The following is a 541,799-nucleotide window of genomic DNA, read 5'->3' as shown; positions in this document are numbered from 1 at the left end:
TTTGGTTCCAACCACCGTGTCTTTGTGCGACGCAGAAAAGGTGAACGGATGGACTCTACATGCCTGGTTCCCACCGTGAAGCATGGAGGAGGAGGTGTGATGGTGTGAGGGTGCTTTGCTGGTGACACTGTTGGGGATTTATTCAAAATTGAAGGCATACTGAACCAGCATGGCTACCACAGCATCTTGCAGCGGCATGCTATTCCATCCGGTTTGCGTTTAGTTGGACCATCATTTATTTTTCAACAGGACAATGACCCCAAACACACCTCCAGGCTGTGTAAGGGCTATTTGACCAAGAAGGAGAGTGATGGGGTGCTACGCCAGATGACCTGGCCTCCACAGTCACGAGACCTGAACCCAATCGAGATGGTTTGGGGTGAGCTGGACCGCAGTGTGAAGGCAAAAGGGCCAACAAGTGCTAAGCATCTCTGGGAACTCCTTCAAGATTGTTGGAAGACCATTTCCGGTGACTACCTCTTGAAGCTCATCAAGAGAATGCCAAGAGTGTGCAAAGCAGTCATCAAAGCAAAAGGTGGCTACTTTGAAGAACCTAGAATATAAGACATATTTTCAGTTGTTTCACACTTTTTTGTTAAGTATATAATTCCACATGTGTTAATTCATAGTTTTGATGCCTTCAGTGGGAATGTACAATTTTCATAGTCATGAAAATACAGTATATATATAACAAGAAAGTGAACTATATACTAAGGGACTGCACTATATATTAGAAGAGAGTACACTATATACTATGGGACTGTGCTATGTGTTGGTGTGCTGCCTGATTTTATTCTCAGACAGCTGTCACACTGTCTCTGTATACTGGAGGTAGGGGCCTAAGCTGACCCTAAGCTGGGGCCCTGACTAATCCCTCAACCTGGAGGTACTGTTAAAGGTACAGAGGTCCAGGCCGCCAGCGTAACCCCTACCTCCTGAGGATCCCTGCACCTAAGTAATCTAGTCCTGAGAAGGACCCCGATCACAACAAAAGAGGACAAGTAATAATATGCCCACACACAGTACTTAGACGAACGAGACAGTACAAGGGAAAAACCAAAACCACCTTGCATACAAAGACTACACTACTACAACAGAGGGAACACGAACGGGAAAGGAGATAAATGATAAAGCGAGGAAGGGAAAATACACTCCAAATACACTTATCTCAGAAACTCCAAATACCACGATCCGCTCTGTAAGTCTGTATGAAAAGCTTTCACCGACACTTCCCAAACAGACCAGCAGGCATTTGAAGGAGACTCACTACAGCAGCATTGATTGCAGCTGGGCGAGGCTGGACCTCGTCTAGCACAGAGAGAAAGAGAATTAACTCCCTCACTGCCGAAAACACAAAGCACCAAAAAGTCAGCTGCGAGAAGTCAGGCTGTGTAATCGTGACGATCTTCGTGGCGACACACCCGTGACAGTACCCCCCCTTCTACGAGGGGCCTCCGGACCCTCAGGGCCAGGTTTATCCGGGTGAGTCGTGTGGAAGGCCCGAACTAATCGGTCTGCGTTAATATCCGACGCAGGAACCCACATCCTCTCCTCAGGACCATACCCTTTCCAATGAACCAGGTACTGAAGGGACCGGCGATTAAAACGTGAATCGATGACCCTTGATACCTGGAACTCCAAGTTACCATTGACCACCACTGGAGGGGGAGGTAAAGGTGACGGTACCACCGGCGCCACATACCTCTTAAGCAACGATCTGTGGAACACGTTGTGAATTTTAAACGTAGGGGGGAGGTCAAGACGGAATGCCACCGGATTAATAATAGAACTGATTCTGTACGGCCCGATGAACCTGGGACCCAGTTTCCAGGAGGGAACCTTAAGTTTAATATTCCTGGTAGACAACCATACCCGATCGTTCACACTTAGGTCCGGACCAGACACTCTCCTCCTATCAGCCATACGTTTGTATCGGTTCCCCATAGTATTCAGATTCTTCAGCACCCCTCTCCATACTGAAGCGAGTGATGAGGAAAATCGTTCCTCCTCAGGAACCCCCGAAGAGCCCCCCCTACTGAAAGTACAAAACTGGGGGTGAAAACCATATGCCCCAAAAAACGGGGACTTACCAGTGGACTCGCTCCGCCTATTATTGAGAGCAAACTCTGCCAGAGGTAAGAAAGAAGCACAGTCCTCCTGGTTCTCTGACACAAAACACCGGAGATATGTCTCCAAGCTCTGGTTCATACGTTCCGTCTGACCGTTGGTCTGAGGGTGAAAAGCCGATGAGAATGACAAATGCATCCCCCGCCGTGCACAAAACGCCTTCCAGAACTTGGACACAAACTGAGACCCCCGATCAGACACCACATCGGAGGGTACCCCGTGAAGCCTCACAATCTCCCCAATGAACACCTGCGCAAGAGTTTTAGCATTAGGGAGAGCCGGAAGAGCGATAAAATGTGCCATCTTGCTGAACCTGTCCACTACAACGAGTATGACCGTTTTACCCGAAGACGGAGGGAGGTCCGTAATAAAGTCCATAGACAGATGAGTCCAAGGACGCTCCGGGATCTTCAAAGGTAAGAGGGCCCCAGACGGACGGGTATGTGAGGTCTTAGAGCGCGCACAAACCCCACAGGACGCGACAAAAGTTACCACCTCCTTATGTAAGTTAGGCCACCAAAACCGACGCGAGAGAAGATCCACAGTTGCTTTACTCCCCGGGTGTCCTGCCAAAACTGAGTTATGGTGTGCCTCGATCACCTTTTGTCGCAACTGATCTGGAACAAACAGTCTCCCCGGAGGTCCAACAGGGGCGTCCCCCTGAGCCTCCAATACCTCCTCCTCCAGCTCAGAGCATACTGCCGAAACCACCACCCCCTCCTGAAGGATAGGAATCGGGTCGTCCGTATTCCCGGCCCCAGGGAAACTACGAGATAAGGCATCCGCCTTTACATTTTTTGACCCAGGACGATATGTAACGACAAAATTAAACCTGGTAAAAAACAATGACCACCTAGCTTGTCTGGGATTCAGACGTTTCGCGGACTCCAGATATAGCAGGTTCTTGTGATCGGTGATGACGGTGACCGGATGGACTGCCCCCTCCAAAAAATGGCGCCACTCCTCAAAAGCTAACTTAATGGCTAAGAGTTCCCTATTGCCGACATCGTAATTCCTCTCAGCGGACGACAATTTTTTAGAGAAAAAGGCGCACGGATGCCACTTACCAGGGGACGAACCTTGTGACAATACTGCTCCCACCCCTACCTCGGAAGCGTCTACCTCTACAATGAATGGCTGTGACGCATCAGGTTGAATGAGTATGGGTGCCGAGGCAAAACATTTTTTCAAGCAGGAGAATGCTTGACAAGCCTTGTCAGACCACCTAGAAAAATCCGTCCCCTTTTTAGTCATGTCTGTGAGAGGCTTAACCATGGACGAGAAATTACGAATGAACTTCCGGTAATAATTAGCAAACCCCAGGAAACGTTGTAGTGCCTTAAGATTCTCTGGCCGATCCCACTCAAGAACTGCCCGCACTTTCCCAGGGTCCATACGAAAACCGGACGCTGAAACCAGGAAGCCTAAAAACTGGAGTTCCTGTACGGCGAACACACACTTTTCCCATTTGGCATACAGTTTATTACCCCGCAAGATCTGTAACACCTGCCTAACGTGCTCCTGATGAGACACCAGATCCGGCGAGTAAATTAAGATATCATCCAGATATATGACAACAAACTGTCCCACCAGGCGGCGAAAAATGTCATTAACAAAGTGTTGGAACACCGCCGGGGCATTAGTCAGACCGAATGGCATGACAAGGTTCTCATAATGCCCCTCCGGAGTGTTAAACGCCGTCTTCCACTCATCCCCCTCCTTCATCCTAATCAGATTGTACGCCCCCCTGAGATCCAACTTAGAGAACCATTTGGCGCCCACGATCTGATTAAAGAGATCGGGAATAAGTGGGAGTGGATACGGATCTCGGACCGTAATCCGATTAAGTTCACGGAAATCCAGGCAAGGGCGTAGGCCTCCATCTTTCTTCTTAACAAAGAAGAACCCCGCAGCCACCGGTGAAGATGAAGGTCTAATATGCCCCTTAGCCAGACTTTCTGAAATATAATCCTTCATGGCCTGCCTCTCAGGACCAGAAAGGTTATACAACCTAGCTTTAGGTAACTTGGCCTCAGGGAGCAGTTTTACAGAACAGTCATACTCGCGATGAGGAGGTAGTTCCTGACACCCTTTCTCCGAGAATACATCCTCAAAGTCCGCCAGAAATGGAGGTAAGACCCAAGGAGTAACCGCACCGATGACCGTGTTCATGCAGTTTTTATTACAGAATTTACTCCATTGGCTTATCTCTCTGGTTTGCCAATTAATAACCGGGTTATGCTTAGTTAACCAAGGAAGGCCCAACACTATAGGAGTGGGAAGACCCTCCAACACGTAGCAAGACAACAGTTCTTTATGTATCGCCCCCACTTGAAGTTTTACGTCATGTACAGCTTGCAAAAAACTTCCCTGACCGAGAGGCCTGGCATCGATCGAGAATATGGGGATGGGTTTAGCCAACTCACTCAATCGCATACCTTGAACCCGGGCAAACCGAGCATCAACCAGATTAGCCCCGGCCCCACTATCCAGAAGAACAGATATCCTCTCAGTTCTCGTACCCACCACCACCTCCGCCGGTACGAGAAACTGAGACGAACCTAGGGACGAAATACCTACTCCCAGATTGCCGTCCACCACACAACCTGGGATCAACAGTTTTCCGACGACTCTTCACTCTGCAAGGGACGGGATGGACACCCCCCAATAAAATGTCCCTTTCTCCCGCAGAAGAAACACCTTCCTGTCTTATGGCGCACCACTGGTCCCCTCCCCCGAAATGATGTCCCTCCTAATTGCATAGGCTCCTCTGGACTGACCAGGGGAACCACCATATGAGGGGACCTTGTAGGAGGTGGAGTCATCACAGGGGGTCGAGTTATCCCGCACCTCTCCCGAAGCCATCTGTCAACGCGAATAGCCAGGGCCATAGCGGCTTCCAGTGACGCGGGAGAGTCATACTGTGCCAACACATCCTGTAATTTGTCGGATAAACCTTGACAAAACTGGCTCCTAAGAGCCGGGTCATTCCACTGGGTGTCCGTGGCCCACCTACGGAACTCCGAACAGAATTCCTCCGCCGGACGATCTCCCTGCTGGATCCTACGTAACTTAGACTCAGCAAGGGAGATCCGATCTGGGTCATCATATACGAGTCCCAGAGCAGCGAAAAACCTATCCACTGACTGGAGAGCCGGGGAGCCCGGGGGAAGAGAGAACGCCCAAGATTGTGGGTCCCCTTGTAGGAGCGAGATGACAATTCCCACCCTTTGTTCTTCACTCCCCGATGACCGAGGCCGCAGCCGAAAGTACAATTTGCATGCCTCCCGGAAAACAAAAAACTTGTCCCGCCCCCCAGTGAACCTGTCAGGGAGAGCTACTTTAGGTTCTGGTCCGGCTTGCTCCAGAGGATGCAAAACCTTGGACCTAACGTCCGCCAGCTCCATGGACAAACTCTGCAACTGCCGAGCTAGACCGGCTACTGGATCCATGGTAGCTGGAGAAAAACTAAGTGGGTCGGTGAAAATGTCACACTGTCTCTGTATATTGGAGGTAGGGGCCTAAGCTGACCCTAAGCTGGGGCCCTGACTAATCCCTCAACCTGGAGGTACTGTTAAAGGTACAGAGGTCCAGGCCGCCAGCGTAACCCCTACCTCCTGAGGATCCCTGCACCTAAGTAATCTAGTCCTGAGAAGGACCCCGATCACAACAAAAGAGGACAAGTAATAATATGCCCACACACAGTACTTAGACGAACGAGACAGTACAAGGGAAAAACCAAAACCACCTTGCATACAAAGACTACACTACTACAACAGAGGGAACACGAACGGGAAAGGAGATAAATGATAAAGCGAGGAAGGGAAAATACACTCCAAATACACTTATCTCAGAAACTCCAAATACCACGATCCGCTCTGTAAGTCTGTATGAAAAGCTTTCACCGACACTTCCCAAACAGACCAGCAGGCATTTGAAGGAGACTCACTACAGCAGCATTGATTGCAGCTGGGCGAGGCTGGACCTCGTCTAGCACAGAGAGAAAGAGAATTAACTCCCTCACTGCCGAAAACACAAAGCACCAAAAAGTCAGCTGCGAGAAGTCAGGCTGTGTAATCGTGACGATCTTCGTGGCGACACACCCGTGACAACAGCACACAGACCCACTGAGTGAGTCCTATTCTGATCCTCAAAATCGGATCAGAAATTGACATGCTCTGAGTTTCAATCCTATATAAGGCTAACACTACCTAGTACCGATTGTATTGGGGATACAAATGGATGTACAGGTGCATCTCGCTAAATTAGGATATCATCAAAAAGTTAATTTATTTCTGTTCTTCAATGCAAAAAGTGAAACTGATATATTATATAGAGTCATTACAAACAGAGTGATCTATTTAAAGTGTTTATTTCTGTTAATGTTGATGATTATGGCTTACAGCCAATGAAAACACAAAAGTCGTTATCTCAGTAAATTAAAATAATTAACAAAAAACACCCGCAAAGGCTTCCTAAGTGTTTAAAAAGGTCCCCTAATCTGTTTCAGTAGGCTCCACAATCATGGGGAAGACTGCTGACTTGACAGATGTCCAGAAGGCAGTCATTGACACACTCCACTAGGTCCCAGAGTTCCAATTTTCATTTGGAAATCAAGGTCCCAGAGTCTGGAGGAAGAGTGGAGAGGCCACAATCCAAGCTGCTTGAGGTCTAGTGTGAAATTTCCACAATCAGTGATGGTGTGGGGAGCCACGTCATCTGCTGGTGTAGGTCCACTGTGTTTTATCAAGACCAAAGTCAGCGCAGCTGTCTACCAGGACATTTTAGAGCACTTCATGCTTCCCTCTGCCGACAAGCTTTTTGGAGATGGAAATGTCATTCTCCAGCAGGACTTGGCACCTGTCCACACTGCCAAAAGTACCAATACCTGGTTTAAAAACAACAGTATCACTGTGCTTGATTGGCAGCAAACTCGCCTGACCTTAACCCCATAGAGAATCTATGGGGTACTGTCAAGAGGAAGATGAGAGACACCAGACCCAACAATGCAGACGAGCTGAAGGCTGCTATCAAAGCAACCTGGGCTTCCATAACACCTCAGCAGTGCCACAGGCTGATCGCCGCCATGCCACAGCAAATTGATGCAAAAGGAGCCCGACCAAGTATTGAGGGCATTTACTGAACATACATTTCAGTAGGCCAACATTTCAGATTTTAAAAACATTTTTCAAGCTGTTGTTATGAAGTATTCTAATTTACTGAGATAATGACTTTTGTGTTTTCATTGGTGGTAAGCCATAATCATCAACATTAACAGAAATAAACACTTAAAATTGATCACTCTGTTTGTAATGACTCCATATAATAGATCACTCTGTGTGTAATGATTCTATATAATATACGAGTTTCACTTTTTGTATTGAAGAACTGAAATAAATTAACTTTTTGATGATATTCTAATTTAGTGAGATGCACCTGTATGTAAAGTTTACATTGATAGTAAGCATGAAAATACCTCATATATGTTATAGATGTATTATCAGGTAATGAAAATAAAGGAGTTCAGCACAGACATTACAAAGAGCATATAAATGAATTGCACCAAAGACCATGGAATAAAACGACAAGTTTATTGAGTTATTTAAGAAAACAAAGAAGTTGAGTGATGAAAAGTAAATGGCCAATAGGTGGCACCACAGACAGGCAAGGCACTGATGTTAACATATAGTAAGAGTTAGCAGATGTAGTCAAATACAAATATCAAAAGGAGGACAGGTATGTGGCTATATGGGCAAAGTAAAATACTATGGATGAAATATCCAAGAGGAATGTATATCCTAATAGTAGCCCCTAGCTGATGATATAGTGACTAGTATACACAGAAACATTGTGATGAATAACACTAATCCTGCAGAGCGCATAAATAAAAATCAATCAGAAATACCTTAGTCTAATGCTGCAGTGGCACTACCCCAACGCGCGTTTCAGCCGGCATGCCTTCTCCCTCTGGTCCCCTTCCTGGGGTGCATGTGCCACATCCTGGTCCCCTTCCTGGGGTTAATATGCCCTGTTCTTTTACACATAAAAGAAAAAAACGATACTAGTCTAGTGTTGAGCGAACATGCTCGACACTGCTCGGTACTTGCCCGAGCATCACACTACTCGGGATGTTCGGCGAGCACCGAGCTTTTCCGGGTTACTCGGGCGGGAGCTCGGGTCTCCGCCCTGCATGTTTGGCGCTCTTTACAGAGCCGATGAACATGTAGGGATTGCCAGCCAGTCACTGTAATGCCGCAGCCATGTTGGTTGTGGGCATTACATTGATTGGCTGGCCGCACAGCGTCACCTCGAGTATTTAAAACCGGGCGCCACCATCTTGGACACAGACGGCTGGGATCAGACAGTGTAGGGACAGCGCTGCTGATTTAGGAAGAGATATATACTGCGAAATAGTTAGTGTAGGGTCTGTGAAGGCTGCCAGATCAAACAAATAGTCCTTCTCAGGACTAATATCCATCCCAGATATCAGGCAGGCAGGCAGGCTGAATAGGAGATGCAGTGGTTATACCCACAAACGCTGCATTACAGTCCTGTATGCTCCTGTTGCTGAAATTGCTGGACTTAGCGCCAGGTCTCGGGGGGCCAGGAAAAATCCTTTTTTTTTCATCTAAATCCTCTTTTTTTTTTTATTCCTCCTTCACACTGTACAAATACCCATCTTATTAACCTTTTGGTGTCACCTCCCCCCCTCCAAAAAAAAAAAAAGTGTGTCTGTGACCGTTCAGACACAAATATATTTTTTAAAAGAGTCTGGTGTAGGCCAGAGAAATAGAACTGTGGTTTTGCAGTTCCACGGGTCAAATCTCTGTATTATCCTGCTTTTGGCATTTTTTGCCGTAAAGAAATACAGTAATAGTGTCTCCTGATTGTTCAGACACAAATATATCTCTTTAAAAGAGTCTGGTATACACCAGTAAATTATAACTGTGGTTTTACCGTTCCACAGTAAAAAATCTCTATTATCCTGCTTTTGCCATTTTTTGCCGTAAAAAAAAAATTAATAGTGTCTCCCTGATTGTTCAGACACAAATATATTTGTTGAAAATAGTCTGGTGTAGGCCAGAGAAATAGAAGTGTGGTTTTGCAGTTTCACGGTTCAAACCTCTGTATTATCCACTTTTGGGCCATTTTTACCTAAAAAAAAAAACAGTTTGAGTGTGTCGCTCACTGTTCAGCCGCAAATATATATATTTAAAATTGTCTGGTATACCCCAGTAAACAATAACTGTGGTTTTGCCATTCCACGGTAAAAAGTCTCTATTATTCAGCTTTTGGTATTTTTTCCGCAAAGAAAAACGGTAATAGTTTCTCCCTGATTGTTCAGATTGTTTAAAAGAGTCGGGTGTAGGCCAGAGAAATAGAACTGTGGTTTTCCTCTTCCACGGTTCTAATCTACTTTTTATTACCCTTTTTCCATTGATAGTGCGAGTGTAAGCTATTTTACTTCCTTTACAATGGGCAAGGTGCGTGGCAAGGGACGTGGAACTGGACGTTCTGGTGATGGTGCGTGCAGAGGACGGGGCCGTGGTCAAGGTGAAAATGTGCCATAACCAACAGCCACATCTTCTCGCTCCCACTTCTTGACCGAATTACTAGGGAAGCACAGCACAACACCAGTATTGCAAACTGATCAGTGTGAACAGGTTATTAATTGGATAGCAGATAATACTTCCAGTTACCTGGGCACCACCACCTCCGGTCTGTCTTCCACACAGTCAAATCTTAGTAGCCGTGAGTCTCGACCGCATACTCCTCCTCACCCTGATGCTCCTTCCTCCCACCATGCAGAGTGTCGTCAGACAGCAACTGATCCCACACTTGGACACTCTGAAGAGCTGTTCACTGGTCCATTTCCAGATTTGTGCCCCTCGCCTGCTCCGCTTGAAGTGGTGGAAAAGGAGATCCCATGTAGCGATGCCCAAATATTTGAACAGCCACGGCCACAGGAAGTCTACGCTGGCAATTTGTCACAAGAGGTGGACGATGACGAGACACAATTGCCAGGAAGTGAGGAGGAGGATCGTGGTGCGCAAGTGGAAGAGGAGGAGGTGGTGGATGATCTAGTAACTGACCCAACGTGGCAGGAGGACATGCAGAGCGAGGCCAGCAGCACACAGGGTGAGGGAGGCAGAGTACCCCAACAGGCAGGAAGAAGCAGTGTGGTGGCCGCACACAGAAGGCAGGCAACAGTTCCCCATAACACCAACACGAGGAACGTTGCCAGTACATCCTGTAGGTCTTCCAGAGTCTGGAATTTTTTTAAAGACTCTGCTGATAACCCCAAAAAGGCCATTTGTACCACCTGCCATGCCAGCATCAGCAGGGGTGACAAAACTACCAGCCTGACCACCACCAGCATGATCAGGCACATGGCAGCAAAGCACCCGACTTTGTGGGGTGAACCACAGGGTCCACGACCAGTGTCAGCGGGTGTCACCACTGCTTCTTCCACTGTTGTGCGTGCAATAGAACCCCCTGTTGTGTGTGCAAGGCAATCCCCTGTCCATACTGCATGCAAAGATGCCCCCTCCTCTCAGTCTTCACTTGTTATGGCAGTTTCTCAAGAAACAGCATTCACGTCCCACCACAGCGTTCAATTGTCCATATCCCAGACCTTTGAACGAAAGCGGAAATTCGCAGCCAACACCCCACAGGCTACAGTCCTAAATTCGCACATTTCACGACTGCTTGCGTTGGAAATACTGCCTTTTAGGCTGGTGGAGACGGAATCCTTCTGCAACCTTATGGCGGTGGCCGTCCCTCGGTACTCTGTCCCCAGCCGACACTATTTTGCCCGGTGTGCCATCCCCGCACTACACAAGCACGTGTCCCAAAACATCTGCCGTGCCATCAGCAACACAGTTACTGGGAGAGTCCACCTGACAACGGACACGTGGACAAGTGCTTGTGGCCAGGAATGGTACATCTCCCTGACGGTACACTGGGTAAAATAGTGGAAGCTGGGACCCGGTCGGACCTTGGGACGGAACACATCCTCCCGACACTGAGGATTGCGGGCCCTATGTCAGTTAGAGTTCCCCCACAGTGTACAGCTCCTGCGCATCATCCTCCTCCTCCTCCTCCTCATGTTCAGCCTCCATCTCAGATATCACCACATCAGTTACAAGCTGGAAGCACTGCAGTACTGCCTCCGCCAAGCCGCAACAGGCTGTGCTGAAACTCATAAGCTTAGGTGAGAAACCTCACACTGCTTGGGAGTTGTTGACAGCTGTGAAAGAGCAGGCAGATCTGTGGCTGAGACTGCTGAACCTACATCCAGGCATGGTCGTGTGTGACAATGGCCGTAACCTGGTGGCGGCTCTGAGGCGAGGCGAGATCACACACGTACCATGCCTGGCTCATGTGCTTAACCTCGTGGTTCAGCGGTTTCTTAAATCGTACCCCGAGTTGCCAGATCTGCTCGTCAAAGTACGCCGCCTGTCAGCTCATTTTCGCAAGTCGGCTACAGCTTCTGCCGCCCTTGCTGCGTTGCAGCAGCGTTTGCAGCTTCCGTCACACCGACTGGTGTGTGATGTCCCCACACGTTGGAACTCTACCCTCCACATGTTGCAAAGGATTTGTGAGCAGAAGAGAGCAGTTGTGGAGTACCAGCTGCAACAAGGCCGTCGATATTCAGGTCAGACTCCACACATAAGTCCTCAGGAGTGGACCTGGATGTCTGACCTATGTACCATCTTGACAAACTTTGAGGAGTCCACCAAGATGGTGAGTGGCGATGACGCCATCATTAGCGTCAGCATTCCACTTGTCTGTCTTTTGCAACGCTCTCTGCAGAGAATTAAGAGGAGGCATTGCAGCCAGAGTATGATGAGATGTATCAAGAAGCCATAGCAGTCGATTACACACAGCCCAGCCTCATCTCATCCCAACGTGCATTGGGGGACAATGAGGGAGAGGAGGAGGAGGAAGAACAGGAGCTTGTATCATGCGCTGTAGACGGTATTACCTGTACAACTGTCATACCGTCGGTTCAGTGTGGGTGGCCTGAGGACAGGGGGGGGGAGGAGGAGGAGGAGAGCATGGTCAGTCGTCATCTTGGTGAGGACACGGAAGTCTTGCCCGTTACCAGTCTGGCACGCATGGCTGACTTTGTTACGCTGCCTTAACCGTGACCCTCGTGTTGTCAAAATGTTGGGTGACAGTCATTACTGGTTGGTGACACTTTTAGACCCCTGCTACAAGGAGAACTTTCACTCTCTTATTCCTGAGGTGGAGAGGTCTACAAAAATGGGGCAGTACCAGAAGGCCCTTGCTGCAGAACTGTTAAAAAAAATTCCCATCTGAACACGCTAGCGGCAGAGGTCAGAGTTCGTTGCCCAACCAAGGCGTACATGCGAGAGAGACGCAACTCCAATCCAGCAGAGGCAGGGGAACACTGTCAACGTTCTGGGACAGTTTTCTCAGACCCTCCCTTCAGACAGACCCTGAGGTGCGGGGTACTCTCACAAGGAGTGGAAAGTTTCAAAAGATGGTGGGGGAGTACCTTGCCGACCGTACCAGCGTCCTCCATGATTTCTCTGTGCCTTTTAATTATTGGGTATCCAAGCTGGACACTTGGAATGAACTTGCTCTCTACGCCTTGGAGGTCCAGGCCTGCCCTGCCGCTAGCGTGTTATCGGAGCGTGTTTTTAGTGCCGCTGGGGGAATTATAACTGATAAGCGCACTTGCCTGTCAACTGACAATGCTGACAAGCTGACCCTTATCAAAATGAACAAGGTCTGGATTGGGCCAGACTTCTCATCACCACCAAATGACAGCAGAGTAACATAAAGTCAAATGCACTGTGTTATTTCGGGAGGTGTATTCACATGCACTGCTTCACACCCACACATGGGTATACGCTTCATCATTTCGGCTGTTTTATGTTCTTCTCCTTATCCTCAGCCTCCACCACCACCACTATACCACCAGGGTGACCGTGGTCCATGTTGCCATTATTGAAAGTTCCTCTGTCATTATTTTTGGCAGCTTTTGCTTAGAAGGCATAAGCAAAGACTGTGGGAGACCCACTCCCCAATAATGGGAATAATATTTTTAAGATGCTGTAGTGTATGGCTCTTGTAAGGGGCATTAAAGCCATCTTGTTAAGCTACTGAGACCTCCACCACTTTTCCAAGGGGCATTAAAAGCGTCTTGTTAAGCTACTGCGACCTCCACATCTCTTCCGAGGGGCATTAAAAGCGTCTTGTTAAGCTACTGGGACCTCCACGTCTCTTCCAAGGGGCATTAAAACCATCTTGTTAAGCTACTGCGACCTCCACGTCTCTTCCGAGGGGCATGAAAACCGTCTTTTTAAGCCACTGTGACCTCCATCACTTTTCCAAGGGGCATTAAAACCGTCTTGTTAAGCTACTGGGACCTCCACGTCTCTTCCGAGGGGCATTAAAAGCGTCTTGTTAAACCACTCTGAACTCCACAGCTCTTCCAAGGGGCATTGAAATGTTGTTTTTAATTAATTCTAACCTCCACGACTCTTCGAACGGGCATTGCATTTCCTCCTAATTTTTGGCTGCTTTTGCTTGGAAGGCATAAGCAAAGACTATGGGAGACCCACTCCCCAATAATGGGAATAATGTTTGTAATATGCTGTACGTACTGCATGGCTCTTGTAAGGGGCATTGCAATTTCCTCCGTCCTAATTTTTGGCAGCTTTTGCTTGGAAGGCATAAGCAAAGACTATGGGAGACCCACTCCCCAATAATGGGAATAATGTTTTTAAGATGCTGTATTGTATGGCTCTTGTAAGAGGCATTAAAACCGTCTTGCTAAGCTACTGCGACCTCCACCACTTTTCCAAGCGGCATTCAAACCATCTTGTTAAGCTACTGTAACGTCCACCACTTTTCCAAGGGGCATTAAAACCGTCTTGTTAAGCTACTGCGACCTCCACGTCTCTTCCGAGGGGCATTAAAATCGTCTTGTTAAGCTACTGTGACCTCCACCACTTTTCCAAAGGGCATTCAAACCGTCTTGTTAAGCTACTGTGACCTCCACCACTTTTCCAAGGGGCATTAAAACCGTCTTGCTAAGCTACTGCGACCTCCACGACTCTTCCAACAGGCATTGCATTTCCTCCTAATTTTAGTCAGCTTTTGCTTTTCAATGCATAGGCGAACACTAAGGGAGACCCACTCCCCAATAATGGGTAGAAGGTTTTTAGTACGCTGTAATCCACGTCTGTTTCAAGGGGCATTGCAGTTCCTCATAATTTTTGGAAAGCCTTCCATTCACTGCTTAGGCCAACAGTGCACAGGAGACCCAGTTGCTATAAATGGAAAAAAATGGTTTAGTTAAGGCCCTCTGACCTCCATGTCACTTCCAAGGGGCATTGGAGTGCCTCTAAATTTTTGGTAGGCATTGCACTCACTGTATGCCCTATAACTGTGTAGCCGAACCGCTCCTTTTGGTACAGAAACATATCCTACAAGACATGTGTGGTTGACTGGCCTGATATTGATGTGAATGGTCCCTGTTCCTCCTGCTCTTTCTCCTTTGCAACCACCTCTTCCATCATTTATCACCTGAAGTTTTGTTTTAACGGGAGTCATAGAACTGGGATAGTAGCAGGAAAACATCCAGCAATCCTTGGTAGGATATGCGCCAAAACGCTGACCACCTCAGGCCTAGCCGCTACTACATACATGCGTTTGCATTCCAAGAAAACAAAGCAGATGCTAACTTCTATCATCATCATCATGCTCCTCACCTTGGCACTCTCAACTCCCCTGATGGAGAAGCCAGGGCCCACCGGAGGAGTCTGGTTCACTGGTGGGCTCGTCCAATGCTGCCCTAAAGCAGGCCAGGCTAAGAAAAGTGTGTGGGAAGGTGACAGGAGAAATAGGGGCGGCTGGGGACCGTTTATGGACACCAGGCCGCCGGGCGGCTGGGGACTGAGTATGGCTACCAGGCCGCCAAAGCAGCCATGAGGTAGTGGCAAGTTTCGGCCTCCTCCAAACTAAAAGGCCCCATTTCAAGTGCAAGCTAGCAGTATGGCATTGCAGCCTGGGGGTGGGTGGGTGGCAGGCTGCACACTTACGCTTGCTCCTCACCTTGGCACTCTCAACTCCCCTGATGGAGAAGCCAGGGCCCACCGGAGGAGTCTGGTTCACTGGTGGGCTCGTCCAATGCTGCCCTAAAGCAGGCCAGGCTAAGAAAAGTGTGGGGGAAGGTGACAGGAGAAATTGGGGCGTTTATGGACACCCGGCCGCCCCTAGGCGGCTGGGGACCGTGTGTGGACACCCGGCCGCGGGGCGGCTGGGGACCGAGTATGGACACCCGGCCGCCGGGCGGCTGGGGACTGAGTATGGATACCTCGCTGCCGAAGCAGCCATGAGGTAGTGACCAGCATCGGCCTCCTCCAAACTAAAAGGCCCCATTTCAAGTTAAAGCTAGCAGTATGGTATTGCAGCCTGCGGGTGGGTGGGTGGTTGGCTGCATATTTGCGCTTGCATTGCAAGGAATGGGGGAGGTACAATTGAACACTGCCCTGGGACAAGGACTTGCACGGGGATAGTTGCAAGTCTGCATCTTCTGATGCGGCAAGGATCACTTCTGATGGGCACACTTTTAGGCAGTGACCTGGGAGTCAGAGATGCTTCCAGGGGTCTTCCCCATGCTGTTCCCATGTCTTTTCAGCACTGTATGCATGTGTCACACAGCACATGGCCAGATAAGGTTGTAAAATGTTAAAATGACATTTCCCGGTGAATGCATTTGTCACGGTTGAAAGCAATACAAAAGTGCAAAAACGCATGAAAAATGCTACTTGTGAACATAGCCCAAGGTGTGGAGGAGTATTTTTGTTTTTGGTTATTTATTTTACCTTATACACAAGTCTTTAACCTGGAAAGGATGTTCCTTAACATATTTCACAGGAAAGCACTTTCAGTTTCGTTTTTGAACGTTTTATTGTGAGCTTATTAAAGTGGCTTAATACCTCTGACCACGTTGTTGACAGCAGTGACCTGGGGGTCAGAAATGCTTCCTGGGGCGATCCCCATGCTGCCCCCATGTCTTTTGAGCACTGTCACTATTGTTTTGGGCACTTTTTAGGCTTTGCACAGACTGCCGGGGGTGTCGCCGCAAAAATGCTCGGGTCTCCTATAGACTAACATTGGGCTCTTTGCTTGGGTCAAGCACCCGAGTATCACGGTGAACTCGGCCCGAGCATCGAGCACCCGAGCATTTTAGTGCTCGCTCAACACTAGATACTACTCAACTTCCCCCACTCTCCCACGCCACGCAGTCCTCTTCTATAGCCGGCACAGTAGCCGGTAGCTGACTTTGGCGTCTCCGACATGACGCATGAGGTCATTGCATTGTACTGCAATGCAGGGATCCAGCAGGTCCCCTGTGCCACAGTAAATTCCAGCTGAATGTGCGTCCTCAGAAGTACATGCAGCTGAAACAGCACTGGCGTTGGCAGGCCCTCCTACACCGCCGATGCAGCTGCACCAATGAAATGTCCGCCCCGGCGATCCGTCCACCTTTGCATTAGAGGACATTTGGAAAAAGTATATATTTTTGTACTTTATGTAGTTATAAGAAAAACATATTGGCATATTTTTTTTTTCTAATTAACCCATTTAAGTTTTCCTTTTTTTTTTTTTTTACAATGTGCAGAATCAATAATATTAGTACGAAGGCGCTTTTTAGTTAGTTTCCTTTCCATTAGGTTTTGGTTGCCATGAATATATTTAAAGGAAATGTGTCATTAAAAAAACATTTTTTAACAAATTGAAAAAATGTAAAGCATTAATATTTCAATCTTTAAAAAAATATTAACCTTTTTTTACTGGTATAAAATGTGAAAAAGAATTGTGAAACTTTTGATATTTTCCCATTTTAAACACTAGGGGGAACACCTGCTATAATTTGCCAGGGAAACCTAATGCACAGCTAGCTCAAATTACAACTGCAGTAAATGTGGGTGGGATCTGCTCACATGTCTGATGTCACTCCTCCCTTTTGGGCGCTTGCAAAAGGATAAAGGAGGATGAAGTTTAGGATTACAGTGCAGAGCCATTTTGTTACTGACTGCAAAATAATACTGACATGTAAGTAGTGTCACGAAGGACTGCCAGCAGCGCCGATTCTGTTAGCTGGTGATGCGCTGCTCTCTGTATCACGCACTGGGAGTGTATCATGGGCTGGGATTAGATACACAGACTATACGCACAGGGATTAGAAATATGTCACGAAAGTACATGTATGGGTATTAGTAACATAGTAACATAGGCTATGGGTTGAACTAGATGGACTTAGTCTTCCTTCAACCTTAAAAACTAACATGTTGATCCAGAAGGCAAAAAAAAAAACATGTGGCAAACACCAAGCTCCACATTGGGGAAAAAAATTCCTTCCCGACTCCATACGACAATCAGACTAGTTCCCTGGATCAACGCCCTATCAAGGAATCTAGTATATATAACCTGTAATATTATACCTTTCAAGAAAGGCATCCATGCCCTTCTTAAATTTTAATAGTGAATCACTCATTACAACATCATGCGGCAGAGAGTTCCATAGTCTCACTGCTCTTACAGTAAAGAATCCGCGTCTGTGATTATGATTAAACCTTCTTTCCTCCAGATGTAGAAGATGCCCCCTTGTCCCCGTCTCTGGCCTCAGAGTAAAAAGATCAGTAGAAAGGTCTTTGTACTGTCCCCTCATATACTTGTACATAGTAATAAGATCACCCCTAAGCCTGTAAATAACCCCAAGTGTAATAACCTGTCTTGGTATTGCAGACCCCCCAGTCCTCTAATAACCTTGGTCGCTCTTCACTGCACCCGCTCTAGTTCAGCTATGTCTTTCTTATACACCGGAGACCAGAACTGTACACAGTATTCTAAGTGTGGTTGCACTAATGACTTGTATAGAGGTAAAATTATGTTCTCCTCATGAGCATCTAAGCCTCTTTTAATGCATACCATTATTTTATTTGCCTTTGCAGCAGCTGCCTGACACTGGCCACTAAAAGTGAGCTTGTCGTCCAGCAATACACCCAGGTCTTTTTCAGTTACAGTTTTGCCCAGTGTTTTACAATTAAGCATATAATTATACATTTTATTTCCTCTGCCCAAGTGCATTACCTTACATTACCTTACATTTATCCCCATTAAAGCTCATTTGCCATTTATCAGCCCAAGCTTCTAGTTTACATAGATCCTCCTGTAATATAAAATTGTCCTCCTCTGTATTGATTACCCTGCAGAGTTTAGTGTCATCTGCAAATATTGAAATATTACTCTGTATGCCCCCTACAAGGTCATTAATAAATATGTTAAAAAGAAGGGGGCCCAATACTGACCCCTGTGGTACCCCACTGTTAACTGAGACCCAGTCTGAGTGTTTTCCATTAATAACCACCCTTTGTTTCCTATCACTGAGCCAATTCTTAACCCACATACATATATTTTCCCCTATCCCCATTGTTCTCATTTTATGTATCAACCTTTTGTGTGGAACCGTATCAAAAGCTTTTGAAAAGTCCATATACACAACATCCACTGCATTTCCTTGGTCCAGTCCAGAACTTGCCTCCTCATAAAAACTGATCAGATTAGTTTGACAGGAACGGTCCCTCGTAAACCCATGTTGATATTGGGTCATGAGGTTATTCTTCTTCAGATACTCTATTATTGCATCTCTTAGGAAACCCTCCAGGATTTTACCCACAGTAGAGGTTAAGCTTACCGGCCTATAATTTCCAAGTTCAGTTTTTGTCCCCTTTTTGAATATTGACACCACATTTGCTATACACCAGTCCTGTGGTACAGACCCTGTTATTATGGAATCTTTAAAGATTAAAAATAATGGTCTATCTATGACATTACTTAATTCCTGCAGTACTCGCGGGTGTATCCCATCCGGGCCCGGGGATTTGTCAACTTTAGTGATTTTTAGACGCCGCCGTACTTCCTGCTGGGTTAAGCAAGTGACATTTAATGGAGAATTTTTGTTATCACTAATCATGTTTTCTGTCATGTGATTTTCTTGTGTAAATACGGTTGAAAAAAAATCATTTAGCATATTGGCTTTTTCCTCATCCTCATCCACCATTTCACCCAGACTATTTTTAAGGGGGCCAACACTATCATTTTTTAGTTTTTTACGATTTATGTAGTTAAAGAATATTTTGGGGTTATTTTTACTTTCTCTGGCAATGATTCTCTCTGCCTCAATCTTTACTGCCTTGACTTGTTTTTTACATAATTTATTTAATTTTCTATATTTATTTAATGCCTCATCACTACCTACTTGCTTTAGTTCTCTAAATGCTTTCTTTTTGTCACTTATTGCGCCCCTTACAGCTCTATTTAGCCATAGTGGTTTCCTCCTATTTCTAGCATGTTTATTCCCAAAGGGTATATATTGTGCACAGGTCCTATTCAGGATGTTAATAAATGTCTCCCATTTGCTTTGTGTAGCTTTATGTCTCAGTATATCGTCCCAGTTTATTGCACTAAGATCATCTCTCAACCGTTGGAAATTAGCCTTCCTGAAGTTTAGTGTCCTTGTAACCCCTCTACTACACATCTTATTAAAGGTTACATGAAAATGTATTATTTTGTGATCACTATTACCCAAGTGACCCCCAACTCCTATATTTGATATGCGGTCTGGCCTATTGGTTAATATTAGGTCTAGCAGTGCCCCCCTTCTTGTTGGGTCCTGAACCAGTTGTGAAAGGTAATTGTCTCTCATAGTTGTCAAAAACCTATTACCTTTGCTTGAACTACATGTTTCTGTCCCCCAATGTATTTCAGGGTAGTTGAAGTCTCCCATAATAATGACTTCTCCTTGAGTCGCTGCTTCATCTATTTGCTTTACGAGGATATTCTCCGCTACTTCCATTATTTTTGGAGACTTATAACAAACCCCTATCAGTAATTTATTATTTTTTCCCCCTCCCCTTATCTCCACCCACAGGGACTCTACATTTTCATTAGATTCACATATATCCTCCCGCAAGACAGGTTTTAAGGATGATTTTACGTATAAACACACACCCCCCCCCCTCACTTGTTTGTACGGTCATTTCTGAACAGACTATAGCCCTGTAAATTAACTGCCCAGTCATGGCTCTCGTCCAGCCACGTCTCAGATATCCCTACCATGTCATAATTATTTTCCAACAAAATTAATTCTAATTCCTCCATTTTGTTGGTGAGGCTTCTGGCATTAGTATACATGCATTTTATGTATCTCTCTGTACCTCTATTCCTTCTTACTTTATTGACTGTTCTAACCCCACCCCCAAATTCTTTATTTGTGCCCAGGTCACTATCTGCACTATCTTCCCCACCTATAAAATGAATACCCTCCCACCCAATCCCTAGTTTAAACACTCCTCCAACCTTATAGCCATTTTCTCCCCCAGCACAGCTGCACCCTCCCCATTAAGGTGCAGCCGGTCCCTAGCGTAGAGTCTGTAGCCAACTGAGAAGTCTGCCCAGTTCTCCAGGAACCCAAATCCCTCCTTCTTACACCAGTTCTTGAGCCACTTATTTATCTCCCTAATCTCCCGTTGCCTCTCTGGCGTGGCACCGGTAGTATTTCAGGGAATACCACCTTGGAGGTCCTTGCTTTCAGCTTGCAGCCTAATTCCCTGAAATCATCTTTAAGGACCTTCCACCTACCTTTAACTTTGTCATTTGTGCCAATGTGCACCATGACCGCTGGGTCCTCACCAGCCCCTCCCAGTAATCTGTCAACCCGATCAGCGATGTGCCGGACTCGAGCGCCAGGTAGGCAGCACACTGTTCGGCATATACAGGTGCATCTCACTAAATTAGAATATCATCAAAAAGTTAATTTATTTCTGTTCTTCAATACAAAAAGTGAAAGTCATATATTATATAGAGTCATTACAAACAGAGTGATCTATTTCAAGTGTTTATTTGTCTAAGTGCCCACGATGCAGAAATGCTGCATATTTTTTACGATTCTCCCTGGCAGGAAAAACGCATGCGGATTTTTCATGCGTTTTTCCTGCCAGGTAGAAGCGTTTGTCAAGCGTTTTTGCATGCATTTCTGCATGCGGGTTATCAAGCACTTTTCCAAGCGATTTTAGCATCACTTGGAAAAGTGCTTGACAACTTGGTCACACTATATAAATCCATGCAACCGGCATGGATTTATATAGTGTGACCAAGTAATAGTTAAAAAAAAAAAAAAAAAAAAGGTAAAAAATAAAGATTATACTCCCCTTCCAATGGCCCCCGGTGTTTTCTCCGCTTCGTCCGGTCTGTTGTACGGCTCGCGGTGGTGTGAAAGGACCTTTCATGACGTCATTTAGTCATGTGACAGGTCATGCGACCGCTGACGTCAGTGGTCGCGTGAACTGTCACATGACTAAATGACGTCACCGCAGGGCCGTACAAGAGACCGGACGTAGAGTCTGGAGGAAGAGTGGAGAGGCCACAATCCAAGCTGCTTGAGGTCTAATATGAAGTTTCCACAATCAGTGATGGTTTGGGGGCCATGTCATCTGCTGGTATAGGTCCATTGTGTTTTATCAAGACCAAAGTCAGCGCAGCCGTCTAACCAGGAATTTTTAGAGCACTTCATGCTTCCCTCTGCCGACAAGCTTTTTGGAGATGGAAATTTCATTCTCCAGCAGGACTTGGCACCTGTCCACACTGCCAAAAGTACCAATACCTGGTTTAAAAACAACAGTATCACTGTGCTTGATTGGCAGCAAACTCGCCTGACCTTAACCCCACAGAGAATCTATGGGGTATTGTCAAGAGGAAGATGAGAGACACCAGACCCAACAATGCAGATGAGCTGAAGGCTTCTATCAAAGCAACCTGGGCTTCCATAACACCTCAGCAGTGCCACAGGCTGATCGCCTCCATGCCACGCCGCATTGATGCAGTAATTGATGCAAAAGGAGCCCCCACCAAGTATTGAGTGCATTTACTGAACATACATTTCAGTAGGCCAACATTTCAGATTTTAAAAACATTTTTCAAGCTATTGTTATAAAGTATTCTAATTTACTGAGATAATGACTTTTGTGTTTTCATTAGCTGTAAGCCATAATCATCAACATTAAGAGAAATAAATGTGTGTGTGTGAGTATTGTAGAAGTAGGCCTCATGCACATCCTTTATAAATTATGAAGGAGGGCATCATACACACCCTGGAAAAATTAAGAGCGAGGGCCGCCTGGTGACCCTCTATTAATTATGAGCGAGGGCCGCATGATGACCTTGTTGCTATGGCGGAGGAGGAGGACAAGAAAAAGAAGAAACCATGAACCGTATACCCTTTTTTGGGTGGGAAGGGGTGCATGGGAAAACAGAAAAAAAGGAACATTTGAAATGGCTTTATGTTCTGCTGTTGGCATCTGGTGGGTTTGAGAAGTCTGGGCCAATACAGGCCTTTTTTTTATAGCGTTCCCTTGTATCTCCTCCCTGGTTGACCATGACCTCTGCCGCCAGCATTGTCGAATGGAAATTTTTGTACTAATTATTCAACTAGGGCCTTCTGGTATTGCACCATTTTACTAGCCACCAGTCAGTAAGTTGGCACTTGCAAGTGCTGGTGCAGCACTGCTAGACCGGCAAAAGCTGTAGCTGATTAGCAGTAGGTGGGGGTTGTAGGAACTGGTGTAGGAGGTGAAGGAAACCCTGATGGAGCTAGGGCCTGCAATCCTCTGTTAGTAGCACATGTGCCGTACCATGGTCCGACTTGGTCCCGACCTCCACAAGGTTCACCCAGTGTGCCATCATGGAAATGTAGCATCCCTGGCCACAAGCACTTGTCCACAAGTTGGTCGTTAAGTGGACCTTCCCAGTAACTGCGTTGGTTAGGGCATCGGGGATGTTATGGGACACGTGTTGGTGTAAGGCAGGGACAGCACACCGTGAAAAATAGTGGTGGCTGGGGGGGACCGAGTACCAAGGGACGGCCGCTGCCATGAAGTTGCAGAAAGCTTCAGTGTCCAAAAGCCTACACATCAACATTTCCAGGGCAAGCAGTCTGGAAATGTGCCCGTTTAGTGTTTGGACCTGTGCGTGGGTGGCTGGGTATTTGCATTTGCATTCCAAGGCATGGAGTAGGGACATCTGAACGCTGTGGTAGGACAAAGAATTGGACGTGGTTGGTGATCATGCTTGCAAATGTGCAACGACAGGTGCAGGGCAGGAGGCATCTGCACCTGCATCCAGGGTAGGGAATTGGCAAGCACGTAACACATGGGAAGAGGCAATGGTGTTACCCAAAGACACTGATTGTGGACCCAGGCGTTTAGCCCACCTAGTCGGGTGCTTTGATGACATTTGCCTGAGCTTACTGGTGTTTGTCAGGATGGTAGTGGTAAGGCCCCTGCTGATCTTGGTATGGCACAGGTTGCAAATGACCGTTCTTTTATCGTCCACCCTTTCTTTAAAAAGGGGAGCACCTAACCCTTGTACTGGGAACTTGCCAAGTGTGGGAGCTCTGGGGAACAGTAGTCCGCCTTCTCTCTCTGGCCACCCCAATGCCTCCCCCTCAGCGCTGCTGTCCTCGCTCTTCATGGCACCTTCCTAGGTTGGGTCAGTGACTTTATCATCCACCACCTTGTCTTCCACTTCCGCACTCAGGTCCTCCTGACTTGTTGATTTAACATCACTTGTTGGCAACTGTGTCACATCATCATCTACCTCTTGAGACACTAATTGCCATTCCCCAATGTCATCTTCTTATGACTGTGGCTGCTCAAATATATGGGCATCACTACACACGATCTCCTCATGTCCCTTTTGAAACATGTAGGGCGAGAGGCTAGAATCAATAAATGGAAATGTAAAAAGCTCTGCGGAGTGTTTGAATGTGGGATCACTTGTCTCCTGTGGGACTCACCATGGTGGGTTGAAGGAGGATCAGGGTAAGGATTATGTGGTGCAGACTTTTGGCTAGTGAGACTGGACCATGTGGAAGACAGGGTGGTGCTGGGAAACTTACTGGAAGCATTATCTTCCATCCAACCTACCACCTGTTTGCACTGTTCTGGCTTCAAGAGTGCAAAGTGGGATAGGAAGCTAGGTCTCATGGATGAGCGTGTTTATTGTGCTCCCGCAGCTGACACAGTTTCACTTGGCCTACGGCCTCTGCGTGCACCGTCAGCAGCATGTCCCTTACCGCACACCTTGCGCATTTTAAATTATGTATATAATATATGCCTGCAAACTTTCCGGTAGTAATAGGGAAAAGAAAATATGTAGCCCTGAAAACTACTTTTGTTTTTAGGTTGCAGTATACCTGTAGAAGGACTGTAAGGCAATAACCCCTGCCTATAATCCAAAACTATCCCTCCTCAACCAGCTATCCCTACACTGAATGCAGGTAACAGCAGTTTTACTAGAGAAAGGACAGTATGTAGCCCTGAAAAGGACTTTTGTTTTAATGGTGCAGCAGCAGTATACAAGTACTGCAATAACAATTAAACACTGCCTATATGTCTGCTGTAATCTAAGCTCTCTCCCCTAAATCAACTCTCCCTGAACTGCTTCCAAAGGAGAGGGTGCCGAGCATCGAGTCACAGGGTCATATATGAGATGCGATGCGGCCAGCCAATCCCAGTAGCCAACATTGCTACGGCATTACCGATGGCAGGCCATCCCCACATGTTTATTGGCTGTCTGACAGTCATGAAACATGCGGGAATTCGAGCATGGCATGCAAGCACCCGCGATACTCGGTCGAGTAACGAGCGTACCCGAGCACCCCGATGCTCAATCGAGTATTGAGCAGTGGCGAGCATGCTCGCTCATCACTAATTATAATATGACCGCTATATTTACACGTGGTCAAAATTGTTGGTACCCCTCTTTTAATGAAAGGAAAACCCACAATGGTCACAGAAATAACTTGAATCTGACAAAAGTAATAATAAATTAAAAATCTATGAAAATGAACAAATGAAAGTCAGACATTGCTTTTCAACCCTACTTCCACAGAATTTAAAAAAAAAATTAAACTTGTGAAATAGGCCTGGACAGAAATGATGGTACCCCTGAAAATAAAAATGGACATGTTAAATCAAGTTGTGTCCACTAATTAGCATCACAGGTGTTTACAATCTTGTAATCAGTCAGTGGGCCTGTATATAGGGCTACAAATATTCACTGTGCTGTTTGGTGACATGGTGTGTGCCACACTCAACATGGACCAGTGGAAACAAAGGAAAAAGTTGTCTCAGGAGATTAGAAAGAAAATTATAGACAAGCATGTTAAAAGTAAAGGTTATAAGACCATCTCCAAGCAGCTTGATGTTCCTGTGACTACAGTTGCACATATTATTCAGAAATTTAAGATTCATGGAACTATAGCCAACCTCCCTGAACGTGGCAGCAGGAGGAAAATTGATGACAAATCAAGAGACGGATAATACGAATGGTAACAAAAGAGCCCAGGATAACTTCTAAAGAGATTAAAGGTGAACTTCAAGCTCAAGGAACATCAGTGTCAGATCGCACCATCCGTCGTTGTTTGATCTAAAGTGGACTTCATGGGAGACGGCCAAGGAGAACACCATTGTTGAAAAAAAAAATCATAAAAAAGCCAGACTGGAATTTGCCAAACTACATGTTGACAAGCCACAAAGCTTCTGGGAGAATGTCCTATGGACAGATGAGACAAAAATCGAAGTTTTTGGCAAGGCACATCAGTTCTATGTTCACAGATGGAAAAATGCATATTAAGAAAAGAACACTGTCCCTACTGTGAAACATGGAGGAGGCTCTGTTATGTTCTGGGGCTGCTTTGCTGCATCTGGCACAGGGTGTCTTGAATCTGAGCAGGGTACAATAAAATCTCAAGACTATCAAAGGATTCTAGAGAGAAATGTGCTGCCCAGTGTCAGAAAGCTTGGTCTCAGTCGCAGGTCTTGGGTCTTGCAACAGGATAATGACCCAAAACACACAGCTAAAACACCTAAGAATGGCTAAGAGGAAAACATTGGACTATTCTGAAGTGGCCTTCTATGAGCCCAGACCTAAATCCTATTGAGCATCTTTGGAAAGAGCTGAAACATGCCATCTGGAAAAGGCAACCTTCACACACGAGACAACTGGGGCAATTTGCTCATGAGGAGTGGGTCAAAATACCTGTGGAGAGGTGTAGAAGTCTCATTGAGTTACAGAAATCGTTTGATTGCAGTGATTGCCTCAAAGGTTGTTCAACAAAATATTAAGTTAAGAGTACCATCATTTCTGTCCAGGCCTATTTCGTGAGTTTAGTTTTTTTTTTTAAATTCTGTAGAAGCAGGGTTGAAAAGCAATGTCTGACTTTCATTTCTTCATTTTCAAAGATTTTTATTATCACTTTTGTCAGATTCAAGTTATTTCTGTGACCATTGTGGGTTTTTCTTTCATTAAACGAGGGGTAACAACAATTTTGACCACGTGTGTAATAGACACTGTACAAAAAAACAATAAGACCACTGCATAATGCCTAATACATTAATTTACTAAATATAAAACAAACAAAAAAAACACGTTTTCAAAAAGGACCGGTATTACCACCATACAGTGACCATATAGTGGTAGATATCAGTTCTGCAGAACATAACAGTAATTACAGTACAGATATATACAATATAGTGACTTACAGGTGATATTCTTTCTGATTGGTGTCGGTCACTTTTCTTGTCTTTTCCATCTGGTCCAGACCAACATGATGACAGCTTCCATCCAGGACTCGTCTGCAGTGTTAATAACAAAGAAACATTTAACTTCTCAGATTTCCAGCACCGTCACCAATCTCTACAAAGTCTTCATTTTACTGTAACCCCAATGCTGTGTCGCTGTTGTCGTAGGTGCCCCTAGTACTTCACTTGGTGTTTGGTATAAAAACAAGGCTCCTCTTATTGCCCCCCATGATAATATCCACCACTGTGCCCTTTACAAAGTAAAACGCCTTCTACAAAATACAAATATAAATTACAGTGAACAAACTAACAATGACAGACTGGTAAAGAGAGGAGAGGGCCCAGCCCTTGTGGGGTTCCAGTCTACAGTGTGATGGGGAAGGAGACAGTAGGTTGGGGGGTTGCGGAAGCACCGGTGGAGTTTAAGGTGGGTTATTGCAGGCTGTAAGTTTTCTTGGAGAGATACATTTCCATGTTCCATCTAAAAGTTCCGAATGTGGTGGATAATCAGACTTGTTGGGGCACAGAGTTCCAGAGGAATGGGGATACTGGGGAGAAGTTTTGGAGGTGATTGGGTGAGGAACGTATAAGTGTGGAGGAGAGAAGGAGGTCTTGGGAGAATACATGTTGGAAAATATCAGATTAGTTCGGAGATATAGGGAGGAGACAGAACATGAGTGGATTTGTAGGTCAATGTCAGTAGTTTGAACTAGATATGTTGGGGAATTGGGAGCCAATAAAGGGCTTTGCAGAGGATTAGCGAGGAGAGTTGTGGATTACTAGGGCAGCAGAGCTAAGGACAGACTGGAGAAGTGTGAGAGTATTAGGAGGGAGACCACAGAGGAGGATATTGCAGTAGTCGAGGTGGGAGATGATAAGGGCATGTGCTAACATTTTAGTAAATTCTGTGTTGAGGAAAAGACGGATTCTGGAAATATTTTTGAGTTTGAGACGGCAGGAGGTGGCAAGAGCTTGGATGTGCAGTTTGAAGGACACGGCAGAGTATATATATATATATATATATATATATATACTAGCTATTGAACCCGTTCTACGCCCAGGTGGCGAGCATTTTTATTGGTATATGGTCCCCCATCCTGTTATGTGCTGTCCCCATCCTGAGCCCCCATCCTGTTATGTGCTGTCCCCATCCTGGTATTTGTGATGTCCCCATCCTGGTATTTGTGCTACCCAATCCTGTTCCCCCATCCTGTTATGTGCTGCCCCCATCCTATCCTGGTATGCATGGCACCCGTCATCCCTATCCTGGTATGTATGGTACCCCTCATCCCCAATCCTGGCATGTATTGCACTCCTCATCCCCAATCCTGGTATGTATGGCACTCCTCATCCCCAATCCTGGTATGCATGGCACCCCTTATCCCAATCCTAGTATGCATGGCACCCCTTATCCCAATCCCTCATCCTGGTATGCATGGCCCCCTCATCTCCAATCCTGGTATGCATTGTACCCCCTCATCCCAATCCTGGTATGCATGGCACCCCATCCCTCATCCTGGTATGCATGGCTCCCTCATCCCCAGTCCTGGTATATATGGCCCCCTCAGCCTTATCCTGGTATGCATGGGCCCCTCACCCCCATCCTGGTATGGATGGCACTCCTCATCCCCAAATCCTGGTATGCATGGCACCCCATCCCTCATTCTCGTATGTATGGTACCCCTCATCCCTATCCTGGTATGCATGCTCCTCTTATTGCCCCCCATGATAATATCCACCACTGTGCCCTTTACAAAGTAAAACGCCTTCTACAAAATACAAATATAAATTACAGTGAACAAACTAACAATGACAGACTGGTAAAGAGAGGAGAGGGCCCAGCCCTTGTGGGGTTCCAGTCTACAGTGTGATGGGGAAGGAGACAGTAGGTTGGGGGGTTGCGGAAGCACCGGTGGAGTTTAAGGTGGGTTATTGCAGGCTGTAAGTTTTCTTGGAGAGATACATTTCCATGTTCCATCTAAAAGTTCCGAATGTGGTGGATAATCAGACTTGTTGGGGCACAGAGTTCCAGAGGAATGGGGATACTGGGGAGAAGTTTTGGAGGTGATTGGGTGAGGAACGTATAAGTGTGGAGGAGAGAAGGAGGTCTTGGGAGAATACATGTTGGAAAATATCAGATTAGTTCGGAGATATAGGGAGGAGACAGAACATGAGTGGATTTGTAGGTCAATGTCAGTAGTTTGAACTAGATATGTTGGGGAATTGGGAGCCAATAAAGGGCTTTGCAGAGGATTAGCGAGGAGAGTTGTGGATTACTAGGGCAGCAGAGCTAAGGACAGACTGGAGAAGTGTGAGAGTATTAGGAGGGAGACCACAGAGGAGGATATTGCAGTAGTCGAGGTGGGAGATGATAAGGGCATGTGCTAACATTTTAGTAAATTCTGTGTTGAGGAAAAGACGGATTCTGGAAATATTTTTGAGTTTGAGACGGCAGGAGGTGGCAAGAGCTTGGATGTGCAGTTTGAAGGACACGGCAGAGTATATATATATATATATATATATACTAGCTATTGAACCCGTTCTACGCCCAGGTGGCGAGCATTTTTATTGGTATATGGTCCCCCATCCTGTTATGTGCTGTCCCCATCCTGAGCCCCCATCCTGTTATGTGCTGTCCCCATCCTGGTATTTGTGATGTCCCCATCCTGGTATTTGTGCTACCCAATCCTGTTCCCCCATCCTGTTATGTGCTGCCCCCATCCTATCCTGGTATGCATGGCACCCGTCATCCCTATCCTGGTATGTATGGTACCCCTCATCCCCAATCCTGGCATGTATTGCACTCCTCATCCCCAATCCTGGTATGTATTGCACTCCTCATCCCCAATCCTGGTATGTATGGCACTCCTCATCCCCAATCCTGGTATGCATGGCACCCCTTATCCCAATCCTGGTATGCATGGCACCCCTTATCCCAATCCCTCATCCTGGTATGCATGGCCCCCTCATCTCCAATCCTGGTATGCATTGTACCCCCTCATCCCAATCCTGGTATGCATGGCACCCCATCCCTCATCCTGGTATGCATGGCTCCCTCATCCCCAGTCCTGGTATATATGGCCCCCTCAGCCTTATCCTGGTATGCATGGGCCCCTCACCCCCATCCTGGTATGGATGGCACTCCTCATCCCCAAATCCTGGTATGCATGGCACCCCATCCCTCATTCTCGTATGTATGGTACCCCTCATCCCTATCCTGGTATGCATGCTCCTCTTATTGCCCCCCATGATAATATCCACCACTGTGCCCTTTACAAAGTAAAACGCCTTCTACAAAATACAAATATAAATTACAGTGAACAAACTAACAATGACAGACTGGTAAAGAGAGGAGAGGGCCCAGCCCTTGTGGGGTTCCAGTCTACAGTGTGATGGGGAAGGAGACAGTAGGTTGGGGGGTTGCGGAAGCACCGGTGGAGTTTAAGGTGGGTTATTGCAGGCTGTAAGTTTTCTTGGAGAGATACATTTCCATGTTCCATCTAAAAGTTCCGAATGTGGTGGATAATCAGACTTGTTGGGGCACAGAGTTCCAGAGGAATGGGGATACTGGGGAGAAGTTTTGGAGGTGATTGGGTGAGGAACGTATAAGTGTGGAGGAGAGAAGGAGGTCTTGGGAGAATACATGTTGGAAAATATCAGATTAGTTCGGAGATATAGGGAGGAGACAGAACATGAGTGGATTTGTAGGTCAATGTCAGTAGTTTGAACTAGATATGTTGGGGAATTGGGAGCCAATAAAGGGCTTTGCAGAGGATTAGCGAGGAGAGTTGTGGATTACTAGGGCAGCAGAGCTAAGGACAGACTGGAGAAGTGTGAGAGTATTAGGAGGGAGACCACAGAGGAGGATATTGCAGTAGTCGAGGTGGGAGATGATAAGGGCATGTGCTAACATTTTAGTAAATTCTGTGTTGAGGAAAAGACGGATTCTGGAAATATTTTTGAGTTTGAGACGGCAGGAGGTGGCAAGAGCTTGGATGTGCAGTTTGAAGGACACGGCAGAGTATATATATATATATATATATATACTAGCTATTGAACCCGTTCTACGCCCAGGTGGCGAGCATTTTTATTGGTATATGGTCCCCCATCCTGTTATGTGCTGTCCCCATCCTGAGCCCCCATCCTGTTATGTGCTGTCCCCATCCTGGTATTTGTGATGTCCCCATCCTGGTATTTGTGCTACCCAATCCTGTTCCCCCATCCTGTTATGTGCTGCCCCCATCCTATCCTGGTATGCATGGCACCCGTCATCCCTATCCTGGTATGTATGGTACCCCTCATCCCCAATCCTGGCATGTATTGCACTCCTCATCCCCAATCCTGGTATGTATTGCACTCCTCATCCCCAATCCTGGTATGTATGGCACTCCTCATCCCCAATCCTGGTATGCATGGCACCCCTTATCCCAATCCTGGTATGCATGGCACCCCTTATCCCAATCCCTCATCCTGGTATGCATGGCCCCCTCATCTCCAATCCTGGTATGCATTGTACCCCCTCATCCCAATCCTGGTATGCATGGCACCCCATCCCTCATCCTGGTATGCATGGCTCCCTCATCCCCAGTCCTGGTATATATGGCCCCCTCAGCCTTATCCTGGTATGCATGGGCCCCTCACCCCCATCCTGGTATGGATGGCACTCCTCATCCCCAAATCCTGGTATGCATGGCACCCCATCCCTCATTCTCGTATGTATGGTACCCCTCATCCCTATCCTGGTATGCATGCTCCTCTTATTGCCCCCCATGATAATATCCACCACTGTGCCCTTTACAAAGTAAAACGCCTTCTACAAAATACAAATATAAATTACAGTGAACAAACTAACAATGACAGACTGGTAAAGAGAGGAGAGGGCCCAGCCCTTGTGGGGTTCCAGTCTACAGTGTGATGGGGAAGGAGACAGTAGGTTGGGGGGTTGCGGAAGCACCGGTGGAGTTTAAGGTGGGTTATTGCAGGCTGTAAGTTTTCTTGGAGAGATACATTTCCATGTTCCATCTAAAAGTTCCGAATGTGGTGGATAATCAGACTTGTTGGGGCACAGAGTTCCAGAGGAATGGGGATACTGGGGAGAAGTTTTGGAGGTGATTGGGTGAGGAACGTATAAGTGTGGAGGAGAGAAGGAGGTCTTGGGAGAATACATGTTGGAAAATATCAGATTAGTTCGGAGATATAGGGAGGAGACAGAACATGAGTGGATTTGTAGGTCAATGTCAGTAGTTTGAACTAGATATGTTGGGGAATTGGGAGCCAATAAAGGGCTTTGCAGAGGATTAGCGAGGAGAGTTGTGGATTACTAGGGCAGCAGAGCTAAGGACAGACTGGAGAAGTGTGAGAGTATTAGGAGGGAGACCACAGAGGAGGATATTGCAGTAGTCGAGGTGGGAGATGATAAGGGCATGTGCTAACATTTTAGTAAATTCTGTGTTGAGGAAAAGACGGATTCTGGAAATATTTTTGAGTTTGAGACGGCAGGAGGTGGCAAGAGCTTGGATGTGCAGTTTGAAGGACACGGCAGAGTATATATATATATATATATATATATACTAGCTATTGAACCCGTTCTACGCCCAGGTGGCGAGCATTTTTATTGGTATATGGTCCCCCATCCTGTTATGTGCTGTCCCCATCCTGAGCCCCCATCCTGTTATGTGCTGTCCCCATCCTGGTATTTGTGATGTCCCCATCCTGGTATTTGTGCTACCCAATCCTGTTCCCCCATCCTGTTATGTGCTGCCCCCATCCTATCCTGGTATGCATGGCACCCGTCATCCCTATCCTGGTATGTATGGTACCCCTCATCCCCAATCCTGGCATGTATTGCACTCCTCATCCCCAATCCTGGTATGTATGGCACTCCTCATCCCCAATCCTGGTATGCATGGCACCCCTTATCCCAATCCTGGTATGCATGGCACCCCTTATCCCAATCCCTCATCCTGGTATGCATGGCCCCCTCATCTCCAATCCTGGTATGCATTGTACCCCCTCATCCCAATCCTGGTATGCATGGCACCCCATCCCTCATCCTGGTATGCATGGCTCCCTCATCCCCAGTCCTGGTATATATGGCCCCCTCAGCCTTATCCTGGTATGCATGGGCCCCTCACCCCCATCCTGGTATGGATGGCACTCCTCATCCCCAAATCCTGGTATGCATGGCACCCCATCCCTCATTCTCGTATGTATGGTACCCCTCATCCCTATCCTGGTATGCATGCTCCTCTTATTGCCCCCCATGATAATATCCACCACTGTGCCCTTTACAAAGTAAAACGCCTTCTACAAAATACAAATATAAATTACAGTGAACAAACTAACAATGACAGACTGGTAAAGAGAGGAGAGGGCCCAGCCCTTGTGGGGTTCCAGTCTACAGTGTGATGGGGAAGGAGACAGTAGGTTGGGGGGTTGCGGAAGCACCGGTGGAGTTTAAGGTGGGTTATTGCAGGCTGTAAGTTTTCTTGGAGAGATACATTTCCATGTTCCATCTAAAAGTTCCGAATGTGGTGGATAATCAGACTTGTTGGGGCACAGAGTTCCAGAGGAATGGGGATACTGGGGAGAAGTTTTGGAGGTGATTGGGTGAGGAACGTATAAGTGTGGAGGAGAGAAGGAGGTCTTGGGAGAATACATGTTGGAAAATATCAGATTAGTTCGGAGATATAGGGAGGAGACAGAACATGAGTGGATTTGTAGGTCAATGTCAGTAGTTTGAACTAGATATGTTGGGGAATTGGGAGCCAATAAAGGGCTTTGCAGAGGATTAGCGAGGAGAGTTGTGGATTACTAGGGCAGCAGAGCTAAGGACAGACTGGAGAAGTGTGAGAGTATTAGGAGGGAGACCACAGAGGAGGATATTGCAGTAGTCGAGGTGGGAGATGATAAGGGCATGTGCTAACATTTTAGTAAATTCTGTGTTGAGGAAAAGACGGATTCTGGAAATATTTTTGAGTTTGAGACGGCAGGAGGTGGCAAGAGCTTGGATGTGCAGTTTGAAGGACACGGCAGAGTATATATATATATATATATATATATATATATATACTAGCTATTGAACCCGTTCTACGCCCAGGTGGCGAGCATTTTTATTGGTATATGGTCCCCCATCCTGTTATGTGCTGTCCCCATCCTGAGCCCCCATCCTGTTATGTGCTGTCCCCATCCTGGTATTTGTGATGTCCCCATCCTGGTATTTGTGCTACCCAATCCTGTTCCCCCATCCTGTTATGTGCTGCCCCCATCCTATCCTGGTATGCATGGCACCCGTCATCCCTATCCTGGTATGTATGGTACCCCTCATCCCCAATCCTGGCATGTATTGCACTCCTCATCCCCAATCCTGGTATGTATGGCACTCCTCATCCCCAATCCTGGTATGCATGGCACCCCTTATCCCAATCCTGGTATGCATGGCACCCCTTATCCCAATCCCTCATCCTGGTATGCATGGCCCCCTCATCTCCAATCCTGGTATGCATTGTACCCCCTCATCCCAATCCTGGTATGCATGGCACCCCATCCCTCATCCTGGTATGCATGGCTCCCTCATCCCCAGTCCTGGTATATATGGCCCCCTCAGCCTTATCCTGGTATGCATGGGCCCCTCACCCCCATCCTGGTATGGATGGCACTCCTCATCCCCAAATCCTGGTATGCATGGCACCCCATCCCTCATTCTCGTATGTATGGTACCCCTCATCCCTATCCTGGTATGCATGCTCCTCTTATTGCCCCCCATGATAATATCCACCACTGTGCCCTTTACAAAGTAAAACGCCTTCTACAAAATACAAATATAAATTACAGTGAACAAACTAACAATGACAGACTGGTAAAGAGAGGAGAGGGCCCAGCCCTTGTGGGGTTCCAGTCTACAGTGTGATGGGGAAGGAGACAGTAGGTTGGGGGGTTGCGGAAGCACCGGTGGAGTTTAAGGTGGGTTATTGCAGGCTGTAAGTTTTCTTGGAGAGATACATTTCCATGTTCCATCTAAAAGTTCCGAATGTGGTGGATAATCAGACTTGTTGGGGCACAGAGTTCCAGAGGAATGGGGATACTGGGGAGAAGTTTTGGAGGTGATTGGGTGAGGAACGTATAAGTGTGGAGGAGAGAAGGAGGTCTTGGGAGAATACATGTTGGAAAATATCAGATTAGTTCGGAGATATAGGGAGGAGACAGAACATGAGTGGATTTGTAGGTCAATGTCAGTAGTTTGAACTAGATATGTTGGGGAATTGGGAGCCAATAAAGGGCTTTGCAGAGGATTAGCGAGGAGAGTTGTGGATTACTAGGGCAGCAGAGCTAAGGACAGACTGGAGAAGTGTGAGAGTATTAGGAGGGAGACCACAGAGGAGGATATTGCAGTAGTCGAGGTGGGAGATGATAAGGGCATGTGCTAACATTTTAGTAAATTCTGTGTTGAGGAAAAGACGGATTCTGGAAATATTTTTGAGTTTGAGACGGCAGGAGGTGGCAAGAGCTTGGATGTGCAGTTTGAAGGACACGGCAGAGTATATATATATATATATATATACTAGCTATTGAACCCGTTCTACGCCCAGGTGGCGAGCATTTTTATTGGTATATGGTCCCCCATCCTGTTATGTGCTGTCCCCATCCTGAGCCCCCATCCTGTTATGTGCTGTCCCCATCCTGGTATTTGTGATGTCCCCATCCTGGTATTTGTGCTACCCAATCCTGTTCCCCCATCCTGTTATGTGCTGCCCCCATCCTATCCTGGTATGCATGGCACCCGTCATCCCTATCCTGGTATGTATGGTACCCCTCATCCCCAATCCTGGCATGTATTGCACTCCTCATCCCCAATCCTGGTATGTATGGCACTCCTCATCCCCAATCCTGGTATGCATGGCACCCCTTATCCCAATCCTGGTATGCATGGCACCCCTTATCCCAATCCCTCATCCTGGTATGCATGGCCCCCTCATCTCCAATCCTGGTATGCATTGTACCCCCTCATCCCAATCCTGGTATGCATGGCACCCCATCCCTCATCCTGGTATGCATGGCTCCCTCATCCCCAGTCCTGGTATATATGGCCCCCTCAGCCTTATCCTGGTATGCATGGGCCCCTCACCCCCATCCTGGTATGGATGGCACTCCTCATCCCCAAATCCTGGTATGCATGGCACCCCATCCCTCATTCTCGTATGTATGGTACCCCTCATCCCTATCCTGGTATGCATGCTCCTCTTATTGCCCCCCATGATAATATCCACCACTGTGCCCTTTACAAAGTAAAACGCCTTCTACAAAATACAAATATAAATTACAGTGAACAAACTAACAATGACAGACTGGTAAAGAGAGGAGAGGGCCCAGCCCTTGTGGGGTTCCAGTCTACAGTGTGATGGGGAAGGAGACAGTAGGTTGGGGGGTTGCGGAAGCACCGGTGGAGTTTAAGGTGGGTTATTGCAGGCTGTAAGTTTTCTTGGAGAGATACATTTCCATGTTCCATCTAAAAGTTCCGAATGTGGTGGATAATCAGACTTGTTGGGGCACAGAGTTCCAGAGGAATGGGGATACTGGGGAGAAGTTTTGGAGGTGATTGGGTGAGGAACGTATAAGTGTGGAGGAGAGAAGGAGGTCTTGGGAGAATACATGTTGGAAAATATCAGATTAGTTCGGAGATATAGGGAGGAGACAGAACATGAGTGGATTTGTAGGTCAATGTCAGTAGTTTGAACTAGATATGTTGGGGAATTGGGAGCCAATAAAGGGCTTTGCAGAGGATTAGCGAGGAGAGTTGTGGATTACTAGGGCAGCAGAGCTAAGGACAGACTGGAGAAGTGTGAGAGTATTAGGAGGGAGACCACAGAGGAGGATATTGCAGTAGTCGAGGTGGGAGATGATAAGGGCATGTGCTAACATTTTAGTAAATTCTGTGTTGAGGAAAAGACGGATTCTGGAAATATTTTTGAGTTTGAGACGGCAGGAGGTGGCAAGAGCTTGGATGTGCAGTTTGAAGGACACGGCAGAGTATATATATATATATATATACTAGCTATTGAACCCGTTCTACGCCCAGGTGGCGAGCATTTTTATTGGTATATGGTCCCCCATCCTGTTATGTGCTGTCCCCATCCTGAGCCCCCATCCTGTTATGTGCTGTCCCCATCCTGGTATTTGTGCTACCCAATCCTGTTCCCCCATCCTGTTATGTGCTGCCCCCATCCTATCCTGGTATGCATGGCACCCGTCATCCCTATCCTGGTATGTATGGTACCCCTCATCCCCAATCCTGGCATGTATTGCACTCCTCATCCCCAATCCTGGTATGTATGGCACTCCTCATCCCCAATCCTGGTATGCATGGCACCCCTTATCCCAATCCTGGTATGCATGGCACCCCTTATCCCAATCCCTCATCCTGGTATGCATGGCCCCCTCATCTCCAATCCTGGTATGCATTGTACCCCCTCATCCCAATCCTGGTATGCATGGCACCCCATCCCTCATCCTGGTATGCATGGCTCCCTCATCCCCAGTCCTGGTATATATGGCCCCCTCAGCCTTATCCTGGTATGCATGGGCCCCTCACCCCCATCCTGGTATGGATGGCACTCCTCATCCCCAAATCCTGGTATGCATGGCACCCCATCCCTCATTCTCGTATGTATGGTACCCCTCATCCCTATCCTGGTATGCATGGTACCCCATCCCTCATCCCTATCTTAGTATGTATGGTACCGTCATCCCTATCTTGGTATGCATGGTACCCCCTCATTCCCTATCTTGGTATGCATGGTACCCCCTCATTCCCTATTCTGGCATGCATGGTACCACTTCATCCCTATCCTGGTATGCATGGTACCCCCTTCATCCCTATCCTGGTATCATTGTACCCCCTTATCCCCAATCCTGATATGCTTGACACCCCTCTTCCCAAATCCTGGTATGCATGACCCCCCATCCCTCATCCTGGTATGTATGGTACCCCTCATCCATATCCTGGTATGCATGGTACCCCCTCATCCCCAATCCTGGTATGCATGGCTCCCTCATCCCCAATCCTGGCCCCCTCAGCCTTATCCTGGTATGCATGGGCCCCTCACCCCCATCCTGGTATGCATGGCACTCCTCATCCCCCAATCCTAGTATGCATGGCACCCCATCCCTCATTCTCGTATGTATGGTACCCCTCATCCCTATCCTGGTATGCATGGTACCCCATCCCTCATCCCTATCTTAGGGATGACGGTACCATACATACTAAGATAGGGATGAGGGATGGGGTACCATGCATACCAGGATAGGGATGAGGGGGTACCATACATACCAAGATAGGGATGACGGTACCATACATACTATCTTGGTATGTATGGTACCCCCTCATCCCTATCCTGGTATGCATGGTACACCCTCATTCCCTATCCTGGTATCATTGTACCCCCTCATCCCCAATCCTGATATGCTTGACACCCCTCTTCCCCAATCCTGGTATGCATGACCCCCTCATCCGTATCCTGGTATGCATGGCACCCGTCATCCCTATCCTGGTATGTATGGTACCCCTCATCCCCAATCCTGGCATGTATTGTACTCCTCATCCCCAATCCTGGTATGTATGGCACTCCTCATCCCCAATCCTGGTATGCATGGCACCCCTTATCCCAATCCTGGTATGCATGGCACCCCTTATCCCAATCCCTCATCCTGGTATGCATGGCCCCCTCATCTCCAATCCTGGTATGCATTGTACCCCCTCATCCCAATCCTGGTATGCATGGCACCCCATCCCTCATCCTGGTATGCATGGCTCCCTCATCCCCAGTCCTGGTATATATGGCCCCCTCAGCCTTATCCTGGTATGCATGGGCCCCTCACCCCCATCCTGGTATGGATGGCACTCCTCATCCCCAAATCCTGGTATGCATGGCACCCCTTATCCCAATCCTGGTATGCATGGCACCCCTTATCCCAATCCCTCATCCTGGTATGCATGGTACACCCTCATCCCCAATCCTGATATGCTTGACACCCCTCTTCCCCAATCCTGGTATGCATGACCCCCTCATCCGTATCCTGGTATGCATGGCACCCCATCCCTCATCCCGGTATGCATGCTACCCCTCATCTATATCCTGATATGCATGGTACTGCCTCATCCCTATCCTGGTATGCATGGCCCCCCCTCATCCCTATCCTGGAATGCATGGCTGGTCAGGAAGCACACTTTTGGCAAAACATTCTTACAGGTAACTGATCTGGAGTTGATCAGCTCGCAGTCAGGACACACAGACCCATAAAGACAAGAAAAATGTAATCAAAGCAGCACTCACCATTGGTATGGGAAAAAGCGGCACTTTATTACAATCATCACAAGAGGTGAGGAAACATGAGGGGGTAACCAAGCAACAGCAGTTTTGTGTAAACTATAGTGGAAAGAAGCGTAGTTTATGCGAAACAGCTGTCGCTTGGCTGTTATATGGTTTCTTTGTCATGAAGAAGTATGTTAACTTCGAAACGTGTTGACAATAAAAAACAGCATACCCTTTCCTGTGTATACCTGGAATTGATATTCCACCCACCAGAAGCGCGGAACATCCACAATTTCCCTTCTTCAGCGGACCCATGGATCTGCAGTAGTGGATCATATGCTCTTTAACTTTTATATCTTTTTAAAAAAATTTTTTTAAACAAGATAAGACCCTATTGCGCTTCTCACTTCCTAGTTTTTCAAACACCTGAATATTATTATTATTAATAATAATGTATATAGCGCCATTGATTCCATGGTGCTGTACATAAGGGGTTACATACCAAATACAGATATCACTTACAGTAAAGAACTAACAATGTCGAGTAAGGTCTCTTTCCGAGATGTTGGGAAGGGAGGTTATGGGGGCAGGGCAATGGTGTGGAAAACAAATGGGTTGTGGTGGTCAGACAGTAAAGACTTGCAGTGTTTGGTCAATCTTGTTTTTGATGTGTGTGTCAAACTCCTCAGCAGAGATGACAGAGGTCGGAGGGGGCAGTGGAGGCCGGAGGAGAGAGTTAAAAGTGTTGAATAGCTGTTTGGGGTTGTAGGATAGGGAAGATATGAAGGTTGTGAAGTAGGCCTGTTTAGTAGAGGTGAGTGCTGATTTGAATGCGAGTGTTGCTTGTTTGAATGCAGTGAAGTCATCTTGAGTATGCGTTTTCTTCCAACGCCGCTCCGCAACCCTGGACATTTTTCGTAGCTGTTTAGTGAGGTTGTTGTGCCAGGGTTGCCTGTTGGCTCGTGCTCTGCCATGCATAAGAGGGGCGACCGAGTCAATAGCTGATGCGAGAGTGGCATTGTAGAAAGCAGTGGCGCTGTGTGTGTCATGAAGTAAAGATATGGATGTCAGTGGTAGAACAGAATCAGAGTGTGTGGGTGTCTAGATGTGCAAGGTTTCTGCGGGAGTGTGCCAATTGCTGGACATGGGTGACAGGTGAGGTGGACAGGGATGAGAAAGTGAGTAGATGGTGGTCAGATAGGGGTAGTGGGGAGGTTGTGAGGTTAGATAGGGAGCAGAGTCAGGTAAAGATGAGGTCTAGTGTGTGTCAGTCTGTGTGGGTGGCAGAGGAGGACCGCTGAGTCCAAAGGATGAAGTAAGCGACAGGAGTTTGGATGCTGCTAACTGGCGAGTGTCAGTGGGGATGTTGAAATCGCCCATGATGAATATCTTACAGCAGAATTTGTGCTGAGCTTTATAGTTCGACTAAGGCTATGTGCCCACGATGCAGAAATGAAGCAGAAAATTTCTGCAGCATTTCTGCATCTCCCTGGCAGAAAAAACACATGCAGATTGTGCATGCGTTTTTCCTGCAGAATACATGCGGATTCACATGCGTTAACGCATGTGTTTCCGCATGCGGACTGACAAGCACTTTCCAAGCGATTTTAGCATCACTTGGAAAGTGCTTGTCAACTTGGTCACACTATATAAATCCATGCAAAAGGCATGGATTTATATAGTGTGACCGTAAAAATAAAAAAATAAAGCTATACTTACCTCCGATCCCCCGCCGCGTGTGCTGTCGCGCTCGTCCTGGCTTCTTCCGGGTTGCCGGCATCTCACGAGACAGCCTGCGGTCACATGACCGCGACGTCATCTCAGGTCCTGGAAGGAGAAGCGCTGCCGGCAAACAGAGAGAAGCCACCGGACAGGTGAATATAAACTTTATTATTTTATTCTTTTTTTTACAGGTACAATGGTACCCAGGTCTGGATGAGAGTCTCCTCTCCTCCAGAACTGGGTACCATCCGCACATAGAGACGCATAAAATCCGCGTGTACAAATGTACAGACACGGATTCTATGCGTCTCAATGCAAGTCAATGGCAGCGCTTCCGCAAAATTAATGAACATGCTGCGGATTTATTTGCGCTGCAGAAACGCTGCGGAAAAATCCGCATGTGCATTGACATTGCGGAATGCCATTGGGGACCATGGGTGCGGATTACCATGCGTTTTTGATGCGTTTCCGCTGCGGAAATTCCGCAGCATAAACACATGAAAAACGCATCATGTGCATGCAGCCAATTACTACAGTTCTATTAGTTACCAGACCTAGCCCTCAAGGAGGAGAGCCTGCCTTGCCAGAAACCAAGAAGTAAGGAGACTGCATAGCTCTGAGCAGCACAAGAGACAACTTGAGAATACCCATTTAATAGCCTAATGCACCATGCATTTTCAAGAGGAAAATAGTAGCTCCAATTATAAGTCAATAGGACCAGTTAAAAAATGTATGCATTATGGTAAAAATTTAACCCATGATACCAGAAAGTGCTGACATGTTTTTTTTACAAGGATTTTGGAGCACATTAAAGAAAAAACTGTTTATTCCAAGTGTAGTTGAAGTGTTTTTTTTTATGTGGATTTTGGAGCAGAATCCACTTGACCATCAGGAAGCAAAGGTCTCCTGAAGAAGAGTATATGAAGCATGAAATTGATGGCACCCAGTCCCAAGATCATGAAAGCCTGGTTAGAGCTTGATCTGACCTGTCCTCTCATTATATGGACATAAGCTCACGATGGTGTAGAAGACGACTAACCACAGCCACAAATCAGCTAACACTATTGCACTTTTCATGCATCTATTGCATTGAGCACATCCAAAGAAAACGTAGTATGGCTTCAGACAATTCCTGGAAAAAAGGGATAGCCTTTTAGATTTATTATTTCTGATCCACAATACCACCCTCAGCCCTGCACCATTATGTAATAGATTATATGACACACAAAATGTTTAGGCCAAAAGTAGAAAAAGAAAAATACATTTTATTCTGTGTTACAAAAGCATGTTCACCATAGATAATGATTTCATTAGGATTTCTACTAGAATTAAAAAGCAAAAATGCATTGATTAAATGTTGAAGCTCACCATTCAATATCCTAACAAGCAAATGACAAAACTAACGCAAGAACTTCTGTTGCTCGTCCATGAAAGAAGAGTACAAAGCCGGTATGGTGACAGAGGAGGGTTTGTAAGGATACATGTATTCACTAGTCCACACGCCAGCTGTCTACAAACTACAATTCACAACATTCCTTCAGCTGTCAGGACATGCTGGGAGTTGTAGTTTCACCACAGCTGGAGTGCCATAGGTTGCTTGGCAAAGCCGGGTGTAAGGAGCTCTATGGATACGTTCTGAACAGAATTAAAGGTTTCCCAGTAAACTTTAGAAGCTTTTTTGTACCACTTCCATGCAAATCTCTAATGTGAAGAAGTGTTGGTGAAAAAGCTTGAAGCTGAAGACATATGGCTCTTTTCTGGAAGAAAACCCTGTTTTCCTGATTTGCATATACAATCAAAAAGGCATCAAAGGACCCCAAATAAACTCAACTAATAGAAACTGGCTTAAGGGAGAAGAGAATCATTCAATCTGACCATCATAATACACTGGGGTCATCCAAGGGTTGTTCTCAAGTTCTTAAATAGATAAAATGGCAAAGTGCTTGTGAAAAACTAGCATCGCTGAAACTTATTTCTCATTAAGGAACTTTCTATTGCCTAAATCTGTCTAAATGTAAATACTGTCTTCCTTGGTTTCCAGCACCACTCCAGTCGTCTTCTCAGTCACGTGATAGAAATTCCAACTACCCGGATCACACTGGGGTGTATATGAGCCGGAAGTCTCTCTTACAATGTAATGTAATGATGTTATGATGCCCCATAGACTTACACTGTAGTCACGTAAGTGAGAAGAGGATTGGAGCGGAGCCTGAGACCTGGGAAGATGGTAACTATTTTATTGCACTTATATTACACATTTAGACAGGTTTAGGGACTAAAAAAAAAATTCTTAGGAGTGCTTCTTTAAAATCTCTCGCTGTTTTTGAATTTTAATTTGCCTTTTAATTTCATTTTATGAGTGTGGGCCGGTCTCCTAGGCAAGGATCACAGTGCTTACAAGTTCTTTACTATTGAGCTTGTAATCACTGCTTTGAAGCTGCCAAGATCACTGAATCTGGCCTACTTCAATAACCCTGCGCTCCACCAATGCTGCAGAGACAAAGTTGTCTCTGCTGGGAGCATCAGCGAGGAGCGATCCTTAACTTTAAAGTTCGGTGTTCAGTAGTGTTGAGCGAGTATGTTCTGTTAACCCTTTCGCCGAGTATGCTCGGGCCGAGCTCCGAGTATTTACAGCTGCTCGGTGATATGGTTGAATCGCTATTTCTTACACATTCCTCACATGTAATAAAGCTGTCAAACAGTCGCAAATCATGCAAACGGGAGCGATTCAACCAGATCACCGAGCAGCTGTAAATACTCAGAGCTCAGCCCGAGCATACTCGGAACAGAACATACTCGCTCAACCCTAGTGTTCATACCGGACAGTTGCTGTCCGATGCTGAACGCGGACTTCTCCCGGATGTGCGTTTTAATGTTCGGAGTTGCGGTGAAGTCCGGAAGGAGAGAGATAGAACCATTGTATTACATAAATACAATTATGTAACAGAAAACACATACTAAAAGGATTAGTTGGCAAATTCAATGCTACGGTTTTCTTTATTACTACCCATGCTGGAAGTAACCTCTACCTATTGTTTCCGTTTGACTCCACTTTAAGTTTTTTGGAGTTTATGGGTAACATATCCTACTTTATGCCAATACAGTGGGATAAGTCAGCCTTCCATTGGAGGCATACCTCTGCTGCAGGCTCAAAGGAAAATGTGAACAGAGCTGTAAAATGATAAAAATGCAGCTGGCTGTTACTACTGGAGGGCGCTTTCTAAAGTCTCATCCATAGCCATCCATAGGCAGTTTGTTTTGTTCCTCTACACATTTGTGAGTGGTCTGCTCCTGTATTCCTACACTTCTACCCTTTATATAAATTCTACTGTACTGGTATCTGTGGTCACAGAAGGATGCTATGTATACATATGGCTACATGGGGACGTGTCACACGACACTGACATTGCAACACTGGATGTGATGATTTTCTATGGTGCAGCGTTGTGATCCGAGACATGCTGTCACTACAACACAAAGTCACATAGGTCTCCAAATGTGGTGGATGTTTTGTGACTGCTTGCAAATAGCACACAAAACACTTGCCACAGACTTCAATGCAAGTCGCACACATCTTGGCTGTTTTATAGCCAAAAATTGGAGTGCTAAAGTAGTGGCACGACAGCAGGGTGCACAAATGTTTTTGGTAGCACAAATTGTTAGAGGACTTCGCTTGTGTGACACGTCACCATGTAATCCCAGTTTAAGGAGACTTCTGAGCTCACATAAATCCCAACCTTTCATCCTGAGAGTACATTGTTGTGTCCCTGACTTTGATGCGGGCTCACACGCTGAGCCCGCATCTTTCCCCGCCCATGATGACCAAACAAGTGCATGGAGCGAGGCAGCGCTGAATGGCCGGGGGTATGTATAACGTATACATAGCATCTGGTCCCGAGTCTCTTATCGCCGAATCTCCACAGCGCACAGCGCACGCACTGGGGGGGATTCATAAGTCTGCAGTCACACATAAGTGATGCAGACTTATCACTTTTGACCAGACAACCATTTTAAAGCAACCCTCCACCCTGGCACTGAATTGTGATTATATATTTGTCATTTATAGTCTTCTACTTGGTGCCCTCTTTCCCCCCATGGCCTCCTTGGCTGAATCTAGAAGTATTTTCCTTTTGTATCCAAGATTACTGCTGCAGTGGCACGGTGGTTAAACTGGGTGTCCGGGCTTATCACAAAAGTCTTCAGTCACCCTATGTGACTGCAAACCTGTGAATCCTCAATTAACGCACAGCGTGCACCATGAGGGTTCTCCAATGCTGCAAGACTGAGTGGTCATGTGACTAAGTATGAAATATGCATACTCCCGGACACATTATGACTAGACTTGTGTGGCCTTGCTCTTGAATTGAGAGAGAAAGTGTACGTCTAGTCGAAATGTGTCTGAAAATATGCATATTGCATGCTTGTAGTCACATGACCGGTCCGTCTCGCGGCCGGCAGTGTTGACTGTGCATGATGTGAGGATTCATAAGTTTGCAACCACAAATGCGCAGCTAGAACTACAGACTTGTGAAAAGCCTAGTCAGCTCCTTTAGGTCTGAATCATGCCTTCACAGCACATGAAAGGCAGGGAAATGCCGTGTGCTCCCCATGCCTCAGCAGTGACCATCTTGGATGCAGGATTGAAACACTGGTCTCAATGGAGAAGGCAGTGGGAGGCAGAGGGCATCAGGTAGGGAGACTGTACATGACACGTTTAGTCCCCTTCAGTGGCAGGGTGGACAGTCACTTTAAATGGGTCTCAAACGAAAAGTCTGCTGAATGGTTACAGCATGCAATGCACACAGTCACAATTTCCTGGTATTCTCCAAGTGTGTGGGCAATTAATATACTTGTCTCATTTGGCTTCTCCCAATTCTCATCTATTGAGAGAAGCCTGGAGAGACTGGTCAGCATGTGACCGCTCGCCCACCCACATGGCAATGAGGAAATCATGACAGTGTGCACAGTCACGATTCACCAGTCTGCAGTTACTGAGACAGGACAACCTAACATGCAATGTTTTCAGCTAATCCTTGTACCCAATCCTTTAAAATTGTTATTCTTTGAATATATGTCATGTTTTAGCTAACAAAAATGCTTCATGTGCTGCACCAATAACTGAACCCTTACAAAATCTTAAGAAATCTGATTAATAAAAAACCCTGCATCTGTGAATCCAGTCCTAAAGGTGTTTCAACACATCACAGTATTGATGATCTGCCTTGGTATAGAATCTGTGGCGGTCAGACTCTCTGCATCACTGCCAACCAGCTCTTTACCTACAGCCCCCTTTAAACAGCCGATTAGGATGGAGGAGAGAGTTAGACCCCCAAAGATGTGATATTGATGGCCTTTCCTAGAAAACCTCTGTCGCCCCCCCCCCCCATAATTCTCCAAGAATATACTGAACAAATGAAATGTGCCACATTATCTCTTAGAATTTCATGTGATGCCATAGAACAAATAGACAGCAAAGCCAATGAGAAGAACGGCTATGAAGAATGGGGGAGTCAGCCAGAGCTGGAACAGCAGGTAAGATAACAGTCCATTAACTAGCATGGAGAAGGAAATGATGAACAGTCTGGTGAGGTTACTGCTGTGCTTCATTACGGCCGACATAATCAAGCCATTGAGCGCCTGGCTTATGATGATAACCAAAACCCAAATGGAGAACCCATCTAGAAAACCACCGCTGTGACTTCCCGTAAAGTGAAGCAGAAAGTTGACAATTATACCAAACGAATATAAGAAAATGTTCTGTAGGTTTAATGGTATTTTCTGAGTCTTTAGCGTCACCTCGGTGTAAACTGCAGACAGTCCAGAAATCAGGCAGTAGACCACCATGAGGAGGAGACCTGGTAGACTGACATAGAGGTGAGGGTCGGTGGATTGTTCCTCTAGATCTTGAATGCCACCATAGCTGTAAACCACACCCGCTGCTGTCAGTAAGGACAGGGCCAGCCACTTTCTGATGGACAGATGCTGACGTAGGAAGATGCTGTACATTACAGCAGTACTGACAATCTTTAAGTTACTCAAGACTTGGAAACTGCTGGGGTCCATGAAGTGCTGCATGTGAACCACCAAATTATTATTAGTGCCGTACAGGACTGCAGGCAAAGCATAAGGAATGGCCAGTCGCCATGGGACTGGTAACTGCATGGACCTGCGATCCCAGACCAGAAGCATCACCCCAGATATCATCAGCTTGGATAATTCAATTAGAAGGACTACCGAAGATGAACTGAAGGGAATCTGTCCTCCAACTCGGCACAAGGATATCAGTGGAGCATGAGAGCCGTAAATGACCACAGAGACCACTAGCATTAGTCCCCAGAGCGCCCCCCTGAGCATCTCACCAACAGAGGAATGCAAAGACTCCTCCGGTCCCATATTATTAATAACAAACATCCCTGCTGTACTATGTAACAGGCTGGTATATACTATGCAAAGGCAGGTATACAGATGTTTCCAGAATTGGCATCACAACTCATTTATTTATGTACAAATTAAAATGTGTTTGTGCAATTTATGATACAGAAATAAATGCTTGGAGCAAACAAGACATGTAAGGTTATATCTGAGCTAAAAAAAAAAAAGCCATTTGTATGTTTTTTTATATGTGCAATCTGACCCCCAAAAATAAAAATGAGTATTATGGTAATAACCTATGCCAGGCAACCAGCTCAACTGTGCCAATACATGGTGAGATATTTTGGTACTAATATTTCATACAAAATACAATTTGCATTAAATATAGAGAAGGAAAATGAAAGCACCTAGAGCAGCATGGTAAATGTGCGGAGCGCACCCCTGCCACCTACTGCAGAGCCAGTGCAGACAGTTGCACACGTTGCGGCAGTATGCAATTACCAAGTAGCCAGTATTGTGAAGAGTTCCAGTAAAGCACTTAAAGCATTGAAGGAGAGGATATTGGAGTATCAGCACTTTCTTTCCAGTCTAATCCGGTCCTTTTCTTAATGAACTAAGGTAGTCCTTGATAGTCTTCTCCACGTTGGGTACTGCGTAGGCTTGGGCAGCATAGATTCCTGTGCAAGTTCCTACCACAAAACCGAGGAAAGCAGAAGCCCTGAGTTTGGAAACGATATACCCAGCGAGGAATCCCTTGAGAAATGGAGAGCTGAGAAGAGTGCCTTCCTATAAAAGACAAGGACAAGTGTAAATGAAACTATGGTAGACTGCTGAACCTATGCCGAGCCATTCTATAATAATCACAGGGACGGATCACTCCATTAGTGAGAAACATTAGCAATCAAATGTGGCAGAATAGATCCATGTAATCCACGTATAAGGGGTTTTCCCATCCTTTTAGACGATCGCATTTTGCTAGGATATGCCATACCAGTATGATCAGTGGGGTCAGGCCTGTGCATATTGTATCACTATAATAATAATTTTTATATAGCTTCATTGCAGATGTAACATTACCAAGCACAGAACAGTCCATATAATTCACAGATGAGGCAAAATAGGAAAATGCGAAAGTACCCAAAAGTGACCCCTTAGTATGCCTAATGGGCAGGTGGCATAAGAAAGTGCATGTTGACTGTTCTTAGTGGTCTCCCATAATAGCAACTGCGAGGTACTGCACAGGACATGTTCTACCCCTGGGCATGCACGCTCCAAATGGACTTTCGGGAAAGGGGCAGCCGTGCGGCAGAGGGAGCAAACTCTGGACCTCTAGTAGAGGACATGGAACCACGAGAGGGGTAAAGACAAAGAACAGCGGGACCTATTCATTTAACCCCTCCCTTCAAGAAAGCCACTCATGTAAAATGAGAGAACCCAAGCATCATATACAGGGGTTGACTGTGAAATATGGGCATAGTGTTAAAGCACTGACATCACACGGACAGCGTTACAGTAAGTCTCAAGCCACTGGTTAGCTGCACCAGGTGGGCAGGAGTTTATCGAAACTGGAAAACCCCTTTAATCTTGATTAATAAACTGTACAATGTTTTTGGTCATCTTTGATGGCATTACCGTCTGCTTAGCTTGTAGAATAGAGTTTGGGATCCCATGGACGATAAAGTGAAGACATAGCCTAGCAATGTGCTATCCCTTCATAAAATGGGATTATCCTTTAATGTGAAATGGACTGATGCAATCTCCCTGATTTAGCCTTCACTCTCTTATATGCCGGTAATACAGTCATGAATGGGTGCAAACCTTCTCATCTCTTGTCTGAAGAGAGATTGGCAGTAAGTCCCACATGAAAAACAAAATAAAATGGATGTGATGGAGTGGGCAGCAGTGAAAGTTTCGCTCCCAGGCAGAGATCAGATTTTACCACTTTCCGCCCAAACCAGGTATATAAACTAATAATGTAAACCACGTGCTGACATCTACATTTCCATAAGTCATTTATGGAGCTGATGGCAGCAAGAAGTGAGAATATCTAGGAGGTCCTGTCCTTTGTAGGACAGATCACGTGATCACATATTACCTGAGATACTCCAGCCTTTACTTCGTTCTCCAGTTTACGTTGCAGGCCTTCTAGCTGATCTTTGAGAAACACAAGGTCCTTTAGTTTTGGGGAACCCTAGAAACACAAGGGAATAGTTGAATGCAAGCACAAACTTTTATTACCAAGACCACTGTGAATTCCCACAACTACCCCAGGGGTTATAATTCCTTTAGGATTATCAGCGGTTTTGCAAAGCTGCCTACTACTTGATGCCACCTTTGGGTTGGCGTACTTACTCAGCTATTAGGTGAGTGTGCAACTTGAGCCAGGATCGAGGAGCATTTTGCTTGTTAAATCTACCCCATTGTTCTTTTTCATTCCTTGTAGGTTCCTATTGCTCACGCCTCAGAAATCCCCTTAGCGGAAAGTCTGCAGCACTGAATGTACATAAAGTAATAAGGACTAGTTTGCTTGGTGGTCGGGTGGCTGCCAGCCTGTTTACACTGCTCGAATATGCCAACTGTGGCTGTGTCATATGGCACGCGGCCAAAGTTCGATATACATCATTGGCACAACCTAGAGCAGTACAAGTGAATGGGTCGTATTGCAGTTCTCTTGGGCTGAAATGTGACCCCATTCATTTATATTGTGCTGCGATGTAGTAGCGGCACAGTGAACATTGGCGGCGTGACAGGTCGCTGCTAAAGTCACTGTGTAGCCCAAGCCTATTGGGAAAGGAACATTCCTAAATATGCTCGTTCACCATAATGGTGCAGTATCAATGCACCTATACCAATAATTACATCTGATACAATGTAATGAAAGGTAATTAAAGGGGTTGTTTTATTCATTCATACAGGGGGGGCTCCACACATTGACGAGCACACTTGTACATCATCTCTCCCTGCATGCAACAGGGCCATTTCCCGAGATAAACGGGGATCCATTTATGGCAGGATTTTGCCCAACCATTTCACAAGAGTATAAATGAAAGCACATATCCCAAGCGTGAAAATCTGAAGTTATTCCAGGGTGATACCAGCATGAACCAATCGATGTATATCTAACATGTACATCACTCTCCCATTATACTTATCCAGTAAGAATCACTTCTTTACGGCTACCAGTAATATCTAAAAAATAAAATCATTGTCCATCCTCTCATGACACATGGCCTGTTTTCTGGCAGCCTGCTCTGTAGGCAGAATACAGCATGCTGCACATGGTAGCCTGTACTCTGCTGATGGTACCGCAGGGCAATCAGCCCTACTTCTGTACAATGTGAGCAATTCTAATATACGTACCTGGGGTGATTGCGCTGTATGCACTCCTGTAATAAGTGTAGGCTTCAGTTTCCATCTATTATGGTGAGCCTACTAAACGCAGGCATCGGAAGAAATCTCCACTAAAACCTGCTCTGCTATAGAAACCGTGTTTGCCAAGTGACAGCTTCCACTCCATATGGGTTAGACGGTGGAGAACACGTCAAAGTTTTACATTTTCAGAGCCACAATATTATCTGAGATCATTTAAGCCTAGATTGGGGGGATGCAGTCAATAGCAAAGTGGATACATTTACGGCAGATTAGTAAATCCCCGTCAACCAGATTATCCCTGTGAAAATACAAAGAAGAGAAGCAGATGGGGAAATCAAATTGTGCTACATCACATCATTGGAGATTTAATTAAAAGTCCGGCTCCGTACTCACTGGCAGCCAGCAGTGCGCTGGTTACCAAGCAGCTGCTCCAATACAAGTCCATTTATCATATCTAACTAGAAATGGGAATAAATGTAGTACTTGTGCTTTTCTTTTAATATTATAACATGAACCTGTCACTACAAAAAAACGCTAGGGCAGCATGGTGGCTCAGTGGTTAGTATTCCAGCCTTGCGGCACTGGGGTCCCGGGTTCAAATCCCACCAAGGAAATATCTGCAAGGAGTCTATGTTCTCCACATGTTTGCGAGCGTTTCCTCCGGGTTCTCCTGTTACCTCCCACACTCCAAAGATATACTGATAGGGGATATAGATTGTGGACTAAAAAAAGATAATTAGCTCATATCACCTGATACTCACAAAATTAAAAATCACAACCTGTCCCTAGGAGGGGAACAACTGGACGCGTTTCGAGGACACAGCCCCTTATTCGTCAGTACTGCTAGGGACATGTTGTGATTTTTAATTTTGGAATAAAAGGATTTATGGCATACCTTCTTTATATAATATAGATTGTGAGCCCCAATGGGGACAGTGATAATGTCTGTAAAGCGCTGTGGAATTAATGGCGCTATAAAAGTGAGTAAAATAAATATTAGCAGTGTTCAGCTAAGTGCAAGCGCCGAATAACCTGCAGATTAACCCTATATCTGCAGGTTAATAGTGTTTTTTGGTGACAAATGCCCTTTAAAAAAAGTGTTACTGTGCTGAGCTAATCTTATAAGATTATCTCAGCAAAAGGAACATTTTTAAAAAAAAAAACAAAAAAAACATCCAATTGTGGAACTTATTAGGCTATGTTCACACTTTACATTTTTACTGAGTTTTTCTATGCAAATTAAAAGCAGCTTATTACAGTACCAGGGAGAAGCGATCGTTCATGGCAGCGGGAGGCCTTACTAGAATCCCTTGCAGGCATTCCAGCAACATCCGGATTTCAAAGCCCGATACCATGGTGCCTTATCCTCTGGCGTACAGGGGATGATGGCCGCGGAACTGCGAGAAGGGAAGGTAGCGGACCCCAGGTGCACCGCGGGACTGGATGGGAAATCCCTGGGGCTGACAGGAGTAGTCAACGTAGGGATAGTCCAAGAGGAACGGAGAGTAATGCTGAAAAAGTACTGTGCTAAGGAAACATACTGTGTTAAGGAAAGAAGGAATAAGGAGTGTTGTGCCCGATACTACATGTTACAATCTGATGAATTTGGACTGTCCAGTAAACTTCTGTTAGTTGAAACAAACTGTGTGTCCACCGAGTCATGTGCTGCGGCTCCAGAAGATGGAGGCTTGGGAGCAGCGGAGGTCTGCGGCCTACAAATGTATGTGATGCCCCCCACACCTGACAGCACACTGGGACGTGATTTTCCTGTAGAGTACAGGGGTGTGGTGGAGCAGCAGCTCGGTCATGGCTACCCCCCTTGGTCACTTTACACATCGCTGGTGCAGGCAATCCCTGAGCTCAGTGGCTCGTGCCATCTCCATCAGCAAAGCCACTGCGATGTGCAGCCAAATAACAGAAGCGGCGGGGAGCTAGCGCTGGGCTTGAGCAGTGTGACTACTGTCTGTGTTTTTTGGGTTTTTTCATATACAAGAATCCAATTGTTTGGCGACCACTTTCTTGAAAGCAGCAGATCTGATGCTCAAAAATTCTATGACTCCCTGCATCCATTGAAGGCATAGGGTTAAAGAGATCTGTGCACATATTGCAGAACTAACCTACTTATATATGTATGAGAAGAAGTTTTCAGTTTCAGAAATCACTGCAAAAGATCTGCCTTGTAGGAACATGGCCAAAACAATCTCTAGGAAACATTAGGCTGCATTCAAAAACAGTGGCTAATGAAACCGTCGCCACAGCAGCTGTGAAAGGATCTTTACGCAATCACTTCATTTTGCAGAAAAGAGTTTCTCGTGCTAACCTGCGTCTGTTATGGCTGCTACGTGTGAGAGCAGCTTTATCATCGCTCACTGCTTCTTATACCTGCAAACACAACAATCACAAAGTCTGTGTATTAAGTCAAAAAGTGGTTCAGACTGCGCTGATTGTATAACGTGTGGATTTATCAATGAAAGGCCACAAATAAGGAAATTAGAGCTAAAATCTAGAGCTTTACATAATAAATCTGCCCAATCGTAGCAGAATATGAGCTGCAGTTTACAGGCCCTTTAAAGGGAACCTGTCACTAGATTCATGCTGCCCCTGTATACACAGGGCGAGTCCTGTTAATAACCGGAGCAGAGCGGGGACAAGCCGGATCGGAATGCAATGGACTAGTCAGGTCTCTCAGCTTTTCACACTATGTTTTCTGTAAAACACCAGAACATTTCCAAGTAAAACATACCTGTCAAGCTAGGTGAGGGGAGGACCAAGTGTACAACGATGGGAAAGGGGGGGGGGGGGCAACAACTAGGGAAAGGGAGAGTGGAGACCCATAGGCAGATCTAAAAACACCCTGACTCCCCTACCGTCCCTAAATAGGTTCCGCACCTATCGCCGAGCAGGAAACCTAATCCCTGACTGACCCTAGAGCTAGGCCCTAGGTATGGAGGGGAAGGGGAGAGCACTAGTCAGCCCCCACTGCAACTAAAGACAAACAAGGAAAACAGACAAGGGGATACACTTAGCTTGGGAAGACACGAGAGAGAACACAACAATAATCCACCAAGAAACTCATCGACTGCTAATACTCCAGGCGTGAGCAGGGGAAAATAGTACTATCACCGGCGACTCTCTGGAGACACTGAGGGATTTTATATAACAAGCAAGGGTGTGTCAATTAATAGCAGAAGGTGGATATGACTGCTGGGTCCTAGCGAGAGAAGGATACCACTACACTACAGAGATGAAAGAATCAAGAAGGTATCTGCAAAGTCAAGCGCAGTGACTTTCTACAGCCGGATCCAGAAAGGCTGTCAAACCTGATGCACCCATGACAATACCTGGATTCAATTGCACAGGCCGCTCAGTTTCATGCTACACATGGTTTGGGCAACATGATACTGTAGTGATAGATTCGCTTTAACCTCAACGTGAAATCACATACATATGTCGAGGATGTGGTGCCTTACCGCATTCCGTCATACACGTATGTGATTGCGTTAAAGGGAACCTGTTACCAGTTTTTGTCTTATAACCCTGCCCACTGCTCATCACCTTTAAAACCATGTAAATTGGATTCCTACAACCCCTTTATACCCTCAAAGTTGCCGCTGCATACCTGTAAAAACGTGCATTATTTATGTCCCGCGCTGTATGCAAATTATGTGGTTTGGTCTGATGGGCGAAACCAGATCATGCTCCGCAGTTCCCCGGTTCCTACAAATCACTACCTCTTCTATCTGGACGTCTCCAACGTCACCCACATGGTTCTCAAAGTCTAAGGCCAGCAGCACAAAGTCATGTAATGAGCAGGCTTTACTTGTACATCACCGGCTCCCTGGCTGCCCCAATATGGCAGAATGAGCCGAATCTGCACAAGTCTCTGATTCCACTATGCAGGAACAAAGCTTCCAGCACTGTATGGATGACGTAGGACACTTCATCCACTTCCATGCAGATATTAGAGTGGCATTTAAAGGGACTGGAAAGAAAAAGTAGCTAAGGGCACCGCAAAATGCATATGGGAAGTAAATTCAGAAAAAACTAGAAAAGTACAGTAGTATGCATAGACAAGTTGGCATTACCTAATGAATTTTGTGTTTATTAACTACATAAAAACACTTACAAATAATTAAAAACATTTAAAACCAGAGGGTTACAATTCTAATAAAGGTATGCAAAATAGTAGCAATCACCTTTCCTCATCTGCTCCACAAAATATTCATAGGGACTGTACATGAACAGTGCTACAATGATGAACAGAAATATCTAGCAACTCATCTATGATTTTGCTGTGATCTAACAGTTATTGAATAAACCCAAGAAAAAAAAATAATGAATATGTTTTTGTATAACAGACCAAGGTGAAGGTGTGTTCATGTATCAGCTTTAGAGACAATAATAAATCAGAGCAAACAACTTGTGCTCAATGGATGACGATATCTCTAAAGAAATACTAATAGAAGACAGATCTGTTGCCTTGTACCAATATAAAAACCTTAATCAAGTGAACAAAGGTCGCAGTGCAGTCCTAATGGATGGAGGAAAAATAAAGATGAGGAAGAGCCCCACGCGTATCGCCACCTGCCTAGTGGCTTCCTCAGGGGTAGAGGGGCTCTGGTTGTCGCCAGCAGGTTGTGACCTGCCTGATTGTTCCAGTGTTTGCTGGGTGATCCAGAAGTCACATCTCCATGTAAGTCTATGAGAGGCAGAGCAAGAATCTCAGAGAGTTACACTGAGAGCTTGTGACTGTTACCTCTGACTTCCGGACAGTCAGAAGTAGCGGTCAAAAGATGGCGACGCGGGACTGGAGCGATACAGGGAAGAGCTGGTAAGTATAGTAATAGTAAGGAACTTAGATTAGTAGCACCACTCCAGCGCTGAAATAAAAAAAAAAAAAAATGCTGGAGTGGTGCTTTAAAAGTTGAATAGCACATGATTGATTTGCACACTGGTTTGCATGAGCCCTAAGGGTTAGTTCACATTTATCCAGTGCTCTCAGGAGAGCACTTAAATTGGGGTTTCTGTCAAAACCCCAAATAACATGATTCAGCAAGTCCCCGATGGAACCACTCACTATAATGAGGCAGATAGGAGTCACTTTGCACTCTCTTGCCTTTGTCGTATCACTTTCCTTTTTTGTGCTAAAAAGATGTGTAGTGATTGACAGCGTGTTCGTGCGCACCTAAAATGACACTACCTAAACAGAGGCCAGACAGAGTCCAAAGTGACTCCATTGGCCTTATTAGGCCACGTTCCCATGTTCAGTATTTTACATCAGTATTGTAAGCCAAAACCAGGAGTGGGTGATAAATTCAGAAGTGGTGACGTGTTTCTATTATACTTTTCTTCTGACTGTTCCACTCCTGATTCCTGATTTTGGCTTACAAATACTGATGTAAAATACTGACCAAATACTGAACTTGTGAACATGGCCTTATGACAGTGGTTCTGTCAGGCATTTAGTCTTAATTATGTTTTTCAGGGGATTTAGATAAACTCCAAGGTAAGTGCTCAGTATAGAGCACAGGATAAATGTGAAAAAAAATGTTATGTACCCAAAAATGCTACCAATAAAATCTTCAAATCAACTCCCATTCAGGTCCGTGGAAAAATAGGAGATACTGGTAAAACAAAGGCTATGGAATAGCGCGGTGGATCAGTGGTTAGCACTGTTGATTTGTAGCTCTGGGGTCCTGGGTTCAAATCCCATCAAGGACAAGATATGGAGGGAGTTTGTATGGGTTTCCTCCCATACTCCAAGGACATAATCATAGGGTATTTTAGACTGGGAGCCCCAATGAGGACAGTGATGACAATATCGGTAAACTGTGTAATATGATGGCACTATATAACTAAGCTTAAATAGCAACATGGCTATGAAATCTCATAGCTTTACCTGGTACTGTAAAATGCTGCTTTGTTTCCGTTTGCATGACAAAATGTAATTCACCCCAAACATGCATAGACCGATGTGCCATTGAATTTTCACTAAAAACCTCTGTAGTTGGATGAGCATCGTCCAAATGTAAAAGTGGTATCTGGAGATCAATGAAGAATTAAACCGTTCATTTTGTTGTCAGGTCTACACTGACACGTTACACATTTTTGCGGGGTTTTTTCCGTGCAGATTTGTCACAAAACCTGAAGGGATTTGTCAGTTCTTTCAGTGTGTTCTTCACCCACTGACTTCAATGAAGTCAGTCAAAAACGCTGGTCTAAAAAAGATTGCGGATTTGCTGCTTTGTAGCGTTTTTAGACAGCAGTGAATGCTATAGAGATAGATAATAACTAGGGATTAGTGCAAGTGCTCTTGTGACATGTAACCCATTTGGCCTCAGTGTCAATTGGGCGTTGAGCGCATTCATTCTCCTGCACTGTTTACAGGTGGATTAAACATATTATGGCTGTGTGGTTATTTGATTTTGCATCAGCTTATTTCTCCCTTTGTGACACTCCCATACAGTCACACCTTGGAGCATTATTTACACACAACCCATTTACTTTCTTTTCTTTTTATACATAGTATTTATTCTATGCATCACACAACCATCCATTACTTAAATGTTACTTATATTCTGTGTGTGTACCTTTCTATCTTCTATTTACAACCAATGTGGTGGTATGATTCAGAGGTCTTCAGGGATATATGGATGGTATTTTGTTGTAAATTTTAGTTACCATTGACAACAATGGTTTTATATTGTGCCCTGGGTCTCTTTCTTGCATCCTAAATGTTCCCCTATTTTCTCTTTTTCAATAGTTTTAATATGCATATCCCTTTGAATTGATGTACCAATAAAGGATTTTTACATTAATCATTGGAGAAGAGAGCGACACCTAGGCAGACATCTAATTGCACACCTCCCACATATTATAAAATTTCACCGTGGAGCATATTGGACAGCTTTTTAGGATTAAATTAATGAAAAAAAAAAATACAGCCAAGGTAAAGCAGAGAGCTGATATTATCAGACTGGGAAGTCCCATGGTTATTAGGCCCTTCCCCTAAAAATACCAGCCAGAGCCGGCCCATCACATTAGACGCACCAATTTTGACTCTCCTGAATTGCCCTGATGCGGTGGCAATCAGGGTAATGGTGATTGGGGTTGATGTCAGCTGTGTTTTTGGACAATTCACAGTTGACATCAAGCCCTGGTGTAAGTAATGGAGAAGTGTCTATCAGACACCCCCCCCATTACTAACCCAGCAAGTAAAAAGAAAACACACACAAAAAAATCTTTTAAATAAATACTACCCCACACTTTCTCTGGTTCAACATTTTATATATAAAAAAAAATTCCAACCCAAGTTAGACGTAGTCCACAAATGGAAACCTAAAAAACATACAGAAAAATAAACCAAGGCACTGTCCCTCGTCCGCTAATTTATTAGAAAAAAAATTTGCACGCAGGTCCGACGTCGTCCAGCAATTTCCACGTAGTTCCTCGAATCCATCGTCCAAAGTCCCGATTGCCACCGCACCCGGGTAATAGGGGAGAGCCAAGGCGAAGTGCCAGAATATCATGTGGTGCGCCACTTCAGGGGCAGCTGTGGGCTGGGAAGGTCCCAATAACTTTGGACCTTCCCAACCTGATAATATCAGCTCTCTGCTTTACCTCTGCTGGTTACAAAAAAGAGGGGAACCCCACGTCATTTTTTTCATTTATTTAATCATAAGAAGCTATAAAAAGCTTCACAGGGTGCAATTTTATTATATATTGGGGGTTGTGCAATTATATGTCCGATCTATAATCCAACTCTATAGCATTCATTGCTGTCCAAAACTCTATAAAAATGCAGTTAAAAATGTGCGTTGTTCCTGTCAAAAGATGCAGAAATGGCGCAGAAATTTCTGCATCAAAATACTCAACGTGTGCACATACCCATAAATTTGCTTTGCTGACTTTGATCAGACACCAAGATCAAAATCAGACAAGTCTCCGACCAATCGCAGACATGTGCATAGCCCCCACAACATATGTACCAGTGCTATCTATGTAACCACGGATAGCACTCCTTCGAAAAAAATCGGCAATGTGCATGAGCCCTAATTGTACTGATGGTGGCCCAGTGGTTATCACTGCAGCGCTGGAGTCTAGTTCCACCAATGACAACATCAGCAAGGAGTTTGTATGTTCTCCCTGTGTTTGCGTAGATTCCCTTCAGGTAATCCAGTTTTCTCCCAAAGACATCTTCATAGGGAGTTTAGATTGTGAGCCCCAATGAGGACAGTGATGACAATGTCTGTAAAGCGCTGTGGAATTAAAAAAGCTATAAGTGAGTAAAATAAATAACAAACCTGAAGAATCAAGTTGCCAGCTCATTTTTTACTGTACAATGAAAACCGTAAAACAAAAACCCCAAAAAATAAGGGCGGAGGTTTTATTTTCACCATTTCAACTCACTTGGATGTTCCATTCCCATTTTTCATGTGGGAAAGGGATTTTCCAATTTCAATACACCACCAGTGGCCCGACAGCAGTTTGTTTAAAAAAAAAAAAACAACAAAATTGTTCTTTACTCACCTTCCCTGGGTCCAGCACTGAATCTCTGCCACTGCTCCCAGCATATTAGCATCAACCGCTGTGAGCTCAGCGGTTCTGAGAGTCTCGGTTGTCAACTCAAGCAGAGCTGCTGAGCTCGCTGATTATAACGGGAACAATAAACCTACAGGGCAAGGAACAGCCAGGTAGCACATCTCAAGGCATAATTAACAGACAAAGAAGGAAAGATACCAGCCAGAAACAAAAGTGTGTGTATGTATGCAGACTTATGAAATAGGTAAAAAGGCAAATAATCAATAAAAATGAGAGGGGGGCACAAACATGACTGACATGGAATATTGTATATACAAGATGCAAACATAAGGAGAATGGCTGTGACACTATGAAAATACTATCCCGGAAGAAGCCTTAGCGAAACGCACGTCGGGTGTCGTTCCATACACATGGGTATAAGTATTTTTTTGGTGACTAGCTTAACTCAACATTTTTTTTTTTTTCTGGCCGAATATTGTTACCTGTGACTACTCAATTACTTATATCCTATTCTATGACCCATTCCGGACTGTCACAGCCCAGGTAGTATTTTTATTAGTTATTTCTTACCTATTCCATATATATATATATATATATATATATATATATATATATATATATATATATATATATATATATATTATACTTGTGTCTTCCCTTCTTTGTCTAGACACCAGGAGCAGTAAGGAAGACTTAACACTGGACCTGGGGAGGGCAAGTAAAGTTAGTAGTTTTTTTAAAACAAACTGCAGCGGGGGACAGAGGTATCCTGACACCCCCGAGATTCAGTCACCTTCCAACATAAACGACAGAGCCCGCCGGCACAGGGTGGCCGCCATGCTGCACCTCAGCTCCGAGTCCCCGGGGCCACACAGGGCTCTGCAGAGTATGGCAGCATCTGCACAGGAGTCTTCATGTACAGTGTCAGTCAGAGGTCCCTGAGGCTGCTCTGTCTGCAGTAATGGCGTCCTTGCAAAGACCAAACACCAGGACAATCCCCAGGTGCACACACTATCTGCGCACAAGCCGCTCTTCCCGCACTCACCTTGTCATCCGCCATCTTGTCCGGGCAGCGCAAGCGCACTGACGTCCACACTGCCCCCGAATCGATGTTCTCTGAGGTCTCTTGCGCGTGGTGCAATCTATTCCTCCACGATCGGTTGCTTTTACTGGGGATTGAATAAGCGCTGTGTTCTGTGTACTGTGAGGAAAGGAGACTGCCTGGACCCGGTGACCGCCTGTAGTAGGAACTGCCGGGACCCGGTGACCGCCTGTAGTAGGGGCTGCCTGGACCCGGTGACCGCCTGTAGTAGGGACTGGAGGGACCCGGTGACCCCCTGTAGTAGGAACTGCCGGGACCCGGTGACCGCCTGTAGTAGGGGCTGCCTGGACCCGGTGACCGCCTGTAGTAGGAACTGCCGGGAACCGGTGACCGCCTGTAGTAGGAACTGCCGGGAACCGGTGACCGCCTGTAGTAGGAACTGCCGGGAACCGGTAACCGCCTGTAGTAGGGACTGGAGGGACCCGGTGACCGCCTGTAGTAGGGACTGCTGGGAACCGGTGACCGCCTGTAGTAGGAACTGCCGGGACCCGGTGACCGCCTGTAGTAGGGACTGCCGGGACCCGGTGAACGCCTGTAGTAGGGGCTGCCTGGACCCGGTGACCGCCTGTAGTAGGGACTGCCGGGACCCGGTGACCGCCTGTAGTAGGGACTGCCGGGACCCGGTGACCGCCTGTAGTAGGGACTGCCGGGAACCGGTGACCGCCTGTAGTAGGAACTGCCGGGAACCGGTGACCGCCTGTAGTAGGGACTGGAGGGACCCGGTGACCGCCTGTAGTAGGAACTGCCGGGACCCGGTGACCGCCTGTAGTAGGGGCTGCCTGGACCCGGTGACCGCCTGTAGTAGGGACTGGAGGGACCCGGTGACCCCCTGTAGTAGGAACTGCCGGGACCCGGTGACCGCCTGTAGTAGGGACTGCTGGGAACCGGTGACCGCCTGTAGTAGGAACTGCCGGGACCCGGTGACCGCCTGTAGTAGGGACTGCCGGGACCCGGTGACCGCCTGTAGTAGGGGCTGCCTGGACCCGGTGACCCCCTGTAGTAGGGACTGCCGGGACCCGGTGACCGCCTGTAGTAGGGACTGCCGGGACCCGGTGACCGCCTGTAGTAGGGACTGCCGGGAACCGGTGACCGCCTGTAGTAGGGACTGCCGGGACCCGGTGACCGCCTGTAGTAGGAACTGCCGGGACCCGGTGACCGCCTGTAGTAGGGGCTGCCTGGACCCGGTGACCGCCTGTAGTAGGGACTGCCGGGACCCGGTGACCGCCTGTAGTAGGGACTGCCGGGACCCGGTGACCGCCTGTAGTAGGGACTGCCGGGACCCGGTGACCGCCTGTAGTAGGAACTGCCGGGAACCGGTGACCGCCTGTAGTAGGGACTGGAGGGACCCGGTGACCGCCTGTAGTAGGAACTGCCGGGACCCGGTGACCGCCTGTAGTAGGGGCTGCCTGGACCCGGTGACCGCCTGTAGTAGGGACTGGAGGGACCCGGTGACCCCCTGTAGTAGGAACTGCCGGGACCCGGTGACCGCCTGTAGTAGGGGCTGCCTGGACCCGGTGACCGCCTGTAGTAGGGACTGCTGGGACCCGGTGACCGCCTGTAGTAGGAACTGCCGGGACCCGGTAACCGCCTGTAGTAGGGACTGCCGGTGACCGCCTGTAGTAGGGGCTGCCTGGACCCGGTGACCCCCTGTAGTAGGGACTGCCGGGACCCGGTGATCGCCTGTAGTAGGGACTGCCGGGACCCGGTGACCGCCTGTAGTAGGGACTGCAGGGACCCGGTGACCGCCTGTAGTAGGAACTGCCGGGAACCGGTGACCGCCTGTAGTAGGGACTGGAGGGACCCGGTGACCGCCTGTAGTAGGAACTGCCGGGAACCGGTGACCGCCTGTAGTAGGGACTGCCGGGACCCGGTGACCGCCTGTAGTAGGGGTTGCCGAGATGCGGTGACCGCCTGTAGTAGGGACTGCCGGGACCCGGTGACCGCCTGTAGTAGGAACTGCCGGGACCCGGTGACCCCCTGTAGTAGGAACTGCCGGGACCCGGTGACCGCCTGTAGTAGGAACTGCCGGGACCCGGTGACCGCCTGTAGTAGGAACTGCCGGGACCCGGTGACCCCCTGTAGTAGGAACTGCCGGGACCCGGTGACCGCCTGTAGTAGGAACTGCCGGGACCCGGTGACCCCCTGTAGTAGGGGTTGCCGAGATGCGGTGACCGCCTGTAGTAGGGACTGCCGGGACCCGGTGACCGCCTGTAGTAGGAACTGCCGGGACCCGGTGACCGCCTGTAGTAGGAACTGCCGGGACCCGGTGACCCCCTGTAGTAGGAACTGCCGGGACCCGGTGACCGCCTGTAGTAGGAACTGCCGGGACCCGGTGACCGCCTGTAGTAGGGACTGGAGGGACCCGGTGACCGCCTGTAGTAGGGACTGCCGGGACCCGGTGACCGCCTGTAGTAGGGACTGCCGGGACACGGTGACCGCCTGTAGTAGGGACTGCCGGGACCCGGTGACCGCCTGTTGTAGGGACTGCCGGGACCCGGTGACCGCCTGTAGTAGGGACTGCCGGGACCCGGTGACCCCCTGTAGTAGGGGTTGCCGAGATGCGGTGACCGCCTGTAGTAGGGACTGCCGGGACCCGGTGACCGCCTGTAGTAGGAACTGCCGGGACCCGGTGACCGCCTGTAGTAGGGACTGGAGGGACCCTGTGACCGCCTGTAGTAGGGACTGGAGGGACCCGGTGACCGCCTGTAGTAGGGACTGGAGGGACCCGGTGACCCCCTGTAGTAGGAACTGCCGGGACCCGGTGACCGCCTGTAGTAGGGGCTGCCTGGACCCGGTGACCGCCTGTAGTAGGGACTGCTGGGACCCGGTGACCGCCTGTAGTAGGAACTGCCGGGACCCGGTAACCGCCTGTAGTAGGGACTGCCGGGACCCGGTGACCGCCTGTAGTAGGGGCTGCCTGGACCCGGTGACCCCCTGTAGTAGGGACTGCCGGGACCCGGTGATCGCCTGTAGTAGGGACTGCCGGGACCCGGTGACCGCCTGTAGTAGGGACTGCCGGGACCCGGTGACCGCCTGTAGTAGGAACTGCCGGGAACCGGTGACCGCCTGTAGTAGGGACTGGAGGGACCCGGTGACCGCCTGTAGTAGGAACTGCCGGGAACCGGTGACCGCCTGTAGTAGGGACTGCCGGGACCCGGTGACCGCCTGTAGTAGGGGTTGCCGAGATGCGGTGACCGCCTGTAGTAGGGACTGCCGGGACCCGGTGACCGCCTGTAGTAGGAACTGCCGGGACCCGGTGACCGCCTGTAGTAGGAACTGCCGGGACCCGGTGACCGCCTGTAGTAGGAACTGCCGGGACCCGGTGACCCCCTGTAGTAGGAACTGCCGGGACCCGGTGACCGCCTGTAGTAGGAACTGCCGGGACCCGGTGACCCCCTGTAGTAGGGGTTGCCGAGATGCGGTGACCGCCTGTAGTAGGGACTGCCGGGACCCGGTGACCGCCTGTAGTAGGAACTGCCGGGACCCGGTGACCGCCTGTAGTAGGAACTGCCGGGACCCGGTGACCCCCTGTAGTAGGAACTGCCGGGACCCGGTGACCGCCTGTAGTAGGGACTGCCGGGACCCGGTGACCGCCTGTAGTAGGAACTGCCGGGACCCGGTGACCGCCTGTAGTAGGGACTGCCGGGACCCGGTGACCACCTGTAGTAGGGACTGCCGGGACCCGGTGACCGCCTGTAGTAGGGACTGCCGGGACCCGGTGACCGCCTGTAGTAGGGACTGCCGGGACCCGGTGACCGCCTGTAGTAGGGACTGCCGGGACCCGGTGACCCCCTGTAGTAGGGGTTGCCGAGATGCGGTGACCGCCTGTAGTAGGGACTGCCGGGACCCGGTGACCCCCTGTAGTAGGGGTTGCCGAGATGCGGTGACCGCCTGTAGTAGGGACTGCCGGGACCCGGTGACCGCCTGTAGTAGGAACTGCCGGGACCCGGTGACCGCCTGTAGTAGGAACTGCCGGGACCCGGTGACCGCCTGTAGTAGGAACTGCCGGGACCCGGTGACCCCCTGTAGTAGGAACTGCCGGGACCCGGTGACCGCCTGTAGTAGGGACTGCCGGGACCCGGTGACCGCCTGTAGTAGGGACTGCCGGGACCCGGTGACCGCCTGTAGTAGGGACTGCCGGGACCCGGTGACCGCCTGTAGTAGGGACTGCCGGGACCCGGTGACCGCCTGTAGTAGGGACTGCCGGGACCCGGTGACCGCCTGTAGTAGGGACTGCCGGGACCCGGTGACCGCCTGTAGTAGGGACTGCCGGGACCCGGTGACCGCCTGTAGTAGGAACTGCCGGGACCCGGTGACCGCCTGTAGTAGGGACTGCCGGGACCCGGTGACCGCCTGTAGTAGGGACTGGAGGGACCCGGTGACCGCCTGTAGTAGGGACTGGAGGGACCCGGTGACCGCCTGTAGTAGGGACTGCCGGGACCCGGTGACCGCCTGTAGTAGGGACTGCCGGGACCCGGTGACCGCCTGTAGTAGGGACTGCCGGGACCCGGTGACCGCCTGTAGTAGGGACTGCCGGGACCGGGTGACCGCCTGTAGTAGGGACTGCCGGGACCCGGTGATCGCCTGTAGTAGGGACTGCCGGGACCCGGTGATCGCCTGTAGTAGGGACTGGAGGGACCCGGTGACCGCCTGTAGTAGGGACTGGAGGGACCCGGTGACCGCCTGTAGTAGGGACTGCCGGGACCCGGTGACCGCCTGTAGTAGGGACTGGAGGAACCCGGTGACCGCCTGTAGTAGGAACTTCCGGGACCCGGTGACCGCCTGTAGTAGGGACTGCCGGGACCCGGTGATCGCCTGTAGTAGGGACTGCCGGGACCCGGTGACCGCCTGTAGTAGGGACTGGAGGGACCGGTGACCGCCTGTAGTAGGGACTGCCGGGACCCGGTGACCGCCTGTAGTAGGGACTGGAGGGACCCGGTGACCGCCTGTAGTAGGGACTGCCGTTACCCGGTGACCGCCTGTAGTAGGGGCTGCCGGGACCCGGTGACCGCCTGTAGTAGGGGCTGCCGGGACCCGGTGACCGCCTGTAGTAGGGGCTGCCGGGACCCGGTGACCCCCTGTAGTAGGGGCTGCCGGGACCCGGTGATCGCCTGTAGTAGGGGCTGCCGGGACCCGGTGATCGCCTGTAGTAGGGACTGCCGTTACCCGGTGACCGCATGTAGTAGGGACTGCCGTTACCTGGTGACCGCCTGTAGTAGGGGCTGCCGGGACCCGGTGACCCCCTGTAGTAGGGGCTGCCGGGACCCGGTGACCCCCTGTAGTAGGGGCTGCCGGGACCCGGTGACCCCCTGTAGTAGGGGCTGCCGGGACCCGGTGACCCCCTGTAGTAGGGGCAGCCGGGACCCGGTGACCCCCTGTAGTAGGGGCAGCCGGGACCCGGTGACCCCCTGTAGTAGGGGCTGCCGGGACCCGGTGACCCCCTGTAGTAGGGGCTGCCGGGACCCGGTGACCCCCTGTAGTAGGGGCTGCCTGGACCCGGTGACCCCCTGTAGTAGGGGCAGCCGGGACCCGGTGACCCCTGTAATAGGGGCTGCCGGGACCCGGTGACCCCCTGTAGTAGGGGCTGCCGGGACCCGGTGACCCCCTGTAGTAGGGGCTGCCGGTGACCGCCTGTAGTAGGGACTGCCGGGACCCGGTGACCGCCTGTAGTAGGGGCTACCTGGACCCGGTGACCGCCTGTAGTAGGGGCTGCCTGGACCCGGTGACCGCCTGTAGGAGGGACTCGGTGACCGCCTGTAGTAGGGGCTGCCTGGACCCGTTGACCCCCTGTAGTAGGGACCCGGTGACCACCTGTAGTAGGGGCTGCCGGGACCCGGTGACCGCCTGTAGTAGGGGCTGCCTGGACCCGGTGACCGCCTGTAGTAGGAACTGCCGGGACCCGGTGACTCCCTGTAGTAGGGACCTGGTGACCACCTGTAGTAGGGGCTGCCGGAACCCGGTGACCCCCTGTAGTAGGGGCTGCCGGGACCCGGTGACCCCCTGTAGTAGGGGCTGCCTGGACCCGGTGACCCCCTGTAGTAGGGGCAGCCAGGACCCGGTGACCCCTGTAGTAGGGGCTGCCGGGACCCGGTGACCCCCTGTAGTAGGGGCTGCCGGGACCCGGTGACCCCCTGTAGTAGGGGCTGCCGGTGACCGCCTGTAGTAGGGACTGCCGGGACCCGGTGACCGCCTGTAGTAGGGGCTACCTGGACCCGGTGACCGCCTGTAGTAGGGGCTGCCTGGACCCGGTGACCGCCTGTAGTAAGGGCTGCCTGGACCCGGTGACCGCCTGTAGGAGGGACTCGGTGACCGCCTGTAGTAGGGGCTGCCTGGACCCGTTGACCCCCTGTAGTAGGGACCCGGTGACCACCTGTAGTAGGGGCTGCCGGGACCCGGTGACCGCCTGTAGTAGGGGCTGCCTGGACCCGGTGACCGCCTGTAGTAGGAACTGCCGGGACCCGGTGACTCCCTGTAGTAGGGACCTGGTGACCACCTGTAGTAGGGGCTGCCGGAACCCGGTGACCGCCTGTAGTAGGGGTTGCGGGGATCCGGTGACGCCCTGTAGTAGGGGCTGCCGGGACCCGGTGACCGCCTGTATGCGATTTTCATAGTTTATATTGAGAGAAACAGATGAAAATTTAGTCATAGTCGTCATGTGGCCACAAATATGCAAATGACATGCTTGCAGTCATATGACCGCCCATTTGCACTGGGAATACAGGGGACTCATATACACATTGCACACTGGGATGATTCGGTAATATGCAGCAGAAATTTGGGGAACTTTTTTTCTGCCAAGGGCCATTTGGGTACTTACACCATCCTTCGGGGGTTGTACAAGTCACGCGCGTCAGCAGTCAGAAGTGAACACTGTGTGCGGGTGCTCACAGAGCAAGAAGAAGTTGAAAGGCTGGCGGCCTCAAAATACAGCTGCCGGCTCAAGGGCTGCAGTTCCCCGGGGCCAGATAAAAGGTCGTCGAGGACAATAAGCGGTCTGAGGTACACCACCCCTGGTCTAGAGCCTGGAAAACCTCTTTAGTATAGGTTCCAATATACTTTCTAGCTGCTAGGATTTGCCATGACTTACTGACCATCGGGCGCTGATAGATGGGTTCCCACTATTACCAGGCACTTTTTATCTGTTATACAGAGAACTACTGGTAACACGGGACAGTGATACAGAGCTCCATACCAGGATGAAATGGCACTATGCCTGGTAACATTTTGAGCACTAGTATCATTAGATCCTATGGGGGTGAATGTCTTCATAAACAGTGCAAACTAATATTTAAAAACATAAAAATGAACCCCATTTACATCTTACTCTTCAATCTCTCCTCCATGTCGAGCGCAACCATTAAGCTGCAGAAGACCACTCTCCCCAGCACTGGTATTTATTAAAGAGAGAGAAATGATCAGTGATTGACGATTATTGCTGACTATCTTTGTTGGAATTTTTTTGCCTTTAGGGGTTCAAATTAGTTCGTTTATTGTGGATATTTAGACTTAAGTAATATCTTTGATTGACATGTGATGAATCTGGAAGCCATGACACCAGGAGCAGAGGGTGCAGTCGCCCTGGGCCTCACGCTCAGAGGGGCCCACCTGGAGCTATGCTACCCTTAACTGTATCTGTGTGCTTAGCATGCCGTTACAGTTAATCCCCACGATAGACCTGTACTACTGCTCTCTGTTATGCAGGTCGCTTTAAGCCTGCGATCTACAGAACGGCTGAGGACAAGCCATGAGTCGGGGTAGTCAAAGGTCCAGAGCTCATCATAAACAGAATGGTAAGACAAAGGTGTAGTCAGGTCCCCATCCGAAGGAAGAATTCAAGGAAGATAGCGGATTAAGACAAAGGGCTAGGTAAACGGAGGGTCAAAGGCAATGTGTAATGCACACGCCCGGGCTGAGCGGCGTGTGCGTGTGATTCCACTGGACCGTGCCGGAGAGTGAATGCCTGGAGGGGCGTAACTAGGTATTCACCCGATCCGACCAGGGTCGCACGACGGCATACGACGCCAGTGCACCAAGGAGGAACCGAGCAGAGGGACCAGGTGCTACTGCAGGACAGACCCCGGACACGGCTGTTGACCCACACAGGGGAATACAGGAACAGACAGGTTAGGCTGGCACACAGACTGGTGGTTATAGGCAGGCACGACTGGTATGCGGGCAGGCGGGTATGCAGGCAGGGGGGTACAGACAAGCACGGCTAGAGTGCAGACAGGGAGGCACTAGCAGGTAGGAACACAGGCGGGATAGGACCCAGTACACACTGGGACTCAGGAACAGAACCACAGATGTGGCGGACAAACACAGCAGAGTAAGGCCGCCCAGAGTGGTGAGCGAGAGCAGGGGAAGACGAGACCGCCTAGAGCGGTAAGCGAGAGTAGAGCAGTACGAGGCCGCCTGGAGCGGTGAGCGAGAGTAGAGCAGGACGAGGCCGCCTGGAGCGGTGAGCAAGAGTAGAGCAGGACGAGGCCGCCTGGAGCGGTGAGCAAAGGGTCAGAGCTGAGCGAGACTGCCGGAGCAGTGAGCAAAGGGTCAGAGCGGAGCGAGACTGCCGGAGCAGTGAGCAAAGGGTCAGAGCGGAGCGAGACTGCCGGAGCAGTGAGCAAAGGTTTAGAGCGGAGCGAGACTGCCGGAGCAGTGAGCAAAGGGTCAGAGCAGAGCAAGACTGCCGGAGCAGTGAGCAAAGGGTCATAGCGGAGCAAGACTGCCGGAGCGGTGAGCAAAGGCAGAGCAGGCTAGAACCGCCGGAGCGGTGAGCAAGGCAGAGCAGGGGGGACAGGGCTCTGTACACACGGAACAGGCAGGAAGGGAAAGGCAGAACCAGATACCCACAGGGTACTTGCAGTGAAGTAGCGAGTGGACCACTAACTCACAAACAGAAGTACAGTGACAACGAGCAGGAGTTAGGTACGAGTACAGACTCTGCAGAAAAAGGAAAGGTACGGACATAGAGAAACACAGGAAACAGGCTAGAAGAGTATACAGACAAGAACAGACACCGTAGCAAGATACAGGAGCGGGTCTAGGTATGCAGCCCCTAGAAGGCGGGAGGAACAGGCTAGGAGCGTGTTCAGACAGGACAGACAAGATACAGGAGCGGGTCTAGGTATGCGGCCCCTAGAAGGCGGAACGAACAGGCATGGAGCGTGTTCAGACAGGCCTGGAAATACAGCCTCCAGGAAGGGCAGGCAAGCAAACACAGAAGGGGACCTGGCACATTCAGAGTGAAAGAGCACACTGAATGAAACACAATGCTCAGGCAGGGTTTCTTGGGAGGAGCTGGGTTAAATACCAGGTGACAGACAGCAATAGGCTGAGGACGCATCAGGGGTGTGTCCGCAGCAGGTACAAGAAACAGGAAGTGATCAGGCGCCGCCCTTAAGCAGCAGAAACAGAGGCAAGCAGACAGCATGGAGGGAAGCCAGGCTAGCAGACTGGACTGAAGATCAAGTGCGCGCTCTTGCACAGTGGGAGATGGACCACTATGCAAGGACGCCGCCAGGTATGTTACACAATGTCCATGGTCAGGCAGAAAAAGATTAGAAACAGCACTGGTAAACAAGGCACACACCACTGAAGTAAGTCTTTGACTGGCAATAACCAGTTACTGACAGCCAGCTAAATAGCCAGGTAATCACCCAGAATGGAAGACACCTGCCTCAGATTGGACAGCTGAGCTGTCACTCACAATACTGACAGCTTAGCATGACTGTGATCCTATAGGGTTGCAGAGCTATCACTGCATTCAGCACACAGTGAGTAATGGAATTATGACACCTTTGAATAATTTCCCCTCACTGTGCTCACTGCACAAAAATATGCCCCCCACACTGTCCCTCCCATGGTATATTGCCTAAACACTGGTCTCTTCTTTACATACTGGGACCCCTCTTCACATTGTCCTCTCACTTTGTCCCCCTTATACTGCCCAGTCTCTATACTGTGCCCCTTCCTCGGCATACTGTCTCCTCCATACTGTGCCCTCACACTGCCCCCCCCCATGCTACCCCCTCTCTATGCTACCCAGTCCCTATACTGTGACCCCTCATACTTTTCTCCCCCCATTTTGTCTTCTCAAACTATTTCCTCAATACTGTCCCCTCATACTTTTCTCCCACCATACTATCCCTTCACACATTTCTTCCCTTACTGTCTTCTCACACATTTTCCCCCAACCCATACAGTCTCATCACGCATTTCCCCCTCCTTATACAATTCCTCTGCTGCCCATACTGTCTTCTCACCGATTCCCCACACTGTCTCCTCCTACTTTTCCCCTCCATGCTCTCCTTTCTGTCTCCTCCCAGTCCTCCCTCCCATACTGTCTTCTCACACACTTACCCTCCCTGTTCCCCATACTGTCTGCTCAAACATTCCCTATGCTGTCTCCTCAAACACTCTGCACTTTCCCCACCGCTCCACATATTATCTCCTCACACATTCCCCTCTTACTCCCCCACTCTCAATACTATTTCAGCACAGATCCTTCACCTGCTCTCCAATCTGCTTGTCTGCTCATACCTTCCACCTGCTCCCTATACTGTCTCCTTGCACATTCACCCCTCTCCATACTGTCTGACACATTCCCTCTTGCTCTCCATGCTATCTCCTCACACATTAACCACCACTCCCCATACTGTCTCTTCACACATTCCCCCCTTACCGCAGTGCTTCCTAAGCTGTCTTCTCACACATTCCCCTTTTACCACCCACTCCCCATACTGTTCCCCCCCACTCCCCTCTTACATTTCTCTCCTCACTCCCCTTACTGTTTCCTCACGCAGCGCCCCTCTCTCTACTCTTTCTCTTAACACATTTCTGCTAGTCTCCCCATACGGTCTCCTCATGCATTTTCCCTCTCTTCCCATACTGTCTCATCACACTTTCCCCCCCACTCCCTATACTGTCTCCTCACACATTCCTCCCACTCACCTATTCACCCCACTTCCCATAATATCTTCTCACATATTCTCCCTCGCTCCCAATCCTTTCTCCTCACACATTTCACTCCTTCCCCCCACTCCCTATACCATCTCATCACACATTCCCCCCTCTAAACACTGTCTCCCCACCCTCCTCATACTTCCCTTCACACATTACCAGCCCTCCCCATACTGTTTCCTCGCACATTTCCACCTTCCCCGCCATTCCCCATACTTTCTCCTCACATATTTTCCTCTTACCTGCTGCTCCCCATACTGTTTCCACACACATCCTCCACCCACTGTCCATTCTGTTTCCTTATGTATTCCATCCTTACCATGCTCTCCATACTGGCTCCTCACACATTACACCTGTCCCGATACTGTCTCCACACACATTCCTCCTGCTCCCCATACTGTCTCTTTACTCATTCCCCACCACTTCCCATTCAGTCTCTTCACACATTCACTCCTTTCCCCACTGCTCCTCAAACTGTCTCCTCACAAGTTCCCTTCTTTCCCCTCCACTCCCCAAACTGTTTCCACACACTTTCTCCCTGCTCACCATACTGTCTCCTCATACATTTTGTTCCTCACTCCCCATACTGTTTCCTCACACATTCCTCCTCCTCATACTCTCTCCTCAAACTTCTCCTCCCCCCACTCTATACTGTCCCCTCACAAGATTTCCCATTACTATAAATCTTCAGTATCTTAAGCTCCATTGTGGCACTTACCATACCGACGTTCACCGCCTATGTGGCGCAGGAGAGTCATGTCAGCAGCATGATCAGAATGGAGTCTCTATTACTAATCAAACAATGCCTGGAGGAAATCAAGATTTACAACTACCTAATTTTCCAATAATATAAGATTTGAGATTAATAATATTGCAAGATAAGATTTATAGCTGTGCAAAGAATTCAACATCTTACAGTTCCAGCAAAGTGGATTGGATTTATAGAAATGTCATGTCATATGTGTTTTTTTTAACGCTGTATAAATTAAAGTGCGAAGCAGGTTTAATCTGCATCAATCCAAAATCTACATTGATTTATTTTATGAGTACGCTGAGTTTAATGTGCAGATTTTCCCACAGAATTGCATTAGATGCAGAAAATAGGTAAAAGAACACATGAAATCCGCACATGATTATATTAATAAAGTTTTGTCAAAACCAAATAACAGGTAGTATAAAAAACACGATATACCTAAAAGAGACAAAAACCGCAGTCAAAATCGCAATAAAAACTTGATTATCCTAATTTACATAAAAGGTGCAGAAAATCTGGAACATAATAGACTCCCCAAATACTCATCATGGGAACTTAGCCTAACACAAATACCATCAGACCATAACCAAATATTAAAAGCATATACAGTGTTGATAATACCACCACACTGATCTTAATCAAAACCACTAGGACTGATACGATATTACCACCACACAGTGACCATAAAATGGTAATATAAGTGCTATACCAGTTCACTGCGGACAATATATGTGTATACTGTATAGATTCGTAAAGATTCTCACAAATAATGTTCTTGATTGTATTAATCTTCTCTTTTTCTTTTCCATTTGGCCCAGACCTCCTTGACCCACTTCTTCCATCTATAACACGTTTCTAAAAAATGTCATCTTTGACTTTCTGGTCTACCAGCACCATCCTCACATTCCTCCACCTCTACACAAACCATACCATGCTATAACCAGTGCCCTAGACAGTAATAATGCTTCCTCTGTGCCCTGCACAGTAATAGTACCCTGCTACTGTGCCCCACACAATAACAGTGCCCCCTCTGTGCACCTACACGCTAATAATGTTCCCTCTGTACTTCCTTGTAGTAGTAATGCTCCTCTGTGCCTCCTTACAGTTATAGTGCACCTTATAAAAAGTGTCCCTCTCTGCCTCCTTATAATAAAAATATTAATGTGCCTTCTTATAATAATAATTCCCCTTGACGTTATAGCAAAAAAAGTGGTAAGAGAGGTTAAAACATAACCTTTAATAAATATATGGGTAAAAAAGATATACAAAAAGTCACTAGGACCTAAAATCAAGTAAGTGCCTGCTTGTGGTAGTAAATTAAAACTACCAAAAATGAATATATACTTGTTGCAAACAGGAATTATATGGCATGTGGGCTATTACTTCCCACACGATAAAATGGGTGGGACCAAGCGGACATATCATATGGTACCCATCCTCACTCCAGCCAGGAGGAGTGTCCATACCAAAACAACACGGGACGTAGCTCCGGCTACATACCACATGCGGCGAAGTATATTTCAACGACGCTACATAGTCCCCAGGTGGTCAATGACTAAAAAATCGCCACAAGTTAAATAAAGTCAGCAGGCATGAAGCATTAGTATAATGAGCACACATCCTACCCAAAAAAAAGAAGTACCACCAATGGAGGGAATATAAGAGGCAAGAAAAGAGACAAAGGCAGGGACCACAACTGTAATAAAAAAGATATAGAGAGCAAGGTCTGTCCGTCCCTAGTAAGGTACTACCAAAAAGCAGTCCCTACCTACCAGTGGAGGTTGACACCCTAAAAACCTGAGCAGTTGGCGCCCCCCCCACACGTGGCCTTGTAAACTATCCCTTTGGACCTGCATTTTATCGTGTGGGAAGTAATAGCCCACATGATGTGATCACTCCCCTTAGTGCATCACCTGGTTTGTGCGCGTCTCATGACGCGTGCACTGGATGTGACGCTTGCGTGTCACGGCCGGCACCTGCGTTCCACATACCGGATGTGAGGTTGCCGGAACCGCAAGTGACGCGTCCGCGTGATTAGGGAACGCGGGCAGATACAAATAGGATGACGATTTCATCTGGAAGTTGCGCCGCCTCTGTGATAGGCTTCGCGACGGACACCGAGAATCACATTGAGTGAGATGACACCCCTTCTCTCCTGATGAGTTACTGAGGTGATGAAACGCGTTGGAGTGGTGTTCCATATGTGATTGGTGACTGAAGAGGTGTTGATGCCCCACCGCAGTGAGCTGTCTTAAGCAAGAGGCGTGAACTGACACTGTGTACGGTGAGGTTGTTCCAATATTATTCCTGTGTGAACTCTCACAACAAATCACTGATTGTCTGACATGGTTCATGTATGCTGAGGCTTTTTAGGGACAGGTCCGCTGTTATCTGCCGTTGTCTTGTTCAGGATACAGGTGGGCTATATCTAGGTATTATGCCATATAATTCCTGTTTGCAACAAGTATATATTCATTTTTGGTAGTTTTAATTTACTACCACAGGCAGGCACTTACTTGATTTTAGGTCATAGTGACTTTTTGTATATCTTTTTTACCCAAATATTTATTAAAGGTTATGTTTTAACCTCTCTTACCACTTTTTTTGCTATAACATACTTTGATCGAGTGGTTATCTATTACTATAAACCCCTCTGCTACTTTTGTTAATTCCCCTTGACCCTTTATAAGAATAATGACCCAGAACTCCTAATAATATAAACACAACCTATGATTTTTTTATAACTATAATGCTTCCTGTGCGTCCCATACAATGAATGTGATCCCAAAGTGTGCGTCCTTATAATAATTCCATACCCTCATCGAGCCTCATTATATCACGGCACATAGAGCGCAGTCACAGAAGGGCATACCTCTCAAATTTTTAAGACATGTCAAGGAATACGTTTTGTGGCGCCTACACATGTAACGGGTCTGGGAGGCGGAACCTCTGAGCAACTATACAAGGGGGCGGTCCTTGTAAGGAAGCGGGTGGCTCCCAGGGAAGACGGGCAGGTAATCACGGCAAGTGACAGGGACAGTCTCTGGGTAGAAGGGCAGGTAGTCACGGCAAGTGACAGGGACAGTCTCTGGGTAGAAGGGCAGGTAGTCACGGCAAGTGACAGGGACAGTCTCTGGGTAGAAGGACGGGTACTCAGGGCAAGTGACAGGGACAGTCTCTGGACAGGCAGGTGGTCACGGCTAGTGACGGCGGAGCCTCCAGGTAGGCTAGCAGGCAGGTAGCAGGTGAGCGCTCCTAGGTGAGCAGGTGAGAGCCTCTGGACAGGCAGGTGGTCACGGCAAGTGACGGCGGAGCCTCCAGGTAGGCTAGCAGGCAGGTAGCAGATGAGCACTCCCAGGTGAGCAGACAGGAGACTCTGGACAGGCAGGTGGTCACGGCAAGTGACGGCGGAGCCTCCAGGTAGGCTAGCAGGCAGGTAGCAGACGAGCGCTCCCAGGTGAGTGGGCAGGCTGGTCCATAGACAGACTGACAGGTGTCGGAAGGCAGACCGTCGGACCGCAGGCTTGCAAGCAGGTAAACGGATATCTGGCAGGTATCAAGCAGGAATCTGGCAGGTAACAGGCAGGAATCTGGCAGGTGACTGGCAGGTAACAGGCAGGAATCTGTCAGGTGACTGGCAGGTAACAGGCAGGAATCTGGCAGGTGACTGGCTGAAGCAGAGTGAAGGCTTTGCAACAACATTGCTCGGGCACCTCCATTTTGGAGGAGGTGCCTTATATATGGTGAAGTCCTCCGGCCATTGGCCGGGGACTCCTTAGGATGCCGCGCGCGGCCCCTTTAAGAGAGGGGGAGCGCGCGCGCCCTAAGCACCGTGGCCGGGAAGCAGCGCGCGCTGCCAGCAGAGCGGGAGGAAGACGCCGGGCACAGAGCGGAGAGGTGAGGGGAACAGCGTCCCTGCCTAGCAGGAGGCAGGGACGCCGACGCTACAGTACCCCCCCCTTTAGGCCCCCCCTTTTTTAGGCCAGAGACAAATTTATCAAGGATGAGAGGGGCATGGATGTTCTCCCGGGGCTCCCACGTTCTCTCCTCAGGACCAAACCCCTTCCAATCTACCAGAAAAAAGGTTTTTCCTCTTACCCTTTTGGTGGCCAGAATGTTCTCTACCTCAAACTCGTTCTCAGCGGAAACCGGAGCAGGAGGCGTACCTGTAGACTTGGAAAAAGAGTTAAGTACCACGGGTTTGAGGAGAGATACATGGAAGGAGTTAGGGATCCGTAAGTTGGCCGGGAGTTTTAATTTATAGGCCACTGGGTTGATCTGTTTGATAACTTCCAGTGGGCTGATGAACCGAGGCCCTAACTTGTAGGAGGGAATCTTGAGCCGGACATATTTGGACGAGAGCCAGACTTTATCTCCAGGACGGAATTGTGGAGGATCCAGGCGTTTCTTGTCAGCGTGTTTTTTCATCCGTTCGGACGACTGAAGGAGTGCGGATCGGGTACTCTCCCAAATGGAGGAGAATTCGCGAACGAGAGATTCCGCAGCCGGATTGTCCACCGAGGTGGAGACGGGAAATGGGATCCGAGGATGCTGACCGAAGACTACAAAAAACGGGGATTTGGAGGAATATTCGCTCTCGTGATTATTGTAAGAGAACTCGGCCCATGGTAGGAGATCCACCCAGTCCGAATGGTGGGCATTAACGAAGTGCCGGAGGTAACTGGTCAGGTTCTGATTGATCCGCTCCACTTGACCATTGGACTGTGGATGGTAAGCGGAGGAGAAGTCCAGAGTGACGTCAAGCAACTTACAAGTGGCTCTCCAGAAGCGTGAGGTGAACTGAACCCCACGATCTGACACGATGTGGAGGGGCAGGCCATGGAGACGGAAGATGTGGCGGATAAAGTCTTTAGCCAGTTCGGGTGCAGACGGGAGACCCGGCAGTGGAATGAAGTGCGCCATCTTGGAGAAGCGATCAGCGACCACCCAAATGACCGTACAACCGGCAGAGACAGGAAGATCCGTTATAAAGTCCATAGCAATATGCTGCCATGGGGCAGCAGGTACTGGAAGAGGAAGAAGGCGACCGGCAGGCAGGTGTCTCGGAACTTTGTTGCGGGCGCAGGACACACAGGCAGAAACAAAGTCTATTACATCCTTGTGCAGGGTAGGCCACCAGTAATGCCGGATAATGAGCTGGAGGGTCTTTTTCTGACCGGCGTGGCCAGCTAGCTTAGACGAATGACCCCAGTGTAGGACCTTCTTCCGATCAGGTACAGTTACAAACGTCTTACCGGGAGGGAGACGATTTAGATTCACGGGAGCCACTTGCATTACTCTGGCGGGATCAATGATGTGCTTAGGTTCCTCCTCTAGATCAGACACCAGGAAGGATCGGGACAAGGCGTCAGCTTTGATGTTTTTGTCTGCCGGGCGAAAATGAAGAACAAAATCAAAGCGGGCAAAAAACAAGGACCACCGGGCTTGGCGCGGGTTAAGTCTCTGGGCGCTCTGAAGGTAAGCCAAGTTCTTGTGGTCCGTGTAAATTATTACCGGGTGAAGAGCCCCCTCGAGCAGGTAACGCCACTCCTCCAGTGCCAGCTTAATGGCTAACAATTCACGGTCTCCAATAGAATAGTTGCGCTCAGAAGAGGAGAAGAGTTTGGAGAAAAAACCGCAGGTTACCATTCTCCCGGAAGATGACTTTTGGGTAAGTACCGCCCCGGCTCCGGAGGAGGAAGCGTCAACTTCTAGGAAGAATTGTTTGTTGCCGTCCGGACGATGCAACACCGGGGCGGAGGAGAAGGCCTGTTTTAAGGAAAGAAAGGCCTCCTCAGCTTCGGGCGGCCATCTTCTGGGATTAGTACCCTTACGGGTGAGCGCAGAGATAGGGGAAGTCCGGGAAGAGAAGTGCGGTATGAAGAGGCGGTAATAGTTGGCGAAGCCCAGGAACCGCTGAATAGCCTTCAACCCCTCTGGTCGGGGCCACTTCTGGATGGCAGACAGTTTCTCAGGATCCATTTGTAGGCCGGTCTGAGAGATTATGTAGCCCAGAAATGGAAGAGAGGTCTGCTCAAAGATGCACTTCTCATATTTAGCGTAGAGGTGGTTCTGCCTGAGCCTGAGCAGGACCTGACGAACATCCCTCCGGTGAGTAGGAAGGTCCGGAGAGAAGACCAAGATGTCGTCCAGGTACACCACCACGCAGGAGTAGAGAAGGTCACGGAAGATGTCAATGACCAACTCTTGAAAGACGGCAGGAGCGTTACAGAGACCGAAGGGCATTACAAGGTACTCATAGTGGCTGTCCCGGGTGTTGAATGCCGTCTTCCACTCATCCCCCTGACGGATACGGACCAGGTTATACGCCCCACGGAGATCCAGTTTGGTGAAGATTCTAGCCCCCCTCAGGCGGTCAAATAATTCAGGAATGAGCGGGAGGGGGTATTTATTCTTCACTGTAATCTGGTTAAGGCCTCTATAATCTATACATGGACGGAGTGAGCCGTCCTTCTTTTTGACGAAGAAGAAGCCTGCTCCCGCCGGGGAGGTAGATTTCCGGATAAATCCCCGGGCCAGATTCTCCTCAATATATTCAGACATGGACCCGGTCTCCACTGCGGACAAAGGGTAGATACGCCCACGGGGAGGAGTAGAGCCGGGAATCAGGTCGATTGGACAATCGTATGGTCTATGAGGGGGTAATGTCTCTGCTTCTTTTTTATTGAAGACATCCGCATAAGACCAATAGGGAACCGGTAGACCGGGTAGACTGACTGGGGTAGGAGAAGGACGAGCAGGATGAACGGGAACTAGACAAGTCCTATGGCAGTCCTGTCCCCAGTGAAGGACTTCTCCGGTCTGCCAGTCAAGCACGGGTGCATGTTTCTGGAGCCAAGGTAGGCCTAACAAGAGTGCGTGAGAGAGTCCAGGCAGAACATGAAAGGAGATGCTCTCAGAATGCAGCATTCCCACCTACAGAGTTATGGATTCGGTGATGAGTTGGATGGGATGTGGTAAGAGGCCCCCATCCACGGCGGCGACAGATAAAGGTACGGCCAGAGGTTTGGTGGGAATGCGGTATTTCTCTACCAGAGACTGAGAAATGAGATTTCCAGCAGCTCCTGAGTCAAGTTGAGCCAATTCGAAATAGCGGTTCTCTCCGCAGGTGATAGAGACTGACAGCATCAGAGATGGAGAGGGTTTACTTTTGTCTAGGGCGACCTCTCTGAGCGATCCTAGACACAGGCGTTTCCCGACCTCTCTGGGCAGGAATGGATCCGGTGCTCCTTACTGCCACAGTAGAAGCAGCTCCCCTCGGCACGGCGTAAGTCTTGACGGGTTTTGACCATCTTGATCTGGTCGACCTGCATAGGCTCAGGTGAGTGTGCCTGGGGAGTAACGGAGGGAGTGACGGGTTTCTGGAAGGTGGGGGCTAGACGTGGAAACCTCCTCTCATGGGTAACCTCTCTGGCGCGCTCCTGGAATCGGATGTCAATCCGGGTGGCAAGTGTTATTAAGTCGTCGAGAGTGGTAGGAATGTCCCGACCGGCGAGTTCATACGGCCGGACAGACCCTCCCAGAAGACAGACACCAGAGCGTCGTTATCCCAGGCCAGCTCCGAAGCAAGGGTACAGAACCGTATGGCATATTGGCCCACGGTGAGATCTCCTTGACAGAGGCGTAGCAGAGACGATGTGGATGAGGTCTTCCGTCCGGGTTCGTCGAAGACTTTCCGGAAAGCCGTGAGAAAGGCTGGCAGGTCAGACACCAGGGGATCTCCTCTCTCCCACAGAGGATTTAGCCAAGCCAGAGCCTCCCCCGTGAGGTGGGACATGATAAAGGCTACTTTGGACCGGTCGGAGATAAACTGGTGGGACAAGAGTTCAAAGTGCAGGGTGCACTGGTTTATGAAGCCCCGAGCTTGAGCGGAGTCACCTCCGAAACGAGGAGGTGCAGAAAACCGGGGTCCGGGACAGGATACCATGGTATTGGTGGGCAGCGGCGCTGCCGGGTTGCGAGTCATGACACTAGCGGTGGTTGCAGGTGGAGCAGACAGAGTGTCCAGGCGAGAGTTGACACTCCGCAGGTGACTCAGGATGGACTTCTGTTGGGACCTCTGACGGGACAGTTCATGACATAGGTCCGAGAGTGAGGGAGCTTGGGTGCCACCGGATTCCATGGCCTGAGCAAACTGTAACGGATCTGGGAGGCGGAACCTCTGAGCAACTATACAAGGGGGCGGTCCTTGTAAGGAAGCGGGTGGCTCCCAGGGAAGACGGGCAGGTAATCACGGCAAGTGACAGGGACAGTCTCTGGGTAGAAGGGCAGGTAGTCACGGCAAGTGACAGGGACAGTCTCTGGGTAGAAGGGCAGGTAGTCACGGCAAGTGACAGGGACAGTCTCTGGGTAGAAGGACGGGTACTCACGGCAAGTGACAGGGACAGTCTCTGGACAGGCAGGTGGTCACGGCTAGTGACGGCAGAGCCTCCAGGTAGGCTAGCAGGCAGGTAGCAGGTGAGCGCTCCTAGGTGAGCAGGCGAGAGTCTCTGGACAGGCAGGTGGTCATGGCAAGTGACGGCGGAGCCACCAGGTAGGCTAGCAGGCAGGTAGCAGATGAGCGCTCCCAGGTGAGCAGACAGGAGTCTCTGGACAGGCAGGTGGTCACGGCAAGTGACGGCGGAGCCTCCAGGTAGGCTAGCAGGCAGGTAGCAGATGAGCGCTCCCAGGTGAGCAGACAAGAGTCTCTGGACAGGCAGGTGGTCACGGCAAGTGACGGCGGAGCCTCCAGGTAGGCTAGCAGGCAGGTAGCAGACCAGCGCTCCCAGGTGAGCGGGCAGGCTGGTCCATAGACAGACTGACAGGTGTCGGAAGGCAGACCGTCGGACCGCAGGCTTGCAAGCAGGTAAACGGATATCTGGCAGGTATCAAGCGGGAATCTGGCAGGTGACTGGCAGGTAACAGGCAGGAATTTGGCAGGTGACTGGCAGGTAACAGGCAGGAATCTGTCAGGTGACTGGCAGGTAACAGGCAGGAATCTGGCAGGCGACTGGCAGGTAACTGGAAACAGGACCTGAGGGCTGAAGCAGAGTGAAGGCTTTGCAACAACATTGCTCGGGCACCTCCATTTTGGAGGAGGTGCCTTATATATGGTGAAGTCCTCCGGCCATTGGCCGGGGACTCCTTAGGACGGCGCGCGCGGCCCCTTTAAGAGAGGGGGAGCGCGCGCCCTAAGCACCGTGGCCGGGAAGCAGCGCGCGCTGCCAGCAGAGCGGGAGGAAGACGCCGGTCACAGAGCGGAGAGGTGAGGGGAACAGCGTCCCTGCCTAGCAGGAGGCAGGGACGCCGACGCTACACCACAGTTATTTTGCCACCACTGAAGCCCCTTAGTGTACTTGCCGATTATGATACATACCCCTTACATGGTCCCCTATAGATTATCATGCCCCACAAATTGGCCCCACACAGTGTGATGTTCCCACATTCTTCTACCTACATAGTGTAATGATTCCACAAACCGCACACAGCAAGATGGTCTCCACAGTTCCCCACACAGTAAGATGGTCTCCACAGTACCCCATATAGTATGATGGTCTCCACAGCCCCCACACAGTATGGTAGGCTCTCCACTGTATTATTGTGCCCCACAGACTACCTGCAGTATGATGGTCCTCCCACACAGTAAGATGGTCTACACCACCCATGTCAAACTCTGGTCCGTGGGCCCCCCTCCCCCCTTGACATTGCACCTTCAACTCTACCCGAGCAGTAGGGGACCGGGGTAGATGTATTCATTTTTTTTTATGTGGGGCCCATTATACTGTATGGAGGACTATGTGTGACCATTATTCTGTATGGAGGACTATGTGGTACCCATTATTCTGTATGGAGGACTATGTGGGGCCCATTATTCTGTATGGAGGACTATGTGGAGCCATTCTTCTGTAAGGAATGATAAGGAAAAACGTCATCATTTGTAGAAATGTTTTTAATAAATATCAAGGTTGGCCCACGACTTTATCCAAGCTTTTAATTTTGGCTCCCTGTGTATTTGATTTAGATATCCCTGTTCTACACAGTATGGTGATCTCCCCCTCCCCCCCGACACACAGTATAATTCTCCCCCACACAAATTATGATTCCCCCCACAGCCTCCCCCACACAGTACGATGATCCACCACTCAATACTGATAGTCCCCCCCACTGTTACCCACACCCAGTATAATGGGCCCACCACAGCATCCCCTCACACACTATGATGGTCCTCCCACAGCACCCCCTGCAGTCCCACACACAATATGATGGTCAACCTCATATACAGTATGATGGGCCCCCAAAACAGTATGATGGTATCCCCACAGCCCCCCTATACAGTATGATGGTCCCCCCACAGCCCACAAAAAAAATCTTATACTCATATTCAAGCTCCCATCCAATGCAGCCACCTTCCCCTCTTTGATAGTTACTTCCTTGCAGTGGACGTGACCAGCGCAATGCATTGATATCATCTCGCCGACCAACCTTCATTGCATGGCACCAGCCTCCAGCAGTCTGCAGGCCGGAAGTAGCTTGTGTCCAGCTGCAGTAAGTCACAGAGCTCCTTCACAGCTGTTAACAGTGCCAGTGTCCTGAGGACACCAATACTGTTAACCATGTGATCACTTCATTGTTTTTAATGTGGCATATAGTATCTATTAGGAACAGTAGAGGTCATTACATGGGAGGGTGATGGGCCATTTTGTAAGGCATATAACTCCTTCCTGTTTGACGAGACAAACTGTTATGAATATGATCCATTAAAACTGTCCAATTAACTAAAGCATGGAGGTCATTACTTCAGGTTGACAGCACACACACCTATAGTGCCAGACTGGACGGCACTTGAAGAGGAAGTCAGAGATCAGCTGCAGCCCGGACTTCCTCTTCATGTTCAATCCGTACCAACTACCAAGGCGGGGACAGTGACACCAGCTCTGATTGAGCGCCAGGATCACGTGTCATTCCACCACACCAGAGCTCTGTGGTGGAACAGCACCAGCATGGAAGGAGAGTATAGTTTTTCTTATTAGGACCAAAACATTTAATTCAAGAAGGGGTTGTCCTAGTAGTGGACAATCCCTTTAAGTATCTATATGCATAAATCAATTGAGTGCTTGCTGGGACTTGCTGTACTACACATTGCAATATATGTGTCACATACAGTGGGGAAAAAAGTATTTAGTCAGCCACCAATTGTGCAAGTTCTCCCACTTAAAAAGATGAGAGAGGCCTGTAATTGACATCATAGTTAGACCTCAACTATGAGAGACAAAATGAGGAAACAAATCCTGAAAGTCACATTGTCTGAATTTGAAAGAATTTTTTTTAAAATTTTGGTGGAAAATAAGTATTTGGTCAATTACAAACAAGTAAGATTTCTGGCTCTCACAGACCTGTAACATCTTCTTTAAGAGGCTCCTCTGTCCTCCACTCATTACCTGTAGCACTGACACCTGTTTGAACTTGTTATCAGTATAAAAGACACCTGTCCGCAACCTCAAACAGTCACACTCCAAACTCCACTATGGTGAAGACCAAAGAGGTGTGGAAGGACACCAGAAACAAAATTGTAGCCCTGCACCAGGCTGGGAAGAATGAATCTGCAATAGGCAAGCAGCTTGGTGTGAAGAAATCAACTGTGGGAGCAATAATTAGAAAATGGAAGATATACAAGTCCACTGATAATCTCCCTTGATCTGAGGCTCCACACAAGATCCCACCCCGTGGGGTCAAAATGATCTCAAGAACAGTGAGCAAAAATCCCAGAACCACACGGGGGGGTCTAGTGAATTACCTGCAGAGAGCTGGGACCAAAGTTACACAGGCTACCATCAGCAACACACTATGCCGCCAGGGACTCAAATCCTGCAGTGCAAGACATGTCCCCCTGCTTAAGCCATTACATGTCCGGGCCCGTCTAAAGTTTGCTAGAGAGCATTTGGATGATCCAGAAGAGTACTGGGAGAATGTCATATGGTCAGATGAAACCAAAGTAGAACTGTTTGGTAGAAACACAACTCCTCGTGTTTGGAGGAGAAAGAATGCTGAGTTGCATCCAAAGAACACCATACCTACTGTGAAGCATGGGGGTGGCAACATCATGCTTTGGGACTGTTTCTTTGCCAAGAGATCAGGACGACAGATCTGTGTACACGAAAGAATGAATGGGGCCATGTATCATGAGATTTTGAGTGCAAATCTCCTTCCATCAGCAAGGGCATTGAAGATGAAACGTGGCTGGGTCTTTCAGCATGACAATGATCCCAAGCACACTGCCAGGGCAATGAAGGAGTTACTTCATAAGAAGCATTTCAAGGTCCTGGAGTGGCCTAGCCAGTCTCCAGATCTAAACCCTATAGAAAACCTTTGGAGGGAGCTGAAAGTCTGTGTTGCCCAACGACAGCCCCAAAACATCACTGCTCTAGAGGAGATCTGCATGGAGGAATGGGCCAACATACCAGCAACAGTATGTGCCAACCTTGCGAAAACTTACAGAAAACGTTTGACCTCTGTCATTGCTAACAAAGAATATATAACAAAGTACTGAGATTAACTTTTGTAATTGACCAAATACTTATTTTCCACCAAAATATGAAAAAAATTTCTTTCCAAATCAGACAATATGATTTTCAGGATTTGTTTTCTCATTTTGTCTCTCATAGTTGAGGTCTACCTATGATGTCAATTACAGGCCTCTCTCATCTTTTTAAATGGGAGAACTTGCACGATTGGTGGCTGACTAAATACTTTTTTCCTCACTGTATACTCTGGGACCTGCTCTTCCTACATCTGCTTCTGTAGTATTCATTTTTTGGGTGGCTCTGGTGGTGAAGGAGACATTGGGACCAGAAGCTATAGGCAGCAGACTCTTTTCAACTACTGAGAATGCATTTGCTAAGACCTGAAGTGCCATCCAGTCTGGCACTAGGGGTGTGTGTTCTGTCCACCTGGAGTAATCACCTCTATGCTTTGGTTAATTGGACAGTACCATAGCCTACTAAAGTTCCCAGCTTACTGCTGGTAGCTGCAAGATATAGTTAATTTTTGTTCTGGTTTTATCTGCAGTATCTTTGCTCCTGTTTTTTCTATTGTGTTTCTGTTCTGACCATAGCCAGAAACCAGTCACGTCCCTGGAAGAAGCGAGACGAAACGCACGTCGGGGTGAGAGGACTCTGCGGTCATCAGTACATGCATAGTGTTCAGGTAAAAACCTTGTTAGATCTTTACTCTAGTATGCACACCCTTATGATTAGACATTAGTTTCCTTAGAATCCTGACAGCGTAAGGAACTGGTTTACAATGGGCTATGTGCAATACTATAGGTAGTATAAATATAAGGTCACTATGGATATGGTGCTATAATATTGGAATCTTGTCACCTCTGATACTGATAGGCTATATACACTGCTCAAAAAAATAAAGGGAACACTTAAACTCCAAGTAAATCAAACTTCTGTGAAATCAAACTGTCCACTTAGGAAGCAACACTGATTGACAATCAATTTCACATGCTGTTGTGCAAATGGAATAGACAATAGATGGAAATTATTGGCAATTATCAAGACACCCTCAATAAAGGAGTGGTTCTGCAGGTGGGGACCACAGACCACATCTCAGTACCAATGCTTTCTGGCTGCTGTTTTGGTCACTTTTGAATGTTGGCTGTGCTTTCACACTCGTGGTAGCATGAGACAAACTCTACAACCCACAGAAGTTGCTCAGGTAGTGCAGCTCATCCAGGATGGCACATCAATGCAAGCTGTGGCAAGAAGGTTTGCTGTATCTGTCAGTGTAGTGTCCAGAGGCTGGAGGCGCTACCAGGAGACAGACCAGTACACCAGGAGACGTGGAGGGGGCTGTAGGAGGGCAACAACCCAGCAGCGGGACTGCTACCTCCGCCTTTGTGCAAGGAGAAACAGGAGGAGCACTGCCAGAGCCCTGCAAAATGACCTCCAGCAGGCCACAAATGTGCATGTTTGTGCAGAAACGGTTAGAAACCGACTCCATGAGGGTGGTATGAGGGCCCGACGTCCACAGATGGGGGTTGTGCTCACAGCCCAACACCGTGCAGGATGCTTGGCATTTGCCACAGAACACCAGGATTGGCAAAGTCGCCACTGGCGCCCTGTGCTCTTCACAGATGAAAGCAGGTCCACACTGAGCACAAGTGACAGACGTGATAGTCTGGAGACGCCGTGGAGAGCGATCTGCTGCCTGCAACATTCTTCAGCATGACCGGTTTGGCAGTGGATCAGTAATGGTGTGGGGTGGCATTTCTTTGGAGGGCCGCACAGCCCTCCATGTGCTCGCCAGAGGTAGCCTGACTGCCATTAGGTACCGAGATGAGATCCTCAGACCCCTTGTGAGACCATATGCTGGTGCAGTTGGCCCTGGGTTCCTCCTAATGCAGGACAATGCCAGACCTCATGTGGCTGGAGTGTGTCAGCAGTTCCTGCAAGATGAAGGCATTGAAGCTATGGACTGGCCCGCCCCTTCCCCAGACCTGAATCCGATTGAGCACATCTGGGACATCATGTCTCGCTCCATCCACCAACGTCACGTTGCACCACAGACTGTCCAGGAGTTGGCGGATGCTTTAGTCCAGGTCTGGGAGGAGATCTCACAGGAGACCATTCGCAACCTCATCAGGAGCATGCCCAGGCATTGTAGGGAGGTCATACAGGCACGTGGAGGCCACACACAATACTGAGCCTCATTTTGACTTGTTTTAAGGACATTACATCAAAGTTGGATCAGCCTGTAGTGTGTTTTTCCACTTTAATTTTGGGGGTGACTTCAAATCCAGGCCTCCATTGGTTAATAAATTTGATTTCCATTGATGATTTTTGTGTGATTTTGTTGTCAGCACCTTCAATTGTGTACAGAACAAAGTATTCAATGAGAATATTTCATTCATTCAGATCTAGGATGTGTTATATGAGTGTTCCCTTTATTTTTTGAGCAGTGTACATTGTATGATATAACAGTAATACCTAACATTAGGTGGACAGTGTTCCCTAACTATCTGTATATCTTTAAAAATAACACTTTCTTGAATTCCCATTGATGCTATCATTTTTTGCTGTATCCATGATGACGCTTTATGTATGCCTTATGTAGTTTTTTTATAGAGACTAATATTATTATTCTAGATGTAATCACAGTGCCCTCTAGAGGCATTTTCTGTTTTCAGTATCTTTATCTAAATAATGGATTTGATTCTTATCTACTGTATATATGAGTAGAATTTTGAATAAAGGTTGTATTCTTTTACTTTATTGTATGGAACTCTTCTTTTTTCTGGGATTTCTATTCTACCCTGGGAAAGGTTAACTAGAATGTGTGACGTCTGAAATATACACTTTCACATAACCCGGGCCTTTTTATGCCCTTGTGCAAATCTTATGGAGGAACTCAAATAAATAACTTTAACAAGTTTATTTCAAAATTGCAAGGTAAGATATGAAAAATGCACATTATTGAAATTATAAAGTATATTTAAAAGTAAGGCCTGGGTTATGCATTCTAGGGTTAATCCAGACTTATAAGGCCCAAGCTACTGCAGCACTTCACTTGACCTATTCTGATACACAAGTTAACCTAGCTGACTGATTTTCAGGTGAACATAAAGTTTTCTTTTCATTTAAGGAAATCTTTCACTTCTATTTCAGGCTCCATCCACATTTGTCTGGTTTTGAGACCCAGCGTGTGGGTCTCATCATTTCCCTGTTGCAGACCCCCAGACTTGGGCTTTATCCTTGCCCCTGGATGATGCTAAACTGTTGATTTTTTGTTGAGGCTTTGGGGCCCCTATAAGATGACCCTGACTAAGTAGCTTTTGCAGAAAGTAAATTAACAGTCCTCTACCAGGGACAATGTACTACTAAGGATTATTGCACTGAGTTTTGACATTGGGCCACTGACTCACAGTGGCATGGCCAGGCCCTTCACCATCGGTTCTGACCAAATCAAGGACATATTGGTACAGTTCCATTCTTCTGACTCCCCTGATTCAGCCACATCCGTGGCAATCTGTCTGGATAAGAAGTTGGGCGAAGCCGACAGGAGCGCACTGCTGACTCTGCATCTGCATACAAGACTGTTATCCTTACTGAAGAACCAATGCAGATTGGGGTGACTCAATCCCATTAACAACAAGGGATCAAGCTACAAAGACAGGCTCTTGGCAAAAACTGTGGAGACAACTGTCTAGGTGCACAGGTATTTACCTATCTTTCTGCAAAATTTTTGCTCCATATTTGTTTATCTTATCTAGAAAAATCTGTGTGGGTTAAGACCTTTATTAATTGAAGTTCCACAGCAAATTTTTTGATGCTGAGGTGGTGAGGGATCTTGTTTTGCCACTGCTAAAATTATGTTTTCCTACGAATGTCACTGCTATTGATACCCTTCTCTCCCAGGGTATGGGGAAACATATCACATGGATGTGTCTCTGCTTTACTCTTTGAATCTATGTAGTTTTTTTTTGTTCTTGAAAACCTTCCCGCGAGTGTGGCCCTGGGCATGGCGTGGTTACATAAATATAATCCCGTTATTGACTGGCACCAGGGTGATATTGTACACTGGAGACCTGAATGCCAGGGCCGATGTATGTCTTCATGTGTGAATTTGTCTAAAGCCAAACCCAGATCTATTTTCTGTGTCTGAATCTGAAAAATGAACCCCACACAGAGATTATGATGGCCAATTGATCTGATACCAAACTTATGTCTCCCCAAGGGTAAAATATACACTACTCAAAAAAATAAAGGGAACACTCAAATAACACATCCTAGATCTGAATGAATGAAAGATTCTCATTGAATACTTTGTTCTGTACAAAGTTGAATGTGCTGACAACAAAATCACACAAAAATCATCAATGGAAATCAAATTTATTAACCAATGGAGGCCTGGAATTGGAGTCATCCCCAAAATTAAAATGGAAACACACACTACAGGCTGATCCAACTTTAATGTAATGTCCTTAAAACAAGTCAAAATGAGGCTCAGTATTGTGTGTGGCCTCCACGTGCCTGTATGACCTCCCTACAACGCCTGGGCATGCTCCTGATGAGGCTCAGTATTGTGTGTGGCCTCCACGTGCCTGTATGACCTCCCTACAATGCCTGGGCATGCTCCTGATGAGGTTGCGGATGGTCTCCTGTGGGATCTCCTCCCAGACCTGGACTAAAGCATCCACCAACTCCTGGACAGTCTGTGGTGCAACGTGACGTTGGTGGATGAAGCGAGACATGATGTCCCAGATGTGCTCAATCGGATTCAGGTCTGGGGAACGGGTGGGCCAGTCCATAGCTTCAATGCCTTCATCTTGCAGAAACTGCTGACACACTACAGCCACATGAGGTCTGGCATTGTCCTGCATTAGGAGGAACCCAGGGCCAACCGCACCAGCATATGGTCTCACAAGGGGTCTGAGGATCTTATCTCGGTACCTAATGGCAGTCAGGCTATCTCTGGCGAGCACATGCAGGGCTGTGCGGCCCTTTAAAGAAATGCCACCCCACACCATTACTGACCCACTGCCAAACAGGTCATGCTGAAGGATGTTGCAGGCAGCAGATCGCTCTCCACGGCGTCTCCAGACTCTGTCACGTCTGTCACATGTGCTCAGTGTGAACCTGCTTTCATCTGTAAAGAGCACAGGGCACCAGTGGCGACTTTGCCAATCCTGGTGTTCTGTGGCAAATGCCAAGCGTCCTGCACTGTGTTGGGCTGTGAGCACAACCCTCATCTGTGGACTTCGGGCCCTCATACCACTCTCATGGAGTCGGTTTCTAACCGTTTGTGCAGACACATGCACATTTGTGGCCTGCTGGAGGTCATTTTGCAGGGCTCTGGCAGGGCTCCTCCTGTTCCTCCTTTCACAAAGGCGGAGGTAGCGGTCCTGCTGCTGGGTTGTTGCCCTCCTACGGCCCCCTCCACATCTCCTGGTGTACTGACCTGTCTCCTGGTAGCGCCTCCAGCCTCTGGACACTACGCTGACAGACACAGGAAACCTTCTTGCCACAGCTCGCATTGATGTGCCATCCTGGATGAGCTGCACTACCTGAGCAACTTCTGTGGGTTGTACAGTCCGTCTCATGCTACCACGAGTGTGAAAGCACAACCAACATTCAAAAGTGACCAAAACATCAGCCAGAAAGCATTGGTACTGATATGTGGTCTGTGGTCCCCACCTGCAGAAACACTCCTTTATTGAGTGTGTCTTTATAGTTGCCAATAATTTCCATCTATTGTCTATTCCATTTGACCAACAGCATGTGAAATTGATTGTCAATCAGTGTTGCTTCCTAAGTGGACAGTTTGATTTCACAGAAGTTTGATTCACTTGGAGTTATATTCTGTTGTTTAAGTGTTCCCTTTATTTTTTTGAGCAATGTATAATCTTTCTGATCCAGGACGTCAAGCTATGAAAATTATATAGCAGACAGTTTGTGAAAAAGGGATCAGCAGATTGTCTATGTCACCAGTAGGCAGTAATTTCTTTTTTTGTTGGTAAAAAAGATGGTGGTCTCAAACCATGTATTAACTATCAAGAAAATAATAAGATCACTGTAAAGAATCAGTATCCCCTGCCTCTCCTCCATGGTCTCTATAACCAGTTCTTGGTTCACCAAGATTGATCTCAGGGGTGCGTATACACCCCGTGCAGAATTATTAGGCAAATGAGTATTTTGATCACATGATACTTTTTATACATGTTGTCCTACTCCAAGCTGCATAGGCTTGAGAGCCAACTACCAATTAAGTAAATCTGGTGATGTGCATCTCTGTAATGAGGAGGGGTGTTGACTAATGACATCAACACCCTATATAAGGTGTGCTTAATTATTAGGCAACTTCCTTTCCTTTGGCAAAATGGGTCAAAAGAGAGATTTGACGGGCTCTGAAAAGTCCAAAATTGTGAGATGTCTTGCAGAGGGATGCAGCAGTCTTGAAATTTCCAAACTTTTGAAGCGTGATCACCGAACAATCAAGCGGTTCATGGCAAATAGCCAACAGGGTTGCAAGAAGCGTGTTGGCCAAAAAAGGCGCAAAATAACTGCCCATGAATTGAGGAAAATCAAGCGTGAAGCTGCCAAGATGCCATTCGCCACCAGTTTTGCCATATTTCAGAGCTGCAACGTTACTGGAGTATCAAAAAGCACAAGGTGTGCGATACTCAGGGACATAACCAAGGTAAGGAAGGCTGAAAAACGACCACCTTTGAACAAGAAACATAAGATAAAACGTCAAGAATGGGTCAAGAAATATCTTAAGACTGATTTTTCAAAGGTTTTATGGACTGATGAAATGAGCGTGACTCTTGATGGGCCAGATGGATGGGCCAGAGGCTGGATCAGTAAAGGGCAGAGAGCTCCACTCCGACTCAGACGCCAGCAAGGTGGAGGTGGGGTACTGGTATGGGCTGGTATCATCAAAGATGAACTTGTGGGATCTTTTAGGGTTGAGGATGGAGTGAAGCTCAACTACCAGACCTACTGCCAGTTTCTGGAAGACAACTTCTTCAAGCAGTGGTAAGTAAGAAGTCTGTATCGTTCACAGCGTGGCTGGCCAGTAAAGGTCTAAAAGAAGAAAAAATAATGACATGGCTGCCTTGTTCACCTGATCTGAACCCCATAGAGAACCTGTGGTCCATCATAAAATGTGAGATCTACAGGGAGGGAAAACAGTACACCTCTCGGAACAGTATCTGGGAGGCTGTGGTGACTGCTGCACGCAATGTTGATCGAAAACAGATCAAGCAACTGACAGAATCTATGAATGGAAGGCTGTTGAGTGTCATCATAAAGAAAGGTGGCTATATTGATCACTAATTTTTTGGTTTTTGTTTTTGCGTGTCAGAAATGTTTATTTCTAAATTTTGTGCACTGATATTGGTTTACCTGGTGAAAATAAACAAATGAGATGGGAATATATTTGGTTTTTATTAAGTTGCCTAATAATTCTGCACAGTAATAGTTACCTGCATAAACAGATATCCTCCTAAGATAGCCAAATCTAAAAAAAAAAACACTCCAACTTCCAAAAATATTAAGCTTGGATATTTATGAGTCTTTTCGGTTGATTGAGAACATAGTTGTTGATCAATAATAAAAATAATCCTCTAAAATACAACTTGCCCAATAATTCTGCACACAGTGTAGATGAGTGGAAGATGGCATTTAACACACCTAATAGTCTCTATGAATGTCTTGTGATGCCTTTAGGTATAAGTAATGCGCCAGCTGTTTTTCAAAATTTTGTTAAAAAACATTTTCAGAGATATAAATGGTGTCTGGATGACATCTTGGTTTATTCACCTGATATTAAGCCACACATTCTACATGTACGTACTGTACTCCAAAGACTAAGAAACAATTCCTTATTTGCTAAACTTGAAAAATGTGTTTCTCTGATGTTTGAAGAAAACTTCCTGGGGCATATCTTGTCCGCTAAAGGTTTCCCCATGGACCCCTCTAAGGTCCAACCTATTAAGGAGTGGGTGTAAGCCAATTGTCTGAAGGCCTCAGCGTTTTCTTGGGTTTGCCAACTACTATAGCAAATTGATTAAAAATGTTTCCAAGATTACCAAACTACTGACTGACTTGACTAAGTAGGGGCAGAAGTGATTAATTGGGAGCCTGAGTCTATCTGACTTTACTGAGCTAAAAAGGTGCATACAAAAGGTCATTTATCAAAATGGTTGATGGTGGTTTCCTCTCCTCATGTCTGTTCATCTTTGGTCCAGGTTTTGTGCACATAACGCTCATCTTTTCCACTTCGCCAGTGTTTGATTCCCTCTTGCTTCATCTGCTTATTGTTTTCTTCATTGATTTATTATTTAGCCATGATCGTTTATGCTTTTGGGCAGTTGTGTTTAGGTATCGCACTTGCACTTTATTATATGACTTTTCATCATGACACACTTATGACTTACCGTAAATCGTGTATTTTGTTTTCTTTGTGGGTATTTGATCTGTGCATATTCCCTTGGCACAACTTATTTTGTCTGCTCTACTACATTCATTGGCAGTTAGAGGTTTTCGGATTTTAACCTTATTGTGATCCTTTTTGAATGCAATGGTTGCCTTTTTTTAAAGGGAGCCGGTCACGTCATTTCAAGCATCTAAACTGTTCCCAGTGCGTTGTTAGTGTTGCAATGTGCATCACTAACATGTTATTTTCATTAAAATCAGCAGTCTAATCATGTCCCAAAAGCACTTTATAGGGTAATAGGGTGTGCTGAAATTTCGTTCAGTCATGGACATCACTGCCCACTCAACTTGATTGATTGTCCTGGAAGCGCCGATGTCACTTGAAACTGTTGTAAAATCCCACGCTTGCACAGTGCGGAGCAGTGTTTCCCAAACTCCAGTCCTCACGGACACCACAGGTTATGTTTTCAGGATCTCCTTAGTATTACACAGGTGATGGAAGTATCATCAAGGCATCAGGAATTCTCTCACCTGTGCAATACTATGGAAATCCTGAAAACATGACCTGTGGGGTCCGTGAGGACTGGAGTTTGGGAAACACTGGTGTGGAGCATGAAGCCGCTCTTGCGCAGTGTTGAGATCGGGCAGCCGCACTTGCGCAGCTTCTGGCTTGGAGTCGCACTCGCGCCCGGTTTAGCATGGAGCCACGCTTGCGCAGTGTCGATAGGGGAGCCGCGCATGCGTTGTGACGAGCGGCTCTCCACTTGACACCACCGCTCCACTTTACACACTGCGCCAGTGCGACTCCGAGCCACACAGGGCGCAAGTGCAGCTCCAAGCCACACACTGTGCAAGTGCAGCTGCCCGATCTCAACACTGCGCAAGCACGGATTCACGCTCCACACTGCGCAAGCTCGGATTCATGCTCCACACTGTGCAAGCTCGGATTCACGTTCCACACTGCGCAGGCGCGTATTCACGTTCCACACTTTTCAGGCGCGGATTCACGTTCCACACTGTGCGAGCTCGGATTCACGTTCCACACTGTGCAAGCTCGGATTCACGTTCCACACTGCGCAGGCGCGTATTCACGTTCCACACTGCGCAGGCGCGGATTCACGCTCCACACTGCGCAAGCACAGCTTCACGCTCCACACTGCGCAAGTACAGCTTCACGCTCCACACTGCGCAAGCACAGCATCACCCTCCACACTGCGCAAGCACAGCATCACCCTCCACACTGCGCAAGCACAGCTTCATGCGCCACACTGCGCAAGCCCAGCTTCACGCGCCACACTGCGCAAGCCTAGCTTCACGCGCCACACTGCGCAAGCACAGCTTCACGCGCCACACTGCGCAAGCACAGCTTCACGCGCCACACTGCGCAAGCCCAGCTTCACACTCCACACTCTTCAAGCACAGCTTCACGCTCCACACTGCGCAAGTACAGCTTCACGCTCCACACTGCGCAAGCACAGCATCACCCTCCACACTGCGCAAGCACAGCATCACCCTCCACACTGCGCAAGCACAGCTTCATGCGCCACACTGCGCAAGCCCAGCTTCCCGCGCCACACTGCGCAAGCCCAGCTTCACGCGCCACACTGCGCAAGCACAGCTTCACGCGCCACACTGCGCAAGCACAGCTTCACGCGCCACACTGCGCAAGCCCAGCTTCACACTCCACACTCTTCAAGCACAGCTTCACGCTCCACACTGCACAAGCGCAGCTTCACGCTCCACACTGCGCAAGCGCAGCTTCATGCTCCACACTGCGCAACCGCTGATTCACGCTCTACACTGCGCAAGCGCTGATTCACGCTCTACACTGCGCAAGCACAGCGTCACGCTCCACACTGCGCAAGCACAGCGTCACGCTCCACACTGCGCAAGCCCAGCTTCACACTCCACACTGCGCAAGCACAGCTTCACGCTCCACACTCTTCAAACACAGCTTCACGCTCCACACTGCATAAGCGCAGCTTCACGCTCCACACTGCACAAGCGCAGCTTCACGCTCCACCCTGCGCAAGCTCAGCTTCACGCTCCACACTGCACAAGCACAGCTTCATGCTCCACACTGCGCAAGCGCGGATTCACGCTCTACACTGCGCAAGCACTGATTCACGCTCTACACTGCGCAAGCACAGCTTCACGTTCCACACTGCACAAGCACAGCTTCACGTTCCACGCTGCGCAAGCACAGCTTCACGTTCCACGCTGCACAAGCATAGCTTCACGCTCCACAGTGCGCAAGCACAGCTTCACGTTCCACACATCACAAGCACAGCTTCACGTTCCACACTGCACAAGCACAGCTTCACGCTCCACACTGCGCAAGCACAGGTTCACGCTCCACACTGCACAAGCACAGCGTCACGCGCCACACTGCGCAAGCACAGCTTCACGCGCCACACTGCGCAAGCCCAGCTTCACACTCCACACTCTTCAAGCACAGCTTCACGCTCCACACTGCGCAAGCGCAGCTTCACGCTCCACACTGCGCAACCGCTGATTCACGCTCTACACTGCGCAACCGCTGATTCACGCTCTACACTGCGCAAGCGCTGATTCACGCTCTACACTGCGCAAGCACAGCGTCACGCTCCACACTGCGCAAGCACAGCGTCACGCTCCACACCGCGCAAGCCCAGCTTCACACTCCACACTGCGCAAGCACAGCTTCACGCTCCACACTCTTCAAACACAGCTTCACGCTCCACACTGCATAAGCACAGCTTCACGCTCCACACTGCACAAGCGCAGCTTCACGCTCCACCCTGCGCAAGCACAGCTTCACGCTCCACACTGCACAAGCACAGCTTCATGCTCCACACTGCGCAAGCGCGGATTCACGCTCTACACTGCGCAAGCACTGATTCACGCTCTACACTGCGCAAGCACAGCTTCACGTTCCACACTGCACAAGCACAGCTTCACGTTCCACGCTGCGCAAGCACAGCTTCACGTTCCACGCTGCACAAGCATAGCTTCACGCTCCACAGTGCGCAAGCACAGCTTCACGTTCCACACATCACAAGCACAGCTTCACGTTCCACACTGCGCAAGCACAGCTTCACGCTCCACACTGCGCAAGCACAGGTTCACGCTCCACACTGCGCAAGCACAGGTTCACGCTCCACACTGCGCAAGCACAGCTTCACGCGCCACACTGCGCAAGCACAGCTTCACGCGCCGCACTGCGCAAGCCCAGCTTCACACTCCACACTCTTCAACCACAGCTTCACGCTCCACACTGCGCAAGCGCAGCTTCACGCTCCACACTGCGCAAGCGCAGCTTCATGCTCTACACTGCGCAACCGCTGATTCACGCTCTACACTGCGCAAGCGCTGATTCATGCTCTACACTGCTCAAGCACAGCGTCACGCTCCACACTGCGCAAGCACAGCGTCACGCTCCACACCGCGCAAGCCCAGCTTCACGCTCCACACTGCGCAAGCACAGCTTCACGCTCCACACTCTTCAAACACAGCTTCACGCTCCACACTGCATAAGCGCAGCTTCACGCTCCACACTGCACAAGCGCAGCTTCACGCTCCACACTGCGCAAGCGCAGCTTCACGCTCCACCCTGCGCAAGCACAGCTTCACGCTCCACACTGCACAAGCACAGCTTCATGCTCCACACTGCACAAGCGAGGATTCACGCTCTACACTGCGCAAGCACTGATTCACGCTCTACATTGCGCAAGCACAGCTTCACGTTCCACACTGCACAAGCACAGCTTCACGCTCCACACTGCGCAAGCACAGCTGCACGTTCCACGCTGCACAAGCATAGCTTCACGCTCCACAGTGCGCAAGCACAGCTTCACGCTCCACAGTGCGCAAGCACAGCTTCACGTTCCACACATCACAAGCACAGCTTCACGTTCCACACTGCACAAGCACAGCTTCACGCTCCACACTGCGCAAGCACAGGTTCACGCTCCACACTGCGCAAGCTCAGCTTCACGCTCCACACTGCACAAGCACAGCTTCACGCTCCACACTGCGCAAGCACAGCTTCACGCTCCACACTGCGCAAGCACAGCTTCACGCTCCACACTGCGCAAGCACAGCTTCACGCTCCACACTGCGCAATCACAGCTTCACGCTCCACACTGTGCAAGCACAGCTTCACGCTCCACACTGCGCAATCACAGCTTCACGCTCCACACTGTGCAAGCACAGCTTCACGCTCCACACTGTGCAAGCACAGCTTCACGCTCCACCCTGCGCAAGCGCGGATTCACGCTCTACACTGCGAAGCACAGCGTTACGCTCCACACTGTGCAAGCACAGCTTCACGCTCCACACTGCGCAAGCACAGCTTCACGCTCCACACTGCGCAAGCACAGCTTCACGCTCCACATTGCGCAATCACAGCTTCACGCTCCACATTGCGCAAGCACAGCTTCACGCTCCACACTGTGCAATCACAGCTTCACGCTCCACATTGCGCAATCACAGCTTCACGCTCCACACTGCGCAATCACAGCTTCACGCTCCACATTGCGCAATCACAGCTTCACGCTCCACATTGCGCAAGCACAGCTTCACGCTCCACACTGTGCAAGCACAGCTTCACGCTCCACACTGTGCAAGCACAGCTTCACGCTCCACCCTGCGCAAGCACGGATTCACGCTCTACACTGCGAAGCACAGCGTTACGCTCCACACTGCGCAAGCACAGCTTCACGCTCCACACTGCGCAAGCACAGCTTCACGCTCCACACTGCGCAAGCACAGCTTCACGCTCCACATTGCGCAATCACAGCTTCACGCTCCACATTGCGCAAGCACAGCTTCACGCTCCACACTGTGCAATCACAGCTTCACGCTCCACATTGCGCAATCACAGCTTCACGCTCCACACTGCGCAATCACAGCTTCACGCTCCACATTGCGCAATCACAGCTTCACGCTCCACATTGCGCAAGCACAGCTTCACGCTCCACACTGCGCAAGCACAGCTTCACGCTCCACACTGCGCAAGCACAGCTTCACGCTCCACACTGCGCAAGCACAGCTTCACGCTCCACATTGCGCAATCACAGCTTCACGCTCCACATTGCGCAAGCACAGCTTCACGCTCCACACTGTGCAATCACAGCTTCACGTTCCACATTGCGCAATCACAGCTTCACGCTCCACACTGCGCAAGCACAGCTTCACGCTCCACACTGTGCAATCACAGCTTCACGCTCCACATTGCGCAATCACATCTTCACGCTCCACACTGCGCAATCACAGCTTCACGCTCCACATTGCGCAAGCACAGCTTCACGCTCCACACTGCGCAAGCACAGCTTCACGCTCCACACTGCGCAAGCACAGCTTCACGCTCCACACTGCGCAAGCACAGCTTCACGCTCCACACTGCGCAAGCACAGCTTCACGCTCCACACTGCACAAGCACAGCTTCACGCTCCACACTGCACAAGCACAGCTTCACGCTCCACACTGCGCAAGCGTGGGATTTTACAACGGTTTCAAATGACGTTGGCGCTTCCAAGACAATCAATCAAATTGAGTGGGCAGTGATGTCCATGACTGAATGAAAATTAAGTACACCCCTATGACTAAATGAGCAGGTACAATATAAGCATATAAAGTGCTTTTTGGGACATGATTAGACTGCCGATTTTAATAAAAATAACATGTTAGTGATGCACATTGCAACACTAACAGCGCACTGGGAACAGTTTAGATGCTTGAAATTACGTGACCGGTTCCCTTAAATGTGTCTTTTTGTTCTGTGTCTGGTTGATAATAAACTTTACAAATATATATTTTTTGATAAATCACCTTATTCATGCACCTTTTTTGCTGCTATAGTATATTTAAAATTGCATATGGGTCGGACTTGACAATTAGCACAGTGCAGATCATTTTTTGCCTTTTACATTTACTGAGCTAAGGGAACTTTTTTTGTCTGACCCGATATTGGTTCAGCCCCGTCTAGAGCATCCTTATATTGTGGACACCTATGAGGTTGGGATTGCAGTGGTGCTATCAGGTTAAGTGGTTAATTTTTTACTGTGATCTATACATCATTTCCCTTATTTACATTATGTTTCTCTGGGAGTTGTGCTAACTTTAAATCGCACCTGTCAGAGGGATTGTGATCAGTAAACTTCATGCGCTGTCAGGTAGGCAACATTACACTGTTTAAAATTATACCTTGGTTGATGAAATCCATCCTGTGGTTCTTGTGTAATCTTTACTTTCAGTTTGGAGATAATCATATGCTCGTGCTCCATGGTAGCCTGTGGGTGGCCTGTGGGGGGTGCGCTATCTGGTGCTCTGCTTACATATTCATCTGTATGCTCTTATGACAGCTCACTGATCGTTCACTGACCTATTTTACATACTGAATCTAGTAGTGCAGGGCTAGGTAAAATAGGAAGCAGGTCAGTGAAGGCACAGTGAGCTGTCGTAAAAGCATACAGATGAATATGTAATCAGAGCACCAGATAGAGCGCCCCCCACAGGCTGCCCCGGAGCATAAGCATATCATTATCTCCAAACTGAAAGTAAAGATTACACAAGAACCACAGGACTGATTTCATCAACCAAGGTATCATTTTAATCAGTGTAATGTCGCCCACCTGACAGTTTATATAGTTTATTGAGCACAATCCTGCTGACAGGTGCGCTTTAAGAGCCACGAGCCACCTCTTGAGGACCACTTATGAGGATCTGGGTCCTGAGACTCACCCATCTACTGTGAGCTACAGAGTGGCTATTTGAGATATCAGTCAGACCCAACCCCCCCCCCCCCCCACTGATGTCTATCACATGTTAGGTAGTACTTATCAATGATTTATTTTTTTAAATGAGAGAAAAATATTTAGATTTGAGAGTCCTCAGTGGTTGATACCTTTTAATGGCTAACTGAAAAGATGGTAACAAATTGCAAGCTTTCAAGACTACTCAGGTCTCTTCATCAGGCTAGTATACCACAAAATCTGAAGAGTCACATATTTATACACAATAAGACACAAAAATAATGCAATAGATAAGACAGGTGATGAAAAGCAGAGTTATTATGGAAGAGATAAACAGTTCTGGCTATAAATATTTTAGCAGTTAATAGATAAGGAGTGTGAAGGTTTTATTGTCCTGTGACTAGGTCCAGTGTTATGATGGCCTCACAAGTCTGAGGGGCACATTCCTTAGTTGATGTAGAATGACACTGGTGAGGCCATCATAACACTGGACCTAGTCACAGGACAATAAAACCTACACACTCCTTATCTATTAGCTTCTAAAATATTTATAGCCAGAACTGTTTATCTCTTCCATAATAACTCTGCTTTTCATCACCTGTATTAACTATTGCATTATTTTTGTGTCTTATTTTGTATAAATATGTGACTCTTCAGATTTTGTGGTATACTATGCCTGATGAAGAGACCTGAGTAGGCTCGAAAGCTTGCAATTTGTTACCATCTTTTCAGTTAGCCATTAAAAGGTGTAACATACCTGGCGGCGTCCTTGCATAGTGGTCCATCTCTCACTGTCAGACTATCACTCTGGCATTCCTCCATGCTGTCTGCTTGCCTCTGTTTCTTCTGCTTAAGGGCGGCGCCCGATCACTTCCTGCTTCTTGTAGCTGCTGCGGGCACACCCCTTGTGCGTCCTCAGCCTATTGCTGTCACCTGGTATTTAACCCAGCTCTTTCCTGGAATCCTTGCCTGAGCATTGTGTACTGTCAGTTGGCTTCTGGTCGCTGACGTGCCAGGTCCTGTCCATGTTTCCTGCCTTGCGGTATCAGTTCCCGTGTCTGAACTGAGTCCTATCTGTGTTCTCTTGCCTGCTGCCTTTCCTGGAGGCTGTATTTCCAGGCCCGTGTGAACACGCTCTTTGCCTGTTCATCTTGCCCTCTGGGGGCCGCATACCCAGACTCGCTCCTGTATCTCGCTTCAGTAACAGTTCCTGTCTGAACTGTCTCCTAACCTGCTTCCTGTTTTTCTCTGTGTCCGTACCTTCCCTTTCTTCTGCTTTGTCTGAACAAGCACTTGGCTTTATCTTGGCTCGTTCCTGTATTTGTCGCAGTAACAGTTCCTGTCTGAACTGTCTCCTAACCTGTCTCCTGTTTTTCTCTATGTCCGTACCTTCCCTTTTTCTGCAGAGTCTGAACCTGCACCTAACTCCTTCTCGTTGTCGCTGTACTTCTGTTTGTGAGTTTAGAGTTCACTCGCTACTTCATTGCAAGTATCGATTGTGTATCTGGTTCTGCCTTTCCCTTCCTGTCTGTTCCGTGTGAACAGAGCCCTGTCCCTTGTGCTGCTTTACTCACCGCTCTTGCGGTTTCCGCTTTGCTCTGCCTTGCTCATCGCTCTTGCGGTTTCCGCTCTGCTCTGCCTTGCTCACCGCTCTTGCGGTTTCCGCTCTGCTCTGCCTTGCTCACCGCTCTTGCGGTTTCCGCTCTGCTCTGCCTTGCTCACCGCTCTTGCGATTTCCGCTCTGCTCTGCCTTGCTCACCGCTCTTGCGGTTTCCGCTCTGCTCTGCCTTGCTCACCGCTCTTGCAGTTTCCACTCTGCTCTGCCTTGCTCACCGCTCTTGCGGTTTCCGCTCTGCTCTGCCTTGCTCACCGCTCTTGCGGTTTCCGCTCTGCTCTGCCTTGCTCACCGCTCTTGCGGTTTCCGCTCTGCTCTGCCTTGCTCACCGCTCTTGCGGTTTCCACTCTGCTCTGCCTTGCTCACCGCTCTTGCGGTTTCCGCTCTGCTCTGCCTTGCTCACCGCTCCGGCAGTCTCGCTCTGCTCTGACCCTTTGCTCGCTGCTCCGGCAGTCTCGTCCTGCTCTGACCCTTTGCTCGCTGCTTCGGCAGTCTTGTTCTGCTCCTCTCTCGCTCACCGCTCCAGGCGACCTTGTCCTGCTCTTCTCTCGCTCACCGCTCCAGGTGGTCTCGTCTTGTTCTGCTCTTGCTCGCCGCTCTGGGCGGCCTCACTCTGCTGTGTTTGTCCACCGCATCTGCGGTTCTGTTCCTGAGTCCCAGTCTGTACTGGGTCCTATCCACTCGGTGCTCCAACCTGTCGTACCTGCCAGTACCTCCCTGCCTGCATACCAGTCGTGCTTACCAGCATCCGCCAGCCTGCATACCAGCCGTGTCTGCCTATACCCAGCAGTCTGTGTGCCAGCCTAACCTACCTGTTCCTGTATTCCCCTGTGTGGGTCATCAGCCGTGTCCGGGGTCTGTCCTGGAGTAGCACCTGGTCCCTCTGCTCGGTTCCTTCTTGGTGCACTGGCATCGTATGCCGTCGTGCGACACTGGTCGGATCGGGTGGATACTTAGTTACGCCCCTCCAGGCATTCACTCTCTGGCACAGTCCAGTGGAATCACTACATATACACGCAAACGCCACTCAGCCCGGGCGTGTGCATTACCGCATGCTCAGGCCATGGTTCCCGTTGAGCCCCACGGCCTTCGCTCTCTGACACGTTTTCCAGCGAATACGTGGTTTAGAAGAAATGTTTTTGTTTTTTTTTTGCTACCAGCTGAGTTTCAGGCGAATTACGCACCCGTCCAGATGGATCTATCAGCACTCGTTCCTGCCGATCCGCCACGGTATTATGGGGATCCAAGACAGAGTCGTGCATTTGTGAAGCAATGCATGCTACACTTCAAGTTCTACCCTCTTTGTTTTCCCACCGATCGGGCTAAGGTGGGATTCATGATGTCTTTCCTAGCGGGTGATGCCTTGATATGGATCACCCCCCTATGGGACGCACAGGATCCTATTGTCCTGGACATAATGGCCTTCCTGGTGGCCTTTCTAATGGTCTTTGATGACCCTAATCCAGAGGCTCCTGCTGAAGCTTCACTTCCCAATAACTCGGAGCAGCCCCGTTGGGTAATGTGTGTGGGTAGCGCACTAGTCCTCCTGCCCGAAGAGACTTCTGCCCACCTAGAATCCACACAGGATGACTACGCTCTCCGGAATACTTCTCCCAACCTCAAGAGGCAGTCCAGATGTGCTAGGCGTGGAGGCAAGCCGTCACGCCAGGGTCTGTCCTCCCAAAGACCTCCTGATCCCAACCTTGAAGTCCCTGCTGAAGCTTCACTTCCCAGTATCCCGGAGCAGCCACGACGGGTAATGTGCGTGGGTAGCGCACCAGTTCTCCTGCCCGAAGAGACTTCTGCCCACCTAGAATCCACACAGGAGGACTTCCTGCACCCGGTATCTGATGCGTCACCCACTTTAACCGGTGAGCCTGTCCAAGGGTACTCTGAAGCAGTGATTACCTCCGAGTCTGTGCATCTCTACTACCTGGCGGAGGACCCCCTGTTGCCTCCTGAATCCTCCGGGATACCACCTGATGACAAATGGAGAGAGACTTCCCTACACCTGGTACCCGATACTTCGTCCGCTCCGTCCTGTGAGCCTGACAATGGGTACCTCAAAGCGGTAGTTAACCCCGAGTCTCTAAACCCCTCCGACCAGACAGAGGACCTCCAGTTGTCTCCAGAACTTTTCGGGGTGCTACCTGGTAGCGAATGGACAGAGTCTTCCCTATACTCTGTACCTGATACCTCGCCCGCTTCTTCCAGTGAGTTCGACCTAGTGTACTCCGAAGCAGAGGTTATTCCTGAGTCTCTACACCCCTCCGACCAGGCGGAGGACCTCCAGTTGTCTCCTGAACCCTTCGGGGTGCTACCTGATAGCGAATGGACAGAGACTCTCCTATACTCGGTACCTGATACCTCGCCCGCTTCTTCCAGTGAGTCCGACCTAGTGTACTCCGAAGCAGAGGTTACCCCCGAGTCTCTGCACCCCTCCAACCCGGCGGAGGACTTCCAGTTGTCTCCTGAACCCTCTGGGATGCTACCTGATAAGTGGAGAGAGACTTCCTTGTGTGCTGTTCCTGGTACTCCACCCGTTTCGTCTGTTGCTGAGGATGGCTGGATAGGAGGTAGCATCCTAGCTACCCAGATGAGACCAGTTTTGTCTCTTCCTGTGGACAGTAGAAGTAATCTCCTTGAAGAGAAGGATTGGCCCTCAAATTCCCTGCGGAAGATTCTGGCAGGACTGAAGAAGAGGGGGCGTAAGGGGTGGGGGTACTGTAACATACCTGGTGGCATCCTTGCATAGTGGTCCATCTCCCACTGTGCAAGAGCGCGCACTTGATTTCCAGTCCAGACTATCACTCTGGCTTTCCTCCATGCTGTCTACTTGCCTCTGTTTCTTCTGCTTAAGGGCGGCGCCCGATCACTTCCTGCTTCTTGTAGCTGCTGCGGTCACACCCCTTGTGCGTCCTCAGCCTATTGCTGTCTGTCACCTGGTATTTAACCCAGCTCTTTCCTGGAACCCTTGCCTGAGCATTGTGTTCTGTCAGTTGGCTTCTGGTCGCTGACGTGCCATGTCCTGTCTGTTTCCTGCCTTGCGGTATCAGTTCCCGTGTCTGAACTGAGTCCTGTCTGTGTTCTCTTGCCTGCTGCCTTTCCTGGAGGCTGTATTTCCAGGCCCATGTGAACACGCTCTTTGCCTGTTCATCTTGCCCTCTGGGGGCCGCATACCCAGACTCGCTCCTGTATCTCGCTTCAGTAACAGTTCCTGTCTGAACTGTCTCCTAACCTGCTTCCTGTTTTTCTCTGTGTCCATACCTTCCCTTTCTTCTTCTTTGTCTGAACCAGCACTTGGCTTTACCTTGGCTCGTTCCTGTATTTGTCGCAGTAACAGTTCCTGTCTGAACTGTCTCCTAACCTGTCTCCTGTTTTTCTCTATGTCCGTACCTTCCCTTTTTCTGCAGAGTCTGAACCTGCACCTAACTCCTTCTCGTTGTCGCTGTACTTCTGTTTGTGAGTTTAGAGTTCACTCGCTACTTCATTGCAAGTATCGATTGTGTATCTGGTTCTGCCTTTCCCTTCCTGTCTGTTCCGTGTGAACAGAGCCCTGTCCCTTGTGCTGCTTTACTCACCGCTCTTTCGGTCTCTGCTCTGCCCTGCTCACCACTCTTGCGGTTTCCGCTCTGCTCTGCCTTGCTCACCGCTCTTGCGGTTTCCGCTCTGCTCTGCCTTGCTCACCGCTCTTGCGGTTTCTGCTCTGCTCTGCCTTGCTCACCGCTCTTGCGGTTTCCGCTCTGCTCTGCCTTGCTCACAGCTCTTGCGGTTTCCGCTCTGCTCTGCCTTGCTCACCGCTCTTGTGGTTTCCGCTCTGCTCTGCCTTGCTCACCGCTCTTGCGGTTTCCGCTCTGCTCTGCCTTGCTCACCGCTCCGGCAGTCTCGCTCTGCTCTGACCCTTTGCTCACTGCTCCGGCAGTCTCGCTCTGCTCTGACCCTTTGCTCGCTGCTCCGGCAGTCTCGCTCTGCTCTGACCCTTTGCTCGCTGCTCCGGCAGTCTCGCTCTGCTCTGACCCTTTGCTCGCTGCTCCGGCAGTCTCGTCCTGCTCTGACCCTTTGCTCGCTGCTTCGGCAGTCTCGTCCTGCTCCTCTCTCGCTCACCGCTCCAGGCGGCCTTGTCCTGCTCTTCTCTCGCTCACCGCTCCACGCGGTCTCGTCTTGTTCTGCTCTTGCTCGCCGATCTGGGCGGCCTCACTCTGCTGTGTTTGTCCACCGCATCTGCGGTTCTGTTCCTGAGTCCCAGTCTGTACTGGGTCCTATCCACTCGGTGCTCCAACCTGTCGTACCTGCCAGTACCTCCCTGCCTGCATACCAGTGGTGCTTACCAGCATCCGCCAGCCTGCATACCAGCCGTGTCTGCCTATACCCAGCAGTCTGTGTGCCAGCCTAACCTACCTGTTCCTGTATTCCCCTGTGTGGGTCAACAGCCGTGTCCGGGGTCTGTCCTGGAGTAGCACCTGGTCCCTCTGCTCGGTTCCTCCTTGGTGCACTGGCGTCGTATGCCGTCGTGCGACCCTGGTCGGATCGGGTGAATACCTAGTTACGCCCCTCCAGGCATTCACTCTCCGGCACGGTCCAGTGGAATCACACGCACACGCCGCTCAGCCCGGGCGTGTGCATTACAAAAGGTATCAACCACTGAGGACTCTCAAATCTAAATATTTTTCTATCTACACGGTACAAGAATATATATATTTTCCCTATTTTAAATGATAAGTACTCTTAAAAAACAATCCTTAAAAAGGGTATTAAAAACATTAATTAATTAATTTTTAAGTACAGTAATTATTTTGGTGACCCAACAACCAAAATGTTATGGCTGGTAAACAACCACTTGTACAGAATGATGAAGGCTTTCTGGTGATTGAGGGTTCCGATAGCCTATATTTCCAGCATACGCGGTGAGTTTACACTGGAGCAAGCAGCCTGGTGGAATATATTACCACAGTCATGGTTTTTCCTATCTCCTGCACGGCTGCACAGTCATTCCATCAGTCAGCTCCAGCTTTTAGTGCTAGCCGCCTTGGTCACCCTGGGGATCCTGCAGGTGAGACTTCAGGCTTCTAAATATAGAGCATTTCCCATGGAAGGACGTCCCTATTTCCGACATAGGGAAGGGGGTTGATTATTAGGATTTGTATGACTTACTCTATAAGATATAGCATGGACTGTAAATATTTGATGCTTTCCTCTCTACAGGAGAGACAGCGCAGCTGGAGTGTTGCAGGTTGAAGCATTGTGTCCTACAGCCCTGGAGCATCATTCATCAGCACTGGACAGCTCCACCTCCAATGCTACATCCACTAGGATCTGCCTCCTGCCTCTCCTCCCAGGCTTCCCATTGCATTCCTGCTTCCCTCTGCCAGCACACTGCCTGCTGTTCACACATCACACAAATGGGTGCTGACTTTTCGGCTCTCTTCGCTGGCTGATCTGGGAAGGAGCGCCCACATGACATCTCACTTTCAGGCTTGATCATCGACATCACATTCATTGGGTTATTGTGGAGGTCACACACCCTCAGCCCGTTGTGTCCGAATCCTTGGATCACAAAAGATGTTGGGGAAGGATTACATGCTCGCTATCATTATTGTAAATTATGATGGTAAGTCAATGACTGTTACGGGGCATAAGAGCTAAGTACAGAGGTGCCTGGCTGTATCTCTGCAGGCTTTCATGATGGCTTCCTGGACCATCATCAGGTAAGCTGTAAGTAACCGCCATACAACATGCATAGAACTTACTGTACCGCACACATTTATTGTTCTATACCGTTATTATACTTTCTCGGTTCCTATGTGACATACTTTTTCACTCTTTATGTAGCACAGGTTATATCAAATATGTATTGGTTGTCATCCATTTCATCCATTTCTCTATTCAGAGATTGTAACAGTGTTTTACCAAAGCTGTGATGAAGTTTACAATGTATGTGTACATCAAATATAGCAGCACATAAAAGGCCCATATCTCTAAAACCTAAAAACTTGGATACAGTAAGATTTTTGGTGACTGTCTTAATGTGGTTGCAGTACATTAGGGGTCTCAGTGGGACCCCATTCACCTGCAATGTAGCAGCAGCACATAGAGAGCTCTGCCTGCACAATCTGTGCTGCTGCCAAAGCCACCGTGTAGTCCTAGCCTTCCCCATAACTATTGGGTAGAACAGGGGCGTGATAACAGACACGTATGTGTAGATGTGATGTCACCACTGCTGCTTACCAACCGATACTAAAAGGTCTTTGTCACCAGAGAGCAGCAGAGACCCTGATTCCAGTGATGTGTCACTTACTGGGCTGCTTGCTGTAGTTTGATAAAATCACTGTTTTGTCAGCAGGAGATTATCACTAGGGCAGGGGTGGGCAAATAATTTTCCCAAGGGGCCACATGAGTTGCTGTGATTGTTGTGGAGGGCCAAACTAACTGGTTCTGCTTATTATTATTGTTCTATATTAATTTTCCTCATTGAATATTGAACAGAATTAAGTCTGCTGATTCGCTGCTACTGTTAATACATGTTAGGATAGGGCTTATTGTAACCTGTGTTCTTACCTGTACCAGGTAATCAAAACCATGTCATTTACTGCTTTTTATGAAGTTTATTTAAGCACCACTCCAGCGTTTGTTTGTATTTTTCAGCACCGGAGTGGCGTTTTAAATTTAAGCCCCCTGTCCCCCCGGTCATATACTCACCTTCCGGCAACTACACCGGACCTGCAGCGCCATCTTTTGACAGTAGCTTATGACTGGCCAGAAGTCAGAAGCTACGTCACAAGAGCTCAATAGAAGACTGACAGCCAGAACAAGGTTCTCATAGACTTGTATTGAAAAGTGAGTATCAGACAAGAGGCAAGGGACTTACTTTTAAAGCACCACTCCAGCGGTGCAGTAAAAAAAATGCTGGAGTAGTTCTTTTAAATCAGTAAATCACACTGCTCCATTCAGCCCTTGTATTTTGAGCAACAGCTGCCTATACAGTATGATGATCCACAGCCCTAAAGACAGTATGATGTCCCCACATAGTACGATGTTTCCACACAACACTTCAAACAGTATAATGTCCCCACAAAATACCCCTACACAGTATGATTTCCCCACACACCTTCACTAAACAGTATTATGTCCCCACAGCCCCCCATGCAGAATATTACTACACAGCTCCCTTACACAGTATTATGTCCCCACACAGCCACTTACACAGTATTATGTCCCGACACAGCCACTTACACAGTATTATGTCCTCACACTGCCCCTTTACACAGTATTATTCCCCTGCACAATTTTCTTGCACAATATTATGTCCCCACACAACCTTTTCATTCAGAATGATGTCCCCACACAGCCCCCTTACACTGTATTCTTTTACCACACAGCCCCTTCATTCAGAATGATGTCCCCTCACAGCCCCCTTACACTGTATTATTTCCCCACACAGCCTCTTCATTAAGGATGATATCCCCACACTGCCCCTTTACACAGTATTATGTCCTCACACTGCCCCTTTACACAGTATTATTCCCCTACACAGTTTTCTTGCACAATATTATGTCCCCACACAACCTTTTCATTCAGAATGATGTCCCCACACAGCCCCCTTACACTGTATTCTTTAAGCACACAGCCCCTTCATTCAGAATGATGTCCCGACACAGCCCCCTTACACTGTATTATTTCCCCACACAGCCTCTTCATTAAGGATGATGTCCCCACACAGCCCCCTTACACTGTATTATTTCCCCACACAGCCTCTTCATTCAGAATGATGTCCCCACACAGCCCCCTTACACTGTATTCTTTTACCACACAGCCCCTTCATTCAGAATGATGTCCCCTCACAGCCCCCTTACACTGTATTATTTCCCCACACAGCCGCTTCATTAAGGATGATGTCCCCACACAGCCCCCTTACACTGTATTCTTTTACCACACAGCCCCTTCATTCAGAATGATGTCCCCTCACAGCCCCCTTACACTGTATTATTTCCCCACACAGCCTCTTCATTAAGGATGATATCCCCACACTGCCCCTTTACACAGTATTATGTCCTCACACTGCCCCTTTACACAGTATTATTCCCCTACACAGTTTTCTTGCACAATATTATGTCCCCACACAACCTTTTCATTCAGAATGATGTCCCCACACAGCCCCCTTACACTGTATTCTTTAAGCACACAGCCCCTTCATTCAGAATGATGTCCCGACACAGCCCCCTTACACTGTATTATTTCCCCACACAGCCTCTTCATTAAGGATGATGTCCCCACACAGCCCCCTCACACAGTATTATGTCAACCCTCACCTCACCCCGCAGAGTGATGTACTTAACACAACTGCTCTTCTAACCTCATTGCCCCGCAGCTCTGATCTGCACTGTGTACTGAGGCACTGCTGGCATGGTGTAGTGACGTCATCTCTGCTGCTCTCTCAGACACACAGGCTCAATGATGAAACATGGAGCTGATGGCTTCTTGTTCCATCATTGTATTCACCAGTATCTACATCCTGAAGATGTAGACAACAGTGAAAGTGATATGCGGGTCGGAGGATGGCCTCGTAATGCGGTACACCACTGCATAAAGTCCTTTGGCTGTCCCGGTCCGCAGGCCCAACCAGAACAGTCAAAGGGCTGCATGTGCCCAGGTCTGCACTAGAGGATTAGTAAACCTGCTTCCATGTAGTCCTCCATATTAAACAGCTCTGTATAACCCAGCCCGACCACTGATTTATGCCTATGCACAGTGTACGCAGAGAGCTGCCAATCAGTGGTGTGGGCGGGATTATACAGAGCTTAGCTGTCAGAAAACTTGTATGTCTGCCGCAAATAAAACTGATTTTATCAAAACTGCACCAAGCAGCCCAGTACGTGACACAATGATGCAATCAGGGTCTCTTCCCCTACATCATGCTGCTCTCAGATGGAACTGCAAAAACCAGATTCCCTGGTGAGTGGCTGAAAACCCCTTTAAAGCTGTCCCGATTAAGATAATAGTAAAGTGAGATTAACATTCCTTTCTTTTATGGACTAACAGTGAAAAGACAAGTTAGGTAATTGCATTGTGATTTCAAAATAAAATTACATCTGGACGCTACTGATCAAAATTTTACAACTTTTCTCAGGGATGTCATAAAAATCATTCTTCGGATAATTAGATGAATGGAGATTGGGTAGAATTATTTGCATATCACTAATGTAATGTAATTACTGTATTTATTACTTTGGCTCACTATTCTAGCGCCTGCATGATCCACAGTGCTGAGCGGAGCGATGAATGCAGTGCTGAGCGGAGCGATGAATGCAGTGCTGAGCCGGCTGATGAATGCAGTGCTGAGCGGACTGATGAATGCAGTGCTGAGCGGAGCGATGAATGCAGTGCTGAACGGACTGATGAATGCAGTGCTGAACGGAGTGATGAATGCAGTGCTGAGCGGAGCGATGAATGCAGTGCTGAGCCGGCTGATGAATGCAGTGCTGAACGGAGTGATGAATGCAGTGCTGAGCGGAGCGATGAATGCAGTGCTGAGCCGGCTGATGAATGCAGTGCTGAGCGGACTGATGAATGCAGTGCTGAGCGGAGCGATGAATGCAGTGCTGAACGGAGTGATGAATGCAGTGCTGAGTGGACTGATGAATGCAGTGCTGAACGGACTGATGAATGCAGTGCTGAGCGGACTGATGAATGCAGTGCTGAGTGGACTGATGAATGCAGTGCTGAGTGGACTGATGAATGCAGTGCTGAGCGGAGCGATGAATGCAGTGCTGAGCGGAGCGATGAATGCAGTGCTGAGCGGAGCGATGAATGCAGTGCTGAGCGGAGTGATGAATGCAGTGCTGAATGGAGTGATGAATGCAGTGCTGAGCGGAGTGATGAATGCAGTGCTGAACGGAGCGATGAATGCAGTGCTGAGCCAGCTGATGAATGCAGTGCTGAACGGAGTGATGAATGCAGTGCTGAGCGGAGTGATGAATGCAGTGCTGAGCGGACTGATGAATGCAGTGCTGAACGGAGTGATGAATGCAGTGCTGAGCGGAGTGATGAATGCAGTGCTGAACGGACTGATGAATGCAGTGCTGAACGGAGTGATGAATGCAGTGCTGAGCGGAGTGATGAATGCAGTGCTGAATGGAGCGATGAATGCAGTGCTGAGCCAGCTGATGAATGCAGTGCTGAACGGAGTGATGAATGCAGTGCTGAGCGGAGCGATGAATGCAGTGCTGAGCCGGCTGATGAATGCAGTGCTGAGCGGACTGATGAATGCAGTGCTGAGCGGAGCGATGAATGCAGTGCTGAACGGAGTGATGAATGCAGTGCTGAGTGGACTGATGAATGCAGTGCTGAACGGACTGATGAATGCAGTGCTGAGCGGACTGATGAATGCAGTGCTGAGTGGACTGATGAATGCAGTGCTGAGTGGACTGATGAATGCAGTGCTGAGCGGAGCGATGAATGCAGTGCTGAGCGGAGCGATGAATGCAGTGCTGAGCGGAGTGATGCATGCAGTGCTGAACGGAGTGATGAATGCAGTGCTGAGCGGAGTGATGAATGCAGTGCTGAACGGACTGATGAATGCAGTGCTGAACGGAGTGATGAATGCAGTGCTGAGCGGAGCGATGAATGCAGTGCTGAGCCGGCTGATGAATGCAGTGCTGAACGGAGTGATGAATGCAGTGCTGAGCGGAGCGATGAATGCAGTGCTGAGCCGGCTGATGAATGCAGTGCTGAGCGGACTGATGAATGCAGTGCTGAGCGGAGCGATGAATGCAGTGCTGAACGGAGTGATGAATGCAGTGCTGAGTGGACTGATGAATGCAGTGCTGAACGGACTGATGAATGCAGTGCTGAGCGGACTGATGAATGCAGTGCTGAGTGGACTGATGAATGCAGTGCTGAGTGGACTGATGAATGCAGTGCTGAGCGGAGCGATGAATGCAGTGCTGAGCGGAGCGATGAATGCAGTGCTGAGCGGAGTGATGAATGCAGTGCTGAATGGAGTGATGAATGCAGTGCTGAGCGGAGTGATGAATGCAGTGCTGAACGGAGCGATGAATGCAGTGCTGAGCCAGCTGATGAATGCAGTGCTGAACGGAGTGATGAATGCAGTGCTGAGCGGAGTGATGAATGCAGTGCTGAGCAGACTGATGAATGCAGTGCTGAACGGAGTGATGAATGCAGTGCTGAGCGGAGTGATGAATGCAGTGCTGAACGGACTGATGAATGCAGTGCTGAGCCAGCTGATGAATGCAGTGCTGAACGGAGTGATGAATGCAGTGCTGAGCGGAGTGATGAATGCAGTGCTGAATGGAGCGATGAATGCAGTGCTGAGCCAGCTGATGAATGCAGTGCTGAACGGAGCGATGAATGCAGTGCTGAGCGGAGCGATGAATGCAGTGCTGAGCCGGCTGATGAATGCAGTGCTGAGCGGACTGATGAATGCAGTGCTGAGCGGAGCGATGAATGCAGTGCTGAGCGGAGCGATGAATGCAGTGCTGAACGGAGTGATGAATGCAGTGCTGAGTGGACTGATGAATGCAGTGCTGAACGGACTGATGAATGCAGTGCTGAGCGGACTGATGAATGCAGTGCTGAGTGGACTGATGAATGCAGTGCTGAGTGGACTGATGAATGCAGTGCTGAGCGGAGCGATGAATGCAGTGCTGAGCGGAGCGATGAATGCAGTGCTGAGCGGAGTGATGCATGCAGTGCTGAACGGAGTGATGAATGCAGTGCTGAGCGGAGTGATGAATGCAGTGCTGAGCCAGCTGATGAATGCAGTGTTGAACGGAGTGATGAATGCAGTGCTGAGCGGAGTGATGAATGCAGTGCTGAGCGGACTGATGAATGCAGTGCTGAGCGGAGTGATGAATGCAGTGCTGAGCGGAGTGATGAATGCAGTGCTGAACGGACTGATGAATGCAGTGCTGAGCCAGCTGATGAATGCAGTGCTGAATGGAGTGATGAATGCAGTGCTGAGCGGAGTGATGAATGCAGTGCTGAACGGAGCGATGAATGCAGTGCTGAGCCAGCTGATGAATGCAGTGCTGAGCGGACTGATGAATGCAGTGCTGAGTGAAGTGATGAATGCAGTGCTGAGCGGACTGATGAATGCAGTGCTGAACGGAGTGATGAATGCAGTGCTGAGCGGACTGATGAATGCAGTGCTGAACGGACTGATGAATGCAGTGCTGAACGGACTGATGAATGCAGTGCTGAACGGACTGATGAATGCAGTGCTGAACGGAGCGATGAATGCAGTGCTGAACGGACTGATGAATGCAGTGCTGAACGGAGCGATGAATGCAGTGCTGAATGGAGTGATGAATGCAGTGCTGAACGGACTGATGAATGCAGTGCTGAACGGACTGATGAATGCAGTGCTGAACGGAGCGATGAATGCAGTGCTGAGCGGAGCGATGAATGCAGTGCTGAACGGAGCGATGAATGCAGTGCTGAGCGGAGCGATGAATGCAGTGCTGAACGGACTGATGAATGCAGTGCTGAACGGACTGATGAATGCAGTGCTGAACGGAGCGATGAATGCAGTGCTGAGCGGAGCGATGAATGCAGTGCTGAACGGAGCGATGAATGCAGTGCTGAGCGGAGCGATGAATGCAGTGCTGAACGGAGCGATGAATGCAGTGCTGAGCGGAGCGATGAATGCAGTGCTGAACGGACTGATGAATGCAGTGCTGAACGGACTGATGAATGCAGTGCTGAACGGAGCGATGAATGCAGTGCTGAACGGAGCGATGAATGCAGTGCTGAGCGGAGCGATGAATGCAGTGCTGAGCGGACTGATGAATGCAGTGCTGAACGGAGCGATGAATGCAGTGCTGAACGGAGCGATGAATGCAGTGCTGAGCGGAACGATGAATGCAGTGCTGAGCGGACTGATGAATGCAGTGCTGAACGGACTGATGAATGCAGTGCTGAACGGAGCGATGAATGCAGTGCTGAGCGGAGCGATGAATGCAGTGCTGAACGGAGCGATGAATGCAGTGCTGAGCGGAGCGATGAATGCAGTGCTGAGCAGAGTGATGAATGCAGTGCTGAACGGAGCGATGAATGCAGTGCTGAACGGACTGATGAATGCAGTGCTGAACGGAGTGATGAATGCAGTGCTGAACGGAGTGATGAATGCAGTGCTGAACGGAGTGATGAATGCAGTGCTGAACGGACTGATGAATGCCGTGCTGAGCGGAGCGATGAATGCAGTGCTGAGCGGAGCGATGAATGCAGTGCTGAACGGAGCGATGAATGCAGTGCTGAGTGGAGTGATGAATGCAGTGCTGAACGGACTGATGAATGCAGTGCTGAACGGACTGATGAATGCAGTGCTGAACGGACTGATGAATGCAGTGCTGAACGGACTGATGAATGCAGTGCTGAATGTTAGCTTTGACGCCTGTCCACTAATGGGGATCACACCCTATTTTCTCTATAAAACACGGTCTCTCTCGGATCATTTTCGTAGGAAGCCATTTGTCCTATCAGTTTGAGTTGTGAGAGTAAATTGGATTACCTAAAGGAAAAAAAAAGAATATGGCACAGAAGTGTGCGGCAGACGTCATCCAGTGCTGTGTGCTCCTCTGCATGCTAATACATCTTCACAGACTCCTAGTGTTCAGGACAAATTAGTGTGGCTTTAACATCTGGACTATTGGATGGCAGATAAGAAGCTTAGCGCTTTGTATGTAATGCCATTTTGGCATGCACACTGGGCTCTTATCTTTCTGGAAAATCTCTATTCCCTTACAAAGATATATTCGATAATTTAGCTCAACTATCAGCCTTCATACGTGGCTATGAGAGGATGGAAAGTTTTTAATGGTGCAACTATATTCCCCAGAATAGTGATTTTCCCATCCATATCTGTTTCTTTACCATGTCATGAGAACAAGGTGGAATAGAGCTCTGTAAGAAAACGATATACTGTATATGTGTGTGCAAACCTCCTGACTCAGCCCTGACTCATTATGGAGTGTAGACATGTTTCATAAAGACCCACATGGCAGCATGTAAGGTCCAATATGGCATGTTGACCGTCATTAATCTACTATGTTACAGTTGTTCAGTACTCGGCAGCGACGGCTACTCATTAGATGTACGCTGATGTGCAGTACTCGGTGGTGGCCACTACACTGTGTATAGAAGCTGATGTGCCGTACTCGGTGGTGGTCACTACACTGTGTATAGAAGCTGATGTGCAGTACTCAGCAGAGGCCACTACATTGTGTATAGAAGCTGATGTGCAGTACTCAGTGGTGGCCACTACATTGTGTATAGAAGCTGATGTGCCGTACTCGGTGGTGGTCACCTCATTGTGTATAGAAGCTGATGTGCAGTACTCAGTGGTGGCCACTACACTGTGTATAGAAGCTGATGTGCCGTACTCGGTGGTGGTCACCTCATTGTGTATAGAAGCTGATGCGCAGTACTCAGCAGAGGCCACTTCACTGTGTGTAGAAGCTGATGTGCAGTACTCGGTGGTGGCCACTATACTGTGGATAGAAGCTGATGTGCAGTACTCGGTGGTGGCCACTATACTGTGGATAGAAGCTGATGTGCAGTACTCGGTGGTGGTCACTACACTGTGTATAGAAGCTGATGTGCAGTACTCAGCAAAGGCCACTACACTGTGTGTAGAACCTGATGTGCAGTACTCGGTGGTGGCCACTATACTGTGGATAGAAGCTGATGTGCAGTACTCGGTGGTGGCCACTATACTGTGGATACAAGCTGATGTGCAGTACTCGGTGGTGGTCACTACACTGTGTATAGAAGCTGATGTGCAGTACTCGGTGCTGGTCACTACATTGTTTATAGAAGCTGATGTGCAGTACTCGGTGGTGGTCACTACATTGTGTATAGAAGCTGATGTGCAGTACTCGGTGGTGGCCACTACACTGTGTGTAGAAGCTGATGTTGAGTACTCAGCAGTGGTCACTACACTGTGTATAGAAGCTGATGTGCAGTACATGGTGGTGGCCACTATACTGTGGATAGAAGCTGATGTGCAGGACTCGGTGGTGGTCACTACATTATGTATAGAAGCTGATGTGCAGTACTCAGTGGTGGCCACTACACTGTGTGTAGAAGCTGATGTGCAGTACTCGGTGGTGGTCACTACACTGTGTAAAGAAGCTGATGTGCAGTACTCAGCAGAGGCCACTACACTGTGTGTAGAAGCTGATGTGCAGTACTCGGTGGTGGCCACTATACTGTGCATAGAACCTGATGTGCAGTACTCTGTGGTGGTCACTACACTGTGTATAGAGGCTGATGTGCCGTACTCGGTGGTGGTCACCTCATTGTGTATAGAAGCTGATGCGCAGTACTCAGCAGAGGCCACTACACTGTGTGTAGAAGCTGATGTGCAGAACTCGGTGGTGGCCACTACACTGTGTATAGAAGCTGATTTGCAGTACTCAGCAGAGGTCACTACACAGTGGATAGAAGCTGAGATGCAGTACTCGATGGTGGCCACTATACTGTGGATAGAAGCTGATGGGCAGTACTCGGTGGTGGTCACTATATTGTGTATAGAAGCTGATGTGCAGTACTCGGTGGTGGCCACTACACTGTGTAAAGAAGCTGATGTGCAGTACTGAGCAGAGGCCACTACACTGTGTGTAGAAGCTGATGTGCAGTACTCGGTGGTGGCCACTATACTGTGCATAGAAGCTGATGTGCAGCACTCTGTGGTGGTCACTACACTGTGTATAGAAGCTGATGTGCAGTACTCAGCAGAGGCCACTACACTGTGTGTAGAAGCTGATGTGCAGTACTCGGTGGTGGTCACTACATTGTGTGTAGAAGCTGATGTGCAGTACTCGGTGGTGGCCAATACACTGTGAGTAGAAGCTGATGTGCAGTACTCGGTGGTGGTCACTACATTGTGGATAGAAGCTGATGTGCAGTACTCGGTGGTGGCCACTACATTGTGTATAGAAGCTGATGTGCAGTACTCGGTGGTGGCCACTATACTGTGGATAGAAGCTGATGTACAGTACTCGGTGGTGGCCACTACATTGTGGATAGAAGCTGATGTGCAGTACTCAGTGGTGGTCACTACATTGTGTATAGAAGCTGACGTGCAGTACTCGTTGGTGGCCACTACACTGTGTATAGAAGCTGATTTGCAGTACTCAGCAGAGGTCACTACACTGTGGATAGAAGCTGAGATGCAGTACTCGATGGTGGCCACTATACTGTGGATAGAAGCTAATGTGCAGTACTCGGTGGTGGTCACTACATTGTGTATAGAAGCTGATGTGCAGTACACGGTGGTGGTCACTACACTGTGGATAGAAGCTGAGATGCAGTACTCGATGGTGGCCACTATACTGTGGATAGAAGCTGATGTGCAGTACTCGGTGGTGGTCGCTACATTGTGTATAGAAGCTGATGTGCAGTACTCAGTGGTTGTCACTACATTGTGTATAGAAGCTGATGTGCAGTACTCGGTGGTGGCCACTACACTGTGTGTAGAAGCTGATGTGCAGTACTCGGTGGTGGCCACTACACTGTGTGTAGAAGCTGATGTGCAGTACTCAGCAGTGGTCACTACACTATGTATAGAAGCTGATGTGCAGTACACGGTGGTGGTCACTACACTGTGGATGGAAGCTGAGATGCAGTACTCGGTGGTGGCCACTATACTGTGTATAGAAGCTGATGTGCAGTACTCGGTGGTGGCCACTATACTGTGGATAGAAGCTGATGTCCAGTACTCCGTGGTGGTCACTACACTGTGTATAGAAGCTGATGAGCAGTACTCGGTGGCGGTCATTACATTGTGTATAGAAGCTGATGTGCAGTACTCGGTGGTGGCCACTGCACTGTGTATAGAAGCTGATGTGCAGTACTCAGCAGTGGCCACTACTCTGTGTATAGAAGCTGATGTGCAGTACACGGTGGTGGTCACTACACTGTATATAGAAACAGTTGTGCAAAACACGGTGGTGGTCACTACACTGTGGATAGAAGCTAAGATGCAGTACTCGATGGTGGCCACTACATTGTGTATAGAAGCTGATGTGCAGTACTCGGTGGTGGTCACTACATTGTGTATAGAAGCTGATGTGCAGTACTCGGTGGTGGTCACTACATTGTGCATAGAAGCTGATGTGCAGTACTCGGTGGTGGTCACTACATTGTGTATAGAAGCTGATGTGCAGTACTCGATGGTGGCCACTACACTGTGTATAGAAGCTGATGTGCAGTACTCGGTTGTGGCCACTATACTGTGGATAGAAGCTGAAGTGCAGTACTCGGTGGTGGTCACTACACTGTGTATAGAAGCTGATGAGCAGTACTCGATGGCGGTCATTACATTCTGTATAGAAGCTGATGTGCAGTACTCGGTGGTGGCCACTACACTATGTGCAGAAGCTGATGTGCAGAACACGGTGGTGGTCACTACACTGTGGATAGAAGCTAAGATGCAGTACTCGATGGTGGCCACTATACTGTGGATAGAAACTAATGTGCAGTACTCGGTGGTGGTCACTACATTGTGTATAGAAGCTGATGTGCAGTACTCGGTGGTGGTCACTACATTTTGTATAGAAGCTGATGTGCAGTACTCGGTGGTGGCCACTACAATGTGTGTAGTAGCTGATGTGCAGTACTCAGTGGTGGTCACTATACTGTGTATAGAAGCTGAAGTGCAGTACTCGGTGGTGGCCACTACATTGTGTGTAGAAGCTGATGTGCAGTACTCGGTGGTGGTCACTACATTGTGTATAGAAGCTGATGTGCAGTACTCGGTGGTGGTCACTACATTGTGCATAGAAGCTGATGGGCAGTACTCGGTGGGGGTCACTACATTGTGTATAGAAGCTGATGTGCAGTACTCGATGGTGGCCACTACACTGTGTATAGAAGCTGATGTGCAGTACTCGGTTGTGGCCACTATACTGTGGATAGAAGCTGAAGTGCAGTACTCGGTGGTGGTCACTACACTGTGTATAGAAGCTGATGAGCAGTACTCGATGGCGGTCATTACATTCTGTATAGAAGCTGATGTGCAGTACTCGGTGGTGGCCACTACACTATGTGCAGAAGCTGATGTGCAGTACTCGGTGGTGGTCACTACACTGTGTATAGAAGCTGATGTGCAGTACTCAGCAGAGGCCACTACACTGTGTGTAGAAGCTGATGTGCAGTACTCGGTGGTGGTCACTACATTGTGTAGAGAAGCTGATGTGCAGTACTCGGTGGTGGCCACTACACTGTGTATAGAGGCTGATGTGCCGTACTCTGTGGTGGTCACCTCATTGTGTATAGAAGCTGATGCGCAGTACTCAGCAGAGGCCACTACACTGTGTGTAGAAGCTGATGTGCAGTACTCGGTGGTGGCCACTACACTGTGTATAGAAGCTGATGTGCAGTACTCAGCAGAGGTCACTACACAGTGGATAGAAGCTGAGATGCAGTACTCGATGGTTGCCACTATACTGTGGATAGAAGCTGATGTGCAGTACTTCGTGGTGGTCACTACACTGTGTATAGAAGCTGATGAGCAGTACTCGGTGGTGGTCATTACATTGTGTATAGAAGCTGATGTGCAGTACTCGGTGGTGGTCACTACAGTGTATATAGAAACTGTTGTGCAGAACACGGTGGTGGTCACTACACTGTGGATAGAAGCTAAGATGCAGTACTCGATGGTGGCCACTATACTGTTGATAGAAACTAATGTGCAGTACTCGGTGGTGGTCACTACATTGTGTATAGAAGCTGATGTGCAGTTCTCGGTGGTGGTCACTACATTTTGTATAGAAGCTGATGTGCAGTACTCGGTGGTGGCCACTACAATGTGTGTAGTAGCTGATGTGCAGCACTCAGTGGTGGTCACTATACTGTGTATAGAAGCTGAAGTGCAGTACTCGGTGGTGGCCACTACATTGTGTATAGAAGCTGATGTGCAGTACTCGGTGGTGGTCACTACATTGTGTATAGAAGCTGATGTGCAGTACTCGGTGGTTGTCACTATATTGTGCATAGAAGCTGATGTGCAGTACTCGGTGGTGGTCACTACATTGTGTATAGAAGCTGATGTGCAGTACTCGATGGTGGCCACTACACTGTGTATAGAAGCTGATGTGCAGTACTCGGTTGTGGCCACTATACTGTGGATAGAAGCTGAAGTGCAGTACTCGGTGGTGGTCACTACACTGTGTATAGAAGCTGATGAGCAGTACTCGATGGCGGTCATTACATTCTGTATAGAAGCTGATGTGCAGTACTCGGTGGTGGCCACTACACTATGTGCAGAAGCTGATGTGCAGAACACGGTGGTGGTTACTACACTGTGGATAGAAGCTAAGATGCAGTACTCGATGGTGGCCACTATACTGTGGATAGAAACTAATGTGCAGTACTCGGTGGTGGTCACTACATTGTGTATAGAAGCTGATGTGCAGTACTCGGTGGTGGTCACTACATTTTTTATAGAAGCTGATGTGCAGTACTCGGTGGTGGCCACTACAATGTGTGTAGTAGCTGATGTGCAGTACTCAGTGGTGGTCACTATACTGTGTATAGAAGCTGAAGTGCAGTACTCGGTGGTGGCCACTACATTGTGTATAGAAGCTGATGTGCAGCACTCAGTGGTGGTCACTACACTGTGTAAAGAAGCTGATGTGCAGTACTCGGTTGTGGCCACTATACTGTGGATAGAAGCTGAAGTGCAGTACTCGGTGGTGGTCACTACACTGTGTATAGAAGCTGATGAGCAGTACTCGATGGCGGTCATTACATTCTGTATACAAGCTGATGTGCAGTACTCGGTGGTGGCCACTACACTATGTGCAGAAGCTAATGTGCAGAACACGGTGGTGGTCACTACACTGTGGATAGAAGCTAAGATGCAGTACTCGATGGTGGCCACTATACTGTGGATAGAAACTAATGTGCAGTACTCGGTGGTGGTCACTACATTGTGTATAGAAGCTGATGTGCAGTACTCGGTGGTGGTCACTACATTTTGTATAGAAGCTGATGTGCAGTACTCGGTGGTGGCCACTACAATGTGTGTAGTAGCTGATGTGCAGTACTCAGTGGTGGTCACTATACTGTGTATAGAAGCTGAAGTGCAGTACTCGGTGGTGGCCACTACATTGTGTGTAGAAGCTGATGTGCAGTACTCGGTGGTGGTCACTACATTGTGTATAGAAGCTGATGTGCAGTACTTGGTGGTGGTCACTACATTGTGCAGAGAAGCTGATGGGCAGTACTCGGTGGGGGTCACTACATTGTGTATAGAAGCTGATGTGCAGTACTCGATGGTGGCCACTACACTGTGTATAGAAGCTGATGTGCAGTACTCGGTTGTGGCCACTATACTGTGGATAGAAGCTGAAGTGCAGTACTCGGTGGTGGTCACTACACTGTGTATAGAAGCTGATGAGCAGTACTCGATGGCGGTCATTACATTCTGTATAGAAGCTGATGTGCAGTACTCGGTGGTGGCCACTACACTATGTGCAGAAGCTGATGTGCAGTACTCGGTGGTGGTCACTACACTGTGTAAAGAAGCTGATGTGCAGTACTCAGCAGAGGCCACTACACTGTGTGTAGAAGCTGATGTGCAGTACTCGGTGGTGGCCACTATACTGTGCATAGAAGCTGATGTGCAGTACTCTGTGGTGGTCACTACACTGTGTATAGAAGCTGATGTGCAGTACTCAGCAGAGGCCACTACACTGTGTGTAGAAGCTGATGTGCAGTACTCGGTGGTGGTCACTACATTGTGTAGAGAAGCTGATGTGCAGTACTCGGTGATGGCCACTACACTGTGTATAGAGGCTGATGTGCCGTACTCTGTGGTGGTCACCTCATTGTGTATAGAAGCTGATGCGCAGTACTCAGCAGAGGCCACTACACTGTGTGTAGAAGCTGATGTGCAGAACTCGGTGGTGGCCACTACACTGTGTATAGAAGCTGATGTGCAGTACTCAGCAGAGGTCACTACACAGTGGATAGAAGCTGAGATGCAGTACTCGATGGTGGCCACTATACTGTGGATAGAAGCTGATGTGCAGTACTTCGTGGTGGTCACTACACTGTGTATAGAAGCTGATGAGCAGTACTCGGTGGTGGTCATTACATTGTGTATAGAAGCTGATGTGCAGTACTCGGTGGTGGTCACTACAGTGTATATAGAAACTGTTGTGCAGAACACGGTGGTGGTCACTACACTGTGGATAGAAGCTAAGATGCAGTACTCGATGGTGGCCACTATACTGTTGATAGAAACTAATGTGCAGTACTCGGTGGTGGTCACTACATTGTGTATAGAAGCTGATGTGCAGTACTCGGTGGTGGTCACTACATTTTGTATAGAAGCTGATGTGCAGTACTCGGTGGTGGCCACTACAATGTGTGTAGTAGCTGATGTGCAGCACTCAGTGGTGGTCACTATACTGTGTATAGAAGCTGAAGTGCAGTACTCGGTGGTGGCCACTACATTGTGTATAGAAGCTGATGTGCAGTACTCGGTGGTGGTCACTACATTGTGTATAGAAGCTGATGTGCAGTACTCGGTGGTGGTCACTATATTGTGCATAGAAGCTGATGTGCAGTACTCGGTGGTGGTCACTACATTGTGTATAGAAGCTGATGTGCAGTTCTCGATGGTGGCCACTACACTGTGTATAGAAGCTGATGTGCAGTGCTCGGTTGTGGCCACTATACTGTGGATAGAAGCTGAAGTGCAGTACTCGGTGGTGGTCACTACACTGTGTATAGAAGCTGATGAGCAGTACTCGATGGCGGTCATTACATTCTGTATAGAAGCTGATGTGCAGTACTCGGTGGTGGCCACTACACTATGTGCAGAAGCTGATGTGCAGAACACGGTGGTGGTCACTACACTGTGGATAGAAGCTAAGATGCAGTACTCGATGGTGGCCACTATACTGTGGATAGAAGCTAATGTGCAGTACTCGGTGGTGGTCACTACATTGTGTATAGAAGCTGATGTGCAGTACTCGGTGGTGGTCACTACATTTTTTATAGAAGCTGATGTGCAGTACTCGGTGGTGGCCACTACAATGTGTGTAGTAGCTGATGTGCAATACTCAGTGGTGGTCACTATACTGTGTATAGAAGCTGATGTGCAGTACTCGGTAGTGGCCACTATACTGTGCATAGAAGCTGATGTGCAGTACTCTGTGGTGGTCACTACACTGTGTGTAGAAGCTGATGTGCAGTACTCGGTGGTGGTCACTACATTGTGTAGAGAAGCTGATGTGCAGTACTCGGTGGTGGCCACTACACTGTTTATAGAGGCTGATGTGCCGTACTCGGTGGTGGCCACCTCATTGTGTATAGAAGCTGATGCGCAGTACTCAGCAGAGGCCACTACACTGTGTGTAGAAGCTGATGTGCAGAACTCGGTGGTGGCCACTACTCTGTGTATAGAAGCTGATGTGCAGTACTCGGTGGCGGTCATTACATTGTGTATAAAAGCTGATGAGCAGTACTTGGTGGTGGCCACTACATTGTGTATAGAAGCTGATGTGCAGTACTCGGTGGTGGTCACTACATTGTGTATAGAAGCTGATGTGCAGTACTCGGTGGTGGTCACTACATTGTGCATAGAAGCTGATGTGCAGTACTCAGTCGTGGTCACTACATTGTGTATAGAAGCTGATGTGCAGTACTCGATGGTGGCTACTACACTGTGTATAGAAGCTGATGTGCAGTACTCGGTTGTGGCCACTGTACTGTGGATAGAAGCTGAAGTGCAGTACTCGGTGGTGGTCACTACACTGTGTATAGAAGCTGATGAGCAGTACTCGATGGTGGTCATTACATTCTGTATAGAAGCTGATGTGCAGTACTCGGTGGTGGTCACTACACTGCGTATAGAAGCTGATGTGCAGTACTCAGCAGAGGCCACTACACTGTGTGTAGAAGCTGATGTGCAGTACTCGGTGGTGGTCACTACATTGTGTATAGAAGCTGATGTGCAGTACTCGGTGGTGGTCACTACATTGTGTATAGAAGCTGATGTGCAGTACTCGGTGGTGGCCACTACACTGTGTGTAGAAGCTGATGTTCAGTACTCAGCAGTGGTCACTACACTGTGTATAGAAGCTGATGTGCAGTACATGGTGGTGGTCACTACAGTGGATAGAAGCTGAGATGCAGTACTCGATGGTGGCCACTATACTGTGGATAGAAGCTGATGTGCAGTACTCGGTGGTGGTCACTACATTGTGTATAGAAGCTGATGTGCAGTACTCAGTGGTGGCCACTACACTGTGTGTAGAAGCTGATGTGCAGTACTCGGTGGTGGTCACTACACTGTGTAAAGAAGCTGATGTGCAGTACTCAGCAGAGGCCACTACACTGTGTGTAGAAGCTGATGTGCAGTACTCGGTGGTGGCCACTAAACTGGGCATAGAAGCTGATGTGCAGTACTCTATGGTGGTCACTACACTGTGTATAGAAGCTGATGTGCAGTGCTCAGCAGAGGCCACTACACTGTGTGTAGAAGCTGATGTGCAGTACTCGGTAGTGGTCACTACATTGTGTAGAGAAGCTGATGTGCAGTACCCGGTGGTGGCCACTACACTGTGTATAGAGGCTGATGTGCCGTACTCGGTGGTGGTCACCTCATTGTGTATAGAAGCTGATGAGCAGTACTCAGCAGAGGCCACTACACTGTGTGTAGAAGCTGATGTGCAGAACTCGGTGGTGGCCACTACACTTTGTATAGAAGCTGATGTGCAGTACTCAGCAGAGGTCACTACACAGTGGATAGAAGCTGAGATGCAGTACTCGATGGTGGCCACTATACTGTGGATAGAAGCTGATGTGCAGTACTCGGTGGTGGTCAATACATTGTGTATAGAAGCTAATGTGCAGTACTCGGTGGTGGCCACTACACTGTGTAAAGAAGCTGATGTGCAGTACTGAGCAGAGGCCACTACACTGTGTGTAGAAGCTGATGTGCAGTACTCTGTGGTGGCCACTATACTGTGCATAGAAGCTGATGTGCAGCACTCTGTGGTGGTCATTACACTGTGTATAGAAGCTGATGTGCAGTACTCAGCAGAGGCCACAGCACTGTGTGTAGAAGCTGATGTGCAGTACTCGGTGGTGGCCACTACACTGTATGTAGAGGCTGATGTGCAGTACTCGGTGGTGGCCACTACATTGTGTGTAGAAGCTGATGTGCAGTACTCGGTGGTGGCCAATACACTGTGAGTAGAAGCTGATGTGCAGTACTCGGTGGTGGTCACTACATTGTGTATAGAAGCTGATGTGCAGTACTCGGTGGTGGCCACTACTTTGTGTATAGAAGCTGATGTGCAGTACTCGGTGGTGGCCACTATACTGTGGATAAAAGCTGATGTGCAGTACTCGGTGGTGGCCACTACATTGTGTATAGAAGCTGATGTGCAGTACTCGGTGGTGGTCACTACATTGTGTATAGAAGCTGACGTGCAGTACTCGGTGGTGGTCACTACATTGTGTATAGAAGCTGATGTGCAGTACACGGTGGTGGTCACTACACTGTGGATAGAAGCTGAGATGCAGTACTCGGTGGTGGCCACTATACTGTGGATATAAGCTGATGTGCAGTACTCGGTGGTGGTCGCTACATTGTGTATAGAAGCTGATGTGCAGTACTCAGTGGTTGTCACTACATTGTGTATAGAAGCTGATGTGCAGTACTCGGTGGTGGCCACTACACTGTGTGTAGAAGCTGATGTGCAGTACTCGGTGGTGGCCACTACACTGTGTGTAGAAGCTGATGTGCAGTACTCAGCAGTGGTCACTACACTATGTATAGAAGCTGATGTGCAGTACACGGTGGTGGTCACTACACTGTGGATGGAAGCTGAGATGCAGTACTCGGTGGTGGCCACTATACTGTGTATAGAAGCTGATGTGCAGTACTCGGTGGTGGTCACTACATTGTGTATAGAAGCTGATGTGCAGTACTCGGTGGTGGCCACTATACTGTGGATAGAAGCTGATGTCCAGTACTCGGTGGTGGTCACTACACTGTGTATAGAAGCTGATGAGCAGTACTCGGTGGCGGTCATTACATTGTGTATAGAAGCTGATGTGCAGTACTCGGTGGTGGCCACTGCACTGTGTGTAGAAGCTGATGTGCAGTACTCGGTGGTGGCCACTACACTGTGTGTAGAAGCTGATGTGCAGTACTCGGTGGTGGTCACTACACTGTGGATAGAAGCTAAGATGCAGTACTCGATGGTGGCCACTATATTGTGGATAGAAATTAATGTGCAGTACTCGGTGGTGGTCACTACGTTGTGTATAGAAGCTGATGTGCAGTACTCGGTGGTGGTCGCTCCATTTTGTATAGAAGCTGATGTGCAGTACTCGGTGGACGCCACTACAATGTGTGTAGTAGCTGATGTGCAGTACTCAGTGGTGGTCACTATACTGTGTATAGATGCTGATGTGCAGTATTCGGTGGTGGTCACTACATTGTGTATAGATGCTGATGTGCAGTACTCGGTGGTGGTCACTACATTGTGCATAGAAGCTGATGTGCAGTACTCGATGGTGGTCACTACATTGTGTATAGAAGCTGATGTGCAGTACTCGATGGGGGCCACTACACTGTGTATAGAAGCTGATGTGCAGTACTCGGTTGTGGCCACTATACTGTGGATAGAAGCTGAAGTGCAGTACTCGGTGGTGGTCACTACTCTGTGTATAGAAGCTGATGAGCAGTACTCGATGGCGGTCATTACATTCTGTATAGAAGCTGATGTGCAGTACTCGGTGGTGGCCACTACACTATGTGTAGAAGCTGATGTGCAGTACTCGGTGGTGGTCACTACACTGTGTATTGAAGCTGATGTGCAGTACTCAGCAGAGGCCACTACACTGTGTGTAGAAGCTGATGTGCAGTACTCGGTGGTGGTCACTACATTGTGTATAGAAGCTGATGTGCAGTACTCGGTGGTGGTCACTACATTGTGTATAGAAGCTGATGTGCAGTACTCGGTGGTGGCCACTACACTTTGTGTAGAAGCTGATGTTCAGTACTCAGCAGTGGTCACTACACTGTGTATAGAAGCTGATGTGCAGTACATGGTGGTGGTCACTACACTGTGGATAGAAGCTGAGATGCAGTACTCGATGGTGGCCACTATACTGTGGATAGAAGCTGATGTGCAGTACTCGGTGGTGGTCACTTCATTGTGTGTAGAAGCTGATGTGCAGTACTCAGTGGTGGCCACTACACTGTGTGTAAAAGCTGATGTGCAGTACTCGGTGGTGGTCACTACACTGTGTAAAGAAGCTGATGTGCAGTACTCAGCAGAGGCCACTACACTGTGTGTAGAAGCTGATGTGCAGTACTCGGTGGTGGGCACTATACTGTGCATAGAAGATGATGTGCTGTACTCTGTGGTGGTCACTACACTGTGTATGGAAGCTGATGTGCAGTACTCAGCAGAGGCCACTACACTGTGTGTAGAAGCTGATGTGCAGTACTCGGTGGTGGTCACTACATTGTGTAGAGAAGCTGATGTGCAGTACTCGGTGGTGGCCACTACACTGTGTATAGAGGCTGATGTGCCGTACTCGGTGGTGGTCACCTCATTGTGTATAGAAGCTGATGCGCAGTACTCAGCAGAGGCCACTACACTGTGTGTAGAAGCTGATGTGCAGAACTCGGTGGTGGCCACTACACTGTGTATAGAAGCTGATGTGCAGTACTCAGCAGAGGTCACTACATTGTGGATAGAAGCTGAGATGCAGTACTCGATGGTGGCCACTATACTGTGGATAGAAGCTGATGTGCAGTACTCGGTGGTGGTCACTACATTGTGTATAGAAGCTGATGTGCCGTAGTCGGTGGTGGCCACTACACTGTGTAAAGAAGCTGATGTGCAGTACTGAACAGAGGCCACTACACTGTGTGTAGAAGCTGATGTGCAGTACTCGGTGGTGGCCACTATACTGTGCATAGAAGCTGATGTGCAGCACTCTGTGGTGGTCACTACACTGTGTATAGAAGCTGATGTGCAGTACTCAGCAGAGGCCACTACACTGTGTGTAGAAGCTGATGTGCAGTACTCGGTGGTGGTCACTACATTGTGTAGAGAAGCTGATGTGCAGTACTCGGTGGTGGCCACTACACTGTGTGTAGAAGCTGATGTGCAGTACTCGGTGGTGGCCACTACATTGTGTGTAGAAGCTGATGTGCAGTACTCGGTGGTGGCCAATACACTGTGAGTAGAAGCTGATGTGCAGTACTCGGTGGTGGTCACTACATTGTGGATAGAAACTGATGTGCAGTACTCGGTGGTGGCCACTACATTGTGTATAGAAGCTGATGTGCAGTACTCGGTGGTGGCCACTATACTGTGGATAGAAGCTGATGTGCAGTACTCGGTGGAGGCCAGTACATTGTGTGTAGAAGCTGATGTGCAGTACTCGGTGGTGGTCACTACATTGTGTTTAGAAGCTGACGTGCAGTACTCGGTGGTGGTCACTACATTGTGTATAGAAGCTGATGTGCAGTACACGGTGGTGGTCACTACACTGTGGATAGAAGCTGAGATGCAGTACTCGGTGGTGGCCACTATACTGTGGATAGAAGCTGATGTGCAGTACTCGGTGGTGGTCACTACATTATGTATAGAAGCTGATGTGCAGTACTCAATGGTGGTCACTACATTGTGTATAGAAGTTGATGTGCAGTACTCGGTGGTGGCCACTATACTGTGGATAGAAGCTGATGTTCAGTACTCGGTGGTGGTCACTACATTGTGTATAGAAGCTGATGTGCAGTACTTAGTGGTGGCCACTACACTGTGTGTAGAAGCTGATGTGCAGTACTCGGTGGTGGTCACTACATTGTATATAGAAGCTGATGTGCAGTACTCGGTGGTGGCCACTACACTGTGTAAAGAAGCTGATGTGCAGTACTGAGCAGAGGCCACTACACTGTGTGTAGAAGCTGATGTGCAGTACTCGGTGGTGGCCACTATACTGTGCATAGAAGCTGATGTGCAGCACTCTGTGGTGGTCACTACACTGTGTTTAGAAGCTGATGTGCAGTACTCAGCAGAGGCCACTACACTGTGTGTAGAAGCTGATGTGCAGTACTCGGTGGTGGTCACTACATTGTGTAGAGAAGCTGATGTTCAGTACTCTGTGGTGGCCACTACACTGTGTGTAGAAGCTGATGTGCAGTACTCGGTGGTGGCCACTACATTGTGTGTAGAAGCTGATGTGCAGTACTCGGTGGTGGCCAATACACTCTGAGTAGAAGCTGATGTGCAGTACTCGGTGGTGGTCACTACATTGTGGATAGAAGCTGATGTGCAGTACTCGGTGGTGGCCACTACATTTTGTATAGAAGCTGATGTGCAATACTCGGTGGTGGCCACTATACTGTGGATAGAAGCTGATGTGCAGTACTCGGTGGAGGCCACTACATTGTGTATAGAAGCTGATGTGCAGTACTCGGTGGTGGTCACTACATTGTGTATAGAAGCTGACGTGCAGTACTCGGTGGTGATCACTACATTGTGTATAGAAGCTGATGTGCAGTACACGGTGGTGGTCACTACACTGTGGATAGAAGCTGAGATGCAGTACTCGGTGGTGGCCACTATACTGTGGATAGAAGCTGATGTGCAGTACTCGGTGGTGGTCACTACATTGTGTATAGAAGCTGATGTGCAGTACTCAATGGTGGTCACTACATTGTGGATAGAAGCTGAGATGCAGTACTCGGTGGTGGCCACTATACTGTGGATAGAAGCTGATGTGCAGTACTCGGTGGTGGTCACTACATTGTGTATAGAAGTTGATGTGCAGTACTCGGTGGTGGCCACTATACTGTGGATAGAAGCTGATGTGCAGTACTCGGTGGTGGTCACTACATTGTGTATAGAAGCTGATGTGCAGTACTCGGTGGTGGCCACTACACTGTGTGTAGAAGCTGATGTTCAGTTCTCAGCAGTGGTCACTACACTGTGTATAGAAGCTGATGTGCAGTACATGGTGGTGGTCACTACATTGTGTATAGAAGCTGATGTGCAGTACTCGGTGGTGGCCACTATACTGTGCATAGAAGCTGATGTGCAGTACTCTGTGGTGGTCACTGCACTGTGTGTAGAAGCTGATGTGCAGTACTCGGTGGTGGTCACTACATTGTGTAGAGAAGCTGATGTGCAGTACTCGGTGGTGGCCACTACACTGTGTGTAGAAGCTGATGTGCAGTACTCGGTGGTGGCCACTGCACTGTGTGTAGAAGCTGATGAGCAGTACTCAGCAGTGGTCACTACACTGTGTATAGAAACTGATGAGCAGTACTCGGTGGCGGTCATTACATTGTGTATAGAAGCTGATGTGCAGTACTCGGTGGTGGCTACTACACTGTGTGTAGAAGCTGATGTGCAGTACTCGGTGGTGGCCACTACACTGTGTATAGAAGCTGATGTGCAGTACTCAGCAAAGGCCACTGCACTGTGTGTAGAAGCTGATGTGCAGTACTCAGTGGTGGCCACTATACTGTGGATAGAAGCTGATGTGCAGTACTCGGTGGTGGTCACTACACTGTGTATAGAAGCTGATGTGCAGTACTCGGTGGTGTTCACTACATTGTGTATAGAAGCTGATGTGCAGTACTCAGCAGAGGCCACTACACTGTTTGTAGAAGCTGATGTGCAGTACTCGGTGGTGGTCACTACATTGTGTAGAGAAGCTGATGTGCTGTACTAGATGGTGGCCACTACACTGTGTGTAGAAGCTGATGTGCTGTACTAGATGGTGGCCACTACACTGTGTGTAGAAGCTGATGTGCAGTACTCAGCAGTGGTCACTACACTGTGTATAGAAGCTGATGTGCAGTTCTCGGTGGTGGTCACTACATTGTGTATAGAAGCTGATGAGCAGTACTCGGTGGCGGTCATTACATTGTGTATAGAAGCTGATGTGCAGTACTCAGCAGTGGCCACTATACTGTGGATAGAAGCTGATGTGCAGTACTCGGTGGTGGCCACTATACTGTGGATTGAGTCTGATGTGCTGTACTCGGTGGCGGTCATTACATTGTGTAAAGAAGCTGATGTGCAGTACTCGGTGGTGGACACTACACTGTGTGTAGAAGCTGATGTGCAGTACTCTGTGGTGGCCACTACACTGTGTATAGAAGCTGATGTGCAGTACTCAGCAGCGGCCACTACACTGTGTGTAGAAGCTGATGTGCAGTACTCGGTGGTGGCCACTATACTGTGGATAGAAGCTGATGTTCAGTACTCAGCAGAGGCCACTACACTGTGTGTAGAAGCTGATGTGCAGAACTCAATAGTGGCCAATACACTGTGTGTAGAAGCTGATGTGCAGTACTCAGTGGTGGCCTCTACACTGTGTGTAGAAGCTGATGTGCAATACTCAGTGGTGGCCACTACACTGTGTGTAGAAGCTGATGTGCAGTACTCGGTGGTGCTTACTACATTGTGGATAGAAGCTGATGTGCAGTAATCGGTGGTGGCCACTACATTATGTATAGAAACTGATGTGCAGTACTCGGTGGTGGTCACTACATTGTGTATAGAAGCTGATGTGCAGTTGTCGGTGGTAGTCACTACATTGTATATAGAAGCTGATGTGCAGTACTCAGTGGTGGCCACTACACTGTATGTAGAAGTTGATGTGCAGTACTCGGTTGTGGCCACTACACTATATGTAGAAGCTGATGTGCAGTACTCAGCGGTGGCCACTACACTGTATGTAGAAGCTGATGTGCAGTACTCAGCGGTGGCCACTACACTGTGTATAGAAGCTGATGTGCAGTACACGGTGGTGGTCACTACACTGTGGATAGAAGCTGAGATGCAGTACTCGGTGGTGGCCACTATACTGTGGATAGAAGCGGATGTGCAGTACTCGGTGGTGGTCACTACATTGTGTATATAAGCTTATGTGCAGTACTCAGCAGAGTCCACTACACTGTGTGTAGAAGCTGATATGCCGAACTCGGTGTTGACCACTACACTGTGTGTAGAAGCTGATGTGCAGTACTCGGTGGTGGTCACTACATTGTGTATAGAAGCTGATGTGCAGTACTCGGTGGTGGTCACTACACTGTGTGTAGAAGCTGATGTGCAGTACTCGGTGGTGGTCACTACATTGTGGATAGAAGCTGATGTGCAGTACTTAGTGGTAGCCACTACATTGTGTATAGAAGCTGATGTGCAGTACTCGGTGGTGGCCACTATACTGTGGATAGAAGCTGATGTGCAGTACTCGGTGGTGGTCACTACATTGTGTATAGATGCTGATGTGCAGTACTCGGTGGTGGTCACTACATTGTGTATAGAAGCTGATGTGCAGTACACGGTGGTGGTCACTACACTGTGGATAGAAGCTGAGATGCAGTACTCGGTGGTGGCCACTATACTGTGGATAGAAGCTGATGTGCAGTACTCGGTGGTGGTCACTACATTGTGTATAGAAGCTGATGTGCTGTAATCAGTGGTGGCCACTACACTGTGTGTAGAAGCTGATGTGCAGTACTCGGTGGTGGCCACTACACTGTGTGTAGAAGCTGATGTGCAGTACTCAGCAGTGGTCACTACACTATGTATAGAAGCTGATGTGCAGTACACGGTGGTGGTCACTACACTGTGGATAGAAGCTGAGATGCAGTACTCGGTGGTGGCCACTATACTGTGGATAGAAGCTGATGTGCAGTACTCGGTGGCGGTCATTACATTGTGTATAGAAGCTGATGTGCAGTACTCGGTGGTGGCCACTGCACTGTGTGTAGAAGCTGATGTGCAGTACTCGGTGGTGGCCACTACACTGTGTGTAGAAGCTGATGTGCAGTACTCAGCAGTGGCCACTACTCTGTGTATAGAAGCTGATGTGCAGGACACGGTGGTGGTCACTACACTGTATATAGAAGCTGTTGTGCAGTACACGGTGGTGGTCACTACACTGTGGATAGAAGCTAAGATGCAGTACTCGATGGTGGCCACTATACTGTGGATAGAAACTAATGTGCAGTACTCGGTGGTGGTCACTACGTTGTGTATAGAAGTTGACGTGCAGTACTCGGTGGTGGTCACTACGTTGTGTATAGAAGCTGATGTGCAGTACTCGGTGGTGGTCACAACATTGTGTATAGAAGCTGATGTGCAGTACTCGGTGGTGGCCACTACACTGTGTGTAGAAGCTGATGTGCAGTACTCGGTGGTGGCCACTACACTGTGTGTAGAAGCTGATGTGCAGTACTCAGCAGTGGTCACTACACTATGTATAGAAGCTGATGTGCAGTACACGGTGGTGGTCACTACACTGTGGATAGAAGCTGAGATGCAGTACTCGGTGGAGGCCACTATACTGTGGATAGAAGCTGATGTGCAGTACTCGGTGGTGGTCACTACATTGTGTATAGAAGCTGATGTGCAGTACTCGGTGGTGGTCACTACATTGTGTATAGAAGCTGATGTGCAGTACTCAGCAGAGGCCACTACACTGTTTGTAGAAGCTGATGTGCAGTACTCGGTGGTGGTCACTACATTGTGTAGAGAAGCTGATGTGCTGTACTAGATGGTGGCCACTACACTGTGTGTAGAAGCTGATGTGCTGTACTAGATGGTGGCCACTACACTGTGTGTAGAAGCTGATGTGCAGTACTCAGCAGTGGTCACTACACTGTGTATAGAAGCTGATGTGCAGTTCTCGGTGGTGGTCACTACATTGTGTATAGAAGCTGATGAGCAGTACTCGGTGGCGGTCATTACATTGTGTATAGAAGCTGATGTGCAGTATTCAGCAGTGGCCACTATACTGTGGATAGAAGCTGATGTGCAGTACTCGGTGGTGGCCACTATACTGTGGATTGAATCTGATGTGCTGTACTCGGTGGCGGTCATTACATTGTGTAAAGAAGCTGATGTGCAGTACTCGGTGGTGGACACTACACTGTGTGTAGAAGCTGATGTGCAGTACTCTGTGGTGGCCACTACACTGTGTATAGAAGCTGATGTGCAGTACTCAGCAGCGGCCACTACACTGTGTGTAGAAGCTGATGTGCAGTACTCGGTGGTGGCCACTATACTGTGGATAGAAGCTGATGTTCAGTACTCAGCAGAGGCCACTACACTGTGTGTAGAAGCTGATGTGCAGAACTCAATAGTGGCCAATACACTGTGTGTAGAAGCTGATGTGCAGTACTCAGTGGTGGCCTCTACACTGTGTGTAGAAGCTGATGTGCAGTACTCAGTGGTGGCCACTACACTGTGTGTAGAAGCTGATGTGCAGTACTCGGTGGTGCTTACTACATTGTGGATAGAAGCTGATGTGCAGTAATCGGTGGTGGCCACTACATTATGTATAGAAACTGATGTGCAGTACTCGGTGGTGGTCACTACATTGTGTATAGAAGCTGATGTGCAGTTGTCGGTGGTAGTCACTACATTGTATATAGAAGCTGATGTGCAGTACTCAGTGGTGGCCACTACACTGTATGTAGAAGTTGATGTGCAGTACTCGGTTGTGGCCACTACACTATATGTAGAAGCTGATGTGCAGTACTCAGCGGTGGCCACTACACTGTATGTAGAAGCTGATGTGCAGTACTCAGCGGTGGCCACTACACTGTGTATAGAAGCTGATGTGCAGTACACGGTGGTGGTCACTACACTGTGGATAGAAGCTGAGATGCAGTACTTGGTGGTGGCCACTATACTGTGGATAGAAGCGGATGTGCAGTACTCGGTGGTGGTCACTACATTGTTTATAGAAGCTTATGTGCAGTACTCAGCAGAGTCCACTACACTGTGTGTAGAAGCTGATATGCCGAACTCGGTGTTGACCACTACACTGTGTGTAGAAGCTGATGTGCAGTACTCGGTGGTGGTCACTACATTGTGTATAGAAGCTGATGTGCAGTACTCGGTGGTGGTCACTACATTGTGTATAGAAGCTTATGTGCAGTACTCAGCAGAGGCCACTACACTGTGTGTAGAAGCTGATGTGCAGAACTCTGTGTTGGCCATTACACTGTGTGTAGAAGCTGACTTTCAGAACTCGGTGGTGGCCACTACACTGTGTGTAGAAGCTGATGTGCAGTACTCGGTGGTGGCCACTACACTGTGAGTAGAAGCTGATGTGCAGTACTCGGTGGTGGTCACTACATTGTGGATAGAAGCTGATTTGCAGTACTTGGTGGTAGCCACTACATTGTGTATAGAAGCTGATGTGCAGTACTCGGTGGTGGCCACTATACTGTGGATAGAAGCTGATGTGCAGTACTCGGTGGTGGTCACTACATTGTGTATAGATGCTGATGTGCAGTACTCGGTGGTGGTCACTACATTGTGTATAGAAGCTGATGTGCAGTACACGGTGGTGGTCACTACACTGTGGATAGAAGCTGAGATGCAGTACTCGGTGGTGGCCACTATACTGTGGATAGAAGCTGATGTGCAGTACTCGGTGGTGGTCACTACATTGTGTATAGAAGCTGATGTGCTGTAATCAGTGGTGGCCACTACACTGTGTGTAGAAGCTGATGTGCAGTACTCGGTGGTGGCCACTACACTGTGTGTAGAAGCTGATGTGCAGTACTCAGCAGTGGTCACTACACTATGTATAGAAGCTGATGTGCAGTACACGGTGGTGGTCACTACACTGTGGATAGAAGCTGAGATGCAGTACTCGGTGGTGGCCACTATACTGTGGATAGAAGCTGATGTGCAGTACTCGGTGGTGGTCACTACATTGTGTATAGAAGCTGATGTGCAGTACTCGGTGGTGGCCACTATACTGTGGATAGAAGCTGATGTCAAGTACTCGGTGGTGGTCACTACACTGTGTATAGAAGCTGATGAACAGTACTCGGTGGCGGTCATTACATTGTGTATAGAAGCTGATGTGCAGTACTCGGTGGTGGCCACTGCACTGTGTGTAGAAGCTGATGTGCAGTACTCGGTGGTGGCCACTACACTGTGTGTAGAAGCTGATGTGCAGTACTCAGCAGTGGCCACTACTCTGTGTATAGAAGCTGATGTGCAGGACACGGTGGTGGTCACTACACTGTATATAGAAGCTGTTGTGCAGTACACGGTGGTGGTCACTACACTGTGGATAGAAGCTAAGATGCAGTACTCGATGGTGGCCACTATACTGTGGATAGAAACTAATGTGCAGTACTCGGTGGTGGTCACTACGTTGTGTATAGAAGTTGACGTGCAGTACTCGGTGGTGGTCACTACGTTGTGTATAGAAGCTGATGTGCAGTACTCGGTGGTGGTCACTACATTGTGTATAGAAGCTGATGTGCAGTACTCGGTGGTGGCCACTACACTGTGTGTAGAAGCTGATGTGCAGTACTCGGTGGTGGCCACTACACTGTGTGTAGAAGCTGATGTGCAGTACTCAGCAGTGGTCACTACACTATGTATAGAAGCTGATGTGCAGTACACGGTGGTGGTCACTACACTGTGGATAGAAGCTGAGATGCAGTACTCGGTGGTGGCCACTATACTGTGGATAGAAGCTGATGTGCAGTACTCGGTGGTGGTCACTACATTGTGTATAGAAGCTGATGTGCAGTACTCGGTGGTGGCCACTATATTGTGGATAGAAGCTGATGTCGAGTACTCGGTGGTGGTCACTACACTGTGTATAGAAGCTGATGAACAGTACTCGGTGGCGGTCATTACATTGTGTTTAGAAGCTGATGTGCAGTACTCGGTGGTGGCCACTGCACTGTGTGTAGAAGCTGATGTGCAGTACTCGGTGGTGGCCACTACACGGTGTGTAGAAGCTGATGTGCAGTACTCAGCAGTGGCCACTACTCTGTGTATAGAAGCTGATGTGCAGGACACGGTGGTGGTCACTACACTGTATATAGAAGCTGTTGTGCAGTACACGGTGGTGGTCACTACACTGTGGATAGAAGCTAAGATGCAGTACTCGATGGTGGCTACTATACTGTGGATAGAAACTAATGTGCAGTACTCGGTGGTGGTCACTACGTTGTGTATAGAAGCTGACGTGCAGTACCCGGTGGTGGTCACTACGTTGTGTATAGAAGCTGATGTGCAGTACTCGGTGGTGGTCACTACGTTGTGTATAGAAGCTGATGTGCAGTACTCGGTGGTGGCCACTACACTGTGTGTCGTAGCTGATGTGCAGTACTCAGTGGTGGTCACTATACTGTGTTTAGAAGCTGAAGTGCAGTACTCGGTGGGGGCCACTACATTGTGTATAGAAGCTGATGTGCAGTACTCGGTGGTGGTCACTACATTGTGTTTAGAAGCTGATGTGCAGTACTCGGTGGTGGTCACTACATTGTGTATAGAAGCTCATCTGCAGTACTCGATGGTGGCCAGTGCACTGCGTATAGAAGCTGATGTGCAGTACTCGGTGGTGGCCATTATACTGTGGATAGAAGCTGAAGTGCAGTACTCGGTGGTGGTCACTACACTGTGTACAGAAGCTGAAGAGCAGTACTCGATGGCGGTCATTACATTCTGTATAGAAGCTGATGTGCAGTACTCGGTGGTGGCCACTACACTATCTGTAGAAGCTGATGTGCAGTACTCAGCAGTGGCCACTACACTGTTTATAGAAGCTGATGTGCAGTACACGGTGGTGGTCACTACACTGTGTATAGAAGCTGATGTGCAGTACACAGTGGTGGTCACTACATTGTGTATAGAAGCTGATGTGCAGTACTCAATGGTGGTCACTACATTGTGTATAGAAGTTGATGTGCAGTACTCGGTGGTGGCCACTACACTGTGTGTAGAAGCTGATGTGCAGTACTCGGTGGTGGTCACTACACTGTGTATAGAAGCTGATGAGCAGTACTCGGTGGCGGTCATTACATTGTGTATAGAAGCTGATGTGCAGTACTCGGTGGTGGCCACTACACTGTGTGTAGAAGCTGATGTGCAGTTCTCGGTGGTGGCCACTACACTGTGTGTAGAAGCTGATGTGCAGTACTCAGCAGTGGTCACTACACTATGTATAGAAGCTGATGTGCAGTACACGGTGGTGGTCACTACACTGTGGATAGAAGCTGAGATACAGTACTCGGTGGTGGCCACTATACTGTGTATAGAAGCTGATGTGCAGTACTCGGTTGTGGTCACTACATTGTGTATAGAAGCTGATGTGCAGTACTCGGTGGTGGCCACTATACTGTGGATAAAAGCTGATGTCCAGTACTCGGTGGAGTCCACTACACTGTGTGTAGAAGCTGATGTGCAGTACTCAGCAGTGGCCACTACTCTGTGTATAGAAGCTGATGTGCAGTACACGGTGGTTGTCACTACACTGTATATAGAAGCTGATGTGCAGTACTCGGTGGTGTTCACTACACTGTGTATAGAAGCTGATGAGCAGTACTCGGTGGCGGTCATTACATTGTGTATAGAAGCTGATGTGCAGTACTCGGTGGAGGCCACTGCACTGTGTGTAGAAGCTGATGTGCAGTACTCGGTGGTAGCCACTACACTGTGTGTAGAAGCTGATGTGCAGTTCTCAGCAGTGGCCACTACTCTGTGTATAGAAGCTGATGTGCAGTACACGATGGTGGTCACTACACTGTGGATAGAAGCTAAGATGCAGTACTCAATGGTGGCCACTATACTGTGGATAGAAGCTAATGTGCAGTACTCGGTGGCGGTCATTACATTCTGTATAGAAGCTGATGTGCAGTGCTCGGTGGTGGCCACTACACTATGTGTAGAAGCTGATGTGCAGTACTCAGCTGTGGCCACTACACTGTTTATAGAAGCTGATGTGCAGTACACGGTGGTGGTCACTACACTGTGTATAGAAGCTGATGTGCAGTACACAGTGGTGGTCACTACACTGTGGATAGAAGCTGAGATGCAGTACTCAGTGGTGGCCATTATACTGTGGATAGAAGCTGATGTGCAGTACTCGGTGGTGGTCACTAAATTGTGTATAGAAGCTGATGTGCAGTACTCAATGGTGGTCACTACATTGTGTATAGAAGCTGATGTGCAGTACTCGGTGGTGGTCACTACACTGTGTATAGAAGCTGATGAGCAGTACTCGGTGGCGGTCATTACATTGTGTATAGAAGCTGATGTGCAGTACTCGGTGGTGGCCACTACACTGTGTGTAGAAGCTGATGTGCAGTACTCGGTGGTGGCCACTACACTGTGTGTAGAAGCTGATGTGCAGTACTCAGCAGTGGCCACTACTCTGTGTATAGAAGCTGATGTGCAGTACACGGTGGTGGTCACTACACTGTATATAGAAGCTGTTGTGCAGTACACGGTGGTGGTCACTACACTGTGGATAGAAGCTAAGATGCTGTACTCGATAATGGCCACTATACTGTGGATAGAAGCTGATGTGCAGTACTCGGTGGTGGTCAGTACGTCATGTATAGAAGCTGATGCAGTACTCGGTGGTGGTCACTACATTGTGTAGAAGCTGATGTGCGGTATTCAGTGGTGGTCACTATACTGTGAATAGAAGCTGATGTGCAGTACTTGGTGATGGTCACTACACTGTGTATAGAAGCTGATTTGCAGTACTCGGTGGCTGTCATTACACTGTGTGTAGAAGCTGATGTGCAGTACTCAGCAGTGGCCACTACACTGTGTATAGAAGCTGATGTGCAGTACACGGTGGTGGTCACTACACTGTGTATAGAAGCTGATGTGCAGTACGCGGTGGTGGTCACTACACTGTGGATAGAAGCTGAGATGCAGTACTCGGTGGTGGCCACTATACTGTGGATAGAAGCTGATGGGCAGTACTCGGTGGTGGTCACTACTAGTGTTGATCCACCCCCGTAGTGTTCGAGTTCGGTTCGTCGAACACCCGTATGTTCGCCGAACTGTTCGTCAAACACCTTCGAACACCGTTAAAACCAATGGCAGGCAAACTAAAACACATAGAAACACATAGAAAACACCTTCAAAGGTGTCCAAAAGCTGACAAACTGCTCAGAAGACACAACTAACACATGGAAAAGTGACAAGTACATATAGTCATGCGAAAAGAAAAGAGGTGGAGGAGTAAAAGGAGGGGGAGACATAGATATAGGCATGTCATGCCCTTCTAAAACCAAAAAAGTGCGAAGCCGATACGGCCAGTCTGTTCCTGCCTGTGCGACCTCCGTGTCGCCGGGTTTGTTCCAGAGCTGCGGTGGACCCTGACGGCCAGCCCCCCTCTCCCAATACTGGTGCCTGTCCTCTGGTGGGTCGAGTGAGCCCCCCTGTGGTGGAGGCAGGTCTAAGCTTTTTAATTTAAATTGTCTCTCTAATTTGAATGAATACACTTTAAATCCTTTTACAACGATCTATTAGAGGGCAAGTCTCATGCCAGCAGCCGCTTAATTCCAGCCCCAGTAGCGTCCACTAAAGCTGCTGCAGTTAAAAAGCTTTTATAAGGATCGAGCTCGGCGGTCCACCACAAGGCGTCCTACCGCCAGTCCCAGCCCCTATGCCTTGGGGTGCCTCCCGATGCTCTTCACTGAGTATCCCGGGGGCCCGAAGCATTTCCTTTGAAAAAATTAAGTGTCCGAACTACAGGTGGTGTAGCTTGCTTAACAGCTGGGATAATCCGCTGACTAGCAGACACTGCTACTAGGCACAAAGTATTTCCTGGGCTAGATGCAGTTAAAAATTTGTAATTAGATACTCTCGTTGGATGCTGAGAAAGCATTCCATAGAGTCTCCTGGCACGCCATATATTATTCTTTTAAAAAGCTTGGGGTAGGGGTCTAGGGGACCCTTTTATAGCCAAAATCACGGCCCTGTATCGCAATACATCACCTAGGCTGAAGATAAATGGAACTGTAGCACCCCGAGGGCTCGGTTGCTACACAGGTATTGCACCTCGCCCAGAGGTGTGATATCTCACTCTCAGGTAAGGATGGAGTGTGGATCAGGACCCCGACACCTGCATGCATTACACCACATTGCCGTGGGGCAGGGCGACCAATATGCCCCTGAGATGGGCACGACAGTCCCTGTCCCTGGCTGGAGTGGGGGGAGGGAACACTGAGGAAGGGGAACCCTGTAGTGCAGGAGCAGGGAGGAAGCAGTTCCTGGGTGCATTGAGAAGGGAGTATAAAAGGTGGGCACCATCTTAGTTCCGTGCAGAGAAGTCTGAGCAGAAGTGACAGGGAGCAGGGGCTCTGCATGAGCTCTGCTCCGGAGGCTGGCCTAGTAACAGAAGCCCAGGCCTGGAAGAGGGAGAAGGAAGGAAGAGGAGCGGAGAAGGCTCCAGGAACGAGGAACGAAGGGATCCCAGGGGTGCGGACGGGCGAGTCGCCACCGCACGCCCGAGTCCACCTGCGTGGAGGGGTCAGGCCAAAGGGGGAGACCGGTCCCCGAAACTAGTGGAGGCGGGAAACGACCCCCAGCTATAAACCGGAGGCTGTGACATTTTATGTGGCGCAGCCCCTCACTACACCCGCTAGGAAGGCACCACATAGGGTCAGGGAAACTGGCGCCAAGTTTACCAAGAGGAGGCCCGAGGCAGCCGGACAGAAGCGTTGGTAAGAAAGGCCAAACAAAGGACACACAAAGGGGGTCCTGTGAAGCGCTCCAAAGTTATCTGGGAGTTGTCTGAGCCCCTCACCTGGTGAGCACAGTACGACGTGGGCAGCTGTTACCTGCAGAAGTGGTCTGGATAATAAGAACTGTGAGTAAAGGCCCTGGACTGCATCACTGACTCCGTGTCGTTACTGCTGCTGCCCTGCACCATTACCCCCATACTCCGCATACACTGCCCTGAGGCTCCCGTGGGGAGTTATACTACGCTCTGCTGCACCAACAACACCAGCCTCAGCGGTCTGCCCTGCAGCGGCGGTTCACTCTGACCGGAATCCACGGGTGGCGTAGTCGGACATTTAAACATCAAAACCACATAAATAGTTCCGCCACTGGTTTGACCGCCCTGAGCCACGGAACCGGGTCGCTGCCACGGAGACTACAACCCCCAGCATCCACCAAAAAGGGTCCGGCTCCGGGTGTCCCAAGGCCCAGGGGGCGCGTCAGAACATTTTCATCACCTTTCATAATCACCAATGGGACAAGGCAGGGATGTCCTCTGTCCCCTCTCTTATACATCCTAGTGACGGAGCACCTGCTCTCATTAATTCGCCATAACCCTAATATTAGGTGGATTGAGGTGGGAGGCACCGAGTACAAGTGCTCTGCATTTGCTGATGATGTCCTAGTATATATCACTCAATCACATATATCCATCCCTGCTGTTATGGCTGAAATAGATCACTTTGTTACATGGTCAAATTTTAAAATCAATGCAGCGAAGTCTGAGGCCCTCGATGTCTCCCTCCCCAAATCCATACAGGATTCCATCCAGTCCAACTTACCCTTTGCCTGGCCCTCACAGGGTATCAAATACTTAGGAATTCCTATTCATAGAGACCTCTCCCGTCTATGTTATCTTAATTTTGGGCCCTTTATTGAACAACTCCATACAGACCAGGGTTGGCAAGTTAGAACAGTAAGATTCACTACGTGAACCACTGGTGTTTTGTGGAAAAGCACATGTACACTGTGTTCCAAATTATTATGCAAAAAGTGTTTAGGAGTGATAAGGGAAGAATTTGTTTGTTTGTCAGTTAAACTCATTGATGGTGATGTGTGTCAGGGCTCTTTATATCACTGTAAGCAATTGCAGACACCTGTGCTAATTAGTTTGGCAGGTGTGTCCAATGAAAGGCAAGACTACTTAAGAAGGCTCTCTCACATTATTAAGCAGCCTACATTTTCTGCCAAAATGGGAAAGAAAAAGGATGTTTCGGCTGCTGAGAAGCAACAAATTGTGGAGTGTTTAGGTCAAGGCATGACTACAATCAACATTGCCAAGACACTTCATCCTGATCATCGCACAATCAAGAAGTATGTAGCTGATTCACAGTACACACGTGTGCGTGCTGATAAGGGCAAATTGAGGACTCTTTCCTACAGGCAATTACGTCAGGTTAAAAGATCAGCGGCAAAAAAGCCTTGTCATAGCAGCAGACAAGTTTTTGAAGCTGCTGGTGCCTCCAACGTCCCCCGAACAACAAGATGCAGAGTCCTTCAGAGGTTTGCAGCTGTGCGTAAGCCGTCCTGTCGACCTCCTCTATCCACTGCACAAAAGCAGAAACGGCTCCAGTGGGCCAAACAATACATGAAGACTGACTTCAAAACTGTTTTGTTCGCCGATGAGTGCCGTGCAACGCTCGATGGTCCAGATGGATGGAGTGGAGGATGGCTGGTTGATGGACACCCCACGCAAACACGGCTACGGTGCCAACAAGGAGGAGGTGGAGTAATGTTTTGGGCTGAAATCATGGGGAGAGAGATTGTCGGCCCCTTTAGGATCCCTGAAGGGATAAAGATGAACTCCATAATGTATGTGGAGTTTCTCAAACAGCACTTCCTGCCATGGTTCAAGAAGAAGAACCGTGTATTCCACAGCAAGATCATTTTCATGCATGATAATGCACCGTCTCATGCTGCACATAACACATCTGCATCTCTGGCTGATATGGGCATAAAAGGGGACAAACTTATGGTGTGACCCCCATGCTCCCCTGACCTCAACCCCATTGAGAACCTCTGGAGCATCATCAAAAGGAGTGTCTATGATGGCGGGAGGCAGTTCACATCTAAGCAACAGCTCTGGGAGGGTATTCTGTTCTCATGCAAAACAATTGAAGCAGAAACCATCCAAAAACTGACAAATTCAATGGACGAGACAGTTCAGAAGCTCCTTTCGAACAAGGGGTCCTATGTGTTAATGTAACATCACCTAGAATAAAGTTTTGAGTTGAAAACTGTTTGATTTCAGTTTGTAATAACCTGCTAATGCTTATAATTTCAAAAATGACCATTTTTTGTTCTTTATTAAAATGAAAAGGTTGATCGAAGAGTGTGGGGGATCTAAGAGTGTGGCAACCCAGTAGTCAGGATTACTTCGAATTCTGACAATCTGAGGGTCATGTTGCAGGTAGTGCAGCAAGAAGGCACTCATGTGTCTTGCGCATCTAGGAGCCCCAAAATTATTTTACGGGCTAGATGCAGCTAAAAATTATTATTAATTTGAAATCTGGTGGAGCTTAGTATAGATGGCCTAATAGAATCAGTACTGCACACTGCTACAAAGCCCAAATTATTTTCCAGCCAAGATACAGATAAACATGATTAGTAATTTTAAAGCTTAAAACGGTTGGTGAGGTGATTTTAACCAATCATCAAGCTTTTACTCTCCCCAGGATCACACAGGGGTAGAAAAGTCGTTTCGGATCCATAATTTGTTCATCTTTATGAACGTGAGTCTGTCTACATTATCAGTGGAGAGCCGCGTGCGCTTATCTGTCAGCACACCACCAGCAGCGCTGAACACACGTTCAGACAGAACGCTGGCTGCGGGGCATGACAAGATCTCCAAGGCGTAAGTGGCGAGCTCCGACCATTTATCCAGATTGGAAGCCCAAAAAGAGCAAGGGTCCAGTGGCACAGTCATGGCTTCAATGTTTACTTGGAGATACTCCTGTACCATCCTCTCTAGGCGTTGACTATGTGTCAGACTTCTTGTCTCCTGTGGCCTTGCAAAGGATGGGCTAAAAAAGTGGTGAAATGATTCCGCAAAATTGATGTTACCAGCAGATATTGTGTTTCTGTTACGGTTTGGGTGCTGAACACTCGACGGTCCCACGGTTGGCAAGTTGGAACTGTGAGATTCACTACGTGCACCACTGGTGTTTTGTGGAAAAGCACATGTAAGATTCTGCAACTGTCTCTGCTGATACTTCTGCATGCGTGCATCCCTTTCTATGGCAGGAATAATGTCTGCAAATTTACTTTTGTACCGGGATCTAACAGTGTGGCAACCCAGTAGTCAGGATTATTTCTAATTCTCACAATTCGAGGGTCATGTTGCAGGTAGTGCAGCAAGAAGGCACTCATGTGTCTTGCGCATCCAGGAGCACCAAGTCCCTGTTGTGTTGGTGGCGAGGTAACAATCATGCTTCCTTCCTCTGTCCTCTCCCCCCAACCTCGCATGACAGAAATGTGATCAAGGTCTCCCTCATCTGATGAGTCTTCCATCAGTTCGTCCTCCACTTCTTCCTGGGCTCCTGCACCTTCCTCACTAGTTTGGCTGCTACCATGTGCCCTGGTAAAACCATCTCCCCCACCCTCACATGCCTGCCGCCTTGGTGCTGCCGACCGTCTGGATCTTGCAGATGTTAGCCCTTCCGCATACAACTCCTCCTCCTCTACTTCCTCCACCTCCTCTTGTGCCACCACCTGACTCCGAATTCTGTTTAACATGTGCTCCAGCATGTAAATCACCGGAATAGTCATGCTGATAATGGCATCGTCAGCACTAAACATCTTCGTCGCCATTTCAAAACTGTGCAGAAGGGTGCATAGGTCCCTGATCTGAGACCACTCCTCCAGCGTGATTTGCCCCACCTCTGGATCTCGTTGGCCCAGGCTATACGTCAGAACGTATTGCACCAGGGCTTGTCGGTGCTGCCACAGTCGCTGCAACATGTGCAGAGTTGAATTCCACCGGGTAGGCACATCGCATTTTAGCGGGTGAAGTGGCAGGCCCAACGACTTCTGTAGAGATGTAAGTCGCTGAGCTGCGGGATGCGAACGGCGGAAGTGGGCACACAGTGACCGTGCCCTCTGCAGAAGGCCATCTAGTCCGGGATAGTGGGCTAAAAATTGCTGGACAACCAGGTTCAACACGTGAGCCATACAAGGCACGTGTGTGACATTGCCCCGGCGAAGGGCCGCACCCAGGTTTGCAGCATTTTCGCACACTGCCTTCCCTGGTTTCAGGTCCAGTGGAGACAACCATTCATGAAACTGGTTCTCCAGAGCTGACCACAACTCCTCAGCTGTGTGACTCACATTTCCCAGACATTTCAAAGTAAAAACCGCCTGATGACATTGAGCCCTGCTGCCAGCATAGTAAGGAGGTGTGCAGGATCCCTTCTGCGCAGTTAGAAAGCTTGTGGCATGACCAGACAGGCTTTGGGTGCAGGTGGAGGACCGAGAGGAGGTTGAGGAGGCAGAAGCAGTGGAGGAACTTTGAGATAAGATAAAGAGGATTGACGCACAACTCGTGGGGACGGCAAGACTTGGACAGCAGCCCCTTGTCCTGCTATCACCATAGTTACCCAGTGCCCAGTCAGCGACATGTAACGCCCCTGTCCATGCCTACTCGTCCAAGTGTCTGTGGTGAAATGCACCCTGTCACACACAGAGTTTCTCAAAGAAGCGGTGATGTTGTGTGCGACATGCTGGTGGAGCGCAGGCACACCTTTCTTTGAGAAGTAGTGCCGACTGGGCATCTGGTACTGGGGCACTGCGACGGACATAAGGTCTCGAAAATCCTCTGTGTCCACCAGGCGGAAAGGCAGCATTTCTGTAGCCAAGAGCTTGCAGATGGTGAAATTCAACCTCTTAGCTTTCTCATGACTAGGAGGAAATGGTCTTTTACTTGTCCACATCTGAGGGACCGAGGGCTGGCTGTTGTGCTTAGACGGGGTTGAGAAGGGTGTCCCCGGCAAACTGCCGGTCTGTGAGGAAGATGCAGACGGACATGTTAGGTTGCCTTGATCCAAAGGTGGTGCTATCGATGTCGGACAGCGCTGAACACCAGCTGGTGTTACCACCTCCAAAGAAAATGATGACATGCCAATCACGCTGTCTGTTGCGGGTAAAGAGGTGGCAGGTCTGCATCCCAAAACAGGTGTGACTGCTGTCTCCCCAGTCACAGAGGATGAAGAGGCCGCGGATGCACAAGATGTGGCAGACGGTGGTTGGCCTGGCCGGCTAGGCCGCATTGTAGCACAGTGAGTTTCCCACTGCAACTTATGCTTCATGTCCATGTGCCGGTTCATGCATGAAGTACTTAAACTATGTATTTTTTGGCCTCTACTTAGCTTTTGCTGACAAATGTTATAGATAACACGAGTTGGGTCATCTTTATCGATCTGAAAAAATGCCCAGGCTATGCAAGGCTTAGCACCCATGCGACCTGAAGAGCCACCGCGACTTGTGGTCAGAGGCAGAGTTGAGTTTGAGGATGCAGTTGTTGACGTGCTTCCAGTACTACGTCTCTGTCCAGGAAGGCGCAACCTGACCTCGTCGTCACTAGCATCCTCCTCCACCTCCTCTGCTGACCTCATCTCTTGGCTGACTATGGGTTGACAGTAAGTGGGATCTCCAACCTCATCATCATCACCCTGTGTGTTATCACACCCGTCGTCCTCAGAGCCAACCTGTTCCTGCCCTGACAAAAAACTAAAGTTGTCGCTCCAATCAGGTATTTGAGTCTCATCATCGTCTTCCTCATTGTCTCCACCAACAGGAGTTACAGTTTGGGAACGAGGGTCTACATTATGGTCAGAACCTTCTGCGTCTGGTCCTGGATCCGACTCATAAAGATTCTGGGCATCAGTGCAGATCATTTCCTCGTCTGGATTCACAGAAGCTCTGGAGCCGACTTCTGATTCCCAGGTTATAGTATGAGTAAACAGCTCTGCAGACTCAACCATCTGTTCTACCCCATACTCAGACGGGCAGCTGGAGACTTGGGAGGTGTGAGGAAGCAAGTGCGATTGGGGTGACACCTCTGAGGACTGGAGTATTTGTGATGTTGAAGTTGAGGTGGAGGAGAGCCCATTTAAAGGAGCACTTGATATCCGTTGAAGCACCTGCTGTTTTTGTGCCTCATCTGGAATTTGTAGCGATTGGCGCGGCTGTAAGAAAGGGATCTTATCACATTGTCCGCTAAAAGAAGTAGACATTTTAGTTTGGCTGGAAGATGGTCTTTCTTCTGCAGATGTTACTGTTGCTTTAACACCTACTCCACGGACACAACCTTTTTTCCCCTTCCCAACACGCCTATTCCCCTTTCCACCAGCAGCAGGCCTTTTTCCACTCATTTTGGTGGTTAACTAATTCACAACTCTGGAGTTGTTTGCACAAAAAAACAATGGATGGGAACCGAGCAGAGCTGAGTGGCCAAACTGTGGTATTAGGCCAAAACTATTGTCTGGGTTAGATGCAGAAAAAAATTATGTTCAGTTTGCAACCTGATGGAGGTCAGTATAGATGGACTAATAGACCAAGTCCCACACACTGCTAGAAGCCCAAATATTTTTTCAGAGCTAGATGCAGAAAAAAATATTTTTAATTTGCACCCTGGTGGAGGTCAGTATAGATGGACTAATAGAATGATGCTATGCCCAAAAGCTTTTACTTCACTAGGTGCAGTAAAAAAAATTGTATTCTATACACAGGTGGTATATCTTGCAACACAGATAGGCTACTCCACTGACTAACACACTCTGCAATAGGCCAAAAAGGATTAGCTTTGCTAGATTTACCCAAATGCTGTGAAAAAAACTTGCACAGCACTGGCACAGACCTGCCTGGCAAAAAGTGATAGGAAATGATGTAACCTAGTCCTCAAAAGGGCTGCAATTACAATTAGTCTTTACTCCCACAATCTATCTATTTAAGAGCACAGACCTGCCTGATAAAAGTCATAGGAAATGCTGTAACCTAGTCCTTAAAAGGACTGCAATCACAACTATTCCCTACGCCCAAGCTATCTGTAGATTTGTGCGAAAATTGGCTTGAAATTAACAAAGTATAGCGCACACAGCAACAGCGGTGCCGTCTAACACGCAGCTGCAGCAGTGAGAAAATGGTGGCGACGGGGAAAATGGTTGGGTCTTATAGGGCAAGGACATGTGACATACACTGCCAATGACACATGCCCTTGCTTGTGTGAAAAAAAGCACTTCGCTGCGTGTGTGCGCTGCTGATAGGCTGACAGATTGCACCTCCCCACTGTAAATGCGGGAAAGAGAAAAAAAAATGGAGATCTTCATTATTCCTGCAGAGATCCATCCCCTGCCCCTCCCCCCGCCCCGCTGTACACTCAAACTGCGTATTAACATTAATTTTCAGCATTACTGAGAAAAAATCCAGTTATGATTTTGGTGCACGAACAGTTATCGAACATAACCTCGAACAGCCGAATTTTTTTCAAATCGTTCGTGTTCGCCGAACGGCTCGAACACCGCCCAAAACAGCTCGAATTTGAGATTGGCGAACAGTTCGAGTCGAAAACCGCTCATCTCTAGTCACTACATTGTGTATAGAAGCTGATGTGCAGTACTCGGTGGTGGCCACTACACTATGTGTAGAAGCTAATGTGCAGTACTCGGTGGTGGCCACTACACTGGGTGTAGAAGCTGATGTGCAGTACACTGTGGTGGTCACTACATTGTGGATAGAAGCTAATGTGCAGTACTCGGTGGTGGCCACTATACTGTGGATAGAAGCTAATGTGCAGTACACGGTGGTAGTCACTACATTGTGGATAGAAGCTGATGTGCAGTACTCGGTTGTGGCCACTATACTGTGGATAGAAGCTGATGTCAAGTACTCGGTGGTGGTCACTACACTGTGTATAGAAGCTGATGAACAGTACTCGGTGGCGGTCATTACATTGTGTATAGAAGCTGATGTGTGTAGAAGCTGATGTGCAGTACTCGGTTGTGGCCACTACAATGTGTGTAGAAGCTGATGTGCAGTACTCATTGATGGTCACTGCATTGTGGATAGAAGCTGATGTGCAGTACTCGGTGGTGGCCACTACATTGTGGATAGAAGCTGATGTGCAATACTCGGTGGTGGTCACTACACTGTGTATCAAAGCTGATGTGCAGTACTTTGTGGTTGCCACTACACTCTGTATAGAAGCTGATGTGCAGTACTCGGTGGTGGCCACTGCACTGTGGATAGAAGTTGATGTGCAGTTCTCGCCGGTGGTTACTACATTGTGTATAGAAGCTGATGTGCAGTACTTTGTGGTTGCCACTACACTCTGTATAGAAGCTGATGTGCAGTACTCGGTGGTGGCATCTTCACTGTGTATAGAAGCTGATGTGCAGTACTTGGTGGTGGTCACTACATTGTGTATAGAAGCTGATGTGCAGTACTTGGTGGTGGTCACTACACTGTGGATAGAAGCTGATGTGCAGTACTCGGTGGTGGTCACTACATTATGTATAGAAGCTGATGTGCAGTGCTCGGTGGTGGTCACTACATTTTGTATAGAAGTTGATGTGCAGTACTCGGTGGTGGCCACTACACTGTGGATAGACGCTGAGGTGCAGTACTCAGTGGTGGTCACTACATTGTGTATAGAAGCTGATGTGCAGTACTCGGTGGTGGTCACTACATTGTGTATAGAAGTTGATGTGCAGTACTCGGTGGTGGTTACTATATTTTGTATAGAAGCTGATGTGCAGTACTCGGTGGTGGTCACTACACTGTGGATAGACGCTGAGGTGCAGTACTCAGTGGTGGTCACTACATTGTGTATAGAAGCTGATGTGCAGTACTCGGTGGTGGTCACTACATTGTGTATAGAAGTTGATGGGCAGTACTCGGTGGTGGTTACTATATTTTGTATAGAAGTTGATGTGCAGTACTCGGTGGTGGTCACTACATTGTGTATAGAAGTTGATGTGCAGTACTCGGTGGTGGTTACTATATTTTGTATAGAAGCTGATGTGCAGTACTCGGTGGTGGTCACTACATTGTGTATAGAAGTTGATGTGCAGTACTCGGTGGTGGTCACTACATTGTGTATAGAAGTTGATGTGTACACATTTATCATTTGACATGACAACACTACGGAAAATCTTTTTGACTTTTTAAATAAGTCCATACACAATTTTTAGGGCTTCTTGAATTTAATAAAACAGCCAAAAACTATAAAATGAATTGCCAACTTCCTGTCCCTTTCTACGCTCAGATATGGCAGCATAAGGAATCTGTCTGGCCCTCATTAAAGCAATTTTGTTTTGAACTTACATAACCAGAATGGAGAATATTATGTCAGCTACCACTTTCCATTACGTGGTCTATACTTGAGGATCTCAGTGTTGCAGTTTATAGGCTTTAAATAAAAAAAAAGCAGCACTGGAGGGGATCAGTAAATCAGCAGAGTGGATAAAGGAGCATTAAATGTTCATCAAATCAACAGCCTCCGATGTCTGCCCAGCAGCAGAGATTAGCTTCAGCGACGTCTGCTAGGCAGAGAAGCCTGAGCTGTATGGTGGATTTGTCTGGGGATAGAGTATGTCTTGTCCTGACTATACCGCAGACAGGATGCCCACTTGGCCCTCATATAAGAGGCTGATCTGTATGTGTAGGTTACTTCTTTTTCACACAGCCGTGAGTTTTGATCTTCTGTCCAGTTGATACATCTCGCACTAATGATATGAATGGACGCTGCTCATGACGTAGTTGTCTCGCAGCTTTCTCCGACTCCTCCTGGTTAATCTGCTCAGTCATGCAGCATTATCGGTCCAGGGAAAGTATGGTGGCATAACTATCTACTGCAGGGTCTATGAAGTCTGTTTCTGTGCCAGCCTTATTGGCGTTGCTGAATTATTATTATTATTATGTGTTTATTAGCATGCGGTACTCTTAGTAAGATCACACTTGCATTAAAGGGAACCTGTCACCCTGAAAACACAAGGATTATATTTCCAATAGTGAGGAGTATGGCACTTCAGCATTAAATGCAAAACAAGCCTAGACTAAAATAGAGTCCAAAATACAAAGTGATCCATGATAAAAGATAGATTTTATTACAATTAAAATAAAATAAAGCAGAATGTCCACCAGGGGACGCAGTAGTGACCATAAATACACATTACAAGTACAAAAATGGTGGTTAATAGACCCCTAAAGGGTAGATAAGGTAAAGCTGAAAAATAGTGCATATGTCAAATACAAATAGACCTAATATAGATCATGCTGGGTAATTAGGATCAGTGTCCATGTGGAGAAAAAGTAAGGTGCATAGAGGCAAAAAGGTACGTAGGTGCCTGGGAATGGCAAATGCCTAGAGGTGTAATGAAAGAGTAATATAGCAGCAATACCTGTATATAAAATGGTAGTCCTGAGAGTGAAAGTGGTCATCACCCGCGTCCTCTAACCCCGACGCACGTTTCGCCGCCAGCTTCTTCCGGGTGCGTGTCAATAAACCATGTTATGGAGCAGGGGGAGTTGAGCAGATTGATATGTAGTTTTGTGAGAAAATATTTTTAATCCTTTAAACCTCTGCTCTTTCTGGGATTTTCAGTCCAGTGGGCGGTCCTATCAGTGACTGACAGCTGTCTTTGTATTAGTGTACATATGGAGTTAGCTGTCAGTCCCTGATAGGATGATTAAAACTCAGGTTATACTGAATCTTTACTCACAAAACTCCTGCTCTCTTACATGATGCCTGCAGATCGGACTGCATTTTCATTGTGAAAGATTCCCTTGACCAATTATCTATTTTTTATAGCAAAGATGCACAATCCATAGCACTATGCTTGCTGTCAAAAATACTGGAAACCTTACAGATCCAAATAAAGGGTTCATTAGTGTAGTGGAAAACAGATCCGTCATAGTGTATTGGGACAGGAGCCATGATGCTTGTATGATCGGAGCCTTTTTTTCTCATGGTGTATGTACAGTGGAGTATAATGACAGTAGTGTGCTACACTTTAAGTTATTCATGTACTTAGAGGGGCTGTCCAGGACTTTATATTGATGGCCTATCGTTCGTATAGGTCAACAATTTCAGATTGGTGGGGGTGCAACACCCGGCACCTCCAGCTATTAGATGTTCCAGCATCGCCCAGCAGTGATCAGTTGCAGAGCAGAACTACACAGCTCCTTTAATTGTATAGTAGGTGACACCGGTTACAGAACATCCCCCCTATTCGAGTGAATAGGAGTAGACCTGCAGTACTCTGTTGAGGCCACTATACCATTAACGGAGCAGTTACTAAATATGATACAAATACATCATTCTTCTTTCCATTTATCATCAATTATATAACATTTCTTTCTGCACTACAGCAAATTTCTGTTCTGTGTTTATTAGAAAAACATGAATTATTATTATTATTATTATTATTATTATTTATTTTTAGAATACCATTGATTCCATGGTGCTGTACATAAGGGGTTTCATACAAAATACAGATATCACTTACTGTAAATGAACTAACAATGACAGACTGGCACAGAGGGAAGAGGACCCTGCCCTTGCTGGCTTACAGTCTCCAGGATAATGGAGAAGGAGACAGTAGGTTAGGGGATGTACATTAATACATGATAATAGTGTTACTACATATTACATTGATGTGTCTAGGATTTAGTTATGTTAAAATCAACCTGTCATGTCCCAAAACACTATTAATCTGCAGATATGGGGTTAATCTGCTGTTAATAGTGTTCTAAAGCTGTGCTTCTGCCGTACTGAGAGTCGCCAGGAGGAAATTAACTTTATTCACGCATGCCGTTGCACTGACTGACAGCCTGCTCAGCGCTGATTCACTGAGGAGCTGGCTGTCAGTCAGTGTTGGCGTGTGATTACACTATGTACTGAGCGGCAACTGAAGCCGTGACGACCTCGCTTCTATGACTGAAAGCCGACAGCTCATTTCCTCCCGGCAGCCGGGCTTTCAGTGTTGTTGACGCGCCCCCTGGGACATATTCCTTTTTGAGGGGAATACCCGGCACCGGATCAGATGGGGGGGGTTGTAGTCTCCGAGCGGCTGTGACCCGGTCCCGTGCCCAGGGCGTCAAGCTCAGGGTTATGTGGCAGTCTTTACTGATGTTATTAAAGTTCGTTGTGTCGACTACGCCACCCGTTGTGATGCGGTCACTGTGGCCGCCGCTGCAGCAGGGTCCGCTGAGGCTGATGGTGGATGCGCAGCTTGGTGGGATAACCCCCAGCGGGAGGGGTATAGCCTCAGAGGGGACAGGCGCAGAGGATGGGGGTTGTGGTGGTGCGGTGCAGCCGGTAATGAAGACAGACTCGGGTAGTGCAGTTAAGGGTCTTTACTTACTGCAGATGTTCCTGGTCACTCTAGCTCCAAGTGACCTCCCGAGCCGTGCTGCGTCCACCAGGTCCTGGATCCGGCCAACCCCCAAACAAGTCCGGAGCGTGGCCCTGAGCTCTCCCTCTGTCCTTCCTTCAGCCGTCCCCACCAGTGATTCACCTAAATCCAGCTCCCTCGGGCCTTCTGTTGGGCAACCTTCGGCCTCAGGTTCCCTGACCCTCCATGTGGTGTGCCTTCAGGGTGAATGTAGTGGGTGACCGTGACAGACTCTGCCCACGGTCTCCGGTCTCTGGCTGGGGAATGTCTTTACCCCCACCAGCTTGGGTTCCGGTACCCTTCTGCTGACTCCTCACCCGGTGTTCTTATTTGGGTTCTTGGGTCCCTTCTTTGTCCCCCTCTGGGTCTCCTTCTTTACTCCACTCTCTCTCCAGGGCTGTTGTTTCTTTCTCTCTCTCTTTCTGCAGGCTTGTCCTCTGCATCTGACTTACTCTCTGCGTCTGACCCTGATCCTAGTTGGTGCCCACCTTATATACACCCTCTATGTGTGAGCTCAGGTGACCAGCACCCAATGAGCTCCTACCACTACCCAGACTGCTCCCCCTATCTGCCCCTACACTACATGGGATGTTCCTCCCCCCTCCCACTCCAGCCAGGAACAGGCTCGGTCGCACCTGCACATTTCTAAGTGGGAGTGCCGTCGGCCTGCTCCTCTGGAATGGGATGTATGTAGTGCATGCAGTCTATCTGAGCTCAGTTCCACACTCCTTCCTTACCCGGGAGTGGAATATCACACCTCTGGGTTGAGGTGCAATACCCCTGTAGCAGCCGAATCCTCAGGGTGCTACATTCCCCCCTGGTAAATCACAGCACGTCCTCGGGCTGCAAAGACAAAAACACCAAAACATACAAATTTTTATAAACATATAAAACATTATATAAAACAGTAGATATATTTATATAAATAACATTCTCGTCGTCTCTTTCTTTCTTCCTCCTCTGGTCACCGTGCAACTCGTGACCAGGTAAAGTGCGACAGTCTTTTGAAAAGCAGTTCCTTATAAAACCAGTAGGGGGCGCCTTAGGACGCGCAACTATTTACAGGAGAATTTGGCCGTTCTCAGTCCCCGGCCAGGTAAGGGAAAGGGATGGCTGCTCACAGTCCTCAGCCTGTAGGATAAAGGGGTTAACGGGTAAACAGTTCACTGGTCCCAACGGGGACTATTTTAGCTCTAACGGTTCACTGTGCCCCGACGGGCAACTATATACAGTCTCTACTCCCGTCCTCAACGACGGCTCCCTCCTGCTTTTTCTTGATATGGTGTTGCTTCAGACCCGTCCGGGTCCTCTGGCTCCTCCTCTCCGTACCGCAACTCCTCCTCCGTCAAGCGGTGTACGTGGAGGGCGTAAGGTCCTTTGGCACACTTGTGCCGGGTGAAAGTGACTTCGTCTCCGACGTAGAGGTCACGGCCTTTGTGACCTTCCGGCAGGTGGGACTCGACGTCTCTGCGAGTCACAAAAACGTCATCGCGGTTGTTACGGTCCCGAATAAAGCCCCACCCATGCTGCGGGTTGAACTTTATCACTGTCCCGATGGTGCGGGGACAATGCGCTGCACGGGGGTTCCTCCTAGTCCGGCTCTTCTGCTCCGCGCTCCGGATTTGGGCCTGTTGTTCTCTGACCCGCCTCTCCTCCCGTTCTCTCTTAAACTCTGCTAGCTGCTGACGACAACACTCAGTACGCTCAGCGGCGACTGCCCGAGTTTCTCCGGTGAACCCCATCAAATCTTCTCCCGTGGGGTCCCACACGAATTGGGCTTCTTCTAAAGGAGGCGAGACCCGAGTCACGGGCTTCGGAGCCGGGATCAGGGGCTCACACAAGGGCCCTAGTCTTTGTTGCCGCTCCAGCTCATGGTATCCTTCGGGCCAGATGAAGGGTCGCCCGTCCGGCCATGTGAGCTGGCTGAGGAGGTCCTCCCCCAGGTGTGGCACCCTTGGTATTGCGGGCGCGGGCGCGGTGGTGGTGGCGCCCGGGTTGCCCAGGCCTTGCGGCCAGGCCTGGGGCACCTGGAAGGTGAAGGGCACCGTAAGGACGGCGGCGCCCTGGGTTACCTGGCCTTGCGACCAGGCCGGAGGCTCCGCGGAGGTAGATGGCTCTGCTTTGGATGCGGCGCCCGGAAACGCTAGGCCCTGTGACCAGGCCGGAGGCTCTTCTTCCTGCGCCACGCTCCGGGTCACGACGCGTGACGTCACTGGGGTCGCGACGGCGGCTTCCGGTCGGGGCCTAGTCGGTGGCGATGTCATGGCGGTCTCGGGTACGGCAGGGGGACTTTCGGGCTCTGCGACGGGGAGCTGGGGCAGGTGGGTGGTCTTCTGGTATGGGGTATAGGCGTCCCCCTTACCTGCTGCCATACGTCTCGCTCCCTCTTCTGCGCCGTCTCCGGCCTTGGGTCCTCCCGCGTCATCCGCAGAGGTAGTCGGTGTCTTCTTCCAAGGGAGCGGGTTCCGTGAACGGATTCCAGCTTGCTGGGCCATCTCCCGGCCCCACTCCGCCAGGATCTCCCTCTGCACTCGGGCCATCCTTCCCGCGAGGCCCTCCAGGGCACTCCGCGCGCACTCCCGATCTCGGGGAAGCTGCGCCAGGATCTCCGCTAAGCCTAGCGGGGTTGTTGACTCCAGCAGGCTCCTGACCATCGGGTCGGTGCTGCTCTGCTCTGCTTCCGGCAGGCTCCTGGCCAGCGGGCCGGTGCTGCTCTGCTCTCCTCCTTCTTCCTTTTGCAGGCTCCTGGCCAGCGGGCCGGTGCTGCTCTGCTGCCGCTCCATTCCCGGGTCTACTCTTCCTCTTCTCGACTCCGGGTGCTCTCGCTCTGGACACCTTGCCTCCGGGTGCGCTCGTTCTAGACTGCTCCAAGCGACACCCATCTTTGCTCTTTTCTTTCGTCCCCTCCCACTTCGAGGGCGGTCCCGGGGCAACTCGGTGACTGTCAGCTCCAGGGGTAGTTCTTTCACGCTGACAGACACCTCCAGCATCACAGTCTCTGTTGGTGGGGGCGGTTTCCACTTTTGGCGCCATTTTCTGTCCCGGCCCACGATGGGAGGCGGCCTCCTGCCCTCCTTTGGCACGCCCATAATGGCGTCCGCTGCTCTTCCAAGGCGGGAAATCTGCGGTTTTGGCGGGAAGCGTCGCCCAGTGGCGGGAAACTCTGCAGATGGCGGGAACAAGCTGGAAATGGCGGACAATCGGCGGGAAACGACTGGTGATGGAGTCCGATGGCGTGGACCCTCCGGAACCGGCAGGAGTCTTCTTTCTGAGGTAAACTTGCACTTTTCTTCAGGCACGCAGTACCCGGGTGTTGCGGGCACGTAATCCTGCCGACTACGCCAAAGTTGACGCGCCCCCTGGGACATATTCCTTTTTGAGGGGAATACCCGGCACCGGATCAGATGGGGGGGGTTGTAGTCTCCGAGCGGCTGTGACCCGGTCCCGTGCCCAGGGCGTCAAGCTCAGGGTTATGTGGCAGTCTTTACTGATGTTATTAAAGTTCGTTGTGTCGACTACGCCACCCGTTGTGATGCGGTCACTGTGGCCGCCGCTGCAGCAGGGTCCGCTGAGGCTGATGGTGGATGCGCAGCTTGGTGGGATAACCCCCAGCGGGAGGGGTATAGCCTCAGAGGGGACAGGCGCAGAGGATGGGGGTTGTGGTGGTGCGGTGCAGCCGGTAATGAAGACAGACTCGGGTAGTGCAGTTAAGGGTCTTTACTTACTGCAGATGTTCCTGGTCACTCTAGCTCCAAGTGACCTCCCGAGCCGTGCTGCGTCCACCAGGTCCTGGATCCGGCCAACCCCCAAACAAGTCCGGAGCGTGGCCCTGAGCTCTCCCTCTGTCCTTCCTTCAGCCGTCCCCACCAGTGATTCACCTAAATCCAGCTCCCTCGGGCCTTCTGTTGGGCAACCTTCGGCCTCAGGTTCCCTGACCCTCCATGTGGTGTGCCTTCAGGGTGAATGTAGTGGGTGACCGTGACAGACTCTGCCCACGGTCTCCGGTCTCTGGCTGGGGAATGTCTTTACCCCCACCAGCTTGGGTTCCGGTACCCTTCTGCTGACTCCTCACCCGGTGTTCTTATTTGGGTTCTTGGGTCCCTTCTTTGTCCCCCTCTGGGTCTCCTTCTTTACTCCACTCTCTCTCCAGGGCTGTTGTTTCTTTCTCTCTCTCTTTCTGCAGGCTTGTCCTCTGCATCTGACTTACTCTCTGCGTCTGACCCTGATCCTAGTTGGTGCCCACCTTATATACACCCTCTATGTGTGAGCTCAGGTGACCAGCACCCAATGAGCTCCTACCACTACCCAGACTGCTCCCCCTATCTGCCCCTACACTACATGGGATGTTCCTCCCCCCTCCCACTCCAGCCAGGAACAGGCTCGGTCGCACCTGCACATTTCTAAGTGGGAGTGCCGTCGGCCTGCTCCTCTGGAATGGGATGTATGTAGTGCATGCAGTCTATCTGAGCTCAGTTCCACACTCCTTCCTTACCCGGGAGTGGAATATCACACCTCTGGGTTGAGGTGCAATACCCCTGTAGCAGCCGAATCCTCAGGGTGCTACATTGTGACCACACAGCGTTAGAACGTTATTAAGTCTATAGGCAGGTGGAGGGGCTGAGGAATCACAGACAGGGACGAGAAGACCCCATGTACAGTTCGGCCCCTGTGCACCAAAATCTAATTAGTAGAAAACTTCAAATGGTGATTAACGAAGAACAAAGCGGATTTCTTCATCAAAGGTATCAATTTAATCAGTATTACAGCGCCAACACAGCCATGTATTCACTTTACATTACAACATTGTGCTGATTGGTTCTTTTTCAGTTATGCCAATCCTTGGGATGGAGGATAATTTGCTGATTTCTGGGGGTCCAACTTCTGAGACTCCCAGAGATCCTAATATTGGGCCTCTGAAATCCCTAGATGGGGCAGCCCCATCTTGAGTGGAGCAGAAGTACACATGCTTGGCCCCTGCTCCCTTCATTGTCAATGACACGGCCCAGAAACAAGCCAAGTACAGTGCTCGGCTTTCTCCAGCAGTTTCATAGACAATGGATGGAGCAGAGGTCGAGCATGTGCGCGTCTGCTCCATTCAAGATGGGGATGCAAAGCTTGAGGGGGAGAGAGGAGCCCTAATCTCAAGATCGCGGGGGAGAGAGGAGCCCTAGCGGTTTAACATCAGTGATGAACAAGTTATCCCTAACCAGTAGATGCAGGATAACTTTTTTTTTTTTGAGGAATTAACCCTTTAAGGAGCTCACTGGTACTGTTGCAAGGCAATAATGAGATATTTTTGTATCTTCCAAGTAATTAAATGTGTCATTTCACGTGGGAGTGTTCTAGAAGAAATGTAATAATTTCATTACTAAAGGACATGGTTTACCTTTATTGAATCTCAGCATGCCATCATCTTTCAGTGTGTTTTCGCTGTAGTCACACTTTTAGAAATGTAACACTTCTTTTGACTATTCTAAATGAGTCATGTTAGAACTTAGAAGGCTGATGTTAATCCGTTCAGAATCAGTAAGGGGAAAACAAAAGTTTAATTATCATGAGTTGTTGATGCAGAGAAAGGCATAAAAATCCTCTGTGATACCATGAGAAACAGTCAGGAATAATCATCCATCTCAGATCATCTAATGTTGAAGTTAAAGTTTTGTTTTTTTCTTTAAGGCCTCGTGCACACATTGAGTATTTGGTCAGTTTTTTACATCAGTAATTGTCAGCCCAAACTAGGAGTGGGTGATAAATCCAGAAGTGGTGACGTGTTTCTATTATACTTTTCCTCTGATTGTTCCTCTTCTGGTTTTGGCTGACAAATACCGATGTAAAAAACTCACCAAATACTCAACGTGTGAACGTGACCTAATGGTCATAAAGCAGGGGTGGCAATAAAATAGCAAAATAAGTTATACGTACCTGGAAAATACTCTGCTGGTCTGGTTGCTGCTGTCAGTCTTTTTGTTCTTCAGTAATGACCTGCGATCATGCACACATGGGCGCTGCTGCCAGTCTTTGACCACAACCAGCACATGTCACTGGGGCTATTTTACACTTTAACGTCCTTTTGTTTTAGGACATTTACGTTTTATTTTCTTCTCAGCTTTATGGCCATTTTAAAAAAATATCTAAATTATATAGATATATGACTCCAATATTGTGACGTAGATAAACATAATTCAAACCATTGTAAACCATCATAACATTGTGTAGTTCCACAGATTTTGATGGTCAAATCTTGAAATCTTCATTTATTTCATCATAAAGATCCCACCCCTCCCTCTTTCCATTATCACAGGACAGGGTTAAAGTGATCAAACGGTAACTACGTTGTTTTCTTGTCTTGCCTCTACATATAAATTACACGTCAGTCCTACTAAGCCAGTAAGAACCTATCTTACACCCATGTTTCGCTGTACAGACTGATGCCCACAACTGGACACCATATTGCAGAGTATTTATTCCTGTTGGCAGCGGATTAATCTCTGTACAGTCCAGCTGTTCAACAGTGAACATATATTTATTCAGGAAAAAAGATAACACAGCTTACAACTGGTATTTCTTATAACTTAGGATCTTAGCATCTTGTCTGTCAGCTTGCAAAGTGAAAGTAAAGAATGTGCTCCAGCTACACACACAGTGAGCAGGAACTTCCTGGTTTTTGTTTTTTTTAGGCATTGTTACTCTTACTGTAGATACTGCTATCACTGACAACAGCACTTTAGGTATTGTTACTCTTACTGTAGGTACTGTTATCACTTACAACAGCACTTTAGGTATTGTTACTCTTACTGTAGGTACTGTTATCACTTACAACAGCACTCTTTAGGTATTGTTACTCTTACTGTAGGTACTGTTATCACTTACAACAGCACTTTAGGCATTGTTACTCTCACTGTAGATACTGCTATCACTGACAACAGCACTTTAGGTATTGTTACTCTTACTGTAGGTACTGTTATCACTTACAACAGCACTTTAGGTATTGTTACTCTTACTGTAGGTACTGTTATCACTTACAACAGCACTCTTTAGGTATTGTTACTCTTACTGTAGGTACTGTTATCACTTACAACAGCACTTTAGGTATTGTTAAGCCCCCGTCTCACATAGCGATATCGCTAGCGATATCGCTGCTGAGTCACGGTTTTGGTGACTCACCAGTGACCTCACCAGCGATGTCGCTGTGTGTGACACTTTGCAACGATCAGGCCCCTGCTGTGAGGTCGCTGATCGCTGCAAAGTGTCCTGGACCATTTTTTGGTCGTTGGCCTCCCGCTGGCCAGCACACATCGCTGTGTGTGACCAGCGGGACCAACGATCTGGCTGGTAACTGTGGTAAACAGCGGGTTACTAGGGGCACGCGCGCACTTAGTAACCCGCTGTTTACCATGGATACCACTCTGCTACGGTGCTCGGAGGCTCCCGCGCACCATAGCAGAGTGGTATCCATGGTAAACAGCGGGTTACTAGAGGCACACGCGCACTTAGTAACCCGATTTTTACCATAGTTACCAGCCTGCTCCTGCTTGCAGCAGGCTGGTAACGGGAGCAGGACATCGTGGAACGATTCTTTCCACGATATCGCTGCTCCCCTGATCGCTGGTGAGCCTGCCTGTTTGACAGCTCACCAGCGATGTATTAGCGATGCAGCAACGATCCCTGACAGGTCGTATCGTTGTCGGGATCGCTGCTGCATCGCTTAGTGTGACGGGGCCTTTACTCTTACTGTAGGTACTGTTATCACTTACAACAGCACTTTAGGTATTGTTACTCTTACTGTAGGTACTGCTATCACTGACAACAGCACTTTAGGTATTGTTACTCTTACTGTAGGTACTGCTATCACTGACAACAGCACTTTAGGTATTGTTACTCTTACTGTAGGTACTGTTATCACTTACAACAGCACTTTAGGTATTGTTACTCTTACTGTAGGTACTGTTATCACTGACAACAGCACTTTAGGTATTGTTACTCTTACTGTAGGTACTGTTATCACTTACAACAGCACTTTAGGTATTGTTACTCTTATTATAGGTACTGTTATCACTTACAACAGCACTTTAGGCATTGTTACTCTTACTGTAGATACTGCTATCACTGACAACAGCACTTTAGGTATTGTTACTCTTACTGTAGGTACTGCTATCACTGACAACAGCACTTTAGGTATTGTTACTCTTACTGTAGGTACTGCTATCACTGACAACAGCACTTTAGGTATTGTTACTCTTACTGTAGGTACTGTTATCACTTACAACAGCACTTTAGGTATTGTTACTCTTATTATAGGTACTGTTATCACTTACAACAGCACTTTAGGCATTGTTACTCTTACTGTAGATACTACTATCACTGACAACAGCACTTTAGGCATTGTTACTCTTACTGTAGGTACTTCTATCACTGACAACAGCACTTTAGGCATTGCTACTCTTACTGTAGGTACTGTTATCACTGACAACAGCACTTTAGGTATTGTTACTCTTACTGTAGGTACTGTTATCACTTACAACAGCACTTTAGGTATTGTTACTCTTATTATAGGTACTGTTATCACTTACAACAGCACTTTAGGCATTGTTACTCTTACTGTAGATACTGCTATCACTGACAACAGCACTTTAGGCATTGTTACTCTTACTGTAGATACTGCTATCACTGACAACAGCACTTTAGGTATTGTTACTCTTACTGTAGGTACTGTTATCACTTACAACAGCACTTTAGGTATTGTTACTCTTACTGTAGGTACTGTTATCACTTACAACAGCACTTTAGGTATTGTTAAGCCCCCGTCTCACATAGCGATATCGCTGCTGAGTCACGGTTTTGGTGACTCACCAGCGACCTCACCAGCGATGTCGCTGTGTGTGACACTTTGCAACGATCAGGCCCCTGCTGTGAGGTCGCTGATCGCTGCAAAGTGTCCTGGACCATTTTTTGGTCGTTGGCCTCCCGCTGGCCAGCACACATCGCTGTGTGTGACCAGCGGGACCAACGATCTGGCTGGTAACTGTGGTAAACAGCGGGTTACTAGGGGCACGCGTGCACTTAGTAACCCGCTGTTTACCATGGATACCACTCTGCTACGGTGCTCGGAGGCTCCCGCGCACTGTAGCAGAGTGGTATCCATGGTAAACAGCGGGTTACTAGGGGCACACGCGCACTTAGTAACCCGATGTTTACCATAGTTACCAGCCTGCTCCTGCTTGCAGCAGGCTGGTAACGGGAGCAGGACATCGTGGAACGATTCTTTCCACGATATCGCTGCTCCCCTGATCGCTGGTGAGCCTGCCTGTTTGACAGCTCACCAGCGCTGTATTAGCGATGCAGCAACGATCCCTGACAGGTCGTATCGTTGTCGGGATCGCTGCTGCATCGCTTAGTGTGACGGGGCCTTTACTCTTACTGTAGGTACTGTTATCACTTACAACAGCACTTTAGGTATTGTTACTCTTACTGTAGGTACTGCTATCACTGACAACAGCACTTTAGGTATTGTTACTCTTACTGTAGGTACTGCTATCACTGACAACAGCACTTTAGGTATTGTTACTCTTACTGTAGGTACTGTTATCACTTACAACAGCACTTTAGGTATTGTTACTCTTATTATAGGTACTGTTATCACTTACAACAGCACTTTAGGCATTGTTACTCTTACTGTAGATACTGCTATCACTGACAACAGCACTTTAGGTATTGTTACTCTTACTGTAGGTACTGTTATCACTGACAACAGCACTTTAGGTATTGTTACTCTTACTGTAGGTACTGCTATCACTGACAACAGCACTTTAGGTATTGTTACTCTTACTGTAGGTACTGTTATCACTGACAACAGCACTTTAGGTATTGTTACTCTTACTGTAGGTACTGTTATCACTTACAACAGCACTTTAGGTATTGTTACTCTTATTATAGGTACTGTTATCACTTACAACAGCACTTTAGGCATTGTTACTCTTACTGTAGATACTACTATCACTGACAACAGCACTTTAGGCATTGTTACTCTTACTGTAGGTACTTCTATCACTGACAACAGCACTTTAGGCATTGCTACTCTTACTGTAGGTACTGTTATCACTGACAACAGCACTTTAGGTATTGTTACTCTTACTGTAGGTACTGTTATCACTTACAACAGCACTTTAGGCATTGTTACTCTTACTGTAGATACTGCTATCACTGACAACAGCACTTTAGGCATTGTTACTCTTACTGTAGGTACTTCTATCACTGACAACAGCACTTTAGGCATTGCTACTCTTACTGTAGGTACTGTTATCACTGACAACAGCACTTTAGGTATTGTTACTCTTACTGTAGGTACTGTTATCACTTACAACAGCACTTTAGGTATTGTTACTCTTATTATAGGTACTGTTATCACTTACAACAGCACTTTAGGCATTGTTACTCTTACTGTAGATACTGCTATCACTGACAACAGCACTTTAGGCATTGTTACTCTTACTGTAGGTACTGATATCACTTATATCAGCACTTTAGGCATTGTTACTCTTACTGTAGGTACTAATATCACTGACAACAGCACTTTAGGTATTGTTACTCTTACTGTAGGTACTAATATCACTGACAACAGCACTTTAGGTATTGTTACTCTTACTGTAGGTACTGTTATAACTTACAACAGTACTTTAGGTATTGTTACTCTTATTATAGGTACTGTTATCACTTTACAACAGCACTTTAGGCATTGTTACTCTTACTGTAGATACTGCTATCACTGACAACAGCACTTTAGGTATTGTTACTCTTACTGTAGGTACTGTTATCACTTACAACAGCACTTTAGGTATTGTTACTCTTATTATAGGTACTGTTATCACTTACAACAGCACTTTAGGCATTGTTACTCTTACTGTAGATACTGCTATCACTGACAACAGCACTTTAGGCATTGTTACTCTTACTGTAGGTACTTCTATCACTGACAACAGCACTTTAGGTATTGTTACTCTTACTGTATGTACTGATATCACTTATATCAGCACTTTAGGCATTGTTACTCTTACTGTAGGTACTAATATCACTGACAACAGCACTTTAGGTATTGTTACTGTTACTGTAGGTACTTCTATCACTGACAACAGCACTTTAGGCATTGTTACTCTTACTGTAGGTACTAATATCACTGACAACAGCACTTTAGGTATTGTTACTCTTACTGTAGGTACTGTTATCACTTACAACAGCACTTTAGGTATTGTTACTCTTATTATAGGTACTGTTATCACTTTACAACAGCACTTTAGGCATTGTTACTCTTACTGTAGATACTGTTATCACTGACAACAGCACTTTAGGCATTGTTACTCTTACTGTAGGTACTGTTATCACTTACAACAGCACTTTAGGTATTGTTACTCTTACTGTAGGCACTGTTATCACTTACAACAGCACTTTAGGTATTGTTACTCTTACTGTAGATACTGCTATCACTGACAACAGCACTTTAAGCATTGTTACTCTTACTGTAGATACTGTTATCACTTACAACAGCACTTTAGGTATTGTTACTCTTACTGTAGGCACTGTTATCACTTACAACAGCACTTTAGGTATTGTTACTCTTACTGTAGATACTGCTATCACTGACAACAGCACTTTAAGCATTGTTACTCTTACTGTAGGTACTGTTATCACTTACAACAGCACTTTAGGCATTGTTACTCTTACTGTTGGTACTGCTATCACTGACAACAGCACTTTAGGCATTGCTACTCTTACTGTAGATACTGCTATCACTGACAACAGCACTTTAGGCATTGCTACTCTTACTGTAGGTACTGATATCACTTATATCAGCATTTTAGGCATTGTTACTCTTACTGTAGGTATCAATATCACTGACAACAGCACTTTAGGCATTGTTACTCTTACTGTAGGTACTAATATCACTGACAACAGCACTTTAGGCATTGTTGCTCTTACTGTAGATACTGCTATCACTGACAACAGCACTTTAGGTATTGTTAATCTTACTGTAGGTACTGTTATCACTTACAACAGCACTTTAGGTATTGTTACTCTTACTGTAGGTACTGCTATCACTGACAACAGCACTTTAGGCATTGCTACTCTTACTGTAGGAACTGATATCCGTTACAACAGCACTCTTTAGGTATTGTTAATCTTACTGTAGGTATTGTTATCACTTACAACAGCACTTTAGGTATTGTTACTCTTACTGTAAGTACTGCTATTACTGACCACAGCACTTTAGGCATTGCTACTCTTACTGTAGGAACTGATATCAGTTACAACAGCACTTTAGGCATTGTTACTCTTACTGTAGGTACTGCTATAACTGACAACAGCACTTTAGGCATTGCTACTCTTACTGTAGGAACTGATATCAGTTACAACAGCACTTTAGGCATTGTTACTCTTACTCTAGGTACTGCTATAACTGACAACAGCACTTTAGGCATTGTTACTCTTACTGTAGGTACTAATATCACTGACAACAGCACTTTAGGCAGTGTTACTCTTACTGTAGGTACTTCTATCACTGACAACAGCACTGTAGGTATTGTTGCTCTTACTGTAGATACAGCTATCACTGACAACAGCACTGTAGGTATTGTTGCTCTTACTGTAGATACTGCTATCACTGACAACAGCACTGTAGGTATTGTTGCTCTTACTGTAGATACTGCTATCACTGACAACAGCACTGTAGGTATTGTTGCTCTTACTGTAGGTACTGTTATCACTTACATCAGCACTTTAGGCATTGTTATTCTTACTGTAGGTACTGCTATAACTGACAACAGCACTTTAGGTATTGTTACTCTTACTGTAGGTACTAATATCACTGACAACAGCACTTTAGGCATTGCTACTCTAACTGTAGGTACTTCTATCACTGACAACAGCACTGTAGGTATTGTTGCTCTTACTGTAGGTACTGTTATCACTTACATCAGCACTTTAGGCATAGTTACTCTTACTGTAGGTACTAATATCACTGACAACAGCACTTTAGGTATTGTTACTCTTAAGCCCCCGTCTCACATAGCGAGATCGCTGCTGTGTCACGGTTTTGGTGACGCAACAGCGACCTCACCAGCGATGTTGCTATGTGTGACACTTTGCAGCGATCAGGCCCCTGCTGTGAGGTCGCTGATCGCTGCAAAGTGTCCTGGACCATTTTTTTGTCGTTGCTCTCCCGCTGGTCAGCACACATCGCTGTATGTGACCAGCGGGAGCAGCGATCAGGCTGGTAACTATGGTAAACATCGGGTTACTAGGGGCACACGCGCACCTAGTAACCCGTTGTTTATCATGGTTACGAGCCTGCTAAAGTGAGCGGTAACCTCCCGCTCACTGTAGCAGAGTGGTAACCATGATAAACAACGGGTTACTAGGAACGCGTGTGCCCCTAGTAACCCGATGTTTACCATAGTTACCAGCCTGCTCCTGCTTCAGCAGGCTGGTAACCGGAGCAGGACATCGTGGAAATATTCTTTCCACGATGTCGCTGCTCCCCTGATCGTTGGTGAGCCTGCCTGTTTGACAGCTCACCAGCGACCACATAGCGACGCAGCAACGATCCCTGACACGTCGTATCGTTGTCGGGAACGTTGCAGCGTCGCTAAGTGTGACGGGGCCTTTACTGTAGGTACTTCTATCACTGACAACAGCACTTTAGGTATTGTTACTCTTACTGTAGGTACTTCTATCACTGACAACAGCACTTTAGGTATTGTTACTCTTACTGTAGGTACTTCTATCACTGACAACAGCACTTTAGGTATTGTTACTCTTACTGTAGGTACTTCTATCACTGACAACAGCACTTTAGGCATTGTTACTCTCACTGTAGATACTGCTATCACTGACAACAGCACTTTAGGGATTGTTACTCTCATATGGGTAGTGTTATCATCGACAACAGAATCCATGCTATCTCTGAAGTATAAATTGCCTTACCCATAAGCTTTTGTATTGTCTCTTTACCCCCTATTTCTTTCTATTTTTGGCATTTATTATGCTTTTTCTATCAATGCTACATAAGCTATGTCTGATTTTCCGTTGCTGCTGCAGGGGAGATTTAGTTGTCCTTCTGTTCATGATATATTGAGAGTTCTTATATTTTGTATCTTTGCTATTTAATTATGGTTCAATGTTTCAGTTTGTTTTTCTATCCACAATTGAAACTTGCTTTATAGAAAACTACTCAAAATGATTTATTTTCCACCAGTGACAGCAACAAGAACGGTGGGACAACGTATCCAGCCAACATCATACTTGATATATATGAAGTCAATGGGCATTATGGTACAAATAGTGGGCGCTTTATGTAACCTTAGTGAGGTGATGACTACTTGCACCAAAAAGTATAATAAACTAGTATAATAAGGTCCTGTCCATAGTAAAAGATGCCTCATTTGGCAGATGACTAATGGGATATAGACAACATAAAGACGACATTTTGCAACAATGCCCCAATTTATGGTGGAGCTTCGATTTCTGTTTTTCCTTATACTATAACATCCAGGCAATCAGTGGTTAACCTGGTTTTGCAGGAAGATCTGGTTTTCCCGGCACAGCTGAAAAGCTCTTTGACTCGCCAATCAGCTTACCCCAGCGAATGTGTGGGCAAACAATCAAGTCCGCTGCCAATCTACCAAACAGGGCGTATTTTACACATAATCCTCCAGATAAGAACCTTTATTTTCTCGATTAAATCCTCCTTGCTGTCAGCAACACAGAACAGATTTCTACTTTAAAGCTAAAATATGTTTGTGTTTTGTTTTTTTTACTTTTTTGCCCACGAGCCAGCATCAAACTATCCTTACTAGAAGCAGAATAGAAAGGAAATATTAATTCATAGGAAAGAACTTTGAGACTTGACAAGTCAGGGATGCTTATTTTTTAAGCTGAACATATGGAAAAAGATCATTAAGTAATCAATATGTAATGATGGAAAGATGCTTTTGATGCCTACAAGCTTTGAGATACTGCTGATTCATCAGCCATCAGGGATCCGATCCCCTGACACAGAGCCACGTCTTGTGGAACATAGATATTCAGATGTAGCTGTTATATTCTAACCAGGGGTGTACATACCATTGGCGCAACCTGTGCAGCCGCCCAGGGGCCTAAGAGGTAAGGGGGCCGCTTCTACCTCCAGAGCAGGTGCAATCATGCATTATGATGAGCTATTGGACTGCAATGTACCCATACAGTGTTCTTGCACAGGGGCCTTTTCTGTCTGTGTCCGCCACTGGTTCTAGCTGTCAAACTCTGACAGCAGCATTTAAATAGCGCGATTGCTGTTGCGTGCGCTCACAGTTGCGCTCCCCCGTCACATGATTCTGTGGAATTGATGGATTACCATAAGAGATGGGGGCTAGTTGAAAGCCCACCTCACTGCCATCTTGGTACTCCTCTGGAGAGGAGCTTAAAAGGAGACTGCAAAATGAAAGGGGTTGTCCACTACTAGGACAACTCCTTCTTGAACTAAATGTTTGGCCCCAATAAAATAAAAAAAAACTATACTCCCCTCCGGTCCTGACACCATTCCAGCGGTGTCTGTAATCACGACCCCGAAACCGTGATGCAGTGGAATCACATGATGCCCGGCGCCAAATCAGTGCTGGCGTAACAGTCCGCACCTCCTGTTTAAATGAACATGAAGAGGAAGTCCGGGATCAGCTGCCGACCTGACTTCCTATTCATGTTTAGTTCTTATGAAGGAGGGGACAGTGACGCCAGCGCTGATTGTATGCCGGTGTCATGTGTCACAAAAACTGCACAGCAGCCCTGGGACCGCTAGTGCTGACACTGCTGCTGGAATGGCGCCAGCACAGGAGGAAAGTATAGGTTTTTTTATTTTATTGGGGCCAAACATTTAGTTCAAGAAGGGATTGTCCTAGTAGTGGACAACCCCTTTAAGCAATAAGGTAAAAAAATCAAGAAAAGTAAAAACTATTTTTTAAAAAAAATCAAAGTTTAAGTCACCCTTTTTTAATATAAATAAATATAATTAACATTTGGTATCACAGTGTCCCACAAAGACCGGTCTATGAAAGCAGAAAATTATTTAAACACTAATAACAAAAAAAACAAACAATACTCCAGATTTACAGTTTTTCAGTCACCACAGTTCACCCAAAAAATACAATAAGTCATCGATATGTCGTACAGTTCCTTCGATGCAAAAATACTCAAAGAAAATAGTGACACGAAAATAATTATTTTTTTTTTTTTTTTTTTTACAAATTTCTGAATTTTTTCTCACTACTGGAATCTAAAGAAATCCTAAAAAACATATCCCAAAAGACAATGTGTTGCATTGTACTTGCAATTTCACACCGCATCATTTTTCCTGCTTTTCAGTATGTGATGCGCTGTAAAATGAATAGTGTTTTTCAAAAGTATAGCTTGTCCTGCAATAAATAAGCCCTGATGTTCCTGAGCTGATGGAACAATTTAATATTGAGTACAATGTGAATGGAGACTCTTTATTGATTCATCCAAAAAAAAGTATGAAAGCTGTGCTACTGCACAATTGCAGCAAATATGCTTCAGTGCCTGTAGGGCATTCTGTGCTCTTGAAGGAAAGGAATTTAGACTTTATTCTCGAGAAACTTAACTACGAGGATCAAGGATGGTCAATATGTGGTGATCTGAAAATTCTCTCTTTGATCCTTGGCAAGTAAGGAGGATGCACGAAGTACCCATGCTTTTTATGTGAATAGGACTGTAATGCAGGTGCCGGAGTGCAACGCACAGAGACACAAGGCGAGAACAGTCAAAGATTAATATAAACAGTTTATATATATATATACAGTACAGACCAAAAGTTTGGACACACCTTCTCATTTAAAGATTTTTCTGTATTTTCATGACTTTGAAAATGGTACATTCACACTGAAGGCATCAAAACTATGAATTAACACATGTGGAATTATATACTTAACAAAAAAGTGTGAAACAACTGAAAATATGTCTTATATTCTAGGTTCTTCAAATTAGCCACCTTTTGCTTTGATGACTGCTTGGCACACTCTTGGCATTCTCTTGATGAGCTTCAAGAGGTAGTCACCGGAAATGGTCTTCCAACAATCTTGAAGGAGTTCCCAGAGATGCTTAGCACTTGTTGGCCCTTTTTCCTTCACTCTGCGGTCCAGCTCACCCCAAACCATCTTGATTGGGTTCAGGTCTGGTGACTGTGGAGGCCAGGTCATCTGGCGTAGCACCCCATCACTCTGTATCTTGGTCAAATAGCTCTTACACAGCCTGGAGGTGTGTTTGGGGTCATTGTCCTGTTGAAAAATAAATGACGGTCCAACTAAACGCAAACCGGATGGAACAGCATACCGCTGCAAGATGCTGTGGTAGCCATGCTGGTTCAGTATGCTTTCAATTTTGAATAAATCCCCAACAGTGTCACCAGCAAAGCACCCCCACACCATCACACCTCCTCCTCCATGCTTCACGGTGGGAACCAGGCATGTAGAGTCCATCCGTTCACCTTTTCTGCGTCGCACAAAGACACGGTGGTTGGAACCAAAGATCTGAAATTTGGACTCATCAGACCAAAGCACAGATTTCCACTGGTCTAATGTCCATTCCTTGTGTTCTTTAGCCCAAACAAGTCTCTTCTGCTTGTTGCCTGTCCTTAGCAGTGGTTTCCTAGCAGATATTTTACCATGAAGGCCTGCTGCACAAAGTCTCCTCTTAACAGTTGTTGAAGAGATGTGTCTGCTGCTAGAACTCTGTGTGGCATTGACCTGGTGTCTAATCTGAGCTGCTGTTAACCTGCGATTTCTGAGGCTGGTGACTCGGATAAACTTATGCTCAGAAGCAGAGGTGACTCTTGGTCTTCCTTTCCTGGGGCGGTCCTCATATGAGACAGTTTCTTTGTAGCGCTTGATGGTTTTTACAACTGCGCTTGGGGACACTTTCAAAGTTTTCCCAATTTTTCGCACTGACTGACCTTCATTTCTTAAAGTAATGATGGCCACTCGTTTTTCTTTACTTAGCTGCTTTTCTCTTGCCATAATACAAATTCTAACAGTCTATTCAGTAGGACTATCAGCTGTGTATCCACCAGACTTCTGCACAACACAACTGATGGTCCCAACCCCATTTATAAGGCAAGAAATCCCACTTATTAAACCTGACAGGGCACACCTGTGAAGTGAAAACCATTTCCGGTGACTACCTCTTGAAGCTCATCAAGAGAATGCCAAGAGTGTGCAAAGCAGTCATCAAAGCAAAAGGTGGCTACTTTGAAGAACCTAGAATATAAGACATATTTTCAGTTGTTTCACACTTTTTTGTTAAGTATATAATTCCACATGTGTTAATTCATAGTTTTGATGCCTTCAGTGTGAATGAACAATTTTCATAGTCATGAAAATACAGAAAAATCTTTAAATGAGAAGGTGTGTCCAAACTTTTGGTCTGTACTGTATATAACAGGCATTCTGAACAAGGGATTGGCAACAAGGGTAATGAACAGTAATTTGAAATATTAGCAAGATACGAAGTCTCTCAAAGTAATGAGGTGCCCTCAGTCATGGGAGACACCACGTGAGTTCTTTAACTCTGCATATGGCCCTAGCGGGGGTCACCGGTTATTCCCGCTAGGCCGAAAGTCTTTTCCGGACAAATTCAATTAGATCACGTTGAGCTCCTTTAACCCCAACAGTTCCCCTCCCTACCTGAGTACCTAAGCCCAATTGGCCCCGATACCGTGAGTGAACAGTAGAAGTGACGGCCCTGTTCACGTATGCAGCTCCTCTGCTTTCACTGGCGTGACTTTCCTGGCTCAGCAGTCTCTCAACTCCTCTCTTCTTTGCTGTTGGAGGCAATCTCTCAAGCCTTGGGTAGGGGGGTCCAGACCTCGTCTGTCGGCGGGCGATGTCGGGTTCCGCGAACTCACTCAGCACCGCAAGCAGGCTCCGAGTCTCCTCAGCAGGCACAGCACTCGGGTCACATCTGTGAGGGATCTGGAGCTCTTCCACCGGCGCCCGGCTCTGGCACATCAAAGGCCTCTGGCTTAGGTCTGCCACACGGGGCTTCTCAGCACGCAGAGAACGCGTCTCCTCCTCTCTGCTGCTTGGCGCCAAAAACTCCTCAGGCTTGGCACGCTGGCCTCTTATCTCCAGGAACTCCTTCCTGGAAGTCACCTGATCGGGTCCAGCATCTAAATCTGCTCTCTCTTCAACTTCTCTTGCATATCTTGGTTCCGCTTGACTGTGTCTGGCCAGCAGATGGCAGTCTCTCTCCATCTTTGAAGCACCATATAAGAGTTCTCTTAAAGGCTCTCTCGCCTCTGCTACATTCCTCCCTCCTTTTTGTCCGCCAGTCCTCGGGCGAGTGGATTTCTTGCAGAATTGATGTCTCTTTCCAGGCAGTGCAAGTTCAGACAGGAGTTGAGCACACTCCTGCATTTTCTATTGGATCTGAGACCAGATAAACTCTTCTTGAGTTTACCGGTTAGGAGGAATTCCGGCATTAGCCCGCTCAGTTTTGCGGGGCTCCTCCAGCGGAGGTGACTCCAGGATATCCGATGAATCAACCACTGAGGATTGCAAGTCACTTCTCGACTCATTCTGGGTTCCACTCGGGGTTGGCATCGACGGTTCTGACGGGCCCAACTGCATTGTGGCCCATCCTTCTTCATCCCCCAAGGTTCCTGTATGTGGCACTCCAGCCAATTCGTTTGAGGGCCCAACCTCGTTACAGTCTTCTGCTTCAGAGGAGCAAGGTCGCAGCATATTGCGGTGCAACACCCTGGGTGTCGCGGCTTCATGCCCTTCGGGCCTAACCTCGTAGACTGGGTTGTCTGGGTGAACCTTCTTCACCACCCGATATGGTATCGCCTCCCAACGATGGTCCAGTTTACTCCCAAATCGTTTGACCTTTACCAGTACACGGTCTCCTGGCTGGAGTGATCCACCTGAGGTCGGGGGCCGATCTGCATGCTCGACTTCCTGAAACTTCTGAGCAACCAATCTTCTCACTGTGTGGAGCCGGCGCTGGTGTTCTCGAATCCAGGTACTTGGGCTACTGCCCGGGCCGGAGTCTTCTGAGTCTAGCTCCAGTTCAGTAATTTCTCGCCCACTTCTTCCAAACAGCAACATGTAAGGGGTGTAGCCAGTAGTCGCATGAACTCGATTATTATACACCCACACCAGCTCGGACACAAATTCGGGCCACTTCATCTTTTTGTCCGCTTCCAGCTTTCGCAACATTTGCAACAGGGTTCGGTTGAAGCGCTCACATGCGCCATTCCCTTGAGGGTGATAGGGCGTTGTTCGTGATTGGTCGATCCCATAGATGCGGTATAGTTCATCCATCACTCGTCCTTGGAAGCAGGCCCCCTGGTCAGAATGTATCCCCTTCGGGCACCCATAAATCCGGATGAAATCCTGACAGATGGCCTTAGCTGTGGCTTCTGCTGTCTGGTCTTTGGTAGACGTCACTACTGCGAACTTGGTGAAGTGATCAGTCATGACTAAACAGTGTCCATAACCATTCTATGAAGTTCCTATCATCAGGTAGTCAATCATCAGGACTTCCAAGGGGGCAGAAGTTCGGATGGTCTGAATGGGAGCTCTTTGTTCCGGGGGCTTGTTCAACTCGCTCTGGCGACATGTTCGGCAGACCCCCTCGACTTCTTGCCGCAGTTGAGGCCAATACACCAGCCGTTGCAACCACCGAAAGGTCTTCTCTACGCCGAAGTGAGCACCTCTTCTATGAGCTTCCTGGGCTAGCTGCGTTACCAGCGCTCCTGGAACTACTACCTGCCAGGTAACATCAAACTCTCAAGGTAGCTGGATTCTTTGGCATAGCAAGCCATCCTTCAGGAAGAGCCTCTCCCACTGGCCTAGGATTTGTACGGTAGTTGGAAGTGAAGCGGCTCTGGCTTCCTGGTCGGGTCTTTGACCAAGGGCGACCCATTCTCTCAGCTTTGCCAGCTCTGGGTCGGATTGTTGCAGATATATCCACTCGTCTCTTGAGCGGCCCAGAATTTGAGTGGGCCTCGGCTCCTCTCTGGTCTCCTGGGCGTCAACCACGGCAGCGGCGAACTGGCTGAAATCCGGAATCTCGTCGCCTTCGTGCTCATCTCTGTCCCTCTTCGGCCCTGTCTGAGTGACCCGGGACAGGGCATCTGCATGAGTGTTCAGGGCCTTGGACCGATAGGCGATTTTATACAGGCATTTGGACATCCTTGCGACCCACCGCTGCTCTAACGCACCCAGTTTGGTGTTCTCCAAGTGGGCCAAAGGGTTGTTATCTGTCCGCACTTGCACTTCTGACCCTGACCAGTACTCAGCAAATTTCTCAGTCATGGCCCACACCAGTGCCAGTAGCTCCAGCTTAAACGAACTGTAGTTGTCCGGATTCTTCTCCGTATCTCGGAGCGACCTGCTGGCATACGAGATCACCCGCTCTTTTCCTCCTTGAACTTGAGCTAGCACTGCTCCTAGTCCATGCAAGCTTCCATCAGTGTACAACATAAAAGGCTGCGAAAAGTCAGCATAGGCCAGAATTGGGGCATCCGTTAGCGCCATTTTCAATGCTCGGAATGCCTCTTCTTGGCGTGGTCCCCACTGAATGGGCTACCGCTTGGCTCCCCCAGCTGTTCCTCTCAGCAATTCATTGAGCGGGATCGCAATCTTAGCGAAGTCTTTAATGAATCTGCGGTAGTATCCAGCGAGCCCCAGAAATGCCCTCAGTTCTTTTAGATTGGCGGGTGTTGGCCACTTCCGCACGGCAGCTACTTTCTCCGCAGTGGGGTGCACTGGACACAGTGTGCCCCAGATATTCAATTTGTCGCTTGAAGAGACGACACTTACGAGGCTTAATTTTCAGGCCGTGCCTTTGAAGCCGTTCTAACACTTGTTCCAGTTGGCGGAGATGATCTTCAAACATAGCAGAATAGATAATTATATCGTCCAGATATATTAAAGTGGCTTCAAAGTTGAGGTCCCCCAAGCATCTCTCCATCAGTCTTTGGAAGGTTCCCGGCGCATTTGTTAGCCCAAACGGCATCCGATTGAACTCAAACAGGCCCATAGGGAGAAAAAAAGCTGTCTTCGGACGATCCTTCTCAGCTACTGGGACCTGCCAATAGCCACTGGCCAGGTCGAGGGAAGAGAAGAACTTGGCACTTCCTAGCGCAGATAGAGACTCTTCAATTCGGGGGAGTGGATAGGAGTCCCGTACTGTACAGGCATTTAGCTTCCGATAGTCTACACAGAATCTCAGGGTACCATCCTTCTTCCGGACCAGCACGATAAGAGCCGCCCAAGGACTCTGACTTTCGCGGATCACGCCGTTCCGCAACATGTGGGCCAACAGCTCTTTCACCTCCTGGTACATTTGAGGCGGGATCTGCCGATATCTCTCTCGGATGGGAGCAATATTTCCGGTGGGTATTTCGTGCTGAATGTCCCGAGTGCACCCGAAATCGTCTTCATGTTGTGCAAACACTCCCTGATATCGCTGTAGAAGTTGTTCGATCTGCCTTACTTGTCCAGCAGAAAACTAAGTAAGATTAGCCTCCATTTTCTCCAAGAGGTGGCGCCCAGCCAAGGGTTCTCTTCCATTCTCCTGGCTGTTGAGGGACACCTCCAGGGTCCATGGCTCTCCTTCCACAGGTGCCAGCCCTATAGCGTCAGCTCTGGTAAGGGCCTCTGGCATTATACACACTCGCGCCACCTCTTGTCGGGGCAACAACTGTAAACTCGTGCCACTTAGATTGATGCAACGCACGGGCACTCGACCCTGCCGCACGGTGGCCAGGGTTCGAGCAACCAGGAGTCCAGAGGGCGCTTCCTCTCCCTCCATTGGTTCAATTTGAATGTCCACGCCTTCTAAGGACACATGTGCCGGCATCGGTAACGTGAGTACAGTCTGTCCCACTGGCAGTGTCATTGTGGCTTTGGGTGGTATCGATACCTTACCAAGGTACTGAGAGGTAGCGGGCAATTTTTGAATTTGACTGACCTGCACGAGATGCTGGAATACTCTCTTGTTAGCTGGGTCTCGAGTGGCGTGGATCCAGTTGTTTTTGTCACAGCCCTCAGCCAGGAACTGTCCGACCTCCTTCAGCACATTCATGCACAGGGTTACAATGGGCCCATCGCCTCCGGGCCCTGTGGTCAGTACGATCCCTTACCGACCGAGGTCCTTTCCACATGCCCAGACAGACATCCATACTACCCCCGCTACTGGGATAGGTAGTTGATTAGCCGCCACCAGTTTGACAGTGGGTTCCAGCCAGGAACGAGCAACTTCAGGAAAGTGACTTTGGAAATACGTCTCAGGCATAGTGGTCACTTGAGACCCGGTATCCATTAGACAGCGGATCCGCTGCCCATTAAATTCAGCCCAGATAATGGGCCTCTCGGAGACCATGTCTTCAGAGCTCCCTCTTCCACTCTCTGAAGCTCGAGACCCCACGGTATGCTCCACAACCGTGGGGCATTTTAGTTTAACGGCTGCCCCCTCCTCCTCCATTCTCGGTTTGGACAGTCTTTGGAGATATGCCCCCTACCTCCGCAGGTCCAACACTCTGGTCCTCGTTCTACCAATAGGTCAGGTACATGCCGTGCTGGGGCCTGGTAGGAACGTCTTTCTCGCTCTGGTCTCCGTCCGCGTTGGGCGGTACGGTCCATCGGCAAGGGGGCAGCAGGGGTCTTTCTGATAGCATTCAACTCACCCCGAATATCTCGAATTTCCTGGCGTATTTCCCGTACCCAATCAGGCTCTTTGTTGGTGAATCCAGGCACAATTGCCTCATGACTTGTAACTGTGGCTTTGAGAACAGGAACTTCTTTCTCCAGGACTCTAGCTTCAGCCCCTACCTCCAGGAAGCCCAGATCAGGGCTGAACCGCAGCCGCTCCTTCAAGATCTGCCTCAGGGAAGGGTCTTTCAAACCAGCAATCAGTTGGTCACGCAACACTTCATCTAATGGTCCCAGTCCTCGGTTCCCGTCTCTAGCCTTCTTAGTGATATGGGCTGTCACTTCCTGCAATGCATTAACATACTGATTTATGGTCTCATTTTCCCTTGGACCCGCTGAAACAACCGTAGGCGCAAGTGTCCCAGATCTGTGGTGTCACCGTGCAATCCTCTAGAATTTTTATCACTTTGTCCACGGTGTCACGGTCCCCAGGTGGGCGGTATATCACAGTCTGCCGGGCCTCTCCATCAAGGGTTAGGAGGGCCAGTTCCGCCTGGGCCATGGGATCGAGGGGATACATACGTAGCATACTTCTCAGTCTTTCTACCCAGTCCCACAGTGACATGCCATCCCCCGTGAACTTGGGAAGATGGCTGAGCATAGCCCCCAGGGGTATATGGCTCCGGCCGGACCCAGTCACAAGCTGCTCCGCCATCTCTGCGTCTGAATGTTGCTTCCTGCCGACTACGCCAAATGTAATGCAGGTGCCGGAATGCAACGCACAGAGACACAAGGCGAGAACAGTCAAAGATGAATATAAACAGTTTATATATATATATATATATACAGTACAGACCAAAAGTTTGGACACACCTTCTCATTTAAAGATTTTTCTGTATTTTCATGACTATGAAAATTGTACATTCACACTGAAGGCATCAAAACTATGAATTAACACATGTGGAATTATATACTTAACAAAAAAGTGTGAAACAACTGAAAATATGTCTTATATTCTGGTTCTTCAAATTAGCCACCTTTTGCTTTGATGACTGCTTTGCACACTCTTGGCATTCTCTTCATGAGCTTCAAGAGCTAGTCACCGGAAATGGTTTTCACTTCACAGGTGTACCCTGTCAGGTTTAATAAGTGGGATTTATTGCCTTATAAATGGGGTTGGGACCATCAGTTGTGTTGTCCAGAAGTCAGGTGGATACACAGCTGATAGTCCTACTGAATAGACTGTTAGAATTTGTATTATGGCAAGAAAAAAGCAGCTAAGTAAAGAAAAACGAGTGGCCATCATTACTTTAAGAAATGAAGGTCAGTCAGTCCGAAAAATTGGGCAAACTTTAAAAGTGTCCCGAAGCGCTGCGAAGAAACTGTCTCAAATGAGGACCGCCCCAGGAAAGGAAGACCAATAGTCACCTCTGCTTCTGAGGATAAGTTTATCCGAGTCACCAGCCTCAGAAATTGCAGGTTAACAGCAGCTCAGATTAGAGACCAGGTCAATGCCACACAGAGTTCTAGCAGCAGACAAATCTCTACAACAGCTGTTAAGAGGAGACTTTGTGCAGCAGGCCTTCATGGTAAAATATTAGCTAGGAAACCACTGCTAAGGACAGGCAACAAGCAGAAGAGACTTGTTTGGGCTAAAGAACACAAGGAATGGACATTAGACCAGTGGAAATCTGTGCTTTGGTCTGATGAGTCCAAATTTGAGATCTTTGGTTCCAACCACTGTGTCTTTGTGCGACGCAGAAAAGGTGAACGGATGGACTCTATATACCTGGTTCCCACTGTGAAGCATGGAGGAGGAGGTGTGATGTGTGGGGGTGCTTTGCTGGTGACACTGTTGGGGATTTATTCAAAATTGAAGGCATACTGAACCAGCATGTCTTCCACAGCATCTTGCAGCAGCATGCTATTCCATCCGGTTTGCGTTTAGTTGGACCATCATTTATTTTTCAACAGGACAATGACCCCAAACACACCTCCAGGCTGTGTAAGGGCTATTTGACCAAGAAGGAGAGTGATGGGGTGCTACGCCAGATGACCTGGCCTCCACAGTCACCAGACCTGAACCCAATCGAGATGGTTTGGGGTGAGCTGGACCGCAGAGTGAAGGCAAAAGGGCCAACAAGTGCTAAGCATCTCTGGGAACTCCTTCAAGATTGTTGGAAGACCATTTTCGGTTACTATCTCTTGAAGTTCATCAAGAGAATGCCAAGAGTGTGCCAAGCAGTCATCAAAGCAAAAGGTGGCTAATTTGAAGAACCTAGAATATAAGACATATTTTCAGTTGTTTCACACTTTTTTGTTGAGTATATAATTCCACATGTGTTAATTCATAGTTTTGATGCCTTCAGTGTGAATGGACAGTTTTAATAGTCATGAAAATACAGAAAAATCTTTAAATGACAAGGTGTGTCCAAACTTTTGGTCTGTACTGTATATATATATATATATATATATATATATATATATATATATATATATAATATATTTTACAGGTATTCTGAATAAGGGATTGGCAACAAGGGTAATGAACAGTAATTTGAAATATTAGCAAGATACGAAGTCTCTCAAAGTAATGTGGTGCCCTCAGTCATGGGAGACACCACGTGAGTTCTTTAACTCTGCATATGGCCCTAGCGGGGGTCACCGGTTATTCCCGCTAGGTCGAAAGTCTTTTCCGGACAAATTCAATTAGATCACGTTGAGCTCCTTTAACCCCAACAGTTCCCCTCCCAACCTGAGTACCTAAACCCAATTGGCCCCGGTACCGTGAGTGAACAGTAGAAGTGACGGCCCTGTTCACGTATGCAGCTCCTCTGCTTTCACTGGCGTGACTTTCCTGGTTCAGCAGTCTCAACTCCTCTCTTCTTTGCTGTTGGAGGCAATCTCTCAAGCCTTGGGTACTTTTAAGTACCTGCGCACCAAGTTTCAGGGACTGTCCTAAGCAAAACTGAAGGAAGTCATTTATGTGGGTTTGGATATTCGGAAACTCAGGAAAGATGATGGGTTCGAAACAAAAATGAAAGCTGCTGAGAAAAGGCTTCTGATTCTTTTAAAGAAGTCTTGAAGAAATTTCTGGGTAACAACAAAGATCCAAAATTTAAGTCCATAGTGGAGAACATTCTGAAACGTTTCAAAGCCTTGGGTTGTCTGCTGAATTTGAAGTTACATTTTTTACATTCCCATTTGGACTACTTTCTGAAAACCTTTGGTGGTGTTAGCAAAGAGCGAGGAGAAAGATTTCATCAGGATATCAAGGAGATGGAAAGATGATACCAAGGTAGATAGAACGTGAACATGATGGGGGACTACTGCTCGATGCTTCACAGAGAAGATCCGCAGGCCTTCTATAAGAGAAAAGGTATCGAGATGCTTTGAAGAGAAAAGGAAAAGGTACAATAATTAATTTCCAAAGTTGAAGAATGAATGTTCAATATATTTTTATATATAATAATGTGTACATTTTTGGCTACAATAAAAATAATTCTTGTTCATCTCGCTTGTACGCAATTTCATGCGCATTTTGTGCAAAATCCATATGTGATGGATAAAAAGAAGTGTTTTTTGAAATCAGGACATAAGAAAACATAAGAATCAGTCATTGTATTTGAAACAATTTTCATAAACCCAAATTTTGCATACCTGTGTTATTTTTACAGTTCACAGTGAATGCAGCTGATGTCTTCATATCAGAATTATGGGCTGCAGGCATATATCACTTATTATCATAATGATTTTTACAATGTGTCTGTAAAAAATATTTTCTGTCCGTGATTTTGATAAGCTGTCCAAAAAAACTGAAAAGTCACTTGGCAGCCCTGGTGAGCACCCTTTGCCCTCATTATTTCTTGGTACACTAGCACACAGTTTTTGAAGGAACTCAGCAGAGAAGGTGATCCAAACATCTTGGAGCACTAACCACAGATCTGAGGATATTTGCTTGTGCAAATCCTTCCGTTTCTTCATGTAATCCTAGACAGACTTGATGATGAGATCAGGGCTCTGTGGGGGCCAAACCATCACTTCCAAGACTCCTTGATCTTCTTTATGATGAAGATAATTATAATTCTTAATAACATATGCTGTATATTTGGAGTTGTTTTCTTCTTGCATAATAAATTTGGAGCCAATCAGACTGCATGATGGTATTACATGATGGGTAAATATCTGCCTATATTTGTCAGCATTGAGTATACTAGGAACTGGTCAATGTGGAAGACCATAGATGTCCAGCAGATGAGACACTTTTTGCTTACTTTCCTTCAAAATTGGAAGATGTGAAGCAGTGCCATCAGCTAAGAATTGGCAGTAACCAGTTGTACCCAACCACACCCATCCACTGTTTGGAGAAGTCTGGCCAGAAGTGGTCTTAATAGAAGAATTGCAGCAAAAAAACATACCTTCTGCATGGAGACTCCCCGGCGCCTGGGCAGTAGAGCACAACAGTACTCTGCTTAGCCGAACCGCACCTGGAGGAAACAAAGCAAGCTCCCTGTGAGCCGCACTTTGCGCATGCGCCAGAAGGTGGGGAGAAAAAGTGCACGTCACAGGGCCTTATGACGTGCTGTTAGGGTGTGAAATATGATAAACGTGGACATACGCGGGGATTTAGTGGAATATCAAACAGATGGGCGGAGAAAGCTTGGAGTCCAGGGGACGCCAAACCTGTGAAAAACCAAGAAGATAAAACTACATTTCTCTGCATTCAAAGCTCTACTATGGGCCATACAGGTATGTATAGATTTACTTTTCTATCACCTGTATGGCCATAGTAGAGGTCTGATAACTCCAAAGTGGTGACAGATTCCCTTTAACTATATTTTTGAAAGCATTTTTAGTTTGCAGCAGTTTTCTATACTTGCTTCATGTATCTCATATTTATCTATATTTCTCATGTACAGTATCTATCGATCATCAATCTGTCCGTCTCTGTCTATTTAACTCATATCTATAGAAACAAATATAGCAGCACACTGTAAGATCTAAGATGTATGTAAACATTTAAATTTATAACTTTAGAATGCATTATTGCTGTATAGAATATACTTATAAAATAAAGGTACTTAGCGCACAAATAGGCCAACTTATGTGAGCCCACCAACCACGGCAAGGTGACCTTTCTTTAATGGGACCCTAAAACTAATATTTATCAAACATGCCTCTCCTGGGCTAAACGCTTACAAATTTAAAGGGCAGGTAGGATCCAGCACTAATTAAAACCAGCCTTAGGCTGATGGGTGGAGTGCTCAGCCAAAATGGAGGCTGTCACCAACTCCAACAGTATACTACAAAAAACTGACCAGCATTTCTGGAATAAAGAAAGTGAGAACAGGTGCAATCTTTCTTTGTTTCTTTCTTTCTTTTTTCCTTTCTTTCTTTCTTTCCCCTTATAAGTTTAGCTCGGATATCTCGGATCTGACATACCACTGCTGCACTTGTTCAGTAATCACAGATCAGCCTCTGCTTTGCACGGCAGGCCTGTGCAGTGTGATCCTGACATGACGTGCCTTTGTAGCTAGGAGACGGTTTTCCAATTTTCTAATAGGGTTTAAGCTGCAGCGTGTCAACATGATTGAGTTTACAAGGGAAAGCAGGCTAACCTTTGTGTATTTTTAGCTTCCTTCTATAGATGAACAGATACAGTGACAATTCTCGGAGGAGCGTACTAGGTGGTGTACTTGACTTATCAATATCTTGGTGTGAGCCGTCCTTGTTTTCGTTTAGATCCTGAATCTTCTGTAAACCAGGCAGCACACTGTGACTGAGGAGAAATAATTTGAATTTGAGATCAGCCTTATGTAGCCAATTTGTTTTTCTACTATAGGGAATTTCCAAAAAATCTACTAAACTGCTGAAACATAGTTTGTGTTCTTCTATTCTGATTTTATGTTCATGTTCTATTGCCCTTCTGCCTGAGGATTTCTGTCTTCTGTCTCCCCTATCCTCTACTCTCTAGAGACCTTGTGGACATCATTCTCCATTATAGTACAGAATTGCATACTCTCCAACCAGGGCCGGCCTAAAAGAGGTTTTCCACCTATTCAAAGGATAGGTGCTAAGTGTCTGATCTCAGGGATCTCACTAACTGGCCACCTCCTCATCATGAGTGTCCCGTGTCCTTCATTTGAATAGACAAGCAGCCAGGTATCTTCACGACTACTATAAAAGGCTGCGGGGCTGTCAGAGGTTGTCAGGTATAGCGCTCGGCTATCTCCATCTGTCACAAATACATAGTGAACTGGCAGCGCACATGCTCGACTGCACATCAACCTGCAGCGAGAGACTGCTGTCTTTGTGACTGAACCCCCTGTCAGTCACAGACATGGGTCAATTCTGGGAAAAACCCCTTTAGGGTGTGCAATCCTCCGCATCACTTGCTTCTGATGAATAGGGCGATATAGATCTGACGCGCCCCCTGGGCCGAGGGGCACCCGGAACCGGGCTTCTGGGGGTTGTAGTATCCGTGGCGGTGACCCGGTCCCGTGGCTCAGGGTGGTCAGGCCAATGGCGGTAATTTTGTGGGGGTTCTAGGTTAATTGTCCGACTACGCCACCCGTAGATTGCGGTCAGCGCGGACCGCCGCTGCAAGGCAGACCGCTGGGGCTGATGGTGTATGCAGCTGAGGTAGTGTGACTCCCCACGGGAAGAGTGCAGCCCCAGGGCAGTAAGAGTGAATGATGAGAGTGATGGTGCGAGCGTCCCAACACTAGTAGTGCTGGCGCGGCGATGAAGCACAGAGACGTGGGGTTGCAGTTCAAATTCTTTAATCACAGTTCTTTATATCCTTAGTCATTCCGCCGGCAATGACTGCGCAAGCCGTGCTGCGTCCACCAGGCAGGGGGCTCGGTCAACCCCCAGGTAATTCCGGAGTGTGGCACAGGACTCCCTTCTATTCCTTTCTCTGGCCGTGTCCCACCAGTGACACTACTTTTGTCCAGCAGCCTCGGGCCTTTTCTTGGGAGGCTGGATGTCCACTTCCCTGACTCTATGTGGTGTGCCTTTCTAGTAGGTGTAGCGAGGGGTCACACCAAGATGTGATCACGACCGCCGGTCCTTGGCTGAGGATTAGTCACCTCCACCAACTTGGGATCCGGTACCCTGTTCTGCCAACCCATCACCCGCAATCTCCTGGGCCTTTGGGGTTCCTTCTGCCCTCGTGTCTCCGGGCCTCTCTGGGTGTTCTGTTCCTTTCTTCCTTTCCTTTCAGTTTCTGTCCTCTCTGCCGGCTCTGTCCTTCACTCCAGGCTTTCCTCGTGGAGCTGGGCCCAGACTGAGCCACAGCTCCCTGTCAGCCCTCTCTGGCTGAACTCCTCCTCTCACTCCTCTCCTCTGACTGTCTGACTGAACTTCTAAGATGGTGTCCACCTATATACCTCCCTCACTGTGTACGAGCCCAGGTGACTTGCAACCAATGGGCTCCTGCCTATGCCCAGAGACCGTCCCCTCCTGCTCCTACATCACTGGGTTTTCCTCCCCACTCCAGCCAGGGACATGGTCTGTCGTGCCTGCATTACTGTCTAGTGGGAGCACCGTTGAGCTGTCCCTTGGAAATGGGGTGTGTGTGATGCATGCAGCTAACTGAGTCCCGGTCCACACTCCATCCTTACCCGGGAGTGGAATATCACACCTCTGGCAGAGGTGCAATACCCCTGTAGCGGCCGAACCCTTGGGGCTCTACAGATCCCCTGGCACTGGAGGTTTATACTAAGAAATTGTATATCACTGTTATGATATTCCTTTACTGTTCTGTAGTCACTATATGTTGCTTTTATTGAAGCACTGTATGGTTGTCTTTACTTTGTTTAAAGGGAAACTGTCAGCAGATTTTTATACCCCAAACTAATATCATCTATGTTAGGTCGCTGCAATGCTGAATAAATCCATACCTTGGTTTTAGCAATCTGTTTCTGTTTCAAAGAAATCCTTTGTCTAATTTTTATGCTAAGGAGCCGCAAGTGCAAGGGGATTGGCCTTCACTTATAGCTCTTCCACCTCTCTTCATTTTCCCTGCCCTTCGCCGGCCCCCCTGTTAGTGACTGACAGGACACTCTTCTCTCAGTGACCTGTTCTACCACCTGAGATCTCACGCAAGCACCGTCAGACCTGGAGCAATGCATACGCAGTGAGGTCCGGGAAAAAAAATTGTTTTCATTATTTACCAAAGAGTTTACCTTCAATCCCAATAAAAACCCTTCTGTAATGTTGCTAAAAAATGAACTAGAGCTATCTGCAAAGTTATTACATTTATTAGTATTCATGTACAAGTCTCTTACTGCGTTTGTTAGTGTATAACACAAGGGGCTGGCATTAAAAGAGACAGTGCTGAAATATCCGAGGTAGTGATCATGATCGTAGCACTATTATCAACATGATAAATGGTTAAAATTGAAAAGTGTTAGTAAAAAAAAAACAACTTTGCAGTTTACTTCATATTAAAAACACATCCATTCTGCAGCTGTGAAGCCGGGCCGGATCACTGGATCCAGACATCTTCAGTGACACTGTGCAGTAAGCACAGTAAAGCTAGGTTCACACTAGGCATTTTTTCAGCGTTTTTTAATGCTTTTTTATGCAAATTTTCAGCTTCGTTTTACAGTACCAACAAAGTCTATTCGATTTTAGCAATCTCATGCAAAAAGCTTGTTTTTTTTTGTCCTCAGTATTTTGTGGTTTGCATGTTTTTTTGCACAATACAGTATGTCACTTCTTTCTGCGTTTTTTCAGTATTTTTCACAATGGGTAGAGCAAAAAAACGCTGAAAAAAACTCAGGTATCAGCATTTGTGGCTTTTTTTGTGAAAAAAAGCAAGTACAGCAGTATTTGAAACCCATTTATTTTTGTGATTTTTCCCAAGTTTACCGTTAGTAAACATTGGCCAACCAAGGTGTGAAATTGAACAATGCCTGAGCAACTGAAGGGCTGACCAAAGTGTGAAAGTAAACATTGTCCTATATAAACTCAATGCTCTGCCAATGTCTTAGGTAAACTATTCCTGGCCAATTCTTCTCCCCCTACTGCTACATTTGTAATGTGTAATTTTTCATGAACATATGTCTTGCATTGGTGACCTGTGTTCATGTTTCTGTGGTGAAAGCAAAGCTGAACTTTGAGATCCTGAAAAACGCACCAAAAACTGCCGCCAAAAAATGCACCAAAACCGCGCTTTTGACGCTGCTTCTTTCCTGCCAAGAGAGCAGGTTTTTTGCTGCAGGAAAAAAACTCACCAAAACGCCCTGTGTGAACATACCTTAAGAGCAAGTTTGACAATGCTGCTGGTCCGAACTGGTAGTCAGTCAGTGTGCTCTGCCCCTGGAAAGCAGGAAGGCAGTGGAGCAGTGCACTCTTGAAGACTGATGATGAGCACAACCCTTTATCATTACCATTGCATATAACTTTATCCCATGTTATGACAAATCCATCAGGGTACAGAATTGTAATGTTTCCTGATCAGGGTACGGTACAGTGGAGACAGGATAGGCAGGGAAGGCTACCAGTACTGGTGTGCATGAGCAGTGCTACTTACAGATAAGCATAGACTTCTGACGCGCTGGGCTGAACTTGTAATGCACTGAACTGCTGGGTCCTCATAGCTGTCGTGGCGTTGGGCATGGTTTATGGCCACTCTCTACTTTGGCTAATAGTTGATGAGTCCTGATGAGAGAAATCCCCATCGATTACTTGGAATTTTCTAGCACAATATTTGAAAACTAGCAGCCCGAGTTCCGAAACAAATCAGCTTCGGAAGCTAGAAAAGTGTGCTCTACATAATAAAAACTAACTCAAATTACCCATGTCTATTAACTTTCAGCCTTTTTACACGATAAATAACAAAGTTGTCATAATTAATAAATTAGTAAATGGCATTACGGAAAACAAAAATAAAATTTAGAAGGTTACAGAGACGTTCGCCAATACAAAAAGTGAATTGCCCAGGGCAGATTGAGTGGAAATCTCTCTGTATGCCATATCACCTTCAGCTGATCCTGTTAAAATCTCTGCCTCAAGAACATTTCTATTCAATGATGTTACAACTAATCGTGCACCATTGCAGAGTCCTCGTTTTATATTCAAATTTCTCAACAACATAATGATGCTGCCCACCTTAAGTCTAAGGCAATGACTTGGCATGCCTGATGGGGTTAAGCTATTTAAAAATTCAATAGGAAAATGTTCCCTTTCATCGTCGTCATCCACAACGTCAGCTGATGTTTTTGTCGGACTCACCTCAACATTAAGCTCTTTATGTAGCAAGATGGGATTCCCTAAAGCAGACAAGCCATTTATGTATCTCAGCCACAAGTTGAAGATTTAAGCTGCTGCTTTATGTCTGGTGCACTTTTGACTGCTCATTATAGGTGTTGTCCACCTTTGGCAACTCTCTTTTTTTTCAGAAGTGGTGACGTGTTTCTATTATACTTTTCCTCTGACTGTTCCACTCCTGGTTTTGGCTTACAAATACTGACCAAATACTGAACGTGTGAACATGGCCTTATACAGAGGCTATAGGAAGCAAGCAGTGCAAAATGTTTAATGAAACCCAATTCCATAAATGGTTTTTAGCCCCAGATACATGCAAGTAAGTAAAAAAAGATTGTTCCCAAAGGTAGACAACCCCTTTATGTAGATTTTCTAGTAGATAACTATTTTGTGCCATTACCATACTCGTATGACATTATCAATTGAAGTTCTCTTGTATGTGCTTTTTAAGATAATCTCTGGAGTGATCAAACCCTTGAAGCTGATTCTGACCTTCCTCCGGGATGGAGGACAATCCGGGACTCTTCTGGCACTTATTACTGGCATGTGCCAACGGGGACCACTCAGTGGCAGCACCCAGTGTACAATTCAGGAATACCCAACACCTTAGGCACTATTCAGGAAAAGGTATGTTGTCACGTGTATAAAGTATTACCATTTAGTTAGACATTTAATATCTGGTGAGTAAAATGTCTTTACAGAAAACAATATTCACATTATTGATCCCTTGTCATTCCCATTCTGACGTTGATTGTTCTCCCACCTATCTCTATATCTGGCTGCAGCAATGATGTGTCTATGAAAGGACATGTGACTGCTCCATTCAATCACTGGCGTTAACAGGTCACTGCAGAGCCAGTGATTGGCTGCAGCGCTCATATGTCCTGTCTGGTAGAATTCACAGCATCCATTCTCTATTTGGCAATGGCAATTGGTATCCAATATGTGTGGTAGAAGGCTTGAAGTAATCTAGTCTGCTTCCACACTACTGATCCGTTCTCAGACCCATGTCATATCATACTTTAGCGATCTACTGCTCTGACTATCCTGGAACTTTGTTCTTATTTCAGAAAGTTCAGAGAATGTCAATTACTAATGATTCTGCTCAGCCTGGAACAGCTTCTGCCCCAGACAGGCGGTAAGATCTCCATATATTGTCATTTTGCTCTTCTAGTGTAATTTTTAACACTTAATTAACAGGGTGTTTCCACCAAACACTTGAAACAATTAATATGTTAGTGAATCAGAAATTGGAAATCTTCGTTTTTATTCTTGCTGAAATATAGACATCTTCCTGATTCCTGGCAAGATCCCTTTTTGTCAAAGTGATGACAGGAGGGGCATCAATTTTGGTTGTGACCTATAAATTAGCCTTTCAGGAACCGATGGTAAAATGACATAATATCAGTCTGTTCAATCAATGACAAAGTGAAGGTTTTACCATGGCTTTCTTGTTTCTGAGAAACTAATTCTTAAGTGACAAAATGCCAATGTCTCTGCAGGTCCTCTATAGAGAAGGAAATCCTGTCTCAGGGTTGTGTGCACTAAATTCATGAATACCTGTTTTTGAATGAATCTTTTATTTCCAGGCCTTCTCTTCATTGGCATGATGAAGATTTATTTCGCAATATCAATGAACCAGGTAGTAAGGTAATAATTATGAAAAATATTTGACTCATATAGGCGAAAGTCTCACATATGTAGCACTCCGTCCTAATATCCTTCCATCCAGAACCTAATATATGCACCCTCTTTCACCATCCCAATATCCTTCCATCCAGAACCTAATATATCCACCCTCTTTCACCGTCCCAATATCCTTCCATCCAGAACCTAATATATGCACCCTCTTTCACCATCCCAATATCCTTCCATCCAGAACCTAATATATGCACCCTCTTTCACCGTCCCAATATCCTTCCATCCAGAACCTAATATATGCACCCTCTTTCACCGTCCCAATATCCTTCCATCCAGAACCTAATATATGCACCCTCTTTCACCGTCCCAATATCCTTCCATCCAGAACCTAATATATGCACCCTCTTTCACCGTCCCAATATCCTTCCATCCAGAACCTAATATATGGACCCTCTTTCACCATCCCAATATCCTTCCATCCAGAACCTAATATATGCACCCTCTTTCACCATCCCAATATCCTTCCATCCAGAACCTAATATATGCACCCTCTTTCACCGTCCCAATATCCTTCCATCCATAACCTAATATATGCACCCTCTTTCACCGTCCCAATATCCTTCCATCCGGAACCTAATATATGCACCCTCTTTCACCGTCCCAATATCCTTCCATCCAGAACCTAATATATGCACCCTCTTTCACCCTCCCAATATCCTTCCATCCAGAACCTAATATATGCACCCTCTTTCACCGTCCCAATATCCTTCCATCCAGAACCTAATATATGCACCCTCTTTCACCGTCCCAATATCCTTCCATCCAGAACCTAATATATGGACCCTCTTTCACCATCCCAATATCCTTCCATCCAGAACCTAATATATGCACCCTCTTTCACCATCCCAATATCCTTCCATCCAGAACCTAATATATGCACCCTCTTTCACCATCCCAATATCCTTCCATCCATAACCTAATATATGCACCCTCTTTCACCGTCCCAATATCCTTCCATCCGGAACCTAATATATGCACCCTCTTTCACCGTCCCAATATCCTTCCATCCAGAACCTAATATATGGACCCTCTTTCACCATCCCAATATCCTTCCATCCAGAACCTAATATATGCACCCTCTTTCACCGTCCCAATATCCTTCCATCCAGAACCTAATATATGCACCCTCTTTCACCGTCCCAATATCCTTCCATCCAGAACCTAATATATGCACCCTCTTTCACCGTCCCAATATCCTTCCATCCAGAACCTAATATATGCACCCTCTTTCACCATCCCAATATCCTTCCATCCAGAACCTAATATATCCACCCTATTTCACCATCCCAATATCCTTCCATCCAGAACCTAATATATGCACCCTCTTTCACTGTCCCAATATCCTTCCATCCAGAACCTAATATATGCACCCTCTTTCACCATCCCAATATCCTTCCATCCAGAACCTAATATATGCACCCTCTTTCACCATCCCAATATCCTTCCATCCAGAACCTAATATATCCACCCTCTTTCACCGTCCCAATATCCTTCCATCCAGAACCTAATATATCCACCCTCTTTCCTGCACCTTGTACCCTTATACATTGTTTCTGTAAATAACAATTCTAGGTAAAATATTCCATATGATAGGAAATGACTTACTGATTGCTGTGGGTCCGACAGCTGGAACCCCAAGATCCTGAGAACAGGGCTTTGGATACCAAGAACGGTATGGAGCAGATCGCATGCTTGACCTTTGCTCCACTCATTGTCTATGAGACCAGTGTCAGACTGAAGAACATCGGGCCCACCAGAGGATTTGATTCTGAGGGCCCACCTTTCTCCCCCACTCAAGAGCCCCATAGCAGCTGCAAGGTTTGCACTATGAACTCACCTGAAGGAGAAGCCAGGGCCCACCGGAGGACTCTCCAGTTTTCTGGTGGGCCAGTCCAACCCTATATGAGACTGATGGAAATAGCAAAGCACTGTAATTGGCAATTCCATAGACAATGGATGGAGCAGAGGCAGAGCATGCACACCTACGTTATATTCAAGATGGAGTATTGCAGGTTCCGGGATCCAGAGCCCCGTTCTCACAATTGGCAGGTGCCAACTGCTGGATGCGAGATAATTTTTTATTCCAATAATAACCCTTCAAGAATCCAGATCATAGTCCTAAAAAGTATTTAAATATAAGTAGGGTTGAACTAGGTAATGGTTTAATAACAATAGAAATTCTAGTCTACAGCAGAATGGGACTAAAAAGTCTACTAAAGATGGTTGTACAGTTTAGAAACTGTTCTTGATACAAGTCTATGTAACATGGGGTAATGGGAAACAAGGTTCTCTTCCACCCTTAGTCACAGGTCCTGACAGCAACACTTTGTGTTTCCTGACTTAGGTCTGTCATTGTAGCAGCTGTGTGTGAAGGGGGCCGGTTGAGTGCTCATCTCAGCAGCTATACCAGCCCCCTGTTCTGTCTATTCATTTGATGTGACAGAGAAGGGGGCTACTTCAATAGACTCTTCATACACAGTGTCAGGCTGGTGGGTGTGGACCCACTGCGTCACGGGCTGGGCTTACCCGGGAGGGGCATGACTAAGTTACTATCTGGTTTTCGCTAGAGCCTCTTGTGGTGAGGTTAGGCTTGGCTGCAGGTATTTGGCAGGCATCACTCCAGGGCAGTGCCCGGGACTGCCGCAGCAGTCATGGGCATGCTCGGACTGGCCCACAGGAGAACAGAAGAATCCTCCGGTGAGCCACCACCCTCTGATATGAGCAGTACTTGGCACAATACACTTGACTCACTATGTACAAAGGTAGGATCTTATTTAATTCTACCCATTTTATTGCTATAGAAATTTGTGAATGAGGGAAAAGTCATATTAGCATGCAGCTGAAAAGTGGGCCCCTGGACTTGATGTTACTGGTGGGCCCTTGGCGCCCCAGTCCGGACCTGGTCAGAGGCTTGGGTTCACAGTACAGGAGGGCAAAGACAAAAGCGTGGTCAGACGGTCCGAGGTCAGGGCAGGTAGCACAGGATCAGTAAATGGAGCCGAGGGCAGGAGCAGGGAGGTCAGACAGGACGGGTAAACGGAACAAAATGGAACACATGAACGGGTGCTAAGCACATAGTAACCAACGTTCAGGGGGGAGTGGTAGGTGGAGCCGCCTAATAAATGCCCTTCTAGCAGGAGATCAGCCAGGGAACCTAATCTGTGCAGGACCTAGCAGGGTTAAATTCCTGCAGAGAACGGCCATGCCTCCTAAGGCTAAGTAAATGCTACAGGTAGTGCAGCATGAGGCAAACTAGCTGATGGGGGAAGAAACCGCATGGTAAGTGGAGGTGTGCTGGGGAAGCATGCGAGTTACCGCCGTGACACACAGCTCTGATAGTGTGCAGATAATGGAGACTTTCTCATATGTCAAGCATAGGGCTGGAAAAGGAGCTTTTGGTACAAAAGTACATTAGTAAGTTCTATAGAATTGCACACCTAAAGATAGTTTTGCAAGTGAAAAACCCACTTAATGGGCAGAGAGATGATGAATGCAATTGGGGATTTACTATGGATGCAAAACTCTGGACTCGTATGTGATCTGATGAAATACTTAATTTAATTTAAAATAATCCCTGGAGGCAGATTCTCAGGGAGATCAGTGTCCCGCCCATAGATCCTAACAGCTCATTTACATGTTAAGAAAAATGTGGATTTCTCTGAAATAAGACATAGGATCACAGATACCAAGGTGTCATTTTATTCAGCTTCCTATGACCCATATGCCAATATAGAAGGCTTAGGAGGTTGATCCTACTGACAAATTCCTTTAAAGGGAACCTGTCACGTCCTAGTTGCTATGTACACTGCCCCCATTGCTTTGTTAGTGATGCAATGTGTATCACTAACAAGCTGTTTTCATTAAAATCAGTGGTAGTATAATGATGTTATAACGTTTTATATACTTTGTCTTACCTGCTCGTATTCAGTTATCGAGGTATGATCCTCGTATTCAGTCAGGGCTGGCGCTGCCCACTTTGAATTTTGCTCCCGGAGAGCGCTAATATTAGTGGGGTGCTTGCGCAGATTTATATACCCATTATATTACCACCAATTTTAATGAAAAAAGCGTGTTAGTGATGCACATTGCATTACTAACAACGCTATGGGGGCAGCGTACATAGTAGACAGGACATGACAGGTTCCCTTTAAGACTAAACAGCCATCTAGTTGGGAGTTTATATTTTTATCTGTGTTTGTTTTTTATCATTTTGTTTTATAATTTTTAACATAAATTTATGGCCCATGGTACGTATATTCCTCAGCTAATTGTTGGGGGCTACAGCTTGTGGCGAACATCTGATTGTTTGGTTGACTTAATTTCCTAAAAGAGTCAACAATACCCCTCTCATAATGCATCAGGGATGATTAGGCCTATACTGCGATTATGGAAAAAAGAAAAAGCGGTCTATGGAGCTCTGAATTGATCACTGAGAGACAGTATTTAGGGCTAAAAACATTTAATACGCCCTCTCCACAACGCGTTTCGATAGCCAAACTATCTTCATCAGGTGGTACCTAAAAGAGTCAACAATACACCTCTCATAATGCATCAGGGATGATCAGGCCTATACTGCGATTATTACACAGACGCTTTCGGTGCCCTGTCTGATACACTTGACCTCTTCATTTTGAGAAGGTTTTTTTTTTTCCTTTTTCTCAATTTTGTCCTGTAGGGACAGCAATGTAAAGACTTTTTTTGTACAACCAAGGGGCAAGAACTATATAAAAGGAGATATATATATATATATATATATATATATATATATATATATATATATATATATATATATATATATATATGTAGCACCCTGAGGATTCGGCTGCTACAGGAGTATTGCACCTCAACCCAGAGGTGTGATATTCCACTCCCGGGTAAGGATGGAGTGTGGAACTGAGCTCGGTAGGCTGCATGCACTACACACATCCCATTTCCGAGGAGCAGACCGACGGTACTCCCACTTAGAAATGTGCAGGTACGACCGAGTCTGTTCCTGGCTGGAGTGGGAGGGGGGTGGTACATCCCATGTAGTGTAGGGGCAGATAGGGGGAGCAGCCTGGGTAAAGATAGGAGCTCATTGGGTGCTGGTCACCTGAGCTCACACATAGAGGGTGTATATAAGGTGGGCACCAACTAAGATCAGGGTCAGATGCAGAGGATCAGATGCAGAGTGGATCAGCTGCAGAGAACAAGTCAGGAGAGGAGAGAAAAAAGACCAAGACCCAGAGTGAGAGAGGAGAAAAGAGAGAGACCCAGAGCACAGAAGAGAAGGACTCTGAGATCCCAACTAAAAGCACCGGGTGAAGAGTCGGCATCAGGGTACCGGAACCCAAGCTGGTGGGGTAAAGACATTCCCCAGCCAGAGACCGGAGACCGTGGGCAGCGTTTGCCACGGTCACCCATCACATCCACCCCGAAGGCACACCACATGAAGGGTCAGGGAACCCAGGGCCAAGGGTGTCCCAACAGAAGGCCCGAGGGAGCTGGACCTAGGTGGATTACTGGTGGGGACGGCCAGAGAACGGGACAGAAAGAGAGCTCAGGGCCACGCTCCGGACTTGTTTGGGGGTTGGCTGGATCCAGGACCTGGTGGACGCAGCACGGCTCGGGTGGTCACTAGCAGCTGGAGTGACCAGTACAACATCTGCAGTAAGTAAACACCCTTAACTGCACAACCCGACTCTGTCTTCACTGCCGTCTGCACTACACCACCACAACCCCCATCCTCTGCGCCTGTCCCCTCTGAGGCTATACCCCTCCCGTTGGGGGTTATCCCACCAAGCTGCGCACCCACCATCAGCCTCAGCGGACCCTGCTGCAGCGGCGGCCACAGTGACCGCATCACAACGGGTGGCGTAGTCGACACAAAAGAACTCTTAATAACATCTGTAGGACTGCCACATAACACTGAGCTTGACGCCCTGGGCACGGGGCCGGGTCACAGCCGCTCGGAGACTACAACCCCCCATCTGATCCGGTGCCGGGTATTCCCCTCAAAAAGGAATATGTCCCAGGGGGCGCGTCAACTTTGGCGTAGTCGGCAGGATTACGTGCCCGCAACACCCGGGTACTGCGTGCCTGAAGAAAAGTGCAAGTTTACCTCAGAAAGAAGTCTCCCGCCGGTTCCGGAGGGTCCACGCCATCGGACTCCATCACCAGTCGTTTCCCGCCGATTGTCCGCCATTTCCAACTTGTTCCCGCCATCTGCAGAGTTTCCCGCCACTGGGCGACGCTTCCCGCCAAAACCGCAGATTTCCCGCCTTGGAAGAGCAGCGGACGCCATTATGGGCGTGCCAAAGGAGGGCAAGAGGCCACCTCCCATCATGGGCCAGGACAGAAAATGGCGCCAAAAGTGGAAACCGCCCCCACCAACAGAGACTGTGATGCTGGAGGTGTCTGTCAGCGTGAAAGAACTCCACCTGGAGCTGACAGTCACCGAGTTGCCCCGGGACCGCCCTCGAAGTGGGAGGAGACGAAAGAAGAGAACAAAGATGGGTGCCGCTTGGAGCAGTCTGGAGCGAGCGCACCCGGAGGCAGGAAGCCTGGAGAAGAGTAGCAGAGAAGCTCACCCGGAGATGTCCAGAGAGCAGAGCAGCACCGGCCCGCTGGCCAGGAGCCTGCTGGAAGAAGAGCAGAGCAGCACCGACCCGTTGGTCAGGAGCCTGCTGGACACCACGACCCCACTAGGCCTAGTGGAGGTCCTTGCACAGCTCCCCCGAGACCGGGAGTGTGCACAGACTGCCCTGGAGGGCCTCGCACGGAGGATGGCCCGGGTACAGCGCGAGATATTGGCGGAATGGAGCCGGGAGATGGCCCAGCAAGCTGAAACCAAGACGCAAGCTGAAACCAACACCCGGAGCACGCCAGCCGAGATGAGGAAGGAGACCGCCTCTGAGGATGGCGCGGGAGGACCCAAGGCCGGAGACGGCGCCGAGGAGGGAGCCGAACGCATGGAGGCAGGTAAAGGGGACGCCTATACCCCAAGCCGTGACACCGCTTACCTGCCCCAGCTCCCCGTCGCAGAGCCCGAAAGTCCCCCTGCTGTGCCCGAAAACGCCATGTCACCGACGCAGACTAGGCCCCAACCGGAAGCCGCCGCCGCGACCCCTGTGACGTCACACGCCTCGACCCCGAGCGTGACCAAGCGGGAAGTACCACCAGCCTGGTCGCAGGGCCTAGAATTCCCGGGCGCCGCATCACCAACAGCGCCCCCTACCTCCGCGGAGCCTCCGGCCTGGCCGCAAGGCCAGGTAGCCCAGGGCGCCGCCGTCCTAACGGTGCCCTTCACCTTCCAGGTGCCCCAGGCCTGGCCGCAAGGCCTGGGCAACCCGGGCGCCACCACCACCGCGCCCGCACCCGTAAAACCAAGGGTGCCGCGTCTGGGAGAGGACTTGTTTGCCCAGCACACGTGGCCGGACGGGCAGCCTTTCATCTGGCCCCAGAAGTATTATGAACTGGAGCACCAGAGGAGGGTTGGGGCCATGTGTGCACCCCTGATTCCGGCTCCGAAGCCCGTAATAAGGATCTCGCCCCCGCTAGCGGAAGCACAGTTTGAGTGGGACCCCACCGGAGAAGATCTAATGGGGTTCACCCAGGAAACCAGGGCAGCTGCAGCGGAGCGTGCTGAGTGCTGCCGCCAACAGCTTGAGGAGTTTGCGAGGGAGCGGAGAGAGAGGCGGGTCCGGGAACAGCAAGCTCAAGTAAGGAGCGCGGAGCAGAAGAGCCGGACCAGGAGGGACCCCCGTGCAGCGCACTGTCCCCGCACCATCGGGACAGTGATCAAGTTCAACCAGCAGCATGGGTGGGGCTTCATCAGAGACAACAACACCCCCGGCGACGTCTTTGTCACGCGCAGAGACGTGGAGTCCCATCTGTCGGAGGGGCACAGAGGTCGTGACCTCTACATCGGAGACGAGGTCACCTTCACCCGGCACAAGTGTGCCAAAGGACCTTACGCCCTCCACGTACACCGCCTGACGGAGGAGGAGTTGCGGTGCGAGGAGGAGGAGCAAGAGGACCCGGACGGGTCTGAAGTTACCACCAGCAAAAAGCAAAGAGCAGGAGGAAGACGCCGTTGAGTGCGGCAGAGCAGAAGCTGTAGATAGTTACCCAATCGGGGTATAAAGAAACTGAAACTGTTGATACTTATATATAGTCCCCGTTGGGACCAGCTGAGTGAACTGTTTACCCGTTAACCCCTTAATCCCACAGGCTGAGGACTGTGAGCAGCCATTCCCTTCCCTCTACCTGGCCGAGGACTGAGAGCGGCCATATTCCCTGTATATAGTTGCGCGTCCTAAAGCGCCCCCTACCGGTTTTATAGGAAAACCAGTTTTTCTAAGAGACTGTCGCACTTTTCCCGGACACACGTTGCACAGTGTCCGGAGGAGGAACCTGAAACAAGAGACTACGAGAATGTTTATATGAAAAGTTTTATATATATAATGTTTTATATGTTTTATTATGTTTATATGAAAATTTTGTATGTTTTGGTGTTTTTGTCTTTACAGCCCGAGGACGTGCTGTGATTTACCAGGGGGGAATGTAGCACCCTGAGGATTCGGCTGCTACAGGAGTATTGCACCTCAACCCAGAGGTGTGATATTCCACTCCCGGGTAAGGATGGAGTGTGGAACTGAGCTCGGTAGGCTGCATGCACTACACACATCCCATTTCCGAGGAGCAGACCGACGGTACTCCCACTTAGAAATGTGCAGGTACGACCGAGTCTGTTCCTGGCTGGAGTGGGAGGGGGGTGGTACATCCCATGTAGTGTAGGGGCAGATAGGGGGAGCAGCCTGGGTAAAGATAGGAGCTCATTGGGTGCTGGTCACCTGAGCTCACACATAGAGGGTGTATATAAGGTGGGCACCAACTAAGATCAGGGTCAGATGCAGAGGATCAGATGCAGAGTGGATCAGCTGCAGAGAACAAGTCAGGAGAGGAGAGAAGAAAGACCAAGACCCAGAGTGAGAGAGGAGAAAAGAGAGAGACCCAGAGCACAGAAGAGAAGGACTCTGAGATCCCAACTAAAAGCACCGGGTGAAGAGTCGGCATCAGGGTACCGGAACCCAAGCTGGTGGGGTAAAGACATTCCCCAGCCAGAGACCGGAGACCGTGGGCAGCGTTTGCCACGGTCACCCATCACATCCACCCCGAAGGCACACCACATGAAGGGTCAGGGAACCCAGGGCCAAGGGTGTCCCAACAGAAGGCCCGAGGGAGCTGGACCTAGGTGGATTACTGGTGGGGACGGCCAGAGAACGGGACAGAAAGAGAGCTCAGGGCCACGCTCCGGACTTGTTTGGGGGTTGGCTGGATCCAGGACCTGGTGGACGCAGCACGGCTCGGGTGGTCACTAGCAGCTGGAGTGACCAGTACAACATCTGCAGTAAGTAAACACCCTTAACTGCACAACCCGACTCTGTCTTCACTGCCGTCTGCACTACACCACCACAACCCCCATCCTCTGCGCCTGTCCCCTCTGAGGCTATACCCCTCCCGTTGGGGGTTATCCCACCAAGCTGCGCACCCACCATCAGCCTCAGCGGACCCTGCTGCAGCGGCGGCCACAGTGACCGCATCACAACGGGTGGCGTAGTCGACACAAAAGAACTCTTAATAACATCTGTAGGACTGCCACATAACACTGAGCTTGACGCCCTGGGCACGGGGCCGGGTCACAGCCGCTCGGAGACTACAACCCCCCATCTGATCCGGTGCCGGGTATTCCCCTCAAAAAGGAATATGTCCCAGGGGGCGCGTCATATATATATACACATATATACAATGGGGAAAAAAGTATTTAGTCAGCCACCAATTGTGCAAGTTCTCCCACTTAAATGAGAGAGGCCTGTAATTGACATCGGTAGACCTCAACTATGAGAGACAAAATGAGAAAAATCCTGAAAGTCACATTGTCTGATTTGGGAAGAATTTTTTTTCAAATTTTGGTGGAAAATAAGTATTTGGTCAATTACAAACAAGTAAGATTTCTGGCTGTCACAGAGATGTACCTTCTTCTTTAAGAGGCTCCTCTGTCATCCACTCATTACCTGTAGCACTGGCACCTGTTTGAACTTGTTATCAGTATAAAAGACACCTGTCCGCAACCTCAAACAGTCACACTCCAAACTCCACTATGGTGAAGACCAAAGAGGTGTGGAAGGACACCAGAAACAAAATTGTAGCCCTGCACCAGGCTGGGAAGACTGAATCTGCAATAGGCAAGCAGCTTGGTGTGAAGAAATCAACTGTGGGAGCAATAATTAGAAAATGGAAGACATACAAGACCACTGATAATCTCCCTCGATCTGGGGCTCCACACAAGATCTCACCCCATGGGGTCAAAATGATCTCAAGAATGGTGAGCAAAAATCCCAGAACCACATAGGGAGACCTAGTAAATGACCTGCAGAGAGCTGGGACCAACGTTACACAGGCTACCATCAGTAACACACTACGCCGCCAGGGACTCAGATCCTGCAGTGCCAGACGTGTCCCCCTGCTTAAGCCATTACATGTCCGGGCCCGTCTGAAGTTTGCTAGAGAGCATTTGGATGATCCAGAAGAGTATAGGGAGAATGTCATATGATCAGATGAAACAAAAGTAGAACTGTTTGGTAGAAACACAACTCGGCGTGTTTGGAGGAGAGAGAATGCTGAGTTGCATCCAAAGAACACCATACCTACTGTGAAGCATGGGGGTGGCAACATTATGCTTTGCAGCTGTTTCTCTGCCAAGGGACCAGGACGACTGATCTGTGTACATGAAAGAATGAATGGGGCCATGTATCGTGAGATTTTGAGTGCAAATCTCCTTCCATCAGCAAGGGCATTGAAGATGAAATGTGGCTGGGTCTTTCAGCATGACAATGATCCCAAGAACACCGCCAGGGCAACAAAGGAGTGGCTTTGTAAGAAGCATTTCAAGGTCCTGGAGTGGCCTAGCCAGTCTCCAGATCTAAACTCTATAGAAAACCTTTGAAGGGAGTTGAAAGTCCGTGTTGCCCAACGACAGCCCCAAAACATCACTGCTCTAGAGGAGATCTGAATGGAGGAATGGGCCAACATACCAGCAACAGTGTGTGCCAACCTTGTGAAGACTTACAGAAAACGTTTGACCTCAGTCATTGCCAACAAAGGATATATAACAAAGTATTGAGATGTACGTTTGTAATTGACCAAATACTTATTTTCCACCAAAATTTAAAAAAAAATTCTTTCCAAATCAGACAATGTGATTTTCAGGATTTGTTTCCTCATTTTGTCTCTCATAGTTGAGGTCTAACTATGATGTTAATTACAGGCCTCTCTCATCTTTTTAAGTGGGAGAATTTGCACAATTGGGGCTGACTAAATATTTTTTTCCCCACATATATATATATAAACTGATATAGACTGTGTATAGCAATATATTAGTAAATCTTACTCTATTAATATATAATACCTTAAAAATATATTTTGTTCTTTCAGAGTTTTGCAGTTCACTGCCTCGGATGGGTGGAAATTCCCGAAGAAGATCTGGCTCCTGGGAAGAGCAGTATTACAGTTAATAACTGCATTCAGCAGCTTGCCCACACTAAGACTGATAGCAGTGACTTGTCATCCAGTGAGGTGAGTGGCCATTATACACATATATACTATCTGTCATATTGATGATCTCCTTTCTGTAGTTGAGGGGCACGTACTTTGGGGAGGGACAGCCATCCTCCTCTTTGGAGCAATTAGGTGATTGATATCTCTAGATCTCAACATAATTGTAATTAACATTAAAGAGGACCTCACACTTGGCATTAATATGTCATTTTTTACTGGTGTAAATGCCGCTGTTCTTCTGAATCTGGAGTTATTTTTTGTTCTTCCTCCTCTCCATTCTTGAGATATGACCCCCTTTTACTTTTTGCTCCCTGTATCTAAATCTAGTCTTGTTTCCAAAGGGACATGGTCCTGAGATACATGCCCACAAAGAAGAGTTAATGATCACGCTCCCTTGATACGGGGCCGTATCTTGGGAACAAAGAGACACAGTAAAAAAAAAACACAGGATTCAAGAGAACAGCGGCATTTACGCCATCGAAAATTACATACCGTATTTTTTGGACTATAAGACGCACAGATCCATAAGACACACCTAGGTTTTAGAGGAGGAAAATAGAAAAAAAATCTCATCCTGGTATATATGCCTCCCACCCATGCTGATATATATATGATCCTCATCCAGGTATATATGATCCCCATCCAGGTATATATGGCCCCCAATCCAGGTATATAAAGCCCCAATCCTGGTATAAATGGCCCCCAATCCAGGTATACATGGCCCCCAATCAAGGTATACATGATCCCCAATGCAGGTATACTTGGTCCCCAATGCAGGTATACATGGCACACCATCCAGCTATACATGGCCCCCATCCTAATCCTGGTATGCCTGGCCCCCTCATCCACATCCTGGTATACATGGCCCCTTCATCCCCATCCTGGTATACATGGCCCCTTCATCCCCATCCTGGTATACATGGCCCCTTCATCCCCATCCTGGTATACATGGCCCCCTCATCCCCATCCTGGTATACATGGCCCCCTCATCCCTATCCTGGTATACATGGCCCCCTCATCCCCATCCTGGTATGCATGGCCCCCTCATCCCCATCCTGGTATGCATGGCCCCCACATTTCAATCCTGGTATACATGGCCCCCTGATCCCCATCCTGGTATTCATGGCCCCCTCATCCCTATCCTGGTATACATGGCCCCCTCATCCTTATCCTGGTATACATGGCTCCCTCATCCCGATCCTAGTATGCATGGCCCCTCATCCTCATCCTGGTATGCATGGCCCCCAACACACTGCATACATAAAAAATAAACAATTCTCACCTTCCTGCCCTCTGCTCCAGCGCTGTGTCCTGTTCAGATGCCAGCAGCTGATCTCACCATGTAAGCATCGCATGACATCACTGCCATGCGCTCCCACACGCCACTATCAGCTGCCGGAATATTCACCGCTCTCCACGCCGGGGGTATGGGCATGGGGAGCAGTGAATATTCATTTTCTTTAATAGCGGGCACAGCGTTAGCTGCAGCAGCCTGCTACTGCCTCTGTGACCCGCTCCTCCATCGCTGCTCTCTCAGTTGCAGCCACAGCAGGTATATCCAGACTATAAGACACACCTACTATTTTCTCCAAAATTTTGGAGGAAAAAAGTGCGTCTTATAGTCCGAAAAATACAGTATGTATGGCAAGTGTCAGGTCCTCTTTATAGAGAACCTACAGTAAAAATTTGACTATACGGAACCACTGTATAGTCAATCATATCTGGTGCTCTCCTCATAAACTATCCTGCCACTGTTCTTGCCTTCTGGACCACAATCGCATCCACAGTCTCAGGCTTTCCTATGCATTACAAGTCTAGATGGACACAGTGCTGACAGAATTGGTGCTGGTGATCATGGGGCAGTGTACCAAGAAGAGGTGTATCTTAGACTTCCTAATTGTCTGTCTCTTCAGAGAGGAAGAGGAGCAGAACTCTAGCGCCACCTACAGGAAGTAGCAATCCTAGACGTCAGTAGTGACCCTTTAACGAGCCTTATCACATGATTTAGGAATATAAGCCAGAACCGGAAACTCAATTTGTAGACACTGTGTTTTGGGGTACTGCCCCTCATCAGTGCAAAGTGTGAGTTCTGGTTTGGCTGGATGAGAGGCTTCAGACCGGTATCTAAGAGATAGATTAGATTAGGCTACCTAAGAACACTCTTCACAGGGAAATCTGAGATTGTGGTGGCCATTGTGTGCAAATGGGGGGCCAGAATACACAAACAACAGTAAGATCAGTCATGTTTATTACAATTTTCATTTTGGTGTAGAGGATAGCTTTAAGCCACCAGGAGCTGAACAGACTGATATATAGTTATGTGGGAAAATATTCATTAGAACTTGTATTTTATTCATTTCATTCCCAGCTTTTTTATTATGCTTAGGAGTCCAGTGGGCGGTCCTACTAAGTGACTGACAGCTAGTGGGCCGTCCTTAGTGATCGACAGCTATTTCTGCATTCACAGTCAAGCAAGAAAGACTGTCAAGAAAACTATAAATGCTTTGTGTTTGACACCTGTGATGAAAAATTTGGCACAGGTGCTTCATAAATTTGGCATTTGATCCAAATGGCATATTTTTATATATTTACACCATAAAATTGGTGTAAATACATTAACAAATATGTTGCGGCCCTACCTACTGTGGGTTATGCAGAAGGCATCATTGGCTGTGGGTAGTGCATGTTGGTGTAAGATATTAAAAACCATCCATGATACAAGCTCAGGAATAGTTAGGTGATATTCCATGCTAGTTTTACTAAAATGCCCCTTATATACTGGATGCATTGTGTGTACGTGCGTATAGATGTTTGCCTCCAGTAGACATCTGACATCTTTAGGGTATGTTCACACTGCATCTTTTTCTAGCACTTAAAAACGTCTGTTTTTCAAGCAGAAGACTCTTCAGGAATCTTTCCTTTTCTCTGCAGTTTTGTAAACTGAAAGTGTCTTTTGTAAGTGTATTTTTTTGGCGCTGTTGCCTGAACCTTTTCTTTCCACCAACCTTTTTTGTACATTCTTTTTGCTTTTCTCCAATGTTTTTTGCACTCCATTAAGAATTAAACGGGTTGTCCCACAAACCAAATACTGACAATGAGGCCTTGGCCTTAGGCCATGGACCCACTATCAGTATTCGGTTAGTATTTTTCTCAGGGGTGAGGAACAATCAGAGAAAAGGTATAATAGAAACAACTCACCAATTCTGCATTTATCACCCACTCCTGGTTTTGGCTCCCACTCCTGAGAAAAAATACTGACCAAATACTGATAGTGGGGCCGTGGCCTTAAGGATATTGTAGAACACAGTGCCATTGTGGGATGGTAGGCATTCTTGACGACATCCAATGTCCGGCCACATATTTTCGTGCTATAGAGCCTCAGTCAGGAATAATCTATCTACAGTCCTTGGTATTGTTCAGAGTCAATAAATAGTAGACAAGTCTTAGGGTCCTCCAGTGATGGGGATTTCCATGCAGTTGTGGAGGAACTGAACCACTTGGACGCAGTATCCCCTAATTTCCAGGCAGTCCGACAGAAGGTTAAAAGGGTTCTTGGGCCCCTGTGACATTTAAGGCCCTCATCCAGGAATTCAAGTTGTACCGTATGTATTCTGGATGTTGTGTAATATGTACGGTGAAGAATATATAATTGTGTGGCTCCTTCAGTATAGGTAGGAGAAACATCTTTAGGGGCTTCCAAGGCTCCCAGTTCTCATCGCTTATAGATCCTACATCTGATTCCCCCTTATTTCTTGTCAATAGGGATGAGCGGACCAGTGGAAGTTCTGGTTCTGGTACCCAACCCGAACTTTATTCCAAAGTTCGGTTCGGGTACCAGAACTGTACCCAAACTTGAACCAGAACCGGAGCCCCATTCAAAAAATAGGGACCTGAACTTTTGATTTGGAAGATCTAGCTCTCTCTGCAATGGACTTCCCTTGGAGCTCCGAACATTGCAACGAACTACCGGGGAAAGTCCGTGTTTGGCATTTAGCACCGGACACTAACTGTCCGGTACGAATGCCGAACTTTTACGTCTGGGTTCGCTCATCTCTATGCGTCAGGTTATGTAGTGGTTCCGTGCTTCCTGCCAGAAAAACGGCATGTAAATGCCCAGATTCAGGTGGATGCAGTAGCACCTGGGACTATGGGAAGTCTAGCAGGACAGGGGCTGCACCAAGGAACAAGGGCTGAAGGCATGTCGTAATTGTAGGTAGCAAAAAAGGTAATTGTTTGGAAGGTTTAGCTCTTCTTTTAGCGTCTGGAAATGTTTAAGGTCCCCAGCCGGTGGCTTTTTTTTCCTGAAACAGCCATTATGTTTGTTTTCATGACGACACTGGAGTCTTTCTCCTGTATCTTCTAATGAAGCCACCTCAAGAATGAGCAGGTCACTTCTTTTAATTGCTCCAGGGTTTCCAATCTATGAAGCAGTTACAAAGTGACATAAGCCAGAACATGTGCACAGCATTATCGTTTTTACATTACTGTGTGTTATGTACATTTTTTTCTGTGGTTTTTCAGACTCTAACAGACGTCGTGTGCACATATCTTAACGCCGCCGGCTTATTCCTGAAGTGCCTTCGCATAGGAACTTCTAAGCAGGTCCGCCGGGAACTTAAAGATGTTGTGTGCACAAACCCCAAAACAGATTCAGGAAAATAAAAACTCATACAAAACCTCCCTAAAAAACAGCATTTCCTGAAGCGGTTTCTGCTTTTTGAATTCAGTATGAACATAGCGTGAGTTTTTTTGCTCAGTTTTCAGACAGAAACCCCAACTTTTGAGGAGTTTTCAGTTTTTGAGGAGGATTTTAGAGAGTTTACACTCCAAAAACTTAGCAAAAAGACTCAGCGTGTCCATAGCCTTAGGATATGTGCACGCAGAGTTTTATTAAGGAGTTTTTTGAGCATATTCTCTCCAAAGTACGGAACAAAAACGGCGTCACAAATTCTTGGAAAATGCTTCCAATTCATTTCTGTGAGAAAACCACTTTGAAAAACGACTTGCTATGCATAGGTTCAGGCTTTTGTTACTTCGTTTAACCGCTTCATGATTCGGAAACCATGGAGCAGTTTCCTACTTGGGTTTCCTACTTGGAATACGCTCTGCACTTAACAATAAAAGTCAATGGGAAACCCCTGAAGAATGACTGGATTTTTTTTGGATCGTTTTACCGTTGTTTTTGCTAAAAAAAAATACTGCTAGTGTTTTTTTCAATATTCAATTAAATAGAAAAACGTCCAGAAAATGACAGTAAAAGACATTACAAAAACCAATTGGAAAACCCTCCAAAATAATGCCAAAATACGCTCAGAAAATGACTGAAAAAGTACACAAAGAACGCTTCAGGAAAAAATCTCCAGAGTTAACTGAAGTGGCTTCTGCTTGCAAAACTTGTCGGGTTACTCGGAGTTTAAAAGTTGTTGTGTGCTCATAACCACTGAGCGGAAATTCCCCACATCCTCCTCAAAAACGCAAAACTCCTCAAAAACTTGTAGGTTCTGCTCGGAATACCCAGAAAAAAAGCTCTGTGTGCACATAGCCCAAAACAGGAACATTTGCTGAAGTGGCTTCTGCTTGACAACGGAACAGCCAGAGTATACTTGGGTTGTCCACACTGTAAGAAATGTCTACTGCATTACTGTAGAGTCTATGTTATCACTAGTATTTAGTAGAGCATGCTTGAATGTCAGATCTAAACCATATTTCCATTTCTGATTTCTGCATTATTTTCATTACTTTTATTTATATTTTAGGGACAAAATATGGTTATGATTTTAAAGAAAGATACAATGAGCTTGGTGGATCCATTAGATCACAGTTTAATACACTCTCAACCCATCATCAACATACGAGTATGGGGTGTTGGCTGCAATAATGGAAGGTATATAAGCTATTATTGTTCATTATCCGATGCTCTGCAGTATACAATACATGGAACAGAAATATTCATTATTCATAGTTGTTTAAGGAATGACTAATGTTGAGTTTTCATCCATATAAAGTATAATGATTTACCCCGTAAATACAGTGACATCCCTATAATATGGTGGCCTATGGATGTACTCAAGTCTAGAAAAACGAAGAATGAATCAAATTAGTACAATTATATTTTATACATTTTTCTATAATCATCTGATAATCCAGAATATTTCATATTCAAGCGTATATTTTCCACATCACTCTAGTATAGACTACTTGGTATAAATTATTTTTCCACTGTGCAATGAGCTTAGACATTTTACAACCACTGTCCCATCCAGATCTTATGGGCGATTTCTAACAAGCATTCACTTGATTGGAACCGAGCTGCAATACCACGTACAACCTATATACAAAAATGGCGCTGTTTCTGAAACCAAAAATATCACTTTTTTTTTCTCATCTTGTACACCCCTTTAAGATCTTAAAGGGAACGTGCCATGACAAAAATGCGATTTGCCTAAAGCCATAGCGCCCAATTCATCAAAGTTTTCACCCCCAAATGGGTGGAGCTGGGGCGGGTGCTCAGTCTTTGCCAATGCTCCCGGTGTCCGGTGTTGACTGCGGTGCCGATGTTACATCAACAGCTCGGCAGCCAATCAGTGAGCTCAGCAGCTCTGACAATGTACATGGAACCCTCCACCCCAGAGCCACTGACCTCACTGATTGGCTGTCGCTCTGCTGATGTGACATCACTGCCATAGCCAATATCGGACACCGGGGGCAGCACCAGCCACTCAGCTGCTGGACCTGGGGATGAGGAGTAAAGCCACATTGCTTTGTAGTATTAAAAATCTGCAGCCGGGGACAAATACAGTTTTCTGAAAGGGGACATCCCCTTTAATAAATTCATTTTTAAAAGCTCTCCCATGCTTTGCTTGAGGAGGACTCGACACTGGACAATTGGCAATGTCTGGGTAGTATTTAGTTGTAGCTCAGTTTAATGCTAAAATATTGGAAATGTTTGCTTCTGTATTGAAGGAGCCCTGCACAAGGCATCAATAATAATATATCTGTCCTGTATCTTCCTGCTAAAACTAGGTCAAGGGCAACTGATGCAATCCTTTAGATGCCACATTAAAAATACCAATATTATACATGGCACAAGGTTACAGAGCTATCGTATGTCATTTACAGTGCTGGTGTCCTCTTATATGTAACAGGAGCCGACAGGCCCTCTATGACAGCAGTACTCAGAAGCAACTGCAACCTTGAGTTAACTTTTTCCTTGTGTACTTAAAGGGAATCTGTCACTAGGTTTTTGCTATCCCATCTGAGAGCCGCATGATGTAGGGGCAGAAACCCTGATTCCAGCGATGTGTCACTTACTGAACTGCTTTCTGCAAATTTGATAAGATTCGATTTTTCTCTGCTGCAAATCTGCCAGGTCTTTGAATTCTGAGCTCTGCATAACCCCGCCGACACCACTAATTGGCAGCTTTCTGTGTACACTGTGCATAGGCAGAAATCTGTCAATCCGTGGTGAGGGTGGGGTTTTAAAGAGATTATGAATATGAAGGACTACATTGCAGCAGGTTTACTAGTTCTAGGACTACATGGCAGCAGGTTTACTAGTTCTAGGACTACATGGCAGCAGGTTTACTAGTTCTAGGACTCCATGGCAGCAGGTTTACTAGTTCTAGGACTCCATGGCAGCAGGTTTACTAGTTCTAGGACTACATGACAGTAGGTTTACTAGTTCTAGGACTCCATGGCAGCAGGTTTACTAGTTCTAGGACTCCATGGCAGCAGGTTTACTAGTTCTAGGACTACGTGGCAGCAGGTTTACTAGTTCTAGGACTCCATGGCAGCAGGTTTACTAGTTCTAGGACTCCATGGCAGCAGGTTTACTAGTTCTAGGATTACATGGCAGCAGGTTTACTAGTTCTAGGATTACATGGCAGCAGGTTTACTAGTTCTAGGACTCCATGGCAGCAGGTTTACTAGTTCTAGGACTCCATGGCAGCAGGTTTACTAGTTCTAGGACTCCATGGCAGCAGGTTTACTAGTTCTAGGACTCCATGGCAGCAGGATTACTAGTTCTAGGACTCCATGGCAGCAGGTTTACTAGTTCTAGGACTCCATGGCAGCAGGTTTACTAGTTCTAGGACTCCATTGCAGCAGGTTTACTAGTTCTAGGACTCCATGGCAGCAGGTTTACTAGTTCTAGGACTACATGACAGCAGGTTTACTAGTTCTAGGACTACATGGCAGCAGGTTTACTAGTTCTAGGACTACATGACAGCAGGTTTACTAGTTCTAGGACTCCATGGCAGCAGGTTTACTAGTTCTAGGACTACATGACAGCAGGTTTACTAGTTCTAGGACTACATGGCAGCAGGTTTACTAGTTCTAGGATTACATGGCAGCTGGTTTACTAGTTCTAGGATTACATGGCAGCAGGATTACTGGTTCGAGGACTACATGGCAGCAGGTTTACTAGTTCTAGGACTACATGGCAGCAGGTTTACTAGTTCTAGTATTACATGACAGCTGGTTTACTAGTTCTAGGATTACATGGCAGCAGGATTACTGGTTCGAGGACTACATGGCAGCAGGTTTACTAGTTCTAGGATTACATGGCAGCAGGTTTACTAGTTCTAGGATTACATGGCAGCAGGATTACTAGTTCTAGGATTACATGGCAGCCGGATTACTAGTTCTAGGACCCCATGGCAGCAGGTTTACTGGTTCTAGGACTCCATGGCAGCAGGTTTACTAGTTCTAGGATTACATGGCAGCAGGTTTACTAGTTCTAGGATTACATGGCAGCAGGATTACTAGTTCTAGGACTACATGGCAGCAGGATTACTGGTTCTAGGACTACATGGCAGCAGGATTACTAGTTCTAGGATTACATGGCAGCAGGTTTACTAGTTCTAGGACTACATGGCAGCAGGTTTACTAGTTCTAGGACTACATGACAGCAGGTTTACTAGTTCTAGGACTACATGGCAGCAGGTTTACTAGTTCTAGGATTACATGGCAGCTGGTTTACTAGTTCTAGGATTACATGGCAGCAGGATTACTAGTTCTAGGACTACATGGCAGCAGGATTACTGGTTCTAGGACTACATGGCAGCAGGATTACTAGTTCTAGGATTACATGGCAGCAGGTTTACTAGTTCTAGGACTCCATGGCAGCAGGTTTACTAGTTCTAGGACTACATGACAGCAGGTTTACTAGTTCTAGGACTACATGGCAGCAGGTTTACTAGTTCTAGGATTACATGGCAGCTGGTTTACTAGTTCTAGGATTACATGGCAGCAGGATTACTGGTTCGAGGACTACATGGCAGCAGGTTTACTAGTTCTAGGATTACATGGCAGCAGGTTTACTAGTTCTAGGATTACATGGCAGCAGGATTACTAGTTCTAGGATTACATGGCAGCCGGATTACTAGTTCTAGGACCCCATGGCAGCAGGTTTACTGGTTCTAGGACTCCATGGCAGCAGGTTTACTAGTTCTAGGATTACATGGCAGCAGGTTTACTAGTTCTAGGACTACATGGCAGCAGGTTTACTAGTTCTAGGACTACATGACAGCAGGTTTACTAGTTCTAGGACTACATGGCAGCAGGTTTACTAGTTCTAGGATTACATGGCAGCTGGTTTACTAGTTCTAGGATTACATGGCAGCAGGATTACTAGTTCTAGGACTACATGGCAGCAGGATTACTGGTTCTAGGACTACATGGCAGCAGGATTACTAGTTCTAGGATTACATGGCAGCAGGTTTACTAGTTCTAGGACTCCATGGCAGCAGGTTTACTAGTTCTAGGACTACATGACAGCAGCTTTACTAGTTCTAGGACTACATGGCAGCAGGTTTACTAGTTCTAGGATTACATGGCAGCTGGTTTACTAGTTCTAGGATTACATGGCAGCAGGATTACTGGTTCGAGGACTACATGGCAGCAGGTTTACTAGTTCTAGGATTACATGGCAGCAGGTTTACTAGTTCTAGGATTACATGGCAGCAGGATTACTAGTTCTAGGATTACATGGCAGCCGGATTACTAGTTCTAGGACCCCATGGCAGCAGGTTTACTGGTTCTAGGACTCCATGGCAGCAGGTTTACTAGTTCTAGGATTACATGGCAGCAGGTTTACTAGTTCTAGGATTACATGGCAGCAGGATTACTAGTTCTAGGACTACATGGCAGCAGGATTACTGGTTCTAGGACTACATAGCAGCAGGATTACTAGTTCTAGGATTACATGGCAGCAGGTTTACTAGTTCTAGGACTACATGGCAGCAGGTTTACGAGTTCTAGGACTACATGACAGTAGGTTTACTAGTTCTAGGACTACATAGCAGCAGGTTTACTAGTTCTAGGATTACATGGCAGCAGGTTTACTAGTTCTAGGACTCCATGGCAGCAGGTTTACTAGTTCTAGGACTCCATGGCAGCAGGTTTACTAGTTCTAGGATTACATGGCAGCAGGTTTACTAGTTCTAGGACCCCATGGCCGCAGGTTTACGAGTTCTAGGACTACATGACAGTAGGTTTACTAGTTCTAGGACTACATAGCAGCAGGTTTACTAGTTCTAGGATTACATGGCAGCAGGTTTACTAGTTCTAGGACTCCATGGCAGCAGGTTTACTAGTTCTAGGACTCCATGGCAGCAGGTTTACTAGTTCTAGGATTACATGGCAGCAGGTTTACTAGCTCTAGGATTACATGGCAGCAGGTTTACTAGTTCTAGGATTACATGGCAGCAGGTTTACTAGTTCTAGGATTACATGGCAGCAGGTTTACTAGTTCTAGGATTACATGGCAGCAGGATTACTGGTTCTAGGACTACATGGCAGCAGGTTTACTAGTTCTAGGATTACATGGCAGCAGGTTTACTAGTTCTAGGATTACATGGCAGCAGGATTACTAGTTCTAGGATTACATGGCAGCAGGTTTACTAGTTCTAGGATTACATGGCAGCAGGTTTACTAGTTCTAGGATTACATGGCAGCAGGATTACTGGTTCTAGGACTACATGGCAGCAGGTTTACTAGTTCTAGGATTACATGGCAGCAGGTTTACTAGTTCTAGGATTACATGGCAGCAGGTTTACTAGTTCTAGGATTACATGGCAGCAGGTTTACTAGTTCTAGGATTACATGGCAGCAGGTTTACTAGTTCTAGGATTACATGGCAGCAGGATTACTGGTTCTAGGACTACATGGCAGCAGGTTTACTAGTTCTAGGACTCCATGGCAGCAGGTTTACTAGTTCTAGGATTACATGGCAGCAGGTTTACTAGCTCTAGGATTACATGGCAGCAGGATTACTAGTTCTAGGATTACATGGCAGCAGGATTACTAGTTCTAGGATTACATGGCAGCAGGTTTACTGGTTCTAGGACTCCATGGCAGCAGGTTTACTAGTTCTAAGATTACATGGCAGCAGGTTTACTAGTTCTAGGATTACATGGCAGCAGGTTTACTAGTTCTAGGATTGCATGGCAGCAGGTTTACTAGTTCTAGGACTACATGGCAGCAGGATTACTGGTTCTAGGACTACGTCAGCAGGTTTACTAGTTCTAAGATTACATGGCAGCAGGTTTACTAGTTCTAGGACTACATGGCAGCAGGATTACTGGTTCTAGGATTACATGGCAGCAGGTTTACTAGTTCTAGGACTACATGGCAGCAGGATTACTAGTTCTAGGACTACATGGCCGCAGGTTTACTAGTTCTAGGACTACATGACAGTAGGTTTACTAGTTCTAGGACTACATAGCAGCAGGTTTACTAGTTCTAGGATTACATGGCAGCAGGTTTACTAGTTCTAGGACTACATGGCAGCAAGTTTACTAGTTCTAGGACTCCATGGCAGCAGGTTTACTAGTTCTAGGATTACATGGCAGCAGGTTTACTTGTTCTAGGATTACATGGCAGCAGGTTTACTAGTTCTAGGATTACATGGCAGCAGGTTTACTAGTTCTAGGATTACATGGCAGCAGGATTACTGATTCTAGGACTACATGGCAGCAGGATTACTGGTTCTAGGACTACTTCAGCAGGTTTACTAGTTCTAGGATTACATGGCAGCAGGTTTACTAGTTCTAGGACTACATGGCAGCAGGATTACTAGTTCTAGGACTACATGGCCGCAGGTTTACTAGTTCTAGGACTACATGACAGTAGGTTTACTAGTTCTAGGACTACATAGCAGCAGGTTTACTAGTTCTAGGATTACATGGCAGCAGGTTTACTAGTTCCAGGACTACATGGCAGCAAGTTTACTAGTTCTAGGACTCCATGGCAGCAGGTTTACTAGTTCTAGGATTACATGGCAGCAGGTTTACTAGTTCTAGGACTACATGGCAGCAGGTTTACTGGTTCTAGGACTCCATGGCAGCAGGTTTACTAGTTCTAGGATTACATGGCAGCAGGTTTACTAGTTCTAGGATTGCATGGCAGCAGGTTTACTAGTTCTAGGACTACATGGCAGCAGGATTACTGGTTCTAGGACTACGTCAGCAGGTTTACTAGTTCTAGGATTACATGGCAGCAGGTTTACTGGTTCTAGGACTACATGGCAGCAGGATTACTGGTTCTAGGATTACATGGCAGCTGGTTTACTAGTTCTAGGACTACATGGCAGCAGGATTACTAGTTCTAGGACTACATGGCCACAGGTTTACTAGTTCTAGGACTACATGACAGTAGGTTTACTAGTTCTAGGACTACATAGCAGCAGGTTTACTAGTTCTAGGATTACATGGCAGCAGGTTTACTAGTTCTAGGACTACATGGCAGCAAGTTTACTAGTTCTAGGACTCCATGGCAGCAGGTTTACTAGTTCTAGGATTACATGGCAGCAGGTTTACTAGTTCTAGGATTACATGGCAGCAGGTTTACTAGTTCTAGGATTACATGGCAGCAGGATTACTGATTCTAGGATTTCATGGCAGCAGGTTTACTAGTTCTAGGACTACATGGCAGCAGGATTACTAGTTCTAGGACTCCATGGCAGCAGGTTTACTAGTTCTAGGACTCCATGGCAGCAGGTTTACTAGTTCTAGGACTCCATGGCAGCAGGTTTACTAGTTCTGGGACTACATGGCAGCAGGATTACTGATTCTAGGATTTCATGGCAGCAGGTTTACTAGTTCTAGGACTACATGGCAGCAGGATTACTAGTTCTAGGACTACATGGCAGCAGGTTTACTAGTTCTAGGACTACATGGCAGCAGGTTTACTAGTTCTAGGACTCCATGGCAGCAGGTTTACTAGTTCTGGGACTACATGGCAGCAGGATTACTGATTCTAGGATTTCATGGCAGCAGGTTTACTAGTTCTAGGACTACATGGCAGCAGGATTACTAGTTCTAGGACTACATGGCAGCAGGTTTACTAGTTCTAGGACTACGTGGCAGCAGGTTTACTAGTTCTAGGATTACATGGCAGCAGGTTTACTAGTTCTAGGACTACATGGCAGCAGGTTTACTAGTTCTAGGATTACATGGCAGCAGGTTTACTAGTTCTAGGATTACATGGCAGCAGGATTACTAGTTCTAAGATTACATGGCAGCAGGATTACTAGTTCTAGGACTCCATGGCAGCAGGTTTACTGGTTCTAGGACTCCATGGCAGCAGGTTTACTAGTTCTAGGATTACATGGCATCAGGTTTACTAGTTCTAGGATTACATGGCAGCAGGATTACTAGTTCTAGGATTACATGGCAGCAAGATTACTAGTTCTAGGATTACATGGCAGCAAGATTACTAGTTCTAGGACTCCATGGCAGCAGGTTTCCTGGTTCTAGGACTCCATGGCAGCAGGTTTACTAGTTCTAGGATTACATGGCAGCAGGTTTACTAGTTCTAGGATTACATGGCAGCAGGTTTACTAGTTCTAGGACTACATGGCAGCTGGATTACTGGTTTTAGGACTACATGGCAGCAGGTTTACTAGTTCTAGGATTACATGGCAGCAGGATTACTAGTTCTAGGATTACATGGCAGCAGGATTACTAGTTCTAGGATTACATGGCAGCAAGATTACTAGTTCTAGGACTCCATGGCAGCAGGTTTCCTGGTTCTAGGACTCCATGGCAGCAGGTTTACTAGTTCTAGGATTACATGGCAGCAGGTTTACTAGTTCTAGGATTACATGGCAGCAGGTTTACTAGTTCTAGGACTACATGGCAGCTGGATTACTGGTTTTAGGACTACATGGCAGCAGGTTTACTAGTTCTAGGATTACATGGCAGCAGGTTTACTAGTTCTAGGACTACATGACAGTAGGTTTACTAGTTATAGGACTACATGGCAGAAGGTTTACTAGTTCGATAGTGATAATATCTTGATGATGAAACAGTGATTTTATGAAAACTACAGCAAGCAGCCCAGTAAGTGACATATCACTGGAATCAGGGTCTCTGACTCTACATTATGCTGCTCTCCAATTAGGTGTCAAAAACCTGGTGACACATTCCTCTTAGCTATCCTCTCTGCTGACATGTCTTTGAAATAACAAGCTTAGAACATTTGTTTTAGATGTCTGCACTGTACCATTCCTCCTGGTGTCTAACTAGTGGTAACAGTGTGCTGGTACATACCCTACAAAAAAAAAAATCTTCCCAAATTGTGTTTAATGTAAAGTGCATGCATTTCCTAAAAACACGTTGATGAAACTGGCAGGTTCTATTGAAAAGGTCCACCATACATAATATACAGGTCCCCTATACATAATATACAGAGGAAGTGATCGTTTTCAGGCATTTATTATCTTGACCAACAATCAGCTAATGTTTAATACGTTTATAAAAGCGGCTTTTCTTTCTTTTTCTTTTGCCTTGTCTTCTTCCTTGAATCATGAAGGGACAGGTAAGCCACTACTTTTCTAGCATCATCCTTCATTGAATTGTGTACTTTTCACAATGCGATCCTATAATAGCCATAGTTGTTCATGTTAAGTAAATTTATTTTATTCCGCTTTACACAATTTGCTGTTTATGAAGGTGAAAAAGTAGAAAGCTGTAGAAAGTGTGGCCTGTGATGTGGTAGTCACACAATCTGGTGCGGCCATGTATTCAGCCCTTGCGCACCTGAAAGAGACATAAATTTAAAGGGGTGGTCCAAAATCCAACTTAATTTTCATCCTAAATCCCAATCTATTTAATGCCATAATCTATACGATTTTCTAATATACTTGAATTAAAAATTCCCTATCCCACCCTAACTTGACTTTTTAGCGCTTTTCTTTTTTTTTTTACTACTTCCTTTTTGATGATGTTTCGTTTGAGAATCCCCATTTCATGCTGGGATACTCAATCAAAGCGTCATCAGGATAAGAGGCTACAGCTCCTGTCCCCTCCCTAAAACGAAGCGTCATCTGTGATCTATGTTCCCGGGTCTGGGCTAGTCCCTGTGCGATGTGCACAAAGACAGCACGCTCTCTCACCAGCTCAGATCAATAGTAAAGAGCCGGCAACAGAGCGCACTGTTAGGCTATGTGCCCACGATGCAGAAATGCTCAGGATTTTTGCCTGTGCGTTTCTGCATCTCCCTGGCAGAAAATAACACATGTGGATTGTACATACGGATTGTACATACGGATTGTACATGCGTTTTTCCTGCCAGGGACATGCGGATGTGAAGCGTTCTTCACATGCATTTCCGCATGCGGGTGTCAAGCGCTTTCCAAGCGATTTTAGCATCACCTGGAAAGTGCTTGTCAACTTGGTCACACTATATAAATCCATGCAACCGGCATGGATTTATATAGTGTGACCGAAAGAATGGTAAAAAATAAAAAAAATAAATCTATACTTACCTTCCGATGGACCCCAGAGTCTTGCTTCACTCGGTGCTGACTGCTGGCAGATCGCGGTACACTGAAGGACCTGCCGACGTCAGCGTCGCGTGACCCGTCACATGACTATGACGTCAGCGCAGGTCCTACAGTCCATCGCGATTTGCCGGCATGAGAGGAGGAGCGCAGCGGGGGCCGCCGGAAGGCAAGTATCATATTTAGTTTTTATTTTATTCTTTTTTTCACAGTTTCTATGGTACCCGGGTCCGGAGGAGAGTCCGCACATTGGAACGCGTGGATTGCGCATCTACATATACAGTGATGCGTAATCCATGCGTTCTAATGCAAGTCAATGGCGGCGAAAACGCAGCACTTCTGCAAAATAATTGGTAGTGCTGCTTTTTTTTCCGCAATGATAATCCGCAGCGGAAATTTCCGCAGCATGTGCACAGCACATGCGGATTATCATTGGGGAACATGGCAGGCCTTCTACCATGCGTTTTTTAAGCGTTTCTGCAGAGGAATCGCCGCTGCGGACACGCTTAAAAAACGCATCGTGGGTACACAGCCTTAGAAAAGGTCCGTTATCAGCATCAGTTTTATTTAGAGTTTTATTTATTGAATATGTCATTGTAAATTTGGATTTCTCACCCCACGTAATAATGGCTTTGTGATCTAACTCCGTGTGTGACAGTAATGGAACACACAGATAAACTGATGGTCTGCACTGCTGCCAAGGTTTCTATATCCATGGAAAGTTCATTCTTTTTTCAGTTTCTCTCATGAGTCATCAGTGGGAGCCACATAAAGAACAAAACTAGTTGTACCCAAGGGCAGCTGCGATGAGCTCATTGGTGACACATGCTGGAGAAGAGCTCTGAGCGAGGGCAGCCGGCCCTCCTATACAAGTCTCTTGGCTTTCTACATGTATTCATCAGCCATCTTCCCTCTATTCCCTTGTAATTAACAAGCAGAAGTTAGAAGATCTGGGAGCTGTTCCTTAGAAATTGGGCAATCTAACAGAATGGAAAAAATATTGCTGTAAATGCATATAACAATAGATATAGTGTGTGTTGCCAGAATTAACTGGGGCAGTTAAAGGGCTTTTATGGCACTATTTTATTTTTTCTTATAGGTATAAGAACTTGCAGGCATGCAGTTGCTAACTACCTGCCTGCTCTCCCTGATGCCAATCTCTGCCGACTCTGAGTGGTCACAGTTCACTCCTGACGGCGATTCTGCAGCTTCAGTGACGTCAGGTCGACAGAGCAGCTGCTTCTCTTCTGCTCTGTTGATGGGACGTGACTGCCATTGTCATGCTGATTGACAGATGGGTCCCTGCCGCCTATCTACAGGGATCCGGTTGTTAATCATCATGACATTGGCAGTGATGCCCCTTCGACAGAGCATTAAAGTCCCACCAGGGACTTTGTATTGATGACTTATGACTAATACAGGCAAAAGAGACTTCCTGTTTCTACATAGAGCTTAGAAGGATTCAGCTAGTCAGTTTTATACACATGATGTCATAGACCTTGATTTGGAAACCTATATGGAAAGTTTTAGGAGAAACTCAAAATGTTTCACATGTTTGCCAGTTTTGATTAAATATGGGAGTCGATCGATCAGAGCCAAGAGCACACAACTAGTTTCTGTCTGTGTACCAGGCTTGTCTGCTCTCAGATGCCACAAGTCTTTATTACAACCACAGAGATAAGGAAAAGGGGCATGGCTTTACATTACCTAAGAGAGAAACTATGTAAGTTGGGTATAACAAAGTCGTAAATTATGGCAACTACAGCAGAAGTCCTTGAACCTATTCTACCCAGCTTTCTATGCCTTCTGTAACAAAGAAAACTTAACACAAAGACACCTCTTTATTAGATACAATGCCCTGTGTTATTGCTTTTATGAATAACACTTATAAAGCTAATGCTAAAATACAAAATTATCAGTGATATATGAATTGTCTAAATAATAATCAGAGCAAAGTATAAATATTAACCGTAACAACCTAATGGAAAAGAGAAGAATTAGCTGGGTAGAAGAGCAAAATGAGCAATTGTAAGTACACAGGTTGTCTACTACTTGGACTACCCATTCTTAATCTAAATCAGGGGTCTCAAACACGCGGCCCGCAGGCACATAGACCCCGTAACGATCGTGCCTCTCTCCAGCAGCCGCCGACATCAGCGCTGTAATGTAGTGTATTGCTGCGCAGAGACCGGCTCTCTGCACAGCAATACCAGTGTCAGCCGCCGGCCTCTCAGAGGCCAGCAGCTGACATCTGCGTCCCAGCGCAGCGGCGTATGACGTCACTGACACGCGCAGATGTCAGCTGCTGGCCTCTGATAGGCCGGCGGCTGACACTGGTATTGCTGTGCAGAGAGCCGGTTTCTGTGCGGCAATACACTGAACTGAAGCGCAGCTGCCGGCAGCTCCTGGACCGGGCCGCGATCGGGGTCTATGGTGCCTGCGGGCCACAGGTGCAGAAAGGACGCAGAGGGAACGGAGGACAGGTGAGAATTTTTTTTTTCTCTGTCATGTGAAATACAGCACAGGGGATCTGTGCGCAGTATGGGGGGGGACGGGGACCCTGTGCTCAGTATGGGGGGGGGGCGGGGACCCTGTGCGCAGTATGGGGGGGGACGGGGACCCTGTACTCAGAATGGGGGGGGACGGGGACCCTGTGCGCAGTATGGGGGGGGGACGGGGACCCTGTGCGCAGTATGGGGGGGGACGGGGACCCTGTGCGCAGTATGGGGGGGGCACCCTGTGCGCAGTATGGGGGGGGACGGGGACCCTGTTCGCAGTATGGGGAGGACATGTCTGCAATATGAGGGACCTGGATGGGAGACCATGTCTGCAATATGAGGGATCTGGATGGGAGACCATGTCTGCAATATGAGGGATCTGGATGGGAGACCATGTCTGCAAGATGAGTACCAGTTCAAAAGGTGTATAGAAAATAAAATGGTATCACTAAAAATGTCACTTTGTCATGCAAATAATGCGGCCCCCCAAATTAAATGTTTTTCCGTGTGCGGCCCATATGCCCAGCTGAGTTTGAGACCCCTGATCTAAATGATTGGCCCTGATAAAATGAAAAAGCCTATATTCCCCTCCTGTGTCGGCGCTGTTCCCGTGGTGTCGGCACTCGCTCTCCCCAGGGCTCCCATGCTGTTGTTGTGACACGTGATGCCGGTGCTGATTGTCACTTCGGACAGATTGAACATGGAGAGGAAGTCCAGGCTGCAGCTGATCTCTCACTTCCTCTTTATGTTCAATTCTACAGGAGCTGGGGACATTGATGTCAGCGCTGATTGGGCAGTGGGGTCACGTGTTACAACAACAGCACGGCAGCCCCGGGGAGAGCGAGTGCCGGCACTGCTCAGGAGGCGAGTATAAGCTTTTTTATTTTATCGGGGAAAAGCGTGGGGGATAAGGAGTTGTCCAAGTAGTGGATGAAAACTTTGATGGGAGAGATTCTTTAAGGTAATTTTCATGGCAAGGTATGACTTTGTCATTTTTTGCAAATCATCTGATCACACTTTATAACAATCTAGAGTAAATGCAAATTGCGACTTGGAAAACTGAAGCAGTAAACTTTGTGAAAACTAAAATTTGTCTCAGTTTCAAAACTTGTGGCCATGACTGTATATCAACTAGTCTAGAGCAATGAAGGAGTTAATGACTGTATCTGTGAGGGTCACTGAGAGAAAAAAAAGGTTAAAGGGATTGTCCGGTCTTGTAATAAAAGTCTGCAGTCTCTCTAATTTTAGAATTAGAAAGCTGAATAAAAAGTTATAGCCCAGATTATCCGTATAATAAATGAAGCTCACTGTGTGAATAACCTGTAGGCTTTTATCAGGGCTGGGAAAGGAAAACAGTACATATATGCGGCTGTATATATGGCACCAGGGGTGGATTAAGAGTAGCAAGGGCCCCGGGCAGTTTAGAAGGCGCGGGCCCCCCCCCCACCTGATTTATCACGTGACATGTCACATGATCCCCTGTGATAGATCATGTGATAGTTCACGGGAAATTAATTTGGCACAATATTAATTGTGCTGCCTCATCTGAGAGCAGCACAATATTGGGGCAGATACCCTGATTCCAGCGATGTGTCACTTTTTCAGCTGCTTGTTGTCATTTTGAGAAAATCACCGTTTTATCTGCTGCAGATCTAGCAGCTCTCTGAATGCTGCGCTCTGTATAGCCCCACCCACACCACTGATTGGCAGCTTTCTGCCCATGTTCAGTGTACACAGAAATCTACTGATCAGTGATGGGGGTGGGGTCCTACAGAACTTACTAGTCATCTAGTGATAATTACCTTCTGACAAATCAATGATTTTATCAAAACAACACTAAGCAGCCCAGTAAGTGACACATTACTGGAATCAGTGCCTCTAACCCTACATTATGCTGCTCTCAGATTAGGTGGCAAAAACCTGATGACAGATTCCCTTTAAAGGAGCTGTAAACACAAAAAAGTTTGTATTAAAAAAAATACAAGCCATTTGTGAAATTAACTTTTTTTTCATTGTTAATTCACATTAGACTGTATCTTCAACACTTTTGTCAGCAGGTCTTATTACAGACTCTGAATAGGGCAGCTCTCTCCCTCTCCCTCAGCAGAAAGTCACAGCATGGTGAAAAAACGGGATCTTTTATGATTTTCTCATAATAAATAAAAAAGGACATGCAAGTCCTCCAAACTATTTTCCGTTTCTCTATAGGCGAGGTCCTAAATCTTTCTTGTTCTTTAGTTGATCACATGTCAAAAATGCAAAGCATTTACTATGAACTCGCCTAAAAAAATATACACTTGGAGAGTAATATCATCATCTGCATGTAAATATTACTTGACTCTAAGGGCTCGCTCACACTGTCGTATAACACGGCCGAATGCTATGTGATGTTTTATCGGATAGGACTCGGCCCTATGTTATACTATGGGACAGTGCGATTATTGGCATGAGAAAATAATCTCATTCGATATTCGGACCATGTGCACCCATACAAGTCTATGGGTCCACGTAAACCATTGGACTGCACTCGGATGTCATCCAAGTGCAGTCCGATGAACACTCACAGAGACTATGGAGAAGATGGAGAAATTAAGTTCTCCATCTTCTCCATATCTGTGCTGCGAGAGAATCGGATCACACTCAGTTGAAGCTCTGACAGAGTTTGAGCCGAGTGTCATTAGCATAATTGGCCCTATTCTGTTGCATGAGATAATATATGGCTTAGTGAGTGGACCCTAAAACTGAATAGTAGTGACGGACAGGCACCTCACAAGCGGGATCCATGTAGCTCTCAGATGTCATGTAGGTAGGGCTTCATTCCATGGGGTAGGGCTTAATTTCAAGGTATATAAAAAAAATGGACTTCAAATAAAAATTAAATGAACACAAAAAGCACTAATTGAATTATTTTTTTCGTATTTATGTTTGCAGCCCCTTTAAAAACCCTTTGAGGACCAAGGCACATATATGTCCCATAGTTTTAAACTGGAAAAAAATTTGATTGAATAAAATTTAAGGTCCTCGAAGGTTTAAGAAGGTCATAAATTCATATGAATACTTGCTCATACAATTGCACATGCCAAAAGATGAAGAAGAACAGAATCAAAAATATGACATTAAGTGGAGCACTTACAGGTATTCAAGGTGAAAGAGACCAGCAAAGGCATCGTCTCGAATGACAGTAAATGAGTTAGAATTCAGCAAGCTGAAAATGAAGACAGCAGGTTAGAAGCGAACCAGACTTTATGGTGCTCAGAATTAGTCAAGCAGAATTTATTGACTTCTCTTGCAAAGCACTGAGACTACCGCTGTGTATAGATGGCGCCGTGCGGCCTTCCGCTGTGTATAGATGGCGCCGTGCGGCCTCCCGCTGTGTATAGATGGCGCCGTATAGATGGCTACGTGCAGCCTCCTGCTGAGTATACGTGTATAGATGGCTACGTGCGGCCTCCTGCTGAGTATAGATGCCGCACGGCGCTCCCCCCAGAGACAGCAGGAGGCCGCACAGCGCCATCTATACTCAGCGGGAAGCCGCACGTAGTCATCTATACACAGCAGGAGGCCGCACGGCAACATCTATACTCAGCGGGGGGCCGCACGTAGCCATCTATACACAGCTGGGGGGCGCACGTAGCCATCTATACACAGCGGGGGGCTGCACGACGCCGTCTATACACAGCGGGGGGCCGCACGTAGCCATCTATACACAGCGGGGGGCCGCACGTAGCCATCTATACACAGCGGGGGGCCGCACATAGCCATCTATACACAGCGGGAGGCCGCACGGCGCCCCCCCCAGAGACATCAGGAAGCCGCACGGCGCCAACTATACTCAGCAGGAGGCCGCATGCAGTCATGCACACACACAAACATATACAGACACGCATAAACACATTTGAAACACAAAAATACATACAAACAGACATCACACAATGACATCTGCCCACACACACACACACACACACACACAAACAGACAGACATCACACACACCTGCCCACACACACACACACCTGCCCACACATCTGTGTGTGTGTATGTATAATGTGTGTGTATGTATAGTGTGTGTGTGTGTGTATGTGTGTATAATTTGTGTGTGTGTATTTTTTTTTTAAAGTTAAAAACAAGTAAAATGCATGTGGCATCAATATCAAGACTCCAGATATAAGGGCCTATTCACACTGAATTTTGCAATGCATTCATCTCCTCTTTCCAGGCTTCTATCTAAATCCCTGAAAAATGTCATTCAGATGGGCCTTGACATAGCCATTGATTTGAACAAAGGCAAACCGAGGCTAAAGTCTGAATCTTTAGGCTCCATTTGCTCTGCTTTCAGATGTCTTATTTCAGACAGCACAATCCTGAATTTCAGGGATTCAGTTGTAAGCCTTGTGTAAAGACTTGAATGCAGCGCTGAATGTAGTGTGAATAGGTCCTTACATCCTACACCACCTCAGGGGATTGTTGTTATGGAGTATTGCCCCTGGTTGGCCGCAGTTATGACCACCACCAGGGCTCGCGGTCACCCACCCTAGCTTTGGTATTCTGGGGAGCTGTATAATGAATATCTGAGAAGAGCCCTAGAGAAGCAAGAACATTGGACAACCAAGAGGTGGTGGCCTCAAGTCAGGTGTAGTGTTCAACAGGGCAAGACTTTCTAACCTGCCCACACACACACACACACACATCTGCCCACACACACACACACACACACACACACACACACCTGCCCACACACACACCTGCCCACACACACACCTGCCCACACACACACACACACCTGCCCACACACACACACACACCTGCCCACACACACACACACACACACACACCTGCCCACACACACACCTGCCCACACACACACCTGCCCACACACACACACACACCTGCCCACACACACACACCTGCCCACACAGACACACACACACACACCTGCCCACACACACACACACACACCTGCCCACACACACACACCTGCCCACACACACACACCTGCCCACACACACACACCTGCCCACACAGACACACACACACACCTGCCCACACACACACACACACCTGCCCACACACACACACACACACCTGCCCACACACACACACCTGCCCACACAGACACACACACACCTGCCCACCCAGACACACACACACACCTGCCCACCCAGACACACACACACACCTGCCCACCCAGACACACACACACACCTGCCCACCCAGACACACACACACACACCTGCCCACACAGACACACACACACACACCTGCCCACACAGACACACACACACACCTGCCCACACAGACACACACACACACATACACACACACATACATACATACACACTCACCATCCCCCGGCTCCATTCCTCCTGCCTGCTCTCTCTCTTTTCCGGTGCAGCACTGCAGGCCGGGGCGCACTGCGTGACGTCAGAACTAGGAGACACGGCAGCGCACAGGGCCGTGTCTCCTAGCAGTGACGCGGCCGGGCCAGCACAGGGAAGTTAACTGCTGCAGTGCTGGCCCGGCCGATGAAGAACTAGCGGCGGCCGCTACTGGGGGAGCGGTCCGGGCCCCCCCCCTCCCGCCACTGCTACCGGTATGTGCCGCGGCGGCCCGCACATATAATGAGGGCAATCCGGCATTAGACACCTCGCCCGGAGCCGCGGGCCCCCTGCAGGCTCGGGGCCCCGGACGGTCGCCCGGATTGCCCTTATTATAATCCGCCTATGTATGGCACACTGCGCTATATAGAGTATATGTCACATAGGGCACACACTGCAGCTGTATATAGGGCACACACTGCGCTATATAGAGTATATGGCACATAGGGCACACACTGCGGCTGTATATATGGCACACACTGCACTATATAGAGTACATTGCACATAGGGCACACACTGCGGCTGTATATATGGCACACACTGCGCTATATAGAGTATATGGCACATAGGGCACACACTGCGGCTGTATATATGGCACACACTGCACTATATAGAGTACATTGCACATAGGGCACACACTGCGGCTGTATATATGGCACACACTGCGCTATATAGAGTATATGGCACATAGGGCACACACTGCGGCTGTATATATGGCACACACTGCACTATATAGAGTACATTGCACATAGGGCACACACTGCAGCTGTATATATGGCACACTGCGCTATATAGAGTATATGGCACATAAGGCACACATTGCGGCTGTATATATGGCACACCCTGCGCTATATAAAGTATATGGCACATAGGGTACACACTGCGGCGGTATATATGGCACACATTGCGTTATATAGAGTATATGGCACATAGGGCACACACTGCGGCTGTATATATGGCACACACTGCGCTATATAGAGTATATGGCACATAGGGCACACATTGCGGCTGTATATATGGCACACATTGCGCTATATAAAGTATATGGCACATAGGGCACACACTGCGGCGGTATATATGGCACACCCTGCGCTATATAAAGTATATGGCACATAGGGCACATACTGCGGCTGTATATATGGCACACATTGCGCTATATAAAGTATATGGCACATAGGGCACACACTGCGGCGGTATATATGGCACACATTGCGCTATATAGAGTATATGGCACATAGGGCACACACTGCGGCTGTATATATGGCACACTGCGCTATATAGAGTATATGGCACATAGGGCACACACTGCAGCTGTATATATGGCACACACTGCGCTATATAGAGTACATAGCACATAGGGCACACACTGCAGCTGTATATATGGCACACTGCGCTATATAGAGTATATGGCACATAGGGCACACACTGCGCTATATAGAGTATATGGGACATAGGGCACACACTACGCCTGTATATATGGCAAACTGCGCTATATAGAGTATATGGCACATAGGGCACACACTGCAGCTGTATATATGGCACACACTGCGCTATATAGAGTACATGGCACATAGGGCACACACTGCGGCTGTATATATGGCACACACTGCGCTATATAGAGTATATGGCACATCGGGCACATACTGCGGCTGTATATATGGCACACACTGCGCTATATAGAGTACATGGCACATAGGGCACACCTTGCGGCGGTATATATGGCACACTGCGCTATATAGAGTATATGGCACATAGGGAACACATTGCGGCTGTATATCTGGCACACATTGCGCTATATAGAGTATATGGCACATAGGGCACACACTGCGACTGTATATATAGCACATAGGGCACACACTGCGGCTGTATATATGGCACACATTGTGCTATATAAAGTATATGGCACATAGGGCACACACTGCAGCTGTATATATGGCACACACTGCGCTATATAGAGTATATGGCACATAGGGCACACACTGCGGCTGTATATATGGCACACACTACGCTATATAGAGTATATGGCATATAGGGCACACACTGCAGCTGTATATATGGCACACACTGCGCTATATAGAGTATATGTCACATAGGGCACACACTGCAGCTGTATATAGGGCACACACTGCGGCTGTATATATGGCACACTGCGCTATATAGAGTATATGGCACATAGGGCACACACTGCGGCTGTATATATGGCACACTGCGCTATATAGAGTATATGGCACATAGGGCACACACTGCGGCTGTATATATGGCACACACTGCGCTATATAGAGTATATGGCACATAGGGCACACACTGTGGCTGTATATATGGCACACACTGTGCTATATAGAGTATATGGCACATAGGGCACACACTGTGGCTGTATATATGGCACATAGGGCACACACTGCGGCTGTATATATGGCACACACTGCGCTATATAGAGTATATGTCACATAGGGCACACACTGCAGCTTTATATAGGGCACACACTGCGCTATATAGAGTATATGGCACATAGGGCACACACTGCGGCTGTATATATGGCACACACTGCGCTATATAGAGTATATGGCACATAGGGCACACACTGTGGCTGTATATATGGCACACACTGTGCTATATAGAGTATATGGCACATAGGGCACACACTGTGGCTGTATATATGGCACATAGGGCACACACTGCGGCTGTATATATGGCACACACTGCGCTATATAGAGTATATGTCACATAGGGCACACACTGCAGCTTTATATAGGGCACACACTGCGCTATATAGAGTATATGGCACATAGGGCACACACTGCGGCTGTATATATGGCACACATTGCATTATATAGAGTATATGGCACATAGGGCACACACTGCGGCTGTATATATGGCACACTGCGCTATATAGAGTATATGGCACATAGGGCACACACTGCAGCTGTATATATGGCACACACTGCGCTATATAGAGTACATAGCACATAGGGCACACACTGCAGCTGTATATATGGCACACTGCGCTATATAGAGTATATGGCACATAGGGCACACACTGCAGCTGTATATATGGCACACTGCGCTATATAGAGTATATGGCACATACTGCGGCTGTATATATGGCACACACTGCGCTATATAGAGTACATGGCACATAGGGCACACACTGCGGCTGTATATATGGCACACACTGCGCTATATAGAGTATATGGCACATAGGGCACACACTGCGACTGTATATATAGCACATAGGGCACACACTGCGGCTGTATATATGGCACACACTGCGCTATATAGAGTATATGGCACATAGGGCACACACTGCGGCTGTATATATGGCACACACTGCGCTATATAGAGTATATGGCACATAGGGCACACACTGCGGCTGTATATATGGCATACTGCGCTATATAGAGTATATGGCACATAGGGCACACACTGCGGCTGTATATATGGCACACACTGCGCTATATAGAGTATATGGCACATAGGGCACACACTGCGGCTGTATATATGGCACACACTGCGCTATATAGAATACATGGCACATAGGGCACACACTGCGGCGGTATATATGGCACACACTGCGCTATATAGAGTATATGGCACATAGGGCACACACTGCGGCTGTATATATGGCACACATTGCATTATATAGAGTATATGGCACATAGGGCACACACTGCGGCTGTATATATGGCACACACTGCGCTATATAGAGTATATGGCACATAGGGCACACACTGCGGCTGTATATATGGCACACTGCGCTATATAGAGTATATGGCACATAGGGCACACACTGCGGCTGTATATATGGCACACACTGCGCTATATAGAGTATATGGCACATAGGGCACACACTGCGGCTGTATATATGGCACACTGCGCTATATAGAGTATATGGCACATAGGGCACACACTGCGGCTGTATATATGGCACACACTGCGCTATATAGAGTATATGGCACATAGGGCACACACTGTGGCTGTATATATGGCACACACTGTGCTATATAGAGTATATGGCACATAGGGCACACACTGTGGCTGTATATATGGCACATAGGGCACACACTGCGGCTGTATATATGGCACACACTGCGCTATATAGAGTATATGTCACATAGGGCACACACTGCAGCTTTATATAGGGCACACACTGCGCTATATAGAGTATATGGCACATAGGGCACACACTGCGGCTGTATATATGGCACACTGCGCTATATAGAGTATATGGCACACACTGCAGCTGTATATATGGCACACACTGCGCTATATAGAGTATATGGCACATAGGGCACACACTGCGGCTGTATATATGGCACACACTGCGCTATATAAAGTATATGGCACATAGGGCACACACTGCGGCTGTATATATTGCACACACTGCGCTATATAGAGTATATGGCACATAGGGCACACACTGCAGGTGTATATATGGCACACACTGCGCTATATAGAGTATATGTCACATAGGGCACACACTGCGGCTGTATATATGGCACACACTGCGCTATATAGAGTATATGGCACATAGGGCACACACTGCGACTGTATATATGGCACACACTGCGCTATATAGAGTATATGTCACATAGGGCACACACTGCAGCTGTATATACTGCACACACTGCGCTATATAGAGTATATGGCACATAGGGCACACACTGCGGCTGTATATATGGCACACTGCGCTATATAGAGTATATGGCACATAGGGCACACACTGCGGCTGTATATATGGCACACACTGCGCTATATAGAGTACATAGCACATAGGGCACACACTGCGGCTGTATATATGGCACACACTGCGCTATATAGAGTATATGGCACATAGGGCACACACTGCGCTATATAGAGTACATGGCACATAGGGCACACACTGCGGCTGTATATATGGCAAACACTGCGCTATATAGAGTATATGGCACATACTGCGGCTGTATATATGGCACACACTGCGCTATATAGAGTATATGGCACATAGGGCACACACTGCGGCTGTATATATGGCACACACTGCGCTATATAGAGTACATGGCACATAGGGCACACACTGCGGCTGTATATATGGCACACACTGCGCTATATAGAGTATATGGCACATAGGGCACACACTGCGGCTGTATATATGGCACACACTGCGCTATATAGAGTATATGGCACATAGGGCACACACTGCGCTATATAGAGTACATGGCACATAGGGCACACACTGCGGCTGTATATATGGCACACACTGCGCTATATAGAGTATATGGCACATAGGGCACACACTGCGGCTGTATATATAGCACACTGCGCTATATAGAGTATATGGCACATAGGGCACATACTGCGGCTGTATATATGGCACACACTGCGCTATATAGAGTATATGGCACATAGGGCACACACTGCGGCTGTATATAGGGCACACACTGCGCTATATAGAGTACATGGCACATAGGGCACACACTGCGGCTGTATATATGGCAAACACTGCGCTATATAGAGTATATGGCACATAGGGCACATACTGCGGCTGTATATATGGCACACACTGCGCTATATAGAGTATATGGCACATAGGGCACACACTGCGGCTGTATATATGGCACACACTGCGCTATATAGAGTACATGGCACATAGGGCACACACTGCGGCTGTATATATGGCACACACTGCGCTATATAGAGTATATGGCACATAGGGCACACACTGCGGCTGTATATATAGCACACTGCGCTATATAGAGTATATGGCACATAGGGCACATACTGCGGCTGTATATATGGCACAAACTGCGCTATATAGAGTATATGGCACATAGGGCACACACTGCGGCTGTATATAGGGCACACACTGCGCTATATAGAGTACATGGCACATAGGGCACACACTGCGGCTGTATATATGGCAAACACTGCGCTATATAGAGTACATGGCACATAGGGCACACACTGCGGCTGTATATATGGCACACACTGCGCTATATAGAGTATATGGCACATAGGGCACAAACTGCGGCTGTATGTAGGGCACACTGCGATATATAGAGTATATGGCACATAATGCACACATTGCGGCTGTATATATGGCACACATTGCGCTATATAGAGTATATGGCACATAGGGAACACACTGCGGCTGTATATATGGCACACACTGTGCTATATAGAGTATATAGCACATAGGGCACACACTGCGGCTGTATATATGGCACACACTGCGCTATATTGAATACATGGCACATAGGGCACACACTGCGGCGGTATATATGGCACACACTGCGCTATATAGAGTATATGGCACATAGGGCACACACTGCGGCTGTATGTATGGCACACTCTGCGCTATATAGAGTATATGGCACATAGGGCACACACTGCGGCTGTATATATGGCACACTCTGCGCTATATAGAGTATATGGCACATAGGGCACACACTGCGCTATATAGAGTATATGGCAGATAGGGCACACACTGCGGCTGTATATATGGCACACACTGCGCTGTATAGAGTATATGGCACATAGGGCACACACTGCGGCTGTATATATGGCACACACTGCGCTGTATAGAGTATATGTCACATAGGGCACACACTGCGGCTGTATATATGGCACACACTACACTATATAGAGTACATGGCACATAGGGCACACACTGCAGCTGTATATAGGGCACACACTGCGCTATATAGAGTATATGTCACATAGGGCACACACTGCAGCTGTATATAGGGCACACACTGCGCTATATAGAGTATATGGCACATAGGGCACACACTGCGGCTGTATATATGGCACACTGCGCTATATAGAGTATATGGCACATAGGGCACACACTGCGGCTGTATATATGGCACACTGCGCTATATAGAGTATATGTCACATAGGGCACACACTGCAGCTGTATTTAGGGCACACACTGCGCTATATAGAGTATATGGCACATAGGGCACACACTGCGCCTGTATATATGGCACACTGCGCTATATAGAGTATATGGCACATAGGGCACACACTGCAGCTATATATATGGCACACACTGCGCTATATAGAGTACATGGCACATAGAGCACACACTGCGGCTGTATATATGGCACACATTGCGCTATATAGAGTATATGGCACATAGGGCACACACTGCAGCTGTATATATGGCACACACTGCGCTATATAGAGTACATGGCACATAGGGCACACACTGCGGCTGTATATATGGCACACACTGCGCTATATAGAGTATATGGCACATAGGGCACATACTGCGGCTGTATATATGGCACACACTGCGGTATATAGAGTACATGGCACATAGGGCACACCTTGCGGCGGTATATATGGCACACTGCGCTATATAGAGTATATGGCACATAGGGAACACATTGCGGCTGTATATCTGGCACACATTGCGCTATATAGAGTATATGGCACATAGGGCACACACTGCGACTGTATATATGGCACACATTGTGCTATATAAAGTATATGGCACATAGGGCACACACTGCAGCTGTATATATGGCACACACTGCGCTATATATAGTATATGGCACATAGGGCACACACTGCGGCTGTATATATGGCACACACTACGCTATATAGAGTATATGGCATATAGGGCACACACTGCAGCTGTATATATGGCAGACACTGCGCTATATAGCGTATATGTCACATAGGGCACACACTGCAGCTGTATATAGGGCACACACTGCGCTATATAGAGTATATGGCACATAGGGCACACACTGCGGCTGTATATATGGCACACTGCGCTATATAGAGTATATGGCACATAGGGCACACACTGCGGCTGTATATATGGCACACTGCGCTATATAGAGTATATGGCACATAGGGCACACACTGCAGCTGTATATATGGCACACATTGCGCTATATAGAGTATATGGCACATAGGGCACACACTGCGGCTGTATATATGGCACACACTGCGCTATATAGAGTACATGGCACATAGGGCACACACTGCGGCTGTATATATGGCACACACTGCGCTATATAGAGTATATGGCACATAGGGCACATACTGCGGCTATATATATGGCACACACTGCGCTATATAGAGTACATGGCACATAGGGCACACCTTGCAGCGGTATATATGGCACACTGCGCTATATAGAGTATATGGCACATAGGGAACACATTGCGGCTGTATATCTGGCACACATTGCGCTATATAGAGTATATGGCACATAGGGAACACACTGCGACTGTATATATAGCACATAGGGCACACACTGCGGCTGCATATATGGCACACATTGCGCTATATAAAGTATATGGCACATAGGGCACACACTGCGACTGTATATATAGCACACACTGCGCTATATAGATTATATGGCACATAGGGCACACACTGCGGCTGTATATATGGCACACACTGCGCTATATAGAGTATATGGCACATAGGGCACACACTGCGGCTGTATATATGGCACACTGCGCTATATAGAGTATATGGCACATAGGGCACACACTGCGGCTGTATATATGGCACACTGCGCTATATAGAGTATATGGCACATAGGGCACACACTGCGGCTGTATATATGGCACACACTGCGCTATATAGAGTATATGGCACATAGGGCACACACTGCGGCTGTATATATGGCACACACTGCGCTATATAGAGTATATGGCACATAGGGCACACACTGCGGCTGTATATATGGCACACACTGCGCTATATAGAGTATATGGCACATAGGGCACACACTGCGGCAGTATATATGGCACACACTGCGCTATATAGAGTATATGGCACATAGGGCACACACTGCGGCAGTATATATGGCACACTGCGCTATATAGAGTATATGGCACATAGGGCACACACTGCGGCTGTATATATGGCACACATTGCGCTATATAGAGTATATGGCACATAGGGCACACACTGCAGCTGTATATATGGCACACACTGCGCTATATAGAGTATATGGCACATAGGGCACACACTGCGGCTATACATATGGCACACACTGCGCTATATAGAGTATATGGCACATAGGGCACACACTGCGGCTGTATATATGGCAAACACTGCGCTATATAGAGTATATGGCACATAGGGCACATCCTGCGGCTGTATATATGGCACAGACTGCGCTATATAGAGTATATGGCACATACGGCACACACTGCGGCTGTATATATGGCACACACTGCGCTATATAGAGTACATGGCACATAGGGCACACACTGCGGCTGTATATAGGGCACACACTGCGCTATATAGAGTATATGGCACATAGGGCACAAACTGCGGCTGTATATAGGGCACACTGCGATATATAGAGTATATGGCACATAAGGCACACACAGCGGCTGTATATATGGCACACATTGCGCTATATAGAGTATATGGCACATAGGGCACACACTGCGGCTGTATATATGGCACACATTGCGCTATATAAAGTATATGGCACATAGGGCACACAATTCGGCTGTATATATGGCACACACTGCGCTATGTAGAGTATATGGCACATAGGGCACACACTGCGACTGTATATATAGCACATAGGGCACACACTGTGGCTGTATATATGGCACACATTGCGCTATATAAAGTATATGGCACATAGGGCACACATTGCGGCTGTATATATGGCACATACTGCGCTATATAAAGTATATGGCACATAGGGCACACACTGCGACTGTATATATAGCACATAGGGCACACACTGCGGCTGTATATATGGCACACACTGCGCTATAAAGAGTATATGGCACATAGAGCACACACTACGGCTGTATATATGGTACACACTGCGCTATATAGAGTATATGACACATAGGGCACACACTGCGGCTGTATATATGGCACACATTGCGCTATAAAGAGTATATGGCACATAGGGCACACACTGCGGCTGTATATATGGCACACACTGCGACTGTATATATAGCACATAGGGCACACACTGCGGCTGTATATATGGCACACATTGCGCTATATAAAGTATATGGCACATAGGGCACACACTGCGGCTGCATATATAGCACATAGGGCACACACTGCGGCTGTATATATGGCATACATTGCGCTATATAGAGTATATGGCACATAGGGCACACACTGCGGCTGTATATATGGTACACTCTGCGCTATATAGAGTATATGGCACATAGGGCACACACTGCGGCTGTACATATGGCACACACTGCGCTATATAGAGTATATGGCACATAGGGCACACACTGCGACTGTATATATAGCACATAGGGCACTCACTGCGGCTGTATATATGGCACACTGCGCTATATAGAGTACATGGCACATAGGGCACACACTGCGGCTGTATATATGGCACACACTGCGCTATATAGAGTATATGGCACATAGGGCACACACTGCGGCTGTATATATGGCAAACACTGCGCTATATAGAGTATATGGCACATAGGGCACATACTGCGGCTGTATATATGGCACACACTGCGCTATATAGAGTATATGGCACATAGGGCACACACTGCGGCTGTATATATGGCACACACTGCGCTATATAGAGTACATGGCACATAGGGCACACACTGCGGCTGTATATATGGCACACACTGCGCTATATAGAGTATATGGCACATAGGGCACACACTGCGCTATATAGAGTACATGGCACATAGGGCACACACTGCGGCTGTATATATGGCAAACACTGCGCTATATAGAGTATATGGCACATAGGGCACATACTGCGGCTGTATATATGGCACACACTGCGCTATATAGAGTATATGGCACATAGGGCACACACTGCGGCTGTATATATGGCACACACAGCGCTATATAGAGTACATGGCACATAGGGCACACACTGCGGCTGTATATATGGCACACACTGCGCTATATAGAGTATATGGCACATAGGGCACACACTGCGGCTGTATATATAGCACACTGCGCTATATAGAGTATATGGCACATAGGGCACATACTGCGGCTGTATATATGGCACACACTGCGCTATATAGAGTATATGGCACATAGGGCACATACTGCGGCTGTATATATGGCACACACTGCGCTATATAGAGTATATGGCACATAGGGCACACACTGCGGCTGTATATATGGCACACACTGCGCTATATAGAGTATATGGCACATAGGGCACACACTGCGGCTGTATATATGGCACACACTGCGCTATATAGAGTACATGGCACATAGGGCACACACTGCGGCTGTATATAGGGCACACACTGCGCTATATAGAGTACATGGCACATAGGGCACACACTGCGGCTGTATATATGGCAAACACTGCGCTATATAGAGTATATGGCACATAGGGCACATACTGCGGCTGTATATATGGCACACACTGCGCTATATAGAGTATATGGCACATAGGGCACAAACTGCGGCTGTATGTAGGGCACACTGCGATATATAGAGTATATGGCACATAATGCACACATTGCGGCTGTATATATGGCACACATTGCGCTATATAGAGTATATGGCACATAGGGCACACACTGCGGCTGTATATATGGCACACACTGCGCTATATTGAATACATGGCACATAAGGCACACACTGCGGCTGTATATATGGCACACATTGCGCTATATAGAGTATATGGCACATAGGGCACACACTGCGGCTGTATATATGGCACACATTGCGCTATATAAAGTATATGGCACATAGGGCACACAATTCGGCTGTATAAATGGCACACACTGCGCTATGTAGAGTATATGGCACATAGGGCACACACTGCGACTGTATATATAGCACATAGGGCACACACTGTGGCTGTATATATGGCACACATTGCGCTATATAAAGTATATGGCACATAGGGCACACATTGCGGCTGTATATATGGCACACACTGCGCTATGTAGAGTATATGGCACATAGGGCACACACTGCGACTGTATATATAGCACATAGGGCACACACTGTGGCTGTATATATGGCACACATTGCGCTATATAAAGTATATGGCACATAGGGCACACATTGCGGCTGTATATATGGCACATACTGCGCTATATAAAGTATATGGCACATAGGGCACACACTGCGACTGTATATATAGCACATAGGGCACACACTGCGGCTGTATATATGGCACACACTGCGCTATAAAGAGTATATGGCACATAGAGCACACACTACGGCTGTATATATGGTACACACTGCGCTATATAGAGTAGATGGCACATAAGGCACACACTGCGCTATATAGAGTATATGACACATAGGGCACACACTGCGGCTGTATATATGGCGCACACTGCGCTATATAGAGTATATGACACATAGGGCACACACTGCGGCTGTATATATGGCACACATTGCGCTATAAAGAGTATATGGCACATAGGGCACACACTGCGGCTGTATATATGGCACACACTGCGACTGTATATATAGCACATAGGGCACACACTGCGGCTGTATATATGGCACACTGCGCTATATAGAGTATATGGCACATAGGGAACACATTGCGGCTGTATATCTGGCACACATTGCGCTATATAGAGTATATGGCACATAGGGCACACACTGCGACTGTATATATAGCACATAGGGCACACACTGCGGCTGCATATATGGCACACATTGCGCTATATAAAGTATATGGCACATAGGGCACACACTGCGACTGTATATATAGCACACACTGCGCTATATAGATTATATGGCACATAGGGCACACACTGCGGCTGTATATATGGCACACACTGCGCTATATAGAGTATATGGCACATAGGGCACACACTGCGGCTGTATATATGGCACACTGCGCTATATAGAGTATATGGCACATAGGGCACACACTGCGGCTGTATATATGGCACACTGCGCTATATAGAGTATATGGCACATAGGGCACACACTGCGGCTGTATATATGGCACACTGCGCTATATAGAGTATATGGCACATAGGGCACACACTGCGGCTGTATATATGGCACACACTGCGCTATATAGAGTATATGGCACATAGGGCACACACTGCGGCTGTATATATGGCACACTGCGCTATATAGAGTATATGGCACATAGGGCACACACTGCGGCTGTATATATGGCACACACTGCGCTATATAGAGTATATGGCACATAGGGCACACACTGCGGCAGTATATATGGCACACACTGCGCTATATAGAGTATATGGCACATAGGGCACACACTGCGGCAGTATATATGGCACACTGCGCTATATAGAGTATATGGCACATAGGGCACACACTGCGGCTGTATATATGGCACACATTGCGCTATATAGAGTATATGGCACATAGGGCACACACTGCAGCTGTATATATGGCACACCCTGCGCTATATAGAGTATATGGCACATAGGGCACACACTGCGGCTATATATATGGCACACACTGCGCTATATAGAGTACATGGCACATAGGGCACACACTGCGGCTGTATATATGGCAAACACTGCGCTATATAGAGTATATGGCACATAGGGCACATCCTGCGGCTGTATATATGGCACAGACTGCGCTATATAGAGTATATGGCACATAGGGCACACACTGCGGCTGTATATATGGCACACACTGCGCTATATAGAGTACATGGCACATAGGGCACACACTGCGGCTGTATATATGGCACACACTGCGCTATATAGAGTATATGGCACATAGGGCACAAACTGCGGCTGTATATAGGGCACACTGCGATATATAGAGTATATGGCACATAAGGCACACACAGCGGCTGTATATATGGCACACATTGCGCTATATAGAGTATATGGCACATAGGGCACACACTGCGGCTGTATATATGGCACACATTGCGCTATATAAAGTATATGGCACATAGGGCACACAATTCGGCTGTATATATGGCACACACTGCGGCTGTATATATGGCACACACTGCGCTATATAGAGTATATGGCACATAGGGCACACACTGCGGCTGTATATATGGCACACTGCGCTATATAGAGTATATGGCACATAGGGCACACACTGCGGCTGTATATATGGCACACTGCGCTATATAGAGTATATGGCACATAGGGCACACACTGCGGCTGTATATATGGCACACTGCGCTATATAGAGTATATGGCACATAGGGCACACACTGCGGCTGTATATATGGCACACACTGCGCTATATAGAGTATATGGCACATAGGGCACACACTGCGGCTGTATATATGGCACACTGCGCTATATAGAGTATATGGCACATAGGGCACACACTGCGGCTGTATATATGGCACACACTGCGCTATATAGAGTATATGGCACATAGGGCACACACTGCGGCAGTATATATGGCACACACTGCGCTATATAGAGTATATGGCACATAGGGCACACACTGCGGCAGTATATATGGCACACTGCGCTATATAGAGTATATGGCACATAGGGCACACACTGCGGCTGTATATATGGCACACATTGCGCTATATAGAGTATATGGCACATAGGGCACACACTGCAGCTGTATATATGGCACACACTGCGCTATATAGAGTATATGGCACATAGGGCACACACTGCGGCTATATATATGGCACACACTGCGCTATATAGAGTACATGGCACATAGGGCACACACTGCGGCTGTATATATGGCAAACACTGCGCTATATAGAGTATATGGCACATAGGGCACATCCTGCGGCTGTATATATGGCACAGACTGCGCTATATAGAGTATATGGCACATAGGGCACACACTGCGGCTGTATATATGGCACACACTGCGCTATATAGAGTACATGGCACATAGGGCACACACTGCGGCTGTATATATGGCACACACTGCGCTATATAGAGTATATGGCACATAGGGCACAAACTGCGGCTGTATATAGGGCACACTGCGATATATAGAGTATATGGCACATAAGGCACACACAGCGGCTGTATATATGGCACACATTGCGCTATATAGAGTATATGGCACATAGGGCACACACTGCGGCTGTATATATGGCACACATTGCGCTATATAAAGTATATGGCACATAGGGCACACACTGCGGCTGTATATATGGCACACACTGCGCTATGTAGAGTATATGGCACATAGGGCACACACTGCGACTGTATATATAGCACATAGGGCACACACTGTGGCTGTATATATGGCACACATTGCGCTATATAAAGTATATGGCACATAGGGCACACATTGCGGCTGTATATATGGCACACACTGCGCTATGTAGAGTATATGGCACATAGGGCACACACTGCGACTGTATATATAGCACATAGGGCACACACTGTGGCTGTATATATGGCACACATTGCGCTATATAAAGTATATGGCACATAGGGCACACATTGCGGCTGTATATATGGCACATACTGCGCTATATAAAGTATATGGCACATAGGGCACACACTGCGACTGTATATATAGCACATAGGGCACACACTGCGGCTGTATATATGGCACACACTGCGCTATAAAGAGTATATGGCACATAGAGCACACACTACGGCTGTATATATGGTACACACTGCGCTATATAGAGTATATGACACATAGGGCACACACTGCGGCTGTATATATAGCACATAGGGCACACACTGCGCTATATAGAGTATATGACACATAGGGCACACACTGCGGCTGTATATATGGCACACATTGCGCAATAAAGAGTATATGGCACATAGGGCACACACTGCGGCTGTATATATGGCACACACTGCGACTGTATATATAGCACATAGGGCACACACTGCGGCTGTATATATGGCACATACTGCGCTATATAGAGTATATGGTACATAGGGCACACACTGCGACTGTATATATAGCACATAGGGCACACACTGCGGCTGTATATATGGCACACAGTGCGCTATATAGAGTATTTGGCACATAGGGCACACACTGCGGCTGTATATATGGCACACATTGCGCTATATAAAGTATATGGCACATAGGGCACACACTGCGGCTGCATATATAGCACATAGGGCACACACTGCGGCTGTATATATGGCACACATTGCGCTATATAGAGTATATGGCACATAGGGCACACACTGCGGCTGTATATATGGCACACATTGCGCTATATAGAGTATATGGCACATAAGGCACACACTGCGACTGTATATATAGCACATAGGGCACACACTGCGGCTGTATATATGGCACACTGCTCTATATAGAGTATATGGCACATAGGTCACACACTGCGGCTGTATATATGGCACACATTGCGCTATATAGAGTATATGGCACATAGGGCACACACTGCGGCTGTACATATGGCACACACTGCGCTATATAGAGTATATGGCACATAGGGCACACACTGCGACTGTATATATAGCACATAGGGCACACACTGCGGCTGTATATATGGCACACTGCGCTATATAGAGTATATGGCACATAGGGCACACACTGCGGCTGTATATATGGCATACTGCGCTATATAGAGTATATGGCACATAGGGCACACACTGCGGCTGTATATATGGCACACACTGCGCTATATAGAGTATATGGCACATAGGGCACACACTGCGGCTGTATATATGGCACACTGCGCTATATAGAGTATATGACACAAAGGGCACACACTGCAGCTGTATATATGGCACACATTGCACTATATAGAGTATATGGCACATAGGTCACGCACTGCGGCGGTATATATGGCACACTGCGCTATATAGAGTATATGGCACATAGGGCACACACTGCGGCTGTATATATGGCACAAACTGCGCTATATAGAGTATATGGCACATAGGGCACACACTGCGGCTGTATATATGGCACACACTGCGCTATATAGAGTATATGGCACATAGGGCACACACTGCGGCTGTATATATGGCACACACTGCGCTATATAGAGTATATGCCACATAGGGCACACACTGCGGCTGTATATATGGCACACACTGCGCTATATAAAGTATATGGCACATAGGGCACACACTGCAGCTGTATATATGGCACACACTGCGCTATCTAAAGTATATGGCACATTGGGCACACACTGCGGCTGTATATATGGCACACACTGCGCTATATAGAGTATATGGCACATAGGACACACACTGCGCTATATAGAGTATATGGCGCAAAGGGCACACACTGCGCTATATAATGTATATGGCACATAGGGCACACATTGCGGCTGTATATATGGCATACATTGCGCTATATAATGTATATGGCACATAGGGCACCCACTGCGGCTGTATATATGGCACACTGCGCTATATAGAGTATATGGCACATAGGGCACACACTGCGCTATATAGAGTATATGGCACATAGGGCACACACTGCGGCTGTATATATGGCACACATTGCGCTATATAGAGTATATGGCACATAGGGCACCCACTGCGGCTGTATATATGGCACACTGCGCTATATAGAGTATATGGCACATAGGGCACACACTGCGCTATATAGAGTATATGGCACATAGGGCACACACTGCGGCTGTATATATGGCACACTGCTCTATATAGAGTATATGGCACACACTGCGGCTGTATATATGGCACACTGCGCTATATAGAGTACATGGCACATAGGGCACACACTGCGGCGGTATATATGGCACACACTGCGCTTTACAGAGTATATGGCACATAGGGCACACACTGCGCTATATAGGGTATATGGCACATAGGGCACACAGTGCGGCTGTATATATGGCACTCTGCTCTATATAGAGTTTATGGCACATAGGGCACACACTGCGGCTGTATATATGGCACACATTGCGCTATATAGAGTATATGGCACATAGGGCACACACTGCGGCTGTATATATGGCACACATTGCGCTATATAGAGTATATGGCACATAGGGCACACACTGCGGCTGTATATTTGGCACACATTGCACTATATAGAGTATATGGCACAAAGGGCACACACTGCGGCTGTATATATGGCACACACTGCGGCTGTATATATGGCACACACTGCGCTATGTAGACTACATGGCACATAGGGCACACCTTGCGGCGGTATATATGGCACTCTGCGCTATATAGAGTATATGGCACATAGGGCAAACATTGCGGCTGTATATATGGCACACATTGCGCTATATAGAGTATATGGCACATAGGGCACACACTGCGGCTGTATATATGGCACACACTGCGCTATATAGAGTATATGGCACATAGGGCACACACTGCGGCTGTATATATGGCACACTGCGCTATATAGAGTATTTGGCACATAGGGCACACACTGCGACTGTATATATAGCACATAGGGCACACACTGCGGCTGTATATATGGCACACACTGCGCTATATAGAGTATATGGCACATAGGGCACACACTGCGACTGTATATATAGCACATAGGGCACACACTGCAGCTGTATATATGGCACACATTGCGCTATATAGAGTATATGGCACATAGGGCACACACTGCGGCTGTATATATGGCACACACTGCGCTATATAGAGTATATGGCACATAGGGCACACACTGCGGCTGTATATATGGCACACTGCGCTATATAGAGTATATGGCACATAGGGCACACACTGCGGCTGTATATATGGCACACACTGCGCTATATAGAGTATATGGCACATAGGGCACACACTGCGGCTGTATATATGGCACACACTGCGCTATATAGAGTATATGGCACAAAGGACACACACTGCGGCTGTATATATGGCACACTGCGCTATATAGAGTATATGGCACATAGGGCACACACTGCGCTATATAGAGTATATGGCACATAGGGCACACACTGCGCTATATAGAGTATATGGCACATAGGGCACACACTGCAGCTGTATATATGGCACACACTGCGCTATATAGAGTATATGGCACATAGGGCACACACTGCGGCTGTATATATGGCACACACTGCGCTATATAGAGTATATGGCACATAGGGCTCACACTGCGGCTGTATATACGGCACACTGCGCTATATAGAGTATATGCCACATAGGGCACACACTGCGGCTGTATATATGGCACACTGCGCTATATAAAGTATATGGCACATAGGGCACACACTGCGGCTGTATATATGGCACACACTGCGCTATATAAAGTATATGGCACATAGGGCACACACTGCAGCTGTATATATGGCACACACTGCGCTATATAGAGTATATGGCACATAGGGCACACACTGCAGCTGTATATATGGCACACACTGCGCTATATAAAGTATATGGCACATAGGGCACACACTGCAGCTGTATATATGGCACACACTGCGCTATATAGAGTATATGGCACATAGGGCACACACTGCGGCTGTATATATGGCACACTGCGCTATATAGAGTATATGGCACATAGGGCACACACTGCGCTATATAGAGTATATGGCACAAAGGGCGCACACTGCGCTATATAAAGTATATGGCACACATTGCGGCTGTATATATGGCACACTGCGCTATATAGAGTATATGGCACATAGGGCACACACTGCGGCTGTATATATGGCACACTGCGCTATATAGAGTATATGGCACATAGGGCACACACTGCGGCTGTATATATGGCATACTGCGCTATATAGAGTATATGACACATAGGGCACAAACTGCGGCTGTATATATGGCACACTGCGCTATATAGAGTATATGGCACATAGGGCACACACTGCGGCTGTATATATGGCACACACTGAGCTATATAGAGTATAGGGCACATAGGTCACACACTGCGGCTGTATATATGGCACACTGCGCTATATAGAGTATATGGCACAAATGGCACACACTGCGCTATATAATGTATATGGCACATAGGGCACACACTGCGGCTGTATATATGGCATACATTGCGCTATATAATGTATATGGCACATAGGGCACACACTGCGGCTGTATATATGGCACACATTGCGCTATATAGAGTGTATGGCACATAGGGCACACACTGCGGTGGTATATATGGCACTCTGCGCTATATAGAGTATATGGCACATAGGGCACACACTGCGGCTGTATATATGGCATACATTGCGCTATATAAAGTATATGGCACATAGGGCACACACTGCGGCCGTATATATGGCACACATTGCGCTATATAGAGTATATGGCACATAGGGCACACACTGCGACTGTATATATAGCACATAGGGCACACACTGCGGCTGTATATATGGCACACACTGCGCTATATAGAGTATATGGCACATAGGGCACACACTGCGGCTGTATATATGGCACACGCTGCGCTATATAGAGTATTTGGCACATAGGGCACACACTGCTGCTGTATATATGGCACACACTGCGCTATATAGAGTATATGGCACATAGGGCACACACTGCGGCTGTATATATGGCACACACTGCGCTATATAGAGTATATGGCACAAAGATCACACACTGCGGCTGTATATATGGCACACTGCGCTATATAGAGTATATGGCACATAGGGCACACACTGCGCTATATAGAGTATATGGCACATAGGGCACACACTGCGGCTGTATATATGGCACACACTGCGCTATATAGAGTATATGGCACATAGGGCACACACTGCGGCTGTATATATGGCACACACTGCGCTATATAGAGTATATGGCACATAGGGCACACACTGCGACTGTATATATGGCACACTGCGCTATATAGAGTATATGCCACATAGGGCACACACTGCGGCTGTATATATGGCACACTGCGCTATATAAAGTATATGGCACATAGGGCATACACTGCAGCTGTATATATGGCACACACTGCGCAATATAAAGTATATGGCACATAGGGCACACACTGCAGCTGTATATATGGCACACACTGCGCTATATAGAGTATATGGCACATAAGGCACACATTGCGGCTGTATATATGGCACACTCTGCGCTATATAGAGTATATGGCACATAGGGCACACACTGCGGCTGTATATGTGGCACACATTGCGCTATATAAAGTATATGGCACATAGGGCACACACTGCGCTATATAGAGTATATGGCACAAAGGGCGCATACTGCGCTATATAAAGTATATGGCACACATTGCGGCTGTATATATGGCACACACTGCGCTATATAGAGTATATGGCACATACGGCACACACTGCGGCTGTATATATGGCACACACTGAGCTATATAGAGTATATGGCACATAGGGCACACACTGCGGCTGTATATATGGCACACATTGCGCTATATAAAGTATATGGCACATAGGGCACACACTGCGGCGGTATATATGGCACACCCTACGCTATATAAAGTATATGGAACATAGGGCACATCCTGCGGCTGTATATATGGCACACTGCGCTATATAGAGTATATGGCACATAGGGCACACACTGCGGCTGTATATATGGCACACACTGCGCTATATAGAGTATATGGCACATAGGGCACACACTGCGGCTGTATATATGGCACACACTGCGCTCTATAGAGTATATGGCACATAGGGCACACACAGCGGCTGTATATATGGCACACACTGCGCTATATAGAGTATATGGCACAAAGGGCACACACTGCGGCTGTATATATGGCACACACTGCGCTATATAAAGTATATGGCACATAGGGCACACACTGCGGATGCATATATGGCACACACTGCGCTATATAGAGTATATGGCACATAGGGCACACATTGCGGCTGTATATATGGCACATTGCGCTATATAAAGTATATGGCACATAGGGCACACATTGAGCTATATAGAGTATTTGGCACATAGGGCACACACTGCGGCGGTATATATGGCACACCCTACGCTATATAAAGCAAATGGCACATAGGGCACATATTGCGGCTGTATATATGGCACATTGCGCTATATAAAGTATATGGCACATAGGGCACACATTGCGCTATATAGAGTATTTGGCACATAGGGCACACACTGCGGCGGTATATACGGCACACCCTACGCTATATAAAGTATATGGCACATAGGGCACACACTGCGGCTGTATATATGGCATACATTGCGCTATATAGAGTATTTGGCACATAGGGCACACACTGCGGCTGCATATATGGCACACTGCGCTATATAGAGTATATGGCACATAGGGCACACACTGCAGCTGTATATATGGCACACACTGCGCTATATAGAGTACATGGCACATAGGGCACACACTGCGGCTGTATATATGGCACACACTGCGCTATATAGAGTATATGGCACATAGGGCACATACTGCGGCTATATATATGGCACACACTGCGCTATGTAGAGTACATGGCACATAGGGCACACCTTGCAGCGGTATATATGGCACACTGCGCTATATAGAGTATATGGCACATAGGGCACACACTGCGACTGTATATATAGCACATAGGGCACACACTGCGGCTGCATATATGGCACACATTGCGCTATATAAAGTATATGGCACATAGGGCACACACTGCGACTGTATATATGGCACACATTGCGCTATATAAAGTATATGGCACATAGGGCACACACTGCAGCTGTATATATGGCACACACTGAGCTATATAGAGTATATGGCACATAGGTCACACACTGCGGCTGTATATATGGCACACTGTGCTATATAGAGTATATGGCACAAATGGCACACACTGCGCTATATAATGTATATGGCACATAGGGAACACACTGCGGCTGTATATATGGCACACATTGCGCTATATAGAGTATATGGCACATAGGGCACACACTGCGGCGGTATATATGGCACACCCTACGCTATATAAAGTATATGGCACATAGGGCACATCCTGCGGCTGTATATATGGCACACTGCGCTATATAGAGTATATGGCACATAGGGCACATCCTGCGGCTGTATATATGGCACACTGTGCTATATAGAGTATATGGCACAAATGGCACACACTGCGCTATATAATGTATATGGCACATAGGGAACACACTGCGGCTGTATATATGGCACACATTGCGCTATATAGAGTATATGGCACATAGGGCACACACTGCGGCGGTATATATGGCACACCCTACGCTATATAAAGTATATGGCACATAGGGCACATCCTGCGGCTGTATATATGGCACACTGCGCTATATAGAGTATATGACACAAAGGGCACACACTGCGCTGTATAATGTATATGGCACATAGGGCACACACTGCGGCTGCATATATGGCACACACTGCGCTATATAGAGTATATGGCACATAGGGCACACATTGCGGCTGTATATATGGCACATTGCGCTATATAAAGTATATGGCACATAGGGCACACATTGCGCTATATAGAGTATTTGGCACATAGGGCACACACTGCGGCGGTATATATGGCACACCCTACGCTATATAAAGTAAATGGCACATAGGGCACATATTGCGGCTGTATATATGGCACACACTGCGCTATATAAAGTATATGGCACATAGGGCACACACTGCGGATGCATATATGGCACACACTGCGCTATATAGAGTATATGGCACATAGGGCACACATTGCGGCTGTATATATGGCACATTGCGCTATATAAAGTATATGGCACATAGGGCACACATTGCGCTATATAGAGTATTTGGCACATAGGGCACACACTGCGGCGGTATATATGGCACACCCTACGCTATATAAAGCAAATGGCACATAGGGCACATATTGCGGCTGTATATATGGCACATTGCGCTATATAAAGTATATGGCACATAGGGCACACATTGCGCTATATAGAGTATTTGGCACATAGGGCACACACTGCGGCGGTATATATGGCACACCCTACGCTAAATAAAGTATATGGCACATAGGGCACACACTGCGGCTGTATATATGGCATACATTGCGCTATATAGAGTATTTGGCACATAGGGCACACACTGCGGCTGTATATATGGCATACATTGCGCTATATAAAGTATATGGCACATAGGGCACACACTGCGGCTGTAGATATGACATACATTGCGCTATATAAAGTATATGGCACATAGGGCACACACTGCGGCTGTATATATGGCATACATTGCACTATATAGAGTATATGGCACATAGGGCACACACTGCGGCTGTATATATGGCACACACTGCGCTATATAGAGTATATGGCACATACGGCACACACTGCGGCTGTATATATGGCACACTGCACTATATAGAGTATATGGCACATAGGGCACACACTGCGGCTGTATATATGGCACACTGCGCTATATAGAGTATATGGCACATAGGGCACACACTGCGGCTGTATATATGGCACACTGCGCTATATAGAGTATATGGCACATAGGGCACACATTGCGCTATATAGATTATATGGCACATAGGGCACACACTGCGGCTGTATATATGGCACACTGCGCTATATAGAGTATATGGCACATAGGGCACACACTGCGGCTGTATATATGGCACACTGCGCTATATAGAGTATATGGCACATAGGGCACACACTGCGGCTGTATATATGGCACACATTGCGCTATATAGAGTATATGGCACATAGGGCACACACTGCAGCTGTATATATGGCACACTGCGCTATATAGAGTATATGGCACATAAGGCACACATTGCGGCTGTATATATGGCACACCTTGCGCTATATAAAGTATATGGCACATAGGGCACACACTGCGGCTGTATATATGGCACACACTGAGCTATATAGAGTATATGGCACATAGGTCACACACTGCGGCTGTATATATGGCACACTGTGCTATATAGAGTATATGGCACAAATGGCACACACTGCGCTATATAATGTATATGGCACATAGGGAACACACTGCGGCTGTATATATGGCACACATTGCGCTATATAGAGTATATGGCACATAGGGCACACACTGCGGCGGTATATATGGCACACCCTACGCTATATAAAGTATATGGCACATAGGGCACATCCTGCGGCTGTATATATGGCACACCCTACGCTATATAGAGTATATGACACAAAGGGCACACACTGCGCTGTATAATGTATATGGCACATAGGGCACACACTGCGGCTGCATATATGGCACACCCTACGCTATATAAAGTATATGGAACATAGGGCACATCCTGCGGCTGTATATATGGCACACTGCGCTATATAGAGTATATGGCACATAGGGCACACACTGCGGCTGTATATATGGCACACACTGCGCTATATAGAGTATATGGCACATAGGGCACACACTGCGGCTGTATATATGGCACACACTGCGCTCTATAGAGTATATGGCACATAGGGCACACACAGCGGCTGTATATATGGCACACACTGCGCTATATAGAGTATATGGCACAAAGGGCACACACTGCGGCTGTATATATGGCACACACTGCGCTATATAAAGTATATGGCACATAGGGCACACACTGCGGATGCATATATGGCACACACTGCGCTATATAGAGTATATGGCACATAGGGCACACATTGCGGCTGTATATATGGCACATTGCGCTATATAAAGTATATGGCACATAGGGCACACATTGCGCTATATAGAGTATTTGGCACATAGGGCACACACTGCGGCGGTATATATGGCACACCCTACGCTATATAAAGCAAATGGCACATAGGGCACATATTGCGGCTGTATATATGGCACATTGCGCTATATAAAGTATATGGCACATAGGGCACACATTGCGCTATATAGAGTATTTGGCACATAGGGCACACACTGCGGCGGTATATACGGCACACCCTACGCTATATAAAGTATATGGCACATAGGGCACACACTGCGGCTGTATATATGGCATACATTGCGCTATATAGAGTATTTGGCACATAGGGCACACACTGCGGCTGCATATATGGCACACTGCGCTATATAGAGTATATGGCACATAGGGCACACACTGCAGCTGTATATATGGCACACACTGCGCTATATAGAGTACATGGCACATAGGGCACACACTGCGGCTGTATATATGGCACACACTGCGCTATATAGAGTATATGGCACATAGGGCACATACTGCGGCTATATATATGGCACACACTGCGCTATATAGAGTACATGGCACATAGGGCACACCTTGCAGCGGTATATATGGCACACTGCGCTATATAGAGTATATGGCACATAGGGAACACATTGCGGCTGTATATCTGGCACACATTGCGCTATATAGAGTATATGGCACATAGGGCACACACTGCGACTGTATATATAGCACATAGGGCACACACTGCGGCTGCATATATGGCACACATTGCGCTATATAAAGTATATGGCACATAGGGCACACACTGCGACTGTATATATGGCACACATTGCGCTATATAAAGTATATGGCACATAGGGCACACACTGCAGCTGTATATATGGCACACACTGAGCTATATAGAGTATATGGCACATAGGTCACACACTGCGGCTGTATATATGGCACACTGTGCTATATAGAGTATATGGCACAAATGGCACACACTGCGCTATATAATGTATATGGCACATAGGGAACACACTGCGGCTGTATATATGGCACACATTGCGCTATATAGAGTATATGGCACATAGGGCACACACTGCGGCGGTATATATGGCACACCCTACGCTATATAAAGTATATGGCACATAGGGCACATCCTGCGGCTGTATATATGGCACACTGCGCTATATAGAGTATATGACACAAAGGGCACACACTGCGCTGTATAATGTATATGGCACATAGGGCACACACTGCGGCTGCATATATGGCACACACTGCGCTATATAGAGTATATGGCACATAGGGCACACATTGCGGCTGTATATATGGCACATTGCGCTATATAAAGTATATGGCACATAGGGCACACATTGCGCTATATAGAGTATTTGGCACATAGGGCACACACTGCGGCGGTATATATGGCACACCCTACGCTATATAAAGTAAATGGCACATAGGGCACATATTGCGGCTGTATATATGGCACACACTGCGCTATATAAAGTATATGGCACATAGGGCACACACTGCGGATGCATATATGGCACACACTGCGCTATATAGAGTATATGGCACATAGGGCACACATTGCGGCTGTATATATGGCACATTGCGCTATATAAAGTATATGGCACATAGGGCACACATTGCGCTATATAGAGTATTTGGCACATAGGGCACACACTGCGGCGGTATATATGGCACACCCTACGCTATATAAAGCAAATGGCACATAGGGCACATATTGCGGCTGTATATATGGCACATTGCGCTATATAAAGTATATGGCACATAGGGCACACATTGCGCTATATAGAGTATTTGGCACATAGGGCACACACTGCGGCGGTATATATGGCACACCCTACGCTAAATAAAGTATATGGCACATAGGGCACACACTGCGGCTGTATATATGGCATACATTGCGCTATATAGAGTATTTGGCACATAGGGCACACACTGCGGCTGTATATATGGCATACATTGCGCTATATAAAGTATATGGCACATAGGGCACACACTGCGGCTGTATATATGACATACATTGCGCTATATAAAGTATATGGCACATAGGGCACACACTGCGGCTGTATATATGGCATACATTGCACTATATAGAGTATATGGCACATAGGGCACACACTGCGGCTGTATATATGGCACACTGCGCTATATAGAGTATATGGCACATAGGGCACACACTGCGGCTGTATATATGGCACACTGCGCTATATAGAGTATATGGCACATAGGGCACACACTGCGGCTGTATATATGGCACACTGCGCTATATAGAGTATATGGCACATAGGGCACACATTGCGCTATATAGATTATATGGCACATAGGGCACACACTGCGGCTGTATATATGGCACACTGCGCTATATAGAGTATATGGCACATAGGGCACACACTGCGGCTGTATATATGGCACACTGCGCTATATAGAGTATATGGCACATAGGGCACACACTGCGGCTGTATATATGGCACACATTGCGCTATATAGAGTATATGGCACATAGGGCACACACTGCAGCTGTATATAGGGCACACTGCGCTATATAGAGTATATGGCACATAAGGCACACATTGCGGCTGTATATATGGCACACCTTGCGCTATATAAAGTATATGGCACATAGGGCACACACTGCGGCTGTATATATGGCACACACTGAGCTATATAGAGTATATGGCACATAGGTCACACACTGCGGCTGTATATATGGCACACTGTGCTATATAGAGTATATGGCACAAATGGCACACACTGCGCTATATAATGTATATGGCACATAGGGAACACACTGCGGCTGTATATATGGCACACATTGCGCTATATAGAGTATATGGCACATAGGGCACACACTGCGGCGGTATATATGGCACACCCTACGCTATATAAAGTATATGGCACATAGGGCACATCCTGCGGCTGTATATATGGCACACTGCGCTATATAGAGTATATGACACAAAGGGCACACACTGCGCTGTATAATGTATATGGCACATAGGGCACACACTGCGGCTGCATATATGGCACACACTGCGCTATATAGAGTATATGGCACATAGGGCACACATTGCGGCTGTATATATGGCACATTGCGCTATATAAAGTATATGGCACATAGGGCACACATTGCGCTATATAGAGTATTTGGCACATAGGGCACACACTGCGGCGGTATATATGGCACACCCTACGCTATATAAAGTAAATGGCACATAGGGCACATATTGCGGCTGTATATATGGCACACATTGCGCTATATAAAGTATATGGCACATAGGGCACACACTGCGGCTGTATATATGGCATACATTGCGCTATATAGAGTATTTGGCACATAGGGCACACACTGCGGCTGTATATATGGCATACATTGCGCTATTTAAAGTATATGGCACATAGGGCACACACTGCGGCTGTATATATGGCATACATTGCGCTATATAAAGTATATGGCACATCGGGCACACACTGCGGCTGTATATATGGCATACATTGCACTATATAGAGTATATGGCACATAGGGCACACACTGCGGCTGTATATATGGCACACTGCGCTATATAGAGTATATGGCACATAGGGCACACACTGCGGCTGTATATATGGCACACTGCGCTATATAGAGTATATGGCACATAGGGCACACACTGCGGCTGTATATATGGCACACCCTGCGCTATATAGAGTATATGGCACATAGGGCACACATTGCGCTATATAGAGTATATGGCACATAGGGCACACACTGCGGCTGTATATATGGCACACTGCGCTATATAGAGTATATGGCACATAGGGCACACACTGCGGCTGTATATATGGCACACTGCGCTATATAGAGTATATGGCACATAGGGCACACACTGCGGCTGTATATATGGCACACTGCGCTATACAGAGTATATGGCACATAGGGCACACACTGCGGCTGTATATATGGCACACACTGCGCTATATAAAGTCTATAGCACATAGGGCACACACTGCAGCTGTATATATGGCACACACTGCGCTATATAGAGTATATGGCACATAGGGCACACACTGCGGCTGTATATATGACACACATTGCGCTATATAGAGTATATGGCACATAGGGCACACACTGCAGCTGTATATATGGCACACTGCGCTATATAGAGTATATGGCACATAAGGCACACATTGCGGCTGTATATATGGCACACCTTGCGCTATATAAAGTATATGGCACATAGGGCACACACTGCGGCTGTATATATGGCACACACTGAGCTATATAGAGTATATGGCACATAGGTCACACACTGCGGCTGTATATATGGCACACTGTGCTATATAGAGTATATGGCACAAATGGCACACACTGCGCTATATAATGTATATGGCACATAGGGAACACACTGCGGCTGTATATATGGCACACATTGCGCTATATAGAGTATATGGCACATAGGGCACACACTGCGGCGGTATATATGGCACACCCTACGCTATATAAAGTATATGGCACATAGGGCACATCCTGCGGCTGTATATATGGCACACTGCGCTATATAGAGTATATGGCACATAGGGCACACACTGCGCTATATAGAGTATATGACACAAAGGGCACACACTGCGCTGTATAATGTATATGGCACATAGGGAACACACTGCGGCTGTATATATGGCACACATTGCGCTATATAGAGTATATGGCACATAGGTCACACACTGCGGCTGTATATATGGCACACTGTGCTATATAGAGTATATGGCACAAATGGCACACACTGCGCTATATAATGTATATGGCACATAGGGAACACACTGCGGCTGTATATATGGCACACATTGCGCTATATAGAGTATATGGCACATAGGGCACACACTGCGGCGGTATATATGGCACACCCTACGCTATATAAAGTATATGGCACATAGGGCACATCCTGCGGCTGTATATATGGCACACTGCGCTATATAGAGTATATGGCACATAGGGCACACACTGCGCTATATAGAGTATATGGCACATAGGGCACACACTGCGCTATATAGAGTATATGGCACATACGGCACACACTGCAGCTGTATATATGGCACACTGCGCTATATAGAGTATTTGGCACATAGGGCACACACTGCGGCTGCATATATGGCACACACTGCGCTATATAGAGTATATGGCACATAGCGCACACATTGCGGCTGTATATATGGCACATTGCGCTATATAAAGTATAGGGCACACATTGCGCTATATAGAGTATTTGGCACATAGGGCACACACTGCGCCGGTATATATGGCACACCCTACGCTATATAAAGTATATGGCACATAGGGCACATATTGCGGCTGTATATATGGCACATATTGCGCTATATAAAGTATATGGCACATAGGGCACACATTGCGCTATATAGAGTATTTGGCACATAGGGCACACACTGCGGCTGTATATATGGCATACATTGCGCTATATAAAGTATATGGCACATAGGGCACACACTGCGGCTGTATATATGGCATACATTGCGCTATATAAAGTATATGGCACATAGGGCACACACTGCGGCTGTATATATGGCAAACATTGCGCTATATAGAGTATATGGCATATAGGGCACACATTGCGGCTGTATATATGGCATACTGCGCTATATAAAGTATATGGCACATAGGGCACACACTGCAGATGTATATATGGCACACACTGCGCTATATAAAGTATATGGCACATAGGGCACACACTGCGGCTGTATATATGGCACACACTGCGCTATATAGAGTATATGGCACATAGGGCACACACTGCAGCTGTATATATGGCACACATTGCGCTATATAGAGTATATGGCACATAGGGCACACACTGCGGCTTTATATATGGCACACATTGCGCTATATAGAGTATATGGCACATAGGGCACACACTGCGGCTGTATATATGGCACACTGCGCTATATAGAGTATATGGCACATAGGGCACACACTGCGGCTGTATATATGGCACACATTGCGCTATATAGAGTATATGGCACATAGGGCACACACTGCAGCTGTATATATGGCACACTGCGCTATATAGAGTATATGGCACATAAGGCACACATTGCGGCTGTATATATGGCACACCTTGCGCTATATAAAGTATATGGCACATAGGGCACACACTGCGGCTGTATATATGGCACACACTGAGCTATATAGAGTATATGGCACATAGGTCACACACTGCGGCTGTATATATGGCACACTGTGCTATATAGAGTATATGGCACAAATGGCACACACTGCGCTATATAATGTATATGGCACATAGGGAACACACTGCGGCTGTATATATGGCACACATTGCGCTATATAGAGTATATGGCACATAGGGCACACACTGCGGCGGTATATATGGCACACCCTACGCTATATAAAGTATATGGCACATAGGGCACATCCTGCGGCTGTATATATGGCACACTGCGCTATATAGAGTATATGGCACATAGGGCACATCCTGCGGCTGTATATATGGCACACTGTGCTATATAGAGTATATGGCACAAATGGCACACACTGCGCTATATAATGTATATGGCACATAGGGAACACACTGCGGCTGTATATATGGCACACATTGCGCTATATAGAGTATATGGCACATAGGGCACACACTGCGGCGGTATATATGGCACACCCTACGCTATATAAAGTATATGGCACATAGGGCACATCCTGCGGCTGTATATATGGCACACTGCGCTATATAGAGTATATGACACAAAAGGCACACACTGCGCTGTATAATGTATATGGCACATAGGGCACACACTGCGGCTGCATATATGGCACACACTGCGCTATATAGAGTATATGGCACATAGGGCACACATTGCGGCTGTATATATGGCACATTGCGCTATATAAAGTATATGGCACATAGGGCACACATTGCGCTATATAAAGTAAATGGCACATAGGGCACATATTGCGGCTGTATATATGGCACACATTGCGCTATATAAAGTATATGGCACATAGGGCACACACTGCGGCTGTATATATGGCATACATTGCGCTATATAGAGTATTTGGCACATAGGGCACACACTGCGGCTGTATATATGGCATACATTGCGCTATTTAAAGTATATGGCACATAGGGCACACACTGCGGCTGTATATATGGCATACATTGCGCTATATAAAGTATATGGCACATCGGGCACACACTGCGGCTGTATATATGGCATACATTGCACTATATAGAGTATATGGCACATAGGGCACACACTGCGGCTGTATATATGGCACACTGCGCTATATAGAGTATATGGCACATAGGGCACACACTGCGGCTGTATATATGGCACACTGCGCTATATAGAGTATATGGCACATAGGGCACACACTGCGGCTGTATATATGGCACACCCTGCGCTATATAGAGTATATGGCACATAGGGCACACATTGCGCTATATAGAGTATATGGCACATAGGGCACACACTGCGGCTGTATATATGGCACACTGCGCTATATAGAGTATATGGCACATAGGGCACACACTGCGGCTGTATATATGGCACACTGCGCTATATAGAGTATATGGCACATAGGGCACACACTGCGGCTGTATATATGGCACACTGCGCTATACAGAGTATATGGCACATAGGGCACACACTGCAGCTGTATATATGGCACACATTGCGCTATATAGAGTATATGGCACATAGGGCACACACTGCAGCTGTATATATGGCACACACTGCGCTATATAGAGTATATGGCACATAGGGCACACACTGCGGCTGTATATATGACACACATTGCGCTATATAGAGTATATGGCACATAGGGCACACACTGCAGCTGTATATATGGCACACTGCGCTATATAGAGTATATGGCACATAAGGCACACATTGCGGCTGTATATATGGCACACCTTGCGCTATATAAAGTATATGGCACATAGGTCACACACTGCGGCTGTATATATGGCACACTGTGCTATATAGAGTATATGGCACAAATGGCACACACTGCGCTATATAATGTATATGGCACATAGGGAACACACTGCGGCTGTATATATGGCACACATTGCGCTATATAGAGTATATGGCACATAGGGCACACACTGCGGCGGTATATATGGCACACCCTACGCTATATAAAGTATATGGCACATAGGGCACATCCTGCGGCTGTATATATGGCACACTGCGCTATATAGAGTATATGGCACATAGGGCACACACTGCGCTATATAGAGTATATGACACAAAGGGCACACACTGCGCTGTATAATGTATATGGCACATAGGGCACACACTGCGGCTGCATATATGGCACACACTGCGCTATATAGAGTATATGGCACATAGCGCACACATTGCGGCTGTATATATGGCACATTGCGCTATATAAAGTATAGGGCACACATTGCGCTATATAGAGTATTTGGCACATAGGGCACACACTGCGCCGGTATATATGGCACACCCTACGCTATATAAAGTATATGGCACATAGGGCACATATTGCGGCTGTATATATGGCACATATTGCGCTATATAAAGTATATGGCACATAGGGCACACATTGCGCTATATAGAGTATTTGGCACATAGGGCACACACTGCGGCTGTATATATGGCATACATTGCGCTATATAAATTATATGGCACATAGGGCACACACTGCGGCTGTATATATGGCATACATTGCGCTATATAAAGTATATGGCACATAGGGCACACACTGCGGCTGTATATATGGCAAACATTGCGCTATATAGAGTATATGGCATATAGGGCACACATTGCGGCTGTATATATGGCATACTGCGCTATATAAAGTATATGGCACATAGGGCACACACTGCAGATGTATATATGGCACACATTGCGCTATATAGAGTATATGGCACATAGGGCACACACTGCGGCTGTATATATGGCACACATTGCGCTATATAGAGTATATGGCACATAGGGCACACACTGCGGCTGTATATATGACACACACTGCACTACATAGAGTATATGGCACATAGGGCACACACTGCAGCTGTATATATGGCACACATTGCGCTATATAGAGTATATGGCACATAGGGCACACACTGCGGCTGTATATATGGCACACATTGCGCTATATAGAGTATATGGCACATAGGGCACACACTGCAGCTGTATATATGGCACACACTGCGCTATATAGAGTATATGGCACATAGAGCAAACACTGCGGCTGTATATATGGCACACATTGCGCTATATAGAGTATATGGCACATACGGCACACACTGCAGCTGAATATATGGCACACTGCGCTATATAGAGTATATGGCACATAAGGCAGACATTGCGGCTGTATATATGGCACACATTGCGCTATATAGAGTATATGGCACATACGGCACACACTGCGCTATATAAAGTATATGGCACATAGGGCACACACTGCGGCTGTATATATGGCACACTGCGCTATATAGAGTATATGGCACATACGGCACACACTGCAGCTGTATATATGGCACACTGCGCTATATAGAGTATTTGGCACATAGGGCACACACTGCGGCTGTATATATGGCACACATTGCGCTATATAGAGTATATGGCACATACGGCACACACTGCGGCTGTATATATGGCACACATTGCGCTATATAGAGTATATGGCATATAGGGCACACATTGCAGCTGTATATATGGCACACTGCGCTATATAGAGTATATGGCACATAAGGCACACATTGCGGCTGTATATATGGCACACATTGCGCTATATAAAGTATATGGCACAAAGGGCACACACTGCGGCTGTATATATGGCACACATTGCGCTATATAAAGTATATGGCACATAGGGCACACATTGCGGCTGTATATATGGCACACATTGCGCTATATAAAGTATATGGCACATAGGGCACACACTGCGGCGGTATATATGGCACACCCTGCACTATATAAAGTATATGGCACATAGGGCACATACTGCGGCTGTATATATGGCACATATAGCGCTATATAAAGTATATGGCACATAGGGCACACATTGCGCTATATAGAGTATTTGGCACATAGGGCACACACTGCGGCTGTATATATGGCATACATTGCGCTATATAAAGTATATGGCATATAGGGCACACACTGCGGCTGTATATATGGCATACATTGCGCTATATAAAGTATATGGCACATAGGGCACACACTGCGGCTGTATATATGGCATACTGCGCTATATAGAGTATATGGCACATAGGGCACACACTGCGGCTGTATATTTGGCACACTGCGCTATATAGAGTATATGGCACATAGGGCACACACTGCAGCTGTATATATGGCACACATTGCGCTATATAGAGTATATGGCACATAGGGCACACACTGCAGCTGTATATATGGCACACATTGCGCTATATAGAGTATATGGCACATAGGGCACACACTGCAGCTGTATATATGGCACACACTGCGCTATATAGAGTATATGGCACATAGGGCACACACTGCGGCTGTATATATGGCACACTGCGCTATATAGAGTACATGGCACATAGGGCACACACTGCGGCTGTATATATGGCACACATTGCGCTATATAGAGTATATGGCACATACGGCACACACTGCAGCTGTATATATGGCACACTGCGCTATATAGAGTATATGGCACATAAGGCAGACATTGCGGCTGTATATATGGCACACATTGCGCTATATAGAGTATATGGCACATACGGCACACACTGCAGCTGTATATATGGCACACTGCGCTATATAGAGTATATGGCACATACGGCACACACTGCAGCTGTATATATGGCACACTGCGCTATATAAATATTTGGCACATAGGGCACACACTGCGGCTGTATATATGGCACACATTGCGCTATATAGAGTATATGGCACATACGGCACACACTGCAGCTGTATATATGGCACACTGCGCTATATAGAGTATATGGCACATAAGGCACACATTGCGGCTGTATATATGGCACACCCTGCGCTATATAAAGTATATGGCACATAGGGCACACACTGCGGCGGTATATATGGCACACATTGCGTTATATAGAGTATGTGGCACATAGGGCACACACTGCGGCTGTATATATGGCATACACTGTGCTATATAGAGTATATGGCACATAGGGCACACATTGCGGCAGTATATATGGCACACATTGCGCTATATAAAGTATATGGCACATAGGGCACACACTGCGGCTGTATATATGGCACACATTGCGCTATATAGAGTATTTGGCACATAGTGCACACACTGCGGCTGTATATATGGCACATAGGGCACACATTGCGCTATATAAAGTATATGGCACATAGGGCACACACTGTGGCTGTATATATGGCACACATTGCGCTATATAGAGTATATGGCACATAGGGCACACACTGCAGCTGTATATATGGCACACTGCGCTATATAGAGTATATGGCACATAGGGCACACACTGCGCTATATAGGGTATATGGCACATAGGGCACACACTGCGGCTGTATATATCGCACACTGCTCTATATAGAGTATATCGCACACACTGAGGCTGTATATATGGCACATAGGGCACACACTGCGGCTGTATATATGGCACACATTGCGCTATATAGAGTATATGGCACATAGGGCACACACTGCAGCTGTATATATGGCACACTGCGCTATATAGAGTATATGGCACATAGGGCACACACTGCGCTATATAGAGTATATGACACAAAGGGCACACACTGCGCTGTATAATGTATATGGCACATAGGTCATACACTGCGGCTGCATATATGGCACACACTGCGCTATATAGAGTATATGGCACATAGGGCACACACTGCGCCGGTATATATGGCACACCCTACGCTATATAAAGTATATGGCACATAGGGCACATATTGCGGCTGTATATATGGCACATATAGCGCTATATAAAGTATATGGCACATAGGGCACATATTGCGGCTGTATATATGGCACATATAGCGCTATATAAAGTATATGGCACATAGGGCACACATTGCGCTATATAGAGTATTTGGCACATAGGGCACACACTGCGGCTGTATATATGGCATACATTGCGCTATATAAAGTATATGGCATATAGGGCACACACTGCGGCTGTATATATGGCACACATTGCGCTATATAGAGTATATGGCACATAGGGCACACACTGCGGCTGTATATATGGCATACATTGCGCTATATAAAGTATATGGCATATAGGGCACACACTGCGGCTGTATATATGGCATACATTGCGCTATATAAAGTATATGGCACATAGGGCACACACTGCGGCTGTATATATGGCATACTGCGCTATATAGAGTATATGGCACATAGGGCACACACTGCGGCTGTATATTTGGCACACTGCGCTATATAGAGTATATGGCACATAGGGCACACACTGCAGCTGTATATATGGCACACATTGCGCTATATAGAGTATATGGCACATAGGGCACACACTGCAGCTGTATATATGGCACACACTGCGCTATATAGAGTATATGGCACATAGGGCACACACTGCGGCTGTATATATGGCACACATTGCGCTATATAGAGTATATGGCACATACGGCACACACTGCAGCTGTATATATGGCACACTGCGCTATATAGAGTATATGGCACATAAGGCAGACATTGCGGCTGTATATATGGCACACATTGCGCTATATAGAGTATATGGCACATACGGCACACACTGCAGCTGTATATATGGCACACTGCGCTATATAGAGTATATGGCACATACGGCACACACTGCAGCTGTATATATGGCACACTGCGCTATATAGAGTATTTGGCACATAGGGCACACACTGCGGCTGTATATATGGCACACATTGCGCTATATAGAGTATATGGCACATACGGCACACACTGCGGCTGTATATATGGCACACACTGCGCTATATAGAGTATATGGCACATAAGGCACACATTGCGGCTGTATATATGGCACACCCTGCGCTATATAAAGTATATGGCACAAAGGGCACACACTGCGGCGGTATATATGGCACACATTGCGTTATATAGAGTATGTGGCACATAGGGCACACACTGCGGCTGTATATATGGCATACACTGTGCTATATAGAGTATATGGCACATAGGGCACACATTGCGGCTGTATATATGGCACACATTGCGCTGTATAAAGTATATGGCACATAGGGCACACACTGTGGCTGTATATATGGCACACACTGCGCTATATAGAGTATATGGCACATAGGGCAAACATTGCGGCTGTATATATGGCACACATTGCGCTATATAAAGTATATGGCACATAGGGCACACACTGCGGCGGTATATATGGCACACCCTGCGCTATATAAAGTATATGGCACATAGGGCACATACTGCGGCTGTATATATGGCACACATTGCGCTATATAGAGTATATGGCACATACGGCACACACTGCAGCTGTATATATGGCATACACTGCGCTATATAGAGTATATGGCACATAGGGCACACACTGCGGCTGTATATATGGCGCACACTGCGCTATATAAAGTATATGGCACATAGGGCACACACTGCAGCTGTATATATGGCACACACTGCGCTATATAGAGTATATGGCACATAGGGCACACACTGCGGCTGTATATATGGCATACATTGCGCTATATAAAGTATATGGCACATATGGCACACACTGCGGCTGTATATATGGCACACATTGCGCTATATAGAGTATTTGGCACATAGTGCACACACTGCGGTTGTATATATGGCACACTGCGCTATATAGAGTATATGACACATAGGGCACACACTGCGCTACATAGGGTATATGGCACATAGGGCACATACTGCGGCTGTATATATGGTACACATTGCGCTATATAAAGTATATGGCACATAGGGCACACACTGCGGCTGTATATATGGCACACATTGCGCTATATAGAGTATATGGCACATAGGGCACACACTGCAGCTGTATATATGGCACACTGCGCTATATAGAGTATATGGCACATAGGGCACACACTGCGCTATATAGGGTATATGGCACATAGGGCACACATTGCGACTGTATATATTGCACACATTGCGCTATATAGAGTATATCGCACACACTGCGGCTGTGTATATGGCACACATTGCGCTATATAGAGTATATGGTACATAGGGCACACACTGCAGCTGTATATGTGGCACACTGCGCTATATAGAGTATATGGCACATAGGGCACACACTGCGCTATATAGAGTATATGGCACATAGGGCACACACTGCGGCTGTATATATGGCACACATTGCGCTATATAGACTATATGGCACATAGGGCACACATTGCGCTATATAGAGTATATGGCACATAGGGCACACACTACGCTATATAGAGTATATGGCACATAGGGCACACACTGCGGCTGTATATATGGCACACTGCGCTATATAGAGTATATAGCACATAGGGCACACACTGCGGCTGTATATATGGCACACATTGCGCTATATAGAGTATATGGCACATAGGGCACACACTGCGGCTGTATATATGGCACACTGCGCTATATAGAGTATATGGCACATAGGGCGCACATTGCGCTATATAGAGTATATGGCATATAGGGCACACACTGCGGCTGTATATATGGCACACTGCGCTATATAGAGTATATGGCACATAGGGCACACACTGCGGCTGTATATATGGCACACATTGCGCTATATAGAGTATATGGCACATAGGGCACACACTGCGGCTGTATATATGGCACACTGCGCTATATAGAGTATATGGCACATATGGCACACACTGCGCTATATAGAGTATATGGCACATAGGGCACACACTGCGGCTGTATATATGGCACACTGCGCTATATAGAGTATATGGCACATATGGCACACACTGCGCTATATAGAGTATATGGCACATAGGGCACATACTGCGGCTGTATATATGGCACTCTGCGCTTTATAGAGTATATGGCACACACTGCGGCTGTATATATGGCACACTGCGCTATATAGATTATATGGCACATAGGGCACACACTGCGCTATATAGGGTATATGGCACATAGGGCACACACTGCGGCTGTATATATGGCACACTGCTCTATATAGAGTATATGGCACACACAGCGGCTGTATATATGGCACACTGCTCTATATAGAGTATATGGCACACACTGCGGCTGTATATATGGCACACTGCGCTATATAGAGTATATGGCACATAGGGCACACACTGCGCTATATAGAGTATATGGCACATGGGGCACATACTGCGGCTGTATATATGGCACACATTGCGCTATATAGAGTTTATGGCATATAGGGCACACACTGCGGCTGTATATATAGCACACTGCGCTATATAGAGTATATGGCACATAGGGCACACACTGCGCTATATAGAGTATATGGCACATAGGGCACACACTGCGGCTGTATATATGGCACACATTGCGCTATATAGAGTATATGGCATATAGGGCACACACTGCGGCTGTATATATGGCACACTGCGCTATATAGAGTATATGGCACACACTGCGCTATATAGAGTATATGGCACATAGGGCACAAACTGCGGCTGTATATATGGCACACATTGCGCTATATAAAGTATAGGGCACACACTGCGGCTGTATATATGGCACACATTGCGCTATGTAAAGTATATGGCACATAGGGCACACACTGCGGCTGTATATATGGCACACATTGCACTATATAGAGTATATGGCACATAGGGCACACACTGCGGCTGTATATATGGCACACATTGCGCTATATAGAGTATATGGCACATAGGGCACACATTGCGCTATATAGAGTATATGGCACATATGGCACACTGCGCTATATAGAGTATATGGCACATAGGGAACACACTGCAGCTGTATATATGGCACACACTGCGCTATATAGAGTATATGGCACATAGGGCACACACTGCGGCTGTATATATGGCACACATTGCGCTATATAGAGTATATGGCACATAGGGCACACACTGCGGCTGTATATATGGCACACTGCGCTATATAGAGTATATGGCACATAGGGCACACACTGCGCTATATAGGGTATATGGCACATAGGGCACACACTGCGGCTGTATATATGGCACACTGCTCTATATAGAGTATATGGCACACACTGCGGCTGTATATATGGCACACTGCGCTATATAGAGTACATGGCACATAGGGCACACACTGCGGCGGTATATATGGCACACACAGCGCTATATAGAGTATATGGCACATAGGGCGCACAGTGCGGCTGTATATATGGCACTCTGCGCTATATAGAGTATATGGCACACACTGCGGCTGTATATATGGCACACTGCACTATGTAGAGTATATGGCACATAGGGCACACACTGCGCAATATAGAGTATATGGCACATAGGGCACATACTGCGGCTGTATATATGGCACACATTGCGCTATATAGAGTATATGGAATATAGGGCACACACTGCGGCTGTATATATGGCACACATTGCGCTATATAGAGTATATGGCACATAGGGCACACTGCGGCTGTATATATGGCACACATTGCGCTATATAGAGTATATGGCACACATTGCGCTATATAGAGTATATGGCACATAGGGCACACACTGCGCTATATAGAGTATATGGCACACATTGCGCTATATAGAGTATATGGCACATAGGGCACACACTGCGGCTGTATATATGGCACACTGAGCTATATAGAGTATATGCCACATAGGGCACACACTGCGCTATATAGGGTATATGGCACATAGGGCACACACTGCGGCTGTATATATGGCACACTGCTCTATATAGAGTATATGGCACACACTGCGACTGTATATATGGCACACTGCGCTATATAGAGTATATGGCACATAGGGCACACACTGCGCTATATAGTGTATATGGCACATAGGGCACACACTGCGGCTGTATATATGGCACACATTGCACTATATAGAGTATATGGCACATAGGGCACACACGGCGGCTGTATATATGGCACACTGCGCTATATAGAGTATATGGCAAATAGGGCACACACTGCGCTATATAGAGTATATGGCACATAGGGCACACACTGCGCTATATAGGGTATATGGCACATAGGGCACACTGCGGCTCTATATATGGCACACACTGCTCTATATACAGTATATGGCACACACTGCGACTGTATATATGGCACACTGCGCTATATAGAGTATAGGGCACACACTGCGCTATATAGAGTATATGGCACATAGGGCACATACTGCGGCTGTTTATATGGCACACATTGCGCTATATAGAGTATATGGCATATAGGGCACACACTGCGGCTTTATATATGGCACACTGCGCTATATAGAGTATATGGCACATAGGGCACACACTGCGCTATATAGAGTATATGGCACATATGGCACACACTGCGCTATATAGAGTATATGGCACATATGGCACACACTGCGCTATATAGAGTATATGGCACATATGGCACACACTGCGCTATATAGAGTATATGGCACATAGGGCACACACTGCGGCTGTATATATGGCACACATTGCACTATATAGAGTATATGGGACATAGGGCACACACGGCGGCTGTATATATGGCAGACATTGCGCTATATAGAGTATATGGCACACACTGCGGCTGTATATATGGCACACTGCGCTATATAGAGTATATGGCACATAGGGCACACACTGCGCTATATAGAGTATATGGCACATAGGGCACACACTGCGCTATATAGGGTATATGGCACATAGGGCACACACTGCGGCTGTATATATGGCACACTGCTCTATATAGAGTATATGGCACACACTGCGGCTGTATATATGGCACACTGCGCTATATAGAGTATATGGCACATAGGGCACACACTGCGGCTGTATATATGGCACACATTGCGCTATATAGAGTATATGGCATATAGGGCACACTCTGCGGCTGTATATATGGCACACTGCGCTATATAGAGTATATGGCACATAGGGCACACACTGCGCTATATAGAGTATATGGCACATAGGGCACACATTGCGCTATATAGAGTATATGGCATATAGGGCACACTCTGCGGCTGTATATATGGCACACTGCGCTATATAGAGTATATGGCACATATGACACACACTGCGCTATATAGAGTATATGGCAAATAGGACACACACTGCGGCTGTATACATGGCACACTGCGCTATATAGAGTATATGGCACATAGGGCACACAGTGCGGCTGTATATATGGCATACTGCGCTATATAGAGTATATGGCACATAGGGCACACACTACGCTATATAGAGTATATGGCAAATAGGACACACACTGCGGCTGTATACATGGCACACTGCGCTATATAGAGTATATGGCACATAGAGCACACACTGCGGCTGTATATATGGCACACTGCGCTATATAGAGTATATGGCACATAGGGCACACACTACGCTATATAGAGTATATGGCACATAGGGCACACACTGCGGCTGTATATATGGCACACTGCGCTATATAGAGTATATGGCACATAGGGCACACACTGCGCTATATAGGGTATATGGCACATAGGGCACACACTGCGGCTGTATATATGGCACTCTGCGCTATATAGAGTATATGGCACATAGGGCACACACTGCTGCTGTATATATGGCACACACTGCGCTATATAGAGTATATGGCACATAGGGCACACACTGCGGCTGTATATATGGCACACACTGCGCTATATAGACTATATGTCACATAGGTCACACACTGCGCTATATAATGTATATGGCACATAGGGCACACACTGCGGCTGTATATATGGCACACATTGCGCTATATAAAGTATATGGCACATAGGGCACACAGTGCGGCGGTATATATGGCACACCCTGCGCTATATAAAGTATAGGGCACATACTGCGGCTGTATATATGGCACACATTGCGCTATATAGTTTATATGGCACAAAGGGCACACATTGCGCTATATAGAGTATTTGGCAGATAGGGCACACACTGCGGCTGTATATATGGCACACATTGCGCTATATAAAGTATATGGCACATAGGGCACACACTGCGGCTGTATATATGGCACACACTGCGCTATATAGAGTATATGGCACATAGGGCACACACTGCGCCTGTATATATGGCACACATTGCGCTATATAGTTTATATGGCACAAAGGGCACACATTGCGCTATATAGAGTATTTGGCAGATAGGGCACACACTGCGGCTGTATATATGGCACACATTGCGCTATATAAAGTATATGGCACATAGGGCACATACTGCGGCTGTATATATGGCACACATTGCGCTATATAGAGTATATGGCACATAGGGCACACACTGCGCCTGTATATATGGCACACACTGCGCTATATAGAGTATATGGCACATAGGGCACACACTGCGGCTGTATATATGGCACACACTGCGCTATATAGAGTATTTGGCACATAGGGCACACACTGCGGCTGTATATATGGCATACATTGCGCTATATAGAGTATATGGGACATAGGGCACACACTGCGGCTGTATATATGGCATACATTGCGCTATATAGAGTATATGGCACATAGGACAACACTGCGGCTGTATATATGGCACACATTGCGCTATATAGAGTATTTGGCACATAGGGCACACACTGCGGCTGTATATATGGCACACATTGCGCTATATAAAGTATATAGCACATAGGGCACACACTGCGGCTGTATATATGGCACACTATGCGCTATATAGAGTATTTGGCACATAGGGCACACACTGCGGCTGTATATATGGCATACTGCGCTATATAGAGTATATGGCACATAGGGCACACACTGCGGCTGTATATATGGCACACTGCGCTATATAGAGTATATGGCACATAGGGCACAAACTACGGCTGTATATATGGCACACATTGCGCTATATAGAGTATATAGCACATAGGGCACACACTGCGGCTGTATATATGGCATACATTGCGCTATATAAAGTATATGGCACATAGGGCACACACTGCGCTATATAGAGTATATGGCACATAGGGCACACACTGCGCTATATAGAGTATATGGCACATAGGGCACACACTGCGCCTGTATATATGCACACATTTCGCTATATAGAGTATATGGCACATAGGGCACACACTGCGGCTGTATATATGGCACACACTGCGCTATATAGAGTATATGGCACATAGGGCACACACTGCGGCTGTATATTTGGCACACATTGCGCTATATAGTTTATATGGCACAAAGGGCACACATTGCGCTATACAGAGTATTTGGCACATAGGGCACACACTGCGGCTGTATATATGGCATACATTGCGCTATATAAAGTATATGGCACATAGCGCACACACTGCAGCTGTATATATGGCATACATTGCGCTATATAGAGTATTTGGCACATAGGGCACACACTGCGGCTGTATATATGGCATACATTGCGCTATATAGAGTATATGGCACATAGGGCACACACTGCGCTATATAGAGTATATGGCACATAGGGCACACACTGCGCTATATAGAGTATATGGCACATAGGGCACACACTGTGGCTGTATATATGGCGCACACTGCGCTATATAGAGTATATGGCACATAGGGCACACACTGCGACTGTATATATAGCACATGGGGCACACACTGCGACTGTATATATAGCACATAGGGCACACACTGCGCTATATAGAGTATATGGCACACATTGCGCTATATAGAGTATATGGCACATAGGGCACACACTGCGGCTGTATATATGGCACACATTGCGCTATATAAAGTATATGGCACATAGGGCACACACTGCGACTGTATATATAGCACATGGGGCACACACTGCGACTGTATATATAGCACATAGGGCACACACTGCGCTATATAGAGTATATGGCACACATTGCGCTATATAGAGTATATGGCACATAGGGCACACACTGCGGCTGTATATATGGCACACATTGCGCTATATAAAGTATATGGCACATAGGGCACACACTGCGGCTGTATATATGGCACACATTGCGCTATATAGAGTATTTGGCACATAGGGCACACACTGCGGCTGTATATATGGCATACTGCGCTATATAGAGTATATGGCACATAGGGCACACACTGCGGCTGTATATATGGCACACTGCGCTATATAGAGTATATGGCACATAGGGCACAAACTGCGGCTGTACATATGGCACACATTGCGCTATATAGAGTATATGGCACATAGGGCACACACTGCGGCTGTATATATGGCATACATTGCACTATATAGAGTATATGGCACATAGGGCACACACTGCGGCTGTATATATGGCATACATTGCGCTATATAGAGTATTTGGCACATAGGGCACACACTGCGGCTGTATATATGGCATACATTGCGCTATATAAAGAATATGGCACATAGGGCACACACTGCGGCTGTATATATGGCACACATTGCGCTATATAGAGTATTTGGCACATAGGGCACACACTGCGGCTGTATATATGGCATACATTGCGCTATATAAAGTATATGGCACATAGGGCACACACTGCGGCTGTATATATGGCATACATTGCGCTATATAGAGTATTTGGCACATAGGGCACACACTGCGGCTGTATATATGGCACACATTGTGCTATATAGAGTATTTGGCACATAGGGCACACACTGCAGCTGTATATATGGCATACATTGCGCTATATAAAGTATATGGCACATAGGGCACACACTGCGCTATATAGAGTATATGGCACATAGGGCACACACTGCGCCTGTATATATGCACACATTTCGCTATATAGAGTATATGGCACATAGGGCACACAATGCGGCTGTATATATGGCACACACTGCGCTATATAGAGTATATGGCACATAGGGCACACACTGCGGCTGTATATATGGCACACACTGCGCTATATAGAGTATATGGCACATAGGGCACACACTGCGGCTGTATATATGGCACATAGGGCACACACTGCGGCTGTATATAGGTCACATTGGGCACGCACTGCACTATATAAAGTATATGGCACATAGAGCACACACTGCGGCTGTATATAGGGCATATTGGGCACACACTGCGCTATATAGAGTATATGGCACATAGGGCACACACTGCGCTTTATACAGTATATGGCATATAGGGCACACACTGCAGCTGTATATATGGCACATTGGGCACACATTGCGGCTGTATATAGGGCACATTGGGCACACACTGCGCTGTATACAGTATATGCACATAGGGCACACACTGCGGCTGTATATATGGCACACACTGCGCTATATAGAGTAGATGGCACATTGGGCACACACTGCGGCGGTATATATGGCACACATTGCGCTATATAGAGTATATGGCACACATTGTGCTATATAGAGTATATGGCACATAGGGCACACACTGCGGCTGTATATATGGCACACACTGCGCTATATAGAGTACATGGCACATAGGGCACACACTGCGGCTGTATATATGGCATACATTGCGCTAAATAGAGTACATGGCACATAGGGCACACACTGCGGCTGTATATATGGCACAAAGGGCACACACTGCGCTATATAGAGTATATGGCACGTAGGGCACACACTGCGGCTGTATATATGGCACACTGCTCTATATAGAGTATATGGCACACACTGCGGCTGTATATATGGCACACTGCGCTATATAGAGTATATGGCACATAGGGCACACACTGCGCTATATAGGGTATATGGCACATGGGGCACACACTGCGGCTGTATATATGGCACACTGCTCTATATAGAGTATATGGCACACACTGCGGCTTTATATATGGCACACTGCGCTATATAGAGTATATGGCACATAGGGCACACACTGCGGCGGTATATATGGCACACACTGCGCTATATAGAGTATATGGCACATAGGGCACACAGTGCGGCTGTATATATGGCACTCTGCGCTATATAGAGTATATGGCACATAGGGCACACACTGCGGCTGTATATATGGCACACACTGCGCTATATAGACTATATGTCACGTAGGTCACACACTGCGGCTGTATATATGACACACTGCGCTATATAGAGTATATGGCACAAAGGGCACACACTGCGCTATATAATGTATATGGCACATAGGGTACACACTGCGGCTGTATATATGGCACACATTGCGCTATATAGTTTATATGGCACAAAGGGCACACATTGCGCTATATAGAGTATTTGGCACATAGGGCACACACTGCGGCTGTATATATGGCATACATTGCGCTATATAAAGTATATGGCACATAGGGCACACACTGCGGCTGTATATATGGCACACTGCGCTATATAGAGTATTTGGCACATAGGGCACACACTGCGGCTGTATATATGGCACACTGCGCTATATAGAGTATTTGGCACATAGGGCACACACTGCGGTTGTATATATGGCATACATTGCGCTATATAGAGTATATGGCACATAGGGCACACACTGCGGCTGTATATATGGCATACTGCGCTATATAGAGTATATGGCACATAGGGCACACACTGCGGCTGTATATATGGCACACTGCGCTATATAGAGTATATGGCACATAGGGCACAAACTGCGGCTGTATATATGGCACACATTGCGCTATATAGAGTATATGGCACATAGGGCACACACTGCGCTATATAGAGTATATGGCACATAGGGCACACACTGCGGCTGTATATATGGCATACATTGCACTATATAGAGTATCTGGCACATAGGGCACACACTGCGGCTGTATATATGGCAGACATTACGCTATATAGAGTATATGGCACATAGGGCACACACTGCGCTATATAAAGTATATGGCACATAGGGCACACACTGCGGCTGTATATATGGCACATAGGGCATACACTGCGGCTGTATATAGGGCACATTGGGCACACACTGCGCTATATACAGTATATGGCACATTGGGCACACACTGCGGCTGTATATATGGCACACTGCTCTATATAGAGTATATGGCACATAGGGCACATACTGCGGCTGTATATATGGCACACTGCTCTATATAGAGTATATGGCACATAGGGCACACACTGCAGCTGTATATATGGCACATTGGGCACACATTGCGGCTGTATATAGGGCACATTGGGCACACACTGCGCTATATACAGTATATGGCACATTGGGCACACACTGCGGCTGTATATATGGCACACACTGCGATATATAGAGTAGATGGCACATAGGGCACACACTGCGGCTGTATATATGGCACACACTGCGCTATATAGAGTACATGGCACATAGGGCACACCTTGCGGCAGTATATATGGCACACATTGCGTCATATAGAGTATATGGCACATAGGGCTCACATTGCGGCTGTATATATGGCACACATGGCGCTATATAGAGTACATGGCACATAGGGCACACACTGTGGCAGTATATATGGCACACATTGCGCTATATAGAGTATATGGCACATAGGGCACACACTGTGGCTGTATATATGGCACACACTGCGATATATAGAGTAGATGGCACATAGGGCACACACTGCGGCTGTATATATGGCACACACTGCGCTATATAGAGTACATGGCACATAGGGCACACCTTGCGGCAGTATATATGGCACACATTGCGTCATATAGAGTATATGGCACATAGGGCTCACATTGCGGCTGTATATATGGCACACATGGCGCTATATAGAGTACATGGCACATAGGGCACACACTGTGGCAGTATATATGGCACACATTGCGCTATATAGAGTATATGGCACATAGGGCACACACTGCGGCTGTATATACGGCACACTGCGCTATATAGAGTATATGGCACATAGGGCTCACAGTGCGGCTGTATATATGGCACACCCTGCGCTATATAGAGTATATGGCACATAGGGCACACACTGCGGCTGTATATATGGCACACACTGCGCTATATAGAGTATATGGCACATAGGGCACACACTGCGGCTGTATATATGGCACACATTGCGCTATATAGAGTATATGGCACATAGGGCACACACTGCAGCTGTATATATGGCACACATTGCGCTGTATAGAGTATATGGCACATAGGGCACACACTGCAGCTGTATATATGGCACACATTGCGCTATATAGAGTATATGGCACATAGGGCACACACTGCGGCTGTATTTATGGCACACACTGCGCTATATAGAGTACATGGCACATAGGGCACACACTGCGGCTGTATATATGGCACACATTGCACTATATAGAGTATATGGCACATAGGGCACACACTGCGGCTGTATATATGGCGCACATTGCGCTATATAAAGTATATGGCACATAGGGCACACACTACGGCTGTATATATGGCACACACTGCGCTATGTAGAGTAGATGGCACATAGGACACACACTGCGGCTGTATATATGGCACACACTGCGCTATATAGAGTACATGGCACATAGGGCACACCTTGCGGCTGTATATATGGCACACATTGCGTCATATAGAGTATATGGCACATAGGGCACACACTGCGGCTGTATATATGGCATACACTGCGCTATATAGAGTATATGGCACATAGGGCACACACTGTGGCTGTATATATGGCACACATTGCGCTATATAGAGTATATGGCACATAGGGCACACAATGCGGCTGTATATATGGCATACATTGCGCTAAATAGAGTACATGGCACATAGGGCACACACTGCGGCTGTATATATGGCACAAAGGGCACACACTGCGGCTGTATATATGGCACACACTGCGCTATATAGAGTATATGGCACGTAGGGCACACACTGCGGCTGTATATATGGCACACTGCTCTATATAGAGTATATGGCACACACTGCGGCTGTATATATGGCACACTGCGCTATATAGAGTATATGGCACATAGGGCACACACTGCGCTATATAGGGTATATGGCACATGGGGCACACACTGCGGCTGTATATATGGCACACTGCTCTATATAGAGTATATGGCACACACTGCGGCTTTATATATGGCACACTGCGCTATATAGAGTATATGGCACATAGGGCACACACTGCGGCGGTATATATGGCACACACTGCGCTATATAGAGTATATGGCACATAGGGCACACAGTGCGGCTGTATATATGGCACTCTGCGCTATATAGAGTATATGGCACATAGGGCACACACTGCGGCTGTATATATGGCACACACTGCGCTATATAGACTATATGTCACGTAGGTCACACACTGCGGCTGTATATATGGCACACTGCGCTATATAGAGTATATGGCACAAAGGGCACACACTGCGCTATATAATGTATATGGCACATAGGGTACACACTGCGGCTGTATATATGGCACACATTGCGCTATATAAAGTATATGGCACATAGGGCACACACTGCGGCGGTATATATGGCACACCCTGCGCTATATAAAGTATATGGCACATAGGGCACATACTTCGGCTGTATATATGGCACACATTGCGCTATATAGTTTATATGGCACAAAGGGCACACATTGCGCTATATAGAGTATTTGGCACATAGGGCACACACTGCGGCTGTATATATGGCATACATTGCGCTATATAAAGTATATGGCACATAGGGCACACACTGCGGCTGTATATATGGCACACTGCGCTATATAGAGTATTTGGCACATAGGGCACACACTGCGGCTGTATATATGGCACACTGCGCTATATAGAGTATTTGGCACATAGGGCACACACTGCGGTTGTATATATGGCATACATTGCGCTATATAGAGTATATGGCACATAGTGCACACACTGCGGCTGTATATATGGCATACATTGTGCTATATAGAGTATATGGCACATAGGGCACACACTGCGGCTGTATATATGGCACACATTGCGCTATATAGAGTACATGGCACATAGGGCACACACTGCGGCTGTATATATGGCACACATTGCGCTATATAAAGTATATGGCACATAGGGCACACACTGCAGCTGTATATATGGCATACATTGCGCTATATAGAGTATTTGGCACATAGGGCACACACTGCGGCTGTATATATGGCATACATTGCGCTATATAAAGTATATGGCACATAGGGCACACACTGCGGCTGTATATATGGCACACATTGCGCTATATAGAGTATATGGCACATAGGGCACACACTGCGGCTGTTTATATGGCACACACTGCGCTGTATAGAGTATATGGCACATAGGGCACACACTGCGGCTGTATATATGGCACACATTGCGCTATATAGAGTATTTGGCACATAGGGCACACACTGCGGCTGTATATATGGCATACTGCGCTATATAGAGTATATGGCACATAGGGCACACACTGCGGCTGTATATATGGCACACTGCGCTATATAGAGTATATGGCACATAGGGCACAAACTGCGGCTGTATATATGGCACACATTGCGCTATATAGAGTATATGGCACATAGGGCACACACTGCGCTATATAGAGTATATGGCACATAGGGCACACACTGCGGCTGTATATATGGCATACATTGCACTATATAGAGTATCTGGCACATAGGGCACACACTGCGGCTGTATATATGGCAGACATTGCGCTATATAGAGTATATGGCACATAGGGCACACACTGCGCTATATAAAGTATATGGCACATAGGGCACACACTGCGGCTGTATATATGGCACATAGGGCATACACTGCGGCTGTATATAGGGCACATTGGGCACACACTGCGCTATATACAGTATATGGCACATTGGGCACACACTGCGGCTGTATATATGGCACACTGCTCTATATAGAGTATATGGCACATAGGGCACATACTGCGGCTGTATATATGGCACACTGCTCTATATAGAGTATATGGCACATAGGGCACACACTGCAGCTGTATATATGGCACATTGGGCACACATTGCGGCTGTATATAGGGCACATTGGGCACACACTGCGCTATATACAGTATATGGCACATTGGGCACACACTGCGGCTGTATATATGGCACACACTGCGATATATAGAGTAGATGGCACATAGGGCACACACTGCGGCTGTATATATGGCACACACTGCGCTATATAGAGTACATGGCACATAGGGCACACCTTGCGGCAGTATATATGGCACACATTGCGTCATATAGAGTATATGGCACATAGGGCTCACATTGCGGCTGTATATATGGCACACATGGCGCTATATAGAGTACATGGCACATAGGACAGACACTGTGGCAGTATATATGGCACACATTGCGCTATATAGAGTATATGGCACATAGGGCACACACTGTGGCTGTATATACGGCACACTGCGCTATATAGAGTATATGGCACATAGGGCTCACAGTGCGGCTGTATATATGGCACACCCTGCGCTATATAGAGTATATGGCACATAGGGCACACACTGCAGCTGTATATATGGCACACATTGCGCTGTATAGAGTATATGGCACATAGGGCACACACTGCAGCTGTATATATGGCACACATTGCGCTATATAGAGTATATGGCACATAGGGCACACACTGCGGCTGTATATATGGCACACACTGCACTATATAGAGTACATGGCACATAGGGCACACACTGCGGCTGTATATATGGCACACACTGCGCTATATAGAGTATATGGCACATAGGGCACACACTGCGGCTGTATATATGGCACACATTGCGCTATATAGAGTATATGGCACATAGGGCACACACTGCAGCTGTATATATGGCACACATTGCGCTGTATAGAGTATATGGCACATAGGGCACACACTGCAGCTGTATATATGGCACACATTGCGCTATATAGAGTATATGGCACATAGGGCACACACTGCGGCTGTATATATGGCACACACTGCGCTATATAGAGTACATGGCACATAGGGCACACACTGCGGCTGTATATATGGCACACATTGCACTATATAGAGTATATGGCACATAGGGCACACACTGCGGCTGTATATATGGCGCACATTGCGCTATATAAAGTATATGGCACATAGGGCACACACTACGGCTGTATATATGGAACACATTGCGCTATATAGAGTAGATGGCACATAGGACACACACTGCGGCTGTATATATGGCACACACTGCGCTATATAGAGTACATGGCACATAGGGCACACCTTGCGGCTGTATATATGGCACACATTGCGTCATATAGAGTATATGGCACATAGGGCACACACTGCGGCTGTATATATGGCATACACTGCGCTATATAGAGTATATGGCACATAGGGCACACACTGTGGCTGTATATATGGCACACATTGCGCTATATAGAGTATATGGCACATAGGGCACACACTGCGGCTGTATATATGGCACACACTGCGCTTTATAGAGTACATGGCACATAGGGCACACACTCCGGCTGTATATATGGCACACTGCGCTATATAAAGTATATGGCACATAGGGCACACACTGTGGCTGTATATATGGCACACACTGCGCTTTATAGAGTACATGGCACATAGGGCACACACTTCAGCTGTATATATGGCACACATTGCGCTATATAGAGTACATGGCACATAGGGCACACACTGCGGCTGTATATATGGCACACACTGCGCTTTATAGAGTACATGGCACATAGGGCACACACTGCGGCTGTATATATGGCACACTGCGCTATATAAAGTATATGGCACATAGGGCACACACTGCGCTATATAGAGTATATGGCACATAGGGCACACACTGCGGCTGTATATATGGCACATAGGGCACACACTGCACTATATAAAGTATATGGCACATAGAGCACACACTGCGGCTGTATATAGGGCATATTGGGCACACACTGCGCTATATAGAGTATATGGCACATAGCGCACACACTGCGCTTTATACAGTATATGGCATATAGGGCACACACTGCAGCTGTATATATGGCACGTTGGGCACACATTGCGGCTGTATATAGGGCACATTGGGCACACACTGCGCTGTATACAGTATATGGCACATAGGGCACACACTGCGGCTGTATATATGGCACACACTGCGCTATATAGAGTAGATGGCACATTGGGCACACACTGCGCTATATACAGTATATGGCACATAGCGCACACACTGCGCTTTATACAGTATATGGCATATAGGGCACACACTGCAGCTGTATATATGGCACGTTGGGCACACATTGCGGCTGTATATAGGGCACATTGGGCACACACTGCACTGTATACAGTATATGGCACATAGGGCACACACTGCGGCTGTATATATGGCACACACTGCGCTATATAGAGTAGATGGCACATTGGGCACACACTGCGGCGGTATATATGGCACACATTGCGCTATATAGAGTATATGGCACACATTGCGCTATATAGAGTATATGGCACATAGCGCACACACTGCGGCTGTCTATATGGCACACACTGCGCTATATAGAGTACATGGCACATAGAGCACACCTTGCGGCGGTATATATGGCACACATTGCGTCATATAGAGTATATGGCACATAGGGCACACATTGCGCTATATAGAGTATATGGCACATAGGGCACACACTGCGGCTGTATATATGGCACACATTGCGCTATATAGAGTACAGGGCACATAGGGCACACACTGCGGCTGTATATATGGCACACACTGCGCTATATAGAGTATATGGCACATAGGGCACACACTGCTGCTGTATATATGGCACACACTGCGCTATATAGAGTATATGGCACATAGGGCACACACTGCAGCTGTATATATGGCACACATTGCGCTATATAGAGTATATGGCACATAGGGCACAAACTGCGGCTGTATATATGGCATACATTGCGCTATATAGAGTATATGGCACATAGGGCACACACTGCAGCTGTATATACTTCACACACTGCGCTATATAGAGTATATGGCACATAGGGCACACACTGCGGCTGTATATATGGCACACTGCGCTATATAAAGTATATGGCACATAGGGCACACACTGCGGCGGTATATATGGCACACATTGCGCTATATAGAGTATATAGCACATAGGTCACACACTGCGGCTGTATATATGGCACACTGTGCTATATAGAGTATATGGCACATAGGGCACACACTGCGGCTGTATATAGGTCACATTATATAGTGCAGTGCGTGCCCAAAGTATATGGCACATAGAGCACACACTGCGGCTGTATATAGGGCATATTGGGCACACACTGCGCTATATAGAGTATATGGCACATAGGGCACACACTGCGCTATATACAGTATATGGCACATAGGGCACACACTGCGCTTTATACAGTATATGGCACATAGGGCACACACTGCGCTTTATACAGTATATGGCATATAGGGCGCACACTGCAGCTGTATATATGGCACGTTGGGCACACATTGCGGCTGTATATAGGGCACATTGGGCACACACTGCGCTGTATACAGTATATGGCACATAGGGCACACACTGCGGCTGTATATATGGCACACACTGCGCTATATAGAGTAGATGGCACATTGGGCACACACTGCGGCGGTATATATGGCACACATTGCGCTATATAGAGTGTATGGCACACATTGCGCTATATAGAGTATATGGCACATAGGGCACACACTGCGGCTGTATATATGGCACACATTGCGCTATATAGAGTACAGGGCACATAGGGCACACACTGCGGCTGTATATATGGCACACACTGTGCTGTATAGAGTACATGGCACATAGGGCACACACTGTGGCTGTATATATGGCACACACTGTGCTATATAGAGTATATGGCACATAGGGCACACACTGCGGCTGTATATATGGCACATAGGGCACACACTGCAGCTGTATATATGGCACACATTGCGCTATATAGAGTATATGGCACATAGGGCACAAACTGCGGCTGTATATATGGCATACATTGCGCTATATAGAGTATATGGCACATAGGGCACACACTGCGGCTGTATATATGGCACACATTGCGCTACATAGAGTATATGGCACATAGGGCACACACTGCGGCTGTATATATGGCACACATTGCGCTATATAAAGTATATGGCACATAGGGCACACACTGCGGCGGTATATATGGCACACATTGCGCTATATAGAGTATATGGCACACACTGCGCTATATAGAGTATATGGCACATAGGGCACACACTGCGGCTGTATATATGTCACACATTGCACTATATAAAGTATATGGCACATAGGGCACACACTGCGGCTGTATATATGGCACACACTGCGCTATATAGAGTATATGGCACATAGGGCACACACTGCGCTATATAAAGTATATGGCACATAGGGCACACACTGCGCTTTATACAGTATATGGCATATAGGGCACACACTGCGCTATATACAGTATATGGCACATAGGGCACACACTGCGCTTTATACAGTATATGGCATATAGGGCACACACTGCAGCTGTATGTATGGCACGTTGGGCACACATTGCGGCTGTATATAGGGCACATTGGGCACACACTGCGCTGTATACAGTAGATGGCACATAGGGCACACACTGCGGCTATATATATGGCAAATAGGGCACACACTGCGGCTGTATATATGGCACACACTGCGCTATATAGAGTACATGGCACATAGGGCACACACTGCGGCTGTATATATGGCACACATTGCGCTATATTGAGTATATGGCACATAGGGCACAAACTGCGGCTGTATATATGGCACACTGCGCTATATAGAGTACATGGCACATAGGGCACACACTGCGACTGTATATATGGCACACACTGTGCTGTATAGAGTACATGGCACATAGGGCACACACTGTGGCTGTATATATGGCACACACTGTGCTATATAAAGTATATGGCACATAGGGCACACACTGCGGCTGTATATATGGCACATAGGGCACACACTGCGGCTGTATATATGGCACACTGCGCTATATAGAGTATATGGCACATAGGGCACACACTGCGGCTGTATATATGGCACACACTGCGCTATATAGAGTATATGGCACATAGGGCACACACTGCGGCTGTATATATGGCACACACTGCGCTATATAGAGTATATGGCACATAGGGCACACACTGCGGCTGTATATATGGCACACACTGCGCTATATAGAGTATATGGCACATAGGGCACACAATGCAGCTGTATATATGGCACACATTGCGCTATATAGAGTATATGGCACATAGGGCACAAACTGCGGCTGTATATATGGCACACATTGCGCTATATAGAGTATATGGCACATAGGGCACACACTGCGGCGGTATATATGGCACACATTGCGCTATATAGAGTATATGGCACACATTGCGCTATATAGAGTATATGGCACATAGGGCACACACTGCGGCTGTATATATGGCACACTGCGCTATATAGAGTATATGGCACATAGGGCACACACTGCCGCTGTATATATGGCACACACTGCGCTATATAGAGTATATGGCAGATAGGGCACACACTGCGGCTGTATATATGGCACACACTGCGCTATATAAAGTATATGGCACATAGGGCACACACTGCGGCTGTATATATGGCAGACACTGCGCTATATAGAGTATATGGCACATAGGACATACACTGCGGCTGTATATATGGCACACTGCGCTACATAGAGTATATGGCACAAAGGGCACACACTGCGGCTGTATATATGGCACACATTGCACTATATAGAGTATATGGCAGATAGGGCACACACTGCGGCTGTATATATGGCACACACTGCGCTATATAAAGTATATGGCACATAGGGCACACACTGCGGCTGTATATATGGCACACACTGCGCTATATAGAGTATATGGCACATAGGGCACACACTGCGGCTGTATATATGGCTCATTGCGCTATATAAAGTATATGGCACATAGGGCACACACTGCGCTTTATACAGTATATGGCATATAGGGCACACACTGCGCTATATACAGTATATGGCACATAGGGCACACACTGCGCTTTATACAGTATATGGCATATAGGGCACACACTGCAGCTGTATATATGGCACGTTGGGCACACATTGCGGCTGTATATAGGGCACATTGGGCACACACTGCGCTGTATACAGTATATGGGACATAGGGCTCACACTGCGGCTGTATATATGGCACACACTGCGCTATATAGAGTATATGGCACACATTGCGCTATATAGAGTATATGGCACATAGGGCACACACTGCGGCTGTATATATGGCACACACTGCGCTATATAGAGTACATGGCACATAGGGCACACCTTGCGGCGGTATGTATGGCACACATTGCGTCATATAGAGTATATGGCACATAGGGCACACACTGCGGCTGTATATATGGCACACATTGCGCTATATAGAGTACATGGCACATAGGGCACACACTGCGGCTGTATATATGGCACACACTGCTGTATAGAGTACATGGCACATAGGGCACACACTGTGGCTGTATATATGGCACACACTGTGCTATATAGAGTATATGGCACATAGGGCACACACTGCGGCTGTATATATGGCACATAGGGCACACACTGCGGCTGTATATATGGCACACACTGCGCTATATAGAGTACATGGCACATAGGGCACACACTGCGGCTGTATATATGGCACACACTGCGCTATATAGAGTATATGGCACATAGGGCACACACTGCAGCTGTATATATGGCACACATTGCGCTATATAGAGTATATGGCACATAGGGCACACACTGCGGCTGTATATATGGCACACTGCGCTATATAAAGTATATGGCACATAGGGCACACACTGCGGCGGTATATATGGCACACATTGCGCTATATAGAGTATATGGCACACATTGCGCTATATAGAGTATATGGCACACACTGCGGCTGTATATATGGCACACTGCGCTATATAGAGTATATGGCACATAGGGCACACACTGCCGCTGTATATATGGCACACATTGCACTATATAGAGTATATGGCAGATAGGGCACACACTGCGGCTGTATATATGGCACACACTGCGCTATATAAAGTATATGGCACATAGGGCACATACTGCGGCTGTATATATGGCACACACTGCGCTATATAGAGTATATGGCACATACGGCACACACTGCGGCTGTATATATGTGGCACCCCAGGGGTCTGGTTTCCACAGTAACAAGCAATGTTATGTCTGAGAGCAGGTGGGAGGTCTCTTGGCCAGGGATCCTGTGCATGCCACACCTCCTGCCCAGTCTTGGGAGGGGAAGACCTTCCCCTATATAAACCCGGGGCTGAAGCAGGGTTAGTCAGTCAAGGAGAGTAGAGACAAGAAACAGTCACAGGAAGAAACAGCAGAAGCTCAGTGGGAGCAATACTACTACAAGTCAGGGGCTGGCAGCTGCAGAGCTCGCCCTGACTGAGAAGCTTTCTTACCGGACCCGGCGTCCGAGGCTGTGGGGACTAACTCTTACCCAGCAGCAGAAGCCGACCGGCAGGGGATTTCAGGTCCTCAGGCCCAGAAACCCGAAGGCACGGTCACACGCGTGGGACCAGCGCCGCCATCGTGGAGCGGAAGCCATTAGAAGGCCCCGAGTCACCGGCCATACGGGTGAGCACCACACGGTACACTCAGGGACGTGGGCTACTTATATCCGCTTCTAGCAAGGTAGCCAGAAGAGTACAGTCAGTTTGGGAGGCCTACAACTCCGCCTGGCCAGGGGAGATCCCATCTGCTCAAGGACTGACCAGGCCCCGTTCGCTAGCAAGTACTCCGGGAGGGTCTATCGTTGTTACCAGTAAAGACCCTGAATTACACCGCACCGTCTGAGTGGTTCCTGCTACCCTCATATTCCACGTCGGCTGCCCTGAGGCCATACCCCTCCCGTTGGGGGTTATACTATCACGCTGCACAATTCTACACCGGCCTCAGCGGTCTGCCCTGCAGCGGCAGCTCCATAGCTGCAAATCAACGGGTGGCGTAGTCGACACTCAAATAACATCTATCAAGACTGCCACACACTGAGTTGACTCCCTGGGCACGGACCGGGTCCCCGCCACTCGGAGACTACAACCCTCATCTGATCCGGTTCCGGGTAAGCCCCCGTGCGCGAGACGCTGCGCGACACAGCAGGCCCAGGGGCGCGTCAACTTTGGCGTAGTCGGCAGGATTTCGTGCCCGCAACCACCGGGTACTGCGTGCCTGAAAAAGAGACTTTTAAAACTTACCATCCGTGAAGTTTTCCCGCCATCGGTGAAGATTCCCGCCATCCGGCGCCATTTTCAGCCTTCTTCCCGCCATCTGTGAAGATTCCCGCCATCCGGCGCCATCTTCAGCCTTCTTCCCGCCATCCGTGGAGTTTTCCCGCCGTTGGACGCCATCTTGAGGACGCCGCGCGGGAAGAAGAGGGGCGTGGACTCCGAAAGCGCGCGAGAACTGAAGCCCCGCCTCACGTCCGGACGTTGCGTAAGGTCATGGAAGGAGCCCAGCAGACGCCGACGTCACCGGAGCGCGACGGAAGGTCCTCAACCCTGACGATCTACTGCGGAGCCGCGGCCTACGGAACAGGATCATCGCAAGGTAGGCCACGGTCCACTAGGGGGGAGGAAGATGTCGGATACGGAGGAGAGCTTCATTGCCTCAACCCCCGCCAGCGCCACCGCTGCTGCAGTTATGCCCTTCACCATGCCCTATATCCCGGGAGCAGCTTGGCTACCCCAGTACTCAGGGGAGTCACATACCCTGCATGACTTTAGAGAAAAGCTGGATAGCCTCTTCCAGGTGTACCCCCTCACAGAAGAGCAAAAAGTGAGCATCCTGGTGGCCCAACTAACCGGGGCAGCCAAAAGGGAAGTAAAATCCTGGCCACCTGGGAGGAAGACTGTCGCAGGGATACTAACCCGGCTGAAGGATACCTTTGATACCCGCACCTCAGCCGAGATTAAGCTTAGATTCTACGGGTGCAAGCAGCGAGCGCATGAGAGTATAAGGGACTATGCACTAAACCTACAAGAGGCCCTGAGGGCCATTAAGCAGACCGACCCTGATGGAGTGGGAAACGAGGACAGGCTGTTGACCGAACAATTTATAGAGGGACTATATTGTAATGCCCACCGAACCCAGTTGCGGGCAATGGCCTTACAGGATCCCCATCTGGGCTTTGCACAGTTCAAGGACAGAGCCATCCGGGTGCTCCGAGAACCGGCACCGGGTGGCGTTGTGACCCACAGGCGCCCAGCTATCACTTACCACCAGGAGGCGGCGCCCTTGTCGGCAGGGCCTGTGGGAGCTGATGCGCAGGCTTTGGACAATGACCCGGCTCCAGACCTACACCATCAGGTCCAAGAGCTAGCTAAGAGCGTTGCTGCGCTAACCCGAACTGTGCAGTCTTTACAGGTTTCCACCCCAGGGAAGATCCAGCTGGCATCCGGACCGGAGGACATCCCGTGGCGTCGACCAAGGAGGACCCCACCGGCCAGAGGAAGACCCAGTGACCGATACAGCGAAGACGGACGACCCATCTGCCGCCGCTGCAATCAACCCGGACATATGGCAAGGTACTGTTTTTTAAACGGGCACAACCTGGGGTAGAGGGCCAACCCCCAGGAAAAAGATCACCAGGCCCATCGAACTGGCGCGACAGATATGTGGGAGGACGTCCAGTCTTGCCTGTGGTACTGGATGGCATTCCCATGAGTGCCCTACTGGACACCGGGTCACAGGTCACCACCATCCCGTACGTGCTCTTTAAGCAGTACTGGAATGACTCGGATATTACCCGCTACCCTGACGACGACTTGAGTATCATCGCCAGCAATGGCCAGCCCGTGCCGCAGATCGGATTTAAAGAGGTGACCATCAAAATCGGTAGAGTCGAACTGGCAGCACAGGGACTGATCATTGTAGATATTGACAAACATGAGAGTCACCCAAAAATAACTCTAGGAACTAATGTAATTGAAAATTGTCTTGCAGAGGTGATTTTCCTTTTACAGCAGGTTGCCAAGAACGCCAGCTCCGGCGAGCAGCGGGTGCTCCAGAAAGAGATCCGGGCACTGATGCGACGGCAACAGGTGGAACTCTCCGGCGGTGAGATTGGTAGCGTAAGAATGTGTGATCCTTTTCCTATTGCCATGCCCCCAAAAAGTGAAATGATGATTTGGTGCCGGGCAGCTATTGGTCTGAGAGGTAGAGATTACCAGGCAATGGTAGAACCAGTTTACTCAGACAGTAGGCCCACCATCTTGACAGCACGGGGGGTGGTTAATGTACGCCATGGGAGGGTGCCCGTTCGCATAATCAATATCGGGAAGAGGGAAGTGTACCTGCCCCGGTATGCCACGCTAGCCAAATTATATACCATTAACCAAAATTCTATACAATCTGTGGAACCCTTGCCTCCATCTCACCCGGAGGAAGGTAACGGCTCTAAGAAAACAATGGAGGACTGGTGTCAGCAACTACATTTGGGTACTGACTCCACTCCCTCACATCAGAAACAGGGAGTCTATCGGGTGGTTCAAGAGTACGAGAGAGTGTTTAGTAAACACCCGTTAGACTTCGGGCGAGTCAAGGGGGTAGAACACCACATCCCCACGGGAGACCATCCTCCCATAAAAGAGAGGTATCGACCCGTACCCCCTGCACACTACCAACACGCCAAGGGGATGCTTAGAGACATGAAGGAGGCTGGGGTGATCAGGGATAGCTGTAGCCCCTGGGCAGCTCCACTAGTCTTAGTCAGAAAAAAAGACAACACCATGAGGATGTGTGTAGATTACCGGAAAATCAACCGTATCACACACAAGGATGCGTACCCCTTACCAAGGATAGAGGAGTCATTGGCTGCTTTAAGATCTGCTAACTTCTTCTCTACCTTGGATCTCACTAGCGGGTACTGGCAGGTTCCTGTAGCAGAGGCGGACCGGGAGAAGACCGCATTCACCACCCCGATGGGACTTAGCGAGTTCACCTGCATGCCGTTCGGACTCTGCAACGCACCAGGAACCTTCCAACGACTAATGGAGTGTTGTCTGGGCCACAGAAACTTCGAGACGGTCCTGTTGTACCTGGACGATGTCATCGTATATTCCAAGACGTATGAGGACCACCTGAAACACCTGGCGGAAGTGTTCGAAGCTCTGGCGAGTTACGGCCTAAAGGTGAAACCCTCCAAGTGTCACCTCCTGAAACCAAAGGTGCAGTACCTGGGACACGTGGTGAGCGCTGACGGAGTGGCTCCCGACCCTGATAAGATCACCGCAATTAAGGAATGGCCAAGCCCCTCCAGCGTAAAAGAAGTGCGGCAGTTCCTCGGGTTGGTAGGCTACTACCGAAGGTTTATTCCCGGTTTCACCAAAAAGGCAGCACCTATGCAGGACCTCCTGATAGGCCAGTCCCGGAAGGCCAAGAACCAGAAGCCGCCCTTCAAATGGGAGGAGCTGGAAGAAGAGTCCTTCCGCCAGCTGAAGATGGCCCTCACGGGGGACGAAATCCTGGCATACCCGGATTATAGCCAGCCCTTTATCCTCTACACCGACGCCAGTAACATCGGGCTAGGAGCCGTACTGTCCCAGATCCAGCAGGGGAAGGAACGAGTAATCGCCTACGCCAGCCGAAAGCTGCGACCCACCGAAAGGAACCCCGAGAATTACAGCTCATTTAAGCTAGAGTTCCTGGCCGTAGTATGGGCAGTCACCGAGCGCTTTAAGCATTACCTCGCTTCTTCCCGGTTCACCGTGTACACGGATAACAACCCGTTGACACACCTGGACACGGCAAGACTCGGTGCCCTGGAGCAGAGGTGGATGGCCCGTCTGTCCAACTACGAGTTCACAATCAAATACCGGGCCGGACGCTCCAATACCAACGCGGACGCCCTGTCCAGGATGCCCAACCTGCCGGACGAAGGAGAAGATCCGGAGGGACTGGAAGAAGTTGAACTCCCTGCGTTCCACCGTCATGGGACTATCCAGTACTCCCACCGGGTAAGGAGTAAGCAGGCTGCTACGTTGAACCCCTTACCTCACTACAACTGGGCGGAAACGCAAGACAGCGACCCTGCCGTCCGACTGGTGAAGGAGATGCTGACTCGCCCGGAGGCTTGCCTTGAACCAGACGCTCCGGAGGAAGCCAAACAACTATGGGCAGAGAGGAGTCGACTGTTCCTTTACAAGGGGAAGTTGTGCCGCAGAATGGTTAACTCCCGGACGCATGAACTACTCTGGCAAGTAGTGGTGCCACGAAGAGACGCAGCCATGGTGATGGAGGCATACCACGACGGAGCTGGACACTTCGGGTGGAAGAAGCTGGAGTTCCTGCTGCGCGAGCGATTCCACTGGGTAGGCATGAGGGGAACCATTGAGAAGTGGTGCAGAGACTGTGGCCCGTGCAACCTAAGAAGGAAGGACCGTGCCAGCCAGAAGACTCCCCTGCAGTCCATCGTCACCCGGCAGTCGTTGGAACTGGTAGCCTTGGATCATGTAAAACTGACCCCAAGCAGAAGTGGCTACGTCTACGCACTAACCATCGTGGATCACTACTCCCGGTTCTTGGTTGTCGTCCCCGTCAAGGACTTAACAGCTCGAACAGCAGCGAGAGCCTTCCAGCAGCATTTCTGCCGTCCACACGGGTACCCGGACCAAGTGTTGACAGACCAGGGACCTGCCTTTGAAGCGGAGGTCTTCCAAGAATTCTGCACTCTGTATGGCTGCCGGAAGATAAGGACGACACCCTATCATCCGCAAACTAATGGACTTTGTGAGAAAATGAACCAGGTGGTAATGGATCTTCTGAAAACGTTGCCCCTGGAAGAACGCAGTCTGTGGCCTGAGAAGCTGCCCGATCTGGTGGACCTATACAACCACATCCCGGTAGGTTCCACCAACTGTACCCCGGCTTACCTAATGAGGGCAAGACCTGGTAAGTTACCTGTTGACCTGGAAATGGGAGTCCTGACACCCGAGGACACTTCACCAGAAGCAGACTGGGACACAGAGAGGCAACAGCAGTACCGGAGAGTACAGGAGAGCGTGGAGCGAAGTCTCTGTCAGGCTAGGGAAAGACAAGAGAAAACTTACAACCAGTATGCTCCCGCTGTTCCCCTGGTACCCGGAGAGCAGGTCTTGAAGAGGAAGAGACGGCTCCACAAGTTGGACGACCAGTGGGAGAAGGACCCGTACACCGTACTGCCCTCAAGCCACGAGAACCCGAAGGTTTGTACCATCAGTAAAGACGGAGGGGAAACTACAGCCATTGTATCCCGGGACCACCTGAAGAAGTGTCCCGAACAACTGAGGAACCCTGAAGAGGAACAAGAAGACCATCGACCCGTAGAGGAAAGGGAAGATATGGTTAGTACTGTGCTCGGGGACTTCCCTCGGTCTTGGACTCAAGTCGATGGTGCAGTTGTGGTACCCGTACTCACCTTCCTCCAACCAGCATCCCAAGCACCTACGGAGCAACAGGTAGAGCTGGAAGAACAGCCGGTCCAGGAGGCAGAAGACCCCACACCCGCAGACCAGGAGGATCAACCCTCTGCTTGCAGTGAGCCTGCCATATCCCTAGTGAGCCAAAGAGCCGGTAGACAGCTGCCCAGTTTACCCTTGACAGCTCCTACACCCTGTAGTTCAGGGCTAGACAGTCAGCTCCGTAGGTCCACTAGGGCCACTAGAGGCCAGTTACCCGCACGCTGGAGGATTTAAAGTGTATAAATTGTTTTATTTATGTTTACCTGTGTATTGTTGCTTGTGTATAATTTTGTGTTTCTAGTTATTTTTAGGAATCCTTGGTGGATCTACCGGGAATCCTTGTACAATTAGTTGTAGCGTAACCCAGGATGGACTAGAGACTGTTAAGGACTCGGGGTAGGACAGACCCCTACCTGGTTACGTCTCCCTGTTTTGGTGAAATGGACACCTTTGTTTCTTCAAAGACTGCACCCGGTTACGGACATGCCGTGACCACCTTTATGTGTTTCTTTATTGTATTGTTATTGTTATATCTTGTTATGTTTTTCTAAAATATGTTTAGTCCCGGAGTACTAAATTTCACTAGGGGGGAATGTGGCACCCCAGGGGTCTGGTTTCCACAGTAACAAGCAATGTTATGTCTGAGAGCAGGTGGGAGGTCTCTTGGCCAGGGATCCTGTGCATGCCACACCTCCTGCCCAGTCTTGGGAGGGGAAGACCTTCCCCTATATAAACCCGGGGCTGAAGCAGGGTTAGTCAGTCAAGGAGAGTAGAGACAAGAAACAGTCACAGGAAGAAACAGCAGAAGCTCAGTGGGAGCAATACTACTACAAGTCAGGGGCTGGCAGCTGCAGAGCTCGCCCTGACTGAGAAGCTTTCTTACCGGACCCGGCGTCCGAGGCTGTGGGGACTAACTCTTACCCAGCAGCAGAAGCCGACCGGCAGGGGATTTCAGGTCCTCAGGCCCAGAAACCCGAAGGCACGGTCACACGCGTGGGACCAGCGCCGCCATCGTGGAGCGGAAGCCATTAGAAGGCCCCGAGTCACCGGCCATACGGGTGAGCACCACACGGTACACTCAGGGACGTGGGCTACTTATATCCGCTTCTAGCAAGGTAGCCAGAAGAGTACAGTCAGTTTGGGAGGCCTACAACTCCGCCTGGCCAGGGGAGATCCCATCTGCTCAAGGACTGACCAGGCCCCGTTCGCTAGCAAGTACTCCGGGAGGGTCTATCGTTGTTACCAGTAAAGACCCTGAATTACACCGCACCGTCTCTGAGTGGTTCCTGCTACCCTCATCTTCCACGTCGGCTGCCCTGAGGCCATACCCCTCCCGTTGGGGGTTATACTATCACGCTGCACAATTCTACACCGGCCTCAGCGGTCTGCCCTGCAGCGGCAGCTCCATAGCTGCAAATCAACGGGTGGCGTAGTCGACACTCAAATAACATCTATCAAGACTGCCACACACTGAGTTGACTCCCTGGGCACGGACCGGGTCCCCGCCACTCGGAGACTACAACCCTCATCTGATCCGGTTCCGGGTAAGCCCCCGTGCGCGAGACGCTGCGCGACACAGCAGGCCCAGGGGCGCGTCATATATGGCACACATTGCGCTATATAGAGTACATGGCACATAGGGCACACACTGCGGCTGTATATATGGCACACACTGTGCTGTATAGAGTACATGGCACATAGGGCACACACTGTGGCTGTATATATGGCACACACTGTGCTATATAGAGTATATGGCACATAGGGCACACACTGCGGCTGTATATATGGCACATAGGGCACACACTGCGGCTGTATATATGGCACACACTGCGCTATATAGAGTACATGGGACATAGGGCACACACTGCGGCTGTATATATGGCACACACTGCGCTATATAGAGTATATGGCACATAGGGCACACACTGCAGCTGTATATATGGCACACATTGCAGCTGTATATATGGCACATTGGGCACACGATGCGCTACATACAGTATATGGCACATTGGGCACACATTGCAGCTGTATATAGGGCACATTGGGCACACACTGCAGCTGTATATATGGCACATTGGGCACACATTGCGGCTGTATATAGGGCACATTGGGCACACAATGCACTATATACAGTATATGGCACATTGGGCACACATTTCAGCTGTATATAGGGCACATTGGGCACACGCTGCGGGTGTATATATGGCACATTTGCAGTACAAACTTTATGGTGGGGGATAATTCACGGACGGTGCTTTTTTCTGCTGGACGCTACGGACAGCAGAGAAAAGCCCAGGTTTTTACGGACGGTCCATAAATTTACGGACAGTTGGCAACCCAACTCCCCATCTATACAGATTGTTCTCCATGCCTCCCCTTTACTGACGCCTTCATATGCCCCCCTCTACTTCCTCCCAGTGACCCCATGGTTAGTAGCAGGAAGCTAAACTGATTCATAGTTCTGCTTCCTGTTAACTCCTTATATAGATCATAGAGATGAATGCAGGGAGATAGAACTGTGCAGCTGCTGAACGACTGCTCATTTCTTTCTATAATTGGGCAGTGAGCTTAATCGGAAATCTGCACAGTCATGAAGGGGAAAAAAAACACAGAGTCTGCTTGAGGCCTCTTTCACACGTCATTGTGTCCGGTATGTGTGGTGACAGTTTCCACACGTACCGGTGACACATACCTGCGCACATCTCAGTGTGTTTCCACGGTCTGTGTGTCCGTGGGCAAAACACGTTGACATGTCAGTTTTTTTCTCGCAACACGGGCCGCAAAACGTCCCACACACGGGGCACACGGATGACATGATGACACATACTGGCGCCTGAGAATCAGCGGTGCTGTTAGCTCTGTTCCCAAGTGTGTCACCCTGGCCTGGATGCCACAAAATGTAATAAAGCTGTGTCTGAGAGCAGGGGGGAGGTTCTCTAGTCAGGGGAACATTAGCATGCAGTACCTCCTTTCTCAGGCCAGTAGGGGGAGCAGGCTGCCCCTATAAAAGCTGGTGCTGGGGGCAGGGTTAGAGAGAACTGGATGACCTGTCTCAGTACTGAGACTTGTCCCGGAGCAGAGCAGGGACAGAAAGTTGTATTGCACCTAAGAGGAAGTGTGGCAGGAGGAGAGCCACAAGCCAGAGACAAGAGGCGAAGAGAGCCTGTCTTGGCAGTTAAAGGACTTAATTGACCAGACTTTGGTGTCTGAGGCTGGGAGGATTCCACATCCTACAGCAGATAACCAGTCCGCAGGGGACTGTATATTCCTTGGCCTAAGAAGCCTGGAGGCCCTGCCACAACAGAAGGGACCAGTAAAGCCATACCAGGCCGGGAGCAGAAAGGAACCCACGTCGCAGGCCATACAGGCGAGAATACACGGAGAGCTCGGTAACGTGGGCTGTTACCCTATAAGGAGGAGATAGCCAGAAGGAGCGCAGAAAGCACGGTAGGCCTACACCCTCACCCTGACCAGGGCCAATTTCCCCATTGCTCTCAGACATCCAGGTCCCCTCCTAGCCGGGACTGTTTGTGGGTCAGTTTACCTGTTCTAGTAAAGACCCTGGACTGCAACCTGTTGTCTGTGTGCTCCTTGCTCCTCCAGCACTAACGGCACTGGGACTCTCACCACCATCACTCCCACTATCCATTATACTGCCCTGGGGCCGCACTCTTCCCGTGGGGTGTCACACCATCCCAGCTGCACACCTCATCAGCCCCAGCGGTCTGCATGCAGCGGCGGTTCCTAATAACCGCAATCCACGGGTGGCGTAGTTGGACATAATCAACAGCACATAACGGACTACCACTGGCCTGACCACCCTGAGCCACGGAACCGGGTTGCCACTACTACTCCCATCGTTCCCCTACTGCCCAGATCCGAGTGCCCCACGGCCCAGGGGGCGAGTCACAAGCGCCGGGTGCTGAACGCTGCCCTCATCATTGTGCCCTGCCTGCGATCAGTGCAAGCAAGGGACAATGATGAGAGTAGTAGTCTGCTCCCAATTTGTCCTGATGTAAAAATAAGAATAAAGTAAAAAATCCTTATACTTACCCTGCTGTATCCCATCAGATCGCTCGCGCCAAGGAGCCGGGGAGGATGACTCGCTCCAGCGAGCGGGCCCCTGCTGTGTGCTGAGCTCAGTGAGTGACTGGGGCTGCTTGCTGGAGTGAGTCATTATTCCCAGCTTTTCGGCGTGAGCAGTCAGGTGGATTACCTCTGGGGGACATCTTCAGACAGGTGAGTGTAAGGATTTTTTATATTATTCTTACTTTTACACCAGGACACAGCGGGAGCAGAATACAACTCTCATCATTGTCCCTTGCTAGCGCTGATCGCAACGCAATCAGGGGACCATGATGAGGGCAGCTTTCAGCACCTGGCACTTGGGAACAGCGCTAACTGTATAACTGATTCCCAAGTGCTGGTACGTGTGCCACACATGCCACACGTGTGCCACATGTATGCCACACATATGCCATACAGGTGCACACAGACATGGATATCTCCGATACTGTTTTTTCCAGTACCGGAAATATCAGGATGTGTGAAACCGGCCTGAGAGCACAGTTTCCCTGAACAGGATAGTCTGTAAGGGTTCCTTCACATATCCGTATAAAAGTGGTGCTGGAAAAAACAGTACCAGTGCCATCAGTGTGTCATCAGTGTGCCATCAGTGTTTTTCAGTATGGCAAAAGAAAAATAAATTACAAAGCTTCTCCTTTACTTTGCAGTGTTAAACACAGAGCACACGGATGGCACACTGACGCCATCTGTGTTCTGTACGTGACATGGATCCATAGACTTGTATTGGTCTTGTCATCCGTGTTCCCGGTACAAAATGACCATGTACACAGCAGCATATGTTATAATGGTGTAACAAAGCCAGGTAGGCTAGGATTAAATCCTAGCTGTACAGGTTTACCTGGCTAGCCTTGCATATAACCAGGTTAGCTGTTCTCCTTAGTCAGTCAGCTCAGGGAAGCTGACCAGACTGGATGTGTCTTGGGGCTCAAGAGAGAGACAGGCCAGAATTCATCTCTGATAAGAGTCTGCACAGGCCGTGTGCAGAAAACAGCAAGTATCAGTGGTTGCTATGGACAATAGAAGTTTTGTGTTACCGAGCTGAGGCTAGCTCAGCAGTGTATGAGTAGCCAGTGTCTGTTTTATTTAGTTAGAGCCTGGTCAAGGCTAGTGATTCATGTTTATGAGTTTGTTTTTGTGCTGTGCAAGCTGAGGAAATCAATAAAAACTGCACTGCATTACCTGTGTGAACGCTGCCTAATGCCTAACACCTGCCATGGGTATGTGTGGCATCCGTGAAAAAAATGAATGCCACATGAACAGCAAACACGGACATGTGAGGAGGGCCTAAGGTGCACAGTAGCACAGGGTAAAGATATAGATTGGGTGCAAATATTTTGCTTAGTTTATGCCTTTTCCTAGCATCCATGAAAAATATCCATTAATAAATAATATTATGTCAATTTCCATAAGGTTCTGGTTTAAAAAAAACTGAAGAGAGAGTTAAAGTTCTCTGGCCAGGCAAAATAATTTTGAAAACAATCTAAAATTATGTAAATTAAGAAAAGAGGCCATGCTCGCAATAGCAACCCTGTCACTCTGGTTTTGACATATCTGGGTCCTCTGATGGCCTCCACTTTCCGCTATAGTCATTGCATTCCCACCCAGGCATGTGACCCATTTCAGCCAGTGACCAGCTGTTGCAAGATATTGGGAAAGGGGCAGTTTACCGCGAGAATGCTCCTCCTTTCACCTGGGCTTCTTCTGGCAATCAGCTGATTATCACTATCTGTACTTAAACCTGGCGTAAGCTGTACATTTTTCTGCGAAGAAGTTATTACATGGCACCCATTCATGTCAGCAGTGCCTTTCTGCGCTACTTAATAAAGCAGAGGATCTTCCTCTAAGATAACCAAAAAAAAGAAGGTTAAAAAAAATTGGGAGATCTTTAAAAGCGCTGCTGAGAAATAATATAATTGTGGCGTAGGTATTTGCTTGCAAAGAAAAAGTTTACTCAAAAATGTATAGGGATGCGCGTTTCAGCACTGAACAAGTGTCTTCCTCAGACCACAGTACAGTGAGAAACTGATTTATATCCAAGATAAAACAGGAAAAGAACATGATATAAAGGGGTTGGGTGAAAGGGCATGACTCTTCCTTCTCTATAGTGTTATGACCCAACCTCATTATCTTCCATCTAAGTTTTTCACGTGCGTGTTCTATCTATGCTTTTCACACCCATTATAGTCTATTGGTCTGTACATCAGTGAGCTCAGTGGCTGTACCCATGTAGATGACATGAGCTGCTGAGCTCAGTGATTGGCTGCAGCTCTGGTGATGTGAGTCAGAGATTCTGCCCACTGTAGTCTAGTGGCCGGCGCCCATGTGCGATCGAACAGGTTACCCATAGTTAAGGCTGGCAATGTGTATGAGTGCCACATGCGGATATACGCACATTTACAGCCTTAGCTGCTATCAATGAGGTTATTAATGGCTGTCTGAAGAATGTTCTTCACTTGGGGAAATCATCAAGATCCGCTGCTGGCAGCTCCTTTGCAATTGCTGACCAATGACATCTCAGATGTGCTCAATGGGAGACAAGTCCAGATATGCTACAGTCCATGGTAGCACGTTTAGGCCACGCAGGCTGCTCACATGTACTTCTGCTCTTATAATATTATTAATTATAATAATGTGTTGTTTTAGGGACTTTGCATTTGTGGCTAATGACAAAGATACCTGCATGCTGAAGTGCCACGTGTTCCGTTGTGATGTCCCAGCCAAGGCCATTGCCAGCGCCCTCCATGACATGTGCTCCAAGGTAAACAGGAATCCTTAATATTTGGTTCACCTTTTAGGAAACATTAAAGGGGTCTTTCAACAGATTACACAATACAAACAGCACATATTATTAAATAGATCTCTTAGACCCGATGAGGCCGGTGAATGAGCCGATGAGGCTGTGACAATTCATGCCAGAATGGCTGCATAATCATTTTTGAAATTTTTCCTGCCTGACATTCAAATGAGTATTTTTTAGTCTAGTTCTAGTTAATGCTCATCTTAATATCAGGATTAGATAGCCATGCTCCACAGCACCCTACACAGTATGATGCCTCTACAGTTCCCCTACAGTAGGATGCCCCAGAACACCCTACACAGTATGATGCCTCTACAGTTCCCCTACAGTAGGATGCCCCAGAACTCCCTACACAGTATGATGCCCCTACAGTATCACCCACATAACATGATACTGCTCCACGTACACTGTATGGAGTCTACCCCAGTGATACCCACACAGACATCCCACTTGCTATTCCTGCTCCCCTGTTACTGACTTTGTCCCTGCTGCACATTCACATTCCCTGAGAATGTCATGTGACTTGTAGGTCTTTCAGTCTCTATGCAGCCGGAATGGTGGAGCAGGGATCTGAGCGGTCCCTCCTCCACAATTATATTCAATTGTATCTGTGTCTTAACCCTAGCCCCTTTCCATATTTGCTATTAGTGCATATGGAAATCATATGGTGTGAAAACCCCTATAACATTAGCCTGTATAATTATTTACCTATGTTCATATATTAATATGGTTAAAGGATATTTCTATCTCAAACATTGATGGCATGTCCATTGGATATTCCGAAAATATCTGATAGATATGGGGTCGATCACCAAACGTCCGATATGGGAGAATTTCTTTTATGACGTTGCATAGGAATGACTGCACTGTTAATTTATACCGTATTGTAGTAAATCTTGTAACTTACGTCCTTACAGATCATGGCAGAAAGAGCAGTGGCCAATAACACCATCACCCGGTCTGTTACCTTAGAGACAATCTCCCCGGAGGACTTACCCGTACAAGGTGTGTAACAGTCTGAAATAAGTAGAACATTGTAATGTACAAAACAAGACAAGTCCGAACCATGCATGATGCTTGACTGCTCTAAAATAAGAAATAAATCAATTTTGCAAGCACTTCCGATTAAAAATATCTTACTGTTTTGCGTATATGTAGCACCCTGAGGATTCGGCTGCTACAGGGGTATTGCACCTCAACCCAGAGGTGTGATATTCCACTCCCGAGTAAGGAAGGAGTGTGGAACTGAGCTCGGTAGGCTGCATGCACTACATACATCCCATTTCCGAGGAGCAGACCGACGGTACTCCCACTTAGAAATGTGCAGGTACGACCGAGTCTGTTCCTGGCTGGAGTGGGAGGGGGGTGGTACATCCCAAGTAGTGTAGGGGCAGATAGGGGGAGCAGCCTGGGTAAAGATAGGAGCTCATTGGGTGCTGGTCACCTGAGCTCACACATAGAGGGTGTATATAAGGTGGGCACCAACTAAGAACAGGGTCAGTTGCAGAGAGGAAGTCAGCGAGCAGAGGAGAAGAAAGACCCAGAGTGAGAGAGGAGAAGAGAGAGAGAGACCCAGAGGGGGAAACAGCAGAAAAGGACTCCAAGAACCCAACTTAAATCCCCGGGTGAAGAGTCGGCACAGGGTACCGGAACCCAAGCTGGTGGGGGCAAAAACACACCCCAGCCAGAGACCGGAGACCGTGGGCAGCGTTTGTCACGGTCACCCACCACATCCACCACGAAGGCATACCACGTGGAGGGTCAGGGAACCCGAGGCCAAGGGTCTCCCAACAGAAGGCCCGAGGGAGCTGGACCTGGGTGGATCAATAGTGGGGACGGCCAGAGAACGGACAGAAGGAGAGCTCAGGGTCACGCTCCGGACTTATTTGGGGGTTGGCTGGATCCAGAACCTGGTGGACGCAGCACGGCTCGGGAGGTCACTCGAAGCTGGAGTGACCAGAACATCAGCAGTGAGTAAACATCCTAAACTGCATAACCCGACTCTGTCTCTGATTGCCGTCTACACTGCATCACCACAACCCCCATCCTCTGCACCTGATCCCCCTGAGGCTATACCCCACCCGTTGGGGGTTATATCATCAAAGCTGCACCTACACCATCAGCCTCAGCGGACCCTGCTGCAGCGGCGGCCACAGTGACCGCAACACAACGGGTGGCGTAGTCGACATTAAGAACTTAGCAACATCTGTAGGACTGCCACATACAACTCAGTTTGACACCCTGGGCACGGACCGGGTCACAGCCACTCGGAAGACTACAACTCCCATCTGATCCGGCTCCGGATATTCCCCCTAAAGAATATGGCCCAGGGGGCGCGTCAACTTTGGCGTAGTCGGCAGGATTACGTGCCCACAACAACCGGGTACTGCGTGCCTGAAAGAAAGAACGAGTTTACCTCAAAAAGAAGTCTCCTGCCGGTTCCGGAGGGTCCCCGCCATCGGACCCCTTCACCAGTCGATTCCCGCCGGGTGTCCGCCATTAACAACTTTTTCCCGCCATCTGCAGAGTTTCCCGCCACTGGGAAGCGATTCCCGCCATTTCCAAAGGTTTCCCGCCTTGGAAGAGCGGACGCCATTATGGGCGTGTCAGAGGGTGGCGAGAGGCCACCTCCCATCGTGGGCCAGGACCGAAAATGGCGCCAAAAGTGGAAACCGCCCCCACCAACAGAGACTGTGATGCTAGAGGTGTCTGTCAGCGTGAAAGAACCGCCCCTGGAGCTGACAGTCACCCAGTGGCCCCGGGACCGCCCTCGAAGTGGGAGGAGACGAAAGAAAAGAACGAAGATGGGTGCCGCCTGGAGCAGTCTGGAGCGAGCGCACCCGGAGGCAGGAAGCCTGGAAAGGAGTAGCAGAGAAGCTCACCCGGAGATGGCGAGAGAGCAGAGCAGCACCGGCCCGCTGGCCAGGAGCCTGCTGGAAGAAGAGCAGAGCAGCACCGACCCGTTGGTCAGGAGCCTGCTAGAAACCACGACCCCACTAGGCCTAGTGGAGGTCCTTGCACAGCTCCCCCAAGACCGGGAGTGTGCACAGACTGCCCTGGAGGGCCTCGCACGGAGGATGGCCCGGGTACAGCGAGAGACATTGGCGGAGTGGAGCCGAGAGATGGCCCAGCAAACCAAGACCCGGAGCACGCCAGCCAAGATGAGGAGACAGACCGCCTCTGAGGACGGCGCGGGAGGACCCAAGGCCGGAGACGGCGCCGAGAAGGGAGCCGAACGCATGGAGGCAGGTAAAGGGGACGTCTATACCCCAAATCAGGACACCGCTTGCCTGCCCCAGCTCCCCGTCGCAGAGCCCGAAAGTCCCCCTGCTGTGCCCGAAAACGCCATGTCACCGACGCAGACTAGGCCCCAACCGGAAGCCGCCGCCGCGACCCCTGTGACGTCACACGCACCGACCCCGAGCGTGACCAAGCAGGAAGTAACACCAGCCTGGTCGCAGGGCCTAGAATTCCCGGGCGTCGCATCACCAACAGCGCCCCCTACCTCCGCGGAGCCTCCGGCCTGGCCGCAAGGCCAGGTAGCCCAGGGCGCCGCCGTCCTAACGGTGCCCTTCACCTTCCAGGTGCCCCAGGCCTGGCCGCAAGGCCTGGGCAACCCGGGCGCCACCACCACCGCGCCCGCACCCGTAAAACCAAGGGTGCCGCGTCTGGGAGAGGACTTGTTTGCCCAGCACACGTGGCCGGACGGGCAGCCTTTCATCTGGCCCCAGAGGTATTATGAACTGGAGCACCAGAGGAGAGTTGGGGCCATGTGTGCACCCCTGATTCCGGCTCCGAAGCCCGTGATAAGGATCTCGCCCCCGCTTGAAGAGGCCCAATTTGAGTGGGACCCCACCGGAGAAGACCTAATGGGGTTCACTCAGGAAACCAGGGCAGCTGCAGCGGAGCGTGCTGAGTGTTGCCGACAGCAGCTCGAGGAGTTTGCGAGGGAGCGGAGAGAGAGGCGGGTCCGGGAACAACAGGCCCAAATAAGGAGCGCCGAGCAGAAGAGCCGAACCAGGAGGGACCCCCGTGCAGCGCACAGTCCCCGTACCACCGGGACTGTAATAAAGTTTAACCTGCAGCATGGGTGGGGCTTCATCAGAGACAACAACACCCCCGGCGACGTCTTTGTCACGCGCAGAGACGTGGAGTCCCATCTGCCGGAGGGGCACAGAGGTCGTGACCTTTACATCGGGGACGAGGTCACCTTTACCCGGCACAAGTGTGCCAAAGGACCTTACGCCCTCCATGTGCATCGCCTGACAGAGGAGGAGCTGCGATGTGAGGAGGAAGAGCAAGAGGATCCGGACGGGTCTGAAGCTGAGATCCCCAAAGAAGGAGCAGGAGGAAGACGTTGTTGGGTACAGCGGAGCAGGTGCTGTAAATAGTTACCCGATCGGGGTATAAAGAAACTGTTACTGCAAATATAGTCCCCGTTGGGACCAGCTGAGTGAACTGTTTACCCGTTTACCCTTAATTCCACAGGCTGAGGACTGTGAGCAGCCATTCCCTTTCCCTCCTTAACTGGCCGAGGACTGAGAGCGGCCATACCCTTGTACATAGTTGCGCTTTCTAAAGCGCCCCCTACCGGTTTTATAGGAAAACCATGTTTTCTAGAAAGACTGTCGCACTGTACCCGGTCACACGTTGCACAGTGACCGGAGGAGGAGCCAGAGGCGACGAGAAAGTTTTATATATATAATGTTTTATATATTTTATATGTTTATGAAAAAAATTTGTATGTTTTTGGTGTTATGTCTTACAGCCCGAGGACGTGCTGTGATTTACGAGGGGGGAATGTAGCACCCTGAGGATTCGGCTGCTACAGGGGTATTGCACCTCAACCCAGAGGTGTGATATTCCACTCCCGAGTAAGGAAGGAGTGTGGAACTGAGCTCGGTAGGCTGCATGCACTACATACATCCCATTTCCGAGGAGCAGACCGACGGTACTCCCACTTAGAAATGTGCAGGTACGACCGAGTCTGTTCCTGGCTGGAGTGGGAGGGGGGTGGTACATCCCAAGTAGTGTAGGGGCAGATAGGGGGAGCAGCCTGGGTAAAGATAGGAGCTCATTGGGTGCTGGTCACCTGAGCTCACACATAGAGGGTGTATATAAGGTGGGCACCAACTAAGAACAGGGTCAGTTGCAGAGAGGAAGTCAGCGAGCAGAGGAGAAGAAAGACCCAGAGTGAGAGAGGAGAAGAGAGAGAGAGACCCAGAGGGGGAAACAGCAGAAAAGGACTCCAAGAACCCAACTTAAATCCCCGGGTGAAGAGTCGGCACAGGGTACCGGAACCCAAGCTGGTGGGGGCAAAAACACACCCCAGCCAGAGACCGGAGACCGTGGGCAGCGTTTGTCACGGTCACCCACCACATCCACCACGAAGGCATACCACGTGGAGGGTCAGGGAACCCGAGGCCAAGGGTCTCCCAACAGAAGGCCCGAGGGAGCTGGACCTGGGTGGATCAATAGTGGGGACGGCCAGAGAACGGACAGAAGGAGAGCTCAGGGTCACGCTCCGGACTTATTTGGGGGTTGGCTGGATCCAGAACCTGGTGGACGCAGCACGGCTCGGGAGGTCACTCGAAGCTGGAGTGACCAGAACATCATCAGTGAGTAAACATCCTAAACTGCATAACCCGACTCTGTCTCTGATTGCCGTCTACACTGCATCACCACAACCCCCATCCTCTGCACCTGATCCCCCTGAGGCTATACCCCACCCGTTGGGGGTTATATCATCAAAGCTGCACCTACACCATCAGCCTCAGCGGACCCTGCTGCAGCGGCGGCCACAGTGACCGCAACACAACGGGTGGCGTAGTCGACATTAAGAACTTAGCAACATCTGTAGGACTGCCACATACAACTCAGTTTGACACCCTGCGCACGGACCGGGTCACAGCCACTCGGAAGACTACAACTCCCATCTGATCCGGCTCCGGATATTCCCCCTAAAGAATATGGCCCAGGGGGCGCGTCATATACACCTCCAATGCAGAGCTATTTGTATCCCCGGACACTGAATACAAACAGAGTGTGGTTTTGTTATCATGTTTTACTTCCATTTACTTTATTTTTTCCTCTTGATTTATTTGTTTCCGCTTCTATTAAACCTGCAGCCAGATTTCAAATCTGAAGCCATTTTCAAGCAGAAAACTCCTCAAGAATTGACATGTTGCTATTTTTCCATGCTGAAAAACCACGTGGAAAAATGTTTTCCCATTGAAATCTATGGGTGTGTTCAACCAGAGCTATTTAATATGAATTATGCACCAAAATCCACATAAAAACACTTAAAATCCGCTTGAAACAAGCTTCCCATTCATTTAAATAAGAAAATACACAGGTCACATTTATTTTTTTAACTCATGTAATTTTTTTAGATGTGGATTTTTAAGCCAGAAAAACACTCATAAAAAACTCTGTGTGAAGACCAATAATTTTAAAGGGAATGTCTGCCTTTAGTACAATTTATTATTTTTTTTTTACTTAAATACATGCTAAAAATCAGTTTTACAATTGGGTATCATTCCAAATTTTGCACTGTTTGGCTTTCACAGACTTTGCTTCCTTGCACATTTAAGCTTAACCCCTTCACCCCCGGGCCATTTTCAATTTTTGCGCTTTCGTTTTTTGCTCCCCTTCTTCCTAGAGCGATAACTTTTTTATTTTATTTTTCCCTCAAATATGGCCATTTGAGGCTTGTTTTTTTTGCGGAACAAGTTGTACTTTTGAACGACACCATTGGTTTTACCATATCATGTACTGGAAAACGGGAAAAAAATTCCAAGTGCGGTGAAATTGCGAAAAAGGGAAAGTGCAATTCTACAGTTGTTTTTTGATTTTTTTTTTTTACCACATTCATTATATGGTAAAATGGGCCATTATGATTCTCCAGGTCATTACGAGTTCGTAGAAACATGTATAGGTTCTTTTTTATTTAAGTGGCGAAAAAAAAATCCAAAGGTTGTTTAAAAAAAAAAAAAAAAGTCGCCATTTTCCGGATCTGGGGCTGGTTGAGGGCTTATTTTTTGCGCGCCGAGCTGATGTTTTTATTGATACCCTTTTGGGGTAGATCCGATGTTTTGATCACCCGTTATTGCATTTTATTGCAATGTTGCAGCGACCAAAAAACTTAATTCTGGAGTTTTGATTTTTTTTTCTCATTATGCCGTTAATCTTTTTTTTATATTGATAGATCGGGCGATTCTGAAAGCGGTGATACCAAATATGTGTATGTGTGATTTTTTTTTGTTATTGTTTTATTTTGAATGGGGCAAAAGGGGGGTTATTTAAACTTTTTTATACTTTCTTATGAACATTTTTTTTTACTTTTTACATGCTTCAATAGTCTCTATGGGAGACAAGAAGCTGCAATCATCAGATCGCCTGTGGGTAGCAGAAATGCTCACTTGCTATGAGCACCGACTGCAGGGTGGTGCTCTTAGCATCCCGGCAATGACAACTGCAGGGGTCTCCTGCAGACCCCAGGTCATCATGCCAACCCATCCGCGATCCACGGTCATGTGACACGGGCGCCTATAGGTGGGACATATGACATCCTTCCGCTGCGGCCATGTTAAATGCCGCTATCAGAGATTGACAGCGGCATTTAACATGTTAACAGCCGCAGGTGGATCGCGATTCCACTCGTGGCTGTAAATCAGCTGAGAGGATCTTATAAATCACCCGATCAATAAGAAAAACATTTGTTTGTCGAGAAAAATTATTTTTAAGTAAGCGTAAAATCATTGTTCTCGCAGCACATTGTCCTCTGTAAACAGGATATGTGCTGCCAAGAAAAATGGCAGTCTGTAGATTAGAAGCACCGCTCCAGTGCTGCCATAAAAAAAAATGCTGGAGTGGTGCTTTAATGCTGTAGTACCTCTTATTTAATCAGGTTTTTCTCGCATTTTTGTGTCTTTCTAAAGAATGTACAGTACAGACCAAAAGTTTGGACACACCTTCTCATTTAAAGATTTTTCTGTATTTTCATGACTATGAAAATTGTACATTCACACTGAAGGCATCAAAACTATGAATTAACACATGTGGAATTATATACTTAACAAAAAAGTGTGAAACAACTGAAAATATGTCTTATATTCTAGGTTCTTCAAAGTAGCCACCTTTTGCTTTGATGACTGCTTTGCACACTCTTGGCATTCTCTTGATGAGCTTCAAGAGGTAGTCACCGGAAATGGTTTTCACTTCACAGGTGTGCCCTGTCAGGTTTAATAAGTGGGATTTCTTGCCTTATAAATGGGGTTGGGACCATCAGTTGTGTTGTGCAGAAGTCTGGTGGATACACAGCTGATTTTCCTACTGATTAGACTGTTAGAATTTGTATTATGGCAAGAAAAAAGCAGCTAAGTAAAGAAAAACAAGTGGCCATCATTACTTTAAGAAATGAAGGTCAGTCAGTCCGAAAAATTGGGCAAACTTTGAAAGTGTCCCCAAGTGCAGTTGCAAAAACCATCAAGCGCTACAAAGAAACTGACTCACATAAGGACCGCCCCAGGAAAGGAAGACCAAGAGTCACCTCTGCTTCTGAGGATAAGTTTATCCGAATCACGAGCCTCAGAAATCGCAGGTTAACAGCAGCTCAGATTACAGACCAGGTCAATGCCACACAGAGTTCTAGCAGCAGACACATCTCTACAACAACTGTTAAGAGGAGACTTTGTGTAGCCGGCCTTCATAGTAAAATAGCTGCTAGAAAACCACTGCTAAGGACAGGCAACAAGCAGAAGAGACTTGTTTGGGCTAAAGAACACAAGGAATGGACATTAGACCAGTGAAAATCTGTGTTTTGGTCTGATGAGTCCAAATTTGAGATCTTTGGTTCCAACTACCGTGTCTTTGTGCGACGCAGAAAAGGTGAACGGATGGACTCTACATGCCTCATTCCCACCGTGAAGGATGGAGGAGGAGGTGTGATGGTGTGGGGCTGCTTTGCTGGTGACACTGTTGGGGATTTATTCAAAATTAAAGGCATACTGAACCAGCATGGCTACCACAGCCTCTTGCAGTGGCATGCTATTCTATCCGGTTTGCATTTAGTTGGACCATCATTTATTTTTCAACAGGACAATGACCCCAAACACACCTCCAGGCTGTGTAAGGGCTATTTGACCAAGAAGGAGAGTGATGGGGTGCTACGCCAGATGACCTGGCCTCCACAGTCACCAGACCTGAACCCAATCGAGATGGTTTGGGGTGAGCTGGACCGCAGAGTGAAGGCAAAAGGGCCAACAAGTGCTAAGCATCTCTGGGAACTCCTTCAAGATTGTTGGAAGACCATTTCCGGTGACTACCTCTTGAAGCTCATCAAGAGAATGCCAAGAATGTGCAAAGCAGTCATCAAAGCAAAAGGTGGCTACTTTGAAGAACCTAGAATATAAGACATATTTTCAGTTGTTTCACACTTTTTTGTTAAGTATATAATTCCACATGTGTTAATTCATAGTTTTGATGCCTTCAGTGTGAATGTACAATTTTCAAAGTAATGAAAATACAGAAAAATCTTTAAATGAGAAGGTGTCTCCAAACTTTTGGTCTGTACTGTATGTCCACATTATAAGCATAAAATATAAATATTGCAATATATCCCACCTGATATTAAAACATGTGGCCCGGTTTATCTTCAAGGTGTCAATGGATAAATGAAGTCTAAAATTAGAAATAAATATTATCTTATCATTATTTCTCCCTTGTGACTCTTGGAAAGTAGCCTAAAATTTAACTTCACATTTTGTACAATAAACAACTAAACAGGGCAATAGCCACAGTGGCACAGGGCAATAACTGTGGGCGAGGTAGTCATCTCTTGCGCCCCGGCACACTTCATGAAGGTGGGGGTCCTGTCTGGGCGTGTGAACTTCGTCTATGGGGGCGCTACATCCTTACAGGCCGCATAATGCCAGTGGCTTCAGCTGGCCAGGACCAGGTATTGTAAAGTTGAATGAGAGAGACCACCACTAATAAACAAATGTTTTTTTACTGAACAATAACTTAGTAGGTATTATGTACAACAGATAGCGGGTGCATAGCTTCATGAACATCGTTTCTCTTAGTGCATGGAAAATCTTCTACATCTTCATATACATTCTGCCTGTCCTTCCCAGAATGACTCGGTTCTGCCTCACTCAGTCCTAAATCTTCACCACTACCAAGCACAGTACTTCAGGAACTTCCCTCATCCCCAGCAACAGTACTACAGTCAGTAAGTGAGAGTCCTGTACTTCAACCCACGGTTCTGCATCCTTACTTTTTCCCCTTAGAGAGGGGTTACTTTGCCACTATGGCTCTTACTAAGCTTCTCTGCTCGCCGACGCCTTGGTACTACAGCCCGGGGCACTGTCTTTGTCTCATGTTCCTTGCTCTGATCATTAACTCTTGCACTTGCACACTCGATTTTGCACTGCTGGGCTTCCTGCCCTAGACCTAGTCTCTAGAGATTTACTTACTCCTTTTTTCACTTTCTCTTGTCTCTCCACTGGATCACGCTATCCATCCTCTTGGTCTCCTCTCACTTTAAGGACACCCATGTCATGTGCCTCTGCTGAGTAATCAGACCAGAGGTCTGCTTTAGCTGCAAGCTAGGCCCAGTCTAACACCTGACAGGAAACTCTCTCTCTGCCCCTTCACTTTAGCTCCTCCCACTTTGGGCTAATCCCAACTGTTAACCCTAACTGTCCTTGTTTACCTGTTGCTGGGCAGAATACTGCTTCATCACTAACAATACAAATTACATACAAACATCATAACACATCTTCAAGGGGGAATGTGGGCATCATTTCCATTTCCTTACAGGTGCTGAGTGGGTGCTAAAAGCAAAAAGCATCACCTGAACGCAATAAACAGTCATTTACTCATTTATTTTTAGCATATTTGACACTTTTACTGCACAAAATAAAATATCATTTGTTGGATGACTACACTGTGTTCCAAATTATTATGCACAGCAGAGTTTTCAACCTTTTCATTTTAATAAAGAACAAAAAAATGGTCATTTTTGAAATGATAAGCATTAGCAGGTTATTACAAACTGAAATCAAACAATTTTCAACTCAAAACTTTATTCTAGTTGATGTTACATTTGCACATAGGACCGCTTGTTCGAAAGGAGCTTCTGAACTCTCTCGTCCATTGAATTTGTCAGGTTTTGGATGGTTTCAGCTTTAATTGTTTTGCATGAGGACAGAATACCCTCCCAGAGCTGTTGCTTACATGTGAACTGCCTCCCGTCATCATAGACACTCCTTTTGATGATGCTCCAGAGGTTCTCAATGGGGTTGAGGTCAGGGGAGCATGGGGGCCACACCATAAGTTTGTCCCCTTTTATGCCCACAGCAGCCAGAGATGCAGATGTGTTATGTGCAGCATGAGTCTGGGCATTATCATGCATGAAAATGATCTTGCTGCGGAATGCACGGTTCTTCTTCTTGAACCATGGAAGGAAGTGCTGTTTGAGAAACTCAACATACATTATGGAGTTCATCTTTACCCCTTCAGGGATCCTAAAAGGGCCGACAATCTCTCTCCCCATGATTCCAGCCCAAAACATTACTCCACCTCCTCCTTGTTAGCGCCGTAGCCGTGTTTGCATGGGGTGTCCATCAACCAGCCATCCTCCACTCCATCCATCTGGACCATCGAGATCATTTTCATGCATGATAATGCCCCGTCTCATGCTGCACATAACACATATGCATCTCTGGCTGCTAGGGGCATAAAAGGGGACAAACTTATGGTGTGGCCCCCATGCTCCCCTGACCTCAACCCCATTGAGAACCTCTGGAGCATCATCAAAAGGAGTGTCTATGATGGCGGGAGGCAGTTCACATCTAAGCAACAGCTCTGGGAGGGTATTCTGTCCTCATGCAAAACAATTGAAGCAGAAACCATCCAAAACCTGACAAATTCAATGAATGAGAGAGTTCAGAAGCTCCTTTCGAACAAGGGGTCCTATGTGCAAATGTTACATCACCTAGAATAAAGTTTTGAGTTGAAAACTGTTTGATTTCAGTTTGTAATAACCTGCTAATGCTTATAATTTCAAAAATGACCATTTTTTTGTTCTTTATTAAAATGAAAAGGTTGGAAGCTCTGCTGTGCATAATAATTTGGAACATGCATTTTGAGTGCAGTTTGAGTGTTTTATTTTTTTTAAAATATACTGTTATCATAGGCAGTTTGTACAAAAACCTTTCAATTGTACTCTAATAGTTATTTGACTGGAAAATTACAATGACTGCAATTCATATAGGTAATTTGGGAAAATCTGAGAAAATATTATTTGCATAATAATTTGGAACACAGTATATAACCATTCCATACCGCATTCTAGTGTTGCGTTCTGTTCTTTATATAATGATGACAAATTGAAGTATCCTGTTGTTCTAGTTGATATTCTGGATACCGTGCGGGAGTCCATTCAGAAATATGAAGTACTTTACCTTGGCAGCCTGCCCGTCTCAAAACCAATGGGTGAGTTATTCTTCAGACTGACACAGTACTAATACAATTGAGGCTAATGATATTCTATTTTGTTAATAAAGAAATATGCCACATAAAGATCTCATGTGCTTTAAGTGGAGATAATAGTTATTGGTTATACGTTGTACCTACGGTTATAAATATGTACATATACAGTACCAGTCAAAAGTTGGGACACTCCTATTCATGAAATGGTTTCATTGTTCTTATTGGAATGTGCACATTCTTTACTCCTTGTTTCCATGTGTGTTCCCTCATTTCATTTTGAACCTAGAAAGACATATGGAACAAACCATAATATGTATTAAACCTAAGATTCCTCAAAGTACCCCCCTTTTACTCTGATTAAAGCTTTACACCCCCTTAGCATCCTCTCAAACAGCTTCATCAGGTTGTTATCTGAAAAAGCATTCAATAAACAGGTATGCCTTTTCAAGAGTTCATTTGTGGAAGCCAGAAAATGGCAGTAAACACTCATGTGATGACACAGCTTTTCTTCTTAATTATGCCAGACATACATTCCATAGGCCAGGAACCATATACCCTTTGTCACAGGTGTATCAGAGGTGACAGACAGTCACCTGCAGTTGGTTGCAGGAGATGTCTACGTTTGGCATTACAGACATCTTCTTAGATGAGAGGCTGTCTCTAGGATCTAGCAGCTACCTCCCTCTGGTAATTAGCTCCCTGGCCTGGGTGTATATATTCTTGGTGTGTCTGAGAGGGAGGTGCCGGCTATATTCATTTCTACTTGTGAAGGCTTAGCAAGAGCAGTACTTCGTCTTCTCTGGAGTTTGAGGCCGAGTTTGCATTTGTCTGGAGTTGTCTGAAGCTAAGCATTCTCCCCCTGTTTGTCTACCCTTGTTGTCTATAGAGTTTAATGGAGATCTACTAGTGCTCATCTCCTCCCATCCCTAGCCTTAGCCATACACCAGGGAAAGACAGGGTGAGGCACGCATGCGGCAATTGCTGAAGAGGCAATATAGGGACGGTAGTTGAGACAGGGTGACCCTAGACAAGATTAGGAGGTCTCCACTTCCCACTTCCCACTTTCCCTAGTGTCTGGGCTCCCTTTCCCTCTTCCCTCTGTGTTGCACTAAGTCTTTCCCACACCTGGCATGATACCCTTATTGTTTTGTTGACTTTTGAACTTGTGTTCTTCTTTGGTTGCTCAACACAGACTATTGTTTGTATAAACCTGAATGTTTATCATTTGAGTTGATATTTGGTAATTGTTGAATGGCTGCTTTGCACATCTTATATCAGCTCCTACAGCTCCTATGATTGTCTGCCAGTTTTGCAATACAGGGACTCTGAACAATGGATGTTTGCTAGATATATTAAATACCATTGTAGGGTGTTTGCCAGCCAGCATTGGGGGGATGAGCTGTGGATATTTGAGCATTGTGAATTAATATCATGATCCCTGACCCTTGACCTGTGAATGATGGCTTGAAAGGACAATTGTGAACTATAAAAAGGGGTCTCTGTGTCTGATCTGTGAGACTGTACAGGATGTCAGCCTAAGGGAATACAGCCCTGGCTGGAAAAATACAGAACTTCTCTATTGACCATTGCTGAACTCTCAGAGATGATTTGAAGAATGCAGGTTGGGACATCAGGTCACCTGGCCACATATCTCACTGCCCTAATCATGGCGGGCCAGCAGAAGGGTGAGACTCTGTAATTTGCCCCATCTTGTATAGTTGCTGGGACTGTTCTAATTATTGATTGCTGGTGGTTCAATAAATCATTGACACACTGTTTACAATCACCATGTGTTGTCTGAATAGTGTTCTGTCCACGGTAAAAGAGAGAGAGTGTTCAGTGGTATGAGCCCTGGTCCATGCGGTCTTTCTAAAGATAGCCGGGCCAGCGGACAAGAGAAGCCACTGACCCCCGCGTCTTACCAACTCAACTAGGTAAAAATAAATGACATTTCATTTTAACTTTAAGACAGGGGTGGGGAACATTTTTTTCTGCCAAGGGCCATTTGGATATTTATACCATCCTTCGGGGGCCATTCAAAATTATTAACTTGAAAATTACCCTGCTAAATTTGGTCAAACAATTAATTAACTCACCTCTAATGTGATGGCTGGAGCTGCTTCTCTTTGGTGCGACTGTGATGTTAGGTTGCATTGATGATGTTGCTACTCATAACTGCTTTTCCAGATTTGTGTCGGTTTGATGTGCCGGAAACTCTTCGCGATGATAAGTTTTGCAAAGAACTCAAAGCAGTTAGTCGTATCAAACACAGATGTATATTACACTGTGCATTTCCACATTGGGAAATTCATTACTGCTCTCACTACATTTATTAAACTCAAGCAGTGGGAAAACTGCAGTATACATCACATAGGGGACACAGAGACTTATGTATGTACATCACATAGGAGACACCCAGATTGCTGTATACACATCATATAGTAGACACAGAGAGAGCTGTATATACATAACATGAGAGCAAGACTACCATATACATCACATAAAAGACACCAAGACTGCTGTATATACATCACATAGGAGACACCGAAACTATTGTGTATACATCACATAGGCGACACCAAGACTGTTGTATATGCATCACATAGGAGACACCGGAGCTGGAGTATATACATCACATAGGATACCCTGGGGCTGCAGTATATACATCACTTATGATACACTGGGGCTGGAGTATATACATCACAGGAAACATAGGGGATGCAGGATATACATCACAGAAGCCATGTGGCTGCTGTATAGTTATCTCAGGTGATGCTGGGGCTGCGGTGTAGACATCACAGGAGATGCTGGGACTGCGGTATATGCATCACAAGAGATATGGGGCCATGGTATATACATCACAGGAGATATGGGGCTGTAGTATGGACAACACAGGAGATATGGGGCTATGTTATATACATCATAGGAGATATGGGGCTATAGTATATATACCACAGGAGATATGGGGCTGTGGTATACACATCACAGTATACTCTGGGGCTGTGGTATATACATCATAGGAGATATGGGGCTATGGTATATACATCCCAGGAGACGCTGGGGCTGCGGTATAGATATAATAGGAGATGCAGGGGCTGCTGTATAGACGTCACAGGAGACATGGGGCTGCGGTATAGTCATCACAGAACACATGGAGCTATGGTATAGATGACACAGGACACATGGGGCTGCGGTATACACATCGCAGGAGATGCTGAGTCAGAGTATAGACATCACGGGTGACATGGTACTGTGGTAGAGACATCACAGGAGACAAGGGGCTGCGGTATAGATATCACAGGAGTCATAGGGCTGCGGTATAGTCATCACAGGAGACTCTGGGGCTGTGGTATATACATCACAGGAGACGCTGGGGCTGCTGTTTAGTTGTCAGAGGAGACACAGGGCTGCGGTATAGATGTCACAGGAGACATGGGGCTGCGGTATAGTCGTCACAGAACACATGGGGCTATGGTATAGATGACACAGGAGACATGGGGCTGCAGTATACACATCGCAGCAAATGCTGAGTCAGAGTATAGACATCACAGGTGACATGGTACTGTGGTAGAGACATCACAGGAGACAAGGGGCTGCAGTATAGATGTCACAGGAGACATGGGGCTGCGGTATAGTCATCACAGAACATATGGGGCTATGGCAGAGTTGTCACAGGACATATGGGGCTATGGTATATATATCACAGGAGATATGAGGCTGCGGTATACACATCACAGGAGACTCTAGGGCTGTGGTATATACATCACAGTAGACATTGGGGCTGCGGTATAGTTGTCAGAGGAGACAGAGGGCTGCGGTATAGACATTGCAGGAGATGCTGGGGCTACGGTATTGATATCACAGGAGACACAGGGGCTACGGTATAGAAGTCACAGGAGACATGAGACTGTAGTATAGTCATCACAGAACACATGGGCCTATGGCATAGATGACACAGGAGACATGGGATTGCAGTATAGTCACAGAACACATGGGGCTATGGTATAGATCAGGGGTCTTCAAACTTTTTAAACAGGGGGCCAGTTCACGGTCCCTCAGACCATTGGAGGGCCGGAATATAGTTTTTTAAAAAAAACTATGAACAAATTCCTATGCACACTGCACATATCTTATTTTGAAGTAAAAAAAACAATACAGGAACAAATACAATATTTAAAATGAAGAACAAGTAAAGTTAAATCAACCGGTATTTCAATTGGTAGGTAACTGTACCCAATAGGCAGCATAGGTCCCCAATAGGCAGGTAAATATCCCCAATAGGCAGCATAGGTCCCCAATAGGCAGCATAGGTCCTCAATGGGCAGGTAAATGTTCCTAATAGGCAGGCTGTTTCCCCCTTATAATGCCATATGCAGGCTGTTCCCCCCTTATAATGCCCCATGCAGGCTGTTCCCCCTTTATAATGCCCCATGCTGGATGCCACCCCCCATATAATGCCCCATGCAGGATGTCCCTTTCTCACACCATATAATGCCCCATGCAAGATATCACTCCCCTGTCTTTATAATGCCCCATGCAGGATGTCCCTTCCCCCCCCATATAATGCCCCATGCAGGATGTCACCCCCCATATTATGCCCCATGCAGGATGTCACCCCCCATATAATGCCCCATGCAGGATGTCACCCCCCCCATATAATGCCCCATGCAGCATGTCACACCCCCATATAATGCCCAATGCAGCATGTCACCCCCCCATATAATGCCCCATGCAGGATGTCACCCCCCATATTATATCCCATGCAGGATGTCACCCCCCATATAATGCCCCATGCAGCATGTCACCCCCCCCATATAATGCCCCATGCAGGATGTCACCCCCCATATTATATCCCATGCAGGATGTCACCCCCCATATAATGCCCCATGCAGCATGTCACCCCCCCATATAATGCCCCATGCAGCATGTCACCCCCCCATATAATGCCCCATGCAGGATGTCACCCCCCATATTATATCCCATGCAGGATGTCACCCCCCCATATAATGCCCCATGCAGGATGTCACCCCCCATATTATATCCCATGCAGGATGTCACCCCCCCATATAATGCCCCATGCAGGATGTCACCCCCCATATTATATCCCATGCAGGATGTCACCCCCCATATAATGCCCCATGCAGCATGTCACCCCCCCATATAATGCCCCATGCAGCATGTCACCCCCCCATATAATGCCCCATGCAGGATGTCACCCCCCATATTATATCCGATGCAGGATGTCACCCCATATAATGCCCCATGCAGCATGTCACCCCCCCCCCATATAATGCCCCATGTAGGATGTCACCCCCCATAGTTTGTAAAGCCGAATAAAGACTTGCGTCCATCAAGTTCGACCTGTTAGCTCTGTAATTGCTAAAGTTGATCCAGAGGAGGGCAAAAACCTCAAATGATTTAGCCAATCTTCACCTGAGGAAAAATTCCCTCCCGACTCTGAAACCAGCAGTCAGAATAAATCCCTGTATCAACCTACTATTTTATTCTATTTTTAAGTATATGCTGAAATCTGCCTGGTATCTAGAAATGCATCCAGTCCCCGCTTGAACTGGTGTAGTGAATCCGACATTACCGTCTCCTCACTCAGTGAATTCCATATTCTCACTGCTCTTACCGTAAAGAACCCCTTCCTATGCTGGTGCTGAAACCTTTTCTCTTCCAGTCTTAGTGAGTGCCCTCTTGTTACCGTAATATCCCTCCTTTTGAACAAATCCCGGGCAAGATCTCTATACTGTCCCCTAACATATTTGTACACATTTATTATGTCCCCCCTCAACCTTCTCTTTTCAAGGCTGAATAGTTCTAGTTTTGCCAACCTCTCTGGGTATTGCAGTCCCTCCATTCCCTTTATTAATTTTGTTGCCCTCCTTTGTACCTTTTCAAGCTCATTTATATCCTTTCTATATATTGGGGCCCATAACTGAGCACAGTATTCCAAGTGTGGTCTGACCAGTGCTTTGTACAGTGGAAGAACAATGTTCTCATCCTTTGCAGCTATACCTCTTCTGATACATCCCATTACCCTGTTTGCCCTTACAGCAGCAGCCTGACTTTGGGCACTCCAATTTAGTTTGCTATCAATCAAGATGCCCAAGTCCTTCTCCATCTCTGAATTCCCCAATGATTTCCCATTCAGTGAGTACTGGTGACTTCCATTTTTCCTTCCCATATGTATGACCTTACATTTCTCCTCGTTAAACCTCATTTGCCATTTAATGCTCCACCTACCCAGCTTATCCAAATCCCTCTGTAGGTTTGCACTGTCCTCTTTTGTATTAATTGTTTTACATAACTTTGTGTCATCTGCAAATATTGATATTTTACTATTTATCCTGTTGACTATGTCGTTAATAAAGATATTAAATAACATTAGGCCTAGTACAGACCCCTGTGGTACCCCACTAGTGACGCTTACCCAATCTGAGTATATTCCATTTATAACCACCCTCTGCCTTCTATCCTTTAGCCAGTTAGCTACCCACTTGCAGACATTTTCCCCCAGCCCCATCATTCTCATTTTGTATACCAACCTATTATGTGGCACGCTATCGAACGCTTTTGAGAAGTCGAGATACACGACATCCACTGGTTCCCCCTGATCTACTCGAGAGCTAACCTCCTCGTAGAAGTCAATCAGGTTTGTTTGGCAGGAGCGATTCCTCATGAATCCATGTTGGTTCGGGGTTAATAGATTATTAGCATCAAGATGCTCCGTAATTGCCTCTTTAATGAAGCTTTCAAAAATTTTGCCCACAACGGACGTCAGACTCACCGGCCGATAGTTTCCGGCGTCACTTTTCGCTCCCTTTTTGAATATTGGCACTACATTCGCCTGTCGCCAATCAAGTGGCACAGACCCAGTCTCAACAGAGTCCTTAAATATAAGATATAACGGTCTGTCTATCACATTACTTAGTTCCCTTAGTACCCGTGGGTGTATGCCATCAGGTCCTGGTGATTTGTTTATTTTAATGTTACTGAGGCGTTTCTGTACCCCAGCTTGGGTTAGATTTGTCATACTTAGTGGAGGATTAAGTTTGTCACTTCTCATTTCTCCTGTTAGTTCGATTTCCTTTGTGAAAGTTGTCGAAAAAAAATTATTTAATAGATTAGCTTTATCCTCATCTTTCTCTATGATTTTGCCTTCCTCACTTTTTATCGGTCCAATATTATCCGATTTAATCCTTTTACTATTTATATACGTAAAGAACAGTTTGGGATTTGATCTACTTTCCCTAGCAATACGTCTCTCTGTTTCCTCCTTCGCTATTTTTATTTGTTTTTTGCAGGTTCTCGTTTTTTCCTTGTAACACATTAGTGCCTCCTTGCTGTTTTCCTGTTTTAATCTCTTGAATGCCTCTTTTTTGCTATTTAACGCCCCTTTTACGTTCTTATTCAACCATATTGGTTTCCTCTTATTTCTGGCCCTTTTATTCCCATACGGTATATATCTCTCGCACTGAGTATTCAGAATTCTTTTGAAGTTTTCCCATTTACTATTCGTATTCCTTTGATTAAGAACTTTGTCCCAGTCATTAAGTTGAAGGCTTTCTTTCAGCTGATCAAACTTCGCCCTCCTAAAGTTTAATGTTTTTGTTGTTCCCTTATTGATAACCCTACTGAAGGGCATTTTGAAGTCGATAATATTATGATCGCTATTACCTAGGTGCCCCCCTATCTGTACCTCAGTTATTCTATCAGGCCTATTAGTCAATATTAAGTCCAACACGGCCTTCCCTCTCGTTGGTTCCTGCACTAGTTGGGAGAGATAGTTATCCTTAATATTTGTCAAGAACCTTTTTCCTTTCTGAGATCTACAGGTTTCTGTTTCCCAGTCAATATCCGGGTAGTTGAAATCCCCCATTACAATCACTTCATTATGTTTTGCTACTTTGTCTATTTGTCCTAATAGCAGATTCTCATTCTCCTCTGTTATATTGGGTGGCTTATAGCAGACCCCCAGTAATATTTTATTATTATTTTTAGTTCCCTCTATCTCTACCCACATGGACTCGACCCCCTCTTCTCCCTCTCCTATATCTTCCCTTAGTCTGGGTTTTAGACATGACTTTACATATAAGCAGACTCCTCCGCCTTTCCCCTGTTTCCGGTCCCTTCTAAATAAACTATAATCTAATAAATTTACCGCCCAGTCGTAGCTATCGTCTAGCCCATATTATATGCCATGCAGCATGTCACTCCCCCATATAATGCCCCATGCAGCATGTCACTCCCCCATATAATGCCCCATGCAGGATGTCACCCCCCATATTATATCCCATGTAGGATGTCACCCCCCCCCCCATATAATGACCTATGCCTCCATACATTAAAAAAAAAAAAAAAATCCAATAATCACTTCTCACTTGCTGCCGCTGCCGCTGCTCTGGTCTGGACTCCAGCGTCGCGGCGTTGTCCTGCTCTGCGCTGCCTGTGACTGCACTCGGGAGGGCACGGTGTAAAGACGTCTCCGCGCCCTCTGACCTGAGACGTCACAGGAAGCGCAGAGCAGGAAGACAGCGGATCTGCGGAGGCACGGGGAGAGGTAAGTATCCGCCTGCCGGGGCCCTGAGCAAGCGGGGGAGAAGGGCGGGCGCTGACACCGCTCTCCTCTCCTCTGCCCATAGCCCGGTGGGCCGTAGTTTGAGGACCCCTGGTATAGATGACACAGGAAACATGGGGCTGCGGTATACACATCGCAGCGGATGCTGAGTCAGAGTATAGACATCAAAGGAGACATGGTACTGTGGTAAAAACATCACAGGAGACAAGGGACTGCGGAATAGATGTCACAGGAGACATGGGGCTATGGTATAGACATCACAGGAGACAAGGGACTGCGGAATAGATGTCACAGGAGACATGGGGCTATGGTATAGACATCACAGGAGACAAGGGACTGCGGAATAGATGTCACAGGAGACATGGGGCTATGGTATAGACATCACAGGAGACAAGGGACTGCGGTATAGATGTCACAAGAATTATGGGGCTGCGGTATAGATGTCACCGGGGACATGGGGCTGCGGTATAGACATAACAGAAGATCCGGGGGCTGCTATCTTCTTCTGTGGGATGGGAGGGTGCATCGCGTCCTAACTCCGCCCATGGGGTTCAATCAGACACTGGCTAATGTCCAGACATAAGCTTTCATTGCACGCTCATGCAGCATTCAGAGATGAACGCTGCATGAGCGAGCTCGCAAAGCAAGAAGAAATTAAAAGGCCGGCAGCCAGCAAGGAACTGCAGTCCTCGGTAATCTGCCCAGGGACTGGTGAAAAAGTCATTGCAGGCCGTACTTGCCCACGTACCTGAGGTTCCACACCCTTGCTTTAAGACACAGAGGTCAGTTTGGAAAATTGTTAGAAACTTGAAGGTATCCTCAAGTGCAATCATGAAAACCATCAAACTCTATTATGTAACTAGCTCTAATGAGGACTGCTTCAGGAAAGGAAGACCATTAATTACCTCTGCTGCAGAGGATAAGTTCAGAGTTACCAGCCTCAGAAACTCAAATTGACAGCACCTCAAATAATAGTCCTCATAAATGATGTACAAACATCAAGTAGCAGACACATCTCAACATCAACTTTCACTGGAAGAGTAGAAGAGGCAGGCCTTTATGGTCAAATTGCTGCAAATAAGCCCCTAGTGAGGGCTCAGACATGTAAAAGAGACTAGTCTGGACCAAACAACACAAGGACTGGACATTAGATCAGTGGAAATCTGTACTGCAACCTGATGAGTCAGAATATGAGATTTTTGGTACCAACCACCATGTTTTTTTGAGATGCATATAGAAGTGAAGCAGATGGTTTGGTGCCCATCGTGAAGCAAGGAGGGAGAAGGGGTGTGTGTGTTTTTTTTTCCTGGTGACACTATTGGCGATTTATTCCAATTTCAAGGCACACTTACCCAGCATGGTTGCCACCACATTCTGTGATTACATGCCATCCCATCTTGTTTGCACTTAGTGGGTCCATCATTTGTGTTGCAACAGGAAAATGACCGAAAACACACCTCCAGGCTATGTAAGGGCTATGTGACCAAGAAGGAGAGGGATGGAGTACTGTGCCAGATGACATGGCCTTCACCATCTCTCGACCTCAACACAGTTGAGATGGTTTGGGATTAATCAGGCTGCAGAGTGAAGGCAAGCTGCCAGCAAGTGCTCAGCACCTCTGGGGGTGTAGCACTGGCATCAAAATAAAAAGAGGAGTAACTTGAGGAATCTAAGGATTAACACACTTTATTTTGTTTCTCACGTGTTTCTTTGCTCCGTGTTTCTATATTTGCTCGTTCATGGTTGTGGTGACTTTAGTCTAAATCTACAATGTATACATTCCAACAAGGAAACCATTGCATGAACGGGTATGTCCAAACTTTTGACTAGTACTATATATATATGTGCATATCTATCTATCTATCTATCCATCTTTGAATAGTACTATACACATGTGCACAACTATATATATATATATATATATATATATATATATATATATATATATATATATACAGTACAGACCAAAAGTTTGGACACAACTTCTCATTTAAAGATTTTTCTGTATTTTCATGACTATGAAAATTGTACATTCACACTGAAGGCATCAAAACTATGAATTAACACATGTGGAATTATATACTTAACAAAAAAGTGGGGAGCACTGAATATTCATGCTCCTTAATAGCGGCACACAGTGAATCAGTAGCGCGGCTCCTGCTGCTGCCGGGCGATCGCGTGTGCTCGCTATTAAAGGACATGAATATTCACCCTCTCTCCATGACCACGGGCGTGGAGAGGGGTAAATATTCATGCCCTTTAACAGCAGGCACACGCGATCGCCCGACAGCAGCAGGAGCCGCGCTGCTGATACACTGTGTGCCTCTATTAAGGAGCATGAAGTCACTGCTCCCCACACACACAGTTCCGGCGTGGGGAGCAGTGACTTACGGCAGCTGATCTCTCCTTATGAGCCGAGAGGTGATTAGGAGTGTTCATTTTTTTATGTGCAGCCTGATGGGGATTAGGGGGACAATGCATACTAGGATAAGGATGAGGGGGCCATGCATACCAGGGTAAGGATAAGGGGGCCATGCATACCAGGATAGGGATGAGTGGGCCATGCATACCAGGATAAGGATGAAGGGTGCCATGCATACCAGGATAAGGATGAGGGGTGTCATGCATACCAGGATAAGGATGAGGGGTGTCATGCATACCAGGATAAGGATGAGGGGTGCCATGCATACCAGGATAAGGATGAGGGGTGCCATGCATACCAGGATAGGGATGAAGGGTGCCATGTATACCAGGATAGGGATGAGTGCCATGCGTACCAGGATAGGGATGAGGGATGCCATGCATACCAGGATAGGGATGAGGGGTGCCATGCATACCAGGATAAGGATGGAGGGGTGCCATGCATATCAGGATGGAGGGGTGCCATGCATATCAGGATGGGAATGGGAGCCACGTATAATAGGAAGTGGGGGCATATCTACCAGGATGGGGAATATTATCAGAATTGGGGGACATTACCCCTATTCCAGTGTCAGCAGCAGACCTGCTCCCCCTTAACAGCGCATCGTGACCACATTTTTTGCTTAATTTTTTTTTCTATTTTCCTCCTCTAAAACCTAGGTGCGTCTTATGGTCCGGTGCGTCTTATAGTCCGAAAAATACGGTATATATATTTATCCTAAGTCATGTGATAAGGCTCGTTAAAGGGTCACTATTGACTTTTAGGATTGCTACTTCCTGTAGGTGGCACTAGAGTTCTAGTCCTCTTCCTCTCTGAAGAGACAATTTGTGTATGTGTATGTATGTATATATGTATGTATGTATGTATGAATGTATGTATGTGTATATATATATATATATATATTGTAAGGCAGCGCTAGTCATCATGCTGGGAAACACTCGCTTCACCGGGTCAATTAAAGCACACCAGCCACGTTTTCCAGTATTTCACAATTCAGCAGTTTATTACACTTCATAACTGCTATAACCGAGTCCATCTCAGTGGCTCGCCGACATATTATACATATAATGTCCAAGAGCCTTTCCAGTGACATAAATGTCCACTTGGCTCCAGATACAGCCTTCAGCAAGGTAACAATATAAATGTCCACATCAAGTAGTGTTTTTACCTTTGCCGGGTCGTAGCTGCTTCAGTCAGATTTGTTCTGCCACCGCTGTGGCTTTACGGCTTCCCAGATGGGGGTCTCCAGCCCTCGTACCTTCAAAGGCTACTGGTATGTTTTCACACATAACATCCAGCCTCAGCATTCCAGGACTCTTGCCTTCCAAGCCTCTTGCCCTCCAAGGCTACTGGCATCTCTTAGACACAAGGATCCAGCCTCTGCTTTTCAGGCTTCACCAGGCTTCACACTCTTACGGTGTCCCACACACGGGGAACAGGCCTCACGCCTTTCACACTCTGTCTCAAAACTACCAGGGTTTATATATCCTCCAGTGCACCCATAGGACCTGTGCTGATGTCACAGTCATGTGATCAGACCTTCTGTGTTCCCAGGACCTGTGCTGATGTCACAGTCATGTGATCAGTCACCTGAGGGGGAGGTACATGGTCAGCCAAAACACACCCTGGACCATTACAGTAATGTCGCAAGCCGCTGCATTACAATATATATATATATATATATATATATATATATATATATATACTGCTCAAAAACATAAAGGGAACACTCAAATAACACATCCTCCTAGATCTGAATGAATTAAATATTCTCACTGAATACTTTGTTCTGTACAAAGTTGAATGTGCTGACAACAAAATCACACAAAAATCATCAATGGAAATCAAATTTATTAAGCAATGGAGGCCTGGATTTGGAGTCACCCCCAAAATTAAAGTGGAAAAACACACTACAGGCTGATCCAACTTTGATGTAATGACCTTAAAACAAGTCAAAATGAGGCTCAGTATTGTGTGTGGCCTCCACGTGCCTGTATGACCTCCCTACAACGCCTGGGCATGCTCCTGATGAGGTTGCGGATGGTCTCCTGTGGGATCTCCTCCCAGACCTGGATCTAAAGCATCCGCCAACTCCTGGACAGTCTGTGGTGCAACGTGATGTTGGTGGATGGAGCGAGACATGATGTGCTCAATCGTATTCAGGTCTGGGGAAGGGGCGGGCCAGTCCATTGCTTCAATGCCTTCATCTTGCAGGAACTGCTGACACACTCCAGCCACATGAGTTCTGGCATTGTCCTGCATTAGGAGGAACCCAGTGTAATGCACACGCCCGGGCTGAGCGGCGTGTGCGTGTGATTCCACTGGACCGTGCCGGAGAGTGAATGCCTGGAGGGGCGTAACTAGGTATTCACCCGATCCGACCAGGGTCGCACGACGGCATACGACGCCAGTGCACCCAGGAGGAACCGAGCAGAGGGACCAGGTGCTACTCCAGGACAGACCCCGGACACGGCTGTTGACCCACACAGGGGAATACAGGAATAGACTGGTTAGGTTGGCACACAGACTGGTGGGAATAGGCAGGCACGACTGGTATGCGGGCAGGCGGGTATGCAGGCAGGGGGGTACAGGCAAGCACGGCTAGAGTGCAGACAGGAAGGCACTAGCAGGTAGGAACACAGGCGGGATAGGACCCAGTACACACTGGGACTCTGGAACAGAACTACAGATGTGGCGGACAAACACAGCAGAGTGAGGCCGCCCAGGGAGGTGAGCGAGAGCAGGGCAGGACGAGACCGCCTGGAGCGGTGAGCAAGAGCAGGGCAGGACGAGACCGCCTGGAGCGGTGAGCAAGAGCAGGGCAGGACGAGACCGCCTGGAGCGGTGAGCAAGAGCAGGGCAGGACGAGACCGCCTGGAGCGGTGAGCAAGAGCAGAGCAGGACGAGACCGCCTGGAGCGGTGAGCAAGAGCAGAGCAGGACGAGACCGCCTGGAGCGGTGAGCAAGCGCAGAGCAGGACGAGACCGCCTGGAGCGGTGAGCAAGAGCAGAGCAGGACGAGACCGCCTGGAGCGGTAAGCAAGAGAAGAGCAGGACGAGACCGCCAGGAGCGGTGAGCAAGAGCAGAGCAGGACGAGACCGCCAGGAGCGGTGAGCAAGAGCAGAGCAGGACGAGACCGCCTGGAGCGGTGAGCAAGAGCAGAGCAGGACGAGACCGCCGGGAGCGGTGAGCAAGAGCAGAGCAGGACGAGACCGCCAGGAGCGGTGAGCAAAGGGTCAGAGCTGAGCGAGACTGCCGGAGCAGTGGGCAAAAGGGTCAGAGCGGAGCAAGGCTGCCGGAGCAGTGAGCAAGGAGTCAGAGCAGGACGGACAGGGCTCTGTTCACACGGAACAGACAGGAAGGGAAAGACAGAGCCAGATACCCACAGGGTACTGGCAGTGAAGTAGCGAGTGGACCACAAACTCACAAACGGGAGTACAGAGACAACAAGCAGGAGTTAGGTACGAGTTCAGACTCTGCAGAAAAAGGAAAGGAACGGACATAGAGAAAAAACAGGTAAAAGATAGGAGAGAGTACAGACTGGAACTGAGTGTACGGAGGAGACCGACACTGCAGCGGGATACAGGAGCGGGTCTGGGAATACGGCCCCCAGAGAGGCGGGACGAACAGGCAAGGAGCGTGTTCAGACAGGACAGACAAGATACAGGAGCGGGTCTGGGAATACGGCCCCCAGAGAGGTGGGACGAACAGGCAAGGAGCGTGTTCAGACAGGACAGACAAGATACAGGAGCGGGTCTAGGTAATCGGCCCCTAGAAGGCGGGAGGAACAGGCTAGGAGCGTGTTCAGACAGGACAGACAAGGTACAGGAGCGGGTCTAGGTAATCGGCCCCTAGAAGGCGGGAGGAACAGGCTAGGAGCGTGTTCAGACAGGACAGACAAGATACAGGAGCGGGTCTAGGTAATCGGCCCCTAGAAGGCGGGAGGAACAGGCTAGGAGCGTGTTCAGACAGGCCTGGAAATACAGCCTCCAGGATAGGCAGACAAGAGAACACAGAACGGGACCTGGCACCTTCAGAGTGCAAGCACACACTGAATGAAACACAATGCTCAGGCAGGGATTGATTGGAGCAGCTGGGTTATATACCAGGTGACAGACAGCAATAGGCTGAGGACGCACAAGGGGTGTGACCCACAGCAGGTACAAAAAGCAGGAAGTGATCGGGCGCCGCCCTTAAGCAGCAGAAACAGACACAAAAAGACAGCATGGAGGGAAGCCAGAGAGACATTCTGGACTGGAGATCAAGTGCGCGCTCTTGCACAGTGGGAGATGGACCACCATGCAAGGGCGCCGCCAGGTATGTTACAGTACCCCCCCTTACGCCCCCTCTTCTTCAGGCCTGCCAGAATTTTCCGCAGGGAATTCGAGGGCCAATCCTTCACTTCAAGGAGATCACTCCCACTGTCCACAGGAAAAACTGGTCTCATCTGGTTAGCTAGGATGCTACCTCCTATCCAGCCATCCCCAGCAACAGACGAAACGGGTGGAGTACCAGGAACAGCACACAAGGAAGTCTCTCTCCACATATTTTCAGGTGGCACCCCAGAGGGTACAGGAGACAACTGGAAGTCCTCCACCGGGTTGGAGGGGAGCAGAGACTTGGGGGTAAACTCTGCTTCGAGGTACATCTTGTCAAGCTCACAGGAAGAAATAGACGGGTTATCAGGTACAGGATGAGGAAAAGTCACTGTCTTTGTTATCTGGTGGTACCCCGGAGGATTCAGGAAACAACTGGAGGTCCTCCGCCGGGTCAGAAGAGTGCAGAGGCTCGGAGAAAACATCTGCTTCAGAGTACACTAGGTCGGACTCACTGGACGAAGCAGGCGAGGTATCGAGTACCGAGTATAGGAAAGTCTCTGTCCATTCACCACCAGGTGGCACCCCGAAGGGTTCTGGAGACAACTGGAGGGGTGTAGAGACTCGGGAGTAACCTCTGCTTCGGAGTACACTAGGTTGGACTTACTGGACGAAGCGAGCGAGGTATCAGGTACAGAGTATAGGAGAGTCTCTGTCCTTTCGCTACCAGGTAGCACCCCGAAGGGTTCTGGAGACAACTGGAGGTCCTCCGCCTGGTCAGAGGGGTGTAGAGACTCATGGGTAACCTCTGCTTCAGAGTACACTAGGTTGGACTCACTGGACGAAGCGAGCGAGGTATCAGGTACAGAGTATAGGAGAGTCTCTGTCCTTTCGCTACCAGGTAGCACCCCGAAGGGTTCCGGAGACAACTGGAGGTCCTCCGCCTGGTCGGAAGGGTGTAGAGACTCGGGGGTAACTACCACTTTGGGGTACCCATTGTCAGGCTCACAGGACGGAGCGGACAAAGTATCGAGTACCAGGTGTAGAGAAGTCTCTCTCCATTTGTCATCGAGTGGTATCCCGGAGGATTCAGGAGGCAACTGGGGATCCTCCGCCAGGTAGTAGAGGTGCACAGACTCTGAGGTAATCACAGCTTCGGAGCATCCTTGGACATGCACACCGGTTAAAGTGGGTGAAGCATCTGATGCCGGGTGCAGGAAGTTCTCCTGTGTCTTGTCTGGATGGGCAGTAGTCTCTTCGGGCAGGAGAACTGGTGCACTACCCACGCACATTACCCGTTGGGGCTTCTCCGGGATACAGGGAGATGAAGCTTCAGTAGGGACTTCAAGGTTGGGGTCAGGAGGTCTCAGGGAGGACAGACCCTGGCGTGATGGCTTGCCTCTACGTCTAGCACGTCTGGACTGCCTCTTGAGGTTGGGAGAAGTATTCCGGAGAGCGTAGTCACCCTGTGAGGATTCTGGGTGGGCAGTAGTCTCATTGGGCTGGAGGACTATTGCGCTACCCACACACATTACCCATCGGGGCTGCTCCGGGATATTGGGAAGTGAAGCTTCAGCAGGAGCCTCCGGGTTAGGATCATCGAAGACCATTAGAAAGGCCACCAGGAAGGCCATTATGTCCAGGACGATAGGATCCTGTGTTTCACATAGGGGGTTGATCCATTCCAAGGCATCACCCGCTAGGTTAGACATAATGAATGCCACCTTAACCCGATCGGTGGGAAAACATAGAGGGTAGAACTTGAAGTGTAGCATGCATTGCTCCACAAATGCACGACTTTGTCTTGGATCCCCATAGTAACGTGGCGGATCCGCAGGAACGAGAGCAGATAGATCCATCTGGACGGGTGCGTAATTAGCCAGGAACTCAGCTAGAGAAAAAAAAATTGTATTTATTTATTTTTAATGCATGTATTCGCTGGAAAACGTCTCAGAGAGCGAAGGCCGTGGGGCTCAACGGGAACCATGGCCTGAGCATGCTGTAATGCACACGCCCGGGCTGAGCGGCGTGTGCGTGTGATTCCACTGGACCGTGCCGGAGAGTGAATGCCTGGAGGGGCGTAACTAGGTATTCACCCGATCCGACCAGGGTCGCACGACGGCATACGACGCCAGTGCACCCAGGAGGAACCGAGCAGAGGGACCAGGTGCTACTCCAGGACAGACCCCGGACACGGCTGTTGACCCACACAGGGGAATACAGGAACAGACTGGTTAGGCTGGCACACAGACTGGTGGGAATAGGCAGGCACGACTGGTATGCGGGCAGGCGGGTATGCAGGCAGGGGGGTACAGGCAAGCACGGCTAGAGTGCAGACAGGAAGGCACTAGCAGGTAGGAACACAGGCGGGATAGGACCCAGTACACACTGGGACTCTGGAACAGAACCACAGATGTGGCGGACAAACACAGCAGAGTGAGGCCGCCCAGGGAGGTGAGCGAGAGCAGGGCAGGACGAGACCGCCTGGAGCGGTGAGCAAGAGCAGGGCAGGACGAGACCGCCTGGAGCGGTGAGCAAGAGCAGGGCAGGACGAGACCGCCTGGAGCGGTGAGCAAGAGCAGGGCAGGACGAGACCGCCTGGAGCGGTGAGCAAGAGCAGGGCAGGACGAGACCGCCTGGAGCGGTGAGCAAGAGCAGGGCAGGACGAGACCGCCTGGAGCGGTGAGCAAGAGCAGAGCAGGACGAGACCCCCTGGAGCGGTGAGCAAGAGCAGAGCAGGACGAGACCGCCTGGAGCGGTGAGCAAGCGCAGAGCAGGACGAGACCGCCTGGAGCGGTGAGCAAGAGCAGAGCAGGACGAGACCACCTGGAGCGGTGAGCAAGAGCAGAGCAGGACGAGACCGCCAGGAGCGGTGAGCAAGAGCAGAGCAGGACGAGACCGCCAGGAGCGGTGAGCAAGAGCAGAGCAGGACGAGACCGCCTGGAGCGGTGAGCAAGAGCAGAGCAGGACGAGACCGCCTGGAGCGGTGAGCAAGAGCAGAGCAGGACGAGACCGCCTGGAGCGGTGAGCAAGAGCAGAGCAGGACGAGACCGCCAGGAGCGGTGAGCAAAGGGTCAGAGCTGAGCGAGACTGCCGGAGCAGTGGGCAAAAGGGTCAGAGCGGAGCAAGGCTGCCGGAGCAGTGAGCAAGGAGTCAGAGCAGGACGGACAGGGCTCTGTTCACACGGAACAGACAGGAAGCCAGATACCCACAGGGCAAGAGTGTGCAAAGCAGTCAGCAAAGCAAAAGGTGGCTACTTTGAAGAACCTAGAATATAAGACATATTTTCAGTTGTTTCACACTTTTTTGTTAAGTGTATAATTCCACATGTGTTAATTCATAGTTTTGATGCCTTCAGTGTGAATGTAGAATTTTCAAAGTCATGAATATACAGAAAAATCTTTAAATGAGAAGGTGTGTCCAAACTTTTGGTCTGTACTGTGTATATATATATATATATATATATATATATACTTATATACATATAAATATAGATAAATAGATGTTATTGCAAAATATAACTAACCTAGTGGGTGATGGACACACAAAGTCCTGTACGAGGTGCAGTTCTTCCTGGTAAGAATTGCTCTGTACATACGAACTACAATGGACATACAACGTCCAGTCTGATTTATACAGAATCTAACAAAAAAAAACGAGTTTATTAAATAAGAGGCATAGACAAGTAAAATTATGGGTAGAAACTTATCTGGAAGAAAACCAAAATAAAATATTATTTGCCATTAAAATTTATTTTCCCTTCTCAGTCTTATGCTTCTGGTCTTGTGAAATCTTACATTATACTGCAGGTTTTTTCTATTTTTCCTAGTTAAGACTGCTTTTTGACCTTTGGTGACATCACGGTCATGAGACCATGATGTTGCCAAAGGTCCTATAACTACGGGAGTCCAGAGAACTGAAAAGGAGACAGGCTGGTTTGTACCGTATGTGCTGTGTGTGTGTATGTATGTGCTGTGTGTGTATATACGTGTGTGTGTGTATTTATTCATTTGTATATACATGTGTATGTGTGTTTCTGTGTATATACATGTGTATGTACAAAATGCCTAGATAGGGATGAGCTGGCAGGTATACAGAGCATTTCTGTACAGCACCTGAACCAGCATAGCCATGAATGCTCTACACTACTTCTGGAGTCATGGTGATTTAGATCAGGGTTCCCCAACGCCAGTCCTCAAGGCCCACCAACAGGTCATGTTTTCAGGATTTCCTTAGTATTGCTCAGGTGATAATTCCATCACCTGCACAGGCAATAATCCCATCACCTGGGCAATACTAAGGAAATCCTGAAAACATGACCTGTTGGAGAGCCTTGAGGACTGGAGTTGGGGAACCCTGATTTAGATGTAAGGCAACTTAGTGAAAAAGGACATTGCAAAAGGAAGTTAGAGTAAAGCGGGGTTGCTCTTCATGAGTTAGGTACTGTTTGCTACACATTTGCACCTTCACATCAAGTATGAGTCCTTTAAGTCAGATTTACTCTATACCTTCAGATAATTTTCCTCGTTATAGATCCAGCACTTTGGGTAAATAATGGAGTCCTACAAATAAGTTTGACCTACGTATATACTGGGAGCAACTATTATATACAGCACATAGTAAAAACTGAAGTGTCTCTTTATCTTTCAGGAATGGATGTCTTAAATAGTACAATAGAGGACATGATCAGTACCACACTCAGGGAACAGTGGACTGAAGCGGTCATTGAAGTGACTGATACGGTGCTGGCCGTTCATCCCAGACAGGTAATTCACTCATTCTTGTCCTAACTCCAAATACACAAGACAGGACCAATGTCTGGCCAATAATAAAGTTTGTGTCACATGTTCAAGACAAGAAGTAAGTTATCAAACCCAGCCATGTGACCTTTGGAGCTACTAGTATATCTCTTAAAGAGAACCTGTCATCAGATTCATGCTGCCCCAACCAATGGCAGCATGAATCAGGTCCTGGCTGCATGATTGCTAAGAAATGCTGCAACATATTACAGAAAATATACTTTGATATTCCGGCCGTGGACTAAGTGTCTCAGCTGATCATTCTGATGCCAGTCCTTGGCCAGCTTGTCCCCCCCCTCCCCTCTTCCTTTGACTAAAAGGGCACATATAGGGAGAGGCCAGTGAACGGACAGATGGCCAGGGACCCACTAGGCAGCTAAGACACTTAATGGCTTTTCCAAGTATGTTTACTCTCAGGTATGAAATTCCACAGCATTTCAGAGTAAAACATACCTGGCTGCAAACATGCATCCATCATCTGATTCATGTTGCTTGTGGTTCGGGCAGTATAAATCTGATGACAAGTTCCCTTTAACACCTTTACCTCCCATGCCTGTTTTCACCTTCATGACCAAGCTAAATTTTACAATTCTGACCTTTATGAGGTAATTACTCTGGAACGCTTCAACGGATCCCCCTGATTCTGAGAATGTTTTTTCGTGACATATTGTACTTCATGATAGTAGTAAAATTTGTTAGATATGACTTGTGTTTATTTGTGAAAAAAATCGGAAATTTGACAATTTTGAAAATTTTCTAACTTTTAATTTTTATGCCCTTAGAGTTATATCACACAAAATAGTTAATAAATAGCATTCCCCACATGTCTACTTTACATCAGCACCTTTTTTGAAACATAATTTTTTTGTTAGTAGTAAGTTAGGAGGGTTAAAAGTTGAAAAGCGATTTCTCATTTTTGCAACAAAATTTACAAACCTTTTTTTATTATTACCACATCACAGTTGAAGTCACTTTGAGGGGTCTATATAAGAGAAAATACCCAAAAGTGACACCATTCTAAAAACTGCACCCCTCAAGGTGCTCAAAACCACATTCAAAAAGTTTATTAACCCTTCAGGTGCTGCACAGGAACTGAAGCAATGTTGAAGGAAAAAATTAACATTTAACTTTTTTCCACAAAAATTGTTCTTTTAGTCCCAATTTTTTTTCTCACAAGGGTAACAGGAGAAAATGGACCTCAAAATATGTTGTGAAATTTCTCCTGAGGACGCCGATACCCCATATGTGGGGGAAAACTACTGTTTGGGGGCATGGCAGGGTACAGGAAGGAAGGAGTGACGTTTTGGAACGCAGACTTTGATGGAATGGTCTGTGAGTGTCATGTTTGGAGAGCCCCTGATGTGCCTAAACAGTGGAACCTCCCCACAAGTGACCCCATTTTACAAACTACACCTTAACTTCATCTCAATGAATTCATCTAGGTGTGCAGTGATCATATTGATACCACGAGTGTGTCACAGAATTTTATACCATTGGGCAGTGAAGAAAAAATAACTACATTTTTACCACCAAAATTTTGTTTTAGCCCCAGATTTTACATTTTCACACTGGGAAATGGGTAAAAATGGCACCAAAACATATCCCACAATTTCTGATTAATATGGAAATACCCCAGATGTGGTTGTACAGTACTGCTTAGCCATACAGCAAGACTAGAGAGTGACAGAGCACTATTTGCCTCCTGGAGAGCAGATTTTCCTATAATAGTTTGTGGACTCCACACACAGAGCCCCTAAGTGCTAGAAGAGCAGAATCCCACTCAAGTGACCCCATTTGGAAACTATACTCCTTTGGGAATTTATCTACAGGTATAGTAACGATTTTGACTCCATGGATGTTTTCCAGAAACAAGCAGCAGTGGCTGTTGCTGAGTAAAAATTGCAAACTGCCAATGTAGTGCCCAGTACGTTGTAATGCCCAGCTAGAGACACGCACCTGTAAATTAGGTGGGCTCTTATCACTACAAAAATGGCAAACATGTGGATGCTAAATGTGGTTTAGGCACACTGGAGCTTAGAAGGGAGGGAAGCATTTGGATTTGGGAGCACAGAATTTGCTGAATTTCTTTTGTGGGATGAGGAGCCATTTGGCTTTTTCAGAGCCTTTGTGCTACTAGTAACACGGAAGACCCCTATATTTCCGTTAACAGATGACGGACCTGAGTGGGGACTTACTTTTTTTGTGGATTGATTGGAAGCTTTTGTTGGGAACATTTTACTTAACATTTTGGATCACATTTATCCAGCGCTCTACGCTTAGCACTTACTTTGGTGTTTTCATCTAAATCTTCGAATGACGCGATTCTGATGAAACCTCCGAGGGATCCATTCACTATAATGAGGCAGCAGAGTTACTCTGGACTCCGTTTGGCCTCTGTTCAGCGGCGTCCTTCTTTTCAGAAGTGCACAAAACTGTGACGGACCACGCTTTTATGTATGCCTAAGGACAGACACCTCCAGATGGCATGGTGCCTCCATCTGCCTCACTATAGGGAGTCTTCTTCCGGGGGTTCCGTCTGAATCCCATATTTTAGAGATTTACACGGAAATTCTGGTGTAAGTGCTCAGTGCAGAGCACAGGATAAATGTGAGCTGAGCCTTACTGCCATATTTGGGAGGCAGAATGAAAAAATCAACAGCAGGTGAAGAATTGGTTTTATTTATTTTTTACCTCCTCGCGCACTCTAAGTGATTAGATGACTTTATTCTTCAGATCCGGGTGATTACGGTGATATCAGATTTATAGCTTTTTTTATGTTTGGCAGTTGTCACACACTAAAAAATGCTTTTTATTGCAAAAGTTTTTGCATCGCCATATTTTGAGAGCTATTTTTCCATATTTCAGCCGACAGAGTCATGTGAGGGCTTGTTTTTTGCAGGATGAGTTGACATTTTTATTGGTACTATTTTCGGTCACATGACAATTTTGGTACGTTTTCCATTCCAATTTTTGGGAGGCAGAATGAACAAAAACCAGCAATTCAGGATTTTTTGTTTTGTCGTTCCAAATGTGGTATTCTTCGGGTCAGTACGATTACGATACCACATTTAAATATTTTTTTATTTAATTTATTTTTGGCTCTTTTACACAATAAAAACTATTTTATAGAAAAAATAATTATTTGTGCATCGCTTTATTCTGAGAGCAGTAACTTTTTTATCTTTCCACTGATAGACCAGTATCATGGCTTGTTTTTTGCGAGTCAAGATGATGTTTTCAGCGATACCATTTTTATTTACATTCACCTTTTTGATCGCGTTTGATTCCTCGTTTTGTTTGGCGGTATGATGAAAAAGCACTGTTTTTTGCCCCATTTTTTATTCATTTATTCTTTTACGGTCTTCACTGTAGGGGTTAACTAGTGTGATAGTTTTATGGGGTGGGTCGGACGTGGCAATACCAAACGTGTTTTTGTTTTTTTTTTACATATAAATACCAATTTATCGGTACAATATATATATATATATATATATATATATATATATATATATATATATATATATAGTACAGGCCAAAAGTTTGGACACACCTCATTTAAAGATTTTTCTGTATTTTCATGACTATGAAAATTGTACATTCACACTGAAGGCATCAAAACTATGAATTAACTAATGGGGAATTATATACTTAACAAAAAAGTGTGAAACAACTGAAAATATGTCTTATATTCTAGGTTCTTCAAAGTAGCCACCTTTTGCTTTGATGACTGCTTTGCATACTCTTGGCATTCTCTTGATGAGTTTCAAGAGGTTGTCGCCGGAAATGGTCTTCCAACAATCTTGAAGGAGTTCCCAGAGATGCTTAGCACTTGTTGGCCCTTTTGCCTTCACACTGCGGTCCAGCTCACCCCAAACCATCTCGATTGGGTTCAGGTCTGGTGACTGTGGAGGCCAGGTCATCTGACATAGCACCCCATCACTCTCCTTCTTGGTCAGATAGCCCTTACACAGCCTGGAGGTGTGTTTGGGGTCATTGTCCTGTTGAAAAATAAATGATGGTCCAACTAAACGCAAACCAGATGGAATAGCATGCCGCTGCAAGATGCTGTGGTAGCCATGCTGGTTCAGTATGCCTTCAATTTTGAATAAATCCCCAACAGTGTCACCAGCAAAGCACCCCCACACCATCACACCTCCTCCTCCATGCTTCACTATGGGAACCAGGCAAAGTTTGCCCAATTTTTCACACTGACTGACCTTCATTTCTTAAAGTAATGATGGCCACTCATTTTTCTTTACTTAGCTGCTTTTTTCTTGCCATAATACAAATTCTAACAGTCTATTCAGTAGGACTATCAGCTGTGTATCCACCTGACTTCTGCACAACACATCTGATGGTCACAACCCCATTTTTAAGGCAAGAAATCCCACTTATTAAACCTGACAGAGCACACCTGTGAAGTGAAAACCATTTCCGGTGACTACCTTTTGAAGCTCATCAAGAGAATGCCAAGAGTGTGCAAAGGCGTCATCAAAGCAAAAGGTGCCTACTTTGAAGAACCTAGAATATAAGACATATTTTTAGTTGTTTCACACTTTTTTGTTAAGTATATAATTCCACATGTGTTAATTTATAGTCTTGATGCCTTCAGTGTGAATGTACAATTTTCATAGTTATGAAAATACAGAAAAATCTTTAAATGAGAAGGCGTGTCCAAACATTTGGTCTATGCTGTATACACATACACTGCTCAAAAAATTAAAGGGAACACTTAAACAATAGAATATGACTCCAAGTAAATCAAACTTCTGTGAAATCAAACTGTCCACTTAGGAAGCAACAATGATTGACAATCAATTTCACATGCTGTTTTGCAAATGGAATAGACAATAGATGGAAATTATTGGCAATTATCAAGACACCCTCAATAAAGGAGTGGCTCTGCAGGTGGGGACCACAGACCACATCTCAGTACCAATGCTTTCTGGCTGATGTTTTCGTCACTTTTGAATGTTGGTTGTGCTTTTACACTCATGGTAGTATGAGACGGACTCTACAACCCACAGAAGTTGCTCAGGTAGTGCAGCTCATCCAGGATGGCACATCAATGCGAGCTGTGGCAAGAAGGTTTGCTGTGTTTGTCAGCGTAGTGTCCAGAGGCTGGAGGCACTACCAGGAGACAGGCCAGTACAGGCCGTAGGAGGGCAACAACCCTTCAGCAGGACCGCTACCTCTGCCTTTGTGCAAGGAGGAAAAGGAGGAGCACTGCCAGAGCCCTGCAAAATAACCTCCAGCAGGCCACAAATGTGCACAAACGGTTAGAAACCGACTCCATGAGGGTGGTATGAGGGCCCGATGTCCACAGATGGGGTTGTGCTCACAGCCTAATAAATAAATATTGTTCCCCCTAAACCTACTATTAATACCTTGTGTCTCAGACATGTGCATCATGACTATAAAATAAATATAGTCTACTCCCCTGAATATAAATACTATTCTGTGCCATACTGAATATTACAAAATACTGTACCCCTTTTGAAAATCAAAAGATATACTGTGCTTTCCTGAATATTAAAAAATACAGTGTACCCCCATGAATATTAAAAAGAAAAACACTGAGCACCCTTAACAAACATACATGCCCCATGGCTACTAATCCATATATATATTCTGTTTCCCTACACCACTCACCTCACATTCAACGCTCCTCTGTTCTCCCCATGCTTGGCTCACAGATGAAGCAAGGGTAGAAAGCGAGAATCCACTCATGGCCTCCTGCAGCACCTTTGCACTATTCAATGATCCCCATGCTTAAAACACACAGAGGCAATTGACTATATTAGTGGCTTCATGGCTAGTGCCCTGCATACATCAAGTTTTATTTTTCATCAGAACATTGTTAAAGAAACACTCCTCCCGTCAAAGTTTTTATCCTCTTAATATTTTCCACTCATATTGTACAGAACTGTGTACTTACATTTGCTCATTTTGCCTTTCTACCCACTTAATTATTCTCTTTTTTTCTGCTCAATGTAGAAACAGGAAGTCTCTTTTCCCTGCATGAGGCATCCCTCTCTTCAACTCCTGACGCAGTTGCCTCCTCCTACCCCCTTCCAGGGACATTTGCAGTGACCCATGAGTCATGCAGAGAAAATTGACCTCTTGTTTCTACATAGAGCTTAGAAGGATTCTGCTAGTATGTGTTTAATCACGTGATATCATAGACCTATTATTATTATTATGACCTCATGGAAAAGAGAAGAATTAACTAGGTAGAAAGGTAAAATGAGCAATTGTAAGTACACAGAGCTACATAATATGATGATTGCAATATATTAAGAGGATATAAATTGTGATGGGAATGCTTGTTTAACTAGAATGTCATTGCACCACTTGGGGCTTTTCATAGTATCCTAACTTTTTTTATTTGACAAAAATAATTGCATGCGGTTACATTATAGAGATCAATTATTTTACCTTTTTTTTGGGCTGCAGTCCCTTTAACGGGAAGTGCTTAGAGTGATGCAGTATTAGATTCATGGAAATGAGTCAGCAGGCCAGAGAAGTGTCTAATATAATTGCAAATACACTTATCCTTCTTCCAACATCAGCACCATTAGAAAAATTAATTGGGAATCCTTTCAAGATTATGGTGGAGGCTTAGTGGTGATGCAGCAAGAGGACTGCAGGATAGTGGAATAACAAATGAACGTTAGGTCCTCTGTAGGTCATTCACCGATGCAGGAAAATCTAATGGGAAATGATTGAGCACTCTGCATTATGTTCCCATAATAACATGGCTGCCTTTATTTATGCACTAGTAGCTAGAATACGAGAGGCAGCCATTTCTTTTTCTTGTAAATTAGATCAGTGTTCAGTTGTTCCTCCTCCATGAAGCTGTTGTAAATGTGAAGCCAAGAAATAAATCCAGGCATTCAGGACAACTAGTCCACCATCGTCTTTACCCCTTTGCAGAGTTTCTAGCTGAATTCTAGCTTGTTTCTTTTTCCAAATAAGTTACTGAAAGATGGTGTGTACCTTACAGAAAAAAAAAGACACAGGTATCCACACAGGGATATTTTGGAGAAGGTAGAGAAGTTGAGGCATGAGAATAATTTTTATAAGATTACTTCTCCCGACTGACATTGGGAGCCGACACCAAGTGTCTATTTTGCTTCTAAATTTCAATAACAAGCTAGCTAAATGAAGTGAATAATATTCCTGAGGATTAGCGGAAACCATCATCCCTAGGTATTTAAAATAATTTACTATTTGGATTTGCATGTACCCTAGAGAGTAGTCTGTTTGAATAGGGTCAATAAGTATGAGGACCGATTTGTTCCAATTAATTAGGAGGCCTGACCACTTTCCAAATGTTTTAATTAGGTCCATCAATGGATCAATCGATATAGTCAGATTTCCCTGGAAAAGGAGCATGTCATCTGCATACAAGGAAATCCTCATTTCAAGGACAAACAAGGAAAACCAATAATGTTAGGAGAGGTACTCACCAAGCAGGCTAGAGGTTCTATGGCTATCGTGAAGAGAAAGGGTGACCGGAAGCAGCTCTGCCTTGTACCCCTTCCCAGCTCGAATACCTCCGACATATGACAGTTTACTCGGAGCCTTGCCCTGGGAGAGACGTATAACAATTTCACCATTGAGATAATTTTATCACCAAATACTTTTCTTCCCAGACAAACTTCCACTCAACGCTGTCAAAGAACAGCCCTGGTGCTAGTAGAATTTGAGCTTAATTGCAGACCCATTTATAGCCACCTCAGATTAACTGATGTAGATTTATTTGGCATGAAGCCAGTTTGATCATCTTGAATTACTTTGGTTATTGCCCTAGAAAACCTGTTAGCTAAGATTTTAGCTAATATAATTTAATATCTGTTGGGAGAAGGGAAATAGGCCTATAGGAGTCGGGCATGCATGGACCTTTACCCGGTTTTAACAATAGAATTACTACATCCTCCGTCATTGAGTTTGGGAGGTAACCAACCCTAATGGACTCTTCAAATATGGTTACTAGTTTAGGAAGCAATAAATCCTGATATGTTTTAAAAAAATTCACCCGGTAACTGATCAGAACATGGGGCATTCTCATTTTAGACCATTTGAATCACTTCCTCCAACTCCCCCAGGGGTTTATCCAGTGTGGACCTGTCTTCATTTGGTAATCGTTGTAGGGAAATATTTCCAAGGAATCCCTCAATTTCCTCTTTATGGGCATCACTTTTGGTAAAATCAATGGAAGAGTAGTAATTATACAGCAATTGTACAGTAATTATACAGCAATAAAGGCAAATGGGTCTCCTAGATTGTGGAGACAATACGGCGCCGGACTACTGGCAGCCCATTGCAGCAGCAGAAGCTTCTACTTTATTTCAGTTACAGTTTTGTTACAGTTATTTTATTTTATTATTTTATTACCTTCTCTGGATTGCAACGTTCCTGTATACTCGTCTATTGGGGATGGAAGATACAACACTTCCCACACTATCAACTGCTGCTGGGCACACAGCACGAGATCTGCACCTGGATCTTCTTCCACCACTTAAAAGTCTCCTGCAGGTACAGACACTCTGGGGCACGCAATACGGACCATCTCAGCTAATGCTACTGAAGGATGCATGCTGCTACCCACAGCCTGTGACAGGGATACAGCCATATGTGAGCGGTGGAGGTCACTGCATACGATTTGCCATGGAGAGGACTGGTGTGACGGGTGGAAACAATGACGGGATGGTGGACCCTAGGTCTGTTGCTAAACGAGCAGTGTATTCTAGGGATCGTCTTCTGGAACTGCGCAGGATAAAGTCTTCTCCAGCAGTGGCAATATGGAATGTTCCACGGGAAATAAGGAGACCTTTCAGAGGCTGCAGAGCAGGCAAGAAGATCAAGTCCTGGAGGAGAAGGTTTAAACCAGTGGTCCCATCCATTATCATGGGTAACGTACGATCGCTGGGAAATAAGTCGGATGAACTGCTGGCTCTGAGTAAGACCCAGAAGGAGTTTAGGGAATGCAGTCTCATGTGCTTTACAGAAACCTGGCTGCATGAGGAGGTCCCAGATTCATGTGTCTCGGTACCAGGGTTTCAAATGGTTCGGGCTGATAGAGAGAGAGTTAGATGCGGCAAGAAAAAAGGTGGAGGAGTGATACTCTACATTAACAACAGATGGTGCAATCAGGGGCACGTAACTGTTAAGGAGAAACATTGCATTGGGCCTCAGGCCTTACTATCTGCCTAGAGAATTCACTCTTGTTATTGTAGTTGTGATGTATATACCACCATGTGCGAACCCAGAGGCTGCTGGGGATGTGTTCTCAGGGGTGATGGCCCGGCTTCAGACTAAACACCCAAACTCTCTAACTGTAATTTCTGGGGATTTCAATCGAGTAAAGTTCTCATCTGCAATACCAAAGTTCTATCAATATGTCAAATGTCCTACACGGGACAACAACACACTGGATCTCCTCTTTGCTAATGTTAAGAATGCTTATTCATCGGCTGCATTACCCCCCCTGGGGAAATCTGACCACAACCTTATACTATTGTCTCCTGCTTACCAACCAGACGTCCGCAAACAACCAGTGACAATTAAAAAGATAAGGAAGTGGTGTCCAGCAGCAGAGGAGGCGTTACAAGACTGCTTTGATTGTAAAGACTGGGAGGTGTTGTGTACCATGAAAGAGAATTGTGATGTTAATGAGATTACTGGCAGAGTTACTGATTACATCAACTTCTGTATGGACATTGTAGTACCTGTTCAAGAGATTCGGTGTTATGCAAACAATAAGCCATGGATTACAAAAGAGTTGAAACATTTACTAAACATGAAAAAACTGGCTTTTAAAAGGAAGGACAAGGAGGCATTGAAAATTATACAGCGAGACCTAAAGGGGAAAATTAAGAATGCCCGTGAGGCATTCAGAGTTAAATTAGAAAATCAGTTTGCACAAAAAAGCTCCAGAGAGGTGTGGGCTGGAATGAAGCTAGTGACTGGGTTTAAGGCAAGGTCGGAGCAGGGGGGTGGTGGACTTAGAATGGCTAATGAAATGAATGAGTTCTTCAATAGATTCAGCAATAAAGGTGCGGTAGCAGCAGGGAAGGGGGAGGAGGCCGGGGAACAACTAGCTAAATTAACAGGGGGTGAAATAGATCATTTCTCGGTCTCCAAAAATGACGTGAGGGACCAGTTTAGTAAGCTGGCCATTGGCAAAGCAGCAGGGCCTGACGGTCTCAGTCCACGTGTCCTCAGAGTGTGTGCAAATGAGTTGTGTACTGTCTTCCAGCATCTCTTTAATCAGAGCTTACAATCAAAGAGAGTACCAGTGCTATGGAAGACTTCCTGCCTGGTGCCGGTTCCCAAGACTACCTTCCCGGCTTCCCCGGGGACTATAGACCGGTGGCCTTAACATCGCATGCGATGAAGTCCTTGGAGAGAATAGTACTTGCTCACTTGTGTCCGAGGGTGATGGCGCATACTGATGCTCTTCAGTTTGCATACCGGCAGGGACTGGGGGTGGACGATGCTGTAGCGTCTCTGCTACAAACAGTACATTCATTTTTGGACAATGATGGAACCACAGTGCGTGCTTTGTTCTTTGATTTCTCTAGTGCGTTCAACACATTACAGCCACTCTTACTGCGTGGAAAGTTGATTAAAATGGCGGTGGATGAGGGACTTGTGAATTGGATAATTGACTACCTGTCGGATAGGCCACAGTTTGTTAGGTGGGGGACGGCTACATCAGATTGTGTACTGAGCAGTGTCGGAGCCCCACAGGGAACAGTGCTGTCGCCATTCCTCTTTACATTGTACACAGCTGACTTTCAGTATAAATCAGACCGTTGTCACCTCCAGAAGTACTCGGATGACTCTGTGATAGTTGGCGGTATTGGGAAGGACCAGGATGAAGAGGAATATAGAAGGGTGGTTGCGGACTTTGTAGTATGGTGCCAGGCTAACCATCTAGAACTAAATGTTAAGAAAACCAGGGAGTTGGTGATGAGCTATGGAAGGTGCAAGAAGGTATGCCTACCTGTTACCATTGACGGTCAGGATGTGGAGATGGTGGACAGTTTCAAATATTTGGGGGTTTACCTGGATAGTAAGCTAGACTGGAAGTGCCACATGGAGAAGGTCTACAAGAAGGGGATGAGTAGATTGTACTTCCTAAGGAAGTTAAGGTCTTTTAATGTGTGTGGCAAAATGCTTGAGGTGTTCTACCAATCCATTGTGGCTAGTACCACCTTTGCGGCAATAATTTGCTGGGGTAACAGTGTGCGTGTTGCTGACGCCAACAAGCTCAACAAACTTATAAAGAAGGCTAGCGCGATGGTGGGCCTACAGCTTGGGACTTTTGAAGAGGTGGTAGAGGATAGGATTAAGAAGAAGTGCAGAGCTATAATGGGCAACAACACACATCCGCTTTATGAACTGTTTGCGAAACAGAAGAGCACATTCAGCAATCGCCTAATACAACTAAGGTGTAAAAAGGAAAAATACAGGAGATCGTTTGTTCCAACAGCTATGGGGGTGTTTAACAAATGTCTGAAAAGCAATGTCTAAAGCATTCCAAATGTTATGTTATCATATGTGTCATGTTCGAGATCTGTGTTCTGCTGCTGTGATACCGCAATTTCCTCCGGGATAAATAAAGTATATCTTATCTTATCTTATCTTATTGAATAATATTTTTATCCTCCACATCTATGTCACCATTTTCAGAAATTAGTCTGGATATATAAGAAGGCCCGTTTTGGGAATTAACAATAGTTTCCAGTTTATGTTCCGCACTTTCACCCTCTGTAAAGTATGTCATTTTTGTGAAGAATCTTTGTCACCAAACTAAGTACATTATGCTTTAATAGTTTTTGAGTTTATTTAAGTTCCTCAGCTTTACAGTCTGAGGGGTGTGAAATAAATGCTTACTCTTATTGACTAACTCTCTCCTGTAATTTTTGCATGTACTCCCTTGTCTTGGATTTCTTTCTACTGATATCATGTATGTACAACCCGCTAACAAATGCTTTCATGGTGTAACATACTGATATTATGGAGGTTGAGCCTGTGTTAACTGAAAAGCATTTACATATGCTGTCATATAGGGAGCCCCCAATTGTTTGTACCCAAAATGGATTTAGTCGCTACATTCAGTTGAAACCCGAAGTTTACATACACTATATAAAAAGACACATATACATATTTTGCTCAATATCTGACATGAAATCAGAATAAACCTTTCCCGTTTTAGGTCAATTAGGATTACCATAATTTTTAATATTTGCCAAATTCCAAAATAATGAGAGAGAATGTTTTAAGACATTTTTATTACTTACTGCAAAGTCAAAAGTTTACATACACTAAGATTACTATGCCAATTCTGGACTGCCCATATGATGACATCATGTATTTGGAAGCTTCTGTTTTTTTGCCATCATCAGAGTTAATTAGAGACACACCTGTGGATGTATTTTAATGCACACCTGAAACACACTGCTTCTTTGTGTAGAATCATGGGAAAGTCTAAAGAAATCAGCCAAGATATCAGGAAGAGAATTGTGAACTTGCACAAGTCTGGCTCATTTTTGGGTACAATTTTAAAGTGCCTCGTTCATCTGTACAAACAATTACATGCTAGTACAAACAAGATGGGAATGTCCAGTCATCATACCGCTCAAGAAGGAGATGGGTTCTGTGTCCCAGAGATGAACATGCTTTGGTCTGACATGTGCATATCAACCCAAGGACAAAAGCAAAAGACCTTATGAAGATGGTGGCGGAAGCTGGTAAAATTGTGTCAATATCCACAGTGAAACAATTACTGTATCAACATGGGTTGAAAGGCCACTCTGCCAGGAAGAAGCCATTACTCCAAAAGAAACATAAAAAGCCCGATTAATGTTTGCAAATGCACACAGGAACAAAGACTTTAATTTTTGGAGACATGTCCTTCGGAAACTGAAATTTAACTTTTTGGGCATAATGACCATCTTTACGTTTGGAGGAAAAAGGGAGAAGCTTGGAAGTCTAAAAACACAATCCCAACTGTGAAACATGGGGATGACAGCATCATGTTGTAGGGTTGTTTTGCTGCAGGAGAGACTGGTGCACTTTACAAAATAGATGGCATCATGAGAAAAGAAGATTATGTGGCAATACTGAAGCAACATCTCAAGACATCAGCCAGGAAGTTAAAGCTTGGGCGGAAATGGGTCTTCCAAATGGACAATGACCCGAAGCATACTGCCAAAATGGTAACAAAGTGGCTTAAGGATAACAAAGTCAATGTTTCGGAGTGGCCATCACAAAGCCCTGATGTTAATCCTATCGAAAATTTATAGGAAAAGCCGAAAAGGCAGGTGTGAGCAAGGCGACCTACAAACCTGGATCAGTTACACCAGTTTAGTCAGGAGGAATGGGCTCAAATTCCGACCAACTGTTGTGTGAAGCTTGTGGAAAGATATCCAAAACGTTTGACCCAAGTCATTCAGTTTAAGGGCAATGGTACCAAATACTAATGAAATGTATGTAAACTTTTGACTTTGCAGTAAGTAATAAAAATGCCTTAAAACATTCTCTCTCTTATTATTATTCTGGCATTTCGGAAATATTAAAAATTATGGTAATCCTAATTGACCTAAAACGGGAAAGGTTTGTTCTGATTTCATGTCAGATATTGAGAAAAACATACATATGTGTCTTTTTATATAGTGTATGTAAACTTCTGGTTTCAACTGTACGTCTACTAACTAGTCCAACTGAACCCAAGTGTAATTTTACCCTTATAGGAGAATGGTCTGAAATACTTCTGGATAAATATTCAATATTATTTACAAGAGACATAATATTTGCATTCCCAATAGCAAGGTCTATGCTTGATAATGAGTGATAGGATGTTGAGTAACACGAGTATTGCCTGCTGTTAGGATGTTTAAGACACCATTTATCCATCAACTCTGGTTCTGATAGAACTCCATAGCGAGGTCTGGGAGGCTGTCTCACAAATGGTTCCTGTCTGAAATTTATACCAGTGTGGATGTAAGAACATATTATTGTCGCCTATTATGAGCAATTGGACCTTTGGAAAAGTGGAAGTGAAAGAAAATATCTCCCCTGACGGCAGAGGGATGTAAACTGCTACTATAAGAATTGGATTATTATATATGGTGCAATGTATAGAAACTAAACGGCCCTCCGAGTCCACCACCAACTTGTTGCATATGAATGGGATGGTCCTATGGATCATAAGGCTTGAATGTGTGGAGAAGACTGAATGATATTCGTGTGACATCAACGAACGGTGGATTAATGCATCTTTTCTTTTACCATTTTTGATTCAGTTGAGCACATTATTGCTGGCATAGTTACGTAACAAGAAGAGTGCGCATCTTTTAGATGGATCCGCTAGGCCGCTAATGTTGCATGCTATAATTTCTATGCATTTAGCCATTTTACACAATACATAACATATTTCGTGTATGGTACCTCAAACATCTCTTTCAGCATAGAGATAATGTTGGCAATTATATGGCCATGTATATAGTAGAGCCCTATCCCAAATACAAACAGAACTTAGCAACAACATATAGAACATGATAGACTTTCCTCCCATAGTGAGAGTTTTGGGTCCCCGGGCTCATGTAATGCAACAGGAAACCTTTTCTTGGTTTGTTATCGCAGAACAGCCTACTCTAGAGTTTGCACTGAAGGCTAAAGATAAAATAAGACTAAAGTCTACGGGATCAGCCAACAGTTTAATGTGTATGGGGCTTCCCGAATGAAGATGATACAGAACTCCGCCCTGCGAACATTCCGAACTAATAACGCATTCAATAAAAGAAAAAGCTTTCCAAATGGCAACACAATGAAGTAAAACCCATGGGTAACAGTTTGTCAAAATAAAATTCACCCTCAAATTGAAAAACAAATGAATGGGACTTTTCAGGGGCCACAGGCAGCAGTATGGAGATGGATTTAATATCTGCTTTGACAAGCATAGCACCTCGAACAAGCCGCCATAATAACTCCACAGCTTGTTCAAAGGACGCGTGTCACAAAAGCTGATAACTTATTCCCCGAGGAATTCAGCGACGTCAGAATGAACATTCATGCCCATAATGGCAGTTGTTTTGCCATTTACATTTCCCTTTATTGAAAGTGAAGCAGGTTTGTTTATGAAGTGTATTCAGACCAATAGTCGGCCTTGGTGCAACAGCACATTGGGGGATTTTAAGATTGATCCACAAACCCATGTCCTTCTGACCTCATTTCATTGGAATATTATTACATCTAAATATTAGCATCAGTATTAACGTGGATTAAGCCTGGCTCAGTGCTCCACTCAACACTCCAGTCCCCAGCGATGCTCCTATACCTAGGTGAAGTTGACTTGCAGCTGCTACCCCTCGTGTTGACCTGAACCCATGGTGGTGAATAGTGCCTCTTCTACTTCCTGTTCTAGTGCAACTTCCTTTATCTTATCACACAGTCCTCAAGCAAGGATCCTGTATTTTCTTGATCGTCTGCTGTTGCTTTTATCTCTCCAACTTCCTACATCACACAGAGGCTGCCCTCGCTCTGCAGAATTGGTCTCCATCCATCTTCTCCCCACTCCACTTTACTCTGACCGCAACTTAGTTTAATAGCTCTTCCATTCCTGATCCAGTGGGGAGCTGATTCCAGAATTTTTCTTCAGCCGGCACAGACACCAATGACAAGACTTTTGAGTTTATATCCTCCTTCTTGCTCCTGACAGTGAGCCAGGTCACCAATCGGACCACTGTTACTAGAATCTGCCTGGTAAGTTGACATTCTGTAAAAAGATTGTAGTAGATGAGTACCAACAACACCCCTCAATCGGAGGGGTGTGGAATAAACCACATATGAACCTGATGTAAGGGGAATGGGAACATCAATAATAAAAACCCCAGAGAATTACCTAGAAAAAAGGAGGGGGTGGCACTCCAAACTCCTGTCACCCATGTTATGTGCTATAAAGGGGGACATATTACGTTCTGCTTCCTGTGCCACAGATCCTGCTTTCCTGCTGTATATTCTGTGTGGACAGTGTGAGCAAGGACATTGGATTGGTAGGACTCTGAAAGGATGTGGACCTGTGAAGCCTCAGATGCCTCCTCCAGGTCCATTAGTGCTCTATTTTGCCATTGAAAGGAAACTCCTTGAGTATTCTTTGTAAAGATTTCCTCACTCATCATCTTTGATAAATAAGGCTTTTGGAATGAGTAAGTCAATGGATTATTGGTATTTTATTTCCATGGGTGCTCACTTTTTTTTAGTTGATAGCGCTGTGTCCTCCTGATGGCTCTGCACGTTGGCATCTGTGCTGAGCGGGAATGTCTCATGTAGGATTGTTCCCTTTCTATGGCCTAATAATATTCTTTTAATTTATATAGCGCCAACATATTCCGCAGCGCTTTACAAATCAGACAATTTACAGACATCATAACTGTCCCCATTGAGGCTCACAATCTAGATTCCCTATCAGTATGTCTGTGGAGTGTGGGAGGAATCCCACGCAAACACAGGGAGAACATACAAACTCCTTGCAGATGATGTCCTTGGTGGGATTTGAATCCAGGACCCCAGAGCTGCAAAGCTACAGTGCTAATCACTGAACCACCATGTTGCCCTATGGCCTGTAGTATAGGGAGATATGTACGGGGCCCATTACACATGGACTATCAAGACATGCTTCACTAGTTCTGTTATATAAAGCCTGATAAAAATAAAGATTATTATTATTATTATCATCCTGCCTTCCCTAGGAGAAGCCTGATTGGCCTTGCTTGCTCTGGCAATGCTTCATCTACTGCTCTCTGCATGGCCACTTGGACTGATCAGCGGGCCTCATGTTGGAACGTTTGCTGTTTGTGGCCTGTAGTAGAAGGGAACATGCACAGGGCTGGCTACACAGGGCCTAACATGCCACTCTACATTAGTTATGTGATACCAAGCTCCTACTGCCGGATCAGTTGTGCCTGGGACAAGCCTGATGAGCGTGCTTGCTTTGGCCCGGCCTTGGAGGAGCTGGATGCACCTGCTCCTTCTCCTTGAGGCTTCTTGCGCTGAGCGGAAGGTCTCCCGGTGGAACATTCTGTGCGTGTGGCCTGTAGTAGAAGGAGACAGGCAGAGGCAGTTGTAGATAAAGCATGGGTAGGGTCCCAAATGTTAAGATATTGCACAGTCACAAAGGGACATTTAGGGTTAATTTACACTCATGATTTCAGGCAGTTAAATGAGTGCTGATTAACTATATACAATTTGATTGTCGCTCTTATGCTGGACAGTTCACACAGGCCGATGAAAAATAGTTTCCATCAGGACTTCCCCAACAAGTAGTGCCCAAGGCTCAGTATTTTTATCCGGACTTCATATTAATTAATTTGACTTGGTATGGAGGAACCCACAGGGTTTTTCTTCTTAAAGATCCATATGGATCCACACTGAATAGTTGTACTACAGTGCTTCCAGGGAAGAATATGCTTCAGGTTATACCTATGTTTACTGTATGAGATCAATGTTTAAAATATTCTGCTAATATCTGATTATTATGCTATTTGTGTACAATGGTACAAAAGACTTACATTATACCAACTTTCCAGGATGCAATTGATCAGATTAATATAAGTCACTATGGTGGCAATTCTCATCACTTTATAAAAATAGCATCGTTTTTCTATCCTGTGTTTTATAGGCTGCAGTAGAGGAACCTGTCTGGCAGTGTCAAGTCCGCTATGTGTCATTTATGGGAATAGGAAAAGACCCGCATACATTTGCGTTAATTATGGATACAGGAAAGCAGTGTTTCCAGTGCACAGTGTTTTGGTGTGAACCAGATGCTGGACATGTATCTGAGGCGGTGCAGGCTGCATGTATGGTGAGTCCTATTTGTATTATATTATTATAATATTAGTAGTAGTATTTAGGGGAAGTGCTATACCTGCTTCTATACCAATGTAGCAAAGATGAGTGTGCCATTTGCCACAACTTATTACCATATTACAAGTGTTCCCGGATAGTGTCACGCAAGGTTATGGAAGGACCAAGTGCACAACGACGGGAAGAGGGGAAGGAAGCCCAAACACCAGGGAAAGGTAGAGTGGGGACCCCTAGGCTGATCTGACAATACTCTGACTCCCTAATGTCCCTAAATAGGTTCCACACCTATCGCCAAGCAGGAACCTAATCCCTGACTGCCCCTAGCGATAGATCCTAGGTAGGGAGGGGACGGGGTGAGCACTACTCAACCCCCACTGCAACTAAAGACAAACAGGTAAACAAACAAGGGAGTACACTTAGCTTGAGAAGACACCAGAAAGATCACGCCAACTATCCTCCAAGGGAACTCCAAGAAGAAACTAGCCAACTACTAGTACTCCAGGCCTGGACAGAGGAAAATAGAGCTATCACCGATGACTCTCTGGAGAAACTGAGGGTATTTAAACATCCAGCAAGGGTGTGTCAATTAGTAGCAGAAGGTGGAGGTCACTGCTAGGTACTAGAGGGAGAAGGATATCACTACACTACAGAGAGGAAAGGATCAAGAAGGCGACTGCAAAGCCAAGCTTAATGGCCTTCTATAGCCAGATCCAGAACGACTGTCTGTCACACTTGATACACCCGTGACAGATAGAGAGAGAGAGATAGATGACATATTTCTGCTCTGTATTAAAGTTAACCTGACAGCAGGATTTTCCCCTAGGATGTATTAGGACACTTTATCAGCTGCCTTAACCATTTTTAAGGTTCCCTATGTTATACATAAATGCTTGTTTTTAAATGAGTGTATTTAAAAACAATGTCATAACCTCTTTTGCCTGCGGGAAGTAGATAAGTCGGTGACTGCTGTCAATCATTGCTACAGCAATCACAAGATCGCGCTCACAGCAGTGTGACTGACATCCTAGTGTCCAGGGAGAGCAGAGCAAGAGCCAAAAGGAGAAGAAAAACTCTCTTCTTTCCTCCCTGCACAGGATGAGACGTGAGTCCCGCTGCTGTGGGCAAGATCCCAGCGTGCTGTAGAAATGACTGACAGATGACACTGACTAGTCCGCCTCTTGCAGACACAAAAAGGAGGGAGGATATAACATTGTTTTTAAACGGACATATAGCATTTCTAATACCACCAAGGGGTAAATCCTGCTGACATGTTCCCCTTAACCATTTATACAAGGTGATAAGGTAAAGTCTTAAAAAAGGTCCAAGGATGTGTAGCTTGAATTTTGATATAACTGTGATGTCACACAAACTGATATTTGGTCATGAGATGTCAGATCATCTTAAAGGGGATGTTCACTACCTGGACAACCCCTTCTTAAATACTTTATCCCCCTTTTAAAATAAAAGCACTATATACTCACCTCCCGCACTGACACCGTTCCAGCTATCGCATCACCCGGTCTCTCAGAGCTCATGTGACATTGTTAGGCTACGTGAATCCTGCATCCAACCAGTGGTCCCTATTGGGCTGCTGAGCTCTTACTAGCTCTGCTTGTCCGAAGTTCATCTTAAGCGGAAGAATTGATAGCGCAGCAGCCCAAAAGTGACCGCTGATTGTTACGCTAAGTGAGCCCTGCAGCCAATGTCATGTGAACCCCGGAGACTAGACGATTACATCACTGGAAGGAATGGTGATGGTGCAAGAGGTGAGTATATGGTGTTCTTATTTTAAAATGGGACTATTTCATTTTTAAAATCCAGGTAGTGGACAACCCTTTTAATACTCAAGCTATTTGATAAAGCCAAGTTAGAAATTACAGCTCACAGACTGAGTAAGAGAGGCTGAATCCTTTCACTTTTACAGGAGTTCTAAAAATACCTAATTGCAAATTGTCTATTCAGGGAGGAAGAGGACACACAATTTGCATATTTAATTTCCCAGAGGAGCATGCAAGGCGTTTAAGTCTCCTCATATTGGCGTGCCAGACCAGGCATGTCACTCTTCATAGGGAAAAATATCTGAGCATGCTTGCTCAGTTATTTTTGATACTCCCTTAGAAGTAAATAGAGAGAGCATGTGCACCCTTATTTGTATTCAGTGTCAAAAATCTGGGCCCTGTTCTCGAGATAGATGCGGACCCAGCATATTGTGCCCACCACCTATCAGACCATTATAGCATATCCTTTCTGCATATCATCTGATGTTGCTCATGCTACTGTGAGTAGCCTGCATGTCCTAAACATGCTACCATAACCTGCAGCATGTCCAGATTTATCTCTTATGGAGCATTTCTGGGATATCAATTGTCTAAAATTGCAAAAGGAGCTGCCAGCACCGGATTTTGATGGCAGAATATTCCTCAAATGACCATTAGTAACCTCAGTGATGGCAGTCAAGGCTGTAAGTGCGGGGATTTCTGCATGTGGTCCTCATACTCAATACTGAATAATTTGTGTTGTTTTGAAAAATTTCTTTCCATTTTTTTATCATTTGCATACAAGTTGATTAGAAGCGTCTCTCTGGTCTGTAGGAGCCAGAACTCATAATGGTTTGTAGGGGATCAAATACTTATTTCTCACTGCAAAATGCAAAAACATTTCTCTAATTTATACAATGTGATTTTCTTGATTTTTTTGGGGGGGATATTCTTTCTCTCAATGTTGAAATTAACCTACCCTTAAAATTATAGACTGTTCATGTCTTTGTCAGTGGGCAAACTTACAAAAACAGCAAGGGATCAAATACTTACTTCTCCCACTGTATATGCATCCTAGATTTTTCCTTCTCAGTGCTATAAGTTCAATGTTGAGGAGTGTAATACTGACTGTAACTCTGTACAAGGGTCAATACAAAATGCCAATTAATGTAATGTGCAGCAAAATGTATATGGTACACATTCATATTAATCAAGATATTCATATTAATTAAGATTTTTGTGTTGAATAGGTTCAGTATCAAAAGTGTGTGGTAGCCTCATCATCAAGGATGAAGTCAAAAGTTGGACCTGGAAAATCTCTCTTGAAAATAAAGAGGACTGCATCTGTAGACTCCCCAATCTCACCCTTCAGCTCAGCAGGTCACACCCTTCAGAAAAATGGGGGGTCTAGTAAAAAAAGAGGAGTCATGGCTTTCTTTGAAGCATTTAAGCAGAGGCATGTCAGGCATACTCCTTAGAGTACATTAGTTATGCAAGAAAGATCACCTTTTTTTTTAGCTACTTGCCTGTTTTCTAGATATTTTAGAATGTTTCTTGGATTCTGTAATTTCTGATTGAATATATACATTTATTATATCTACTTGACTACAGGCAAATCCAGGTGCTGAAATTGTGTATGCTAAATTACTAATGTTACGGTACACTAGAAATGAGCCACGAGCAGAAACAAACAAGAATGAGTCTTAGTGTAGAGTAACTGGGGACAAAAGGTGGAGATTTATTGCAGTACAATATACTGTATAAAATGGTCAGGTGTCCTGCACGGAGGATCTCCTAGGCAGCTTCTTTTTAAAAGGAACTTGTCATCAACTTTTGGCTAAGTTCACACAAGCATATTTCAGGACATTGTGCTCTCCATGTGTGCAATAAAACACACAAGAATGGCATGTCAACCAATGTTAGCCTATGTGCTAGTGCACATAAGCAATTTTTCACACAGACCGCAGGTACACATGAAAAAAAATTACAGAACGTACTAGTCTGGACCAATTTATTTACCAAACTAAGGCATAAAAATAGTGGCAGCTCATGCCCCTGTCTGCTATGCGGATGAGGAAGGAAGAGAAATTGGCATGCACTCAGTTGAGTAGTTCGAGGTGTTGGTGAAGTGCTTAATGCAGAGAGTGAACGGACGCTCCTGCACCTTTGTCTTGTGCCATGCGGATGAGCACACGCCTTCATGTGGTGCCAGCCACGTCTGAAATTTGCAGAGGCAATTGGTCTAGAAAGGTGCTTGTCTGAACTTACCCTTCCTAAGCCATTTCCACCACACTTTCTTACTTGAAAATACCTTTTCAAACATATATTACTTACTGGACAGTAGCCTTGCATACCTTAAAGTCCAGACTCTACTCAAGATCTCCACCATGCAGCAAGAACTGGCGCATGTACAGTTTTTTCACCCAGTTCTGAGCAGAGAAACCAAATTCTTCTGCGCATGAGCCATTCGAAGTGTTACTTTTGGGTCATAATCTTCATCATTTATGCTGTACATCTAGCCCTTTTAAAGAGGTCCCCGAAAGTGACATTGAGACCACAGCACGCACAGAAAAAAGTTGAGGGCAAAATATACTGCACATGCGCCAGTCATTTGCATTGTGGCAGAGATGTAGAACAGCGTGTGGATGATTCAGAGAACATCTTCAACATTGGTCAAGGAAGAGAGACTGACCAAGTGTGATCTCAACATGGAGCTTGCATGATCGGACACTACCAGCGGGCTGTTATGAACTTGTTGGGATATGGTGGGGGAGTTTTAAAAACTACTTTTTCTAAGGTATGCCGTACTACCGGGCATACCTCTCAACTGTCCAAGAAAAAAAAGAGGGTCCAGCAAAATTTAGGTCACGCCTTTACCACATCACCTAGCCACACTGATTTAGCATTCTTTTCATCTGTGGCCCCATAAAGAAAATTTTAGAAAGTGATGAGTGAATACTGTAAAAACAATGAATGCTGTAATAACCAGACCCCCCCACCAAAACATGGCGGAATTTCATTATTTCCACCATTTCATCCCACTTCGAATTTGTTGCCCGTTTTTTAGTACGTTTTATGGAAAATTGGATGGTGTCCTTCAAAATTACAACTCATCCAAGCAAAGACCAGACCTCATATAGCTATTCCAATAGAGAAATAAAAAAAATTGTGACTCTTGGAAGAAGGGGAGCAAAATGCAAATCGTAAAAAACTAAAATTAGCTGTAGAGGTGAGGAGTTAGAGATTTCCAGACATGAAACAGAAGCCTACAGGCACTGAAGACGGCAGACTGCTGAATGTAACACTGTCATGATTCCTGGTATGGATGGTCAGAGCTGGAGGAATACACATTCTCATTCGGCTTCGCTCAATTCATTTTTAGTGAACACATCTAGTCAGCATGTGACGGAGTTGAAATTGTGACTTAACTTTGATCTCCCAGGACATCCACCCCTCCCCAATTCAGGACTATCCCACTGGATTTTGGATGTTTGGGTGGTATTGGGTGCTGTCTTGGTACTGTGGGATATATATTTGGAAAGACCTTTTCAAATCAGAGAGCGTGGAAGGAATAGTTTACAAGGGTAAAGCTTGGACAAATCTTAGGATTTCTGCTCAAACCAGACTTTATGTTCCTACAGACAAATGTAGAGGAGAATACATACATGCATACACCTTGTGATCTGGTAATGTGACTTTGTCATGTGAAGCCTTGGCAGATTGTCAACTTTGCTCAAAAAACAAGTCACTGTTTCGCTGTACCACCATTCTGTAGGCTGACGATATTTAGAGAAGGAACTAGTAACATAAAGTGCCTCAATCTCAGTAGTGAAAAGAAGGATGCTATCTAATAAGTATATATGAGTCAAGTCCAATACTTGCTGTGCCAGATAATGGTGACATCCAAATATCTGCCGAGTTGTACGTTTTCCCTATCTGGTGTAAAAAGCAGATGTGAGGTAAGCTTGTGTTAATGGGACTCTGTAGTGGTATAGATAATGTAAATGTCCATTCTGACCAATGTGTATGGTATAGAACTGCACTGTAAAATATGCTTTAACTGTAAATAAATACACCACTAGTTTCTCAGTGGACTTGTTCTTAATAAATTTTGGGGCATTGAAAAAAATTGTTCCTTGTGATTATTTTTTCACACTTTCGAATAGCATTTATTAATTAAAAGGGTTGTCCTGAATTTTTACATTGATGGCCTATCCTTAGGCTAAGTCATCAATGTCCATCTGATTGATGGGGGTGTGACACCCGGCACCCCCGCTGATCAGCTATTCCAGGTGCCGGGTACTGCACATTTGCCCCCTATTGGACCCAGTCTCCATGTATTTATCAGCTTCAGTGCACTGTAAGATCACCATCATCTATATAGGCGCTCATCTCCCGACCGCCAGCGCCGCTAACCTCCATGCGGCTAGGGTGTCAAGGGAGGACCGGGGAGCGGCGCAGCGGGTCGGGATACTTCTGCTGCGAGCGCCCGCTCATGTCCCGGGTTCTCGCAGCGGAAGTACCCGCACAGGCAGCGGTGCTGACATCCATGCGGCTAGGGTGTCAAGGGAGGACCGGGGAGCGGTGCTGCGGGTCGGGATACAATACAATCAGCCGTCCGCGACCAATCAGCAGTATTGGCGCCAAATTTAAACACTGCTCTGCTGATTAGTCGCGGTTGCCGGCCGCGACCAATCAGCAATATTGGCGCCAAATTGAAACCTCGCTCTGCTGATTAGTCGCAACCACCGGCCGTGACCAATCAGCGATATTGGCGCCAAATTTAAACACCGCTTCTCTGATTGGTCGTGGTTACCGGTCACGAATAATCAGCATTATTGGCGCCACATTTAAACACCGCTCTGCTGATTGGTCGCGGCCGTGACCAATCACCATTATTGGCGCCAAATTTAAATACCGCTCTGCTGATTGGTCGCGACCGCCGGCCGCAACCAATCAGCATTATTCTAGAATACCCAATGCGTTAGAATCGGGCCACCATCTAGTGCACAATAAGCCAGGATGCCAGAGGGTGGTTAAATGTCATTTTTTTCCAGGAATATAAAAAAATTAGAAAAGAAATGTCATTATAAATTAAAGGGGTTGTCCGATCTTAGGCTACAAGTCTGCAGTCACTCTATGTGACTGCAGACTTGTGAATTCTCACACCACGCGCTTTGTGTGCTGTGAGGATTCTTTGGTGCTGGCGTTGGGAGCCGGTGCTCATGTGACTGCAAATATGCAATTTGCATACTTCCGGCAAAATTCCAATAAGATTGTATCTGGCCTCAGTCAATACAATTGCATTGAGCAAGTCCATGCCGATCTAGTCCACACGTGACCACATGTATGAAAATCACATACTTACGGTCATACTCCCGACACTGGGATTCAAGAGTCTGCAGTCACATAAAGTGACTGCAGACTTTTACTTTAGGCCAGACAACCCCTTCACATCCAATATACCTTTTAATTAACAATTTGTATTTGTTTTGTCTAAGTCAAGGGTGAAAGATTCCCTGCCACCGCAGAACTATTGCCTATGGCCGGCAAAACGCCGGCCGCCGGCCCTTTTAATTGCTCCTGACTCTACTAAACACTGCGGTGTGTGCAATGAAGGCTTACGTACTGACGTGTGCCAGTGTCAGGACGTTCTATGTGGGCGGAGTCAGCATGCTCTGTGCTCCAATCCCACAGACGACTACAACAGAAGTCCCAGCCCCTCTTGTAATGTATATACCCCGGTTGCTCCTGTGATGTAAAGTACAGACCAAAAGTTTGGACACACCTTCTCATTTAAAGATTTTTCTGTATTTTCATGACTTTGAAAATTGTACATTCACACTGAAGGCATCAAAACTATGAATTAACACATGTGGAATTATATACTTAACAAAAAAGTGTGAAACAACTGAAAATATGTCTTATATTCTAGGTTCTTCAAAGTAGCCACCTTTTGCTTTGATGACTGCTTTGCACACTCTTGGCATTCTCTTGATCACCTTCAAGAGGTAGTCACCGGAAATGGTTTTCACTTCACAGGTGTGCCCTGTCTGGTTCAAAAAGTGGGATTTCTTGCCTTATAATTGGGGTTGGGACCATCAGTTGTGTTGTGCAGAAGTCTGGTGCATACACAGCTGATAGTCCTACTGAATAGACTGTTAGAATTTGTATTATGGCAAGAAAAAAGCAGCTAAGTAAAGAAAAACGAGTGGCCATCATTACTTTAAGAAATGAAGGTCAGTCAGTCCGAAAAATTGGGCAAACTTTGAATGTGTCCCCAAGTGCAGTTGCAAAAACCATCAAGCGCTACAAAGAAACTGGCTCACATGAGGACCGCCCCAGGAAAGGAAGACCAAGAGTCACCTCTGCTTCTGAGGATAAGTTTATCCAAGTCACCAGCCTCAGAAATCGCAGGTTAACAGCAGCTCAGATTAGAGACCAGGTCAATGCCACACAGAGTTCTAGCAGCAGACACATCTCTTCAACAACAGTTAAGAGGAGACTTCGTGCAGCAGGCCTTCATGGTAAAATAGCTGCTAGGAAACCACTGCTAAGGGCAGGCAACAAGCAGAAGACACTTGTTTGGGCTAAAGAACACAAGGAATGGACATTAGACCAGTGGAAATCTGTGCTTTGGTCGGATGAGTCCAAATTTGAGATCTTTGGTTCCAACCACCGGGTCTTTGTGCGACACAGAAAAGGTGAACGGATGGACTCTACATGCCTGGTTCCCACCGTGAAGCATGGAGGAGGAGGTGTGATGGTGTGGGGGTGCTTTGCTGGTGACACTGTTGGGGATTTATTCAAAACTGAAGGCATACTGAACCAGCATGGCTACCACAGCATCTTGCAGCGGCATGCTATTCCATCCGGTTTGCGTTTAGTTGGACCATCATTTATTTTTCAACAGGACAATGACCCCAACACACACCTCCAGGCTGTATAAGGGCTATTTGACCAAGAAAGAGAGTGATGGGGTGTTACGCCAGATGACCAGGCCTCCACAGTCACCAGACCTGAACCCAATCGAGATGGTTTGGGGTGAGCTGGACTGCAGAGTGAAGGCAAAAGGGCCAACAAGTGCTAAGCATCTCTGGGAACTCCTTCAAGATTGTTGGAAGACCATTTCCAGTGACTACCTCTTGAAGCTCATCAAGAGAATACCAAGAGCGTGCAAAGCTGTCATCAAAGCAAAAGGTGGCTACTTTGAAGAACCTAGAATATAAGACATATTTTCAGTTGTTTCACACTTTTTTGTTAAGTATATAATTCCACATGTGTTAATTCATAGTTTTGATGCCTTCAGTGTGAATGTACAATTTTCATAGTCAAGAAAATGCAGAAAAATCTTTAAATGAGAAGGTGTGTCCAAACTTTTGGTCTGTACTGTATATGCCCTGGCGTCTCCTGTGATGTATATGCCTCAGAGTCTGCTGTGAGGTATATGCACCCAGCTCCGACTATGATGTACAGTATATGCCCACAGCCCCTCCTGTGATGTATATACCCCCAGGCCCTCCTGTGATGTATATGCCCCGGCATCTCCTGTGATGTATATGCCCTGGCGTATCCAGTGATGTACATACCCCAGCCTCTCCTGTGATGTATATGCTCCAGCCCCAGTGTCTCCTATATGATGTATATACAGCAGTCTCTGTGTCTCCAATGTGATGTATATACAGCAGTCTGTGTCTCCTTTGTGATGTATATACTGCAGACCCCTACTTCTTGTTACAAGAGCAGTTATGAATTTCCCACTGTAAGGAGACCAACAGTGTAATATACATCTGTGTTCAGAACTTACTACTGCAAGTTCTTTTCAAAATTTATCGCAAAGAGTCTACTGCGCTCCAGATTGATGCAAATCTGGAAAAGCAGTTGCAAGTATCAACATCATCAATCCCTAACATTGTCGTACCAAAGGGATACAGTTCCAGCCATCATATTAGGGGTGAAGTAATTAAATGTTTGACAAAATATAGCAGGATATATTTCAAGTTGATAATTTTGTACGGCCTCCAAGTGATGGTATAAATATCCAAATGGCCCCTGGCTGAAAAAAAAGGTTCTACATCCTTGGTCTGTTTTTCATTACAGTACATCAAAATGGCCAGTGTGTTATTACACTAACAGAAACCTGTCCTAGAATGTTAATAGAATAGTTGCATGTGAGCTGAGGTTTTGTCACCTCCCTTCATGTGTAGTAACATTAAAGATTTGCTCCCAGTGTCAGACAGACACTGTTGTACACCCTGTCTGTCTGATCTCATACTAGGGGTGCTGAGATAAGAAGAGGCTGCTTACCCTGCTGTCCACACTGTCTTTCTAATTTAATACTGGAAATAGCAGGGGTGCTGAGGTAAGAAGGGACTGCTCACACTGCTGTCCCTCTGTCTAATCCAATATTGGAGATACTAGAGGTGCTGAGGTAAAAAGAGGCCACATACACTGCTGTCCATGTCTTCTGATCTAATATTAGGGATACCAGGGGACTGAAGTAACAAGAGGCTGCTCACACTGTTGTCCACCCTGTCCTTGTGATTTAATACTGGAGATACCAGGGGTGCTGAGATAAGAATAGACTGCTCACACTGCTGTCTACTCACTCTGCCTTTGCGATCTAATACTGGCGATACTAAAGGTGCTGGGGAAAGATGAGTCTTTTCGCACTGCTGTCCACTCTGTCATTCTGGAGATATCAGGGGTGCTGAGGTAAAAGGAGGATGTCCACACTGTTGTCCACCCTGTCTTTCTGATCTAATTCTGGAGATAGCAGGATTTTTTTTGTAAAAAGATGCAACTCACACTGTTGTTCGCCAAGTCTTTCTGATGTAATATTTGAGACACTATGGGTGCTGAAGTAAGAAGATCCTGTACTGTCCATCAGTCCCATCACTATCTTGCTATTCAGTGACATCTTACAGTTTCTGTAAAAGTTGGCTGAGCTGTACCTCCTGTAGTTCCTCTCAAAAAACATGTGTGCCTATCATGCTGACATCTCTTTAGCAAGGATTTCACTCTGGAGATTGCGACAAGACCCTCAAGTTTCATCTTCAGGCTCTGATACAGGCGATCCCTGTTCAGGCTTCTGAAGTTTGACAGCTGCTGGAAGAGTCTTGCCACCCAATATCTAAACATCTCTCACCACTCTGACTTAGGGTTATTGAAGCCTAGTAACGGTACCTGGCTCTGAAGAGATTGCTGAAAAGACCTTACAGCTTCTTCCTCAAGGAGTGACAAATTCATTTTCCAATCTGGGGGGTCTCTGTAACATTCAGAGAAAACATAATCAGTGATCGGAGGATTTCACCTCCACAACCGACATGGCAAAGAGATGGCCTCCTCATTCAAATAAAACCTATCTATTCTTGTCCTGCACTGACTACCTCTAAAATAAGTGAATCCTGTGTAGCCATTATAAGCCAGCGGTCTTCTGAACCACCTCTATCATTGGGCCTCATGACGTAGTTTAAAGAAGCACTCCAAACAAAGTTTTTATCCTCTTAATACATATATTGCAATCATCATATTATATAGCGCTGTGTACTTACAATTGCTCGTTTTGCCTTTCTACCCAGAGAATTTTTTTATTTTCTCTGCTCTATGTAGAAACAGGAATTCTCTTTTACCTGCATTTATCAATCCCTTCTTCAACTGAATCCTGACCCATCTGCTCCCTCGTCCCCTCTGCCAGGGACTTTTGCAGTGACTCATGACTCTACATAGAGCTTAGAAGGATTCAGCTAGTCAGTTTTTAATCATGTGATGTCATAGACTTAATGGAAAAGAGATTAATCACCTGTGTAGAAGGGCAAAATGAGCAATTGTAAGTACACAATGCTATATAATATGATGATTGTAATATATTAAGAGGGTAAAAATTTTGATGGAGTGTTTTCTAAGTCCTCTCCGAGCACCACCTGCTGACTCAAGAATAAAAAAGGTTTGATCTCCGTGAAGAGACATTTGCAGTCCCATTTGGACAGGAAACATAGATATTAAAGAGCTGGAGCTTTTGTCCCCTCATGAAGACATTGAGGATCAAGCACCTCCCCATTTCTAAACTCATGACTCTTCTGCATTCTACCTGTGCTGCCTTAAAAAGGACCACGACACCGGTATACGGCTCAGCTGCAAGAGACCAGTAGGAGGGCACATGCGCACACTGTTGCCTTGCATTATCCATGGTTGATATAGTCATCAACCTAGTCTCCTGCAAAAACAAAAATTCGGCATCAAGCTGGCCAAGAAAATGAAAGGCCTTATATCTAGCCGCATCAGAATTTATACTGGCAACATTAATGGTTGCCAGCGTCAATGGGATGTGTGTTGCCATCATGATTGATCGAATTGGATAACTTTTTTCTTCCCATTGCCAACTGTCCCACCCTCTCCCTCAGATGATGATGAGTTACCCTTCCATAGTGCTTATTAGACAGACAGGCTCATTCATTTGTCTAGTGGTCCTGGGTTAGTTTTTCACCCTGAGGGCCTTTTTTCTGCCCCCTCCCCCGGGGAGGATACTTGGCTACCCCCTGAACACCTACCACCTTGTCCACAGCCTCCAGCATTAAGCCCTTTCCCTCCAAAGGGGAGTCATGAAGAGCCCGATACCGGTTGGAGAGATCCAACAGAGGGGGCGCGGCTGGACCTTCGCATGGCACATAAATCAGGGTAAGTGAGTAAGAGGGGTCACATTTCAAAGAGGAGGCTAAAGACCTGGACCTTCTATTCCTTCTCCTGCTTGTTTTCTTGGCAACCCTTTTCTTTGACCACTCCCACCACTTCTCATCCAAACTGTTACCGGATGAAGATTCCTTGAAAAATGTGCTGTCCTCTTATTCCTCCCTTTTAAGTCTCCCAATTTCTTCACTTAGTTCGGCATTGTTTGGAATCTCAGCTGCAAGGGAAGTACTTGGGCCAGGGTCCAGGGACATTACTCCCTGTCCTTAGGGTGCTGATCCTGCCACCTGATCCTAGAAGATCTTGCTCTTCACTGGTTCCCCGCCCTTCCCCCCACTCTCTGCGAGTCCTTTCTCTAACTGGACCATTCCCGGCTTTCATCCATCCTACACCCGCTAGATTAAGACCGCAATTACAAAATAGTGCAGTCAGCAAGATGGCCTAGGGACACACACAGTACACGCCCTTCCGGTCTCACAAAACTGACATCAAAGTAGGAGGTCCTGTAGGGATGGATAAAGGCAAAGATGTCATATGTGAAGTACATCCACAGCAGGAGCTCTACAACCTTGGACCTGTCAGGACAAGCATCTCTGCTTACCCACTGAAGACAGGCCACATTACTATGGTTAGCTCTCTGTCCCGCTGTCGGCAGAGACCAAACAGTCTCTGTCCCTCTATCTCAGAAGGCTATGAGAAAATGTCTCTATCCAGTAGGATAAATCAGCCTCCCTTCCCTCTACATTGATGTAACTCTCCACTCTCCTCAGGGAGTCTAGGAGGCGCTGTTGCAAGTCCCTCTCACCGTGTTACGATACTGGTGTAGCACTGCTGGAATCCAGTGGCCAGAGGAGCATGAGCAAGAAATAGCAGACAGTAGCAGAAGTTCTTGCAAGTAGCAGTAGGAGTTGTAGCAACAATCCGTAGAGAAGTGGGAACAGTCTGAGTAAGATAGATCTCAGAACAAGGAGCTGGAGACTGAACTAGACTAAAGAGCTAGACACAATACTCAAGCAATGAGTGAGGGATCCATGTGGCTTAAGTAGGCCCAAACAGGAAACAAGATGGATTCCACAGGTTCAGAATCTGCCATCTTAGAGAAGGGCAATTGTAGAACACAACAGCAGCCTCCAGTTTTAAGAAGTGGAATTGCTGCACAATTATCAAGGTGAACAATAGCAGCCACTAGTGGACAAAAATCCTGACATTCTTCTCCCTTTCAACAGCAGCCTCCGGACGATGCTTGACTTGGTTTATGTGGGTATTTTTGGTGAAACTCTTTAAGCAGTCAAGGAGCATTGATATTTTCAAGTTCCCAGGAGTTATTTTCAGGGCCGTACCCTTGCCACTTTATTAAATATTGAAACTTGTTTCTGAATATTCAGGAGTCCAGGACCTTTTCAACTGTGTAATGTTCTTGTCCATCCACTTCAATAGGATCAGGAGGAGGTAGACGACACCATGAAAAAGGATTTGGAACAAATGGCTTTAGTAAAGGGACATTGAACACTGGATTTATCTTCATTGTTCTGGGAAGTTGAAGACAAAAAGCTACAGAGCTAACTAGTTCAATGATTTTGAAAGGACCAATACATTTTTGGCCCAGTTTTGCTGAGGGAATATGGAGTTTCAAATTATTGATGGAAAGCCATACTTTTTCACAAACTTGGAAGCTTAGAGAAGGTCTACGAGATTTATCCACTGCTTCCTTATATTTCTCCTGGGCAATTCTTAAAGTGTCTTTTAACATTTCGAGATTCCGTTGCAGGGATTGTATTCTGTCAGTTACAGCAGAAATATGCATTTCTCTAAGAAAATTAGGAAGAATACTTGGATGGTAACCCAAATTTGCAAAGAATGGTGTTTGTTTGGTCGAAGCATTTTGAGAATTGTTTGAAAATTCTGCCATAGTAAGCACATCAACCCTGTCATCCTGAAGATGACAAATGTAGCAACTGAGATATTGCTCTAAGGTTTGTTTTTTGTGTTCAGTCTGACTATTACATTGGGGATGGAATGCAGAAGATAAGCTGAGATCAATGTCCAATGCTGCACAAAATTCTTCCTGAATCTTCATGTAAATTGTGCTCCACGATCAGAGACAACTTCTTCTTGAACCCCATGAAGACAAAACATATTTTGAATTAAAAGATCAGCAGTCGCTTTAGCAGAAGGCAAACCAGTGCACAGGACAAAATGTTCTGCTTTGGTGAGTCGATTCACCGCTACTAGGATGGAACGCTTCCCCTTTCAAACTGGTAGTTCAACAATAAAGTCCATAGATATAGAGCCCTAAGGACGAGATGGAATTTTCAGAGGCTGCAATAATCCCATTGATGATGTGCAGGGAGTTTTATACATGGCACAGGTGCTACAGGAAGATATATATATTTTAACATATTTTATTGCCAATTGGGCCACCAAAAGAAGCGAGACAGAAATTTTTGTTTTTTTTTAATTCCTTTGTGTCCTGCTAACTTGGAGTCATGGATCAGTCTTAATATCTTTAGTCTTCCAGTTTCTGCAACATATATACCATGATTATGAGTCCACTAGATGGTGGCCCGATTCTAACGCATAGGGTATTCTAGAATATGTATGCGGCCGACCTGGCGCAATCAGCAGAACGTTGTTTAAATTTGGCGCCAAAATCGCTGATTGGTCGCGGCTGGCAACCGCGACTAATCAGCAAAACGGTGTTTAAATTTGGCGGCAATATCGGTGATTGGTCACGGGTGGCGGCCGCAACCAATCAGCGAACTGTGTTAGTGAGGACCGGAGAGCTTGTTTAAATGTGGCGATAAAATCGACCAGTGAGCAGAGCGGTGTTTAAATTTGGTGCCAAAATCGCTGATTGGTAGCGGTCGCCGGCGGCCGCGACCAATCAGCAGAGCGTTGTTTAAATTTGGCGCCAATCTCGCTCATTGGTCGCGGCTGGCGGCCGCGACCAATCAGCACAACGGTGTTTACATTTGGCGCCAATCTTACTCATTGGTCGCGGGCGGCCACGACCAATCAGCAGAGCGGTGTTTAAATGTAGTGCCAATCTCGCTGATTGGTCGCGGTGGCCGGCCGCGACCAATGAGCAGAGCGGCGTTTAAATTTGCCGCCCATCTCGCTCATTGGTCGCGGTGGCCGGCCGCGACCAATCAGCAGAGCGGCGTTTAAATTTGCAGCCTATATCGCTGATTGGTCGCGGCCGGCCACCGCGACCAATCAGCAGAGCGGCGTTTAGATTTGCCGCCCATCTCGCTGATTGGTCGCGGTGACCGGCCGCGACCAATCAGCAGAGCGGCGTTTACATTTGCAGCTTATATCGCTGATTGGTCGCGGCCGGCCACCGCGACCAATCAGCAGAGCGGCGTTTAGATTTGCCGCCCATCTCGCTGATTGGTCTCGGTGGCCGGCCACGACCAATCAGCAGAGCGGCGTTTAAATTTGCAGCTTATATCGCTCATTGGTCGCGGCCGGCCGCCGTGACCAATCAGCAGAGCGGCGTTTAAATTTGCCGCCCATCTCGCTGATTTGGTCGCGGTGGCCGGCCGCGATCAATCAGCAGAGCGGCGTTTAAATTTGCAGCCTATATCGCTGATTGATCGCGGCCGGCCACCGCGACCAATCAGCAGAGCGGCGTTTAGATTTGCCGCCCATCTCGCTGATTGGTCGCGGCCGGCCACCGCGACCAATCAGCAGAGCGGCGTTTAAATTTGCAGCTTATATCGCTGATTGGTCGCGGCCGGCCACCGCGACCAATCAGCAGAGCGGCGTTTAGATTTGCCGCCCATCTCGCTGATTGGTCGCGGTGGCCGGCCGCGATTAATCAGCAGAGCGGCGTTTAAATTTACCGCCCATCTCGGTCATTGGTCGCGGCCGGCCGCCGCGACCAATCAGCAGAGCGGCATTTAAATTTGCCACCCATCTCGCTGATTGGTCGCGGTGGCCGGCCGCGATTAATCAGCAGAGCGGTGTTTAAATTTGCCACCCATCTCGATCATTGGTCGCGGCCGGCCACCGCGACCAATCAGCAGAGCGGCGTTTAAATTTGCCGCCCATCTCGCTGATTGGTCGCGGTAGCCAGCAACCGCGACCAATCAGCAGAGCGGCGTTTAAATTTGCCGCCCATCTCGCTGATTGGTCGCGGTGGCCGGCCGCGATTAATCAGCAGAGCGGTGTTTAAATTTGCCACCCATCTCGATCATTGGTCGCGGCCGGCCACCGCGACCAATCAGCAGAGCGGCGTTTAAATTTGCCGCCCATCTCGCTGATTGGTCGCGGTAGCCAGCAACCGCGACCAATCAGCAGAGCGGCGTTTAAATTTGCCGCCCATCTCGCTGATTGGTCGCGGTGGCCGGCCGCGATTAATCAGCAGAGCGGTGTTTAAATTTGCCACCCATCTCGATCATTGGTCGCGGCCGGCCACCGCGACCAATCAGCAGAGCGGCGTTTAAATTTGCCGCCCATCTCGCTGATTGGTCGCGGTAGCCAGCAACCGCGACCAATCAGCAGAGCGGCGTTTAAATTTGCCGCCCATCTCGCTGATTGGTCGCGGTCGGCCACCGCGACCAATCAGCACAGCGACGTTTAAATTTGCCGCCCATCTCGCTGATTGGTCGCGGTCGGCCACCGCGACCAATCAGCACAGCGACGTTTAAATTTGCCGCCCATCTCGCTGATTGGTCGCAGCCGGCCACCGCGACCAATCAGCAGAGCAGCGTTTAAATTTGCCGCCCATCTCACTGATTGGTCACGGCCGGCCACCGCGACCAATCAGCACAGCGGCGTTTAAATTTGCCGCCCATCTGGCTGATTGGTCGCGGTCGGCCACCGCGACCAATCAGCACAGCGGCGTTTAAATTTGCCGCCCATCTCGCTGATTGGTCGCAGCCGGCCACCGCGACCAATCAGCAGAGCGGCGTTTAAATTTGCCGCCCATCTCGCTGATTGGTCGCGGTGGCCGGCCGCTACCAATCAGCAGAGCGGCGTTTAAATTTGCCGCCCATCTCGCTGATTGGTCGCTGCCGGCCACCGCGACCAATCAACGTCGTATTAGTGTGGGCCCGGGAGCGGAGCTGCTTGTGCGGCTCCGTATTAGCAAGGACCGGGGAGCGGCGCTGCCTGTGCGGGTACTTCCGCTGCGAGCAGCTGGGAGATGAGCGGCTGCTCGCAGCAGAAGCATCCCGACCGGCGGCGCCGCTCTCCAGTCCTCCGTTCACACTTGCTGTCGAGAGATCAGCGGGCCAAGCCGCTGATCTTCCGACGTTAGCCGCATGGAGGTCAGCGGCGCCGGTCGGGGTAGTTGTGCTGCTAGCGCCGCTCATCTCCCCGCTGCATCGCCGCTGACCTCCGTCCGCCAGATGAGCCGCTATCGGCCGCCATCTTTTTTCAGAAATCCCGCGGCGCTGATTGGCCGCTGCCGGACCAATGAGCAACGCGGGATTTCCAGGACAGACAGACAGACAGACAGACAGACGGGATAAGACAATTATATAGTAGATACTTTATTTTCAAAGGTAAGAGATATATCATCTTGTGGATGCAGACGAATTGGGTCTGTCTTGAATGCTTCCCATATATTGTCCTTCAAATCTTTGTTATGGATCACCCCCAGAAAGTTGGATTCAGGCAGAATAGTTGTTTGTGGTGCTGCTGTAGAAAAATCTTTGGAGAACATCCTGCATAAAGCATCAGCCTTACCATTATGGGAGCCAGGTCTCTAAAATATAGCAAAGTTGAATCGGTTAAAAAAAAAGAATCCATCGAGAATGGCGGGGGGACAAACATTTGGCAGACCAGATAAATTCAATGTTACAATGGTAAGTTAGAACAACAATTTGTTGAGCTGCTCCTTCTAGATGATGGCTCCATTCCTTGGAAGCAGCAATGATAGCTAAGAGCTCTTTGTTCCCCACATCATAATTCTTTTCTGGCGCATTCAAACTTTGGGAGAAATAGGCACAATGATGTAGCAAATCTTTTGTTCCTGTTCTTTGTGATAGAATGGCCCCAACTGCACCGTCTGAAGCATCCACGTCTACAATAAAAGCATGTTCAGGATTGGGATGAATCAGTATAGGAGCTGTGGTGAACTTTGTCTTCAGGTCGGAAAAAGCATTTTGTGCTTCAGGAGACCAAATAAACGATTTGCCTTTCTTTGTTAATTCGGTGATTGGTGCAACTATACCTGAAAAATTCTTAATGAAACGTCTGTAAAAATTGGCAAACCCCACAAATCGTTGGACTTTTTTCTTACTTTTTGGCATTGGCCACTCAATGATAGCTTGAATCTTGCTAGAATCCATTTGCAATCCTTCAGTAGAGCTTATAGAGCCCAAGAACTGGATCACTGTTTGATGGAACTCACATTTCTCCAGCTTAATATAGAGATGGTGACTTCTTAGAAGCGCCAGCACAGTTTTCACATGATTCTAATGTTCTTCTGCAGAATTAGAAAATATTACTATATCATCCAGATAAATTACTACAAATTAATCAAGCAAGTCTCTGAAAATGTCATTAATGAAATGCTGAAATGTTGCAGGGGCATTGCAAAGTCCAAACGACATGACTAAGTACTCATAGTGTCCACAACGTGATCTAAATGCTGTTTTCCATTCATCACCTGGTCTACCATGAACCAAGGTATATGCCCTCGAAGATCTATTTTTGTGAACAACTTTGCATGATGAACTCTGTCCAGCAACTCAGGTATCAAAGGCAGAGGCTAACAATCCTTTACAGTAATTTTATTCAATTCTCTGTAATCAACAGGGTCTCAAGTAACAGTCTTTCTTTTTGACAAAAAATATAGGCACACCTGCTGGTGATAAATATGGACGAATAAAGCCTTCAGCTACATTTTCTTCAATGTATGCCTTGAGTGGTTTTAATTCCTGCTCTACCAGTGGGTAAATGCTTCCAAAGGATATTGCTACTCCAATCAATAGATCAATTGGACAATCATACAGCCAATGAGGAGGAAATTTGTCCGCATTTTTCTTGTCACATACATCAGCAAATTCCTTATATATAGATGGTACTTTAGAAGATTGTTTAGGAATCGGATCCTTTACAACTTCTTCATTTGGCGAAGCCTGAGGAGAGCGGACAGCAGATGGAAAAGACACTTCTTTGGTTTCAGAAATCGATTGTGGGATTTTGAGTCTGTAGCCATGTCTCCATTATTGGAGAATGTGGTGATGAGATTAGTAAGTTAGTAAGTTCATGGTGAATTGGTTCCATAACTATCTCTAAGGGTTTAGTCTCTTGATTCAATGGTCCTGAATTTAATCCATCAACAGTTTCCATAATAATAGATGAAAGTCTGTTTTCAATTTTTACCCTGTGTTCTTTTTGTGAAAGAGATGTCCATAAAATTTCTATTTCCTCCTGAATCAACCATGGCAGATGTGGAAATCTATTGGGAATCAACTTGAAACTTGATATAAATTAAACAATGAGAGTCCTTGTTTTCTTTTTTAATGTTGGATGTGTAGTGTCGCAGTGTTCACGCAATGCCATTTAACAGGCAGTGACCCGAGTATGTCCAACGTAACTTTTCTATTGTCCAAAAACTCACACAGTAAAGGCAGCTCCGGATCGCAGCCGGGACCTCCAACACAGTCTGTATAACTCAATCCCGTTGCCGTGGGCCACTGCACTGCCATATCTCTCAAGGTGCATCAGATACGTTGCCTTCACAGGCCTGTGTTCAGCTTCACACAGGCTGATGGTGCAGAGCCTCCTGCTAAGAGCCACCCAAACCTTTGCTGCAGGTTTTTTAAATCAAAACTGTGGACATGAGCCATTTGTAAGACCTGGCTGGAGGAAGCGACCTGCTCCACTTTCATCCTGTAGATCGCTCCAAAAATAAAAGCCCATGCTGAGTTTTCTTAATCCACCTTGGTCAAATAGCTTGACCAAGTTCAACTTGCTTTTATTTTGCACTGCAACCACAGCTGTGTCTATAATTGCAATGCACTCCAGCGGGTTCAATATGCCTCTATGCGCATCCTGGGAGATACATACCGTATATGATCCCCCTCAGTGTCTCACAGATGCAGTAGAGGAAATTGAATGGATGACAGCATTGACTGCTGGCGCTGGTTCAGACAAGACTGATTCTTCACTTTCCCGTTTTAATAGGCTGTCAACCTGCATGGGTTCAACTTCAGATTTTTGAGGACTCTTTATCTCAAAGTCTCTGGGACTGGTGGTTGAAGCAGGTGCATAATGGTTACTGTTGCGGGACCTGTTTGAATTTCACTTTTCCAAACTCCTCTTTGATAATTGGGTGTCTATTTGAATACAATGGTGAATAATGTCATCAAATTTTGTGGGGGCATCGGCCCAGGCTAGTTCATCTTTGAGTGCACTGGAGAGTCCATTCTTAAAAAAAGATAATTTTGCAGCATTATTCCATTCAGTATCAATCACCCACCATCTGAATTCTGTGGGGTACTCTGCAACAGAGTTCTTACCCTGACATAGAGCCATCAGTGTAGCTGGAGCTGTTGCACAACAATTAGGGTCATCAAACACCTGGCTCATGGCTGCTAGGTAAGCCTCCAGATCCAGATCATTAAGTCGATCATCGTGAGTTTCAATAAGGGGGCTGGCCCAGGCTAAAATTTTATGTGTCAGTGGCATAATTATACACAATACTTTTGATCTGTCAGTATGAAGTGAGCAGAGTGTGCACCAAAGTATAATCCGCACTGGTCGATTAATCCATGAAATTTCTCATGATCTCCACCAAACTTGAAAGGTGGGAGTGGAAGGGTGAGTGGAGGTGCTGGAGCTATATTTTGATTTTGTAATTGAAGGATCTGTTCAGACTGGTGCAATCTTATTGCTTAGATCTTGTACAGTATTCTGTAGATCAGAGGTGTATCTAGGTCTTCTAGCACCCGGGGCAAGAATTTGGCGCCCCCCTGCTCCTTCTCCAGCACATATGCGATTTGCACACTAAGGTTACGGCCCCACTATCAGTATTTGGTCAGTATTCGGTCAGTAGGAGCCAAAACCAGGAGTGGGTGATACAGTTATATGAAAAAGTTTGGGCACCCCTATTAATCTTAAGCTTAATGTTTTATAAAAATTGGTGTTTTTGCAACAGCTATTTCAGTTTGATATATGTAATAACTGTTGGACACAGTAATGTTTCTGCCTAGAAATGAGGTTTATTGTACTAACAGAAAATGTGCAATCTGCATTCAAACAAAATTTGACAGGTGCATAAGTATGGGCACCTCACCAGAAAAGTGACATTAATATTTAGTAGATCCTCCTTTTGCAAAAATAACAGCCTCTAGTCGCTTCCTGTACCTTTTAATGAGTTCCTGGATCCTGGATGAAGGTATTTTTGACCATTCCTCTTTACAAAACAATTCCAGTTCAGTTAAGTTTAATGGTCGCCGAGCATGGACAGCCCTCTTCAAATGATCCCACAGATGTTCAATGATATTCAGGTCTGGGGACTGGGATGGCCATTCCAGAACATTGTCATTGTTCCTCTGCATGAATGCCTGAGTAGATTTGGAGCGGTGTTTTGGATCATTGTCTTGCTGAAAGATCCATCCCCTGCGTAACTTCAACTTTATCACTGATTCTTGAACATTATTGTCAAGAATCTGCTGATATTGAGTGGAATCCATGCGTCCCTCAACTTTAACAAGATTCCCAGTGCCGGCATTGGCCACACAGCCCCAAAGCATGATGGAACCTCCACCAAATTTTACTGTGGGTAGCAAGTGTTTTTCTTGGAATGCTGTGTTTTTTTGCTGCCATGCATAATGCCTTTTTGTATGACCAAACAACTCAATCTTGGTTTCATCAGTCCACAGGACCTTCTTCCAAAAAGAAATTGGCTTCTCCAAATGTGCTTTTGCATACCTCAGCCGACTCTGTTTGTGGCGTGCTTGCAGAAACGGCTTCTTTCGCATCACTCTCCCATACAGCTTCTCCTTGTGCAAAGTGCGTTGTATAGTTGACCGATGCACAGTGACACCATCTGCAGCAAGTTGATGCTGCAGCACTCTGGAGGTGGTCTGAGGATTGTCCTTGACTGATCTCACCATTCTTCTTCTCTGCCTTTCTGATGCTTTTTTTGGCCTGCCACTTCTGGCCTTAACAAGAACTGTCCCTGTGTTCTTCCATTTCCTTACTATATTCCTCACAGTGGAAACTGACAGGTTAAATCTCTGAGACAGCTTTTTGTATCCTTCCCCTGAACAACTATGTTGAATAATCTTTGTTTTCAGATCATTTGACAGTTGTTTTGAGGAGCCCATGATGCCACTCTTCAGAGGAGATTCAAACAGGAGAACAACTTGCAAGTGGCCACTTTAAGTAGCTTTTCTCATGATTGCATACACCTGGCTATGAAGTTCAAAGCTCAATGAGGTTACAAAACCAAAAAAAGTGCTCTAGTAAGTCAGTAAAAAGTAGGTAGGAGTATTTAAAACAAGAAAGTGATAAGGGTGCCCATACTTATGCACCTGTCAAATTTTGTTTGAATGCAGATTGCACATTTTCTGTTAGTACAGTAAACCTCATTTCAAGGCAGAAACATTACTGTGTCCAACAGTTATTACATATATCAAACTGAAATAGCTGTTGCAAAAACACCAATTTTTATAAAACATTAAGCTTAAGATTAATAGGGGTGCCCAAACTTTTTCATATAACTGTAAATGCGGAAATGCTGACTTGTTTCTATTATACCTTTTCTCTGATTGTTCCTCACCTGGTTTTGGCTCCCACTCCTGAGAAAAAATACTGACCGAATACTGACCAAATACTGATAGTGGGGCCGTGGCCTTAGTCAAATGCCGACGAGCTGCTCTTCCTAATTCTCTCTGTGAGAAGCAGAAAGAAAAGCGAGTTGTCACATGAACGTAAGTATGAAAATCGCATATGAGTGAAGTGGCCATTTAATTACTGATGGAACCTGCAAGCAGAGCTGAATCCTGACAGTGAGGATATTACACGCTGTTAGGATTGGCTGCTACAGGGTTTAATTTTTTTTTAATTAAAGGGCTTGTGCAGGTTTGAGATGAAAGTCTGCAGTCACTCTCTGTGACTGCAGGCTTCTGAATTCTCACAGTGCATGCACTGCATTTTTGTAGGATTCTCCCTTGCCGTGGCAAGAGTGGACGGTCATGTGAGCACAAGTATGAGATTTGTATACTTCTGGCCACATTCCGACTAGACATGATTGGCCTTGCTCAATTCATTGTCATTGAGTGAGGCCACACATGTCTAGTTGGCATGTGAACGTATGTATGTAAATTGCCGGCAACCGAGAATCCTGACAGTGTGCAGTGCTCACTGTGAGAATTCAGAAGTCTGCTGTCACATAGAATGACTGCAGACTCATCACAAACGTGAATGTAGCGCCCCGAGGGTTCGGCCGCTACAGGGGTATTGCACCTCTGCCAGAGGTGTGATATTCCACTCCCGGGTAAGGATGGAGTATGGACCAGGGCTCAGGTAGCTGCATACAGCACACACACCCCATTTCCGAGGGACAGTTCAACGGTGCTCCCATTAGACAGTAATGCAGGCACGACAGACCATGTCCCTGGCTGGAGTGGGGGGGGGAGGAAAACCCAGTGATGTAGGAGCAGAAGGGGACGGTTCCTGAGCGTAGGTAGGAGCTCATTGGTTGCTGGTCACCTGGGCTCATGCTTTAGAGGGAAGTATATAAGGTGGGCACCATCTTAGTTCTTGGTGCAGAAAGAGAGAGTGAGAGCAGAGTCTGTTCAGTCAGAGGAGAAGACAGGGAGCAGAGGCTCTATAGGAGCTCTGCTCAGGAGTGGGCCTAGAGAAAAGGCCGAGAAAGGAACAGGAGAAGAAGGAACAGAAAAGGAGGAGGAGAGATAGAGAAACAGAAGGGCTCAGGAACAAGAAGGTGGAAGGGACCCTAAGAACCCATGAGAATACCGGGTGAAGGGTCAGGCAGATTAAGGGTACCGGATCCCAAGTGGGTGGAGGAGAAACTACCCTCAGCCAAAGACCGGAGGTCGTGATCATTTATTGGTGCGACACCTCATCAAACCTGCTAGGAAGGCACCATATAGGACAGCGGGAAACGGGGCCCACGTTTACCCGCGCAGATCCGCGGCAGCTGGACAAAAGTGGGTCACTGGTGAGGCAGGTCAGAGAAAGGACAAAAGGGGGTACCGAGCCAGACTTCTGAACTGCCTGGGAGTTGACCGAGCCCCACACCTGGTGGACGCAGCACGGCTCGGGCGGTCACTACCTGTACAGAAGTGACCCGGAGCACATGAACTGTGAGTAAAAGACATTGGATTGCAGTACGTTGTCTGTGTACTTTCTCGCTTCTCCAGCATTACCGGTACTGGGACTCCCTGCACCATCACCCCCATCATCCATTGCACAACCCTGGGGCTACACTCTTCCCGTGGGGAGTTAAACAACCTCAGCTGCGTACACCATCAGCCTCAGGGGATTACCTTGCAGCGGCGGTTCATAATAACCGCAATCCACGGGTGGCGTAGTTAGACAACATGAACAGCACATAGCAGACTACCATTGGTCTGACCACCCTGAGCCACGGAACCAGGTCGCCACCACTACCCCCATCGTCTTCCTGTTGCCCGGCTCCGGGTACCCCTCGGCCCAGGGGGCGAGTCATGAACAACACCTTTAACGCTCCTAACATAAATAAAAAAATAAAAATGTCAGCATCACAAAAAACATTTACATCCAGGTACCTTATAGATGACGCTGTCTCTGGAGTCGTTCTCTTTCTTTTCTTCCTCTTGTCCAGACACATGATGAGCTTTCTCATCCACAGCTCGTCTCTGCAGACTCTCATCTTCTCCGGTCTTCTGCAGCACATCCTCACACGATTCCCTGAAAGATAATGGTGTTATTATAATGCGCCTTAATAAAAATATCTGCCCTACAATGAGCCCCTCAATAAATAATTGCCCCTCACTATATTCCCTGCACAAATTATGACCCCCACGCTGTCCCTCTTATGGAACATGCTCTCCACACTGCTCTCTCCTTTCCATACTGGGCCCTCTCTTCACACTAATCTCTCACACTGTGTCCCCCCCTATAGGGCCTAGCCGCTATACTGTGTCCCCTCATTACATCCCCCCTTAGCTTACTGTCCCCTCCTGAGTGTGACCATACATTGTCCCCCCATGTTACCCCCACCCACTGCTCAGTCTCTATTCTGTGCCCACTCACACTTTTCTTCCTCTGTACTGTCTCCTCACACTATTCCCCTCAATAGTCTCCTAATATGTTTCCCCCTACCTCCTCATATTTCCTCCTCACACATTCCCCCAACTCCCCATACTGTGTCTGCACACATCCCACCACCCTCGCTTCCCATACTGTGTCCGCACACATCCCATCACCCTTTCTTCCCATACTGTGTCCGCACACATCCCATCACCCCTGCTCCCCATACTGTGTCCATACGCATTCCATCACCCCTGCTCCCCATACTGTGTCCGCACATATTCCATCACCCCTGCTCCCCATACTGTGTCCACACGCATCCCATCATCCCATCCGCACATATTCCATCACCCCTGCTACCCATACTATGTCCACACACATTTTTTCCCTCGCTTGCCATAATGTGTTTGCACCCACCCCCAACTCGTTCCCCACAGATTAAATCCCTCCTTCCACACTGCATAAATCCCCACACTGACTAAACCCCCCACTGAATAAATCCCCCCTTCCACACTGCATAACCCCCCCATGGAATAAATCCCCCCACACTGAATACCCCCCCACCACACTGCATAACCCCCCCACACTGAGTAACCCCCCCACTGAATAAATCCCCCTCCACACTGCGTAACCCCCCCACACTGAATAACCCCTCATTGAATAAATCCCTCATCCACACTGCATAATCCCCCCACTGAATAAATCCCCCCTCCATACTGAATAACCCTCCCACTGAATAAATCCCCCTCCACACTGCATAACCCCCCTATCCATGGTGAATCTTCGGTGTCTTCAGCTCCATAGCTATAGAAGCACTAACCACCGAAGCTCTGCTTTCCACTGGGCGCCGGCGAGTGACGTCAGCAGCGTAATCACATGACCTGATCATGCTGCTGATGTCGCTCTGAGCCGATGGTCAGAGCTTCAATTGTACTCCCTTCTGCAAGACGCAAGTACAATTGAACGCTGGGAGCAGGGCTCTGAGCGGGCTGTCAGAATTCCACCGCCGGGGGGAAACATCGGACTGCTGCATTAGGTGCCCCCCGCTGGCTGCGTCTTGGGCACATGCCCCGGCTGCCCCCCCTAGATACGCCCCTGCTGTAGATCCTGTAAAGCTTGTCAAAAAATTTGAACATTATGGGATGTCTGAGTTTCAAATGCTGTATATTTTGTTTTTACTGCTGGCATGTCTGCATAGATGCTGGTAAACAGGCAGTTCATCTTAGCTACATGCACCTCCAATTTTCCTCCTTCAGTGGCTTCCATGATGATGGGCTTGAGTATCCTGTTACGATACTGGTATAGCACTGCTGGAATTCAGTGGCTGGAGGAGCATGAGCAAGAAACAGAAGGCAGTAGCAGAAGTTCTTGCAAGCAGCAGTAGGAATTGTATCAACAATCCAAAGAGAAGTGGGAACAGTCTGAGTAAGATAATTCTCAGGTCAAGGAGCTGGAGACTGAACTAGACTAAACAGCTAGACACAATACTCAAGCAATGAGTGAGGGATCCATCTGGCTTTAAGTAGGCCCAAACAGGAAACAAGATGGATTCCACAGGTTCAGAATCTGACATCTTAGTATAAGGCAATTGCAGAACACAACAGCAGCTTTCAGTGGTAAGAAGTGGAATTGTAACACAATTATCAAGGTGAACAATAGCCGCCACTAGTGGTCAAACTGTAGAAGGAAACAGGAATCCTGATACACCGGGGGCCAGCAGACAAGGGCGTGTTACTACTCTCAGCAGTATTAAAAGTATGGAGATTTTGTGGAGTTATTTCGCTCTGCTGATTATTAAAAACGTCAATTGCTAGGAAATATTAACCCCTTTCCGATGAGGTCAGTAATAGTACGTAGCTGCGCCCTGGGACTTATGGACCAGCTGCGTACTATTACGCATAATGCGATCGCGCCCACACACAAGCTATGTGCAGGGAGCTGTCCCACACTGCTCCCTGCACATTAACCCCCGCAATGCTGCGATCAAAATCGATCGCAGCATTGCGGGGGTAAGGGGGGAGGTGATCGCTATACTCACCTCTCCGGATGTGTCGTCATGACAACATCTGGATCACTAGGAGGCAGGATGTTACTTTGGTCATGCGCAGTGCATGACCAAAGTAATGTCTCCCCTGTGTGCAGCGCTGACAGGCTGCATGGCATAGGGAGCTGCTGCTCTCTATGCTATGCAGTCGATCAGGCTGCAAAAAGTGAAAGTCCCATAGTGGGACAATGTGTAAAATTAAAAAAATGTGTAGTAAAGTGAAAAAAAAAATGTATTGTAAAAATATTAAAAAAATGAAAAAATAATCCCCAAAAAATAAAAATATATTGAACCCATAATATTTATTATGAAAAAAAAAAAATAAACCAAAAAAAGTGCACATATTTGGTATCGCCGCATCCGGAACGACCTGACCTATAAAACTTTCCCACTAGTTAACCCCTTTAGTGAACACCGTAAAAAAATGTAATAAAAAAACTAAGCAAAAAACCATGCTTTATCATCATACCGCCAAACAAAAAATGGAATAACATGCGATCAAAAAGACGAATGTAAATAAAAATGGTACTGCTGAAAACATCATCTTGTCCCGCAAAAAAACAAGCTGCCATACAGCCCAATCATCCAAAAAATAAAAAGTTATAGCTCTCAGAATAAAGCGATACAAAAAAATAATTTTTTATAGAAAATAGTTTTTATTGTGTAAAAGCGGCAAAACATAAAAAAACAATATAAATGCAGTACCGCTGTAAACGTACTGACCCGAAGAATAAAGCTGCCTTATCAATTTTACCACACGCGGAGCGGCATAAAAAGCCCCCCATAAAAACAATTCCGGAATTGCTGTTTTTTGTTTATTCTGCCTCCCAAAAATCGGAATAGAAAGCGATCAAAAATTGTTACACGCCCGAAAATGGTACCAATAAAAAAGTCAGCTTGTCCCCCAAAAAACAAGCCGTCACATGACTCTGTCGGCCAAAATATGGAAAAATTATAGCTCTCAAAATATGGCGATGCAAAAACTAACCTTTGCAAAAAAAGGCGTCTTTTAGTGTGTGACAGCTGTCAATCATAAAAACCCAATATGAATCTGGTATCGCTGTAATCGCACCGACCCGAAGAATATTGTCGTCTAATCAGTTATACCACACGAGGAACGGTGTAAAAAATTAAACTGTAGGGTTAGGGTTGTGCTAGGGTTAGGGTTGTATTAGGGTTGGGGTTAGGGTTGGGCTAGGGTTAGTGTTGGGTTAGTGTTAGGGTTGGGGTTGTGGTTAGGGTTGGGCTAGGGGTTAGGGTTGGGCTAGGGTTAGGGTTGGGCTAGGGTTGGAGTTAGGCTAGGGTTGGGGTTAGGGTTTGGATTTTTTAAAAAGTAAAGAAAAAAAAAATGATGACGATATGGCAACCAGTGTTGAGCGCAAGTGCTTGCTACTTGAGTTTGCATCGGGTGCTCGGGTATGCACTGAGTATCGTGGGTGTTCGAGTGACATGCTCGAGTCTCTGCCCCATATGCTTCGCGACCAAATAAAAAACGTTGCTGGGATCGCCTGCCATGCATGAGTGATTCCAGCATGTTTTTTTTTGGGTGTCTAACAACCGTGAAACATGTGGGGCAGGGACTCGAGCATGTCACTAGAGCACCCGCGATACATGGTGCCTACCCGAGTACCCGATGCAAACTCAAGTAGCGAGCTCTTGCGCTCAAGACTAATGACAACTTATTCAATATGATGACCCAATGTTATCAAATTCTGTCGTACCTCTGGTTTCAAAATGTACACTATACCCCTTGATAAAATCCTTGAGGGGTCTAGTTTCCAAAATGAAGTCAATTCTGGGGGTTTCCACTGTTTAGGCAAATCAGGGGCTCCCGAAATGCGACATGGTGTCCGCTCTTGATTCCAGCCAATTTTGTGTTCAAAAAGTCACACAGAGCTCATTCCCTTCTGAACCCTAGACGTGCGCCTAAACACTGTATTTTCTCCACATATGGGGTATTGGCGAACTCAGGAGAAATTGCACAACAGTTTTTAGATTCCATTTTCTCCTCCTACCCTTGTGAAAATAAAAAATTAGGGGTTAAAAGATAATTTTGTGTAAAAAGTTAGATTTTTTTATTTTCACGGCTCTAGTGTTATAAACTTCTGTGAAGCACCTGGGGGTTAAGGTTGCTCACCACACATCTACATAAGTTCCCTGAGGGGTCTAGTTTCCAAAATGGTGTCACTTGTGGGGATTTCCACTGTTTAGGCACATCAGGCACATATCCAAGTATCCGCTAATTATTCAAGCAAATTTTGCATTCAAAAAGTCAAATGGCGCTCCTTCCCTTCCGAACCCTGCTGTGTGCCCAAGCAGTGGTTTTCCCCCACATATGGGGTATCGGCTTACTCAGGAGAGATTGCACAACAAGTTGCATGGTGCAATTTCACCTGTTACCCTTATGAAAATGGGCTGAAAAACATTTTTGTGGGAAAAATATGAAAATTTTATTTTCACGGCTCCATGTTATAAACTTCTGTGAAGCACCTGGGGGTTCAAGGTGCTTATCAAACATCAAGATAAGTTCCCCGAGGGGTCTAGTTTCCCAAATGGTGTCACTTGTGGGGGGCTTTCACTCTTTAGGCACATCAGGGACTCTCCAAATGCAACATGGCGTCCGCTAATTATTCAAGCAAATTTTACATTCAAAAAGTCAAATGGCGCTCCTTCCCTTCCGAACCCTGCCGTGTGCCCAAGCAGTGTTTTTCCCCCACGTATGGGGTATCTGCATGCTCAGGGGAAATTGCACAACAAATTTTGGGGTCCATTTTTTCCTGTTACACCTGCAAAAATAAAAAAAATTGGGTCTAAATAACATTTTTGTGAAAAAGTTAAATGTTCATTTTTTTCTTCCCCATTCCAAAAATTTCTGTGAAGCACCTGAAGGGTTAATAAACTTCTTGAATGTGGTTTTGAGCACCTTCAGGGGTGCAGTTTTTATAATAGTGTCACTTTTGGGTATTTCCTGTCATAAAGGCCCCTCAAAGTCACTTCAAATGTGATGTGGTCCCTAAAAAAATGGTTTTGCAAATTTTGTTGTAAAAATGAGAAATCGCTGGTCAACTTTTAACCCTTATAGCTCCCTAATAAAAAAAAAATTTTGTTCCAAAATTGTGCTGATGTAAAGTAGACATGTGGGAAATGTTATTTATTAACTATTTTGTGTGATATATCTCTCTGATTTAAGGGCATAAAAATTAAAATTTAAAAAAATTGCGAAATTTTCACCAAATTTCTGATTTTTTTCACAAGTAAACGCAAGTGATATCGAATAAATTTTACCACAATCATGAAGTACAATATGTCACGAAAAAACAGTCTCAGAATCAGCGGGATCCGTTGAAGTGTTCAGGGGTATTACCTCATAAAGTGACAGTGGTCAGATTTGTAAAAATTGGCCCGGTCATTAACGTGCAAACCACCCTCGGGGATAAAGGGTTTAAACATGCAATTTTATTTGACGCGCTTCAAAGTATAAATAGATATGTGGTTATTTCCTGAAGAAGTGTGTTATGCTTTCAAACATGTCGAATAAAACTGCACGTTTAATATTTCCTGGCAGTTGACGTCTTCAATAACCAGCATCGCAAAATAACTCCACAAAATCTCCATACTTTTAATTCTATTGGTCTGACGACCCATGGACTTGCAGCGGCTGAACAACGTTTTTAAAAACGCATAATTCTACGGATCAAGTTAGCATAATCTGCTATTTACTTTAATTGTTTGTCAGATAAGACCCTTTTGCCGCTATTTTCTCTCTAGCCTCTTTATTCTCAGCAGCGATGGCACATGTATAACTTTGGGCTGGAGCCCCTGCCACCGCTGGGAGGGCATCGGGATCAGCCACTCTAGAGGTCAAGGCTTCTGGAGCCTTTAGCCGCAGTGCACTCCTTATTGCCAGCTCCAGGAGCATCCTCCATTTCCTTCACTGAGATACAGTGCCCCCCTTTTGCATCCCAGTGCCTTATCTTGCTGACCCTATGAGCCGCATCATATTCTTTTTTCGCTAGCCACACTAACCCCCTATTGCAGCAGGAACTGCACTGTTTGACACCTGAGCACACCACCCATCTCTTGCGTTCATTCACCCTGCTCCCCCCTGCCTTGGCGTGGCTGACTTAACCGTGGGAGACTGATGGTGACTCCTCATACCGTCCCCCTCTCGCAACGCAAGGCTCATTTGTCTCGTTCTACACAGTGGCCAGGTTAGCTGTTAGAGGCAGGGATGGAAAATCCTCCATATTACTTATGTCTGGCACTACTGTTAACACCATACCCATGCCCCTGCACTATTCCCCAAACAGACCGCAGTGCCTCTAGACTTTCTCCTTCACTCCTCGCTTTGCTTGTTCCCGGATCCACTTCAGAGTCCAAGTATCCAAGTTCCTGTACAGTCGTCTTCTTCCTCTTATACTTCCCAGCCTCCTCCTCCCTTGAGTCTTCCTCCCAGAAGGAGAAGTGATCTAAAGCCAAAGAGGATTCCAGCTGTTTAATTGCCGCCATAAATCCTCCTTGGTCTTCTTCCTCTTCAAGCATCTCCTCTGCATTACACTGACAATCAAAAGGGAAACAATGTTTTGAACTTTTGACTTTCAGGCTACATACTGTATCTCACCATCCACTACTGCTTTGAATGTGAGGCTACCATCATTTTATAGACAATCACCTTGGCTATCTCATCCATAAATTTGACTTGCAACTATGTAGTATATTAGTTATGCAAGAGGCATAAAGCAGAAATGCTCACAATACTGTTCACCCTATCTATCTGATCTATTACTGGAGATAGCAGGAGTGCTGAGGTAAGAACAGGCTGTTCAAACTGCTGTGCACTGTGTCTATATAATCTAATACTGGAGATACTAGAGGTCCTCCATGTCTATCTGATCTAATTTTGGAGACACCAGTGGTGCTGAAGTAAGAAGATGTTGCTCACACTGCTGTCTACCATGTCTATCTGATCTAATACTGAAGATACCAGGGGTGCTGAGGTAAGAAGAGACTCCTCACATTGCTGCCCAACCTGTCTGAATCCTAAGCTTCTGCTGCGAGCAAAAGATACATGACAGTACATGGTAATCTCCAGGTCACAGCAGCAGAAAACTCTACTACACATAGGAAGCACCTGTCTTATTAGCATTCTAGAACAGGTTTCTGTCAGTGTAACAATACTATCACCATTTTATGGAGCTATGGTGATTAACGCCCTAGACAAAACACGAGTAATTTCTTAATTAAAGGTTTACAGTTGTGGTCAAAAGTTTACATACCCCGGCAGAATTTTTGCTTTCTTGTTTCAGAGAATATGAATGATAACAAAAAAACTTTTTCTCCACTCATGGTTATTGGTTGGGTGAAGCCATTTATTGTCAAACTAGTGTGTTTTCTCTTTTTAAATCTTAATGGTGAACAAAAACATCCAAATGACCATGATCAAAAGTTCACATACTCCAGTTCTTAATACCATGTATTGCCCCCTCTAACATGAATGACAGCTTCAAGTCTTTTGTGGTAGTTGTGTGGCGCCCCTGAGGGTTCGACCGCCACAGGAATGCTGCACTTCTCTAATGGAGTGTAGTGTTCCTCCTCTGAGGTAAGAACAGCGTGATGGTCAGGACCCTTCTTTTACATCCAACACCACATTTCTCCACCAGAGGGGGCTAGAATGCACTAGGTGCTGCCCTCCTGGTTACAGGGAGACTGGGGAACTAAGAGTTAGGGGAACCAGTTAGTGGGTGAGGGTGGAGGACTCACAATTTAGTGACACTTTACAATTCATATTTAATAAAAAGCCATCTTGGTTCTTGGTCCTTGTAGTTTAGTTCTTTGACTGTCCTGGTTAGTCAACTTGCCTGGCTGTCATGTACTGTGATCTCCTACCCTGAAAGTGGATCCTGTGTGGACCTGTAGCGGATGGGGACACAGCCCTCGTACCCCGGCCTTGGGACGAGGGGCAGGTTGCAGACAAGGAATGTCTCAACCTGGTCAAGGACCACGACCAAGAAGGCCCGGAGCTTAAGAGTGTAGCTCCACAGCAAATGGATCCCAGGGAGGATGCAGACGGAGCGGTATACACCACTTGTCCTCGCCAACCTGATATATTCAGAGGGAGTCCGGCTGCAAGACGGGTACCGGCCCCCGACACCCGACCTTGCTACTCCACGTCCTGGTCGGGAAAGCCCGGTAGGCCCTGAGGATCCCACCGAGTATCGGAAGGAGCGGAGCTGCCACCCGTGCCCTTTTTCTGAGAGGAGTTCAGAGGGAGACCCGGCCTATCTACACACACAGACAGGAAAGAATGCGGTCTGTAGTTTCAGGAACACTCTGGTGCGGGGTCCTGATTGAATGCTGGACTTGCTCGGAGGTAGTCGGACCCCTGTCCCTGGTGACCGCAGGACTCCGCGGGGAGCAGGGAGTCGCCTTCCTTCTGCCATCACTAATGTGAGTAAAGCCTTGGAAGTTCACCCCTATGGCCTCCGGACTGTTTATTCTGCACTACACCGCATGACGCGGCACCCGTACTCCTCTACTACTACCCCTGTCATCCTGTCTCTCTGCCCTGAGGCCTTGCTCCGCCTGTGGGGAGTAGTAACAACGTTGGCCGCTATACCACCATGCCTCAGCGGACTGCAGCGGCGCTGGTGGCCTTCACCAGGTGCCACAGGTGGCGTAGTCGGTATCAGCCACTCAACCCGGATAAGCCCACACCATCCTTTTAATGTGATGGCCCTGAGCACGGGTCAGGTCCGGGCCACGGCTGCACCCCATCTCTCCATCATAGGACCCGACTCCGAGTCCCCCATCTCCCAGGGTAAAGAAAAGGGCTTTCGAGTAGAGGCGTCACAATTGTGGATGAGGTTCTTTATTTTCTCAGATGGTAAAACTGCCCATTCTTATTGGCAAAAAGCCTACAGTTCCTGTAAATTCCTGGGCTGTCTAGCATGAACTGCAAGTTCCCCAGAGTAGCTCAATGATATTGAGGTCAGGAGACTGAGATGGCCACTCCAGAACCTTCACTTTGTTTTGCTGTAGCCAATGACAGGTCGACTTGGCCTTGTGTTTTGGATCGTTGTCATGTTGGAACGTCCAAGTGCGTCCCATGCTCAGCTTCCGGGCTGATTAGTGCAAATTTGCCTCCAGTATTTGCTGATAATAAGCTGCATTCATCTTTCCTTCAACTTTTACCAAGTTTCCTGTACCTTTGTAGCTCACACATCCCCAAAACATCAGCGATCCACCTCCGTACTTTACAGTAGGAATGGTGTTCCTTTCATCATAGGCCTTTTTGACCTCTCTCCAAATGTAACGTTTATGATTGTGGCCAAAATGTTCAATTTTGGTCTTATCACTCCAAATTACCTTCTTCCAGAAGTTTTGAGGCTTGTCTCTGTGCTGTTTGGCGTATTGTAGGGGAGATACTTTGTGACATTTGGCAAGTAATGGCTTTCTTCTGGCGACTCCACCATGCAGCCCATTTTTCTTCAAGTGCCTCCTTATTGTGCATCTTGAAACAGCCTCACCGCTAGTTTTCAGAGATTCCTGAATTTCACCTGATGTTATTTGTGGGTTTTTCTTTGCATCCCAAACAATTTTCCTGGCAGTTGTGGCTGAAATTCTTGTTGGTCTATCTGACCGTGGTTTGTTTTTTACTGCGCTCCTGATTTTCGATTTGTTAATCACAGTTTGAACTCTGCTGACTGGCATTATCAATTCCTTGGATATTTTTTTGTATCCCTTTCCTGTGTTATACAGTTCAACTACCTTTTCCCGTAGATCCATTGACAATTCTTTTGCTTTCCCCATGACTCACAATCCAGAAACGTCAGTGGCTGGATGAAAGATGCAAGAGTCTGTCTGGATCCCAGAAACTCACTCAGCTTTTATGCACACACACTAAATACAAGCAAACAGGTCACAGGTGAGGATGTTACCTTTAGTAGCCATTCAAACCCATTTGTGTCAAATTCTGTGCATGTTATCAGGCCAAAATCACCAGGGTATGTGAACTTTTGATCAGGGTCATTTGGATGCTTTTGGTTGTCATTAAGATTTAAAAAGAGAAAACACAGTAGTTTGACAATAAATGGCTTCACCCAACCAATAATCATGAGTAGAGAAAAATTTTTTTTGTTATCATTCATATTCTCTGAAACAAGGCCAAGAAAGCAAAAATTCTGCCAGGGTATGTAAACTTTTGAGCACAACTGTAATTAATATATTTATAATGACCTTATTTTTATATTACTGGAGAACCCCTTTAATCACAATATACTGTATATAAGTTAAATGCAGTAAACAGCTCACATTGAGTCAAATCATAATATCCTATTGTTATAACTGCAGATCTTTCATGAACTGAAATAGTTAATGTTTTTTTTTTTTTATTTTTTTTGGTGGATGTTCTTTTATCCCATTTACAACTTATATAGCAGAGTGAATCTTCAGTACTTAATGGTCTTATTTCTGGTTACTAAAAGCCATTAGGTAAAGTTTATTCAGTCTGTGCTGGCAAAGCCTTGCATCATTTAATCTGGCAGTTTACCGGATAAATCATCATGCAGCTCAATGGAGAGCAAAAAGGGCACTTAATTTAATTACTGCAGAATAGAATAATTCAGACTATACACATTACTTTGAAAAATGCTGATAATGACTTTCATCAACAATAAGATTGCTTATGTGAAAACCTCAATCCATGCAGAAATTGCATAGAAGCAAAGTTCCTTACTCTTCTGAAGGACAGTGCTTCTCTACGGCACAAAAAATGACTAAAAGCATGATTTTATTAGGAAAGACCTACTACTGCTGATAGGAAATTGACTGTCTGTTACAGAAGGAATGAGAGGGTTGGTATAATTTGTTCCAGTTAATTAGTTCTGGTTGTTGCAGAAAAAGAGTAGAAATTTAAACGTTTTCAAAGCTTCGTACTTGGGATCAGTGGCGTTGAAAACCGTTGGACCCCCAACAATCTCCTCTACTTTGAATGACAATCCTTTCAATACAATCTTACAGATTGTAATCTTGCGAGCCGAGTCCTCATTACTCCTGTAACTGTTAAATGATGTTACTCTTAATGTATTGATTGTATGTGACGCGCCCCCTGGGCCGCGTGGGGAACCCGGAACCGGGCCTTTTTGTAGATGCTGGGGGTTATAGTCACCGTGGCGGTGACCCGGTCCCGTGGCTCAGGGTGGTCAAACTAAATGGCAGTCTATATGCTGAATGTCCGACTACGCCACCCGTGTATTGCAGTCAGAATGAACCGCCGCTGCAAGGCAGACCACTGAGGCTGGTGTTGTGGGTGCAGCAGAGGATAGTATAACTCCCCACGGGAGGTGTATAGCCTCAGGGCAGCAAGTGTGGATATTGGGGGTGATGGTGCGCGGGAGCGGCAGTAACGACACGGAGTCAGTGATGCAGTCCAGGGTCTTTACTCACAGTTCTTTTACTCCAGGCCAATTCTGCAGGCAATGGCCGCCCACGTCGTCCTGCGCTCACCAGGTGAGGGGCTCGGCCGACTCCCAGATAACTTTGGAGTGTTTCACAGGACCCCCTTCGTGTGTCCTTTCTCTGGCCTGTCATACCTCACAAGTGACCACGCTTCTGTCCAGCTGCCTCGGGTCTTGGCGAGCAAACGTATGTTCCGTTTCCCTGGACCCTATATGGTGCCTTCCTAGCGAGTGTAGTGAGGGGCTGTGACGCATGGAACGCCACAGCCTCCGGTTCCTAGCTGAGGGTAGTTTCGCTCCTCCACTAGTAAGGGATCCGGTTCCCTCTCTTGGCCAGACCCCCCTACTCCAGTAGCGACAGGCGTGCGGTGGCGACTGGCCGGTCCGCACCTCTGGGGTCCCTTCACTCCTCTTCCTGGAGCCTCCTTCTCTCCTCTCCTTTCCTCTTCTTCTCCTCCAGGCTCGGGCCTCCTGACAGGGCCTGCCTGCAGAGCAGAGCCCATGCAGAGGCTCTGCTCCCTGTCTTCTCCTCTCACTCTGAGCCCTGATCTAAGATGGCTCCTCCCTTTTATATCTCTCTCTCCTGTGCACCCAGGAACTACTCTCCCTACCCATGCACTACAGGGGTCCCCCTTCCTAGGTGTTCCCTCCCCCCACTCCAGCCAGGGACAGGGACTGTCATGCTCTACTTGGAGCATATCAGTCGCCCTGCCCCCCGGAAATGTGGTGTAATGCATGCAGGTGTCAGGGTCCTGATCCACACTCCATCCTTACCTGGAAGTGAGATATCACACCTCTGGGTGAGATGCAATTCCTCTGTAGCAACCGAACCCTCGGGGCGCTACATTCCCCCCTGGTAAATCACAGCACGTCTGCAAGCTGGAACAGAGTAAAAAGCATTTTAACTCAAGACATGCAAATATTTTTAAATTCAACCATATATAAGCAATTCAACATTTCTTTCCCTTTATGGGAAACAACTTTCTTATAAACATTATGCTCAACATTATTAGCTTTGCTTCCAGAATATATATATAATTTTCATTTTAAATATAACTCTTGGTACGTCAATAGAAAACAGTTCTTCAGGTATAAAACATAAAACAAGTTTCAGTAGCAACCTTCACGACGGAGTCCTTCAGTAGGTCACGGCTCCTGTTGCGACCAGGTGTCCATGTCACCGTAACGGGGTGCAATTAACAAAGTGCAACAAACACCTTTAGGTTTTCTTTGAGGTAGATGTATATAAAACCAGTAGAGGGCACTTTAAGAAGTGCAACTATTTACAAAATTTGGCTGCTCCCAGTCCTCAGCCGGATAGAAAAGGGTTTGGCTGTTCCCAGTCCTCAGCCGGATTACTCACAAACCCTTTTCGGGTAACTTTAACACACACACAAACTTTTACAACAACCCTTAACCGGGTAAACTTTTTGTAATCCGCAATCAGAGTATCACGGAATTTCTTCATCCTGGCGGGTAACTATGTACAGTTCAGTCCCTCTTACTACGCTTTAGTAAGGGTGCTCTCTCCAAGGAGGCTCTTGCCCATAATAGGCTGACCCATCCGGGTCTTCAGCGCAGCAGCGCGGAGGGTGACTCTGTGCTCCCACCCTGTGGATGTTGAGGGCATACCAGCCCCTTGCGCCGCGGTGCAGTAGGCCTTGTGGCGGGGCCTGGAGAGGGCCGCTGTTGATGATGCCCAGAGTCAGACGGCGTGGCTTTGAGCCTGGGCGCGGGCTGGTGGTGGTAGCGCCCAGGGCAGGAGGGCTCGGCTGCGGGGCTTGTTGCGGGGTCTGGAGCAGGTCGGTGTCTGTAGCGCCCGGTATCGGCGGCTCCACCAGGGGGCCCGGAAGCAGGCTGACGCTGGCAGCGTCCGGGACAGGGAGACTCCTCCTACCTGCTCCTGCGAGTGCTCCTGCGTCACACGTCTTCTCCTGGCTCTGGTTGGGATCCGCGATGGCTGGGGCACTGCCGATGCTGGGCAGCTTAGTCTGCTGCCGGTCCGCCAGCCTCTTCTCCATGTCCCGCTTCCATCCGGCGATGGCGTCGCGCTGGGCCTTCTCCATCTTCCGGCCCAGGTCCTCCATCCCGGAGCGGAGGAATTCCAAATCCTCCTGGGGCAGCTTTGCCACGAGCTCCTCCACGGTGTAAGGTGCTGCCGGTTGCAGCAGGTCGCTGGCTGGGGCTCTAGGGCTGACATCCTCCGCCTTGCCCTCTGGGTGCGGTCTGTCCGGACTGATCCAGGCCACACCCTGTTCTCCAGTTTTCTTTCCTCCCCTCCCTCGTTGGGGGCGGTCCCGTGGCAGCCTGCTGCCGATCACTCTCAGGGGCAGCCCCCCCACGTTGATGGACACATACGTGATCATTGCTGCTTGGGGCGGGCTCCGCTTTTGGCGCCATTCTGGGACCCGGCCCACGATGGGAGGTAACTTCTTGTTGTCTTTTTGTGCGCACATAATGGCGTCCGTTCTGCTGAGGCGGGTGCCACATTCAATACAGTGAAACAGTCTTTAGGCACGCAGTACCCGGTGGTAGCGGGCACGTAATCCTGCCGACTACGCCAAAGTTGACGCGCCCCCTGGGCCGCGTGGGGAGCCCGGAACAGGGCCTTTTTGTAGATGCTGGGGGTTGTAGTCACCGTGGCGGTGACCCGGTCCCGTGGCTCAGGGTGGTCAAACTAAATGGCAGTCTATATGCTGAATGTCCGACTACGCCACCCGTGGATTGCGGTCAGAGTGAACCGCCGCTGCAAGGCAGACCGCTGAGGCTGGTGTTGTGGGTGCAGCAGAGGATAGTATAACTCCCCACGTGAGGAGTATAGCCTCAGGGCAGCAAGTGTAGATATTGGGGGTGATGGTGCGCGGGAGCGGCAGTAACGACACGGAGTCTGTGATGCAGTCCAGGGTCTTTACTCACAGTTCTTATACTCCAGGCCAATTCTGCAGGCAATGGCCGCCCACGTCGTCCTGCGCTCACCAGGTGAGGGGCTCGGCCGACTCCCAGATAACTTTGGAGTGTTTCACAGGACCCCCTTCGTGTGTCCTTTCTCTGGCATGTTATACCTCACAAGTTACCACGCTTCTGTCCAGCTGCCTCGGGTCTTGGCGAGCAAACGTATGTTCCGTTTCCCTGGACCCTATATGGTGCCTTCCTAGCGAGTGTAGCGAGGGGCTGTGACGCATGGAAAGCCACAGCCTCCGGTTCCTAGCTGAGGGTAGTTTCGCTCCTCCACTAGTAAGAGATCCAGTTCCCTCTCTTGGCTAGACCCCCCTACTCCGGTAGCGACGGGCGTGTGGTGGCGACTGGCCGGTCCACACCCCTGGGGTCCCTTCACTCCTCTTCCTGGAGCCTCCTTCTCTCCTCTCCTTTCCTCTTCTTCTCCTCCAGGCTCGGGCCTCCTGACAGGGCCTGCCTGCAGAGCAGAGCCCATGCAGAGGCTCTGTTCCCTGTCTTCTCCTCTCACTCTGAGTCCTGATCTAAGATGGCTCCTCTCTTTTATATCTCTCTCTCCTGTGCACCCAGGAACTACTCTCCCTACCCATGCACTACAGGGTTCCCCCTTCCTAGGTGTTCCCTCCCCCCACTCCAGCCAGGGACAGGGACTGTCGTGCTATACTTGGAGCATATCGGTTGCCCTGCCCCCTGGAAATGTGGTGTAATGCATGTGTAGCACCCTGAGGGTTCGGCTGCTACAGGGGTATTGCACCTCAACCCAGAGGTGTGATATTCCACTCCCGGGTAAGGAAGGAGTGTGGAACTGAACTCGGTAGGCTGCATGCACTACACACATCCCATTTCCGGGGAACAGGCCGACGGTACTCCCACTTAGAAATGTGCAGGTACGACCGAGTCTGTTCCTGGCTGGAGTGGGAGGGGGGTGGTACATCCCAAGTAGTGTAGGGGCAGATAGGGGGAGCAGCCTGGGTAAAGATAGGAGCTCATTGGGTGCTGGTCACCTGAGCTCACACATAGAGGGTGTATATAAGGTGGGCACCAACTAAGAACAGGGTCAGTTGCAGAGAGAAAGTCAGCGAGCTGAGGAGAAGAGAGACCCAGAGTGAGAGAGGAGAAAGAGAGACCCAGAGGGGGAAACAGAAGAAAAGGACTCCAAGAACCCAACTTAAATCCCCGGGTGAAGAGTCGGCACAGGGTACCGGAACCCAAGCTGGTGGGGGCAAAAACACACCCCAGCCAGAGACCGGAGGCCGTGGGCAGCGTCTGCCACGGCCACCCACCACATCCACCACGAAGGCATACCACGTGGAGGGTCAGGGAACCCAAGGCCAAGGGTCTCCCAACAGAAGGCCCGAGGGAGCTGGACCTGGGTGGATCAATAGTGGGGACGGCCAGAGAAAGGACAGAAGGAGAGCTCAGGGTCACGCTCCGGACTTATTTGGGGGTTGGCTGGATCCAGAACCTGGTGGACGCAGCACGGCTCGGGAGGTCACTCGAAGCTGGAGTGACCAGAACATCAGCAGTGAGTAAACATCCTAAACTGCATAACCCGACTCTGTCTCTGATTGCCGTCTACACTGCATCACCACAACTCCCATCCTCTGCACCTGATCCCCCTGAGGCTATACCCCTCCCGTTGGGGGTTATCCTATCAAGCTGCACCAACACCACCAGCCTCAGCGGACCTTGCTGCAGCGGCGGCCACAGTGACCGCAACACAACGGGTGGCGTAGTCGACATTAAGAACTTAGTAACATCTGTAGGACTGCCACATACAACTGAGTTTGACACCCTGGGCACGGACCGGGTCACAGCCACTCGGAAGACTACAACCCCCATCTGATCCGGCTCCGGATATTCCCCCTAAAGAATATGGCCCAGGGGGCGCGTCACATGCAGGTGTCAGGGTCCTGATCCACACTCCATCCTTACCTGGAAGTGAGATATCACACCTCTGGGTGAGATGCAATACCTCTGTAGCGACCGAACCCTCGGGGCGCTACATATGTACATGTCCCCGCTTAATTGCTAAGTGCTGAGGAATATGTTGGCGCTATATAAATAAAATTATTATTATATAATGGCTTTTAATGATGGGAATAACCTTTTAACATCTCCTTTTGGTGAATACTCAGGAGGTTCCCAAACACTTAAAGAGGTTGTCCACTACTATAGAGAATGCCCCCGTCGATTTAAAAGGTGGAAATATGATTTTTTGTAAGTAGCTTGTGTTGTGATTCTTGCCTGTGTTCGGTGCTATTGCTGACCGCTCACCATTGCTGACCGCTCACCAGGCATTACGTGACCCCCGGCTGCTGCCGGTTCTGACATCCGCTGATGTCACGTCAAGTTCCAGCTGCAGCCAGACATGACCCAGTGATGCGCTCCCCCTGATTGATGTGCTGTGGGCAGAGTTTCACCGCATGTCACAGCCCAGTATACAGCATGCTCTTTCCCAATGAATGCAGAGGAGAGGGAAAGCGCACCCTGGATGCTGGGCTGTGACGTGCAGTGAAACTCCTCCCACAGCCCATCAATCGGGGGGGTGCATGTCACTGGGTCACTTCTGGCTGCAAACGGAACTTGACGTAACATCAGCGGATATCAGTGCTGGCTGCAGCTGGGTCACGTGATGCCTGTGAGCGGTCAACAATAGGACTTTGGTGCTTGAACTACGATGCCCCACTGGTCTCGGATGCTCTGCCTCTGCGTTCCACCGATCACACGTCTTCACACTCTCAATGATTGCTGCTCTACCACCTTGCCGCTCTGCATTTTTATATTTGGTAACTGTGCCACAGCTACCATCTGACCCGGTGCTCCCTTAAAACTTCATCCCCTCTGAAACACTTCCTCTATCTTCCGGTTCCACGTTGCTCAGCAGATGGTGACATTTGGTCGCAAGTGTCATAGACCTCTGATGAACAACATCTTTAACTTCCCACCCCCTTACAATGGGATCACACATCCAACATTCACATTCCGAATATGAACTGTGAAGTCCGGACCGGCCGCAGATCTCCTGACCAGAAATCAACAGCCTCATAGGGCTGTGAATGTTGAACTCGTGAAACCAGCTTTAGATGGTCAGCCAATCTCATCAGCTCCAGTTGACTTTCATGTGCATGGTCAGCTTTCACTTTAATACAATCTTTAAATTGATATAAACGCCAATGGTAATCAATATACTGCTGTCAGCACCTCAGGTAACAGTTACCGTATGTCCTGAAACAAGGAGCCACTCTTCTCCTTGGCATCTGCTGTTGGTCTAGAGTCAGTGTTATGATCTGCAACATGAACTAAGGAAAGATAGGGGAAGGCTGTCCCTACAGGAAGACTAAGCTGAATCCCTACGATGTAACGGGCTGCCTGTTCCTAGCGAACAGACCCGCCTTAGTCCTTGGCTACTCTGAACGAAGACCTATAGCATTAAGGGAGGGGTCCCTAAAAGAACTAAGGACTGGGACAAAAATGGGACACCTCCTAAACAGAGAAGTAGTTGCAGAACACAAAAAGACAAACAGACAAAAAGGTACTAGAGGTCCCAGAAGGACCAAGCGAACTGACAGAGAAAGTCACCGAAGCACCAGGCTAGAGAAACAGTCAAACACTGAAGTCCAGCACAGCCAGAAGGGCGGAGCTGGAATAAAAAGGCAGATGGTCACGTGACCGCAAAACACAAGATGGAAAAAACAAACATGAGGGTTCTAACAGTACCCCCCTCTTTTATGAGGATCCTCCGGATCCTCCAGGCCCAGGCCTATCCGGAAACCTCCTGTGGAAAGCTTTAACAAGCCTAGGAGCAGAGCCATCATCCCTCCTTACCCAGGAGTTGTCTTCCAGGAGACAAGATACTGTAATCTCCATCTATGCCATCTAGAATTAAAGATACGAGAAATTTCATATTCGCCGTCTTCCACCACTACAGGAACTGTGACAGTGGCGTCCCTATCAGATACATCAGCCTTTTTCAACAAGGAAACATGAAACACAGGATTAATCTTCCAGGAAGTAGGGACATCCAACCTAACAGTAGATGGGTTAACAACCTGAAGCACTTTAAATGGACCCACAAACTTAGGACCCAGTTTTTTAGAGGGAATCCTCAACCGCAGGTTCTTTGAGGACAACCAAACCATGTCACCCACAGTAAACAAAACCTCCTTACGTTTCCTGTCAAAATACTTCTTGGAATTCTTGTTAGCCTCTTGAAGGTTGCAATGTACATTAGTCCAAACTCTCTCCAAATCACCGGAAAAATTCTCCTCCTCCGGCACCGCCGACCCCAATTTGGAGAACGAACCAAAAGACGGATGTCTCCCAGTACAACAAAAAAAGGAGCACACCCAGCAGAGGAGGATGTATGATTGTTAAGAGCAAATTCTGCGAGAGGCAGAAACTCAGACTACACCTCTTGATTGTCTGCCACAAAACAACGCAAAAACTGTTGAACATCCTGGTTCTTTCTTTCAGTCTGTCCATTAGACTCAGGATGATAACCAGACAAAACTGACAGATGGACTCCCAACCTGTCACAAAAAGCACGCCAAAAGCGAGCCACAAACTGAGGTCCTCTATCAGAAACAATATCCGTGGGAACGCCATGGAGCTTGACAATCTCCTTAACAAATGCCTTAGCGAGTGTCTTGGTGCAGGGCAACTTAATGAATGGAACCAAATGACACATTTTACTAAAACGGTCCACGACCACCCAGATGACAATAAAACCCTCGGACACAGGAAGATCAGTAATAAAATCCATTGTGAGATGCGTCCAAGGCGCACTAGGAACCTCCAGAGGGCAAAGCAACCCCGCAGCAGGAGTATGTGAAGCCTTTGACCTAGCACACACAGTACACTGACGCATCCACTTGATGACTTCCTACTGCCATCCAGGTCACCAAAAACTGCGACTGATAAGTCTCTTAGTCTCCGAAATTCCTGGATGACCTGCCAACTGAGACTCATGACACTCCACAAACAAATCTCTCCTAAAGGCTCTAGGCACGAACAACCTCCCATGGGGAGTGTTAGATGGAGCCTCATCTTGAGCTTTTAGAATCCCATTCTCCAAAACGGAGTCCAATGCCGCCACCACAACTCCTTTCTGTAAAATGCTCTCCTCCTCGGCACCGACCGTAGGAGAGAAGCTGCGAGATAAAGCATCGGCTTTAACATTCTTAGTACCAGGGATATAGGTAACAGAAAAATGAAACCGAGAAAAAAAGTGCCCACCTAGCTTGACGGGCATTCAAGTTCTAGGCAGCATCCAGATAGATCAAATTCTTATGATCTGTGAAAACCTGAATAGGAAATCTAGCGCCTTCCAAAAAATGACGCCAATGTTCAAACGCAAGTTCAATAGCCAGCAACTCCCGATTTCCAACATCATAATTCAGTTCGGTTTCCGAAAATTTTTCAAAAAAGAAGGCACAAGGATGTACTCCACCCTTGTTCTCCTGAGACAAAACTGCTCTGACCCCCACCGATGAAGCATCGACCTCGACCAAAAATGGTTTGGTCTCATCAGGCTGCAAAAGGATAGGGGCAGAACTGAACCTCTCTTTGAGATACTCAAACGCTTCAATGGCCTCAGTAGTCCACTGGGCCGTATTCGCACCTTTCCTGGTGAGATCGGTCTGAGGCTTAACAATTATAGAAAAATTCTTAATGAATTTCCTGTAATAACTGGCAAAACCCAAAAATCTCTGTATAGATTTCAAACCAATAGGCCTAGGCCATTCCTGCACAGCCTGAACCTTCATCAGGTGCATCTCAAAACCCTCGCTGGAGACAATGTAGCCCAAAAAACTAATTTTCTGCACACCAAACTCACATTTCTCCAGCTTATCAAAGAGTGAATTATCACTCAATAACTGCAAAACTTCACGTACATTCTGCCAATGGGACTCTAAATCTGGTGAATAAATCAAAATGTCATCCAAATACACAACCACATTCTTACCAATCAAAGGTCTCAGGATGTCATTAATAAGGTTCTAAAAAAATGCAGGTGCATTGGTAAGACCAAAAGGCATCACGAGATTCTCAAAATGACCTACCGGAGTGTTAAAAGCAGTTTTCCATTCATCACCCTCCTTCACTCGTAACAAATTGTATGCCACCCGGAGATCAATTTTAGAGAACCACTTGGCTCCCACCAACTGGTTAAACAAGTTAGGAATTAATGGCAATGGGTAGGAATTGCGTACGGTAATCTTATTAATTTCACGAAAATCCAGACATGGACGTAAACCCCCGTCTTTTTTTTTAACAAAGAAAAATCCAACTGCCACAGGTGACTTAGAAGGTCTAATGTGACCAGCAGCCAGGCTAGTCTGTATGTATTCCTCCAAGGCCTTTCTTTCAGGAATAGTCAGATTAAACAAGCGACTCTTGCGAAGAGTAGCTCCAGGAACAAACTCAATGGCGCAATCATAATCCCTATGGAGGAGGTAAAACTTGCGACTCCTCCTCTGAAAAAACCCTCCAAAAATCTTGAATAGGTACAGGTAATTCCCTTTTTTCCACAGCCGCAGTGCGACCATTACAACATTTATCATAGCACTTCGGACTCCAAGACTTAATCACATTAGTAGACCAGACCAAAGCAAAGAAATTTCAAAGGGACCTGGGTGACTTTCAAAATAGGAGAGTCTATAAATGGCACACCATCAAGGAACCAATGAGAGATAGGTCTCCATCAGTCTCGTCTATGTCCTCTAGTGGAACCAGCGCTGATTCCTTTCGGAGAAGGCAATATGAAGATTCTAAGGGAAATAAACGAAAAGCTGGCAACTTTGATATCTTTAAAAATGGAAAAAAAAGAAATCAAGGAGTAGGGCAGGATGTAAAGAGATTACAGGTAATTAACCTTTCTGATATTGTCTTAACCCCTGTACAAGAAGAGGTCTTGTCATTGGGCCTTAACTTCTCCCCTGCCCCCTCCTTTGATGCCTTTACAGCTGTAAAAGATTTGAATCTTTTTGCTAGAAAATTAATTTTTAAAAAAATTTTCCACAGCACTGATCGACCAAGTGATAGTTGGACGACACAAGAAGAGGAAGCTATACAGATATTGGAAGAACTACAGGGAACATCGGCTACTATGGATCCTATAGGTAAGGAGATGAATGTCTTTAAAGCTAAATCACAAAGATTTCCTCCACTAAATATGTATCCAGTAATTAAGATTTTTGTGAAACTTGTATCTGATGAGTTAAAGAAAATTCCAGTAAAACCAAGAAAAGATAATCTTATGTTTGTACAGAGGAAAGCATTGAGAGATCTGAAAAATTTGAAGGGAGTGGTCTTCAAACAGGCCGATAAAGGAGGGAACATAGTGGTGTGGCCTAACAACCTTTATGAAAATGAAGCATTTCGTCAATTACGTAATGGTGAGTGCTATAAGCGACTCACATTCAATCCCTCTACTGCCTATCAGAAACAACTGATTAGTATTTTGGACTCTGCACGTTCTAGTAATGTTATTACCAAAGAACAATATGACTTTCTATGTGTGGACTTTCCAAGAACTCCGTGTTTCTATATGCTGCCGAAGGTGCATAAAAATAGCAAGACTCCTCCAGGTCGTCCAATCATATCTAGTAATGGTAACCTTTGTGAACCCTTGTGTAAATTTTTGGACTCTCATTTAAAACCTCTGGTGGAAATGCTACCGTCCTATTTAAAGGATACAATTGATGTATTGAACAAGGTTGATAATATTCAAATGGAGGGTAATATGTGGTTCATCACTATGGATGTGGAATCACTCTATACCTCTATAAAACATTCTGATGGTATTGGAGCAGTGGACATTTTCTTATCTATGTCCCCGTATCCATCTAATCTCAGGCAATTTCTCCTGACTTGTCTAGAATTTACCTTGACCCACAACTTTTTTCTTTTCAAGGAGACTATATTCCTACAGCTCCAGGGGACGGCTATGGGGGCGGCGTTTGCGCCCTCTTATGCCAATTTGTTCCTGGGGCTGTGGGAGAGAGAAATTTTCTTAACCCTGTTGAGAAGATAGAGAATGTGTTGTTGTGGGCAAGGTATATAGACGACATCCTTGTCATTTGGCAGGGATGTGAGCAGGACTTGAAGATTTTTATGAATCGATTGAATACCAATAATAAAAATATTAAACTGTCCTACAGATATAGCCAAAACTCAGTTGAATTTCTGGATCTTAAGCTGTATAAAGATAATGGTGGTTTGATACAGACCAAGACGTATCAAAAACAGACAGCAGTAAATGCATTGCTGCATGCAAGCTCTGCACATCCTAAATCAACAAAGGATGGCATACCAGTAGGACAGTTTCTTAGAGTCAGGAGAAATTGCTCTGATGATACGACTTTTTTTCAACAGGCGGATGAATTATCCTTTAAATTCCAAGAAAGAGGATACAGTAAGAGAGTTATCCATAAAGGATTCCAAAGGGCAAGATCAATTAAAAGGGAAGAACTACTTAAACCGAAGAATAGAAGTAAAGAAAACGACCAGGGGAGATTAATTTCCTCGTATAATGACCATTGGGGGGAGATGCGGGGGGCCTTGGATAAATACTGGTCTATATTGACCAGTGATCTGGTGTTGAGTAAGTATGTCCCGGCAACTCCATCAATCACCTACAGAAGAGCTGATAATCTGAAAGACATGCTTATGAAGAGTCAATATAAGGGTACGACTGTACAGAATGCTTTTTGCACAAAGGGTCCTAAATGGGGTTTTTACCCATGTGGCCAATGCTTGGCTTGTCCAAATATGGTAAAATCCCTTAGTTTTGACTCCAGTGACGGGAAAAGGACATTCAAAATCACACAACATATTACTTGTGATACTGAAGGGGTGGTGTATTACGCCACCTGCCCCTGCGGACTCATTTATATCGGTCTGACGTCTAGAAAACTCAGAATTAGGATAAGAGAGCACATATTGGACATTGGGAAAGCTAAGGAGATAAACGACACAACAACACTTAAACCAATCCCCAGACATTTTAAACTTGCACATGACTGTAACGCCAGATTATTGAAGGTTAAGGGAATTGACCGGGTTCTGCTAAATAACAGAGGTGGCAATTTGAGAAAATCATTAGCCCAGATTGAGGCACGATGGATATGGAAGGTAGACACTATTAGTTCTAAAGGTCTAAATGAAGTCCTGAGCTTTGCACCATTTTTATGACTTGGGCGCAAGTCATTCTTTTATGTTAAGTTTTTTTAAGGTTTTTAATAGTTCTTTTTGTTCTAATATTTTTAGTATCTTGTACTACTCTTTGACTTCGTCCATCTATCATATGGCTCTACTTTGAAGATCGACACATATAGAAAGTCGACTTTGGGACCCTACTTACGATATGGAATATATATGTTATACTTTTTTCTTTGACTGGTGTGAATAATACAAGTGGTGGGGCGAATTTTTATCTACATATCTCCTCACAGTACATTTTTAGTAACCTTTATTCTCTATTTGGTAGTCATTTTAATGAAACATATTTTTTATGCACATGATTATACCCATCTGATATGATGGGTTAATTACATAATTTTTGGTACACGTGTGATTGTACCATCAGCCCATTACTTTAAGTGGGCTGGTGGTCTAGTGACATGGTTGAGGATGATCTTGCATATATATGTATGCATCCATGTATTTATATGTATGCATGCATGTGTATGTGGGGGATTGTTTTTTTCACTTTTTCCTGAAGTCGTCAGGATCTTTATATTAATGTGATTATTTTATGAATATATGCACTTTATTATCACCTTGCAGTATTTTTTATAGTTTTTTTAGCACTTATACTATATGCACTTTACACATTTTTTCAGTAGTGATGTAATGGATTGAGTATATGGTTATCATGTGACTTTCATGGAGAATGATGATATTCACTATTTGTTCGCAATATTTTGTGTCAAATAATGGGCACTATGTTATTTTTGGGTTTGATCCATTTATCTGTCTAAAGGGATGTGCAATAAAGTTATAGGGGGTAATTAAATATTTGGTTACTTTTTGAGTATATGCACTCTATCACTTGTATTTTATTTCTTATAATTTTTTTGTATTTATACTATATGCACTTTACACATTTTTCAATAGTAATGTAATGGATTGAGTATATGGTTATCATGTGACTTTTATGGAGAATGATGATATTCACTATTTGTTTGTAATATGTTGTGTCAAATAATGGGCACTATGTTATTTATTGGTTTGATTTATTTATCTATCTATGTGGAGGTGCAATAAAGTTATAGGGGGTAATTAAATATCTAGTTATATATGCATTTTCCCTGCCCAATAATATACTTATAATGAAGTGGGATCCTTAATTATATAGGGCTTTGTGCAATTATCAACTTTTTTTCTTTAGATGGTTTGGATGTCTGTCATGCTTTGCAAATACCTCTAGATGGCGGTGTGGAGCACTTTGCCTGCGGAGGTGCTGGGTAGCCATAGCAACCACGAGCGTCTTGTTGATGTGTGACTCCCTGCCTCTAGCCCTGACGCGTCGGGCAGAGGATTGTGGGAGTCTGACGTCAGACGCCGAGGTGTGGGCGGGCTCCATGCACACATGCAGGACAGTGTGTGATCACAAGCTACACAAGAGGTGAGGTATATAACGCCTGCGTCCTTGTCTGCATTAACCCCTTCTTGAAGAAGCCCGTGCGAAACGTACGTAAAGGGGGATATCCTTACGTGGCTGACCGCCGACTACTGATAGCTGATTGCTGACTGCGCTTTGTTTGGTAATTATGTTTTAATAGGATATTTAATGGATTTATGAAGATCCATAGTGAATTTGTTCAAAGGGATGGTGCCTTTTAGACATGGGTTTACTCTGTTATGAGGTGCTAAGTTACATTTGAGGTTTAAGGCCCTTTTGACACCATCAATATGCCAAATGATGGATGGACATATATTATTTAGCAAGTTGTATTAAAGAGGTAATTTCTCTATTTATTTATTAAATGTAAAACTTGCTGCTTGTCGCCATTAGATGGCGATATTGTAACACCATCCCTTGGCATTCTTTCACTATAGAGATCTATGTACTGTTTATCCTGTCTTCTGAATAAAGATGCAATTCAGTGTTTGGTCATGCCATGTGATGCCTATTTATGCTATACTTGTATGCCTTTTTTAATAATTTTTTTCTGTTGGTTTTTTATTGTGAATGAAATAAAGAATTGTTATTTTTTAAGAAACCTCGATCTGTGTTCATTGGTTTTTGTAATTAAAATTAAGAGGTTATTATAGAGTTGGCCTATTTATTGGCACAGTCCAGTAAAGGATTGTGCAGTTTTAACCAAGGCAAACCTAGAACGACGGGAGAGGGTAAATTATCTAAAACAACCAAGTCCAAAATTTCTTGGTGAACTCCATTGATAGTGAGAGGAAATGCAGCAACCTTGTGAGTAATACATTTCAAGGGAGTGTTATCAATAGCAATCACAGAAATAGGTGATGACAAAGGTTTGGATTCCAATTTAAGGTTTTCCAAAAACTCTTTATCAATCATATTAAGTGTTGAACCACAATCCACAAATACCTGAAATTCAATCAAATTCTCCTGTAAAGTAGTACTCCCTGAAAGAAATACTCCTGCAGAGCGTAAATAAGCTATACGGGCGTAACTGACCTTTTATTTTTTCTTTACTTAAACGAAGCTCACAATACTTAATCAAATGGTCAGCTTTACCACAATAAAGACACAATCCCTCAGCGAACCTCCGGTCTCTTTCCTGAGAGGAGAGCGACTTCACCCCCACCTCCATCAGTTCTCCGCCGTCAGAGCAGATTTTCTGGGGACTAGGACCTGACATTACAGAAGTCTTTACCTCATTCACCCTGGACCTCAGTCTCCTGTCCACACGAACAGCTAACTGCATGGCATCCTGCAGAGTCTCAGGTGCGGGGAATGCAATTAGCAAATCCTTAACCCTTTCACTCAGACCAGCAAGAAATAAACATTTCAGCGCAGGATCATTCCATAAGACTTCTGAAGCTCATCTCCTGAAGTGTGTGCAATAATTTTCAACATCACCTGACCCCTGATTCAAACGCCTGAGTTATGCTTCAGCAGATGAGATTCGATCAGGATCGTCATATAATAGCCCCATAGCAGAAAAAAATTCTTCAACAGACCTTAAACACGGATCATTAGCTTGGAGAGAAAAGGCCCACCCCTGTGGTTTATTGCGCAAAAGTGACATAATAAAACCAACGCGCTGTGATTCATTCCCAGAGGACCTTGGTCTCAAACGAAAATATAACAAGCAAAAAAAAATCTTGCTGCTTACCATAAAAAAACATCAGGCAGTCCTACCTTGGGTTCAACAAAATGAGCTCCAGAACAGCTACTCACGTGTTGCTGAAGCTCGGCCACCTCCAGAGACAATCCCTGCAGGCGTTGAGCCAAATCCTGGACGGAAACCATACTGATCCCCAAATTTCTTTCCTTTTAGTTTTTTGAGCTGGACTTACTGTTATGATCTGCAACATGAACTAAGGAAAGATAGGGGAAGGCAGTCCCTACAGTAAGACTAAGCTGAATTCCTACGATGTAGTGGGCTGCCTGTTCCTAGTGAACAGACCCGCCTTAGTCCTCGGCTACCCTGAACGAAGACCTATAGCATTAAGGGAGGGGTCCCTAAAAGAACTAAGGACTGGGCCAAAAATGGGACACCTCCTAAACAGAGAAGTAGTTGCAGAACACAAAAAGACAAACAGACAAAAAGGTACTAGAGGTCCCAGAAGGACCAAGCAAACTGACAGAGAAAGGCACCGAAGCACCAGGCTAGAGAAACAATCAAACACTGAAGTCCAACACAGCCAGAAGGGCGGAGCTGGAATAAAAAGGCAGATGGTCACGTGACCGCAAAACACAAGATGGAAAAAACAAACAGGAGGGTTCTAACAGTCAGAAGTCTCCCATACACAAAAGATTGTCAGCTGTTGGTTGGGCAGATAAATTCAAATGTTTTTTTATGGCAAGCTTTAGCTTAAATGTAATTTCTAATACCATGTTCTTCAAAGTAAATTCTGATAATTGTATGATATATAGAAATCATAGTACTTTACAGAAGAACTAGGCAATGATTAAGAAAATTTGCTAAGACTTTTCACTGCTCTGTCACAATTCTGTTTACAAATTACCTGGGGCTAAGAGCTCCTTCCTTGTCCCTAATGCTAGTGGTGCCCTAGCAATCCCGCTTCTCCCCAGATTACTTCTGATGGTGAAGATGCTGTGGCCATGTACCTTGCTGAACTCCTGAATCAGCAATATATCTATCCCCCTAACCCATCCAGGGAAGTGGGGAGGAATAGTGCATGTAAATACACAAGCCAGACAAACAAGGAAGGAGGTACAGGGATAAATGAAAATACCTCTTCATAGAAATATGCACTCACAGACAACAGAGAGGAATACTGAGGAGAAAAGGAAGGTAAACTAAATAGGAGAGGATGAGGATTTGCACACAGCTGAAACACCAAGCAACAGTCAAAGATAAACACTCCAAACACCTCTACCAACAACCGACTTCTCACCAGGCAGTACAAGACTTAACACTGGCAATCCAGATTTCCAGAGGGAGTATATATAGGAGAGAGGAGTGGCCAATACTGAACAGCTGAGATCATCAGAGCTGTGAAGATTCAGAGACTCCAAGCTGAACATATTAACCCCTGCACTGCTAACAGAAACCTACACCATTTAATATGGAGGAGAAATACCTTTGATAGGTGCAGGAGTACGTGAAATCAGACGCTTGGGCCTTTTGGCCTCTCTTTGTCGTGGCAAAACCTTAAGAGTACCCCTTTTTCTAAGAGGGACCTCCGGAAGCTCAGGGCCAGGTTTTTCAGGGTGTGCAGCGTGAAAGGACCGGATCATCAGATACTGGTACCCACATTCTCTCTTCAGGACCGTAACCCTTCCAGGGTACCAGATACTAAAGAGACCAATGAACCAAACAAATCCATGATCTTAGCTATTTGAAACTCTAAATTCCCATCAACAGTGACCGTAGATGGAGGTGATTGTTCAGAGGACGCAATGTATTTTTTGAGCAAAGACTGGTGAAACACATTATGAATCCTAAAAGTAGTTGGCAAAGCAGGGCGGAATGCTACAGGATTGACGACGGCCACAATCTTAGAAAGACCAATGAACCTGGGACACAGTTTCCAAGAAGGGACCTTTAACTTAATTTTTCTCATGGACAACCACACAAAATCACTAAAACACAGGTCCAAACCCACCAAGCTTCTCCGATCAGCCACACTCTTATAAGAACTCCTTGCCACACAGACATAATAGATGATGAAAACCATTCATAAGGTATTCCTGATGAACAATTCCTATTAAAAGAGCTTAACTGAGGATGAAACTCGTAGGCCCTGAAGAACGGGGACTTACCAGTAGACTCATGACAGCGGTTATTCACCGCAAATTCAGCTAGAAGTAAGTAAGTAACCAATCCTCCTGATTCTCAGACACAAAACACCTAACATAAGTCTCAAGATTCTGGTTAATGCGTTCAGTTTGCCAATTAGACTGTAGATGAAAAGCCAATAGATGGATCCCCAACCGAGTGCAAAACGCTTTCCAAAATTTGGAAATAAATTGCACACCCCGGTTAAGAAACAATATCGGTAGGAATCCCATGTAATCTCACGATTTCTTTGATGAAAATTTGAGTCAAAGTCTTGTCGTTGGGTAAGGCGGATAGCGCAATGAAGTGAAATATCTTGCTGAACCTGTCCACTACCACCAAAATAACTGTATTACCTGCAGATACGTGTAAATCAGTAATAAAATCTACTGAGAAATAAGTCCAAGGTCTACTGGGACCGCTAATGCTTGTAGAAACCCAGATGGATGAGTATGAGGGGCCTTAGACTGTGCACACACACTACAATCAGCTACATACTCCCAAACATCTATGCACCCCAGACCACCAAAAACACCGGGTAAGGAGATCTGAGGTGGCTTTACTACCAGGCTGTCTGGCCAAGACCGAATCATGATGTTCACTTATAACTTTAAGGTGAAAATTCACAGATACCAACAGTTTACTTAACCCCTTTACCCCCGAGGGTGGTTTGCACATTAATGACCAGGCTAATTTTTACAGTTCTGACCACTGTCACTTTATGAGGTAATAACTCTGGAACGCTTCAACGGATCCCACTGATTCTGAGAGTTTTTTCATGACATATTGTACTTCATGATAGTGTCAAAAATTATTTGATATGATTTGTGGTTATTTTGTGAAAAAATCGGAAATTTGGCAAAAATTTTAAAAATTTTGCAATTTTCAAAATTTTAATTTTCATGCCCTTAAATCAGAGAGATATGTCACACAAAATACTTAATAAATAGCATTTCCCACATGTCTACTTTACATCAGCACAATTTTGGAACCAAAATTTTTTTTTGTTAGGAAGTTATAAGGGTTAAAATTTGACCAGCGATTTCTCAATTTTCCACCAAAATTTACAAAACCATTTTTTAGGGACTACATCACATTTGAAGTGACTTTGGGGGGCCTTTATGCCAGAAAATACCCAAAAGTGACACCATTCTAAAAACTGCACCCCTCAATGTGCTCAAAACCGCATTCAAGAAGTTTATTAACCCTTCAGGTGCTTCACAGGAATTTTTGGAATGTGGAATAAAAAAAGGAACATTTAACTTTTTTCACAAAAATGTTACTTTAGATCCAAATATTTTTATTTTTTTCAAGGGTAACAGGAAAAAACCCAAAATTTGTTGTGCAATTTCTCCTGAGCACGCCAATACCCCATATGTGGGGGAAAACCACTGTTTGGAAACACGGCAGGGTTCGGAAGGGAAGGAGCGCCATTTGACTTTTTGAATGTAAAATTTGCTTGAATAATTAGCAGATACCATGTCGCATTTGGGGAGCCCCTGATGTGCCTAAACAGTGGAAACCCCCCACGAGTGACACTATTTTGGAAACTAGACCCCTAAGGAAACTTATGTAGATGTGTGGTGAGCACTTTGATCCCCCAGGTGCTTTACAGAAGTTGTTAACATTGAGCCGTAAAAATAAAATTTTCAAATTTTTCCCACAAAATTATTTTTAAGCCCCCAATTTTGCATTTTCATAAGGGTAACAGGAGAAATTGCACCATTCAATTTGTTGTGCAATTTCTCGTGAGTAAGTCGATACCCCATATGTGGGAGAAAGCCATTGTTTGGGTGCACGGCAGGGTTTGGAAGGAAAGGAGCGCTATTTGACTTTTTGAATGTAAAATTTGCTTGAATAATTAGTGGACGCCATGTCATGTTTAGGGAGCCCCTGATGGGTCTACACAGTGGAAACCCCACACAAGTGACATCATTTTGGAAACTAGACCCCTCAAGGATTTTATGAAGGGGTATAGTGAACATTTTGAACCCAGAGGTACAACACAGAATTTGATAACATTAGGTCATCATACTGAATATGTTGTCACTAGTCTTGAGCGCAAGTGCTCGCTACTTGAGTTTGCATCGGATACTCGGGTATGCACCAAGTATCACGGGTGCTCAAATGACATGCTCGAGTCCCCGCCCCGCATGTTTCACCGTTGTAAGATACCCAAAAAAAACATGAGGGGATTGCCCATGCATGGCAGGCAATTCCCGCGTGTTTTTTTTGCTGTATGACAGCCACGAAACATATGGGGCGGAGACTCGAGCATCTCACTCGAGCACCCGCGATACTCGGTGCATACCCGAGCACCTGATGCAAACTGAAGTAGCGAGCACTTGCGCTCAACTCTAGTCACAATATCAGTTTTTTTTTTCTTTACTTTTGAAAAAATCCCAACCCCAACACAACCCTAACCCCAATACTACCCTAACCCTAACACAACCCTAACACTGACACAAACCCTAACGCTAACCCCAATCCTAACCCTAGCACAACCCTAACCCTAGCATAGCCCTAACTCTAGAAAACCCTAACCCTAGCACAACCCTAACCTTAACACAACCTTAACCCTAGTGTTTATTTTTTGCGCCGTTCCTCATGCGGCATAAGTGATTAGTACTCATGGACGAGTATGCTCGGCACCGCTCAGTGCTCGCCCGAGCATTGGGGTGCTCGATCGAGTTTCGAGCAGTGCCAAGTATTGCATGGTGCTTGAGTGCTTGGGTCCCTGTAATAAGCTCATTTGATTCAATTTCTGAATCATCTGAGCAGAGCGCCGCACTGAAGCCAGATATATACATCTATGCCTATCTATTAGATAGGCATAGATGTACAGTGGGTACGGAAAGTATTCAGACCCCTTTAAATTTTTCACTCTTTGTTTTATTGCGGCCATTTGGTAAATTCTAAAAAGTTAATTTTTTTCTCATTAAAGTACAATCTACACCCCATCTTGACTGAAAAAAAACAGAAATGTAGAAATTTTTGCAAATTTATTAAAAAAGAAAAATTTAAATATCACATGGTCATAAGTATTCAGACCCTTTGCTCAGACACTCATATTGAAGTCACATGCTGTCCATTTCCTTGTGATCCTCCTTGAGATGGTTCTACTCCTTCATTGGAGTCCAGCTGTGTTTAATTAAACTGATAGGGCTTGATTTGGAAAGGCACACACCTGTCTATAAAAGGCCTCATAGCTCACAGTGCATGTCAGACCAAATGAGAATCATGAGCTCAAAGTAGCTGCCCAAGGAGCTCAGAGACAGAATTGTGGCAAGGCACAGATCTGGCCGATGTTACAAAAGAATTTCTGCATTACTCAAGGCTCCTAAGAGCACAGTGGCCTCCATAATCCTTAAATGGAAGAAGTTTGGGACCACCAGAAGTCTTCCTAGACCTGGCTGTCCAGCCAAACTGAGCAATCGTGGGAGAAGAGCCTTGGTGAGAGAGGTAAAGAAGAACCCCAAGATCACTATGACTGATCTCCAGGGATGCAATAGGGAGATGGGAGAAAGTTCCACAAAGTCAACTATCACTGCAGCCCTCCACCAGTCGGGCCTTTATGGCAGAGTGGCCCGACGGAAGCTTCTCCTCAGTGCAAGATATATAAAAGCCCGCATAGAGTTTGCTCAAAAACACATGAAGAACTCCCAGACTATGAGAAATAAGATTCTCTGGTCTGATGAGACAAAGATAGAACTTTTTGGTGATAATTCTAAGCGGTATGTGTGGAGAAAACCAGGCACTGCTCATCACCTGCCCAATACAATCCCAACAGTGAAACATGGTGGTGGCAGCATCATGCTACGGGGGTGTTTTTCAGCTGCAGGGACAGGACGACTGGTTGCAATTGAAGGAAACATGAATGCGACCAAGTACAGAGATATCCTGGATGAAAACCTCTTCCAGAGTGCTTTGGACCTTAGACTTGGCTGAAGGTTCTCCAACTAGACAATGACCCTAAGAACACAGCTAAAATAACAAAGGAGTGGCTTCAGAACAACTCTGTGACCATTCTTGACTGGCCCAGCCAGAGCCCTGACCTAAACTCAATTGAGCATATCTGGAGAGACCTGAAAATGGCTGTGCACCAACGTTCACCACAACCTGATGGAATGGAGAGGATCTGCAAGGAAGAATGGCTGAGGATCTCCAAATCCTGGTGTGAAAAACTTGTTGCATCATTCCCAAGAAGATTCATGGCTGTACTAGCTCAAAAGGGTGTTTCTGAGCAAAGGGTCTGAATACTTATGACCATGTGATATTTCAGTTTTTCTTTTTTAATAAATTTGCAAAAATGTCTACATTTCAGTTTTTTTCAGTCAAGATGGTGTGCAGAGTGTACTTTAATGAGAAATAAAAATTAACTTTTTAGAATTTACCAAATGGCTGCAATGAAACAAAGAGTGAAAAATTTAAAGAGGTCTGAATACTTTCTGTATCCACTGTATATACCTGGGTTCAGAGTGGCGATCCCTGGGTTCGGGTGTTTCCTGCGCTGTCATCTGCGTGACAGTGCCGGAAACAGGCTTTGATCGGCGGTAATAGCGTTACCGTGGTCAGATCGCTGTGGGATCATACTGACAGATGTCAGTATGATCCCACAGCTGTGACAGTAACCCGTGGTAAAAAGCTTACCACGGGTCATAGGTGCCAGCTGACGGGACTACTATCACCATCAGCCGGCGCCTGCTGTCATTGGAAATAGCAAGCACAGGCACCGCTGGATGGTAGCAGTAGTCTCTCACCAGCGGTGCCTGTGCTGAAAGTAAAAAATTTTTTTTTTAATTAATAAAAATAATTAATAAAACTAATTCAAATAAAAAAAAAACATTATACTCACCTACCGTTTACCTACACCTTGTCCCCAATGCCTTCGTCCCCTGCAAAAAAATAAAAAAACACCATATACTCACCTTACAGCTAACCCCCGAAGTCATTGTCACCTGCAATAAAGGTAAAATAATAAATCAACTTCATTCTCACCTGTCCAAAATCGCGATTCAGACAAAACCTCTGACGGAACCACTCACTTATGAGGCAGATGGAGTCACTTTGGACTCCATGTGGTATTTGTTCTGGTGGCGTCACGTTAATTTAGATGTCTTTTTAGCGTATAAGTGTAGTCGACCACAGTTCTGTGCACACCTAAAAAGATGGATACCACCGGAACAGATGCCAAATGTACTCCAAAGTGTCTCCATTTGCCTCATTATGTTGGGTGGTTCCAAATGAATCACATTTTTGTAGAATTTATACGGAAACTACAACGTAAAATATTATGTATCCCAAAATGTTACCAATAAAATCCTTAACTTATTCATTACAAAACCAGCCTCCACTCAGGTTCGTCACCTGTCACTGGAAATATAGAGGGTTCACATGTTACTGGTAGAACAAAGACTGTGGAAAAGTAATGTCTCCCACCGCCTCAAATAAAATCCAGTGAAATCTGTGCTCCCAAATCCAAATGCCTCCCTTCTTTTGAGCACAACTGGAAAACCACAGTAAGCGACCACATGTTTGTGTTACGCTCGCGCCCGGACTGACTGGCGTGAGCGTGATTAGTGATCCCACTGTACCATGAACCGAGGAGTGCCTGGAGGGGCGTAACTAAGTATCAACCCGATCCGACCAAGGTCGCACGGCGGCTCAGTCGACTCCGTGAACCAGGGAGGAACCGAGCAGAGGGACCAGGTGCTACTCCAGGTCAGACCCCGGTCACAGCTGTTGACCCACACCAGGGAATGCAGGAACAGGCAGGTTAAACTGGCATATTGACTGGTTGGTACTGGCAGGCACGGCTGGTATGCAGACAGGTGGATATTGACAGCCACGGCTGGTATGCAGACAGGTGGGCACTAGCAGGCACGGCTGGCATGCAGACAGGTGGGCACTGGCAGGCATGGCTGGCATGCAGACAGGCGGGTACTGGCAAGTAGGAACGTAGGCAGGATAGGGACCAGTACAGACTGGGATAAAGAAACAGAGCCGCAGGTGCGGTAGACAAGCAGAGCGGAGCAAAACCCACAGATGCGGTGAACAAGCAAAGCAGAGCAAAACCCGCAGATGCGGTGAACAAGCAAAGCAGAGCAAAACCACAGATGCGGTGAACAAGCAAAGCAGAGCAAAACCCGCAGATGCGGTGAACAAGCAAAGCAGAGCAAAACCCGCAGATGCGGTGAACAAGCAAAGCAGAGCAAAACCCGCAGATGCGGTGAACTAGCAAAGCAGAGTAAAACCGCAGATGCGGTGAACTAGCAAAGCAGAGCAAAACCCGCAGATGCAGTGAACAAGCAAAGCAGAGCAAAACCGCAGATGCGGTGAACTAGCAAAGCAGAGCAAAACCTACAGATGCAGTGAACAAGCAAAGCAGCGCAAAACCCGCAGATGCGGTGAACAAGCAAAGCAGAGTAAAACCGCAGATGCGGTGAACTAGCAAAGAAGAGCAAAACCCGCAGATGCGGTGAACAAGCAAAGCAGAGCAAAACCCGCAGATGCGGTGAACAAGCAAAGCAGCGCAAAACCCGCAGATGCGGTGAACTAGCAAAGCAGAGCAAAACCCACAGATGCGGTGAACAAGCAAAGAAGAGCAAAACCGCAGGTGCGGTGAGCAAGCAGAGCAAAGCAAAACCCGCAGATGCGGTAAACAGGACAGGGCTCTGTTCACATGGAACAGACTGGAGAGCACAAGAAGATAGCAGGAACACAGGAGTTAGATACAGAGGCAGGGAAACAGAACGAGCAGAGCCAGATACACACAAGGTACTTGCAATGAAGTAGCGAGTGGATACAAAACTCACAAACAGAAGTACAGAGACAACGAGTTGGAGTTAGGTGCAGGTTCAGATACTGCAGGAAAAGGGAAAGGTACAGACATAGAGACAAACAGGTAACGGACTAGGACACTGTTCAGACAGGATCTGAACCAGGAACAAGATACAGGAACAAGCCTGGGAACTCAGCCCCCAGGGTGGCAGAAACTGACTAAAGTCACAGGTACAGGTAACAGGCCTGGGTATACAGCCCCCAGGGTGGCAGAAACAAACTAGATACAGGACAGGACCTGGCAACTAAGTTGCAAGGAACAAACAGATGGAAAGTGTTGCTCAGGCACCTCCTACTGGGTGGAGGGATTTTAAGTATCCAGTGACTCACAGCAATAGGCTGGGGATGCATTAGGACTATGCACACAGTAGCTATAAGAAACAAGCAGAAAGCCGCGCCGACGCCCTAAGCAATCAGACAAGAGACATGGACACAGCAGTAACTGAAACAAAGAGTGCAGCATGGACTGACAGGTAAGATTGCGGTCTTGCATGGTGGGAGGTGGTGCACCATGCAAGCACACTGCCAGGAATGTTACAGTTTGTCATTAATGTAATAGGGAGAGCCCATTAACAAATGGATTGCATGACTCCAGAAGCACAAGCTGGACACAATATATGGGGGCGCTACACTATATGGGGGCACTACACTGTATGGGGGCACAATGTATGGGCACTAAACTGGCATATTTGCAATTCTCCAGAATAAAACATGGCGTGAATGTTACAAAATAGTCACTGCAGCCATAAATGAATTAATTGAGAAATGCTGTTTCTACAATTGGGTAATTTTTGGGTTTTTTTGCTGTTTTTTTCACCTTAGGTGTTCTATAAGTGTCACCTGCAAACTATTCTAGTAAAATCTGTGGTCCAAAAGCCAAATAGCGCTCCTTCCTTCTCAGCCCTGATATGTGGCCTAACACTAGTTTTTGACATCATATGGGGCATAACCGCATTCGGGAGAAATTGTACTATAAATTGTGGGGTCCAGTTTCACCTATTAATTCTTGTATAACTGATAAATTTACAGCAAATAAAAAATTTCATTTTTACCACTAAAATATTATATTTCCAAGTTCCAATGTTATGAAATTCTCTGATGCACAAGTGGGTTCAAAATACTCACTACAGCCCTAGATGAGCTTAAGCAGTGAAGTTTCCAATATGAGGTCACCTGGGTAGGGGGCTCGGCTGATCTGGCAACTCAGGGGCTCGGCTAATGGAGCCGACAATCTATTCAAATAGAATCTGTGTTCTAAAAGCCAAGTAGCACTCCCTCCCATCCGATCCCTGCTGTGTGCTCAAACAGTAGTATACAACCACATATGAAGTACTGCCACAATTGGTAAACATTGCATAACAAGTTATGGGATCCATTTTCTCCTTTTATCCCTTGTGTAAATTATAAATATGGTGCTAAAACAGTATTTTACTGGAAAAAAATTTTTTTTGTTTTCACATCTAAATGTTCTAAAGTTTTGTGAATCACCTGTATTTTAAAAATGCTCAGTACAACCCTAGATTAATCCCTTTTACTTAAGGGGTCTAGTTTCCAAAATAGGGTCACATGTAGGGGGTTTCTACTGTTTTGGCACCTCAGTGTCTCGGCTAATAGAACCCACAATCTGTTCAAAAGGAATCTCCTGTCATGCACAGTGTGGGAAAGACTAAGTGAAACACGAAGGGATGAGGGGAAGGAAGCCCAGACACTAGGGAAAGGGGGAGTGAAGACCCCTAGGCAGATCTAATAACACCCTGCCTCTCCTACCATTTCAATATTGGTTCCATACCAATCGCCGAGCAGGAAACCTAAGCCCTGTATATCCCTAGAGCTAGGCCCTGGATAGGGAAGTGGGGATGAGCACTGGTCAGTCCACACTATAAACTAAAGACAACAAGGGAGACAAACAAAGGGGGAGAAACTGAGCTTGAGCATACTCCAGAGAGATTACACCAAACGTCCTCCAAGGGCACCAGAGAGGAAGTAAGCCGATTGCTAAAGCTCCAAGCCTGCACAAGGGAAAATGTGAACACGGGTATGTGCCCACGATGCAGATATGAAGCAGAAATTTCCTGAGCATTTCTGCATCTCCTTGGCTGAAAAAACGCATGCAGATTTTACATGCGTTTTTTCAATGTTTTTACATGCGTTTATGCATGCGTTTTTTTTCAAGCGTTTTTCCAAGCGATTTTGAGCATCACTTGGAAAAGGGCTTGACAAGTTGGTCACACAATATAAATCCATGCAACTAGCATGGATTTATATCGTGTGACCAACTTATAGGAGATTTCTACTATCAAATTCTGCATCTAAATTAAAAAAAAGAATTAAAAAGTAAAAAGAAATAAAAAACCTTATATTCACCTTTCCAGCGGCCCCCGGTCTCCTCCCGGCAGCGTCCTCTCTCCTCGGCGTCCCGCGGTGTACTGGCAGGACCTGCGGAGACGTCATTTAGTCAGCTGATGGTCACGCGACCATCACCTGACCATCAGCTGACTAAATGACGTCACCGCAGGTCCTGCCAGTTCACCACGGGACGCTGAGAAGAGCGGACCCGGCCGTTAGGAGACCGGGGGCTGCCGGAGAGGTGACTATGAATATTTTTTTTTATTTTTTACTTTAGAATTCTTTTTTAACTTGCAGGTACCATGCTACCCGGGTTGGAGGAGAGTCCCCTCTTCTCCAGATCCAAGTACCATCTGCGCATTGAACCAAAGAACATCGGCATGTGCATATGTATACATGCGGATGTTATGCGGTTCAATGCAAGTTGTGCTGCGGATTTTTCCGCAATGATAATCCGTAGTGGAAATTTCCGCAGCATGTGCACATGCAGATTATCATTGGGATACATCCCAGACCTCTTAACAAGCGATTTTAATGCGTCTCCACAGCGGAAATGCCGCCGCGGAAACACATTAAATCCACATCGTGGGCACTCAGCCTACCACCGGCGACTCCCTGAAGTAAGATGAGAGCTTATAGATGTGGCACCCCAGGGGTCTGGTTTCCACAGTAATGTAATGTTATGTCTGAGAGCAGGTGGGAGGTCCTTTGGTCAGGGATCCTGTGCATGCCACACCTCCTGCCCAGTCTTGGGAGGGGAAGAACTTCCCCTATATAAACCCGGGGCTGAGGCAGGGTTAGGAGTCAAGGAGAGTAGAGACGAGAAACAGTCATAGGAAGAAACAGCAGAAGCTCAGTGGGAGCAATATTACTACGAGTCAGGGGCTGGCAGCTGCAGAGCTCGCCCTGACTGAGAAGCTTTCTTACCGGACCCGGCGTCCGAGGCTGTGGGGACTAACTCTTACCTAGCAGCAGAAGCCGACCGGCAGGGGATTTCAGGTCCTCAGGCCCAGAAACCCGAAGGCAAGGTCACACGCGTGGGACCAGCACCGCCATCGTGGAGCGGAAGCCATTAGAAGGCCCCGAGTCACCGGCCATATGGGTGAGCACCACACGGCACACTCAGGGACGTGGGCTACTTATATCCGCTTCTAGCAAGGTAGCCAGAAGAGTACAGTCAGTTTGGGAGGCCTACAACTCCGCCTGGCCAGGGGAGATCCCATCTGCTCAAGGACTGACCAGGCCCCGTTCGCTAGCAAGTACTCCGGGAGGGTCTATCGTTGTTACCAGTAAAGACCCTGAATTACACCGCACCGTCTCTGAGTGGTTCCTGCTACCCCCATCTTCCACGTCGGCTGCCCTGAGGCCATACCCCTCCCGTTGGGGGTTATACTATCACGCTGCACAATTCTACACCGGCCTCAGCGGTCTGCCCTGCAGCGGCAGCTCCATAGCTGCAAATCAACGGGTGGCGTAGTCGACACTCAAATAACACCTATCAAGACTGCCACACACTGAGTTTGACTCCCTGGGCACGGACCGGGTCCCCGCCACTCGGAGACTACAACCCTCATCTGATCCGGTTCCGGGTAAGCCCCCGTGCACGAGACGCTGCGCGACATAGCAGGCCCAGGGGCGCGTCAACTTTGGCGTAGTCGGCAGGATTTCGTGCCCGCAACCACCGGGTACTGCGTGCCTGAAAAGCAAAGACTGTTCAAACTTACCAGTGGTGAGGTTTCCCGCCATCCGGCGCCATCTTCTGCCTTCTTCCCGCCATCCGCGAAGTTTTCCCGCCATCCGGCGCCATCTTCGGCCTTCTTCCCGCCATCCGTGGAGTTTTCCCGCCATTGGACGTCATCTTGAGGACGCCGCGCGGGAAGAAGAGGGGCGTGGACTCCGAAAGCGCGCGAGAACTGAAGCCCCGCCTCACGTCCGGACGTTGCGTAAGGTCCTGGAAGGAGCCCAGCAGACGCCGACGTCACCGGAGCGCGACGGAAGGTCCTCAACCCTGACGATCTACTGCGGAGCCGCGGCCTACGGAACAGGATCATCGCAAGGTAGGCCACGGTCCACTAGGGGGGAGGAAGATGTCGGATGCGGAGGAGAGCTTCACTGCCTCAACCCCCGCCAGCGCCACCGCTGCTGCAGTTATGCCCTTCACCATGCCCTATATCCCGGGAGCAGCCTGGCTACCCCAGTACTCAGGGGAGTCACATACCCTGAATGACTTTAAAGAAAAGCTGGATAGCCTCTTCCAGGTGTACCCCCTCACAGAGGAGCAAAAAGTGAGCATCCTGGTGGCCCAACTAGCCGGGGCAGCCCAAAGGGAGGTAAAGTCCTGGCCACCTGGGAGGAGGACTGTCGCAGGGATACTAACCCGGCTGAGGGACACCTTTGATACCCGCACCTCAGCCGAGATTAAGCTTAGATTCTATGGGTGCAAGCAGCGAGCACATGAGAGTATAAGGGACTATGCACTAAACCTACAAGAGGCCCTGAGAGCCATTAAGCAGACCGACCCTGACGGCGTGGGAAACGAGGACAGGCTGTTGACCGAACAATTTATAGAGGGACTATATTGCAATGCCCACCGAACCCAGTTGCGGGCAATGGCCTTACAGGATCCTCATCTGGACTTTGCACAGTTCAAGGACAGAGCCATCCGGGTGCTCCGAGAACCGGCACCGGTTGGCGTTGTGACCCACAGGCACCCAGCTATCACTTACCACCAGGAGGCGGCGCCCTTGTCGGCAGGGCCTGTGGGGGCTGATGCGCAGGCTTTGAACAATGACCCGGCTCCAGACCTGCACCATCAGGTCCAAGAGCTAGCTAAAAGCGTTGCTGCGCTAACCCGAACTGTGCAGTCTTTACAGGTTTCCACCCCAGGGAAGATCCAGCTGGCATCCGGACCGGAGGACATCCCGTGGCGTCGACCAAGGAGGACCCCACCGGCCAGAGGAAGACCCAGTGACCGATACAGCGAAGACGGACGACCCATCTGCCGCCGCTGCAATCAACCCGGACATATGGCAAGGTACTGTTCTTTAAACGGGCACAACCTGGGGTAGAGGGCCAACCCCCAGGAAAAAGATCACCAGGCCCATCGAACTGGCGCGACAGATATGTGGGAGGACGTCCAGTCTTGCCTGTGGTACTGGATGGCATTCCTATGAGTGCCCTACTGGACACCGGGTCACAGGTCACCACCATCCCGTACATGCTCTTTAAGCAGTACTGGAATGACTCGGATATTACCCGCTACCCTGACGACGACTTGAGTATCATCGCCAGCAATGGCCAGCCCGTGCCACAGATCGGATTTAAAGAGGTGACCATCAAAATCGGTAGAGTCGAACTGGCAGCACAGGGACTGATCATTGTAGATATTGACAAACATGAGAGTCACCCAAAAATAACTCTAGGAACTAATGTAATTGAAAATTGTCTTGCAGAGGTGATTTTCCTTTTACAGCAGGTTGCCAAGAACGCCAGCTCCGGCGAGCAGCGGGTGCTCCAGAAAGAGATCCGGGCACTGATGCGACGGCAACAGGTGGAACTCTCCGGCGGTGAGATTGGTAGCGTAAGAATGTGTGACCCTTTTCCTATTGCCATGCCCCCAAAAAGTAAAATGATGATTTGGTGCCGGGCAGCTATTGGTCTGAGAGGTAGGGATTACCAGGCAATGGTAGAACCAGTTTACTCGGACAGTAGGCCCACCATTTTGACAGCACGGGGGGTGGTTGATGTACGCCATGGGAGGGTGCCCGTTCGCATAATAAATATCGGGGAGAGGGAAGTGTACCTGCCCCGGTATGCCACGCTAGCCAAATTATATACCATTAACCAAAATTCTATACAATCTGTGGAACCCTTGCCTCCATCTCACCCGGAGGAAGGTAACGGCTCTAAGAAAAACATGGAGGACTGGTGTCAGCAACTACATCTGGGTACTGACTCCACTCCCGCACACCAGAAACAAGGAGTCTATCGGGTGGTTCAAGAGTACGAGAGAGTGTTCAGTAAACACCCGTTAGACTTCGGGCGAGTCAAGGGGGTAGAACACCACATCCCCACGGGAGACCATCCTCCTATAAAAGAGAGGTATCGACCCGTACCCCCTGCCCACTACCAACACGCCAAGGGGATGCTTAGAGACATGAAGGAGGCTGGGGTGATCAGGGATAGCTGTAGCCCCTGGGCAGCTCCACTAGTCTTAGTCAGAAAAAAAACAACACCATGAGGATGTGTGTAGATTACCGGAAAATCAACCGTATCACACACAAGGATGCGTACCCCTTACCAAGGATAGAGGAGTCATTGGCTGCTTTAAGATCTGCTAACTTCTTCTCTACCTTGGATCTCACTAGCGGGTACTGGCAGGTTCCTGTAGCAGAGGCGGACCGGGAGAAGACCGCATTCACCACCCCGATGGGACTTAGCGAGTTCACCTGCATGCCGTTCGGACTCTGCAACGCACCAGGAACCTTCCAACGACTAATGGAGTGTTGTCTGGGCCACAGAAACTTCGAGACGGTCCTGTTGTACCTGGACAATGTCATCGTATATTCCAAGACGTATGAGGACCACCTAAAACACCTGGCGGAAGTGTTCGAAGCTCTGGCGAGTTACGGCCTAAAGGTGAAACCCTCCAAGTGTCACCTCCTGAAACCAAAGGTGCAGTACCTGGGACACGTGGTGAGCGCTGACGGAGTGGCTCCCGACCCTGATAAGATCACCGCAATTAAGGAATGGCCAAGCCCCTCCAGCGTAAAAGAAGTGCGGCAGTTCCTCGGGTTGGTAGGCTACTACCGAAGGTTTATTCCCGGTTTCACCAAAAAGGCAGCACCTATGCAGGACCTGCTGATAGGCCAGTCCCGGAAGGCCAAGAACCAGAAGCCGCCCTTCAAATGGGAGGAGCTGGAAGAAGAGTCCTTCCGCCAGCTGAAGATGGCCCTCACGGGGGACGAAATCCTGGCGTACCCGGATTATAGCCAGCCCTTTATCCTCTACACCGACGCCAGTAACATCGGGCTAGGAGCCGTACTGTCCCAGATCCAGCAGGGGAAGGAATGAGTAATCGCCTACGCCAGCCGAAAGCTGCGACCCACCGAAAGGAACCCCGAGAATTACAGCTCATTTAAGCTAGAGTTCCTGGCCGTAGTATGGGCAGTCACCGAGCGCTTTAAGCATTACCTCGCTTCTTCCCGGTTCACCGTGTACACGGATAACAACCCGTTGACACACCTGGACACGGCAAGACTCGGTGCCCTGGAACAGAGGTGGATGGCCCGTCTGTCCAACTACGAGTTCACAATCAAATACCGGGCCGGACGCTCCAATACCAACGCGGACGCCCTGTCCAGGATGCCCAACCTGCCGGACGAAGGAGAAGATCCGGAGGGACTGGAAGAAGTTGAACTCCCTGCGTTCCACCGTCATGGGACTATCCAGTATTCCCACCGGGTAAGGAGTAAGCAGGCTGCTACGTTGAACCCCTTACCTCACTACAACTGGGCGGAAACGCAAGACAGCGACCCTGCCGTCCGACTGGTGAAGGAGATGCTGACTCGCCCGGAGGCTTGCCTTGAACCAGACGCTCCGGAGGAAGCCAAACAACTATGGGCAGAGAAGAGTCGACTGTTCCTTTACAAGGGGAAGTTGTGCCGCAGAATGGTTAACTCCCGGACGCATGAACTACTCTGGCAAGTAGTGGTGCCACGAAGAGACGCAGCCATGGTGATGGAGGCATACCACGACGGAGCTGGACACTTCGGGTGGAAGAAGCTGGAGTTCCTGCTGCGCGAGCGATTCCACTGGGTAGGCATGAGGGGAACCATTGAGAAGTGGTGCAGAGACTGTGGCCCGTGCAACCTGAGAAGGAAGGACCGTGCCAGCCAGAAGACTCCCCTGCAGTCCATCGTCACCCGGCAACCGTTGGAAATGGTAGCCTTGGATCATGTAAAACTGACCCCAAGCAGAAGTGGCTACGTCTACGCGTTAACCATCGTGGATCATTACTCCCGGTTCTTGGTTGTCGTCCCCGTCAAGGACTTAACGGCTCAAACAGCAGCTAGAGCCTTCCAGCAGCACTTCTGCCGTCCACACGGGTACCCGGACCAAGTGCTGACGGATCAGGGACCTGCCTTTGAAGCGGAGGTCTTCCAAGAATTCTGCACTCTGTATGGCTGCCGGAAGATAAGGACGACACCCTATCATCCGCAAACTAATGGACTTTGTGAGAAAATGAACCAGGTGGTGATAGATCTTCTAAAAACATTGCCCCTGGAAGAACGCAGTCTGTGGCCCGAGAGGTTGCCCGACCTAGTGGACCTATACAACCACATCCCGGTAGGTTCCACTAACTGTACCCCGGCTTACCTGATGAGGGCAAGACCTGGTAAGCTACCTGTTGACCTGGAGATGGGAGTCCTGACACCCGAGGACACTTCACCAGAAGCAGACTGGGACACAGAGAGGCAGCAGCAGTACCGGAGAGTACAGGAGAGCGTGGAGCGAAGTCTCTGTCAGGCTAGGGAAAGACAAGAGAAAACTTACAACCAGTATGCTCCCGCTGTTCCCCTGGTACCCGGAGAGCAGGTCTTGAAGAGGAAGAGACGGCTCCACAAGTTGGACAACCAGTGGGAGAAGGACCCGTGCACCGTACTGCCCTCAAGCCACGAGAACCCGAAGGTTTGTACCATCAGTAAAGACGGAGGGGAAACCACAGCCATTGTATCCCGGGACCACCTGAAGAAGTGTCCCGAACAACTGAGGAACCCTGAAGAGGAACAAGAAGACCATCGACCCGTAGAGGAAAGGGAAGATATGGTTAGTACTGTGCTCGGGGACTTCCCTCGGTCTTGGACTCAAGTCAATGGTGCAGTTGTGGTACCCGTACTCACCTTCCTCCAACCAGCATCCCAAGCACCTACGGAGCAACAGGTAGAGCTGGAAGAACAGCCGGTCCAGGAGGCAGAAGACCCCACACCCGCAGACCAGGAGGATCAACCCTCTGCTTGCAGTGAGCCTGCCATATCCCTAGTGAGCCAAAGAGCCGGTAGACAGCTGCCCAGTTTACCCTTGACAGCTCCTACACCCTGTAGTTCAGGGCTAGACAGTCAGCTCCGTAGGTCCACTAGGGCCACTAGAGGCCAGTTACCCGCACGTTGGAGGATTTGAAGTGTATAAATTGTTTTATTTATGTTTACCTGTATATTGTTGCTTGTGTATAATTTTGTGTTTCTAGTTATTTGTAGGAGTCCTTGGTGGATTTACCGGGAATCCTTTGTACATAGTTAGAGCGTAACCCAGGACGGACTAAAGACTGTTAAGGACTCGGGGCAGGACAAACCCCTACCTGGTTACGTCTCCCTGTTTTGGTGAAATGGACACCTTGCTTTTCTTCAAAGACTACACCCGGTTACGGACATGCCGTGACCACCTTTATGTGTTTCTTCTTATTGTACTATTATTGTTGTTATATCTTGTTATGTTTTTCTAAAATATGTTTAGTCCCGGAGTACTAAATTTCACTAGGGGGGAATGTGGCACCCCAGGGGTCTGGTTTCCACAGTAATGTAATGTTATGTCTGAGAGCAGGTGGGAGGTCCTTTGGTCAGGGATCCTGTGCATGCCACACCTCCTGCCCAGTCTTGGGAGGGGAAGAACTTCCCCTATATAAACCCGGGGCTGAGGCAGGGTTAGGAGTCAAGGAGAGTAGAGACGAGAAACAGTCATAGGAAGAAACAGCAGAAGCTCAGTGGGAGCAATACTACTATGAGTCAGGGGCTGGCAGCTGCAGAGCTCGCCCTGACTGAGAAGCTTTCTTACCGGACCCGGCGTCCGAGGCTGTGGGGACTAACTCTTACCCAGCAGCAGAAGCCGACCGGCAGGGGATTTCAGGTCCTCAGGCCCAGAAACCCGAAGGCAAGGTCACACGCGTGGGACCAGCACCGCCATCGTGGAGCGGAAGCCATTAGAAGGCCCCGAGTCACCGGCCATACGGGTGAGCACCACACGGCACACTCAGGGACGTGGGCTACTTATATCCGCTTCTAGCAAGGTAGCCAGAAGAGTACAGTCAGTTTGGGAGGCCTACAACTCCGCCTGGCCAGGGGAGATCCCATCTGCTCAAGGACTGACCAGGCCCCGTTCGCTAGCAAGTACTCCGGGAGGGTCTATCGTTGTTACCAGTAAAGACCCTGAATTACACCGCACCGTCTCTGAGTGGTTCCTGCTACCCCCATCTTCCACGTCGGCTGCCCTGAGGCCATACCCCTCCCGTTGGGGGTTATACTATCACGCTGCACAATTCTACACCGGCCTCAGCGGTCTGCCCTGCAGCGGCAGCTCCATAGCTGCAAATCAACGGGTGGCGTAGTCGACACTCAAATAACACCTATCAAGACTGCCACACACTGAGTTTGACTCCCTGGGCACGGACCGGGTCCCCGCCACTCGGAGACTACAACCCTCATCTGATCCGGTTCCGGGTAAGCCCCCGTGCGCGAGACGCTGCGCGACATAGCAGGCCCAGGGGCGCGTCATAGACACCCATGCCAAGGTGTGTTAATCAGAGTAGGAGGGAGTTTGCCGCTGGGTCCTAAAGTCAGAAGGATTAAGAAGGTGTCTGCAGTGCCAAACACAGAGACTTTCTGCAGTCAGATGCAGAGCAGCTGTCTGTTGCACACCCATGGCATCTGCGTTCTAAAAGCCAAGCAGCGCTCCTTGCCATTCAATCCCTGCCGTGTGCTCAAACTAAATGTTATAGTTTTGTGAATTATCTGTAGGTTAAAAATGCTCACTACATCACTAGAGGAATTCTTTGAGGGGTCTAGTTTCCAAAATGGGATCACTTTTGGGGTGTTTCTGCTGCTTTTGCATGTCAGGGGTCTGCAATTGCAAAATGGTATTCACAATCTAATCCAGGCATATTTACAAGTGAGACATGGTGTCTGCAATCTATTACAGCCAAATTTACATTCGAAACACCAAATGTTGCTTCTTCCCTTCCGAATGTGTCCAATCAGACCTTTTATGCTACATTTAGGGTATCGCAATGCTCAGAACAAAATGGGTAACAAACTGTGGGGTCCACTTTTTAGTGTTTCATCTTTGAAAAATGAAAAATTTGGGGCTAAAGCTACATTTTCGTGAAAAAAAATGGAAATTTTCAATATGACGACCTAATGTTATCAAAGTCAGTTAAAAATTCTCACTATACCCCTGGATAAAATCTTTGAGGGGTATAGTTTCTAAAATAGGGTCACTAGTTGAAGGTTTCAGCTGTTTAGGCACTTTTTGGGCCCTGCAAATGCAACATGGTGCCCTTTATCTATTTCAGACAAATTTGTGTTTCAAAATTCAAATGGTGCTCCTTCCCTTCCGAGCCCTGTCGTTTGTTCAAATAGCGGTTTCTGACCACATGTGAGGTATCACCGTGCTCAGAAGAAACTGCGTACCAAATTTTGGGGTCTATTTTCTTATGTTATTCCTTGTAAAAGTAAAAAAATGGGGCTAAATCAACATTTTAGAAGAAAATTTTTTATTTTTTTTTCATTCCACTTTGCATTAATTCCAGTGTAGCACCTGAAGAGCTAAAAAAAAATTTCCTGACAACAGTTTTGAACTATTTCAGGGGTGCAGTTTTTAAGATGGTATCACTTTTGGGGAGTTTCCAATATACAGAGCAGTCAAAGTCCATTTAATAGTAGTTTAGCAGGGAGCATTTTGTTACCAAAGTAGCATGATCCCCTATTTAATACTTGACTAATAGTGTAAAGTGAAGAAACTTCCACTGCATGGAAAACTGTGTAGAATATACAAAGTGGAGTGCTGACTTCAATGTATATCAATAAAATATATCAATTTTATTAATGAAAAAATAAAATATACAATAATTACACACAATAAAAAGAAGTGAACACAAGTAGATAAGATATTCCCGGAAAATGTCAGGTTAGCATCTCAAGAATTATGATACCTCCGTTTTACTGCTCTGGTAACCCAACATTAGCACCGAATGGGCTCATTGTTATCAACATAATAGGTGCCTGTGCTAGTACATCAGCCTCAGGAGATTGCTGCAGTTCAGGCTTCACCTGTAGCTGCTGCTACCTCAGTCCAGAGGTTTTTCACTGCATCTATATGCTCTCCATCACTGCTAGCACTGCAAGCTCCCCAGTGGGAACTTCAAGTCTTTACCATCTTACAACACTATCTGCGTGAGCCACAGGTAACCCAACCTTCTTACCTTCAGCATTATTTTATTACTTTATTACTAGATTTTTATTAACCAACTACTGCCCTAAGCAACCTCTAGGCCATGCTCTCTCTAGGACACGTTCCCCGCTCATCCTTCCAGGCATCAATCATGACTTTTAACAGGTAAATCCCACTCATTTGTTTAATTGAATTCATCCAGTTATATGAGCCAAAGTTAATTCTTCTCTCTAGGCCCAGTTAGATCCGCAATTTACCAAGTCACTTCATTGCTGATCTTTCTCTCTCTATAGTCTGTGGATCTTCCACCATAACCACGACCATCATATTGTCCCACTATATGGACACATTCTCCACTCCACTCCAATGCAGGTTAATCCTATTTCTCTCCGCTAACGTGGTGAGTACATGAATTTACTAATCCTCCTCTACCCCCCTTCTTATTTAAACTTAGGAGACCACTTGGACTCTGCTATCATACTCACCCTCTACCATCATCTGAGATCCCTGGTCCTACCCTCAAGTTCCCTGTGTTCTAAGCTCATTTTATTCTCCATTTATTTTATTTTTTTATTCACCCTCTTCTCCCATTTTATTGTAATACTAGCCCTAAATAAATATTGTGTTTTAATCCACCTATGCATCCCATTTTTAATACTTTTGATAATTCTTATCTCGAAGCCTAACGCTACCGGTGCAAGCACTCCTTTATATTTACTTCTCATATATTGGATTCATCCAATTCTGACAACTTGTGGTTGGTTGTCTCGCCTTGCAGCAGGTACAACCAGGCTTACCTACCAGCGCCTCTACCTATTTTTAGGTTAGCAGTTCTAGCTTTCTTTGCTCTGGCGTTGCAAGGGTTAAACTGCTTAGTTGGACTCCTGGAGTTCTCTGTCTTGGGTGGTATCAGCTGTTCTGAGTTTGTTACTCCCAGCAGGTATAAGAATGCTCCATGCTTCTGACCTTGCCAGTGATAATTCATTCTGCCTGGTTTGGTGTTGGAGGAGTAGTTTGTGTTTGGAGTAGGCATTTGGAGAGTTTGTCAAGGGTTTACCTTTGGAGAGGGGCCAAAAGACTGCGGTGTCCGATTTCACGTACTCCACTGATTAGAAGCACTTCACCATCATATTAAACTGTGCAGGTTTCTGCTAGCAGTGCAGAGGTTAATCTGTTCAGTTGAAAGCTCCTGAGGCTTTCCTGCTTTGACGGTCTCAGCTGTTCAGTGTTGGCCACTCCTCTGGTGTATATACTCGCGTCTGGCAATCTGGGATTGCCATTGTTAGTTTCATACTGCCTGGTTCCGGATTTGGAAGTGTTGGTTATTGAATGAGGCATTTGGAGTGTTGTTCTGAAGACTGTTGCTTGGTGATTTATCTATGTGCATATCCTCATCCTCTCCTGTACGTCTTCTTTTGTTAGTTTGGTTTGTGTATTGTGTAGTGCGGTGGTGTTCACACTGTGCGGTAATGAGGCAGTTACTCAGGTAAAGTTCAAATCAAATGTCTTTATTCTCCAGAAACTCACAAAGTAACGGTAATTGGCATTCTCCGGATTGCAGCTGGGCCGTCAAAGTACAGCTCGTTTCCAGACCCGTTGCCGTGACTGCACTGCCGTAACACTCTGAGGTGCGTCAGAGTTTTGCCTTCTTGGGCTCTGTGGTCAGGTCACACAGGCCAGGATTGCAGAGTCTCCTGCTCTGCAGCTTGCAAACACAAAACTGACACACCCAAACCTTTGCTGCAGGTTTTTAAATGAAAACTATGGACATGAGCCACTTGTAAGACCTGGCTGGAGGGAGTGGACCGCCCCACTGCCATCCTGTAGCCCACTCCAAGAATAAAAACCCATGGCGGGTTTTTACTAAATCGGCCTTGGTCAAATAGCTTGACCAAGTCGAAACTTACTTTTGTTCTGCACTGCAACCACAGCCATGTCTGTGATTGTAATGCACTCCAGCGGGTTCAATATCCTTCTATGCGCATCCTGGGGGATACATACCGTCCCTCGCATATATTTCCCCTCACTGCCTCACAATTGTTATACACTACTACTCCCCCTTCCCTGGATGGGGAAGGGGACAGATAAGGGCTGATTTAGGAGCTCAGCAAGGCATGTGGCCCCAGCGTCTTCACCATTAGAAGTAATCCGGGGAGCAGAGATAGCTAGGGCGCTCCTAACTTTAAGGATAGGGAAGGTGCCCATAGCCCCGGGATATCAAACAACAGTGCCATGACAGAGTTGTCCTGGATATTGCTGCGTGGAGTTGGTTTGAGTGCTTATCCTTATCCTCACCTATTTGGTTTATTCTACTTATCCCTCCACTGTGTTCCACGCTGTTGTTTTGTAAGTGTATTTGTATGATTGTAGTTTTCTTTTATCCCTGTCTGTCTTCCTTTGTCTGTCTGATTAGTGTAATCCTATACACTTCGGTGTTACACCTCCCTGCATGGGGGAGGGAACAGATAAAGGCTAAGAGCATAACAAGGTATGTGACCCTGGCTTCTTCATTTCTGGGTAATCCGGGGAGACAGGGATATACTAGGGCGCCTCCTAGTTCAAAGGATCAGGTAAGCGCACACAGTCTCTAGTCATTGTGTGACAGACTATGATGTTTTTAATAAGTTGAGACCCTTAATTTCCCTCCTAAAAGATTAATTTTTAAATTTGTACAACCCTGACCAAAATGTATCAGTTGATGAGTTCCTTATGAGTTTTAAGAAGTAATGTTGTTTTATTTATTTATTTTTTGAATAAATCAATAGTACATGTGAAAATAAGAAACTATGTAATACTGTTTTTTTATCAGAGAGATCTGCTTCTTTCTCCTCCTCCTTAACATTCATTATCAAAATTAGCAATTCCTTTAGTGAATAAAGATTTTCTCATTACTAAATGGGAGATGATAGTTGGTGCTCATAAAGCTCTATGGAGAACGGCAACTGTCATAGCAGGAGAACTTGCAGCAGAATAATGGTGTCTGCCTCTAGCTCCTCCGTCCTCCCAATCCCTCCTACATAGAATTTTAAAAAGCACCCACTGCCATCTCCTACCTCAGTAATGGGAATATCTGTCTTCATTGAATACAGAATTTACCTGTTAATCGAGACTGAAAAATCAATCCAGGGGGAGAAAGAAGCATTTTTTTCTGACAAGATATACTACAAAGTTTCTTATTATCATGCGTACTAATAATTACTAAAAAAAAAAAAAAAAAAGGAAAAATAGCAGTTGCTCATTAAGGGCCAACTTTCCTTTCACCAATTTCTTTCCTCCAAGCATGCCAAATACAGTATCACATTATACAAAGTGTGCAACAGCACAACAGAGTATAAAGCCAATTTTCTAATTAATGAAAGCAGGGACCACCAAATTAATCCTCTAGGCTGTCTACAAGCAATTAATATATTGGGTAAAATTGTTTGGGAGCTAATGATGCCATTTCTGCATAAGGGTACCACGTGCACATAGACAATATTACACTAGTATCACCCTATGATGCAGGAGCCTGTGCGATAGTTCATAAAAACCGAGTAGGTTTTCCATGATAGTTGGTGGCAAACATTTTGAGAACAGGGCATCATTCACACTTGCAAGCAACCAACATCTTGAACTTAAGTTGAATGACCGAAAAGATGTCTGCTTGTTGATCACACTACATATGGACACTACTGTGACAGTGGCTACATTCTGCCATACTGATGGTCCATATGGCATCTGATTTTTGTCTCGCACCCATCCAATTTCAGAGTGAAGTTCCAACCACTCCCAGCCAAAAATATCCCCAAAAAAAGATGTTGAGGTTGTAGGAAGCATGGTAGACGAAACGATTCCCGTTATTATTTCCTGATGTACCCTTCACAAACAGGTCTTTGCATTTACCCCATTTTAAGACCTATCACAGAAATTACAATTACTAATTTATTTATTTTACTTGCTTATATATCGCCATTAATTCCACAGTGCCTTAAAGACGGCATCATTGCTGTCCCTATTAGGGCTCACAATCTAAGTTCCCTACCAGTTTGTCTTGAGAGTGTGGGAGGAAACCGGATAACCTGGAGGAAGCCCACACAAACATGTTTTACCTCATTTCACAATTAATTCCTGGCCGTGATCATCACATACCAAATTTTATTGTTCGGCCAAATTTTCCTCCACGTGCCCACATCTACAGTATATACTACAGAATGTGGACACCCACAAGTCTTTTTGAAAAGTCAAGCCATCGGACAATTAATTCTAAGACTCAATCACTCACATAAAAATTGCATTTTTGACAATTTTGTTTCTTTTGACTATTTTTACTACAATGTCTTGCTACGCAAAGCTTTTTTTTACTGTATATAACTGTTTAGTGATAGGAGCATGATTATTGTTATTGGAGGATCTAATGAGGCTGATCCATATTAATACATTATGGGCTTTATTGTGTCATTTTTGTTGAACCTCCAATACCAGACAATACTTTTAGAATTCTGTATGTGATTGGTTGTTTTGTATGTATAGCAGTTCCTACCTTACTGGGCAGGAGCCTTTTATGGTGTATCATATCGCTTGGTACTTTCATCCCTCACATAGGCAATGGTGGATTTAAACAGACGTTGTACAATTAGTCATATTTAAAGATAAATCTGCAATTCTAGCCCTACTACTGTTCTTTAAGTTTAGGAATAAACCAAGGTTTGCCGCATACTGTGGTTGGTTCAAACTTGTGTTGTATCAACTTGTTAAAAAATTATGGTATCAAAATACTCACTTACCTTCCTAGATAAATTCGTTAGAGCGTATAATTTTAAATATAGAGTCATTTATGGGGGTTTTCATAATTCTGGAACCTTGGGGGCTCTGCAAATATGACAATCTATTCCAAATAGAGCCAAATTTATGCTCTGAAAGGTAAATAGTGCGCCTTCATTTTAGAGCTCTGCCATTTGTCCAACAATAGTTTCTGACTATATGTGGGGTATCAGAAGAAAGTATTCAGAAGTAAGTGGGTAACATATTGTGTGTTCCAATTTCTCATGTATCCCCTTGTGAAAATGAAAAATGTGTGGCTAAAGCAACATTTTAGTGGAAAAAATATTTTTTTTCAATTTGACGGCCCAATTTTATGAAATTCTATACAGCACGGGTAACTTCAAAATGCTCACTGTGCACCTAAATAAATTCCTTGGGGTGTAGTTCCAAAATATGGTCAGTTTTGGTGGGTTTCTGCTATTTTAACGCATTAGGGGCCAGGTAAGCATGACAAGACGCCACAATCTATTCCAGCAAAATTTGCACTCCAAAAGTCAAATATTGCTCCTTCCCTCATGAGTCCTGCCATGTGCCCAAACAGTAGTTTATGACCACAAGTGTGGTATCAATGCGATCAGAAGAAAGTGGGTAAGAAATTGTGTACATTTGTGTCTACATTTTTCTTGTAGCCCCTTGTGAAAATAAAAAAAAAATTGGGTTAAAGGAACATTTTAGTGGAAAAAATGAAATTTTTCAATTTGACGACTCAATGTTATAAAATTCTGTGTAGCACCTATGAATTTAAAATGCTCACGATACCCCTAGATGAATTCCTTCAGGTGTGTAGATTACAAAACGGGGTTAAAATGTGTGGGGATTTCTGTTGTTTTGGCACTTTAATGGCCTTGCAAATGAGATATGGCGCCCACAATCTATTCCAGACAATATTCACCCCAAAAATCAAACAGCGCTCCTTCTTTTCTGAGCCGTGCCGTGTACCAAACAGCAGTTTATGACCATATATGGAGTATCACCACGTTCAGAATAAAGTTGGTTACAAATCATGTTGGCCATTTTCTCCTGTTACTTCTTGTGAAAAGAAAAATTGGGGCTAAAACATCATTTTAGAGGAAAGAAACTTAAACTTTTATTTTTTCACTGTAATTTTCATTAATTCCTGTGACGCACATGAAGAGTTAATAATGATCTAAATACTACGTGGAGTGCACTTTTTAAAATATTATGACTTTTGGGGGTTTTCCAATATTGAGGCCCTGCAAAGTCACTTCAAAACTAAATAAGTCTCTAAAAAAATAGATTTTGTAAATTTCTTGATACAGGGAGAGGCAGAGACTAGACCTAAGCCAGAGGTTGAGCCCCTGACCTTGGCCTAGTTCATGGCCCATGGAAAGGCCAAGCGGCTGGCACCTTATGGGCCCTGGTGCCGGTTGGCTCCACGCTGACTCCAAAAATAGTCCCCACCCCTGAGAGAACACCCCCTGCCACCATGGAACAATGGGTCTTGGGCGTGATCCAGGACAAGAAAAGGAGGGAGGAACGGGTGCGGGCGCAGCTGGACGGCCCTGGAGGAGAGGACTTGGTCCAGCATATGACAAAGGGAATGATCCTGTTTTTTGACCAGGAAAGAGGGTATGGCTTTCTGGAGGAGGAGACCACCAAGCACATGGTATACGTGAATGCTTGTTCTGTATGGTGCAGCCCTCTTCCCTCCCATGCCAAAAGTTTACAGCCCAAGGAGTGGATTCGGTTTCTAAAGAAAGACGGTCCGAGAGGGTGGTTCATGGTGGCCGTCTCCAGAGTAATAATGGGACCAGAGACCGAAAGACTGCACGTGACAGTGCAGTCCCAAGTGGAGGTGCCCGTCTTAAGGGTCTCGGTACCCTCATGCCCGGGGCTCGTGTGAGGGAGGAAGCTAGGGAAACAGTCGCGAGTCTCCGTGGTTCCACGGAGGAGTTAGGAGCCATGTGAGAGAACTGACGGTGATGGCGAATCCAGGTGCAGTTTATATGGCCCAGGGCGCACACTCGGTAGTATATGTGCAGGAGGCTGGGACAAGGACGGAGAAAGACCAGTAAAGAGAAGGAAAAAGGAGTCAAAAACTGGAGAAGGCCGTGCTGTGCTAGTTGCACCCAAAAAGGGGAGCAGTTTAAGGTTCCTAAGTTCCACGGTCAAGCGGGTCTAGTACCCACGCGTATCCAGGATTCCCCCACATTGTTGGCCATGGTTGGTCAAAGTGTGTTTTACCCCCCAGTTTTCTTGCGCTTCCCCCTGCTGGATTGAGAGACGTTGCAGCGGCTGGAGGGTTCTTCACCCTCAGTCAAGGACTGCATTTGATCCACTATGAACATTGCCCTAAGGGACTGTGTGTCTGTCTCGTGGACAGGAGTAGAGTTTGTTCCCGTCCTACGGACTGATGGGGGGGGACAATGGACTGTGCCCTCGATAAAAATGGCTAAAAAAGTGTCGTGTTGGCTTGAGGGCCCTTGTTAAGAGGGGCCAAATTAACTTGAAGGACTGGTGCCTGGTTAGGAAAAAGAAGAAAAGGACTCGGATAGTCGTGGTTCCAGGGTCCATATGTGACCCTGCTCCATCCACTTTATTACTACTCCCATAGAAGTAGACAGAGCAGAATCACACATTACACCACTGCTCCCATAGACATGAATGGAGCGGGGTCACGTTTTACACCACTGCTCCCACAGAAATGGACAGAGCAAGGACACACATTTCTAAGGGAGCAGTGGTGTAATGTGTGACACCGCTCCATCCACTTCTATGGGAGAAATGGTGTAATGTGTGACCCTGCTCTGTCTACTTCTGTGGGAGTAGTGGTGTAATGTGTGACCCTGCTCTGTCTACTTCTGTGGGAGTAGTAATGTAGTGGGCGGAACGAGATCATACATTACACCACTGCTCCCATAGAAGTGGACGAAGCTTGTGTCACGCATTACACCACTGCTCCCATAGAAGTGGACGAAGCTTGTGTCACGCATTACACCACTGCTCCCAGAGAACTGGACGGAACTGTGTCACGCATTACATCACTGCTCTCATAGAAGTAGAAGGAGCTGGTTGTGGCATTACACAACTGCTCCCATAGAAGTGGACGGAGCAGAGTCATGCATTACACCTGTGCTCCCATAGAAATGTAAAGGGTGGGGTCACGCATTACACTGCTGCTCCCATAGAAGTAGACAGAGCGGAGTCACACATTACACCACTGCTCCCATAGAAGTAAACAGAGCGGTGTCACGCATTACACCACTGCTCCCATAGAAATGCAAATGGCGAGGTAATGCATTACACCACTGCTCCCATAAAAGTGGACAAAGTGGTGTTACGCATTACACCACTGCTCCCATAGAAGTGGATGGAACGGGGTCATGCATTACACCACTGCCCCCATATAAGTGGAGGGAGCGGGGTCACGCATTACACCACTGCTCCCATAGAAGTGGATGGAATGGGGTCACGCATTACACCACTGCCCCCATAAAAGTGGACAGAGCGGGGTCAAGCATTACACCACTGCTCCCATAGTAGTGGATGGAATGGGGTCACACATTACACCACTGCTCCCATAGAAGTAGACGGAGTGGAGTCACACATTACACCACTGCTCCCATAGAAGTGGACAGAGTAGTGTCAAATATTACACCACTGCTCCTATAGAAGTGAATGGGACAGGGTCACACATTACACCACTGCTCCCACAGAAGTGGACGAAGCTTATGTCACGCATTACACCACTGCCCCCCATAGAAGTGGACAGAGCGGGGGTCACGAATTACACCACTGCTTCCATACAAGTGGATGGAATGGGGTCACACATTACACCACTGCTCCAATAGAAGTGGACGAAGCTTATGTCACGCATTACACCACTGCCCCCCATAGAAGTGGACGGAGTGGGTCACGCATTACACCACTGCTTCCATACAAGTGGATGGAATGGGGTCACGCATTACATCACTGCTCACATAGAAGTGTAAAGGGTGAGATCACGCATTACCCCACTTCTCCCATAGAAGTAGATGAACCGGAGTCACGCATTACACCACTGCTCCCATAGAAGTGGACCAAGCAGTGTCACACATTACACCACTGCTCCCATATAAGTGGATGGAACGGGGTCACGCATTACACCACTGCTCCCATAGAAGTGGATGAAGCTTATGTCACGCATTACACCACTGCTCCCATAGAAGTAGACAGAGCGAGGGTCACAAATTACATCACTGCTCCCATAGAATTGGATGGAGCGGTGTCACGCATTACACCACTGCTCCCATAGAAGTGGATGAAGTGGTGTCACGCATTACACCACTGCTCCCATAGAAGAGGACGGAACAGGGTCACGCATTACACCACTGCTCCCATAGAAGTGTAAAGGGCGACGGAGTATGGAGCCTTGTTCAGAGAATGAAGCTCCATAGGCTGTAGCAGCAGACACTCCGCGTCCCGCTGCGCTCCGCAAAACCCAGCTGCTGTGATTATCGGTGACGTCAGTAACTACACAACTCATCAAAGTCGCAGACTCACACTGCCCTCTGTATAGTAGCCCCACATAGTGCCCCACAGTATAAAGGCCCCATATAGTGCCCCACCGTATACTAGCCCCATATAGTGCACCACAGTATAATGTGCCCAACAGTATAATGGCCCCATATAGTGCCCCACTAGGATGGCCCTTAATGCAAGCAAAAAATTATATTTTCAATTTTTTGATGGGCACCCTCTGAAATGATTAATTTGGGTAAAAAACTAAATAAACTACAAACAATTTAAAAATCTTTTACATTTTACAGGTCCCTACCAATCAAGATATGTAGTCGTTTGAACATATTTTGGTAAAAATTAACCATTATAATCAGCAATTACAAATCATGTTTATTTTTCAACAAAAACTGTTACTTTTGTTGCCTGACAATTAAATACTTGTTGATAGCGTCACTTATTATTTGCAGTCCATGAGTGTCTTTTTCGTTCTATCGCTATATTGTTCTCATTACTCTTTGGCTACTAGAAGCAGAAATTGTGTCTGTTCTTCATTTCTTGTGTGCAACTTGTTATATTCTTCCAACAGTGGTACTCCTCGTTCTGCAGTATCATTAGTCAGTCTCATACCATTGACTATTTTCTTGTCAGCCTGGTAGCCTTCAGCAACAGACCATAGATCTACATCTTTGGACGGGAACGCCAATGACATGCCAGTGATCCTAAGAACTTGTAGGTTTACTGAGTGACAAAGTCTTCCAGGATCTTCGTCACAACTGATGATGAATCGACAGGTATCTTCTTGGAAGGATGTTCTGCAGCTGGTGTCTGGTGTCGCCATCAGACATTTTGTGTCATTTGACACAGCATCATCAAAAAAGGATAGAGCGATCAGTTCCTCGGACAAGTACCATAAGTGTCTTTTCATCTTCTTCATCGCGACTTTTGACACTGAGTTGTTCTGTTCCTTGTACAGATAGATGTCCTTGAGCAAACCACAGCATGCCAACCTTCTGCTCTAGAAGTTTGCAGAGGCCGTTCATGAAACCCGTGTTGACAAATGTGGTATCAAAACACATTGACTCTCGTTTCAGGTTTACACCATTGTCTGACAGCTTTTTATTTTTTTTCCATAAATTGATGAACAAGTTTGGAAGCCCAGGTACTGGATCTAAATGAGCCACTGGCAACACTGAGATCCATTGAGAATATGGAAAGGAGTCTGCTGCTCACTGAGCAGCAGCTCACTGGGGTAGATGTCGGGGAGGGTGGTAGTAGGGAGCTGCAGGACAGTGAGGCATCTAGCTGGGTGACAGAAGGGGGGTAGAGGAAATAGTACCAGGGAGGCTAGTCCTGATCTGGCACACCCCAATAAGTTTGAAAAGTTGGCAGATGAGGGGGGTGTCAGTAGAGGGGTAGCACTGGTGCAGCAAGGCATGTCCTCTAAAAGCCGAGGAGTGTCAGCTCCAGTAAGGGAGGAAACAGGAGAGTAGGGCAGGCCAGGCAGGTGTTGGTAGTCGGGGACTCAATTATTAGGGGAACAGATAGGGTAATCTGTCACAAAGACAGGGATCGTCAAACAGTGTGCTGCCTACCTGGCGCTCGAGTCCGGCACATCGCTGATCGTGTTGACAGATTACTGGGAGGGGATGGTGAGGACCCAGCGGTCATGGTGTACATTGGCACAAATGACAAAGTTAGAGGTAGGTGGAAGGTCCTTAAAGATGATTTCAGGGAATTAGGCTGCAAGCTTAAAGCAAAGACCTCCAAGGTGGTATTCTCTGAAATACTGCCTGTGACACGCCTGAGAGGCAACAGGAGATTAGGGAGATAAATAAGTGGCTCTGGAATTGGTGTAGGAAGGAGGGGTTTGGGTTCCTGGAGAACTGGGCCGACTTCTCAGTTGGCTACAGGTTCTACGCTAGGGACGGGCTGCACCTCAATGGGGAGGGTGCAGCTATGCTGGGGGAGAAAATGGCTAGAATGTTGGAGGAGTGTTTAAACTAGGGATTGGGGGGGAGGGTATTCATTTTATAGGTGGGGAAGATAGTGCAGATAGTGACCTTGGCACAAATAAAGAAATTGGTGGTGGGGGGTAGAACAGTCAATATAGTAAGAAGGAATGGAGGCACAGAGAGATACATAAAATGCATGTATACTAATGCCAGAAGCCTCATCAACAAAATGGAGCTATTAGAATTAATTTTGTTGGAAAATAATTATGACATGGTGGGGATATCTGAGACATGGCTGGACAAGAGCCATGACTGGGCAGTTACTTTACAGGGCTACAGTCTGTTCAAAAATGACCGTACAAACAAGCAAGGGGGGGGTGTTTATATGTAAAATCAACCCATCTTGGTGAGAATCTAATGAAAATGTAAAGTCCCTGTGGGTGGAGATAAAGGGAGGGGGAAAAAATAATAAATTACTGATAGGAGTTTGTTATAAGTCTCCAAAAATAATGGAAGCAGCGGAAAATATCCTCATAAAGCAAATAGATGAAGCAGCGACTCAAGGAGAAGTCATTATTATGGGGGACTTCAAATACCCTGAAATACATTGGGGAACAGAAACCTGTAGTTCAAGCAAAGGTAATAGGTTTTTGACAACTATAAGAGACAATTACCTTTCACAACTGGTTCAGGACCCAACAAGAAGGGGGACACTGCTAGACCTAATATTAACCAACAGGGCAGACCGCATATCAAATATATGAGTTGGGGGTCACTTGGGTAATGGTGATCACAAAATAATAAGTTTTCATGTAACCTTTAATAAGATGTGTTGTAGAGGGGTTACAAGGACACTAAACTTCAGGAAGGCAAATTTCCAACGGTTAAGAGATGATCTTAGTGCAATAAACTGGGATGATATCCTGAGACATAAAACTACACAAAGCAAATGGGAGACATTTATTAGCATCCTGAATAGGACCTGTGCACAATATATACCCTATGGGAATAAACATGCTAGAAATAGGAGGAAACCACTATGGCTAAATAGAGCTGTAAGGAGCGCAATAAGTGACAAAAAGAAAGCTTTTAGAGAACTAAAGCAAGTAGGTAGTGATGAGGCATTAAATAAATACAGAAAATTAAATAAATTCTGTAAAAAACAAATCAAGGCAGCAAAGACTGAGACAGAGAGACTCATTGTCAGAGAAAGTAAAAATAATCCCAAAATATTCTTTAACTACATAAATAGTAAGAAACTAAAAAATTATAGTGTTGGCCCCCTTAAAAATACTCTGGGTGAAATGATGGATGAGGATGAGGAAAAAGCCAATATGCTAAATGATTTTTTTTTCAACAGTATTTACACAAGAAAATCGCATGACAGAAAACATGATTAGTGATAACAAAAATTCTCCATTAAATGTCACTTGCTTAACCCAGCAGGAAGTACGGCGGCATCTAAAAATCACTAAAGTTGACAAATCCCCGGGCCCGGATGGGATACACCCACGAGTACTGCAGGAATTAAGTAATGTCATAGATAGACCATTATTTTTAATCTTTAAAGATTCCATAATAACAGGGTCTGTACCACAGGACTGGTGTATAGCAAATGTGGTGCCAATATTCAAAAAGGGGACAAAAACTGAACTTGGAAATTATAGGCCGGTAAGCTTAACCTCTACTGTGGGTAAAATCCTGGAGGGTTTCCTAAGAGATGCTATACTAGAGTATCTGAAGAAGAATAACCTCATGACCCAATATTAACATGGGTTTACAAGGGACCGTTCCTGTCAAACTAATCTGATCAGCTTTTATGAGGAGGCAAGTTCCGGACTGGACCAAGGAAATGCAGTGGATGTTGTGTATATGGACTTTTCAAAAGCTTTTGATACGGTTCCACACAAATGGTTGATACATAAAATGAGAACAATGGGGTGTATGGCGGCGGTGTTCACACCGTGCAGTAAATGAGGCAGTAACCCAAGCAAGTCCAACATAAACAGCTTTTATTCAGCAACTTACGGGTAAACAGAAAGTCCTCCGGTTCGCAGCCGGGTTAACATAAGTCCATAAACAATGGTTGCCGTGGGCAACGGCCGCTCAGAGCCTGACAGGTGCAGAGCCTTCCCAGGAGTGGGTTCAGCTACACACAGGCCCGCCGAGTTTTCCTGCTATACCTCTAGCAGATCACAACACTGAACAACACTAATCCTTAATGCAGGGTTTTTAAAGGACCTGTGGCAAGAGCCACTGGAAAATCCAGGTTGGAGGGAGGAGGCCGCCACACTGCCTTCCTGTAACCTCCTCCAAGAAATGAAGGCCCTGCCGGGTTTTACTAATCTGCCTTAGCCAGATAGCCTGACCAGGTCAATGCTCACCTTCATTCCTGCATTACAGCCGCAGGTGAGTTTGTGACTGCAATGCACTCCAATGGATTTAATAGGTCTCTGTACACATTCTGGGGATATATAACGTCCCTTGTATACGATCCCGATCACTGCCTCACAAAGGATAGGGGAAAATATATGTATGTGGGTTAAGAACTGGCTCAGTGATAGGAAACAAAGGGTGATTATTAATGGAACACACTGGGTCACAGTTAACAGTGGGGTACCACAGGGGTCTGTATTGGGCCCCCTTCTTTTTAACATATTTATCAATGACCTTGTAGGGGGCATACAGAGTAGTATTTCAATATATGCAGATGACACTAAACTCTGCAGCGTAATCAATACAGAGGAGGACAATTTTATATTACAGGAGGATCTATGTAAACTAGAAGCTTGGGCTGATAAATGGCAAATGAGCTTTAATGGGAATAAATGTAAGGTAATGCACTTGGGCAGAGGAAATAAAATGTATAATTATATGCTTAATTGTAAAACACTGGGCAAAACTGTAACTGAAAAAGACCTGGGTGTATTGGTGGACGACAAGCTCACGTTTAGTGGCCAGTGTCAGGCAGCTGCTGCAAAGGCAAATAAAATAATGGGATGCTTTAAAAGAGGCTTAGATGCTCATAAGGAGAACATAATTTTACCTCTATACAAGTCATTAGTGCGACCACACTTAGAATATTGTGTACAGTTCTGGTCTCCGGTGTATAAGAAATACATAGCTGAACTAGAGCGGGTGCAGAGAAGAGCGACCAAGGTTATTAGAGGACTGGGGGGTCTGCAATACCAAGACAGGTTATTACACTTGGGGTTATTTACTTTGGAAAAACGAAGGCTTAGGGGTGATATTATTACTATGTACAAGTATATGAGGGGACAGTACAAAGACCTTTCTACTGATCTTTTTACTCTGAGGGCAGAGACGGGGACAAGGGGGCATCTTCTACGTCTGGAGGAAAGAAGGTTTAATCATAATCACAGACGCGGATTCTTTACTGTAAGAGCAGTGAGACTATGGAACTCTCTGCCGCATGATGTTGTAATGAGTGATTCACTACTAAAATTTAAGAAGGGCCTGGATGCCTTTCTTGAAAGGTATAATATTACAGGTTATAAATACTAGATTCCTTGATAGGACGTTGATCCAGGGAACTAGTCTGATTACGGTATGGAGTCAGGAAGGAATTTTTTTCCCCAATGTGGAGCTTAGTGTTGCCACATGTTTTTTTTTGCCTTCCTCTGGATCAACATGTTAGGCTATGGGTTGAACTAGATGGATTTAGTCTTCCTTCAATCTTAAAAACTATGTTACAATGTTACTATGTTAAGTTACATTGAAACCTGCAGGATCATGGCCAAAGTGCTGAAGAGTTTGAGAATGGTGTGAGAATTAGCGCTGCATTTCATTCACTAACTTTGGCCACGTCAAGGCTTGCTGACAGTTTGTCATCTACTACACTGACTCTTCCTCTTTTGGTTCGTTTTGCTGATGGCAGTACCTCTGATGTTTCTTATGTTTCATCGTCTTTCGTATCTTTATCTACTTAATCAGATTATGACTGCAACACCACCTTTTCCTCTCTAGCTTTCCTTTCTTCTTTCTTGTCTCTCTTTCTCGATCCTTTTTTTGTAATTTGCCTCTCTTTATTCAAAATTTCTTTGTTTTTTCTCAAACTCTTTGTCAACACGTCCCATTTTTCCATGGCGCCCAGTTTATCTCTGAGCTAGCAAAAACTCCTTGTCTTCTGGTATTTTTGTCATATCCATAGCCCTAGCATGCGTTATATCAAGCAAGTTCTCTAAACTTGAGTTCCATTCTCCCTCCTTCTTCTTCACACTATCAGAACGTTTCGTTTTGTTTTCTTTGTTTTTCTTCAACTTGTAATATTCTTTGAAGAGATCTTCCACTGTTTCAACTATATGTTTTTTTCAGTCTTCTGGAGAAGTCTGCCTTTGCCCAGACATCCAGAACATCATTAGCTGTTAAACGATCTGCATCACAAACTACCTGTTTAGTCATTTTCTTGTAGTAGTACTACAGTGACATAACCTTTCTCTCGGATGGCAGTTTAGTTGAAGATAAACTACTATCAGACATTTGTCCAATAAGCCACAAATCTGTTTTGCTTCTGGTTGTTGGCTTTGACATACCGTAGTGCTAGCTTCTATGCTTGATCTTTTATTTTTGTAACCCCTGTAAAGGGAGTATGGTGTACAGGAACTGATGCAAACAGAAACAGACAGTGCTTCTCCGTAAGAGACATTAATCCATGGTAAATTGGGGGAGAATTAGCAGCATCAGAGGACATGACCGTATACGGCCAACCCGGGTTCCACCGTTCATATGCCTCCACCCCCATCTTACCACACTTACACACTTTAACAAATAAAAACACTACACCTGTAATTTTCTTTGGATAAATTTGGCCACAGCGGCCATTTTATTAACAAACAACATTAACATATTTACATTATTATGAAATAAATAAGAAGGGAGGGTTCTTGGAGTTAAAAATTGATCTGGCAAAACTAAACCGAAGTCGAACCACCGTGTTACCCTCAGCCGTCCATCACCAGCTCGAGGGCACCAAAAGCTCCCAGGGTAAAACCCCGTCCAGAGCCCCAAAAACCAGATGCCAGATCACCCCGCTTAATCAAACCACTGCCTGTAAAATTCAAATAATTTTCCACTGACACTTCTGTGCCAACTCCAAGAACCCCACCCCCCGCCACAAACGAACAGCCCTGACCACCTCAGGCTTGTGAGCGCCCCAACACCGCCATGGCCCTCTCAATCCCCTCCTGTATAGCCAATGTCCACAAATCAATTCCAACATCGTTCAGATGTACGCCATCCTTTGCCCAAAATTCTCCAACCCCTGCCTCAAGATCAAGATGCCGAACACTTACTCCCCCGTTTCTACCGACAAACGCTGCTATGGCTCTATTTAACTTAACTCGTGCCCTGTTAATGCCCTTCACTGATCTAGCCTCCCTCCATTTTTTTCTCGGTACAATGTCAGACCAAACCGTTAACACCCCCGGAAAAGATGTCCACAACCTTAAAAAATCAATCCGAATATCCCTCATCAACTCCCTAACCGTCCGAGACCCCAAATCATTCCCCCCCAAATGCACTACTAAAATATCCGGCGCCCGGTCCAAACGAGCCGCCCTGTAGAATTCAGGCAGCACCCTTCTCCATACCATCCCTCGAAAACCCAGCCACCGAACCACCGCTTGCTCTCTGCTAAAACCCAATTGCCTACTGTTTGGCCTCACGTCCGCCCGCAGCGCCCCCCAATGAACGAAAGAGTGTCCGAGAATCCAGACTAATAATGGGACGCCACCTGCAAAAAGACAACCAAAGAATTGCATTCACTTCTGACCAGATAAAACATAAGCCTACACACCTAATGCCGTAAATAGGACAGATAACGATCTGAACTCTACCTCCCGATGCGCTTTATCACCTCCTTGCTTAAACCCAAACCATCCGCTTCTGACGCCGCACTGATTCTGAAAGAATGCGACCCGTAAACCTCAGGGCTAAGGCCCAATTCTATGATCCCTTTCTTAAACACTGCAATAAATTGAAAACGAGACAAAAACTCACCATTTTTATGACACAATAATGGGCCCTTACGTCCCGACCAGACTTGCCAATAAGCCATTAAACATCTCCTAGGACACATAAACGATCCATCAACTTCACCCAATACCACTCGCTTGCCTCTGCCCAATTGATCCGTCTTCCCCCTCCTGATCCAGAATTCAATGCACCTGTCCTGAACGCTCACGTCCTTGGCAAACAAACCCCCAGCCTTATTCCTACTTGGTGCCACTGTAGCACCCTGAGGATTCGGCTGCTACAGGGGTATTGCACCTCAACCCAGAGGTGTGATATTCCACTCCCGGGTAAGGATGGAGTGTGGAACTGAGCTCAGATAGACTGCATGCACTACATACATCCCATTCCAGAGGAGCAGGCCGACGGTACTCCCACTTAGAAATGTGCAGGTACAACCGAGCCTGTTCCTGGCTGGAGTGGGAGGGGGGTGGTACATCCCATGTAGTGTAGGGGCAGATAGGGGGAGCAGTCTGGGTAGTGATAGGAGCTCATTGGGTGCTGGTCACCTGAGCTCACACATAGAGGGATATATAAGGAGGGCACCAACTAGAATCAGGGTCAGACGCAGAGAGTCAGTCAGACGCAGAGAGTCAGTCAGCTGCAGAGGACAAGTCTGATGCAGAGAGCAGGAAACAGCAGCCCTGGAGAGAGAGAGAGTGGAGCAGAGAAAGACCCAGAGGGGGAAGACTGAAAGGACCCAAGAACCCAAATTAGAGCACCGGGTGAGGAGTCAGCATCAGGGTACCGGAACCCAAGCTGGTGGGGGCAAAAACAATCCCCAGCCAGAGACCGGAGACCGTGGGCAGTGTCTGTCACGGTCACCCACCACATTCACCCCGAAGGCACACCACATGCAGGGTCAGGGAACCCAGGGCCAAGGGTGTCCCAAAAGAAGGCCCGAGGGAGCTGGACCTAGGTGAATCCCTGGTGGGGACGGCTGAAGAAAGGACAGAGGGAGAGCTCAGGGCCACGCTCCGGACTTGTTTGGGGGTTGGCTGGATCCAGGACCTGGTGGACGCAGCACGGCTCGGGTGGTCACTAGCAGCTGGAGTGACCGAAACATCAGCAGTAAGTAAACTCCCTTAACTGCACAACCCGAGTCTGTCTTCATTGCCGGCTGCACCGCACCACCACAACCCCCATCCTCTGCGCCTGTCCCCTCTGAGGCTATACCCCTCCCGTTGGGGGTTATCCCACCAAGCTGCGCATCCACCATCAGCCTCAGCGGACCCTGCTGCAGCGGCGGCCACAGTGACCGCATCACAACGGGTGGCGTAGTCGACACAAAAGAACTTTAGTAACATCTGTAAAGCTGCCACATAACACTGAGCTTGACGCCCTGGGCACGGGGCCGGGTCACAGCCGCTCGGAGACTACAACCCCCCATCTGATCCGGTGCCGGGTATTCCCCTCAAAAAGGAATATGTCCCAGGGGGCGCGTCACCACCAACTCACCTAATCTTAGTACGCCGAAAAACGCCCATGAAAAAGCCAACCTAAACAGTGTGGCTTCAAAAACCGAACAACAGATCTTATCCAACGCAAAACCCAACTGCTCTAAAATACTAAAAGTCACCGGTCTTCGTTTATCTAACACTTTACTTCCCCTCCTAAAGCCCTTAATTGCTTGCTTCACTAAAAACGATTTTGTAACATATATATATTTTTTTCAATTCTTTATTTTAAATTTAGAATCAAAGAAGAAATACTATGTAACTCAGCGACACATATTGGTTCCACTAGCAGAGAAAACATAATCACTGAGTCACACAGTTATGATACAGTAAATACAGAATTTAACAAATTTCTCTTAACAAACAGAGAGATAATGCAAAACGAAACAAGTGAAAACATTCCCAATTACAGGAGAGTATCAGTAATGTATTAGCGTATTCTTGAAATTAAACCATTTCTTGAGGTGTACCGATTTTGAGTATACATAAGAGAGATCCGAAATACCCGCCCCCCACCAAGCTAGCACTCTATAGGGTAGTGTGCCCCCGGGTCACCTTACAAGATTTGGCAATATATATGAGAAGTTAGTATTGCCACCCACAACACCCAGTGGTGGTTGGCCACTCAGTCGACCACCGTGGCGTCCCCCACACACCCAGGGACCAGGAGACGATGTCACCCCATATATTGTGTCCACGGGGCCCAGATCTTCCTAAACTTGTTATGGGTCAGAGAGTCCCAACTCGTCAGTTCTTCTAACCTGAATAGATCTCTCATTTTACATTTCCATTCTTCTAGCGTCGGTGGGGTTTGCTGTTTCCACTTAAGGGCTATCAGATGTTTTGCCGCCCCTAGCATCAGTGGGGCCAATTCATGCTTTTTTGGGTGAAAGTTATCTGTGGGGAGGGATAAGAGCACCTCCGCAGCCGTCAGATCTGTCTCAAATAGTTTGAGAGATCGCATAACCCCCATAACCCCAGACCAAAATTGTCGGGGGGCCGGGCAATACCAGAAGATATGGGACAAAGTGCCTCGCGCTCCCTCACACCTCCAGCATTGAGGGGAGTTAATTAGCCCCAAATGGTGAAGTTTATCTGGTGTGTAGTACCATCGCGAGAGCAATTTGTACGCCAATTCCTGTGATACCACACATCGTGAAAAACAATGTGAATTGAGGCATATCTTTTGTTTATCCTGTGGAGAGAGATGGATATTCAGTTCAGTCTCCCAGGAGTGTAAAAATAACGGTAAGGCATTGTCTGCCATATTTGTGAGATTAGAGTAAAGTTTAGATACAATTTTCGGGACAGGATGATTAACTTTTGTTAGAATCTCTAGCCATTTGGTGCGGGTTTGAGGTAGTTTTGAGGTCAAATTCATATAATGGGCAACATGTAGATGTTGTAGATGATTGAGGGGGCGTTTCCCAGCCGCCAATGGCCAACCGTTAACACACGGAATTTTCCCTTGTAGCAAATGTGAAATGGGTTTTTGTGGTAGGGAGGACCATAGTCCGTAGGGATCTATAAAGTCAGGCGAGAAGAGGTAGGGGATAAGTCCTATTGGTATTTTATCTATAAAATTACAAGTTGGTGCTCGGATTGGAATCAGTGCACGTCTGGTTTGTTGAGTGGCTAGGAGAATGTCTCCCAATCCCTCTCTTGGAAGGGGGCAGTCTGTCCATAAATATTTCAAAGCATGTTTTCCCAGGAGTTGCATTTCAACGTGCGAGTCATGATCCTTCTCCGCCCATCTTATTAATTTTAGCCAATTTGCCAGAAGGATAGCTTGGTGATAGAAGGTTAGGTTAGGTAGACCCGCTCTTCCCCCGCATTTTAAGCGCATCAGAAGTTTTAAAGGTAGTCTGGCTTTTTTGTATTTCCAAACAAATTTGGCTATTAAGTGGTTGAGAGAGCGTATGAAGGAAACGGGGAGTTGGATTGGGATCATGCTCATCACATAGAAAATTTTGGGGAAAACATAGGACTTAAACACATTTACCCTGCCGAGCCAGGACAGGAGAGGGGTATCATAGGAGCGCAGGAGAGTTTCAGTTTGACTTACCAGTGGGGAGAAGTTGTGTTGGAAAAGCGTACTAGGGTCGTCCGTTATATATATATCCCCAGGTATTTAAGTTTGTGTTGTTGCCATTTAAAGGGGGCAAGGCTCTTTAGAATTTGTACGTCCTCTCTAGGCACCGATATATTCAAGGCCTCCGATTTGTCCAGATTAATCTTGAAATTGGAAAGTTCTCCAAATAAGGAGAAGAGTTCCAAAATCTTTGGGACTGCCATTTTGGGATTGGATAAGAGAAGCAAGAGATCATCCGCAAAGGCAGCCGCTCTCAACTCCAAATGATTAATCCTCAACCCCTCAATCTCAGGCTGTTGCCTGATTGCTTGGATAAATGATTCCATCACTAGGACGAATAAAGAAGGGGAGAGAGGGCAACCCTGCCTTGTGCCATTAGTGATATTAAAGGGTGCTGACAGAGTCCCATTCACCCTAACCCGGGCCGTAGGAAAGGTATACAGTGACATGATTGCGTCTATGAAAGGAGGGGGGAAGGCGAACCTATGTAGAACACACGCCATATAGTGCCAACTGATGCGATCGAATGCCTTTTCAGCATCCGTGGAAAGTAATATAAGCGGCTGACGATTGTGCCTAGCATAAGAAATCACCTGTAAAACTTTAGTAGTATTATCCCTTCCCTCTCTTCCACGAACGAAACCAGCCTGATCAAGATGAACTAGGTCGGCCAACACTAGATGTATTCTATTAGCTAAAATTTTAGCCCAGAGTTTGAGGTCCTCATTCAGCAGGGAGATAGGGCGGTAATTGCTGCACAAGGTGCAATCTCTCCCCTCCTTAGGAAGCACAGCAATATGTGCCTCTAGAGCCTGTGGTGGGGGTAGCGAACCCGAGAGGAAAAGGTTAAATAATTCAACCAGATGAGGAACGAAAACCTCCGCAAACGTCTTGTAATAAATGATGGGGAAGCCGTCCGGACCCGGGGTCTTTCCACCAGGAATAGAGGCAAGTGCCTCCTTTACCTCTCGAGAGGAAATTGGGGCAAGTAAAACAGAATGTCCTGAAGCGGAGATCTCAGGAAGCGCAAGAGTAGATAGAAAGTCATGTATGCGATGGAGTGCTGTAGGAGGGTCGGACATGGAATCATGGGGATTTAGATTGTATAGGGAGTGATAATATGTGCAGAAGGCCTCTGCTATCCCTTCTGACTCCGAGACTACCTCTCCCCCCTCCATTCGAATCAGCCTAATGAAGCATTTGTCCCTCTGTGCCTTTAACATTCTAGAAGTAAGTTTGCTACCTCTGTTGCCGTGTACATATATTTTTTGCTTGCAGCGTGCATACATTTTGGCTGAACGTACGTTAAGTAAGTCCTTTAGTTTTTCTCTCAGATCCCTCAACTCTATTCGGATGCTGTCCGTTTTCTTTTGTTTGTGTAAACGTTCCATGACATTGATTTGATGCAAAAGAGAGAAAATTTCTTTATCTCTTTTCTTTTTTATGTGTGACCCCAGGGAAATCAGTTCCCCCCTTAGGACGGCTTTATGGGCTTCCCATATCATGGGGGTAAGTTTCCCGTCTACCTTATTCTCCCCAAAAAACCTTTGCAATGAAATGGTGATCTGGGAAACGTTGTCGGCGTTACCTAAGAGTGTTTCGTTTAAACGCCATGAGGGAGGGAGCCGTGATAGTGAGTCTATTTTAACCGACAGGAAGATCGGGGCATGATCCGATAATGTTATGGATCTGATCGAAGTAGAAGTGATCAGTTTAATGGCCGAAGATTGGACTAATAAATAATCGATTCTGTGGTACGTGTCATGAGGGGAAGAATAAAACGTGTAATCCTTTTCATTGGGGTGGGCCAATCTCCAGGGATCTATTAAGTGAATGGTTTGTAGTTTATTGATCAGTTTTCTCCGGTCTTTATAAGAGATTGCAGACTTCCCTGGGGAAGAATCCAGGTCCGGTTGTAACATCAAATTAAGGTCACCCCCCAAAATTAATAGTCCTTCCATGAACAGTGAGAGTGCATCCAAAGTGTCCGATAGCCACTCAACCTGTCCCTGGTTTGGAGCATAGACGTTTGCAAATGTAATTGGGGTATTGAACAGAAGACCTTTCACAAAAACGTATCTACCCTCTGAGTCCATGATACTATCTTTTAGGGTGAAGGGGAGTCCCCTCTTAAAAGCTATACTGACCCCCTTGGAGGCCGACCCCGGGCAGCTATGAAACCAAATTGGATACCTAGAAAAAAAGATATTGGGGGATCTGCCTCTCTTGAAGTGAGTTTCCTGAAAGAAAATTACCTGGGAGTAAGCCTTATTCAAAAGGGACAAGATCTGGCTACGTTTGACGGGGCTATTCAATCCCTTTGCATTGAGAGACGCCACAGTGAGCGAACCTTCCCCAGCGCCACTAGCCATATTCATATGCGTCATCGGTAACCTCTTCCTGCAAAATAATCCTGTAGTGGGAATTAAACAAATTCAAAACAAAACTATGTATAAAAACAAAGATAATCTCATCTTCCGCAGGGGGGGATTGTATGGACCCAATTGTTGAAGATGAGATTCATAGCAACCAAGTGGTGTTCAAATATAATTCAAGTAGTTATTAACATGTAACAAGAAAGAGACATGTACACATTAAACTGTCAGCTAAAAGCCAGAAAAGAACTGTAAGTGATGAGCGCAGCCCTGCACTTTCATGGTCTGTGTCTATAACTAGAGGGGACCCATGTCCGAAGACTCCCATTCTTTCTGGTAAACGAGGTTAGGGGAGGGGGGGGGGAGAGAAGTGTAAGATCAGCTAAATGAGGGAAGGTGGGGAAATGGGATAGGTAGGAAGAGCAGGTTTAAGAAGTAAAAAGGGGGGGGGGAGAGGAAAGTTAGCGTATAGATAAAAGTACAAGGATCCCCACCGTAACCCCAAAGCCCACCAGGGGGAGAAGAACAGCATAGGCGGTCGGTCCCAGTGTCCATAGGACTGACATGTAAACGAGTACTGGATGCAAAATTCCTTGAGATTAACAGTCTCTATCTACATCCATTACATAAACCTGTCTCATCAGACAGAGTCCCCTTGAAAGAAAGGTGATAGTCACATTCATGTGTGTTGTTGCCTATTTGCTTGCTTTTTGGCCTTTGGTGATGTCGACTTCTTTTTAATCGACCAATCTTCGGCCTTATCAAGCCGTGGGATGGGCAAACCGATGTCGAGTGGCATCAATGAAGGAATGGATATGGGATCCATTTGTAAGGGTTCCCAGGCAGCCTCCAGGTCTTCCGGGGTGCGGATGGTGATCTGACGATCCTCCTTAGTAATACCCACCCCAAAAGGGAATAACCACCTGAATCGCAAGCCTTGGCCTAGTACAGCATCTGTCAATGGTTTCAGAATTTTTCTCTTGGCCAATGTAGTTGGGGAGATAACCTGGAAGATTTGGAAATTGAAGTCTCCATACGTCAGTGGAGATTTTTCCCTTGCTCCAGACAAAATGGATGCCGTATCGACATAGCTGAGGAGACCACAAATTATATCCCTTGGGCGCTCATTAAGTTTGGGCTTTGGTCTAAGAGCTCTATGAACTCTCTCGATGATAACAGCGTCCGCCCTTTCAGTGCCTAGTATAGCTGCGAATATTTCTTTGGACACCTTTCTAAGTGATTCTGGTGCGAACGACTCGGGAATGCCGCGAAGACGCACGTTTTTTCTCCGGCTCCTGTTCTCCTGGTCCTCCAGCGCCAGATAGACGGAATTGATATGTTGTTGATGGACAAGAATATGATCGCCAAGGGTGTTAGAGGCCTCTATCAAGTCCGTCTGTGTGTTCTCCAGTGTTTCAACCCTATGCCCTATATGTCTTACATCTGCTCTGAGATCAGACAGCTCCTTGATCAAGGGTTGTGCCGTAGATTCCAGCAAAGATTTCATATAGGACCTGGAGAGAGGAGCCGAGTCTTCTGAAGTAGATCCGCAGTCTGAGTCACCCGGGCCTTCGTCAGAGTGATCATTAACCACAGAAGTCGCCCCACTACGGACCTTTTGTTTATCTGGTGACTGCGACATTCCCAATTTTTTATTTAGGAATTTTTCCATATCTCCCTTAGGTGTGGTAGACTGAGTAATAGAAGTTTGCCGTTGGAGGCTTTTTGCCCGAATTTTATGATCTGTGCGAACCATCATGAGGCGGCTGATTACGGGCGATTATAAACACCACTTGGTTACATCAGAAAAGTCATTGTATCTGCATATTTATCCGACTTTGGGCATAGTTGTTGAGATTATAATCCCAAAAAAGTGTAGAGATGTAGTAACCCAATTCTTCCAGCAGGTGGAGCTCTCACTCCACAAATTGATGAATACCAGCACTCAAGCAGAGGAAGCCGTGCATAAGAGAAATTGAAATAGTGTCGGTGCCTGTACATGAACGGGCCACAGTAGTAAGGTCACAGCTCCTTCCCTCCAGCAGTTTATCACTACCCCAGGGATATATTTGTGTCCTATAGATGTTGCAGACACTGGGGACTGCTTCCCCACCAGGCAGTAAGGGGTTAATGAGTGCACAGTTCAGATACCAGCAACTTCTCTCCAGGCGCTTGGGGGTTAACCGAGCTTGTTAGCTGAGGAGAGCAGCAACAGGAGCAGTGGCAACAGTGCAATGGCGCCTTTCCCGCTCCTAAGGCTTTGTGGGCGGAGCTATGCAGGGAAAGATGGCGCCGGCTTATTGTTTCCCACGAGAGGCAGAGGTACCCACCACCGGATCCTACCAGGTGCTCTCCACCTGACTGATGTGGGCACAGAGTCTCCGACACCCGCTGATGACCCCCGCTCCGTCCCTGAGAGGTAAGCGTCACCGCCCCCTTGTCCCTCGCTCACCCGACAGCTCGGGCCCCGCAGCCGTCCTCCGTGCTAGCTTTCTTCAACTGCCGGTGGGTCCGAGGCAGTCACCCAGGGTCTCCTGAGGCCGCGCAGCTCACCGCCGTGTCAGCAAACTATCCGGAGAGGCGCAGGCGATGCAGACCGGGCAGGAAGCTCTACCACAGCTCCAGTCACGCCGCTCCAGAGTCTCCGTGGCGTTTTCCTCGGTCCTCCTGGCCGTCACCGGGGTAAGTGTGACCTGGTGTCTCCACAAGGTGATAGAGAGGGGACACTGGAGGTTACAGGTGCTGGAGTGGAAGAAAAGCTGTTTTTTTTTGTATACTTTTCGTGGCCTGGGAGCAGGAGCAAAGATCATGTACGAACAGCCATGCCAGAGCCCAGGCCACGCCCCCGATTTTGTAACATATTTTAACCCCTGTAATCTAAAACCGAATGCCAATCCTGCAACAAATTTACTAACCTTTGAAACAGACCATCCGCTCTCCGCTGCCTTTCCCACAAGAAACAACACCGCCATCTCTCTATCTCCATCACTTTCCACCCTACCCCACTGCAGAATCCAGCTTTGCCATACTCGCCACGATGCCTCGTATGATGCCCAGGTCTGCCTTGTAATGGACTCCTGTATTAAACGTCCTGCTCTTCCATAATCAGCTGCCACAAATGCGAAGGGCATTCCTGTCCCACGTCCTCTGCCTCTGGTGCTAGCTGAAAAACCCACTGAAAACGAGACAAGGCATCTGCTATGGAATTTTGCACACCTGGAACATGTACCGCTGTAATCCAAGCGTTCAAGTTAAGGCAACAAAGAACTAGTTCCCTCAGCAGCCTAATCACAGGCGGAGACGAAGCAGACAAGCTGTTAATGACAGACACCACTCCCATGTTGTCGCAATGAAACCGAATTCTCCTGTTGGCAAAACACTCACCCCAAATAGTAACTGCAACAACGAACAATTCCAAAAAAGCCAAATTCTTCGTAAGACCCTTCTCCGTCCACTCGCCCTGCCATACTCCAACACTCCACCTCCCTTTCCAATAGGCCCCATAACCAGCACCTCCCGCCGCATCCGTCAATATCTCACAATCAAAGCTGCTTAAGAACTCCTGCTGGATTAATGACCTGCCGTTATAACTTTCCAAAAACAGCCTCCAAACCTTTAGATCCTCCTTGTGTTCCCTATTTAGCCGAATAAAATGATGGGGGGCCCGCACTCCTGCTGTCGCGCCTGACAACCTGCAACAAAATATTCTGCCCATTGGCATAATCCTGCATGCAAAATTCAGTCGCCCTAACAGCGATTGCAACTCCCTCAGGGTCACCTTGCGCAGCCTCCCGACTCTATCAACCTCCTGCTTGAGCAAAATCAATTTGTCCTCCGGTAACCGACACTCCATCCTCTCTGAATCAATTACAATGCCCAAAAAACTTATGGTTGTGCAAGGGCCTTCTGTCTTTTCTTCAGCCAATGGTACGCCAAAATGCTCTGCCACCCACACCATAGTACCTAATAAATTCCTACACAACAACGATTGCGGAGGGCCTATAAACAAGAAATCATCCAAATAATGAATGACTGACTTAACTGATGCGAGGTCCTTCACAACCCATTCCAAAAATGTACTAAACGTTTCAAACAAAGAACACGAAATTGCACAACCCATTGGCAAACACCTATCCACATAATATGCCCCATTCCAAAAACAACCTAACAACGGGATACTATCCGGGTGAACTGGCAGCAACCGAAAAGCCGACTCGATATCCGTTTTTGCTAGTGACTCGCCCCCTGGGCCGTGGGGCACGCGGAACCGGGCAGTAGGGAGACGCTGGGAGTAGTAGTGGCGGCCCGGTCCCGCGGCTCAGGGTGGTCAGACCAATGGTAGTCTGCTACGTGCTTCAGATAATGTCCGACTACGCCACCCGTGGATTGCAGTTATTAGGAACCGCCGCTGCAAGGCAGTCCGCTGGGGCTGATGATGAATGCAGCTGGGATGGTGTGACTCCCCACGGGAAGAGTGCAGCCCCAGGGCAGTGTAGTGGATGGTGGGAGTGATGGTGGTGAGAGTCCCAGTACCGGTAGTGCTGGAGGAGCGAAAGAGCACACAGACAACGTACTGCAGTCCAATGTCGTTTACTCACAGTTCAGGTACTCCAGGTCACTTCTGTACAGGTAGTGACCGCCCGAGCCGTGCTGCGTCCACCAGGTGCGGGGCTCGGTCAACTCCCAGGCAGTTCAGAAGTATGGCTCAGGACCCCCTTTTGTCCTTTCTCTGGCCTGCCTCACCAGTGACCCACTTTTGTCCAGCTGCCGCGGACTTGTGCGGTTAAACGTGGGCCCCGTCCTCCACTGTCCTATATGGTGCCTTCCTAGCAGGTTTGATGAGGTGTCGCACCAATTAATGATCACGACGACCGGTCTTTTGCTGAGGGTAGTTTCTCCTCCACCAACTTGGGATCCGGTACCCTTAATCTGCCTGACCCTTCACCCTGGATTCTCGTGGGTTCTTAGGGTCCCTTCCACCTTCTTGTTCCTGAGCCCTGTTTCTCTGTCTCTCCTTCTCTTTCTTTGCTCCTTTCTGCTCCTTTCTGTTCCGTTCTCTTGGAGCTGAGATGAGCCAAAATCCCAGCTCCCCTTCACCTCCTCCTCGGCCTCTCACTAGGCCCTCCTGGAGTAGAGCTCCTACAGAGCCTCTACTCCCTGTGTTCTCCTCTGGATGAACTGACCCAGAACTAAGATGGTGCCCACCTTTTATACCTCCCTCTGACCATGAGCCCAGGTGACCAGCAACCAATGGGCTCCTACCTACACTCAGGAACCAACCCCTATCTGCCCCTACAGCACTGGGTGTTCCACCCCCCTCCCCACTCCAGGCAGGGACATAGTCGGTCGTGCCTGCACTTCTGTCTAGTGGGAGCACCGTTGAGCTGTCCCTCGGAAATGGGGTGTGTGGGCTGTATGCAGCTAACTGAGCCCTGGTCCATACTCCATCCTTACCTGGGAGTGGAATATCACACCTCTGGCAGAGGTGCAATACCCCTGTAGCGGCCGAACCCTCGGGGCGCTACATTAGCAACGATCCCGACCCATATCGCCGTACCCATTGCACCGCAGCATCAAATGAAGTATATTCAACTGAACACAATTCTTGTGCAATGCCATCGTTTACCGAGAGCCCCTTTGGGTACGAGAAATGCTGAATTAAACAAAACTTATTCCGCTCTTTTTTGGGCACAACCCCCAGTGGCGAGATAATCACTTTGTTACTAGGTAAGTCCTGAAACGGTCCCGCCATCCTGCCCAACTCCACTTCCTTAGCCAATTTCACACTGACCACATCAGGATGAAGGGAGGCCGACATCAAATTTTTTACTGAAACGGGGACCTCGTGCTCAGGAGGAGGTATTCTAAAACCTTCCAAAAAAACGTCCGAAATAACCTTAGCCTTCAACTGATCCGGATACCTACTTAGAAAGGGGGCCATCGCGTGCACCCTCACTGGAGTCACCCCCTTGACCGGTACCCACTGTCGGCTTTCCCTTACCCTTTTTAAAACATTTTGATGCTCCGTGTGAGCCTCCACTACAATGAGAGCACACATGTTTAAATTTACAGGAGCTCGCATATTTGCATTGGCCATCGTTGAATTGCCAGCAAGTTCCCGCTTCTTTCTTAGTGCTTTGTGCCCCCTGACTGTTTCCCCCATGTCCTGCTGATTGGTTCCCGCTACTGTTGCTCCCTTGAAAGGACTGCCCATACCTCACTGGGGCCATAACCTTCAGCCACAATCCAATGTCCTTTTGATCCCATCTAATCTCCGGGCGAACTGCCTTCCTCTGACGAAATTGCTCGTCATTCCGTAACCATGCCTGACCCCCATAAGTCCTATGAGCCTCCCCAATGGCGTCCAAGTAGCAAAACAGCCCTGAGCAATTATCAGGAGCCTTTTCCCCAATAACGCTAGCCATTATTGCAAAAGCTTGTAACCAGTTAACAAACGTCTGTGGAATCAACCTCCACCTGCGCTTTTCTTCCTCCTCTTTCTTGCTGTCGTCCTTTTTTCCCTTATCCAGGTTAAACTTTTCCAACGGAAGAAGGGAAAAAATTTCCACATACTCATCCCGCCAAATTTTTTACTTAACCTCTTTTTTTAAATGCGCCCCCAACGGCCCCTCAAAACACACATATACCTCTCCTTTCGCCCTATCATCCAGTTTTACAGTATCCCCTTTCTCCTTTTCCGTCTGCACACACACCGACACCCCAGAGGGTGTCCCGGCTGCCAACCCCGCTGACCTGGACGATTCGCTCCCCTCCTGTGACAACACCGCTTGACTATGTACCCAAGCCCCCGCTGGTGACAACCCCACTTGATTAGCTCCACCGCCTTCTAATCTGGCCAGAATGCGCGACATGTTAACTAACATATCCCTAATCCCGCATCCATCCGACCCACTACCTCCTCTAACATTTCCCCCGCTGGGGCCCGCCAACTGCCTATCCCCCACACCGTCTGCTAATGACCCCGCGGGCGACAAACCATACATAGATGCATACTCACCGAGCTGCACGGGTGCTGTGTCCCCACCAGCCGAACGCCCCGAGTCCTGACGATTCCTTGCTTCGCCTTGATCTCCACCGAAGTCCAATCCGCCCACCTCCATGCGCTCAAGGCAAGCGCCCCTGGCCTCCACGTCACCAGGGGGGACCTGAGCCCGTGTTGGTGTCCCAGCCGCTCGTCCTCCGCTCATCTCTGCTCCGGTCCTCACCGCCGTCCATGTACAGCCTTGATTATCAGATCCGGACTCCCTGGCCCGATCCGTGTCAGTCTGAGAAAAACTGCCAGGCAACCCTATGCTGCTGCCTGCCGCCTCATCCCTCTGCCTGGTGTGACTTGGACCAGGCAGGAGGTCCTGGAATTGCTGCCTGCCCGTGTGCCTCTGCTGCATCCTTCCCCTGCTGGTCTGTCTGGCAGGCACCCCGACAGGTACCTCGCCAGGTGTGCCTGCCGCGCGAGTGTTCCCCCCCGTTAGCCGCCTCTGCAGTAGTGTTGGTGCTCCGTCTTTTGAATTTCCCGCTCCGTACATTGCCGCGGGATCTGGGAGCTGGGGGCGTGTCCGCACGCCCACCGCTGATAGGCCGATCGTCACTGCCGTCTGTTTCCGGGGGCGAAAGTGACGTGGGCCGCCCGTCCGGTGAGGCCTCGCCCCCTGGATGACGCGTCGGCAGCATGGGCCTTGCTTCCGGCGCGGCCTGCGCTCTGGTACTGCGGCGCGCCGCCGGAGTAGGCCGCACCACAACGGAGCGGGGCACCTCATTCCAGGACCGCAACCTGACACTTGGAGAGCCAGCAGGCCGGCTGGGCGGATTCCTGCCGCGCGTGGTCACCGGACGCAGGGTCCCCTGAGGGGCTCCGCAGCCTGCGCCTGCTGCCCGTACCCATCATCTCCGGGGAGAGCCTCTCGGGTGGCTGCGTCCTCCTGGCGGTTCTTCCTGATCCAGACGTGCATTCCCCAGCAGACCGGACAGCTGGGCCTCGAGCCATCCTCCTCGTCTGGATCTTGCTGCCTCCCTCAACCTAGCGACAAGGGACTCCACAGACTCCATGACAGTCAGAGAAACGATTTGGAATTAAGGTAAGATTTTTTATTTTTTTTTTAAATGTGTTCCTCTATTACTTTTTCCTATGCTCTTCTCCTCTGGACTACCCGTTTCCCGCACTTTTCCTTCTTATACCTCTCTTCCCCCATCTCCACCCCCGTCCCAATGCCCGCCCTTCCTGACTTCTACCCAATCCCGATCATTGGGATTCAAATTACACCCTGCTGGCCCATCCCGGTCACGTGGGGCTTCCTTCTAGGTTGCCCTGCCTCCAGCACCTTTCTGGACTGAGAAAGCTGGAGAAGGAGTTTGTTATTAATGTCAGTCTATATTCAGCAAAATTTGCGACGTCCTGCCACAGCCAGATATTTTATCAATGAATGAATGGAAAGAGCGCCATTTGACTTTTTGAATGTAAAATTTGTTGGAATAATTAGTGGACGCCATGTCGCGTTTGAAGAGCTCCTGATGTGCCTAAACAGTGGAAAGCCCCCACAAGTGACTCCATTTTGGATATTAGATTACTCCGGGAACTTATCTAAATTTGTGGTAAGTACCTTGAACCCCCAGGTGCTTTACAGAAGTTTATAAGGTTGAGCCGTGAAAATAAAAAAATCAAATTTTTCCCAAAAAATGTTTTTTTAGACCCAATTTTGAAATTTCACAAGGGTAACTGGAGAAATTGCACCATACAATTTGTTGTTCAATACCCCATATGTGAGGGAAAACTACTATTTGGGCACACGGCAGGGCTCAGAAGGGAAGGAGCCCCATTTGACTTATTGAATGTAAACTTTGATGGAATAATAAGTGGACGCCATGTCGCCCCTGATGTGCCTAAACAGTGAAAAAAAAACACAAGTGACACCATTCTGGAAATTATAGCCCTAAGGGAACTTATCTAGATGTGTGGTTAGCACCTTGAACCCCCATGTACTTCACAGAAGTTTATAATGTTGAGCCGTGAAAATAAAAAAATCAAATTTTCCCACAAAAATGTTTCTAACCCCATTTTTTTTTATTTTCACAAGGGTAACAGGAGAAAATAGAACCCACATGTGCAATTTCTCCTGAGTATGTAGATACCCCATATGTAGAGGAAAACTACTGTTTGTGGGTACGGCAGGAGTCAGAATGGAAGGAGTGATGTTTTGGAACGCAGACTTTGATGGAATGGTCTGTGGGTGTCATGTCGTGTTTGAAGAGCCTCTGTTATGCCTAAACAATGGAAAACCCCCACAAGTGACCCCATTTTGGAAACTAGACCCCCCAAGGAATTTATCTAAATGTGTGGTCAGCACCTTGAACCCCCAGGTGCTTCACAGAATTTTCCAACGTTGATCTGTGAAAATTGTGACCCCATTTTTGAAATTATACCTGCCAGGGAGATATTAAGGAAATATTAACCATTTCTCCCAAGCCCTTCTTACCCCTCCTATCTACCATTTGTCACCAGAGAAGAGCTAAAGAGTGATCTCTCTGCAAATTATCACCCACAGCAGAAGTAGCTTAAACAAATACTGGCACAAGAGAAGTGCTACTACCCAATTAAAATGTGAGGGTCTTTCTTCCTGGCAGAGGTAGGGGATAATTAAGCACAGGCTTGCGATAAATCGACATCTAGCTGAAAAACTTCATTCCCAGGACGTCAAAGGGAATTTAATAGAGATTCCCAGGATGTCTGGCACCGATACGAAATATGGAATAGCTCAAGTTCCATAATTCTGATAATGGGACCCATATTTTTAGTGACAGGGTCAGCTAAGGAACAATATGGACATTTTCTTGTCGCTGTAAGCCCCCCCGGGGGACTGTGGCGCAAAAGTAACAAAATAGCAGATCGCAACTATGCCATGTGTGGTCTCTAAATGAAGGTAAAATCATAATAGAAAATCTTGTACCACTTTTGGGCTTCTGGGGTCAACCAGCGATAAGTTATCCCAAAAAACAGATATCTTAATAAAAATGTGCAGGCTAGATCCCAGCCCACGTGATGTCATCCCAGGGGGTGTGTGGGCAGGTCTCTCCCTTCACCATAAAAGAATCTGCTGAGGTTGGAGTAGTATTCATTGCAGGAGTATATATTTATTATATGCAAGGGATCCCGTTCGCTGAACGGTCAAATCATAGGAGAGCTCCCCTCCAGCTATATTGAGTCATCACTGTGAACAGGATTAAAGAAGAGACTTTAAAGAAGAGTCTCTTCTTTAATCCTGTTTTATTTGTGTAACTGCATATGTATTGTATTGTCCCCTTTTGTAAAATCTTTGTATATTTTTCCCTAAACACTGCATCCCTTTTGGATTAAATATAAAATTTAATAGCTCTCTTTCTTTTGCTCTGTAATCGTTCCCTCCCCCAAAGCCATACGCTACCAGATGTAGGCGTCCGACCCAGCCTGTATTATATTTCAAATTGGGTCGGTGGTGGCAGCGAATAATATTAATAATTGGGCTATCGTGAAGCTAACAGTGACCGTACGGGGTGTATACACATATTCCAAGCATTGGAATCTGGAGGTATGACGCCATGCGTTCACTGGTCGCTTGCCGATACCTGCGTAGTGAGTATTCGGGATCGTGTGCTCGCGAATCCCTGATGAAATCCGGACAGAGTGACGGCAATGGTGAGATATTGCATGATCTCCCCGATGTTGTCTCTGTGAAACCCTGACAGATTGGTGGCAAGCGGTGGGATATTACATTACAAATTATCAGTGGCTGGATTGAACAATCATTCTTGTCACTGAAAACTTGCACGGTTCTTGCAAGAATTCTGTGCAGAGTTTTAAGAAAGCAGACTCAGTGTTTTAATATTTTTATCTGGGACATTACTGTATGTGTAGCAGTTGCATCCCCTCCCTTCTCTTGTTTTTCTGTCCTATCTTTTATTTGGCAATAATGGCTACACGTGGAGAGCCCTCGTATACCCAGCAGTCGAAGGTTGCTCTCACTGCTCTCTGTGAGCTGAGACAGATTGACCTCACGGGCAAAACCAAGGCCCAAATGATTGTGGAACTGTTGCAATGCGCCGCAGAGCCAGTCCGATAGCAGAGCTCTAATGATGGGGCAGCCAGCCAAGGCCCAGATGGCGCTGCTCCAGGGGTCCCACCTGTGATTGCTAGCCAGACCTGCAGCCAGGGTTGTGTGGACCCCCACCTACAGATGGCCTTGGAGCAGCTCGCTGCAGATAATCGAGACGGACGACTGCAGCTGATCCTGAAATTCCAGGAGCGAGCAAAGCTACGGGCCCAAGCCGACTGAGAGACTCTTGAGCAACGGATCTGAGCCGACCGAGAGGCTGCTGTGCAACGGGCCCGAGCCGACCGAGAGGCTGTTGAGCGCCAGGCCCAAGCTGACTGACAGCACAATCTAGAGCTAGCCCGGATTCAGAAGGAGCCATCCTCCACACAGACTCGTGAGTCCAACAGTTCCAACAGTTTTAAACCCCGTCCTGAGCATTTCCCTGTAATGGAAAAGGACAGAGACTTGGACACATTTCTGTAAGGATTTGAAAAAGACTGCAGACAGTATCAGCTGCCTGAAGCCCAGTGGGCCAGGTATTTAACCACAGGGCTCAGAGGAAAAGCTCTGGAGGTGTTTGCTTCTCTCCCTCGAGAACAAGATGGAGACTATGAGGCCGTCAAGCAGGCCCTGATAAAAAAGTACCAGCTGACTTCGGAGGTTTACCGGAAAAAGTTCAGAGTCCTCCAACGTGGACCACATGACAGCTACAGTGATGTGGTGGATGGGCTCAAGACCACCTTTGAGCAGTGGGTCCAAGGACTGTCAATCACCACCTTTGAGGACCTGAAGGATCTGATGGTGAAGGACCAGTTTCTTTGCCTTTGCCCAGTGGAAGTGTGACAGTTTGTGCTTGACTGGGAGCCAAGGGAAGCCGCCAAAGCAGCTCAGATCGCGGATGCCTATGAGGTCAACTGCACACCAGAGGTACGGAAGTCAGCCACCAGCTGGAAAGGGGGTAAGCCTACAACCACCCCCAGTGTTCCGGCCAGTTAGCCCTCAGCAGGTTCTGCCCTATCTTCCAGCACCTGGCCTGCATTTGACTCCCGTGTTATATTTGTGACCAAACGGGTCACGTCAGCCTTGTCTGCCCGGAGAGGCAGAAGATGAACCCCACACCTGAGGCCTCAGGACCTACTGCAGCCATTGTTTTTGTATGTGGGGGTTGGCCGGGCCCAGGACAGCTTACAACCGGTTACTGTGGGCAACACCATTACTGTTGGCCTTAAGGAAACTGGCGCAGAATGTACCCTCATCCGCCCTGAGCTTGTGTTACCAGAGGAACTCATTCCTGGGAAGACCCTGACTGTCACCGGATTTGGGGGTGTTCGCCGTCCCATACCGATGGCCCGAGTTTTTCTGGACTGTGGTGCGGGGAGGGGGTTAAGGGAAGTGGGAGTGTCGGAGAATCTCCCCACTAATATGCTATTGGGGACTGATCTGGGATGGTTGGTTGCATACATTCCTGACAACCCTCCCAGATCTGATACAGTTAGGTCCATATATATTTGGACAGAGACAACATTTTTCTAATTTTGGTTCTAGACATTGCCACAATGAATTTTAAACAAAACATTTCAGATGCAGTTGAAGTTCAGACTTTCAGCTTTCATTTGAGGGTATCCACAGTAAAATTGGATGAAGGGTTTAGGAGTTTCAGCTCCTTAACATGTGCCACCCTGTTTTTAAAGGGACCAAAAGTAATTGGACAGATGAAATAATTGTAAATAAAATGTTCATTTCTAGTACTTGGTTGAAAACCCTTTGTTGGCAATGACTGCCTGAAGTCTTGAACTCATGGACATCACCAGACGCTGTGTTTCCTCCTTTTTGATGCTCTGCCAGGCCTTCACTGCGGTGGTTTTCAGTTGCTGTTTGTTTGTGGTCCTTTCTGTCTGATGTTTAGTCTTTAACAAGTGAAATGCATGCTCAATTGGGTTGAGATCAGGTGACTGACTTGGCCATTCAAGAATATTCCACTTCTTTGCTTTAATAAACTCCTGGGTTGCTTTGGCTTTATGTTTTGGGTCATTGTCCATCTGTAGTATGAAACGACGACCAATCAGTTTGGCTGCATTTGGCTGGATCTGAGCACACAGTATAGCTCTCAATACATCAGAATTCATTCGGCTGCTTCTGTCCTGTGTCACATCATCAATAAACACTAGTGACCCAGTGCCACTGGCAGCCATGCATGCCTAAGCCATCACACTGCCTCCGCCGTGTTTTACAGATGATGTGGTATGCTTTGGATCATGAGCTGTACCACGCCTTCGCCATACTTTTCTCTTTCCATCATTCTGGTAGAGGTTGATCTTAGTTTCATCTGTCCAAAGAATGTTCTTCCAGAACTGTGCTGGCTTTTTTAGATGTTTTTTAGCAAAGTCCAGTCTAGCCTTTTTATTCTTGATGCTTATGAGTGGCTTGCACCGTGCAGTGAACCCTCTGTATTTACTTTCATGCAGTCTTCTCTTTATGGTAGATTTGGATATTGATACCCCTACCTCCTGGCGAGTGTTGTTCACTTGGTTGGCTGTTGTGAAGGGGTTTCTCTTCACCATGGAGATTATTCTGCGATCATCCACCACTGTTGTCTTCCGTGGGCGCCAAGGTCTTTTTGCATTGATGAGTTCACCAGTGCTTTCTTTCTTTCTTAGGATGTACCAAACTGTAGATTTTGCCACTCCTAATATTGTAGAAATTTCTCAGACGGGTTTTTTCTGTTTTTGCAGCTTAAGGATGGCTTGTTTCACCTGCATGGAGAGCTCCTTTGACCGCATGTTTACTTCACAGCAAAACCTTCCAAATGCAAGCACCACACCTCAAATCAACTCCAGGCCTTTTATCTGCTTAATTGAGAATGACATAACGAAGGGATTGCCCACACGTGTCCATGAAATAGCCTTGGAGTCAATTGTCCAATTACTTTTGGTCCCTTTAAAAACAGGGTGGCAAATGTTAAGAAGCTGAAACTCAAAAAACCTTCATCCAATTTTAATGTGAATACCCTCAAATGAAAGCTGAAAGTCTGAACTTCAACTGCATCTGAATTGTTTTGTTTAAAATTCATTGTGGTAATGTCTAGAACCAAAATTAGAAAAATGTTGTCTCTGTCCAAATATATATGGACCTAACTGTATGTCATGTAATGCCACTGTCAATGTCGATGTAATGCATAATGAACATGTGTGTTGTGGTAAAGGGGAACTCAGCCACATCACGCCGCGGGGTAATACTGCTGAGGATCCCCTAAAGCGAGCCAGCATAAATGCTATGGGCAAGGAGAACAGGCACGGACACCAGGAAGAAGGTCGTCCCGTGCAGGTGACCAGTGTCACGCCAGATAGTGACGTGGTCAATGGTAGCTCCCCCCTAGTGAGCACGGCTCCCAAGGTAAAAATGATGGCAGGAAGGGTAGGCCCCCCAACCGGGCAAGGTAAAAGAAAGGTGTGTCCCCCTGTCTGTCAGGAGTATGGGAAGAAGGTACCCATAGCCTGTCAGTGGTGTGGGGAAAATGTATCCCAAACCGGTCATGGTCATCGGAAAGCTGGATCCCCAGTCGGTCAGGGTAGTGGGCAAGTTGGGTCCACGGCTTGTCGGATCAGCAGGAAAGGTGGGCCAGGAGGTGGGCTTAAAGGGGCAATCTGTAAATCAGCCCCAAAAGCCATACGCTACCAGACGCAGGCGTCCAACCCGGCCTGTATTATATTTCAAATTGGGTCGGTGGTGGCCGTGAATAATATTAATAATTGAGCTATCGTGAAGCTGACAGTGACCTTACAGGGCGTATATACATATTCCATGCATTGGAATCCGGAGGTGTGACCCCATACGCTCACTTGTCGCTTGCCGATACCTAAGTAGTGAGTAGTTGGGATTGTGTGCTCGCGAATCCCTGATGAAATCCGGACAGAGTGACGTTAACGATGACATATTGCGTGATCTCCCCAATGTCGTCTGTGTGAAACCCTGCCAATACCCCTTTGTGAATTTATCTACAGGTGTAGTGATGATTTTAACTCCATGGATGTTTTCCAGAAACAAGCATCAGTGGATGTTGCTAAGTGAAGATTGCAAACAGCCGTTGTAGTGATCAAAATGTTGCAGTGACCAGTACATTGTAATGACCAGTATGTTATGCCCAGCTCGTGCTTCTGGAGACACGCACTCGTAAATTAGGCGGGCTCTCATCGCTACAGAAATGCAAAACATGTGGATGCTGAATGTGGTTTAGGCTCACTGGGGCTCAGAAGGGAGGGGCGGCATTTGGATTTGGGAGTGCAGAATTCGCTGGATTTCTTTTGGTGGACGAAGAGCCATTTTGCTTTTCCAGAGCCTTTATCCTATCAGTAATGTGGAAGCCCTCTATATTTCAAATAACAGATGACGAACCACAGTGGGGGCTTTTTTGTAGATTGAGTTGAAGCTTTTGTTTGGGACAATTTAAATGACGTTTGGGATCACATTTATCCTGAGCTCTATGCTGACCACTTACATCAAGGTTTCCATCTAAAGCTCTGAGTGATGTGATTCAGATGAAACCCCCGATGGATTCATTCACTATAATGAGGCAGCAGAGTTACTCTGGAGTATGTCTGGCCTTTGGTGTCTTTTTTTTTTCAGAGTTGCACAAATCTGTGGCTGATGGCCTGGGCCGGGGTCAGCACACGGGCAAGTGCCGGGGCCCTGAGCAGGCGGGGGCCCACTCACCGCCAAGCACCCCTGCGCTTTGGGACCCGTGATTGTGCGGTGTCGGTGTCAGCGCCCGTTCCCCCCTGCTTGATCAGGACCCCAGCACAATACTTACCTCTCTCCGTGCCTCTGCAGCAGCTCCGGTCTCTTCCGCGGTTGCTGCACTGCGACCTCTCAGGTCAGAGGACGTGGTGACGTCTTTACACCGCGCTCTCTCCTGAACCGTCACAGCACAGAGTGGGAAGACATCCTGCACGGGGCATTATAAGGGGGGGGTGACATCCTGCATGGGGCATTATGTAGGGGCCAGTATTCTGTATGGAGCGTTATAAGGGGGCCAGTATCCTCTATGGAACGTTATATGGGGACCAGTATCCTGCATGCAGCTTTATATGGGGACCAGTATCCTGTATGGAGCGTTATATGGGGACGAGTATCCTGTATGGAGCGTTATATGGGGACCAGTATCCTGTATGGAGCGTTATATTGGGACCAGTATCCTGTATGGAGCGTTATATGGGGACCAGTATTCTGCATGGAGGAATATATGCGGCCCATAATACTGTATGGAGGACTATACTGTCCGGTCTGCACTGTGCGTTGAGAGAATTCGCTGGTTTCTGAGCTATTGTAGAAATTACAATAGATATCGCTCATGCAATGTAAGAAGTAAAATCTTCTGCATTGTACTATATATATATTTCTCTGCGGTATCTGTGCATCATGAATCGTGGTATGTGTTAAAGGGGCCCACTGAGACTCTTTCGCCCAGGGCCCACAAAAACCTGGAGCCGGCCCTGCTCATGGCACTTTTATGCACGGCTAAATATACAGACACTGCCGGATCACAGGTCAGATGGCATCCACAGTGCCTCCATCTGCCTCAGTATAGAAAATGTTCTGCCGGGGGTTCCATCTGAATCACGTATTTCAGAGATTTACACGGAAACCCTGGTGTAAGCGCCCAGCATAGATAAATGTGCGCCAAGCCTTACTACGGTCTTTGAGAGGCAGAATGAACACATCAACAGCAGGTGAAGAATTGGTTTTATTTATTTTTTACGTCGTTCCTTGTGCGGTATAGGTGATTAGATTACTTTATTATTTGGGTCGGTGCGATTATAGCAATACCTAGGAAAACACTCTTTAGGGCATTAAGAAATAGGCCCGCATTAGCCACTACTGGGTCATTGCGCTCCCACAGAGGGGTAGCCCACTCCAGAGCCCTGTGGGAGAGTAACGAGATGACATAACCCACTTTGGCCCTTTCGAAGGGGAACCGTGCTTCCATCATCTCCAATTGAATGGAGCATAGGTTAATAAAACCTCTGCAGAATCTGCTGTCACCAGAAAATTTTTCCGGGAGAGCAAAACGGGGTAATGGAGCAATTGCAGCTGCCGCAGCATTTACAGCAGCCGTGTTAACCAGATTGGCTGCTTGAGAAGCCGCCTGGGTAGCTACTGCAGTGATATCAGCTACCGGGTCAGCTTGTTCCAGAGTCCTAAGTCTGGCCTCAAGTTGCTGTATATAGCGCTGCAGTTGCTGGTTGTCAGCCATGTTTGGCAAGACCCTGGCGCTCTGATACTGTTAAGGGGACGGTTGCAAACAACTTTATTAAATAATGGAAAGAAACCGAACCCGGGGTCCGCGATGCAGCCTGGTGGACTCCGGCCGAACACCTTCCAGGTGAGAAGGTAAAACAACCAACTTAAATAACAATCCCCTCCGTGTTACAGCACACCGGAACGGGAATAGGGATTCACACTATCTCCGTTAACAGCACAAGAGATGTGCGATAAATAATGTATCTGTAGTCCTGTTGCAGCACAGGGACTACACAGTTGGCGCTAGGCTGCGTGTGTGACTCCACGTGACTTACAGGTGGTACTGGGAATAGGGTGTCTGCAGACTGCTCGGGGTGTAAGGCGACCCCTTTCTCGGAGCCAGACTGTCAGATGAAGCTACTTACCTATTTCATCTAAGCCTGCCTATTTCATCTAAGCCTGCCTATTTCATCTAAGCCTGCCTGCCAGAAACTAAAGCACACGTAGAGACCAAGCATCCACACAACACCATCACAGCTCAATGATCAGACCGCGCCGCCATGTTTGTGGGCGGGCTTTTTAAAGATTAAGCCCTGCCCACCGTCGCACCATTGGTGACGTCACCCGCGACCAATCAGGCGGTGCCAGGTCACCGGATCAGCTGACTCCCAAACCACCAATCACGGTCCGCCATGTCACAGGCATGCTCAGTACAGAGAATCCTGGACTTAGGCTTTAGCAGCCCTGTCTCCCTCCGCAACCTATCCTTCATGTTGCTAGGAACAAAGACCCAAGAGACAACCTGTACATCTCGTGGACCAGCTAGGCGTTATGACTGATGATGATGCTGAGCAGCATCAGCCCCAGCTGGACCAGAATGGAAGACCACAGAAGGTTCTGGACCCATTTCAAATCCAGCAATTGCCCAACACCTAACATACAGGATATGCAAGGGAAGATAATATAAGATAACTTATATAAAACAAAACAAACATTTAATGGGGTGAGTCTGTGCCCTGCAGTCTCAGGTGTCTGCTGAATGTCCCTTACTGTCACCACCCCTCTTATATCTCCTCCTGCCAGGGAAGAAAGAAATGGTAAATGGGCATGGATTGAGTTGTGGGCAGTAAGGGGCATGGTGCCCCATCATCTGTCTCTCTTTCTGTTCTTCAAATGGTGGGAGGTATGCATACATTACTAAACATGTCACATATAAAATACATCAAAACAATACTCATATCTTTTAGGAGAAAGGTGGACAACACTTCCATTTCTTACACATCAAAGACAAAAAGACGAGTATTAGTATGACCTACTATATGTTGCGAAGGTGCATTTTTTCTCTGTAGGTTTCTATGGGAAGCCTGAAATAGCATACGTAAAAGAGTTGTGTGCAGAATCCCAGTGTTTCCTTACTAAAAAATAGATTAAAGAAACGCTGCTTCAGGCCTGTACCAAAAATGCATAAAAAAAGCAAAATGCTTCAAAATATGCAGCAATAACACTATTATCTGATCAGATTGCGCGTGTATTTTGTTTGTGGACACCTACAGAAAAAAAGCAATGGAGGAAAAAGCATTGTTTTTGCATGTGGGAACATGGCATTAGGATATGTTCACACATACATTTTTTATGCTTTTTTTTCTGCATGAAAAATGCGGGCTATGGTTAGAAATAAGTAGCAGAAGGTACATTCAACTTTGATGCACTTTTGGTATAAACAAGCTACGTATGAACAAGGTCTTATGGAAAAAAAGTACAAAAAGTTCATATGAAGAGTAAATGGATTTTCCAATAAAATGAATAGGAAGATTTTTCCAAGTGTTTTGATGTATTTTTTAGGTGGATTTTGGATTGGAGCCGCTTCGAATCATAAAAAAACCCTCAAAAAATTATGTGTGACTACAGTCATCTATATCACACATGAAGGAAGTGCTGTGTATGCCTGCGAAGTCTTCCATGGTAGCAAACGCCTGTCTAATGTGAGGTGCACGGACAGCTCACAGTCATATATCTCCCATGTAACACAGCCCACAGTCATATCTGCCACGTTACACAGCTCACAGTCATATCTGCCATGTTACACAGCTCACAGTCATATCTGCCATGTTACACAGCTCACAGTCATATCTGCCATGTTACACAGCTCACAGTCATATCTGCCATGTTACACAGCTCACAGTCATATCTGCCATGTTACACAGCTCACAGTCATATCTGCCATGTTACACAGCACACAGTCATATTTGCCATGTTACACAGCTCACAGTCATATATCTGCCATGTTACACGGCTCACAGTCATATCTGCCATGTTACACAGCACACAGTCATATCTGCCATGTTACACAGCTCACAGTCATATATCTGACATGTTACACAGCTCACAGTCATATATCTCTCATGTTACACAGCTCACAGTCATATATCTGCCAAGTTACACAGCCCACAGTCATATCTGCCATGTTACACAGCTCACAGTCATATATCTGCCATGTTACACGGCCCACAGTCATATCTGCCATGTTACACAGCTCACAGTCATATCTGCCATGTTACACAGCACACAGTCATATCTGCCATGTTACACAGCTCACAGTCATATATCTGACATGTTACACAGCTCACAGTCATATATCTCTCATGTTACACAGCTCAGTCATATATCTGCCAAGTTACACAGCCCACAGTCATATCTGCCATGTAACAGAGCCCACAGTCATATATCAGCCATGTTACACAGCTCACAGTCACATCTGCCATGTTACACAGCTCACAGTCATATATCTCCTATGTTACACAGCCCACAGTCATATATCTCCCATGTTACAAAACCCTCAGTCATATATCTGCCATGTTACACAGCCCACAGTCATATATCTGCCATGTTACACAGCTCACAGTCATATATCTGTCATGTTACACAGCTCACAGTCATATATCTGCCATGTTACACAGCCCACAGTCATATATCTGCCATGTTACACAGCCCACAGTCATATATCTCCCATGTTACAAAACCCTCAGTCATATATCTGCCATGTTACACAACTCACAGTCATACATCTCCCATGTTACACAGCCCACAGTCATATATCTGTCATGTTACACAGCTCACAGTCATATATCTCCCATGTTACAAAACCATCAGTCATATATCTGCCATGTTACACAACTCACAGTCATACATCTCCCATGTTACACAGCCCACAGTCATATATCTGCCATGTTACACGGCCCACAGTTATATCTGCCATGTTACACAGCTCACAGTCATATCTGCCATGTTACACAGCTCACAGTCATATCTGCCATGTTACACAGCTCACAGTCATATCTGCCATGTTACACAGCACACAGTCATATTTGCCATGTTACACAGCTCACAGTCATATATCTGCCATGTTACACGGCTCACAGTCATATCTGCCATGTTACACAGCACACAGTCATATCTGCCATGTTACACAGCTCACAGTCATATATCTGACATGTTACACAGCTCACAGTCATATATCTCTCATGTTACATAGCTCACAGTCATATATCTGCCAAGTTACACAGCCCACAGTCATTTCTGCCATGTTACACAGCTCACAGTCATATATCTGCCATGTTACACGGCCCACAGTCATATCTGCCATGTTACACAGCTCACAGTCATATCTGCCATGTTACACAGCACACAGTCATATTTGCCATGTTACACAGCTCACAGTCATATATCTGACATGTTACACAGCTCACAGTCATATATCTCTCATGTTACACAGCTCAGTCATATATCTGCCAAGTTACACAGCCCACAGTCATATCTGCCATGTAACAGAGCCCACAGTCATATATCAGCCATGTTACACAGCTCACAGTCATATCTGCCATGTTACACAGCTCACAGTCATATATCTCCTATGTTACACAGCCCACAGTCATATATCTCCCATGTTACAAAACCCTCAGTCATATATCTGCCATGTTACACAGCCCACAGTCATATATCTGCCATGTTACACAGCTCACAGTCATATATCTGTCATGTTACACAGCTCACAGTCATATATCTGCCATGTTACACAGCCCACAGTCATATATCTGCCATGTTACACAGCCCACAGTCATATATCTCCCATGTTACAAAACCCTCAGTCATATATCTGCCATGTTACACAACTCACAGTCATACATCTCCCATGTTACACAGCCCACAGTCATATATCTGTCATGTTACACAGCTCACAGTCATATATCTCCCATGTTACAAAACCGTCAGTCATATATCTGCCATGTTACACAACTCACAGTCATACATCTCCCATGTTACACAGCCCACAGTCATATATCTGCCATGTTACACGGCCCACAGTTATATCTGCCATGTTACACAGCTCACAGTCATATCTGCCATGTTACACAGCTCACAGTCATATATCTCCCATGTTACACAGCCCACAGTCATATATCTGCCATGTTACACGGCCCACAGTCATATCTGCCATGTTACACAGCTCACAGTCATATCTTCCATGTTACACAGCACACAGTCATATCTGCCATGTTACACAGCTCACAGTCATATATCTGACATGTTACACAGCTCACAGTCATATATCTCTCATGTTACACAGCTCAGTCATATATCTGCCAAGTTACACAGCCCACAGTCATATCTGCCATGTAACAGAGCCCACAGTCATATATCAGCCATGTTACACAGCTCACAGTCATATCTGCCATGTTACACAGCTCACAGTCATATATCTCCTATGTTACACAGCCCACAGTCATATATCTCCCATGTTACAAAACCCTCAGTCATATATCTGCCATGTTACACAGCCCACAGTCATATATCTGCCATGTTGCACAGCCAACAGTCATATATCTCCCATGTTACAAAACCCTCAGTCATATATCTGCCATGTTACACAACTCACAGTCATACATCTCCCATGTTACACAGCCCACAGTCATATATCTGTCATGTTACACAGCTCACAGTCATATATCTCCCATGTTACAAAACCCTCAGTCATATATCTGCCATGTTACACAACTCACAGTCATACATCTCCCATGTTACACAGCCCACAGTCATATATCTGTCATGTTACACAGCTCACAGTCATATATCTCCCATGTTACAAACCCTCAGTCATATATCTGCCATGTTACACAGCCCACAGTCATATATCTGCCATGTTACACAGCTCACAGTCATATATCTCCTATGTTACACAGCCCACAGTCATATATCTCCCATGTTACAAAACCCTCAGTCATATATCTGCCATGTTACACAACTCACAGTCATACATCTCCCATGTTACACAGCCCACAGTCATATATCTGTCATGTTACACAGCTCACAGTCATATATCTCCCATGTTACAAAACCCTCAGTCATATATCTGCCATGTTACACAACTCACAGTCATACATCTCCCATGTTACACAGCCCACAGTCATATATCTGTCATGTTACACAGCTCACAGTCATATATCTCCCATGTTACAAACTCTCAGTCATATATCTGCCATGTTACACAGCCCACAGTCATATATCTGCCATGTTACACAGCTCACAGTCATATATCTGTCATGTTACACAGCCCAGTCATATATCTCCCATGTAACGCAGCTCACAGTCATATATCTACTATGTTACACAGCCCACAGTCATATATCTCCCATGTTACAAAACCCTCAGTCATATATCTGCCATGTTACACAACTCACAGTCATACATCTCCCATGTTACACAGCCCACAGTCATATATCTGTCATCTTAAACAGCTCAGTCATATATCTCCCATGTTACAAAACCCTCAGTCATATATCTGCCATGTTACACAACTCACAGTCATACATCTCCCATGTTACACAGCCCACAGTCATATATCTGTCATGTTACACAGCTCACAGTCATATATCTCCCATGTTACAAAACCCTCAGTCATATATCTGCCATGTTACACAGCTCACAGTTATATCTGCCATGTTACACAGCTCACAGTCATATATCTGCCATGTTACACAGCACACAGTCATATATCTGTCATGTTACACAGCTCAAAGTCATATATCTCCCATGTTACAAAACCCTCAGTCATATATCTGCCATTTTACACAACTCACAGTCATACATCTCCCATGTTACACAGCCCACAGTCATATATCTGTCATGTTACACAGCCCACAGTCATATATCTCCCATGTTACAAAACCCTCAGTCATATATCTGCCATGTTACACAACTCACAGTCATACATCTCCCATGTTACACAGCCCACAGTCATATATCTGCCATGTTACACAGCCCACAGTCATATCTCCCATGTTACACAGCACACAGTCATATATCTACCATGTTACACAGCCCACAGTCATATCTGCCATGTTACACAGCTCACAGTCATATCTGCCATGTTACACAGCTCACAGTCATATATCTGCCATGTCACATGGCTCACAGTCATATATCTGCCATGTTACACGGCCCACAGTCATATCTGCCATGTTACACAGCACACAATCATATATCTGCCATGTTACACAGCACACAATCATATATCTGCCATGTTACACGGCCCACAGTCATATATCTGCCATGTTACACAGCCCACAGTCATATATCTGCCATGTTACACAGCTCGGTCATATATCTCCCATGTTACACAGCTCACAGTCATATATCTGCCATGTTACACAGCCCACAGTCATATATCTGCCATGTTACACAGCTCACAGTCATATACCTGCCATGTTACACAGCTCACAGTCATATATCTCCCATGTTACACAGCCCACAGTCATATATCTCCCATGTTACAAAACCCTCAGTCATATATCTGCCATGTTACACAGCCCACAGTCATATATCTGACATGTTACACAGCTCACAGTCATATATCTCCCATGTTACACAGCTCACAGTCATATATCTCCCATGTTACACAGCTCACAGTTATATCTGCCATGTTACACAGCTCACAGTCATATATCTGCCATGTTACACAGCCCACAGTCATATATCTGTCATGTTACACAGCCCACAGTCATATATCTCCCATGTTACAAAACCCTCAGTCATATATCTGCCATGTTACACAACTCACAGTCATACATCTCCCATGTTACACAGCCCACAGTCATATATCTGTCATGTTACACAGCTCACAGTCATATATCTCCCATGTTACAAAACCCTCAGTCATATATCTGCCATGTTACACAACTCACAGTCATATCTCCCATGTTACACAGCCCACAGTCATATATCTGCCATGTTACACAGCCCACAGTCATATCTCCCATGTTACACAGCACACAGTCATATATCTACCATGTTACACAGCCCACAGTCATATCTGCCATGTTACACAGCTCACAGTCATATATCTCCCATGTTACACAGCCCACAGTCATATATCTGCCATGTTACACAGCTCACAGTTATATCTGCCATGTTACACAGCTCAGTCATATATCTGCCATGTTACACAGCTCACAGTCATATATCTCCCATGTTACACAGCTCACAGTCATATATCTCCCATGTTACACAGCTCACAGTCATATATCTCCCATGTTACACAGCTCACAGTCATATATCTGCCATGTTACAGAGCCCACAGTCATATCTCCCAAGTTACACAGCCCACAGTCATATATCTGCCCTGTTACACAGCCCACAGTCATATCTGCCATGTTACACAGCTCACAGTCATATATCTGCCATGTTACACAGCCCACAGTCATATATCTGCCATGTTACACAGCTCACAGTTATATCTGCCATGTTACACAGCTCACAGTTATATCTGCCATGTTACACAGCTCACAGTCATATATCTGCCATGTTACACAGCTCACAGTTATATCTGCCATGTTACACAGCTCTCAGTCATATATCTCCCATGTTACACAGCTCACAGTCATATATCTCCCATGTTACACAGCTCACAGTCATATATCTCCCATGTTACACAGCTCAGTCATATATCTCCCATGTTACACAGCTCACAGTCATATATCTGCCATGTTACAGAGCCCACAGTCATATCTCCCAAGTTACACAGCCCACAGTCATATATCTGCCCTGTTACACAGCCCACAGTCATATCTGCCATGTTACACAGCTCACAGTCATATATCTGCCATGTTACACAGCCCACAGTCATATATCTGCCATGTTACACAGCTCACAGTTATATCTGCCATGTTACACAGCTCTCAGTCATATATCTCCCATGTTACACAGCTCACAGTCATATATCTCCCATGTTACACAGCTCACAGTCATATATCTCCCATGTTACACAGCTCAGTCATATATCTCCCATGTTACACAGCTCACAGTCATATATCTCCCATGTTACACAGCCCACAGTCATATATCTGCCATGTTACACAGCTCACAGTTATATCTGCCATGTTACAGAGCTCACAGTCATATATCTCCCATGTTACACAGCTCACAGTCATATATCTCCCATGTTACACAGCGCACAGTCATATATCTCCCATGTTACACAGCTCACAGTCATATATCTGCCATGTTACACAGCCCACAGTCATATCTGCCATGTTACACAGCTCACAGTCATATCTGCCATGTTACACAGCTCACAGTCATATATCTGCCATGTTACACAGCTCACAGTCATATATCTCCCATGTTACACAGCTCACAGTCATATATCTCCCATGTTACACAGCTCACAGTCATATATCTGCCATGTTACACAGCTCAGTCATATATCTCCCATGTTACACAGCTCACAGTCATATATCTCCCATGTTACACAGCTCACAGTCATATATCTCCCATGTTACACAGCTCACAGTCATATATCTGCCATGTTACACAGCCCACAGTCATATCTGCCATGTTACACAGCTCACAGTCATATATCTGCCATGTTACACAGACCACAGTCATATCTGCCATGTTACACAGCTCACAGTCATATATCTCTCATGTTACACAGCTCACAGTCATATATCTGCCATGTTACACAGCTCTCACAGTCATATCTGCCATGTTACACAGCTCACAGTCATATATCTCTCATGTTACACAGCTCACAGTCATATATCTCCCATGTTACACAGCTCTCACAGTCATATATCTGCCATGTTACACAGCTCACGGTCATATATCTCCCATGTTACACAGCCCACAGTCATATATCTGCCATGTTACACAGCTCACAGTTATATCTGCCATGTTACACAGCTCACAGTCATATATCTGCCATGTTACACAGCTCACAGTTATATCTGCCATGTTACACAGCTCTCACAGTCATATATCTGCCATGTTACACAGCTCACAGTCATATATCTCCCATGTTACACAGCTCACAGTCATATATCTGCCATGTTACACAGCTCAGTCATATATCTCCCATGTTACACAGCTCACAGTCATATATCTGCCATGTTACACAGCTCACAGTCATATATCTGCCATGTTACACAGCTCACAGTCATATATCTGCCATGTTACACAGCTCAGTCATATATCTCCCATGTTACACAGCTCTCACAGTCATATATCTCCCATGTTACACAGCTCACAGTCATATATCTCCCATGTTACACAGCTCACAGTCATATATCTCCCATGTTACACAGCTCACAGTCATATATCTCCCATGTTACACAGCTCACAGTCATATATCTCCCATGTTACACAGCCCACAGTCATATATCTGCCATGTTACACAGCTCACAGTTATATCTGCCATGTTACACAGCTCACAGTCATATATCTCCCATGTTACACAGCTCACAGTCATATATCTGCCATGTTACACAGCTCACAGTCATATCTGCCATGTTACACAGCTCACAGTCATATATCTCCCATGTTACACAGCTCACAGTCATATATCTCCTATGTTACACAGCTCAGTCATATATCTGTCATGTTACACAGCCCACAGTCATATATCTCCCATGTTACACAGCTCAGTCATATATCTCCCATGTTACACAGCTCACAGTCATATATCCCCCATGTTACACAGCTCACAGTCATATATCCCCCATGTTACACAGCCCACAGTCATATCTGCCATGTTACACAGCTCACAGTCATTTATCTGCCATGTTACACAGCCCACAGTCATATCTGCCATGTTACACAGCTCACAGTCATATATCTCTCATGTTACACAGCTCACAGTCATATATCTGCCATGTTACACAGCTCACAGTTATATCTGCCATGTTACACAGCTCACAGTCATATATCTCCCATGTTACACAGCTCACAGTCATATATCTCCCATGTTACACAGCTCACAGTCATATATCTGCCATGTTACACAGCTCACAGTCATATATCTCCCATGTTACACAGCTCACAGTCATATATCTCCCATGTTACACAGCCCACAGTCATATATCTGCCATGTTACACAGCTCACAGTTATATCTGCCATGTTACACAGCTCACAGTCATATATCTCCCATGTTACACAGCTCACAGTCATATATCTCCTATGTTACACAGCGCACAGTCATATATCTCCCATGTTACACAGCTCACAGTCATATATCTGCCATGGTACACAGCCCACAGTCATATCTGCCATGTTACACAGCTCACAGTCATATATCTGCCATGTTACACAGCTCACAGTCATATCTGCCATGTTACACAGCTCACAGTCATATATCTGTCATGTTACACAGCTCACAGTCATATATCTCCCATGTTACACAGCTCACAGTCATATATCTCCCATGTTACACAGCTCACAGTCATATATCTCCCATGTTACACAGCTCACAGTCATATATCTGCCATGTTACACAGCTCAGTCATATATCTCCCATGTTACACAGCTCGCAGTCATATATCTCCCATGTTACACAGCTCACAGTCATATATCTCCCATGTTACACAGCTCAGTCATATATCTGTCATGTTACACAGCCCACAGTCATATATCTCCCATGTTACACAGCTCAGTCATATATCTCCCATGTTACACAGCTCACAGTCATATATCTCCCATGTTACACAGCTCACAGTCATATATCTCCCATGTTACACAGCTCACAGTCATATATCTGCCATGTTACACAGCCCACAGTCATATCTGCCATGTTACACAGCTCACAGTCATATATCTGCCATGTTACACAGCTCACAGTCATATATCTCCCATGTTACACAGCTCACAGTCATATCTGCCATGTTACACAGCTCACAGTCATTTATCTGCCATGTTACACAGCTCACAGTCATATATCTGCCATGTTACACAGCTCACAGTCATATATCTCCCATGTTACACAGCTCACAGTCATATCTGCCATGTTACACAGCTCACAGTCATTTATCTGCCATGTTACACAGCTCACAGTCATATATCTCCCATGTTACACAGCTCACAGTCATATATCTGTCATGTTACACAGCTCACAGTCATATATCTCCCATGTTACACAGCACACAGTCATATCTGCCATGTTACACAGCACACAGTCATATATCTCCCATGTTACACAGCTCACAGTCATATCTGCCATGTTACACAGCTCACAGTCATTTATCTGCCATGTTACACAGCCCACAGTCATATCTGCCATGTTACACAGCCCACAGTCATATCTGCCATGTTACACAGCACACAGTCATATATCTCCCATGTTACACAGCTCACAGTCATATCTGCCATGTTACACAGCTCACAGTCATTTATCTGCCATGTTACACAGCCCACAGTCATATCTGCCATGTTACACAGCACACAGTCATATATCTCCCATGTTACACAGCCCACAGTCATATCTGCCATGTTACACAGCTCACAGTCATATATCTCCCATGTTACACAGCCCACAGTCATATCTGCCATGTTACAGAGCCCACAGTCATATATCTCCCATGTTACACAGCTCACAGTCATATATCTCTCATGTTACACAGCTCACAGTCATATATCTGCCATGTTACACAGCTCACAGTCATATATCTCCCATGTTACACAGCTCTCAGTCATATATCTGCCATGTTACACAGCTCACAGTCATATATCTCTCATGTTACACAGCTCACAGTCATATATCTCTCATGTTACACAGCTCACAGTCATATATCTCCCATGTTACACAGCTCACAGTCATATATCTGCCATGTTACACAGCTCACAGTCATATATCTCCCATGTTACACAGCTCTCAGTCATATATCTGCCATGTTACACAGCTCACAGTCATATATCTCCCATGTTACACAGCTCACAGTCATATATCTGCCATGTTACACAGCTCACAGTCATATATCTCCCATGTTACACAGCCCACAGTCATATATCTGCCCTGTAGCCCTGCATACTGCACAGCAGCCGAGTGTCGCCATGGAGAATGAGTTGTGTCTTGTGACTGTGTGAACAATAAAGCTTTGAAGAGGAAAAAAAAAACAGCCACGAAGCAGCAGTGACAGCGTGGGATTTCCTGGCTGGCAGAGCAGAGAGGAGGGAGAGATGGCTGAGCACTATGTGAAGCCGGGTAAGGGCAGGACCGGGCACAGGTGGCAGCTGGTGACCAGGGAGGTGGCACTAGTACATGGTGACTGTCACATGGCACTTATATCACTGGAGCCATGTAATCCACAACTTTCCCCATTACAGCTCCCTTTGTAGTTGTCTATGAGAATCCTACAGACACCCCGGACCTTCATTGTTATGAGCAGGCTATGTCATGTGTGGGCGTACCACAAGTGCCATGTAGGACATGGTCACCCCTGACCTGTCTATACTATGACAGCTTCATGGTGGGCATGGTACAGTGAGTGTATTATACACTGACCTCCGCTGTAACTTATATAGTAAGGAATTGCCTTATGAGCACTTGCCTGATATATATTGAATAGCATGAGGGCTTAAGACGGGCGTAACTATGGCGGGTGTCGGGTACCTGGGCTCTGGTGCCCATATGGTGCTTCTTTCGATTGGCCTGATGCTGTATCACTTGTGTGTCATGCTCCAGGGACCAACTTGATTAAAAAGCTGTGATAGTTTGGCGCCTTTATGGATCACAAAATAGGCCGATGGCTAAAGCACAGTAACCCCCTTCCCCAATGGACGCTGCAAACCCCCCACTTCCCTAGTGGGTGCAGAAGCCCCCCTCACTTATCCAAGAGGTGCAGCAGCCTTCCCCACTTCTCTAGTGGGTGCAGTACCCCCATCTTCCCTAGTTGAGTACAGTACCCGCTTGTTCCCCCACTTCCCAATTGGGTGTAGAAGCCCCCCTCACTTATCCAATGGGTGCAGCCGCCCTCCCCACTTCACCAGTGGATGTAGACTTCCCTAGTGGGTGCAGATGTCCCCCTCCCTTATCTAATGGGTGCAGTAGCCTTCCCCACTTCTCTAGTGGGTGCAGTATCCCTTATCTTCCTTAGTTGAGTACAGTACCCCCCTGTTCCCCGCTTCCCTATTGGTACAGAAACCCCCTCACTTGTCCAATGGGTGCAGCAGCCTGCCTCACTTCACCAGTGCATGTAGACTTCCTTAGTGGGTGCAGATGTCCCCTCACTTATCTAATGGGTGCAGTAGCCTTCCCCACTTCTGTAGTGGGTGCAGTACCCTCATCTTCCTTAGTTGAGTACAGTACCCTCCTGTCCCCCCACTTCCCTGTTGGTACAGAAGCCCGCCTCACTTCACCAGTGGATGTAGACTTCCCTAGTTGGTGCGACAACCTGTGAGGGCAGCACCCAACTTCCACAATCCACATTATAAATTGCACCCTACGCACACACTATTTCAAGTGGGTTTCAGTAGCAGCCACATTCTCCCAATTTGCAGTCAGCATAGATTTCCACTTGGCACAGCAGCCCCCAGTCTCCTCAGCGGGCACAGCACCGTACGGAGACCCGGTCATTGCTTATCAGAATCTGTTTTGGTTGTGAGATGTACTGAGCAGATTGCTGTATCCAGCTGTACTCGACGCTGTAGATTTGACAATAATTTGATAATTTTCTTTTTTTTTTTTTCATTTCTTTCTAACAGGCAACCTAGAGAGAGGCTGGAACGACCCTCCCCAGTTCTCTTATGGTTTGCAAACTGCAGGAGGAGGTAAACGTGCCCCCCTGAATAAGAGGGTGCCCGCTCCACTACAGGGCTGTCCAGCAGGTAGGAGACATTGGGGCCGCCACGCTGACTGCTTATTTCTGACTCAGAGATCTTGATCCTAGAGCTGAATTGTGACTCATCCTGTATGACTAAGGCGAGACACCGGGAGAAATAGCATGGGACAGTGACACCGTGTGCCACGTATGACAGTCTACATGATGTATCATCAGTGGCTCCTACATTATAGTTAGGCGCATGGCTGGGAAAATCCTCCATCGCTTTCTATGGAGCTGTCTGTACAGAAATACTACATGAGCCGAATGATGGCTGCCATGCCCTAGAAAGGAAGGACAAATTCTTCTTTCTTCATTGCCCTCTATGTACAACATATATTGGGAAAGAGCTGCCCCTTTAGCTCACGTTCCCACAATCAGCTTTTAGTGAGTTTTTGTACATCAGATTACTTGTTTGTTTTTTTTCCATGCATTTTTATTGTGTTTTTGCCGCTGCGTCTTTTCTCTTTTTGATATGTCATGTTTTAAGCAAAGCTTCTTTGTTTTTGATACGTCCTGATATTTAGCTGTGACAAAACTTTAGAGATATAGTCATGGGCCGATTACATGCGTTTTTTATGCATTTCCACCACGGTAACGCACTAAAAACGCATCTGCGTCTTTTTTATTTGCGGATCTTCTGCATCTAATGGAAATAGATGAGGGAAATTCACACATAAAACTCAGCGTACCCGCAGGAAAGTTTGACATGTTGCTATTTGAAACACGCACTGCAGCTCAGTTTACGCTGAGTAACATAAAAAACACAGTCTGCATGAGGTTTCTATAAATTTTATCCACTTTGCTTTCACCTGTCCTAAGTGTCCTCCACTGTAATCCATGCGACCGCTCAGCAGAGGAGCCGGGGAGAATGACTCCTGCAGTGAGTGGGCCCGGAGCTGTGCTCAGTGAGTGACAGGACACCGCTCGCTGAGCGCAGCTCCGGGGCCGCTCACTGCTGAGAGTTCGCATGGATTACAGTGGGGGACACTTAGGACAGGTGAGTATAAGGATTTTTTATTTTATTCTTATTCTTACAGGTGGACACTGCAGGACTGAAAAATCCTTTTTTTTTAAACATGTGCCAAGCAGTATAAAGGGCTTGTTAGGCAGGGTATATAGAAAGGAATATACAAATGCTGGTGGGTTGGAGGGCATGGGGGACTTGTCAAGTTCCCTTTAATGCATATTGATTACTAAAAAAGCTGAAAGGGATTATCTCCTCCTAGAAGTGGTGGCTTATTGTTGGCATATGACAGTAACAGATATTGTTAGCAATGGATCAGAATTTTTCTGTCATTGTTTGTATAGAATAAGGTTTTCCCCATTCTTTATTCTCTGCATTTCAGGTCCTCCGGCACAATCACTTTCATCTTCCACGCCGCCATTGATGCCCCCACCTACTTCCAGTAATATTGGTCCTCCGCCTTTAGGACAAATGAAAAGTATAGATCACTCCAAGCAGTGTTCCACTGAAGCAAAAGCCGGGGGTCCCGTTGATATTAAGGACATTTTGACCCCATTGAATCAAACACTGGAAGACTGCAAAGATTCAGTTAAGGTGACTAAAGCTCCAAATTTGAAACCTTTTTCATGTGTCTCATCATTTTTATTGGTTGATCATAAAACTGAAAGGGCCGTATTTATCAAAGCTTTTACAGCAGTATTCTGGCGCAAAAAGGTTTGAAAAATGTAAATAACTTTGTCACAACTTACAGCTGCACTAATATTATGCGACTTTTTGTCTTATGCCGTTTTCACCCAGATCCGACAAAATGGGCAGAGCTGGGGCAGGGCGAGAGCGTGGCGACTGCCGCTCGTCAAGTTCATGATAACCGACGGCGTTCACTATGCCAAAATTCTTACTTCAGCAGGGACTGGTGTAGGATTTGTGGCGAGGTGAACACAGAGGTGATCAACACTTGTCAATTACTTCCATCCTCTTACTATATTGCCATCATCATATTATGTAGCACTGTGTACTTCCAGTTGATCATTTTGCCTTTCTACCCAGCTAATTCTTCTCTTTTCTTTGCTCTATGTGGAAACAGGAAGTCTCTTGTCCCTGCATTTATCATTTCCCTCTTCAACTTCTGACCCAGCTGCTCTGCTCCTGCTCCCCGCCAGGAAGTTTAGAAGGATTCAGCTAGTCCGTTTTTAATCCCATGATGTCATAGACCTAATTGAAAAGAGAAGAATTAGCCGGGTAAAAGGGCAGAATGAGCAATTGTAAGTACACAGTGCTACATAATATGATGACTGCAATATATTAAGAGGATACAAACTTTGATTGGAGTGTTTCTTTAAGCATGGGATATAAGGGGTAATGTTTCTCCTTGTGTAGTGTCATGCCAGGCCTGTCATGCCAAAGTGAGGAGACTTCTATGCCATGCATGTTTCTCTTGGAAATTAAATATGCAAATTGCCTCTTTAGAGAGGAAAAGGACTTGAACTCTAGTCTCACCTATTGGAAGTAGCAATCCTAAAAGTCAATATTGATATGCATGTTTAATTTCCCAGGGGAGCAGGCATGACACGTAAGTCTCCTCACTCCGACATACCAGGTCAGGCATGTCACTCTCCATAAAGATTAAAGGGTTTTTCCCAAGAACAAAAGTTCATTTTAAAAATTGTCTGTGTCTGACGGTGTACAGAACTTACCACAGCTCCTGGGCCGGGGGGAAGCTAAAGACGGTACTAACATTACAGCAGGGGATCACAGAGGATTCATTTTGTGAGGTAAAACATGTCACTGCCTGTTTTTAAACAATATTTTACCTCACAAAATGAATCCTCTGTGATCCCCTGCTGTAATATCTGTATTGTCTTTTGCTTCCCCCCCGCCCAGGAGCTGTGGTATGTTCTGTACACCGTCAGACACAGACAATTTTTAAAATGAACTTTTGTTCGTGGGAAAACCCCTTTAAGTCTGTGATGACATAAAGACCCCCATACACATTAGATAGCTGTCGGATGAACAATTATTCTCCCAACTCTTCCATACAGAGGAATGCTCAGCTTGGCCCAGCGTTCTCTGTGAGAGCTGCTGCCAGTAGAGTCTCCATAGAGAACATAAGAATCTGTTCAGGTGTGATTCTTTTTTCCCAGAGCATAATCTGTCGGGAGGCTCTCATACATATTAGACTGTCAGGCGATCCCACAAGATGTGTAGTCTAATACACAAATGTCAAGCTCTGGCCCGCAGGGTAATTATATTTGGCCCCCGACACCAGAACTGCCACCCCTATGTGGGGCCCATTAATTTGTATGGAGGACTATGTGGGGCCATTATTCTGTATTGAGGACTACGTGGGGCCCATTATTCTGTATGGAGGACTACGTGGGGCCCATTATTCTGTATGGAGGACTACGTGGGGCCCATTATTCTGTATGGAGGACTACGTGGGGCCCATTATTCTGTATGGAGGACTATGTGTGGGGCCCATTATTCTGTATGGAGGACTATGTGTGGGGCCCATTATTCTGTATGGAGGACTATGTGTGGGGCCCATTATTCTGTATGGAGGACTATGTGTGGGGCCCATTATTCTGTATGGAGGACTATGTGTGGGGCCCATTATTCTGTATGGAGGACTATGTGTGGGGCCCATTATTCTGTATGGAGGACTATGTGTGGGGCCCATTATTCTGTATGGAGGACTATGTGTGGGGCCCATTATTCTGTATGGAGGACTATGTGTGGGGCCCATTATTCTGTATGGAGGACTATGTGTGGGGCCCATTATTCTGTATGGAGGACTATGTGTGGGGCCCATTATTCTGTATGGAGGACTATGTGTGGGGCCCATTATTCTGTATGGAGGACTATGTGTGGGGCCCATTATTCTGTATGGAGGACTATGTGTGGGGCCCATTATTCTGTATGGAGGACTATGTGTGGGGCCCATTATTCTGTATGGAGGACTATGTGTGGGGCCCATTATTCTGTATGGAGGACTATGTGTGGGGCCCATTATTCTGTATGGAGGACTATGTGTGGGGCCCATTATTCTGTATGGAGGACTATGTGTGGGGCCCATTATTCTGTATGGAGGACTATGTGTGGGGCCCATTATTCTGTATGGAGGACTATGTGTGGGGCCCATTATTCTGTATGGAGGACTATGTGTGGGGCCCATTATTCTGTATGGAGGACTATGTGTGGGGCCCATTATTCTGTATGGAGGACTATGTGTGGGGCCCATTATTCTGTATGGAGGACTATGTGTGGGGCCCATTATTCTGTATGGAGGACTATGTGTGGGGCCCATTATTCTGTATGGAGGACTATGTGTGGGGCCCATTATTCTGTATGGAGGACTATGTGTGGGGCCCATTATTCTGTATGGAGGACTATGTGTGGGGCCCATTATTCTGTATGGAGGACTATGTGTGGGGCCCATTATTCTGTATGGAGGACTATGTGTGGGGCCCATTATTCTGTATGGAGGACTATGTGTGGGGCCCATTATTCTGTATGGAGGACTATGTGTGGGGCCCATTATTCTGTATGGAGGACTATGTGTGGGGCCCATTATTCTGTATGGAGGACTATGTGTGGGGCCCATTATTCTGTATGGAGGACTATGTGTGGGGCCCATTATTCTGTATGGAGGACTATGTGTGGGGCCCATTATTCTGTATGGAGGACTATGTGTGGGGCCCATTATTCTGTATGGAGGACTATGTGTGGGGCCCATTATTCTGTATGGAGGACTATGTGTGGGGCCCATTATTCTGTATGGAGGACTATGTGTGGGGCCCATTATTCTGTATGGAGGACTATGTGTGGGGCCCATTATTCTGTATGGAGGACTATGTGTGGGGCCCATTATTCTGTATGGAGGACTATGTGTGGGGCCCATTATTCTGTATGGAGGACTATGTGTGGGGCCCATTATTCTGTATGGAGGACTACGTGTGGGGCCCATTATTCTGTATGGAGGGCTACGTGTGGGGCCCATTATTCTGTATGGAGGGCTACGTGTGGGGCCCATTATTCTGTATGGAGGGCTACGTGTGGGGCCCATTATTCTGTATGGAGGGCTACGTGTGGGGCCCATTATTCTGTATGGAGGGCTACGTGTGGGGCCCATTATTCTGTATGGAGGGCTACGTGTGGGGCCCATTATTCTGTATGGAGGGCTACGTGTGGGGCCCATTATTCTGTATGGAGGGCTACGTGTGGGGCCCATTATTCTGTATGGAGGGCTACGTGTGGGGCCCATTATTCTGTATGGAGGGCTACGTGTGGGGCCCATTATTCTGTATGGAGGGCTACGTGTGGGGCCCATTATTCTGTATGGAGGGCTACGTGTGGGGCCCATTATTCTGTATGGAGGGCTATGTGTGGGGCCCATTATTCTGTATGGAGGGCTATGTGGGGTTAAAAAAAAAATAAAGTGTTAAAAATGAAAAAATATTATACCTATAAATATATATATTTATGTAAAAACAAAGATAAACCAAAAAAGTACACACATTTGATGTCGCTGCGTCCGGAATGACCCATCCTATAAAATTGTCACACTATTTATCCCCTTTAGTGAATACCGTAAAAAAAAAAAGTGGCAAAAAACTATGCTTTCTCATTATATTGCCGAGAAAAAAGTGGAAGAAAACGCGATCAAAAGGTCAAATGTAAATTAAAACGGTATCGCTGAAAACGTCATCTTGTCGCCGCCATACAGCTCCATCTGCCTAAAAATAAAAAAGCTATAGCTCTCAATACAGAAATGCAAAAATAATAATAATTTTTTTAAAATTTACATTGTGTAATAGTGGCAAAACATAAAAAAAAGATATAAATGTAGCATCGCTGTAATCGTACTGATTCATAGAATAAAGTTGTCTTATTAATTTTACCACACGGTGAACACCATAAAAAAAATCCTAAATTGTTGGTTTTTGTTCATTCTGCTTTCCAAAAATCAGAATAGAAAGCAATCAAAACATGTCATGTGAAAATGGTACCAATAAAAACGCCAACTCATCCCACAAAAAAGAAACCCTCACATGACTGTCGGCAGAAATCTAGAAAAATTATAGCTCTCAAAATATGGTGCATACAAAAAACTTTGTTTTGCAAAAAAAATGCGTTTTCTAGTGTGTGATAGCCAAACATAAAAAAACAATATAAATCTGGTATCCCTGTAATTGACCTGAAGAATAAAGCTGCCTAATCACTTATACCGCATGGTGAAAAAATAAATAAATAAATAATAAAAAAAAACAATTTTCTACCTGCTGTTGATTCGTTAATTTTGCCTCCAAAAGATCGCAGTAAGGCACGGCTCACATTTATCCTGAGTTTTACGCTGAATGCTTATATTGGGGATTCCGTGTAAGGCTATGTGCCCACGATGCAGAAATGCTCAGGATTTTTTCCTGAGCGTTTCTGCATCTCCCTGGCAGAAAAAAACACATGCAGATTGTACATGCGGATTGTACATGCGGATTGTACATGCGTTTTTCCTGCCAGGTACATGCGGATGTGAAGCGTTCTTCACATGCATTTCCGCATGCGGGTTGTCAAGCGCTTTCCAAGCGATTTTAGCATCACTTGGAAAGTGCTTGTCAACTTGGTCACACTATATAAATCCATGCAAACGGCATGGATTTATATAGTGTGACCCGAGAGAATGTCAAAAAATAAAAAAATAAATGTATACTTACCCTCCGATGGCCCCCGCTGTCTTGATTCCCTCCGTCCAAGCTGCCGGCAGCGGTAGAGTGAAGGACCTGTCAACGTCAGCGTCACGTGACCCGTCACATGACTCTGACGCAGCGCAGGTCCTTCATTCCAACGCAAACTGCTGCCAAGCAAGGAGGAGCGCACCGCGGGCCGCCAGAAGGTAAGTATAATGTTTCTTTTTTATTTTACTCTTTTTTTCACAGTTTTCTATGGTACCCGGGTCCGGAGGAGAGTCTCCTGTCCTCTAGACCTGGGTACCATCCGCACATTGGAACGCGTGGATTGCGCATCTACATATACAGTGATGCGTAATCCATGCGTTCTAATGCAAGTCAATGGCGGCGAAAACGCAGCACTTCCGCAAAATAATTGGTAGTGCTGCGTTTTTTTCCGCAATGATAATCCGCAGCTCATTTTTGTCTTTATCTTGGGTTTTGTTTGATAAATGGCCAGTGTGAATGCACACCTATGCATTGCACTTATGCCAACGTATGCTCTAGCTCAATTTTTTTTAGTTCTGATTGAATCTTATCTGACAAATGGAAGCCCAAACATTCAGTTTGTCCAAGTCGGCTTGTAACTTATGACATCTTCCATAGACTGCATTATACTACATAGTTTGGTGTCATCTGCAAAAATAGAAACAATATTAATCCAATATTCTTTATTATTAATAACTACGTTGAATATTAGCGGACCAGCCAGCAGTGAACCTCGGGGTACACCACTCTTAACCGGAGACTATTCAGAGTAGTAGTCATCCACCAGAACTCTCTGGGTGCAGTCTTTGAGATAGTTTCCGAAAAAGTTACAAACTTTCTAAACTTTTAGACCTTAATTTACCATTAGCTGTTTACGTACGCCAGTATCAAATGCCTTTGCATAGCCAAAATTCATTAGATCCACAGATACTCTTCTGTCTAGCTCACTCATGTCAAACTCTGGCCCGTGGGCCATATCTGGCCCTCAGGGTGATTATATTTGGCCCGCGATGCCATATGGAGGACTATGTGGGGCCATTATTCTGAATGTAGGACTATGTGGGGCCCATTATACTGTGTGGAGGGCTGTATGGGGATCACAGTTGGGGCATTATACTGTGTTTGGGTCATCATATTTTGCCAGGGGAGTTGAGGGGGATGCAGTAGGGACATAATACCATATGTGTGGAGAAATTCACTGTGGGGGTATCATACTGTATTTGGGGGGACTTTTGTTGGCATCATACTTAATGGGGTCAATGAAAGGGCAATCTAGGGGCTTCACTAGGAGGAAAATTATTTTGTTATGGCTGCAAAGTTGTGAGATATGATCCTCTGAGACCACACCGAATATTAAGGTTTTTTTTTTTGTTTTGTTTTTTATAAATATCAAGGTTGGCCCGCAACTTTGTCCAAGTTTTTAATTTTGGCCCTCTGTGTATTTGAGTTTGACATCCCTGGTCTAGGTAGTAAAACATTTCAGACTACAATTTATAATGTTATTTTTTTCTACCACATATTCCTGTATATAATCCCTTACAAGCCCCTTGAACAATTTTCCAACAATTGATATTAAGCTTACTGGTCCATAATTACCTGAGAAAGACCTGGAGCCAATTTTGAAGATGGGCACCACATTAGCTTTTGCCAGTTGCTCCTCACAGTGTCATGCATTATTTAAAAATAATATATAAGCAATAACAGAGCTGAGTTCTTTAAGAACTTGTGGGATGTGTGAGGACATGGGACGTCGTGTCCCTCACTGATTTCTCTGGCCAGGGAAGATGGGACGCTATCTTTCCTGGTTGCCAAGCAATGCAGGACGCTGCTTTGTTTGGCAATGAGCAATGGTGGGATTTTGTCCAGCCTGTGGTTGAAGATAGCAGGGAGTGGCTGTCTGGGGATGATTGGGAACTGGTCAACACCTGATCTTTAGGCCGGCTATACAGCTCTGGCAAAAATTAAGAGACCACTGCAAAATTTTCAGTTTCTCTGATTTTTCTCTTTATAGGTATATTTTTGAGTAAAATATACATTGTTATTTTAGTCCTACTGACAACATGTCTCCGAAATTCAAAGCTGAAAATTTTGTATTTATTTGCAGAAAATGATAAAGCATTAAAATACTAAAAAAGAAACAAAATTACTCATGTTTTAACTCAGGAAGAGTTCAGAAATCAATATTTGGTGCAATAACCATGATTTTTAATCACAGCTTTCATGCGTCTTGGCATGCTTTCCACCAGTCTTTCCATGCTTTCCAATAGAAAACTGTTCAGTGGTCTCTTAATTTTTGCCAGAGCTGTATAATCTTGCTCCCTGCTCGGTCCTTTGCTGTTTATTGCAGTGTGCTTGGTGGTCTGTGGTGTTAGCATTAGGTTTTGCTATTTCAGCAGGGTTTTCTCATTTTCCTTTTGGTGACACTTTCTGGTTTCAGCAGAGGTACCCTCTTAGAAGCCCATAACACCGTGGTGGGATTTGAACCCAAGACGCCAGTGCTGCAAAGCCACCATGCTGCCTATATCACTTCCCACATAACATTTCCTATTTACCCTGTCTTTCCAAAAGAGAGTAAAACCAGGAAGATTAATAGCCCCATCATGTGAAGAGTCCACCCAAGAGTCAGCAGCACCAACTACGTGTGTTCCTCAAGATCTTAAGCTCTACCTCATTATTTTTGCTAGATTCCTGGCATTTGTTAATATACACCTTTAGATTTCAATCTCATTTCCCCACCTTTACTTTTAGAAATCCTAATTCCTGAAATTTTCTGGGCACATTTGTCTTCACTATTTGTAACACATGGATCTCCCTATCCACTCACCTAATCCCCCCCCCCCAGAGTACATTTCTTAATCCTACCTCTTCCTTTACTTTCTGCCTCGTCCTCGATCCTAGTTTAAATATAGTACTCTGCCACCCCTGCTAGAATTCTCTCCTCCAGCACAGCAGACCCCCCTCCATTCCGGTGCAAGTTTCGTTCCTGCAGACTGGAGCCGTCATTGCATTACATAGGTAGTTATTCACACATACAGTGCCTACAAGTAGTATTCAACCCCCTGCAGATTTAGCTGGTTTTATAAGATGCAAATAAGTTAGAGCCTTCAAACTGCAAACGAGAGTAGGTTTTATGAACAGAAGCATAAATCTTACAAACCAAAAAGTTATGTTGCTCAGTTGAATTTTATTAAATTTTAAACATAAAAGTGTGGGTCAATTATTATACAACCCCTATGTTTAATATTTTGTGGAATAACCCTTGTTTGCAATTACAGCTAATAATCGTCTTTTATAAGACCTGATCAGGCCGGCACAGGTCTGTGGAGTTATCTTGGCCCACTCCTCCATGCAGATCTTCTCCAAGTTATCTAGGTTCTTTGGGTGTCTCATGTGGACTTTATTCTTGAGCTCCTTCCACAAGTTTTCAATTGGGTTAAGGTCAGGAGACTGACTAGGCCACTCCAACACCTTGACTTTTTCCCTCTTGAACCAGGCCTTGGTTTTCTTGGCTGTGTGCTTTGGGTCGTTGTCTTGTTGGAAGATGAAATTACGACCCATCTTAAGATCCTTGATGGAGGAGCGGAGCTTCTTGGCCAAAATCTCCAGGTAGGCCGTGCTATCCATCTTCCCATGGATGCGGACCAGATGGCCAGGCCCCTTTGCTGAGAAACAGCCCCACAGCATGATGCTGCCACCACCATGCTTGACTGTAGGGATGGTATTCTTGGGGTCGTATGCAGTGCCATCCAGTCTCCAAACGTCACGTGTGTGGTTGGCACCAAAGATCTCGATCTTGGTCTCATCAGACCATAGAACCTTGAACCAGTCTGTCTCAGAGTCCTCCAAGTGATCATGAGCAAACTGTAGATGAGCCTTGACATGACGCTTTGATAGTAAAGGTACCTTACGGGCTCGTCTGGAACGGAGACCATTGCGGTGGAGTACATTACTTATGGTATTGACTGAAACCAATGTCCCCACTGCCATGAGATCTTCCCGGAGCTCCTTCCTTGTTGTCCTTGGGATAGCCTTGACTCTTCGGACAAGCCTGGCCTCGGCACGGGAGGACACTTTCAAAGGCTGTCCAGGCCGTGGAAGGCTAACAGTAGTTCCATAAGCCTTCCACTTACGGATGATGCTCCCAACAGTGGAGACAGGTAGGCCCAACTCCTTGGAAAGGGTTTTGTACCCCTTGCCAGCCTTGTGACCCTCCACGATCTTGTCTCTGATGGCCTTGGAATGCTCCTTTTGTCTTTCCCATGTTGACCATGTCTGAGTGCTGTTCACAAGTTTGGGGAGGGTCTTAAATAGTCAGAAAAGGCTGGCAAAAGAGATCTTTAATCCACACATGTGAAGCTCATTATTCTTGATGCCTGAACTACTTCTTAATACTTTAGGGGGACCAAACAGAATTCTTGTGGGTTGAGGGGTTGAATAATAAATGACACTCTGAATTAACTTTTAACGTTTTTGAAAAAAAAAAAAAAAAAAATTTGCTGCAGTGCATTTCCCACTTCCAGGCTGATCTACAGTACAAATGTCACAATGCCAAGTTAATTCCGCATGTGTCAACCAGCAAAATCTGCAGGGGGTTGAATACTACTTGTAGGCACTGTAGGTATTCATCTGAATAGCTGTTACGTAACAGTAGTGCGACAGTACTATGTGCCTAACTGGCGGCCATTCATCTGAATGTCTGTTGTGTAATACTACGTGGTAAGTCTATTACTAAATGTCTGATTTTGGTTTTCTCTAGCAGAATTGGCCATTTGCCCAGAGTGGGACCTGGGGCGATTGGTTGACCACCACAGAGGCTGCATTCTGGAAGAGATTGTCTCTGTTGGGTCCAAAATACGTTTAGCGTTAATGGATTATAAAATGAATGAGTTATTTGTTACCATTTTCTTCTTCTGACCCTTTCCTTGTAATGATTTTTGTTTAGCCTCAGGTGCTTACTGAAATTAGACGGAGATTGACTGTGTTGGAAGAAATGTGGAATAGTGGAAAACTATCCATATCAGTACGGAAGAGGATGAGCTTGTTGGTGAAGGGTAACTTCATTTTATATCACTCTTATTTTCTAAGTTTCCTGAACTAAGTTTTGCTGACACGGATTTATACAAGCAGTATTCATTATGTAGGTGTCAGGCAGTTTATTGTTAAGCTCCCTTCTGATTCCTGTATATGTCGTATAATAAAGGGTTGGCTGCTTAGAGGCAATCTGTTACCAGGTTTTTGCTCCCCCCATCTGAGTACAGCGTGATGTAGAGGCAGAAACCCTGATTCCCGTAATGTGGCACTTACTCGACTGCTTGCTGTCACTTTGACATAATCACTGTTTTATCTGCTGCAGATCTAGCAGTTCTCTGAATGCTGAGCTCTAGATAACCCCGCCCACACCACTGATTGACAGCTATCTACCCTTGCACGGTGTACACAGAAAGCTGACAATCAGGGGAGAGGGTGGGGTTATACAGAGCTCATGAATATGTTTGACTACCTGGCAGCAGGGTTACTAGTCCTTTAGTGATGATCTCCTGCTGTTTATCAAAACTACAGCCCAGTAAGTGACACATCCCTGGAATCAGGGTCTCTGTCTCTACATCATACTGCTCTCAGATTAGATGAAAACAACCTGGTTACTGATTCCCTTTGAAATCACTGATTCCAGTTTGCCAGCCTCATCCATGGCACACATCGCATCGTGTGTACAGTATATCCACATTGTCCTTCTGTGCAGGCGCAGACTGGTGTTTCTATATAATAAAGCTAATCTGGGGGATAAAGCGAGCATCTGATTTCCTCATAACTGCTTCACCCTCCTGCTCCATCTCATCGGACATAACATAGAGACCGCTTGCCCATTGGAATCAGCTTCAATAAGCAAATGTAATACCTTTTTTTTTTTTTGTCTGTTTTAGCTCTATTTATTATAAAACTTGGAAAATCGGCAGTGTATCAAATACTTATTTTCCTCACTATATGTTGGATATGTGTCAGATGATCACATTAGTGACACCTGTGTTATTGGAGCACATGTGATTTCCAGAACAAGATAGGTCAATGGATGGTTAAATCCTTTTAGAAATGTGTTACTATAATTCATCACACCACACACCATTCAAAATAATCCAGTATGTTTTGTCAGAAATCTCCATGCAGTCTAAAAGGGAGTTATTGGCAGAGCCAGATTCTGAATACATTGTAACCAAGGCCTAAAACACAGGGGTAAGTCATGCGCCCATCTCCCAGGCTGCGCTCTTATATATATATATATATATATATATATATATATATATATATATATATATATATATATATATATATAATATAATATAATATAATATAATATATATATATATATATATATATATATATGGTGAATCTGTGCCTAACTAATACCCTCAATGCTGTCAACACTTGGGCTGAAAGTTAGACAGCTGTAAGGCAGGATTGAGCGCGCGGACAGTCGCTTTGTTTTACACATGGCACCCACGGCCAACAACTGTAAGCCCTCTGTTACAGCGTTCTAGAGTGCTGTATCTATGTCCCCAGTTCCTTATGCAAGGCACTAAAAAGAGCTTTTATTATACTCCCGGACGGGGCAGTCTGGACCAATGGTTGTCTCTGATCTTGACCCGGCGACTCTTCTCTTCTTCCAATCGCCGTTCTCCTTCCCTGCTTCAGGTGGATGATGCATCTCACGTCATCCACACATGTCTCCCGTTGTGCTCCTGCCTAGACCCTCTTCTCTCTGCCTTGCCGAGGGCAGAGCAAAGTACTGTAGTGCAGGAAGGGGGGCTGGTGCAGGAGTGTGATGGAGGACATTGTGTAGATAACGTAAGACACGTCATCCACACAAAGCAGGGAAGGAGGAAGGCATTTGAAGGAAGAGAGGAAGACCAGAGATGCCCACCGGACTGGACCATGCTGTCTGTTAGTATAATAAAAGGTGTTTTTTGTGCCTTGTATAGTGACTTGGGGACCTACAATACATACAGCATACTACAATGCTGTAAAATAGGACTTATAGATGCTGGCCCTACTTTATATTGGGAAAACCTGGTGACAGGTTCCCTTTAAGGCCCATTTAAATGAGCCAAAAATTGGGATCAAGCATTCTCTAATTATAGGCTTGTGTAAGCATGCCGGCAATCACCTAACAAATGAGCGACGCGCTTGTACATCGGGTGATTGGATCATACATGACAGCATTAAAATGAAGATTCTCAGCAGCACGTCATCCTGTGTAAATCAGAGATAATGATGATATTGTATGCACACAGAACAATCATTAACCATTGTTCTAAGCACATAGAATTCTGCTCGGCCTGACCAATAAAAGATCGCGGATCGGTTCGTATATACCCAGTCGGCGGTTCTTTATTGGCCACGGTTGGCAAGTGTAAATGTGTCTGTAGACGCATACTGCACAACCTCCATATATCTGCTCATGCTCTGAGAGGTCAAGGGGCGCAACTGGGAAGATGGTTAAGTGAATTACCCACTTCATTATGGAGATAAAATGTGGTGCCTATGGTCAGAAAGTGGCCAGTACAGCGTCCATGACAGGTCTGAATGTGATTTTTATTAGGACAGACAATGAGTGGAAATAACGGAACACGTTACTCTTGCATTCTTTGTATTGGTAGATATGGATCAATTCATCTTTTCATTACATTTTAGAGCTGAAAAGCAAGAATTGGGATTCCGCTGATGATATTCATCGATCGCTTATGGTTGATCATGTCAATGAAGTGAGCCAGTGGATGGTGGGAGTAAAGCGTTTAATTGCTGAAGCTAGAAACCTTCCTCAGGAACCTCCACCTACTACAGATGAGACACGAACAGATGGCGCCACAGACGCTGCCCAGCAGGATGGTTAGGAGGACTTTACATTGGTGCTGTTGAACATTGCTATGCAGTCAGATTGGTCAACTGATCATCACCAGTCTAATGTTTTTTAGGACTTCTGTAGTTTTTTTTTCCTGCAGAGTAAAGAACATTAAATTGTATCTGATTCCTGAACAAACTGGAGAAAAGTTAAAGGGATTGTCTGAAAGTAGAAAACGTGGCTGCCTTTTTCCAGACATAGCATAACAGGTTATGAATGGAAAAGCATTTTCGGCTCCATTCACTTCAATGATGCTGAGCATGCATTCCATAGAATGGTACTGTTTCTGAAATAACGCAACCTTGTTTTTCTATTAAAGTACAATTCCTTTAAAGTCAGTTTCCCCTTTGACCAATTTGGGTAGGAATTCTAGTACTTGCTGACACCATTTGGTTCTTGGAGGTGGGGAAAGCTTTGTAAATTTCTTTGGGGATCACATTTTTTGCAGTATTCACATTAAAAGGTGAGGTTCCTAGTTGCCAAAAGTGAAAGTGTCCAGTATTATAAAGGAATATAGTAATCTTGAGGTGGGACTTCATCCATTATACAAAGTCACTGCCTTTTTGAGCACTTTAATATATTGCCTCTTTGCTGCAGCAGACTCTGGACAATAGATTTACTTTTTGAGCTGTTACTGGCAATGAAGAGAATAATATAGTGCATCACACTAATAATGTTTCACTAAACCATATTTACTTATAAGATTACAGTTTGGAAAGTAAGGGACTAGAGTTGGTGAAATTGATTTGCAGAACCCGGTCCATCGGCCACGTCAGTAATCTGTGGTCGCTGGATGGGAGCCGTGAGAACCGCATCCCAACATCTACTTCCATGGCTCTTTTTTTGATTAGCTGGGCCATCGCAACGTCACATGTACAGCATGCCGCAACAATGATATTTTAACAGGCCAGCTAATCAACAGAGGAGCTGAAGATGACATCACATAGGAGGTGACTCAGAAATTTTTGTCCATTGACCACAGATTATTGACATGGCCAGTTGACCAGGTCCCCTGCATCGATTCGCACAAACTGTACATGGGACACAGTGTTGTTTACAAAATTGGTCCTGCAGATGATCTCAATGTGCTTTTCTCTGAAGACCATTTCATAGTCATCATAGATATTGTGATGCAAGTTTGGAATTTATTTTATATTCCGTTTTGGCGGATCAGACTGTTTTTTTGGCGTTTCTGAATGCTTTTCAATAAAATTGGTTACAATTTTTTTTCTTTGTCCTTGTGTATTACAGTTGAAACATTTATAATTATAATAATGTAAATCATACACAGTAATTAGGCTACAACACTAAAATATACAGTATAGACCAAAAGTTTGGACACACCTTCTCATTTAAAGATTTTTCTGTATTTTCTTGACTATGAAAATTGTACATTCACACTGAAGGCATCAAAACTATGAATTAACACATGTGGAATTATATACTTAACAAAAAAGTGTGAAACAACTGAAATATGTCTTATATTCTAGGTTCTTCAAAGTAGCCACCTTTTGCTTTGATGACTGCTTTGTACACTCTTGGCATTCTCTTGATGAGCTTCAAGAGGTAGTCACCGCAAATGGTTTTCACTTCACAGGTGTGCCCTGTCAGGTTTAATAAGTGGGATTTCTTGCCTTATAAATGGGGTTGGGACCATCAGTTGTGTTGTGCAGAAGTCTGGTGGATACACAGCTGATAGTCCTACTGAATAGACTGTTAGCTGCTTTTTTCTTGCCATAATACAAATTCTAAGTAAAGAAAAACGAGTGGCCATCATTACTTTAAGAAATGAAGGTCAGTCAGTCCGAAAAATTGGGAAAGCTTTGAAAGCGTCCCCAAGTGCAGTTGCAAAAACCATCAAGCGCTACAAAGAAACTGGCTCACACGAGGACAGCCCCAGGAAAGGAAGACCAAGAGTCACCTGTGCTTCTGAGCATAAGTTTATCCGAGTCACCAGCCTCAGAAATCGCAGGTTAACTGCAGCTCAGATTAGAGACCAGGTCAATGCCACACAGAGTTCTAGCAGCAGACACATCTCTTCAATTTGCCTTGATCTTTTATCAGCACATGAGTTACACGCACACACTCCCACCGTGATGACCTCACGTGGGCCGGGTTGTGGGATGTCCTTAGCCCTTCAGGATTTTATGAAATTCCCAAGTTATGAGATATCTCCCCTCCTGATGACTGCAGAAGTTCGAGATCGCCGCCATATTTTTTATTGGAATTTTACCTTCCCTAAAGACAAAACATTACATGGCTGTTGTCAGATATCTGGTCACTATTGATTTGTGACTTATAGGCAGGGGTTACAGTTATGAGAAAACATGCATCTTCTTCCCTGATTTGTCCTCAAGCTGAAAATGTATGTGCCATCACTATTGGATCTATACGAACTCCTATATTCATAAATTTCTTCCGGAGACATATGTCGGGTCAATGTATAGCATTTACCTGAAAGGAACAATGCCTTTCCCTTGGACAAAAGAGGCTCTTCCACGTCTCTCTCTATGTATAAACGCATGTCTCTTTTGTTGTCCAACCCTCTGAAAAGATTTTTCCTGTCTCAATTACCTGTCCAATCTATAACTCTTTGTCTACGCACAAAAGACATCCTCGTTGGCACTGCCGGGGTATTTCATTTCAAAAAGGAGCTGCCTGCATGTAATTAAGATCGTCACTTCCCAACTATACCCAATGTCCATCGTACCAGTCTATTTCAAAACAGCTCAGATAGCAAGCCCTTGTCTTACTGCACACGAGAGAGGAGGAGAGAGGGGGTGTATGCACCTCCGCAGTGTATTCAGAGATTTTAATATTTTTTATGACACTCTATATAAGTAGGGAACAACCCCTTTCAAGCTTTTGGTCCCTAATGAAAAATCTGTCACAAGGCCTCCCCCCTAGTATTTACGATTTCTAACACTTGTGTCTTATGGGGCAAATGGCTCTTTGGTCACCTCAGGCCTCAGTTCTACTGCTACCCTGCCTCCTGTGTAGCTACACACTGGCTATGTCACATCAGTAACGGTATGTTGTGTTATGAAAAAGTAGGGGGTTCAAGCTTTTAATATTGATGACCTATACCATCACTATCAGATTGGTGGGTGTTCGACAGCTGGCAACCCCACTGGTCATCTGTTTTCAGCTTTGGCATTGGTAAGATACAAACAGTAGCAGAGCTGAATAGCACAACTCCGTCAATATTTATTGGCCACTGTCAGATTCCTGCAGATCTGCTCCTATCTAAATGAATGGGACCGGATTTGCAAAAGCCAGCAGAGGCCATTGAACAGTTCAAGGAATTGTGCCATTTAGCTTCTCAATTGTTTATATCTGACCAGAACAACTGATTGGTTGTGGTGCCGGGTTTTGGTTCCCCATTGATTTAACCCCTTCGCAACCCATGACGTCTTAGTACGTCATAGGGCTCCTCCCCCCGTTCAGTGAGGGCTGCTGCACTGAGCCCGCACTGAACCGAGCACTTGTCAGCTGATTCTTACAGCTGACATGTGCCCGCAACAGCCGCGGGTGGAATCGCGATCCACCCGCGGCTGTTAACATGTTAAATGCCGCTGTCAATCTCAGACAGTGGCATTTAACGCGCGCTTCCTGGAAGCGCGTCCTAAGCCCCGCCCACCGGCGACCCCGTCACGTGATCGCGGGTCACCGATGGGTGGGCATGACAACCCAGGGTCTGCAGCAGACGCCTGTGGTTGTCATGATCTGGTCGCTATGAGCGCCACCTAGTGGTCGGCGCTCATAGCACAGGACCATTTCTGCTGCATGCAGGGGACCTGCTCGTCCCCTGTATGTAGCAGAGGCGATCGGACAGTTGCTGCTTCTAGTCTCCTATGGAGACTATAGAAGCATGCAACAAGTGAAAAAAAAAAGTTTTTAAAAATATAAAAAAAAATTAAAAAATATAAAAGTTTAAATCACCCCCCTTTCGCCCCATTCAAAATAAAATATATATATAAAAAAAACCTACATAGACATATTTGGTATCACCACGTTCAGAATCGCCCGATCTATCAATATAAAAAAAGAATTAATCTGATCGGTAAACGGCGTAACGAGAAAGAAATTCTAAACGCCAGAATTACGTTTTATGGTCGCCGCAAAATTGCAATAACGGGCAATCAAAACATCGGATCTACCCCAAAATGTTATCAATAAAAACGTCAGCCCGGAGCGCAAAAAATAAGCCCTCATCTAGCCCTCGATCACGAAAAATGGAGACGCTACAGGTCTCGGAAAATGGCGCTATTTTTTTTTTTTTTTTTAACCAAATTTTGGATTTTTTTTTCACCACTTAAATATAAAAGAACCTGTACATGTTTGGTGTCTATGAACTCGTAATGACCTGTAGAATAAGAATGGCAGGTCAGTTTTAGCATTCAGTGAATGTGGTAAAAAAAAAAAAAAAACAACTGTGGTATTGCACTTTTTTTGCAATTTTACCGCACTTGGAATTTTTTTCCCGTTCTCCCGTACACGATATGGTAAAACTAGTAATGCCATTGAAAAGCACAACTCGTCCCGCAAAAAATAATCCCTCACATGGCCATATTGACCAAAAAATAAAAACGCTATGGCTCTGGGAACAAGGGGAGCAAAAAACAAAAATGCAAAAACGACAAAACCCAAGGTTGCGAAAGGGTTTTAATATTGATGACCTATCCAAAAGTCATCAGTATGAAAGCAGTGGAACAATCCTTTAACATAATATAAATGTGCGTGTGATATCCCCACAATAATCTCAGTCTTAGAACCACAACCTCCAGTCTATATCTTTCAAGAAAACCATGATTTTTATGCAGGACAATGTTCCATCACATACATTGAGGTACTCTACTTCTTGCAACATGCAGACTTTTTCCTCTACCACTGCTTAGAAAAAGTGGCTTCTAAAAACTGGCAGTAGGTTTTGGAGTCGCATTTAAGTCCATCTTCAACCTGAAAATGGTCCAACTAGCTCATGTTTAATAATACCGGCCCATAGCAGTACCCCAATTCCCCTTTGTCAAAGTGGAGGTCTGTGCGCATTGCAAATCCAGCCTTAGGCTCATCACCTGGTTTATCAAGAGTAACTCATCTCATCAGTTCATAAACATTTGAAAAATCTGTCTTCAGAGATTTCTTGGCGCAGTCTTCATATTTCCACTTCTATATCTTGATCAGTAGTGGTCGGGCTCAGCCTTCCTTACCTTGGGCATGTCTCTGAGCACTGAGCACCTTGTACTTCTGGGCCTCCAGGGAGGTTGCAGTTCTGGAATATGAGAACACTGGAGGATAATGACTGCCTGGTCACTTCATGTTTGATTCTTCTCAAATCTTTGGCAGTTAACGTGTTGTCACGCTGTCTCGGCGTTCAGGAGGTCAGGAGCCTATGCTGACCCTACACTGAGGCCCTGCCTAATCCCTCTACCTGGAGGTACTGTTGATGGTACAGAGGTCCAGGCCGCCAGCATAAACCTACCTCCTGAGAATCCCTGAACCTCAGTAATCTAGTCCTGAGAAGGACCCCGATCACAACAATTGGGGACAGGTCCGTATATGCTAAACACAGTACAAGACGAACGAGACAGTACAAGGGGCAAACCAAAAACCACCTCGCATACAAAAACTTACACCACTACAACGGAGGGAACACCAACGGGTAAGGGGATAAAGAATAACTCCACAATACCACGTATCGCTCTGATAGTCTGCATGAGAAGCTTTCACCGACAACTACCCTATCAGAATGGCAGGTATTTGAAGGAGTCCCAATACTGCAGAATTAACTGCAGCTGGGTGAGGCTGGGCCTCGTCTAGCACAGAGAAAGAGAATTAACTCCCTCCCTGCCGAAAAACACCAAGCACCAAAAACTCAGCTGCGAGAAGTCAGGCTGTGTAATCGCGACGATCTTCGTGGCGACACACCCGTGACAGTACCCCCCCTTCTACGAGGGGCCTCCGGACCCTCAGGACTAGGTTTATCCAGGTGAGTTGTGTGGAAGGCCCGAATTAATCGGTCTGCGTTAATATCCGACGCAGGAACCCACATCCTCTCCTCAGGACCATACCCCTTCCAATGAACCAGGTACTGAAGGGACCGGCGATTAAAACGTGAATCGATGACTTTCGATACCTGAAACTCCAAGTTACTATTGACCACCACAGGAGGAGGAGGTAAAGGTGACGGTATCACCGGCGCCACATACCTTTTAAGCAAAGATCTGTGGAACACGTTGTGAATTTTAAAAGTAGAGGGGAGGTCAAGACGAAATGCCACCGGATTAATTATAGAGCAGATCCTATACGGCCCGATGAACCTGGGACCCAGTTTCCAGAAGGGAACCTTAAGTTTTATATTCTTGGTAGACAACCATACCCGATCGTTCACACTTAGGTCCGGACCAGACACTCTCTTCCTATCAGCCATACGTTTGTATCGGTTCCCCATAGTACTTAGATTATACAGCACCCCTTTCCATATCGAAGCGAGTGATGACGAAAATCGTTCCTCCTCAGGAACCCCCGAAGAGCCCCCCCTATTGAAAGTACAAAACTGGGGGTGAAAACCATATGCCCCAAAAAACGGGGACTTACCAGTGGACTCACTCCGCCTATTATTAAGAGCAAACTCCGCCAGAGGTAAGAAAGAAGCCCAGTCCTCCTGGTTCTCTGACACAAAACACCGGAGATATGTCTCCAAACTCTGGTTCAGACGTTCCGTCTGACCATTGGTCTGAGGATGAAAAGCCGAAGAAAACGATAAATGCATCCCCCGCCGTGTACAAAATGCCCTCCAGAATTTGGACACAAACTGAGACCCCCGATCTGACACCACATCAGAGGGTACACCGTGAAGCCTTACAATCTCCCCAATGAACACCTGCGCAAGAGTCTTAACATTAGGAAGAGCAGGAAAAGCGATAAAATGTGCCATCTTGCTGAATCTGTCCACTACAACGAGTATGACCGTTTTACCCGAAGATGGCGGGAGATCCGTAATAAAGTCCATAGACAGATGAGTCCAAGGACGCTCCGGGATCTTCAAAGGTAAGAGAGCCCCAGACGGACGGGTACGTGGGGTCTTAGAGCGCGCACAAACCCCACAGGACGCAACAAAAGTTCCCACCTCCCTATGTAAATTAGGCCACCAAAACCGACGCGAAAGGAGATCCACAGTTGCTTTACTCCCTGGGTGTCCTGCCAAAGCTGAGTTATGGTGTACCTCGATCACCTTTTGTCGCAACTGATCTGGAACAAACAGTCTCCCAGGAGGTCCAACAGGGGCGTCCCCCTGAGCCTCCAATACTTCCTCCTCAAGCTCAGAGCATACTGCCGACACCACCACCCCCTCCTGAAGGATAGGAACCGGGTCATCCGTATTCCCGGCCCCAGGGAAACTACGAGATAAGGCATCCGCCTTTACATTTTTTGATCCAGGACGATATGTGACGACAAAATTAAACCTGGTAAAAAACAATGACCACCTAGCTTGTCTGGGATTCAGACGTTTGCGGACTCCAGATATAGCAGGTTCTTGTGATCGGTGATGACGGTGACCGGATGGATAGCCCCCTCCAAAAAATGGCGCCACTCCTCAAAAGCTAACTTAATGGCCAAGAGTTCCCTATTGCCGACATCGTAATTCCTCTCAGCGGACGACAAATTTTTAGAGAAAAAAGCGCACGGACGTCATTTACCAGGAGACGAACCTTGTGATAATACTGCCCCTACCCCTACCTCAGAAGCGTCTACCTCTACAATGAATGGCTGTGACGCATCAGGTTGAATGAGTATGGGTGCCGAGGCAAAACATTTTTTCAAGGAGGAGAAAGCTTGACAAGCCTTGTCAGACCACCAAGAAAAATCCGTCCCTTTTTTTGTCATGTCTGTGAGAGGTTTAACCAAGGACGAGAAATTACGAATGAATTTCCGGTAATAATTAGCAAACCCCAGAAAACGTTGTAGTGCCTTAAGATTCTCTGGCAGATCCCACTCAAGAACTGCCCGCACTTTCCCAGGGTCCATACGAAAACCAGACGCTGACACCAGGAAGCCTAGAAACTGGAGTTCCTGAACGGCGAACACACACTTTTCCCACTTGGCGTACAGTTTATTATCCCGCAAGATCTGTAACACCTGCCTAACATGCTCCTGAAGAGACACAAGATCAGGCGAGTAAATTAAGATGTCATCCAGATAAATAACAACAAACTGACCCACCAGGCAGCGAAAAATGTCATTAACAAAGTGTTGGAACACCGCCGGGGCATTAGTCAGACCAAATGGCATGACAAGGTTCTCATAATGTCCCTCCGGAGTGTTAAAAGCCGTCTTCCACTCATCCCCCTCCTTCATCCTAATCAGATTGTACGCCTCCCTGAGATCCAATTTAGAGAACCATTTGGCGCCCACGATCTGATTGAAGAGATCGGGGATAAGTGGGAGCGGATACGGATCTCGGACCGTAATCCGATTAAGTTCACGGAAATCCAGGCAAGGGCGTAGGCCTCCATCTTTCTTCTTCACAAAGAAGAACCCCGCGGCCACCGGGGAAGATGAAGGTCTAATATGCCCCTTAGCCAGACTCTCTGAAATATAATCCTTCATGGCCTGCCTCTCCGGACCAGACAAATTATACAACCTAGATTTAGGTAACTTGGCCCCAGGAAGCAGTTTTACCGAACAGTCATACACGTGATGAGGAGGTAGCTCCTGACACCCTCTTTCCGAGAACACATCCTCAAAGTCAGCCAGAAATGGGGGTAAGACCCTAGGAGCGACCGTACCGATGACCGTATTCATGCAGTTTTTTTTACAGAAATCACTCCATTGGCTTATCTCTCTAGATTGCCAATTAATAACCAGGTTATGCTTAGTTAACCAAGGAAGGCCCAACACAATAGGAGTGGGAAGACCCTCCAACACGTAACAAGACAACAGTTCTTTATGTAACACCCCCACTTGAAGATTTATGTTATGCACCGCTTGCGAAAAACTTCCCTGACCGAGAGGCCTGGCGTCGATCGAGAATATAGGGATGGGTTTAGCCAACACACTCAATCGCATACCTTGAACCCGAGCAAACCGAGCGTCCACCAGATTAGCCCCGGCCCCACTATCCAGAAGAACAGATAACCTCTCAGTTCTCGTACCCACCACCACCTCCGCCGGTACAAGAAACTGAGACGAACCTAGGGACGAAATACCTACTCCCAGATTGCCGTCCACCACACAACCTGGGATCAATAGTTTTCCGACGACTCTTTGCTCTGAAAAGGACGGGAAGAACACCCCCCAATAAAATGTCCCTTTCTCCCGCAGAAGAAACACCTTCCTGTCTTGTGGCGCACCGCCGGTCCCCTCCCCCGAAAGGATGTCCCTCCTAACTGCATAGGCTCTTCTGGACTGACCAGGGGAACCTCCATATAAGGGACCCTTGTAGAAGGTGGAGTCATCACAGGGGGTGGAGTTATCCCGCACCTCTCCCGAAGCTGTCTGTCAATGCGAATACAAGGGTCATAGCGGCTTCCAGCGACGCGGGAGAGTCATACTGTGCCAACATATCCTTTAATTTGTCAGATAAACCTTGACAAAACTGGCTCCGAAGAGCCGGGTCATTCCACTGGGTGTCCGTGGCCCACCTACGGAACTCTGAACAGAATTCCTCCGCTGGACGATCTCCCTGCTGGATCCTACGTAACTTAGATTCAGCTAGGGAGATCCGATCCGGGTCATCATATACAAGACCCAGAGCAGAGAAAAACCCATCCACTGACCGGAGAGCCCGGGGGAAGAGAGAACGCCCAAGATTGGGGGTCCCCTTGAAGGAGCGAGATAACTATTCCCACCCTTTGTTCTTCACTCCCCGATGACCGAGGCCGCAGCCGAAAGTACAACTTACATGCCTCCTGGAAAACAAAAAACTTGTCCCGCCCCCCCGTGAACCTGTCAGGGAGAGCTACTTTGGGTTCTGATCCGGCTTGCTCCAGGGGATACAAAACCTTGGACTTAACGTCCGCCAGCTCCAAGGACAAACTCTGCAACTGCCGAGCTATATTGGCTACTGGATCCATGGTGGCTGGAGAGAATCTTTTAGTGGGTCGGTGAAAATGTCACGCTGTCTCGGCGTTCAGGAGGTCAGGAGCCTATGCTGACCCTACACTGAGGCCCTGCCTAATCCCTCTACCTGGAGGTACTGTTGATGGTACAGAGGTCCAGGCCGCCAGCGTAAACCTATCTCCTGAGAATCCCTGAACCTCAGTAATCTAGTCCTGAGAAGGACCCCGATCACAACAATTGGGGACAGGTCCGTATATGCTAAACACAGTACAAGACAAACGAGACAGTACAAGGGGCAAACCAAAACCACCTCGCATACAAAAACTTACACCACTACAACGGAGGGAACACCAACGGGTAAGGGGATAAAGAATAAAGCGAGGAAGGGAAAAAACCACACCGAGTACACTTCGCCCCTAACTCCACAATACCACGTATCGCTCTGATAGTCTGCATGAGAAGCTTTCACCGACAACTACCCTATCAGAACGGCAGGTATTTGAAGGAGTCCCAATACTACAGAATTAACTGCAGCTGGGTGAGGCTGGGCCTCGTTGTTAGAACTCTCCTGTTAGGTTTTTTTTAGTTTGCTGGTCACATGACCATTTTTGCCTATTTAATCCGGCTCCGCCCTCCTGGCTTTGCTGGACTTCATTGTATTTACTACTCTTGAGCTAGCTTGGTGCTCTGTTGCCGTTCTCTGTTAGTTTTGCTAGGTCTTCTGACCTCTATGCTTTTTGTTGTGTGTTTGTCTTTGACTGCTACTATTTCTGCTAGGAGGTGTCCAACTTATCCCAGTCCCTAGTTCTTGTAGGGATCCCTCCCTCACATCTATAGGTCTTCATACAGACTAGCCGAGGACTTTAGCGGGTCTGATCGCAGGATCAGGTTCCCCGTTACATCGTAGGGATCTAGTTTAGTTCTATTGTAGGGACAGATCTCCTGTCTTTCCTTAGTCTCTGTAGCAGATCATAACACTCGTCTAGCACAGAGAGAGAGAATTAACTCCCTCCCTGCCGAAAAACACCAAGCACCAAAAACTCAGCTGCGAGAAGTCAGGCTGTGTAATCGCGACGATCTTCGTGGCGACACACCCGTGACACGTGTGTCTTTTTTCCTCAACACATTTTTTTGTGAAATTGTTGACTATTTGCAGCAAAACTTTTGATAGTTCTGTGATCGCGCCTCCATATCTTAACAATTTCAAGAGTGTTGCATCACTCTATAAGACTTGTAACAAGTTTTGGCTTTTCAGAGTCCCAAAGTCTCGGTGATGGGAGAATCTCATTCGCCCAATAGCTCAACAGGAGTTTACCTCCCTACCCTAATAGATACAGGAAACACAAAGAGGTTAAATAGTCCCTCCCAACCTCCTATCCTCAGTGTTTTTGTTGTCCCTTGGAGCATGAATAGGTTATCCTGGTGTTCTGTGGGCAGCAGGCACTGGGGCGAAAAGATTACCTGGATTTCGTCATGCAGTGAGGTCGATCGCGCTGCCTTATCATCTGCGCCTGTTTTTCCACTGACAACTATAATGATGGATGCCAGCAAAAGAAGATGGGGAGCAATGGTCTCCTGCATTTCCTTTCAAGGGGTCTGGCCATAAGACATAAGCTGCCAATCATCAAATTTCAGAGAGCTGAAAGCGGTAGAAGAAACCCTCAAAGCTGCACTATCATTACTCAACTGTGGTTCACCTTTGTCACCAGAGAAGTAAGAAATATGGGGTACTCACGCTGTGCAGTAAGTTCTCACGCTGCGAGCAGTGACATCAGTAAGGTTACAGCAGTTCAGTGGCTCTGAACTACGGTAACTTTACTGATGTCACCACTTGTCACAGCAGTCTACGCAGCGTGAGAACTGACAGTGGCTGCAGTTCCAGTCTATGGGGCTTCGTTGTCTAAACAGGTCTCCATAGACTGGACGAAGAAGACTGGGATCATCGTGGGAGCTCCATATGGACTTCGGCGGACCACTGTGGATTTTTTTTTTTTGGTAATAAATAGGTAAAAGAGGGAATTTGCCGAGGAGTGTTTTTTTTTTTAACAAATAAAGGACTTTTTTTATGTGTTTATTTCTTTTGACTACGGGGTTACTAATGGGTCTCACAGACGCCTCTCCATTACTTAACCCCTGGACTTGATGTCAGCGGACATTATACAGCTGACATCAACCCCAAAACTATTACCCCAATTGCCACCACACCATTTCTGGTTTCATTAGGCTGGGAAGGAGCCAATATCCATTTACCTTCCCAGCCTATTAATATCAGCCCGCAGCTGTCTGCTTAGCCCTTGCTGGTTAATAAAAATAGGGGGGGACCTCATGTAATTTTTTTAGGGTCCCCCCATTTTTAATAACCAGTAAAGGCTAAGCAGACAGCTGTGAGCTGATATTAATAGGCTGGGAAGGTGTAGATATAATTATATATCTCATGGACATCTATCTATCTATCTAGAGAATGAAAAAAATAGTGCAGCATCAGCAGTAGAAAAGATGCAAAAATTGGGTGCAAAGCCTCACATGCAAAACCAAACCTTTAAATATCCAAGCAAACAGAGGCAGCACTCCAAAGTCCAAAATGTGCAGACTTTATTGACCCATTTTAATGACAACATTTTGTTCCAATTGTGGAACTTTAACAAGCAGTCGCCATCAAAATGGGTCAATAAAATCTGCACATTTTGGACCTTGGAGTGCTGCCTCTATTTGCTTGGATATCTATTTATCTATCTATTCTAACACCTAAACATCTGTCATTTCTATTCCGGTACGTGTCACAGAGATGGCACATGGATGATGCACCAGATATCATCCATGTGCACGTGTTCGAGACATATTGACGTCCATGCTGCCGGAAAAAAAACGAACATGTCCACGGGTGGGTCACATGGACAAGCGGTCTGTGTGCACACACAGACATGTGCTTAGCCCCATAGATTTAAATGGGTCTATGTGTGTAAGTGTCTCCAGTAAGTGTGAAAACTGTCACCACATGTACTGGAGACACTACCTTATAAAGGGTTTTGTATCCTATGGCCACACTCCCCTCATTGCACAAATTCACATCACCTAATCGGCTTCATCCAATAAACATTCAAGTTTATGCAGCTTGGAGATGGAAAATTATGATATAGTCAAAATACTCACTTACCTTATAATTGTGCACACCGTGTATCAGTGGTGGCCGGTCTCCTAGGAAAGTAGCACAGTGCTTACTGCCTCTTTGTTATAGAGCTTGCAAGCAATGTGCTGATGCTCTGTCTCGCCAGCATCAGAGGCAAAGCTGCAGCAATGGAGAGCGCACAGTTCAGGCCGGCAATGTGGTGGTTCAGGAGTGATATTGAAAATAATCCTTTAAGACTACATTCCTACAGAAGTAATATGCAGCTGTGTTTCGCATTAGCAGCACTGGGTATGTTTAGAAATTTCATTCACAATCTGAAGAGAATATATGTAAGTAAATTGACAGGCGCTGTTGATTTACAATCCATTATATTGCTAAGGCCACGGTCCCACTATCAGTATACGGTCGGTATTTTTTCTCAGAAAGCAGGTGAGGAACAATCAGAGAAAAGGTCTAATAGAAACAAGTCACCGATTCAGCATTTATCACCCACTCCTGGTTTTGGCTCCCACTCCCGAGAAAAAATACTGACCGAATACTGACCAAATACTGATAGTGGGGCCGTGACCGAATGGTGAAATCTGCATTAACATCCGCAGCATATATTGACATGCATTAACTGCATCATTTTTGCAATGATATCCACACTTGTGTTTCGCAGCTGATTTTCCACTGCAGGAGTTTTCCTGTTTTCAATAGTTTGTGATATATTGACCTCTGGGACCTGAACCTAGAAAGGAGGATATAGTAGTGTTATTGCTGAAAATGTATATACTTCTTGCTGATCCTTGAGGGGCTGACATTACATAATTATATAATTTGTGCATATCTATCTATCACAAAAAAAAATACACTCACGTAAAATAAAATAAAAAAGTGACAATACGTAGATATTTATTAAAGGCTTTCTTAAAATTTGATTCAATAAATTATGATATTTACAAGATAAATGAATACTTAGGTAATACAAAAATATAAATTTGATAAAAAGCAATTCTGAAAATATGTTGCAAATAATGGCACAATAGAGGATCAATCGTTATGAAGCTAGGACACCGCCATTATTTATTACATTGGGACAATTAGGAACATTCTGTCATAAAGTATGAAAGTTAATATGAGAGAGCATTGTAAGATGAACCAGCATTCTGGGGCATTTGTACAGCCATATATAAAAATATCGCAGATACAGCGCCTATGTTGGTCATCAAGTTTTTATTTCTTTGGCCACGGCCCCACTATCAGTATTTGGTCAGTGTTCGGTCAGTATTTTTTCTCAGGAGTGGGAGACAAAACCAGGTGAGGAACAATCAGAGAAAAGTTATAATAGAAACAAGTCACCAATTCTGCATTTATCACCCACTCCTGGTTCTGGCTCCCACTGACCAAATACTGATAGTGGGGCCGTGGCGTTTAGTAAAAGCTCTAAATAAGAAAAAATAAAACAACTTTGCAGGTTAGAAAGAATCTGTCAGAAACTTTAACACCTCTCCTCTAAACCATTTATATGTATGTGTGGCCCTTTCAAAGATATGTCAATTAGTCAGTGGAGAGTGATGCTAGTCCTGCTGCTAGCAGGAGGCTGAGAAGCTGTAAGTTCATCTTCACTCCACAATGCACTTGCAGACACATGTACACTACTTAAAAATGTGATTTTTCAATGCTGAAGCAGCACTTTGGGTTCATAGAGGGCTTGACTGACATAATTTAAAGGGCCACACTATCATATCAATTGCTGGGACGGAGAAGTTTCTGCAGGTTCCCTTTAAAAGCAGTGCTAATAAAAAAAATATCCTACCATGTTGTGTCTACAGCTACTATATAGACCCACATGTCACATGCTTAACTATAGTCATTGCAATAACATGAGAGAGAATAAATGTGCAATCACCTCTCCATTCACAGTCACTGCTGCAACAGCCAGGACTAATGTCTTATATGAGAATAGACTAATAAAAACTGACATTGTTTCTGGATCCTTCCACATGTATTCCCAGTTACACGCTATTTGAATTTCCGGCATCCATGCACTGAGATCTTGTTTTGTTACTTCGGCAAATTTTAACAAAGCAAATTACAACAGACACGCACAATATTAATATTACAATACATATGACACCAGTTAGGAGTTGTGTGTGGCAGTCAAACATTGAATGGTTGACGTCATTGATTAGCTTACCATTAAACGTTTCAGGAGAATCACATACATATCCATCTGGCCATCCCTGAACCGTCAAGTTAGACATTGTAATTGCTTTCATTTCTTTTATAAAAGAGCAAGAACAGGTGTATGGGATATTATCACCTTTAAAGCTCCTCAAATTCTTGAATGTTTGTATCTGACTAACTTGTAGCATCTTTATCGGATTCCCGTCTACAGCTAGAATTTGTAAAAGAGGCATATGGCCCATGGAGGAAAGAGTAGAAAGCATAGTGAAGGACAAATACAACTCTCTGAGTTTTGGCACAGAAATATTTAAGAATTCAATTCTGTTGTAGCTTAGATCTAATACTTCACAATTGGGTGGTAGACTGATACCCTCTTGTTCCAAACCTGTATTAGATAGATTTAGATGACTTAAAGATGGCTGCCACTTACATAAAGAATTTGATGTCTTAGAAAAGTCATTGAGACTTAAGTCTAAGTGTCTGAGTTGGTCGTACCTGCTTAGTGCTTGGCACAAAGTCTCATAATTACTAAAATTGCTGCTTCTTAGTTTTAATGTTTGGAGATTAGGATAAGCACCATTACAAAACATGGAGGAGACGCTGTCATCCGAGAAGAGATTTTCTGAAAGATCTAAAGTTGACAAGGATTGAAAGAGTAAAGTGGCGTCACAAGGAACTCCTCTTAATTGTGACTCCTTCACAGTTAGGTTCTTCAAAATGGACATCCAGTTTCCAAACCTATAGAAGGCAGTATCTCTCTGGATTAATGGGTTTGAAGAGACATTGATGAACTGTAGAGATAATATATGAGGAGGCAATGCCCTTAAATTAAATCCAACAGATTGTCCGACGAAGGTTGTGTTTTCAAACGATAGGAGGTCAACAGGTACCTGATATATTACACTTACAAAAGTAGCCAAGAAGTCCTCTGACAACACAACATTGACAAAACTGATCTTGGTCAAGGAAACACCTGTTATTTCCCAAACCGTTTTTATGTCTAGTACAGAAAACTCTTCAGTGTTGATGAAAGTTCCTCCATTAAATTCAAAACTAGTGGCTGCGGCACATGGAAGGATGGACATTATGTTATTCAACTCAAGGAGTGAACAGGAGCAATGTCTGAGGTACTTATCATATAGACAGTCTCCATGAACCTTCTGAGCAAACAGAAGTGTGAGAATAAGTGAATAGTAGATCTTCATCTTCATTTCTAAAAGAAATAATGACACAATTAATTTCTGAGATATACTAAACATGATCAGTGTATTGTACGGATCTAGGAAAAAGATATATCTTTGTACCATGTTAGTCAGTCGATAGAAAAAATTTAAGATTTGAGAGTCCTCAGTGGTTGATACCTTTTAATGGCTAACTGAAAAGATGGTAACAAATTGTAAGCTTTCAAGACTACTCAGGCCTCTTCATCAGGTATAGAATAACACAAAATCTGAAGAATATGGGAGGGGGGAGAAAGAGTTGTGGCCATAAATATTGGAGTAGTTCATACATAAGGAGTGTGAAAGTTTTATTGTCCTGTGATTGAGGTTTGGTCCAGGGCACTGATGCCCCCACAGGTCTGAGGAGCATATTCCTTAATTGATGTAGAAAATACATAAATACATGTGACACATTCATTCCTGCACTGAGTGTGTCAAAGGTTGTCATGAGTTTGTATTCCCAAATTTTCTGTCTCTCTGAGATTTGAAGTTACCTTTTAATACCAGTAACTTCATGCGCATGATGTTGTGATCTGGGATACAAAAATGTTTGGCCACAGGTAGATCTTTTTTTCTTTTATTGTATGGCGATGAGAATTCATCCTTGTTCTAAGTTTTTGTCCTGTCTTCCCTTACATACAGACCCCAGCTGGACATTTGGTACATATAATTACGTACACTACATTAGATGTGATGCAACTGAAAGTACCTGGGATCTTGTAGTCCTGATGTGAGTTGGGGATCTTTATCTTGTCCATGGTTATTATAAATGGACAGGTTTTATACTTTTTCTGGTTGCAGGGAAAGGTTCCTGTAGCTGGTGGGGAGGACAGGGAGCTTCTAACAATGATGCTTCTTATATTTGGGGGCTGCCTAAAACACAGAAGTGGGGGGGCTGGAAATATGGATTGTAACCGGGCATCTTTTTGTAATAAAGGTTGTAATTTCCATGCAGCTCCCCTTAGCACCTCCAGATTTGGATTGTAGGTGACTACTAGAGGCACCTGGTTGCTTTCTTGTTTAGTTTTGTAATGTAGGAGATGATTCCTTGATATTCTGGTAGCTCTTGCAATCTTGTTTTCAATTGTTCTTGGATGGTAACCCTGATTTATATAGGTCTTTCTGAGTCCACCATGGTGTTTATCTCTATCTATAAGGTTGGAACATATCCAATTGTATCTGATGGCTTGGCTGTAGACAACAGAGATTTTTATGTGTTTTGGATGAAAACTGTCCCATTTAAGGTATGTTGGACGGTCAATCGATTTCTGGTACAGGGACATCTCTATTTTATTGTTTTGTAGCTTAATGATGGTGTCCAAAAAGTTAATTTCAGTACAGGAGTAGTTGAGTGTTAGGTTGATGGTGGGATTAAATTGATTAAAATGTTGATGGAACATCTTCAGCTGTTGAGCAGACTCCGGCCAGATGATTAAAATATTGTCAATGTAACGGTAGTAGGCCAGAGGCCTGATGGGAAACAAGGACAAAAATTCACTTTCAAGCTTAGCCATGAAAAGATTTGCATACTGTGGAACCATTTTGCTTCCCATTGCTGCATCAGTCCCCTGTGACCAAACATTTTGTATCCTTGATTACAGCATTATGGACACGAAGGTATTGGTATTAAAAGGTAACTTCAAATCTCAGAGAGACAGAAAAATTTTGGAATACAAACTCATGACAACCTTTGACACACTAAGTGCAGAAATGAATGTGTCGCATGGATTTATCTCATTCTTCATCAACTAAGGAATGTGATCCTCACACCTGCAGGGGGGCTTCAGTACCTTGGACCTGACCTCAATCACAGGACAATAAAACTTTCACACTCGTTATCTATGAACTGCTCCAATATTTATGGCCACAACTCTTTCTTCCCCCTCCCATACGCATAGTTCTGCTTCATGTTACTTGTCTCATCTATTGCTTTATTTTTGTGCCCTGTTGTGTATAAATATGTGATTCTTCAGATTTTGTGTTTTTCTATACCTGATTAAGAGGCCTGAATAGTCTTGAAAGCTTGGAATTTGTTACCATCTTTTCAGTTAGCCATTAAAAGGTATCAACCACTGAGGACTCTCAAATCTTAATATTTTTGTTAGGATCTGTAATGCAAAGCTTATAGTTTGCTTCGTACCACTGTGTGCCTCCAGATTTAAATAATCAAGTTTATGTCATGGATTCATATTAAATCTCTGAGGAAAAAAATGAGGGAATGTTCTCATCCATGTTATATTAGGAAAGTATTCTTTCTGGAGTCATGAGAAGGGGTAGGCTGGTAGCTAACTGGTTAAGGCGAAACCAGGCATTAGCTAGAGTGGGCAGGCACAAGTCTGTTAAGGTGTACCTGTGATTTCAGGTAACTTTTTACAATAAGGTGTGGTGTGTGTTTACATGAAGATTAACCATGATGGATTTGAACTGTTTTCAGAGTCGATTGTAACTTCAGAAGGCAGGTGAAAGGGGGAAGATGCAAACTTCTGTGATAAGATATCTTACAAAATTTCTTATATTTGCTTGAACTAATAATTTATACAAAGCTTGTTGAAACGACAATGACCATTTAGAAATTCTGGAGCTGCTATGCCATCATTGTCTATCATTGTAAGGGGTCATTCTATGCAGAATTGTGGCCTACAAACACTGCTCCCTTACTCAGTAGAAGAAAATTGACCAACATCTTGCTCCCCAGACTGAAAAAACATCCACTGGTACAGGAGACCCAACTCAATGTTCTTCACTCCTGGTTCTTCTCACTACACTGGGTCCTGACACTGAGGTCTGGATTAAAGGGAACCAGACAGCTGATATATGCTGCCTAATCCAAGGTCAGTACGTGTTAGTCACTGGCTGTATGATCTCAGCCATGTATGTTTGACTCTTAAATGCTGTTGCATTTTAGAGAAAAACATACTTTGAAAGCTTCCGGGGATAGCAGAAAATATAGAAATCTGTCACTGAAACTGAAACATGAAGAAAGAGAGGTCAAAAAGCCATGGAAGTCATGACACCAGTTAAAATCTATCAATAATTAGAAAGCAATCCTGCCACTTAGTGAAAAATAATAACAGCTGGTTCAACTGATGGCGTATAAAAAGGTGTCACATTACCAAGGTGCCACACAAGAAACATCTCATGATGGGTAAAACCAGTGAGCTGTCTCAAGACCTTCTCAACATTATTGTTGCAAAACATACTGATGGAATTGGTTACAGAAGAATTTGTAAACTTCTGAACGTTCCAGTGAGCACTGTTGTTGCTATAATTTGGGAGAGAAAAGAACATCATTTCACCATAAACCGGCCAAGACCACAACCAACCAGGCGGGGATTAAAGTGTGTTTTTTTTTGGCATTTCAAATTCAAACATATCTGGATGAGTTCATACAGCCAGTGCCTGATACATGCTGCTCGTGGTTGCGGTAGCATGTATTATCTGTTAGGTTAAGTTTGGCGTATGGCAGGGGTCTCAAACTTAGTTAAGTATATGGACCGCACATGGAAAAAATGTGAATTTGAAGGGCCGCATTCTTTGCAGGGTGATATGAAATTTTTAATGATACCATATTGTTTTTTCTATACACCTTTTGGATAATTTTTTAAACATTTTTGGCTTTTTATTTTATTCTTTTAAATGGCATTCATTTTATGGGGTAAGGTACAGTTTTATAGTTTTTACAATTTTTATTTCTTTTTTGTCTCCCCTAATTGGCCACATTCAGTGATTTTGTTTCTTACAATTAGCACCATATAGCAACTCTGACCAACTTCTTATAGTAGTTTCCCCATCTTGTAGTAATGTGACCATCCTGGTTCCCATTGTAACGGGTCTGGGAGGTGGAACCTCTGAGCAACTATACAAGGGGGCGGTCCTTGTAAGGAAGCGGGTGGCTCCCAGGGAAGACGGGCAGGTAGTCACGGCAAGTGACAGGGACAGTCTCTGGGTAGAAGGGCAGGTAGTCACGGCAAGTGACAGGGACAGTCTCTGGGAAGAAGGGCAGGTAGTCACGGCAAGTGACAGGGACAGTCTCTGGGTAGAAGGACAGCAGGCAGGTGGCTGGTGAGCGCTCCCAGGTGAGCGGGCGAGAGTCTCTGGACAGGCAGGTGGTCACGGCAAGTGACGGCAGAGCCTCCAGGTAGGCTAGCAGGCAGGTAGCAGGTGAGCGCTCCCAGGTGAGCGGGCAAGAGTCTCTGGACAGGCAGGTGGTCACGGCAAGTGACGGCAGAGCCTCCAGGTAGGCTAGCAGGCAGGTAGCAGGTGAGCGCTCCCAGGTGAGCGGGCAAGAGTCTCTGGACAGGCAGGTGGTCACGGCAAGTGACGGCAGAGCCTCCAGGTAGGCTAGCAGGCAGGTAGCAGGTAAGTGCTCCCAGGTGAGCGGGCAGGCTGGTCCATAGACAGACTGACAGGTGTCGGAGGGCAGACCGTCGGACCGCAGGCTTGCAAGCAGGTAAGCGGATATCAGGCTGGTATCAAGCAGGAATCTGACAGGTGACTGGCAGGTAACAGGCAGGAATCTGGCAGGTGACTGGCAGGTAACAAGCAGGAATCTGGCAGGTGACTGGCAGGTAACTGGTAACGGGACCTGAGGGCTGAAGCAGAGTGAAGGCTTTGCAACAACATTGCTCGGGCACCTCCATTTTGGAGGAGGTGCCTTATATATGGTGAAGTCCTCCGGCCATTGGCCGGGGACTCCTTAGGACGGCGCGCGCGGCCCCTTTAAGAGAGGGGGAGCGCGCGCGCGCCCTAAGCACCGTGGCCGGGAAGCAGCGCGGGAAGAAGACGCCGGGCATGGAGCGGAGAGGTGAGGGGAACAACGTCCCTGCCTAGCAGGAGGCAGGGACGCCGACGCTAGTACCCCCCCCTTTAGGCCCCCCTTTTTTAGGCCAGAGAGAAATTTATCAAGGATGAGAGGGGCATGGATGTTCCCCGGGGCTCCCACGTTCTCTCCTCAGGACCAAACCCCTTCCAATCTACCAGAAAAAAGGTCTTTCCTCTTACCCTTTTGGTGGCCAGAATGTTCTCTACCTCAAACTCGTTCTCAGCGGAAACCGGAGCAGGAGGCGTACCTGTAGACTTGGAAAAAGAGTTAAGTACCACGGGTTTGAGGAGAGATACATGGAAGGAGTTAGGGATCCGTAAGTTGGCCGGGAGTTTCAATTTATAGGCCACCGGGTTGATATGTTTGATAACTTCCAGTGGGCCGATGAACCGAGGCCCTAACTTGTAGGAGGGAATCTTGAGCCAGACATACTTGGACGAGAGCCAGACTTTATCTCCAGGACGGAATTGTGGAGGATCCAGGCGTTTTTTGTCAGCGTGTTTTTTCATCTGCTCGGACGACTGAAGGAGTGCGGATCGGGTACTCTCCCAAATGGAGGAGAATTCGCTAATGAGAGATTCCGCAGCCGGATTGTCCACCGAGGTGGAGACGGGAAATGGGATCCGAGGATGCTGACCGAAGACTACAAAAAACGGGGATTTGGAGGAAGATTTGCTCTCGTGATTATTGTAAGAGAATTCGGCCCATGGTAAGAGATCCACCCAGTCCAAATGGTGGGCATTAACGAAGTGCCGGAGGTAACTGGTCAGGATCTGATTGATCCGCTCCACTTGACCATTGGACTGTGGGTGGTAAGCGGAGGAGAAGTCCAGGGTGACGTCAAGCAGCTTACATGTGGCTCTCCAGAAGCGTGAGGTGAACTGAACCCCACGATCCGACACGATGTGGAGGGGCAGGCCATGGAGACTGAAGATGTGGCGGATAAAGTCTTTAGCCAGTTCGGGTGCAGACGGGAGACCCGGCAGGGGAATGAAGTGCACCATCTTGGAAAAGCGGTACTCGACCACCCAAATGACCGTACAACCGGCAGAGACAGGGAGATCCGTTATAAAGTCCATAGCTATATGCTGCCACGGGGCAGCAGGTACTGGAAGAGGAAGGAGGCGACCGGCTGGCAGGTGTCTCGGAACTTTGTTGCGGGCGCAGGACACACAGGCTGAAACAAAGTCTATTACATCCTTGTGCAGGGTAGGCCACCAGTAATGCCGGGTAATAAGCTGGAGGGTCTTTTTCTGACCGGCGTGGCCAGCTAGCTTAGACGAGTGACCCCAGAGTAGGACCTTCTTCCGATCAGGTACTGTTACGAACGTCTTACCGGGAGGGAGACGATTTAGATTCACGGGAGCCACCTGCATTACTCTGGCGGGATCAATGATGTGCTTCGGTTCCTCCTCTAGATCAGACACCAGGAAGGATCGGGACAAGGCGTCAGCTTTGATGTTTTTGTCTGCCGGGCGAAAATGAAGAACGAAATCAAAGCGGGCAAAAAACAAGGACCACCGGGCTTGGCGCGGGCTAAGTCTCTGGGCGCTCTGGAGGTAAGCCAAGTTCTTGTGGTCTGTGTAAATTATTACCGGGTGAAGAGCCCCCTCGAGCAGGTAACGCCACTCCTCCAGTGCCAGCTTAATGGCCAATAACTCTCGATCTCCTATAGAATAATTGCGCTCAGAAGAGGAGAAGAGTTTGGAGAAGAAGCCGCAAGTTACCATTCTTCCGGAAGGCGACTTTTGGGTAAGTACCGCTCCGGCTCCAGAGGAGGAGGCGTCAACTTCCAGGAAGAATTGTTTGTTGCCGTCCGGACGATGCAGCACCGGGGCGGAAGAGAAAGCCTGTTTTAAGGAAAGAAAGGCTTCCTCTGCTTCGGGCGGCCATTCTCTGGGATTAGTGCCCTTACGGGTGAGCGCAGAGTTTGGGGCAGTCCGGGAAGAGAAGTGTGGTATGAAGAGGCGGTAGTAGTTGGCGAAACCCAGGAACCGCTGAATAGCCTTCAACCCCTCTGGTCGGGGCCACTTCTGGATGGCAGACAGTTTCTCAGGATCCATTCGTAGGCCGGTCTGAGAGATTATGTAGCCCAGAAACGGAAGCGAGGTCTGCTCAAAGAGGCACTTCTCATATTTAGCGTAGAGGTGGTTCTGCCTGAGCCTGAGCAGAACCTGATGAACATCCCTCCGGTTTGTGGGGAGATCCGGAGAGAAGACCAAGATGTCGTCCAGGTACACCACTATGCAGGAGTAGAGAAGGTCCCGGAAGATGTCATTGACCAACTCTTGAAAGACGGCGGGAGCGTTACAGAGACCGAAGGGCATTACCAGGTATTCATAGTGGCCGTCCCGGGTGTTGAATGCCGTCTTCCATTCATCCCCCTGACGGATACGGACCAGGTTATACGCCCCATGGAGGTCCAGCTTGGTGAAGATTCTAGCCCCCCTCAGACGGTCAAATAATTCCGGAATGAGCGGAAGGGGGTATTTATTCTTCACCGTGATCTGGTTAAGGCCTCTATAGTCTATACAGGGACGGAGTGAGCCGTCCTTCTTTTTGACGAAGAAGAAGCCTGCTCCCGCCGGGGAAGTAGATTTCTGGATGAATCCCCGGGCCAGATTCTCCTCAATATATTCTGACATGGATCGGGTCTCAGCAGCGGACAAAGGGTAAATGCGCCCACGGGGAGGAGTAGCGCCGGGCATCAGGTCGATTGGGCAGTCGTATGGTCTATGAGGGGGTAATGTCTCTGCCTCCTTTTTATTAAAGACGTCCGCATACGACCAATAAGGAGCCGGAAGACCAGGTAGATTGGCTGGAGTAGGAGGAGGACGGACAGGATGGACGGGAACTAAACAAGTCTTATGGCAGTCCTGTCCCCAGCGAAGGACTTCTCCGGTCTGCCAATCAAGCACGGGTGCATGTCTCTGAAGCCAAGGTAGGCCTAGTAAGAGGGCGTGAGAGAGTCCAGGCAGAACATGAAAGAAGATGCTCTCAGAGTGCATTCCCACCTGCAGGGTTATGGATTCGGTGATGAGTTGGATGGGATGTGGTAAGAGGCCCCCATCCACGGCAGCGACAGATAAGGGTACAGCTAGAGGTTTGGTGGGAATGCGGTATTTCTCTACCAGGGACTGAGAAATGAGATTTCCGGCAGCTCCAGAGTCAAGTTGGGCTAGTTCAAAATAACGGTTCTCCCCGCAGATGATAGAGACCGACAGCAACAGAGATGTAGAGGGTTTACTCTTGTCTAGGACGACCTCTCTGAGCGATCCTAGACACAGGCGTTTCCCGACCTCTCCGGGCAGGAACGGATCCGGTGCTCCTTACTGCCACAGTAGAAGCAGCTCCCCTCGGCTCGGCGTAACTCTTGACGGGTTTTGACCATCTTGGTCTGGTCGACCTGCATAGGCTCAGGTGAGTGCGCCTGGGTAGTAACGGGGGAAGTGACAGGTTTCTGGTAGGTAGGGGCTAGACGTGGAAACCTCCTCTCACGGGTGACCTCTTTGGCGCGCTCCTGGAACCGGATGTCAATCCGGGTGGCAAGTGTTATTAAGTCGTCGAGAGTGGTAGGAATGTCTCGACCGGCGAGTTCATCTTTAATACGGCCGGACAGACCCTCCCAAAAGACAGACACCAGGGCGTCGTTATCCCAGGCCAGCTCCGAAGCAAGGGTACGGAACCGTATGGCGTATTGGCCCACGGAGAGATTTCCTTGACGGAGGCGTAGCAGAGATGATGCGGATGAGGTCTTCCGCCCTGGTTCGTCGAAGACTTTCCGGAAGGCCGTGAGAAAGGCTGTCAGGTTGGACACCAGGGGGTCTCCTCTCTCCCATAGAGGATTTAGCCAAGCCAGTGCCTCTCCCGTGAGATGGGACATGATGAAGGCTACTCTGGCTCGGTCACTGGAAAACTGGTGTGTCAACAGTTCGAAGTGCAGAGTGCACTGGTTAATGAAGCCCCGTGCCTGGCTGGGATCTCTGCCAAAACGAGGAGGGGCGGAGAGGCGGGGACCGGGAAGAGATGCCATGGTGTTGATGGGCTGCGGCGGTGCCGGGGTAGTAAGTGTGCGAGTGGAGGCAGCTCCCGAAGAGGTAGTCAATGTGTCCAGGCGGGAGTTAACACCACGCAGGTGACTCAGGATGGACTCCTGTTGGGACCTCTGACGGGAAAGTTCATGACATAGGTCCGAGAGCGAGGGAGCTTGGGTGCCACCGGGTTCCATGGCCCGAGCAAACTGTAACGGGTCTGGGAGGTGGAACCTCTGAGCAACTATACAAGGGGGCGATCCTTGTAAGGAAGCGGGTGGCTCCCAGGGAAGACGGGCAGGTAGTCACGGCAAGTGACAGGGACAGTCTCTGGGTAGAAGGGCAGGTAGTCACGGCAAGTGACAGGGACAGTCTCTGGGAAGAAGGGCAGATAGTCACGGCAAGTGACAGGGACAGTCTCTGGGTAGAAGGACAGCAGGCAGGTGGCTGGTGAGCGCTCCCAGGTGAGCGGGCGAGAGTCTCTGGACAGGCAGGTGGTCACGACAAGTGACGGCAGAACCTCCAGGTAGACTAGCAGACAGGTAGCAGGTGGATGCTCCCGGGTGAGCGGGCAAGAGTCTCTGGACAGGTAGGTGGTCACGGCAAGTGACGGCAGAGCCTCCAGGTAGGCTAGCAGGCAGGTAGCAGGTGAGCGCTCCCAGGTGAGCGGGCAAGTCTCTGGACAGGCAGGTGGTCACGGCAAGTGACGGCAGAGCCTCCAGGTAGGCTAGCAGGTAGGTAGCAGGTGAGTGCTCCCAGGTGAGCGGGCAAGAGTCTCTGGACAGGCAGGTGGTCACGGCAAGTGACGGCAGAGCCTCCAGGTAGGCTAGCAGGCAGGTAGCAGGTGAGCGCTCCCAGGTGAGCGGGCAAGAGTCTCTGGACAGGCAGGTGGTCACGGCAAGTGACGGCAGAGCCTCCAGGTAGGCTAGCAGGCAGGTAGCAGGTGAGCGCTCCCAGGTGAGCGGGCAGGCTGGTCCATAGACAGACTGACAGGTGTCAGAGGGCAGACCGTCGGACCGCAGGCTTGCAAGCAGGTAAGCGGATATCAGGCTGGCATCAAGCAGGAATCTGGCAGGTGACTGGCAGGTAACAGGCAGGAATCTGACAGGTGACTGGCAGGTAACAAGCAGGAATCTGGCAGGTGACTGGCAGGTAACTGGTAACGGGACCTGAGGGCTGAAGCAGAGTGAAGGCTTTGCAACAACATTGCTCGGGCACCTCCATTTTGGAGGAGGTGCCTTATATATGGTGAAGTCCTCCGGCCATTGGCCGGGGACTCCTTAGGACGGCGCGCGCGGCCCCTTTAAGAGAGGGGGAGCGCGCGTGCCCTAAGCACCGTGGCTGGGAAGCAGCGCGCGCTGCCAGCAGAGCGGGAGGAAGACGCCGGGCACGGAGCGGAGAGGTGAGGGAAACAGCGTCCCTGCCTAGCAGGAGGCAGGGACGCCGACGCTACACCCATCTTGTAGTAATGTGCCCATCCTGGTCCCCATCTTGTAGTAATGTGCCCACCCTGGTCTCCATCTTGTAGTAATGTGCCCATCCTGGTTCCCATCTTGTAGTAATGTGCCCATCCTGGTAACAATCTTGTAGTAATGTGCCCATCCTGGTCCCCATCTTGTAGTAATGTGCCCATCCTGGTCCCCATCTTGTAGTAATGTGCCCATCCTGGTCCCCATCTTGTAGTAATGTGCTTATCTTGGTCCCCATCTTGTAGTAATGTGCCCACCCTGGTCTCCATCTTGTAGTAATGTGCCCATCCTGGTTCCCATCTTGTAGTAATGTGCCCATCCTGGTCCCCATCTTGTAGTAATGTGCCCATCCTGGTCCCCATCTTGTAGTAATGTGCCCACCCTGGTCTCCATCTTGTAGTAATGTGCCCATCCTGGTTCCCATCTTGTAGTAATGTGCCCATCCTGGTCCCCATCTTGTAGTAATGTGCCCATCCTGGTCCCCATCTTGTAGTAATGTGCCCATCCTGGTCCCCATCTTGTAGTAATGTGCTTATCTTGGTCCCCATCTTGTAGTAATGTGCCCATTCTGGCCCTCATCTTGTAGAATTGTGCCTATCTTGGTCCCCATCTTGTAGAAATGAGCCCATCCTGATTCCCATCTTGTAGTAATGTGCCCATCCTGGTTCCCATCTTGTAGTAATGTGCCCATCCTGGTAACAATCTTGTAGTAATGTGCCCATCCTGGTTCCCACTTTGTAGTAATGTGCCTATCCTGGTCCCCATCTTGTAGTAATGTGCCCATCCTGGTCCCCATCTTGTAGTAATGTGCCCATACTGGTCCCTATTTTGAAGTAATGTGCCCACCCTGGTCCCCATCTTGTAGTAATGTGCCCATCCTGGTCCCCATCTTGTAGTAATGTGCCCATCCTGGTCCCCATCTTGTAGTAATGTGCTTATCTTGGTCCCCATCTTGTAGTAATGTGCCCATTCTGGCCCTCATCTTGTAGAATTGTGCCTATCTTGGTCCCCATCTTGTAGAAATGAGCCCATCCTGATTCCCATCTTGTAGTAATGTGCCCATCCTGGTCCTCATCTTGCAGTAATGTGCCCATCCAGGTCCCCATCTTGTAGTAATGTGCTTATCTTGGTCCACATCTTGTAGTAATGTGCCCATCCTGGTCCTCATCTTGTACAAATGTGCCCATCCTGGTCCCCATCTTGTAGTAATGTGCCCATCCTGGCCCTCATCTTGTAGTAATGTGCCCATCCTGGTCCTCATCTTGTAGTAATGTGCCCATCCTGGTCCCCATCTTGTAGTAATGGCTCATGCTGGTCCCTAACTTGTAGAACATTCAACTGAAAAGAATCACTGACTTTGGCGGCCCTCAAGACCAGGCCGCAATCATTAAGGGGGCTCCTGTGCCTGCAGGCCACATTAAGGAGCCTCAGGGGCTGTATGCGGCCCTCGGGCCGCGTGTTTGAGACCCCTAGCATATGGGACTTGAATTATTCTTTAAGTAGGGGTATGGATGCTGTGTGCTGTGTGGATACCATCTCACCCATAGCTCTCTATGATAAGGTGAAGATAATCATCTTTTCCACTAATCTCAGGAAAACTAGTGTCAAAAATAGTATACGATGAGATAAAAAATATTCTTCATTTTAGGACAGTGAAGCTTTCTTCTGTCAATCCATGGGATCCACTTGCAAATATCTCATGTGATAATTAACAGTGGCATGTAAAAGTTTGGGCATCCCTAGTCAAAATTACTGTTATTGTGAACAATTAAGCAAGTTGAAGATGAAATGATCTCTAAAAGGCTTAAAGTTAAAAATGACACATTTCTGGGCCAATGCAAAAGTTTGGGCACCCTGCATGGTTAGTGCCTAGTAGCACCCCCTTTTGAAAGTATCACAGCTTGTAAACGCTATAAAAATTAAAATGGTGGAGGCCCACAAAGCAGCAGAAGGCTATAATAGGACAGCAAAATGTTTTCAAATTGCCCTTTCCTCAGTTCGGCAGTTAGCAGGAACAGTGGAGGTCAAGATAAGATCTGGAAGACCAAGCAAAATCTCAGTGAGAGCTACTTGTAGGTTTGCTAGAGAGGCAAATCAGAACCCCCGCTTGACGGCAAAAGACCTTCAGAAAGATTTAACAGACTCTGGAGTTGTGGTACATTGTTCTACTGTTCAGAGACACCTGCACAAATATGACCTTCATGGAAGAGTCATCAGAAAAAAACATCTCCTGCGTCCTCAGCATAAAATGCAGCATCAGAAGTATGCAAAAGAACATCTACAGAAGCCTGATGCATTTTGGAAACAAGTCCTGTGGATCGATGATGTTAAAATAGAACTCTTTGGCCATAATGATCAAAGGTATGTGTGGAGAAAAAGGGCACAGAATTTCAGGGAAAAAACATCTTGCCAACCATTGAGCATGGGTGTAAACCAATCATGCTTTGGGGTTGTGTTGCAGTTAATGGAAAGGGGAACATTTCATGGGCAGAGGGAAGAATGGATTCACTAACATTGCAACAAATTCTTGATGCAAACATAACACCATCTGTAAAAAAGCTGACGTTGATAAGAGGATGGCTTCTACATATGGATAATGATCCTAAACACACGTCAATATCCACAATAGACTACCCAAAAAGGCGCAAGCTGAAGGTTTTACAATGGCCCTCACAGCCCCCTGATCTGAAAATCCCTCAAACAAGAATTGAAAGACTCTTCGCTGGCTACAAAAAGCGTTTACAAGCTGTGATACTTTCAAAAGGGGTGTTACTAATCACGCAGGGTGCCCAAACTTTTGCATTGGCCCATTTTCCTTTTTGTAATTTTTAAAATGTAAAAGGTGAAAAAAAAAAAAAAAAATATATATATATATATATATATATATATATATATATATATATATATATATATATTTTATATATTTTGCCTAAAATACAAAGGAAATGTGTCATCTTTAACTTTAGGCCTTTTAGAGATCATTTCATTTTCAACTTGCTTCATTGTTCACAATAACAGCAATTTTGACCAGGGGTGCCCAAACTTTTACATGCCACTGTATGTTCGTGTGATTATTTGCTAACTTGTGAGACAAATAGACATCTGAAGTGTTTGCATTTGTGCCAAGTCCTCTAAGATTTGGAAAATGAAATTATTGTGCCAACTTGTATTTCAATGTTTGGCTCTACTAGGAATTGGAAGTTATTGTACATTGTTATCTAATTTCTAGGTCTCTAGTTGTTCGGATACAAAGAGGAACTTGGCGTAAAAATATGTTGAGATTTAATTGTGGTGTCCTTTTGTTCAGATAATCCTGTCATTTTTTTCCATGCACCTACATCACCTTACTCTCAATTAAGCCATGTTGTCATGTGCCAGATTCTTTATTTCAACCCCTTAAAATTGGAAGTTATCTTCATCCAAAGGAAAGGTGATACCTTTCTGATCACTGGGGTTCGACCGCTCAGATCCCCACTGATCCTGAGCCCCCATCGAAATGGAGGTTGAGCATCTCTACCACTGCTCCATTCATTCTCAATTGGCGTCTCATATTTGCCCAGATGCCTCTTGAATCTGCATTTAAAAGGAGGGTCAACTGACAGTTAGCATATACTCTTATCTGGGGACCTTCCTTTTGGTGCAGATTCCCGAGGCATCTGGATATCTATGGCACGTCATTGGTGGCATACTCGACTGCTTCTCTGTTCTAGAGTTACGTGTGGGTTCCGGAGGAGTAACCAACATCTAACAATATTGGAATCTGAGAGTCCTCAGTGGTTGATACCTTTTAATGGCTAGCTGAAAAGATGGTAAACATAGCAAGCTTTCGAGACAGCTCAGGTCTCTTCTTCAGGCTAATAATGACACCAAATCTGAAAACACATATATATGTACATAGGCAAAAGAAAGAGAAGAAAAAAAAAGGGAAAAAAATCAATGCTATGTGTTGTCGTAAATATGACAGGTGATGTGAAGCAGAGTCAGGCTAGGGAGGGGGAGAGGAGCTGGGAAAGTTAGATCAAGATTCTAAGATAGGCAGAACAAATTGTATTATTGGTATATGGTTAGTAACCTGTGGAGATCTGAAAATACTTGTGAGTTGTGGAAAGCGATAAATCAAAGCAAGAGAGTTCACATACATGTCAAAAGTTCATTGTCCTGGGACAGATCAGGACTACAAGATCCCAGGTACCTTCAGTTGCATCACAAGCAATGTGGTGTATTTAATTATATGTACCAAATGTCCAACAGGTGGCATGTACATAGGGGAGACTGGGCAGAAATTCAGAACAAGGATGAATTCTCATCGCCACACAATAAAAGAAAAGCGTATGCACCTAACTGTAGCAAAGCACTTTTCCAGCCCTGACCACAGTTTAACAGATATGAATCTGCTCATCTTAAAAAGCAACTTCAAATCTCGGAGAGAGAGAAGAATTTGGGAATACAAACTGATAACAACCTTTGATACATTCAAAACAGGATTAAATGTATCACATGGATTCATGAGCTTTTATACAAAATAAATGGGCATTTGGGGATATCATATATTCATGTGTTGTTATAAAAATTTAAAGGACAACTGGGGATATCACATCTCCAAGAGACTCCATTTTGAGGACAATGAACTTTTGACATGTATGTGAACTCTCTTGCTTTGATTTATCGCTTTCCACAACTCACTTAAGTATTTTCAGATCTCCACAGGTTACTAACCATATACCAATAATACAATTTGTTCCGCCTATCTTAGAATCTTGCTCTAACTTTCCCAGCTCCTCTCCCCCTCCCTAGCCTGACTCTGCTTCACGTCACCTGTCGTATTTACGACAACACATAGCATTGATTTTTTTCCCTTTTTTTTTCTTCTCTTTCTTTTGCCTATGTACATATATATGTGTTTTCAGATTTGGTGTCATTATTAGCCTGAAGAAGAGACCTGAGCTGTCTCGAAAGCTTGCTATGTTTACCATCTTTTCAGTTAGCCATTAAAAGGTATCAACCACTGAGGACTCTCAGATTCCAATATTGTTCTATCTACTGGCTAACACGGTATTAATATTCTTTACAACATCTAACAGATATTTATATAATGTGAATATGCCAGAAATTGATATAATATATTAACATTATTTCTTTATCTTTTGAGATGGAAAATAGAAATAATAATTCCATCATAGTTTTCTTTGCACTGTATATAGTAGCGTAACTAAAGTCTGATGGGCCCCGATACAATATTTGGACCGGGCAGCCCTCCTCCCCATCCTGAGTAAATCATATGTGTGTATATATATACAGTACAGAACAAAAGATGGACACACCTTCTCATTTAAAGATTTTTCTGTATTTTCTTGACTATGAAAATTGTACATTCACACTGAAGGCATCAAAACTATGAATTGACACATGTGGAATTATATACTTATCAAAAAAGTGTAAAACAACTGAAAATATGTCTTATATTCTAGGTTCTTCAAAGTAGCCACCTTTTGCTTTGATAACTGCTTTGCACACTCTTGGCATTCTCTTGATGAGCTTCAAGAGGTAGTCACCGGAAATGGTCTTCCAACAATCTTGAAAGAGTTCCCAGAGATGCTTAGCACTTGTTGGCCCTTTTGCCTTCACTCTGCGGTCCAGATCACCCCAAACCATCTCGATTGGATTCAGGTCTGGTGACTGTGGAGGCCAGGTCATCTGGCGTAGCACCCCATCACTCTCCTTCTTGGTCAAATAGCCCTTACACAGCCTGGATGTGTGTTTGGGGTCATTGTCCTGTTGAAAAATAAATGATGGTCCAACTAAACGGAATGGTAGCCATGCTGGTTCAGTATGCCTTCAATTTTGAATAAATCCCCAACAGTGTCACCAGCAAAGCACCCCCACACCATCACACCTCCTCCTCCATGCTTCACGGTGGGAACCAGGCATGTAGAGTCCATCCGTTCACCTTTTCTGCGTCGCACAAAGACACGGTGGTTGGAACCAAAGATCTCAAATTTGGACTCATCAGACCAAAGCACAGATTTCCACTGGTCTAATGTCCATTCCTTGTGTTCTTTAGCCCAAACAAGTCTCTTCTGCTTGTTGCCTGTCCTTAGCAGTGGTTTCCTAGCAGCTATTTTACCATGAAGGCCTGCTGCACAAAGTCTCCTCTTAACAGTTGTCGTAGAGATGTGTCTGTTGCTAGAACTCTGTGTGGCATTGACCTGGTCTCTAATCTGAGCTGCTGTTAACCTGCGATTTCTGAGGCTGGTGACTTGGATAAACTTATCCTCAGAAGCAGAGGTGACTCTTGGTCTTCCTTTCCTGGGGCGGTCCTCATATGAGCCAGTTTCTTTGTAGCGCTTGATGGTTTTTGCAACTGCACTTGGGGACACTTTCAACGTTTTCCCAATTTTTCGCACTGACTGACCTTCATGTCTTACAGTAATGATGGCCACTCGTTTTTCTTTACTTAGCTGCTTTTTTCTTGCCATAATACAAATTCTAACAGTCTATTCAGTAGGACTATCAGCTGTGTATCTGAGTCGCCCCCTGGGCCGTGGGGTACTCGGAACCGGGCCTTCTAGTGTACGGTGCTGATGGGGGTAGTAGTGGCAACCCGGTCCCGTGGCTCAAGGTGGTCAGACCAGTGGCAATCTATTATATGTTTTAGGTTAATGTCCGACTACGCCACCCGTGGATTGTGGTCAGAGTGAACTGCCGCTGCAGGGCAGAAAGCTGAGGCTGGTGTTGTGGGTGCAGCAGAGAATAGTATAACTCCCCACGGGAGGAGTGTAGCCTCAGGGCAATGAGCGTAGATGGTGGGGATGGTGGTGCAGGGAGTCCCAGTACCATTAGTGCTGGCGAGGTAAGACACACAAAGACAACGTGTTGCAGTCCAGGGTCTTTTACTCACAGTTCGTATACTCCAAGCCACTTCTGTACAGGTAGTGACTGCCCAAGCCGTGCTGCATCCACCAGGTGAGGGGCTCGGTCAACCCCCAGGCAATTCAGGAGCATGGCACAGAACTCCCTTCTATCCTTCCTCTGGCCGTGCCCCACCAGTGACCAAACTTCTGTCCGGCTGCCTCGGGCCTTCTCTGGGAGAACTTGGCGCCAGCTTCCCTGGCCCTATGTGGTGCCTTCCTAGTAGATTTAGCGAGGGGTCGCACCAATAAATGATCACGACCTCCGGTTCTTGACTGAAGATTATTTGCCTCCACCAACTTGGGATCCGGTACCCTTTCCTTGCCTGACCCGTCACCCGTAATCTCCTGGGTCCTTAGGGTCCCTTCTGCCTTCATGTTCCTGGGCCTTTCTATTCTGTTCCTTTCTCTTTCTGTTCTGTTCCTTTTCCTTCTCTGTTCCGTTCCTTTTCCTTCTCTCCCTCTCGCCCTGCCCGTGTTCCTGGGCCTGGCTCTGGAGCAGAGCTCCTGCAGAGCCTCTGCTCCCTGTCTTCTCCTCACAGACTGAACACTGTTCTAAGATGGTGCCCACCTTTTATACCTCCTCCTCCGTGTCTGAGACCAGGTGACCTGCATCCAATGAGCTCCTTCCTATGCCCAGAAATCAGCCCCTATCTGCTCCCACATCACTAGGGTTCCCCCCCTCCCCACTCCAGCTAGGGACACAGTCAGTCGTGTCTGCATACTAATGGGAGCACTGTAGAGCTGTCCCACGGAAATGAGGAGTGTATATGTGTGCAGCTAACTGAGCCCTGGTCCATATTCCATCCTTATGGAATACCACACCTCTGGTTGAGGTGCAATACCCCTGTAGTGGCCAAACCCTCGGGGCGCTACATATCCACCAGACTTCTGCACAACACAACTGATGGTCCCAACCCCATTTATAAGGCAATAAATCCCACTTATTAAACCTGACAGGGCACACCTGTGAAGTGAAAACCATTTCCGGTGACTACCTCTTGAAGCTCATCAAGAGGAATGCCAAGAGTGTGCAAAGCAGTCATCAAAGCAAAAGGTGGCTACTGTGAAGAACCTAGAATATAAGACATATTTTCAGTTGTTTCACACTTTTTTGTTAAGTATATAATTCCACATGTGTTAATTCATAGTTTTGATGCCTTCAATGTGAATGTACAATTTTCATAGTTATGAAAATACAGAAAAAACTTTAAATGAGAAGGTGTGTCCAAACTTTTGGTCTGTACTGTATATGCGTCCTCCATCCTGTTATATATGTCCCTCATCCTGGCATATATGTCCCTCATCCTGGCCCCATCCTGGTATATATACACCGCTCAAAAAAATAAAGGGAACACTCAAATAACACATCCTAGATCTGAGTGAATGAAATATTCTCATTGAATACTTTGTTCTGTACAAAGTTGAATGTGCTGACAACAAAATCACACAAAAATCATCAATGGAAATCAAATTTATTAACCAATGGAGGCCTGGATTTGGAGTCACCCCCAAAATTAAAGTGGAAAAACACACTACAGGCTGATTCAACTTTGATGTAATGTCCTTAAAACAAGTCAAAATGAGGCTCAGTATTGTGTGTGGCCTCCACGTGCCTGTATGACCTCCCTACAATGCCTGGGTATGCTCCTGATGATGTTGCGGATGGTCTCCTGTGGGATCTCCTCCCAGACCTGGACTAAAGCATTCGCCAACTCCTGGACAGATGGAGCGAGACATGATGTCCCTGATGTGCTCAATCGGATTCAGGTCTGGGGAACAGGCGGGCCAGTCCATAGCTTCAATGCTTTCATTTTGCAGGAACTGCTGACACACTCCAGCCACATGTGGTCTGGCATTGTCCTGCATTAGGAGGAACCCAGGGCCAACCGCACGAGCATATGGTCTCACAAGGGGTCTGAGGATCTCATCTCGGTACCTAATTGCAGTCAGGCTACCTCTGGTGAGCACATGGAGGGCTGTGCGGCCCTCCAAAGAAATGCCACCCCACACCATTACTGACCCACTGCCAAACCGGTCATGCTGAAGAATGTTGCAGGCAGCAGATCGCTCTCTAATGCGTCTCCAGACTCTGTCACGTCTGTCACATGTGCTCACTGTGCACCAGCTTTCATCTGTGAAGAGCACAGGGCGCCAGTGACGATTTTGCCAATCCTGGTGTTCTGTGGCGAATGCCAAGCGTCCTGCACGGTGTTGGGCTGTGAGCACAACCCCCATCTGTGGACGTCGGGCCCTCATACCACCCTCATGGAGTTGGTTTCTAACTGTTTGTGCAGACACATGCACATTTGTGGCCTGCTGAAGGTCATTTTGCAGGGCTCTGGCAGTGCTCCTCCTGTTCCTCCTTGCACAAAGGTGGAGGTAGCGGTCCTGCTGCTGGGTTGTTGCCCTCCTACGGCCCCCTCCACGTCTCCTGGTGTACTGGCCTGTCTCCTGGTAGCGCCTCCAGCCTCTGGCCACTACGCTGACAGACACAGCAAACCTTCTTGCCACAGCTCGCATTGATGTGCCATCCTGGATGAGCTGCACTACCTGAGCAACTTCTGTGGGTTGTAGAGTCCGTCTCATGCTACTACCAGTGTGAAAGCACAACCAACATTCAAAATTGACCAAAACATCAGCCAGAAAGCATTGGTACTGAGATGTGGTCTGTGGTCCACACCTGCAGAACCACTCCTTTATTGAGGGTGTCTTGATAATTGCCAATAATTTCCATCTATTGTCTATTCCATTTGCACAACAGCATGTGAAATTGATTGTCAATCAGTGTTGCTTCCTAAGTGGACAGTTTGATTTCACAGAAGTTTGATTTACTTGGAGTTATATTCTGTTGTTTAAGTGCTCCCTTTATTTTTTTGAGCAGTGTATATCACCCATTCTGCTATATGTCCCTTATCCTGGGCCCCATGCTGGTATATATATCCTCAATCTTGGTACGTGTCCTTATTATGCCACTGTTCCTTAATGTATAGAAGAAATTAAACTATTATACTCACCAGGGGCATACAAGAAGTCATGGGGCTCTATAGCAGAATAAATAATGCACCCCCCATAGTCCTCCATATAGTATAATGCATCCCATAGTCCTCCATATAATATACGGCACAGCCCATAGTCATCCATGTAGTATAATGCACAGTCCATAGTCATGCATATTAGTATAATACACATATCCTTCATATAATATAATGTACAGACCATAGTCATTCATGTAGTATAATGCACAGCTCATAGTCCACCATAAAGTATAATGCACCCATAGTCATTCATAAAGTATAATGCACCCCCATAGTCATCCATAAAGTATATGTTTTTTTCAGTTTAGTTTCAGGTTTCTGCAATTAGTGCAGGTAAGGATGTGGCCTCCCTTCCTTTGAGCTGGACAGTACATTTAAATTGCTTCCCATTTGCTGTGTGTCCACGTTCGAGATCCAGAGTAACAGGCCAAATTAACCTCTGTCCAGATTAAACCCGGGTATAGTTTAGCCCAAGCCTGAGTATATTCCGGAAGATAAACTGTCCTAGGCCAAACTATACCCGGGGGTGTAAAATAGCCTTGGCCAAATTATACCCCTGCATGCTAACATATACAGTGCCTTGTGAAAGTATTTGGCCCCCTTGAACTTTTCTACCTTTTGCCACATTTCTGGCTTCAAACATAAAAACATAAAGATATAAAATTCAAATTTTTTTGGGAAGAATCAACAACAAGTCGGACACAATCGTGAAGTGGAACGAAATTTATTGGATATTTTAAACTTTTTAAATAAATTAAAAACTGAAAAGTGGGGCGTGCAATATTATTCGGCCCCCTTGAGTTAATACTTCTGAGTATTCCGTTTTTTTTTAACCCGCCATATGATTCCAGAGATATGAGCCTTTTAACTTAGCGCTAATTTTTATGGTGTTTACAAGGGGGTGTGACTTACAGGATACCTTGGGGCGTGTCTTTAGGCTTCATTATAACCATGTGAGCCACACGCCCTTGGTAAGCGCTATAAAAATTAGCACTAAATCTAAAGGCCCATGCCTCTTGAACCATATGGTGGATTAAAAAAAAAGAACAGATTACTTGAAGGAGCAAAAACTGAACACTTTTCACCTGCCAGCAAGTGCTCTTTAAAGGGAGTGTCAGTAGGATCTACCTTCCTAAACCATCTACATGGGCATGAAGGTCATAGAAAGTTGAACAAAATGATACCTTTATATCTGCAATCCGATGTGTTATTGCAGAGAACATCACATTTTTTTCTTAATATGTAAATGAGGTGTTAAAATCTATGGGCCTGATCTACATGAAAATGAACCTCCAGAGCTTATTGTAAGTGTATTATTTAGAAATATTACCTTATAGCATTGTTTTTCTATCACATTTACAGTTGAAACCAGAGGTTTACATACACTATATAAAAAGACACATATGCATGTTTTTCTCAATATCTGACATGAAATCAGAATAAACCTTTCCCGTTTTAGGTCAAGTAGGATTACCATCATTTTTAATATTTGCCAAATGCCAGAATAATGAGAGAGAGAGAATTTCCTATTTAACCCCTAAAAGTCCGCCAATACACCTTTTCATGGCGGTCGTTAAGGGTACTTATTGCTCAGCGCCGCTCTTGCACGGCCCTGAGGAATAAGTGAATGGCCTCGCACGGCTGTGGCAATTCCCGTGGGTGTCAGCTGCATGTGACAGCTGACACCCTGCAGTATCAACCCTGGACGGTTTTGATGCCGATCAGGGCCGATTAACCCCTTAAATACCGCTGTCAATCGTGACAGTGGTATTTAAGCTGTTACAAGGGGGTCCCCCCTTAGTAACCATCGGACCCCGCGATGAGAATCACAGGTTCCGATGGTTACCATGGCACCCTGTGGTCATTTAATGACCCCAGGGTATGGTGGCTTGTGAGATTCAGCTATAAGCCGGGTCTCAGAGGCTGAGTCAGTGACTCAATGACTGCTCTCATGCATTGCAGTAAAAGAGTACTGCAGTGTATGAGACCAGTGATCAGAAAAAAATATATACATGTCTCAGGGTGCAAAAGTGTAAAAAAGTGAAATAAAAAAAAAAAAAAACAATAACTGAATTGCTGTTTTTGTTCATTCTGTGTATGAAAAACCCGAATAAAATGCAATCAAAAATTACTATGTGCCCCAAAATAGTACCAAAAAATAATCTTCAACTTGTCTCGCAAAAAATAAGCCCTCATACAGCTGATAACCATAAATTAAAAAAGTTACAGCTCTCAGAATATGGTGACGAAAAAAATACTTTTTTATAAAAAAGCATTTTTACTATGTGATGGAAGCAAAACATAAAAAAAAAAACGATATAAATCTGGTATCGCTGTAATCGCACCGACCCGAAGAATAAATCCGCCTTATCACTTATACCGCACGGTGAACCACACAAAAATAAGAATTATTCTTGTACTATATTTTCATTCTGCCTCCCAAAAATCGGAATAAGGCTTGGCTCACATTTATCCTGCGCTCTCTGCTGAGCGCTTATGTTGGGGTTTCCATGTAAATTCCCCAAAACCGCGATTCAGACAAAACCCCAGATGGAGCCAATCACATAAGAGGCAGATGGAGTCACTTTGGACTGGTCTCTGTTCTGGTGGTGTCCCATCATTTTAGGCGTCTTTTTAGCGCATAAAAGTTGACGACCAGAGATCTGTGCACGCCTAAAAAGATGGATACCACCAGAGGAAATGCCAAACGGAGCCCAAAGTTGTTCCATCTGCCTCATTATGGTGGGTTGTTCCATCAGGGGTTTCGTCTGAATCACATTTTTGTGGGATTCACACGGAAACCCCGACATAAGTGCTTAGCATAGAACACAAGATCCAGTCTTATTCTAAAAGCGATCGAAAAATATTATGTGACCCAAAATGTTACCAATAAAAACTCCAATTTATCCCGCACAAAACCAGCACTCACTCTGATTTGTCATCTGTCAATGGAACTATAGGGGGTTCCCACGTTACTGGTAGAACAAAGACCTGGAAAAGCGACTGCTCCTGCCCCCTCAAATAAAATCCAGTGAACTCTGTGCTCCCAAATCCAAATGTCCCCCTCTTTCTGAGCCCCATTGTGCCTAAACCGCAGTAAGCGGCCACATGTTTGACATTATTGTAGTGGGGAATGCACACCTAACAATTTACGGGGTGCGTGTCTTCAGAAGCACAAGCTAGGCACAATGTATGGGGGCGCTACAATATATGGGTGAACTACGCTGTATGGGGTGTGACAAGGTCACTGGCAGAGTGTTGGAGGGGAGATATGTTTCACTGAAGCTATTAGCTTCAGTGATGTGAAACATGGAAGTTGCTCCTGCATATTAGATGCAGAGAGGGTTAATGAGCCAGGTTTACAAGGGCATGTTTTATAAGTGGATCGCTAAGTGCAGGGCGGGAGGCCATCCACCATATCTCCACTCCATGGAGTGGTCTGGGCTTTAAATAGCCAGCGTTTACATTCAGGTGTGTTCCGTGTCTGGAGAAACCTGCTCCAGAGGGGAGCTTGCATGTGTTGTGCTGAACTGTGCGTGGCTAACACCCTGAGTGGCCGGACCCCGGCCAATATACGGACTGTGCTGCATCTTTGTATTTTGTTTTGCCGTTATGCAAAATGGGCCCTGTTTACTTTATAGACTCCAGGTTGATTTATGATGTTTAATAAATCAACCTGAAATTTAAAGAGACAGTGTTCCTTGTTTACCTCCGCATACAGCCGAGCAAGCCGCTCTACTACAGGGGGCACAATGTATGGGCACTAAACAGACACATTTGCTATTCTCCATTAAAAAAGCCTGGCATGTATGTTACAAAATAGTCACTGCAACCATAGATGAATTCATTGAGAAGTACAATTTTTACAATGGGGTCACTTTTGGGGTTTTTACTGCTGTTCTGGCACTTTTAGGGCTCCGCCCAGAACCATTGTACCAAAATCTGTGCTCCAAAAATCAAATAGCGCTCCTTCCTTCTCAGCCCTTACATGTGTCAAAACAGTAATTTATGATGACATATGTGGCATCACTGCCTTCGGGAAAATTGTGCAATAAATTATGGTGTCCAGTTTCACCTATTAACCCTTGTGTATCTGAAAAATTTGCAGAAAATACAAAAATTTAATTTTTACAACAAAAATGTCATATTTCCATGTCCTAATGTTATAAAATTCTGTGAAGCACATGGGTTCAAAATACTCACTACATCCCTAGAAGAATTCCTTATGCAGTGAAGTTTCCAATATGGGGTTACCTGGGGGGGTTTCTGCTGTTCTGGCACCTCAGGGGCTCGGCTAATGGAGCCCACAATCTATTAAAACTAAATCTGCATTCTAAAAGCCAAGTAGTGCTCATTCACATCTGACCCTAGTTGTGTGCTCAAACAGTAGAGTTCAAACACATATGGGGTATTACTGTATTCAGTAAAAATTGCATAACAAATTATAGGGTCCATTTTACCCCTCGTGTAAATTATAAATTTGGTGCTAAAACAGTATTTTAGTGGAAAAAAATTACATTTTTAGTTCTCACATCTGGAAGTTATAACATTCTGTGAAGCACCTGGGGGTTCAAGATGCTCACTACACATCTAGATACATTCCTTGAGGGGTCTAGTTTCCAAAATGGGGTCACTTGTGGGAGGTTTCCACTGTTAAAGCACATCAGGGGATCTCCAAACGCAACATGGTGTTCTCTCTCGATTCCAGCCATTTTTGCATTCAAAAAGTCAAACAGTGCTCCTTCCCTTCCGAACCCTGCTGTGCGCCCAAACAGTAGCTTTACCCCACATATGGGGTATCAATGTACTCAGGAGAAATTGCACAACAAATTATGGGGTCCATGTTCTCCTGTTACCCTTGTGAAAATAAAAAAAAATTGGGCTAAAAGTACATTCTTGAGGAAAAAAAATATTTTTTATTTTTACAGCTCTACGATTTAAAATTCTGTGAAGCATCTGGGGGTTCAAGGTGCTCACCAGACATCTACATACATTCCTTGATTGGTCTAGTTTCCAAAATGGAGTCACTTGTGGCGGATTTCCACTGTTTCCATCAGGGGCTCTCCAAATGCGATATGGCTTAAGCTCTTGATTCCTGCCATTTCTGCATTCAAAAAGTTAAGGGTATGTGGCCACGTAGCGTTTTTCAAGCATATATGCTGCGGAATTTCTGCAGCGTATACGCTTGTGAAACGCTATGTCATCTACCCCCCATGGTCCCCAAGGGGATTCCGCAAGTTTAATGCCCATGCTGCGTTTTTTTCCGCAGCGTTTTTGATGCGGGGAAAAATCCGCAGCATGTTAATTAATTTTGCGTTTCCGCAAGCGGAATTGCCTTTGCAGTGCAATAAAAACCCCAAGGCAATTCCGCATGTGGAAATCGCGCGATAAACGCACGATAAACACGTGCGGATTTCCGCATGTGTTTATCCGGGAGAGGACATGCAGAAATGAAGCAGAAAATTTCTGCTTCATTTCCGCAGCGTGGGCACTTAGAGAAAACGGTGCTCCTTTCCTTCCAAACCCTGCTGTGCGTCCAAACAGTAGTTTTAACCCACATATGGGGTATCGGCGTACTCAGGAGAAATTGCACAACAAATTTTGGGGTCCATTTTCTCCTGTTACCCTTGTGAAAATACAAAATTTGGGGCTAAATAAAATTTTTGTGAAAAAAAGTAATATGTTCATTTTTTTCCTTCCACCTTGCTTTAGTTCCTGTAAAGCATCTGAAGGGTTAATAAACTTCTTCAATGTGGTTTTTTAGAACTTTGAGGGGTGCAATTTTTTGAATTGTGTCAATTTTAAGTATTTTCTGTCATATAGGCCCCCCAAAGACACTTCAAATGTAAAAAAATGGTTTTGTAAAGTTTGTTGTAAAAATGAGAAACAAAAAAAAAGAAATTGTTTCAAAAATTGTGCTGATGTAAAGGAGACATTAGGGAAATGTTATTTATTAACTATTTTGTGTGACGTATCTCTCTGATTTAAGGGCATAAAAATTCAAAGTTTGAAAATTGCAAAAGTTTCAACATTTTTGCCAAATTTCCGTTTTTTTACAAATAAACTCAAGTTATATCAAAGAATTGTTACCACTGTCATGAAGTACAATATGTCACGAAAAAAACAATCTCAGAATCAGGGGGATCAGTTGAAGCGTTCCAGAGTTATTACCTCATAAAGTGACACTGGTCAGAATTGTAAAATTTAGCTTGGTCATTAAGGACATAATGGGCTTGGTCACTAAGGGGTTAAGAAGGGCCCATAAGTTCTCAGAAGTATTTAGATCATGTGAGGAAGGGACCATGTCATTATTCTATTCATTTTTAAAGGGAACCTGTTACCAGAAAAGGGGATAAGCAGATATGGGGATAATCTTCGACACACGTCATATCCCCATGTTTGGTGTGGGCTCCAGCCCTGAATCCGTACCTTTCCGGGCACATGACAGCTGATCTATACAGCTGACATGTGCCTGCAAAAGCTGCGGGTGGAATCGGCAGTTAACTCTCGCTTCCAGGAAGTGCGTCATTGGCTTCGCCCATCGGCGACCCCGTCACATGATCGCAGGTCGACGATGGGTTGGCATGATAACCCTGGGTCTGCAGGAGACCCCTACGGTTGTCATTGCCAGATTGCTATGACTGCCCAGCAGTAGGTGCTCATAGCAAATGAGTATTTCTGCTACACACAGGCGATCTGATCCCCTCTGCTACCTGTGTGTAGCAGAGGGGATCAGACAACAGCAGCTTCTAGTCTCCTATAGAGACTATTGAAGCATGCAGAAAGTAAAAAATAATGTTTTTAAAAATATAAAAAAAATATTTTAAAAAAATATAAAAGTTTAAATCACCACCCTATTCAAAATAAAACAATAATAAAAAAAATAAAAAAAAAAAATTTTGGTCGCTGCAACATTGCAATAAAATGCAATAACGGGCGATCAAAACATCGAACCTGGAGAAAAACTGTGTAATTGCACTTTTTTTGCAATTTCACCGCACTTGGAATTTTTTTCCCTTTTTCCAGTACACGATATGGTAAAACCAGTGATGTTGTTCAAAAGTACAACTTATCCCGCAAAAAATAAGCCCTCACAGACATATTGATGGAAAAATAAAAAAGTTATGGCTCTGGGAAGAAGGGGAGCAAAAAACGAAAATGCAAAAACGGAATATGGCCCAGTCATTAAAGGGTTAACCTGCCCGTAACTCGCACGTTGCCGGGAGAAAATTACCTTTGTTCTAACACAGAGCGGGTGTCAGACAGGGCTGAGGGCGCGGTTACTGAACCCCCGCCGGCGTAGCCCTCCTGACTGACACCAGAATGGTGGGGGGGGTTGGAATAAAGGTAATTTTCTCTCAGCAGCAGGGGTCAAAGTGCGGGTGCCAGGCAGATTAATAACGCTATTAACCTGCAGATTAACCCCATATCTGCAGGTTAATAGCGATTTGTCTGGTGACAGGTTCCCTTTAAGGTCATTATTGGCAGCCATTCAGTGGCGACTGCGATTCTGAGCATTGTCCTGCGTAAAAATCCTTGTTTCATTGAAAAATGAAGGCCTAATAATTCTCCACACCCTGATAAAGGTTGTTGTATCCTTAGGTCACAACCCCCTCATTACACAAATACACATCACCTGATCTGCTTCATCCAATAAGCATTCAAGGTTAAACAGCCTGAGGTTGGAAAATCTGCATAAAAATTATGATATGGTCAAAATACTCCCTTGGCTAATAATTGTGCACACAGTGTAGTTACGCCACTGCTTCTCAGTGATATTTATCAAAACTACAGCAAGAAGCACAATAAGTGACACATCGCTGAAATCTGGGTCTTTGCCCTTACATTATGCTCCTCTCAGCTTAAGGACAAAGGCTTGTTCACAGATTATCTTTATAAATATTACTAAAATGTAAAAAGGTGATCTACACTATAACTTTGTTTTATATTCAAGTCTCCCCATTTACGTCTATTTTACATCTGCTTCTGATTTCATGAAATTCCAGATCCGTTACCATCTGTTTGTTAGAAACAAGTGCCTGACCATTACAATCCGGTTAAGGCTTCCTTCAAACTTTGTTTGGCATATTTTTTTTTTAGCTGTTAAACAAAACACCATGATTTTAATACATCTTTACATACTTTTTTTATGGCATTTTTTTATACATATGTGTTTTTTTCCATGTATATTTTTTCCTATGGGATAACATAAAAAAACACTATACCTAAAGGAGCCCCTAAAGGATCCCCCCTTGGGAACAATGCTAAGGATCCAAACACAGCACTGTGAATGTATAAAACAAAACAAACACCACAAAAAGTGCACAGTTCATAGCGTGTCATATTTTCCTGTTAATCCACAGTTGACATTCGTTAAAAATGTAAAATGCAAAACCACCTTGAGGGAATTTCACTGTAATACTATTGCTTATTGTCCTATTAACATGCTACCTAAATAGTAGTTTTGGAAATAAACCAGAAAAACAGATTGCTCTGTAATTACATATAAGAAGGAACATGCAGCATCACATAAAACCTGATAATAAGGAGCTCACTTTCTATCTGAGGCCCAGACTTCTTCTATGTTGTCAAATTCTCTTCTTCTTTCCTTTTGCTGCTGGAAGTGAAGCAATTTATATCCTGACTCTCCGCCTTCCAGTAAAGTTTAACTCACACAGAAAAAAGTGCTGCCATGAGAGAACAGACTTCCTTTTGAGATTCTCATATTGCGTAATAGTAATTCTGAATTGCATCTGTACTCAGGGCAGGATCACAGATGCAATATTATTTTAAGAATTTCTCCTCGCAGAGGTGAGGTAATGCCATTGGTAATGCCAGACAATGATATCTCACACTTGTATTGTAGATGTATGAGCAATGTATATGTGGCGCCCCTGAGGGTTCAGTCGCCACAGGGGTACTGCACCTCAGTTAGAGGTGTGGTATCTCCTCTTCCAGGTAAGGATGGAGCTTCTCTCAGGACCTCACTTTACCACTCAACACTACACCACTCCTGTCCTGTAGGGGGCCTAAATGCACCACGGTGCTGCCCCGGCCCGGGATAGAGGAGATGGGGGGAACCAAAGATAGGGGGAACCATGTAGTGGGTGAGGGTGAAGGACACACTTTTGGGAAACACTTATTGATTCATATTTAATCTACAGCCATCTTAAGTTCAAGGTCTTTGATTGTGGTCTTCTGCCAGGGTCCAGCAAAGGTCTGCAGCTGACTGAAGATACACGGTCCTCATACTCTGGCCTTGAGACGAGGAGCGGGTCAGAGTTAACCACGGTCTCTACCCGGTCAAGGTCCTGACCTAAGAAGGCCTTGGAGGGGAGCAGAGGAGATAGGCTCCACAGGCAAAAGGATCCCAGAGGGATACGGACGGAGCGGAGTCGCCACCTGTATTCTTCATTCTGGCCTAGCCAGAGGGATTCCTGCTGCAAAAGGGGTAACCGACCCCCGACATCTGACTTTGTTACTTCACATCTCAGTCAGAAAAGCCCGGAGGCTTAGTGGATCCCAGGGGGATACGGACGGAGCGGAGTCGCCACCTGTATCTCTTAAACTGCGTTCACCCAGTGGGACCCGGCCTTATACCACGTTCGTACCACACACAGTCAGGAGAAGACTTAGTGGGAGAACTTACCAAGGAGAGGAACACACACCAGAGGGGTCTCGACAGGTGCTCCTGATATATCTGGGAAGTGCTGGACCCTCTTCCCGGTGGCCGCAGTACGCCGTGTGTAGCAGAGAGAAGCTTTGAGGCTGAAAGTTCATCTGAAAGTGACGTGGATGACTTCACACACCGCCTCAGCCTGTTATTTCCCGCGCGGCACTGCACCCACCATTCCTCCTCACACTGCCCTGAGGCCTGCTCCTCCTGTGAGGAGCCGTCCCATCTTAGCTACCCATAACACCGGCCTCAGTGGACTGAAGCAGGTGGCGTATAGTCAAAATACCACTCTCACTTGAAAGCCCAATATCTTAATGTGACAGCCCTGGGCACGGAACGGGTCCAGGCCACGACTGCATCCCCGTGACACCTTCACTGACCCGGCTCCGAGTATCCCCATTTCCCAGGGAGGGCTAGAGCATCACAAACTTGGGGTAGTCGGCAGGATATTGTGCCTGCAGCAACGGAAAAAGATAATCCCCATTGCCGACGTGTACTGTGTGCCTTTTCACAAAAAGACTGTCGTTTCACACTTGAAGTGGCGCAGCCAAGAAGAATGGACGCCATTATGTGCAAAAACAACAGCAACCAAAGTCCTCCCATCATGGGCCTGGCTCCCTAATGGCGCCAAAAGTGCAGACCGCCCCCTCCAGCAGAGACAGTCCGCAGAGTAGTGTCCGTCAAGATGGATGGGACGTCCCAAGGAGTGCCCATCAGCCAGCCGCCCTGGAGCCGCCCCAAAAGAAGGAGGAGAATCAGACCACACCCAGCAGCAAAGATGGAAGCAGCAAAGGAGATGTCCTCCGTCGCTGGCAGACCTGCTGCTACCTCCCTCGGTATGGAGGGAATCCATCTGACCGCGGAGGAGGCCGAGTTCCTCCGTGGTGAAACGCAGGACCTGACCCGGAGGGTCGCAGAGGCCCAGCGACTGGCCGCCGCAGAGTGGAGAGAGGAGGTGTTGCGGAGGATCCGGGACCGCCGCCAGAGCTAGTCGCACCTGACAAGTGAGGCTCCAGCCCAGGCGGAGGAAGCCCAGGAGGCCCCGTGCAGCCCAAGTGCGGGTAAGGCAAAAACCCCTATCCCGGGCACGGGACGCACTGAAGCCCTCCTAAGTATCCTACCGGCACCCCTATCCCCGTGCACCATCGTATGGGAGCAGTTCCTGGCCCCAGAGGCCGTGGCCCAAGCCACCGCCACAGTCGGGGACCAGCTATGCCTCCCGACCCCCGATCCGGAAACGCCTGCACTAACCTGGGTGTCCACCTGCCCCAACCCGGACTGGGCCGCACCGATAGAGAGCCCGCAGCAAACCCCGTTACAGCCGCTGCCCGCGCCACCGGTCGCTTGCCCGGCGGCAGAAGAGTTTGCCTGGAATAACCGGGGGGGGGGCGACCTGATGGGCTTCCCCCGAGAAACCAAGACCGAAGCATGGAGGCGGGAGGAGACCTGCCGCAAAGAACTCCTCCAGTTCGAGAAAGAGCCGCGGGAGAAGCGGGTCCGCTGTGAGCATCTATACAATGAAGCAGGGGTATAAATCAGGGGCGGACAAACCATTGGTGCAACCTGTGCAGCCACCCAGGGGCCCAAGAGGTAAGGGGGCTCACATCTACCCCCAAAGCAGGTGGAATTGTGCATTATGATGAGCCCGAGGTATATCCAGGGGGGACAGCCGGCAGGAGGGCCGCCTAATGCGGTGGTCCGAAGTGTCTCTCCCAGCGGCTGCATTCTTCTGCCCCCCGGACTGGGATTTGGCTATTCTCTGAGCTGGATGTCAGGCTGACAGCTGGCTCACAGGACGTGCAGCTCGCCGGCTCCCAGGGTTGAATGTACTTGCGTCTATCAGACGTGACCGCCGGCTCACAGCGACGTCAGTAGCGTGATCAGGTCATGTGATCACGCTGCTGACGTCACTCACTAACCAGTATTAGAAGACAGTGTGAAGATGGGCCCAGTATGGCAAGGAGGGAACAGTGTGGAGGGCATGTACCATAAGAGGAACAGTGTGGTGATCACATTTTGGGCAGGGAAGATAGTGAGGGGCAATTATTTATGTAGGGGCTCAGTGTAGGTCAGATCTTTTTATTCAGGAGCATTATAATGACACTGCTATCTTTAAGGGTATCGTGTTGGGATGTGCTGCAGAGGGCCGGAGAAGATGGAAGTCTACAGAGATGAGCTGTGGATGTGAAAACTCATCATGAAGTCTGGACAAAATGAAGAAGAAAAGAAAGAGAATGACTCCAGAGACAATGTCATCTATAAGGTACCTGGAGGTAAATGTTTTTTGTGATACTGACTAATTCTCATATTTTTATTTATGTTAGGAGCAGTAAAGGGGTTGTCCAAGTTTGTTATGAGTCTGCAGTCATTCTATGTGACTGCAGACTTCTGAATTCCCACAGTGCACACTGCACGCTGTCAGGATTCTTTCCTGTCGGCGATTTGCATACATGTGATCACGTGTCGACTAGACATGCGTGGCCTCACTCAATGAAAATGAATTGAGCGAGGCCCGACAGTCTAGTCGGAATGTGGGCATAAGTGTACAAATCACATACTTGTGCAAGAGAGAATCCTAAAAGTGTGCAGTACATGCGCTGTGAGAATTCCGAAGCCTGCAGTCACAGAATGACTCCAGACTTTCATCTCAAACCTAGACGAGCCCTTTAATTATGAAATGAAACCCTGTAGCAT

At 46.7% G+C, this 541,799-nt stretch overlaps 5 protein-coding genes across 5 annotated transcripts; 2 read left to right on the top strand and 3 right to left on the bottom strand.

Annotated features, from left to right (window-relative positions):
* Positions 1–42,088: 42,088 nt before the first annotated feature.
* On the bottom strand, positions 42,089–47,254 carry SLC35A4 (solute carrier family 35 member A4). The gene has a single exon (XM_073649512.1). The coding sequence runs from the start codon at positions 47,252–47,254 to the stop codon at positions 46,286–46,288; it is 969 nt and encodes a 322-aa protein (XP_073505613.1). The 3' UTR covers positions 42,089–46,285.
* Positions 47,255–47,320: 66 nt separating this feature from the next.
* LOC141164367 (SLC35A4 upstream open reading frame protein) lies at positions 47,321–60,313 on the bottom strand. The gene is made up of 3 exons (XM_073649513.1): positions 60,174–60,313; positions 49,311–49,406; positions 47,321–48,001 (listed from the first exon to the last, which is right to left on the bottom strand). The coding sequence occupies exons 1-3, from the start codon at positions 60,186–60,188 to the stop codon at positions 47,804–47,806; spliced, it is 309 nt and encodes a 102-aa protein (XP_073505614.1). The 5' UTR covers positions 60,189–60,313; the 3' UTR covers positions 47,321–47,803.
* A 45,924-nt stretch (positions 60,314–106,237) lies between these two features.
* On the top strand, positions 106,238–352,701 carry APBB3 (amyloid beta precursor protein binding family B member 3). Its single transcript, XM_073650614.1, has 13 exons — positions 106,238–106,281; positions 106,434–106,839; positions 188,629–188,804; positions 189,248–189,315; positions 189,767–189,827; positions 201,354–201,494; positions 207,233–207,360; positions 298,757–298,871; positions 299,828–299,915; positions 311,328–311,411; positions 331,381–331,496; positions 349,222–349,404; positions 352,414–352,701. The coding sequence occupies exons 2-13, from the start codon at positions 106,791–106,793 to the stop codon at positions 352,639–352,641; spliced, it is 1,437 nt and encodes a 478-aa protein (XP_073506715.1). The 5' UTR covers positions 106,238–106,281; positions 106,434–106,790; the 3' UTR covers positions 352,642–352,701.
* Positions 352,702–476,252: 123,551 nt separating this feature from the next.
* SRA1 (steroid receptor RNA activator 1) lies at positions 476,253–493,809 on the top strand. The gene is made up of 5 exons (XM_073649511.1): positions 476,253–476,399; positions 477,899–478,021; positions 479,364–479,575; positions 489,632–489,740; positions 492,376–493,809. Exons 1-5 carry the CDS (start codon positions 476,375–476,377, stop codon positions 492,573–492,575), a joined length of 669 nt encoding a protein of 222 aa, XP_073505612.1. The 5' UTR covers positions 476,253–476,374; the 3' UTR covers positions 492,576–493,809.
* A 12,855-nt stretch (positions 493,810–506,664) lies between these two features.
* Positions 506,665–538,146, bottom strand: CD14 (CD14 molecule). Its single transcript, XM_073649267.1, has 2 exons — positions 537,985–538,146; positions 506,665–509,154 (listed from the first exon to the last, which is right to left on the bottom strand). Exon 2 carries the CDS (start codon positions 509,150–509,152, stop codon positions 507,770–507,772), a length of 1,383 nt encoding a protein of 460 aa, XP_073505368.1. The 5' UTR covers positions 509,153–509,154; positions 537,985–538,146; the 3' UTR covers positions 506,665–507,769.
* Positions 538,147–541,799: the final 3,653 nt, after the last annotated feature.

This window comes from Phyllobates terribilis, unplaced genomic scaffold (assembly GCF_046119375.1).
Source record: "Phyllobates terribilis strain yellow unplaced genomic scaffold, ASM4611937v1 Scaffold_10__3_contigs__length_209671492, whole genome shotgun sequence".
Taxonomy (NCBI): Eukaryota; Metazoa; Chordata; class Amphibia; order Anura; family Dendrobatidae; genus Phyllobates; species Phyllobates terribilis.
Note: the sequence above shows the minus strand (reverse complement) of the source record. Positions and strands in the feature narration are given on the sequence as shown.

Excerpts from the sequence above, each read along its gene's own strand:
- SLC35A4 (XM_073649512.1), bottom strand. The coding sequence starts at position 47,254 with ATGTTTGTTATTAATAATATGGGACCGGAGGAGTCTTTGCATTCCTCT.
- LOC141164367 (XM_073649513.1), bottom strand. Across the intron at positions 48,002-49,310 it reads TAAAGGCTGGAGTATCTCAG|GAAGGCACTCTTCTCAGCTC; the intron begins GTAATATGTGAT and ends TGTCTTTTATAG.
- APBB3 (XM_073650614.1), top strand. The coding sequence starts at position 106,791 with ATGTTGGGGAAGGATTACATGCTCGCTATCATTATTGTAAATTATGAT. Across the intron at positions 207,361-298,756 it reads GTTGGCTGCAATAATGGAAG|GGACTTTGCATTTGTGGCTA; the intron begins GTATATAAGCTA and ends GTGTTGTTTTAG. Across the intron at positions 349,405-352,413 it reads CGGTGCAGGCTGCATGTATG|GTTCAGTATCAAAAGTGTGT; the intron begins GTGAGTCCTATT and ends TGTGTTGAATAG.
- SRA1 (XM_073649511.1), top strand. The coding sequence starts at position 476,375 with ATGGCTGAGCACTATGTGAAGCCGG. Across the intron at positions 479,576-489,631 it reads ACTGCAAAGATTCAGTTAAG|CCTCAGGTGCTTACTGAAAT; the intron begins GTGACTAAAGCT and ends ATTTTTGTTTAG. Across the intron at positions 489,741-492,375 it reads GATGAGCTTGTTGGTGAAGG|AGCTGAAAAGCAAGAATTGG; the intron begins GTAACTTCATTT and ends ATTACATTTTAG.
- CD14 (XM_073649267.1), bottom strand. The coding sequence starts at position 509,152 with ATGAAGATGAAGATCTACTATTCACTTATTCTCACACTTCTGTTTGCT.